The 478640-nt window shown below is 27.7% G+C and overlaps 18 protein-coding genes and 1 long non-coding RNA gene across 29 annotated transcripts; 7 read left to right on the top strand and 12 right to left on the bottom strand.

The window, feature by feature from the left end:
- Window positions 1–11710: 11710 nt before the first annotated feature.
- On the top strand, window positions 11711–14313 carry LOC127278089 (uncharacterized). The gene is made up of 2 exons (XM_051299622.1): window positions 11711–13532; window positions 13796–14313. The coding sequence occupies exons 1-2, from the start codon at window positions 12076–12078 to the stop codon at window positions 13854–13856; spliced, it is 1518 nt and encodes a 505-aa protein (XP_051155579.1). The 5' UTR covers window positions 11711–12075; the 3' UTR covers window positions 13857–14313.
- Window positions 14314–41670: 27357 nt separating this feature from the next.
- LOC127278150 (zinc transporter 1) lies at window positions 41671–66647 on the bottom strand. The gene is made up of 8 exons (XM_051299710.1): window positions 66303–66647; window positions 58088–58278; window positions 57713–57935; window positions 57301–57562; window positions 57030–57147; window positions 56590–56805; window positions 54126–54236; window positions 41671–45113 (listed from the first exon to the last, which is right to left on the bottom strand). The coding sequence occupies exons 2-8, from the start codon at window positions 58262–58264 to the stop codon at window positions 44910–44912; spliced, it is 1311 nt and encodes a 436-aa protein (XP_051155667.1). The 5' UTR covers window positions 58265–58278; window positions 66303–66647; the 3' UTR covers window positions 41671–44909.
- A 2532-nt stretch (window positions 66648–69179) lies between these two features.
- LOC127278136 (beta-1,4-mannosyltransferase egh) lies at window positions 69180–351250 on the top strand. 2 transcript variants are annotated; one of them, XR_007842448.1, is made up of 4 exons: window positions 69180–69396; window positions 87945–88753; window positions 92578–93191; window positions 351237–351250. XR_007842448.1 is itself a non-coding variant. In XM_051299694.1 (3 exons), exons 2-3 carry the CDS (start codon window positions 87950–87952, stop codon window positions 93136–93138), a joined length of 1365 nt encoding a protein of 454 aa, XP_051155651.1. In that variant the 5' UTR covers window positions 69180–69396; window positions 87945–87949; the 3' UTR covers window positions 93139–94820. The 2 variants fall into 2 exon arrangements, 1 of the variants encoding a protein (XP_051155651.1); XM_051299694.1 differs by lacking the exon at window positions 351237–351250 and having other exon boundaries at window positions 92578–94820.
- On the bottom strand, window positions 96299–147869 carry LOC127278135 (probable dolichyl pyrophosphate Glc1Man9GlcNAc2 alpha-1,3-glucosyltransferase). Its single transcript, XM_051299693.1, has 7 exons — window positions 147572–147869; window positions 111041–111313; window positions 109309–109477; window positions 99641–99847; window positions 98580–98819; window positions 97102–97247; window positions 96299–96696 (listed from the first exon to the last, which is right to left on the bottom strand). Exons 1-7 carry the CDS (start codon window positions 147715–147717, stop codon window positions 96321–96323), a joined length of 1557 nt encoding a protein of 518 aa, XP_051155650.1. The 5' UTR covers window positions 147718–147869; the 3' UTR covers window positions 96299–96320.
- LOC127278149 (uncharacterized) lies at window positions 101675–104995 on the bottom strand. The gene is made up of 3 exons (XR_007842449.1): window positions 103065–104995; window positions 102880–102985; window positions 101675–102472 (listed from the first exon to the last, which is right to left on the bottom strand). It is a non-coding gene; the product is annotated as an uncharacterized LOC127278149 (long non-coding RNA).
- On the top strand, window positions 151564–170023 carry LOC127278132 (neurotactin). 2 transcript variants are annotated; one of them, XM_051299689.1, is made up of 7 exons: window positions 151564–151779; window positions 156034–156263; window positions 156626–156820; window positions 161211–161409; window positions 161674–162172; window positions 162245–162913; window positions 167492–170023. In XM_051299689.1, exons 2-7 carry the CDS (start codon window positions 156042–156044, stop codon window positions 167880–167882), a joined length of 2175 nt encoding a protein of 724 aa, XP_051155646.1. In that variant the 5' UTR covers window positions 151564–151779; window positions 156034–156041; the 3' UTR covers window positions 167883–170023. The 2 variants fall into 2 exon arrangements, with proteins under 2 accessions (XP_051155646.1, XP_051155645.1); XM_051299688.1 differs by having other exon boundaries at window positions 161208–161409.
- LOC127278140 (polyglutamylase complex subunit TTLL1) lies at window positions 174266–189852 on the top strand. Its single transcript, XM_051299699.1, has 8 exons — window positions 174266–174390; window positions 175399–175464; window positions 175766–175944; window positions 180930–181116; window positions 181544–181745; window positions 182851–183081; window positions 189065–189174; window positions 189460–189852. The coding sequence occupies exons 1-8, from the start codon at window positions 174284–174286 to the stop codon at window positions 189593–189595; spliced, it is 1218 nt and encodes a 405-aa protein (XP_051155656.1). The 5' UTR covers window positions 174266–174283; the 3' UTR covers window positions 189596–189852.
- On the bottom strand, window positions 189886–217248 carry LOC127278120 (protein unc-79 homolog). Its single transcript, XM_051299663.1, has 37 exons — window positions 217104–217248; window positions 216702–216843; window positions 215985–216161; window positions 215599–215873; window positions 215320–215462; window positions 214035–214256; window positions 213706–213852; window positions 213429–213555; window positions 213108–213277; window positions 212716–212864; window positions 211176–211515; window positions 210628–210829; window positions 210293–210487; window positions 208936–209007; window positions 208527–208675; window positions 208256–208377; window positions 207757–207988; window positions 207480–207621; window positions 207129–207282; window positions 205614–205887; window positions 205274–205476; window positions 204875–205167; window positions 201279–201452; window positions 200762–200844; window positions 200024–200262; window positions 199591–199704; window positions 198570–198710; window positions 198280–198434; window positions 198091–198185; window positions 197530–197781; window positions 192406–192633; window positions 192093–192248; window positions 191581–191756; window positions 191066–191330; window positions 190576–190716; window positions 190320–190442; window positions 189886–190229 (listed from the first exon to the last, which is right to left on the bottom strand). Exons 1-37 carry the CDS (start codon window positions 217177–217179, stop codon window positions 190041–190043), a joined length of 6537 nt encoding a protein of 2178 aa, XP_051155620.1. The 5' UTR covers window positions 217180–217248; the 3' UTR covers window positions 189886–190040.
- On the bottom strand, window positions 217240–225673 carry LOC127278137 (protein unc-79 homolog). Its single transcript, XM_051299696.1, has 10 exons — window positions 225516–225673; window positions 224202–224286; window positions 223984–224103; window positions 221959–222120; window positions 221713–221883; window positions 221550–221639; window positions 220136–220321; window positions 219273–219505; window positions 218945–219159; window positions 217240–217384 (listed from the first exon to the last, which is right to left on the bottom strand). The coding sequence occupies exons 2-10, from the start codon at window positions 224221–224223 to the stop codon at window positions 217240–217242; spliced, it is 1344 nt and encodes a 447-aa protein (XP_051155653.1). The 5' UTR covers window positions 224224–224286; window positions 225516–225673.
- On the bottom strand, window positions 230378–324068 carry LOC127278121 (AT-rich interactive domain-containing protein 2). Of its 6 annotated transcripts, none has more exons than XM_051299665.1 (19): window positions 322951–324068; window positions 321431–321524; window positions 286414–286511; window positions 277484–277635; window positions 270698–271161; window positions 267686–268203; window positions 267056–267585; window positions 264403–264622; window positions 263447–263855; window positions 257190–257501; window positions 251972–252184; window positions 249899–250352; window positions 248898–249784; window positions 248361–248809; window positions 244988–245147; window positions 244202–244384; window positions 242685–242762; window positions 236596–236687; window positions 230378–234271 (listed from the first exon to the last, which is right to left on the bottom strand). In XM_051299665.1, exons 1-19 carry the CDS (start codon window positions 323118–323120, stop codon window positions 234151–234153), a joined length of 5604 nt encoding a protein of 1867 aa, XP_051155622.1. In that variant the 5' UTR covers window positions 323121–324068; the 3' UTR covers window positions 230378–234150. The 6 variants fall into 6 exon arrangements, with proteins under 6 accessions (XP_051155622.1, XP_051155621.1, XP_051155625.1 ...); XM_051299664.1 differs by having other exon boundaries at window positions 257190–257573; window positions 322951–324067; XM_051299668.1 differs by having other exon boundaries at window positions 257190–257573; window positions 263645–263855; window positions 322951–324067.
- On the top strand, window positions 325483–373452 carry LOC127278131 (gamma-tubulin complex component 2-like). 2 transcript variants are annotated; one of them, XM_051299686.1, is made up of 16 exons: window positions 325483–325758; window positions 328176–328343; window positions 328499–328640; window positions 328773–328944; window positions 331086–331229; window positions 331397–331551; window positions 331671–331799; window positions 331892–332068; window positions 332471–332645; window positions 342575–342979; window positions 343060–343228; window positions 349778–349952; window positions 350914–351057; window positions 351446–351523; window positions 353884–354044; window positions 372508–373452. In XM_051299686.1, exons 1-16 carry the CDS (start codon window positions 325706–325708, stop codon window positions 372587–372589), a joined length of 2529 nt encoding a protein of 842 aa, XP_051155643.1. In that variant the 5' UTR covers window positions 325483–325705; the 3' UTR covers window positions 372590–373452. The 2 variants fall into 2 exon arrangements, with proteins under 2 accessions (XP_051155643.1, XP_051155644.1); XM_051299687.1 differs by lacking the exon at window positions 351446–351523.
- LOC127278124 (uncharacterized) lies at window positions 334625–340047 on the bottom strand. The gene is made up of 2 exons (XM_051299678.1): window positions 339902–340047; window positions 334625–339368 (listed from the first exon to the last, which is right to left on the bottom strand). The coding sequence occupies exon 2, from the start codon at window positions 339348–339350 to the stop codon at window positions 335850–335852; it is 3501 nt and encodes a 1166-aa protein (XP_051155635.1). The 5' UTR covers window positions 339351–339368; window positions 339902–340047; the 3' UTR covers window positions 334625–335849.
- A 15470-nt stretch (window positions 373453–388922) lies between the features above and the next one.
- Window positions 388923–390327, bottom strand: LOC127278094 (uncharacterized). Its single transcript, XM_051299626.1, has 3 exons — window positions 390006–390327; window positions 389673–389930; window positions 388923–388951 (listed from the first exon to the last, which is right to left on the bottom strand). Exons 1-3 carry the CDS (start codon window positions 390325–390327, stop codon window positions 388923–388925), a joined length of 609 nt encoding a protein of 202 aa, XP_051155583.1.
- A 2311-nt stretch (window positions 390328–392638) lies between these two features.
- Window positions 392639–400320, bottom strand: LOC127278142 (uncharacterized). The gene is made up of 9 exons (XM_051299701.1): window positions 400018–400320; window positions 399841–399960; window positions 397609–397726; window positions 397201–397456; window positions 395946–396062; window positions 395443–395533; window positions 394350–394486; window positions 392928–393060; window positions 392639–392859 (listed from the first exon to the last, which is right to left on the bottom strand). The coding sequence occupies exons 1-9, from the start codon at window positions 400195–400197 to the stop codon at window positions 392806–392808; spliced, it is 1206 nt and encodes a 401-aa protein (XP_051155658.1). The 5' UTR covers window positions 400198–400320; the 3' UTR covers window positions 392639–392805.
- A 9951-nt stretch (window positions 400321–410271) lies between these two features.
- On the bottom strand, window positions 410272–422163 carry LOC127278147 (anaphase-promoting complex subunit 10-like). 2 transcript variants are annotated; one of them, XM_051299707.1, is made up of 3 exons: window positions 422002–422163; window positions 411027–411279; window positions 410272–410630 (listed from the first exon to the last, which is right to left on the bottom strand). In XM_051299707.1, exons 1-3 carry the CDS (start codon window positions 422012–422014, stop codon window positions 410339–410341), a joined length of 558 nt encoding a protein of 185 aa, XP_051155664.1. In that variant the 5' UTR covers window positions 422015–422163; the 3' UTR covers window positions 410272–410338. The 2 variants fall into 2 exon arrangements, with proteins under 2 accessions (XP_051155664.1, XP_051155665.1); XM_051299708.1 differs by having other exon boundaries at window positions 411027–411276; window positions 422002–422160.
- Window positions 422164–423023: 860 nt separating this feature from the next.
- On the top strand, window positions 423024–429588 carry LOC127278138 (peptidyl-prolyl cis-trans isomerase FKBP4-like). The gene is made up of 5 exons (XM_051299697.1): window positions 423024–423188; window positions 425569–425902; window positions 426003–426123; window positions 428406–428653; window positions 428863–429588. Exons 2-5 carry the CDS (start codon window positions 425570–425572, stop codon window positions 429385–429387), a joined length of 1227 nt encoding a protein of 408 aa, XP_051155654.1. The 5' UTR covers window positions 423024–423188; window position 425569; the 3' UTR covers window positions 429388–429588.
- Window positions 429589–429908: 320 nt separating this feature from the next.
- LOC127278148 (mitochondrial intermembrane space import and assembly protein 40) lies at window positions 429909–437427 on the bottom strand. The gene is made up of 2 exons (XM_051299709.1): window positions 437262–437427; window positions 429909–431631 (listed from the first exon to the last, which is right to left on the bottom strand). Exon 2 carries the CDS (start codon window positions 431602–431604, stop codon window positions 431167–431169), a length of 438 nt encoding a protein of 145 aa, XP_051155666.1. The 5' UTR covers window positions 431605–431631; window positions 437262–437427; the 3' UTR covers window positions 429909–431166.
- Window positions 437428–441571: 4144 nt separating this feature from the next.
- LOC127278145 (uncharacterized) lies at window positions 441572–458205 on the top strand. 2 transcript variants are annotated; one of them, XM_051299704.1, is made up of 5 exons: window positions 441573–442018; window positions 449005–449105; window positions 456013–456580; window positions 456775–457051; window positions 457189–458205. In XM_051299704.1, the coding sequence occupies exons 1-5, from the start codon at window positions 441917–441919 to the stop codon at window positions 457200–457202; spliced, it is 1062 nt and encodes a 353-aa protein (XP_051155661.1). In that variant the 5' UTR covers window positions 441573–441916; the 3' UTR covers window positions 457203–458205. The 2 variants fall into 2 exon arrangements, with proteins under 2 accessions (XP_051155660.1, XP_051155661.1); XM_051299703.1 differs by lacking the exon at window positions 457189–458205 and having other exon boundaries at window positions 441572–442018; window positions 456775–457068.
- An 11883-nt stretch (window positions 458206–470088) lies between these two features.
- On the bottom strand, window positions 470089–471734 carry LOC127278139 (uncharacterized). Its single transcript, XM_051299698.1, has 2 exons — window positions 471616–471734; window positions 470089–471440 (listed from the first exon to the last, which is right to left on the bottom strand). Exons 1-2 carry the CDS (start codon window positions 471697–471699, stop codon window positions 470301–470303), a joined length of 1224 nt encoding a protein of 407 aa, XP_051155655.1. The 5' UTR covers window positions 471700–471734; the 3' UTR covers window positions 470089–470300.
- Between the last annotated feature and the right edge of the window lie 6906 nt (window positions 471735–478640).

Raw genomic sequence — 478640 nt, 5'->3', positions numbered from 1 at the left:
TACTAGTTTTATGACTTTTTTTCAAAAACCTGGGGAGTTGTGCTCCACCGTTGAAAATTGTAGAAAAAAAACATATTTTTTAGAATATTTTTTATTTAAATTATCGAAATGTCGAAAAGTAAGATAATTTACATAAAATAAAGTATAAGATAATAAAAAGTTTATATTAGATAATTTAAATAAAATTAAATTATTTTAAAAATAATTGAATTAAACTAGGTATAATAATTCATTTCATTTGCAGGGAATACAGATGTAAAAAGACTCATTTAAATTAAACTCTGAGAGTTGTTTAAACAATTTATTGTTATTTATATTAACTTTTTTTGTAGTGCACCTAGAAAAATGTCTTCAAATATTTATTGCAAATTAATAAATTATTAAAACCATATAAATAATTATCAATTAATTAAATAAGTATCATCTGAGGATATTTTACAAATTCTAAATTCAATCACTTTTTTCATAAAAAATTTTCTAACACTTAACTAAATCTTCTAGCTAAGTCCAAGTTAGGACCAACCTAGAATATATAAACAGGGGCTGCTAAAGTAGAACCATTGTTGGGCCAAAAATCATTTTAGGCATAAGTGGGTGATTTCTACACGGTTTATAATAAAAATAAAAAAAAATTTATGAGCCGCCTACTGCTGTCCTCTAGCTGTCATTTTTTGTACTATTGTACATGAAATAGATAAACAAGTACAACTTAAATTGTGTGCAAACAAAATTTAGAGGTTATGTTGGATTCAATTAATTATTTGCAACTTTTATAATTATTTATCATTGTTTATTTATATATTGTATAATTAAAATAAATAAATAATGATCCTTGAAAATAATTATAATGAGAGATTCTGTAAATAAATAAGCAAATTGACATGACCCATAATAGGTGAAGGGGATTTAAAAAGTGTACCTTGATTTGAGACAAAGCCTTTTGCCGACCCATAATTACAGACACGTATGAAATTATGAACCTATTATAAGACACTTATTTTTCTCAAAAAATTAATAAAATTTAAAATATGTCATTTTTGAAATAGATTCAAGAATAAAAAACGAATTTTACCTTATTATCATTTTAAAGTTATGTGACTTTTAGCTGTACATCAAGAAAATAATGTCTCTGAAATAAACAAATCGTTTCTTTACACTAACTTTTTGAATCAAAGATAAAATTTGTTTGAATTAAAAAAAGTTTTTTTTCCATTTACGAAAAAGAAATTTTTAAATGTTTTGAATCAAAGAAATTTTTTTATTCAATGATTTTTTTAACCTAAATTTGAGCTCAATCCATTCATCATTTCACGAGAAAAGTTACGGACAAATTAACATTACAGACTTAATAGTCACATAATCTCAAATATATAGGTAAAGGTCAATCAAAAATTTAAATTTTTTAAAATTATATAATGATCATACTTTTGTTTTAAAATTGAATTAAACAAATCTTAATTAAAACGTAATTAAATTCTAAAATAAAAGTATATAATTATTAAAATTTAATAAATTTTATATGTTTGATTGACCTTTACCGATATATTTAAATAAAAATAACAATCTCGTTAAATTATGGAATAAATTTTTTACAAACTGAAATATGTGCTAATGTGCAAAATCTTCTGAATTAAAATAAACGATTACAAAGTATTTCGTTATACGTCATACACACATTGTATATATTTTGTAATTGTCTCATGAAAAATATGATTATTAATGCAACGTAAACATTTGTTCATCGTTTTTAAAAATCTTATTGCAGAAAATTTTAATTACTTTTAAATTGCAAAATGAAGATTATTAACTTTTATATAAATAAAAAAATATAGGCACTTTTTTAAATATTTAAAATAAAATTGTCATTAAAAGATAAATTTTCCATCGACAAATTGTATTTCTTTTTTTTATAATAAAAAATAAATTTCTTTTCCTTTTATTGAATATTTAAAAATATTTTTTAAGACATTTTTTAATCAAATGTTATAAATGTAAATTTTTCTTTCTGTAATATGTATCGGACTTAATGCTGATGATAATATTAATAAATGTTTGTATTACCTATACGAAAAATTTAAAAATATTGACAATCGTCTTGCGTGATTTTTATTTGATGAGTTTGCTTTATTTAAAAAATATGTAATCAAAACTTACGAGAATATGGGTCATTAATATTGAGAATTAAATTAAGGAACCTTAGTAATCAACGTGCACATTGTTTAAAATTCTTAAAAATTTTCTTTAACTATTGTTGATAAGCAATTCTTTATATATAGAGTAAGAATTTTCCCTTCCGGAATGTTTAATAAAAAGATGAGAAAAATTCGATCCTTGGAAGGAATAAAATAACATAAAAAATGTATGTTATTAATCTTGTTTATTTCCACAAAATAAAAAACGACGTTTCGATGACTTGGTTCGTCGTCATCTTTAGGTTAAATCTAATAAAAATATTTATAATTTTATTTAGAACACCACATTATCTTTTTTTATAAATAATAAAAATACACAAATAATAACAATTACCAATAATAATTAGTTGAACCGTTAAATCTTTACGTTAGAAAATTTTATTTTGCTCAGACTAAGTTGGCACGTCAGGTTTATAGACACGTATCGTCAAGACTAAATTCAAAATACAAAATTTAAAAATCCAAATGAAATAGAGAAGACTAGCTATCTCTTAGATGTAAACAGCACGTGGAAGTAAAATATTTTCCGAAAAATAGAATCACGAGTATAATTTGGAAACTAAAGGGAAGTAGATTTTATTCAGATACATTATGTCATCTTTTTTATTAATAGTGAAATCATTAATTTTTATGTGTAACATTTCTGAAAAACAACGTTCTTTATAATTTAGTTCACGATCTAGTATAATGACATTATCCCAATCAAACTCATGATTCAATTCTGATCGATGTAATCCTACACAGTAAAAATAAAGTCTTATTTTAAGACGGAAAAGGTGTCTTATTTTAAGAGGCAACATTTTTAAGACAGCCCTTGCTGAATCTCAGCAATGAATTTACATGCAATTTGAATTTAAATACATTATGGCTAGTACTTCTGAATTTAAGACTCATCTTAAAATACGATTTACTTTTTACAATGTACTACTGATTGAGCCGCTGTTTTATTTTTAGTTTTTTTATGCTCATTAATACGTGTTTTTAATGAACGTTTAGATTCTCCAATGTAATTCGCTGGACAGTTTTTACAATTAAATTTAGAAACTATATTCGTATCATCCCACTTGTCAATAGGATTTTTATCTAATTTTATAATACATCTTAAAGGTTTATTAACTATAGAAATAGTATGTATATTGTATGTTTTTAGACTTTTTGACAATCTAATGAAATTCGAGTTATTATAAGGTAAACTGACTTTAGGAATTTGTTTATATAAAAGTGCTTGTGAATTTACAATATTATTATATTATTATTTTTTTACGAAATTTAATGCTATTTAAACGAATTTCGGAGTTTTTTTTTAAATCAACTTAAGTGGATAATCATTGTTTTGTAAAATGTTATTAATTTTTTATTAAATTGTCATTGTAAAACAAATGATGTGATAATAACATTGCTCGGTCTACAAGGTTATATACAATGTTTATTTTTTTTTGCAATGGGTGATTCGAAAAGTAATTGTTGAGTTTTCCAGAAGAAAATGATTTTTGATACCAGTTGTATGTAATGTTATTATTTTTTATAATTATAGAAATATCTAAATAATTGATTTGATTGTTATCTTCTTGTTCATAAATGAATTTTAATTTATTGTGATAAGAATTAAAAATTTCAATGACAGGGTTAATATGATCTTTATGTATACATAAAATAGTGTCATCAACATATCTAAAGTAAAAACTAGGTTCACAATTATGTTCAATTTTTAATTTTTTAAGGCAATCACTTTCTAAATCATCCATTACAATATCAGCGAAAAACGCAGAAATTGGAGAACCCATAAGAGTACCATCAATTTGTTGATAATATTTTCCATCGAAGACAAAAAATGTGTTATCCTGTGCAGAAATTTCCCTACTTAGTTCTACTTTAAGTAAGGCTCTCTCATGGCCCTTGCCAGTTTTTCCACAAGTCAGGCATTTTCCAGATTAAACGACAGTTACTTGGTTATGCCATGTTTGCAATATAACCTTGAAAACTACATGTCAAGGCAGTGGAAAGGCCCTTGCCAGTTTGTCCACAAGTATGACATTCCTTAGAGCAACTCGGTCTTGCCATGGTTTTATGACATAACTTCAAAATAAAAATTAATTTTTAACACCAAATAAAACTATAATAAAATTAAATTTCCTTTCAAAATATTTCTTCAAGTTATAATTATTTAATAATAATATTTATGAATTTTAAATTATTTAAATAACAATTAATTAATTTAATTAATTAAAATAATTTACTTATTAAAATTATTAATTTTTTAAAAAATTAAAGAAAAATTAATTAAGTTAATTTAAAAATAAAATTTCCCTGCTAAAAATAAAATCACATATTGTCAAAAAATTAGTCAGGATCTCTGACGTTTTGAGACTGTTTTTGTTACGATTGCAGTCACAGAACACCACAATAAGTGAGGTTTAGTCAAAGAATTGTCAATAGTAGTCAGATTTTTTATGAGGGTCGGAGACCCTTTTTTTTGGCCATACCATAAATCATTAAACCCTGTGACTATTTGTGATGTTAAATGACATTTCTTTCTATAAAATAGTTTTGAAGATTCCTGACTTACTTCTCATGAATTCTGACTACAAATATTTAAAAATTAAAAAAAATCAATATTTTATCATTAAAAAAATAAATTATCACACAACATTTTTTTATCTTTACGTTACACATACTTAATTATTATTTTTACAATTTATTATATTTATTTACTCCTATCGAAGAAAATCTCGCAAACGCAGGGAATCGAACTCCACAACCTAACGAACGCAAACCGAATACCTAACCCCTGAGCTAAACTAACCTAACTGAGATCTTAAAAATAGAATACGGTTTTATGAAAATAGAATTTCTTATTACTTTTTTTCAATTTTATCAACATATTTTGTTGATGATTATTATTATTATTTTAAAAAAATTTTATAATTTTTAAAAATTAACAAGTAAAGTTAAAATAGGTATATTCTTATATTGATCAAAAAACATTTTCAGTCCAATTATCATATATTAATGTATTCAATTAATAAAATTTGCTTTAGCAAATATTTAATTAAACAAAAAATTCGTATGTAAATATTATTTGAATTCGAACTTAAAAGAATATGTGTAATATACAAATAAAATAGTCTAGAATAATAAGATACTGTCGGATTGTCTCAAATAAACTCTGAGCGAATTTTATCAGGTTTTTCGCTCACGTTTTAGCACATTCATTACTATTATTATTAATTATAATGATAAGAATTAATTAATATGCATATATTAATTACTATATTATTAAAATTCAATTTAACATAATTCTTCCACAAATCAACTAAATAATTACTAATTTTAATTTCTCTTTTTAGCATACTGCACTATAATTAGATGTAATATTTGGTTCAAATCAAATTTATATTTAGTGAAAACTGGATCAAATTCGCTCAGAGATTGATTGAGCGATCAATTCATATATTCTATTTTACAAGAGACCAGAATGTTTTTGCTCATCTAGTTGTAAAAAAATAAACTTTTATGTGAAATCGCCAGCGATTTCTAATTTTTTTCAATATATATAGAGTTAACACAATGGTAAGAATAGGTTTTCAACATATGTTGCTTTCTTATAACTAAATGTAAGGAAACTAGCTTACTGTAAAATAATAAATACAAATTTGAAGTAGGGACTTTAAAAGTATAGTCGTAGTCATTGACGCCTTCCCTTTTCTGTCCTTATCTTACAAACGTGATTCCATATATATTATATGTACGTTAGAAAAGGACAAAAAGAAAAGTATAGGCCTAAAGGATCTTTTATGGTTTTATGGCTTTTCATTGCAAAATTAAAAATTGTTGCATGTGAAAAAAATAATTTTTAAATATTATATTCGTAATGTACATGTTAATACAATTACAACGATATAAAATTTTTTTGCAAATATTTTTAAATTATTGAGAATTAATTTTAATTAATGGAGTATTTATTGTATAATCATTATGTAATTTTAGAGTTTTTACATAATGTTTTATATCATTGGAATCGTTAAAATCTATAAATTACAAATATAACATTTAAAAAAATATTTATTTAAATTTAAATAATTTTTTATTTTGCATTAAAAAGTCATAAAACCTGATGGACCCTCGAAAGGACCCTTCTATTGGAAAAAGGGAATATATAATATAATAGAGTTATATGGTGGGTTTGAGTGGCCTTGGTACCTCTCTTGGAACCCTTTTTACAAAAAAAATGAAACGTAGTGAGAAATAGTCACTTTTTAGAAAACGTCAGGCCCATAAAAACTATTTAAGTCAGAATTAGTCAGCAGCATCACAAAACATCAAAATAGTCTCAAAACGTCAGGATTTCTGACGTTTTGAGACTGATTTCTGATTTTATTTTTAGCAGGGTTAACAATTTTAATCTAAGAATTTTATCAACATTTCAAAAGAAATAAGTGATTTTTTCTTTACAAAAACTAAAATTTATTTGTCTTTTCTTTACTACATTATCTATATTTTAGATAATAAGAAAAATTATGTTACGAAGTTTTAATAAAATAAAAAAATGAAAATACTGACTTATGTTAAATAAATTATTAAACATTAAAAATAAATTATAATTTATATATAATTATTGTTTCTTTATTGTTCTGTTGCTCAAGTCTTCAGTTTCCTCAGTCGCAACTTATAAAACCAATTTTGTATTTATTTTCTCACGTTAAGGGGGGAACACCAGTTGTAACTCAAAAAATAATGCTTTTTTTTATACTTATTTTTTATACCATAAGTTTTTTTTTATACTTCGTCTGAAATAAAAAAATGAAATTGATTTACATTTATTATAAGATTATCTAGTTCGTGATCGAAGGATTTAAAAAAAAAAAAATTTGACAAAATGGCGACCTGTCAAAGTCAAAAGTATGATTTTCGTTAAAAAAATACGGTCGATTTTCAGCTATATAAAAAAAAGTTTTGCATAAAAAAAAAATCCTTCGATCACGAACTAGACTTATATGTGTAAATGAAGCACACTAAATTTTAAATAAATCGGTTTAATGGTATTCGAGTAATCGTGGTCACCGACTTGGAAAATGTCATTTTGAGAAAAACGCATTCAAAGTTTCAACTTACTTTTTTTTGTTCAGGAGAAATTTTGTTTCCAAGTTACAAAGAGTCATCGATTCCTGGACCATATAATAACTCTTCCGCAGTGGTTGCCGTTTCTAAATCATAGGAAAAGGCCATTTGTCGTTAGGGTCAGGTATGGCTGGCCACCTTGTATGAAGCCACGGGACGCGCCGCTGCAGTGTTCTGTATATCTCATTTATTTTTCACCGGATCAACTTTGAAATTTACAGACACATTTCTAAATATGTATACTTTAAGAAAATGCACAAAAAAAATCGATTTTTCGAAAGTTACAACTGGTGTTCCCCCCTTAAGTTGGCGTAATGGTTAGCGTGTTAGATTACGGAGTTTGACTTCGGTCCGTTGCGACAACGAATGTTTTGTTAATTGTAAGACGTTTTATTTTTGTTTGTACGTATAATGTATTATAATTGTTCCAAATAAACGAAAAAAAAAAATTAGATTACGGAGCGTTAGGTTAGGGGGTTCGATCCCAGCGAGCGTTAAATATTTTTCAAAATTTATGTAAGCGATTGCATTAAATAATAATAGGTAATAAACTACTAAAGTCAGACCTAATTTATAAGGTTCCATGTAAAGACTGTAATTCTGTATACGTGAGCAGAACTATTCAAAAGTTAAAAAGTCGAATTTATCAGCATGAATATTCATTGTCACTAGACGAGAAAACATCTGCTCTTGTTTATTATTCTCATGATAATGATCATGCCTTTATTTTAAATTTTAGAAAATATAAATGACTGAAAATGTCTTGTTAGTAGAACATAAATTATAAGAAATTCGAAAACTATTTCAAATAATGTAATATTGCGTATTTCACGTTAGAATGAATACCACACGATAACTTGATTACGTCGCTTAACGAAATATGTGAAATCTTCGTCTCAAAAACTTAAGAATATAACCTAAAAGTACCTCATGTCCTTGTAACCATGAGGAGAATATTAAACATGGACATTACCCAAGAAGCACGTAATATAACCTCAATATCGAGGTAATATTACATGTAAGATTCGTAATATAACGTTGTAATATTACAGTAATCTTACAGTGATCTTAAAATGTCCGCCTTAAGGTAATATTACCGGTAATGTTACTGTAATATTACGCGCTAATATTAAGGTAATATTACAAGAGAATATTACAGTAATATTATAGGAACATTTCTTTACGAAAAAAATCTACCCATCCAGGGAATCGAACCCCAAACTCAAAGCACACGAGTCCAGAGTTTTACCAACAAGCCAAATTAACTTATAATATATTTACGTTTTTTATGCTTTATGAATAACTCAAATCAGTCTGTAATATTACTGTAATAAACTGATTTAAACGTTTAGATAACCAAAAATACATTTTCAATTTTCCAATTTTTAATCGAATTCGTAATCAGCGACCCCGAAAACCCCCGAGTAACAAGTTTCAATCAAATTGCAGTTGATTTTCAAAATGTCTTCCGCCATATTGGATCCGCCATTTTGAATTTTGAAAAACTGACATCGAATTCGTAATCAGCGACCCCGAAAACCCCCGAGTAACAAGTTTCAATCAAATTGCAGTTGATTTTCAAAATGTCTTCCGCCATATTGGATCCGCCATTTTGAATTTTGAAAAACTGACATCGAATTCGTAATCAGCGTCCCCGAAAACCCCCGAGTAACAAGTTTCAAGCGATTCAAATCACTTTGAAAAATTGGTTGTGAAATCATGCAAAAATTTTGTATATTTGGTTCTTAAAGGGTTAAAGGTTTCACTCACCCCATTCAAAAAGGTTTATAACGGTAATTTCTACCGAGCAGTATCTTTTAGGAAATCAAGAAAGAAGTGTCAAACATTTTTTAAATAATGAAATAATTATTTTAATTAAACTTTCTTTAATGATCATGATATGTATATTTTGCCACTCAAAATATGACTTTTCAACCCCTGTTTTCAACCCTTAAAACATCTTCATTGCCGATATAAAAATGTACGTATCAAATATTTTTAGCTCCTCTAAAAAATGCGCAAAGACTCAAGTCAATCGGCGATTGGCACTTGGGTAGTGTTACTTGTTAGTTAACCTCAAACCGGATTCTCTGTTGCATTTTTTTAATCGCAGTTTAGGCAGAAATTTTCATCATGTCCATGATGTTTTTTTTTTTATTTAAAATAACTGACGATTTTATACTTTATCTCTCATTTAATTACCCAAGAAGCACGTAATATATCCTCAATATCAAGGTAATATTACACGTGAGATTCGTAATATAACGCTGTAATATTACAGTAATCTTAAAATGTCCGCCTCAAGGTAATATTACCGGAAATATTACTGTAATATTACAGACTGATTTGAGTTATTCATAAAGCATAAAAAACGTAAATATATTATAAGTTCATTTGGCTTGTTGGTAAAACTCTGGACTCGTGTGCTTTGAGTTTGGGGTTCGATTCCCTGGAAGGGTAGATTTTTTTCGTAAAGAAATGTTCCTATAATATTACTGTAATTACATAAAATTTTTATGAATTAAAATTAAAGGATTGAAACCAGGCAGATTTATAAGCTACCGAAGGCATTAACTGGGATTTCGGAAAGAAACGGAATTAATTAACATTTAAAGGCATTTGATTGTCTGTTTTTTTAAATGCTAATTAATACCTTTTAATACACTCCTTCTTGCCGGGTTAGAGCCTAAACATATGCTATTGTATGCATTTGACGAGTGTAAAATGGAGTTTAGAACCAAAGAGATACCCAAGTAGCACGGAATATTGCTTGAATGTCAAGGTGATATCGAGTGGGAATATTCCTGTGACATACAGGTGATATTCGCGTGACATTCATATGATACTGAGGGAATATTCCGTGCTACTTGGGTATGTAATACAATTTTGCCATAAGTTTTTAGAAAAAAATAAAAAGTTTAGAAAAAAAACTAAAAAAATAGTAATAAATTAAAATTTTTGTATGTTTACACGCAAAAAGCTTATTGAACTACGAATTGTACGAAAATCAAATTTTTTCATATATATTTATACTCATGGTATTTTTTAACACAGCAACTGTAATTTTACGTTTATGTTATATAATAACATGCAAATTGTCAAATTATACTTATATTATGTTTTAATACTAGCAGCTTGTACTTTAATTTACTACGTCGGACGTGAAGCAAATAATTTCCAACGTCCGACGTTGTAAATTTCCAACGGAATTTTTTACAGTGTAAATTAGAGAGTTAGCTAAAATGACGATTAGGTCAAACAAAAATTAGAGCAAATAAAGTTTATGGCAAATAAAAATTAGATTAAATACAATTTTAGGCCATATGATGATTGTTACAATCAAATTTAGACCAATTGAAATTTGAAGAAAATTCATGGGTGCTTCTTTCTATGTATTATGATTGTTTTATGATTGTTCAATAATTATTTTTTATATTTCATATTACTATATATGTTTTATTAATCTGTATATGTATATGATTTTTAATTGTTGTAGTTATAGTGTTATTGTGAGATAATAAACTAATTCTAAAATGTTAAAAAAAAATTTCTTTGGATCATTTTAAAAATCTTTGTTTCTATTTTGAAATTTTCATATTTTTTTTTATATTTGCCCATATCCATTACTCGAAAATTTAAACTAACAGGAGAACAATAACAATTTAATGTGCCTTATCTCATTTATATATAGTATTATTTGTATCAAATTGAATCAATTTTTTTTCATTAATATCTTTTACATGGAGCCAATTAATCAGTAATTAGTTTTTTGAAGTAATCAAAAATAAAATTTATCATTAATTTTCTTATTTAAAACAATTTATTTATTCATGCCTTCTAAATTACTAATTTTTAAGTATCGAAATTTCGATCGCCAGTAGCAATTTATTTACCGCAATTTAGAAAATTTCAAATACATTTTTATCACACCTTCCATTACAATATAAATATATATTGTATTTCTTCTGAATTTATTAAGTACCATTAAATTATATGAAATACGCACGTGTCAATTTTTTATTTATTCTAAAATATAATAAATTCACTCTTGATACAAATAATATCAAATGAGTTAAGGCACTTTAAGTTATTATTGTTTCCCTGTCAGGTTAAATTTTAGAGTAATGTACATCATTATTATATACTAATCCATTTTCTTGAAACTGTATTTATATAACTGGTTAACAATCCATTAATCAATATAATAAAAGTAATAAAATGAAAAAAATAACGTGAAAAAAATTACTAAAAATAAAACATAATCTAACAAAAGCCAATGTTTTTTTTTGAAAAAGAAATTAAATGTTAGTATTCTACTGTCCTTCTTGGCAGAATCATCACTAAATGTTGCAATTTTTAAATAAATATCATAATGATTAAATATAAATTCATATTAACAATAATCATATTTTCAATTTTTGGAGTGATTCAAATAATTGTTGCGGATTCTGTATCTTTTAAAGATATTGTTCAACATATAAGAAAAAATGAATTTGAGGCATATCAGACTATAATATTGCACGATGGAGAAAATCAAAGTATAGAGGTTCAAGCAGAAATTCTACAAGCTACATTCAGTAATAATCCAAGCCGAGTGATAAACTTCATTCATCATGATCCAAACAACCTAAAGTCAATTGCTTCTAAAAATTATCACAAAGGAACACTTTTTATAGGTATTCTAGAGAATAATCGAACAGCAATAAAGAAGTTCTTCACTTTTGTGAAAGTGGTATCAGGTCCATACACTTTTCCTCGGTGCTTTATGATAGTTCTAATGAATGAAAACAGTGTCAGTCGAGAAGTTTTACTTCGTTCAGCATGGTCGAGAAATTTTATTCAATTAACAATTCTTGATGTTGTGAAAAAGAATTTTGGTCGCAATTTAATGTTTGATCGAAACCAAAGAAATATAATAATCCATTACTTCAATAAATTCACTCAAAATTACACAATGATCAATTACGTAAAAGGAGATGTAATTTTCCCAACGAAATTAAAAGATCTGAATGGTTTTGAAATAAAAACGTGTACTGATTCCGAAACAAAGCAAGAATACGAAGAGCAAAGATTAAAAGTAAATCTCGAAGGGGATCCTAATGAAGTTTTAGTGTTTGATTATTATAATGAACCTCCTGAAGAATTTGAAGAAGAAAAGTTGAATACTTTTTCAAAAGTAATGAATTTTAAAAGAGTAAGACTTCATCCAGATGAATGTATTAGAAACAAAGATAAAATCACCACGCATTTGACGTGTGATGAAGTTTTGCATAATTATAAAGAAAACATTTGTCACATAAGTGAAAAAGATAATACAGATGAACATATATATCGTATTGAAAATGATGTTTATTTCTTAAAGTCACCTCATCAGCAGATTCTTATACCTAAAAAAAGAATTAATAACTACATGTTTACAAAATCAATTTATCAGGGTGCTTTAACATTTTTATTAGTATTTGTAATTTGGAAGTTTCTTCGATTCTTAAAGTTTAATAAACAGTTTTGGAAACTATGGTTTCTTTGGCTTGCATTACTAGGAATTTCAATTCCTTTAGAAGTGAAAAAACTCACGGATAGAATCGTTTTTATATCGATTTTTTTGGGATTTTTTATGTTTTCCTCAGAATTGCATAATCTCTTAACAACCGTCCAATTAGTTATAGACTATGAAGACGTATTTCTTGATTCAGAGTTTATCACAAATTGGTCCATGAGAGGAACGACAATAGGAACAGAGAATCATGCTTCTGACGTAATCACCTTACAACATGAATATAAAAATTTACCATTTAAAAAATCAGATGGACTCCATCACAATGTGGAAGAATGTTTGAAAGAACTTTTCGCGTATAAAGCAGTTGCTTGCAAAGTGCATATCAAAGATATAAGAAATGTACTCTTAATGGATTCAAAAATAAATAAGATTTCAACTATCAAGATTTTTCTTACCGAAGAAATTGAGAACTTATATTTTGCAGTTGAAAATAATTCTCCGTATACTTCTGAATTTGAGCGTCATATGAATAGATTTATAGAGACTGGTTTGTTTGTCAAGTGGGATAAAGAAAACTTTAAAACAAATCTAAATTACAGTATGATAGAAGATATTATTCTCTCGAATAGGAGAAACGACGAAATTAATATTTCACCATTCCATATTCTTCTGATTGGTTTAGGAATATCAATTATTGCATTTTTTGGAGAAATATTTAATGCAAGGTACAGTTGAAACAAAAGTTAATGTTTTTCTTTTATTTTAAAATTAAGTTTAATATTACATTTTTTCTTCGTTTAAATAGAGAAATATATTTTTACAGTGCTAATTACGAAAATTAATTTGATTTCACAGATATTTAACTTAAATAGGTTTATCAATGTTTCATTTTATGTAAATACCTTCAGTTTTCTTTTTATGAAATTCATTTTTAAGATCAAAATAAGCCATCGAAAGGATATATCTTGAAAATTTTTAATTTTTCCAGCGTTCAGAAAGTGTGGAAATCTGTTCAACGTCTTCTGCTTAAAGTCGGTCTTCATAGATGATGCGCAATCAACTCATAACGTGCATTTATTGTTTTGCCGTTTTCGTGAAGATATACATGTTATTACTTTAAGGAGAAAAACCACATTAGGAGGTTGAATGAAATCGATTTTTTTATTGCATAAATCGTTGGGTTAACTATCAAAGAATATACACTCTCGAAGTACGAAGTACAGTCGCGTGGTTTTACAAATATAAATAATATGCTAAACAAATAAACAAGAGGATTGCAAATATAAAAAGTGCATGAATTTTTTTTCTGTTATGTGCTTGGGCAAATTTTGGGTCAACTCATATTGGCCCCAACTGGAATTTCCCAAAGTGAAGTTTATTTGAATTTGCTGTTACATATCACTAAAAATTGATAAACATCAATCTTTTTTAAACAATTAGTATTGCAAATAAATTCAGTTACAGTAGAAACTTATATTTCATGAAATAAATAAATAAATAACAAAAAATTGGTTAAAAGTTTAATAATTTATAACTACAATTTTTAAAATAATTTATTCAACTAAATTATTATTTATTTATATAAATTTTATTATTAATGTACATTAAAAGTATAGCATTAATTAATTGCAATTTTTTTTAATCTACCCCGTCATCTAATTACTGCATGATATTTACTTTCAAATTTTTATATGCGTTAGTTAGCGTAGTTTGTTAAAGTGTTATGGCACACTCACACCTTTTTGGTTGCCTGCCTGTCTGCAGGTTACAATGGCAACGCACGAGTGTGAATGAAACAGAAAATTTGAATATTCAGATTTTTAAATTTGATATCGCACTCACTCTTATGCGTTGCCATGGTAACCTACAGGCAGCCAAAAAGGTGTGAGAGCGCCTTTAGGTAATAAGTTCGTAGGTCCAGTCGTAGGTTCGAATTCAGTCGGATGTTACAGAATTTATTTCGTAAGTTTGCGTTAATTCTAAGGTACATCTATTAAATATTACAAAATCGAAAAATATGCGATTCATGTACCTTAAAAACCTATTTTTTATTAATATTATATCCATTTATCTAACACTCAGAATATTTGGGCATAAATGGGGTCACTTTGGGAATTTTCTGGGATTTTTATGAACATTAAAAAATCTGATAATCTACATTTATTGTGCCATAATAATAAATATTTATTTTAGTTGAAAATTATATATGCATTATTTTAACAATTAGAATATTTAGCTATAAATGGGCTAAATTTGGGATATCCCAACCTTGGTAATTGATTGGGATCATCGTTACAAGCTAAGTTTATGTTGTTTTCGAAGTAAATCTTTAGCTCGCTGTTCTATTTATTAGAAATAAGCACCCCGATGACATTCATGTACAAAATCACCGAGAAAAGTTGGCAAATTGTTAACTATTGAGGTGAGGGTTCTAAACGATCCGCGCGATGGTGCTGTTTGTATTTCGACCCTGTTGAGCTAATTCTTCTAATAGTTTACATGAATATTTAAATTAAACCAACACGATATGTTATTGGGGATAGAGTTGACAACGTTTTGTATGAAGGAAGAATTATTCAACAGAGAGCAAGTATAACAGCAGAATTTATTCCTATAAGGCACGTGCTAATGGAATTTTTATCCATGCAAGGAGTTATGGATAAAATCATCGAGTATTTAAACTTTTTAAAACAAGAAAAATTGAGTGGAATCATCTCTAATTTTGTTCAGGGTGCACTGTGGGAGCGAAAAGTAAAAGAATTTGGAGACAAATTTGTGCTTCCAGTGTTTGTATATTATGATGACTTCGAAATTAACAACGCCCTTGAATCACACGTAGGGGTCAACAAAATTGGCGGTGTTTATTGTTCAATTCCATGTATACCTCCTGAATATCGCTCAAGGGTTCAAAATATTTTTACGCTGTCATTATTTAATTTCATTGACAGAAAAACTTGCCCAGAAGGCAATGATGCAATTTTTCAAATTGCTGTTGACAATTGCTGTTTAAGTCTCCTATTGGGTGACAACGAGGCTCTAAATAGTTCTACTGGTTTTTGGAAAGGTCCAAATGCAACGTTTTACTGCCGATTGTGCAAAATGACTAAGAACGAAAACCAGAAAAACTATTGCGTTGAAGAAAAGCAGTACAGAACTCCCGAACAATATTTATCGGAAAGTTTTCAAGACCCTAAAAACACAGGAGTAAAAGAAAATTCCATATGGAACCTTGTCGACTTTTTCCACGTAGTATTGAATTTTTTCCTAGATATTGCACACGATTTACTCGAAGGTGTGTGCAAGTATGCTATGAGACAATTACTTTACTACTTAATTTTTGAGATGAAATGGCTAAAACTCGATTTACTGAATGAAAAATTGAAATCTTTCAATTACGAAAAAAACGTATTTCGTAATAGAGGACATACGACGAAGTAAAAACTAAGAAATTGCATATGTCGGCAAGCGAGATGCACACATTTGTTTTAATTTTTCCTCTTCTTGTGAATGACATCATTAAGGGTGGAATTGATATGAAGCAAGAAGTGTGGCAATATTGTTCCGTGCTGAGACAAATTTTAGATATTTGCTTTGCATAATCTTTAAGACTAGAGCTGACATCTCTGGGTTCATTTGTAATTCTGGACGTAAATGCAGACGATGTTTTGCTGTTCGGTGAAATTGTTAAAATTTTTGAAAATAACAAAAATGTACTTTTTGTATGCAAAGAAGTACACGTTGAATGTTTCCATGAAGGTTTGCATGCGTATGAGGTTTCGGTAACTGACGAAGTTGCTTGTTGTTTAATTGAGGACTTAATTTCGCAACAAATTCCAATTCATTATTTTCTTTCTGAAGGAAGAAACGTGGTATCTCTCAAACACGCTGTTTAAGGACTGTAAATAAATGTACATACGTTTGATGTTTCGATTAGGGTCTCTGATGGGAAATACGCGGTGTCTCTTAAATAAACCCTGCTTATAAGTGTGCATAAGTACACGTTTAGAAAATCGTTTTTCATTTGAAAATGTAAATACAATATAATTATTTCTTAAGATAAAAAATATTCTTTAAATAATGTCGTTTACAATTTTTATTATTTTAAAAATCTTTAACAATATTTTTACTTTACGAAATCTAGTAACAGTATTTATTTTATAAAATGAGCAGGTGTCTAGCAAAAGTAATTTGTAGTTTTCTGAGTACACTTGAACGAATTTGTATTATTTAAATAATGGATATTTAATAATATTTCCTTAAATAAAATAATTTTTAATTGAAATAAATGAACTATATTCGAATAATTAATAAATTTATTTAATTTTATTTTACTCAAATAATATTTCTAAAATATAGGGTCATTTGGGGAAAATGTAAACAAGGGGTAAATGTAAACAGCAGATATTGCAGCTTAATTTACAGATTTAAAATTAAGTTCGACCCCAATATTTTAACCTCAGCTCACCTGCAACAGGTTCTGAGTATTGCCAATTTTTTTTTCGACAATTGTCAAAGCCATACTCCAATTTGTCGCTTAATGCATGAAAGATTGAAAATCAAAGTTTTACTGTTTCAGTATTTTGTCTCGCATTTGAATAAAAATGAACTAAAAATTCAAACTAAAATTTCTAATTATTCCTTATGAATCCCTTAACAAAAGCTAACTTTGATTTTTTAATTTCGTCAATTCAGTTAATAGATAAATAGGTGTTTACATTTACCCCGAGAATTCGAAATCTCGGGCTAAATGTAAACAGAATTTCTGCTGCATTTTAAAAGAAAAAAATCCGGCAGCCCCCTACGGGGGCGGCCACATTCTTATCACGCGCTTCGCGCGTAAGGGCTCGCTTCGCTCGCTAGTTTGAGCGCGCCCCGGGGCGCGCGAAGGACATTCGTCCCGCTTCGCGGTCCGATATTGATACGCGCTTCGCGCGCATTGTTTAAGCATCGCGCTACGCGCTTTGTTTGTTTATTACAATTCAAAACCTAGTAGCATTAATTACTATTTAACTACACTGTGTAATTCAAACATTTTTCAATTACATTCAAAAATTGTATTAATTATACGACCAGAAAGTAGTTGAATGACCCAAGAATCTATTTGGTAGAATGAGATTTTGTAGTTTGTAATGATCTGACTTTTTATTGCCAAAGGATTTGCTCGCCGGATGGAGTCCAGGTACCTATTTTGACTAGTTACTTTAAATCTCGGTAGATGGCTCCATCTATGTTTCTAATAATTTCGGAACTATTTCTTACTATGATGTAGAGGAGAGGTGTAGTCATTGACGAGACTTTATTTAAACCTTCGAAAGAGAATATATTGTTTAAAATAAAAGAATAATAAAATACACAAAAATGAATTATTACATAAAATAATATAAGAACAAAAGAATCTATACAATGCAAATAAAATACTAAACTCTAGAAAACGTAACTATAAAAGGACTAGCTATTCTAGAGGAGCATTCGCTGAGCTCCGATTTAAACATATTTACCACGTTCGCGAAGATGTTGGTCAGGACGACGCATATTACTTTCGCGTGGGGTACTTTCTAAAATTTACCCCCTAGGCGACGGTACGGACGGATACTAGGGTCGTGCACGCTAGGTCGATTATTATTCGTAATCGGGAAGAAGCTAGATATTGGATTCGGTTCCAATATTCATGCCCGACGCGAAGCTAGTGCGAAGTAATATTCACTAGGTGTCTCCTCCACCTGAGAAGCGCCTCGAGGTGGGGAATCGGCCTAGTGCATCATCTTTGTCAAGAGAGGAGCGCCTCTACTCGGCAAGGATGGTCCTGGTTCATATGGGAAGGAGGGCAAAGGGAGTTACTGTTCCACAGGAACACCTGTAGGAACACGTACAACTCCTTCTAGGAAGTGAGGAAGGCTCTGGTGTTCAGAGAGACGCACCTCTACTGAGCACTAGGTAGCCAGGAGTGAATCGCTCCCAATCGTCAGAGAAGCACATCTAGGCGAGTCGAAAGAAGACTGACGAAAAAGGTGCGAGACGAAAGGTATAACACTATCAGCTAGGTGACAGCAAGTGGTGGGGGAAGAGAGTGACACTACTACTTACGCTGTCTACTTTCTCTCTTTTCGCCGCGCCACTATACTACGATACTCTATCGTTACAAGTTGTTTCAGACTTTGTAGTTGATTTAATTAATTTTGAAGTAAAATGTCAAGAAGAAAGAAATTATTATTATTAATTTTATTAAAAAGAGTAAAATTAATTATACACAGAGTTAAAATAAGTACAGAAAAAGTTATTTTAAAAGAAGAGCTTCATATAATCGACTTGTTTTGAAAAATTTATTAGAAACAACTCATAGCCTTTTTTAAAATGCGTTAAATTAAATTTTACAAATAGGTAAGTTTTAAAGGTATTAGAATAAATTTTTTATCGAGCAAAAAAAAGAGAATAACGGCACTGCAGCTGTTCAAACTTAGTTCCTTAATTTTGCGCCATGGATTGGCCAGGTCTTTGTAATTAACGAAAATCGACAAACCAAATTATTTACTAAAATAAGATATTCCGCTTTGAACTAATTTCAATTGAGTAAAAGAAAAAATTAATTGAAAATTTAAAAACATTAAAAAAAAGTACTTTAAAGTAAATGCATTTTTAAATCAACAAATTTATTATATGAGGTTTTGCCCTCATGTTTTTATTCATAAAAAATTTTTTGTACAATTTATATAAGTGAAATTTTTGGTTTTTATAAATTAAATTTCATTTTCTTAAAGTACTTTGACTTTAAGGATAACATTCTCATCACGACACTCGCGTTTCACGCTCGAAAATTAGAAACATACAATAGAAAAAGTAGGCATGCATTAACCCATTAATAAAAATTTTTACAGGTAATTTGAGGCTATATCAAATAGTGTACTAAAAGAACCGAAAATTTTTAAATAAACAATTTACAAGCATTAAAAAAAAGATTTTTTTAGAATTTTGTTCAGTTTTTTTAATTTTTTCAAATCTTAACCCTTCAGAATACCTTTAAATGCTAAAAATATCGGGTCAAAAATGTTTCAATACGTCATTTTGAATTTTTAAAAACTGACTTCAGAATCGTAATGAGCAACCTAAAAAACCAAGGAGTAGAAAGATTTATTTAAATTTGTTAAAAGATTGTTGAAAAATGAATTTTCTCTTAAAAAATAACAATGTTTATACTTAGTTAATTTATAATTCTTTATAATTTTGCCTGCTACACTTATTATTTTTGTTTCACTTCACAATGCTTTCGTTATAGTGGAAAAAATGTTTTATGAATACTGCTTCAAAAACTTTAAATCTATAGAGAGGAAAGTTGCTAAAAGAAAAGGTGGCAAAATAGGTTAAAACTGTGCCGCAAAAAATTAATGAGTAAAATAACACATCGAAAAAAAATAAAAATTTTTGTTACCTTAAACGTAATAGAACATAACTTTTTTAACTTTTTTGTTTTAATCTGTATCGAAAAGGGTTAAAGAAAAAAAAGTTTACTTTTGGGAGTATTTTAAGAGATAATTAAAAAAAAATTTTTTTCAAGAAGAATTAAATTTTTTAAAAATTTAAAATTTGAATAATTTTTTAATTTTTGGGCGGATTAGTCTGTCCAACGAACTCAGGCTTCATTTTTACATGTTGAAAGCGTGTACCAAATATCAAAGCGATTCATTAAGATATGTTCAAGTTATCATGAGGACAAAATGAGTCCACAGACAGACTACAGACGACAAACAGACGGACAGGATTTCAAAACATACTTTTTTGGCATCAAGAGGTCTCAAAACGTACAGATTCACTAAAATTTGAAAAAAGTCAAAATCGACCAAAATGAATACTTTCTAACTTATGATGAGAATTTAAAAAATCTACAAATAAATGAATTTAAACCAATTCAAAAGTAAATAATCGAAAAAATACGAAATTGTGGTATAAACAACGCAATATAAACTATTTTAAAATAGAGGAATTTTTGAAAACAATTGCAATGTTTGGAAATGGAAAACAACAGTTGGAGTTATAAAAAAAAACGTCGAGATTCACTGGAATTAGAGAATGCTCAAAATCGCCCAAATGTAATTCCTTCTCATTATGATAAGAATGTAAAAAAACCACTGCAAAGTTGAAGTTTACTTCCTAAACACTTGTAATAAAACCTTAGTCTTGAATTTTGAAACATACTTACAATTAGTTAAAAATTCCTGTATATAATCCTTAAAGGATTTCTAGAGGTTACTATATAGGATTCTTATAGGTTCCCTGAGGAATCCTGTTAAGAATTCTACACAGGATCACACTAGGATCACTTGCAGGATATTGGAACAGGGATCCTGTACAGGAACTTTTGCAGGAACATTAGTTACTAAATTTCCTTTGCAAATTTCTGTACAAGAAAAATTATTAAAAGAATATATATATTTTCCATTTAAAGAAATTTCTGCATTAAAATAAATTAAGCTACCAAGGAAATTAAAAGCTATTTAATATTTTTGAATCAGTCGGAAGCTGTATTGAATTCGCATTATTAAAAATAAATCTCTAATTGAGTTTGATTCAAATCATGTTTACATTTTTCAAGCTATTCTTCCTGATTACCTGTAAGTTGAGATACAGTGGTATGTTTCTTTTCAATTTTAAAGGCAGCAAATCTAACACTTCAGCGTAAAATTTATTTACAAAGTTCGTTTATTAAAAATTATTAAATTTTGTGTGAAATATGACAATATAACTTAAAATTTTTCGATATAATTCAAAATTGTCTGAACAGATGCATTACATTTTTTATTAATAGAAAATTATTCATTGAAATGAATTTTTATTTAAAATCTTACATTCCAATTCAAAAAGTTAAAATAATGAATCCGCATTCTTAAAATTCCTGATTCACTAGACGGTGCATTTAATAATCATTTCTTTAATGACTAGTTATGTTAGATAAAAGATTGTACATAGAATTTTAATTAGAAATTTATGATATATGTATTTCAACGAAAATTGCCTTGCAAATAGGTCAATTAATGTGTTTTTAAATTTTCTTTAAGTATGTCTTATTAGTTCTAAAGTAAAATTAAGTTTTTTTAATATAAAATTAGAATCAGAATTCTATAAATGGAAGCAATCTAGCTTCTTTTGACGAAATCATCTGGCCAACGAACTCAGGCGAGATTTTGGTACACTTAAAGTGTATACCAAATTTGAAGTCGATTCATTAAAATTTGTTCGAGTTATCGTCGGACAAAATTTGTCTACATACATACATACATACATACAGACATACATACAGACAAACATTTTTTTAAGACCCATTTTTTCGGCATCAGAAAGTCTCAAAACGTCGAGATTCACTGGAATTAGAGAAGGCTCAAAATCGCCCAAATGTAATACCTTCTCATTATGATGAGAATGTAATAATTGAATAAATTTGCTTCTATTTCACAATTACATTATTTTGACCCTGTAAAATTACATAAAAAACGAAATTAGATCTTCTTTTATATTTCCTTCGTGTTAGTCAGTTGCAGATATAGACCTGCATAGTATTGCATAGTGCATTTACGTGTTTAAAATATAGGAAAGCGATTCTTCACGATTGGTGAATAAAACTCAGGTACGTAGAAATCCTAAAATAAGAGTGAGTGATTGATTGATTGGTTGATTGATTGATTGATAGATTGATTGATGGATTGATTGGTTGATTGATTGGACGATTGATTTATGGATTGGTTGATTGAGTAATTGGTGGAATGATTGGTAGATTGGATTGATTGGATAATTGATTTATAGATTGGTTGATTGTGTGGTTGATTGGTGGATTGCTTGATTGATTGACTGATTGATTGATTGGTGGATTGATTAGATGATTAGTTGATTGAGTGATTGATTGGTAGATAGATTGGTTGCTTGGATGATTGATTTATAGATTGGTTGATTGAGTGATTGATTGGTGGATTGATTGGTGGATTGATTGAGTGATTGATTGGTGGATTGATTGGATGATTGATTTATGGATTGGTTGATTGATTGATTGATTGAACAATTTTTAACAATATTTTTATGTTTGTCTGCCATTTTGAAATTTTAAAATTCGATTTTAGAATCTTATTCAGCAACCTTAAAAACTTATTTTCACCAAGTTGAATGAAAATCTATTAAAATTTATTGAAGTTATTCAAGTTTTTACATTACTAGTTTTGTTATGGTAATGATTGCTTATTTTATATGTTGCATATCAATCAATTGGTTCAATTATTTTACATCTACCTAGAATTTTCTTTCAGTTTTTACATCCCTTTACACAGTAGTATACTTGGGATAACTTTTTTCTTAAACCTCTTTAAACTACAGGGGTGTTTACATTTACCCCGAATTTTGGGAAAATTTCAAAATCTCGGGGTAAATGTAAACAGTCAGTTTTAAGCGATTCAAGTTGATCAATATTTTTTTGTACCTCATAAAATGTTTCTAGGGAAGTGAAGTAACAAGTTCATGCAGTAGAAAACCGGAAGTATTGCTTTTTAAAATAAAAAACTTACGTTATTGTCGAAACTAAGCAAATCCGTTTACCTTTACCCCAAATGACCCTAAATGTTTTTTTGATATTATTCAAATAATCCATTTTTTGTATCAAATTTTTCTACAGTAAAATATTTAAATATTTCTCAAATTCAAACAGTGTTATTATTATTATGCATTTTATTTACACTAATGTATTAATAATCTCACATTATTTTTTTACAAAAACAATTTTAATTACTTAATTTTTTTTATTTATTTGTTATAAGGCATAAGAGCCCATACAAAGAGGTTGTCGCAGGGTTTCTTAAAAATACAATTTTATATATATACATATCTTAGATTTCTTTTTCAAAAATACTTTTTATAAATTCATATAAGTTAGTGATTAAAATCTTTTGAGGTGACTCGATCATTTTAAAAAAGGCGCTTTTTATATCAGTTTCCACTAATGATGAGCAAATGTATTTTTTTCTCTCTTCTGAGTGACTTGGACAATTAGTTATCAGGTGGTGAAAAATGTCAACAGTCTCCAAACCACAATCGTCGCAGAATCCTGAGGCATTTAACCAGTAGGTTTTCTTTTTAATTGAAAATTTTATACGAAAAGTTAATTAATTAATATAATATTATTAATGTTTATATTAATTAATAGAATAATAATTAATCAATTATTTTTAAAAATCTTTAAATTTTGATTTCTATAATATTCAATTTAAATTTTAAGTCTTCAAAAAATTTTATCAAATAACTATTTTTTATTATTCATGAAAAACAATATACATATATTTTAAGTTTATATTCTTAATTAAATTGTTTCAAATTATTTATTAAATTAATTAAAACACATTATTAAACTTCCTTTATATAATAAAATATTAATTTTATTTATATTATCTTTTTATAAAATTATAATTAGAAAAAAGTGTAATTAATAAATAAATACAATATATACTGAGATTGTTCAAATTTAGTTATTTCCACAATATAATTCCAATTTCACAAACTACATTAAATTTTTAGAAATACCGCAATTTAGAAAATTTCAAATACATTTGTATCGCCCCTTCCATTACAATATAAATATATGTTGTATTTCTTCTGAATTTATTAAGAATTATTAAATTATATGAAATACACGTGTCAATTTTTTATTTATTCTAAAATATAATAAATTCACTCTTAATACAAATAATATCAAATGAGTTAAGGCACTTTTAGTTATTATTGTTTCCCTGTCAGGTTAAATTTTAGAGTGATGAATATATCAAAATTGTACATCATTATTATATACTAATCCATTTTCTTGAAACTGTATTTATATAGATGGTTGACAATCCATCAATCGATATAATTCAAGTAATAAAATAAAAAAAAATAAGGTGAAAAAAATTACTTATAATAAAACATAATCTAAGAAAAGCCAACATTTATTTTGAAAAAGAAATTTAACTTTAGTATTCTACTGTCCTTCTTAGCAGAATCATCACTAAATGTTGCAATTTTTAAATAAATATCATAATGATTAAATATAAATTCATATTAATAATAATCATATTTTCAATTTTTGGAGTGTTACAAATAATTAGTGCGAATTCTGTATCTTTTAATGATATTATTCAACATATAAGAGCAAATGAATTTGAGGCATATCAGACTATAATATTGCACGATGGAGAAAATCAAAGTATAGAGGTTCAAGCAGAAATTCTACAAGCCACATTCAGTAATGGTCCAAGCAGAGTGATAAACTTCATTGATCATGATCCAAACAAGCTTAAATCAATTGCCTCGATAAATTATCACGAAGGTACACTTTTTATAGGTATCCTAGAAAATAATACAACAGCAATAGATAAGTTCTTCGATTTTGTGAAAACAGTATCAGGTTCATACACTTTTCCACGGTGCTTGATGATAATTCTAATGAATGAAAAGAGTAGCAGTCGAGAAGCTTTACTTCGTTCAGCATGGTCGAGAAATTTTATTCAATTAACAATTCTTGATGTTGTGAAAAAGAATTTTGTTCGCAATTTAATGTTTGATTCAAGCCAAAGAAATATAATAATTCATTACTTTAATAAATTCACTGAAAATTATACAATGATCAATTACATGAAAGGAGATGAAATTTTTCCAACAAAATTAAAAGATCTGAATGGTTTTGAAATAAAAACATGTACCGATGATACTGAAGAAATAGAATATGAAAGAGACGAAGAATTTGAAGAAGTCGTAGATTATCGAGATTTTGTAGAATATGAAGAATATGAAGAAGATGAAGAAGATGAAGAAGATGAAAAATACAAGGAAGATGAAGAAGATAAAGAAGAAGAAGCTGAAAAAGATGAAGAGGATGAAGAAGATGAAAAATACAAGGAAGATGAAGAAGATAAAGAAGAAGAGGAAGATGAAGAAGCTGAAAAAGATGTAAAAGATAAAGAAAATGAGGAAGATAAAAAAGATAAAGAAGATGAAGAATATGAAATATTTGAAGAATATGAAAAAGTTGAAAAAGATGAAAATCATGAAAAAGTTGAAAAACCTGAAAAAGATGAAGAACATGAAGAAAATGAAGAATATGAAAAACAAAAAAGAAACAATTCTCCACTTTTCAAATTTAATTATAATAATTTTCTACCTGAGAAATATGAAGAAGGAAAGTTAAAGACTTTTTCAGAAGTAATAAATTTTAAAAGATTAAGAGTTCGACCATACGAATGTATTACAAATACTACTGTTAATTACAACAATTATTTGAGATGTGATAAAGTTTTTCTTGATTATCCTGAGGAAAATATTTGCCAAGTAAGTGATACTGAACAAAAACAAATTAATTATTCTTCTCATAATTTTGTTTACACTTTAAATCCACAATATCGACAATTTCTTTTACCTAAAAAAAGAATCAATAAATATATATTTACAAAATCAATTTATCAGGGTGCTTTAACCTTCTTATTAATAATTTTAATTTGGAAGGTTCTGCTGTTCTTAAAGTTCAATAAACAATTTTCAAAACTATGGAATGTTTGGCTGTCATTACTAGGATTATCAATTCCTTCAGATGTGAAAAAACTCACGAATATAATCGTCTTTGTGTCAATTTTTTTGGGTTTTTTAATACTTTCTTCAGAATTGCATAATCTCTTAACAACTGTCCAATTTGTCACAGAATATGAAGATGTATTTCCTGATTCAGAGTTTAACACGAAATGGTCACTGCGTAAATATAAATTACCTGGGGGGCTTGAAGTATATCAATTACTTCATAAATTACCATTACCATTCAAACAATCAGTTAAAGTTCCTCAAAGTGTGGAAGAATGTTTGAAAGAACTTTTCGAGTATAAAGGAATTGCATGCAAAGTGCATATTAATGATATAAGAAAAGTGCTCTTAATGGATTCAAAAATAAATAAGATTTCAACTATCGAGCTCTTTCAATGGGGCAGTATTAACATCGCATTTTCTGTCCTTGAAAATAATTCTCCATATACTTCTGAATTTCAGCGTCATATAAATAGAATCATAGAGACTGGTTTGTTTGTCAAGTGGGAGAATGACAAACTTAGAAATCTAAATTACAAAATGATACAAGATAGCATGCTCTTGAATAGAGGAAACGACGAATTTGATATATCGCCATTCAATATCCTTTTGATTGGTTTAGTAATAGCATTTATTGCATTTCTTGGAGAAGTATCAATTGGAAGGTATAGTTGAAACAAAACGTAAAATTTTCTTTAATTTTAAAATTAACATTACTATATTATATATTGAATCCTTATAGTTTAATTGGTTTTTTTAAAACTAAAATTGTATATCCAATAAACCTTTGAAATATTTAATTTTTTCAGAATTCGGAACGTGTGGAGATGTATTCAACGCCGTCTATATGCATACCGCCATCGTTAAATATACTGCACTGAGAAAAAAATGCTGTTGAATCAATGACATATGGATTTGATTCTATGAATAGTGTCATACCGGGCTGCTTAACATATATATGTCATTGTTTTGAAAGCACCGATTTTAATGATTCGATAGTGTCACTGTCATTAAAACATAAGCATATTTCTATTAAATTGACAGAAAACTATGTTAATGTAAAGGTATTTTTATTGAGTCAACAGAATATGCTTTTGAATCAAAGAAATAAGTTTTTAAATTCAAAAGTATATGCTTTCGAATCTATAGAATATGCTTTTGAGTCAATGAAAAAAGTTTTTAAATTTAAAAGCATATGCTTTAAAATCCATAGTATATGCTTTTGAGTCAATGGAAAAAGTTTTTAAATTTAAAGCATATGCTATAGAATCTATAGCATATACTATTGCTTTAATAGAACCATGCTATAAACTCAATCCTCTTATGAGGTTAAATGAAAACAACGATAAATTAAAAAAACTAATCTAAGCTTACAAATTTTTTATATATTATAATTATTTCTCATGTTCACCCATCTTTATATTTATTTATTTTTATTTCGCACTCTCACATACACACCACACCTATATATATTTAAATCGAAAGAATTTACCCTTCCATACACACACACTCACACACATATATATATATATTTTTTTTTTTTGAAGCCTGAAAAAACTTGGTATTCCTTAGTGGTCACCCATCAAAGTACTAACCGCGATCAACGTTGCTTAACTTTCGTAATTGACTAGAACCACCGAAGTCCAACGTGAATCAGTAGCTTCATAGCGTTGAACGATTACTTTACAGTCAAATTTCGTCCTCAAGATTTTTTCATATTAAGTAGATAAAAGAATATTATTATTAATATTAATCTACAGTCGAACCTGGATAAGCGAGAAACCTCTATAAGCGAGAGAAAATTGCCGGTCCCTACAATTTTACGTGTAAAAACCTCTGTAAGTGAGATTTTGTAAGCGAGAGTAATTTCTCGCCCAGACCTCTATAAGTGAGAGAAATCGTTCTCGGACCTCTGTAAGCAAGAGAGTGTTGTGTCTAAAATTTTATTGAAATATCTTTTGTTTTTAGTTCTATCTATTATATCTGTTTACTTTTCGTAAATGAAAATAGAGATAATCAAGCATTACCGCAGTTATACTCGTAGTGAAAACATCAAAAATAATTTTCTCCTTAATAAGTTGAATTAAATTTTGAAAAGTTGAATAATGTCTAAACGAAAAATTAATGTGCTTCCATTAAGTGACAAACTTAAAATTATAACTGAATTTGAGAATGGAATGACAAGAAGTGAAATAATGAAAAAGTTCAATGTGCCGGAATCCACCTTTTATAAAATATTTCAAAATAAAGATTCTGTAAAGTTACAATGCTCCGAAGGACATGGAACTACTAAGAGAAAACGAAGTGTTGAATTTTCAACTGTTGAAAAGTGTCTTTTGGAATGGATTAAGGAAACCCGTGCCAAAAATATTCCCATCGATGGACCATTATTAAAAGGAAAATCTACTGATTTTTCGAAAAAATTGGGATTAACGGACTTCTCAGCTAGCAAAGGCTAGAAGGTTAGAAGGTTTCAAAAAAAGACATGGATTAATTTTTAAAAAATTGCATTTTTTTTTAGTTACATATTATATTTCATTTTAAATGAATTAAATTAATTTTAAACAAATGACAAATTAATACGTACATAAATATTGTTAAAATATAATAAAATAATAAGAGTAATAAATCTAGCAGAACGTATAATAATGTATTAAATCATTAACCTCTATAAGCGAGAAAAATCGCACCTGAACCTTTGTAAGTGAGAAACTGGGTTAGTGAGAAACCTCTATAAGCGAGAGAAAATAGCCATTCCCTTCAACTCTCACTTATCCAGGTTCGACTGTAATTTAATTGATAATTAAATATTTTTAAGTTTTATGTTTTGAAAAAATACGAAAAATTATAAAATAATAAAATAAATTTTTTTATAATTCTAAACATATCATATGGGTTTTTAAAATTTGTAACTTAATCGAAAAATAAAATTTTCATGAATTTATAAATTTTTATTTATAAACTTTATATTATATATAAATAAAATTTTAGAAAAAGGGAAAAAAATCTTTTTATATAGTTACATTTAAAAATCTATTATACAGATTGCCGCAATGACGCCATTTATTACAACAAAAGTACACGATTAATAAATTAAAAGTTTAGTTAACTGAAATAATAAGTCATGTCATTATTTTGATGACAATAGTTAAGAATGTTTTAATAAGTTGGGTATCAATGTCTTAAATGCATAGTCTCACGATTTTTATAGCATCTGCTATAGGCAGCCCGCAATAACACCATTCATTGAAACGAAAGCATAGCTCGCTTCTTTGAAGTAAACAAATTTTCGTATGATTCAAACTTATACACATTTTCTTCAAATTTACCTTTTAGATGCTTCAAATAAAAATTGTCAAAAGAATTAATAAATTATTCTGTTGATATAAATAGATTAACTATAGCATCAATTTACACAATGGCATTAATTTTACATTACCATACTTTTTATTTAAATACTTTCGTTTTTTCATTTTATGTAATATCAAAAATTTTTTTTAATTCTTATATAGTATAACATATTATTCTATCGGAGGTTGCAAGTTGAACAAGTTTTTGTTTATTATTAAACATATAGACAAAAGTATATTTAATAATTTTTTTTACAATTTTAACAAATTAAGTAAACTCAATGTTTCCATGTAATCATAAAACATTAACGCCCTGCTAAAAATAAAATCAAAATTCAGTCTTAAAACGTCATAATTTCTGACGTTTTGATATTATTTTGACGTTTTGTGATGCTGCTGATTAATTCTCACTAAAATGGTTTTTACACTTTATCTTTCTGCGCAGAGTCTGGTCTTTTTAATTACCCACCATTTCGTTATTCTTTACTCTACACATTTTTTACCCAGTATATTTAAAATGTATATGTATAAAAATTAATCACACTTAAAATTGAAAAGCAAAACGTTAATTGATTCAAAAGTTACAAGCAGTTCAATTTTTCATTTCATAAAAATCACACAAAAATTTTTAAATTATTTTATTGAATTCAAACTCGTTTAACATATAAGTTATTCAATAAATCACTTAAAATTTTTTTGAAGGCTTCAAGTATCAGTAAATTAAGTTAACTGAAAAACAACCAATGTAATACATATGTGACACGGACAGTTAAAAGGGACCTACGGTCCGAAAAAATCGATTTTCATTTTTTTTATTGATTCTTATAGTAAATAAGCCGCTCTTTCCAACGCATTAAACCGAAGCTTTCTAGCTGCATTAGTTTTTTAACAATTTCACTTCAAAGTTAGGTACTTTGACAAAAAAAAAGTAGAACAAAATAAAATTTGACAAACTTTTCTAAAATTAATCAAATTCGCTTGAAACTCGTTACTCAGGGGTTTTCGGGGTCGCTGATTACGAATTCGCCGTTAGTTTTTGAAAATTCAAAATGGCGGATCCAGTATGGCGGATGACGTTTTTAAAAATTGATCTGATTCGCTTGAAATTCGTTACTCGGGGGTTTTTGGGGTCGCTGATTACAAATCCGATGTTAGTTTTAAAAAATTTTAAATGGCAGATCCAATATGGCGGATGAGTTATTTACAAATTATACGGATTTGCTTTTCAGAATTTTTAAATAAATACTAATTTACATAGAGATCCAAAAACCCTTCTGTTTCCTAATCATCGACCCCAAAATGCCCCTAAAGTATAAATTAATATGTGAATCCAAACATTTTTTTAAACTACGTCCACTATATTAAATCCGACATTTTGAATTTCGGAAAACGAACATCAGATTCTTAATCAGTGATCTCGTTTTCGGTGTCAACGAAATTTTTGAGTTTTACACAAACTCGAACAAATTTTAAATGTTGTCCTTCATATTGGATCCGCCATTTAAAATTTTTAAAAACTAACATCATATTTGTAATCAGCGACCCCAAAAACCCCTGAGTAACAATGTTCAAGCGAATCCGATCAATTTTTAAATAAGTCATCCGCCATATTGGATCCGCCATTTTAAATTTTGAATTTTTAAAAATTAACATCATATTCGTAATCAGCGACCCCGAAAACCCCCGAGTGACGAATTTCAAGCGAATCTGATCAATTTTTAAAAAAGTCATCCGCCATATTGAATCCGCCATTTTGAATTTTCAAAAACTAACATTATAATCGTCATCAGCGACCCCAAAAACCCCCGAGTAACAAGTTTCAATTCATTAAAACGTTCACAAGCATCAAAATCAACTTGCTAAACTTCAAAGTCGTTTTTCTCGAAATCTTTTTTTCGGATCGTAGGTCCCTTTTAACTGTCCGTGTCACATATGTACAAAAATAACGACAACTCAAACAAAAGTTACTTGCTTTTATATTTCCCCATATCCATTACTCGAAAATTTAAACTAACAGGGGAACAATAATAATTTAATCTACCTTATCTCATTTATATATAGTATTATTTGTATCAAATTGAATCAATTTTTTTTCATTAATATCTTTTACATGGAGCCAATTAATCAGTAATTAGTCTTTTGAAGTAATCAAAAATATTTTTATCATTAATTTTCTTATTTAAAACAATTTATTTATTCATGCCTTCTGAATTAATAATTTATAAGTATCGAAATTTCGATCGCCAGTAGCAATTTATTTACCGCAATTTAGAAAATTTCCAATACATTTGTATCGCCCCTTCCATTACAATATAAATATATGTTGTATTTCTTCTGAATTTATTAAGTATTATTAAATTATATGAAATACACGTGTCAATTTTTTATTTATTCTAAAATATAATAAATTCACTCTTAATATAAATAATATCAAATGAGTTAAGGCACTTTAAGTTATTATTGTTTCCCTGTCAGGTTAAATTTTAGAGTAATGAATATATCAAAATTGTACATCATTATTATATACTAATCCATTTTCTTGAAACTGTATTTATATAGAAGGTCGACAATCCATCAATTGATATAATAAAAGTAATAAAATGAAAAAAATAACGTGAAAAAAATTAGTTAAAATAAAACATAATCTAAGAAAAGTCAATGTTTATTTTCAAAAAAAAAATTAAATGTTAGTAATCTACTGTCCTTCTTGGCAGAATCATCACTGAATGTTGCAATTTTAAAATAAATATCAAAATGATTAAATACAAATTTATATTAACAATAATCATATTTTCAATTTTTGGAGTGATTCAAATAATTGTTGCGGAATCTGTATCTTTTAAAGATATTGTTCAACATATAAGAGAAAATGAATTTGAGGCATATCAGACTATAATATTGCACGATGGAGAAAATCAAAGTATAGAGGTCCAAGCAGAAATTCTACAAGCCACATTCAGTAATGGTCCAAGCAGAGTGATAAACTTTATTGATCATGATTCAAAAAAGCTGAAATCAATCGCCTCTAAAAATTATCACAAAGGTACACTTTTTATAGGTATCCTAGAAAATAATACAACAACAATAGATAAGTTCTTCGATTTTGTGAAAATAGTATCAGGTCCATACACTTTTCCTCGGTGCTTGATGATAATTCTAATGAATGAAAACAGTGGTAGTCGAGAAGCTTTACTTCGTACAGCATGGTCGAGAAATTTTGTTCAATTTACAATTCTTGATGTTGTGAAAAAGAATTTTGGTCGCAATTTAATGTTTGATCCAAACCAAAGAAATATAATAATCCATTACTTCAATAAATTTACTCAAAATTACACAATGATCAATTACGTGAAAGGAGATGTGATTTTTCCAACGAAATTAAAAGATCTGAATGGTTTTGAAATTAAAACATGTACAGATTCTGAAACAAAGCAAGAATATGAAGAACGAAAATTAAAAGTATATCTCGAAGGAAATCCTAATACAATTTATAGGTTTAATTATTTTTTTGAACCTCCTAAAGAATTTGAAGAAGAAAAGTTGAATACTTTTTCAAAAGTAATGAATTTTAATAGAGTAAGAGTTCATCCAGACGATTGCATTAAAAAAAATGTTAATATAACCATGTATTTGACATGTGATAATGTTTTACACGATTATTCTAATGAAAACGTTTGTCAAATAAGTGAAAAAGAAAATAATAATCAAAATATAGATCGTTTTCAAAATTATGTCTATTTCTTAAAGACACCTCATCAGCAGTTTCTTGTACCTAAAAAAAGAATCGATAACTATATGTTTACAAAATCAATTTATCAGGGTGCTTTAACCTTCTTATTAGTAATTGTAATTTGGAAATTTCTACAATTCTTAAAGTTCAATAAACAGTTTTGGCAACTATGGAATATTTGGCTGTCATTACTAGGATTATTAATTCCTTCAGATTTGAAACAACTCTCGGATAGAATCGTTTTTATGTCGATTTTTTTGGGATTTTTTATGCTGTCCTCAGAATTGCATAATCTCTTAACAACCGTCCAATTAGTTATAGACTATGAAGACGTATTTCTTGATTCAGAGTTTTTCACAAATTGGTCCATGAGAGAATTAGGAATAGGAGTAGGGAATCATGCCTCTAACGTATTCACCTTACATCATAAATATAAAAATTTACCATTTAAAGAATCAGATGGACTCCATCACAATGTGGAAGAATGTTTAAAAGAACTTTTCGCGTATAAAGCAGTTGCATGCAAAGTGCATATCAATGATATAAGAAAATTGCTCTTAATGGATTCAAAAATAAATAAGATTTCAACTATCAAAATTTTTCAAAGGGAAAGTATTAAAAACTTATATTTTGCAGTTGAAAATAATTCTCCGTATACTTCTGAATTTGAGCGTCATATGAATAGATTTATAGAGACTGGATTGTTCGTCAAGTGGGATAAAGAAAACTTTAAAACAAATCTAAATTACAGTATGATAGAAGATATCATACTCTCGAACAAAAGAAACGACGAAATTAATATTTCAACATTCCATATTCTTCTGATTGGTTTAGGAATATCAATTATTGCATTTCTTGGAGAAATATCAACTGCAAGGTACACTTGAAACAAAAGTTAACATTTTTATTATTTCAAAATTAAGTTTAATATTATGTTTTTTCTTCGTAATTAAATAGAGTAATATATTTTTATGATTACGAAAATTAATTTGATTTCATAGATATTTAACTGAAATAGGTTAATTAGTGTTTCATTTTATGTATTTAACCTTCAGTTTGTTATGATTATTTTTTATGAAATTCAATTTTAAGATCAAAATAAGCTATCGAAAAGATAACTCTTGAAAGTTTTTTATTTTTCCAGAGTTCAGAAAGTGTGGAAATGTATTCAACGTCGTCTGATGCGTAAAACTCCACCTGTATAGATGAACACGTATAAGTATTGGGTTCCCAAAGATTTAGGGAGAGAAGAAATTGTAATTCTAAATGTTATAAACACCTACATAAAAGTGTGATATTGTAATCTTGGGTATAAAAACGTCGCGCTATTTCTCATATTAAAATCATAATCTATGAAGAAAATACATTTTCTAAGTAAATCGCACACACTCTGTCTAATTGCGCAATAAAACAGTAATTTCAAACATCAGCAATTGAAAAATTAAATATAATGATTTTTTTAAACGAATACAAAAAGAAAAGTCGTTAAAATTACTTAATGTTTTTTTTTGTTAATTATCCGATTGCTTATTTGCATTACGAAAAGAAAAACTCTTAATTTTTTTGACAAATTGGAGTCCCACAGTGTTCCTTAAAATACGAAATCCAATTTTTTTAGTGTAGAATGTTTCGCTACTTTTAAATTTTAATTTATTTCTTTGTTTCTAATTTCTTGCAAACGTAACAATATTTGCGGCACCGAAATCCAAAAAGAAAATTATAGAAAATACGAATTGTTATTTATTTTGCCTAAATATACAAATAAAAAAGTTTGTTGCAGATTATTTTAACATACCAAATTCTGTGTTAAAATAACACTTTGTTTTTCATAATATAGCGTTTTGATATAATAATATATTTTATCAATGATATAATGTCAAGTATAATATATTATGAAAAAAGCCAAAATAATAAATATGGTTTAAAAAGATTCCATTAATATGAAAATTTTTAAAATTATAGGAAATAATAACATTTAATAATTATTATTTTGCTTAAAAATTTAATTTATCCAAAGAAACACACCCATAGCACCGAAACTTTCTTAAAGATTTATTTGAAATGTTCGGAATATATTTAATTGCAAATTTTAGTGAAAATTGTGTAAAGATTTAAATGTCCCGATTAAATAAATGTTTAGTATGATTTTCACTAAACTTTGCAATTAAATATTCCGAACAATTCAAATAAATCTTTAGAAAATCTTTAGGAAAGTTTCAGTGCTGGTGGGGGCAGTTTTAAAACTTATTTAAAAAATTCGACGAAATATTATTTTTATTGAATTTCAATTTTTTCAAAAAGAAAAGTTATAAACACGTTAAAAGATGAAAAAAAATTATTTTGCTTTAAGTATTTGAAAAATTATTAAAAAAATATCGTTTTCCTTAGATTTTTATTGTTTTGTAATATAAAAATATATTCGTCGATTGAGGGCAGAAACACGCCAATTCAGGCGAATGTTGAGAAACATGACAATCTAAAAAATATTAGGGAAACTTGCCATTCCAGTGAAAATTTCAAAAACATGCCATCTCAGATGTCAAGTTTTTGTTAATTGTTTTAGGTTGGTAACACTGTAAACGAAAAATTGATGAGTCAAAATAATTAATATTTTGTTGAATATTGATGGCTAAGTCGGTAAAACCTTTAATAATTTTATTATTAATAATTATACTTTTCTTAATTTTTAATATTGATTTCAAGAATAAAATTTTCGTTAACTATAATATAACATTCTCAAGAAAGTTTAAAAAAATTTTATACTGAAAAGTATATTACACTGAAAATATATTAAACTTATGTTAAAATTTTTTAAACAAATTTTAGAGAATTTTTTAAACTTTCTTGAGAATGTTATATTATAGTTAACGAAAATTTTATTCTTAAAATCAATATTAAAAATTAAGAAAAGTATAATTATTAATAATAAAATTATTAAAGGTTCTACCGACTTAACCATCAATATTCAACAAAATATTAATTATTTTGACTCATCAATTTTTCGTTTACAGTGTTGCCAACCTAAAACAATCAACAAAAATTTGACATCTGAGATGGCATGTTTTTGAAATCTTCACTGGAATGTCATGTTTCCCTAATATTTTTTAGATTGTCATGTTTCTCAACATTCGCCTGAATTGGCGTGTTTCTGCCCTCAATCATGTACAAAAATAACGCCAACTCACACAAAAGTTACTTTTTTTATATTTGCCCATATCCATTACTCGAAAATTCAAACTAACAGGGGAACAGTAATAATTTAATCTACCTTATCTCATTTATATATAGTATTATTTGTATCAAATTGAATCAATTTTTTTTCATTAATATCTTTTACATGAAGCCAATTAATCAGTAATTAGTCTTTTGAAGTGATCAAAAATAAAATTTGCCATTAATTTTCTTATTTAAAACAATTTATTTATTCATGCCTTCTAAATTAATAATTAATAAGTATCGAAATTTCGATCGCCAGTATCAATTTATTTACCGCAATTTAGAAAATTTCAAATACATTTGTATCACCCCTTCCATTACAATATAAATATATGTTGTATTTCTTCTGAATTTATTAAGTACCATTAAATTATATGAAATACACGTGTCAATTTTTTATTTATTTCTTACCTCATTATATAACAAATTGAAAAAACAAAAGTATATAAAGTTTTAAAAGTAGCGTAACTTTAGGACAATAAAATTTATTTCATAAAATAAAGCAAAGCTGTTTGCACGGACGAATCCAGTTTTCAGATTAGAAGATTGTTAGCTTCAAATGAAAAAAAAATTAGAGGGTGGTCAGCTTCTAGTAAAATGAAACTTGTTCACTGAATTCACGCGTAGTTGATTGTCTTCACCTAAAGTATAATAAATTCACTTTTGATACAAATAATATCAAATGAGGTAAGGCACTTTAAGTTATTATTGTTTCCCTGTCCGGTTAAATTTTGGAGTAATGGAAATATATATCTAAATTGTACATGATTATTACATACTAATCCATTTTCTTGAAACTGTATTTATATAGAAGGTTGACAATCCATCAATTGATATAATAGAAGTAATAAAATGAAAAAAATAACGTGAACAAAGAAAAGCCAATGTTTATTTTAAAAAAGAAATTAAATGTTAGTATTCTACTGTCCTTCTTAGAAGAAACATCACTAAATGTTGTAGTTTTGAAATAAATATCATAATGATTAAATATAAATTCATATTAACAATAATCATATTTTCAATTTTTGGAGTGTTAGAAATAATTAGTGCGGATTCTGTATCTTTTAAAGATATTATTCAACATATAAGAGCAAATGAATTTGAGGCATATCAGACTATAATATTGCACGATGGAGAAAATCAAAGTATAGAGGTTCAAGCAGAAATTCTACAAGCTACATTCAGTAATAGTCCAAGCCGAGTGATAAACTTCATTCATCATGATCCAAACAACCTAAAGTCAATTGCTTCTAAAAATTATCACAAAGGAACACTTTTTATAGGTATTCTAGAGAATAATAGAACAGCAATAAAGAAGTTCTTCACTTTTGTGAAAGTGGTATCAGGTCCATACACTTTTCCTCGGTGCTTGATGATAGTTCTAATGAATGAAAACAGTGGCAGTCGAGAAGCTTTACTTCGTTCAGCATGGTCGAGAAATTTTATTCAATTAACAATTCTTGATGTTGTGAAAAAGAATTTTGGTCGCAATTTAATGTTTGATCGAAACCAAAGAAATATAATAATCCATTACTTCAATAAATTCACTCAAAATTACACAATGATCAATTACGTAAAAGGAGATGTAATTTTCCCAACGAAATTAAAAGATCTGAATGGTTTTAAAATAAAAACATGTACAGATTCCGACACAAAGCAAGAATACGAAGAACGAAGATTAAAAGTAAATCTCACAGGGGATCCTAATGAAGTTTTAATGTTTGATTATTATAATGAACCTCCTGAAGAATTTGAAGAAGAAAAATTGAATACTTTTTCAAAAGTAATGAATTTTAAAAGAGTAAGATTTCATCCAGATGAATGTATTAGAAAGAAAGATAAAATCACCACGCATTTGACATGCGATGAAGTTTTGCATAATTATAAAGAAAACATTTGTCACATAAGTGAAAAAGATAATGAACATATATATCGTATTGAAAATAATGTTTATTTCTTAAAGTCACCTAATCAGCAGTTTCTTATACCTAAAAAAAGAATCGATAATTACATGTTTACAAAATCAATTTATCAAGGTGCTTTAACCTTTTTATTAGTATTTGTAATTGGGAAGTTTCTTCGATTCTTAAAGTTTAATAAACAGTTTTGGAAACTATGGGATCTTTGGCTTGCATTACTAGGAATCTCAATTCCTTCAGAAGTGAAAAGACTCACGGATAGAATCGTTTTTGTATCGATTTTTTTGGGATTTTTTATGTTTTCCTCAGAAGTGCATAATGTCTTAACAACCGTCAAATTAGTTATAGACTATGAAGACGTATTTCTTGATTCAGAGTATTACACAAATTGGTCCATGAGTGAATTGGAAAGAGGAGTAGGGAATCATGCCTCTAACGTATTCACCTTACATCATGAATATAAAAATTTACCATTTAAAGAATCAGATGGACTCCATCACAATGTGGAAGAATGTTTGAAAGACCTTTTCGAATATAAAGGAATTGCATGCAAAGTGCATATCAATGATATAAAAAAAGTGTTCTTAATGGATTCAAAAATAAATAAGATTTCAACTATCAAAATTTTTCAAAGGGAAAGTATTAAAAACTTGTATTTTGCAGTTGAAAATAATTCTCCGTATACTTCTGAATTTGAGCGTCATATGAATAGATTTATAGAGACTGGTTTGTTCGTCAAGTGGGATAAAGAAAACTTTAAAACAAATCTAAATTACAGTATGATAGAAGATATCATACTCTCGAACAAAAGAAACGACGAGATAAATATTTCGCCATTCCATGTCCTTCTGATTGGTTTAGGAATATCAATTATTGCATTTCTTGGAGAAATATCCACTACAAGGTACACTTGAAACAAAAATTAAAATTTTTATAATTTCAAAATTAAATTTAATATTATATTTTTTTTTTCGTAATTAAATAGAAAAATATATTTTTATGATTACGAAAATTAATTTGATTTCATAGATATTTAACTAAAATAGGTTAATTAATGTTTCATTTTATCTAAATACCTTCAGTTTTCTATGATTATTTTTTATGAAATTCAATTTTAAGATCAAAATAAGCCATTGAAAAGATAAATCTTGAAAATTTTTTATTTTTCCAGAGTTCAGAAAGTGTGGAAATCTGTTCAACGTCTTCTGCTTAAAGTCGGCCTTTATAGATGAATACTATAAGTATTTAGGTTCCCAATGTTTTAGGACGAGAAGAAATTTTTGTAACTCTGAATGTTATAAACACCTACACAAAATTGTGATAGTGTAAACTTGGGTATAAAAACGTTACGCTATTTCTTATATTAAGGGTATGTGGGAACCTCCCACGTGACCTAGTATGGAAAAATGTGTTTTGGTAGTATACGTCTTACTGCTAAAATGGAAAAAGATTTTTGTCTAAAATTTTGAGGGATAATAGATTTGGGTTTAAGGAATCTCGCTGTTCTCCGAAAAATACATAATTTTATGTTAAATTATTAAAAAATGAAGTTTAAAAAGTGGCATTTTTAAACAAAAATAAAAACAAACATGGCGGCGCATACACAGACGTTGCTTGAGTGTGTCAGTGCTCCAGTAAACAGCGCCAATTCGAGCAAGTGGCCGCTGAATGAACTATGCTATAATACATTATTTTACTATTTATTGCTTTATTTTTATTATTTTTGCGTTATGTCATTGTAAATTTAAAGAACAGCGAGATTCCTTGCACCAAACGAAATCATTTTTCTAAAATTTTAACCCAAAATAATTATTTATTTTCGAGAAAGTTTCAAACAATAAAAAACGTCCTTTGCCCACATACCCTTAAAAAAATAATCTATAAACTAAATAAATTTTCTAACTAAATAGCACACGCTCTTTCTAATATTAGGTAATAAAAATAGAATTTCAAACATTAGCAATTGAAAAATTAAATATAATTTTTAAACGAATACAAGATGAAAAATCGTTAAAAATTACTTAATGTTTTTTTTCATTATCCAATCATTTAAAGTGTACATTGTTCGCTTAAGTATGTTTGATATGCTAGGGTGTTTTTGTAGTGACATTTCAATTCATCGTCGATAATGAAGTTGAGCCGCCGGTTTTGCACGGTAGGTATCAGCTGTCATATTTTCTTCCGTTCAAAAATCCTTTTTTTATCTTCTAAGAAAAATGTTTCGAGAAAAAAGTATTTTTAAATTAAATATTTACAAATCAAATGTATATTCAAATGTTCAGTGCCGTTTAATTAAATTAAATTAAAAAATTGTAATTGTTAAATAAAATTTTAACTAAATTTTTTTAAATTTTTATCTAAAAAAGAATATTTTTTCAGAAAATTACGATGGAAAAATACAAGTTAAGACAAATTTTTTGAGCATTTATTAATAAAAAAATTAGAATTTTTCAAAATTGTGAAATAAAGAAAGAAAATAAAGAAAAATATCAGATTTATTTTTAAAACAAAATTCTGAAAGTTAATTTTGAAAGGAATAATAAATTAAAAAATATATTTGTTGTTATTAATTAACAACACATAAATTATATAACTAGTTAATAAATTCTTAAACAAAGTAATATTACATTTTTCTTACAAGATAAAAAGAGAATTTTTGAAAGGAAGAAAGTATGACTGCTGACATCTATCGTGCAAAACCGGCGGCTTAACTTCATTATCGACGATGAATTGTAATGTCACTACAAAACTCCCTAGCATATCAAACACACTTATGCGAACATCGTACACTTTATGCTTTATTTATTTAATAATAAAACGTTATAATTTATCATAAATACATTATCAATCACTAAATAGTTTATTTATTCAATTCAATAACACAGAACGAAATAAAATAAAATTAACAAATAATTAAATTAAAGATTTTAATAATAAATCATTTTTTAAGTAAACAAATTCAGTTGCTGCTGAAAAGCTTTTTTCACGTGGATCTTATAAAAATAGGCTTATTAAAGAAAAAATTGTTTAAATATTATTTTGCAATTTTTTTTTTTTTTTGGTAAAATAATTTTCTGAATTGATAGTAAATATTAAATTTAATTAAATTTATTTATTTCTCTCAGAGATTTATAAAATTAAAAAAAAAGGAATTTTAAACCCTGTAAATACAAAAAAATGTAATAATCGCCTTAAAGTATAAACTTATTTTTAATTTTATATATATAAATATGTAATACCTACAAATTTTTTAATTAAAATCCAAAAATGTCGACAATTAAAAATTGAGTCGCTAGACCTTCGATAGGCCATATGCAAAAATTGTGATACGTTTTGGCGTGAAATATAGTAAACCTGTATTTTACATAAATTACATTTTATTATAAATTTTTAATCCAGAAATAATATTACAAGGAATAAGGCACTTTCGATTTTCTATGTAAATTAATTTCTATTATTTATCAGTATTTATTGAAAAAATTTACTTTTTATTCATTTCTATTTATTAAGCTACTATGCTATTAAAAAATTATTTATATATTTTAAATGTTTAAATAATTAGTTGTAGTTAAAATGTCATTAAAATTTCTTCTATATAAAAAAGTTAATTCTTACGAAATTTACAATAAAAAATTTTATTAATTGACATATTTGTGAATTAAATGTATTAAATGATATTTGTGAATTCAAATTTGAATAAAAGAAAGTTCGGAGAAAATCTATTCACAAATTAAAATCATTTTTTGCAAAACAATTTTAATAATAAGTCAAAAATTAATTTTGAGTGAAAATCGATATTTGTTTTTTTAAATCAAGTGCCTTTTTCCTTTTATTTTTTCTTATCGAGACGATCGCGCTCTATAACTACATTAAAGCTCTAAATAATAAATTAATACTATATGAAAAATTGTTTCTGACATTAAAGAAACAATTTATTTTCATTGACAAAAATTTTTATTTATAAATACGAATAATTGTTCTATTATTATGTACAAAATGCAGTATTAACATCGCTTCTCAATAACTTCTTCTATTATTGAGTCTTATCAACAGCGAAAACTGCAAACAGTGAAATATTTGGCTATCAAAATCAATTTAATTGTTAAATGACAATTTTCGTATAAGATAATAAAATTTATTTATTTTTTTTGTTTAATTGAATTAAAAATTTTAAAAATACTACAAGAAGTAATTTCACAATGCTTTGGAAAATAATTTTTTTTCACGATTTGCCTGTAAATCAAAATTATTATCAAAAATCGAACTCTTTAAAAACGAATTAAAATTTTTAAAAATCCGAAAAAAATGTTACCTACTTTGTAAATATTATTGTAAAATGTTAATTATTGTTCGATAAAATTGCACTTACATTAATAATTAATAAAAATGCCCAAATTCATATTATTTTCGGTTAAATTAAAAATTTTTAATTTTTAAATAAAAAGCTCAATTTTCATAAAAGACTTTGATGAATGTAAAAATCATACATTAATATCAGGAAAAATTTTCTGCAATGTATTATGAAATTTATCCTTGTAATATCGTTTAATAGAAGAAATCCGAGACAGATATTTATTTTTTTTTAAATGCCAAATAAATCATCTAATTATCTTGAATTTAAATATTTATATTTCGTGCATAAACTAAATTTTTAATTTTCTTAAATAATAGTTTTTTTTCTATTAGTATTGCGATATTTTAGGTTTTCTTTTTTTTTGATAATTTAGAAAAATTAATTATTTTCATTAAGAAATAAGCAAGAAAAAGTTAAATTACACTTTTTAACATTAATCTTCCAATGTGATTTATCAGCTAAATGATTTTGATAAGTTTTCATGTGAATTAGGAATCCGAAAATAAAAATCATCTAATTTATCAAACATTTCAAAAAAAAAAAAAAATTTAATTTTACAAATCTTTGTGAGTTTTTACTTTATATTAATTTAAAAGACACGTTTAATTAAATTTCAATTACATTTTTAAAAAAATTTTTAAAAAATTTTTTAATTTTTTCTGAAAATTAAACAAAATCTCACTATAGGGAATGTTAGTTTCAAAGTAGTTTTATTTTTCATGGGTAAAAAAATTAAGTTACAACAAAATTATGTATTTAGTTTCATAATTTTTCAATTTAAATATTCGTAATTATCAAGAGAATACATATTAAAATCATCTGGCTAATCGTTCATTAAAAAAAAATCGAATAATTACAGTTTTAATAGAACCAAGAAAAAAAAAAAAGAAACAAATCACATCAATTATAAATAAATTTTTTTTTATTTTATTAGGTAATAAATGTGCTTAATGAAAAAGAAATTAAAAAAAAAAAATTATGAAAATCTTAAGAACTCAAGCAATAATTTTGAAAGCCACATAAAAACCTTTTCTTTATTGCACGGAAAACAATACGTATTCGATTTAGTATCAATTTTTAAAAAATTTTCAAATATGAAAATAATTTTACATTATAGCTGATTATTATAAAACTAAAAAATAATCAGATAATTAAAATTGATACGGTACAAAATTTTATTATTACTCAAATAGCACAAGAAATACTATAAATATTCCCTGAAAAAAATTGAATTACAATTTTCGTTTTTTTTTTTTTTTTATGAAAAACATTAAATTTCTGATGCTATTTGAAAAATTAATAATCCATAAAATAGAACATTAAAATATTTTAATCGATTACGTTTACCTTCGAATATTGGGCTTCAAATGTAAAGATCATTCACAAATAATTTTATTAGTTTATCGTTATTTGTACACAGCAGACCGAAATTCTCTTGAAAAATTGTAAAATTTTATTTTGGAAGTATTTTGATTTTTGTCATGAAAACAAAAAAAAAAAAATTATCATGTAATTCAATAAGAAAAACAATGATCAGAATTGAAAAAAAAAAATTTAATAATTAATTTTACAGCTCTACTTTTCTAATGTTGCGCAAAAGTTATTTTAGAGCTGCTGTAAAAAAAAATTTATTTATTAAACTTATCAAAAAAAAGAAAAAAAAACTTTTTAGTAAAAAAGTGTTGTCTCTTTTTATGAATTTGTTTTTAAAAAAAATTGTATTGCAAATTAAGAAAGAAAAATTGTAACGTGATTACGAGACTTAAGACAAAATTACAGAATCTCATTAATATCACGTTGATAAATTTCTACGTAATTACAACATCTTAGATGTTGATTCATTTGAATTTAAAAAAAAAAAGGCATCTAAAACAACAATGCTCTTAATCTGAAAAGTAGCAAAAATAAAACTGATTTGGTCCGCGAGATTTCGGTAGTGGAGGTAGAGTATCAATAAGATAATATTAAGTTGAAGGAGGCGCAGATGGAAGTGGTATATGAGGCAGCTGGACGGAAAGATGAAAACCTGGTGGTGATAATAAATGTCCACGTTCCATTTCATTGACTTCTTGTTGTTCTGTTGCATCGACGCAGGTCGCCGAACGTGCCAAACTATTCCTCTGCCTACACATGAACGGCGTCTCTACTGGAGAAGGTGTTTCGCGACCCTAAGCAAAAACAGAATTCTTATTTTTCCGTCTATATTTATTTTTACAAAAAAAATGTAAATAGAACATTTTTTCAATTATCTATTTTTATTATTTAATGAAAATGTATGACAATAATAAAAATTAATTCCGACACAGTAGTTAAAATTAAAACTAAAAATTTTCAAGAAAGATTGTTTTCGTGTCTAACAAATTATGAAAGAACAATTCCTTGAATTTTCTATGCACTGTCCAAAAGTGTAACGCTAGAGGCGGTCAGACGCTGGCCAGACGGGCTAGTCAGACGGTCTGACCTGGCGCTGGACAGATGACCAGCATTTTCTATTAAATTTAATTGATTTAACTTATAAGAACAATTTCTGAACTTAAAAAAAATTGCGCATACAATAAAAATTAATATTAGTCACAATTCTTATCAATTCAATACACTTGCACGTCTAACATTAAATTTCAAGAATTAAATTAAAATTTACCACCCACGGGGATCGAACCCACGATCCTATACCTAACCTAAGACCTAAACTAACGCTTTAACGACCGCGGCTAAATCGAATGGAAATTTTTATTTTAAATTGTCTATATGAACTACAATTGTAAAAATCTTAATTTATATTATATATTTTACTTAATTTAACTATTTAATAATAGTTATACTCTTTTCACTATAAAAAATTAGGCTTATTCATTTATTATTTTTTTTAATAATTTTGAAATTAAATTGTTTAATATAAAATTTTCTTTTTTAAAATAGTAAATAAAATGTAAGTTTAAATTGAATGAAAAAAAAAATTGAAAAATCCGATTAATCTCAATTATGTTGTCATGTCAACAAATAAAAATTTTTAGTTATCTATTACTTCTGGCTAGCACCAGATCTGAATCTGACTAGACTTTCCAGACCTGCATCGCTAAAAATAGTCTGGAAATTACAAAATAAAAATTTTTAGTTATCTAGACCTTCTGTCCAGCACCAGAGTTGGGTCTGGCTAGATTTTCCAAACCAGCACCGCTAGACACAGTTTAGAAATTACAAAATAAAATTTTTTAGTTATCTAGACCTTCTGTCTAGCACTAGATCTGGATCTGGCTACACTTTCCAGACCAGCGACGCTATTCAAGCTCTGACTAGTGTCTGAGTAGCACCAGAATTGGGCCAAGTCAGACCTTCCAGACTAGCGATGCTAGACGATTTCTAGATTGCGCCAGGCTTGACTATAGACATTTCAGAAGATTTTTCTACACGGGTAAAAAGACGCCAATTTAGCACTATTTTTACGAAACGGCGCCATTATAATTTCTCCACTATTTTTAAGAAGAAAAAAAAATAGAGCAGAAATTAAAGTGGCCGCGTTATTGCACTTTTTTCTGTAAAAAGTATTTCAAAAACGCGGCTATTTTAATTTATGACCTATTTTTATGAAAAACTAGAGCAGAAATTAAACTAGAACAGAAATTAAAATTGCGGCTTTTTTGCTCTAATTTTTATAATTTGTTTCAAAAGTCTAAAAATTTTAACAAATTCCATGACTTTTGAGTTCAAAAATCAGTCCCATGACTTTTCCTTGACCTGTAAAGTTTCCCGGACTTTTAGACACTTTGTTTTAGTTTGAAACCGAGGCACAAGGGCGGCACTGCGATACCCCTGGTTAATATTTCAGACTGATTTCAGATTAAATATAGACAAATCACTCCGGATTAGTTCCGAAATTGTACGAAAACAATCCGAAAATGATCCGTATTAGTCAGCAATCAGTCTGGGTGAAAAGATAAATTCGAAATCAGTTCGAAATTGACAGGAAATAAATCCACAATTAGCAGCGTGTCATGAACCTATGTTCTGGCAGTTTATCCACGTAAATTAATTGCGCATGTGTCATTTGTTTTTTTTTTAAATTGTATAAATTCACGTAAGAATATAAGCAAAATACTTTTTGCAGGCAAATATTCAAGAATATATTCAGGGAAATGGTTTTCGGGTATACGTACTTTCGGGCGAGTGGTATTAGGTGATTTAACATTAATGCATTAATTGTAGGCTTAGACCTAAGGCATCATGTAGAGCATTAGAATGGTGGGATCATGAAAGACAGTTTGCGGGTACTAGTTTTGAAAAACAAGCTAAGATTAACACTCAACAACAACAACACTGCAAATGATTTTCTAAAACTCAACAATATCAAAGTTAGGACAATTTGATAGGCGTCATCACAGGTATTCTATAATAGGGCCCCTTCATAAAAAAATCCAATACAACTAGTTAAAGCTAACAATATTTATTAAAAATATCAATAGCAAAACAAAATGTAAACAAAGACAATAAACAATAACAATTATTATAAATAATATAAGAAAATAAAAGTAATAAATAATTTTTAGTACTCCAATCTTTTTTAGGTAAAAATCAAATTTTTTAGATTAAATTATTTATTAATTATTTATTATTATTATAATTATTTATTGATTATTTTTTTAAATAAAATAAATTGTTCAATGTTTCGAATATATTTGGGGACATACTCTACGGCCCCCCCAAAAATATAGACGTTTTCTACCCCCCTTAATTTTTTTTAAATCAACTTTTTTTGGGAAAAAATCGATTTTTTTTAATAAAGTCTGTCTGCTAAGAATTTTTTTTCAAACAAAATAAATTGTTCAATGTTTCGAATATATTTGGGGACATATTCCACGGCCCTCCCAAAAATATAGACGTTTTCTACCCCCCTAGATTTTTTTTTTAGAATTCGAATTTTTTCAGCATAAAGTTAGGCTGCTATATATTTTTTTAAACAAATAAAATTGATTTATATATGGAATATGTCTGGGAACAAATACTGAGTGCCCCCCAAAAATATAGACGTTTTCTACCCCCTTAGATTTTTTTAAAATAAACTTTTTTTGAAAATATTTCAATTTTTTCAGAATAAAGTTTGGCTGCTATATATTTTTTAAAACCAATTAAATTGTTTTATATATTGAACATGTCTGGGAACATATACTGAGTGCCCCCTAAAAATATAGACGTTTTCTACCCTCCTAGATTTTTTTTAATTAAACTTTTTCTGAAAAAAATTCAAATTTTTGAGAATAAAGTTTGGCTGCTATGTATTTTTTTGAACAAATTAAATTGTTTAATATTTAAAATATGTTTAGGAACATCTGTACAGACACTTAAAAATATATGGATGTGTTTTGCCTTTTTAAAATATTATTAAATGATGAATATTGTCAAAAAATCACAATACAGCCTAGGTTGCTGAAAATTTGTTATTACAAAAAATATTGTTAAACTTTTTTTATAACCTTGGAAACATATTTTTTGCTTTAAAGATGAATATACGATTTATGTATTCTCAAAAAACACTAAATTGTTGAAATAAATTTGTAGTACTAAGAATTGTTTATTATTTTTGTTCTCTAATATTATTTATAATAATTGTTATTATTTACTGTCTGTGTTTACATGATTTTTTGTTGTTATTGATCTTCTTATTGAATTTTATGTTCTTAAGTTGTTTGTATTGATTTATTTTATGTATGGGGCCCTATTAAAGAGTATCTGTGGCGACGCCTATGGAAGGGTGCTGAGAGCGGCTGCTAGTTTCAGCGCGCTACAATGATAGTAATTGGTATTGTTCACGAAAAGGTTGAGAAATATTAAATAAGAGAAAAGTTGCTCCATTTTTAGCAATTAAAGTGACCAATTTTGGTCTCATAATTCTGAAAAGATAGAATTACTCACGGAAAAACTGTTGTATAAAGGAATTCTTAATGGACAATAGCGCAGCGCTACTCGACGCTTAGTCTAACAGAACAGTCAAACATAATAATAGGGGAGCCCATGATGCTAAATGAGGATTTACTCGAGCGTATCTCTGATACCAAAGGTATGTTCATCTGCGGTTTGCGTGGTGCTAGTGGCAATCCGGATGGATACAAAATAGAAAAAAAAATTTGTTCAAGCGCGTCAGATATTTATGGAGGATGTTAAATGAACCCAATCAAAAGACTGACGTTTCGGAAGTGACGTAAACTCAGAGCGAATTTTTGAAAATGCAAAAAAAAATCGTCATCTTGAAATACTCGATCGTGTCAAATTTTTATACAGATGGTTAAGCTTCATGCAGCAGTCATAATAGTTCAAAATCTGACGATTATTTTGAGGAATATTGTTAATCTGACAGCTGTTTTGTGATCAGCTATAATGATGAGGCAGGGAGTGGGGAATGCGTGTTGTACTCTAGTTGCGCGCACTACTCTCCATAGATGATTTTCATTACTTCGCCTTTTGGAAATCCTCAGATTATATTTAATCGTGATTCTTGTGTTATTTCTTTCAAATTAAAAAAAAATTTAACCGTGTTCGAGAATGTCAAGACAACGTTTTTTTTGAAAATTTGTAACCCTCCCGCTCCCTTACGTTACGCTCAAATCGTCAGATTTTTTAAATGTATATTTTTTAGCTAGTAATTGAACCACCTTACCTTAATCTGATGCGCTTCAATATCTCCAACAATCGATTTTTTTTACTAATCTGATGGAATTCTTAACCTAAAAGTTTTGTTTGTTTATTTCCATAAATAATACACATTGGGTTTCAGTAATATCATGTTTTCTCAAGTGCATTGTGTTTGTCTAGTGGAAACTATATTATGAAATTATAATTATTATTTGAGGCATTTTTATAGGAAACGCAGAAAAAACAGATAATAATTTTGTGTTCATTTGTGCCTATGAAAATTAAGTTGAATCCTGTGATTCATTTATACATTGAAGTTTAAGTCATATACCTATGTGAGGTGATTTTTTCATATATTTATAACATATATTCTTTTTGTCATGTAAAAATTCAAAAACTAGTGACATTGCATTTCATTTCAAACTTTCAAACATTTTAACATTTCATTTTCAGCACCCTCTATTCGAATTCAGTAAATACCGAACATACGTGCATTTTGTTTTCCGAACCATACGTACTTGTTTAACTTGTCATGGCGTCTACAAGTAGTGGCGGAGGTTTATTAACTAGAAATAAAACCAACGTTTGGTTAATTAGCCAATCAATACCAAATCTATATCAATCAAAATTACCTTCTATTGGTAAAATTAATTAAAAATTAATAACATTTATAAATTTCGACCACCATATTGGATCCGCCATTATGAATTTTGAAAACCCGACATCAAATTTGTAATCAGCAACCCCAAAAACCTTCAAGTAACTAGTTTCAAGTGAATTCGACGAACTTTTATAAATTTGAAACGCCATATTGAATCTGACATTTTGAATTTTAAAAATCTGACTTCAGATTCGTACTCAGCGACCTTTAAAACCCCTAGATACCAAGTTTTATAAAAAAGAATTAATATTTATACATTTCGACCGCCATATTGGATCCGCCATTTTGAATTTTCAAAATCTGACATCACATTCGTTATCAGCGACCCCAAAAACCTTTAATTAACAAGTTTTAAGTGAATTCGATGAACTTTTATAAATTTCGACCGCCATATTGGATCCGCCATTTTGAATTTTGAAAATCTGACATCAGATTCGTAATCAGCGACCCGGAAAGCCCCGAAATACCAGGTTTCATAAAAAATTATTAATTTGTACAAGATTTCCTATCACCTCTTATTTAAGGGTTGTTTTTACCCCTAAAAGCAAAAAATGACCTGATCTAGCAAAACGGCCAGACACGGGTATCTTTTTTTTGGTCCTAGTTTCTGAAAATCGTTGATTTTTTCGTGTGTGAAAAAAAGTTAAATTTTGTCGGACGGTGATAAATAGCTACTTAGCTACCAGCCTTGATGTCACAAAATTAAGTGATAGAAAAGCTGCTATGGTCATAGCATCCACATTGAAAAGTGCAGGATGTGACCCTTCAGAATTTAATGTTAATAGATCTTCCATACGCGAAATCGTTTAAAAAATCGAAAAGCAATTGCATAATCTCTTAAAAATGAGTTCAATCCTGAGTTGCCATTAACGATTCATTGGGATGGCAAGTTAATTAAAGACATAAGTGGTCACGAAACTGTAGATCGTCTGCCAATTTTAGTGTCGGGATTTGGAGTAGATTAGCTTCTAGCGGTTCCAAAATTGGATTGTGGAACAGGCAAAGCATGTGCATCAGCTGTTTACGAAACAATAACTTCATGGGGTTTAAGCGAGCAAATAAAATGTTTGTTTTGACACTACCGCTGTAAACACCGGTTTGATAAATGGAGCTTGTATTCTTTTGGAGCAGAAAATAGAGAAAGATATGCTTTGGCTGGCTTGTCGCCACCATATAGTAGAAATTATGTTACAAGCTGTATTAGTTCAAGCGCTCGGTCCATCTAGTGGGCCTAATATTCAATTGTTTAAAAAATTTTTAAAAAAATTGGGACAAAATTGACCAAAATGATTATAAGACAGTAATTTCTGATACCACGTCCTTGAAGATCATCGAAAATGTTGCTGAAGACAGGATTTCTTTTGCACAAAACCAACTCCAAATATATCAATCTCGAGATGACTATTAAGAGTTGCTGAATCTTACGATCATTTACTTGGGAGAAGTTCCTAAAAAAGGAGTATCATTTAGGAGGTCTGCTGGTCTTCATCGTGCTAGATGGATGGCTAAAGCCATATATTGCTTGAAAATTTTCCTCCTTCGACATCAGTTTAAACTTACAAAAAAAGAAGAAAAAGCAGTCAAAGAGATATGTATTTTCACAATCATGATATATGTAAAATACTGGTTTCAAGCCACTGCCGGATATTTAGCACCGAGAAACGATCTACAATTATTAAAAGACCTTGAATCCTTCAAAAGTATAAACTCAGCAATTGCCAAAGTTGATATGAAAAAAATCCTGGGCCATTTATGGTACTTATCAGAAGAGTTGGTGTCTTTTGCATTTTTCGACACTTGTATCCTGATTTTAAACAATTTCAGTATTAAAACATATTCTTATTTGTAATGTTTGCAGAAATTTTGCATATGAATGTTTTATATCAATAAATAAAATTTAATGATTAATGTAGTGTTTTTGCTGTTTTAAATTAAAATTGAAACATTGGTAGCAACCTCAAAATATTATTTTAAAAATAAAATAAAAATACTGAGAGTGTTTCTTAGTATAGAGAAGCAATTGAGATGGTGCCCGATGAAAAATTTTAAAGCAACATTTTTTGCCCCATATAAGGACCACCCTAACGCACATCTTGATAAAAAGCGTTAATACTTGGGAAGAGGTACGCAAAAACATGCAAGGTATCCTCTCCCTGTGTTCATCTGCCACGCTCGAGTTAATCCCAAAAAACACATTGGGCTCCCCTACTATAAAAAATTAAGAGTACTTATATACAGTAAGCAACTTAACGAAAACCTCTGGATTCAAGACTAAGTGCCAGACTTTTGCACCTTGATCTAAAAGGACAGTTAATTTCTTAAAATAAATTGCCCCACCCTTTAACGCAACACTTTTTCTCATTAAGTAAACATTTTTTCAACAGTTTTTTCCGTGTCTGTAGGACTATCTATTCATTGCAGGGCTTTCAATTAATTTGAATTTAAATCTAGTAGTAGGATGGTCTGACGTTTTTAACTTTCGATTAGTTTGTACCATGCAAGTACAGCATAAAATCTCAACTTACAAATTAAATTAAAATTTATCAAAGTCTCACATAATCAAGTTGGGGAAGTCGCCAAAGTTGAGGCATGTTTTAACTTTTGCTCATAGCTTCCATTGTAAGTCGAATTACAACTGCAAAAAAGTTTACTATTTTAATTTAGCTTCCGGGACAATTTTTATGGGGATCAACTCTTCTGCAGTTGACTCTTGCCGCTGTTAAAATAAATTGTTTACAAATCTCGAGTACGTTCATGTATTTTGGAATCCTAATTTTCTTCATTTAATTGAAATTAATAGGAAATCACTAAATCCTAATAGATAGAAGATGTAACGGAAAATATTATTTTTAAATATTAAACAAAACTTCTATAGATGACTGGGGTTAGAAGTTAGAAGACTGGGGTGAATTTTGTTAAGGGTTGATCCCTTAATGTCGTTTATAAATTTCATTATTGATTTTATTAATCCTTAAACCCGCACTGGAATTAAACCAACCAGGCGCGGCGATAGAATTTTCTTGTAATTTAACTCAACTAAAAATTATTCGCATCAAAGATGAACTTCGTATAAAATTTAGAAAAGATTCTAAATTAGATTCAGTTTTTATATACGGGACATCTCCTTAAAGGTTTCAACAAGGGTTCACATTTAAGAAATTTAATTATCACCTTTCTAATAGACTATTGTAGAATTCTATTAGGATACTAAAAAAAGAATAATTATTTGCAAATTCTTTTTTAAGCAGAATCTATTAGGATTCACTCTATAAATTATAGAACAAAAATAATATTTTATTCAAATACATTTTCTCCATTTAGAATTTTTTTGGTCAATGAAAATATTCTACATTCCTTTATTAGAAATCTATTAGGATTGAATCTACTTGGAAAATGACCACAGATAATTTATTTTCTTCTGTCAAGTCAAGAGTTATTAAATAATAAAGTAATTATAAAAGCATGCAAATAGCGTAATATAAAAATAGAAATGAAAAAAAAGAGAAAACATTGATTTCCTGTGTAATTAAAATTCAAAAGCTTAAAAATATTGAATAAAATTTAGAATAAATAAAATTTCAGATAGTGAAAGAGAATTATTTATTATAACCATGTAATGAAAGATGATAATTCACTTTCATAAGAATCTAAAATCATCTTTAAATTCATGGATAATAAAAGTGAGCAAAATATTAATAAAAAAATAAATAAAATAATAATCGTAATTTACCTATGACAATGTTTGAATCAGAGCTGATACCATGTAAGCATTCACCAAAGCACTTGGATTTAAGGCAACTTAGAGAGGAATTTTCATTTCTTTTGGAGTTATGCTAGGAAAATGGGAGATTTTAAAGAGATGAAAGAATTTTTTGGATTTTTGAGTCAAACTAACCTGTTTTGATGGACCACAGCAAGTTGCATGATTACAAGGTTTGTCAGTCTTTGGACAATCCAATACACAGTCTTCTGTAGGAGTTTCCTTTATTTCACTATTACTTTGATACTGTAAAAAAAAGAAATAATCAATTCGATTTCATTTCCAAAAGTAAACATTTTTAAGTTAACAAGCTACTTATTATTTTCTTAATCAAGATTCTGCCGTTTTATTTTATTTAACTTCGTTAAATGCAACCAAATACTAGCATAAATTAAGAATACCAAATGACGTCTACGTAGTCATCACTTGCAAAGGCTGGGCCTAAAAGACCCAATGACATCTTTCTTTCGATGAGATTTTCGATTTTTGTTTTTGTGGATGTGAAATTGAACTCCGCTTTAGACTATGCAGCATGCAACCGGGAGGAACGGACCAACAAGAGAGAGCGTATCCATGAGGAACGTCTTCGACGCGCGGTCATGGAGGCGCAAAAGAAGAAACGAGGTACCGTCAGTCCGGAAGAGACAAAAGTCGAAGTAAAAAAGTAAAAGAAGGAAGCACCTCCATTGAGGAAAGATGTCAAGGTGAAGGAGGCACCGTAGCCGAAGGAGTCCAACAAGACGAAGGATTCGAGAGGATCAACAGTGGTCGTCAGAGTCGCTTCAGATAAGACGTATGCTGATGTGCTGAGAGAGCTCCGCTTCGTGACATCAGCCACACGTAAGTCTTGGTGGCAAGGCCCACTAATAAGAGAGACCTCTTGATCAGGGTCAGAGGTGATTCGGAAGATTACACTTAAGATCCACGACCTGGATACCCTTACCCATGAAGCAGAAGTCCAGGAAGCGCTGGAACGAGAACTCAGAAAGCAGGACGTTGGCGGTCTTAGGACCCAACAAGCGAGAGATGACCAAGAAGAGGCTACCAGACTGGAGGAATTGGAGCGCATAAAGATTGTCTTTATGTGCTGTCAAATAAGAAACAGAGTCATGATCGTCCAGTGTCACCGATGCCTGGTTTACGGCCATTTAGCAAGAAGCTGCAAGGAAGCAGACAGATCTGCTGCATGCTTTAAGTGCGGGCAAGCCGATCTTAAGTTTGCAGATTGCAAGAGCAGCCTCAGTTGCTTCTTCTGCAAAGCGAAGTCCGGCGACAAGGTTCCTCTCAATCACGTCGCTGGAAGTGGAGCATTAGGTCAGCCCTCGAGATAGCCCAGAAGACTCTCGCAAGAACCAAAGCCAAGTAGGCCAGTAAGATCGACAACGGAAAGGGTCGCGACAGCGAGATCCCAGGGACCTTCACCTACGAAGTTTAAAGCTTGACGGCAGTTCCGTAGTGTGAGGATTAGTTCAGCTAAAGGGTGTTGTTTTTAGTGGGTCGACCAGAACAAGAAAGGTCATCCTCACATAACCTCGGAGCACCGGGCTCCAGATATATGCCTTGGAAACCAAGGTTTATGCAAATTTTCCACTTCCCTCGTAAAAAAATTATAAAAATATGTATTTTCTAAATAATTTTAAGAATTCTTGTAATTTTGAAAATTCGCTTAAAAAGTGAATCTTTGCTCCATCTTTTAAAAATACCACTAACTTAGATAAGGGGATCTATAGTAGGGATCTAACTTTAGATCCCCACTTTTTTAAGACACCCTAATCTTATGTTACGCTCACGCAAAGTCATCCCTTGCATGTAATCATTGATATTTTCCAATCTAAAAATTTTCGTCCCCAAACCTGCACACGTCTCAAAAAAATTAAGAAGGGATACCAGTATGAACACTAAAGACCCTAATGAAAAAGTCAGTAGTTTTTAAGGTTTCAAGTTCTCTTAGTTTAGTTCAATTTAATTCTCTCAGTTCTTTCTTCTATTTCCAATTCTTTCAAGTTCCAAGTTCATTCTTTTAAATCCAAGGTCCAAAGTTCGTTATTAAACGAGTTTTCCCAAAATCATCACAAATAAAATTGTAAAAATTAAATAATTTTATTAATTATCAATGTTCTTTCTTTTCTTCAATTCACTTGTCAAAGTTTTAGTTTTAAAGTACGTAATGCGATTAATTTGCGCATTTTAGTTTCTTCATTCCATTAAAAATTTGCTCATTATTTTTCTTGATATACTTTCCTAAAAGATTTCAATGCATTTAGAGCATTATTATATCTTTTCAATTCTTTTAAATTTACCCCTTTTTAAAACAAACCAATTTGAAAGATTCCTGAGTTGCGGACAATAAGTGTAGACGCGAAAATAAATTAAAATTTACTAATTTACTAATTTAACCTAACATATTACTAGTTGAATTATGTTTATTAAATGTATTTACTTAATGTAAATTCTATAGTGACAATAATAGCACTATTTTCAGTACTATTTGATGTTAATATTAAAAAATTATTAAATATTAAAAATTTGAAAAAATGTTGTAGACAAGAATTGTATTTATTTTTATAAATGTAATTTATCTATCTATTATTATACTTACATCTATAAATTCTGGTTGTATCGTGGTTGAATGAATGCCCTCATTGTGAAAGAATTCTTTGACTTGCTCAGCAATTTTCATATACTCTGAAAGATTACGACAACGAATGTGAGCAGAAGCGATGATACGATCACCAGCCAACTGCCAAACGTGAAATTCATGTACAGCTAAAACTCCATCTACATTTTCTAATAATCGCTGCTGTATAGCATCAACCTGCAAAAAGCAAAATTTTATTTTGTAAATTCCTTATTATAGATAGATTTTGAGAAACAAATAAATCCTTCTAAAAAATTAGTTAGCTTAGGATATAATGAATTTTTTTTTAATTAATTATCTAGTATGAAATTCCAAAGATAAATCTATTAAACTTTTATTTAAAAATATTAAATTATTGTTAACCATTTGAGTTTAATTTATTTATAAATTTAAAAAGTCACCTGGATATGTGTAGGCACCGTTTGAAGTAGAATCAACGCAGATTCTTGTAACAAGGGCCACACAGATTTTAGAATGAGAATGACAAGTAATAAGGACAAAGCAGGATCCATATAATATCTGTAATAGAAAAATGATTATCATTCTTAAAAATTGTAATACTTTCTTTATTATTATTAATTAATTAATTAATAACTATTTTAATTTAAAAGTACTATTTGTATGAAAGAGCTTGTTTTATCTATAAATAAATAAAATTAATTAATTAAATACCTATAGCTCCACTTTGTAAGCCATACAATAAGAGCTGAAACAATAACGATTACAGATCCAAGAGCATCGGAAAGAACGTGAAGAAAAACTCCTCGCATGTTCATTTGACTTGCATCATGAGAATGACCATGTGCTCTCTTTTTAGGTGACCTTGAATGCTGAAACGATTCATCATTTTCATTGTCATCTGTACTGACAAGTGTACTTAATCTATTATGACTTCTGGACAATCCATGTGAATGTCCATGTCCACTTGAATGCTCTGTAAAAATAAAATTTATTTCTAAAATATCAAATTTCTATAATTGTAAATTTTTAATGTTGATTCTTTACTTTATTAAAGATTTTTTAATTTTATTGAAAAAAATGGTAGCCAAAGATTAAAATTGATAGAAAACAATTTATTAAATACCTGCAAATAAACAAAGGCCAACGATGTTGACGACCAAACCAAGAGTTCCTACAGCAACAAGCAATTCTGCTCGATGAATCTCTTCAGCTTCAATAAATCTTTTACATGCTTCGACTGTAATACTAAAACAGAGAGCTACTAAAAACACAGCATTCACTAAGGCTCCCAAAACTTCCGCTCTGGCCCATCCAAACGTATTTTTTGACCATTTCTTTGGTGACATCTGTAATTTTTATTTTTTTTTTATTAACACTAAATAATTAATCAACAGGTAAAACAGAAGAAAAATTTGGTTCGAAGAAAGGAAACTATAAAATTTTTTTAATATATTAATTGTGTTTAATTTTAAGAGAAAATTAAATAAGAAAAACTTACCTTTACAGAAAGAAACGCAACAACTAATGCAGCCACATCGGATAACATATGAAAACTATCAGCTATTAAAGCCATTGAATTAGTCACATATCCTACAATTATCTCTACCAAAAAGAAAAATGTCGTCAACCACAACATTGTGAGAAGGCGGCATTTCTTTCCCGTGTATCGTCCCATTTTGAAATACTCTCCTGCAATATTAAATAAACTACAGTTAAAACTTTATGTACTAAAAAAAATAATTTGAAATTTAAATCAATTATAATTTAGAAAATTTCAAATTTAAGAGGAGGCACCACACTTAATTTTGATACACTTAAATTTAAATTATTAAATGAGGTTATATTTTTTTTTTTCTTGAATTATTTGGGTCCTAAAAAAACATATAGAATGGTAAAAAAATAAAATTTTAATTTTTGGTCATTTTAGAAATTAAAGACTTAAAAAAATAAAATATTTTAAATATCTATCTTCTTTCACAATTTTTTGACTATTTTTAAGCGACAATTTTTTTTTTACACTTTTTTAATGATTCTTAAGTATTTCTCGCATGGATTTTCAAAAATATTAATTCTTTCAAAAAATAAAATTTCTAAAATAAAATTTTTTTACCACCTCATATCTTTTAGAACCCAAATGATAAAAGAAAAAAATATAACCTCGTTTAATAATTTAAATTTAAGTGAATCAAAATTGGATTTAATGCCTCCCCTTAAGTCAATTAAAATTTAGATGAATTGAAATTCGGAAAATTTAAAACTTAAATTAATTAAAATTCGCATAATTTAAAACTCAAATCAATTAAAATTTGAATAAATTAAAATGTGGATAATTCTAAACTTCCATTTAAATTTGATAAACCGAAATTCGGATAATCGGAAACTTAAATCAAATTAAAATTCAGATAAATTGAAATTCAAATCAATTAAAATTTTTACAAATTGAAATTCAGATAATTTGAAACTTAAATCAATTAAAATTTGGATGAATCATCAAATTCCGAATAATTTGAAATTAAATAATTACATTGTTCTTCTCATTTACAAATAATATTATATATTATTTTTAAAATATAAAAAGACCAAAAGCAATCGCTGCTAAAGGAAAAATCCACGATTATATTAAAACTTGTGATGGTTCGGAAAACATTTAACTGCAGTTAGTTTTCCTGCTTCTTTTCGATATGTTCTTTTTTTAAAATATTACTCAACATAAATAATGAATCTTAATAAAATTATTAAGCAAAATTTTAATTGTTAGAATTTTTAAATATTATAAATTTTAATGAAATAAAGTTTAAAAAGAAAATTTTTTAATTCTACGTTCATTTTTAAATACATTGAAAATTATTAAACTTTCGACACAAATTTTTATACTTAACAACTTAAAACAAAAAAAAAAAACCGAAAATATTAAATTATTATAAAAGAAAATAGATTTTAAAAAGCACTAAATGACAAAATTTTAATTTTATTTCACAAAGAAATTTCTCATTTTTAAATAAACTCAAGTGTTCTTTTGATGAAAACTTATTATTACTCTTATTCTTGCAAATATGACAAAGATAACAGCACGTGGTTTTTTCACAGAATTAAGATTACTTATAAACAGATGCATAAATATTTACATTTAAAAGATATATAAACCGTAAAAGTTGAATGAAGAAAATTTAAAAATTTATAATTTATATTATCATTTAAATGTTAAATTGAAAAAAAAATAAAAAAAATATTAATACTAATATATATTAATATAAATTTCTAAATATTAATATAAACTGAAAAATTTTATAATAATAATGAATTAGATTTTTAAAAATTATTTTAGAATTAAATAACATTAAAATCACAAATTTATAAATTGTCTTAAAATTATTAATTTTAAAATAATGTTACCAGATTTTATTATAAATCAACAATCCCCTACTTTCTAAAATTAAAATATTTGTAACTATTTAATTCTTTAATTTAATTAATTTTTAAAGAAGTTCTTTGTTTAAATTTTTAAAGAATAAAACATACAGGTCCACGAAAAATAAAAATGCAGGACAGAATATTTTGTTCTAAATATACTTTTTAAAATTAGACTTTTGCAATTTTTTTTAGTAAAGACTAAGAGTTTCTTTTTCAAATCATGTGTTAATTTTACTTTTTCGCGAAATATTAATTTTCAAATTTGTTGTTTTACTTTTTAATTCATCATTTCTGAAAATTAAGTGCAATTTTAGTTTTAAATGGAATTTCAATAGTCAAAAATCAATTTTTTTAAATATTTAATAAAATAAAATTTAAATAAATAATTATTTATTCTTTGTTCAAAATTATTATACATTTTTTTTTTTATTTTTAATTCATTATATGTTGCCAAAATTGAATATTCTTCTCTACTCAAGTGTTTACTTTTTTCTCAATATCCTCTATTGTTTCTGTAACTTTATTTACACTTTCATCAACGTTTAATCTAACATTTTCGCAAATTTTTTTATTTATATTTATAATTGTGTCGACTTTGTCAATTAATTTAATTATTAAATCTTCTAATTCACTTTAATTCTGTTCAATTAATTTTCGATCTTTTCCTTGTTGCATTTATTATTGAAATTTTCTTTTTCTTGCGATGCTACAGTAATTAAAACTTTCTTTATTTTTTTTAACTCCTACTTTTAATTCACAAATGAAATCATCAAAATCTCTTTCAGTTTTATTTAAAAATTCCCTATCTTCGTCACTTAATTTATATTCTTCTTCTTTTTCATTGTCAATTATTTTAATTTCAGTTTCATCAAAAATATCCATAAAACTCCAATTTTTCTTTTTAATTTTAGAATTTTTTTCTATTTTATTTAATTGTTCTAATAATTCTTCTTCATCATTTATTCATGTTTTTTTCCCTCGATTTGCAGTTGTTCAATTCGCAAACACAAAAGAGTTTTTTCTCTATTTAAAATACATTGTCGTTTAAATAAAAAAAAAAGTTTTCAAAAATAATTCTTCTTTTAATAAACATTATTTCAAATAATTTTCTCTTATTATTTATTTAGAAATAAAAAATTCTTCATGTCCTATTGAAAATTTAAAAACTGTTATTTATATTCTAAATATATTTCTAAGTATAAAATGATTGATAAAAAAAAAATTACAATGAGAAAAAAAATAATTAATATAAACTAACGCCGTGTAAAGAAATAGTGTTGAACATTGATTCCGGAAGCGTAAAATTGACTTATTCTCAACATACATTTGTTCTTTATTGAATACTATTCACGATTAGCGTTTAACATTACATTTCTCCTTGCATGGATTTTATTTGTTATTAGATAACTCTTTTTTTTCAATTTGAGTGTCATTTTTTTTTTTCTTATAACGGTTTTATACACAAAAATATAAGTGTAATAAATGAAATAAGTTTTAAATTTTACATAGAACATGAGAAACATTGTTTCTATTAACATTTTATAAATAACTAGCAAAATTAAACGCGCGCAAGCGAGCCAAATTAAGTATTTAATTGTTTGTTATAAAGAAATTAAAGATTAATATTATCAATAATAATTTAATTTATTAGAATATTATTACATATTAAATGATAATAATGAAAATTATATGTTTACATGCCTTGGATTATACGACTTTTTCCGACTTTTTTTCAAAAATACGAAATGTAAATAAAATACATTTTTTTAGTATAAAATTTAGATCTTCTTCAGATCTTCTTCAATTCAATTATTTAACAAATTTTAAACTAAAATGATTCTTCACTAAATTAATTATTTTTAATAATTTTAATTAAATACATCACAAATTTAATTATATCAAAATTATTTTTCAATTAAAATTTTTATGAAATTTAACAATTGTTTATAATTTAAAAAAAATATATATCACAATAAAATTGAATTATTTTTTAAAAATTTCAATTCAAAATAAACTAAAATTCAATTATTACCCCAAATTTTAATTAAAAATCAATTAAAAATACAATAATTATCCAAAATTTTCAATTTAAAATTTAATTATTTACCAAGTTTTCAATTTAAAATAAAATAAAATTCAATTATTTTTAAAAATTTTAATTGAAATTCAATTATTTTCAAAATTTTCAATTCAAAATCAACTAAAATTCAATTATTACCCGAAATTTTAATTAAAAATCCAATAATTATCCAAAATTTTCAATTTAAAATTTAATTATTTACCAAGTTTTCAATTTAAAATGAAATAAAATTCAATTATTTTCTAAAATTTCTATTCAAAATTAATTATCCAAATTTTCAATAAAAAATGAACTTAAATTAAATTATTATCCAAAATTTCAATTAAAATTCAATTATTTCCGAAAATTTTCAATTCAAAATGAACTGAAATTCAATTATTTTCCAAATTTAAATTCAAATAAAATTTCATTAATCTCAAAAATTTTAATTCAAAATTAATTAAATTTAAAAGCATCTAAAATTTAATTATTTCTAAAATTTTCCATCGAAAATTTTTTTTTTTGAAATTTAATAATTTCAATTATAACTCTAAGGAAATTCAATTATTTTTAACTATTTTAATAATATTCTTTGAAAATTCAACTATCTGAAACCATTTTTCAATTGAAAATGATTTTCAAATTATTGTATTTTGTCCGCATTTTCTAATAAATTTTTAGTGAAATCATCTGAAATTTTAATTACAAAACACTTAAAGTTTCAATTAATTTCAAAAATCTCAATTTTAAATCTTTGAAAATTCAATTAAATTTAAAAAATGTTTTCCAAAAATTGTTTGATAAATTATTTTTAGTTCTGTAAAATTTAATAATTGTTTGAAAATTACCAATATCCTTTTTAAATTTAATTATTTCTAAAAATTTCAACTTTAACCCTTCGAAAAGGATTATTATTAAAAAAAAAACTTTTTATTTAAAAATCTGTAAAATATTTTTGTTAAAATAAAAAACAAATCCACTTTTTTTTTGGAATATATATAATTACTGGTTAAAAAAATAATCTAATTCATTAAAAATTAATTATTTTTCTTTTAATTTTAGCTGCTAAATTTAAGGAAATTTACATTTTCTAGAAAATGCATTATTCTTCCACTATCATATTTATAATTTTTAATTCACGCATAAAATCATCAAAAACTCTTTCAGTTTTATTTAAAAATTCACAATTTTTTTTATATACTTTTTTTTTTTTGAAAAAAATCGTTGCTTTTTAATTCAATTTAAAAAAATTCCCAGTTAGGTAAAAATTGAAAAAAATAAGGCTTAATTATGAAAAATGGTGTAACTAATTTTTTTGTAAGTATTAAAAAGTACAGGAAAAATACTTTAAAATTCATTATATACAAATTAAAATCAATCAAAGGTTTGTCGTAGTTTAAAAATGACAATTTTAGATAAAACTTCAACACCCACTACTTTCTACAAATTTTTCTTTAATGAGTTAATGTTTTAGGGATTATTTACTTTCGTTTAGAACAACAATTCACTACAGTCAAAATTGTGCGATGACCCATTTTTTTTTTTAATTGAATAAAGTACATTTTAAAGAATGAAATTTATAGAAATTTTTTTTTCTCCTTATTTCTTAGAAAATGATAAAATTTGTGAGAAGAATAAAACTTGAAAGAAGTGATTATGACAATATTTTATTTAGATATTTTTAAAAAGTGTCATTTTCATTATTTTTATTTATTTATTTATTTATTTTTTTTTGTACCAAAGAATAAGTTTTGTAATTTTAATAATATTAAACGTTTTTTAATGTTCTTTTTTAATTTTAAAACAAAAAAATTTGTCAACGGTATCTCGAGAAAATCTTTTTTTTTAGTCTGCTAAAAATTACAATTTTTCATAATTTTAACAAATAAAAAACTATTTTTTTTATTAGAAATTGGAAATTTTTCCATTATTGGAAGTGAGAAATAAAACACTAAATCACTTGTTTGGCAATGTTTCGAAAGGAAAAAATATTTAATATGAACAGGCCTCGGATCGATTTTAAGGTACAAAAAAAGTCGTTTTAGTCGAATTATATTCCAAAAAAATGTCGAAAAAGTCGATTTTTTTCTTATTTTAACAAAATTGAATTGGTTAATAAATATTTTACTTTAAATAACTAATGTTATAAGATATTAAATATTAAACAAATAAAATATTTGTCATAGTTTTTAGTTTTGATGATCAAAAAAAAATTTTCAATCAATACTTAATCAAGTTTTAAAGATATTTTTAAATCAATTAACTTTTTTAAATAATAATTTTTTGGAAGAATTAAAGTTGAAATTTTTAGAAATAATTGAATTTCAAAAGATTTTGTTAATTTTTAGACAATAATTAAATTTTTCAGAACTAAAAATAATTTATCAAATAATTTTAGATAAAACATTTTTTAAAAGTAATTGAATTTTTAAAGATTTACAATTTTGATTTTTGAAAAATTAATTGAACTTGAAGTGATTTTTAATTAAAATTTTTTTGATGATTTCACTAAAAAATTTATTAAAAACTGCAGACAAAAATACAGTAATTTGAAAACTTTTTAAGTGAAAAATTATTTCGAATAGTTGAATTTTCAAAGAATAAATTATAAAAATAATTAAAAATAATTGAATTTCAAAAGAGATATAATTATTAAATTTCAAAAAATTATAGATTAGAATTAATTAAATTTTAAAAGCTTTTAAATTGAAAATTGAATTTTAAAAGATTATGTTAAATTTCAGACAATAATTATTATAATAAGAGAAATTTTTAGTGATTTCTGTTCATGATGAATTTATTAGAAAACACATACAAAAATTGAATTCTATAAGTTTTTAATTAAAAAATGCTTTCAGGTAATTGAATTTTCAAAGAAAATCATTCAAAAATAATCGAAATTTTTTGCAAATAATTAAATTTCAAGTGATTTTAAATTAAAAATTTTTGATAATTTTTTTTTTTTTTAATTATAAACAATTATTAAATTTCATAAAAAATTTTCATTGAAAAATAATTTAAGATAATTGAATTTGTGAAGAATTTCATTAAAATTATTAAAAATAAAATTAATTTAGTGAAGGATTTTTAGTTAAAAATTTGTTAAATAATTGAAATAAAGATGATCTGAAGAATATCTGCATTGTATACTAAAAAAAAACGTATTTTGTTTAAAAATTTTGTAAAAAAAAAAAGTCGAAAAAGTCGCATTTTATTAAAATAAGTCGAAAAAAGTCGAAAAAGTCGTATAATTCGAAGCCTGTATTAAACATATTTTTTGATCTAAGTTTTGAGAAATTTATTTTGATCACATTATGAGTAAAAAAAAAAAGATTTTACCTTGAAAAATTAATGTCTTATTTCGATAATTTTAGGTGATCCGTTTGAGTAAGAATGACTCATAAATGGAATTCTTTTACAGGATATCACAGTTTCCAATAAAAGAATACTTTTTTTTTTTCTTTTATTGGAAAATGACAACATACAAATACCAGGAAAGGAATTCGTAACTTTTAATTATATAAGTGATTAAGATTTTTTGACTTAATAATAAAAAAGTTGAAAAAAAAAACACTTTTCTCTTAAAGAAAAAAAATATCTTTTCCCCCAATACAAAATTAAGTTAGTTTTAAAAATAAATATTAAATATTTAAATATTTTTAAAATATGTACTAAAAACAATGATTTGTCAAAATTATTATTTTCAAAAGAAAAAATACAATATTTTTTTCTCTTATTACGATGTCAATTCTTATTCACTAAGTGTCATTACCCTCTACAATAATATTTGACTCATAAATTCTTTTTTTAAATTACTTGGAACAATCAATTGACACTCAATTAAAAAAAAAAAAAAAAACCCACAATGAAAAACATAAAAATTGTTCTGTCAAACTATAAAAATAAAACACGTGTTATAAATGATTTAAAAAAAAAAATAATAATATTTCACCAAAAAATAAAAAATAATCCAAATTTACAACTAAAAACAAATCCATTGTTTTCTAATTACACTTCCTATACACTCATTCTTCTTACTGACCCACATTGATATAAATACATTAAACATTTTTTCGTGAAAAAAATAAAAATAACAAAACGTCCTTGGTGAATGAAGAAAAGAGTCAGAATGTAAAGCAAAAAAAAAAAGGAAGGTTAAATTTTCATTATATTAAAAATATTAAGAAAAAATTTTTAGCAAATATATATTAAAAGAAAATAAAAATGAAAATATGTCACTTACTTTTGTCTTTTTCTTGTTGATATAAATATTTTCAAATTTGAGAAAATTTATTGAAATTATTATTTATTAAATGAAAATATTTTATATGTTTCTTAAAAGAAATGTTTATAAACATATTAAATACATCCCGTTTAATATGTGACATGAAAATTTACACAAATAAGAGATAACTAATAAACACTAATGAACGCTTATAAAAATCACTTTAATTTCCATTGTTAAATACAATTACGATGAATATTAATATAGAAAAATGTGCAACACTGTTTTTTTCATATTTCTAAAAACACCATTATTCATTTTAGTGTGCATAACTACCAACTGATTTTCACAGAAAAAAAGTACATTGCCAGTTAACGTCTGCTAACGTCATCAGGGTTGAGTTAGGTAGTCACGCGTAACTCAAATGTCATGACGTATGTAAATGTAACAAAGAAGTGAATAAAGGTGTATTTACATCTTGTGTGGAAAATTTTCTTTTTCTAAATTAACAAACTTTGATTGGTTGTTAACAATTAGTCAGATTGTAGAGAATCAATCAGGTTTGTGTAGTTTGAATAAAAAATTTGAAGGGTAAGGCTGTGTTCACATAAGTGCGTTCGAATGCAGTGTTTTGCATTGAGCAAGGAGTGTAACAAAAATCTCTCTCTCTCTCCCTCTCATTGTTCAACGCAAAACGCAGAATTCAATCGCAAGCATGTCAACATAACCTAAAGGTGCTTTTATACCTCCTTTTTCGATCGGATGAGCAAATAATTTGGACCGTGAAAATGCATATCAGTGAATGTGATTGGCTCTACAAAAATTCAATGTTCACGTAGTTTTTTTTAGAGCCAATCACATTCACTGATATGCAATTTTACGGTCCAAAATATTTGTTCATCCGATCGAAAAAGGAGGTATAAAAGCACTTTTAAGCTGCCTGGTAGATTGACATTGTTTCCATAGACCTTTTCATGCTGGTCGTTCTGTCCTTATCTAGCGCATACAATGACGCATGAGTTGGAAGAGGACAGAATGATCAGCATGAAAAGGTCTATTAGCCATTTATTATAATTCTCGTTAACTACCGCACTCTGTTCTAGTAAAAATTTAATAACGTTATAGTAACTTTTAATTTTAACAATAAAGTTACTAAATTTTCACTAGAGCAGGGTGCAGTAGTTGATGAGAATTATAACAAATGGCGAGTGGGGACAATAGAAACCAACAAGAAAAAGCATGCGCGCGCATCGTTTTAGCATGAAAATCGTCTTCAAGACGATACGATTTTGCCTGTTGTGGAACAAACCTTAAAACGGTGCGTGCAAAACGCCAAAATTAGGTAGTTCAAGTTGGGTGGGGGAAATCCAAAATGGCGATTAAGTGATGCACAAACAAACATTAGAAATATACGGGATAAAGTCGAATTTTTTTAATATCTTCCTTAAATGAAATTTTGGAACCTAAAGGCGCTTGTATACCTCACCGCTCCCGAGTATATTTGCGTCGTGTACCATTGGAGTAAAAGAGACGGAAATATCTTTTGTCTCTTTTACTCCAATGGTACACGACAGAAGTATACTCGGGATTGATGAGGTATACAAGTGCCTTAAGTATTTTATTAGGATATTATTTTCAATTTTTAATGACTTATTTAATTCAATAATAAAAAAACAATTTTATTTTTTAAATAACTTTTATTATTATATTAAATTAGTTATTAAAAATAGAAACTAAAATTCTAATATACTTAGGTTCAAAAATTTCATTTAAGCGAGATATTAAAAAAATTCGACTTTATTTCGTATATTTCTAATGTTTATTTTTTTTTTGAAACCACTTAATCGCCATTTTGGATTTCCCCCGCTCAACTTGAAATACCTAATAAGGCCTAAGCAGAATGAAATATCTAATCATAAATCTTGAGCTTTAAGATGAGAGGGAAAAGGATAGAAACATCTTTTGTTCTTTTCTCTCTCATGTAAAAGCTTAAGATTTACGTTAAGGCCAATGCACAATGAAACCTCTAAAGGTGATTGTATACCTCACCAATCCCGAGTATACTTCTGTCGTGTACCATTGGAGTAAAAGAGACAAAAGATATTTCCGTCTCTTTTACTCCAATGGTACACGACGAGAGTATACTCGGAATAGGGGAGGTATACAAGTGCCTTAATCGTAAATTTTAAACGCCTGAGCAGAATAGAAACGTAACCGGAATCGTAATCGCAAACGCAACCGGAAGAATGAGTTAGAAAAGGATAGATATATTGTTTGTCCTTCTCTAACTCATTATTCCGGTTACGTTTCTATTCTGCTTTGGCCTTAAGCTTTTTACATGAGAGAGAAAAGGACAGAAGATATTTATATCCTTTTCTCTCTCATCTAAAAGCTTAAGATTTACGATTAGAGGTTTTATTCTACTTAGGCCTATTGTTTAACACAAATTACAGTCTTGTAATGGTGAGGTCACAGCTCGGCTGCCTGCCTGTCTGTGGGCAGACGAGGCGAGGGGGCGACATGAGTGTAAGACCCTTTCCGAATTGGGATTTTTAGCGCATACTTGATAAAGTGTATACTAGAGAAGTATGCAGTGTCCTTGTTTTTCCGTGCGAAAAAAGAACACTGCATACTTCCCGAGTATACACTTTATCAAAAGTGCGCTAAAAATCCCAATTCAATTCGGAAACGGCCTAAACAAAAAAAAGCAAGTTTTTCTTCTCACTTACACTCATGTCGCCCCTTTACCCCGCAGGCAGACAGGCAACTGAGCTGTGACCGTACCATAAATTCAGCCTCACAAGTGTCACATTACAGAGGTTTCTCTCTACAAATATACGTAAACTACGTTAAAAGAAAAAACATTATTCTTCAACCCTGACTTAATAGTCAAACCTTGCCAATCCTGAACATATTACAATGGGCTGGGTAGTTTATTTACTTGAATATGTTTTTTGCTGAACATTGAATTTTGAAAAAAAAATGATTTAAAAGTGATGTGTTTAAAGAAAATAATTATAAATTAAACTTGAATTAAAATAAAACTGCTGTTTTTATGATTGTAAAATAAAAATTAGTTTCAACCAAAAAGTGCATCATAATTATAATCAAGGTAAGAAATACATCAAGGTTAATTAGTCATTTAAGTGTCATAATACTTGACTTTAGTATCATGATTATTATATTATACAATTTTTAACAAAGATAATTATAAATAAAATTTTGCTACAAATTTTTTTTTTTTTTTTTATTAAAAATTCGAAAAGAAAAAATTAATGTATGAGAAAAAAAAATATTGAATTTTCCCTCGTGTAGCAAAATAAATACATTGTCAACAGTTAAATTTCTAACCTCTCTTGAGGTTTTCTTTAATAAATAATTTTTTTTTCTGCCATAATTTAATTAAAAACTCTTTCTATCTGTTAAATTTTATTTTTAAGACAATTTCTATCGATTTTTTTTTCTATTTCTATAATTATTCGATTTTATTTTATAAATAAAATTTTATCATTTTAGAAGCAATAATAATTTTTTTTTACAAATCAAAATAATTTTTTCATTAGATTAACAAGGAATTATATTGATTCAATAATTTATTTTACATAATAATCTTTCTTAGATTTTATTAAGAAAAAAATTCAAATAAGATTATTTTTCTTCTAATGAAAAAATTATTTTGATTTGTAAAAAAAAATTATTATTATTAATTATTATTTAAAAATTATTATATATATATATATTTGAAATTTATTCTGAATGCAAAAATAAAAAAATTATATTTTTATTTTTTCACTATTTACAAGATAAAAATTAAATTTTATTATTTAATAATTATAATTAATATTATTATTAATTAATATTTAATAGGAAGAGAAATTTTTTTTTCCTTTTATTAAATTATAAACCTGAACATAGTAATTAAATCAATAAATTATTATCAGCTTTACTGTTTAACAATTTAAAATGAAAATTGTTAAACAATTAAAAGTTAAAAGAGTAATTGGACGTCGTAAAAAAATTTCTTAATTATTTTTTAAGTAATAAATCAAAAAAAAAAGTATGAGTATCGGGATTTATTTTTTCGTTAAAAACTACATATTCTCATATGTACTGTATAGTTTTTTGTGTTAATACGGCTAATTTTTTTTTTTTTATTATTATAAGTGATTATTTTAATATTATTTGTACGTTATAGACAGTTCTGTTTGAATAAACGATTTACTACTACTACTAATATTCTTGATATTGCAAGATTAATATTGGTCCCAAATTTAGAGTTTGAAATTATTTATTTGAAAAACAAAATAAAATCATTTTACTCACCCTGAATGTAATATCGAGTTTCTTTAAAGTAAAAGAAAATTATCTTCCGCCTTTAATAAAAATTGTTCAAAACTTTGTTTAAAAATATATAAATTTTTTTTTTTTATCTAAAAAACAACCATTTTATCTATTTTCTACATTCGAATTTAAAAAAAAAAAAAAACAATACTTTTATTACTTAATTTCCAAATAAAATGAAAAATTTTTATTTAACATCAAAAAAAAAAAAAAGTAATATTAATATCTAAATCAATTTATCACTCAGCAGAGATTAGACTATTATAAGTAAAAAAAACCTGTATAAACGTAAATTTAAAAAAAATACCAACTTTACGATAATTTAATGTAGAATTTTTAATTATATAATTTTTAATATATGTATAAATATTTTATTATTTTCGATATATAAAAACTGTTGTTTCAATTTAGATAGAACTAAGGAATCGATTAGTGTTCTTAACATAGCAGAATTAGAAAAAGTACGACAGGTTTTATAAGATAAGGCCTCTCGTTAAGTAATGTCAACATGATTATTAAAACGAAGTGAGGTATCAAAGTCTCGATTGAACTAGAACTAAATTTCTAAAATACAACACAGTTTATACATGTATTTATTTCTTTTTGGATTAATTGTGTATCAAAGTTTTTTTTTTTTTTTTTAAAATAACTCTCCCTCTATTTTAATTAATTTCAGGTAAAAATAATTGTGGTTCATTAAAAAAAAAAAAAAAATTTTATTAAATTGTTAAACTTATGATCTAATGTTCATTTATATTTTCTTCTAAGTATATAATATTTTTGTTTAATTATATTGCTAATAATTATAAATAAGGATTAGTAATTTTTTCTAACATTCAAATAATTTATATAATTTTATACTATTTAATTATATATAATTTTATATATTATAGTAATCTTTATTTGTTTTAATTCTTATTTTATCTGAATTTTTATTTAATTTAATTTTCAATTTCACTTAATCGTCTGATGATTATAATTATTTTTAATTTGACTAATTTTTATTTGACCTCATTTATGTGTGACCTTATTTTTGTATGGAATTATTGACTTAATTCGTAATAATTTTTATTTAAATTTGATAAATTATTTTGTATTTTTATTTATTTATTGATTTTATAAATATTTATAAATATTTTTTATTTATATTTAAATAAATTCATTAATTTTTGTTTGTTAAAACTATTACGATTATAGTTTGAAAAAAAAATAATTTTTTAAATATGTTAAACTTGAATATTTTCTTAGTTCATTAATCATGATATTATAACGTAATTTTTATTTTTTTAAATAATAAGAAGTTGAAAAATTAGAAAAAAATAATAGAAAAATAGAAAAAATAATTAAAAGTTGAAATTTTAGAACATTATTTTATAATCTCGAATTTTATATTTAAAAAAAAATAATTATTCAGTGTTTAATAATATTAGATATGTCCAGACTTACCGAATGTATAACTTTCTTTTTTTCATATTTTTGAAAATGAAGTTTTTAAAGAAATATTATTTTTGAAAATAATCACATTAATAAATTTTTTTAAACTTTTTTTCGGGAACATTTTAGAAATTTTAAATTTTATAGATTCTAGTAAATTTTCTCTCATTTTTCATCTCTATTTTTTCAATTTGTTCTATCTAAATTATATCAAAAGTAAAATTCTTCATTTGAGAGGATTTTCCTCTTACATCTCAAAACAAAAGTAGATTAGATAAACTTGCATTTCTAGTTGCTTGTTAGCGACTTATCACTTTATTTAAACACGAAATAGATTACGAACTTTAGTCCATTTAGAAGAAAATAAAGCATTGTTAAGAGTCAAATTAAATAAAATTTTTTTGAACCTTATCACATATAGTAGATTTTAATATTATAGACAACTAAATTTTTTAAAAGTTGCAATAATTTATAAGAAATTACTAATCGATTGATCTGCCATTGTAGATTTTTGAAAAGACTCTTTAAAGATTAATTTTGATTAATTTGATTTGTTTAATAAATAAAATTCAGAAAAATGCTGATGGATATATTTATGGAACATTATTTTCACACCTATACGGATGTTCCATAATAAATTGTGGAACATTCAATCTGACTCTAATATTACTGTATTTATACAGAAATATTAAAAATTTTAGTTGGTAACTGTTAAAAAATAACAATGAAAAATGTTTTTAAGCATATAAATAATTAAATTCCGTTATTTATCAAAATAAAATAGTTGTCATTTATCAATACATTTTATAGGTTAGGTGCACTAAAACGAAAGAAATTTTATATAACAGTTTTAAAGAAAAATAAAAATAAAATAAAAAATTTTTCCTGTACTTTTACTACTCTAAATGCAGTACCAAATATTACCTACTATGAAAGTAGCGTTATTACGGAAATAACGTAAAATTACAGGGATTTATAGTTTTACTATTAGGTTATGTAGAATTCCTGACAAATTCTGTAAAATTACAGAAATCAGTAACTTTTCATTATTTCGTGATAACGCAAAAAAAAATTGTACTTTATCTATAGGAAATTGTAAAAACTCAGAAAATAGTAAAATTCCACATTTTTGTTTTTTTTCTATACTACAAAAAATATATGGGTCAATCCATTATATTTCGACTGAAGTCGTCGCTGACTAATTTTTAAAAATTATAATACTTTGCAAGAATGATTTTGAAGTTATCAAGATCACGAAATGAAAAGAATTTTATTAAAATTTTAATTATTTATTGCAAAATATGAATTTAAAGTTTATGAGGTGCTGAAAACTGTCAATTTTTTAGCCATTAGAAAATATGCAAAAAAAAAACAGAATTTACCATAAAAATAAAAAAAATTGTTGTAATTTACTAAGAATGAATAAATTTATCATTATCAATTGATATAATTATTTAAATATGTGAAATATTATATAAAATGTGATTTTCAAGTTCGCCTGTCAAATAACCTAAATTTGCAAATTTCATCTATTAAATGTGAGAAAGAGAAGTCATTAAATTGAAAAAAACCTTACCAAATATAAAGTACCTGTGACTAACTTTTAGTTTTTCTTAGCACTTTTTTCCTTTTTTCTTTATAAATGTGAAATAAAAAGCAATAAAAATTGTCACTTTGCTTATTTTCACTATTTTCAAATGTAAATAACTTTCTTGGAGAAAACTGAAAAATTACAAAACTTGGGCAATATCTAATTGATCACTAACTACACACACTGGAAAAAAATTCGCTTTGGTCCCGAAGATACTTTTTGAGATAATTATGTTTAAATTTTTCACAATTTTTATCAGGTTAATACATGTAGTTTTTTAAGGACGAAGTTAGGTTTTATTGGTTAAACATTTTGAACTAACTTCAATTTTATAAAAATCACATGCATTAACCTGATAAAAATTGTGAAAAATTTAAAAATAATTATCTCAAAAAGTATCTTCGGGACCAAAGCGAATTTTTTTCCAGTGTGTGTATTTAGTGATCAATTAGATATTGCCCAAGTTTTGTAATTTTTCAGTTTTCTCCAAGAAAGTTATTTACATTTAAAAATAGTGAAAATAAGCAAAGTGACAATTTTTATTGCTTTTTATTTCACATTTATGAAGAAAAAAGGAAAAAAGTGCTAAGAAAAACTAAAAGTTAGTCACAGGTACTTTATATTTGGTAAGGTTTTTTTCAATTTAATGACTTCTCTTTCTCACATTTAATAGATGAAATTTGCAAATTTAGGTTATTTGACAGGCGAACTTGAAAATCATATTTTATATATTATTTCACATATTTAAATAATTACATCAATTGATAATGATAAATTTATTCATTCTTAGTAAATTACAACAATTTTTTTTATTTTTATGGTAAATTCTGTTTTTTTTGCATATTTTCTAATGGCTAAAAAATTGACAGTTTTCAGCACCTCATAAACTTTAAATTCATATTTTGCAATAAATAATTAAAATTTTAATAAAATTCTTTTCATTTCGTGATCTTGATAACTTCAAAATCATTCTTGCAAAGTATTATAATTTTTAAAAATTAGTCAGCGACGACTTCAGTCGAAATATAATGGATTGACCCATATATATTTTATATTTTTATTTTGAAACTAAAATGTAAATTTTAACGTGTATTCTCGAATCTAGAAACGAAAGATACGACAAAACACGTTAAAATTTACATTTTACTTCTTTAAATTAAAAAAGCACAAAAATTTGTCGCTCGATTCTAATGCTCACATCATAATGTAAGACTTTGTACATTTTTTTACTGACACAATCAACATTACTTAGTTAAGAAGTAATACTGCAGTTTATGAAATAAAATAATGTGCTTGAAGATACGAACGTTCAAATGAACGAAATCTCCCGCATAATGTGATCGATCTAAAATACAGCTAAAATGAAACGAATGGATGTTTAAACATTTTTATTTACTAATAACAACAGTGAAAAATAAAAAAATTAACATATATATAAATAGACATAAAACATAATCAAGATTTTCTAAAAAATTCAATTTCAACTAATTAACTAATTATGAAGACCAGGTTGAAATCAAAAAATGTAGAGGAAAAAATTATTGCTTTCTTAGTAATAAAATTGAAAAAACCCAGGTGCGAATTAGGGTCGGCAGCCAGAGTTGGTAGGTCGGGCCATGGACGGCACATCTACGGCTGCCAAGACGTCGGCAGCCAAAGTTGTCCCGACTTTGGTTACTACTTTCACCCAAAGTTGGGCCGACTGTGGCTACCAAGGTTTAAAATCCAGAATTTCCAATGGTCGGGCCGACTATGGCCAAAGTCGGGCCGATGGCGGTTAAACTGCGGCAGCCGGAGTTCAAAAATTAGAATTTCCAATGGTTGGGCCGACTCTGGCCAAAGTCGGGCCGATGGTCGGTTAAACTGCGGCAGCCCGAGTTCAAAAATTAGAATTTCCAATAGTCGGGCCGACTATGGCCAAAGTCGGGCCGATAGTCGGTTAAACTGCGGCAGCCCGAGTTCAAAAATTAAAATTTCCAATAGTCGGGCCCACTATGGCCAAAGTCGGGCCGATGGTCGGTTAAACTGCGGCAGCCGGAGTTCAAAAATTAGAATTTCCAATGGTTGGGCCGACTCTGGCCAAAGTCGGGCCGACGGTCGGTTAAACTGCGGCAGCCGAAGTCCAATATTCAGAATTTCCAATGGTTGGGCCGACCATCATATTCGTAAAGTAAATTTCTTTACATTCATGGCCAAAATAAAAAATTTTTGTGACATTTTATTTAACTAAAATGGATTAACTAAAAAATTACAAGGATTATCTGATTTATTTTTCATCATGAATTACAAACTGGATTTTTCTGAAGTTGGAGCTTATGAAATCATTTTTGTCCTTTGACTTTCATGTAAGCGTGGCGTAATGGATAGCGTGTTAGACTTCGGTGCGTTAGGTTGCGGGTTCGATCCTTGCGATCGATAAATATTTTTAAAATGTATTGTATGTATGTATAAGATTGTCTTAAGTGTTAATGTGTATGCAATAAATAAATGATGAATTTCAGACTATACCCAATATATGTTAATTATATAATTAATAATTTTTACATTTTTTCCAAAGGTCGGCCTAACTTTGGCAGCCATAGTTGGCCCGACTCTTTTAGCCATTGGTCGGTCCAACTTTGTCAGCCATTGGTCGGCGGATGTTATCAATTCGCTAGTTCGGCCGACCATCGGCTGCCAAAGTCGGACCGAACATTCACATGGTTGGCCCGACCATGGCCCGACCGACAATTCCCACCTGGGAAAATATTGCAACATTTGGACCCCCCAAAATAATTAACCCCCACCCGCTATTCGTTGCGAGGCAAAGATTTTCAACAAAAATATAATTTCAACTAATTAACTAATTATGAAGACCAGGTTGTAATCAAAAATTGTAGAGGAAAAAATTATTGCCTGTTCAGAATAGACTAAAAACATGAACGTATACCTAACGTCACGATGTATTTTAAATGGATACTTTACGTTCACGTTACTTATACGTTTATGTTTTTTGTCCATTCTGGGCTCAACCTGAAGTTGAGTCTGCAGTGCTCACGTTTATACGTGAACGTGTCCAATGTAAACTCACCTTTAGGTTCAGTCCAGAATGGACCAAAAACATGAACGTATACGTATCGTCACAATGTATTTTTAAATGGATACGTTATGTTCACGTTACGTGTACGTGCATGTTTTTTGTCTATTCTGAACTTTTACTGCGCTATCTAACTAACAGCGGTATTTTTAACTTAAATTTTTTTTATTAAAGTTGTTAATAATTTTTTTGTTTTTATTAATTTTCATTGTTTAAATATTAGGGAAATTAAGTTTTAATTAAATTGAATAGTAAATTATTTAGAATTTCCTTTTTATTTATTTCTTATGTTTTACTATATATAATTAATAATTAATTTTTATTCATACAAAATAAATTGTATTTACATATTTAATATTAAGTTTTGAATGATTCTTATTTTTGCAATATGATTGATTGTCGAAACATATTAATTGTTAACTTTCATTTTTTTACTGTACCAATTCTAACAAATAGCTTATACTTGAATGGTTGATTACTCGTTGATGAAAGTTTGTTTTCTTTTTCATCCTTAGTAACATTAATATTTTTTATTTTTCTTTTAAATGTTGGCAAACTGTTATCTACTTCATCTTCTGTATTTTTATTTCCTTTTGTGTAGCATTTTATATGAATCCATCTACTGCAAATAATACAAGTTTTAACCATAGTCTTTGAATTATTTTTACCAAAGCAGTACAGACACCGTTCTGATATGTCATTTGACTTTATTATTAAAGTTTCTGCAACTTGTTTTCTAAATGTCTCTGGATTAAATTTTTTGTCAAATGGTATGTTGTGTGCTATACAGTATTGTAATACATTATATATATTGCACAGTTACTTGAGTCAAAAACTGCTTGAAATGGTCTGTCGTGGTCAAATTTTTCTACAAACTTAATATTTTTTAAAAAACTTAAACTGCTATCACTGGAACAAGAATTTATATGTTTTTCAAATGCTTCTATGGCTCTACCTTTATCAATTGAATTTTCATAGGGGTCAAATAATGTATATGTATGATCAACTGTGTCTATAAGTAACATACTGCAATGTCCTTCAAACATGTATGGTATTAATAAAAATTTTTTTATCGTTTTCTTGATATTGTAAATATCTTATCCTGGATTTTTCCTTATTTTCGCAAAACTGCCAATTGCTTTGTTTGAAATATCTGTTGGCATATACGTTATGTTATTATTTGTCCATGAATTCATGTGTGTTGATGTAAAACAGTCAACAATTATAGAATCTATCCATTGTACTTTGTCAACAATTGATGAAAATTATTTTGCTGCCATTTGAAATTCTTTCATCACAAGTGTAATGTCTTTATTAGGTTCATATATTCTAATTTTTATGTTCTCTGAGGATGATGTTATATAATGCCATACACTGTTTACAAGACCATTTGGTAATATGTCTGATCTTTGTGTTTTATTAACTTTCATTTCAACAGAATCTTCAATTGGCATTGATTTATTTTCTTTTTTTATTTCTACTTTTTGTTTTTTTTCATTTATTATATTTCTGTTAATTATTTTTGTCATAGTATTTTTTTTTAGGTATTCGTACATTAGAACCTTTTATATTCATTTTTGCTGGTAAACGTACACTATTGTTATTTAATTGATTTGATTTTAAATTATTTTTTGTCAATTTATTAACAATTCTTTTATTTATTATTTTAAAATTTCTTTTTTGACTTATTTTTTTACCAATATTTACAAGTTTCCTTCCTTGAAACAAAGTATATTTTTGTTTTTTTAGTTTGTTTGTCTATTTCTTTTCTACTTCTACCCCATTTTTCAATTTCAAATGGATTAGAATCTGCTTCTGAGTAAAGAGGTCTCTTTTGTATTGCTAATGAGTTTTTAAATTGTATGTTTAATTTCTGTTCAACGATCAATTCATTATTATTTTTTACTACTGCTCTTACAATTTCCCCAATAGAATTGTCATCTAGTAATGGTAAAATTGTGTGTTTATAAGTATAGACATACGATTCTGCGTAAGCATTACTTATACGCGAAATGTTACTGTCTACAAATGGTAACATTAAAGCTTCAAATAAAGGCGCAAATGCTAAAAAAGTTTTTACAACATAGCGACCAAATTCAATTACGTAATATTTATTTGTTATCTCTTCTTTATTGTCATCAAAATAATTATTTTCTTTGTACATTAAGATCTTCCAAAAGTGTTCATAGAAAGGGCTTTTTTCGCAAATTGAAGTTGAATTTTTATGAAAGTCATAAAAATGTTCATTTAATTCATCTAATTCTTCATCATCTAATGAATTTTCCATCATTTCTTGTATTTCTTTTTTATTTTTATTTTTAAGTCCACTTAAATATAATATAGCAGTATTAGCTTTCTGAGCATTTTTTCAAGGGTGACATTCAATATTTCTTCAAATGTTAAATTTAATTCATCTAAAGTTCTGTTATAAAAAAAAATGTAATAAAAACGTTTTTTTTATGCATCTAAGTTTAAATCTTTATCCATTGTTTTTGTAAATCTTCTGATGATATGAGCATTACATGATAATAATATAATAAGATTTGATGGTTTAGATTTTTTTCTTGTTATAATATTATAAGTTTCTTCTAAATATTGAGGCATAGTCATACCATTGTTCCATTCAAATAAAAAGCTATTCATAAATACCCAACTCCAATCTAAAACAACTGCTTTAAAAGGTGACCAATAATTAAAAACTTTATGTACAAAATTTTTATATAATTTTAATGTTATTTCAACAGATGGAATATCATGTTTATCCGAAAATGCTTCCATCAAAGGAAGAATTGATTCTTGTCCTCTCCATAAGAGAACGTAATACATTATTAGTTTCTTTTCGACATGCTTTATTTTTCTACACATTGCTTTGGTTAAATCGAAGTGGACAATTTTTCCATCTCCATCAATAAAAGCATTTAACATTTTAGTTTATGTTGTTCAATCCAATATTGAACAATGTCATTAATATCTCGCGATTTATTTTCTAATCTTTCTTTAAGTCGTTGTTCAGATTTCATTTTTTGAACAACGTGTAATTTCATTGCTGCACCAACCTTTCCGTCATCTGCTAACGTTTCATCCCATTTTGCGGTATTTTCTAATTGATGTGTTCTAGCTCTACTATATTTTAGTAATGTTTTTACTGCTGTACGCTTTGGACCTCGAACTTGTAAATAAGGTTTTACTTTTGAAGAATTGTGATTCCTTGCCGGTGGTTTAGTGGCATACATGGTAAATGACGTAACATTTGAATCTATTTCAAATAAGTCGAATCTAAATTGTATGTCACAAGTAAGATGATGACATTTAGCATAACCAACAAATTGACTTCCTTCATTTGCTCTAAAACAACTATAAAATTTTAAAACGCAGGTACAGTTAATTTTGTTTATTGAAAATTCATGTATTACATCTCTTACGCTACTAAAATCAATTTTGTCATTTTTGGCTATTTCTTTTGTTCTATAATAGGGTCATGTTTTCGATGTATTCCATAATAGGAGCGTTTACCTTATAAAAATAGAAAATAATAAAAAAATAAACAAAAAATTCGTTTCGTTTTTTTTCATCTTGAAATGCAAGTATTTAAGAATAATTTTTGTTTTATTTTTTTTTATTTTTTAATATTTTTAAAAAATTGTTCATTTATAAAATGCTTATAAACAAGTGTGTTCTACATGTCCTATAAAAATTGAAAACTTGTTTTAAATTCCACATATATTTCAGAATATAATGTTTCTGATTAAGGAGACATATATAAACGCTAATCGCGCCTTGTTTTCGATAAAAAATATTTATTTATTTATTTAAACATGCGAACATGGCCAATTCGTATAAAGTACTAAAAAATGCAAAATTTCTAACATAAAATTTAGTTGGCTGAGTTATTATTATTCTTGTTATTAAATATCAGATTACGAAATTAATTATTATATAATTAAAATAGATATTATTAAATAACTTGTTTTCTAAATGAGTCTTATTTTTTCTCAACGGTACTATATTCAGAAATATATATGAAGAATATAAATTCTTAAAAAAATTTTATAGAACATATCACAATTTTTTATTAACAATTTCTAAAAAAAAAATTATTTAAAATAATAAATTTTTAAAACAAAAATTACGTTTTAATTCTACATTTATGAAAATTAAATGCTTCTTTAGAAATTTTTTTGTCAAAACTAATATAGATAAAACTTTTTTCTTCTATTTATGTTTATTACATGTTACGCTTTATAAATTATATATTTAAAAATAGCGGAAATATGCAGGTTCACCTGAGGCAGCTTTTCAAAAACACGTGCTAACGAACGTCCCTCAATTCGTAATTTTTTTTAAACCTATAAACAAACGTTTTTTTAAAATAATATTAAATTGCCTATCTTGTGACATTGACGTTTTTGAAAAAAAATGTTTTTTAGCAAATGGGAGCACTTTAAAAAAAATTTTTTTTATCTAAAAGTTAACTTTAAAAATGAACAAAAAATTTCAAATTAAAAAATTGATAACCCCTTACATCACACGATAGAGAATCTATTTAAGAAGTTGTGTTTTAATTTTTAGACAAATCGTTGAAAATTATTTGACAAAGCGAAAGAAAAAAAATTACTGTAAGGTGTTACAACTTAAAATTTTTTAAACTTATTAATCTGCTATTCCTAGTACACAATACATTCCCTAATTATTAATTAATTATTATTTCCTTTCAGTATTGATTATCATTTATAATTCATACGTGATCCTCAAAGATCCTTAGAGGAGATTGTTGGTAATAGGTTCCTTGACTACTCCCGTCATTTGTTATGCAATCATATCTGTAATTAAACATGCTCTAAATCGTAGAAGGGATAAAATTTTCATTTGTAACCCTTTATCAATGTAGATATAAGGGGTTAAGGGCAATAAAGTTGCTGATCAGCTCACTAACTTATACATCTCAAACCATATTGATAAATTAATTTTTTTAATGTATTTTATTTTTCTCTCTCCTTATGTTATTTTGTTTGCCTTATTTTTACTTCTTTCGCTGTAATTTTTATTTTCTTTTGTTTCAATTTAGAAGGGAAACTAGTGTCTGGCTTTTTCTGAGGACTTTCCCTCTGGGTGAACTGAGTAATCTGGAGCTGCGGTCCTTAAAGGATGAGCTGGCCCTAGTCACTCCCTTTTTTGTTTTGTTTTTTAATTCGTCATTGGGTTCTGCATATTTGTTTTCAACCGGTACTGTTGACCTCATGGTATTTTGATTTACTTTTGTTATACCACAGGTGCCATTTTCGCTTGTTGAGACAATTAATGAAGCAGTAATTATTTTTTGGTTGATTCCAAGTATCGATATAAATTTATTTTTTCAGTGACATAGTATTGTTGGAGGGTCAGGTTTAATGCATTTTATGCTTTTGATAAAATACTGGCTTTCATACTATATCCAGTATATTATATGAAAAGGAACATCATATAAACTAAATAGCTGATTTTGATTCTAAATGTCCTATTCTTTTCATTTTAAGATATCAATAAATGGGTTTTTATCAAGGTGCAATGATTGAACGTATTAGTATTTGGTTACATTTATGACAGATGCCTTCGGTAAATTTGGTAGTTCTTTTTCACCTGGAATCAACAGTTTTGATGCTCTATCTATTCTATATCGTTCCGCTGATTTGTATTTAAGAACTTCTGCAACTTCTGTCATGAATAGTTGTCGCAGTTGTCTTTTTCCACATATTCCTTTTTTGATTGTTTTACAATGAAATTTTATAGTATGTGTACTCTCTTCAACTCTCATTTCTACTTTTGTATTATATTTGCATTGGTATATTATCCCTTTCAGTCACGAAATTAAAATAATTGAGAACGTAGTACAAGATTTCTGATTAATAAAATTCAGAATGGCGCCTAAATGATTTTAAATTAATTTGTTCCACAAATGTTTCAAACTAATAAATTTGAGAATAGTCAGAGAAAAATTTTCTATCAACTAAATCATCTTATTTGGAAGATTTAGACCATACTCTTCTGAAAAATGTTTTATCCAATTTTTCGTTAGTAACTTACAAAAAAAATTAAATAACAATAGTTTTCGTTAGTAAATCTTATTTATGAAAATAAAAAATTTAAAAAAATTAGTTTAAAAAAAGATGATAAATATACTCTTGATTAGAATGGTTTTTTTATAATATTGCATTATTTTTTATTCTCCATTCAATGATTTTTTTTCTTTATCTATAAAATTATGATTTCTTACCTTTTTTTGATTGACGTTTACATAACTTACATTTATACTTGTCCAATACATCGTTAGTTATTCTTTTTGCTGGTCGGAATAGGGGATTTTCTTCATCGTCTGAGTTTATTTCTCCTTTGTAGATACACTGTCTGTGAAATTTTATATAACAGTCTTCGCATGTAATGCTTTTTTATCTGATACTATAAATTCACAGTATGCACAATATTGTGATCGGTTTTCTTTATTAATTAATAATTCGTTTGCAACAAGTTTTCTAAATTCAATTGGGTTAAAATTTTCATCCATTTCTATCCCATTTGCATACTTATCCAAGCAGTACTTTAAGAACACTCCGCAACTATCTTCATCATCTTCAGGTTGATATGGTCGCTTTTTCGTATATTTTTCATTTTTCTAATTAATTTTTTTCAATTCCTTAAATGTAGAATTCACATCGCATACTTCAATAAATTCATGAAATACTTTAGTTACTTACCATTAATTAATTTAATGGATTAAAAGTAATTATTCCTCGTAAGTAACTTGAAGTACAATTTATATACTGTCTAATGACCAAAGTTGAAAGTTGCTTCACTACATCTTTTTTGTGAAGTGGACAATTTACACGCTCCATACGTACTTCTTTTCCTGTTAAGGAAACTGCTTTTGTTGTAATTCCGACAGTTGCGTTTATGTTTAAAATATTTTTTCTCAAAATACATCTAATGTCATTCAATAATTCTTTAAAATTATTGGATGAAATAGATGAATAATGGATTTTTGAACATTCTAAACAATTTTGCAAAGTCGGATTTTTTTTTCTTAACAGTTTAATGCCAAAATTAATGTCACCAATCACTCTCCCTTTTTCTGGAATGGCATCTTTGTTATTTTGTCCAGTGGGTGATAATTGATGGAGAAACCCCTTACGGACGGCTGGTTCCGTATTGTCACTTTTGGAAATATATGTGTCCCATGGAATGAAAAACTTTCCTTCATCATCTTGACAATTTGCATCATTAATATGATAATTGGATACATTATTAATACTAATTGACTTAAAAATTCCAATGAATTGAAAACAAGTAGGTTTTCTATCAGCACTACATCCTCTTACAAGGGAGAAGAAATTTTCAAGGCAATCTTGATTAATAAATTTTGTTTTCAAACTCTTCAAATCATACTCTTAATTTTCTCCATAAAATTAAAAATTTATTAATGGTTTTTTTAAATTTATTAAACATGGTGGTTGTGGTGTTATAGGATTTTCAGTTTCTTTGTTCACAAATCTAAGTCCATTGATGAAGGAAATTGAATCATTAAAAAATTGAGAATGATAACTTGTATCAGTTAGAAGAGTTCGAAAAGGATTGCAAGGATCTTCCTTAGTTTTTCCATTAAATGCATCACAAATTTTGTTAAAAAATGAGAGTATATATGCCTTATTTTCTCCGTCAGCAGGAATCGCTTTCAAACCGATGTCAGTAGATCGTGAAGGACGACCAGCCAATTTACAGATGTAATTCGCCAATGTTCTGTTCTAATGGACCCTCAATCCTCGAACCTAACAATTTTGTCACTGTTTTTATCATAATGTCATCCTAAACCTAGTAATACATCATCCCACATAACAATAACTGCCTTATCCTTATCGGCGTTACAAAATTTGACCGATTTTGTCCAACGGTCTTTCATTTCCTTTGTGACACCTGTGTCCATAGGAATTTTCATCAACATTTTTTTCAAAATCGATGGACAAGGTAAAGACAAAAACTTTCTCAAAAATTTGTAGCACTTTGGAGATTGCTTATAGATAGAAAGTGAAAGAATTTTTTCTTCACCTGAAAATCTTCTTCCATTTTATTTTTTAATTGCATTCTTAAGCAACATCTCCAAAAATTGTTGCTGCAATAGTGACATTTTGTAAAAAGCTTTTTGGTACATTGAAGTTTTGTTGCTTTTCAATTTACGTTTTAAAGACTTTTGCAACCTGATATGAAAATTAAAAAAAAGTTTCATTAAAAAAAATATAAAATAAAGTTTTCTTTTCTTAGTTACAAAAAGTTCTAAATGTTAAAAAATAATAATAATAACATTAAAATTATTTTATTATTAAAACAATAATAATTAAAATATTAAATATGAAACAATTTGTGTTATTTATTTTATTGTTTATTATTAATTATTAAAAATTAATTAATTGATAACATAAAATCGAACTAATAAAACGAACATACGTTAAAGAAGCGAATAAGGCTATCAATGACCATTTGACACTTCTATAAGAGAACAATATTTAAATTGTTTACAAATTCGCAAAATCAAAACATCGAACCATAATTCATTTGAAAAGCTATAATTTATAATTTTGTCGAAAATCATAACAGAAACGAAAATTCATTAAAACTTGACGCTATAAGAAATTTAGATTTACCCAAAATAAAACATTTTTTTCCTACAATATTTTTGAATAGACACTACATAAAAGTTATGAATGTTTTGAGTTTCAAAAAATTTTCAATTTTGAAAAAAAGTTATTTTCTTATATTTATCTCATAATTGTAATTTTTCAAAAATTATAATTATTTATCTATAATTGATAAATAAAACAATAAAATTAATCAATATTATTTTATTTTATGAATCTACATTTAAAAAGCACCTTATAAAATAAAAATGAAATAAAATTTTTTAAAAATTATTTGAATAATTGTTTTGTTTGAAAAATGTCATAAAGCGCTATAAATGTATTTTCACTAGTTCTTTAAACATTTCAAATATGGCAACCAGGCCTGGCCCTGGTGGGTCCGATAGAAATTTACTAACCCGGGGCCAGATCGGTAATCGGGATGACAAGTGGCAATTTCTATACGGGTATATATGAGCAATCACACATGAAAGGATCCCTTACCCATTCATTAAAAATAAATAATTACTATATTATATAATTATGTATTAATTATATTATAATTTAATATATAATATTATTATAATTATATATAATAATTAATTATATACATACATTTATGTTATCGTTGTTTGAAATTCAAAAATTCATTTCAATGCTTTTTAGACATTTTGAATTTATTTCAAAAGTTGAGAAGTCCCGCTTCTGGGGACTACCTAAATGCCATCTACCACCAACAATTCAACTAAGTCATATCAAGCCTATTTCAGGCTGTAAGTTAACCGGGCCTGGTTCGGGTCACGTGTTCATAAGCCACGCACTTTTGGTACCTTGCCACCTTCAAATGCTCTCTAATTGGAGCATTAATTCATTTAATGTGGATTTTGTCTAACTTAAGCAAGGTATCACAATCCGCGTCAGGAAGGCGGATTAAAACAGCCATTACTCCACCAAAGCGTGGTAAAATTCGACACTCCATAGCCAGGTTAGTCTTTCGCAACTTGACCCTCAAGACTGAAACTACATCCTCCTCGGTCGTGCTTTTTTTGTTTACCAAAGCCCTAACCTCGGCTTTGTCAGATAGAGCCGAGGTAAATGCTTGGGCGAACTTGGAGGTATCTCCTCCTTTTTTAACCACAACGAGGACTTCTTTATTAAGGGTCTTCTTTACTTTTAAAACCTCGGTACCAGTTTCTTCTGATTCAACTGAGGTTTTCATGAGCTTCAGGATTTCGAATCTTTATCTTTCGCCCGAAATCCTGACTGCCTCCGTGTTTCTGGGCCTTGAAGGGCGCTTCGGAGCCTCTGCTCGTTTTTGGGCCTTCTTCTTCCAAGCCCTCTTCTTTTTATTAAAGGCAAGCTCAAAACCATCACCGTCCTTTTTGTCACTTTCCTTATCACCGGCCTCTTCAGCAAGCAAAACCACGTTTTGCTGCACCTGTGAGATGAGAGTATTGTCAGGAGCATCCTTGCTCTTGACCCTTTTCTCTTTAGGCGTCATCGGCTGCTGCCTTGCGTCCGGGGTTCCGCTCTCTCTATGGCGCTTTTTAGCTTCACTGAAAGGATGCTGAAGGTTTACAGACTTCAATGTCAACAAAGATGTTTTGACGTTTCTTTTGGGCGGCTAAAAGGTTAGTTAATTAATCGCAGGTTACTACGAATTATTTCGGACGCTTTCTCCAGAGCCGTCATACCGTCTTGAACATCCTTGCTGATATTCTTCTGCCGTTTGCGCGCCTGGCGCATGCAATACCTTCGGTATTGTTTGCAGCTGCTCAGCAACATTCAACTCAAAATTCCTGGTTTCACTTTCCCTGAACCTTGATGCTTTACTTACTGCAGTACCCAAGGAGTCCAATCCTACAGTCTTGTTGTTGCATGATACCGACGCTTGGGAGCCAACAAGCCCACCTCCGACTGCGCCGTTGATGAGGAATCCGACCACCTCAACGACCATATTTTCTATGGTTTCCATATTCATAATTTTTCCATTTTGGTTTATTTGGTCAGGGAATCACCCTGGTTATTGATTGTCCTTTAGTGAAAAGCCCCACGACCACGACAAGGTCTACTAAGAATATCCACGATTCATGGTAGGGGACGACAACCATCGGCAGTGAAATATCATGTTAATTAAATAGTAGTTTAAATATTTTTCATTTTATTAAAGGGTGTCGTTCACTGTTTTCATACCATACATTTTTAAATAATTATTTTAAACTCTTATCAAAGTATTTTTTAATTTTAAACTTATATACTACAAATTTTAACCTAAATCTTCTATTTGAAATTTTTTTATTAATAAATCTTTAATAAATTCTAAAGTATGCACAGGGTGTCGGTCACTGTACCCGTTACCCTATCTGTGTTTTGAAAAAAAATTTAAACCACTTTAGAAATTTTGAGCCTAATGTAAATTCAATGTTTACATTTTTTTAAATTCCTCTATAATTAATCAAACCTAATTTAAATTCAAAATGCATTATAATTGTACAACTATCTTATAATCTCTCTAACAAAAGGCTCTTAGCTCGTATTATTTTATTAAATTAATTAAAACCTTAAAACATTATTTTCAGGAACAATGCTCAGTAGTTGGACTAAACATACACTTCACTGCTGCCTTTTAATAACAGTAATTTTAGTATTTGAATACGTATCAGGAGGATTAAGATGGAATGCTACTGAAAAAGATGAATTAAATCCATGGATTGAATATGGATATTTTGGAGCGGCAACACTTTATTTCCTTCGAATATTAACATTTCTTTCGCTTCCACAAGTACTTTTTAATTTTATCGGTCTTTCCATTTATAATGCTTTTCCCGATAAAGTTGAACTTAAAGGCTCACCATTACTTGCGCCATTTATATGCATAAGAGTTGTAACACGTGGTGATTATCCACAATTAGTAAAGACAAATGTCAATAGAAATATGAATAAATGCATTGAAGCGGGTCTTGAAAATTTTCAAATTGAAGTTGTAAGCGATAAACCAATTGGCTTAGTTGCACATAGAAGAATTCGTGAAATAGTTGTGCCTTTAAATTATTGTACTTCAAGTGGAGCACTTTTTAAGGCACGCGCATTACAATATTGTTTGGAAAATAATGTCAATGAATTAGCTGAAAATGATTGGATTGTTCATTTAGATGAGGAAACACTTTTGACGGAGAATTCCATTAGAGGAATTCTTAATTTTGTTTTAGATGGAAAACATCAATTTGGTCAAGGTTTAATAACATATGCAAATGAAAATGTTGTTAATTGGATTACAACATTGGCAGATAGTTTTCGTGTTGCTGACGATATGGGAAAATTAAGATTACAATTCACTTTATTCCATAAACCTTTGTTCAGTATGAAAGGATCGTATGTTGTTACTCAAGTGAGTATTTTTCAATTACGTTTCTTTTAAAGTTAAATTTTTTGAAACAAGTGAATTTCTTTTTTTCTAAATATATTTTTGTATTAGAAATGTTAATTAATTCTTGGCAAAATTGTATATTTTTTGCATTAAAAAAATATTTTACCATTAAAATTCAAGTAGTTTTGGAAAAAAATTAAATTTAACAATTTGAGATTAAAAACAATTGTTTTATATAAATCTAATTGAATTTTATCATTTATAAAGGAGAATCAGTGAAACAGTCGAAACAAAAGTTAGTCTATTATTTTAGAATATTTAAATATAAAAATCATTAAAACTTTAAAAGTAATTCAATGCAAGTATAAAAACTTTAATTTTTAACATTTTAAGCACTTTTGCAATTCATTTTTCTCTGTCCTACTAACAGTTAAAAAATAATATTATTTATGAAATTTTTTCGATTTTTTCTTAATAATTTAAATATTTAGTCTCAAAAATTTAATTTTCATTTAGCAAAATATTCACTTAACAGAATTTGGATTTAACTGAATTCACATTGAACAGAATTTTTACTTAAAAGAACTTTTATTTAACTGAATTTTTATTTTAAAAAATTCCAATTTAATCAAATTTTCATTTAACAGAATTCTTATTTTTTTCTTTTTATTAAACTTTATTTGATAGATTTTTTTTGTACGAATTGTCATTTGATAGAAATTTTGAAAACACTGAATTTTCATTTGATCGAAATTACAAATGGCCGAACAAATGTCCGATAGAAAAGTTTTGTCAAGAATTTTAAAATTAATCAATTACAATTTTCTTTATTATTTCTGATTGATTAATTTTAAAATTTGTGCCAAAACTTTTCTGTCTGATATTTGTTCGGACATTTTCAATTTCGGTCAAATGAAAATTGGATGATTTTATAATTCTCTCAAATGTCAATTCGTACAAATGAAACTTCCGACAAATAAAGTTTCTATGTTATGGAAATTCTGATATTTAAAAATTTGACTAAGTAGAAATTATATTAATAGAAAATTCTGCTAAATAATAATTTCCAGTCAAAATTAAAAATTTTTTCCCTAACCTTGATGAAAATATTTCATGAGGTTTTCAATAACAGGCCTCGGATTGCACGACTTATTCGACTTTTTTTATTATTCGAAATTTATATGATTTAAAACAGTTTTCAATTGAAAATTCAATTATAATCTAAAGTTTTTAAAAAAAAATTTCACCAATTCAAAATGAAAGTTTCAATTAATAATCTCCTGAAATTCAATTATTATTTTTAAAAACTTTAACTCGAAATCATCTAAAATACAATTATTTCTTAATGGATCTAAAATTCTTTTTTAAATAATTTAATTTTAATAATTTTAATCAAGATTTTCGAAAATTCAATTATTAAAAGCATTTTCCAATTCAAAATTCTCTAAAATTTAATTATTATTTAAAGCATATAAAATATTTACAGAAATTCCAATTTACGAAAATTTTCATTAAGAGCATTTGAACCTTCGTGACGTCACAAATCATGGCGCATGACACGCAAACTTCTCAGGTATGTGAAAAGCACAATTTTGAATATTTTTTAAAAAAACCTTTTGGAAAATGTTCAGAATAACATAGACTCTGTCTGTTATGTGCGGAAAATTCAAAATTTTGCGTTTAAAACGTTTTTTAAACAATGTTAAGGTCACAAATCATGGCGCATGACACGCAAACTTCTCAGGTATGTGAAAAACCCAATTTTGAATATTTTTTAAAAAAACCTTTTGGAAAATGTTCAGAGAAACATAGACTATGTCTGTTATGTGCGAAAAATTCAAAATTTTGCGTATAAAACGTTTTTTAAACAATGTTTAAGTTGGTTGTCACAAGTAAGGAAAAATACACGAATTGCTTATATGTAGGCATTGTTTAAAAAACCTTTTAAACGCAAAATTTTGAATTTTTCGCACATAACAGACACAGTCTGTGTTATTCTGAATATTTTTCAAAAGGTTTTTTTAAAAAATATTCAAAATTGTGCTTTTCACATACCTGAGAAGTTTGCGTGTCATGCGCCATAATTTGTGACCTTAACATTGTTTAAAAAACGTTTTAAACGCAAAATTTTGAATTTTCCGCACATAACAGACAGAGTCTATGTTATTCTGAACATTTTCCAAAAGGTTTTTTTAAAAAATATTCAAAATTGTGCTATTCACATATCTGAGAAGTTTGCGTGTCATGCGCCATGATTTGTGACGTCACGAAGGTTCAAATGCTCTTAAAAATATCCTGAAATTCAATTAGTTCCAAAAATTTTATTTAAATTTCTTCGCTAAATTGATATTTTTAATTTCTTTTATACAGTTTTTTAACAATTCAGGAAAATTAAAAGATTTTTAATTAAAAATACTCTAAAATTCTATTATTCTTTAAAGTTAGTAAAAAAAATTTTATCAATTAAAATTTATGAAAGTTTGAATTAAAAATCTTCTGAAATTTAATGACTTCCAAAAAAAATTTTAACTCGAACTCTTTCAAATTAAATTAGTAATTGAATAATTAATTGAATGTTAATTTAATTGAAAATATTTTTCCCAAATTTTTATCATAATTCTTTATTTAATTAATTATTAATTAATTATTAATTTAATTCAATTACTTAAATCGTTTTTTAATTAATGTTTATATTTACAACAAAATTATAATTTTTGAAATCTCAGAAAATGAAATTAATTCTAAGAATTTTAAGTGTAACTTCATCAAAATTCAATTATTTAAAACATATTTTAGTTGAAATTTCTCTAAAATTGAATTATTGTCTGAAATTTGCAAAAAAAAATTCATTAATTCAAATTTACAAAAGTTTCAATTGAAAATCTTCTGAAATTAAATTATTTTTATAAAACTTAAATCAAACTCTTTCAAATTCAATTTTTTTTTAAATTTTAATTCAAAATCTTCTAAAATTTAATTATTTCACAAATTTTTATTTAAAATTAAATTAATTTTGTTTTTAATAATATTTTAATGAAATTCTTTAAAAATTTAATTATTTCAAACATTTTTCAAAATTCTGAATTCGAATTGGAAATTTTCTTTTTTTTTAATGTTTTAAATTATTTTTGAAAATTTGTTCTGAAACTGAATTGAAATCTTGAAAAATTTGTCTCAGTTTAATTTGGTGGTTTAAAACGAAAAATTGTTGAAAATATTTCTGTGAAAAATTCTGATTAAGGAATTAATAAATTTTTATTTAATTTTTAAAAACAAATTGTTAATAATAACAAAATATTTATCAACTAATTAAATTTATTGAAAATAAAAAAATGAACTTTTTAGACTTTTCTTGTAATGTAAATCGACTAAAATGATTATTTTTTCTTTTAAAAGTCGATCCGAGATCTACAATTATAAAAATGTGAGACAATAATTTTTAGAAGCAAAAGTTTTAATTGAATATTTCAAAAATTATAATTTTAGTAGTATTTTTAGAAATTTGATATTTTTTCAGTTCTTTTACTATCTTTTTTTTAAATTCCCTGATTTCCCTAACCAATCTCACTTTTCCTGACTTTTCCATGATTTCCCTGACCCGCGGCAACCCTGATAATAATATTTTTTATCTGTTAGAACAGAAAAAAATGTATTTCAAAAATACATGGCTTTTGATGACATTAAATTTTTTAAAAAAACCGCAACTTTCATAATGTTTATCAAACGAAAAAATAAAAAAATACGTATTTTCTTATTTTTCATAAAAATTTCGAAAAAAAATGTTCCAATTAAAAAAGAAATTGTACGCCCCATTTATTAAATAATAAATTTTTACAATTTTACAGATGTCTGCTGAAAAGCAAGTGTCATTTGACAATGGATTAAATGGTTCGATATCTGAGGATTGTTTTTTTGCAATGAAGGCATTTACTCAGGGTTATACATTTAATTTCATTGAAGGTGAAATGTGGGAAAAATCACCATTCACATTATGGGATTTTGTTCAACAAAGAAAAAGATGGTTACAAGGAATATTATTAGTTGTTCATTCAGAGGCAATTCCATTAAAAAAAAAATTACTATTGGGTATCTCTTGTTATTCATGGGTGACAATGCCACTATCAACATCAAATCTTGTCCTCGCTGGTATTTGTCCAATTTCATGTTCACCAATAATAGACTTTTTATGCGCATTCATTGGTGCCGTTAATATTTATATGTACATTTTTGGTGTTGTAAAATCATTTTCATTGTATCGATTTGGCTTTGCTAGATTTCTTCTTTGTATTTGTGGTGCACTTTCAACAATACCATTTAATCTTATTATTGAAAATGTCGCCGTTATTTGGGGTCTTATTGGTAAAAAACATAAATTTTATGTTGTCAAAAAAGAATTTATGGTATGATGTATCAATTTGACATTTAAATTCATGTACAAAATATTAAGTCATTTTTTTTTGTTTACAAAAAAAAAGGTCCATAAAAGCTTTTTTTCTCTATATATTGTATGTTATGTGTGTACAAAAAAAATAATTTTTATTATAAAAGCATTTATGGACTTTTGGGTAATAAAACAAAAAAATTTTCAATTTCCCAATTGTGTAAAAAAAAAATTGAATTTGCAAACGTAAGTTACATATTTTTATGTATATGTGACTTGAAAATGAAAAGCAAAAAAAAAAAAAAAATTCATTTACGCTACAATCTACCAAATGCAAATTATTGTTTTTCTTTCGTTAAGTTTTGAAATATCGAAACTGATCTCATCATGATGATTAATCAAAACGCCACTTAAAAAAAAAATTTCGATATTTCTAGTCTTAGGTAGAATTATTTAATTAAAACGATTTTGTCTAAAACTCGTTCTATTAAAAAAAAAAAAAGAAAAATTCGATCCGACTTTTCGTTGACAAAAAATTGTTTTTACATCAAGTTTTCACAAAAACTGTTATTTCTTTCTATTTTAAATCTGCATGTAAATTAATTTCCAAAGGGCAAATAAAATTAAAATTTATATTTTAAAAAATTTTCAATTACATTTTAAAATAATTTTATTACTCAAATTTTTAAATTTTTAAAAAAATTTTTTGTTTTACAATTTTTCTTTAAATAACTTTTTTTTCTATCGGATCGGATTCTAATTCGATTTAAATCTATTTTGTAAATGTCAAAAAGAAAAAAAAAACTCGACTAAATCAAATTGATTTGAACTTCCAAGGTAAAATTTTAAGTAATAATTAATATTTATATTAGACATTAAATAAGTGTATAAAAAATAGAATATTTTTTAAATATTTTAAACATTAGTTATTAATAGTTTGGTATAAGAGTTGCCAAAATGTCACAAAACTTTAATCGAATTTTTAAAAATTGAAAATGTTCAATTCGAGTGAAGACTTCAAATATTCGACTTTCAAATGTTTTGGAAAGTTGATTTTTAATTTACACACACGCTTAGCTTATTTTCAAGCAAAACAATATTACGTTCCTTAATATAAACAATTATAATAGTGCTTTATAAAAAGTATAAATTATAAAATTTACAAATATGTATATAAAAATAATATAAATATAATTTTTATTATCTAAGTTTTTGTCCGGAGATTTTTAATTTGAAAATTTGCAATTTTTGCAAATTTCAATGTATGTAATTTAAATAATATACACAGTATTACATGAAGAAAGAGCTTTAGATTATTTTTTTTTGTGCATTAAGGAAAGAAAATCGAAAAGTCTTTAAAGACATTTAGAAAGGAAAAATTATAAAATTTTTGACAATTTGAAATTTATAAATTGAATTCGAATTTCATTATTGAAAATAAAGTCCTTATTGCACAAATAAAAATATTTTTTTAAGTTACGTATGAAAGTGTCTTTTTTTTATAAAGTCGTCAAAAAATACCAAAATGTGAACTTTGCAAAAAAAAAAAAAAAAAAAAACAATGTCAAATTTCAAATACAATACTAAAGTCTTTTGTTTATATTTAAGTTTCAACTGAAATCACTTTAGAAAAAATGAAAAAACATTTTTAATTGACAAGTCATATTTGTGATATATTACCAATAAAAGAAAAAACTTACAACAGTATTTTTTCCAGTGAAATTATTTATTTCATCATTCTTCTTGCTTTCCAATGGAAAACTAAAAAAAGTTTATTTTTCTGTCTTTTTGCAACAAATTTGAATATTGCATTTTCTTTTTAATTTTGTCAATTTTTCTACAACAAATTAACGTTTGTTTTTTTTTTAAGGTGCAAAAATTTGCCATCAAAATCATTAACAAAAAATTTTTTCATTTCATTATGTAAAATATAACAACGAAAGTAAGTATCTAAAAAAATTTGAATTATGAACTAAAAAAGTGATTTTTGTCAAAAACCGAAATGACTGATTTTTGAAAAAAAGAATTTTTATTTAGTCGAACTTTTAAACAATATAAGTACATAACAGAATTTTCATTTTGCAAAATTTTCATAATACAATGTTTTAATTAAGTGCGTTTTTTAATCTAATTTTTATTTAGCAAAATATTCACTTAACTGAATTCACATGTAATAAAATTTCTATTTGACAAAACTTTTATTTAGGCAAATTTTCAATAATGAGATTTTTTATTTCAACGAATTATTATTTAGAATTTTCTTTTACATAATAGAATTTCTACATAGACAAATTTTTAAATAGCAAAATTTTCATATCATCGAAACTTTAATTGTCGGAAGTTTCATTTGTACGAATTGTCATTATTGGGAGAATTATAAAATCATCCACTTTTCATTTGACCGAAATTGCAAATGTCCGAACAAATATACCGACAGAAAAGTTTTATCGCGAATTTTAAAATTAATCAATCAGAAATAATCAAGAAAATTGTAATTGATTAATTTTTCAAATTCCCGCCAAAACTTTTTTGTCCAACATTTATTCGGTCATTTACAATTTCGGTCAAATAAAAATTCGATGTTTTCAAAATTTCTATCGAATATGACAATTCGTACAGAAAAAAAACCTGGCAAATGAAGTTTCGGTGAAAACAAAAATTCTGGAATTTAAAAATTCGACTGAATGAAAATTCTGTTAAATGGAAATTTGATTAAATTGAAATTTTTTTTAAAATGAAAATTCAGTTTAATAAAAGTTGTATTAAATCAAAATTATGTTGAGTGAATATTGTACTAAATGAAAATTAGATTTTTCAAATTAAATATTTAAATTATTAATGAAAAATCGAACAAATTTCATATATAATATTTTTTAAGAACAATCAGTAGGACAAAGAAAAATACATTTCACTCTATTCAAAAAATTCTAATTTAACCAAATAATAATTTAGCAGAATTTTTATTCAACAAAAATTTAAATTAGCAAAATTTTCAATTACCAAAATTTTCAATCCCCTAAATATAGAAATAATTAAATTTTATTATTTTATAAAATTTACTTAATTCAAATAAATGAACAGTGCAAAATACTATTTGATAGTAAAAAAAAAAAAACTTTTAAAATTGATAAATCGATAAAATTAATAGTAGGTAATTAAATAATTGAAGCTTTTAAACAATTGGATTAGGTGAATAAATATTTTTTTTTATTTATTATATCCGAAATGATACATAAAGTAATACAAACAAAATGAATATGTTACACCAATGGAACAGTAAAGTGAAGTTATTGCCAATGGTAAGAATGGTAATTTTTCACCAAATAAAAGTTGGTGTAAAATTGATTCATATATTATTAATAGCGGAAGATTTGCAATGTAAATCCATTCGTAAATAAGAAGAATATTTTTTTTAAATCGTTGAATTAACAATGCAATGGTACAAACGGCATAAAATGTGAATAATAATATTTTTAAAAGAAGTAAATCCTTTGGATAAAGAAGAGGAAAAAGAGCCGTTATTCCTGTTAAACAAAGAATTATAAACACTCTAGCATCATTTTTATTAATTACTGAGAGTACACTGAAAAAAAAGCAAACAGAAACTGATTAGAAAATTATTCAAGCGGGACGCATGAATATTTTCCATATTAAACTCATAAGAATTTTTGTCATTTTGAATTGAAAATTATTGAATTTCTATTTAAGAGAATTTTATAAAGTAGATTTTTATAATTGGATTTTAAAAGGACCTTAATTTGTTTAGAATAACAGCGTTTTTGATTTTGTGGACCAAAGGCCACAAAATCAAAAACGCTGTAGATTTTTATATTCAACTGAATTTTCATACAAAAGAATTGTTATTTTTCTTAATTTTTATGTAACAGAATTTTTATTTATAGTCGAATTCGATTAAGTGGAAAATTATTCATGCGTCCTATTCAAATAAGGTAAGAAAAAACACATTTTAAAAAGAAAAATTAATTACCTGAGTGCAATAATCGACGTAAGAATAGCTTTCTCATGAACATGATAACTAAACATAAATGAAGATAGTCCACAAATTACAAGACATCTTATAAAAGAAATTCCACCAGTCAATTCATCTTTAAATGCAAGTTTTAAAAGCGATGGCTGCAAAGAAGAAACTTTTTATAAATATTACTATTGTATTTAATAATAATAATAATATTTAAATATTCATACAGAAATAAATTGTAACCTAATCGTAAAAATTTACAAAAATAAATCACTTTAAAATTATTTTATTACTTAATAAAATAAAAGTAAATTTATTTTTTAAAAATAAATCATAAGCATTTGAATTAGTTTTAAAATTAGTTTGACAAAAAAAAATAAAGAAAGTAAATGGTGATCATGAATTTCTCATAAAAATTTTCATTTTGATTAAAAATTTGATTTTGAATTAAAAATTTTTATTTCAAAGAATTTTATTAGATACTATAATTAATTTTCAGACAATTTTTTTATTTTTTGAATTAACATTTGACGAAATTTCTTCTTAAACGAATTTTTACTTAACAAAATTTTATCAAATTTCCATTTGTCAGAATTTTTCTTTAACCAATTTTCTCTTTTTTTTTTAACTTTTTATTTAAAAAATTTTATGTTAAAAATTCTTATTTAACTAAATATTAATTTAGCAAAATTTTAATGTAAATGAATATTAATTTTGTAGAATTCTCATTCAATAGAATTTTAAGTGATTCGAATTTTCAAAAGCCAAAATTTCCTTTTCATCAAATTTTTGTCCGAATTTTTATTTGCACGAATTATCACATTTAATAGAATTCTTACATAACGCTGAATTTCCATTATTGTCCGAAATTGCAAATAGTCGACAGAAAGATTTTGCCGTGAATTTTTGAAAATAATCAATCAATTAATTTTAAAATTCGCGCATTGGCTATTTGCAGTTTCGAACAAATGGAAATTCGTCACCTTTGGCATTTAAAGAATTCCATCAAATAAAAAATCTTGGGATTAAAAATTTGGACAAATGAAGATTAAGTAAATTGAAAATTCTGTCATTAAAAAATTTCAATCACTTAATTAAAATTCTGTTGAAATTTTTCTGAATTCAGTGAAATTCGAATTTTTTAAAATAAAAATTTGTATAAAGAGAAAATTTGTAAAATAAAAATTTTGTTAAATAAACATTTGGTACCTAAAAATTGTATTAAGAAACAAAATTTCGTTAAGGAAGAAATTCTGTTAAATGCTAATTTGAAAAATGAAAATTAGTGTAAAAAAATAATTATAATTATTAAAAATTTTTTAAATAAAACTTGTAACTAACAATTTTTTCAGGAAATTCATACGCCAGAATAAAATGATATCTGATTATTTTCAAGCTGAAATTTCATTTTATAACTGATGATAGGTAAAATTTTAATGTGTTTAGATAGACTTGACAATTTTATAGTTAAGTAATTGAAAATTTACCATCATAAATAGAATTGTAATTGAAAATGTTGCAATTGGAGATGGAGTAGGAAGTAGAAGAAATGACTGTTCTTGAACAAGTCCGCCTGTTAATCTTGCTGAATTTTCCTCTACATGCCAACCAAGATTTTTCCATAATACCACTAATAGTTTATCAAATCCTGCATATAAAGCCCAAAAATTGGCAGCCCAATAAGCGTGAAGCAGTCCTCGTTTAAATGGAAATAGACGTGAGAAAACCTAGAAAAAATGAGATTTTTAAGTATATTTTCTTTTCTTACAAATATTTGTCGTGGAATTTTGCAATAGATTATTTAATTTTTAAATTCCCGCCGAAATATTTCTGTCGATTCTTTGGTCACCCATTTGCAATTTCATATACAAATGGAAATTCAGCATTTTAACAAATCTATCAAATAACAATTCGTATAAATAAAAATTTGGACAAATGAAAATTTTGTAAATTTGAAATTCTGTCATTGAAAAATTTGAAACGTTAAAAATTCTCTTAAATGAGAATTCTGCTTAATTGATATTCAATTAAATTAGATATTTTAATTTTACATAATTTTAATTCAATCGAATTTTATATTATTGGAATTTTTAACTGTCAGAAATTCCAATTAACTGAATTTTAATTTATCCAAGTTTTTAATTAATAGAATTTTTAAGACGACGAATTTTCATTTACCCGAAATTACAAATGGCCGAACAAACAGTCGACAAAAATATTTTGGCGTAATTTTGAAAATTGACCAATCACGATTTTCTTGATAATTTCTAATGGGTCAATTTTAAAAATAGCGCCGAAATCTTTATGTCGATTGTTTATTCGGCCATTTGTAATCTCGGGTAAATGAAAATTAACTGTGACTTAATAATTCTATCAATTAAAAATTCATATAAATAAATAATTTGGATAAATTAAAATTCGGTGAATTGAAATTTTTTGTCATTTAAAAATTCGAATCACATAAAATTCGATTGAATGATGATTAAATATTAAATTGAAAATTTGCTCAAATTAAAAATTCTCTTAATGAAATAAAATTATAAATTACCTGAGGAAGTTGAGATTTAAAAGGCCAGAAGGAAATCAATAATGTCGTCAAAACGATAATGGCAAGCTGAAGAAATCTTCTAATAAAATATTGACGCTTTAAGCACCATTTTAAAAGCCATACAACGTAAGCAGGCGCTACGTATACATAAATATGTTTTAAATTAAGTAAAATTGAAAACCAAGCTGCACCTTCTAAAATATTTTTCTGAAATCACATATAAATTTTATTAGAAAACATGGAAAATTAATGTAAATTTAGCAAAGAAAAGTTGTCATTTTTTATTGAATAGATTCTGTATTTAGATCTATTGTGTATTGTGTGACAAATTTATTACTTATTCATAATTTCACAATTTTTAAATATTAATTGTTAACACAAAGTAACTGTGAATGATTCAAAAATTAAGTTTATAGAAAATTGTAAAGTACTTTTATCATTAAATGAAATAAATAAATCAATTAAAATTCCGATAATATGAAGCTTAAATCAATTAAAATGTTAATAAATTAAAATTCGGAAAATTTTGAAATTAATTAATTTTAAAATTAAGTCAATGAAAATTTGGATAAATAAAAATTCAGAAAATTTTTAAACTTAATTCAATTAAAATTTGAATTAGTTTAAACTTAAGTCAATGAAAATTTAGACAAATGGAAATTCGGATAATTTTAAAGTTAAATCAATTAATCTTGACATCGATTGGAATTTCGTTAATTTTAAATTTCGATCTATTTAATTTACATTTGATTAAAATTCAATTTAATAAATTTGTTTTGACCAATAAAAATTAAAATTGTGGCGCATGATTATCCAATAAAAATCATTTATCTGAATTTTTATTTTTACGAATTTTTAACTGATAAAATTTTTAAGACGCCGAATTTTTATTTGTCCGAAATTACAAATTACCGAACAAACAAATGAAAATTTGGCGTCTTAAAAATTCTATCATTTAAAAAATCGTACAAATAAAAATTCGGATAAATTAGAATAAGGTGAATTGAAATTTCTGTCATTTAAAAATTTGAATCACATTAAAATTGATTTAATGAGAATTCTGTTAAACTAAAATTTGATTAAAGTAAAATTCTTTTTATTAAAAAAGTCATGTAAATTAAATGACTATAAAATAAAAATTCTACCAGACAAAAATTTGGTAGCTAAAAATTTTATTAAGTAAAAATTCGTTTTAAAAAAAATTCTGTCACATTTTAATTTGAAAATTGAAAATTTGTTTAAAAAAATAATTATTTCTAATAGAAAACTTTAAAATAAAAATTTTAATAAATTATTTTTCAATGGGAAATTCATGCGCCCCTTAGAATTAACTGAAAGTTAGAGCAATATTTAAAATTTACATTAAAATTTAAAATAAATTCTGCTTTTTAAAATTTAATCTAAATAAACACTTCTTTTCATGAGAATTTTGTTCAATTAAAATTTGTTAGAATAAAAATTTTCCATCAAGAAAATCTGCTATGTAAATATTCGGCTAAATAAAAATATTTTTGTTTAAAAATTTAAGCAAAATGATTTAAATTAAATTTAATAAGTTTAAATTTCATTTAAATTTTAATTTAATTTTTTTTAACCAATCATCACATCACAGAAATCACAGAACATCCTTTGAAGGTTCAAAAATATTAATTTATATTTTTTTTCCTTGAGCAAAATAACATTAATTTCTTTTATGATATGAGCCAAAAGTTCTGAACGTTCAAATGAACGAAATATTTTTTTCAATCTAAAAAATTATTAAAAATTATAATATCAATATAAAATAAAACAGTAAATTAAACAAATATTAAATTAATATAACTTCTTTTTAGATATTTAAAACAATATTTTGTAATAAAATTCGTACTTAAAGAAGTTGTAAAAAAAAAATTTTGTTCATTTGAACGTTTAAAACTTTTGGCTCATTTTATGATAAATGATTCTAGGGACCGAGGGACTAAAATAAAGAAAAAATGTAAAAGATGAATTATATTTTACTACAATTGTTTATTTACTTATCTAAAATAATTAAAGAGGCTCTAGGACCCTTACAATATATTTAATATTATAATTTAAAACCATGATAACGGACTAAATAGTCGATTTGATAAAATAACAATAAAAAATAAATATTTTGATTTATATTATATTAACTGCATATAAATTTAATCAAACAATTAATTATATTCCATTATACAAATCAGTACAAATTGATTTGCGTAAATAAAAAATATAAAAACTACTAATCGAGTATAGTGTCCTTTACCTTACTTAAGTATAATTCTACGCAAACGTTTTATAATATTTTGGAAGTCTCATAAAGTCAGTCATTAAAATGGATTCATATCTTTCTCTCTCTCTATAGATTCTATTGATAATAATAATTCAATATGAACTGTAATTATTTCAGCAAAGAGGAATATATAAAACAAAAGTGTAATTTCGATTTCGAAGACGTTTTACAAACTGAAAAACATATTCCGAATAATGATGGACATATTTAAAACTGAATTAAAAAATGAATCTGTAGAGAAAGAGTAAATTATCAATAAAATTAAAATTAATTCTATTTAATGCTAAACTATTGATAAAGAAATAATAATTTAATCCTGTCCGTTCGCATAAAGCGCTAACTTATTCTAAATTCTTTATAATTTTCTTACAAGATAGATATGACAAAATAAATCAACTGAAGCACTTTATAGCAATTATTTAACTAGAGAGTAATTGAGATTCCTAGGAGTACAATCTATTTGAAGTAACCAAATATTTTATTTGATATAGAGAAACAGCATTAATTCATCAATATCCATTTTCCAAGTGAGGAATTTTCTGTAACAAAATATTCATTGAATATAAAAAAGGTAAAAATGAGAAATACTTGCCAGTTGTAATATATTTATATCATTTATGATTTTCAAAAAATTGTGATTTTTTCAATATTGTAGTATAAAAAATTTAAAAAATAAAATAAATAGTTCATTTTCCCTATTTTTGAACGTCAGTAATTTTCTTGGAGAAAAATAAAAAAAAAATATGGAGCTTCAAAAATTATATAAATGGACACTAAAAATTTCGCGTTGGTCCTGTAGCTATTTTCAAAGATAAAGCGGATTAAAAATTTCGTATTTTTTAAACCTATACTGATAAAGGATTCAAATTAATGTATAATTGGTATTTGTAAGGAACACAAAAATCACAGTTTATTGAAAATTTTTTTTAATCTCAGGAACACTTACCTTAATTAAACTCCAGAAATTCTCGATAGTCCAAACTTGATCCCAAAGTTAGTTTGTCCACGTCTGCCAATTGGGGTTATTATAATTCCAATAGGCAAGGAACTCACTGTAATAATAAATATAAATTAAAAATACAGAAATATATATTTACTTGTACTTTAATTTTGTGTAGAAATTTTTCTCACCTTTTTTTGTACCCCAGAAATTCTTGATAATCCAAGCTTAATTCCAGATTAATGCCAGTAATTATGAGCTTGATTTTCACTGCAGTTGGCCAGTTGTTATTAATGATTGGAGTAATTTTATAGCCATTGTCAGCACAGGAAGCCAAAAGCAATCAATGAGTGACCATTAACAATTAATTGAAGAAATTGTTTGGCATATTTGACTACTTGGTAATCCATGGACTTCTATTTGTATTTATAATTTTGATATTTATAAAATACAGTTAGTATTTTAATCTGGAGTGATTGTCAAGTGAAAATATTCCAAATTACAATCATTCGATACAAAGATAACATTATAATTTCATACATTAGATGTACAAAAAAAATCTCAATTACAAATATTGAAGAAACAGTCGAAAATTCCAAAGATTCACACAACAGTAAAAGTGAATTTTTCTAAATTATTTATAATAACAATTATTATTTGTTGAAGTATCATCCAGTTGGTAACATTTATTTCAAATTTGAGAGCGCTCTTTTCTAGTTTTCGGAAATTAAATCTAATTACTTATGTTAATTCAGATCACACAGATGCAGGTAAGTAAAAAATTGTTCGATTTTAATGATTACAATATATATAATAAATATAATAATTATATTGATAGTTTAGAAAAAGAAATCCGGAATTACAAATATTTATTACGTCGACAATTTGTAAATTACACAAAATAATTATAAGAATAATTTCTATTATATTTAATTACCCCAAGAATCAGAGACTTCCAAAATTACCTACGTAGATTAATAAAAAATTTTTTGCAACATTAACTTCTACAATTGTATTTTACTTCATTTACAATAGTAAAGTAAATTACTTTACACACTCGTATAAGAAAGCAAAGTGATATTAAATTATTCATTCTTTCTGTAAAATTCACTTAAATATTCAAATACATAATTCTAATTCAATTTTTTTTTAATGATTTAACTGTAAAGGTGTTGCAAAAAATTATTTATAAGACACACGTAATTAAATTTGTAAAGTAAGGAATACAATAACAGAGATTTATGTTACTAAATTGTTAATAAACTTCGTTGTTAGCACGTGGTAGTGAAATATATCTAGAAAAATAAAATCATGAGTCTAATTTGAAAAATTAAAGGGAAGTAAATTTTATTAAAATACATTATATCTTTTTTTTTGTTAATAGTAAAATCGTTAATTTTTATATGTAACATTTCTGAAAAACAACGTTTTTTATAGTTTGGTTCTCGGTCCAATATAACAATATAATCCCAATTAAACTCATGATTTAATTCTAATACGTGCTTCTAATGAACGATCGGTAAACTAAACTTTAGGAATTTGTTAATTTAAAAGAGTTCGTGAATTTATAATATTATTATTCATATTTTTTTACGGAATTAAATTAACTGAATTTTGGTATGTTTTTTAATAAATTTATGTGGGTAATCGTTATTTTTTAGAATATTTTTAATTTTTGTTAGATTGTCATTGTAAAATGAATGATGTGACAATAACATAGCTCGGTCGACAAGATTATATTACAATGTTAATTTTTATTGCAATGGATGATTCGATGATTAAATTTTGATTAACTCTGAGAATGATTTGCATTTTTTTAAAAAAATAATTAAATTAAATTAAATAATAAAATAATTCAAGCGTTTGCGCTACGACTAAAATTTTTTTTTTAAATTTACATGAATACATTATTCAATTGTTGTTATTCTTTATATTACTTGTTATATTACAAATTGTCTAATACATATTTTATTAAAATACTTTGCATACCTTTCTTCACTAAAATGATAAAAAATTTTGTTACAAAATCACAATTTTAATTTTTACAACTACCCTGATTTCTCCTACAGTTTATCATTTGGAAGATTTTATTTCTTATTTAACTAATATAAATAACGCTTAATTATTTTAATGCAAATCATAAATTTTATGAATATTTCAAAATACTCATTAATTACTTTATTTTTTTTATATACAATACCAACAAATTTAAATCTCTTATCTGATACTTCTGTTTATAAAATAAATTCTGATCCCACAATCAAAATTAAAAATACTTTAATTACTTTACTATAAAATATTTTATAGAATATTAGTCTAATATAGTTTATTTAAAGAAATTTCATTAACTTTAATGTTGAAGTGACATGAAACAAATGATCTGTAATAATTAATCTTATTAGGTAATTTTTGTATTGTCAAATTGATTTGAAATTAAAAATTTTTTTAAAGCAAAATTGACTTTATTTAATTTCTGAATTTTTATCACTATTTTTTGATAAAATTACCAAAACATTAGGTAATTAATTATCTCTAGCTCAGAATTTCACCCTTAAAAATTTAGGAGGCAAAAAGCAGTAACAATTAATTTCTTCTTTCTTAAAATCATTTTTTTTTAAATTTTAGAATAAAAAGGATTTATATAGAGACCGATATTTAAGATTGATGTTTGACTATGAAACTGGGACACAAGAGCTATTGTGGGTCTTAAATGAAAACGTATAATTTAGTGAGAGAATCAGTTAATTCAGGAAAACAAATAAGTTTTCATTTAGGACTTATCAATAGGCCTCGAAAGTTAGAAATTTTTTTGTTTCGGTACTCTACAAAAGCCAAATTTCAGTGAATATTAATTAGAAAAAGATGTTTTCCAGTTCTTCTGAAACAAAAATTTATAGATTAAAATTCAAAAATATAATTATTATCATTGCATTCACAGTTTATAACAGAATCGCTATTTCAACCTTTTAAACTTGAAAATAATAAATGAAGAGCTCCACGGAATAACGATCTATGGCACAATTGAAAAGCTTGGTTATGAGCTTTCAAAAAATATAAAAATTTTATAAATTAATAGCTGTAAGCGAATTATTGTGACTAATAGAATTAATAATAGTTACCAAAAGTGTAATAAATAACAATTTACATATACATACTTATTACAAATTTCATGAAAATTTACGTTTTTTGAAAGCTCATAACCAAACTTTTCAATTGTGCCATAGATCGTTATTCCGTGGAGCTCTTCAAATATTAAGCATGAAAACTTTAAATTATAAGTGTCATTCATTTAAAATAAAGTGCATCTCTAGCATCAACGATCGAATCCTTATAAACATTTATTAAACTCAATTACGCCAGGTTATTTTTTGACAAAACCACTAAAACATTAATATTTCATTAGATAAAGCTAGCCCAGAATTTAACCCATGAAGTTAAAAATAAAAACCCTTATTGTTACAGCTAAGGGTTTTATTTTCTATCAATTAGGAATTCATTCAATTTAATTCAATTTAAAAGTTTGTAACGATGCAAATCGTTACTTATATTGGTACTTGTAAGTCAGCGTTTTATCCCTCTTGATCAGTCAGCTGTTCGTTCGTGTGTCAGCGTGCTATGAACAGGTGTTCATGGAAAGTCTCAGGATTAGGATTTACGCACATGTGTGTTATGTAAAGGTCTCATTGTCAGCGTTGGTTCCCGTTTCCGGAAACAGGTTGCCGTCAAATTCGTCAGCGAGATGGATGGAGCGACGGGGGTTCCTATTTGGTGGTGATTTTTAGCAGTATTCGCGGTCAATAGTCCAGTCGATTTCGTACTACTGTCACGTCAAGTTCCAGTCGTCAGTCTTGTCGCATTTTATATATTTTTATATTATTCTACCCAAGTATTAGATGGTCTAATTATTAGTGATTTTTATTAATAAATATTTAGTGGATATTAATCAACACGTTATTTATTGACGAGTACCTTTTAATACAGATTGGAATTATCAGCGTTGTCGGCGTCTAACAATCGATTCAGTTCAGCGTCGGTAAGTCATTCGCCTCTTAAAATCTTGGGATCATCTCTGCACCGATGGTCCAGTTGGTTGCAATCTTCCTTTGTGTTTTGGTGAAATTAGTTAAGTTTCAGCGTTCTAATGATGTGGACGGCGCACGTCGGTATTTATTGACGCGCGAAAGTCCACCATTATAAGTTTTAGTACCATACCAAGAATATCGATACAAATATCAGATACTATCTTATTTTGACTATACAAAATATGTACAATATGTTGTTATTGAGAGAATCATAAACATCTATTAAGAAAGAAAAATTGTATAATTTATAAATAAATAAAGCAATAAAAGATGTTTGTTTTTGTTTGGCCTAATGACTGTTTAATAATAATTTCAAGTCTGTATAAAATGACGCGTTTCAATGCATTTTCGTATGTGAATAATGTATAAATGATAACTTTAAAAATTTTTAAATTAAATAACATTGTTGTAAAAAAAATTTTAATTATTTATATGGTTATATATATATATATATATATATATGACCAAACACATGATTATTACCACATGTTGAAATGCTTGGTTAAGAATTATGTCATGGATAAAAGTGTTACATCCTAAGATGCACCAAGTAGAGGATTTAAATTTATTGTTTTAAGTCAGGAACGCATTGTCCTCGAACTTGGGAATTGTTTTGAATTTGAGTCCTGTTTTAGAAAAGAAATAAGAAAATTAGAATTATAAGGATTAAATTTTGTCGATACAACTAAAATTGTACAAAATTTGGAAAAGGTCCTATCCAAAATGTGATGTTGACAGTATTTGTCCATCTTTAATTGTACCAATACTTTCAGGGAAAAGAAATAGAATAGAAAGAAATGAGAGTTAAATAAATTTTATTTTTATTTCATTTACTTTTTTATATTGTTGTTTTACAGCGTAATATTAAATATTAGCTTTTCCTTTCCTTGAATATATTCTTAAAATTGAGATTTTGTGACGATAGTACTGAATATTTTTGTGGAGGAATATTTTTTATACTTGTATTTTTAAAAATGAAATTTTTGTGTACTTGATTATTTTTGGAATAAAACGTTGAACTGAAGAATTTTAACTGAAGAGTTTGAATTGAAGAATATTTTTTAACTGAAGAGTTTGAACTGAAGAATTTTTTTTTAACTCAAGAGTTTGAACTGAAGAATTTTTTTTAACTGACTTCTAATGGGACTTTCCTTGGGTTTTAAAGGGAAAGATTCCCACTTCACTTCTTAGATAAAGATAATGTTATCAGGCCCATTTTTGAGGACTCGAATTTATAAAAAAGAATATATTAAAGAAAAGAAAAGATTTTAATTTTAACAATTTCTGTAACAATTTTTTAATTATAATTTCATTTAATTAAAATATTGTAGGATATAACAAAAGCAATGTAGAAGAAGAAGACAAAGTGACAAGGTTGATATATCAAAGTTAAATACTCATATTCCAAAACAAAGATTAAGATCTACAACGTTTATAGGTATAACAAATTAATTAAATTAAACTAATTAAATTGCTATTATCCATGACATAATTTATAACGCAGCATTTCAACACGTGGTAATAATCATGTGTTTGGTTATATATATTATACCATATTAATAATTAAAAATTTTTTTAAACAACTTAATTTCAACACAGGTTTTAAGCTGGATCAAACTTTTGATCCCAACTTTCGCTAATTATAGCGCGTTTTTCCGGGAGCCTGGAAACCTAGGACAATTCTCATCAGCAGGTCTTCTTTGCGGATTAATCCGTTTCAGAAGCACGGGAATTACATCAGAAACGCTGGTGCTAACATTATGCATAATGTTAACAATGTGTTTAATTCGACATGTGTATTCACTGACGAATACGATCATAGAAGCTACGAATATGAAGTACCACTTTCATACGATTTTATTGCACGATATAGTTGCATTTACCTTCGATTTGATTACCGCGGTCTTGCCTCCTTCCACTTTAACAAAAATGAAGCCACCGGACGAAACGGACCATACTGGATTCAAAAACAAAGTCCTCTTGTCATATTATTCTTTTTTATGACATAACATAATTATACATTTGTGAATGATCAAAGATACGCGTGTTAGACAACAAAATAAACACAAAAGGAGAAGTGGACAAACTGGTAATGTCAGGGCTCAAAAAATGTACGCCGGATGAAAAATAATATACTCAAGTCACTTTTGTTCGTAATATTTTGACAACTTTCTTGCTAAATTTTTACAATATAAATTTGTGGTGGTATTGATTATTATGAAACTTATTTAGTATATTAAATAATATAAAAAAAATAATTCCATCGTTAGGTAAGTAAGTGAAATGATTTTAAGCCTATTTGAACAGACATGTATAAATCCTATAATTTTGTGTAAAAATGATTGAAAATTACCTTTTTTAAAATGTCGTAAGTTCCTGCTATAGAAATTAGTAGTATGCCAAGAAGAAATCCATTATATTGAAAATGAATGTGATCAATAATCCAAAGTCCAATATTAGTAAGAGATAAAATAATAAAAATTATGAAGTTCTGAGTCGAATTTATACATGTATCCCCGACTCTACAAAAGTATAATTTACAAATAAAAGAATATTTCACTATAGTTATTTTTATCTACAGCTGTTTTAGAGTAACAATATTAAATTTTTAACTTTCAGAACTGTCAGCATGAGAATAATTACAATAAGGACTAAGTATACACAAGATTAAAAAGATTATTGATACTATTTAAAAAAAATTAAATATTACCTCTAATCATTTATCATTTAAGGGGGTTACACCAGTTATAACGCTAAAAAAGTTCCTTTTCAAGAATGTTTTCTTAATAAACCATGAATTTTTTTAAAAAATATTATTTACTATCTATAAATACATGTCTAGAACTTTAATTAACAACAAATTTTTCTATCAAAAGCTTTATGTTTAATGAGCAAACGAAGTGACGTCTTCGGAAAAACATGAAGTCCGGTGACTAAAATTTTGCAAGTATATTTTATACAAAATGCAAAAAATGAAATTAATTAACATTTCTTATAAGATTGTCTAATTCCAAATCAAAGGATTAAAATAATATACATTTCAAAATATTCTATTTGATTTAACGTGGTAGGTTAGTAATATTTTTATAACAATTCAAAAATCAACGGGAAAATAATTGAAAATACTTTACTTAAACAACTTATTGTTCCATTAACGATGGATTGTTCTGGTTGTGCTTGGAGTCACACCTAGTTTGTACTCATGTGCAAATTCGAACCAAAAAAGTTATTTGAGTTTTTAAAAAATCACAACGTGATAAAAAAGAGGTGATATGTTCTGAATGCAAAAAACCATCTGTTATAAATGAAGAGAAAATGATTTAGCGATACCAAAAATTTAATAAGTTTTAAGAAGGAAAAAAACTCACTCAGAAATGTTTCAGACTTCCACGGATTGAAATTTTAAAAAATGAATTTGCTTTCAGTAAATACACGGTTGACTGGGGAAATTTCATAAGAGAGATAATTTTTATTTGGTGAAATAATCATACAGAAAAAAATGGACGGTCTTAATAAAGTAGTTGCAATAGATGAAGCTAAATTTAGAAAAAAGAAATACCATCGCCGTAGAATCATCGATGGATAATGGAGACACTAAAGACTACATTCCATGTTACTGACGAACATGGATAGATACAGTACTGAGTTTCTGTATAAAAAAAATTTCCAAATCAAAAGGAACGATACCATCCATTTATTTATTTTTCACCGAACCAACATAAAAATTTAGACACACTTCTGAAAACAAAATTTAAGAAAATGAAAAAAATAATCGATTTTTCGAAAGTTACAACTGGTGTATCACCCTTCAACAACAATAAGACTAGAGTAAATTCTACAACTAATGAGCTTAATAATTTTTTTAAAAGCTGATTTTAAATCTTAGTGGTGTGTCATTATAAAACGTCAATCATTTTCTCAAAAGTTAAGTAAGTCTAATTTTTTAAAATATACAATTTTTTTAAATTAAAATAATGGAAAATTCACAAAATTAATAGTTAAATGATAATAATTATTACTTAAAAAGAAATTTAAACAAAACTTTGTTTTAAAAATAGTTTTTCTAGAATTAGTCGAACACTTACTTTTTTACACCGTAGAGAAAAACGATGTCTGTTATTATTACAGTTGAACGTTGAAATACTTTAGTATTAAATGAAGCATAATTAAGATTTTCAAGTTTTAACATTTCAACATCAAAGAATACTGCAAATAATGAGAGAAAGTATTCAAACCAGGCAAAAAATGGTGGATAGTCTAAAGTCCATTGTGATATTTCAGTTTTATACCACTCATTTACTGGCAAACTGTGTGTTATTGCAAGCCAATTACGATGGACTTCGAAGTCAGTTGAATGACTAAAATTAAAGAGAAAAACTAGCTATATAATATAATATTACAATTGAAACCTTTTTTTAAGATAATCCCAGGACAGCCATCCTCCTTAGCAAACGAGCCTTCTCTGCCGCCTAACAAGTTATTAACAGTTATCACTACTTACCTAAGGAAAGCTCATTTAAGTTTATTAAATTAATTATTTACTATTTATTTAACTCTTTGATAAAGGCAAAAAGTACAACGAAATAGGATGGAGACGATTTATGTTTATTTTAGTTTTTAATTTCTTTTATTTTCTGTTTATAGTTCATAACAACCGTTTTTGTCGAAAGGAAACTTTTAAATAAACCAAAATTTTTTTTAAAAAACACTTTAAGTACACTGTTTAACAATCAGTTGTCACATTGTTATATAACTTGTTACACCTAGCTATTTTTTCAACGTATTTTTTTCCTTCATTTAATTTTTTAGAATTATTATCGATTCAAAAGGAAGGAAATGTGTTTTAAAAGAAGTAAAATTTGTATATGTTTTTTCTCTTTCCTTTTAAAAAGATAACGTAATGTGAAACTCTTAGAGGCCAACATTTGCAGGATGCACTTTTACATTTTCCTAAAATCATAGAAACCAAAACATTTGCAAGTAATAAAGTATAGAAAATATAACCGTGAAATTACCAAAAAAATCTATAAGTGCATCCTCCAGATGTTGACCGCTAAGATCTTTTCCTTTCATTTTCATTTTTTCTCGACAGGTTCGAGAGTTCCTGTCGCCAAGATTTCCTTCTGTTTGTAATAAAATTTAACTTGGTTCCGAAAATATATATTGTGACGAAGTAGTCGTCAAGCATCCCCCGTTGAAAATGACGCGCTCGATTGTCGGGCCCAGGAGGTGGCACCGCCGATCGGAAGAAGGTGTGACTAGCCGCCGGGACTCCGAAATCACATGTTCGCTTCGATACAGACAGTAGTCAGAGACAGTAGTTAGAGTACGAATACAAGTGTGTTGAGATTTGTAGAGTAGTTTTGTAAAAAGTAAGATTTGTGGTCGAGAGTTCGACAGTTTGATTTTGTTATAAGGATTTGGATTTTTTGTCAAGCAATTGGTCGAGTGACCAATAGTGGTTTACCGTTGTAAATTGGTAGAGAATAAAGAAAAAGTGGACGAGAATATTGACCAATTTATTAATTTTGTAACGTCCGGTGACGTTATCATTTTGAAAATATTAAATTATATTATTTTATTATATATATATTTTTTTTTCTCCTTTTAAAAGATTATAAGAAAAATTTATGAAGATATATTAGACTTTCTTAAATCTTAAGAATTAAAATCAATATTTATATCTTTAGCTCAAAAATCAACAAACTCCAAGTTTAAAGAAATAAAATCATGAAATTCAAAAGTAAGAAAGTCCAATATATATACAATGATTGTTTCGAAAAATCACCTGGAGAGATCATATCTCGTGGTGATTATGGGACTCTGAAACCCATTAAGCGGCCCCTTTTATGATCTCTATTGTGCTGATTCCTTTTAAATTTAGAATATAAATTCCTTTATATATTATATATAGTTTTCTTCTCGGTGTAGATAGAAAAATAATATTAATATTTACAATTTAAAAATTAACAATAATAATTTTTGTAAATAAAATATTAATATTTTCAACCTTACATTAATAAAATATTAATAAATAATGTAAAGTTATTTGAAAATTATTAAATTTTTGTATCTTTCAAAGTTAATATTCAATTATTTTTCTTTTTATAAAAATAATTGTATATTATAAAATATATTGTTTTATAATAATTTTTCCGTATTATTTATAATTAAAATAACTTTACAAATAGGAAATAGTTTATATATAATAAATTGTAAATGTATAACTTTTTTAAAAATTAATAATTCAAATTTTTAAAAATTAATTAATTAAATATATCGAATATCGATAATCGATAATCGATTGTTGATCGATATATTTCCTATACATAAAAAATTTAAATAACTTTTAGTTAAAATAAATATTAATTATAAAAAATAATATATAGGGAATTTTATACATTATTATTAATAAATTATTATAAAAATAATCTAAAATTAATAAATAAATAATAGAAATAACTTTTATTAATAAATAATGTGTAAAGTTCAATATATAATTAAAAATCAGATTTTTTTAATAAAATTTGTAATTAAATTTATAGGGAAATTAATTGTATTACTTAATATTAACATAAACAATTATTGTTAATTAATTAATAGTATAAAAATATGAAAATTGTAGAAAATAAGAAAATTGTCCAAGAAAAATTATAATTTCGCCATCTTTACGGAAATGTCGAGTTAAGCCCCCTCTTCAAGGGCAAGTTATCTCACTCAAGACACGCCCTTGAAACTTCCCTATTTTCGAGGGCTGGGACTTAAAGACCCAATCCTGACCTAAGACAATAATGCTTTTTCTTCATTTTCTTTTAGTAAAACCAATCATTAGATTTTTCCAACCTCTTTTTCCACCACTTGAAAATTTTTATTTCCAACCCTGAATTTTGGGGAAGGGACAATTCTTTAAAAACAAGAATTCTTTATAGAAAAATTCAGTTCAATCAGTTCAAGCAATTCAACTAGTTCTTTCAAATCTTATTTCTTTTCTTAAAAACAATTCTTAAAAGTTCGTGAAAGTTTTCTGAGTTTTATTTTCTTTTATATCAAATTTTAAGTGTTCTAAAATTAAAAACTTTTAAATTCTTTAAAAATTTAAATTCAAATATTCAAGTGTTGCCGCCATATTTTTTTCTGGAAAAGTTGCAGTTTTTCTTGGACAAATTTTCAAAACATATTTCAAATAAAAGTAAGTAGAAAAGAATAAAATTATGATTTATAAATTCTTGTCACTTCTTAACCTTTCTATCAATTCCGACAAATTCTGGGGCAAAATGTACCTCGTTATTTTGTCAAACCATTTTTAACAATTTTTTAAATTTACCTTTCCGAGAAAATTAAGGTGCAAAAATTTGTGCATCAAAATTTTTCTCACGTCCTTTTAAATTCAATTCCTTATTTTTCAACAAAAATTATTACTGAAAATTCCCGAGTTAGTAGACGAGAGTCTAGACTCAAAAATTTAAATTATATAGGATTTTTTTAAATAAAATCTTATATAAAAAAGGAATTATTTGTGTTATATCTTCGGACGTAACAATTTGACCTGACGAAGATCCTTCATATTGATTGATTTGTGACGAGAGCTGTGGGTAAGTGGAAATTTGTTTGTTTTCTGTCGTGTCTCAGAAGGTCTTTTTCCTTTTTTTTGACTGGTCTTGGCGGAATCTCCTTTGAGATTATTTTTGGGGAATTGTGATGAGGTTTGTGTATCAAAAAATTAATAAAAGTTGACATTTGTGATTGGTTTGTCAATTCCAATAAAAATTGACTGTCGTCTAACGATTCACGTTTGGGTTTCTTTTTATAACAAATAAAACCTGACATGGGGAACGTGAAGAAAGATTGTTGTCCAATGGAAGTACTGGAACCGAGACGTTTCCCACGAGCCGATCATGAAGACCCAGATCTACGACGTCGACAGGGGGAGAGTTGGAAAGAATTTGGGAGTAGAATTGCGGTCAAGGAGCTTGAACGGTTCGTCAACTTCCAAGAACCGAAGACTTCCGTTTTCTTGGAAAAGCTCAAGGAAAAACAACGGGCGGAGATCAAGGCTAGGAAGTCAGTACTCCGGAAGGAAGATTTGGTTTACCCCAATGACGAGGAGGTAGTAGAGGAGTCACCACCCATTACCTCACCAGGCCCCCCGACTAGACGAAACAATAATAATACCCCCAAACTGACAAGGGATGAAGTTGAGACGAAATCTGACGGAGAGAGGCGGGGAGAAGCATTGCCCCGAAAAACGACGGGGGTAATGTTCAACACTTTGATAAAGTAATCAGTTTTTCTTGAATTTTTATCATTTTTTCACAATTATTTAAAATGTTATAATAAATAATAATATTATAAACTTTTGATATTAATGTTAGTTAAATTTTCAATTAAATAATTTTTACAAAAATTCAAATTTCGATATATCAAAATTCGATATATTGAACTATCGATTTTAAATATCGATATATCGAAATTAACCTTAAGGTACATACATAGTTACGCTTTTCATTTTTTTCTTTTTACCCTTAAGGGTTTTCACATAATGGACTTAGAAGCACATTTAGAAAGTTTATCAGGTAAGGATTTAGAAATATTTTTTTTGAAAGAAGATAATATTGATATATGGAAACTTGCTTCAACTAATAATGATGAAATTACTTTAATGAAAACAAAAATTGAAGAACTATAGAAAATTAATTTTCATAATTGTGACGTAATTGCCGTATTAAAAACTAAACTTGAAGATTTGATGAAAGAAAACGTGAAAACGAATTTAATTATCAGACGTTTAGTCGCTTATTCATCAATTCCTGGTAAAAAAACTACCATTGACGAATTAGATTTTTTATTTTCGCAACACAGAATCGAATTTTAATTTTTTCTTATTTTTTGCAACGAAGTTTTTATATTGTTATAAGAAAATTTTTTTTATATACGAAATTTTTTATTCTTATAGAGGATATATTTATTTCCATCGTGGATTCTTTTATTTAAACGATATTTTCATATTCCTATTAAAGATTATTGATTAAAAATAAGGTTTTTTATATTCCCTACATGGATTTTTTATATTCTTATTAAGGATTCTTTATTATCGAAACGAAATTTCTAAGTTCCCAAAGAGGAAACAAAAAATTTGCAACTATTCCTAGTAGTGCAATTATTAATAATAATTTGATAAAAGGACAAATTAAAAATGTACCTGTGGCTTCAGTAAAGCCCATTATTAGACAACAAATAGTAGAACAAAAAATTATTCCAACTAACGAAACAATTGATTTAACTGTAAAGGAAGTACATGTTTTACCTCCAGCAGTAGAAAACTTTATTATAAATCTAAATATTGAATTAATAGAAATTAATTAGAAAAAGATTTATTTCAATTTTTTCGTTTTCTTTGAATTTTTTGTTCATACTGTCTGGATATTCTACGATCCCACGAAAATTCTCTCGCAAGCAGAGAAAAAGTCATAATAAGAAACATTTGGAGCAAAAACCCCTTAATGAAGAGAAGTGGCTTCCTTTGGAAGAACTTCGTAGTTTAAGGAAGGCAAATGAAAAAAAGGCTGCTGCAGAAGCAGAAAAATTAAAATTACAAATTATGTATGTTATAATAAATAATAATATTTTTAACTTTATAACGAGGCATTCGTTACACGAACGAAATATTGCTTTCATTCGTCTAGATCTGTAATATTATTTTGAGGGCCTTTTTGGAAAGATGTGTTTCGTGGGGCAGGACGAATATTAATGAGTCGCGCAGGCGTGATTCCGAAGGGTTGCGAATTTGGTCGGCGACGTCCGAATTTACCCCTTACAGGTGGTTGTTGCGTCGAAGTGACGGAGAACGAGAGATGGATTTTCCAAGCTGCGAGACTATTCATTCATTCGACAATCAATCAGGCGACACGTTTTCCCTGCAGGCCGCGGATCTCGAGTGTTCCATATAATTTTGATTGATAGTTTAATTATTGTTGACTGTGATTTACTTATTTTTTTAATAAAGAATTATACTCGTGAGAATCAGTGTTTAACTGGGAGTTGGCGTAATTATTAATTACAGATTGCGGAGATTTGCTGTTGAAGACGTCGTGGGTAAGTGTTGGCTTCCCTTGGGTTCGTTGGTCTCGCCGTTTTGCATCGTCGGTTTGGTTTGGCGGAATCTCCCCAGAGAGAACGAGGTTTCGAGATAGGTTTTTCTTAATAATAATTATCAACGACGCGCTAGATGCGCAATATTAATTTATTTAAAAGGCACGTCGCAACTTTTGATATTAATGTTAGTTAAATTTTCAATTAAATTAAATAATCAATAACAACACACGAGGAGTTGAAATTTACAGATACGTATTTTCGTAAGTAATGTTAAAGACAGTGTTACATCTGGTCATTTTTTCGACTTTAGTTTTTATCCTCTATATTTAATAGATAAAAATATAAAATTCGTTGACACAAAGGAGGAGTGCATTTTATTCCTCAATAGAATGTACAATGTTGAGGGAAACGATATTACGACAGAATTAATTAAATGCTTTCAAATCATTAATGAAGAATGCATAAGGAATTTGGATTATTTAGAAGGAGATATCATGTTTCCTGGCAACAGCTATCAGGATAGCGATATAGCATACATATTGGAAAAGGCAATAGAGTATCTATTTTACTTCTACGAGACAAACGTACGTAGAATAAATAGGGAAATTTGTCAGCATGAGCTGCCTGAATATACAGGTAAATTTAAATTAAGCATCTAAGTGAAACATCAGACTCTAGGATCCATTAAATTGAAAATATTAACTTACTATGTTGAATTTTTTGTAGTCTCAGATTACACTCCAATCCCTTATGATGGTCTATTGGGTACCGAATTATTTTTTGATACAAAATCTAGAATAAATTTGAAAACACAAAAATTGGAAATTGATGATCATAGAATTCAATTAAAAAGATTGCTTAAAATAAATTCAAATTCTCCCTCTAACATCCATTCTTTAAAAGTCAAAATTAAAGGTAGATTACCTGTTTTAACAATACAGCATGCTTTAAGTAGAAATAAAGAAGACTTTTTAATTGATACAGGAGCAGAATATAATATAATAAAAAATTGGATGTTAGAAGAAGATGATGAGATTAATTCAAATAAAAAAATAATACTTAGAGGAATAGGGCCTAACATTGCCATCACATTGGGAAACCTTGATTTAGATATTTTTGGAATAGAGTCAGAATTTCAAGTAGTAGAGAATAACCTTAATTTACCTTGTGAAGCCATTCTAGGTTCAGATTATCTTCAAAAAGCTCATGCCATAATTAATTTCAAAGAATCTAATGTTGAAATTTAGGGTCAACGGCACCCGTTTCATTATAAATTTAAAACATATTTAGAAACAGAAATCGATGTCAAAAAGGCCTTAGATGAATTAAAAGGTATAGAAAGTCACGCAGAAAAGCATATCTTTTGTGTTTCTGATGTTGAAATAAATGAAGATCTCAACATTGATACATGCGAGAATGATTTTTCACGTGAATTAGAAACTTTTATTTCGGAAGAGGAACCAAAAATAGAAATCAAAAATCCTAAATTAGAAGATTTTTTAAGGTTAAATCATTTAAATGAAAAACAACATGTACTAGAAATCGCATTAAAACACAGGGAACATTTCTTTCTACCTGGAGATGAATTGCCAGGTACTAATAGGGTAATGCATAGAATTCCTACTACTGATGACATTCCAGTTTTTTCAAAACAGTATAGATTTCCTCATGCCATCAATCACATAGAATTTCTAAAGCCAAAATTACATTACATTTACTTAAGTGTAGAAAAAATTGTAAGGAATCGAATAAAATTGTAAATTGTCCTTATAATAAACTCCATTCAGTATGTGAGAAAGAATTAAGTTATCATATTGAGTATTGTAGTAAAAATTATTTGCGTTGATTCTCTTATACATTTTCCGCCATTTTGTTTTTGTTTTTTCATAGATCAGTACTATTTTTCATTTTAAAAGTTTGGTGCAGTATCTCCTAAACGCGAAGTCCCTCGCGATTTTAATTAACATTTTTGAATTCTCGAAACCCCTTTTAGAAAAACCCATTTAATCTCCCCTTTTCAAAACTTGAATGGAAGTCGTACGATTAAAATTAAAATAATTCGCGCTCGCGTACATTATTATAGATCGTACGTCCGTGTGACGTCACTGGCTCTCGCTGAACGCGTTGAGCGTAGTAGGAAAGTGGCTTTACAGTAATATATAGCCTTGCGTCTGACGTAAATAGTCAGACATCAGCTTAAACTACTGTTGGACAGCAATAGTTGGCGTGTAGCCTTCTACTTCCCACTTTTTTCCGCGCAGTGATTAGACCCCGTTCAATTTCTCGCGATTCTCGAGCGTTATCTCGCGAACGCGAAGTCCCTCAGAAAATCTGATATCATTTTTGAACTTTGCAAAACCCTTTTAGGAAAACCCTTTTTATTAACCCTTTTCAAAATTTGAATGGTAATTCTAGGACAATTTTTAAGAAATTGATCAATTTTTCTTGAATTTTTATCATTTTTCACAATTTTTTTTTTTAATAAATAATAATGTTATAAACTTTTTAATGTGTATTAAATTTTCTATTTAATAATAAATTTTTTTTTAAAAATTCAAATTTCGATATATCGAAATTCGATATATTGAAATATCGATTCTATATATATATCGATATATGATCGATTCGATATATCGAAACTTACCTTAAGGTATATACACAGTTACATTTTGTACTTTTCTTTTTACCCTTAAGGGTTTTCACATAATGAATTTAGAAGCACAATTAGAAACTTTATCGGGTAATGATTTAGATATATTTTTATTAAAAGACGATAATATTGATATTTAGAATCTTGCTTCATCTAATAAAGATGAAATTACTTCAATGCAAACAAAGATCCAAGAACTATTAAAAATTAATTCTGAAAATTGTAATTTGATTGCCTTATTAAAAAACAAACTCGAAGATTTAATGAAAGAAAATGTTAAAATGAATTTAGTTGTCCGACGATTAGTTGCCTACTCTTCCATGCCTGGTAAAAAAACTACTATGGATGAATTAGACTTTGCATTTTCGCAACTTAGAATCGAATTTTAATTTTTTTTATAACGAAATTTTTATATTCCCAAAGAGGATTTTTATACGAAATTTTATATTCCCAAAGAGGATTAACTTTTACAACGAAATTTTTTATATTCCCGTAGTGGATCTTGTATATTCCTATTAAGGAATCTTATTTTTGGAATTTTCCCATTGTGGATCTTTTGTATTTCTATTAAGAATTTTCCCAAAAAGAGGACAATTATTATTTTATTATTGATTTTATGTTATTATAAAAAAAATATAAATACATTTATTTCTTTTTAAATTTTTACTCTTATAAAAAAAATGAAGAATGTTAAAATAAAATTAAATGAAATTATTAAAGAAGGATTAATTACAAAAGAAAATTCACCTTTTAGTAAATTATATATAAAAAAGGATAAATAATCGAATCACGATTCATAATTAAATTTTGAAAAAAATCACAAAAAGGAAATTTTCTTTTTTCTCTCTTATCCATTATTCCTTTGTTTTTTTTAATTTGAAAATAATAAAGAGTAAGGAAATTTTTATTAAATAATATCAACTATTTAATATAAATTTTACTTATTCATACGCGCAAACACAAAAGTTGCGAAAGCTTATTTGTGTATTGCAGCCTTGAATATCTTTGTATTTTCTTTTTTGTCAAGAATTACTTTTTGTTATAATTCGTTATCATAAAATTTAATTCTTTATAAATTCTTTCTCTCGAACAGACCATTATTTTTTCTGTTTTAGAAGAGTTAGAATGACTTAATATAAATGTCTTCTCCTAAAACCTTATTTAAATCTTCTAATAGAAGAAAGAGAGGAAATAGAAAGTTTAAAAATATTCCATTGACATCAGAAATTTTTAATAACTTAACAAAACCTTTAAAGAAAAACAAACCAATAGCAAAAATATTACCAATAATAAGAATCAAAGAAAATATAATTGTTCCTCCTCCCACTAATATAATCGAAATTGATTTAACTTTAGAAGAAGCTGTTAATCAAAGAACTATTGCTTATTTTGAGGAAAATCATGCTAGTTTTCAAGAAAGTATAATGGAAATCGATCTAACTGTTTTTAGCGATAGCGAAAATTAAAATTTTTTTTTATTTTTCAATTTTTACCTTTATTTCGTTTTTCTTCTAGTGTCTGGATATTATACTGTTTATCGCAAATTAACGAGTACCCAAAGGGCTACTCTTAATAAACGATTGAAACGAGCAATGGCTGCAATTGGGGAACCATGGTTACCCTTTGAAGAATTCCGGCGTCGGAAACAAGAAAAGGAGGCATTAAAATCTAATGCCAATAAAACGGAAGTGATTCCTGTTGAAGCGGTTCCTCTACCATTGCCGCCATTGCCAACTTATGAACCGGAAAAAATTCCAGACCCACCCAAAGAAAAACAATTGAAAGTACCCAAAGGGACAGTACACCCTGATGTATTTAGAAAATTGAATTTAGATGCCAAAATAATTTTATTTAGATGAAGTATTTGTAAGCATAATAATAATCCAAAAACGTGCTTAACTTGTGTGGATTTATGGCAAAAAATTATAGAATACCAAAAAAATCTAATACTAATAATATTAAAATAAAATACAATAAGGTTCTAGAATAAATTTTGATTGAAAAATAAATTTCTTTTAATAACAAAGTTTTAATTTCTTTCCTTTTTTTATCCTACCTTATGACTACAAATAGAATAACTCGCTCTCAAGCCAATTCTGATTCTGAATTAAGTGAGGAAGTGGATCATTTTTTCGTTCAAACTCGAAGACCTACTGTTCAACATTCGCCACCACCTACAAAAAAGGGCGAAAATTTAAACAATTTAGTAGACTTTAAAACATCCACTCCAATCTCTGAAACAAATTAAGAGCCTGATTTTCACGGGTTTTCTGAAGAAACAAATATGTAGGCGTTGCTGCCGAAGGCAATTTAGTAAAATTAATTAGGACAAAAATTTTTGGGGAAGCCAAAGATACAATTATAGGGCAAACCTTTAATACAATTGAAGCATTAGGAAATTTTCTTAAAGATATTTTTTCAAATACAAAAACCGTAAAACAATTATACGGAGAATTAGGAAATGAATACCAAAAGGAAAACGAAAATGTATTAACATTCGCGAATAGAATACGAGACATAGGTGTCAAAATATTAGAAGCCCAGAGAGCTTCTACGGGAACTATTACAGAGGCTTTTAAAACAGAAACCGAAAATGATATTGTAGAATGTTTTAAAGAAGGTCTTCTTCCAGAAATAGAACAAAAAATAGGTGAAATTGCCAATATTAATGAATTAATAAGAAATGCAATCAAAATAGAAAAACAGTTAATTGCCCAAAATAATAGAAGAGGTAATAAATTTGAGTCTAAATTCAATCGTATAAAAGAAGTATTTCAGTTTCAAACTGAAAATCTTAATAACAAATTTTGTAAAAAATGTAAAAAATCTGATCATAATACAGAAGAATGTTTTTCCAATCAAGAAACATGTCAAATTTGCAATAAACCAGAACATGAAGCAAAAACATGTTATCAAAACCCTTTTAAAAATTCAATAAATTCTAATCAAATACAATCGCGTGCACAATTTCAGTGTCAAATTTGTAATCAAGTAGGACATACAGCAGCAACCTGTAGGTTAGTTAGTAAACCAGCCACGATAAATTCTATTAATGATTTAATATGTAGGTATTGCAAAGATAAAGGTTATTCTATAGATGAATGTAGAAAATTAATGTATAACAATAATAAAAAGAATTCGGGAAACGATCAAGCTCCTCCTCGAACGAGCGCGAATCCGAGAACTCCCTCACAACAAAATCGCTCAATCAATGTAATCGAGTCCGAGGATCTAGTATCAGAATTACTACCATAAACGAGACAAATGAACACCAAAATCCTTATATTACTATGAAAATAGGAAATTCTTTTAAAGTAACTTCACTTTTATTAGATACAGGAGCTGAGACTAATTTAATCAAATTAAGCTCTGTTCCTGAACATCATAAAATCAATGACACTACAATTTATAAACTTTGAGGTATAGGGGGCGAAACATCTGAAACATTGGGTTCTATTAAATTGAAAATATTAAATTATTATGTTGAATTTGTAGTAATTCCTGATTATACCCCCATTCCTTATGATGGCCTTTTAGGTACTTAATTTTTCTTTGACACAAAATGTAAAATAAATTTGAAAACACAAAAATTAGAAGTAGATAGTTACAGAATTCAATTAAAAAAATTACAAAGGGTTGACATAAACTTATCTTCAAACATTCACGCTTTGAAGGTTAAAATTATGGGTAGATTACCTGTTATAACAATACCACATAAATTAAGTGGAGATAAAGAAGATTTTTTAATTGACACTGGAGCAGAATTTAACTTAATCAAAGCCTGGATGTTAGATAAAGATGACGAAATTAACACTAACAACAAATTAATACTAAAAGGAATAGGACCTAACAAGACTGTCACTTTAGGAAAAATAGATTTATCTGTATTTGAAATAGAATCAGAGTTTCAAGTCGTAGATAATATTCTCAATTTACCTTGTGAAGCTATTTTGGGCTCCAAATTCATGCAAAAAGCTCAAGCTATAATTGATTTCAAAGATTCTATAGTAGAAATTTACTGTCAACGACACCTGTAACGTCCCGTGTATATTTTGAGCATATAAATGTTCAAATAAGATTAGTTTAGGTAAAATTAGAATTTTAAGTGTTTCTCACACTTCGTCGCTGTTTTGAATATTTATTTCTAAACAAACTACAAGTGTAAATAATCTTAAATTAAATAAAAGATATCAGAACGTTCTCTTCAAGAAAACAATTATTTCTAAAACGTCTAAAATTCTCAAAACCTTAAGCTCAAAATCAACAGTTCCGAAAATTAAAATAGAGAAGAATTGTATTTTGAAGATATCATTCTGATATCTCCTGTAAATAAAGTCAGCATAGTTGAATAATCTAGCGTAACGATCTAAATATCCCGAGCACCGATGCACTCTTGCAAACAACAAGACCTAACTATTTTTTATGTAAAGTATGAGAATGAGTGATTTAATTATAAATAATGAATAATAATTGTTTAAATGTTTAAATTTTATTGTTAATTAACTTTAATTAATTTTGATTTCTTTAATTGGATTTAATTATTTAAAATATTTCAAGTTTTTATTATAAATTAATTATTTCACAGATAAATCATTGTGTATAATTGTTTATAAATATTATTTGAACATTTGAATTATTATTACTCATTTTTGATTATTATTAATTTTTAATTCAATTATTTTAAATTACTTTTCAAACGTTTTAGAATAATTTCATTAAATATAAAGAATATTCTATACTTTTATAATAAAAATTAAATTAACAAACAAATTAAACAATTTTAAATAAATTTTAATTATTTTTAATTATTCAAATTAATTTTTAATCATTAATTAACAATTTAAGTATACAAAATTCTTTATATTTTAAAACTTTAATAATTAATTACATTTTATTGTTAAAAATTATTGTTAATAACTTTTTAACTAATAATATTAATATTCATAATGTTTAAATTAATTTTTAATATTAATAATGTGAAAATTATGAAAAACTCAGAAATTGGTCGGAAAACTGAATTTTGGCTCCATCTCTTGAAAACGGTCAACACTTTAAGCCCCTTCCACTTGAAAACTCCCCTAATTCAAGTACGCCCACGCAACTTCTTATCTCTCAAGGCTGGGCCTGAAGGGCCCAATACCGTCACTGACCTAACCAGTTTTTTCCCCATTTTCTTTCCTTGGATCCAATCCTTGTAATTTCCCAACCTCTTTTTCCTCCACTTTGAGACCCATTATTTTAAAACATAGTTCCATCCCTAAAAATAGGTAGGGACAATGATATAAAAATACGAACCTCGTTGAGAAGTCAGTCACAAAAACAGTCACAATAATTCTAACAAAAAAATTCAAACTACTTCTCCTTCAAATTCTTTTTCTTTAAATTCAAGTTCAAGTTTAAGTTCAATTAATTTTCACTTTTAATATTCTAAAAATTTTCAAGTGTTAAGTTTAAATTATATTTAAAATTCTCACGATTCATCAACAGTACGAGCCAAAAATTCAACGCTTTTTCAACCAATTTCCGAGTCTACAAGTGCCAATTTGTTTAAATAAAAGTAAGTTTTATATTAAAATTGCTGTCTAACTTTCATCTAAATCTTTTTCTTGTCATCTCTAAATAATTCCGAAGAATATTAATGCGTTAATCGTGTTCTTATTTCTTCAATTTCCTTGTCGTATTTTTGTATTTACCATAATTTTCATTACCTTACCTAAGGATTTTAATGCGTTTATCGCGTAATTATTCCTTTAATTTCCCCGCGAAAATCCCTATTTACATATATTGATCAATTTGAATCGTTCCCGAGTTAGTGGACGCAAGTCTAGACTCGAAACATAAAATAAGAGAATATTTCCGAATATTCTCTGAAATTTATACTTGCGTTATGCATCCGACGTAACACACCCATTTCATTATAAATTTAAAACATATTTAGAAACTGATATTGATACTAAAAAAGTTCTTAAAGAATTTGAAGAAATAGAAACTTATGGAGAAAAACATGTCTTTTGTATGTTTGATGACGAGTTGAATAAAGATCTCAACATTGACATATATGAGAATGATTTTTCACGAGAATCAGAAACTTTTATTCCAGAAGAAGAAATTAAATTAGAAAATAAAAAGACTAAATTTGAAGATTATTTACGTTTAAATCACTTAAATGACAGACAAAAACAACATGTTTTAAAATTAACTCAAAAATACAGAGAACATTTTTTTTTGCCAGGAGACGAATTACCGGGAACAGATAGGGTTATGCATAGGATCCCTACAACTGATGATACCCCTGTATTTTCGAAACAATATAAATTTCCTCATTTAATGAAACAAGAAATTATGAAGCAAGTTCAAGAATTATTAGCTGCAGGTATAATTAAACCTTCAAATTCTCAGTATAGTACACTTCTTTGGATAGTTCAGATTTGGCTAAAGGATTTTTACAAATCAAAATGGATCCTAGGGACGCGCATAAAACAGCTTTCAGTACTCCTTTTGGACATTATGAGTTTACTCGAATGCCCTTTGGACTCAAAACTGCCCCTGCGACATTTCAACGACTAATCGACAATGTGCTTAAAGGTCTACAAGGTGAAATATTATTCGTGTATTTAGACGATATAGTTATATACGCGAATTCTATCGAAGAACATGACTATAAATTGAATCTTTTGATGCAAAGGTTAGCAGAAGCAGGATTAAAATTACAGGTAGATAAATGTGAATTTTTAAAACAAGAAGTAAATTACTTAGGTCATGTTTTAAATCAAAAAGGTCTAGGTGTAGATAAAAAGAAAATCGAAGCTGTACAAAAATTTCCCATACCGGAAAAAGTTAAAAACATTCGCGAATTTTTAGGATTGGCCGGTTATTATAGACGATTTATAAAAGATTTTGCGAAAATTGCTAAACCATTAACTAAATTATTACAAAAAGATGTTCTATTTGAATGGAATGATAAAGCTAATGAATCTTTTGAAACTTAAAAAAACATGTTATGTAATGCTCCTCTTTTGCAATTTCCTGATCTTAATAAACCTTATAACATAACTACAGATGCTTCAGGTTATGCAATTGGTGGTATTTTATCACAGGGTGAAATCGGAAAAGATAAACCTATAGCTTATTTTTCTAGAGTTCTTAGAGGCCCTGAATTAAATTATGAAGTTTACGAAAAGGAAGCCAAGGCTGTTGTAGATTCTGTCGAATTTTTTCGTTCCTATGTTTACGGAAGAAAAATTACTATTTTCACAGATCATCAACCATTAATATGGTTTAAAACAGCAAGTTTAAATACAAGAATTCAGAAATGGCGATTTAAACTTTCTGAATATGACTATGACATAATTTACAAACCCGGTAAATTAAACACTAATGCTGATGCTCTATCTAGAAACCCTTTCGAATCAGTAGAAGTAAATGTATTGACTAGAGCTCAGAAATTGAAAGAAATTGAAGAAAACGTTAATTCTTCACCAAAAGAGATTTTAAAAATTCAAAATGAATCTTCAAAAACTAATCCTTTACCCGTAGAATCATCCAACCCAAATGATTCCTTAGAAAATCAGAATTCTAAACAAAATGTAATGACAACTCAAAAAGAGATTGTTAAAGTCCCAGATTCCTTAAACAAAAAATATCCCAAACGTAATTTGAAATAACCAAAACCTGTTTATGTTGAAAGTGACGAAGAAATCACTGAAGAATTAGTTGCGAAAACTAAACCCCTCCCCACCCCAGAAATGACGCGAGAAAAAGAAGAGATTCACGTGAATACTCGGATCGCGAGAACGAACAATTAAGAATTCGTAAGAACCCCTTTCCAAATCCAGAAAAAACGTCGAAAAAGAGAAGATACTTCCAGCAAAATTCAGATGATGAATCAATAAGCAGTAGTGCTTCAGATTTATCAGAAGAATTCTTTAAAATTGAATCGAAATAAATGAAAACAAACATTATTAAAACACAAATACCAATTCAGTATAGGCAAGCCAATATTGCGTATTTTGTTTCAACTAATGGGTCACCATGTGATGTAGGTGCTAAAAAGTTAATAGAACATAATAAAATTTCTTCCATTCAATATTTATTATTATGTGATGTCCAAGAAATTAAAAGAAAAAATAATAGATATTTAATTTCCTTATGTTTGAAGGACGAAGAACCCCAATCCTTGTTAATAACAAGAGAAAAAATAAAGAAACTTTTAGAGAAACTTAAAAAGAAATTAGAGAGTTTCATTTAAAAAGAAATTTCTATCGCTAAAAGTGAAACTATAGAAAATCTTAGTTGGGAAGAAATTTTTGATTTGATCAAATTAACCTTTTATAACTCAAAAATTAATGTTCTAATTTGTTATGGTACTGTTATTTATGTACCTTTGGAGAAACGCGAAGAAATTTTTTATGAATTCCATAAATGTCCTATAGGGGGACATAAAGGTGTCAGCAAGACATATAACAGAATTCGACAGAAATATTACTGGGAACGACTAAAAGACGACGTCACAAGACGGATACAACAATGTTTAGACTGTCAATTAAAAAAATTAGTTAGACTCAAAACAAAACAACCTATGGTTATAACTGATACCCCAGGAGTAGCTTTAGAAAAAATTGCTATGGACATTGTAGGTCCTTTAAAGAAAACTCAGAAAGGAAATGAATGTATATTAACTATTCAAGACCTATTTTCAAAATTTTGTTTAGCCGTCCCTTTGTCTAAAACTCTTTCTAGTACTATTGCTGATGCTTTTATAAAAAAATTCATTTGCGTTTTCGGAAGTCCTAAAATAGTATTAACTAATCAAGGAAGAAATTTTTTAAGCGAACTAATGGTTCGAATTTCTAAACGATTTAGAATTAAAAAAATTAGAACTACCGCATTTCATCCTCAGTCCAATGGATTCTTAGAAAAATCACATCATTCATTATCTGAATTTCTTAAACAATACACTGATATTGATAATGAATGGGATGAATGGATTGATATCGCGATGTTGAGTTATAACACTAGCATTCACGAAAGCACCAAGCACACACCCTATGAAATAATTTTTGGTAAATTAGCCCGACTCCCCTCTAATGTTCCATTAAGAGAAGATGATTTAGTTTCCACCTTTAAAGGCTATGTTTCCGAACTGGTCACTAGACTCAATGGCATTCAAAAAATTGTATATGATAGTCAAAACGCTTTTAAACGAAAGTCAAAAGAATATTACGACAAAAATATTAATCCCAAAAATTTTAAACTGGGAGATTATGTCTTTTTATTATCTGGACCAATACCAGGTAAATTTGGTAATCATTATTCAGGTCCTTTTAAAATTATAGAAATCCTGAATAAAAATAATATTAAGTTACAAATGGCAAAAAACCATAAAGTAGTGCATGCAAATAGATTAAGAATTTCTCATATAAATTTAGAAAAAAAATAAAAATCAATATTATGGAGATTATTGAAACTATTTTCTTTTATCAAATGACTAATTAAACAAAAAGTTTTGTTACAGACATGTTGCAGGTTTTTGTAATCATTTTTTATTTCATTTTTTCAACCAATGCTTTGATTGGGTATGATTGTGGGTCAGGTAATTTAAATATTACCACTTTATCACTAAGAGAAATAGGAGAATGTAACGTTCCTGTTACTAATGTGAGTATACAAGAAAAGTATATACAACTATTACAAATTGACCATTTTAATGAAGTCCATGTAAAACAATGTAAAGTAGAAATTCACAGGACTATTTTCGATTGTGCTATGTTTTCACATATTTCTTTAGTGCAAAATTCTGAAAATGAGTATATTTCTGAAGTGAGTGAGAGTGCGTGTAGAGAAGAACATACTACGGGAATCATTAAAGTAAACGACAACCATTATATTAGGGATTTAAAAGTCAATACTACAACTAGTCATTCTGTAACTTTCGCCGGTACTGTAACTGATAGCAGAAAATGTGATGGAGCAAAATACTCTGATCCTTATGGCGATTGGGATGATGTTTTAGTTCAAGGTTTAATTAGAATTACATTAACAGAACAAACAGCGATTGTAAATTTAGATGAAAATATTGTAAAGCTAAACTCAGGAACCATTTGTCACTTAAATGCAGGAAAATGTATCGATTCAGTAGGTGGTAATTCTTATTGGAACACCATCCCAATAGACAGATGTGAATTCGACAGATATAGCATTTTATTTGAAGGTATAGCTAATAAAATATTTGATAATGAAACTAATTTTGATCAAACAGTATATTCCATAAACACTGACGAATCCACATTTGCTTTTGCCAGTAAAGGACAGTATTTATTATGCGGATATAATATAATTAAATCTGAACACCCTAAATGAGTAATTTTCGAAACTCATCGTGGCCAAACTTTTGCGACACATCCAAAATTATCATTAACCAAATTAGATATTTTTGCTTATATGAATTCTAAATTCATTTATGTAGAAAAACATATTAGAACCCAAATTAAACAATTGTACCGCAATATATTAATTCAAAAATGTCAAATAGAACATAAAACTCTACAAAATTCGTTATCTATTGCTGTACGGTCTCCGGATGAATTCGCTTATGATATAATGCATGAATCTGGATACATGGCTGTAGCCGCGGGAGAGGTTGTACATATTGTTAAATGTGTACCTGTAGAAGTGCGAATTGAGCATGGATCTTCATGTTATGCTGAATTACAAGTAACCAAGCAGAACAAAACATATTTCTTACAACCAAGGACTAGGATTCTTAAAGAAACTGGAACTGAAATTAAGTGCAACCGTTTATTACCATTGATGTACCAAATTGATGGAGAATGGATCAAGATTTTACCTCTACCCACACAAACCAATAGTCCAAACATCATTCAACCGTATACAACTCACAATTTCCATTATCAAAACCCCGGACGTCTGGTCGAAAATGGAATATATTCTTTCAAGGAAATACAAGACTTGAAAGAAAGAATCATGTTTCCAATGGAAAAACCATCAGTTCTCAACAGCATGGCAAGAGAAGTCCAAGGTTATCACATCTCAAGTAACGAAGGTAGTTTGGTCAAACTACTTAGTGGGGAAGCAGTCGACAAATTTCTTGAAACAACCTGGTCAAAGATTTGGAAAAAGTTTATTACTTTCGGAACAATCAGCGCTGGATGTATGACATTTATAATAATTTGTCATTTCATCAAGATTGTTACAGACGTTTTATTACAAGGCTACGCTTTACACTCAGTATATGGTTGGTCCATTCATCTTTTGGGAGCATTGTGGAGTTCAGTGGCACATTTTCTACTTCATATTGCACCAGATTTTACATCAGAGCCAACTACCAAAGAAGAAAGTATTCCTCAAAATCAATCTAATTCAGTACCTGTCACAATTCCTGAAGAATCTACAGCTCCTCCAGAAGAGAAAGAAATATTACACTCTGCTATAGCACAAAAGCATTTTTTTAACCTTGCGGTATAAGTTGGATAATTTGAGCATAATCTTCTGTGTCTAAAGACCATGTAACAGTTCGTAAAATCATGCGATTCACATTTTTATAATTTTTATGTATTCAAAATATGGTCATTTTCGTCTTGCATCCTCAACTAACCATTTTACGGTGGGGGTGTTACATCTGGTCATTTTTCAATCTTATTTTTTCTCTATATTTAATTTTTTTTTCTCTCCCACGTTTCTTATCTTCTTAAAGAAAAACAACATCTGTTTATTTAAAAAATCATGTTCTTTTTTGTACTCATCGACTCATAATGTATCTGTTTTTTCTCTTGTTTCCTTTTTAAGCAGATAATGAAACGTGAAACCTTAGTGGTCAACATTTACCAGAATGTACTTTTTCCAAAAATCAAAGAAACTGAAACATCCGTAAGCAATAAAATTATAAAATACAACCATAAAAATCTTTTCGAACTCTACAAGTGCATCCTGCAGATGTCGACCGCTAGGGTCCTTTTCCTTTCATTTTCAGTTTTCTCACGACAGGTTTTGTAGTCCCTAACGCCAAAGAACCTTCTGGTTGCAATAAAATTCGTTTTGGTCCCCAATTTATGTATGTACAAGTGCATCAGAAATGCACATGTTCGATATATATATATATATAGTATGAATGAATGAATGAAATATTTTAGACATTATATATATTTTTAATAACAATTACCTACAATAATTAATTTCATTATTATTATTATTAATAAATAATTTAAATATTATTTTTCAATCATTATATTACATTTTATAAAAAAAACTAATAATTGTCGAAATTTATAATTAATTATTGTTTAAAATTATTAATATAAATAAAATTAATAATAATAATTATAAAAATTATAAAATTAATAAATAAACAATTAAAATTTAATACAATTTAATAATAATTAAAATATATTGATATTTTGCAATAAATAATTATAAATAATTAAAATTTTAACTAATTACAACTATAATTCGAATGTTAGGTTAGATTATTATACAAAATTGTTAAAATTAACAATAATTATAAAAAATTATAAATAAATTAAATCTAAGAAATGAATTATTCTTAAAAATCGTCGTAGAACCAAAATTCAAAAAAGGTTATGTAAATTAAATCAAATAATAATTGTTAATAACAAATTATAATAAAAATTATTATTGTTTATAACAAAAATTTAATCTAATTGTAAAAAGATGCAAAATATAAAAGATGTCCCCTTCTTTGAGATTTTATCCCTACTTTTGGAAATCTGTGTCCTTAAAGGAACACCCACAAGTTCCGACCCCCCCCAGGGTTGGGTCAGTGGGGCCCAATAGGGAGAAAATGTAAATGAGTTTTCTCCATTTTTTCTTTCGAGTTTTTACCATTTTCTTTGAAAAACTCCAATAGTAAGTTTTCTCAACTCCCTTTTTCTCTCCGCCTACAAGAAATTTCCCTTTCTACAAAAAAATCTCTCCCTTCTTCAAAATCTACCCCAAAAACTCAAAATTTGTAGTGGGGACAAACCTTTAAAAACGTATGTTTCCCTAAAATCTTCAGTCACAAAAACATTTACATTTCTACAATTTAACTCATAAGAGTTCTTTCAAAATTTTACATTCAAAAGTCTTTCAAAAATTTACATTCAAAAAATTATTTCAAAAGTTATTCGTACTCAAATCAAATTTTAAAAAGTTATTTTATTCTTAAAAAGTTCAGTGCGTTTTCCACATTTATTACAGAATATCAAGGAAGGACAACATTCTAATATTTTTGCATCTTCAGGGAAAATTATTTTTAATAAATATAAAAAAAAGTAAGTTTTAAAATTATATTTTTCTTATTTTTATCTTATTTCTTTTTTGAAAAACTTCTTTCAATCTTTAAAACTTTTCACAATTTCCCAATTCCAAAGAATACTGCCGTAGTAAAGCTGGCGGTTATTCTTTAAAATTGTATTTTTTTTTACCTATGTGTTTCCTTATTATTTTCAACCTTTGATTCCTAAATTTGTTAATGTCACTTTATGTAGTTGTGACTAACAAATTTTACTCCTTATTTTACGTATTCCTTTTATTTTTTCAATTTCTATAAGAAAATTCAATAGAGATTAAATAACCAAAATTAATTCCCAAGCTATTGGATGAGAATCCAGGCTTAAAATTGTAATTAAATTTTTATAACTATAATTTTAATTTGAAATATAAAAATTAAAATTATTATTATTTGTTATAAAAATTTATAAAATATTATTTGTGTTACATTACGTAACAAAGGAATCCCCAGATTTGTTAGCCCTGAAACAGATTCAGAAAGTTCTATTTCTTCAGAAAATTTTTCGGATGAAATATCGGAAATTAACACAACTAGAGCAAGAATTATAAAAAAAAGGAACCTATTCAATATCGTGCCGATAATATTGTATATTTCGTAACTACAAACGGGTCACCATGCGATGAAGGTGCCCGCAAATTAATCGAACATAACAAAATAATTTCGCGACAATCTTTAACAATCGGTGAAGTTAAAGAAATTAAAAGAAAGAATAAAAGATTTTTGATTTTTTTATGTTTAAAAAGAGAAGAATATGAATCTCTAAGCCAAACATATAAAAATATTTTAGGATTGTTTAAAAATCTTCGAAAATTATTAGAAAACCAAAATCAAAATGAATTTTCTATAAGTAAAAGTGATAAAATTGAAAATTTAGATTGGTCTGAGATTTTAAATTTACTTGACATAACTTTTGCCGGATCGAAAATAACAATTATAATTTGTGATGGTTCCGTAACATATGTACCTCATGAAAAACGCGACGAAATTTTTTACGAATTTCATAAAAGCCATATAGGAGGTCATAAAGGTGTAGGAAAGACATTATAGAATTAAACAAAAATATTTTTGGGAAAATTTAAAAGATGATATCACTCGTAGGATACAGCAATGTTTAGATGGCCAATTAAAGAAATTGGTTCGTTTAAAAACAAAACAACCAATGATAATTACGGATACGCCAGGAGTTGCTTTAGACAAAATAGCTATGGATATTGTAGGTCCTTTGAAACCAACTAAAAATGGTAATGAATATATCCTTACAATCCAAGATTTGTTTTCTAAATTTTGTATTGCAGTCCCCCTTCAAAATACATTATCCAGTACTATTGCTGATGCATTCATAAAAAGGTTCATTTGTATATTTGGAGCACCCAAAACCGTTTTAACAGATCAGGGTAGAAATTTCTTAAGCGAACTTTTAGTTAGAGTTACAAAATGTTTCCGAATTAAAAAATTGAGGACAACCGCTTTTCATCCTCAATCTAACGGATCGTTAGAACGATCACATCATTCATTAGGAGAATTTCTAAAACAATACACTGATGCTGATAACGAATGGGACCAGTGGCTCGATGTTGCTATGCTTAGTTACAATACAAGTGTTCATGAAAGTACTAAACATACCCCTTATGAAATTATATTCGGCCGTCTAGCACGACTCCCTTCAAGCGATCCCTTACGAGAAGGTGATTTAACTCCTACATTCAAAGGATATATAACAGAATTAGTTTCTAGACTTAATGGAATACAAAAAATAGTGTATGATAATCAGGTCTTATCTAAAACGAAATCTAAAGAATATTATGACAAAAATGTAAATCCTATAAATTTTAAACTAGGAGATTACGTTTTTCTTTTATCAGGTCCTAAACCAGGGAAGTTCGGAAATCATTATGCAGGTCCTTATGAAATAATTGAAATTTTAAGCAAACATAATATTAAAATCCAAATGGGCAAAAATCATAAAATTGGTCATGCTAATCGACTTAGAATTTCGCACATTAATCTCGATCTTAAACCAATGAAAAATAATGTTAGGTACGATCAAGATGAAAGTAATTAATTTTTTTTTATAATCTCTGCAAATAACTATTGTTTTTATTATACAAATTAATAAAAAAAATGTGTTTAAGATTATGTTACAGAATATGTATACGATTTTCCTTGCTCTTACTTTAATTTCACCAATATGTGGTATGATTGGGTACAATTGTGGGTCAAGAGAATTAAACGTATCCACTGTTTCTCTCCTGCAAGTGGGAGAATGTGAAATACCAAAAACTAATATTAATTCAACAGAAAGTTATATTCAGTTATTGCAGATAAGTGAGTATAAAGAAACAATGGTAAGACAGTGCAAAGTCGAAATTAAGAGAGTAATTTATCATTGCGGTATGCACTCTCATGTATCTGTAGTACATAATGGTATGAATGAATATATTAAAGAAGTTATAAAATTCCAATTTCTTTGATTAAAAAGTTATTCTGAAAAATTTTACATTCAGTGACAAGTTATTTTCAAGTTATTTTCTGAATTTAAAATCTTGTTTAAATTCAATTCTTCAATTTCAACATCCAATTCTACGAGTTCCTGTTGTTCTGAGTGCTGTCCAAACAACCAATCTTTGAATTCTAAGGACGTTCTCCTAATTTTGCATCTTTAGGAAATCTATTATTTGAAAAATAAAAGAAAGTAAGTTTATATTTAAAACCTATTATTTCTTTCTTTTCTTAATCTTATCCATCTCTCAATTCCGATAAATTTCGTGCTATGGTGCGCGATATTTTATCAAATTCCAAAATTATAAATTTTTATTTTTTCATAATTATTGAAAACCTTTCCGAGAAATTTTAGTGCTACCAGTGCGCAATTATTTTCTCAATTCCTTTTAAAATCATTTCCTAACCTTCTAAAATTTTTATTTCTCAACAAGAAATTCAATCGAAAAGATTCCTAAGTTGTTGGACGAAAGTCTAGACTTAAAAATTAAACAATTATTAAATTAATTATGTTATATCTCCGGATGTAACAGAATACTAACGCTGATGCTCTATCTAGGAACCCTTTCGAATCAACAGAAGTAAATGTGGTGACTAGAGCTCAGAAAAAATTATTAAATTTAAATAAAGAATTAGAACCAATCCCTTCTATCTCAACTTCTAAACCGAACAACGAACAAGAAATTGAAGAAAACATTAATTCTTCACCAAAAGAAACTTTAAAGATTCAAAATGAATCTTCAAAAACAAATTCCTTACCTGTAGAATCATCCAACCCAAAATGATTCCTTAGAAAATCAGAATTCTAAACAAAATGAAATGACAACTCAAAAAGAGATTGGTAAAGTCCCAGATTCCTTAAACAAAAAATATTCCAAACGTAATTTGGAAAAACCAAAACCTGTTTATGTTGAAAGTGACGAAGAAATTATTGAAGAATTAGTTGCGAAAACTAAACCCCTCCCACCCCCAGAAATGACGCGAGAAAAAGAAGAGATTCACGTGAATACTCGGATCGCGAAAACGAACAATTAAGAATTCGTAAGGACCCCTTTCCAAATCCCGAAAAAACGGCGAAAAAGAGAAAATACTTCCAACAAAATTCAGATGATGAATCAATAAGCAGTAGTGCTTCAGATTTATTAGAAGAATCCTTTAAAATTGAATCGAAATTAATGAAAACAAACATTATTAAAACACAAATACCAATTCAGTATAGGCAAGCCAATATTGCGTATTTTGTTTCAACTAATGGGTCACCATGTGATGTAGGTGCTAAAAGGTTAATAGAACATAATAAAACTACACGGAAAAAATTTTGGTGCATCGCATGCGCAATCTACGGTAGAACTGTTGTACTATGGGTTGCGGGCAACTGTTATCCTGATTTGGCGCGTCAGAAGCGCTGTAAGGGACATCAGACGCACTGTACGGGACATAGGTTGCACCAAACCGGGATAACTGATGTCCGTTTTTAAAGTACAAAAATTTTTTAACTAACCAGTACAACTGGTGCACCAAAATTTTTTCCGTGTACTTCCATTCAATCTTTATTATTAGGTGAAGTCCAAGAAACTAAAAGAAAAAATAATAGATATTTAATTTCCTTATGTTTGAAGGACGAAGAACCCCAATCCTTGTTAATAACAAAAGAAAGAATAAAGAAACTTTTAGGGAAACTTAAAAAGAAATTAGAAAGTTTAAATCAAAAAGAAATTTCTATCGCTAAAAGTGAAACTATAGAAAATCTTAGTTGGGAAGAAATTTTTAATTTGATCAAATTAACCTTTTATAACTCAAAAATTAATGTTCTAATTTGTTATGGTATTGTTACTTATGTACCTTTGGAGAAACGCGAAGAAATTTTCTACGAATGCCATAAATGTACTGTTATATTTATTTATATATTTGTTAGAGTTTACTGTAGAGTTTATTGTAGAGTTCACTGTTTCGAGAAAGGGCTGTCCTATATGGAGGATGCATTTTCCATAATGGTAATGCATTTGAGAAAGGAGATTTGGAAAGGTAGAATTTTTCCTATAGAGGAACCCACAAATTTTGATGAGAAGTTGGACCTCTGTCGCCGACTTTTTGCAGACATAGACGACAGTATCTATATAAGTGTGTTAAATGACAAAATTAACATAGATGATGGTGATTTGTTTTTAATATTATTATTATAGGTTAAAAAATCTAAGTCACCAAAATTACAACCCTATTTTAATTTTGATGACTTTAATTTTATTAACATTTTTTATTCCAGATTTAACAAATCAATCAAACACGAATATATTTGCTGAAGAAACAAGTCTATTGGTACCAACACAGAATGAAATTGACATTTTAAGTTATCAATGCAAAGACGGCAAGAGATTTCATTCGTTTAAATTTAATTTCACAAAAAAATTATGTGACATATTGTCAACCCCGTACAATGTGAAACATGACACTTTGGCGAAACATCTCCTCTATTCACCTGCTCTTTTCTTCCGGACAACATTCCGATGTCTCACGAAGGAGCAATTTATTTTCATCTGGAATATAATTTTCAATTCCAGCAAAATTGAAACCCTCCTTGCATTTTTGCGGGATTTCGAAAATGAGGAGTTATTTTTCGAAGGGGAAGAAGAAATGGAAACAGAACAGGTGAAGAAAGAAAGAGATATGATAAAGAAGGAAAATGAGAGAAGGAGGGAGAGAAACAACAAGAAGGAAGAAAGAAATTTGATTTTTACTAATTTTTTGAAAAAAAAAATTAATGAAAATCAAGAAAAATAAATATAATTTTTCAAATACAGAATTAAAGTCCTTCTTTGCTTCTGATCGGAATTGCCAGTTAGTTTTGGCATTGGTAAGTGAATTTGTTTCTTTGTTTCTGGTGATTCTGCGAGATAACCCTATTTGCAGAATCACCCAAAGCAAAGAATTTTTTTTGTTTCTGGCGATTCTGCAAGATAATTATTATTTGTTACAGTTTTTTCGCAAAAAGTGGTCAATACACTTCAACTATATAATGGATTTGGCGAAACAAGTAATGTTTTTGTATTTTGATACAAAAAATAGCGAATATGCACAGTGTTTTTTGAATAAAGACAAAAAAATAGCAATGCTGCTGCAATTGAATCCGTATCAATTGTCATTATACGATTCATTGTTGAATCAAATGTTGGAATTAAATACGCCCAAATTCATTGTCATAAAGCGGGAATCCTGTCAAATTGCACAACCGCATTTAAACGGTAATAGTACACATTTTTATTCTGAATATGTCTACAAAATAATTTAACTATAACGTCCGGTGACGTTATCATCTCGAAAATATTAAATTATTTTATTTTATTATATATATATATTTTTTCCTTTTAAAAGATTATAAGAAAAATTTATGGAGATATATTGGACATTCTTAAAATCTTAAGAATTAAAATCAATATTTATATCTTTAGCTAAAAAATCAACAAACTCCAAGTTTAAAGAAATAAAATCATAAAATTCGAAAGTAAGAAAATCCAATATATATACAATGATTGTTTCCGAAAAATCACCTGGAGAAATCATATCTCGTGGTGATTATGGGACTCTGAAACCCATTAAGCGGCACCTTTTATGATCTCTATTGTGCTGATTCCTTTTAAATTTAGAATTATATTATATATAGTTTTGTTCTCGGTATAAATAGAAAAATAATATTAATATTTACAATTTAAAAATTAATAACAATAATTTTTGTAAATAAAATATTATTAACATTTTCAACCTTACATTAATAAAATATTAATAAATAATGCAAAATTATTTGAAAAATATTAAATTTTTTGTATCTTTTAAGGTTAACATTCAATTATTTTTTCTTTTTATAAAAATAATTACACATTCTAAAAATATATTGTTTATAATAATTTTTTCTCATTATTTATAATTAAAATAACTTTTGCATTATTTATAAATAGAATAATATAAGAAAATAGTTTATATTTAATAAATTATAAATTTATAACTTTTTAAAATTAATAAATCAAATTTTTGAAAATCAATTAATTATATCGAATATCGATAATCGATTATCGATTGTTGATCGATATATTTCTTATACATAACAAATTTAAATAACTTTTAGTTAAAATAGATATTAATTATAAAAAATAATATATAGGGAATTTTATACATCATTATTAATAAATTATTATAAAAATAATCTAAAATTAATAAATAAATAATAGAAATAACTTTTATTAATAAATGATGTGTAAAATTTTATATATAACTAAAAATTAGATTTTTTTTTAATAAAACTTATAATTAAATTTATAGGGAATTTAATTGTATTACTTAATATTAACATAAACAATTATTGTTAATTAATTAAAAGTGTAAAAATATGAAAATTGTAGAAAATAAGGAAATTGTCCAAGAAAAATTATAATTTCGCCATCTTTACGGAAATGTCGAGTTAAGCCCCCTCTTCAAGGGCAAGTTATCTCACTCAAGGCACGCCCTTGAAACTTCCCTATTTTCGGGGGCTGGGACTTAAAGACCCAATCCTGACCTAGGACAATAATACTTTTTCTTCATTTTCTTTTAGTAAAACCAATCATTAGATTTTTCCAACCTCTTTTTCCACTACTTAAAGTTTTTCATTTCTAACCCTGAATTTTGGGGAAGGGACAAATCTTTAAAAACAAGAACTCTCTATAGAAAAATTCAGTTCATACATCTTATTCATTTTCTTAACAATTCTTAAAAATTTGTGACATTCTTAGAGTTCTATTTTCATTCTTCTTTTGTGATAGAAAATTATCAAATTTGAAGTGTATTAAAATTTTAAATTCTTTAAAAAGTTTAGTTTAAAAGTTTAAGAGTTTGCCGCCATTTTTCTTGGGGAAACTGCCGTTTTTCTTGGACAAATTTCTAAAAATATTGAAAATAAAAGTAAGTAAAAAGAATAAAATTATGATTGTTATATTATTTTCACTTCTTAACCTTTCTACCAGTTCCGACAAATTCTGGGGTAAAATGTGCCTCGTTATTTTGTCAAACCCTTTTTAATCATTTTCTAATTTACCTTTCCGAGAAAATTAAGGTGCAAAAATTTGTGCATCAAAATTTATCTCAAATCCTTTTAAAAGCAGTTCCTTTATTTTTTCAACAAAAATTATTACTGAAAATTCCCGAGTTAGTAGAGGAGAGTCTAGACTCAAAAATTCAAATTATATAGAATTTCTTAAATAAAATCTTATATAAAAAAAGAATTATTTGTGTTATATCTTCGGACGTAACATAACCCAAATTATTCTTCGAATATACTGAAAGTATAAATGTGTACTAATCTTTTTACAATAACAGAAGAATTAGCAGTCAAACGAGCAAAGGAACGTGCAGCAAAGCGTGCTGCCAAAACTGCATCCGAAACTGCAGCCGAAAATGCAACCGAAACAGCACCGGAAATTGAAGCCGAAACTGAACCCGAAAATGCATCGGAAGCCGCAAAATATCCAAGTATTATTTTGTTTACAAAAAATCATCAGAGTCACTGATATTAAAACCCTTTTTTAACATCAGTGACTCTGTATGTATGTAAAAAGTTTCTACAATTTCAACTTTTTGATTGCAGTTTCGAAAACACATTCTTCTGAAGCGGGACCAACGATTACGGTGGATTTACCAGGATGGACACTCGTGTACAGTGTTCCACAAATTTTTACGAAAGACGTGGATGCTATAAATGATATAAATTCCGAGTTAATGTGGCAACAGCTTCTTGTCGCTATACCCGGCACCACTTTCGCGTATACTGCGCCAAGAATAATTCGGAAATTTCAAGAGTAACCACAAATTTCAGGTATGATTTTATCTTAAAAATAATTTTAAGATAAAATTTCTGCAGGATTCCGGATATTAGAGACTTTTTAGCAGAATTAAATCTAGAACATCGTTGCGAAAGCAATATCTTTGAAGAACGCTCAAATATTGTAGAGTCTAAGACTCTTCTTCAATCTTCTTCTACTGCAAATCAGACCACAGAATTTCTGTGGTCTGATTTGAAAACAATTCACCCAGATGCATTTTATAGCACAAAAACAATTATGAAGGAGCAATTTGTAATTTGTATGATGAGTGAGAGGAAAGTAAAGGATGCGCCAATATTGCCAATATTTGGGCCAAGACAAACCACTTTTAATCTCGCCTCTCATACTCAAAGGCCATTAGGTAATAATAGAGTGCCTAACCACAGTATGACTTTACAACAAAGGACACAAATGACTTGTTTTAATTGCAAACAAATTGGTCATGCACAAAGCCAATGCCCTAATCAGGATTTTACGATAGGACAATCCGGGTGTACTCCTCAAAGAGTACACGCGATTCTATAACAGGAAGACAAGAACACTCCAACTTACAATATGACTAGAGAAAATCAAGAAACGACGGAAGAACTTACTGATTGAAGAAACTCTATGGACATCTCGATCACATCTTGGGTAGTCCACGACAAAGAAGAGATTTAATCAATGGTATAGGTTCAATAGCCAAGACACTTTTTGGAACATTAACGGAAAGTGACTTGACTTTAATAAACGTTAACATGGACAAACTATACGAAGAGAACGCAAAGCTTTCTCAAAGTATAGGGAATCAAACCATAATTATACGTAGTCTTCTTAATCCTACCTGAACCAGAAATCCTTCATTGTTTGCATCTCATTTCCATACCGGAACCTCACGGAAAAACCTTCTTAGCAGTAATTCCTTCTTACGAGTTTATATTAGTTAGTCAGGAAAACACCTTTTATGTACCTAGCGATAAACACCTAATTGAAAACTGTAAACAAGCAGGAGATGTTAAATTTTGTAAAAGGACTCAACCAAGTTACTTTTTAAGTATATTCATACATTTATACGCCGAAAACCAGTATATCTTAGTACCGGAAAAACCTATAGAAATTAGCACAATTTGTGAAGGAATACCGGAAACAATAAAAATTCAATCTGCAACTCACATCTCTGGTTGTAACTGTATTTTACAAACACCCAAAGCAGTATTAAAACTGTCAAGTTCATTGTCTATAAAACAAAATGTATATTATAAGAAAAATGTATCTTTACCGATTAATGTAACTGAATTACAAATGTTAGATAAAAAATTATCATTTATACAAGAGTTATTGACTCACGATAAAATTAAAGAATATAGAATAACTTTAGATAACATAGAATTCTCTATTCAAAATATTAAAAATAATAGAAGAAAACATTCTTGGATGAAGACCGGTAATGATGTGTTACGATATATAGGATACAGTCCTATAGGCATCATATTGTTGTATACTAGCTATAAGATAGGGCTTTTTAAATGTTTATCTTCGCTAATTCCTAAAAACCTATGTATTAATTTGTTATGTGTAAAAACAAATGTAAATGCGACACCACAGACCTATGTAACACCAACTGCACCAAACAGAATATATACCTATTACGGAGACAAGTATAGTGAAACCAAGAAACCTTAGGCTTAAAATTAGCGACCAATTTTATTCTAACAAAGGGGGTGTAACGCTATGCTACATTTCCTATTTTTAGTGAACTAGAATTAACCGGTTTTCCTAGCCTCATGTGAGATAAGACCCTTAAGGGTCTCGACATATGTAGAGATGAGGGAAGTCTTTAGTATTTAAATGTGTCTAAGCTGCGGCAGACCTTTTATTTTACTATTTAAATTGTAAATTTTGCTGAATAATAAAAACTATAATTGTTTAAACAAATTAATATTGTAAATTAATTTGTGTAGTGTTTTATTTATTATTTGACCTGTAACATGTTACAGGAAGAAAAATAATTTTTTCCGATCCGTGTTTATATGAAAAGCTTCATCTAAACAAACTAAATCAGTAAAATAATTCACGAGGCGATATATATTTATACGAAAATAGAACTTTCATGCTCATATTGTACAAATTTATACAGATACAGTACAAATTCTACGCATATGGCGTATGTAAATTCTTTTGCTAAATAAGGATGACTGTTCATACTTCAAACGCTTGATTTTTCTCTCCGTGTGTCATTATTATTAGTTTCCTATTTCCAATTTTGCGATCGCGTTTTTGCATGGATTCCAAAAATCTTTCGGATTTAGAAAATTTATAAGATAAGAAATCTTGGTAAATTGGCCGATTTTATAAAAAGTGTCCATAATTCGAGAAAAAAGTGTTTTAAAATCAATGTTTATCATTTTTACCTTCAGTGCCGTATTTATAGGGCGATAATTAAATACCAAAGAATTTCAGAGACCTTCCAACACTCTTAAGAAAAATTCTACTTAGTTCTTTTTTTGTCAACTTTTATAGACATAAATTTCATAAAATTAGAATTATATTAATTAAAAATTTTTTTAAAGTTTTAGAAAAAATGCTTTATAAGAGATTTGCTAAATAGAAATTCTTTTAAGGGGACTTTCTGGTTTAGAATTCCAAAAAAATAAAAATTTTTTTGCTTGAAAATGTTCCTTAGTATCACAAAATGACTGTCCCAAAACGTTTTTTTTTTAAATATATAAAAAAAACAAAAGTTGTAATCAAAAATTGTTTGATAGTCCTAGCTCAATCTACCGTGTTATGACAGAACACAGTAACTGCAATTTGAAAGAACTCGAGAAAAACGCGAAAAACTGTTTAAATCTTTATTGTCTCTTTTCGCAAAGCCTAATTAAAATTTTAAAAAGCCACTTGTCACTTTTGATTCGGATAAAGATAATCTTTCTGTTGATGTAAAAATAAATGTTATATTTGTTTAAACAATTAATAAATTAATAAAATTGTAGTTACTATCAAGCGAAATCGAGGGTCGTCGCACGAAACACACAGTAACTGCCAGGTACTGTGTCTCTCGTGCGACGACCGCTTGTATGAGACCCTTCGTCACACGGGACAACCTAGTAACTGCAAGGAAACATAAGAATTTTAATCTTTCTTAACAGTTTTAACATTGTAAAAATGCATTAAATTATATGCATTTATTAAACAAACAAAAAGACTTTAATGCATCTCTTTGTCATAATTATCATAATTTGTATTTTACAGATTAAGAAATGCTTTATTAAATACTCATACTGCAATTTTATAGTTATATTAATAAATTTTAGAAAGAAATCTATTTTTCATGAGTCATATTTTTCTTAAAAGTTTTGTATTTCAATTAAGTCTGATATTATTTATCAATAAAAAAATAATAATAATTATTATTATTATTATCTTTATTCTGAATAAAATAAAAAATAACTACATATTAATTATAATGTATTATATTATATATTACAAACTATACACTCAGAAAAAAGTTATGTTTGAACCAAATTTACCCTTTTTTTGTATTAACCCATATTTTTGGTTATTTCAAACAAAATTTGTTTAATACAAATAAATATTTATTTAATCGAAATAAACATTTGGTTCATTTTAATAAATTTTTAGACCAAAGAAAAAAATTTGGTTGAGCTAAATAAACATTTGGTTTATACAACCAAATGTTTAATTAACTGTATATCAATGCACTTATTTTGTTGATTCAACTAAACTATGGTTGTTTCAAACAAATTTTTTTCTGAGTGTATTGCAAATTGTACAAAATTTATAAAATTCTGCAGTTACTAGGTCCTCCAAATCACGACCCTCATTTTTTGAGCCCTCATCGCACGGACCAACCTAGTAACTACACTGTCTCAATAGCGCTCTGCAGTTACTGTGTGCTTCGTGCGACGAGAGCTCGAAAAATGAGGTTCGTGTTATCGGAAATGTAGTTACTGTGCAGTTCCTAGGTCCTTCGTATCACGAGCATCAAAATACGTCACAACCCCCTCAAACGTCACACAGTAACTGCCAGTTACCGAATTTCGATCTAATAATCTTTGTAGTTAATGTGAAAATGACGTAATTATGCAAAAATTATTATTAATTACGTTAATAATTTTTAAAGATGCATTGCATTAACAGATGCAGCTTTTTTCAACGATTACAACGATATAAAAAACTCATTTTTCGATTTTCCTGCAGTTACTGTGTTTTTCCATAACACGGCAGCAATGTATTATGTTATGAAAAGTTTAAACGCGTTTTTCTCGAAATCATATTTTTCAAACTGGTTCACGGCCTTTCTCGAAATCTACTGAACCGATTTTAAAAAACTAAAAACCATTCGATTCCTTAGTTAAAAAACTAGAGAATAAACCTTTGAAACATCATTTTTCTACCGCCTGTTTTTTTATAAGGGGGTAAATTGACCCAAAAACACGGTGTTTTTTCGAATTTTTAAGAAAAATGTTCATAAAAAATAAAAAAAAACCTTCTAAAAAATCGTTTTTTAGATTTATTCTCTAGAATAAAACCTTATAAAGAGAATCGCATTTAAAATTATTTATTACAGGTTGTCCGCAATCACCTGTACCAAAAAACGGCACCTTTTAGAAGACGCCACCTGCAGCTAAGAAATTGAACTAAATACAGTCAAAAATATTTTTTTCAATTTTCTCTATGTAATGTGCAAAAAGAATTTTTGCAATTTATTTAATACTTTTCTTACAACAAAAGTTTTAAAACGTGTACTTTTTTTGTCAATTCTAAACCAGAAAGTCCCCTTCAATCGAATGTTAGTTAAATGTAAATTCTATGATATGAAAATTTTGCATAATATAAAATCCACTTTATACAATTTTGCTAAGAAGAAATTCGATAATTTAATATTTGACGCCTTAAAAAAATTTTATAAGTTAAATGTGGATATTAGCATTAAATAATAAATTATTCGTATTAATGAATAATTAACTTCATTTGAAGTTGAACTGATAAAATAAAATTCTATCAAATAATTTTTATTTATATTAAAAAACCAAATATTTCACTGGAAAAAATTAATTAATTATTATCCAAGTTTAAGAAATTATTTATTAGATTCAATAAATAGTAGTAAATAATTATTTACTTAATGAATATAAGATATATCGCATGCTTAATAATTGAGTATGATGGACAACTTTTTAATTTGCATTTGCTTTTTGGGAAAAAATAAAAAAAAAATTTAAACTAATAGTTGAGGCGTTTCATATAAAAACGACATATGATGTCTCAGATTTTCCTTAACTTTTGGGTTTTAAGAGAGATTTTGGTGTTAAATAAGTATATGTAAATTTTGAATTAAATTTTTAAAAATATTTTTAGAGATATTTGCATTAAAAAATTGTTGTAACATTTTTTTCTTTTTCTTATAACTTTTGTTCACTTGATCCTACAAAAAAAAGTTCTAAATGTTTTTTATTCTAAAAATGTTAAAATTTATGAAAAAAATTATTAAACCCAAATGTTATGGAAAATCTGAGACATCATATGTCGTTCTCATATGAAACGCCTCAGGTACTTTTAATTTATTTATAAAAAAAATTCCGGAAAAATTAAAGAAATTCCCTGACTTTTCCCTGACTGTTAGTCAGGGACCTGTTATTTTGAAATTTTTTTGTAAATTTTATATTTGTTACTTTTTGAACTATACTAAACTCGTACAATTCTCAGAATAAAATTTATTTTTGTAAAATAATAATTTTTAAATATTCGTGAAGTAAAAAATATTTTTTGGTATTTAAATATTAATTAATTTGAATAATTTATCATTAAAGACTTTAAAAATTGCTATAAGAATTGATTATTTTGATTTTGCTTAATTGTTTGTTTTAAACCATTTGAGCTTTATGTCGTCAAATTGGACGCTATGACGCTCAAGAGGTTAATTACATACAAATGGCTTTTTTGAGGTTAATTTCTTTTTTTGAAATTCGAGTCATAATTATTATAGTTTTTAAAAGAAATTTTGCAGCGCAAATATAAAAATTATTTTTTTTTTTTTGAAAAAACAAAATAGCATAGCTAATTTCTTGCACATGTCAATCGTGTTATAATCGCCACGTGTATGATTCTTACACGTGTTTCAATATTTTATAGGCAAAATTTAAAAATTTCACAACCACTACTTCAAGAAGCAATCGATTAGTTTAATTTCTAAATTAATTAATTTACTCATACTTACTACGTGGGTATCAGCAATAATTTAATACACGATATTAAACAAAATATCCTTATTAAAATTCCATTCATTGTTATTTTACTGACATCACACTTTTTATGAGAGATAATTCTTTGCCTATCTTCAACATTAGAATTAATAAAATCCATTTTGTTAAATTACTTTAGAATAACACATTAAAAACAAATGATAAACTTGCAATTTTTTTAAACACAATAACTACGTGGAATAAACGTGCTTGCCGGTTACACGACCATCTCGTGCAGTAGCCAAGCAACCATTAAGGCCTTTCTCCAATAGGATCCTAAACTCTTGCGTTGCGTATGCATTGCGTCGGTTGCTATTGGCAACCAATGCTAAAATCAACGCGTCAGTCAAGGCCTAAGCAGAATAGATTCTTGAACGGGAACGCAATCGTAAACGGAAACGTAAGAATGTGTAAGAGAAGGATAGCAAATATCTTTATTCTTCTCTCACCCATTCTTACGTTTCCGTTCACGATTGCGTTCCCGTTCAAGAATCTATTCTGCTTAGGCCTTCACGCAACGCAAAAGTTTAGGTTCCTATTGGAGAAAGGCCTTTACGGCCTGATTAAGGCTTTTCTTCAATATGTTCCTAAATGTTTGCGTTGCGTGACTAAGGCTGCAGTCCCATGGCAGCGTTTTGCGTTGCGTTTTGTCACTAGACCCTGAGTGTAAACATAGCAAACATATATCTGCATCTCTTTTACACTCATGGTCTAGTAACAAAACGCAACGCAAAACGCTGCCATGGGATTGCAGCCTAAGCAGAATAGATTCTTGAACGGGAACGCAATCGTGAACGGAAACGTAAGAATGAGTGAGAGAAGAATAAAGATATTTGCTATCCTTCTCTTACACATTCTTACGTTTCCGTTTACCTTCCCGTTCAAGAATTTATTCTGCTTAGGCCTTAAGGCTGCAGTCCCATGGCAGCGTTTTGCGTTGCGTTTTGTCACTAGACCATGAGTGTAAAAGAGATGCAGATATATGTTTGCTATGTTTACACTCAGGGTCTAGTGACAAAACGCATCGCAAAACGCTGCCATGGGACTGCAGCCTAACGCGTTGGTTGGCAAGCGCAGTGACGTCATCAAAACATTTGGTAGTTCAAATTTAATTTTTTAATTATCTAACTCAAATGAAATTTTCAAAACTAAAGGTGCTTTAATGGAGCATTTACACCTTCGTCAAAAAATTTTCTTCACTTTGCATTTTCCGAAATCTGATTGGTTGTTTACAATGAATCAGATTCTGGACAACCAATCAGGTAAGTGTATTTAGAAAAATGCAAAGTGAAGAAAATTTTTTGCAGAAGGTGTAAGGGTACGGTCACACTATCTCATGTATACACTGTGCATGCATGCAGAAACATTTGGCCGGTCACACTTCAACGAAATCTAATGAATGTTTAGTAACTTTCTAGTTATACAACCGAAATTTTTTAAAAAATTACTAAACATTCACTAGATTTCGTTGAAGTGTGACCGGCCAAATGTTTCTGCATTCATGCACAGTGCATGAATGAGATAGTGTGACCGTACCCTAAATGTTCCATTATACCTCCAGTATTTTGGTCAAGCAATCGACTGGATTTAATTTTCACGAGGAATCACTGAATTTTATTGGCTCTAAAAATATTCCATTTCCACCGTGAAAATTGAATATTTTTAGAACCAATAAAATTCTGTGATTCCTCGTGAAAATTAAATTCAGCTGATTGCTTGACCAAAATACCGGAGGTATAAAAGCACCTTTAGTATATTAAGATTTTATTTTTTATATTCAAAAAACTATTTTCATGCATTAATAAAAAACGATTATATTTCTTAAATTAATTTTTTTATTGTATTAAATATTTCTTCAAAAATAAAATCTTACTATACTTAGTTTAAAAAATTTTATTTGAGCAAGATATTTAAAAAATTAAATTTTATCCCATATGCTTCCAATGTAAACTTGGGCACTACATAATGGCCATTTTACATTTTCCCCCACCCAACTTGAACTACATAATTAATTAATATATTAATGACGTCACTGCGCTTGCGAACCAACGCGTCAGTAACGCAACGCAAACATTCAGGAACCTATTGGAGAAGGCCTTTTCCAAATTCTCATGGAGTATTTACACCTTTGGTAAAAATATGTTTATTTTGCATTTTCGAAAATACACAAACCTAATTGGTTGTTCACAATCTGACCACCTTATGGTTGGTAACCTTTATCTTTTTCATTCCTATGCTTTACGCTTTTAAGGCCTTTCTCCAATAGGAACCTAAACTTTTGCGTTGCGTAACTGACGCGTTGATTTTAGCATTGGTTGCCAATAGCAACCGACGCAATGCATACGCAACGCAAGAGTTTAGGATCCTATTGGAGAAAGGCCTTTATGCCGGCGTTTCAAGCTGTCATGTAATGGCGGCCATAAGTTGGTTTCACAATGAGCTCGACTCAAGACAAACGCAGCATTGACGCGACGCATCCCAATGCTAATCAAATGAGGATGCGTCGCGTCAACGCTGCGATTACCTTGCGTCTAGCCCATTGTGGAACCAGCCTAGAGTCAGTATCAAATGGAGATGCGTCGCGTCAACGCTGCGTTTGCCTTGCGTCGACCTCATTGTGGAACCAACTTTAGCCTAGTTCCAAAATGGAAACGCAAACGTGACGCATTCCAGAATGGGGCTCAACGTAGTGCAGACGCATTCTCATTCGATTAGGGTACGGTCACACCTCGATAGATAGCGAGGCTACCTATCTATAATATAATAGAACATATAAGAGTGAGAGAAATAAAAAATGTTCTTATTCCTCTCACTCTTATACGTTATATTATATTATATGTATGTAGCCTTGCTATCTATCGAGGTGTGACCGTACCCTTAGCATTGAAACGTGCGTGCGTTTGCCTTGTGTCGAACCCATTGTAGAACGGACCCTAAAGATAATTGGTTGGTTTCCATTATCCTCAAAATCTCCACTGGACATTTTTCATTATTATTATCAACTACCGCACCCTGCTCTAGTAAAAATTTAGTGACTTTATTGTTAAAATTAAAAGTTACTAAATTTTCACTAGAGCAAGGTGCAGTAGTTGAATGGGAAATTTGGGTGAGTGGGGATTTTTCATGCTGATCGTTCTGTCCTTATCTAGCGCATACATTGACGCATGAGTTTAAAAAGAACAGAATGATCAGCATGACGGATGGAGACTAATCAAATACGTCAGGGTATGGTCACAACTCAGCTATCTATAAGTAGGGTCGTCATGATAATGTATAAGAGTGAGAGAAATGAAAGAATTTTTTATTTCACTCACTCTTATACGTTTCCATGACGACCCTACTTAGATAGCTGATCTGTGACCGTACCCTTAATGGAGCGGTCACACGTCACACCTCGCCTGCAGGAGCAGTTGCCAATGGCAACCGTGTAAGAGTAAGAGAGATGGAAAATCTTCTATCTCTCTTACTCTTACACGGTTGCCATGGGCAACTGCTCCTGCAGCCGAGGTGTGACCGCACCATAAGGCATAAGCAGAATAGAAACGTAACCGGAATCGTAATCACAACTGGAAGAATGAGTTAGAATAGTTAGAGAAGAATATACATATTGTTTGTCCTTCTCTAACTCATTATTGCGGTTGAAGTTACAGTTACGTTTCTATACTGCGTTGGCCTTTAGGGTGTGTTCACATAAAAGTGATATGTTCCCATTCCTGAAAAAGAAGGTTGCAGAATTTAATAAATACAATGTAAAAAGTTAAATATTTAATATCTTTTGATATATAAAAAAAATAAATATTTATTATTATTAAATTTTCTATTCATTTCATTTTCGAAATTTAAAAATACGCGGTATCCAATATGGCTGTCACAGGTGCAATTTCCGTTACATGCGCATAGCGAGTTAAGTTTTGTATCGACATTGACGAGACCTGAAACTTATTTGGATTATGGTTGTGTGGTGCATCATAGTATTCGCGCGCGTCTGTCTATTTAATTAAGTGTTGTACTTGGCGTCTATGTGTATTTTCCGTATATAATTAGTTTCTACATTGCTATGATTTAAATTTTTTTTCAATTCTATAATAATAAATTAACCATCAGTTTTTTTTCTATATTATAGTCATTGTTTTTCATTATAAAAAAGAAAAGTGAGCATTATATTGGAATATATTAGACAAAGGTAAGTGCAACTTTTTTTTTTCTCAATAGAATATAGGTATCAACCCCTAATTAAATTAAACTGAAGCTTTTAAAGATTAGTATTGAATTTCTTTTTTTTATATTTATTCTCTAGAGCTGTTTAATAAAAGACTAAAAATAGTTAATTGTATATAGTTTGAAATATTTTACCGTTTAAATATTTAATAGTTTATTATAAGCTTTGCCGATTGTTTATTTTGTGGTAAACTTTTTTTTTTTATTTTTGAGTTAAAAAAATAATTTTTACAGAAAAAGAAATATTAAAAGTAATTGATAAGAATAAAGTAAATGAAAATTTATTGAATTTCTATTACACGCAACCATTCGAATTTTTAATTAAATTGAAAAAAAGATAATTTCTTTTAGGCTTCGTTTTTCTTTTATTGTAATTGTTTAATATTTGATAGTGCTCGAAAATCGATTTTACTTAGAAAGAACATTTTTTTCATGTGGATTTCTAATAAAATTTGTTAAAAAGAAATATTTTCTTTCGAAATTTTTAAATTAGTATTTTAGTTACATTATTATAATAAATTTGAAACTATACAATATTATTGTTTATATAAAAAATTATTTTTATACTATAATTGTTTATTATTTCTTTAAAATAATAACATATAATTCTTTGTGAAAAAAAAAGTATTGGGAGGCTCAGGCATTCACGTTGCATTCATCCAATGCGTAAAGGTGCATAGTACGGATTGGATTGTATGGTGAATGTGTTAACCCTTCAGACTTAATGCGTCGTCCATTTTGACCGGTATTTTTTTTATAGGATGTTAGATGAGTGCAAAATTTATATTTATATTTAAACATTTTAAATATATAATACAATTTTATTTGTCATGTGAAATACTTATTCATAAATAATTTTTCGTGTAAATATAAATTAAAAAAAAAATTTTCAATCTAAAGAAAATTGATTTTAATTATTTGTCAATAGAGAGAGAGAGATAGAAACTTTCTGTTAGAGCATAAAAGCATAATTTTACTTAAAATTTTTTTAAATCCTATTTTATAAAAAGATCTAAAAGAACAGTATAAAGAATACCTACTTTTTAATAGAAATTTCGTTAAAATAAATTAGCAGAAAAAAGCATAATTCTGTTTTTTTTAACTCTTTAACGCTCAGCCATTTCATATTGAAATAATTTTTAATTTCAAAAATTTATCAAAATTTAAAATTTTGTTTCGAAATAATTTATAAATTTGTCAAAATTTAAAATATTTTTGATTTCTAAACGCTAAAAGACCCACAAATTTATTTGAATTTATGAAAAAAAAAAAAAAAAATTATATTGCAATAAATAATTAAAAATTTTGTAATTACAATGATAATTAAAAAAATTATGTTTGTGGGGCAATATTTACAATAAAATTACAAATTGGAAAATTAAACGACGCTAAGCTATTGAAGTTTTCGGAGTCGCTTTTTACGAATTTGATGTCAGTTTTTTAAAATTCAATATGGCTGACAACTTTTTCAAAAAATGTTACAAACTGCCTAAAAATTGTTATTTGGGGGTTTTCGGGATCGCTCGTTACAAATCTGATGTCAGTTTTTCAAAATTCAAAATGGCGGACGAATTTTTAAAAAATTGTTAAAATTTAAAAATTTGGTAAAGTAAACGCTCCGATTATGGAACACATCAAAAACATGACCCTATTATGGAACAATGAAAAATATTTGAAAATTATAATAGAAAATATGTTTTTCGATATTAAAAAAATTATTGAGTAAAAAGGTTGATATTTATTTGCACTATTTACGCAGTTATACGACAAGTCATGTTAAAATATTGTTTTATTCACTGGGTAACAAAAAAATTGTCATGTTGTGTTTATTTCAAAATTCCTGTGTTTATTCAATATTTGGGTGTCAATGAACAAGAAACTACGAAAAAAATTTTTTTTTAATTTGTTCTGTTCCCTAAAAATGGGGATTAAAGACTCAAAAAATGGCTTTTTTGGCATTTTTTGAAGTAATATAAAAGGAAAACGTGAGGACATAGACAGCTTTAATAGGTCTCAAAAGAAACCTTAAACCTTCAACTTTAAAACCCAAAACTGAAATATCATGCAATAATTGCGGGAAACCTGTATTTAACGCATAATCCCTAACGTATCATTGAATTTAAAGTTCAAATATTTGGGAATGTATGCTTAGTATAAAGCGATTCTCCATAATCATATTTGCTTGAAACTAGTCACTTAGAAGTTTTTTGGGTTGTTGATTGCAAATTTGAGAATAGGTTTTAAAAATTCAAAATGGTGGATCCAATATGGCTGACGAAGTTTTTGAAAACTGTTTAAATTCTCTTGAGTCTTATTACTCGGGGATTTTTGGGGTCACTGATTACGAATTTAAGGGGGTAGTCTGGTGTTTTGATGCCTTTTTGGGAGCTTATTTCAGGATTTTTTTTTATTATAAAATAAAATATAATCACACCAAATCTTTTTACTTCGTTTTATTCTTATCATGAAGTGTTGAAAAAAATTATAATCGATTATTTTTTACTAGATTTTGTTATTTATATTTAATATTAATGTTTATAACAAAAAAATGCTGGCGTAGATGATTTACAAAAATCTATCCGACCGATTGCTCCAATTTTTTTACAGCTTATTCTACACAAGCATGGCTCTGGCCCGTACTAGAATAAAACATTTTTGTTAATAAATAACAAAATAGCGGACTATATAAGCAAAAAGATTCAAAAATTGTCTCTTTTTTATTGACAAAAAGTTAAAAATAAAAAAAAGTTATCATTAAAATTGCGTAATTCTAGTACGGGCCACAGCCATACTTGTGTAAAATAAGCTAAAAAAAATTGGAGCAATCGATCGAACAGATTTTTGTAAATCACCTGCGCCAGCATTTTTTTGATATAAACATTAATATTAAATATAAATAACAATGTCTAGTAAAAAATAATCGATTATAATTTTTTTCAACACTTCAAAAGGAGAATAAAACGATGTAAAAAGATTTGGTGTGATTATATTTTATTTTATAATAAAAATAAATTCTGAAATAAGCTCCTAAAAAAAGGCCTAAACACCAGACTACCCCCCTAAAGTCAGATTTCCGAAATTCAAAATGGCGGATCCATTATGGTGTAATTTTATCATCTTCGCATATTATATTGCTAGAATTAAAATAGCTCTCGAAAGTCTTTCGACAAATTCATCGAAATTTTTTTGAAAATTTTGTAATGTAGCAAGTAACCCGTGTCATTTTGAATTTCGGAAATCTGACTTTAAATTCGTAATCAGTGACCCCAAAAACCCCCGAGTAACAAGACTCAAGAGAATTTAAACAGTTTTTATAAACTTCGTCAGCCATATTGGATCCACCATTTTGAATTTTTAAAACCTATTCTCAAATTTGCAATCAACAACCCAAAAAACTTCTAAGTGACTAGTTTCAAGCAAATATGATTATGGAGAATCGCTTTATACTAAGCATACATTCCCAAAGATTTGAACTATATAAATTCAATGATACGTTAGGGATTATGCGTTAAATACAGGTTTCCCGCAATTATTGCATGACATTTCAGTTTTGGGTCTTAAAGTTGAAGGTTTAAGCTTTTTTTTGAGACCTATTAAAGCTTTCTATGTCCTCACATTTTCCTTTTATATTACTTCAAAAAATGCCAAAAAAACCATTTTTTGACACTTTAACCCCCATTTTCAGGGAACAGAACAAATTAAAAAAAAATTTTTCGTAGTTTCTTGTTCATTGACACCCAAATATTCAATAAACACAGGAATTTTGAAATAAACACAACATGACCATTTTTTTGTTACCCAGTGAATAAAACAATATTTTAACATGACTTGTCGTATAACTGCGTAAATAGTGCAAATAAATATCAACCTTTTTACTCATAATTTTTTTAATATCGAAAAACATATTTTCTATTATAATTTCAAATATTTTTCATTGTTCCATAATAGGTACATGTTTTCGATGTGTTCCTATAATAGGAGCGTTTACCTTACAAAAAATTTTTTTACTTTCATATATTTTTTTTTTAAATTGATTTGAAACTTCTGCAAGATATTTTCAACATGATGTATGCTTTGAGAAAATGTAAAAAAATAAAAAAAAAAACAAACGATTTTTTCAAAATTATGACTAGATAATAAATGCATACATGATAAAGCTAATAAAAATTTGTAAACTACAAAATGAAGTTATAGAATGTTAAACTTTTTTTTTCACCAGTTATAACAATGAGTCAAACAGTTGAGGAGCAGGAGCAAGAAAAGAATATGGATAAAAAGGAGACAGCTGAAGAAGAACGTGAAAAAATGTTAAATGCAGAAAATACTAAACATGCGAGCAAACCAGTAGCAGATTTGGAGATTGAAGAGAATCACCAGAAACGTAAGATTCCTATTGGTGGTATTAAAATGCCAGGATTTTGTCGAAGCAAGAGCAAGGAAACTAATAAGGTTAGTGAATATAAAAATATTTTTCAAATTTTAAAACGAGATTTCATGTTTCTGTAACTAGGATTTTAAAGAAGAAATTATAAAAATAATAAAATAAAAAAATATTTAATTTTTTTCTATTTAAACTCTGTGTCGGATTTTATTTAAATTTTCAGCGAAATAAATTATTTTTAATAACATTATTAAAAAATATTTAATTTAAAATAATATTTTAAATTTAAATATTTTAAATACATATACTATATTTAAATATCTAATTTTATTTTAGTTAATTTTTAAAATGCTAAATTTCTTCATTTACAAAATTTAAAAAACTATAGTTGCAAATTTCTTATTTAATCCTTTTTTTTTAAATTTCTTAGGATGACAATGTAAAATCTACTGATAAAGTAAATGCTGAACCTGGATTGGCAATTTCAAAAGACAAAGAACAAAATCCTCCTTCTAATGAAGTTTCAATAAATGTTGAAAAAGAATCCAAAGAAAAGGAATCGAGTAGAGGAATTTTTCGCGCCATGAAATTACCACTTGCCTCAGTTTTTCCTCGTAAAAAGAAGGTATTGTATTTGTTTTTTTATTCATCAAATTACTGTCTATAAAATAAAATTTTTATTCGCTGATTACGAATTTGGCATTAGATTTTTAAAATTAAAAATTTCGGATTCAATATGGCAAATCTAGTGAATAAGATCAATTTAAAAAAAAATCATTCGCCATAATGGATCCAACATTTTAAATGTTTTCTATAATTTGTAAAAGAAAAAATCCTTTAGCAATTCAATTTTACAAAAATTTCAATTTCAAAAATCTCTTGAAATTCAATTGTTTCTAAAAATTTTAAATACATATGTAACTTATTCAAAACTCAATTATATTTTTAAAATTATCTAAAATTTTTAGCTAAATTAATAAATTTTAATAATATTAATCATTTGTTTCAATTTAAAATATTTCTATCAAGTTTTTCAGAAATTCAATTATTATTATAAAACATTTTTAAATAAAAATTGTCCCATTTTCCGTAAAGTTGCTTATTGTTAAAAAGTGACTGAAAAATTTTTTAACCGTTTGAACTGCAAACTTTCAAAAAATTGTGAATTCATCATTTTCAAATAACATTTTTGCCTAAAATAATTCAATGATTGGATGATATAATCCAAAGACATGAATATTACCTTTATTTTTGAAGAATCGCTCTTCTATATTATTTAAAATCGGTTTGTCACATACAGAAACAGAAACTTTTTGTTCGAACATAGAAGCATAAATTTAAAAAATGTTCTGTAATTTTAAGATTTGTATTAAAAAATATTTTAATTAAGGCTTTGGATCTTAAAAGGATCTACACTCAAATTTACATCACAAATCTTGGTCCTTGGAGTTAAAATTTTGAAATTGTTCATTATATCAAGAAAAAAACAATTGATTCTTATCGTTGGAATTTGATATTAAAAATTTTTAAATTTTAACACCAGAGGCCAAAACTTATTAGATAAATTTGAGCGTAAGCCCTTTTAAGATCCAGAGTCTGAATCAGCAAAAATGTTTACAATTTGAAAAGGTATTAAAAAGCATAATTTAGGTTATTAACCAAAATAACAAAATTTTTTGTTTACTTTCGTTATTATAAATAAAGTGGACAATATTTTTTTATCGGAGATACATTTTCTAAAGGTCTTGAGCGTGCTCTTTGAAATCCGGTGTCAAAAATAAATTTTGTCCAATGTAAAATTAAATATGCCGATTATAATGCAAAAAATCAAAGAAAAAATTTGATTTTTTTTAAGTTTGATATTTTTTTTATCAGGAAAAAGGAAAAGAATAAAATTCTATTCTCAACAAAAAGTACATAAAAATTGTATAATTTTGAGAAACGTAATGTAGAATTCAAAATTCAAAGATGGCAAAGTTAATATGGCATCAAATCCATTGTAAAATTTGCAAGATTTGACAAATATTTGTTAAAATGCGACAATGTAATTAAATTAGCCTCAATTTTGTTACTTAGGGGTTTTTAAGGTCGCTGAATATGGAGTTGAAGTCAGATTTTCAAATTTCAAAATGGCAAAAGAGATTTTTAAAAACTGATCAAATTTTATTAAATTTTGCTGCTAAATAAATTCATTCAATTATATTCTTTTAAAATGCATTTCAAGTTCTGTTTACATTTCCCCCGAGTTTTCTAATTCTTGGGGTTTATAAGCAGGGTGTCTACTAGTCCTGGAAATGTCCTGGAATTTGAAAAAATGTCCTGGAATGTCCTTGAAAGTCCTGGAATTTTAATTTTTGTACTTGAATGTTTTATATTTTGCTTTTAAATTTTCAAAAATTTCTAATTTTGTCAATCAAATTTAAAAAAATTCATTAAATAAGTAAAATGAAAATTTACTTAAGTAATTAATTAATTTTTTAATAATTTCTGAAAATAATTTTTGTCCTTGAATTTTTTATATTTTGCTTTTAAATTTTCAAAAATTTCTAATTTTGTCAATCAAGTTAAAAAAAATTCATTAAATAAGTAAAATGAAAATTAACTTAAGTAATTAATTAATTTTTTAATAATTTCTGAAAACAATAGTTAAACTAAAAATATTTTTATTCCTTAAAGTCATCCAACTTAATGTCCTGGAAAAATAAGAAATTTGTCCTGGAAAGTCCTGGAAAAGTCCTGGAAAAGTCCTGGAATTTTAATTCAGATTTTTAGTAGACACCCTGATAAGGAATAATTATAAATTTTGGTTTGCATTTTTAATTTGTTTTCATGCAAATACGAATTAAAATACTGAAACAGTGTTTATTTTAATATTTTACAATTTTAAAACAATTTAATTTTTAAAGCTATTTAATTATTACAAGAATGTTAAACGTCAATAATTTCAATTTTAAAATTAAGCCACCGGGAAGTAAAACAATACACGAAGCTGAAGTACGCAAAGTTAAATGTAAACGATTTTTAAAGAAATCTTTTTTGAAAATGAAAATTTCTATAATTTTTTGCCTAAAAAATATTTCTTGTAGTTTTTGTTAACCGACAAATTATAAAAAAAATATTTTTTAGGCAAAAAATCATAGAATTTTTCATTTTAAAAAATTATTTCTTTAAAAATTGTTTATATAAACGTTGCTTACTTCAGCTTCGTAACAAAACATGAAATTTCGATCACAATGCTAATGCAATGGAAGGGGACGCATGATTATGTTGTAAAAATCATTAGTTAGAATTTTATGGAATTATTTCATTTGTCATAATTATTTTTGAGCTGAATTTTTATTATTTTGGAATTAATATTTTGCAGAATTTTCATCAAAACGATTTTCTATATTACAGAATTTTTAATATAATCGAAAATTAACTTCACACAATTTTTATTTGTCATAATTTTTATGGCATAAAATTTTCTTTCAGATGAATTTTCATTTGTTCCAATTATTATTATTTGATATAATTTCCATATAACCGATTTTTCATACTACAGAATTTTTACCTAACCGAAAAATCATTTAACAGAATTTCTAATTGATAGAATTTTCAATTGTCCGAAATTGCAAATGGCCGAACAAACAATCGACAGAAAAAAATCAACCAATCAAAAATTATCCACAAAATTGTTATTGGTTGATTTTAAAAATTGCGAAAAATCGATTGTTTGTTTGGGAATTTGCAATTTCGGACAAATGAAAATTCTATTATTTAGAAATTCTGTTAAATGATTTTTCGGTTAAGTAAAAAATTCTGTAGTATGAAAAATCGGTTATACGGAAATTATATCAAATAATAATTGGAACAAATGAAAATTCATTTGAAAGAAAATTCTATGCAATGAAATTCTACCCAAGAAAAATTCTTTAAAATGTCTATTATGTTAAATGAAAATTCGAGCAAATTCTGTGAATTATAAATCTTCTTTATGAAAAGTATAAAGTTGACTATAGTTAGTAATGTACAGTCATTAAATGTTTTTTTGGGGCGCATGAATATCCCATAAAAATCATTAGCTAGAATTTTCATTTGTAAGAATTTTATTTGACAGAATTTCTTTTTTAACGAATTTTCATTTTTCGAATTAGTATTTGAGTTACTTTCTTTGTAAACTAAATTTTATTTAACATAATTTTTAGGTAACGAATTTTTATTTAACATAATTTTCATTTTACCAAATTTTTTGTTATCCAACTTTTTATTTTATAGAATTATAATTTAAACCAATTTTAATTTATCGAAATTCGCATTCAGCAGAATTTTAGTGATTCGAATTGTATAATGTCAGAATTTTTAATTTATCGAATCTCCATGTGTCAGAATTTATATTTACACGAATTATTTGATAGAATTCCTAAAACAGCGAATTTTCATTTGATAGAAATTACAAATGGCTCAAGAAACGTCAGAAAGATTTTGGCGCAGTTTTTAAAATAGACCAATCAAAAATTATTAAGAAAATTGTGATTGGTTTATTTTAAAATTAGCGACAAAATCTTTCTGACGCTTGCTTGTTCGGTGATTTGTAATTTCTATCAAGTTGAAATTCTCTATTTTAGGGATTCTGTCAAATAAAAATTCTGATACATGGAAATTCGATAGTTTAAAAATTCTGACATTATAAAATTTGAATCACTAAAATTCTGCTGAATGCGAATTTCGATAAATTAAAATTGGTTTAAATTGCAAGTCTATAAAATAAAAAGTTGGATAACAAAAAATTTGGTAAAATGAATATTAAATTAAAATTCGGTATCTAAAAACTATGTTAAATAAAATTTCGTTTACAAAGAAAGTAATTCAAATACTAATTTGAAAAATGAAAATTCGTCTAAATAGAAATTCTATCAAATGAAATTCATACAAATGAAAATTCTAGTTAATGATTTTTATGAGATAATCATGCACTCCGTTTTTTTTTTATCAGGATATTAATTTTTATTTATTTATTTGAATTTTTGTAGCAGGAAACTGGTGAGCATGACATCGTTGGCTTAGCAAGCGTAGAGACACTTGGTGATGTTGCGGAGAAAGTTCCTGCCGCAGACGATGCTGGTATGGAAACTGTTCGTCTTGATGGAAATGCTTTTAATGCCGATGATCCACCTAAACCACATTCATTTGTCGTCTGTTTGTCAGCTGCCAGAAGAAATTTATTTGTAACAGGTAATTAAAATCAGTAGAATTTAATAAATTTACTGCAATTTATCTCATAGTTATTTGTTTCAACTTTATTTTATTTCAAGCACATTTTATTTAATTATTAAAATTTGAAAAAAAAATCTTGCATGAAAGATTTTATTAAACTATTTTAAAGTTCTCTAACTACTTGACTGGAATGGCAATTAAAATTTTCTTATTGCTTTAATGATATTTTCATTTTCCAATTAGTGAGTATAATCTGAAATTTGTAAATTATTCTTTTTTCAGTGTCAACATTGTTAATTTTAATAACCGTGATTGTCATAATTTGCGTTGCATGCGTGGGCCCTAGATATGTTTTACTAGAGCCACCGCTTAAAGACGGTAAATATATTTTGGCACCGACATCATGTGGATTAGTTGAAGGTATTTTGGAAGATGGTGGTTATGCATTCCGCGGTATTCCATATGCCGTACCACCGATTAGTAATCGTCGTTGGCAACCGGCTGAACCACTTCGAAGAATTGAAAATTGTTGGACTGGTACCTACAGTGCTCACAATAATTCAATTCATTGTTGGCAATTTGATTCTTCAGGACGTATTAGCGGTACTGAGGATTGTCTTAAACTTGATGTTTTTACACCAAAAGTTGATACAAGAAATCCACTTCCCGTTGTCGTTATGATTGGAGCTGAAACTTTAAATGGTGGTTCACCAGGTGTTATGCAACCGTCATCAAAACTTGCAAGAGTACGAGAAATTGTTTTTGTTCGGCCGAATTTCAGGTAAATATAAATAAATATAATGACTGTAAATATTTTGGAAAAATTTGAAAATATTTAATTTTTCCCTTATAGAATGGGTGTATTTGGTTTTCTTGCCGCTGAACCTTTATCGCGAACAACTCATCCTCCAACTTCGGGAAATTATGGACTTTCTGATATAATTGTCGCTTTAAAATGGATTCAAAATAATATTCATCATTTTGGTGGTTGTAAAAATAATGTCACAATTTGGGGACATAGAGCGGGTGGTACACTTGTTACAACATTAATTGGCGCACGAAAGGCAAATGATCTTTTTGCTCGTGCATGGATATCAAGTAGTAGTGCCATTTTTCCTGGTGAAGAACTATCAAAATCGGAGAAATCAAATGAAGTATTTTTAAATGCTACAAGATGCAGTGATGCCGCTTGTTTAAGAAGCAAAGATCCAGAAGAATTGATGAATGCTGTTCCTTCAAGTTGGTTGATTGGTAATGTAGAACTTCCTGAGCCAAAAGAGGCAGGTATTACAAATGCAAAGCATGAATGGCTCGTTAAGGATGGTTCAATTATACAAGAACATGTTGGTGAAATTTGGACAAAGCAAGATCTCAAAGTGAAAATTGTTATTGGTACAACAGCTCAATCGGGAACTCCTGTTAAATATTTGTCTTCAAATTCAACATTGGAAGCAGATCAAGTTAATAAAATTGTACGAGAATCTCTACTTGGCACCAATGGACTGGCCGATGAAGCACTCAGGTTTGTTATTTTTCATTAATTTATTTTCAGGGGTTAATTTCTTAGATTTTTTATAAGAACTAAAATATTAGGAGATATTTTAAACATTTTTAATTTAAAAATGATTTTATATTTTTCCACAATTTACCATTTTTCATTATATTTTCATTGATTGAAACTTTGTAGTATTATTTATTGGAATAAAGTTTCAGAAAATATAATTTAATTTTTAAATTGAAAAAAAAAACTGTTACAATATTTTTGATAAATAAAATAAATCAAAGAATAAAACAGAAGTTCCTGTAGAACCTGGAAATCACTGATATTATAAAACTCAAAAAAAAAGAAACAATAGATTCAGGGTGTCAAGCGACCAAGATTTTAGTTTCACCAGAAAAAAAAAGCCGAGAATTTCTAAAAATTTCTACTAATTTGTGAAAATTTTTAAATTTTACCGAAGCGCGGTTAAACGTCAAGGGAAATGAACTGGGCGTGGCTACACGTAGAAAATAATATTCAAGAGCGTCTGTTTTAAGTGTACCATCATAAGTGAACATTGGTTGCTTTACGTAATATACGTTCTTAGTGAGAGCCTCCATCTTTTTTATTCGTAGTACAGCCCTGAATGTTTACGGTATTTGGCGTTGAGGTCGCGTCAAGTACGAACTCCATCGACTGGACTCAGAGGCTGGCTACACCAAGAGCCAATCAGGAGGGTTAAATTTAATACTCTGGCGCCAAGTGGGCTAAATTTTGCGTCTGTGCAAAATGTTTGTGTACATCTGCGACCATGGTAGCGATAGCGACAGGTTAGAAAAGGCGATCACGTGGTCATTAAAGCCAGTGAACTTTTCTAACTTGTCACTATCGCAACCATGGTCGCAGATGTACACAAACATTCTGCGCAGACGCAAAATTTAGCCCACTTATTTAGTACGCTAGAGAAGCCAACCTCTAAGACTCGAGCTTGTAGTTTAAAAAGAAGTGAATCAAAATTACCACTTTTTTAAATAGAAAATTAAAATGTTCTAAATTCAATATTACAAAAAAAAATGAACCCTCTGTGGACAAAAATCTGCCGACAACACAAATCTTAACCGATTTTAATAATTTTTTTGTAAATACTCAGAGAGGTTTTTCCTATAACGCACCGCTGCAATAAATTTTATTTATTGCAAACTAACCTTAAAAATGACATTTATATATAAAATTTTGTTATTAAGATAGTTTAAAAAATGAAAAAATGATTTATTTTGGTATATCAGAGGCTATTGTGAACCTTTTTTTGATCACTGAATGCGATTTTGACATTAAAATTGCAAAATTTTAAAATTCAAAATGGCGGATGCAATATGGCAGACAGTGTTTTATAAAAGTCACCAAATTCACTTGAAAGTTGTTACACAGGGGTTTTTGGGGTCGCTGGTTACGAATTTGAAATGCAATTTCAAAAATTCAAAATATCAAATGAAAAAAATTAAAAACTCATTCAATTTGCTTGAAAGTTGTTACTCGGCGGTTTTTGGTGTTCGCTGATTCAAAAATTTAAGATGTCAATTTTTGTATGTCGAACATTGTTTTTAAAAATTAACTTGAAATTTGTTCGACGATTTTTGCAGTCGCTATTTACGAATCTATAGGCAGACTTCAAAAATTATAAATAGCAAATTCAATAGGGTAAGCAAATTTTATTTACGTCAATGGAAAAAAGCTTAATAATTATTACTTTAAGTAATAATTTGTGTGTTGAGAATATTTATAATGAATATGATTTCAAAGTTTTAAAATAAAAAATATAAGTTTTTCAATAATTTATTAATAAATAATAATTTAATAATAATTTTTACATTCAATTTTATTAAAATTCTAAATTTCCGTCCTAATTTAACGTCTTATGATTCAATAAATTATTGAAAAACCTATATTTTTTATTTTAAAAATCTGAAATCACATTCATTATAAATATTCTCAACACAAAAATTATTACTTAAAGTAATAATTATTAAGCTTTTTTTCATTGACGTAAATAATTTTTTTAGAAATTTGACTTCAGATTTGTAAGTAGCAAACCCGAAAACCCCCGAGTAACAACTTTCTACCAACTTCAATGAGTTTTTTTTTCATCTACTATATTGAATCAGCCATTTTGAATTTTTGAAATTTGATTTTATATTCGTAACCAGCGACCCCAAAAACCCCTGTGTAACAACTTTCAAGTGAATTTAGTGACTTTTATAAAACACTGTCAGCCATATTGCATCCGCCATTTTGAATTTTTAAATTTGCAATTTTAATGTCAAATTCGCATTCCGCGATCAAAAAAGTTTCACAATACCCTCTGATATACCAAAAATAATTCATTTTTTAAACTATCTTAGTAACGAAATTTGATATATATATATATGAATGTCATTTTTAAGGTTAGTTTGCAATAAATAAAATTTATCACAGTTGTGCGTTATAATAAAAATCTTTCCGAGTATTTAAAAAAAATTATTAAAATCGTTCAAGATTTATGTTGTTAGCAGTGTTAATATTCGGACTTGGTTAAATTAAAATAAAAGAAAAAAAAGGTACTTATAAGAAATTAATTTTCACTCCATAAAGTCTAATAACACCGTCCGACACAATTTTTGACCCACAAAAAAATTTAACATTTTCGGAAACTAGGACCCAAAAAAAAGACCCGTATCTGGCCGTTTTGCTAGATCAAGCTGTTTGTGGTTTTTAGGGGTGAAATCAACCCCTAAATGAAAAGTGACAAGATATCTTTTAAAAATTATTATTATTTTATAAAACTTGATATCTGGGGGTTTTCTGGGTCACTGATTATTAATCTGATGTCAGATTTTCAAAATTCAAAATGGCGGATCCAATATGGCGATCAAAATTTTTAAAAAGTTATTAATTTTTTATTTTATATCCGCCATTTTGAATTTTGACAATTTAACATCAGATTCGTCATCGACGACTCAAAAAACTTCTAGATACCAAGGTTTAAAAAAAATTTAATAACTTTTTAAAATTTTTGACCGTTATATTGAATCCGCCATTTTGAATTTTGAAAAAATCTAACATCAGATTAATAATCAGCGACCCCGAAAACCCCCAGATACCAAGTTTTATAAAATATTAATAATTTTTAAAAGATATCTTGTCACTTTTTATTTAGGGGCTGTTTTCACCCCTAAAAACAACAAATGACTTGATCTAGCAAAACGGTCAGACACGGGTATTTTTTTTGGGTCCTAGTTTCCAAAAATGTTGGATTTCTTTGTGGGTCAAAAAAAAAGTTGAATTTTGTCGGATGGTGTAATTATACACATCTGTGCAGTAAGTCGTTTCGCACGCGCAGGCCTCGGATTATACGACTTTTTCGACTATTTCCAACTTTTTTTCAAAAATACGACTTTTTTCGACTTATTTTAATAAAATGCGACTATTTCGACTTTTTTTTACATTTTTAAAAAAATTTTTTAAATAAAATATATTTTTTTTAGTATAAAATGCAGATCTTCTTCATATCTTCTTTATTTCAATTATTTAACAATAATTCTTCACTAAATTAATTATTTTTAATAATTTTAATGAAATTCATCACAAATTTAATTATTTCAAATTATTTTTCAATTAAAATTTTTATAAAATTTAACAATTGTTTATAATTTTAAAAAAATAACAAATAAAATTACCAAAAAATTTTAATTCAAAATCAAATAAAATTCAATTATTTTCAAAAATTTCAATTCAAAATCAACTAAAATTCAATTATTACCCAAAATTTCAATTCAAAATCAATTAAAATTCAATAATTATCCAAAATTTCAATTCAAAATTAATTATTATCAAAATTTTCAATCAAAAATTAACTAAAATTTAATTATTTTCCAAAATTTCAATTATAATTCAATTATTTTCAAAAATTTGAATTTAAAAGCTTCTAAAATTTAATTATTTCTAAAATTTTCTATCGAAAATTTTTTGAAATTTAACAGTTTCAATTATAACTCTAAGGAAATTAAATTATTTTTAACTATTTTTATAATATTCATTGAAAATTCAACTATTTGAAACCACTTTTCAATGAAAAATGTTTTTCAAATTATTGTATTTTTGTCCGCAATTTCTAATAATTTTTTTAGTGAAATCATAAAAAGAAATTTAATTAAAAATCACTTGAAGTTCAATTAATTTTAAAAATCTTAATTGTAAATCTTTGAAAATTCAATTACATTTAATAAATGTTATCTGAAATTATTTGATAAATTTTTTTTAGTTCTGTAAAATTTAATTATTGTCTGAAAATTAACAAAATCTTTTAAAATTCAATTATTTCTAAAAATTTCAACTTTAACTATTTCAAAAGTATTATTATTTAAAAAAAAAATTCATTTAAAAATCTGTAAAATATTTTTGTTAAAATAAAAAAAATCGACTTTTTCGACTTTTTTTGGAATATAAATCGACTAAAATGACTTTTTTGTGCCTTTAAGTCGATCCGAGGCCTGCACGCGCGTCTACCTCATTTGCCCTGCCCTTATTTACATTTTGAATATTATAAAAATTTTCATTTTAAAAAATAAAATTTTAATTTTTCAGACGTTATAATTCAACGTTAAAGGGTTTGGCAACAATGATATCGGATATTCGTGTAGTATGTCCTCTATTGACAATTGCCAATATGAAAACAAATATACCATTTTATGTGCGTACAAGGCCAAGAGGAGAAACCCTCGCTGATCCTGACAGTGATGCTGCAGCTATTTTAGGTTCATATACACCGCGAACAGTCGAAGAAAAAAGACACGTTGACGCTATGCAAAAATTTTTCAATCGTTTTGTTTGGTTTGGCGAAGTTACTCAAGCCGATCCAAGAGGAGCTAAACGAATACTTATTGTTGATCAAGACATTCATACCGAGAACGATTATCCAAATTGTGACTTTTGGATTAATAAAAATATTGCCCCTAAATATGGTCGAGTAGATTAGAAAGAAAAGGTATTTGAAAATCATTTCCAATACTTTTTTTTTTTTTTTTAAATATTTTATTTCAGAACTGAATTTATGAGCGTAAGACTCTCTTTTGAGGTTAATCTAAAATCCTCTCTTTTCTTTTTTTTTTAAAAAAAAACTATTTTAGTATTAAATGTAAAATTAAGTGCGTAATTTATTTCTATTTATGTATTAAATAGACTCATAGCAATATATTTATTGCATGTTATTTATAACTTTTTATAAATAATATAATTAAATAGTAGTTATTCAGAATTTTAAGTAAGTGCCATTTTGTATTTACTTTTTTTATACAAAAAAAATCTTACTCATATACAATCATTGGTAATCTATTTTTTCTAATTTATTTTTTTTTTACAGTGACAGATAATTCATAATATTTTTAATTTTTTTTTTTACGAAAAATTTTTATTTTTGTTTGCTTTTTTATATATGGAACTTATTAAATTACAAAAATTGGTACTTGCATTATTTACTGATATGTGTCCACAATAGATAAAAGAACAAATGTATTGCAATAAATTTAACGGCACTGATAAATAATGGAGCTTATTGTTTTGTAACTTTTTTTTTTATTGTGTGTAGCTACAAAACTGACTGAGCAATTTTGCATTTATTTTTTATTAAAATTTTCATATAAAAGTGAAGTTCATAATAAAAAAAGATGCACTTTTTATTCTAAATAAAAGAAAATGAAATAAATGTCCTTAGGCTTTTCAAAGATGCAAAACCTCCATGACAAATAAGAAAAAAAACACCTGTCCAATGAAAAAAATGTACTTAATTTTTTTACGAATATAATTTAGAAAAAATTATTTATTTACTCACTGTGAAATGAGTATTTTTTTTCTTGTGTAGTACTTTGGTATTATTTACAAAGTAAGCAACAATTTTAATTACGATTTTTGGACAGGAATTATGTGACAAAAAAAAAACCCTGTCGAAAGTGTCGAATTATTTAATCACTTTTGTTCAGTATTATTCCGAGGTATTCTAAATTTATATCTTTCTCAATTCAAATTTTTTTTCAAATCAAGAAAACATTTTTTTTTTTGCAATGAAATTCAATTCTGTTGAATTAATGTGAATTTTAATTTTGTTCAAATATTTCTTTAATTTAAAACACGATTTGAAAAGTTTACAAATCAGAAAAGAAGTGTAAAGAGCAATTTGGATTGAGATTGATAGAAATTTTATTGTTTCGACAGTAATTAATTGTTTTGTAAGTAAACAGAAGAATGAAATATTCGAAATTTTTGCTAGGGAAATAAATTTAATTTAAAAAAGTCTCTCTGTAATTGTAAAATTATAAATTCTACGAATATTGTCAAATAAGAGGTTAAGTAATTTGTAGAGTTTTTGCGAAAAAAAAATAATAATAATGTTGTTTCAACATTCCATAAAATGAAAAATTATGGAATAAAGCTGACAGATTTTTATATTAACTCAAGTGTCCAATTTTTAAGTGAGTTTTTGATAATGAAACATAATATATTTAAGTCTGCGGTATTTTTGTACTTTTTGATAGAAGCCTGTATCTTTAATAACTTTTTAAACACATTTTGGAAATTTTGTTTCTTACAGTTTTATACTAAACAGAGGTTTTTAGACTGTATTACTGATGAATTTCATTTTTTTAAAAACTATTTCATTATTTTTTATAATTTTATCTAAAATAATGAGAGTTGAAAAAAAAATTTTAATTCATTTTGTAATTTTTATAACATAATTTCCATTTTACTTAATCTCTTAACTTATTTTAATAAATATGTGATAAATTAGTATTTTTAGGATTGCGGCAGTTTTACTTTTTATAAATTAAATTAGAATCAATAATAATAATAATGATAATAGTTGTTGTTGTTGTTGTTATTGACGTGAAATTGTATTACACAACAACATTGTAATGGAAAATAATCTCAGTGATCTGTTTTTGTAATAATGTCATTTAAGTACAATTTTTTTTTTTTTATTTTACAATATTGTAGAATATTCTCATATATTCTGAAAATGGTATTTTATATTATGCTCATTTTAATAGTGTGTAACTAGTTGACAGTTTGCGGTTCCATTGTTACCGACAAAGTCTAAAACAAATAAATCTTTATAATTGCAAATATTTTGAGTTATTTAAATATCATTAATCAAATAATTTTTTTTTATTTTTGTTCCGATATTTTAAATTTTGTGAAACTGACATTATATTCGTAATCAGTGACCAAAAAAATCCTTGGGTACAAAGTTCTATGCAAATGTTACATCCCGAGCGAAAGCCCAGATAGCACGGAAACTTGCAGCAAGCTTGCGGCAAGCTTACCGTGCAAGCTTGTCTGAGCTTGCGAAATGTCCCACCCAGGGCAAGCTTGCTGTAAGCTTTCCAGGAAAGGTTACTACAATCTTGCCATGAAAGATTACTACAAGATTGCGGCAAGCTTGCCGTGAAAGATTGCTACGTAAGGTTGCAGGAGAATTTCAACAAGTTTCTGGAAAGGTTGCTGCAATTTTTAAAAAATACATTTTAAATTAAAAAAAAATTTATTTGTTTTCTAAATTTGAAAATCCTTGTGACGTTCATTATTATTAATTATGTCCTGTTTATTTTCATTTGGAAACTTAACGAGAAAATTTTCGAAACAAATTTGAGGGGACTGGGAATTGAACCCGGGTTCGACAGACACTAACCAAAGACCATAACCGAGAACCTACTCGACCAACTATCAGAGAATAAAAAAATCTTGCTCTTAACCCTCGTTTTTCAACTGTTTGTCAACTCATAAAAACAGTCGAGGGTTAAGAGCAAGATTTTTTAATTCTCTGATAGTTGGTCGAGTAGGTTCTCGGTTAGGGTCTTTGGTTAGTGTCTGTCGAACCCGGGTTCAATTCCCAGTCCCCTCAAATTTGTTTCGAAAATTTTCTCGTTAAGTTTCCAAATGAAAATAAACAGGACATAATTAATAATAATAAACGTCACAAGGATTTTCAAATTTAGAAAACAAATAAATTTTTTTTCAATTTAAAATGTATTTTTTCAAAATTGCAGCAACCATTCCAGAAGCTTGTTGAAATTCTCGTGCAACCATACGTAGCAAGCTTACAGCAATCTTTCACAGCAAGCTTGCCGCAATCATTCTTAGTATGCTTGCAGCAATCTTGTAGCAATCTTTCATGGCAAGATTGCAGTAACCTTTTCTGGAAAGCTTACAGCAAGCTTTCACGGCAAGCTTGCCCTGGGTGGGACATTTCGCAAGCTCAGACAAGCTTGCCGTAAGTTTTCGTGCTATCTGGGAGGTGAGGTTGAATTTAATTTTAATTAATAAAATTAATTCTAAAATTTTGGAATGTTAGTGTCTAAAGTTTAAGCTATTTCTAAAAAAATGGAGCCAAGATTCACTTTTTTCAACGAATTTTCAAAATTACAAATATTCTTAAAATTTGTTTTAAAAATACATAATTTTATGATTATTCAATTATATGATGTTATATCCGAAAAGGCAACATAATTATTAAATTTCAATTTATTTTTGAGTCTGGACTCATTGTCCTGAACTCAGGAAGCCCTCAAATTGATCTATTTTGAAAGTGGATAAATTTAAAGGATTTAAATGATAATAACACTAGTTTACAGCAATTTTGATCCACAACATTTTTTTCTTATTTCCCATGTAAAATGACCTCCTGGATCCGAAAATGAAGTCCAAATTTAAAAAAGTAGAACAGTTTGTAAGATATTCTTGTTTTTTTCAAATTTTTCGTTTTCAAAAAATGTATAATTATAAATTATTATAATTATTAATTATAATAATTAATTTATAAAATATTATAATCTTTTTTACCTTTACAGTCACTTAGAAAAGATTTTAGTGGATGTCACTACAAGCTGAGTGACAATTACAAAAAATTTTTGCCGCTCTTTGACTTACTAATCAAATGGTTTAGTTAACTAGAAGTTTGTCAGATGTACTTAACGAATAGTAAATCTGAGATCTATGAATTGTGTTACTTTTAAGACGTGAAGTAAATTTCACTTAATTAATATGTGATAGTGAGATTCACTAAAAATCTTCTTCCCGTGAATACTTAATGATTTTGTTTACACAGTCACAACTGTTAACAATATTCTAATAGTGCTACAGTGACAGTTTGCAACCTGAATACAAAATCTGCCAAAAGCAAACGAAAATCTAGTTTTTCGCATAGTTCATTAGTTGAGGGATTTACAAAAAAGGGAAATGAGTGCTAAAAAACGTAAATTTAATTGCACGAATGATCCAAACAAGTTTTGCTTTGCTTGTGGCGAATATATTTTTGCGACAGCGCGAAATTTTACCCAAACATTACAAACAGCGTATCATTTATATTTTAAAATTTTGCCGGAGAATCTTGACAAATCCTGGACGCCAAATGTTTTGTGCAACACTTGTAAATCCCTCAACTAATGAACTCTGCGAAAAGCTAGATTTTCATTTGCTTTTGGCAGATTTTGTATTCAGGTTGCAAACTGTCACTGTAGCACTATTAGAATATTGTTAACAGTTGTGACTGTGTAAACAAAATCATTAAGTATTCACGGGAAGAAGATTTTTAGTGAATCTCACTATCACATATTAATTAAGTGAAATTTACTTCACGTCTTAAAAGTAACACAATTCATAGATCTCAGATTTACTATTCGTTAAGTACATCTGACAAATTTCTAGTTAACTAAACCATTTGATTAGTAAGTCAAAGAGCGACAAAAATTTTTTGTAATTGTCACTCAGCTTGTAGTGACATCCACTAAAGTCTTTTCTAAGTGACTGTAAAGGTAAAAAAGATTATAATGTAACGTAGAAACGAAAATACTGAAAATATGCGAAAAAATCAAATTTCCACATTTTTACTAAAACGCTTATAACTTTCATATTTTTTAACCGAATTTGTTATAAAATTCCTATTATTTATAATCATAAATAGTGAATGATTCTTATAAAAATATAATAATTTTTAAAACTTCAAAATTAATTTAATTTGATAATTAAAATTAAATTAGAATTAATTTCATATTTTCGGAAATTTTATTATTTGGGAATAATAAATTAAATTGAAATTTTAAACATTAATATTTAAACTTAACTAATAATTAAACAAACAATTAAGAATTCGCTAAAATTTATTTATTATTTATTATTTTTAACAAATAGAAATAAAACAGGTTCCAAAAAGAAGCAAATAAATAATTTGTAATAATTTGTAAATTTGTAAAATAGATGTTTGCTCTTTAAGAATTGATAAAAAAATTCACAAAAATACGAAGAAATAACGCAGGATGTTACAATTTTTTTGCCTTTAAAATATTTTCAATACTTTTTTTTTGTAAACAAAATAATTTTTAATTATTTATTCTAATTGTAAATATATTTTAAACTTTTTTAAAATTACTTTATAGATGTGAATATTGCAATTGTTTTTTCATCCTGATTTTGGTAACAGAGTATTGATCAAACATCGCATAACCATATTTGTCAAATTAACAGTAATTCTTGAACAAAAGTTAAATGAGATTTGTAAATAAATTATAAAAATCAAAATTTACACCATTTTTACTACGATACTATCATTTTTTTAAAAAATATTTCTGTTTTATTGTCGTATAATTGGAATAAATAAATTTGCATACTATTTTGCAAAAAAGACTCGTAAGTATGTAATAAAATGATCAGGTTTTTATAAATAGGTTAAATAGAACGTTTTTAAAATTTTTTATTGTTTGGGTAAAAAAAATAATTTTTTGTTTTCAACAAAATTTTAATGGCTCAAACAATTTATTTTTTTTTGCAAATTTTTGGTTTTAACTAATTTTTTCTAGTAATTTAAGTTTTTTTTAAATAAAGATAGAAATTTTTTTGTATTTTTATTGTTCATTTTTTTCAAAAAATATTAATTTATTAAAAATTGTTTTCAAGTACACTTAGAATTATTTGTTTATCTATTTATTTATTTACATATATACGGGCACTGGCCTTTCTTACAAGTGTACTTAATTATATAAAATATAAGAAAAATGACTCTGCAAAACAATGATTTACTATAACTTAATTGATACCAAAGATTTCAGTATACGTAGATTATCTAGTTTTTTGCAATTTTCATTAAAAAATTGCTGAAATGATATTTTGTGTACCATAGATTTATTTTTATAATAATTAAATGTTAATATTTGTATAGTATTATTTTTTTGAAATTTATAAAGTTTTTTAAAGAGAGAAACAGTTTTTAATAAATTAAATTTATTTAAACATATAAACAGCAAAGTAAACATTTTTTTAATATAAATGATAAAATTATTTTAATTTAAATTTTTGAATTTTTAAAAGGTTTGAATAGTAAAATCAGACAAAATGAAAGTTGCATTTTGTACAGATATGGATAAGTCTGTTATAGTTTATAACTTTGAAAAACGTGGATGGATTCAAGTTGGACCTGAGGAAGATTGGAATTTTTATTGGTAAGACATTTGGTATCTATTTATTTGGACTAATAATTAGATTAACAAATTGTCACCGGTAACATGCGAGTAAAACTAAAAAAACATATATTATTTTAAATAAAATTTCCGTTAAGGGTATGTGGGAACCTCCCACGTGACCTAGTATGGGAAAATGTGTTTTGGTAGTATACATCTTACTCTAAAATGGAAAAAGATTTTTCTCTAAAATTTTGAGGAATGATAGATTTGGGTACAAATAATCTCGCTGTTCTCCGAAAAATACAAAATTTTGCGTTAAATTATTAAAAAATAAAGTTTAAAAAGTGTCATTTTTAAACGAAAATGAAAACAAAGATGGCGGCGCATACACAATCGTTGCTTGAGGGTACGGTCACACGACTTTTGGAAAAACCATTCTTGTCTTTCTCTCTCCTATTACAGACGCATAAGTTTGTCTCACTCTGCATTTTCCGTCTTTGGGAAATGTAAGAAAATGCAGAGTGAGACAATCTTATGCCTCTGTCTTAGGAGAGAGAAAGACATGAATGGTTTTTCCAAAAGTCGTGTGACCGTACCTTGAGTGCGTCAGTGCTCTAGTAAACAGTGCCAATTCGAGCGAGTGGCCGCTGAATGAACTATGATAAAACACATTATTTTACTATTTATTGCTTTATTTTTATTATTTTTGCGTTAAGTTATAGTAATTGAGAAGAACAGCGAGATTCCTTGCGCCAAACAAAATCATTTTTCCAAAATTTTAATCCGAAATCATTTTTTATTTTAGAGAAAGAGCGAAACCACAAAAAACGTCCTTTGCCCGCACATACTTTTAAGCTGTCGTAAATAATTTATTTTTATTAAAAAATATTGTATGTTAAAAAAACGATAGTAAATTTGTAGATTTAACGATTATTTCCTCAAGGGGATATTGCAATCATTTCCAGCAAAGTTTAGAAGCTATTAGAAAATGATTTTTTGCCGCTCACCATCATTTCAGAAAAATAAATATTTTCTATTTTATTATAGGGCTGCTACTGTGTCTTGCAGAAATATTTTTAGTGTGGAAATAGGTTATAGAATGCAAGATAATCAGTAAGTTATTAATTGTATTTTTTATTTATTTCTACAATTTTCATTCGTTGCTGATTTCTATTTTTATTTTTCACAAACATATAAAATAAAAAAAAAATGAATATAGTCTTAAAGTGTAAGTATGCATTTTGATACAATACAATAAAAATTTTATTTTTCCCATATCCCCTTGGAAAATAAAAATAATTCAACGAAAAGGAATTTTTAAAAATTTAAAATATAAATACTTCTTCATACAAAGCCTTCATGCCACGAATATTTAGTAATTTCTGGTAATTTAACAAAGACTCTTCATTACTAGAGCTATCAATCATTTTCCAAATCATTATGAATTGACACGTAAAGATCTTCTGGTGAAAAATATCAAAAGATATCGCAAAGATTTAGAACGTGAAGGAAGTCCCCTTGCTGAAAAAGGCGATGGACCAGGGAAATATGTCTATTTAAACTTCATTCCAGTGACATTTGTCCTACCTGCAGGTATTATATTTTCTATGAAACGTTTCTTAGAGACGCATGAATTTTCTCCAAATTTCAAATGGCCTAAAACTTAATTACCCTAAATTCAATTGGCCTTAAATTCGAATAAACTAATTATTACAAGATAATTAGGAGTAAGCGAAACCGAATTGGCAGGGACTTAAGCTCAATTTGGTTTCGTGTCTAAACCGAATTGGGACGTTACGGTAAATTATTTTTTTCTTATCTTGAATTCTTTTCACCTGAATCGTTTGAATTTATGTTTATTGATTCGAGTTGGCATCATAACTGAAAGAGTGATTGATCTTAAGTGTAAAAATGCCGATTACGAACAGGAAATATGGAATTTTGTTAAATTGTTTTCGGTATTCACGGTTCTCAAGTTTTTATCAATCTAATTACACTTACGCCAACCGCGGGAAATTGTGGTATTAAACTCTGTATTCGGTAAACACGTGATTTTAATACCGAGGTTTTCCTCTAGAGGCGCAAGTGTAATTAGATTGGTGAAAACTTGAGAACTGTGAATACCGAAAACAGGGCTACATTCCGTTAGAGCCGGCCATAGGTGATATGTCTCCTTATACTACTTCGTGGTGTTGATCTATTATCATATGAATTACCATCCCAGTAAAAAAAGATTTATTGAGCAAGCGATTTGGCTGATTGAGCAAGCCGTCTGCCCAATTGTCTAAACGACATTCGGACAATTGGACTGTTTGCTCAATCATCCAATGCATTATGCCCAATCACCAACATTGTATTTCGCGTCTAATAAAAGAAGAAATCGGTCCGAGTGTTGAGAAAATGATAAATCATGAATAATTATTGTTAAAAAGCAAGAAGTAATATATAAAAATACCTGAAATAAGAATAAATAACGAGTTTTGTAAAATGTTATTTTTTAGTTGACAGTGCACTGATGTAATATGAATTTTGTCGGTAAAAGTGAGGAGTATGATAAAGAGAAACGTTTCTTTATCGACTCGTGATACATTTCAATTGATAATAAAAAATTGTAGATTTCTTGTTTTTTTAAAAAATAAGGAGAAATTTCAATTGAGTATTTAAAAATAAATTTTAATTGATTTAATTTAATTTAATTAGTGGATTAATGAATCAGTGAAGTGAATTAAATTAAATTAGGTTAAATACATTGAATAGTGGTAAGTAATTATATTTTGTAAAATTATTATTTATCAATAGAATTATATTCTTTGTTAATTTGTCTAGTATTATTCTTTTTACAAAAAAATAAGTATAAATAAAAAAATGAGCCTCATAACAAGAATTATTTGGTCAATATTTTAGGAAGGTGTCATTTGAAGAAAATATTGAAAAAAAATTAAAAAATTTTACTGTTAATTTAAATTTTTATAAAAAAAGACGCAAATAAAAATGTTTAAATTTAACTTAATAATAAATTGACCAATTATTATTAATTATTATTTTTCTCACAATTATCGTGATACTATATATATTTATAAAAAAAACAGCATTTTTGCTTCATATGCCAAATATTTGAATAATTAGATGTTTTTTTTTATTATAGATCCGGGAGCATTATATGTTTTAGTGTAAATTATATTTTGATCCTTGATATATAAAAATAAAATTTTCTTTAAAATAATTGGATTAATTTAAATCTCCTATTTATTGTTTCTTTTAATAAAAATCCTATTTTATTTAATTAATTGAGTTTAATAATATAAATATATTATTATTAAATTCAATTATTTTACTTACCAGTTTTTATTTATACTTATTTTTTTAAAAAGAATAATACTAGACAAATTAACAAAGAATATAATTCTATTAATAAATAATAATTTTACAAAATATAATTACTTACCACTATTCAATGTATTTAACCTAATTTAATTTAATTCACTTCACTGATTCATTAATCCACTAATTAAATTAAATTAAATCAATTAAAATTTATTTTTAAATACTCAATTGAAATTTCTCCTTATTTTTTAAAAAAACAACCCTGGCGGATTCGATTTGCGTAATGTCTACTTAACTAAGCGGACTTTAGGTAGACATTAGGTAGACATGTAAAAAAACGTATAAAAAAGCTATTAATCGACTTATTATGATAAAAAAAGTTGATAAAAGGGTAAATGAATGTTTATAGAGTAAATTCGTACAAAATTTGTAATTAATAAAGCAATAAATAATTAATAATGAATGGAAATGTGCGCGAGGTACCTGATCAGTTCAGCTGTACAATTATTTTCGTGCTATTTTCATGAAAAGAATATAAATTAACTGCAAAAACAATTGATATTTATAAAAAAAGTGTAAAATTAATTTAATTTTATTGTTTGCAATACGAATTATTAAATAATAATTAAGTTTTTATCAAATGTGAATAGTGTTGTAAAAACCTGTGAAAACTAATGAGTTACTACATTACCGATCGCATATGACAGATGGCGCCACCAGTTTTTACAATACAGTGCGAGCATGTTTTCTTCCAAGCTTTTGCTTTGAAAGAAAATAAAAAGTGAATTTTAAAATGCAGAATAAAGTTATACAAATAAATATTGATTTCATAATTGTTTCTCGTCCAAAATTACGGACATGATTGCAGCTTTTTTGTTACACTCATCGAGAACTTTTTATTATCATATGCGATCGGTAATGTAGTAACTCATTAGTTTTCACAGGTTTTCACAACACTATTCACATTTGATAAAAACTTAATTATTATTTAATAATTCGTATTGCAAACAATAAAATTAAATCAATTTTACACTTTTTTTATAAATATCAATTGTTTTTGCAGTTAATTTATATTCTTTTCATGAAAATAGCACGAAAATAATTGTACAGCTGAACTGATCAGGTACCTCGCGCACATTTCCATTCATTATTAATTATTTATTGCTTTATTAATTACAAATTTTGTACGAATTTACTCTATAAACATTCATTTACCCTTTTATCAATGTCTACCTAAAGTCCGCTTAGTTAAGTAGACATTACGCAAATCGAATCCGCCAGGGAAGAAATCTACAATTTTTTATTATCAATTGAAATGTATCACGAGTCGATAAAGAAACGTTTCTCTTTATCATACTCCTCACTTTTACCGACAAAATTCATATTACATCAGTGCACTGTCAACTAAAAAATAACATTTTACAAAACTCGTTATTTATTCTTATTTCAGGTATTTTTATATATTACTTCTTGCTTTTTAACAATAATTATTCATGATTTATCATTTTCTCAACACTCGGACCGATTTCTTCTTTTATTAGACGCGAAATACAATGTTGGTGATTGGGCATAATGCATTGGATGATTGAGCAAACAGTCCAATTGTCCGAATGTCGTTTAGACAATTGGGCAGACGGCTTGCTCAATCAGCCAAATCGCTTGCTCAATAAATCTATACAATGCAAATTAGATACTAATCTCTAGAAAACATAACGATGAAAGAACTAGCTATTCTAGAGGAGCGTTCGCTGAGCTCCGATCGCGCTCGTCATTAATCCGTAATAAAACGGATTTGAACATATTTACCACGTTCGCGAAGATGTTGATCAGAACAACGCATATTACTTTAGCGTGAGGTACTTTCTAAAATTTACCCCCTAGACGACGGTATGGACGGATACTAGGGTCGTGCACGCTAGGTCGATTATTATTTGTAGTCGGGAAGAAGCTAGATATTGGATTCGGTTCCAATATTCATGCCCGACGCGAAGCTAGTGCAAAGTAATATTCACTAGGTGTCTCCTAGTGAAGCGCCTTCTCACCCGAGAAGCGCCTCGAGATGAGGAATCGACATAGTGCATCATCTTTGTCAAGAGAGGAGCGACTCTACTCGACAAGGACGGTCCTGGTGGAAGTGAGTAGGTAACCTGGTTCACCAGTCTTCCAAGGAAGCGGCCATAGAAAGTCCGGTACACCAGGAGGAAGGAAGGCGAAGGGTGTTACTGTTCCGCAGGAGCGCCTACAGGAACAAGTACAGCTCCTTCTAGGAAGTAAGGAAGGCTCCGGTGTTCAGAGAGACACACCTCTACTGAGCACCAGGTAGCCAGGAGTGAGTCGCTTCCAATCGTCAGAGAAGCACCTCTAGACGAGTCGGAAGAAGACTGAGGAAAAGGTGCGAGACGAAAGGTATATCACTAGCAGCTAGGTGACAGCGAGTGGTGGGGGAAGAGAGTGACACTACCACTTACGCTGTCTACTTTCTCTCTTTTCGCCGCGCCACTATACTTCGATACTCTATCGTTACAAAGTCAAATCAATAAATGTTAATTCAATCAATTCAGGTGAAAAGAATTTAACGTAACGTCCCTATTCGGTTTAGACGCGAAACCGAATTCAGCTTAAGTCGCTGCCAATTCGGTTTCACTTACGCCCAATTCTTTTTTTTACTGGGGTGATATCACCGATCCCAAAAATCCCAGAGTAACGAGTTTCAAATCAAGTTTATGCTTTTTAATTAAGAAAAATTTTGTATTTTATTAATGGACCAAAAAAACCAGATGAGGATTATTTTGAAAATTAAACGGTTAACGCCTGAACAATCGTATAAAGCCAAAAATTGTAGATCTCCTTTTTTTTAACTCTTTGTAGATTGGCGTAGGATAAATTAATAAAACTCACAATATTCACAATTTATTTACTTGTTTATCAATAATTATAATATTTCACAATAGTAACCAAAAATTTGTATATATAATTTTTATTTTTATGTCGAAAGAAAGTCAATTGTTAACTATTATATAAAATTTAGTCACTCCACATGAAATAAACTCCATATAACATTAATTATTATTTAAATTTAAAGAGCTCTAATCGTCAGCTGCCAATTACAAAGTCGGATCGAGTGCTGATTAATCATTATTCATTATATTTCTCAATGAGGGTTGATGATTCACACATCTATTCCTTTCAATAGAATTAATTAATATTTTCATTACTACAAGCATTGTTTAACTATACAATTTTTTCATATTAAGATTACAATATGTTCGTCGAGGAATATCGTAAATGTCCACAGAGTACGTGGATAATGAAGCCATGTGGAAAATCTCAAGGAACTGGCATTTTTTTGATAAACAAATTAAGTAAATTAAGAAAGTGGTCAAGAGAAGCAAAAACATTTTTGAATCCAAATCTAGTTAAAGAACTTTATGTTATCTCAAGGTACATATTTATAGCAAACCGAATTGCAGTTTGTTAAATTTTTTTATTATAGTTATATTACATATAAAATAATTTAGCAGAGCAATATGTTACCTCCCTGAAGTTGGCGTCGACGCTCAGCGTCAAAAATTATTTTTTATGGGACCAAAAATATCAAATCATTTTTGAAAACGTTTTCGGTCCACATAATACCTTGAAAAGTATTTCTCAAGGTATTATTTGGACCGAAAGTATTTTTAAAAAAATAATTTGACATTTTTGGGCCTGTAAAAATAATTTTCGGCGCTGAGCGTCAACGCCAACTTCATGGAGATAATATGTTGAAATCTTAGGGAACTATCAGAGTTCGAGATTTTTATAAATCAATTTATTTTTTCTAAAAAAATACAGTGTTTTCAAAATACGTTTAAAAAATTTATCTATTTAGGTACATAGAAAATCCTTTACTGATAGGAGGTAAAAAGTTTGATTTACGATTATATGTACTCATTACATCTTTCCGTCCACTGAAAGTATATCTTTTTAAACTTGGATTTTGTCGATTTTGTACAGTAAAGTACGATACAAGTATGCAAGAGTTGGACAATATGTATGTTCATCTTACAAATGTATCTGTACAGAAACATGGGGTGAGTTGCTTTAAATTCACTATTTTCAAAAATTAAAAGATAAACACCGCATCAGTTGAACAATATTAATTATTAATTAATATTAATTATTAACATTAGCACTTTTAAAAATTCGATGTTTTCAAAGTTTTCATTATAATGTAACGTTTGTAATTGTAAGAATCAATATTTTAGCTCGCCGAGCCAGGGTTCGTTTTGATTCCAACAAAAATAATAACAGGATAATTACGGGCTAATTACAAACTGAAACAAATTATTTATTTACAATGGTATTTACAGGTGACGAAAATATACAGGCGTGCAGATAAATCGCGGAAGTCGGTTTCACACAACGATTGTCGGCGTCTATCGCGATACGTTGAGCCGCGGAATCGAGAATCGGCATCAATCTGGTAACGTCGCTTATTTGAGCCGCGCATTAACAAAATCGGCTTCAACTCGCTGCGATGAGCTGCGAAATCAATTGTAATACTGCCTAAAAATTCGCGATATACTGACTAACTACGAGTAAAACTCGTGTTCCAATTATACAAAGAGTAAAACTCTAAGTATATCTAAAAAACGGTACAAAGAACGGTAAATCTATTTTAAATTGCGGGAATACGATATTTCTTTACTATACATTTGTTACATTACTTTACATCTCGATACGTTACTTTACAATTCTCTACTATACATTACGTTACATTACATAGCGATACATTAATTTACAATTCGTTACTATACACTATTTACACATAAAACCGATATAATGTTCGACGGGTAAAACCCGACGAACGAGAGTGAAACTCTCTACAAAGATTTTCGGAGTAAAACTCCTAGTCAAGTGGGTAAGACCTACCCGGACTCCGTGTAGCACGAGAGTGACGGTCCTCAGCGAGAGCGCAGCTTATATAGCCGATCCGTGGGCTGGGCGCACGCGAGTGAGCTTTGGCGATGCGGCCCGCGCGGCGAAATCGGGTACTACGTCTTTGTGCTCCGCGGTCGGTAACATGTTTATCGACGCGCGATAATATTTAGTACAAATATTTACTGGCCGATTTCTAACTATCATTACAATAAATTTAATGAATAGTAAATATATATTTTTTTTTACTGAAAATAGGAAGAATACAATAGTTTACATGGAGGAAAATTGAGTGTTCAAAATTTGCGACTCTATTTAGAAAGTACTCGAGGAAAACTTGTTACCCAGAAACTATTTGAAAATATTTCCTGGTGTATCATCCATTCCTTAAAAGCTGTAACACCAGTAATTGCTAATGACAGACATTGCTTTGAATGCTACGGTTATGACATCATCATAGACAATAAACTGAAGCCTTGGTTAATAGAGGTAATGTATATATATATATATTATTACTTGACAATGGTTGAGTGCTCTAAATATAAATATTTTTCGTAAACTTTAGCGAAACGATAAATCTATATAAGGATCCGCTCGCCGGATGGGGGCAGAGTCTTTATTTATTTTTACCTTCGAAAGAAAATATATTGTTTAAATAAAAGAATAATTAAAATACAGACTTAAAATAATATTTAATGAACAAAAGAACGTTTTCTATGCAAAAATATACAGAATGAATATGAAACAATATCAAATATAAGAAAGTGAATTTAGGTAACGTCGCGCTTAACCGTTGATGATCGGTTGGTCGCTCGCAATGCCCTTTACAATAATCTGGACATTTTCCTGTCTATTAAATACGTATAAATCTTTAAAATAACGGGCTCGCGTTTACTCAGAGGTTTTTCTAATAAATTATGTTAGATGTGAATGTAAGCTATATCACGGCAAACGATAACTAGGGCGTGCACTTAGAGAAAAGTGACTATATAAGTGAGTCAATTCGGTTGAAGATCAGGTATGTACCAGAAACTTTTACGGGTGTTTTCGAGATCCGTGCTGTCAGCACGCTGTGAGAACGAAGGGGTTCTCAACTGATTTTTAACGACTTTTTTTGAAAACTTCTTATGATTGGTCAATTACATATTAAAAGCGCGTGTATATGAAACAGGCTTTAATTTCTGGTGTTATTGAGAAAAAAGTTCTAGGAATTTTGTGAAAAATGCTGTGCCTACACTACACTTGTGTGCTGATAGCACGCTTTGTCTTTTTACTCGCAGCATCGCAGCAGTAACACGTGACAGACAGTCCAGTATTTGAAATATGGAAGGCGACGAAGATTTTGCAGTTCCAAGGCTTCTGCTAAGTATTATGAACATGCTCCTAGAGGATGATGATTTCGATGCAATAGTGGAGACAATTGTTGCAGATGATGAGAGAGAGCATCATCCTAAAATTAGTGGGTTCTTTGAAGAAGTGATACCCATGTATCCATTATCAGGTAAATATATTATTTTCATAAATTTCTGTAGGGTTGATGTACCGATTTCTGCCAGTTTCGTAAAATTTTCATTTTATTATTTATTATTTTTAATATATCTTAAAATAATAATAATATAATAATTGCATTTTATTATTAATTACTCTGTATTTTATAAAAAAGAATTCAATAATATACAATTGCAATTATTTAAAATTTAAAGAAATTTTATTTTTAAAAAGAAATGAATTTTAGAAAATTTTTAATTTTAAAATGTTTTAATGAATTGAATTTTCAAAGAATTTTATTGAAATTATTGATTTGTTGAAAAGAGGTAATTAGTTCTGAATATAATTTTTGTTAAAACTTTTAGAAATAATTCATTTTTAGGACATTTGAAATAGAGAATCTTGTAGTTTTTAATTGCTTACAATTATTATTATTATTATTATTATTATTATTATTTCAAGAGATTTGACCTTAAAATTATTAAAAATTTCAACTGATGAACAATTTTATCAAAATTTTAACAATAATTTAATTTTAGAGAATACTTACAAATTGGAAAATGTTTGAAATACCTTAAAATATAATATTTGAAAGAAAAATTTAAAAACTTTAATATATAATATAATGTATGAGGTAAATGAATAATATAATATGTTACATAAAATTTAATAGATTCGCGAATATAATGAAATTATTTTCAAGCATTATATTAATCTTTTTTCTTGTTTTCTTGTACTTCAGATTTTAAATCCCACTTCAGGATGTCACGAGCGATATTTAATACAGTGATGGAAAATATTGCTCCTTCAGTGATTAGCAAAAATGACGTACCTGAGGCTGTTGGACCCGAAAAGCAGTTCTGTGTAGCTCTATGGTATTTTGCTAATCAGGAAGTGTATAGGTATGTATGTAAACAGTTAAAAACTTACTGCATTTCTTTTGAGGAGGTCCGAATTAATACCTGCATGTAAATAAAATGATTATAAATGCAATAATAGTAATTTGTAGCAATGAAAAACTAATTATAAATATTGAATATTTATATTATAATGTATTACTGTTTTTTCCTTAACAATTATTTTGCATAATTTATTTCAGACTTACGACAAAAATTTGATTTTGTTTTTTCTCGACTTTTGTCTGATTTTCATACGAAATTTTAACTTTTTCTTTGACTTGAAATTAGTAGGTACTTTAGTTATAAAACTTTTAGTTTCTTAAAAAATTCATATGAACAGATCGGGCCTTCACACAAAATAATTCCGTGAAACTAGTTTGTTATTTTTAACGACATACTGTAATAAGTAATTCTACATCATTTTTGTAGAAGCATTGCTGATCGTTTCGGACTTTCTATCAATACTGCATGGAGACATACAATCAAAGTTGCGAGAGTCTCATGTGAAAAATCGATTGAGTACATACGGTGGCCTGAAGGTGCAGAAATAAGGAGGATAGAACAATCATTCCGAGTTATGACTGGGTTTCCGAATATAATTGGAGCTGTCGATGGATCGCATATCGAGATTGCTGCTCCTTCTGTTGACGCTATCAGTTATATCAATCGGAAAGGTTTTCATGCACTTTTGATGCAAGGAATATGTGATGATCGAATGAAGTTTATTGATGTCTTCGCTGGCATGTGTGGCAGCGTTCACGACTCTCGTGTTTGGGCTCTTAGTGATATAAAAGCTGCTATTGATGCAGAACCGGCCAGGTATTTTCCTGGAGATACCCACATTATTGGAGATAAGGCTTATGGCCTTCAGCCTTTCTTGTTGACGCCTTATCGAGACCTTGGACGCTTAACACCAACGCAGGTCAATTACAATACCACGTTGTCGAGAAATCGAATAATCATAGAGAGGGCTCTATGTCTTTTGAAAGGACGTTGTCGTAGGTTAAAGTATTTATACCTACAAAAAGTTAAGTTAGGGCCCTTGATAATTTTAGCTTGCGCTGTTCTACACAATAAGTGCCTCGAGTTCAATGACGAGATGAACGAAGAGATTCTAGCCGAAGAACAGAATTTCCCGAATGAAGAAGATGCTGATTTTCATGGCATGAATGATGCACAAAGAAGACATCTAGCTGAAAGAAAAAGGGACAATATTGCAGAAATTCTGATGCAAGAAAGGAGGCATTAATCCTCAATTTGAAATTTTTAAAAACATTAACAAATGTTTTATAATTGATAGAAATAAAATACTTATTTGCAAGAATAACATTTTTAAGAAATAATCATTTTTTCGCCTCCAAACTATTTTCTCTTCTCCTGAATTGTGAGAATATCAAAAAATTTCAAATTATATTATTTTAATTTAATGCAATTATAATTGAAACTGTATTTCATACACGACAATAATTACAAAATTTATTTAAAAAATTGTTTTAACTGGAAAACAGCGGTTGCCTCCAAATTATTTTCGAAAAATATTTTGGAGGGAAATGCTAAAACTATAATTTATTGCAATAAAGTTTAATTAAAATATTGTTTAAAACTTATTTTTTCACATGTACATATTGAACAATTTTTATTTAAGAACAATATGGCCCAATATTTATTTGCAAAAATAACAAACTTAAAAAATACTCATTTTGTCGCCTCCAAAATATTTTCTCTTCTCCTGAATTATAAAAATATCGAAAAATTGTGAATAATATTATTTTAATATAATGCAATTATAATTGAAACTGTATTTCTTACACGACAATAATTACAAAACTTATTTAAATAATTGTTTTAACTGGAAAACAGCGGTTGCCTCCAAATTATTTTCGAAAAATATTTTGGAGGGAAATGCTAAATCTATAATTTATTGAAATAAAGTTTAATTAACCTTTAAAGTGCATGGGGGGTGTTTGACACCCAGCCCAATTTTCGGATTCTCGAAACCATTACTTAATTCGAAAAAATCGGATATCATCTCATATAATTAAAATGAATAAATGATTAAACTGCTACTTGCATACTAAAATAGATATGTTAAACCATGTAGGATAAAATTTTTGTAACAAAATATTCAATAGCGGATGAGTAAGGAACCTTCAAAGTCACTTGGGTGTCAGGCACCCGCGATGCATTGAATGATCGATTTTTCAACGATGCACTTTAAAGGTTAAAATATTGTTTAAAACTTATTTTTTCACATGTACATATTGAACAATTTTTATTTAAGAACAATATGGCCGTCGAGGTTTGGTTAGGTGCATATTTTAAAGTGTCATTCATAGGTGCGATTACAAAACTCAGTCAGAAAATGGTTGAGAACCGTTTCATGCTATCAGCACGCTGACAGCACGGATCTCGAAAACACCCTAAGTGTCGTGAACTAGGAACATCTAGGAACTTCCTCGGGGAAATATCTTAAACCAGGGGGCACTTTGAGTCAAAGATACGTCCCTGAGATACTTACAAAGAGCTCCTACAGATAATTAACGGATACGGTACTCTAGGATATTGGCTAAGACGTCACATTCCCAACCTCTCGCAGACGCTCCTGAAGAGAGATTGCGGGAATGGTGTTCTAGGTACTAAGAAGGTATCTTCACAATTTCTCGCAGAAGCTGGAGTTGTTATCATTTTCTCCAAAACCCATTTGACAGAATATCTAAATGTCAAAAACTTATTTCTCCGAATACTTATGTAACCGAAAGTACACTGATCAGAATATTTAATTCACAAAAATTCTACTTGTCAAAATGTTTAAATTTCCGAATCTTCATTTGACAGAATATTTAACTTTCCAACACTTTATTTGTTAGAATATTTAACTTTAAGAATCTCTATTTGTCAGCATAAATAACTCCCCAAAGTTTCATTTGCCACAATGTCGAACTTTTCGAATTTACATTTGTCAGAAAATCTCGAATCTCCAGTTGTTAGAATATCTAATTTTTCGAATTTTCATTTGTCGACTCAACATAGACGAGAAACAGTATTGAAAAAAATTAATCGGGAAAGTGTCAATTCTGCTATCTTAATGTCTGGAGAATTGAAAGATTTGACAAATGCAAATTTGGGAATTTCAATATTTGGATAACTACCTAGTAAAAAGAAGAATTGGGAGTAAGCGAAAAGAATTGGTGGTAACTTAAGCTGAATTCGGTTTGGCGAAAAAACCGAATTGGAACGTTACGGTGAATCATTTTTTTCTTACCGTGAATTCTTTTCTCTTAAACACTTGAATTGACGTTTGTTTATTCGAGTTTGCATTATAAATGAATAGAATAAATGTTTCGAAGTCTAAAAAGCCGATTTAGAATAAGAAATATATAATTTTTTAAAAAGAAATAAAAGCGAAATGTGATAGATTCACCGACAATTTTATCAAGTGATTTCATATGATAAATTTACCATATGAGTACTACTCACATGGTAAAATTGTCGGTGAATCTATCACATTTCGCTTTTATTTCTTTTTAAAAAATTATATATTTCTTATTCTAAATCGGCTTTTTTAGACTTCGAAATATTTATTCTATTCATTTATAATGTCAACTCGAATAAACAAACGTCAATTTAAATGTTCAAGAGAAAAGAATTCACGGTAAGAAAATAATGATTCACCTTAACGTTCCAATTCGGTTTTTTCGCCAAACCGAATTTAGCTTAAGTTACCACCAATTCTTTTCGCTTACTCCTAATTCTTTTTTTTTACTGGGTAGAGATTTGATAAGTTTAATATTTGGACAAATAGATATTCGGGAAGTAAAATATACTGACAAATACAAGTTCGGGAAGATAATTATTATGACAACTGAAATTTCGGGAAGTTAAATATTATGAGAAATGGAAATTCGGAATGTTAAATATTTATAGACAAATTGCGATTCGGGAAGTTAAATATTCATTTATATTTTCTTCTACATTTTATATTAATAAACCTCATTTTATTATTTCATAAATTCAGTTTTTGTTTTACGATCCCTGGAACCTCGTTAATAGAATTAAATGTGTTAAATTATTTATTTTATATTTAGGTAAATGCATCGCCATCTTTAACTTCAACAACTGTAAATGATCGTATTTTAAAATACAAACTAATTGATAATATTATATCAATAGTTTTACCACCCGGAGGAATACCTGAGTAAGTTGAAATAATATAATTTAACGTATATTGCTATAATTAATTAAACTACCGGCGGAAATTGTAAATTCTTTGTCTATATTTATGCATCTTTTTGCCAAATTATTTTAGATATTTTTAGGTAAATTAGCATTTCTAATATGTCATAATGGAAAGTTAGTTTTTTTTACTAGGGATTAAAGTATTTAACATTTTAAAAATTTAATTTATTTCATTTTTATGGATAGAAATAAAAAACTGAACCACTCCGCTCTGTTAAAAATTAAAGAATCTTTCTTATTATAGTGTAAAATGGAATAAATGTCCTACTAGTGAAGCAATGGGAAATTTTGAACTTCTATTAGATGAAGAATTATCTGCACATGGCGAAAGAGATCATTTTATTGGAAAACTAAAGAGTTCACTTTATAAGTGGAAATAAATTTTTCATTGATTGAAATAATTTATAAAAAGTTTATTCATGAATTTATGTTAAATTCATACGAATTTGAATAAAACGTTGGTGCCCCTCTCCCATATTGTTTATTTTGTTACATGTAAGGAATTGGAAAATAAGATAATAAAAGATTTTTAATTAAATCGCTGAAACAACCCTTTAAGGATTAAGATGTCGAAGGTTCGTATTGCAGATCTTGGTATGTGACGAGTTCCGTGCATATAAATTTCACTATTTGTGAGCTAGAAAAGCAATACGAAATTCAAATATTAAAATTTTGTTATACTTATTATTTATTTAAATTTTTGTATTAATTACATTTTGAGTGCTCTAGAAAGTCAACTGTTGAAGAACATGTTAAAAACATGTCTAAATACAACTTCAATAAATTTATTTGTATTATTATTAAAATAAAGGTCGTATTAACTTTCTATATAGAATAAAATTGGGTAATACTGCATGACTGCAATTCTATTTGTCCCATTTTGAACTGTAATCTCTCTAACCAACGCAAAAGTTTCTTATTCGTCTCCTGACGATTGGACGTAAAGTAATCCTCTAGCGATTGTACCATGTCGCTATCATAACTTTTTAATCGTAATTGTAGATGACTGAAACACTGAAAAATTAATGTATTTTTAATATTAAAAATGACTACAGTATGTTTAATTTTTAACAACTTTTAAAGATTAAAACTTTTTGGGCCTACCTGCATTTTATGAGAAAACAATATAGGAGTCCACATAGGCATTAGTTTGTTTAACAAAATTGACCCACGGTCCATTAAAATATCAAACAAATTGAGAAAATGTAGATTCACCATTTCAGCCAGCTGTAAAGATTTTATTTCATTTTTATAGTTCTAAATATTTTAAAATAATTAAGGTTCTATACATATTATTTTTTTAGTACATATGGTTAAGTTTGACTCTGATTGACTTTGCTATTGCAAAATAAATACTAACCTGTTTTGAATAAGCAGCCAAGTGTAGTATGGACGGTGTGACTTTTCCCCAAAAATCCAAAAGAATATTCATGGCTGAAGTGCTATGTTCTAAACCAGAAGAATTGTTTTTTATCATTTCTTCTAAGTAAATTGTCCATAACTGAAATCATACAAAATTTGTATGCTTTTAAAATAATGAAAAATCTGTGCGTTATACAGAATAGAATTAAAAATTACGTAGACACTTTTATAATTTTAAGAATATTTTATTAAGTTGGAATCCAGAAAAATATCAGTCGATTGATGATGCTGATAAGATGCTTCTTACGAGATGTCCTTATAAGATTTCGTATAGAATCACATATAATAAACCATAAGCGATCTTATACAAGATTTTATATGGGAATTAATTAATTATGAGTTCATACTCAAATTTCAAAAACAATTCATGGTATTTGTTTATTGTCTCATTATCTGAAACGTTTTATAATAATTTTGTTACATCTTACCTGGCATAAAATGAAAGCTTGAGATAAAGCACAAACATTTTGAACGTTTGTTTTGGATTGGTCAGGATATCCACTAAATATAACTTGTATATGATCTGCTATGTAACAGGAGCCTTCCACGTTGATTGGCTGTGCAGAACTTAATGGATGGGTATGAGATTGAACATTACTATTGATGGAAAATGTTACACTGTGTATCAAAGAGCCCAACAGCAACCAAGTCAATAATCTTACATGACTTATACATTCCGCATATTCGCGTACACTGTAACAAAAGTCATTAACTCAATCATAACTATATTTTGTCTCTTAGATTTGCCTTTTAAAATTTATTGCAATTAATAATTTAAAAATTAATTATTGATTTAAATTATGTACCCTAAGATATCTCTGGAATATTATGTCACAAATAATTTATAACATAATGAGTTTTAAGACTATTTTAATAAAAAATGAATAATTTACAGAATATTTCAATTAGTTTTAACAACATTAAGTCAAATAACAGTACATACCCTAATTGTAGCATAGAGGAGGGATTATATAACCATGGTAAAAATCTAGAGACTGCTCTATTTTCTCTACTGTTGCCTCTAGTAATTTCTAATGCGAGGTATTGGGCTAGTCCAGATTTTAGTATTCCTCCTAATGTGTCTTCATTAAGTCCAGACTGTAATCCCTTATTGAAACTCTGAAAAAATGTAATTAAAAGTTATGGTTACTATGATGATATACAATTAATATCGTTAGTTCAATCATACAATCCATGTAAAAGTAAAAATTGTATAACTTTTCATAATTATTATTATTATTAATAATTTTAACAAAATAATTAAAATATTGTGTTATACAAAGACCTTAGCTTTGACGAGCAATCGCGATCCCACATAAAAATAAACATGAGTTCTTAATTTTCTAATAATTTATCATGGCTTAAAAATTGTTTATCTAATAATGAAGTTAGTTAGCAATGAATCTAAAAGTTTTTAATTCTAGTATTACAATTCAACAAAATAAGTATACATACCTTCACTTTATTTAATGTATGAAAATCTGCTAAGAAATCAAGCACATCTGATATTTGATTTCTTAATGATTCAGAAGTATTTGAGTTAAACAAAGGTGAAATCTCGTATGAAAGTTCTTTCACAGGCACGGTTGTATGCAGAAAACCACCAACATCCTGCAATGAAATGTACAAATTCAAAAATGATATTATATTTGTATAAATGTTAAACATCATATATCCGAATACATGGTAAATTAAGCTTATTAAAAACTAACTACTCTGTTTTAATAAAATTTAAAAACTAGAATAAAATAATTTCCATGTATTTTACCTGCAGTACAAAGTGAAGTAGAAGTAGAAAGTTTGAGTCGGGTATAATTATTTTAAATTTTATTGCTTGAACAAGTTCAAATACAATAGTCCTTCCTAAAAATTGCTTATCTCGTTCTCGAGTAAATCCTCGATGGCAAAGTTGACAGAGTTCAGTCAAAAAGTTATTTTTCAGGAAAGAATTCTGTATAGAATAACTAAGAACTTTCGAAAATGGATCTAAAAGGCCCTGCAACAAAAAAAATATTATTTTGATAAAAATATTTACTTGTTTTGAAGTATACATTTTTATAAATTTATTATACGTTGCTGTCAATTTATTGATTGGATACACCTTGTAACGCAGCAGTTTGTCGTATACAAATGACTTAAAAATAATAAATTTGAATAAATTTTGTCAATAAACGACACCAAGGTGGAAATCCAGCTATAATGGCTGTAAAATGTTATAAATTATAAAAATTGTTTTCTTATGATACTCACTTCATTTTGTTTAAATAATAAATTCACGTTTTGACATGCCAAATTCGTTAGATTAATAATCGACTGATAATAAATAAATTCGATTCTGATTCGTCCTTTCGTTCTGTTATGAAAACTCTCACGAGGCATTGAGGATTCTCGCCGAGTCACAAAAACGTTGAAACATCACTATCTATCATTGATATTCGAAGTCATCAAGGGAAGAGCTTCCAGGTATATATATTTGGATGAGATTCCTGAATATTTAAGAACGCCAGGAAGACGAAATTGCTGTTTTTTGACGATCTGTCAAATCAATACTGGCAGTCAAATTCCTTCTCGCATCAATCGATTTAACGGCTGTCGAGAAAACCGAGGCTCTGCTTGTCACAGACCGCAGAGACTTCCGATTCCCGCGGTTGGAAATTGAAGGATCTGTAGTTTCATGGTTGATAAAATTGAACTACCAGGGAGTGACTTTGGACAAACGTTTGAGTTTCAGCCAACATATTAACATCTCGTCACTCCAAGCCACCGAATGCATGGGAAACCTTTTGAGGATGATGCCTAATATCGGTGGCCCCAGGGAAAAGTAACGTAGATTAGTGGCGACTGTCGTTCAATCAAAACATCTTTATGCTGCCCCTGTTTGGGCTTCGGCCCACAGCATCGCTGACAGGCTCCTCGCAGTCCAGAGAGACCCGGCACGGAGAATTGTGATAGCCTTCAGAACGGTGTTTACTTTCGCTGTTCTGGTACTCGCTGGATTACCACCAATGGATCTATTGGCGATGAAAAGGAAGAAGATATTCCACCTTAACAAAGATCTGTCTGGTACATTAGAGCTTAACGATAGACTCAAAGCGATAATACGCAGAGAGTCCAGAAGTAGACTCGTTCAAAAATTGCAGGAGAGATAGGATGGGGAGTCCAAAGGTAGGTGTACCTACCGCCTCCCACACAGCACCGAAAGTTTCCTAAACCTGTATTAAAGCTGTGCGTGCCAAGTTGGAAAAATTTACCGTAAAGCTTAGCACAGGTTGTGTAAATATGTAAATGTCCGCAATTGAGTAAATGTTTAGCGTAAAACTGTACTGAATCTTTAAATTACGTATTTAGTACAGGTTTAGCGTAAAACTGTACTGAATCTTTAAATTACGTATTTAGTACAGGTTTAGCGTAAAACTGTACTGAATCTTTAAATTACATATTTAGTACAGGTTTAGCGTAAAACTGTACTGAATCTTTAAATTACATATTTAGTACAGGTTTAGCGCAAAACTGTACTGAATCTTTAAATTACATATTTGGTACCCCTATCGAAAATTCCGATATCGAAACCTATATAGGAAACTATATGGGAAACTATATTGTTTCCCATATAGTTTCCTATATAGGAAGCTATATATAGCTATATATAGCGTCAATAATATAAAAAAAAAAAATTCTTCCGACGTGTTGACTCTGAGACGCGAACCCTCGACCATCATAGCTCTCAACCGCACTGGGAGCGCCTTAACGGGCTCGACCAGGGGAGGCTATGAAATATCTTGAGAAAATGTCTCTTATAACGAAAATACTTTAAACAGATACTTATATTATTTTGTAAAGTCATCAAACAGTTTTTCAGATGTTTATTATTACAAAGAGTATATTATTGTATACATATATTTTTTTCCAATGGTATATGCGTTTTAATACCCAATTTTATATTCGGAGTTTATTAACTTGGAACTTTTAAAAACTTGAGAATTCTGTCAATGTAACTTATTTTCCTTGTTTAAAAAAAAATAATTATTGAATTGTAGTTATGTAATAATTTATGTTTGATCACATTAATTTCATATAAGAAAATTCTGGTTTAAAGTGAGTTGTAATTAAGTATTAGCATTATACAAATTACATTAGTTTATTAAAAAAAATTTGCTATACGAACATTGTTACTTAATTTATTTCCAAAAAAATTGAAATTTATGCAGAGTTCACTTGATTAAAATTTAAATTCATGTCATTCTAAATTAAAATGTTGAAGTTAATAAACTCCGAATATAAAATTGGGTATTAAAACGCATATACCATTGGAAAAAAATATATGTATACAATAATATACTCTTTGTAATAATAAACATCTGAAAAACTGTTTGATGACTTTACAAAATAATATAAGTATCTGTTTAAAGTATTTTCGTTATAAGAGACATTTTCTCAAGATATTTCATAGCCTCCCCTGGTCGAGCCCGTTAAGGCGCTCCCAGTGCGGTTGAGAGCTATGATGGTCGAGGGTTCGCGTCTCAGAGTCAACACGTCGGAAGAATTTTTTTTTTTTATATTATTGACGCTATATATAGCTATATATAGCTTCCTATATAGGAAACTATATGGGAAACAATATAGTTTCCCATATAGTTTCCTATATAGGTTTCGATATCGGAATTTTCGATAGGGGTACCAAATATGTAATTTAAAGATTCAGTACAGTTTTGCGCTAAACCTGTACTAAATATGTAATTTAAAGATTCAGTACAGTTTTACGCTAAACCTGTACTAAATATGTAATTTAAAGATTCAGTACAGTTTTACGCTAAACCTGTACTAAATACGTAATTTAAAGATTCAGTACAGTTTTACGCTAAACCTGTACTAAATACGTAATTTAAAGATTCAGTACAGTTTTACGCTAAACATTTACTCAATTGCGGACATTTACATATTTACACAACCTGTGCTAAGCTTTACGGTAAATTTTTCCAACTTGGCACGCACAGCTTTAATACAGGTTTAGGAAACTTTCGGTGCTGTGTGGGCTGATTCCCCTTTTCGACACATGGTTAGATAGGAAACACGGTGAAGTTGGCTACTACCTTACACAGGCGTTGTCAGGTCATGGTTGTTTCAGACAGTATTTTTATCGTTTTAAGATAGAAGCAGACGCTAGATGTGTGTATTGCAACGGTTCGGACGTCGACGAAGCAATACACACTGACGTCGCAGAACACACGCTCTTTTTCTGCGGGTACTGGCGTGTACTTAGGCAAGTCATGTTCTCGGCTGTGAGCACTGAAGTCACAGCTGAAAACATGATTTTTATTATGTTGCAGAGCGTTGACTCTTGGAGGAGCATCGAGTCCTTCATTACACGAGTAAGGAGGACGACAGGAGGAGGATGTTGACTTGGAGAAATCCTGCTGCTCGGTTGTGTTCACGCGGAAGACGGGAGAGACATTAACTGGCTCTCCTTTTTCCGCTGGCACTCAGTTAAGGATTTAGGACAGAGAGAAAAGGTAAGGAGACTTCCACTGGCGATGTATAAAGTTAAAGCAGTTTCGCTAGTGGAGTTAGTCTCAAAAAAGGTGTGGTTTTTAGTGGGTCGGCCAGAACAAGAGCGGTCATCGGTCGCGGGTATTATATTATTAAATATTAATTGATATCAATGACACTGAGAAGAGAGGCCGCTGTTTAGCGACGGTTTCGAGTTTGACTCGTCAGCCATTTTACTCTCGCATTCTCATCCTGGTATTCATAGAGTCAAGTTGTCTTCTATACTTTTTCGTGTAAAATAGTTAAAATTTAAAATTCTAAAAATGAGACGAGGCGTCATCGTCGTTTGCAAATGGACGGTGAGTCCCAATAAATTAATGAAGAGTCGTTTCCTTCAGAATCGATCTCATTTTTATTAAAGTTTACTTGAATAAATAAAATATAAATCTTGTCTTTCGGCCTTCTGCCATTATTTAACTTTTTCTAAAATTTGAAGTGAATATTAATAAATAGTGTTATTGTTATAAATTTTGTCTAATTAATGGTGTTTATCCTTATCCCCCTCTCCGCAGTCTATTGTTGCTGTAAAGTACCAGTGGAATTCCCTAGTTGGTTTTACTTTTTCCTAATTGGAAATATAAAATTTACTTATCGGGTTATTTAACTATTTTTTTAGATTTAATTATGTTCCAGAAAATAACTGTGCGTCTTGGCAAAATTAATAATTAAAAAGTGTATATAACGTTGATTGTCTAAAAAATATAATAATAAATAATTTAAATTTAAAATAAAAAAAAGAATAATAAATTAAAATCAACGTTATAACCTATATAAGTGATTAAATTCCATTTGTAATAAAGTATGTGTGTGTGTCGCTGAAATAAATTTGAAATTATTCTTTGAAGTTTAATTGAAAACTCCATCAAATTTTGCAAAAAGTTTACAATTTTGATCTTCAATACTGATTGAGATCGAATAAATAAAAATTTACTAGATATAATTGTTACGAAAATTGAACTTTAAAAGATTTCCACAAATAGCCGTATTAATAGAATTAATTCTACCGCCACAACTAGTAATGTCACTGAGATGTCGCGGGCTAAAGAAATACTGATTCGTTGGTAAATTTTCCAATGATTTTATTCAAAATTTACTGGTAATATTGCAAAATAAAATTATTATAAGAAATTCCTTCCTTGTGTTTCTTCTTTTTCTAACGAAACTTATTGACATGGCTATATTTTTTTAATAAACCAAATTGGGCAATATTAATTGTTAAAATTCAATAATTTAGAATTAGGAAGGAATTGTTACACAAATTTTTATTTCGACGAAACTCGTTAATATTTTTAATTAGTTATACTAGTACTTGTAGTGATGTATAATTTAATAATATTTAACTCACCTTGGACTGTTGAATTCCCGGTACTTTCATTATGGATATCATAATTCTATGAGCCGGTGTAATATCATCAATTGTTGGTAAAAGCATAACTAACTTTCTAAAGAATCCTTCAAACTGAGACAACAGACCACTCCATGTAATTATACCAGGACCCAAACCAGCTTCCAAAGGCAAACAGTCTAAATAACTTGCGACATTATGCAAAATCGTTGAAAGTTTACCCACAGGAAGAGACTTCTTTGAATTTAATGTCTGTAGAATGTTAAAGGTGTTAGAATTTTGCAAACTTAATATAAATAAAATAAATTCCATAAAGAGACTGTACCAGTCGTGAATCAATAAAGGTGATTAAATTATTATTTTTATTGTGAAAGCTAATTGGTAATTCTAGACGAAAAGTGTTTTACGTTTGAAGTAATGAAATATCCTTAATAAACCTTAATTTAGTATCAACTTGTAATTTCTGACAGGTGCAATTAATGAAGTATCTCCTATTTATATTATGTTAAATATTGGAATTACTTTAACAGAACTCCAGCAATAAAAATATATGCGACATACCTCAAGTAACAATTGTAATGGAGCAATTGGATTTAAGTCATTAAAATCTGTCAGAGCCTGAGCTACGCTTTTGAAAAATTGAATCCTTGTAAGCACTAGAAATAAAATTAAATTTATTACAAAATGAAAATATTTTAAAATGTGTTTTTAATGTGCTTAATATTTTTACAATAATCTAATATGACTTACCATTAATACGTGTTTGAAACATTTGCATAAATATAGCATTTGGAGCCATTTGATGAAGAACACATCGAAGGAACTGATGTGCAACACTAATAGCACTGCCAGGTAAATGTAAGTTTGTTTCGCTTTGCCAAGGATACATTGCCTTAAGAGAAACTCTGCAATTATATAATTTCTTATAATATAATTATTAATTTCATTTAAATTAAATAAGTAAGAGATGGAATTAAAAAAATATTGTCTAATTTAATTTTGCACATTCATTATTATCACTTAGATCCATTTTTCCTTACTTTGTAACAGCGTTGAGAATATCTGGTAGAAACGGAGCTGCTAATGATGGTTCTCTATGAACAAAAGTTCCTAATACAATTATGCACAATCCAAGTTCCTCATCAGAATATTCTTCTTTTATTAGCCCACATTCACAGCATCTGCATATGATAAGAAAAATATTAAATATTATAGTAATCTCCATTGTAACGTTTAATTATTTAAATATAAAAACGCTTTCTAGAGTTTTGCCTTTGTAATTGAAGATCGAAACTTATTTGAAAATTAAATTATCAACTTTAAACAAGTAAGTGATTAATGTATTAATTTTGTTTTATCTTTTGTTAATAAATTAGTATTCCTGGACGTCGTTTAATATTTTATTTTTATATTTTGTAATATTGGGTGCAACAACTTTCCGTCCTGTGATCTGTGTAGTCTTTTGTTAATTTTAATTAATAAATTAACTGGCGTCCGCGTGCAAATTTTATTTTATCGTCAAGTACAGCCCTAGCAACTTTGAACCCGGTCTCGCTGGGTGTGGAATAATTTTATATATTCTCTTGTAAATTTTGATCATTTTATTCTTATTTAATTATTTTTATTTTAACTAGAAATTATTTCGTCTCAAAATAAAATAATGTGAGTCCTTTTCTCTTCAGTTTGTGACGTGTATACTCTCGACCCTCAATAATGGTGATTAATAAATTTCAGACAAAAAAAAATTAAATTAATGAGTTCAGATATCGAGCTAGTCCAGAAAGGCTAATTATTTAAGTAATAATTTCAAAAGATCAAGGTAGTATTTATACATAGCGTAAGGGATATTCCCATAAAATATTAAATGGATCCTAAGGGGCTCATGGTGAATTCAAAATGTATAATTTGAAAACGCAAATTTTGTTTCCTCCATCGTTAACATTTTTATAGCATGGAACCGGTGGTATTTCCACTTAGCACATGTTTATAGTTACACTAGTTATGCAATTTTTTAAAAATAATTTTATAGAACCTGTTTTAATAAGGTTTACAAATGCTTACCTTTCATGAACACATTCATCTCCTATTCTGAATAAACTTGATTTTAGGTTGAAATCAGCATGACATGCTTGTTGCGAAAGGCTGTTTAAGTTTGGTTGCATTTTAGGGCCAGGCCTTTGAATAAAAAAAACTTTTTTAAACTTTTAATTTTGATGTAGAATTTCAAAGAAACGTGGCGTTTAATTTAATAAGTAAAATAAACTCAATCTATTTACAATACATTTAAACAATTAGATACAATAACATTTTGTTACAATAAGTAGTTATTTATATTTTCACATTATTTATTAACCTTGGACGTTAGTTAGTATTAAATTATTAATTTATTAATATTATTATATTTGTATTCTTATTAAAGAATTATTAAAATAAAACATGTTATTCTTTTATTAAGCACTGATTCTTTTACAATATGAATAAGAGAAAATCTTACCAGGACTCTTGACGACAAGTAGACATAACTGTACGATTTGTAGCTGTAGATGATTTTCCAATTTTATCTCGTCGTAAACGAGCCAAGTCTTTAGCAGTACTTTTCTTACTCGTACTTTTTAAATGATGTATACAATTATCAGAATCTAGTGTTGAATGCGGAAATTCCATTGCAACTTGTTTTGTTAATCTCCTTTGATTAGAGCATAAACAAGAATATTTGCCTCTTGACTTGAAACTCTATAACAAAATCGTATTTTAGAAGTATTACACGGGACCACAAAATAAAATTTAGGTTGTCCTTCTCTCAACCTAGTTGACCTTTATGTTTGAGAGGTCGCTGGTTTCAATCCCTGTGTACTTAAGACCTTATCATGTCATCAACAAGGTTTAAATAAAAGTATCTTAATTCGAAAAATTGAATAATAACCTGTTGGTTGATCCATGTGGTAACGACGACAAATCACTTGGTGTATTGAAATGATGTTTCAGAATCTGGGGTCAAAAAAATTATATTTTTCGAATTAAGATATGTGACCTTTATTTGACCTTGTTGTTGACGTGATGAGGGCCTAAGGATTCCGAGATTGAAACCAGCGACCTAAAAGTACAAAAAGGTCAACTAGTTTGAGATAAGATCCACCTAAATATTTTCACTATTGTATTATTAAATTGTAGATAATAGAAAGGTCTCACATTGTAAAATTAGCTAGACATCTATTAGATTTTGGATACTTACCGCATGATCACCTTTGAACGTGGATTCGACTTGTTTCTCTTCATCTGAAGCATTAACACTATTTTTTGGTGCATTTAAATTTTCTAAAATTTAAAAAAGTCAAAAATTATCTACAAAGTAATAAATTAGACAATTGTAGAATATGCCTGCTAATATTATTTTATTCATAATTATATTAATTAGAATTGTATTTAATTATCATTTATTCATTTAAACTACTGGAAAATGTCTTGTTATCTACATGAATATAATTGCGTGACTGTAACTTATTGGAGAATTACCAATTACCAGATTACCAATTTGTAGGGTAAAAAAGTTGTATTTAATAATGTATTCTATTACAAAATGTTTTTTTCCATATGGAAGTAATAACTGAAAAAAAACTAATCCCGAAAGTGAAGTATAAAATCTACATAAAAATTCGTAATTTAAATTTTATAACTTGTGTAATTCTTAAGAGAAACATAATTTAATAAGGAATCATTTTTTTGAATCTACTTAATAATTAAATACTCACCTTGCGATCTGGATATACCTAAAACATGACGAACACAGTCGACTAATCCAGTAACTGAGTCCCTCCTTAAACCAATAGGTAATAATCTTTCTTGCAACGGAAGTTCAATGTGTTTAATGTTACTTGTTTTTTCAATAACACTAAATGAAGTTCCATTACCTTCCTGAAAGGTACCTGGAAAGTATGATTTAATGTACAAATTAAATAATCTTACGCGATGATAAAATAACACACGTTTTTTTTTGTCCTAACCATAGGGAATAGATGTGAACTATATAGGAATAATGTGATGTTATATTTGTGAAAAATTAAACATAATGAACATTTGAATCTTATTCAAGGGACTAAAGCATTCATAAGCTCTCAGTCCGGGTATTTCTCTTATATTATAATATTTCTATACTTTTACTTTAGTAAATTTTTATGACACATCGATTCTGAAAAAAACTCTGCTAGATAATTAATTTAAATTAATTAATTATATCCTGAATTATCTAATTTTTTTTAGGTTTATTGAGATCATATCATCTCTATAGTTTAATCTTTCAAATTGTTATGTGGATTTCCTATTGCAATGCACATGGCATATAAGAATATTAAATAAAAATTATAATTTAATCCATATTACCACTCTTGGAAAATTAATAGTGTTAGTAGAAATCGTTAAAAAGCTACTGACCATTGATTTTCCGTGGCTTGACTTTAAAGATATATATATTTGTTTGTTTTGTATATTTTTGTTGAATAATTTTTTTATTACTGCTTTGGAAAATCAATCGTGTTGGTAGAAATCGTTCGAAAGCTCCTGACAATCAGATTTCATACCTTTCAGTAAGCAAATCGTCTAAAGGAAACAGTTGGTTTAATTTTGCCCACCTAACATAGTGGTAATCAATAAATTTTTTTACGTGTAAAATTAAAGTAAAATTCTTAATGAAACTTTGGAATCTGGAATTTGTTCCATATTCCCAAAAATAGCGACGTGGAGGACAAATATCGCTTAATACGATATTAAATAAGAGTGACAACTTTGAGGTCTCTTTTGAACCTGTTTTTCATGAATTTTTTTAAGTCACAAGAGTAAAGTAAACAAAATTTGGTTTCGAGAACTTTATTTGTTAACTTTTTAAGTTTACTAAAATATATTCATACTTAAAAAAAGTTTCAATTTCTTGACTATAGATGCCGCTAAAGTTAGTCTCGTTTATCTGCAGGGCAAATCGGTGGGCAAGATTCCGGTTAGACCGTTTAATATGAAACAAAAATTCAAATTTTTTCGAAATCTGTGATAAATTTAGTTTTAGAGTACGTAGGATATTTTGAAAATAATAATTTTTGTGGATTTGGCAGCTATTTGAAGGAAAAAGTCGATTTTTAGGGCGAAATTATTTCAAAAAATTTTTTGCCAAAAAAAACAAACCAATAAAAAATCCACTACGTACTCTAAAGCATTTGTAAATGACGATCAAAAAAAACTTTGGTCGAAGTCAATCCGATCAAAACTGTTCGAGCTATAGACTGCCCACTGTTTTGAAAAATGTCATTTCAAGAAAATCGTTTAAAGTTTTCACATGAAAACTTATAAAAAAAATAGGAAAAGAACTAGGCGCAATTGCGCCTACATCTAGGGTTTCGTGGCGCTTTAAATTTTAATTAAAAAAAAATAAATCAAAAATAAATAATTTAAAAATAAATAATAAAATTTATTTTATAAATTTTATGTACTATTAAATTTTTATTTATTTAGCAAAATTTTTATTATAAATTAATTATAAATTATAAAATATTAATTTCTATAAATTAATTCTCCCCCAGACAGTAAATTCGAAGAAAATCAAAAATTGGCAAAATCAAAATTCAAAAAGGTAAATGAAAGAAAAAAGAAAGAGTGGCTGTGGAGTGGAGGTCTTTCTTCTATCATTTATCTTTTTTGATTCACAAACAAAAACATTAGGTAAAATGTCCATTCGATAATGTCCACTATTAAGACATGTCAACTATTGGGACATGTCAATTACTGACAATGAGACAGGTGAACTACTGGGACATGTTAATTATAGGGGCATGTTAACTAATGGGACATGTAATGTCCATTCGGGAAAATGTCCATTCAGTAAATGGAGATTTGGGATCTGTGGGGCCCCAAAATTTGAATTTGGGAGCTATGGTGCCCCAAAATTTGAATTTGGGATCTGTGGTGCCCCAAAATTCGAATTTGGAAGCTATGTTTGCCCAAAATTCGAATTTGGGATCTGTGGGGCCCCAAAATTTCAATTTGGGAGCTATGGTGCCCCAAAATTTGAATTTGAGATCTGTGGTGCCCCAAAATTCGAATTTGGAAGCTATGTTTGCCCAAAATTCGAATTTGGGATCTGTGGGGCCCAAAAATTCGAATTTGGGAGCTATGGTGCCACAAAATTCGAATTTGGGATCTCTGGTGCCCCCAAAAGTTTAATTTGGGATCTGTGGGGCCCCAAAATTCGATTTTGGGATCTGTGGTGCCCCAAAAGTTTATTTTGGGATCTGTGGGGCCCCAAAATTTGAATTTAGGATCTGTGGTGCCCCAAAATTTTAATTTGGGATCTGTGCCCTAAAATTTGATTTTGGGAGCTGTGGTGCCCCAAAATATACTACGGACAGACGGACGCCAAAGTGAAACTATAAGGCTTTCGGCCATGGGCCACGAAACCCTAAAAATGATTCCAACGTTAATCTGCGATGCTTGCACCGTATAATTGGCCTTCTAAATTAATATTGGCTTCATCTTCAGCCATTCGAGCGGCTGTGAGCGTAAAAGTACGCAATTGTTACCACGGTAAAAGACAAAATAGCCTATAGCGCTATCAAGCACTCGAAGCGCTCTTGAACTCCTTCTGCAGATTTCGATTTTTTTTACATAAAATAACTTCGAAATCGCTCGTATGCTCGTCTACATCATATACCATAACGTCATTTTCTACTCCGGTGTTGAATAGTATAATAAATCTCCTTTCATAATCTTCTTTAAATAGAACTTGGAGGTATAAGATTTGTGAATTTTAAATACTATAGAAAGAGAAAAGAAAATAAATAAAAAAAACATATAATTTAATTCAACTTTTTTTATTCTTTATAATCATACGAACGTATGATGTTTGGATAAGTTATTCCATTAATATGGACAAAAAGAGGAAAAGGTTCCTCTTCCTTTTCAACATTATTTTTTTGTTTTCTATTTTTAAACAAATATTTATCAACATTTAAGTTTACTTTTCTTATTTTCGTTACTATTGGTTTTTTAAAATTATTTTTGTTTAACTTATTTCTTTTTATTTTGATTTTAGACATAAGTTTTTCTTTTTTTGAGTCCTTTTCTCCCTCTTCCCTCATAGTTTGGGTATATTTATTTATCATATTGTCGGCTATGAATGACTTTATTTTTAATTCGGAAATCGGTAGCGGAGATGGATAGAGGACCCATTTCTTTTTTGTACTCAGTCATGGTACCCTGGCTAATTTTCATAATTAGGATCCGTCGAGTAATTTTGCTCCCTGATTATTAGGAAAACCATGTTATCTACAACAACTTCAAAACAATGTAACAATGTTTTACTAACCTTTTTCCGGCACTATTATGCCAACTGGAAGAAGTCGTTCCAGTTTTGGTGTTATTAAGTTGGTAGTAATTTCTTCCAATTGTAGTTCTTTTGTACAACCACTAACTTGAGAATAATCTGGATTTATATTATTAACATTTGTGCTTTCCACGCTGTTGGCCCTTCGAGATTTAGGTGTTAAGTCATTAATACAAAATGGTTGTCCCTTTTTCCTTTCTGATTCTTTAGATTTTATACAGTGCAATCTATTATTTTCATTATAGTCCGAAACGGGAATCACATTTGTATTAGTTCTAAAAAAAATTTAACAATATTTTTTATTAGGTGTTCTAAAAAAATATTAAGTTTTAATTTAATTTAAACTAAAAAGTATTGAAGATAAGTATCACATTTATGTACCTTTGATGTTCATCACATTCAATTGCAGCTCCTTTTACCTCTTTTAAAAATAAATTACTATTATTATTACTATTTGTCATTCTTTGTACTTCAAATTTTTTATTAGAACTGACTCTTTGATTTAACTCTTTTATTCCGATTTGAACAATTGAAGATGTATTTTGAGATATTAAATTTAAACCACCACAAGCTCCAGTAGGTTTCTGTAATAATAAGACATATTAGAAATATTAGAAAAATAACTATCAAAACCATCTTTGACTAATCACAATTTTTCTTTAAATAAGTTACAAAAACATTATTTATATTGCGTTATTTTTTACAAAAAGTCTATTTTTACCTGGCGATTATTATATTCCTCTGTTTCCTTGTAATACGTTTTTTCTGTATGCTCTTCAACATTAATACTATTATTATTTAAAGTTGTATTTTCCTTTTTAAAACTACCAGGTACAGTAAATTTGTATGTTGATATTCTTCCTTTGTAATTATAAATACTTTCTTCTACTTCTGTCAGAGAGCCACAACTACTATAAAGCAGCGTACTATCAGACTGAAAACTTTCAGGTATTGCAGCTAATTCCGATTCTATGTCATCGGCATTGCAAGAATGGCTACAGGTAAAATTTAAATGATTATTTTCAAATTTGTTTAAAATATTAAAATTCAAAACTACTGTAATAAATGATAGGTGGAATTGTCACTATGAAGCATTTATCCAGTATAATATAAATATTGTTAAAAAAATAATTATTTATTTATTAAAATATTATTATCAGTATTCTATTTAATTAGCTATATTCAAGTCTGGATTCACATTCAATAACTTGGAAATAATGTAGAGTGGAATTTTATTTGATAGACTGGGAAAATTATTTATTGAAGGAATAAAAGTTCATAAGCAACAACTATATAGAAGCATTAATGATTTCAGGATTCAAAGATTAATAATTAGGAATCAATATCGAAATAATTGTTTGTAAGACTTAGAAGTTGAAGTGGAAGCGCTTCAAGCGTTTCTATTGCCAGTAACGGAAGAAGTTTGATTCCATCTGACCTAGACAACGAGACAATCGAAGAAGAACGCGAGAAGTACTTAAAGGTTAGACAGGTGGAAGCTGTGTGTCTTCAGATGATCGCCAAAATGATAAAGTCTTGCGAAGTCCAAAAGAATGCTAACATGACTATTAATTACGTAGTTAAGACTTTTTACTTTTTTAGGATCTTGTCAGTGAGGTGAAAACAAAGCACGCCATAGCAGGTAATGGAGATAGCAAACTTGGTGGCAGAAAGAACGAAGAAAAGGCTCTGGCAGTCCATAGAGGACTGACTCCGAGTCGACAAAGAAAAAACAATATGAGGCACCTCTTTTCAAAAAGATTGCGAAGGTGACGGTAGCACCGAATCCTAAGCAAACCAGAAAAAAGAAAGCGACGAGTAGATCTACAATGGTGATCCGAGTCGCAACAGGAACAACGTATGCGGACGTATATAGCAAATTTCGGAGGGAAGTGAATCAGAACTTCAGACACACGCAGGTCGTTGGGGCATGGCATTTCTCCTGATCAAAATCGGAAGAGGACTTCAATAGAAGGTATTCACCTCTAAGGTCACCAAGGCGATTGGAAGCAGTAAAAGCCCAAGCTGATTCTTATGTAAAGAAAAGTATGGTGATAAGGCGAACATTAGCCATATCGCAGACAGCAGAGGATGCGGAGTCATAAGGACGGCCCTTGAGGATTTCAAGAAGACTATAGCACAAACGAAGAATAAATAGGCCAGAAAGATTGTTTAAAAATAATATAACAATAATAAAAAACGTACAAAATATTTAAATTTTTAATGTTTGCTTTACCTTAAATCTATCCCATGTATTTTGTTAGGACTTTTTGAACTTCGTCGATTGTTTGTTCCAGGCTTATCAAAAAATTGTTTACTTTCACTTTCTATTAATTCAGACTCATTGCTTAAGAAATCGTGTTCTTCGCCCAGTGAAGGTTGAGAAACATCTATGAAACCATTAAAATGCAGTGTTTAGTAATACATTAGATTGCACTATTTAAAGGAAGATCTATAAAATTGTAATGATGTTAAATTTTGTAATAAAACATTAAGGGTTTCGTAGCCCAGGGCTGAAAGCTTTATATCAAAACTTTAACGTCTATCCAACTAATTTTATGTTTTCTATGAACAAAATATTGATTACCTCTAGATCTAGATGGAGGTCCAGCCATAACAACCATTCCTGGAATTCTTTTACATTGATGATGTTGTCCATTTAATGTATTTATCACAATTTTTATTAATGCTTGTAACTGATAGTACCACACTTGCTGACCATATTGAAACTAAAAAATATGGAAAAGTTTACCAAATCCGACATTGAACGTAAAAATTATTTAATCTCATCTTGAACTTTTGCGTAACTTTTTAATCTATAGGCAGGGCTATATCTACTATTTATGATAAAAATTGAAACTTACCTTATATAAAATTATAAGTAATGACATTAACCACGATCGTCTAATATGAGGCTCTAAATACCAAAGGCTATATATTGGAGGCTGATATTCCGTAGTCAGCACACTGTGAGGTGGACATGGACAATGTCGTAATATTGCTAATATCGGAGGAATTGTAGCCCATCCCATAATATTATTTTGATCCAAAACTTGCGGTAAGTTTGTAATAAATACATTGAACACGGAAGAGTTTCTAAGATTAAAAATATTTACAAACATTTTAGTAAAAGAATTAAAAATATTCAAAAACTTTTTTGTCACTTTTAGAAACTGGTAACTTTGGCCATTTCCGAACAAAAAAAAATTTTCTATTTTCCTCTTTTTCAAACATGAGAACAGCATCTAAACTATTGTTGCTCATCATATTTGTAAAGCTTTCACGCGATAACTTAATCTCCCGATACAATATTAGCATTTAATCATAACAAATTTATATGAGGTTAAAACATATTACACGTACCTTAATCTCTGTGATTGAGTGTGAAAATTTCTTTCTAATTGATTGTAACCAAGAAGTAGATATAAATGGCGTAAGACAATGCCTTGCGTCTTAAACAATGGTTTTTCCTCAGTTGGGTACGCCTGAAAATATCAAATATAATTTAAAACTAATATAAAAAAATCAGCTAACCCTATACTGCTTAATTATACGCTAAAAGCAATAAAACTTAATCTGAATTTACCTTAGTTAATGGCAATACTCATAAGCATGTTCAATTAAAAAAACTTACTTGATCTTGTCGAGATAAGAACTGCATTAACAAAAATACTAAAAGATGCAATGTTTCTGTATCAGCTTCCTCAAGCTCCAACATTTTGTGAATAAATGTAGGTAAATTGCTTGTTTCATCTATCATATGTAGAGAATGAACATGTCCATCTGTAAGTTTATTATAGTTATATTGTAATGATAATATTTCAAGTTTCAAAATTTATTGAATTACTGAATTCGAATCTGATATCAGATCCAGGAGTTCCGTACACACAGTGCACGTACTGAAAGTTAGGTATAGCAATTTAATTTTATAAACACTAATTACAGAAAAAATATTGCACACCTAATTAAAAATACCTATAATATTTTATTCGAGAAATAAAAATTTTCATTTAATCCTAGATGTTAATGCGAGTTACACTTACCTATACCAAATCGAGAACTTTTTCTTTTAAGAGATGGCGCAGAGTACTGTCTGTTATAAAGTTTTTCCTTTTCTGTAAAAAAAGCTGGAGTTATTTAAAAATGAAAAAATATATTAAATTATGAAAAATAACCCATATATACGATATGGAAATTATTCTCGAGTCTGTTAATATATTAACACTCATGCTTAGACACATGGAAATATCAGAAAAGTCAATATTGAAATAGTGACCCCTAACAGATGTATTTCTCTTGGCTAACATTTTTAAAGATTTTTGAAAAACTTGCATTTCTACCTATAAACTAGACCCTTTACATTACTACACAGCACCAGGACTTGCTTTTGACGCAATGTTGAAATTTACAGAAATTAAATTGGAATTATTAACAAATAATGAAATGTTATTATTTATTGAGTCCGGTATCAGAGGTGGTGTTTCACAATACTCTAACAGACATACGAAAATCAATAATATATTTATGGAATTAAAATTTAATCTCTACAAACATAAAAAATATATAATGTATTTGGACATTAATAATCAGTATGATGCAGCTGTGTCTGAATTTTTGTTTCATGAAGAATTTAAATGGGTACAGGATATTTCAAAAATTGACTTTTTCAATGTAGCTGATGATTCATCAATTGACTATATTCTCAAAGTCGATTTGGAATATTCTGTAGAATTACACAATTCTCATAAGGATTTACCTTTATGTCCAAGGCACTTTGTACCACCCTACTCTAAGTGTAAAATTGCTAAATTAATGACAACTCTTTTTCCAAAAAATTTTGGCGAAAAGGCAAAATTATTGTATACCGATACGGATAGTTTCATCTATGAAATCAATATTTCTAATTTCTAAGAATGTATGAAGAGAGAGATATTATAAAATTTGGCACCTCAAAATATCCTCCAATGTTTATGGAATACCATTGGGTAATAAAAAAGTTTTAGATCTCATGAAAGACGAATATTGTTGTCAAGTTATGGATGAATTTATTGGTTTATGCTCAAAATTATATGCGTTTAAAAAGTTTTAATAGAAATACTGAAAATAAAAAGCAAAAGAAATAAAAACATCAAAAACATTCAATGGGCAGATATGTGCGATAACTAAAACTCAAGTAACGTATCTTACAAATATTAAGAATTACGAAAAATTATCCGTTATATTGGATTCGCCATTTTTAATTTTTGAAACTTAATTACAGATTTGTAAATTAGCGACCACGAAAATCAACAAGTAACGATTTCAAGTGGGTTTAATTGATTTATCAATTTATATCACTTTAGTGATTTTTCGGTAGTCGAATGGTTAATAAACATATTATAATTGTATCTCTCTACTTACCTTGCTTTGTCTCCTGTCGTTGCACTGTAGATGCAGGAGCAGACATTGTGCGTTTGTACGGCCACTTTGAACCAAAACTTCCACATAATGTTTTTAATGAGTTTGCATTGTTTTCACTATTCTGTGAAAGTGCTTCTTGAGCTCTTTGCACCTTTAATAGAAATGCCTCATTATTGTACTCAGTATTCTTGAGATCTGTAAAGTAAATAAGGATTTTGATTTTTATCCGATTGACAGTATCGGTGATACAAACATTGTTTGGCGCCCCCCTGTACCATCTAGTTTTTTGGGATATTTTGGTCAATCAAGAGGTAAATTGTAAAAAATTTTCTTACCTCGAATATATGTTAATTCTCCAGATTTTTCAAGATTAATTTGTGCCTCGAGAAATATTGAATCAAATCTATTAAGAAAAAATTCCCAAGTTAAAACTCGCCTGTCACTTAAACTGTTATGCAGCTGATATATAGATTGTAATATCATAGGTCTATCCACAATTACAGTATCAAATTGCGTCTCAAGACAGAAGATTAATGACTGGAAGAATAAAAATTTTTAATATTTAATTTTATCATTATTGAAATATGATCAAAAATAGCGCTATCTTAATCGAAAATTTTTATTCTCGCCCAACTCTGTACGAAGAATTTCAGATTAAGGTGAAATAAAAATTTTCTCTAATCGTGTTCAAACTATCTTTGAATAAATTGTTTTGAACAACTTGTTGGAACTGTTTCTCATCATGAATAGATAAAAAAATTTTGAACTACGTTATTCTCTTGCTAGAGATTGAACTTATTATTAAATTAATAAAACAGCACAAATAATGCAAAAAACATAGGAGTGTGGTGAAGAAAAAAAGAAGAAAGGTAGAATTCCTCACCCTAATTGCTGTATCATGAACTGTTCCAATATTCAATGTAGCTCGCTGCGCCACACATACATTTGAATCGTCCATACTAGCAATTAAATAACAAAATACACTTGCTAGTACCGCTTGCAGGTTGGTAACATTTCTTAAAGGTGTAGAGTCCATAAATCTTGCTATTAGAGTAACGCGTTCAACTGCTGTAAATCGAATGCGCCAGTTTGAATCTTGAAATTGGTCCTGCATAAGTCTCCAAAATGTATCGACTCCATGAGGTAGTGATATACAGTGAAGTAAGAGAGGTACTGAAACTTGTGCAATGTGAGAATGCTCAGCACTTAATAGATCCCACAAGCTAAAATAAAAACGGTTTATATATTTGAGAACTAGTTTTAGCAAAATATAACCACTAATATTACGACCCAGAATGAAATTAATTATTTTATTTTAGATTTATTATTAAATCCGAAGAAAATTGTACGGTATCAACGAATTATTTTTTTGGGGGAAATTTTATACAGGGAAATACACATTTTTTTAAATATTAAATAAATAAACATTTAAATTAAAATCAGTGCGGTATCAATTATTTACAACCAAAATTTCCTCATCCAAATGTGGGAAAAAAAAGGAAAAGAAACGGGCTGAAATTAAATAGTTGAAAAATCGGACCCAATCCTACTATTCCGAAAAGAGTATAAATAATTGTATTGATATGGTTTGGAATTATTTATAATAAAATTAAAAATAATTTCTGATCATAACAAATACAAACATTTAATAAAAGAAAATATAATACATTCAAAATGGAATTGAAAATACACGAATTTTCGAATAGATCACAGATTAGTTAAATTTAAAAAAATAAATATATTATTATAATAGAAAGGGAATAATTTCTATTTTAAAGAAAAATAATTAATTAAAAACAAATGATTAAAATTCACAAGAAATATATAAAATTATTCCACACCCAGCGCGACCGGAATCAGAGTTGCTGGGGCTCTATTTGACGATAAAATAAAGATATAATTCATTTGCACGCGGATGCCAGTTAATTAATTAAAATTAACAAAAGACTTTAAAGATCACAGGGAGAGAAGTTGATAAACCCACAAAATTAAAATAATGATAATGATCAAATATCGATTCTTTTCCAATAATGCGATGAAACAATCAAATAAAATATTTCCAAATAAATTTCGATCTTCCAATAAAATAGTCAAATATTTGATTGATCAGAATATTTAAGGAATATAATGATTTATAAAATACAGTTTCACATAAGAGATATACTCCACACGAACAATATGACGTACAGACAGAGAGTGAGGAACGGACTCGGTAATTTTACACATATCCTAGGATATTTGATTATTTATTTCTCAAAATAACGTTAAGAAATGTTTTTCCGTTACATATTAAATTAATTGCATAAACTCATGAATTTGAAAGCTCATATTATATGAACCATTCAATGAGGCATCCACTGATGAGAAATCCTTTAACTATAAAAAATTCCTCCAATAATATATGTATGACAAATTAAACTTACTTTTTTATCAGAAGACTTTCCTGGCACCATATAAAAAACTCTTGATGATCCTTCGCTGCCAATGTCAATGCGTCTCCATATAGGCACATAATACTTAGGCATTGTAACATGTAATAAATAATATCTGAATTTTGAACTTCATTGATTTCCTGCAAAACAATATGTTAGCATGTTATGCACAAAAATTGAAATTGCTGAGGATTTTTCCAAGCTGTTTTGTTAAGGGATAAAATTTTTTCATTTTGCATTAAAATTAGTAATAGTTAGTGAAAGTAGTAACTAAATACAGGTGTGATAGAATCAATGGTCATTTGTTAGCTCCAAAAAAAATCCTACTACATAAACGTGTGTAAAATGTTTTAATTTTATTACTTTATTTAAACTAAAAGTACCTTCAGGAGTTTATAAATGTACTGCAATTGCTCTGGCAGATCGGCAATAGTAAACTGGAATTCTCCAACAGTTGTTTGCCAAAAATCATCTGTATTTTGCTCTTCATTATTTGAGGAGTGTTCTTCGTTTACATATGTCTGCAATTTGCTTTTATTTGCTGCATCTGTTCCTATAACATTTAAACATATAATAATATAAAAATTAATATTTAACTCTTCTTTAATCGCATCAAATTTTTTAACATGCTTACTCGCAGGTAAGGAAACACTTTCATAATTTAATCGAGTAAAAGAGGATTATTTTAAATAAGTTAAACAAACCATTATCTTTTCTCGTTAATGCAGCACCTGGTAGGGTCGTGTCAATTTTTTCCGTTGGAATTATTGTTGTGAGATCTAATTGCTCTGATACTGTTTCAACTGTAGCAGTCATAATTTGCTCAAAAAACTGTCAAAATTAATTTAAATTCACAAAATATTTAATATTTAGCGGAAATATGTTATATATGCTGCGGGAAATGACTTGTAAATCTTAGACAACGAAAAAAAATTTTTTGCAGACTTGTGTGATTAATTAATAAAATAAATGTATATTTACGTGTGGCATGTGAACAAGAACACCTCCAACAGAATGAGTTTCTGGAGTTGGCATATTTATTCCAACATCAGATTTCAAATCACATTTTTTTATTCCTTCAGAGGAATTTCGACGCCCATTGTCATCCGCAAGATCATCATTTATTACCTGTGCAATAATGAAAAGTAGGTTCTTTTAATTAAAATTTATATTTTTATAAAAAAAATTTCAATTTTTAGAGAAACACTCAGTGGTACGTATCTCCCAAAATTAATTCATCACATGACTAACAAATTTGCATTTGTTTTGTTAATTATAAGAATTTCTAAATATATAGAGTAATCACTTACATCAGGTGGATGTGCTAAATTTGATGGTGCTAAATAAGTAAGTAGTTGCAAACACAATTGATACCATACTATCTTTGACTCGCAAAACGTGCATTCAGAGGTTGTAAGGCATGTATGGTTATTGCTCCAACTTGTCTCCATTATCAATTTCATCAAATAACAAGATTCACGACACGTGCTGCTATAAATTCCAGCGTTTTTATCAATATCTTGGAGTTCTATCTGCAACATTAAATTTTACGTTTCAACTGTCACAATCGGTTTTTAAGTAGGGAAATTCAAATGTTTCTCAATAATATCTAGAGTACAAGTTTGCACTTTACGAATAATATAAGTTAACGTCCTGCTGTATGATTGTCCCTCTAACTATTAGTTCATTAACCATTCGAAAATCGTTACTCCGGGATATCTGGAGTCGCTGATTACAAATATGAGATTGATTTTCAAAAATTCAAAATGGCGGATCCAATATGGCGAACGTAAATGTAAAAAATTCATCGGATCTACTCGAAAATCGTTACTCGGGGGTTTTCGGGGTCGCTAATTACGAGTTTGAAATCGATTTTCAAAAATGCAAAATGTCGGATACAATATGGCGGACTTTTGAAAAAAAATGGTTTGGATTCTCTTGAAAAGTAATTAATATACAATAAAATTACTTATTTCTTCAATTCATTTATATTTGATGAATATGGTTGAAAATTCGTTTGAATAGAAACCTTGAACCCTTGGTATAAAGAATAATATCTTGATCTAAAACTTGGAAAAATTTTAATATTTTGAAAAGAACTGTCTAAGCACTGAAGAAATAATTAGAAATTGAATAATTTAGAAGAATGAACCTGAAACTTGAAAATAGTTAAAAGAACTTGTAATTGAAAAAATTGATTAAGAGAATAGAACTGAACTGACTTGTTCATTAGAGTCTTTAGTTTTTATATTGCTATCCATTTTAAAATTTTTAAGACGGGCGCAAATTTAGGGATGAATATTTTTTTAAAGTGGAAAGTTAAAAAGATAAATGATTGGAATTATTGTGAAACAAAATAGAAAAACTTATCTAAAAGAAAGATGTCATTGGGTCCTTCAGGCCCAGCCCTTGGGAGGAATGATTTTTCGTAGGCGTATCTTAAGATACACTAATTGTACCTCTGAACGCAAAAATAAACTAAATAAATTCAATTAAATAGATAATAATTTTGAACAAAAACTTTTCTAAATTACTTGATACAATAATATTAAAAATAATTAATTTTTGCGTATGTAACATTGAAATATAACTCACTTGTTTTAATAAAGCATCCAGCATCAAAACACAACACGACAGATTTAATTCCGAGTCAACTTGAAATTCAACATAAACTTGAGTTGGAATAATATCATCTGAGATTGGTGTTGATTTTTCTGAATCATTTTCCATCATACCACCTGAAATATTATTATATATATATAGGAAAAAGTTATCGATTGAAGTTTCTAAAACAGTATACAATGTTTTGATTATTTTCAATTTCAAAGATTCGATACTGATATACAATAAATAAAATTCAACACAAATACTTACATGAATGGTATCCGTTATCATTTTGTATTATTTTCATTAGATTTTCATTAGAAAGGCTTGTTTTATTTGTCTGTTGCATTGCCTCAATTCCATCTTTAAACATTGAATATAAAAGATTCAAGGGTATTATTATTTCCAGCATAGTTAAAGTTTGTAACCATTTTAGGGCTTGTTCTTGTACCATTGCACTGACATTAATAAATCTTTGTGCAATAAAGTTATACATTTTTGTAGTATCAAATCCTAAAGGACTCATATCTGGATCCAACATTTTACTAAAATATAAACATGCAATTATTAATAATCATATTCAATTCTAGAAAATTGATAAATGTGATTTTTACCTAAAAAAACTATTTTTTGAACCTTATGAATAAATATATTACCAAAGAATTATTTTCAGTTCCAATAGATGTTTTTCTGGTACGTCATGCACCATTGCTTCCATCCAATGCGGCATGACATAATCCCAAATTTCCGAAGTAATTACTTCGTAAGGCACTAAACAAAACAGTCTGTTCAGACCATCTTTCAAATGTGGAATTCTTGAGGTCAAACTTTCCCTGTAGCAATTGTAACAGAACTTCTTATTATATATAAATTTTTTATTATTGAAGTTAACAATAACTTGTTAATTGATTTTCGTAATACTTTATCGTGACTTAAATTATTCAGCATCAGTGTCACGTCTGAGAAAGTATAATTCATAGTCGGTAACATTTAATTTAAATTTAAAAGCGTCTCTTTCTAGTTTTCGGTAATTAAATTCAATATGAAATTAATAACTTAATTCGCTGATATTAGTCAGCAACAATTCGGTTTTAATATGGTATAAAATCTCAATCCGAAATTAGTCCGGAATTTATATGTACATAAAATTATCATTGTTGTGGACTAATACCAGATTTTTTACACACAGATATTCAATTAAAATTTTAGATTAAATCCGGATTCGTTACACAAAAGTGCTGACTAATAAGGGACTCCTTTCTAATTAAGATTTTTGTTCAGACTGCGACTGCTAATTTTATACATATTAATTTCAAATTTTTCATCCAGACTAATATGACTTATATCGAATCGTAAAGAAAATATAGACTCACCAATGTCCACCAATTCGCACATAATCCGCTGGATGAGGTAGCAAACATGAGACAAGTACTTGATAATGTGTTTTCATAACTTCCAGTAGCCAATTACAAACGTATTCTGTTTTTAACTTTTCAAGTGTACATTCAATTTGTCCTGTAAATTGACAATAAATATTTATATAATTTACAAGTCCTGAAAGTTTTATATTGTGATCGCTAGTATTTTACACCTTATGTCCTATATTAAAAAATCAATTTCTTGAAATAAAGAGTATCTTAAAGAAATTGTTGTTTTTGTGCTCTATCTATAGGTTCATGTAATGAAAAACATTTGTTGAATATTCTTCTCAGGGAAATAAAATTTAGGAATTAAAATCAAGAGTATTTTTGATAAAATTGTAAATGTCTACCTACCATCAAATGAGTATGCTGTAGCATGAAACCAGTGAAATAACATTGAAAGTAAACGACCTAAAATTTCATCAGGCATCTCTTTTGTGGGTGTACATAGCGTTACTAATAACCATACACCATAACGACCAAGTAACTGTCAATCTTCTAACGTTATTTTATCCTGTAAAAGTAACTGAGGAGTTACTGATACTCCTGAAAATATCACGTTAGATTTACTGTTACTAAAGTCTGAATTATCTTTATTACTATCTGCACTGCATGGCTCAGATTCTTTAAGCAAACTGAAACAAAGAAATTTGATAAGAAATATTTTAGATAGGTGTTTGTTTGTGATTTGTACTTAATTTTTTAATCAGAAGTGGATGCAGGAAATAATTCAATTATGCGCAAAATTCACTTAATTTTCACACTTTATTTTGAAACACAAATGTAGTATACAATGAACAAAAATGGCGAGACCACACTGTGGTCAAGCACAAAAGTTTAATTGTTTTGAGAGTTGCCGAAAAGTTATTTAATAAAATGGAGCCCTACTGTTAATACCCATATGAGGTCGAAATTTGAAAAATAAAATTTGGGAATATCTCAAAAACGGTAAGAGATACGCAAAATCGGACAAAATTTTGAGTTAATTTTTTATAAAGCAAAAATATTTTATTTAGTGAGGATGGTAATTGAGTGGAATCGGGTCTCTCTGTAGCTCAATTGGTAGAGCATCTTACCGGCAATAAGAAGGTTCTGGGATCATACCCCAGCAGCGAGAGGCGATCCATTTTTTTCAGAAACCATGCACGAAAATATTTGTACGAGTTTCGTACATACAAATTTGACCGTTGGACAATAAAATTTCTACCTTTTCAGATATAATTAGGTTAATGAAATACTTAATAGGAGAAACCTATTCACCGTCGTAACTAAAAATATTTTATGTTTAAACCCAAAAATATGTCTTTTTTTTAAATAACTGCTACATTTTTCCATGTAGGATCCTATGTGAGATCTCATATAGAATTCTATATGGACACTTATGAGATTTTTCTCATGATTTTCATATAGGATTCTCGTAAAATTTCATATGTAGTATCTCATATAAGAAACCATAACTCATCTTATACGGGAATTTACAATACCCTACCGGAAGGGAGGTACTGCGAAATTGGAAGTGAGGGCTCAGTATCAACTAGCTTTTTCAATATGTTTAAACTAATACTTTATATTTATTTCAATATTATATTTGTTTTTCATGGATTTATTTCCAAGCAATAAAACTCGGTTTAAAATTATAATCCTTCAACAAAGGACCTAGGGGTCTATTGTTCAAGGAGGGATTGCAATATAATTTGCAAACTTAACGGAAATTTTCTACAGACTACTATATGTTTTTTTTTGCTGTTTTACACGCATATCGTGAGAGACGTTTTGTTGATCTAATATACCTTTAAAACTATTGTTAAAGTACTTTAAAATGTCTTCTTATGGGTTATCAGGTACTGGTACTGAAGTGGAACTCAAGCCAAGTCCAATTCAGTACCACTCTTTCGGTAGGGTAGGGAGAACACCGAAAAGAATGAGAATGACCCAGTAATGAGATGTAATATAATAAATGTTTGAGTTTATTGTTTTTGATCTTAATAATCAACACTCTTAGTAGCCCAATCATTAAAATTTAAATATCCCTTAGATGTCCTAAGAATATCGTTAGGACACCTTAAAGATTTTCTAACTTTTGGATATCCAATGGATATTCCTAAGACATCTGTAAAATTTTCTGAAATATCTGTCAAATGACTAAAAACTGCAAAAAATATATGATTAAAAAAATATTAAGTTTTGTATAATACCTAATTATTGCTTGTACCATATAAGTCTGTGTTTGACGATCCATTTTTGAAATTTGAGGTAATGCTGTATGATAAATATGATCATTGCCCCTTCTATTATTATGTCGAATATTGTGACATTGTACACAATATCGTATTGGATGATTTCCATTATAACTTGCACATTCTGTAGAAAAACACACGCTTATAGCTGATTTATCATTTGCTCTGCAGTTCTGTGAATTGAAGAAAAATCACTTGTTAATGAAATAATTATTAAAGATAAATAATTTTATATTGTATTAATTATAAGAGAATTATAGTTTATATGCTTATCACATCTGCTTACTTTATTTTCACATGTAGTAGACACTTGTTGCATGCGATGTAATACATCATGGAATATTAAATTTGAGTGTTCACGATGTATTTCATTAGCACATTCGATGCAAAGATATAATGGTGGTGGTGATTCGTTTGCAAACGTAATAGATGTACGATGATCGTAGCAGACTTTTCCTGCCTCCACACTGCCTGCATTTGGACACAAATCTCTTTGACAGGCAAAAGGTTCTAAATCATCTGCAATATGATCAATACAAAATTTAGTTCAATATTTCCTTCTTGTAAAGCTAATTCTAAATCAAAAGATTATAAAAAGAGTAAGAAAACTTGCTTTAAAAATTATAGGACAATTTCACCATTTAATTTCTGATGACATATAGAAACCCAGTAAATGAAAACTAATTCCGTTGAATTGAAATGAATACAAGCTTGCCTTCAGTGAATCCCGCTTAGCGACAAATTCGAATGAAAGCTCTACTGCAATTCTTCTGAATTCGACAAAACAGTATTCAACTTTCAAACTCTCTATTCGTACTAATTCAATGAAGAAACTTTTGAGCTTTAATTTTTTTTCAGTTCGTCAACACAAATTCATTAGACGAGTCGATCATTTTCTTTGAATTCTCAATCGATGACAATTCATTGGTACGAAATGAAACTGGCTAAAAAAGTTAATTCACTTTAATTCATCTGAATTACTATTTTACTCGAAGGTATACAGATTTTATTCTTCCAATTCCTCATGGAGAAATAAACAAAAATTGAATAAAAAGGAATTCTTAGGAAGTAAAATTTTTCAATACTCATTTTTAAAGGAAGTTTTCTTTCCCGGTATTAATTCAAAAATATATAAATAAAAATTTATACCTGCATATTTTAATAATAGTGCGCGGCGATCAAATAAGTTTTGATTAACAGTAGGCCAGTAATATATCAGTAATTTAGCCGCAGATATTCTTGCATATGATGTGCCATATGCAACGACACATAAAATGTCTTTTATTATTTCTCGTTTAAATGTCATTACACATTCAAGAATCTGACAGTGATGAGCTGCAAAAATATTAATTCAGATATTTTTTCATGTCTGTTTTATCTGAATTCTATAAGAATAAAACATGAAACAGAAAATATGATTTTAAAATATTAAACAAAACTTTTCCTATAGTCGACTGAAATTAAAAAACTGGGGCGAATTTTGTTAATGATTGATCTCTGAATGTTGTCATGGCAACAAAGCGTGCGCAACGATTTTCGCCGGCAGAACGCATGTTCGATGGAAAAATCCATTCCTAGATCAACCATTGAAAAGAGTGTCGACTATCGATAAATCTAAATTTTATATTATATGAGTGTTCGTGTTGCGGAGGTATCTCATCGTTAGGATAGCGAATTTGACGACGTATACTGTTAGTAAATTTCCGATTATTAAAACCAATTATCGACAAATAGTCCAGAAGCTAGCAACAGATTTAGGTCTGTCATTTACTCCCTGCCAATAATAATTTGTGAAATAATTGTTGCAGTTGTGTCTTGAAACTTTACGTGTTGCCGAGACCTTCTGGCCAGCACCAAATTCAGGTTCTGACTAGTGGCTGATTAGCATCAGAACTGGGACAAGCTAGACCTTCTAGACTAGCGATGGTAGACGCTTTTTAGATTGCGCCAGGTTTGAGTCTAGACGTTCCAGAACATTTTTTTCTACACAGAATGCGATAGTCTTTCCTGGAATGACTATCGTTTCTTTTACACTTCGATCTTTTGAGTCTTGTGAATAAGTTCGTTTTTCATTGTCTTCAGAACACGAACGCTGATTCCAATCTGTGGAATTAGAATTACGAAAGGCACTAACGCGTGAATAACGCGAAGAGAAATGTGGAAAATTGTATCAAATAACGTATGTAAATAAGCGATCATTCTGATGCCCGGCTCCTCACGCGCACTATTCATTCTACCAGATGACGATTTTATTTCATTAAATTATGATGTAAATTATTATCTGAGTGAGTTTCAAGTGAGAGGAAATCCCTGAAAAAATATTTTTTTACATGTTCGGGTGACTGGCTAACGTATAATCCACCACTTTACAGCCAGCTGACGTTTTTATTTGTCTATACATTATGATGTGAACTATCATCTGACAAAGTATCAGTCGGGAGGAAATGAATGAAAATGATTTTTTTGTGAATAACATAAAATAAATGTCTAAAGCTACTACATATCGATAAACGAAGATTTATTTACTGGTGATAAAGTTATTCATAGAAATTTATATTCTTACCAGAATTATTGGAATATTGTAGAACCATCATGATTACTGTTGATACGGACTGACTTGCATAGTTCTCTGAACCATCTTCAGTTTTTCTTGCTTTAATATAATAAATAAAAAATCTTAGATTGAATTAGTTATCTTATGTTAAAATATTTAAAAAAGCACTTACTAAGTGTGAAAGGAAGAATGTAATAACAAAGATAATTGATGATTTCTTGATGTAATTCAACTGGAAAGACAGCAACAGCACTCGCAGTCAAATATGGTACATTATCAATCAAGTCATTTTCCAAAAATGGTAATAGACAAGCGAGACACTGTAATATAGCTTGCCCAAATGCTGAAAAGAAATTTAAATTAACTAGTTTCTTTTATTAACTTATTCAAAATTTATTATAGAAGTTTAAATACTCACCATGTAATCCAATGTGTACCAAAGGAACAACATCCATTAACTGCGTTAAGGCGTTATAGAGCTGTTTGTAATCTAGACTGGGATACATTGCCATTCTCTCATTATCAAGAGCTTGTGATTGCATCATTTCTAGAGGTGAATCCCGTACTTCTTTTAATAGGCCTGGAAGACAAACATTACTGTTATTTTATTATGTTCATTATTAGTACTAATTCTTATAAAATAATTATCCAATCCATGTAACATGTTCGTATAAATCTGTATGTGTGAAGACTATTTACTTATATTTAAGCAGGTTCTTTATGGACTAGTTTTAAATATATTGTTTAACCTCTAAGTTAGAAGCAAATCGACTTGTTTGGGATGCGCACTTTAATAAGGACTTACGCCTCATAGAAAAGATACAAAAGCGTTTATTAAAGTATTGTATTTTCTTGAATTCTAATAATTATCCTCCTCGGGGTTCTGACTATATAACACTTTGTAAATAAAAATCAGTGTTTGTAGCCGTAGGCCAGGCACCGTAGCCCATCACCCTTCTTTTGATTGGGCAACACATAAAGCCAATCCTTATGCGTCCCACCTTCTCCAGCCTATCTGCCTCTTCTGGGCCGATGACTACAACCGCGAGCTTCGTTCCTCGTCGGTTGGGTCCTACAACCATCATCTTCCTGCTTCCTGACCTCTGGAGCACTTCTGTCAACGCCTGCTGGACCTTCTTTTCCTGGGTAAGGCAATCCATGTCGCGGATCTTCAGTGTGACTTGTCGATCAACGGTCTGCACCTTTCTCATGCTTCCAACCGCTTTGGTGACCTTAGCGGTGTATGCCTCGTTATTGGAGTCTCCTCCAATTTTAATCAGGAGATCTCCCTTTCTAGTAGGCCTAGCGCCTACAACCTGCGTGAGGCTAATGTTGCTTAGGATTTGAGGTTACCGTCACCTTTGCAATCTTTATGACATCTGCTAGGGCGTGCTTTATCTTCGCCTCACTGACAAGATCCTGAAGAGTCTTAAGTCCGTCCTTAATAGTCATGTTGACATTCTTCTGGACTTCGCAAGACCTTTACCATCTTGACGATCTCCTCTTCGATCCTCTAAAAACACTCAGCTCACTCCTGTCTAAACTCTAAACACTTCTCACGTTTTTCTTCAATTGTCTCGTTGTCTAGATCAGACGTGATAAAACTTCTTCCGTTGCTGACACACGAAACACTCTTCTATTTTCAAGTGCTTCCAAACGGACCTGAAGAACTTTAAGAAACTGGGAGTTTCCATGGTCCATCCTCTTTGTGGCATTGAATGCCGCAGCACCCAAGGTGTCCAATACTGCAGCACTGTTGTCACTGGATTTCAACGCTGGGAAGCCAACTTGCTCACCTCCAGCAGCGCCAGCACTAGGGTATCCCTCCCCTGTACCGTAAACGTCTTTGCTTTCCATATAATTATATATTTCTCATTACTTTATATAATTTACAACACTGTTGGTAGAGGACAACCATCGATAGGGACGTTTATTTATATTGCGTACAATTTTGGACAAAGCTTTGTCTCCGTCTGACGTGGAACGTCCCATAGGTGTTTTTGAAGGGTTTTGTAATAATCAGGTAGAAATAGATTAAAAAAGAATCTTATGAAATGAAACAAACAAAAAAATGGTAATCCTGATCAAGTAGAAGAATGCATTTTCACTGCTTCAATGGTACTATTACCACACTGAAAAAATGTTGGTGCAGCAGCTACTCCTAACGAAAAATTTCTATATTCAATTAACTTCATACTTAATATTTGCCATGCGTTTTTATATGAATGATATTAACTGAATGTAGAAATTTTTCGTTTGGGGCAGTTGTTGCACTAAAATTTTTTCAGTGCAATATTGTAGATCAATTCTTTATTTTGCATAGAAACTGATGATGAAACTATTTCAGTAACATCCGGCCCACTTCTGCTTCGGAGCAAGGAAATAGCAAAAAGAAATTAAATTTTTTAATCTAGAACTCTCTCTGTAAAACAATATTACTTACCTAAGAGTGTTTGTGAGAAAAATTTAATTGTATTTGCCATATCAAACCCACTTGGAATAGGTAAACTTCCATATAAAAGTCTTTGGTAATACTCGTGCAAGCATGTCAGCTTCAGAGTATCTATAAGTAATTAGTATAATTTGAAACTTAAATAAAATCTTATATAGAAGATTCAACTAATTTTTATCCAAAGCAGAGCATTTATGTGTGTTACTTACATGCAGCAAATTTCGTTCCCATTTTTTATTGTTTTGATAATTGACGTCAGAAGTAGTCAATGCTTTTTATAACGGCTTTATGAATCTGTAAAACAAAATATACTTTTAATTCCTTATAATGAGATTAATGAAATTTTGTCAACTCTTTTTATTGTAAATTAACAAAATTACATTCTTCAATTTCCTCTAAATATGACTTTACAAGAATAGTAAGTATTTATATTTATTAAATTTTATTATTTGAAATTATTTTTTTTTCAATAGTATTGAGCCAAAATTCCTAAAGTGGATCACCCAAATTAAAGATGTATACTGTATTTGCTTGGAAATATAGAAAATTAAAACATTATTATGAGTTGAAAAACTGCCTCAAAGTATTTTACAAAAAATTAAATTTCTCATATAGTTATAAAACTCTTATAGGAAACTCCACTCTATTCATTTTTTAACTTAAAACTACAAAAAACTTCAATTGTTTATAACTATGTGAAATTTAATTTTTTTTTGAAAAATCCTTTGAGGCAGTTTTTCAACTCATAATAATGTTTTAATTTTCTATATTTCCAAGCAAATACAGTACATTTTTAATTCGAGTTCACTTCAGAAATTTTGACTCATATTATTAAAATGTAATTTTAAAATTTTTAAATATAGTCAAGAATATTTTATTACGATTTAAATAGAAAAACTTTTAAAACAGTGTAATTTTTAACGAAAAATTGCTATTTTATAAAATAAATCGACATATGTAACAAAAATAACGTTAATTTTAATAACTCAACCCCTTTTATCGATAAATTAGTCTTATATAATAATCTTTGAATTCAAACATAAGAAAAAAATAATTCAATATTGCAAAAATATTTTAAGAAATAAAAAAAAATTAAGACATAAACTTTTGTATTAAATGTTTTAAATACAGCTAAGCTAAATTTTTTCTTTCCATTTTGTTTAAAAAAAAATGTTATTTTTATAAAATATATTAAAAATTTTATATATTTAAATGAAATTTTAGTTTTAATTTTTTACTCAACGATTTATATTGTTAATTTTACTTGTTATTAATTAGTGAATCTGAATAAAATATATCAAAAATACAAATTAAAAATATGAATAAAACTTACCGTCAGATTTGTTTACTAAGATTTTTTCTTAAAATTCATAACCTATTATTGTTTGTTTACTATTAAAAATGACATTGATATAATTTTTAACTGTCATATTTTTATTTTTAATAAAATATATTTAAATAATTTATTTTGACAATGTTTTATGATGATGTTAAAAAAAAATTAAGAAACTATTATTCTTTACCTCTACTTCTGGTCCATACTGCTCTTCGCAATCGCACAAGGATGGAATGCGCACGCAGTATTGACCCACTGTGGATGGCGAATCACCAAATTCACACTATATATCATCACCCTCAAAAACTATTTAATATTACTCTCTTAAGGACAAGATTTGTTGTATAAAATTTTTAAATTATATTTTTTATTTGAAATTAAAAGATTAAGGTAATTAGATTGAAAAAAATTGTAAGTTCCTGCAATTAAGGTTTTAAATTTTTTTTAATTTCTTAAAAACCCTGCTAAAAATAAAATCACAAAACGTCAAAAAATTAGTCAGGATCTCTGATGTTTTGAGACTGTTTTTGTTACGATTGCAGTCACAGAACACCACAATAAGTGAGGTTTAGTCAAAGAATCGTCAATAGTAGTCAGATTTTTTATGAGGGTCAGAGACCCTTTTTTTTGCCATACCATAAATCATTAAACCCTGTGACTATTTGTGATGTTAAATGACATTTCTTTCTATAAAATAGTTTTGAAGATTCCTGACTTACTTCTCATGAATTCTGACTACAAATATTTAAAAATTAAAAAAAATCAATATTTTATCATTAAAAAAATAAATTATCGTACAACATTTTTTTATCTTTACGTTACACATTCTTAATTATTATTTTTACAATTTATTATATTTATTTACTCCTATCGAAGAAAATCTCGCAAACGCAGGGAATCGAACTCACAACCTAACGAACGCAAACCGAATACCTAACCCCTGAGCTAAACTAACCTAACTGAGATCTTAAAAATAGAATACGGTTTTATGAAAATAGAAGATCTTATTACTTTTTTTCAATTTTATCAACATATTTTGTTGATAATTATTATTATTATTTTAAAAAAATTTTATAATTTTTAAAAATTAACAAGTAAAGTTAAAATAGGTATATTGTTATATTGATCAAAAAACATTTGTAGTCCAATTATCATATATTAATGTATTCAATTAATAAAATTTGCTTCAGCAAATATTTAATTAAACAAAAAATTCGTATGTAAATATTATTTGAATTCGAACTTAAAAGAATATGTGTAATATACAAATAAAATAGTCTAGAATAATAAGATACTGTCGGATTGTCTCAAGTAAACTCTGAGCGAATTTTATCAGGTTTTTCGCTCACGTTTTAGCACATTCATTACTATTATAATTAATTATAATGATAAGAATTAATTAATATGCATATATTAATTACTATATTATTAAAATTCAATTTAACATAATTCTTCCACAAATCAACTAAATAATTACTAATTTTAATTTCTCTTTTTAGCATACTGCACTATAATTAGATGTAATATTTGGTTCAAATCAAATTTATATTTAGTGAAAACTGGATCAAATTCGCTCAGAGATTGATTGAGCGATCAATTCATATATTCTATTTTACAAGAGACCAGAATGTTTTTGCTCATCTAGTTGTAAAAAAATAAACTTTTATGTGAAATAGCCAGCGATTTCTAATTTTTTTCAAATATATATATATATATATATATATAGAGTTAACACAATGGTAAGAATAGGTTTTCAACATATGTTGCTTTCTTATAACTAAATGTAAGGAAACTAGCTTACTGTAAAATAATAAATACAAATTTGAAGTAGGGACTTTAAAAGTATAGTCGTAGTCATTGACGCCTTCCCTTTTCTGTCCTTGTCTTACAAACGTGATTCCATATATATTATATGTACGTTAGAAAAGGACAAAAAGAAAAGTATAGGCCAGAAGGATCTTTTATGGTTTTATGGCTTTTCATTGCAAAATTAAAAATTGTTGCATTTGAAAAAAATGATTTTTAAATATTATATTCGTAATGTACATGTCAATACAATTACAACGATATAAAATTTTTTGCAAATATTTTTAAATTATTGAGAATTAATTTTAATTAATGGAGTATTTATTGTATAATCATTATGTAATTTTAGAGTTTTTACATAATGTTTTATATCATTGGAATCGTTAAAATCTATAAATTACAAATATAACATTTAAAAAAATATTTATTTAAATTTAAATAATTTTTTATTTTGCATTAAAAAGTCATAAAACCTGATGGACCCTCGAAAGGACCCTTCTGTTGGAAAAAGGGAATATATAATATAATAGAGTTATATGGTGGGTTTGAGTGGCCTTGGTACCTCTCTTGGAACCCTTTTTACAAAAAAAAATAAAACGTAGTGAGAAATCGTCACTTTTTAGAAAACGTCAGGCCCATAAAAACTATTTAAGTCAGAATTAGTCAGCAGCATCACAGAACATCAAAATAGTCTCAAAACGTCAGGATTTCTGACGTTTTGAGACTGATTTCTGATTTTATTTTTAGCAGGGAAGAAGTAAATATAGTTTTTAAATGTTTTTGAGTAGATAAACAGTGCCCGTTTTGCACCAAAAAAAACCTGTAACCGACATTTACCGACACTTAAAAAAATTGGTTCAAATCCGAGCTAAATGAAAAATAAATAAAAAATATATATATACACCCTCATAACAAAAGGATATCAATGGTCGATATCCTAGAATGGTCCCCAGGATATCTTGGGATATCCCTAGGATATCCAAACCGCCGGTCTGTGGGACATCAACAGGACATCCACAGGATATCCCTAAGACATCCACAAAATATTTATTGGATATTATATCGCAGGATGTCCGTGGGATATTCTTAGGATATTCACGGGACATTTAATATCTCAACATATATTTTTAAAGGTTAAAATTGTTAAGCTAATATAATGAATAATAATATAATAAAAAGAAAAATCTTATGAGCTTCTAATTTATTTTAAATGAAGATTTGAAACGCATTTTTCAAAGTTTTTAAATAAAGTCATGCACTTAATGTATAATTAATATTAATAGTTATTCGTTATTTGCGGGGAAGAATTTATATTGTTTAAAGCCATTTTATTTTCTGACAATATTAAGCATAATATGAATAAAGGAATGAATCACGAATGAGAAAAAAATTAGTTAATAATTTTTCAAATTAAACAACTTTCTCGAAAAACAAGTTGCATTTTATTTTATTTATATAAAATTTAATTCACAGAATATTCTCACTCGTAGTCTCATAATGATTTTAAAAACAGTATCCTACTGAGAATATCTTCTTGACATCCAGAAGATATACTGAGAATATCCTGAAAATATCTGTGGGATATCCTGACGATATCTATGGGATATCTGGAGAACATTTATGAAAGTCTATAGAGATATCCAGAAGATATCCTCAGATATCCATGGGATATCCAAACCGCCGATTTTTTGGATATCCTTAAGAAATCCTTTTGATATCCATAGGACATCCCTAGGATATCTGCGGGATATTATCAATATATCCCAAAATATCTTGTGTTATTTAGGGCATTATAATCAGATTTTTAGTTGTTGTTATTATTTAATATGACGCGATCTGAAGAAAGGGACCTTAGAAGAAAATGAATTATAGGTTATGTTTACGACAGTTTTACTTGAACTAAAAGTTTATTTTTGTTTTTGTAAAAGTGAAATCAGTTTTTATTGAATATTTTGGATGTAATGAAGACTTAAATATCATTAGTTTTCAATACGAGTTAAACGTCTTTGTGTGTTTTCACTTTAAAACGTAACCTATAATAATTTTTTGCTTCTAAGGTCCCTTTTTTCGGATCGCGTCACAATTAATTCTACTTTATAAAATTTTTATAAAAATGAATTTTTTTATAAGATTCGTTCCATTGAAAATGGAAATAATAATAATATATATAAGAATAAATAATGAACTAAAATAAACGCTCCTAATATGGAACACATCGAAAAACTTGACGCCATTATGGAACAATGAAAAATATTTGAAAATTATAATAGAAAATATGTTTTTCGATATTAAAAAAATTATGAGTAATGAAAAATGCAGTGCAAGTTGGGGTTAAAGTTTTCATGTTTGTTATTAATTTGTGAAAATATTTATTTAATATTTATAAGTTTTAAGTTTATAATTCAGGAGAGATTTTTCACAAAAAAATGTAATATTGTTTTTTAATCACATGTTCCATATTATGTACGTTCAACTTTAAGCAGCCCGTATTTATGGAACGCTTGTTCCATGGTCAGGTAATTTTCCTCAGTTGAACATATTAATGGAACACGTTTTTTTTACGTGTTTTTTCAATATTTCCGCACTGAAAATTTAGTATCAAAGTTTCTTTTAATCGAAATATGCAAATTATTTGTGAAATAATATTTTTCATCAGATCATTTGAGTATGTATTCAATGATCAATACCGTTATCATAATTTCATAGTGCCCCTAGCCTCAAAAATGCATTGATAAATAAAAACTGTTTTATTTTGATAAATAACGAAATTAATTTTTTATAAAAACATTTTTCATTGATATTTTTTTAAAACCGTTGCCAATTAAAATTTTTAATATTTCTGTGTAAATACAGTAATATTAGAGTCAGATTGAATGTTCCACAATAGGGGCATTCATTATGGAACACTCGTACAGGTGTGAAAATATTAAAAATTATTAAACAAATCAAATTAATCAAAATTAAGTTTTAAAAAGTGTTTTAAAAATCTACAATGGTAGGCCAATCGATTAGTAATTGTCGATTTTTAATTAGTATACTTGTCTATCATAAAAATACCCTTAATATTTGGGCAACCGAAAAAGTGTTCCATGGCGTTTATCTTAAAGGAAATTAAATTTTCAGAACGATATTTTATAAAATTCCCTGACATTTCCAGGTTTTCAAGGTTTTCCAAGTCTGTGTGGCAACCCTGTAATTAAAACAAGCATAAATTTTTTTTTAAATTAAGAAAATAAATAAACATTGTAATTGTATAATTGTTATATTTAAATTTTCTTCGTAATGCACATTTCTAGATGACAAGTCTGGTAAATGATGACAATACGGCAATGATTTTACTTAGATGATCACTCAATTGCAATATTCTAACATTCGCATCTTTTTAATTCTCTCTCTCTCTCTCTCACTTTTTCTCTCTCATTCAACTTCGAAAACAGTAAAAAAAAAATTCAGATACATTTATATTTTCGTCGTTTTACAATCATTTCGTTTTTAATTTAATTAATCATACAATATTCTTTCTCCATTCGTACACTCATCTCATCGAGTTTCGCATTTTTTTTTTTTCATTTTTATTACAAGTAAAGAAAGATATAAAAAAAATTTTTTTTTCTTTTTTTAAAGTAAAATGAAATATTTATAATTACAAAAAAAAGAGGAATAGATCATAAAATAGGACATATTTGCATTTTTTTTTTCCTCCTATTTAATATTTTATTAACACATGATCCAAGGATCAATTATTAGAAAACTGGAACAAAAAAACTTCGATTCGTATTGAGACGAACGAAAATCAAACATTTGTACAGTTTTTTTTTTTTCGTAATTATTGAAAAAGTAAATTTTTTTTATACATATATACATATATATTATTTGTTAGACCTATATTCAAGGATTTTTTTTTATACATTTTTGGTTTAAATTACAATTATCTTTTTTTTTTTTGGAGGGAATGAGATCTTTTAGTTTTCATTTTTTTTAAATGTCTAACAAAAATTTGTATCAAAAATTTTAACAACTTTTTGTAAACGTGTAAAAAAAGTTTTTTTTTAAAAAAATGAAATTTTTACAATCTTAACCTAAAGAATCAAAAAGAATTAAAATAAATGTCAAAATATGAAAATAAAAAAATATTTTAGTTATTATAAACAAAGTAATATACTACTTTTAGAGAAATTCAACAAACGATAAAAATGCAGTTATTTCAAAAAAAAAAAGGGGGGGGAGGGGAAATAGTGATATTTTAAAAAAAATACATTTATATAAAATGTATGTATGTATGTATAAAACGAAGTAAAAAAAATAATAATAATAATAATAAACTGATTTTCGTTTGTCTCGTCGAAATTTAAATAGTTTTCCCTTTCATTTCATTTTTTTCTTTCGTTTAATAGGGCAATATTTTATCAATAAAAAAATCTTTTCCGATACATTTTTTTTTCTTTTTTCATCTGCATTTATATATATCAAATGACTACTATAATACAGAAAACAGCCGAATAGGCATTCGTTACAGACGCTCTCTCATACCTACATTTAGAATTTTACACAGTCAATGAATTACGTTATTTACAAGTATATATATATATGAATATATATATTTATTTATTTATATTTATATGAATATTCATCTCATAATGTCGGCTTGATTTTTTTTTTTTTTTATTCGCAATAATGTTTATATACAAATATATGCACATAAGACATGAAATGCATATACATGTATACATAATAATATTTATAATAATTATTTATACATACACGTATGTATGATGTCACGATTTTTTTTTCTTTTCATTCATAGTACACAATATAAAACTTTGCTGCAACAGCAAAAAACGTAAATTCTTTTTTTTTTATACAACAAAAAAAAATATTCATACGCGTACAAAAAAAAAAAAATGTCAAAGAGAACAAAAACAAAAAAAAGAAAAAAAAAAGAAAACACAATGTGATTCACTCGCAGCGAAAATCGGAGAAAAAACACAGCTAAACTCGATATTTTTTTATATATATATATATGAAAAGATATTTACAAAATAAAGCATTTCTTTGATGGAATTAAATTTCTTCATTGGACTTTTCTTTTCAAAATTCAATCATTTTACAATGACGCAAAATTCCACTTTTTCTAGTTTACTAAATTTTAGAAAAACAGTGAAAAAAAATTTTGACATTCTTTTACAAAAAAAAAAAAAACAAAATTCTATTTACGTTCTTCTTTTTTACGTTATTCCTTTTAATTTATTAATTTTTCCTTTTATTTTTCTATTTTTATTCAATTCAGTTTCATAATTTATTAGTTTATAATTATTTCTCTGCCAAAAAAAATTGATATGTTTTTATTAACATCAAAAAAGAGGATATCATCAATTTAATTTAACTAAAAATTGAAACTAGTAATTAAAATTGATTGTCAAAAATTTACATTTGAAAAAAAGAAAAAAAAATTGAAAAATTACAGAATAAAACAGAAAAACGTAAAATAGTTGACAAAAAAAAATAATAATAATAATTTGAAAAATATAACAATTACATCAACACTAGAAAGTAAAAAAATGTCAAAATTTTCCTCTACTTAAAAATGAGATAAAAAAAATAACCCAAAAGTAGAATTTTCAAATTATCGCATGCGTCTCTTTTTTTTAACAACAAAAATCCATTTTCCAAATAGAAAATTTGAAAAGATTTTTAAACCTTATCAAAAAAAAAATATTGATTTTACAAAATTGATTGTACAAACAAAAATGCTTTCAAAATATTCATCTGGAAAAAAGAAAAAAAATTTACTTAATTTAATAACAATTTTTTTTTCTTTTTCTTTTTTTTTGATATTTTAAAGCGTCAATTTTTGAAAACTTCGAATCTAATTTGTAAAAACTATATAATATATATATTAAAAAAAACGTCAATTTCTTGTTTATAACTTGAGAGCAATAATTCCAAAAGCTCCTTTTTTTTGATACGATAAAAAATTGAAACAGCTGAAATCGCATCGAGTACAAGAATCATACGCAAAATTATAATAGCCATGTAATTGCAATGTGCAATTATATATGCATAATAATAATAATAATTAATAATATAATAATATTAATTAATAATATAATAATAATAATATAATAATAATAATAATGATAATAATTACAGACTCCTAACAAATACATTCAATAAAAAGTTCCTTTACAGTCTAGATTTCCAGTGACTAAAAAAAACAGTCGATGAGAAACTAAAAAGAAAAGAAACGATAGTTGAGAAAAAAAAAAATTGTTTTTTTTTACTGTTTTTAAATGTGAAAAAAAAATGGGAAGAAGAAAAAAAACGAAACGTAGTCCATATAATAGTGTTAATGATTATAATTATCTAATAACGTCCGTAAAAGTATCTTCTTCACCATCATAATTGATTTCTACACATTTACTAATAAAAAAAAAAAAAAAAAAAAACATTCGCTGCTCGTTTGAGAAAATAAATTATTAACATTAAATCTTGCCTCGCATTTTTTTTTGTTTTATCACTGTTCCGCGCGTTTTTTCTTTCTTTTTTTTCTTTTACATTCGCGAAAAACATTTTTTTTTTCTTCTCTAAAAATTTTCCCAACATCATTTTTTTTCAAAGTAAAAATTGGCAAAATACATGCCTGTTAAGATAAGTTTTGTAGGCCTCTTTTGTTTCTCTTGTTTTTTTTTTTTAAACCTTAATTAACGTACATTTATATCAACTACGTGTACGGAACATTATTAGTCCGATGTGTTTTGTTGTGTTGCTTTTTGTTTTATTTACTTTTCCTTTTTTTTCCCTCCCTGAAGAAAAGTTTATCACCTATATTGAAAAAAGTTGTATTTTTCTTTTAACCAGGTAGTAAAAACTTTACACACACACACATACACACACTCACAAACAGTGTAGAACTTGTGAAATTGATCGCTGCTCATTTTTTTTTTCTTCTTTTTTTAGTTTTTTTTTTTTTTGTTTTTTTAGTAAAACTGAAAGGATCAGAGGCCTGATTCGAAAGGTCACCTGTGACTGTTGTTACTCTGATCGTTCATGTCATAAAGGACTTGTGCAATTGTACGGGATGATTCAACGTTGCTTAACGCCACTCCCGCCAAATGTGGTTCATAAGCCCTTAAGTGTCTGAAAAAAAAGAAAATTAAAAATTATTTTTTTTTTTTAAATTAATAAAATAAGAGACGCACTATTTGTGTTCTAAAAATCTTTAGTTAAAATTTTTATTTGTTCGAATTAGTATTTTGCAGAATTTTCATCAAAACGATTTTCTTTATTACAGAATTTTTATATAACCAAAAATTTACTTCCAAGAATTTTTATTTGATCCAATTTTCATTCGGATAAATTTCGGACAAATAAAAATTCAGCGTCTTAAAAATTCTGTCATTTAAAAATTCGTACAAATAAAAATTCGGATAAATTTTAAATTCAATGAATTGAAATTTCTGTCGTTTAAAAATTCGTATCAGATAAAAAATTTGATTCAATGAGAATTCGATTAAATTAAAATTTGATTAAATTAAAATTCTAACAAATAAAAAGTTATGTAAAGAAAATGACTGTGGAATAAAAATTCGGTAGCTAAAAATTTTTTTTATATAAAAATTCGTATAAAATTGAAAAGTAATGTAAAAAAAAATTAATTATATTCAATAAAATACTTTCAAATGAAAAAATTGTATAAACAAAAATTTAAATTTAAAAAAAAAAAATTCAATTACATATTTTTAAAAATTTTTTAATAAAATTCGTTTTAAAAATTCAATTATTTTCAAAACTTTCAATAAAATGTTACGAAATGTCAATTACTTACAATTCTTTTAATTCAATATATTCAAAAATATAATTTAAATTTTATTATAATTTTTAAAAAAAAAACTTAATTATTTCATAATTTTGTATAAATTATTCGATAATTTAAGTATTTTTGAAATTTTTAGTTAAAAATCTTTTGAAAATAGAAATAGTGAAAACTTTTAATTTCAACTCTTTCAATATTGATTTATTGCTATTAAATCCGTATAGTTGTTATTTATAAAAAAAAAATTAACTAAAACTCTTTCAAATGTTCATTCTTTTTCAAAAATTTCAATAATAATAAACTTCGTCAATAATAATTTAATTATTTAAGCAATTATTAATTTAACATTTGATGATTAATCATTTTTTTTTTTGCTTTTAACACATTAATTTTAATTTTTATAAAATTTATTTTTTTTTTGTACAAAATTTATATTATAAATTTCTCAAAACTTTCATTATATTATTAAAAACTTTGATTGCAGCTTTAATTATTTCCAAATATCGAAATTAAATTTTTACAACAAAATTTATACCTATAAAGTTGTTTCATATTTCTAATATTCAATTAATTCTAAAAATCTTAATAGAAACTATTCAAAAATTTAAGTATTTATTTAAATTTTTATCTGAAATTTTTGCGCTAAATCAATAATTTTTTAAATAATTTTCATAATTTTTTTAAAATTTAATTATTTAAACAAATTTTTAATCAAAATTTTTTTTTAAATTTCTTCAGTTTTGAAATTAATATGTTCGAATTTCTATATTACCGAATTTTATATATAGTAGAATAATTTATACTATTGAATTAAATTTTCATATTTAAGTATTTTTATTTAACTAAATTCATATTTAAAGAATTTTTTATTTAGTCGAATTTTTAAATAATAGATTTTTTTATTTTTTTATTTTTTTTATTTTAACCGAATTTTTATTTAATATATAATTTCTATTCAGGAGAATTTTTATTTTACAAAATTTTCATAATACAATATTTTAATTTAACATAATTTGTTTTTTAATCTAATTTTTATTTAGCAGAATTTTCTTTAATTTTTTTTAATTTAATTTTTTAAAAAAAAAATTATATAATTATTACTTAGTCGAATTTTTAAATAGCAGAATTTACATTTTCTCTAAATTTTATGTGTACGAATTGTCAATTGAGATAATTATCAAATCACCGAATTTTCATTTGACCGAAATTGAAAATTTCCAAACAAACAATCGAAAGAAACATTTTGGCGCGAATTTTAAAATTAACCAATCAAAAATAATTCTGAAAATTGTAATTGGATTACTTTTCAAATTTCCACCAAAACTTTTATGTTGGATATTTGTTCGACTATTTGCAATTTCGGTTAAATAAAAATTCGGTGTTTTAAAATTTCTATCAAATGACAATTTCGTACAAATAAAAATTCTTGGAAATGAAATTTCGGTGAAATAAAAATTCTGACATTTAAAAATTCAATTCTGTCAAATGAAAATTTTGCTAAATGGAAATTTGTTTTTGCTTACTAAAAATTTGATAATTTTTGATTTGACACAACAAAAATTTCAATATGTAAAATGGGAATTAATTTTTGACAGAATAGTAAATTGAAAAAAAATATATATATATATATATTCTTATTTAGACGTACCTTCTGCCATGTGCAGAGTAAATGACTAGGTTTCTAAGGATAAGAGCTGCTGTTAGACGAATACTCTTGGTCACAGGACCTTCGTTGTCATCCTGCAATAAATCAAAGAAAAAATAGTCTAATAAAAACTTTTCCCTTTCAATGGATATTTCTATTATTTTCTCTCCTTAAGGAAGAAAGAAACATTATAAAACTTGTAAAAAAAAAGAAACCTTAAAAACGTCAAATATTAAAATTTTTTAAACAAATTTTCTCCCTTCCTTTTATATTTTTTTAAATTAAAAAATTCGTGCAAAACTCGTTTCTATTTTTTTCTTTTTTTTTTTTTTTTATAAAAGTCAGCCTGCAATAAAAAATTGAGTGCAAAATTAGTTACAAAAAGCATGCCAAATGATAATACGGTACAAGCAAATATATCACTATATATTTATTAAATTTATAATTATAATCAAATAATATTGATTATATAATTAAATTTATAAATTTTTTCATTTTCAATAGAAGTTTAACTAAAATGATTTATAATTTTTCTGTTTCCTTCTTGTGACCAACTTTCAAAAGTTGTAATAATAATATTATACGTTACACTCAAGACATAATGAAACCATCAGCAAAATTGTTTAGTTAATGAAATGTATTTTTTGATAAATATGGATTAAATGATTTTTTGAAATTTTATGATACATTTAATGATTGCTAGTTCATTATTTTTGGTATATAAATTTTAAAAAATCATCGTCTGTCAATTTTTATGGTGAAAAAAATGTCTACAATCAAACTTTAAATGATTGCTTAAAAACGAACATAGCTCATTGTCAATTTTGAAAAATGGTAAAACGAGACTTTACTTACATTAACATTTTTTTTAATAAATTTATATAAATATTTTTAATAAAAACAATATTTATAATTAATTATTAAAATTTTTTATAAAAAAAAAAAATATTTAGAAGATTATTATTTTTAATACAATAAAAATTTATATAAAAATACTTAAAAATTTTATTACAGAAGAGATAATAAATCAATTTTTGAAATAAACTACAAAAAATAAGTAGAAAAAATATTTAATTTTGACGAATCGTGAAATGAAAAAGCTTTTTCTGAAAATAACTCCGGTTGATGAAACACAACTTTTTTGTAAAAAAAAAAAAAATAGTGTAAAAATTTCTCCTAGGCTACAATTATGTAATTTTATATAATTTTTTTCATTTTTACTTAAACTTTTACTTTCAATTTGGACATTGAATTTCATTTACATTTATCAATGAAAAATTTCAGTTAAAATAAAAATCAAAAATAAAAGTAAAAAATGAAAGTGAAATTCATAATCAAAATCAAAGTGAAAATCAAAGTAAAATTACATAATTACACTCCTGATTAAAGTGAAAAATTTAATTTATATATAATTTAGATAATATATATATACTGGACCGTATATATTATTTCGATTTTTTATCTGTTAAAATCTATTCAAATTTTTAAATTAATTTAAATTAATTTTCAATAATTCAAATACAATTCGAATTATATGGAATAAATTGATAAAAATGATGAATTAAAATGCAAAATTCTAAAATATTAAATGAAAAACAAACATCAAGAACACATGAAACATTTTTTTTTTCTAATTGTCATTAACAAGCAAAATATTATTTAAAAAAAAAAAAAAAAAAAAAAAACTTTCTACAGCATGATAAAGCAAATTAAATTATGTATCCTATATTAAATATGTAATTGAATACATAGAAAAATAAATAAATAAATAAATATAGAATGTCCAAAAAAAAATTTCGAATATTGTTTCTGATCGAATTTACTTCCAATCAGGTATCCTAAATAATCGTCGGAGCTGAAAATTATTTTTTTTTCTCTGAAATGTTGTTTATCACAACTTTTTAAACGACACGTATTTTTTTATTTGACTGAAAAAATTATTTTTACAAAGTTATAACGAATTTAATTTTTCAAGTCGGAATTTATCTCAAAATTAAGAAAACAAATAATTTAAGTGTTATAAATTTTTGTCTAATTGGGTTAATTAATTTATTTTCTTTTTTGCCCTAAATGAACTTTAAAACCTCTTTAAAAATCCTACAGAAAAAAATTAAAAATATTCAAAAATAAAAAAAAAAATCGGATTAAAATAAAGAAAAAAATTAAATATCTCAATTAGACAAACATTGAAAAACATTTTTTGTTCATAATTTTAAGATAAATTCCGATTTGGAAAATTAAATTCGTTGTAAATTCGTAAAAATAATTTTTTCAGTCAAATTAAAGAAGAAGTAAAATAAAATTACTTAACAGCCTCTTTGAAAAACAATATTTCGAAAAAAAAAATTATTTTCAGCTCCGACGATGTTTAGCCAGCCTTATTTAAAATAAATTCAGTCATGCAAATTATTTTTTTTGGGTACGCATGATTATCCCATAAAAATCATTAGTTACAATTTTCATTTTTAAAAAATTACATATAATTATTCATTTTTTTTTTTTTTTTGACAAATTTTTATTTTTCAAATTATCATTTAACAAAATTATTATTTAAAAAAAATTTATAATTTACAGATTTTTCTAAATTTGATAAAATTTGGTAGAATTTTTATTTTACAGAATTTGTTCTTACACAACTTTTTATAATTTAAAGGAATTCTAATTTAATCGAATTTTAATTTAGCAGAATTTTCATTTAGGGTCAGTCGGGGTAAATCCGAACGGGGGGTAAATCCGAACGCTAATTATTTCAGCTTAATTAAAATTTTTAAAAATAAGTTCGATATGAGAATTTTTACCTCAGATCCTCTTGAAGAGATTCTAAGTATTATCCCATTTTTTGTTTGTTAATTAGCAACAGCATAAACAAAGATAACAAGTATTGCAAAAAAGATTGAAAATCAAAGATGACACTCTTTCAGTATTTTGTCTCGTATTTGAAGAAAAAGAAGCTAAAAATTCATTTTATTATTTATAATTGTTTGTTATGAATACTAGAACAGAAACTATATTTGATTTTTGCCTTCTGTAAAATTTTATTAATAATATCAGACCGTTCGTATTTACCCAAGAAAATTGGAAAACTGGGGTAAATCCGAACGGTATTTTTAATAATTTTTTTTTACATCAAAGGCACACAAAATTGTTTTTATTTGATTACACTATTATTTTAACATTATAAAAGTACATAGAAAAAAGTTTTTCTTTCTATACGTATCCTCGTTAGTAATTAATAAGCAGAAACTTAATCTCTGTTCTCTCGAAGGAGTGTTTCAATTTTTTTGCCAAATGGTTTGTTGAAAAAAGTTTTTCAGGATCTTAATAAAATTTGGTATTCTACGGTTTTTGGGGTCGCTAATTACCAATTTGAAGTCAGTTTTTCAAAATTCAAAATGGCGGACGAGAATTAAAAAATTCATTGGATTCGCTCGAAAATTGTTACTCGGAGGGTTTCAGGGTTAGCAAATTTGATCATTTTTAAAAATAAGTTTTAGGAAAGTCCGCCATTTTGAATTTAAAAAATTTGACTTTTATTTTTGTATTTACATTCAATCACTCCAAAATACTTTCTGTAGCAAGTTTTGCAAAAATCCGTTATGATTTGATAAAGTTATTGAAGGTTTTAATTGTGTAATGCATTTTAATTTTTAACCTGTTTGATTTTTGTATTTATATATGATGCATTATTACATAATAGGTTTATTATCGTATTTTTTTTGAGTTTTTATATAAGTTTAACAATTGCAATACTTTAAATTTATTTTCCCTAAGATTTTTCTGAAATACAGTGGCGTTCGTATTTACCCCGGTATTTTAGGAAAGTTGCAAAGTATCGAGGTAAATACGAACGCTAAGTTTCCTGCGATTGTAATTTATCAAAAATTTTTTCTACCCCATAAAATTGTTCTATGGAAGTAAAGTAACAACTTCATGCACCAGAATACCGGAAGTATTTTTTTTTTAAAGAAAAAACTTATGTTATTGTTGAAACTTACTAAAAGCGTTCGGATTTACCCCGGTTGACCCTAATAGAATTCTAAGTTGCTCCGAATTTTTAAATACAAGAATTTCCAAATTCACCATATCTTATTTTGTCCAAATTTTTATTTGTACGAATTATTATTATTTGCTAGAATTCTTAAATCGCAGAATTTTCATTTATCCGAAATTGGAACACATGAATATATTCTAAAACTCATTAATTAGAATATTCATTTTATGGAATTTAATTTGTCATAATATTATTTTTAAGCCAAATTTTTATTTGTTCAAATTAGTATTTTGCAGAATTTTCATCAAAACGTATTTCTAAATCACAGAATTTTTATTTTCTCGAATTTTCATTTACCATAATAATAGGTATTTTAAAGAATTTCATTGCATAGAATTTTCATTTGTTCGAATTATTATTTCATATAATTTCCATATAACCGATTTTTCACAATACAGAATTTTATACTTAACCGAAAAATCATGTAACAAAATTTCTAATTGATAGAATTTTCATATGTCCGAAATTGCAAACGGCCGAACAAACAATCGATATTGGCGCGATTTTTAAAATCAACCAATCACAATTTTATGAATAATTTTTGATTGATTGATTTAAAAAATCGCGCCAAAATCGATTGTTTGTTCGGCCATTTGCAATTTCGGACAAATGAAAATTCTATCAATTAGAAATTCTGTTAAATGATTTGTCGATTAAGTAAAAATTCTGTTGTGTGAAAAATCGGTTATATCGAAATTATATGAAATAATAATTCGAACAAATTTACAATTAATCTGAAAGAATAAAATGAAAATTCTATGCAATGAAATTCTATCCAATAAAAATTCTTCAAAATGCCTATTTTGTTAAATGAAAATTCGAACAAATAAAAATTCTCTGAAGTGAATTTTCAGTCATTTAAAAATTCTGTAATATAGAAAATCAGTTAGATAAAAATTCTGCAAAATTCTAATTCAAACAAATAAAAATTTGGCTCAAAAATAATTATGACAAATGAAATTTCATAAAATGAAAATTCTAACTAATAATTTTTAGAACATATTCATCCGTTCCCCGAAATTGCAAATGTCAAAACAAATAATCGAAAAAAAAATTTCGTTTTTAAAATTTACCAATTACGATTTTCTTGATAATTTCCAATTGATTAATTTAAAAAATCGCCCTAAATTCATTTTGTTAATAGTAGATATTCAGTAATTCACAATTTCGGACAAATGAAGATTCATCATTTTAAAAATTATATCAAATAAGAATTCGTACAAATAAAAAATTCAGCAAATGAAAATTCGAGGAATTAGAAATTTTGACATTTAAAAATTCGTATCAATTAACATTCTATTAACCTGTAGACTGCCGGAATTTCTAAATTTAGGCTTTTTTGCTGGATTTTGTTAAACTCCGACAGGCTAAAGGTTTAATTAAAAATAAAAATTCTGCTAAATTAAAATTCGGTAAAATTAGAATTCTTTAAAAAAAAAAAAAATTGGGTAAAAAGAAATTTTGAGAAATAAAAATTCTGCCAAATAAAAGTTTGGGAAAAATTTTGTTAAGTAAAAATTTGTTTAAAAAATAAATTTTGCTAAAAAAATAATTATAACTGATAAAATTCTTTAAAATGAAAATTCTAATTAGTTTTATGAAATAATTATGCGTTTATCTTTTTTTTTTTTTCCTATTTCAAGGCAAATTCTACAGGTACGGAAATAATAATAAGTTTTTTTTTGCAACACAATAAAATCTAAAATGGCGCTGAAAATGATAACACAAAATTAATAACGATAAATTCTACTACAACTATATATATATGTATGTAAAAATATATTTGAAATTAAAATAAATTAACGTGTGTCAAACGAAAGGAAATAAAAATATTTAAGAGCGAAGAAGCAAGCAAAGAGGTAGCTGAACACACATACACTGCAAAAAAACAGAGAAAGAGAGAGAGAGACAGAAAGAAAGAAAGAGCGAAAATGAGAAAGAGAGACTGCGGATCGGATGTTAAAACAAATTTAGTAAACTCTTTTTTTTGTATTTATTCTTTTTGTTTCGTTTCCACAGTCACTTTTGAACTAGTTTTTACCTGTTCTGGCGGAGGATTTTGCCCAGGTCTGGGAGAAGAAGTGCTTGTGATGGCTGCAGCGGGCTTAGTTGGCCTTTGCTGCTTTGCCAAGAGAACAAGAAAGTCAAGTTAACTTCAAGTATTACTTTTCAAGTTTAAAAAAAAAACTACATTTTCTAGATTAATTAATAAATAAATAAATTATTGACGAACATTATTAAAAGAGAACATACACACAAAAAGAGACGCTTGAATATTCTCCTTAAAAAAAATTTCATAAATTCAATTTTCCCATTTTTCGAAATTCAAATAAAGTGGAATTTTCTATTTAATCGAATTTGAAATTAAAACTAAATTTCCATGTCATTTTCATTTTTTTAAATTATTCGAAATATTAAATAAATTAATTAGTAATTTTATTGAATTAATAATTTTATTTTTTTCATTTTAATTTTATACAGCAGATTTTTTTAAATAGGCAATTTTTTTTACAGAGAATTTTTAATTTATGTTAAATAAAATGTTATAAGAAAAATTTCGCTTAAATAAAAATTCTATGATGAAAAAATTGAACTCAATAATAAATTCTACTTTATAAAATTCGGTTAAATCGAAATTCCTTCTTTTTTTTTTTGAAATTCACTTCATTAGAAAATCGAACCAATTTGAATTTTTAAGAATATTATTCAAACGCTTCTCCAGACAAATTTTCAGATTGATATTTATGTTTATAAAATTTTACAAAAAAAGAAAAACAAATTAATTTGCAAGAATTTAAAGTACAGTTCAATTATATTATTTTGAAGAGGAGTCTCAAGGCCATTTCAATTTTTTTTTTCAGTTGGTTAATGCAGAAAGCCCTAAATTAAAATTGAGTCTAGACAAAGTACCTTTTAGTTTCAATACGGGGTAAAAGGAGCTATTTATACAGTGTTTAAGGTTATGTTAAACGACCTTGAATTTTTTTCCATTTATACTTCAATGTAAAAAAAATTAATAGACGTAGAAACATGGCCTTAAAAATTTTTAATTTAGACAGAGTTTTCGGATTTTAGAATAGAGGTCAATTTATAAAAATTTTAGCTGAATTTTTCATTATAGACTTTTCATGGAATCAAATTTTCATTTAACAGAATTTTAATTTATATGTTAAATGGAAATTTTCTACAAAGAAAAAAATTCATCGAATTAAAAACATAGAAAAAAATTTGTTAAAACTGAAAATTTGGTTCAATATAAATTCTATTTTTCAAAATTCAGTTCTAAAAATAAATGAAGGAAAATGAAAAATTTGACACTATAAATTGCGAAAAACTAGCAAATTCTGATAATAATAAAAAAAAAAAAAAAAACCTCGTAGAATTGGTACACGTAGAAAGACCCTCTTCAGCATATTTATAAGATAAGGGAATAAGAATTCGATAATAAAATGACAATATAATAAAATAAATTGTCATTGGGAAATTTTTATACGCATACATACAATTTTCAAATATTATAAAAAAAAAATTAATATTAAAATGAAACGATATGCTTACCATTAATTCTTTTGGATTGACGAACTCTAAGGCGTGCCTTTTAATGGCGTGGAAAGCCGCGTTAGGCGCATAACCAGGATGTTGTGACGTTGAGATGGGGGCTGCCGTCGTTGCCGGTGCCGTCGTCGTTAATACCTCCGTCTTACCCGAAAGCGACAATTGTTTTCGTCTCACCGACATGGCCTTTAAAAAGAAATTTTTTTTAAAAAAATTTTTATTATTACATTTTTAGAATTTTCATTTGACAAAATTTCATTAGATAAAATTTACTATAACTATAATTAATTTAAAAAAAAATTCCATTTAACCGAATTTTCATTTTACAATTTTTTTTTTTTTTTAATTCATCGAATTTGAATTAGTCAGAATTTTATTTTTTTTCTCCAATTTTCATTAGACAGAATAGTTATTTTAAAAAAATTTTATTTTACAAAAAGAATATTTATTCTTTTCTATATCGAATCGAATTTATATTTTAAAAAATTCTTAAAACAACGAATTTTTACAGAATTTTTATTTAAGTCCGTATATCTGCCAAAAGAATTTGGGAGCAAATTTTAAAATTAAACTATCATAAATTTCGTTGATAACTTTTGAGTGTTTATAAATAATGTCTTTTTAGTATTTTTAAAAATTTTTCTTTTATGTAAAAGCAAACTTTAACAGTTTAAAGAACTTGAAGAAAAAATAAAAAATTCTTTCACTTTTTTTTTTTTTTTTTTTTTTGAAATATTGTCTAAATTACTTTTATAAAAACTAAAAAAAAATAATAAAAAATTTACTTACATCTGCATTACAGTGCCTGTCATATAAATGAGTCATCAGAGAAAAACGACGACGTTTAAGATTGTCACAATTTGACCAAAGACAGAGAATTTCTTCACCTCCATTTGGACAATGCGCTTCGCACACGTGAAGATAAACATCGTGCGAAGTCTTAAATTGCCTATAAACACAAAAGGAATATTATATTTTTTTTTTATGACGATAAATAAATCAAAAATCACACTCCTGTGATTTAGAGGTGTTTAAAGCTCAATGAAAAAAAAGCAATCAAAATAAGTTGGATAATACCTTAAAAGGTGTTTTTTCTTTTGCAAAATAGAGTTTAAATTCGATTTATTATTTAAAATTTTTCATAAATTTTTAATAATTTAGATAATAAACAATAATCTTTAATATTATATTTAATTTGAATTCGCAAAATATGAAATATTGCTTTAAATGAATTATGAAAATTATTTCATTCAATACTGCATGTTTTTAAATTCAAATAAATATTTCTTTGCATGAATAAAATATATTTTTTTTGAAATAACTAAAAATTTTCTGGAACCAAATAATTAATTATTCGACATGAGTAATTTGTTTTAATTGAAACTGAAAACCTCTTTAATTGCGGCAAATAATACTTTATTCGATCCAAGTACACAATTTATTTGCATCAAACCAACAAATTTTTTATATTGCTTTAATAATTATTAAAATAAATTTATTGTGTTTAATAATTTTTATTTGTATCAAAAAGCCAAATATTTGAGTGAAATAAATAAATAAATGAATTGTTTTAAATAATTTATTATTTGTGATAAATAAATTCATTTATTAGTTTCAGTTAATTATTTACGGCAAGCATGATTATGTTCTAAAAATCATTAGTTAGAATTTTCATTTTATGGAATTTCATATGTCATAATTATTTTTGAGCCGAATTTTTATTTGTTCGAATTAGTATTTTGCAGAATTTTCATCGAAACGATTTTCTATATTACAGAATTTTTATATAACCGAAAATTTACTTCACAGAATTTTTATTTGTCAAAATTTTCATTTAACATAATAGGCATTTCAAAGAATTTTTATTGTGTAGAATTTTCATTTTATTCTTTCAAATAAATTTTCATTTGTTCGAATTATTATTTCATATAATTTCCATATAACCGATTTTTCATACTACAGAATTTTTACTTAACCGAAAAATCATTTAACAAAATTTCTAATTGATAGAATTTTCATTTGTCCGAAATTGCAAACGGTAATTTTTTCTAATAAAAAACATAAAAATTATAACTCATCTTTGTTATGTCCAAAAGTTTTTGAATTGAAAATTCGTTGTTAACAAATTTTTTTTCTTAAATTTAACAGCGACAGGAAGATTTGTGAGGTCCTTAAAATATTAAATTTATGTTTATCTCCATTTTTTTTTGAAAAATGGATTTATCAGATTTTGAAAATTTACTCCTCGATTATTCGGTTAAGTAAAAATTCTCTAGTGTGAAAAATCGGTTATATGGAAATTATATCAAATAATAATTCGAACAAAGTGAAAATTCATCTGAAAGAAAATTCTATGCAATGAAATTCTACCCAATAAAAGTTCTTTAAAATGTCTATTATGTAAAATGAAAATTGGAGCAAATAAAAATTCTGTGAAGTGAATTTTCGGTAATATAAAAATTGTGTAATATAGAAAATCGTTTTGATGAAAATTCTGCAAAATGGAGCACTGTGAAGCGCACAACCCCGATATTTGTTTGTTTTTCCATAATAGTTTTAAATATTACAATTTTATTAAAAATTTATTAAATGAAGGAAAGTAGATGTGGATTTTGTAGTAAATTGAATGTCGTTTGATATTAAGGTATCAATTTTGAAGATATAATTAATTTTAATTTATAAAATTGAAAAACAAATTTTAAATAAATTTTTCAATTTTTGAAGTTAAAATTAATTAAATCTTCAAAATTGATACCATAATATCAAAGGACATTCAATTTACTACAAAATTCTCATCTATTTACCTTCATTTAATGATTTTTTTAATAAAATTGTAATATTCAAAAGTATTATGGAAAAATAAACAAAGATCGGGGTTGTCCGCTTCACGTAGAGTGCCCCAAATACTAATTCGAACAAATAAAAATTCGGCTCAAAAATGATTATTGACAAATGTAATTCCATAAAATGAAAATTCTAACTGATTTTTAGACAATAATAATACGTCCCTTATTTACTTAAACTAAATACAATTTATTTAATTCAAATAAGTGTGATTAAAATAATTCAATTTATTTAAATCAAATACATTGTTTTTTGAATCCAAATAAAAAATATTTGAAACAATTAAATATTTTTCAAATAATTTAAATTAGTTGAATTAAGGGGACTTTCTGATTTAGAATTTCAAAAAAATCGATTTTTTTTTTGCTTAAAAATGTTCCATAGTATTATAGAATTAAGAAATTAATTAAATTTAGTTGAAAATGGTTACTTGTGGCCTTTTGAGATTGCTAGTTATGAATATAGGCACAAAACTAACGTTCTAGGAACATCAAATTCGTAATCAGCGAGCCCAAAAACCCCCGAGTAGCAAGTTTTAAGCAAATCCGGTTGAATTTTTTATTTTTCGTCCGCCATATTGGATCCGCCATTTTGAATTTTCAAAAACGGACATCAAATTCGTAATCAGCGACCCCAAAAACAGCGGGATACAAAGTTCTGTTGTAATAAAAAGTTGTTTGATATTCATGACTCAATGAATTATGTTATGAAAACTTTGAACGCGTTTTTCTCGAAAACTCATTTTTCAAACTGGTACAGAGCTTTTCTCGAAATCTACCGAACCGATTTTGAAATCCCAAAAATTTTTCGATTCTTTATTTAAAAAACTGGTGCCTAAACCTCTAAAAACTCATATTTCTACCCCCTGTGTTTTTATATGGAGGTAAATTGACCCAAAAACACGGCGTTTTTGCGAGTTTTTGAGAAAAATGTACATAAAAAATAAAAAAAACCTTTAAAAAAAATCGTTTTTGAGGTTTAGGCACAAGAATAAATCCTTATGAAGAGATTCCCGTTTGGAACTTGAATTTATGTATTACAGGTGGCCCGGAATCTAACGTACCAAAAAAAAGGTATCTTTTGGAAGACGCCACCTACAGCTATGAAATTGAACTAAATACACTCAAACATATATTTTAAATTTTCTGTACGCAATGTGCTACAATGTCCAAAAATAGTTTTTACAATTTCTTTAATACTCTTCTTACAATAAAAATTTTAAAACCTTCCTTTTTTGTCAATTCTAAACCAGAAAGTCCCCTCAAATAATTTTTCTTTTTTTTTTTTCGTTAAAGTAAAATGATTATAAATTCTTTACCTGTGACATCCCCGCCATTCGCATAAAAAGGCATTGGGATCAATTTTAATGGTGATTGTTTTGGGTTCCGTTTGTTGACTCGTGGAAGGTTTGGATTCGGGTTCAGTCGATGTGGAAGAGCTAACGGTTTTGACGATTTTAATCGGTTGTTTCATGGTGATTGTGTGTTGTGTCGCCGCCGCTTGATGCGGTGTCGTCGGCCTCGTTGGCGGTGGTGTTGACGCTGGCGTTGGTGTAACAACTCTCGATGGAATACTCGTTGTTGTCACTGGACATTGTTGCGCTAATGCTGGAATTGTCACTGTCACCGTATTCTGATTACTCTGCGCCATGGAACTGTTGACAATTATTGATTGGGGAATTGTTGCCGATGTTGGAACCAAAGGAGGTGGTATATTTCCAAGTGCAGGACTCTGTAAAATCGGTCGCGGAACTTGCGTTACGACAACCTGATGGAAAAAAAAGTTTTTTTTTAAAAACATATTTTCTACAAAATAAAAATTACATTTTTTAACAAGTTTTATCAGTTTCTCTCACCTGTTGTCCTTGAGGTGTGACAGCAACCATTTTTTGTTGCGTCGACTGCGTATGCTGTGTTTGTGGTTGAAGAATAATTATTGTCTTTGCCCCGGTGCCTTGCTGTTGCGTTGTCTGTGCAACAAGAACAGTTTGTGCCTGCCCCTGAACAAGGGCCGTTTGTGGCTGCGCAAGAACATAATTTTGTCCCGGTACACCGCCAGAGACGACATATTGCAATTGACCGGCGGCACTTTGTTGTAAAAGAACTTGTGGCTGCGATTGTGTTTGTCTTCCCTTAACAGTTGGAATGATCATTGGACTATTTGATTGAATTTGTTGAATTGCCTGTTGTACCATAATTTGCCTTGGTGTTGCCATTATTAATTGTTGATGCGCTTGCTGTTGTTGATGTTCATATTGATTAATCACCGTTTGCTGTGGTGCCTCTACTTTTATTATTGGCATTGGTTCCTCCTTTACAGTTATCATTGGCATTGGATCCTCAAGATCAGTTTCGTCCTCAATAATATCGGCAGCGAGCGCTGCATAAAGATTTGCCGCCGTCGATGAAACTGTTGCTTTCTCACCATCTTTATCATCGTCAAGATCCTCGGATTTTATACTAGAGAGCGTTGATTCGACAGTTGTTGAATCGACAGCCGGATCGGGTGATGTAGTGCCGTTTGAATATTTTGGCTTTTTTAATTCAACTTCATTTATTTCATTCGCTGATCTTTTCATATTGCGAGGAGCCTCAATTAGCGTTTCTTCCGAAACATCAGTTTGCATTATCATATTATCATCGTGTTCAACTTTTATTTTTATATCGGTGGGAGATTCTTTAAGGACTTTCTTTATATGATTCTCAACTAGATCCATTCCCTTCTCATTAATTGAATTTTTACCTAAAATATCATTAAAATTTATTGATTATTAAATACCAATTTTATTTATATCAAAATGATTTTTTAATAATTTATTTTTTGAATTGAAAAAAATATATATATTTCCTAACTCACCTAAAACACCATTCAAAACAGGTTCCTTGTCGACTTTCTTTTCAAGCAAATCAGCAAGCATCATTGTCTGAAGAGGTTTTTCTTTACAGCTAATGCTTGATGAATCTTTTGACGATCCATCATCGTTTGCATCAATATCGAGATTAGTGGGAGCGCCATTTAGAAGAATACCTTCAAAACTAGTGAGTGAATTTTCCTCCTCGGGACCAACACCCGAACAATCTCGACTACCGCCAATTCCACTGCTTGACGCCAAGGAATTATTCGTCGAATCTGAATCTTCAGCAATTGGTGTACAAATTGATCTTTGGTTTTTATTTATTGTGCTTGACACTGACGTCGATGTTGTAATTGATGGCGGTCGACATATTTTCCCTCCAATAGACACATGATTATCGCTCGACACTTGCACCGGTAATTTTGTTTGTCCATTTTCATTATCGCTTATTTCAGTCTATTTAAAAAAAAAAAAAAAAAAATTAATTTAAATTTAATTAAAATTCAAACGCATGATGAATATTAAACATAAAATTTAATTATTTTCAAAATTTTAAATTCAAAATCTTTTAAAATTTAATTATTTCCCAAAATTTTAATTCAAAATTAATTAAAATTCAATTATTATACAAAATTTCAATTGAAATTCAATTATTTTCCAAATTTTCAATTCAAAATCTTTTAAAATTTAATTATTTTCCAAATTTTCAATTCAAAATATTCTAAAATTTAATTATTTTCCAAATTTTCATTTTAAAATCAAATAAAATTCAATTATTTTAAAAAATTTCAATTAAAATTCAATTATTTCCCAAAATTTTAATTCAAAATCAATTACAATTCAATTATTATATAAAATTTCAATTGAAATTCAATTATTTTCAAAAATTTGAATTTAAAAGCATCTAAAATTTAATTATTCCTAAAATTTTCCATCGAAAATTTTTTTTTTTGAAATTTAATAATTTCAATTATAACTCTAAGGAAATTCAATTATTTTTAACTATTTTAATAATATTCTTTGAAATTTCAACTATCTGAAACCATTTTCAATTAAATATGATTTTCAAATTATTGTATTTTGTCCGCATTTTCTAATAAATTTTTAGTGAAATCATCTAAAATTTTAATTACAAAACACTTAAAGTTCCAATTAATTTCAAAAATCTCAATTTTAAATCTTTGAAAATTAAATTAAATTTAAAAAATGTTTTCCAAAAATTGTTTGATAAATTATTTTTAGTTCTGTAAAATTTAATAATTGTTTGAAAATTAACAATATCTTTTGAAATTTAATTATTTCTAAAAATTTCAACATTAACCCTTCAAAAAGGATTATTATTAAAAAAAAACAATTTTTATTTAAAAATCTGTAAAATATTTCTGTTAAAATAAAAAACAAATCCACTTTTTTTTGGAATATAAATCAACTGAAACGACTTTTTGTGTCTTTAAGTTGATTCGAGGCCTGTGTTTTTATAATTAATATTTAATAGCTATTCGTTGGCCCCTTGTACCTTAAAAATTAATTTTTAAAAATTCAGCTTTGAATTTTCGAATTTGGAATTTTAAAGAAACTTATTCCGAAATTTGGAAACACAATTAGACAACTTTGGCAAAAATGAGAAAAAGAATTGTCAAAATTTGACACGTCATAAGATTATTATTCAAAAAAACATGTAAAATCAGAAAAGGCCAATTTCAAGTTAAGACAGAAGGACAGACCAAGCATTTTATTATTATATAATTGATTTTTTAAATTCAACTGTTTTTAAAATTCAATTATTTTTAAAATTCAATTGTTTTGAATTTAATTATATTTATTCTTTAATTCAAAAAAAAAATTTTAACTATTTTTATTGAACGATTTTGAATAAAATGAGAAAAAAAAATTCTTGTGTAGCGATATTAACAACGAAAAAAATTATTAGAAAAAGTTAAAAATTAGTAATTATTAATTTTCAAAGTGTTTTTATAAACTATTTATTTCTCTTTTTTAAATATCGCTTTCCTCTGCACAAAAATGTGAAGAATTTAAGTTGCAATTTAGTTTACATATCAAAAGAAAAAAATTACCTTGTCGAAATTGTTAGTCATTATGACTTTGGCTCCGTTGAGCCTTTGTATTTTTTTGGCAGGAGTCGTCGTCACGATTGCTGTTTTTTGCTTTGAATTTACGAAAGATTTGTTCAATTGACTTCCTACAGATGTTGGCGTCGTTGCAGGAGTTGAAGACTGAACATTCAATTGCTGTTGCAATAACCTTTGCTGTTGTTGACGTTGGGCGACCTGTTTTTTTTTTTTAATTTTTACAAAAGAAAACAAAATTAAAAAAGAAATAACCAGTAAAATTATTAACTACTTTTGAAATGCAATTATTCGTCTCGTAATTAATAAAAATTAAAAAAAAAAACTCAAATAGAAAAAAATATTTTCTATACTCATTTCTTTGTATCGACTGGTTTAAATAAAAAGTTAATATTTTAATTGACCAAATGAAGAAGCACTGAACAATACAGTAACTGAATTTAATTTACTTAATTAATTTAATTTTTAAGTAATATTTTTTCTTACAATAAACAAAGAAGAATTTTTAAGAAGCAACTCTTAAAAATTATTATTTTTTAATATATTTATTTTATTTTCTATTTTTACGAAAGCGGAAAAATAATTTTAAAAAATTAATAAAAATATAATGAACTAAGTTAGTAATTTTCGTTTATAATCATTTTCTTCGCATTAAAAATAAATTTCTCTTTGATAGAGACATTCAACAAAAAAAAAACAAAAAAAAAAAAAAAAATGTCGACTCTACATGAAATTTATCTATGAACTTTGAAATTAAATTTTTTTTTGTTTTTTTACAGAAAAAAAACTTAAAAAATATGTTTTGAATAAAAATCTCATATGGAATTTTCCATTAATTCAATTTTTTTTCTAAATTAAAAATAAATTTTTTGATTGATACTGCTTTGCTGATGAAATATGTACCTAAAAATTATAAAGTTACTGTATAAATCTTGCTTGCACCCTCAAAAGGTTTCATTCAAAAATAAAATGTTTCCTCTATTTAGAAACATTATTCTACATTATTCATGCTTTGTTAGTAGAAAAAAAAAAAATAAAATCAACACACAAAAATTTAACATTTATCTAGGGGGGGCAAAAAAACGATTTTTGTTTTTCTGCACTGATCGACATTTTTAGAAAAATAAAATTATATAAACATAATTGAAATATCTGAATTAATCTTTTTGCACGTAATTATACATTGTATGAGAAATTTTGTCTCATAAAAATGTATTAATTTTATAATCTATGTATTCAAGTCGATTTTACTAATTTATAATTTTGAATCACCATGCTAAAAAAAATCAAGTGTTATTTGAAAACAAATTCACAAAACTCTGTTAGAGGCACTCATTTTTTTTTTCTTGATACATACGGTCGAGTCGTTTAATTAAACATTTTTCTTTTGTCTTTTTCTAATTAGAAGTAATCTTAAACTTAAAAAATTAAATTTCTTTATTAAATAATTTGTAACTTAATTTTTAAACTTGAATCTATAAATTTGATTCTCAATTTTTTTTTTAATATTAACTGCTATTATTATTTATTTATTCATAAGTAAAGAGTATTTTAATGCTAAATTCTTAAATCTAAACGGAAAAAAAATTTTAATTTGGATCTTTAATATACTGAAAATTTGATTGGTGAGAATTATTATAAAACAAGGTCAAAAACAAAAAATGATACATAATTTAATCAAAAGTTTACTTAAATGTCATTATTAGGGAACGCATTATTAAGTTCTAAAAGTCATTAGTTAGAATTTTCATTTTATAGAATTTCATTTGTCATAATTATTTTTCAGTCGAATTTTTATTTGTTCGAATTAGTATTTTGCAGAATTTCCAACAAAACGATTTTCTATATTACAGAATTTTTATATAATCGAAAATTAATTTCACAGAATTTTTATTTATCAGAATTTTTTATTTACTCGAATTTTCATTTAACATAATAGGCATTTTAAAGAATTTTTATTGGATAGAATTTCATTGCATATAATTTTTATTTTATTCAATGAATAAATTCTACCCAATAAAAATTCTTTAAAATGCCTATTATGTTTAATGAAAATTGTAGCAAATAAAAATTCTGACAAATAGAAATTCAAACAAATAAAAATTCTGTGAAGTAAATTTTCGGTAATATAAAAATTATGTAATATAGAAAATCGTTTTGATGAAATATTTGCAAAATACTAATTCGAACAAATAAAAATTAGGCTCAAAAATAATTATGAAAAATGAAATTCCATAAAATGAAAATTCTAACTAATGATTCTTAGAACATAACCATGCGACCCATTATTAGTTGAAAGTCTAAATATCAAAATTGAATCCTATATTTATTGGCAAAACTGGACATATTCTGTAATTTTTACGTTTTGAATTTTATTTTTTTTTATTAAACTTTTGTTTTTTTTTGACTAAACGTGCATTATAGAATACCATTTAATTACACTTTTACCCATCAAACTTTCAGTCTATGAGAAAATAAAAATAAAACAAAAAAAAACAAATACGAACAAAATACTCCCTAGGAATCATTATTCTAAATTTCCATTATTTCGACTTTTATAATGTCAAACTTTAATTTAACCAAATTTTCATAAGGTAACATTTTTATAGAAACGAATTTGTTAGATAAAAAATTCTAACTTCATTAAATTTCCAAATTTTTTCATGAAATTTATGTTTTTCTATTCAAAACAGTAAATAAAAAATTTAAAAAAAAAGTTAAATAGTTTTTTTTAATTTGAAGAATTACATTAGTTATTGTTATAGAAATTCTAAAAAATTAAAATACTGTTGAGTAAAAAATTTGATTAATATAAATTCGATTAAATAATAATACTTTTAAATAGATACTAATTTTTTTTTTTTTAGAAACTTTAGAAAACTGAAAAATCTGCTTTATAAAATTGGGTTATGTGAAAAAATTCCGTTGACTTAAATATCATTTAAATAAGAATTAGAATTTTAAATAGTAAAAATTCACTTCTACGTTAATTACATCCTACGAAAGTCGGATAAAAAGAAATTGGATCTCATAAAATTCGATCTCATGAAAATTTGAAACAATAATAATAACAATGACAAAGGGGAAGCATGAATTTTTTTTTTACAATTCATTTATCCGAATTTCTAATTTTATAAAATTTAAAAAATTGATTTCTAATAATTCTAAAAGCAAAATTATTGTTTGTAAAAATAGGATAAAAATTATAATTCATTATTAATTTTAAACAAAAAATACAAAAAGGTAAATAACTATTATTTCACAATAAATTTTGACTGAAATTAATTTTTCTCTATTTTACAATTATAAATATTGAACAAATAAAATGAACTGAATCTTTTTAATTTGTTTTAGAACTTTACAATTTTAGAAACATTAGAAAATTCAAAATAAAATGAATTGTTAAAAAGTATTCGTAAGGCGCAATGAATAAACATTAAAGCTAATTTTTTTAGAATGATGTTTTAATCGAATATTATTCTGTAGAATATTATTTTTGCAGAATAGTAATTTAAAAGAATCTTAATTTTTTCAAAAAAAAAAAAAAAATAAAATAATAAATAATTGTACAGAAAAAATTATTAATCGATTAGGGGCGTATGATTATTTCAAAAAAGTTAATTAGAATTTTCATTTTATAGAACTTTGTTAGATATTAGAATTTTATTATTTTTACTTTATTCGAATTTATGTTTTTCGAAATAATGTTTAATCGAATTTAAAATAACCAGAATTTTTATTTGACAGACTTTCTATATAAATGATAAAATTTTTATTTAACTGAATATTCTTTTAAGGCCAGGTCCAAGTGAGGCAGCGCCATCTACATTGATACTAAAATTGTGGAAAATTTTCAACAGCCTTTTCTTGAAAACAAGAAGGTAAAATGCTTTTTCCTTTATGGATAATTGATTATTGGCAAGATATACACCAGCTAAAACTTTTTTTGAGTTAAAATAATAAAAAAATTTTCATGTCAATAAATTAAATATGAGCACTTTTTTCACAAAAACTGTAACAGTATTTTCTCAGAAATTACAATCAAAAATGCATTTTCCATTTGGAAAATTAATAAACGCTAAAAAATACACGACCTAAGATTTACCAATCACGAAAATAAGAAAAAAAAATTTTATTAAATATTTAACATATTGATACTGCTTTACTGATTGTGACAGGCCTTTGGTAGATTATGTATTTCAGGTGGTTAGCAACAGCGCCAATCTCCTCCTTTCGGCAAAACCGCGAAACGTCTGGTGACATATATAACCTGCCAAACGGCTGTCATAATGAGTAAAATATGTTGTGTTAAAATACTTTTTTTTTGTTATTTTCGTGATTGGTAAATCTTAGGTCGTGTATTTTTTAGCGTTTATTAATTTTCCAAATGGAAAATGCATTTTTGATTGTAATTTCTGAGAAAATACTGTTACAGTTTTTGTGAAAAAAGTGCTCATATTTAATTTATTGACATGAAATTTTTTTTATTATTTTAACTCAAAAAAAGTTTTAGCTGGTGTATATCTTGCCAATAATCAATTATCCATAAAGGAAAAAGCATTTTACCTTCTTGTTTTCAAGAAAAGGCTGTTGAAAATTTTCCAAAATTTTAGTTTCAATGTAGATGGCGCTGCCTCACTTGGACCTGACCTTAACATAATTTCAATTTAGCACACTTTCTGTTTAATAAGAATTGTGATAAATAAAAATTCGTGTTAAAAAAAATTCTTTTGAATAAAAATTTGTGCTAAATGAAAATTATGTTGAAAGAATATTCTGTTAAATAAAATTTTTATCATATATAGAAATTCTGGTTAATTTTAATTCGATTAAAAATTAATTTGAAAAATACAAATTCGAATAAAATAAAATTTCTAAATAATTCACATTATGGAATAATCATGCACTCAATTTATTCTTTAAAATGAAAATAGGAACAAATGAATATTCTGCAATATTAAAATTTTGTACAATTAGTTTTTTTTTTTGAAAAAGTTAAGATTCTTTTAAATTACTATTCTGAAAAAATAATATTCGACAGAATAAAATTCGATTAAAAACTAAAAAATTAGTTTGAGTGTTTATTCATGCGTCTCGTATTTGCTAATCCAGAATAAAAGAAAGATAATTTTTTTTTTTTCAAAGAAAGTAGAATACGAAGAATGTTATCATCATCATCATCATCATTTGGTTAAAAGAAGGATACCTGGTTGCTGGTTATTAGCTGGTTGACACTGATGCCAGATGCGATGCTAGTAGTATTTGTTACGCAGGCAGAAGGGACAGACACACAAGTCGTAGCGGCACTGGGCATGCAGTCGCCGCTGACCGTTACCTTTGTTGCCAATAGGCTCTTAATAATTGAACTAGACGTGGTGCTCGCTCTTGCATCTTCCCTCACCATCACCTGGATCTGCTGAGACGGTGATTGGATTAATGTCTGAACCTGAATGATTTGCGGCTGTTGTTGTTGGCATTGCAGCTGCACTTGTCCAATTTGCTGCTGCTGCTGAAGAGGCTGTTGAAGTTGTTGCGTTTGAGATCCAGTTGCCAGTAGTGCTTGGCTCAAATGGGGGTGCGACACTGACACCTAATCCACACCAAACAATACTCAACGATTCGGACAATGCATGTTAGTGTGTGATTATCACATTCTACATTCTTTCCAATGGAGGCGTACAAATTAAACATATCCCGCAAATTAAAAAAAAAAAAAAAAAAAAACTTAATAATGAGACAAAGGAATATTCCCTTCATTATAGAATTGACGGAATTTTTGTCGTGTCGAATTAAAAATTATCGAATTTACATTTAGTAGAATTTTTTTTTAAAAAAAGGAGATTTTATAATATGCCCAATTTTAATATCGAAAAATTTTTATTTGAAAAATTCTGATTTTGTACAATTTCTATTTAACTGAACTGTGATAAAGCAGATTTTCTAATATATCGAATTTTCAACTAATACAATTTAACAAAATTTATCTGATATCTGATATATGAAAGTTCGATCAAATGGAAATTCGACGTTTGAACATTTCTATCTAATGAAAATTCGGATAAGTGAAACTTCGGTCAAATAAAGTATCGGTGAAACAGAAATTATTTGTCTTAAAAATTTAGTCAGGTAGAATTTTTTGTTAAATGACAATTCTATTAAATAAAAATTAGATTGTATAGAAATTTTCTGAATAAAACTTTTGTTAAATAAGAATTTTGTTATGTTGAAATTCTTTAAATTGGAAATTCTGTTAATTAAAAATACTTTTAAGTGAATATTCGGAAAAATAGAAATTCTCTGTCTTAAAAATTTAGCCAAATAGAATTTCTGTTAAATGAAAATTCTATTGAATAAAAATTTAGCCAAGTAGAATTTCTGTTAAATGAAAATTCTATTAAATAAAAATTAGATTGTATAGAAATTTTTTGAATAATTCTTTTGTTAAATAAGAATTTTGTTATATAGAAATTCTTTTAATTCTGTTAATAAAAATACTTTTAAGTGAATATTCGGAAAAATAGAACTTGGACAAAAGAACAATTCTGATAAATAAAAAGTCTTTTTTATGAATATTTTTCTAAATATAAATTTTGTTAAATAGAAATTGTATTATTTGAAAATTCGATAAACGGGAAAATCTTCTTTATCACACAGTTCAGTTAAATCGAAATTCTATAAAATCAGAATTTTGTTAAATAGAAATTTTTCAATATTAAACTTGGGCTCATTATAAAATCTCATTTTTTAAAATTCTACTAAATATAAATTTGATAATTTTTAATTCTACACCACAAAAATTTCATCAATTCTAATGAAGGAAATATTCATGCGTCCCTTAATAATTCCCACTTCTTCAAATTACGAAACGCATGAATAATTTCTAAAATTAATTTGTTAGAATTTTTATTTCCAAGAATTTCGTTGAATGGATTTTTCTTAAAGCCAAATTTATATTTATTTAAATTATTTTTTTTGACTGAATATCCATAAAATAATTCGGCGGAAACTTCAAATTTAACGAATTTAACCAATCACAAATTTTCTTCATAATTTCTGATTAGTCACAAAATTGAAGTTTCCGTCGAATTATTTCTGGCAAATTGATTTTCGATCATTTTAATTTTCTCGAACATTAATAATCGAAAAAATAAATATTCTGTAAAATTAATATTCTTTCTTATCTTCTTTTTGCAAAATTAAGATTCTACGAGATAAAGTTTTGATTAAATTGAATTTCTCACAAATTAATTTTCGTCTAAATAAAAATTTATAAATTTAAAAAAATTTTTTTAAAAAAAATGTATATTCCAAATTATGAAAATTCGATTTAAAAAAAGATTCTAACTACTGAAATTCTTTCAAATGAAAATTCTAACTATAGAATTTTATGGAATATTTATGTGATCTAGATTTTAATTTTTCCGGTAATTTCCTGCAATTAAAACTCAAGTTTTCCAATTAGATTAAATCAATTAAATTTTATCTGTTGGCAGATTCGGACAAATTTTTACAAAATCTAACTTTTAAACTACCGTTCAAAATTATACGATTACCCGAATTTTCCCCAAAAAAAAATTTCCAATTGAATTAATATTTAATAAAAATTGTTATATTTTTATTACTTTACTATTTTTTAAGCAAAAGAAAATGAAAATTTACACTTTCATATTGGTGGTTAATAAATTGAGGAAAAAATCTCAGTTTAACATTGTAGGTATTTAAAAGTTAGATTTTAAAAAAATATATATATAAAAACACATATTCCCAATCGCCGTTAGATAGAATTCAGTGGATTAATCCAACCAGCCATTTAGCAGAATTTTAATTATTTCAATTTTTTTCCTCAAAAAAAAATTCTATTTTAATTACATGTCAAATGTAAATTCAATTTTATACAATTAAAAATATTTTTATTCAAAATTAAAAAAAAAAATTATAACAAAAATTTTGAGACATTAAAAAAATATTCTATTAAAAATTCTAAAAATTAAAAAAAAAAATATTATAATAAAAAATTCTAAAAATTAAAAAATAATATAATAAAAATTTTTAAAAATTAAAAAATTATGTAATTGCAGTAAATTTTGTTTAGATGAACGTCGAATTTAATAACCTTAAAATTCTGGTAAATGAAAGTTAGAAAATTTGATTTTCACTTATGGAAAATTTCTAAAAAAAATAAAGTTCGGGAATAATTTATACGCCTGTTCCAATGACAATGTTCACAAATAATTTGAAGCTGTTGATTTTATCAAATTTCTCTATTAAATTTTTTTTTAGCTTTTCATACATTAAAAACTGAAATTATAAAAAAAAGATATCTCTATTTTTCAGAAAATTATTTATTACTAATTTTTTTTTGAAAAATAGAAATTTTCTACAAATCATTAAAAAAAAAAAAATACAAACTTTATTTATATTTAAAAAAGAAACGATTTTTTAAATTTCCGTTTTCAAATTCGCAATTATATTAAAATACAAAATTAAAATACAATAAAATAGAAAAAAAAAATAGAAAAATTATTTCAAAAATTAACAGCCTCAAATGGTAAGCAATAAAGCACTTGGTTCTTATTTTGTTAGTGGAACTGTGATAATGACTTTCATTATTGCACAATTTATTATTATTATTAAACATTATTTGCCGACTAAGCAAAAAAAAAAAAAATAAAAATAATTATGAACCTTAAGCATAAAGACGCTTTGTTAAAGACGTTTTGACTGATCAGAGAACTTTTCATTTAAAAAAAATTAAGTAACAAAATTTTACAAAAACTTATTATTATTATTATTATTATTATTAATGAGATACCAAAAAAAATCTAAACTTTTTTCTTATCAATTCAGAAAACTGAAATTGACTTGCAATTTTTTCTTTAGATTGAAATCCAAAGATAATTCAAAGTTCTCTGATAATTGAAACGATAAGAAAAAACATCAATAAAGCTTAAGCTTGAAGATCGTTAATGGCAAAAAGCATTATTTTAGAAACAAAATAAGAATTCGTACAATAAAAAGAAATGTACACGAAAATAAAATAATTCACATTAAGCAGCTATTTGTTTTAGAAAAATTTTAAATATAATATTTAATCAATTATTAATTTCTCATTCTTATCTTCGCTGCTTAAAGTGATTTTAATTTTTTTTTCGTATAAAAAAAGGGTCAAAAATTATGATTTTCGAAAGGTGACATTTAAGCAATCAAATAGAGGAGTCAATTTTTCTAAATTTCTTTTGAAATTCAGACAAATATCACATTTTAATCCGAAAGTCTCGAATCCGTCAATGGTCATTCTTTTTTTTTTAATATTTGTTTTTTTTTTGTCATGTACACCAAAGCACCAATAAAAAAAAGCCGCATTGTAGTGATTTTTATTTTATTCTCTAAATCAAAATTTAGAATTTAGAATTTTTTTCCAAAAGCTTAATCAAAAATTAAAAATTCACGCGTATGAAAATTTGGCGAAAAATTTATTTTTGTAATTTAAAAAAAGGCATTTTAATTCTCATAATTAATTGAATTTGTAAAGAATGACTGTAAAATAAAAATTCTACTAAACAAAAATTCGATGGCTAAAACTTTTTTTTATGTAAAAATTTCTTAGAAAAAGAAAAATCTTTTAAATTTTAATTCAAAAATTGAAAATTCATCTAAAAAATAATTATTTCAGGGCGCATGAAATCATAAAAATCATTAGGTAGACTTTTTATTTATATAAATTTCATTTGACAGAATTTCTTTTTAGACGAATTTTCAATTTTTAAATTTAAAATTTTAGTTACTTTCTTTGTAAACGAAATTTTATTTAACATCATTTTTATCAAATTTTTATTTGACATAATTTTTATTTTAACAAATTTCTTTTTATCCACCTTTTGTTTAAAAGAATCATAATTTAATCCAAATTTAATTTATCAGAATTTTAGTTTTTTTTTTTAATTGTTTAATGTCAGAATTTTTAATTTATCGAATCTCCACATGTTCAAATTTTTAGCACGAATTGTTATGTTATGGAATTCCTAAGACAGCGAATTTTCATTTGACCAAAATTCGATGATTTAGAAATTCTATGAAATAACAATTCGTGTAAATAAAAATTCTGATACATGAAGATTCGATAGTTTAAAAATTCTAACATTAAACAATTAAAATCACTAAAATTCTTATATAATAAAAATTATAATCTAAAAATTATATTAAATAAAAATTCTACTCTTAAAAATTGTTAAATAAAATCTCGTTTACAAAGAAAGTAAACTCGAATGCTAATTAAAAAAAAAAAAAATGAAATTTCGTCTAAAAAGAAATTCTGTCAAATGAAATTCATACAAATAAAATGATTTGGGACGCATGAATATTCCTTTTATTAGAATTGATGGAATTTTTGTGGTGTCGAATAAAAAATTATTGAATTTACATTTAGTAGAATTTTAAAAAAAGGAGATTTTATAATGAGCACAATTTTAATTTATTAATATTTATTAATATTTTAATTAATATTTTAATTTTTTTATTAATATTCTTTGTCTTAAAAAATAAGCCAAGTAGAATTTCTGTTAAATGACAATTATATTAAATAAAAATTAGATTTTATAGAAATTTTCTCAATAAAACTTTTGTTAAATAAAAATTTTGTTGTTCAAATTTTTTTAATTCTGTTAACAAAAATACAGTTTTAAGTGAATATTCGGATAATTATAAATTCAACGAAAGAACAATTCTGATAAATAAAAATTCTTTTTTATAAAAATCTTTCTACATATAAATTTTGTTAAATGGAAATTCGATAAACTGGAAAATCTTCTTTATCACAGTTCAGTTAAATAGAAATTCAACAAAATCAGAATTTTGTTAAATAGAAATTTTTCGATATCTAAAATTGGTCTCATTATAAAATCTCCTTTTTTTAAAATTCTACTAAATATAAATTTGATAATTTTTATTTCGACACCACAAAAATTCCATCAAGTCTAATGAAGTGAATATTCATTCGTCCCATTGATTTTTATGTGATATCCATGCGTTCCATTATTTCTAATAAAATACTTTAAAATAAAATTTCTAATTAATGATTTTTGTAGGAAAAATCATTGTAATATTCGTCCTTCACAAGAATCAAGTTGTCATTTCCTGTTATTTTAGCAATTGGAATAATTTTCCTCTTCCCATTTAAAAATAGTTTCCACTCTAATTTCCACTCGAAATCTTTTATTCACTTAAACTTTTTTAATGCGACTTTTTTTTCTGGCACTGGATGTAATATCATGCAATAAAAGTAAATGGCTGCAAAGTATAAACGAGTATAAAAAAAAAAAAAATATGAAAGATAGAAAGATAGAAATACAGAGAGAAAGAAAGATAGAGAAAGAGATATGTAAAAAAAAAAAAAATAGTAAAAAAAAAAATGCTAGAGCCGATTGAATGACTTTTTTTTTTTTGAGAATGAGGATTCGGACCCACCTGACTTTTCGAGTCAATCTTGGTGACCGGATTCTGGGCTTGATTCGGAGTGGGAGGTTTTGGTGGTGCAGAAAGTTGGGCCTTAAGGATTGGGGATGCTGGGGCGGAGCTTTTTTGAATTCCAGGATTATTTTCAAGGGCAGTGCTATCTGGAACGGGATTTATAGCCGTGATTGTACGTTGTTGCACGGGAAGCACCTTAGCGGGAGTTAAATTGCTGCCGATTGTAATTGGTGTTGACATTGACGCCAGTGTGGCAATTGGCATCGTTGTATTTGTTCCAACAACCATTTGACATGAACTCGAAACAGGAACTGTCAGTGATCGCACACGTATTCCATCGTAGCATTGCACTCCAATTGAATCACCTTTTATTGCATTTGGGCCCACTGATGCACCAAACACCGACCTAAATTCAAAATTATAATCAATTATCTCCAACAACGTGTGTTTGATTCATGATTTTAGGCCGGGGACCAATTTTAAAACGCAAAAAAAACAGACAATTTACATTAGAATAAAAATTGAAAAATTCAATTTAAAAAATTTTAATTTTTATATTTATGTAGTTGAATTTGTAAAAATTCGATTGTGAAATTTAATTTCTTAATAAAAAATAATTCCATAGAAATTTATAAAGAAATTTCATTTAATATTTCAAAATTAAACAAATTTTCAGATGGATTAATAATGCCTAAAATTAATTTATTATCCTTTTCAAGAATCTTCAACCAAAAGTGTCGCAAAAAAAAAAACTTTTTAATATTAAAAAAAATATTTGGAAAACTAAAACAATCAACAAATTTCTAGAGGCAACTATGCTTATTTTTTTTTTTTTACAGAATTGAAGAAATAATACGCAAAATTCATTTTGATTCAACTTAATTAAAAGCAAATTGAGAGAAAATAAAAATAATAAATAAAATTAAAATAATAATATTTTTTGAATACAATACCTAACACATCGTGGAAAGTGTAAAGGAGCAATGACACCTCTTCTACCCGATTTCGTGCAGAATCCAAGATATTTTTTATAGAGTTCCTCTTGTTCAATGCGCACGCCTGGTGAAAGTTCGAAGGTCGTTCTTAACCATAAAAGAGCGAATTGTTCGTTTTCTTGTATAATTTGTTGATGCGTATTTTGTGGTTGAACTGGACTTGCAGTTTCAAGAACTTCTATAACAAAAAAATATCAATTGTTTAGATTTTAAACATTTTTATTTTATATTTCTATAATTTTTTTATGCTTAAAAAACAGAACAGAAAAAAAACAGAAATATAATCCCTAGGCTAAAATTCATTAGTTAGAATTTTTACACCAATCTTTTATAAAGCAGATTTTCTAATACATCTAATTTTCAAATAGTACAATTTTCATTTAATAAAAATTTTTAATTTTCATAAAGAAGAATTTTTATAAAATTCTTATTCAGGATTGACACAAAAATATTATTTTCTTTTTCCCTGACTTTCAGTCAAAATTAAAACTTTTTCCCCGACCCTAATGAAAATATTTCAAGAGGGTTTTCAATAATACGCCTCGGATTGTGCGCAACTTTTTCGAGATTTTTTTTTTTTTTTTTTGAATTATTAAAAAAATATATTAAATTGAATTGTTTGAAAAACAATTATTTTCAATAATTTAAAACAAATTCTTTCAAAATTACATTATTTAAAACAGTTGTCAATTAAAAATTCAATTATTGTCTAAAGTTTTTAAAAAAAAAATTTCACCAATTCAAAATGAAAGTTTCAATTACTAATCTTCTGAAATTCAATTATTATTTCTAAGAATTTTAACTCGAACTCTTCTAAAATACATTTATTTCTAAATTTTCTATTTAAAATTGAAATTGTTGAATAATTTAATTTTAATCGATTTAATCAAGATTTCAGAAAACTCAATTATTAAAAACATTTTCCAATTCAAAATTCTCAAAAATTTAATTATTGTTTAATTTAAAGTTTATAATATTTACAGAAATTCCAATTTGCAAAAATTTTTATTAAAATTCTCTAGAAAATCTATTAATACCAAAAAATTTTTAACTCTTCCAAAACTCAATGATTACTGGAATTTTTAACTTCAATTTCATTATCAATTAATTATTTCTAATAACATTCATCAAGATTTTCAAAAATTAAATTACATAAAACATTTTATAATTATTAATTCTTTAAAATTAAATGATTGTTTATATAATTTTTAAAAAATTTCAAAAATCGAAAATTCAATTTTTTAAAACATTTTTCAATTACTTTTTTTTAATTACTTTAATACAGTTTTTCAACAATTCAGAAAAATAAAAAGTTTTTTTTATTGAAAATACTCTAAAATTCTACTATTCTTTAAAGTTTGTTAAAAATTTTTTAAATAAAATTTATGAAAGTTTCACTTTAAAATCATCTGAAATTTAATTAACTTTCAAAAAAAAATTTTAACTCGAACTCTTTCAAATTCAATTAGTAAATGAATAATTAATTGAATGTTAATTCAATTGAAAATTTTTTTTCCCAAAATTTTTATCTATATAATTATTTGTTTAATTAATTATTGCAACAGTTTTAATTCAATTATTTAAATCGTTTTTTAATTAATGTTTATTTTTACAACAAAATTATAATTTTTGAAATCTCAAAAAAATGCAATTATTTCTAAAAATCATAACTCTAACTCTATCAAAATTACATTATTCAGAACATATTTCTTTTGACAATTTTTTAAAATTCAATTATTTTTTTAAATTTTGTAAAAAAATTTCATTAATTCAAATTTATAAAAGTTTCAATTGAAAATCTCCAGAAATTCAATTATTTATCAAAAATTTTAAATCAAATTTTTCCTTTAACTCAATTATTTTTAATTAAAAATCTTTTGAAATTCAATTATTTTACAAATTTTCATTTAAAATTTTATTTTTTTTTTTCAATAATATTTTAATAATGAAAATAAGAGAATAATTTTTAGAAGCAAAACTTTGAATTAAAAAATTTTGAAAATTATAATTTTAAGTAGAATTTTTAGAAATTTGATATTTTTACAGTATACTTTTTATAAAATTCCCTGAATTTTCCCTGACCAATCTCACTTTCCCTGATATTTCCATGATTTTCCTGAACCATGGCAATCCTGACGATTTTATAAATTTTTTTCTGCGTTCTGACAAAAAAAAAAATTAAGCGCCCTCTGTAATAAAAATATTTACACCAAGCGTCAAATTTAAACATTTTTCAATATAAATATTTTATTAATTAAAAAACTGACGCTGAGTATAATAGCCCCTGGGTAAATAGAATAGCCCCGGTTGACGGTATATAAATTTATTATAGAGACCGCTTTCTCCGTGTAGATTAATTTAATCTTCCGTGAGTTTAAACGCAATAGATATATTCTCCTTCTGCGCAGAAGCTGTATCATTTCGCGCAGACGCAAAACATATCTACTGCCTTTAACCCAAAACTGGCACCATGGGTCTAGTAGACCCAAGCATTTTTTTCGAGCTCAAATTAATTAAATGTGTATAGTTCAGGTAAGGATTAACCTTTCGGAAGATTTAATTTATCCACGCGGTAAAAAGAAAAAAAAAAAAAAAAAAATTGTATTCTTACTGTGCGTCATTGTTTTGACAGGAGTCACAGGAGCACCAACAGTGGTAACAGCGTTAACAACAACCGCGGCTGCAGCCGGTGTTGATGGTCTCGATGGCGCTGGACTTAGTGGAGTCGAGACTGGCGTTAGTGCCGGTGTTGCAACTGCAACTGCCACCGGCACTGGCACAGGCACTGGACTTGGACTCGGCGACGGAGTAAGAGTCGCTGTTAGCGGTGTCGGTGTTGAAACAGGAACAATTGGCGTCGACGCTGGTGCCGATATTGAAGCAACTGCTGACGTTGTACTCGATCCCGAAATTGGAGCAGTCGCTGACGTTGGAATTGTCGAAACTGTCTCGACGACCCTCATCAGAATACATGCTTTTGGTCCATAACTTTGTGCTTCAACTGTCACCAATGCCACAAGTGTGTCTATAGCACCGCGAACCCGCGCGACGCTCGTACAGGGTTTCTCACCCAAGGAAGTTAGCGCATAGAGACACTCCAATGTGTAAACCAATAGAGCAATATCGCTCAATGCAAGGAATCTGTTAATAAAACAAAATATTAGTTTTGAAAAATGTAAGTAAAAAAAAATTTTCTTGAAAATTGAAATATTTAATAAAGAAAAAAAAAATTATCAATTACCTGCAAATGAGTTCGTAAACATTGTCACTCAATTCTGAAGTGAGTGTATCCTCATTGCAATCCTGTTGACTTATTTTATTGAGGATCTCAAGACAGGCAATCACGATGAACCTGTCTTGAGAGTCGATGCCTCTTGTCACGCATGATATTGCAACGTCACATATTCTTGGTCCGGCTTCATTAAGAATAATTTCATTGGCAATATTGCCAAATGTATCAAAGCCCAATTGATGAAGATTACTCCATCTCGATCTAATGCAAAGAAGTACAAATCTCAAGAAGCAACGATTTCGTCCAAGAACAACGGCATTCTCTGCCGTGAAACTTAAATTTCGTAGAATCGACGCTATTTGAAGTACACGTTGTCCATAGGGATCTTGTGTGCCAAGCGTTCGACCCACGCAAAAAAGCTCGAGGTCTTCCTCCTCGAATTTTATCGAATTCTGATTTTGATCCCTGAGCGTTTCATCAGCTTGGCTAATACAAGCGGGCACCAATCGAACGCATTCTGATATTTCCTGTAAAAGAATTTTGAAAAAAAAAGAAAATTACTCTATATCCTTAAATTGAATTTCTCTAAATAAATAAACAAAAAGTCGGTATTCTAAATTCTTAACAAATTTTACAGTCATTCTCTTTACATGACTCTTTATTTAACAGAATTCCAGACCTCGGATTATAAGACTTTTTTTTGACTTTTTTCGATTTATTTAAATAAGATGAGACATTTTTGACTTTTTTCAGGATGGCCACAAAATCTTATTTTTAAAATTCCTTGACTTTTCCCTGAGTTTTAACTGACTAATATTTCCTCTTCCTTGTTTAAAAATTTTTTTGAATAATTTAAAACCTTGCATTGCTTAAATTTTTATATTGTTTTTTTTTTTTTTTAAGTAACAATTTTATTAATAAAAGGAAAATAGATAAAATGATTAAAATTTTGTTTAAAATTTGTATTAAAAAACAAAAAACTTTTTGAATACTTTCCATTGGATTATAATTCCCTGACTTTCCCTGGCTAAGAAAGTTTCCTGATTTTTTTTCTGATTTTCAGTTTTTTTCCCTGATTTTCGGCCACTCTGCTTTTTTCACATTTTTTTTTTACAAAATTTTTAAACAAAATACGTCTTTTTTAAAAAACAATGCAGATATTATTCAGATTTTTATTTCAATTATTTCCCATATTTTTAAGCAAAATTTGTCTCTAAATTAATTATTTTTAATAATTTTAATGGAATTCTTCACAAATTCAATTATCATAAATTAATTTTCAATTAAAAATATTATGAAATTTAACAATTGTTAACAATTAAAAAAAAAACTGACCAAATAAAATTACCAAAATTTTATATATTTAAAATATTTTGAAAATTAATTATTTTTAAAATTTTCTATCTAAAACAATTTGAAATTTAATAATTTCAATTATTATTCAATTGTCTGAAAGTATTTTTCAATTAAAAAATTTTTAAATTCAATTTTTGTCCTACAATTTCTAATAAATTTTTCATCACCAAAAATTTCAATTAAAAATCACTTGAATAATATTCCTATTGATAATAATAATATTAGTTATTTAAAGTAAAATACTTATTAACTAATTAAATTTAATTAAAATAAAAAAATCGAATTTTTCGACTGTTTTTAAGAATTTAAATCAACTAAAACGACTTTTCTTTGCGCCTTAAAGTCGATCCGAGGCCTGGAATTCGCATTCAATTAAATTTTATGTGATTCGAACTTTTAAATGACAAAAATTCTAATTCATCGAATTTTAATTTGTCCGCATGTTTATTTGTACGAATTTTTAAGACGCCGAATATTCATTTGTCCAAAATTACAAACGACCGAACAAAAAATCAAAATATTTCGGAGCAATTTATGGTAAAAAAAAAAAAATTCGGAAAATAATTAAGCTGAATTTTTTTTTTTAAATTGAATTTTTAAAGAATTATTAAAATTATTAAAAATAACAAATTAAATTTTAGAAGAGTTACAGTTGAAATTTTTAGAAATAATTGAATTTCAAAAGATTTTGTAAAATTTTACAGAATTGAAAATAATTTATTAAATAATTTACCTTTTTTTAAAAATAATTGAATTGAAAATAGTTTAAGATAATTGAATTTGTAAAGAATTTCATTCAAATTATTAAAAATATTTAATTAAGAGAATAATTTTAGTTAAAAATTTTGTTAAATAATCGAAATAAAAAAGATCTAAAGAAGATCTTTATTAAGACGGTATTTTGTTTAAAAATTTTGTAAAAAAAGTAAAAAAAAAAGTCGAAAAAGTCGCATCTTATTAAAATAAGTCGAAAATAGTCGTATTTTCGAAAAAAAAAGTCGGAAAAATTAGTATAATCCAAAGCCAGAAATTTTTTGCAGCACAACTTAGCACATAATTGACACGAAAAATTATAATTTTTTTTTTTTAAGGACGTTTATCCACAGGAATGCAGATCTCTAGAAAAAATTATTAATTAACATTTAAATAATTAAAATAACATTAATAATTGTACTTTCTGAAAGATGAAATATTAATTTTCAAGAAAAAACTTTTAAACTTGCAAAATTTATTTGTTTTTCCAATTTGCATAGAATAAATTTTTTTTGTTATATCGCTTCAACAGAATTTTTTAAAAATGATTTGATTTCACTGTAATATGGATTGTTTTCTTCAGAAAATGATTGTCTACAACTTCACTGGGGGGATTTTTAAATAAGCAAGCCGTTTGGCAAATACAGCTATATGTTTAAAAAAAAAAAAAATTAATTCTATGCAAATTGTATAAACAAATAAATTTTGTAAGTTTAAAATTTTTTTCTTGAAAATTAATATTTCATCTTTCAGAAAGTACAATTAATAATATTATTTTAATTATATAAATGTTAATTAATTATTTTTTTCAAGAGGTCTGCATTTCCGTGGATAAACGTCCTTAAACAAAATTATTAATATTATTTTTTAACACATAAATTTAAAAAAAAAAAAATATATATATATGTTTACCGTTACTGGCTCCGCAGTATTGGCAGCAGATTCTTCATTTTTCTCTTGATTCTTGTTCGTTTTTTCTTTTTTCAAATTTCTCCGCCTCGAGAATGTGTTTAGCGTTGGCGATGGTTTCTTAAGAAAAATTCTCTCGTCCGTCAAATCAATGACATCCTGTGAGTCGAGTACATCCGACCAAAATGAATTGATCGAATAATTTCTCACTTTTGAATAGACCTCAATGAAGAGTTGACGCGTTCCGAGACAATCAAAAACGCCGGCATGTGCCAAAAGTATATTTACAAGCCGTGGATATTTGTCGAGACGCAACGTGTGTTTGCCCTCGTTCGACAATAGGGTACATACATTTATTGCAAAATCCTGCTCATTTGGAAGGGGCGACAATAGTGAGAGGGCCAATTTATCATAGTTCGATGGTTTATACAAATCAGCCGAAAGTCCATTATAATCCCTCAGCGACTCTGAAACAAGTCGAAAAATATATATTTTCAACATTTTCTTTTTCTTCAATTATTTTTGAAAAATTAATTCTTTATATTCTATCGCCTTATTTTAAGAAATTCATTTTTTTTCTTCATATTTTCATTATTAAATTACATGGAATTTTTATTGAACGAATTTTAAAAAATTGTAATTTTTTTCACTTTAGGCACAGATATTTTCAAGTATTTTCATTATTTAATTATTTGTAATGAACGAATTTGAAAAAATTACAATTTTCAAAATGACATCGTCATAAAATTTATTTCTGTATTTAAGTTTTAAACCATAAGTTTGTGCAAATTTAAATTTTCCTATTTTTTAAATAAAAAATAATAATTTTAAAAAATCAAATTTTTTTATAATTTAAATTTGAAGAAATTTGATCAGTTAGACATTTGAATTTTTACACAAATCTTGTCTTTTTATTATTCGAACTTTGGAAAATTCGATTTTTTCTGCAAATTCGAATTTTTCAATTTTCGATCTTTTCATCGTTCGTTTAGAAATTTCATCTTTTGATAATTCGAATAATTAGAAATTTGATCTTTTGGTAATTCAAAATTTTTAAAAATTCAATTTTTTTTTGTAATTCGAACATTTAAAAATGCAAACTTTTAATTAAACAAATTTCTACAAATTCGATCTTTTGATAATTTGAAAATTTGAACTCACAGTAATTCGAAATTTTAAAAATTTGATTTTTTGGAAATTCAAAATTTTTAAAAATTTGATTTTTACATATACATATACAAAAGAATTTTAATTTAACATTTAATTCTCATGCAATCGAATTTTATTGCTTTTTGAATTTTTTAAATGATGCAGAAATTCTAATTCACCGAATTTTAATTTGTCGGAATTTTTATTTGTACGAATTTTTATTGATCGAATTTTTTTGGACGCTGAATTTTTATTAGTCCGAAATTACAAATGTCCGAACGAAGAATCGACTGAAATATTTTGGCGCAATTTTTGAAACTAACCAATCACAATTTTCTTGATAATTTCCAATTGGCCAATTTTAAAAACTGCGCTAAAATTTTTCTGTCGTTCGTTTTTTATTCGGTTATTTATAAATTCTGACAAATGAAAATTCAGCGACTGAAAAATCCTAGAAATTAAAAATTCCTACAAATTTGAAAATTCGGTGAATTATAATTTCTGTCATTTAAAAAATTCGAATCACACATAAAATTCGATTGCGAATGAGAATTCTGTTAAATTATAAAATTCACATAAATTAAAATTCTTTTTATATAAAAACTCATGTAATGAAAATTGTAAAATAAAAATTCTGCCTAAACAAAAATTCGGTAGCTTAAAATTTTGTAACGTAAAAATTAGTTATAAAAAGAAAATCTTGTAAATGTTAATTCTAAAAAATGAAATTCTGTTTAATAAATAATTATTTCTATTAAATTTTTCAAAATGAAAATTCTAACTAATTATTAAGGAATAATGAGACGCATGATTATGTTTTAAAAATCATTAGTTAGAATTTTCATTTTATGGAATTTCATTTGTCATAATTATTTTTGAGTCGAATTTTTATTAATTCGAATAAGTATTTTGCAGAATCAGGGTGTCTACTAAAAATCTGAATTAAAATTCCAGAACTTTTCCAGGACTTTTCCAGGACAAATTTCTTATTTTTCCAGGACATTAAATTGTTATGACTTTAAGGAATAAAAAAATTTTTAGTTTAACTATTGTTTTCAGAAATTATTAAAAAATTAATTAATTACTTAAGTAAATTTTCATTTTACTTATTTAATGAATTTTTTTTTAACTTGATTGACAAAATTAGAAATTTTTGAAAATTTAAAAGCAAAATATAAAAAATTCAAAGGACAAAAATTAAAATTCCAAGACTTTCAAGAACATTCCAGATCATTTTTTCAAATTCCAGAACATTTCCAGGACTTCCAGGACTAGTAGACACCCTGAGAATTATCATTAAAACGATTTTCTATATTACAGACTTTTTATATAACCAAAAATTCACTACACAGAATTTTTATTTGGCAGAATTTTTATTTACTCGAATTTTCATTTCACATAATAGGCATATTTTAAAGGATTTTTCTTGGATAGAATTTCATTGCATAGAATTTTCTTTCAGATGAATTTTCATTTGTTCCAATTATTACTTAACCGAATAATCAATTAACAGAATTTCTAATTGATAGAATTTTCATTTGTCGAAATTTCAAATATGCAAGAACAAACAATCGATTATGGCGCAAATTTTAAAAGTCAACCAATTAAAATATGATGGATAATTTTTTATTGGTTGATTCTAAAAATCGCGCCAAAATCGATTGTTTGTTCGGGAATTTGTAATTTCGGACAAATGAAAATTTTATTAATTAGAAATTCTGTTAAATGAAAATTCGAGCAAATAAAAATTCGAATAAATAAAAATTCTATGAAATGAATTTTCGATTATATAAAAATTCGTGTAATATAGAAAATCGTTTTGATGAAAATTTTGCAAAAATGCTGATTCGAACAAATAAAAATTCGGCTCAAAAATAATTATGACCAATGAAATTTCGTAAAATGAAAATTCTAATGATTTTTAAAATATATAATCATTTCGCCCCACGAAAAATAGTAAAAAATAAACGAGTAGCGAGAATTCGGTAGTCGTTAATAATAATTGAATTAGGCGAAAGATAACGGAAGTTTTGAGAGCTTTATTGATGGACATATTGCAGGTAGGGGAGCAATAACGGTTGACGCACGCAAACAAACGCAGAAACCTGGTTCTTCCTCCTCCTCAATCGAATCAAAAGCGTCGTGGTCGCGCGTCGACCGGATTTAAAACAAAAGTGGGGAGGTCGGCAACAAGCAGGAGTCACGCAAGCGCCGCTAAGCTCAATATACGGAGTCGGTGTGACGGTGCAAGGGAACCTATCCCATTCTATCCCTGTCTATCCCTCTCCAAACTCTATTGATTGTGGCTTTTGCCATGTCCCTATGGCTATTTCATACTCTTGTTTATATTGTCTTTTCTCACTCACTCTCTCTCTCTCATCTTTTTCTTCTTCTTCTTCTTCTTTCTCTCTTCACTTTCAACGATTAGCTTCTCGCACCCTATACATATAAGAGTTCTTTAGCCGTCTGCTCGACATAAAGTATTAAACGTTAATGATAGGCTTCTTTCCTTCCAGATTTAAAATACTCTTTGGTATACCGCAAAATTTATTCAGCTTTTCATTTCTCACAATTTTTTTTTTCTTAATTTGAAACGTGTGTTTTTATTATTTGACTTTGAACGAGTGTGTTGAATGAAAAACTTTTTCTAGCAAAAAATTAAATTTTAAAAATAATTCTTCCAGACATAACCTCAAAATGCTGTTTTATGTGATTTTGCAAAATTGGATGAAAAATAAAAATTCGGACTATTCAAAATACGATCGTTTGAAAATTCAAATTTCTGGAAAATTTGAACTTTTTGTAATTTGAATGTCTAAAAAATTCAACCTTTTTTAGAAATTCGAATTTCTCTTAATTTTGATCTTTTTGCAATATTCATCATTAAAAATTCGATGCCTTTAAGGGCATGTCAAAGTCGATGCGGTTTTTTCCATTAAAGTTCTATGTAAAAATTGCTTCGACTTTGACCTTGCCCTTAATAATTCGAATTTTCGTCTTTTTATCTTTCGGTAATTTCAAACATTTAGGAATTTAATTTTTCATTAATTCGAACATTTAAAAATTTAAACTATTAATAATACGAATTTTGGTAATTTAAACATTTGAAAATACAAACTTTTAATAATTCGAATTTCTAAAAATTAATTCTTTTTGTAATTCGTACTTTTAGAAATTTGATCTTTTAATAACCCTGATTTTTAGTTTGAGGTTATGTTTCGACATTTGAACCTCACGAAATAAATGTTCTCTCCCCATTTTTTTTTTTTTTTTGCAATAATGTGACGCTCCATAAGAAAAGGGTTAAAAATTGTAGGTTATATGTTTGTAATTTTTGATTCAAAAATAAAAAAAAAAAAGATTAATTTTTAATACAAATCACTAAATTTTATTTCTTCATTACATTTCAAAAATATTAAATAGAAACAAATTTTGTTTTTTAATAATAATTAAAAAAGGAACGTTTAATCAAGCTAAAACTGTAACTAAACATAACCTCAAATTTTTTTTTTTTGCCTTTAAGGTCCCATTTCTCGTGAAGCGTCAAATATTCGAAAAAAAAATGCAATTTAAATAAATAATAATGAATGAAAAAAAAGAAGAAATTATTTTCATCTTTGATTCGTGAGGAAAAAAAAAAAAAGACGACATTTTCGATATATAGACAACAAAGTGAGAGGGGTCAGGACGAGGGAATTGAGCCCTGGACGGGAGTAAGTTGCCAAACTTGAGCCCTCTCTTGTATATATAGTTGAACGTGTTGAGAGGGGAATATATTAGGGGTGGGAAAATCTGATGTCACGGATATTTTGTTAAAGCGCACGCGCATCAAGTATAGACCGGTGAAATTGTACCACAAACACACATACACTCTCACTGACAGGCGGGTGCGAAAGCAGGAAACGGGTGGATCATCCATAACCATAATCTGATAACATAATCATCGATTTATAATTCAAATATATATATATATATGTAATATCATCTTATTTATCTGATAATCCTATCAAAATTATTAATTAGAATTTTTTATTTTAAAGAAATTTTTTTTAGAAAATAATAATTTTTTTCACGAATTTTCGAATTAAAATTTGATAGAATTTATTTTCAAAAACGAATTTTTACTAAACAAAATTTTTAGCTACCGAATTTTTAACCCTTTAAAACATACATTTTTCTTTAACAGGAATTTATCTTTGAAGTGCATTATAGTGGGTTTTAAGGGTCGCTGATTACGAATCCGAAGTCAGATTTAAAAAATTTTCAAAATTCAAAATGGCGGATCCAATATGGCGGACAATTTTGTTAAAATTGATCAAATTGATCAGACACATTCACACACACACAATTATAAAAATCCAAAGTCATATTCATAAACAGCGACATCAAAAACACCGTAGTAACTAGTTTCAAGCAAATCCGATCAATTTTTCATTTTGTCATCCGCCATTTTGAATTTTGAAAGTCCAACGTCATATTCGTAATCAGCGACCTCAAAAACCCCCGAATAACAAGTTTTAAGCAAATCCGATCAATTCTCCATTTTGTCATCGGCCATATTGGATCCGCCATTTTGAATTTTGATAATCCAAAATCATATTCGTAACGAGCGACCCAAAAACCCTCCGAGTAACAAGTTTCAAGCCATTCCTATAAATTTTTCATTTTCTCATCCGCCATATTGGATCCGCCATTTTGAATTTTGATAATCTAACATCATATTCGTAATCAGCGCCCCCAAAAATCCACGAGTTACAAGTTTCAAAGAAATCCGATCAATTTTTCATTTTGTCATCCGCCATATTAGATCCGCCATTTTGAATTTTGAAAATCTGATGCCAGATTCGTAATTAGCGACCCCGAAAACTTTATAGACATTATTGTTAGGTTATTTCCTATTGTTGTTTAGTCACAATTACATTTATTGTAAAAAAACGCTATTTTTAAACTTAATTTGTTTGTAACATTTATTTTATTTATAAAAAACACTTTTTTAATGTAGTTATATTGTAATAGATATTTTAAAATACATTTTAAATACATTTTGTTACTGAAATGTGTAAAATAGTGGCTGAAGTATTCCCCAAAAAGTGCAAGAAAAAAGGAGACACTCAGAAGTGTCACTATGCCGCAACGGGGTTTATTAAAAGAACTTTTGAGACGCCGAATTTTCATTTGTCCGAACAAACAATCGACAGAAAGTTGTCGGCGCAATTTTTAAAATTCACCAATTAGAAATTATCCAGAAAATTGTGATTGGTTAATTTGAAAAATTGCGCCGAAATCTTTCTTTCGATTCTTTGTTCGGTTGTTTGTAATTTCGGACAAAAGAAAAACAATGCAGTTAAAATCGTTAAAAATTGCATTTAGATAAGAATTACAAATCCAGATTAAAAAAACGATTTTAAAATTTTAAATTATGTTGCCTAAATCGTTTCCAATTATCAACAAAAAAAATGCAATTTTTATTAAACTTCAAATTTTTATGGTTCAAAATGTTAAAAAAAATTTTTTTTTTCATTTTCAATGAAACTCTTTTAAAGTTTAAATTAATTTTTCTTTTTTATTTAAAAATTATAAAAATGTGAACAATATTCATAATGTGTACCGAAATATTTTCACTAACAATTGATAACTTACCAGTTACATTATGTTGATGATGATTGTAAGTTAATGGAACTGAATGAAGAGATCGAGCCGACCATTTTCGATGCCTCGAATCTTCATCGTCATCATCTGCTTGCTGACCATCTTCACCTAGGAAATGTACTTTCTCATATCTATCTAGATACCTGCAATTAAAAAAAGAAAAATGTAAATTACATAAAATAAAAAGAAATTTAACAAAAATTGCAAATTTAAACATAAAAATTCAGGGGCAAAAAATTATTATAAAACAAAAATTTCTTATATATAAGAGTATTATAAAATGCACCATCTGCAGTATTTGTGAATAGTTTTAAGAAACAAGATATGCACTTGAAATTTGAGATGCTAAGAAACTCAAGCCATATATATATATATATATATATATATATATATATATATATATATATACACTTAGAACATGAGGCGTGTACAATGCTTAAAGATATTCATAGAAAAACAGGAAAAATATTAAAATACCCTGTATATCGTAGTGCTATGAAAAAACTTTACAAATTTATATAAACTACATAGAGAATTTTTAAAGAATTTTTTTTTATGTTCATTTCAAGGCTTGCAAGAAAATTTTCTCACAATTATTTTAAGAATAAAAATAGGGACGCCTGAATATTCCCATCATTAAACTTGCCGGAATTTTTGTGGTGTTGAATTAAAAATTATCAAATTTACATTTAGTAGAATTTTAAAAAATTAGATTTTATAATAAGCCCAATTTTAATATCGAAAAATTTCTATTCAACAAAATTCTGATTTTGTACAATTTCCATTTAACTGAACTGAGATAAAGTAGGTAGATTTTCTAATATATCGAATTTTAAATATCATCCAGAGAAAAGATTTCTTTGATTCAAAGAAACCACACAGAAAAAACCTGAATTCAAATTGAGTATAGATTCTATACTCAATTTGATTCGCAACAAAAATGAAACTGGTTGTCTCATTTCGAGTTCTAAGGTAAAAGTATCAAAATGAAACAGGCAAGTTTCATTTTGAGAAAAAGAAAAATGGAAAAATATTGTGAAATAACGAATAATTTTGCACAAAAACATGAAATATAATAATTACAAAGAAGTAAATAACACGCTAGACTTAATATATTTGATTAAAAATTGCTTGTAATCGCGTAATAAAATAATAAAGGAAATATGTTTTTAGGTTAGAAAAATGAAAACATGTGTTTTGACAACAGGAACGGTACTGCCAACTTAAATAATAGCGGTAAATTTAAAAACTTATGAAATTAATTATTATCTACGTAAATAATAATAAATAATTTTTATTTAAAAACTTCTAAATATTCGTACTGGTCAAAATAATCTTTCTGGTGTTGTTGAAATATTAGAAACAATAATTGAAATACAAAATTACTCTGCTTATGATGCCAACTTAGAAATCTGAAATTCCAGCCAATATCATTTTGAATAACATGAAGTTTGTCCCATACTCATTTCGATACCCAAAAGAAAATGAGTTGCAACAAAAATGAGTCCAAGTTTTTTCTGTGCAGTTTCTTTGACTTGTTTTCTTTTATTCAAAATAAAATTTTCTTTAAAACAAAGAAAGCTTTTTAGTTTCAAAGAAATTCTAACATTGATATAGGGTCAAAGAAACATTTATTTGAATTAAATAACAAATTTCTTTGAAACGAAGATATTTTTTTTTTGAAACAAATCAATTTTCTTTGTATCAAAGAAATCTTTTTTCTCGGTGTACGATTTTCATTTAACAAAATTTAAATAGACATTCGATAAAAGAACAATATTCTGATAAATAAAAATTCTTTTTTATGAAAATTTTTCTTAGATATAAATTTTGTTAAATGGAAATTGTATTATTTGAAAATTCAATATATTCAAAAATCTTCTTTATCACCGTTCAGTTAAATAGAAATTATATAAAATCAGAATTTTGTTAAATATAGAAATTTTTCGATATTAGAATTGGTCTTATTATAAAATCTGCTTTTCTTAAAATTCTACTAAATGTAAATTTGATAATTTTTAATTCGACCCCACAAAAATTCTATCAAGTCTAATGAAGGGAATATTCATGCGTTTCATTTTTATCTTAAAATGTAACAGGAGGCAACAATTTGGAATAACTGATTTTTAGCACATTTTTGAAAATAAATTTTCAAATTCAAAGTACGAATGAAGGGTTTAGGGGAAAAAAAAATTGGTTCGAAGTTGAAGCAGAATTTTCACGATTATTTTCAGGGTTCGTATATTTCGCATGTAAATTCTATACACATCAATTTCCGCCTATAAAGCAATATATATATGGGCAAATCCACAGAACCGGCCGATTTCATGTTACTCACATATTTTTCTATTTTAGAAGTATTATATTAATTATTTTCATACTTCAACCATTTTGTAATATCTCTGAGAACCTATTGAAATAAGAAAATTGAATAAATGTGAACCTTCTAGTCTTTTATAAAAAATAAAATCGAATTAAGTAACTTAAAAAATAAAATATACGGTGTTACTCCAGGTATAAATTTTAATTCTTATAGGTATAACTTGTTCGGCATAGATCCGAACAATTCCAAACTGTGGTGAATTATAGTTTACTTATTGAAAAAAGTTTTGAAAGTAATAAAAAATATGTGCTCTTAAATAAAAAGAAATGATAGTCGTTGAAAGTAGCGTTACTCATTATTTTATAATAATGAAATGTCTATACATTTTTGTAAATATCTTTTGCGGCGATTATTCGATTTGAATTTTTCAAATTGGAGCTTATTGCTTGTGAACAGACGAACAAATGTATGTATCATAGAATAGAGTGCAATCAGAATTAAAGAAAATATTCCAATAATTATCACTCTATGTTTAAGCGTGAACCATTTTCAACTTAGCCTTTTTTCAGTAGCACAACTACAGGATAAAATATGATGAGTTGAAAACATGTGTGATTATATAAAGACATTATTATAATTCTTGTATGCAAACGCCAAATTATATTTTCAATTTATAACGTCTAAAAATTAAAAATAAAAAAAAATTTATCGAAATTTAACTAGTTAATCGTGAAAAATGAATTATCCTTTCATTTGTTTTATTTTCAAAGTTATATCAAAATCGATGTCAATAATGTCAGTTTGTTGGTTAAAATAGTTAATATCAAAATTAGTAAGTAAACAATTTAATTTACAGATATAAAAAATTAAATGCTAATAAATAAAATATATAATAAAATATGATAAAATATAAATAATTTATTTTTGATAATTAAAAAATTAATTATTTGTATTTTATCATATTTTATTATTCAAAATGTTTTGCACATATTTCAAATAATATATAAAAAAAACAAAGAAATGCCATTTTTAATTTTAATTTCCAGAAGAAAAATAATATTTTCGTTTTTGGCTTTTAACTCAAACGGCATTAAAATAAAATGAATCACGCAAGAAGATAATTGTTCTTGAATATATTTTAAAGAAAGTAAACCATAAATAAAAGGTGTGCTTGCTATTTGGAAAATTTTCATCTTGATAAGTAAAAATCGGCCGGTTCTGTGGATTTGCCCATATATATATTTCGTTTCATATTCAAGCATAATATATCCGCAGCAGCAATATCGACTTCTAATTTTAACTTTATCCAACGTTTCGCATCATGTTGTACAGCTCTCCAACTTGTGCAACTACATATACAAACTTCTCTCCAACTCTGGTTTTCAACAGATCTTCACGCCAATTTCACATGCTTAAATCCATTGCTTCTACCCTGACTGCTTCATTTCAATATTATATGTATAGAAGAAGCTATCTTATCGATTTCGAGAATTCACAGAAGCTCTTGGTTAATTGTCAAGCTGCTTAATGTTCTACTAAATCCATATTCATGAATAATTACTTTATTAAAAATTTCTTTTTTACATATGAGGCATTTTACGAGTAATGTTCTGAGTTAAAAAATTGATTTCTCGAAAAAAAAAGTGAAACTTGGGGAAATTATCCTACCTCCTGATAGTAAAAAATCACCAAAAAAATTTTTGACTTTTTTTTGAAATTTTGGGGGAGATATAGGGGGGGGGGGTAAATTTTATCAGTTTTCCCTGACACCGTCTACTATTTGAGTTTTTTCTGTCTATAAATGCAATAAAAATAATAATAAATAAATTGTTATTTACATGAATTTTCATATTATTAATTTGGACCAATTAAAAAAAATTTGTTGTAGATTTTATAGAGTATCTCAAATATCTCAAAATGCTGACGTGATAGAGCAATTGAGGGGCTTGATACAATAACAACCAGTACGCTCGGCCGGTCGCTTTGAAGCCAATCAACACCTCAAAATTGAAACTCAAAATTCGGATTCTTCAAAAGCTTCACTTTATAGAAGATAAAAAAATGCATCTTTTTTCTCTCAGAAATTTTTTTCTAAATCCAATATTTTTGATATTAAAAGCAAAAAACCCAAAAAAAAATTTTCTCAAATTTAATTAAATTTTGAAATATAAACGATCATTTCTTTGACAAATAGTAATAAATTTGTTTACAACTTGGTATACATACTAAATTAGGTCTAATAAAGTCATTAAAACATTAGAAAAGGGAAAAAAAATTATTATTATTATTTTTAATTAAAAATTGAAAGAAGTCAATATTCACATTCTCTAACTTTTGACGATAAAATGTCTGCAGGGAATTTCAAAACTGTAAGAACTTCTCTTATAATATTTATTCACTACTATTCCAGGGAGTTTTCTGCAAAATTCCAAATCAATTCCTGTTATGGTTTTAAGAAGAATTAATTTTCAATAAAACGCGGATTTTAAATATTTACAAAATATCAAGTATGAATTATAAATGTTACTAATATTAATATTGTTAACAATTCTAATACTAATGTACATACATATAAGATACTAATAACAAAAAATAAACATAACTTTCTTCTTATTTCACTAATTTCTTATTCGAGCCGAAATAATTTCACATACTTCAAGAAAGAGTCTCCAGCGGGTTCAGTGAACGCGATGGGCTATCCGCTTTTTCTTGAAAATTAATTTTTTTAAAAACTATAACAGGAATTGATTTGGAATTTTGCAGAAAATTTCCTGAAATACTAGTGAATAAATGTTATAAGAGAAGTTCTTACAGTTTTGAAATTCCCTGCAGACATTTTACCGTCAAAAGTTAGAGAATGTGAATTTTTAAGTAAAAATAATAAAACAATAATTTTTTTTCCCTTTTCTAATGTTTTAATGACTTTATTAGACCTAATTTAGTATGTATACCAAGTTGTAAACAAATTTATTACTATTTGTGAAAGAAATAATCGTTTACATTTTAAAATTTCATTACATTTGATAAAAAATTTTTTTGGGCTTTTTGCTTTTATTATCCAAAATATTGGATTTAAAAAAAAATTTCTAAGAGAAAAAAGATATGTTTTTTTATCTTCTATAAAGTAGTTCTTCTGAAAAATCCGAATTTTGAGTTTCAATTTTGAGGTGTTGATTGGCTTCAAAGCGACCGGCCGAGCGTACTGGTTGTTATTGTATCCGGCCCCTCAATTTTGCTCTCATTTTTGGATTCAACATGACAAATTAGGATAAGTGTATGAATTACTGCTGATGCGCCAATTACAGCGATTTTTATAAAATTAGTAAAACTTAGTAATTGAGAACATAAAACTGTTTCAAAATGACTTTAAAACTTATTCCAAATGATATTTGATATTATATCCAACTAATGATGCATATTTCGACTATTATTATCAAATTATTTATTCAAGTTACAATTGAACCTATCACAGTAATTAGAGCATGCGTATATTTTTCTCATGCTGCTATTACTGTGGTCTCTCCAGTCAACCTAACCTCTAAATCAACACTTTTAGCGTTGCAGTAATTGGTGCACACCATTCGCAGAGACCATTTACCCTACATCGGAATTTACTAGGGTAAATGTCCCAATTACTGTGATGTACAGCCCAAGACCGACTTTAATGATAAAATAATAAAAATGTAAATGAAATAATGATTTAATTCATTTTGTTAAATCACTATTAGTGTCTATTAAAATAGAAACGATACTTTAAACTTGAAGAAATAACAAATATAATTATTAAAAATATTAACTTTTTTAAAAGTGGCATATGCTGGTATTACTGCAAGTTTGCATGAATTACTGCAACGCTAAAAGTGTTGATTTAGAGGTTAGGTTGACTGGATAGACCACAGTAATAGCAGCATAAGAAAAATATACGCATGCTCTAATTACTGTGATAGGTTCAATTGTAACTATTGAATAAATAATTTGATAATAGTCGAAATATGCATCATTAGTGGATATAATATCAAATATCATTTGGAATAAGTTTTAAAGTCATTTTGAAACAGTTTTATGTTCTCAATTACTAAGTTTTACTAATTTTATAAAAATCGCTGTAATTGGCGCATCAGCAGTAATTCATACACTTCTAAATATTCTAAATAATAACTTTGAAACCTTTTGAAGTTGACCAACAGAACAGAAGGCAATTTATAATTATCATTAGCAACAACAAACAGAGGGTTAAGACCATAAAACTTTTTGAAGGTGACCAACAGAAGATAACGAGTAGAATGCAATTTTCATTTGGAGAATTTATAAACACTAAAAAAATATACCAGCTAAGATTCACCAATCACGAAAATAACAACAAAAACTTTTTTTAACATAACACATCAACACTATTTTACTGATTTTGACAGCCATTTGGTAGATAATAAATGTCACAAGTTATTTCGTGATTCTGCCAACAGGAGGAGATTGGCGCTGTTGCTAACAAATGCAAATATATTATAATAATATAATAATATATAATAATATATAATAATATATATAATTATATATATTATAATTATTATTACAATAATCAATTATCCTAAAGGGAAAAGTATTTTATTGTCTTGCTTTCAAGTAAATACTGTAAATAATTTTCAAAAATTTTAGTTTCGATATAGGTGGTGCTGCCTTACTAGGACCTACCCTTAAGGCCATAAAACTTCTTGAAGTTGACCAACAGAAGAAGATGATTTTCGATTATTATTAGCAAAACGGCAGCAGAGGATTAAATACCAAACATTTCTAAACACCCTAAAATCTTTAGAAGTTGACAATTTCTGTTTATCATTAGCAGAATAAAACCAAACATTTCTAAAAACACAAAACAACGCCTTAAAACCTTTTCAAAATTAACAATTTCCATTCACAATAGCTGAGGATTAACGCCATAAAACCTTTTCAAGTTGACCAATAGAGGAAAGTACTTTGTCAATTTCTGATTATCAATAGTAACAACAGCAGAGGATTAAGACCTTTAAACCATTTGGAGATTGACCAAAAGTGACCAAAGTACATTGATCCTAGAAAGATTACCTGGAAAGTGATTGACGTGAAAGAGGAACAAGATGACTATGATGATGATGATGATGACGACAATACAAAGCAATAGTGGAAGGGTATTCATTGACCAATACAATCGTTTACACCTGCTTTCTTCTTCTTCATCCTCACGAGTTGAGTCGGGCAGTGTGTAGTGCCTCTAGTGCCGGGGCCAGACACACAGTTGATGCCAGAGAGAAGACTTTGACTACACACTGGCGATGGCGAGCGTCACACAGGTCCACATTGAACCACGTGGTTCGTCGCGACGCCGGCCGGCATGAATGAGACTAGCAGACGAGTGCACTGAACGTACGTAGTACGTTGGAAAATAGTGGGGGAGGGGGTCACCCGCAGACGCCTCGTGACTACAGTAAAACAGATCTGCTCCTCTTCCTCTTATATTCTGCATGTCTCTCAAGGGTAGAGAGAAAGAGAGAGAGAGAGAGAGAGAGAGGGCAAAATTTAGCGGTCAACTAACGCGCCTTACCAATGCCTTGGTCAATCGGTCATTGGGTCACGTCTATTATTTATTTACAACCTTTTCTTCCAACCCCTTTGAGGTTCCTTCTTTACAAGAGATAAACCCTTTGTCTCTTTCATCAATTCCGATTATGTTAATTAAATCCCTAACCGATACCAATAATGAGTGGTTAAATTGTCTGTAATCACTGATTAACTTTTAATTAGAGTTGGTGAAACAGAGATTATTGTCTCCGATTAGAATTATTGTCTCCAAGATGTGGTTAACTCGAGCATTGGATTTTGAATTTTGACACAACCGCTGTCAATTCTTGCTCACCTTGAGCCTAATCGAGCAACTATACAGATTCCTTAAACTTTACAGAAAATCGGAGTGACCAGTTTGGGATTGGTAAAAATTTAATTGAAATGCAAATTCTTAAATATGCAAATAAAAATATTTCTAAGACAAAATTAAGAATGTCTACGACAAAATGTCTCTTTATCATCTTTGGTTAGCAGAGAGAAAATTTCCTAGACGAAATTTAAGCTCTACTGTGAATTAAATAATAAAATTAAATGGGTGCCAATTTCAGCTTCATTCTAAATTTTATACGACTTCTGAAACTTAATCGAATCTAAAAATTCAGAATTAAAGTAGAGTTAAAATTCGAGTTTTTTAAGTCGGATTTTTTTTTTTTTTGAGACGCATAATTATGTTCTAAAAATTATTAGTTAGAATTTTCATTTTATGAAATTTTATTTGTCATAATTATTTTTGAGCTGAATTTTTTCGAATTAGTATTTAGTAGAATTTTCATCAAAATGATTTTCTATATTACACAATTTTTATATAAACGAAAATTCACTTCACAGAAAAATAATAAATTATGACAAATAAAATTCCATAAAATGAAAATTCTAACTAATGATTTTTAGAACATAATCATGCGTCCGAAAATTTGTTATCCTAAAAAATTCTGTTTAGTAAAAATTCATATTCTACAAGAATATTTAAAGAAAAAATTTATAAAAAATTTTGCAAACTCACCTAAGATAGATTTGTTTGAGTCCAACGCCACTATTGACACAGCCACTTGGCAAATGAAACTGTTCGCAGAGAACCGACCACTCATTTTTCGAATTTACCTGTAATCACATTAAACAAATTTTTTATTAATAGATATTTAAAAAATATTATTATTTATTTATTTTATTATTATTATTTACAAAATTTTCAATTTTCCACGATTTTAACCGTATCAAAAATGTCCCCTTAAAAAATTAAGAAATATTATTACCCTTTTTTGGTAACAATTTTCAAATTTTAAAAATTATCTCCAGTGCTTAAAAAGCGGGATCTGTATAAATATATATTCTTGAAATTAGAATAATTTTTGCCAGTAAAAGAAAAGCCTTTTGTTTCGATTAAAAATGAAAAAAAAAAGAAAGAATTCAGCAAGAATTATTGGCTTGCAATATTCTCTCTTATTCTTAATAGCCGTCTCACAAGGCTTGTAGAGACTTGCACACAGTTATTATTTCCAACTCGTAACATTTTACAGCCCATCTTTCTTTCAACCAAAAAGCAGTCGGTTTTTTTTTTCTTCTCCTTCTTTTTTTTTACACTTATTTTCACGTATAAATTTCACGCGCCACTGATGTAGAGTTAATGGCTTTCGTGTCTCGTTTTCTCATAAATATTACTTGATGTTAAATAAGTCGCGTGGAATTTAGCGATATTAAAGTAATTCTCATTTAAAAAGTTGAAAACATATCAAGTAAATGTCAAATTGTATAATAAAAACAATATTATTAAAAGATAATTCGCTCTCATATATATTGACGCACTATGTGGATGATTAACATAAATACATGGCAACAAAAAAAAAAAGTTGTTCAAATTTTTATTTTTCGTTTACCTTTTGGATAGTGCGCACTTTTTTTTGTTAGCAATTTACATAATCTTCTTTAAAATCGAGATCCGTTAAATTATTAAAAAAAAACCAGACAAACAATTCAGATAAAAATTAGTCTAAATCCATAATCAAAATATCGAATTACCATACAGAAAAAAGGGTTTGGTATTAACAACCAAACATTTGGTTGGTATTTAAGCAACCAATTTTTTTTTGTTAAATCAACAAAATTTTAATTGTCTCAATCAAATTTTTTTTGACACAACCAAAATTAGAAAAAAAAGGATTTTTGTTGTCCTAACTAAAGTTTGATTGAGACAACCAAAATTTTGTTGATTCAACAAAAAAATTTTGGTTACTTAAATACCAACCAAACGTTTGGTTGTCAATACCAAACCCTTTTTTCAGTGCACATTATCGAATTTCTAAAAGTTCGAATTATTAAATGTTGGAATTATCAAAAGGTCGAAATTTAGATTTTTTTTTAAATACCTCTGGTTTTTTTTTAATATTACGTACATTTATGCATTTTGGTGCGTTGATTACGAAAATTATAATGACAATACCCAAAAATTTGATTTTTATGTTGAAAACCTAAACCATAAAAAAGTCCTAAAATTTATAGTTTTTTTTTCGTTTATTGGATAAAATATGCAAAATTAAAAAAAAAACTTTTAGAGAAAAGTTGTAGGTATTATTTTTTTAATTTTACATATTTTACCCAATCAACAAGAAAAACCATAAATTTTAAGAATTTTTTATGGTATTCACAATAAAAATCAAATTTTCGGGTATTGTCACTATGTTTTTCATAATCAGCGTATCCAAATACATAAATGTAAGTAGGGTCAGTCGGGGTAAATCCGAACGGGGGTAAATCCGAACGCTAATTATTTCAGCTTAATTAAAATTTTTAAAAATAAGTTCGATATGAGAATTTTTACCTCAGATCCTCTTGAAGAGATTCTAAGTATTATCCCATTTTTTGTTTGTTAATTAGCAACAGCATAAACAAAGATAACAAGTATTGCAAAAAAGATTGAAAATCAAAGATGACACTCTTTCAGTATTTTGTCTCGTATTTCAAGAAAAAGAAGCTAAAAATTCATTTTATTATTTATAATTGTTTGTTATGAATACTAGAACAGAAACTATATTTGATTTTTGCCTTCTGTAAAATTTTATTAATAATATCAGACCGTTCGTATTTACCCAAGAAAATTGGAAAACTGGGGTAAATCCGAACGGTATTTTTAATAATTTTTTTTTACATCAAAGCCACACAAAATTGTTTTTATTTGATTACACTATTATTTTAACATTATAAAAGTACATAGAAAAAAGTTTTTCTTTCTATACGTATCCTCGTTAGTAATTAATAAGCAGAAACTTAATCTCTGTTCTCTCGAAGGAGTGTTTCAATTTTTTTGCCAAATGGTTTGTTGAAAAAAGTTTTTCAGGATCTTAATAAAATTTGGTATTCTACGGTTTTTGGGGTCGCTAATTACCAATTTGAAGTCAGTTTTTCAAAATTCAAAATGGCGGACGAGAATTAAAAAATTCATTGGATTCGCTCGAAAATTGTTACTCGGGGGGTTTCAGGGTTAGCAAATTTGATCATTTTTAAAAATAAGTTTTAGGAAAGTACGCCATTTTGAATTTAAAAAATTTGACTTTTATTTTTGTATTTACATTCAATCACTCCAAAATACTTTCTGTACCAAGTTTTGCAAAAATCCATTATGATTTGATAAAGTTATTGAAGGTTTTAATTGTGTAATGCATTTTAATTTTTAACCTGTTTGATTTTTGTATTTATATATGATGCATTATTACATAATAGGTTTATTATCGTATTTTTTTGAGTTTTTATATATGTTTAACAATTGCAATACTTTAAATTTATTTTCTCTAAGATTTTTCTGAAATACAGTGGCGTTCGTATTTACCCCCATATTTTAGGAAAGTTGCAAAGTATCGAGGTAAATACGAACGCTAAGTTTCCTGCGATTGTAATTTATCAAAAATTTTTTCTACCCCATAAAATTGTTCTATGGAAGTAAAGTAACAACTTCATGCACCAGAATACCGGAAGTATTTTTTTTTTTAAAGAAAAAACTTATGTTATTGTTGAAACTTACTAAAAGCGTTCGGATTTACCCCGGTTGACCCTAGTATAAAAAAAAACCGAAGATATTTTAGAAAAATTTAAAATTTCAACAATTTTTAAAAAATTCCAAAAATATTGAAAAATTATTTGCCTACAAACGAACTAAGTACACGGAGAAAAAAGATTTCTTTCATAAAGTAACTTTTACTACTTTCAGAGTAAAACTGGACCAACTCGAAGTTTCTGCGCATCTCTGGCAATTTTTACTCCAAAAATAGTAAAATTTACTCTAGAAATAGTAAAACTTACTACGGAAACAGTAAAATTTACTACAGAAATAATAAATTTTACTATTTTTGGAGTAAAAATTGCCAGAGATGCGCAGAAACTTCGAGTTGGTCCAGTTTTACTCTGAAAGTAGTAAAAATTACTTTTTCTTTTTCTCCGTGTAGGCTTAAAATTTATTAAATTTAAAACAGTCTTTACAAAAAATTTTGAAAAAAATAGATCAGTACGTCAATTGAGAATAATGACTATATTTAAAATTTGATAACAATATTATTTGAAAAAAAAAAATTCGATTTTGTTAAAAAGTTATCTGCTTCAAAATTATCTTTAAACTAAATTTTGATACTTTTATGAATAAATTCAACATATTAACTTATAGTAATAAGAGTATTAAATTTTATTTTGAAGCTATCTTGAAGCAGATAATATTTACCCGCAATAAGTGAAATAACCCCGTCTTACGGTACGTTTAAAAACACACATTTAAGAAAAACGTTTAAAATTGATGTATTTTTATTAAGGAAGTTATGAGCATTCAAAAATAAAAAATAAAAAAACCATTAAAATTCTGTAATTTTGAAAAATCCATGTCTCGTAAACGGCTTCCTAAAAAATATTGAAAAAAAAAAATTATGAAAGTTAGTCTTAATTAGTACTGAAAGACATGTTTCAAAAAATTCGGAGATGTATATAGATCTTAAATCGGTGTCTGATTTGGCGTGGAAGAAATTATATACTAAATACAAAGAATATATATTCTAATTGTAAGAATATTACATACTGAATTTAAGTATAAAATATTCTAAAATATGCCCTAAAATATACACTCTAAATCTGAATCAGTAAAAATTCCACTGAATTCAAATCAGTGGCTCACAATCAGTTTTCTTTAATTCACCAGTGGAATTTCACTGGGAATCAGTAAAAACTACTGATTCTCAGTGAAATTCCACTGGTGAATTAAAGAAAACTGAGCCACTGATTTGAATTCAGTGGAATTTTCACTGATTCAGATTTAGAGTGTATATATATTCTAAGAATATTTTTTCTCGTTGCACTAAAATTTCTTTTCGTTAACAATTTTTTTCCCGTCGACCTTTAAAAATACAATTTTTTTTTTTTTTTTTGCCAAAGAGACAAAATTTGCATGCAATCAGTTATTATAGTATCGCTATTGTCGTATTTCGGTGTGTATTTCCCCAAGTAAACACGAGTAAGTGGCAGAAAGGTGATTGCCTATCGCACGTGCTGCCCCTTCCTTTCTACTATATATGCATCGCATATATATATAAGAGAGAAAAGTATATAAGCATTTAAATTAAATTTCGGTAAAGAGAGTGAGAGAGAGAGAGAAAAAAAAGAGGGGGATGGGGAGAGAAAGGGACTTGTATGATGCAAAATCGGCGACTGCTCGAGAATACTAGGTCAGTGCTCTCTAGATCTACACCCGAGAGGTATACATAGTAGTTGCTATTCTCGTCATCATATCGTATACAGTTTAAAAGACGACACGGTAATGTGGCGCCTCACAGTGGACGACCTCGTCGTTCCACGTAAGTCTATGAATTGTTCGTTTCCCAGCTCCGGATGCATTACTATTACTGTACTCGCATATAGACGTTCAATACCTATCTCTCTCAAAGCCCCGCTCCATCGACTAAACAGTTTATATAGTTGAGAGAGTTTCTTTACGACCACAAATAAAAAAAACAAAATAGTTTTTTTTTTATCATACTTTACTTTTTTTTTTTCATAAATACGTTTTGTCAAAGAACACTTCAGCCTTTTTGCGTTTTAAAATTGCGATTATTATTATTATTATTATTATTATTATTATTATTATTATTATTATTATTATTACACTACATTTTTATTTAAGATATCAAAATGGTTTCCAATATATTTTTGTGTGCTGATCACGATCCAGGGTTTATATTCTTATTTTAAGAATAATATATATACTGAATTTAAATATAAAATATTTTTAAGGGGTCTTGTAAATTTTTTAAGCCTTAAATTGAAGGTTTTTTTAAAATAATTTTTTAAATCTTTTAACATGTTTTTATGTACATTTATAGGACAATCAAAAAACTAAGTTATAATCTTAAAAACTATTAATATTTTCCTTCTATAGAGGGCGCTTTATCCAAACATTAAAATTGTATGCCAAACAATACAATTTTAAAGTGCGTCCTCTATGGAAGAAAAATATTAATATTATTTAAGATTATAATTTAATTTTTTTATTGTCCTAGATATATATAAAAAAAACGTTTTAAAAGATTTAATTTATTATATTTTGAAACTTTTGAGAAAAAAAAAATCTTAAAAAACCTTTAATTTATGGATTTAAAAATTTACAAGACCCCTTAAATATAAAGCGTAAATTTTGTATCGACATTTTAAAAAATGCAACGAATTTTTATGAATTTTTATAAAATTACATTTGACTATTTTAAATGTACTTAAGAAGATGTAACCATATAATTTATTGAGTCACCATTTTAATAACTCTTGAATTTATGTTAAAAAGTGTTGTGTGTGATTCGTTAATTAAATGAATTTGGTAACCATTTTGACGAATATTGTTAGTCATATAAAAGTATATAAAAATTAAAGGAAATGATAGGATCTATGTACTTAAACAGGCCAAGGACGATTTCAGTTGTTCATAATATATAAAATGCTTTCAGATGCTGCAACATCATAAAAGATATTATTGCATGTTTGTATTATTCCATATGGTTTGCATTATTATACATATATATATATATTGTAGAGAGCAAATAACATATAAGAATTTAAAAACCTACAACAATAAGTGCCTTTTTGATTCACACATCTCTACTGTAGAAAAAATTTTTAAAATCATTTCCAATACGTTCAACAACCAAAAAAAAAAAAAAAAAAATTGACTAAGAATAATAATCAATGTCAGCATAAATATTAATTCAATTTTTCGAACACTATACGTTAAAGACACGATTATTCTGTATTTTCTAAAAAGGAAACAAGGAAGCAAAACTTGTTTTGGAGACATTCAGTTAAGTATTTTTGTTAAGGCTTTTCCACCTTGCAGAAAGCATGAGGAGACACATACATATATGCCCAATGTGCATTCAAAGCACGTGTACAGTGAACAGGATTTACATTTCTGCCAAGATAATACGTGTGAAGCATACCAAAATAATTTCTAACGTCTTTTTACATTGAAGAGAAGGTTTGATATGTAACATTTTTTTTTATTTTCAGAGATTCTATTCTATTCTATTCTATTGTAGCAATAAAAAAAAAACTTGAATCCCTGTTAATATTAAAAATAACAAAAGTACTCAGTATCCTAAAGTAGAAAAATGTAACATTAAACGTTAAATGAACAAATTTTGTCGTGTGTTAATTGTATGGTATAGACGTTTCTCAAACGACCTCGTGGTATGTGCAATGCGCTTGCGTCGAAATCTTTGGAAGTGATATGAGACCACGTGCTTTTACTTCGTAGAATGAAGTTAAGTAAATGATCAAAGTATGCAGACGCCACGTGGTTATTGGGGTAGTCGGTAGAAAGTCTCTCCCGCGTTCATTCTCATCAGACTCTCTCTCTCTCTCTTTCAATTTTTTGTTTCCGATCAAATGCCGTAAGTTTAAAAAAATTGTGATTTTTCTCAAAAATTGATTTTTTAAAAAATTCTAACGTTTTGAATAATTTTAATTTTTCAACAAAAAATTTTAGCCGAGAAATTCAACTTGGAAAATTAACTTGAAAGTAGTTAAAGTAACTACTTTTTTAGTTTAACTCTGTGTGTGTAATTAATTTAACTATTTCTTATGGAGAAAAACTGAAACTACAAAATTTCATGTTACCATAACTACATTCTTAGTTCAATTAACCACTTTTTGATATAGTCAATATAAATTTTTAAATTCAGTTACCTATTGAATTACGCAGAGTAGTCAAAAAGTATAAAACCAATTTTTTTTATAATTCGATATAAGCTCTTAATCTTAAAGAATAATTTACGCTGAAATTTTTTAATTTTATATACAATTTGTACTAAACTTACTCCAATGACGGGAATATATATATAGGACAAAAGAATATTCATTCTTTACAAATTTATTTAATGATAGACAATTTTCCGCTACTTCTATGTATATATATATAATTATAACATATATGCCCGTATACACCTCACGATTAATATTTTTCATCTCTAAAGTAATATTGAAAATTTATATACATATACAAGCAAACGAAATGTAGCACAAGGCTGGCGTGTTTTAAAAATGACTTTGCATCACATTTTTCAAGTTAAATAAGCTTATAATGAGGTTGGCTGACAATTGCGAGATAATAAAATTTATTCATCTTATGTTACAGACTTAAGGAAACTTTATCTCGTTATCTTGAAACAAGGCACGTTTCATTATTTTAAAGCACGTTCTTTGTACCAGATTGTACATATAGAAAAATGTTTTTTTTTTTTCACTAATATTATAATATTGTAAATAATTTCATGTAGCAACTATGTTTCTAATACTTTTCTATACGTTAGTTGAGATATTCAACTAAATTTTACTTCTTTATATAGTTTCACTAACGCTTATTGTTTTTTTTTCAGTAATTATACAATTATGTTCAAGATTATAATAATTTTTCTATAGTGGTAGCACTGCATGACCTTCTAATACTTAATTGTTAGTCCCTTCTTTTTGTTTTAATATTTTTTTTTAATTTTAGCCTCGGATTCCCTTGGAGATAAATTCTAGGTTTTTGATTCAATGGATTGTATAATTTTTAATCCAAATCCGAGGGGTAAACAATTCAAAATTTTGGTGCAGAAATACTTAAGAATAATTCAAATACTTCAAAATAATTTAGAATATTTCACGATAGCTCAGATAATTCACGATACATACTTCAAATATTTTAAGATAATTCAGAATATTTCAAGATAATACTCAGTACTTCAGCCTACTTCCGAATAGTTTAGATAATTTAAATACTTCAAGATAATGCAGAATATTTTACGATAGTTCAGATAATTCATGTACTTTCAGATATTTCAGGATAATTGAAAACAAGTGTACACCTTAATACAAGAGTTTTTTTTTACCCCTCGTCCAAATCTGATTTTGTTTTATTAACGATCAAATTCTTTAAATTTATAATACCGCACTTCTTTTCATTTTCAGAACTAAACTTTTTTCCTACCATTACTGCAGAGAAAATACTTAAACACTAATTTCAAATTTTCCCAACATTTCCAAATCTCATCCTAATAGTCTATACTGTTCCTATTCCACTAATCCTAGCTCTTAATTCCCCATTCCTTATTTTTCTTAGAAGCCAATTTTTGTATCTTTTGCACCATCTAGATATGATCTTCGACCAATCCAACTATATTTCATGCTCTAATTTCTGTTGTAGAAGATAATTCTTTTCTCGATAATTAAGGAATTATATAGGTCTAAATCTACTATTTCCCTTATTTAGATGACACAGGCACATAAAAGACTTTTCGTTTCAAAAATTAATATGGTATATTTGAAAATGAGGATAATTCTGTTTTTATGCGACTAAGTCGTATATGAATGTATCAGTTTTTAAACCAAATCATACCGAAAATTAGTATGGTCATATTAATTTTCAGTATTATTTGGTTAAAAATTGTTACATTTAATACGACTTTTATAAGTCTTAACATGTCTATACTTTACGTTTTTGGGTCGCTGAAAACAAATCTGAAGTCTATTTAACCCCATCACATCAGGCTTTTCACATAACTTCAAAAAAGTTCAAAAATTTGATTTTTTAAATGTTTTTTTTATGTTATGTCAAAATACTGACGTGATGGTGTTAAATAGACATTAAATTTTGTTTCAGCGACCCTAAAAACGTAAAGTAGACATATTAAGACTCATAAATAAGAATTTTTCTTGATTTTAAAATTTTTGGATCAAAATTTGGGATTTTTTTTTTTTTGAGTTTATGTCAAATACCTGACGTGATGGGGTTAAATTGACTTCACATTCGGTTTCAGTGACCTCAAAAACATAAAAGTAGTCATTGTTTGACCTCGAGTTTAGAACACGAATTTTTTTTCTTACTCCACTCAAAGCTACAAAATCAAAATTACTAGAAAATAAACCAAGTTTTCGATTCAAAACCATATTTTTCGGCTTAAAATAATGTTACACTGTCGTATGAAGAAAAACGTACAATTAGACAAAAGACATTATCACCTGGTTTTGAATCAAAAAAGTGGTAATTAGGCAAAAATCAAGATTTATTTCCTATACAGTGTTCAATCCTACTTGTTACACGAAATATTGCCTCAAGTCTAGCAAACAGTAGCTTACGACTTCAACCAAAATTCATATTCTGAGCTTTCTCTGTTGCAAAACACACTCCGAACGTCAAGTTCGTTCTGCAGAGAAGCAGAAACTACACACACTGCTACTTACTCTTCCTGGTAGCAGCCCCACTACCACCACGTGGGTTTCGCAGGCCCACGATTCGACTGATAGTACGCAGTCAGCTGATCCATGTTCAAGGGGGCAAAAGAAGGTGTAGTGCGGGAGGGGCGGGGCTGCCATGGAAGGTAACGGTGGAAAAGGGTGATGAGGGGGGAAAGAAAAGGGGGGAGGGAGGAAGGAAGGGAGCCTGAACCTAAGCGATAGCAAGCCGGGGTAGAAGAGGGGGGAGGAGTGTCTAACAGAAGCTTGGGGGTCGGTGTGTGTAGATGGAGGACGAGAGACGGGGTTGTCGACATGCAGTCTACTGCCATCGTGCGGATCAGCTGATCAATTTCCCTGTAGTGGTGACTGCCTGAACCAAATGCTTGAATGAAGTAGCTTATACATGTGCACACGCAAACGACTTGCAATTGCGCGGTGTATATGTGTGTGTGTGTGTTTGTATGACACTCTATTCTGCCAATCTTTCAAAGTATGCTTGCAGCGCGCAGGCATCGTCTTGGAAAAATTGCACCCTTGTCACTTACTTAGGCAATAGCTCAACTATACGGCAATTGCTGTGATTTTCTTTTTTTGTCATAAAATCATGAGGGGATTAAATAAAGTAATTTGAGACGCATGATTATGTTCTAAAAATCATTAGTTAGTATTTTCGTTTTATGTAATTTCATTTGTCATAATTATTTTTGAGCCGAATTTTTATTTGTTCGAATTAGTATTTTGCAGAATTTTCAACAAAACAAATAAAAATTTGACTCAAAAATAATTATGACAAATGAAATTCCATAAAATGAAAAATCCTAACTAATGATTTTTAGAACATAATCATGCGTCCCAGTAATTTCCGTATTCTCTTAGGGGATGGTAGGCATTCTACATAAGAGAATAGAGTGCACACTTTTTAATCGAAATTTTTATCAGAATTTTCTTATTAGGCAGAATTTTGTCTGAGTCGAATTTTGAAATGCGCCAAAATTTTCAATAAAATTAAATCCTCATTTGTTCGAATTTTTATTAACACGAAATGTCATTTAATAAAAATCTTAAAACTTAGAATTTCTATTTATTCGAATAATCAAATGACGGAAAAATTTTGGCATCAATTTTAAAATTGACCGTTTGATTATTCGACCATTTGCAATGTAGGATAAATGAAAATTCTAAGTTTTATGATTTCTATTAAATGACATTTTGTGTTAATAAAAACTTGGACAAATGAGGATTTGGTTTAATGAAAATTCTATCAGCAACAAGTATTCAGAATTCGATCCATTCATGTTGAGGTTGAGGCTACATTCAGTCTATAAAAACGGAACACTATAATTTTTCGGTTGTTTTTTTGCCAGAATTTCCAATTCACCGAATCTTCATTTTCAAAATTGAACAATCACAATTTTATTGACAATATTTATGATTGGTCAATTTAAAAAAATTGCGCCGCAATCATTTGCTGTCGATAGTTTGTCGGTCATTTGCAGTTTCGGACAAATGAAAATTCAGCGTTTTAAGCGTATTTTGTTAAAATAGCAAATAGTGAAAATAAAAATTTGAAAAATGCAAATTCGATTAATTGGAAATTCTGGCGTATTATTTATTCGGCAGTATGAAGATGCAAATGAATTTTTCACACGTTAAAATAAGTATTGTGAGTGAGAGTAAAGAATAAAGAAGCTGTTGTTGCTTAAGCATCACGAGAGAAAAAGGTGCAGTGACCTCTGAGAACTTTGTCTCGTGCTTAAGTGATATACTGTAATGGCTACTGGTATCCGTCAACGTTTTTATTTGAGAAATATAAATTATACGATATACATATATATATATTTATAAATTATCCTTCAAATATATTTTAATTTAGAATAAATAAAAAATAAATTTTTTGATTTTAATAAATACAATTAGACTTTTTGGAAATTTTTTTATTGAACCGACTTCCTATAAAAAAAATTGACTACTGGCGTTCTTTTTTTTTTTTTTTTTTGATTATTTATCGCAGATTTGGATGTTTTCGAATATATAGCACTGTGAGAACTAGAATAGCGGATATAACCGCATTTACAAGGCTGCGAGTGAAACGCGCACGCAAAGAAAGTTTTACGATTCGCAGAATCTCTGTTTTACTTTCGATTTTATACGGTATCAGAAATTTATAGTTTAAAGTTTATACTTTATTTTAATGTCCTACTAGAAGCTTCCAAGTTTTGCAGAGTGATTCGCTGCATCGCTCTAAATAACGCAAAAAACGAGTTTTTTTAATCCCTTGAATCTGCGTTTTTTAAATAAAAACTTGAAATGCTAGTTGGTTGTAAATTTTTCAACGTTTATGATTAACGATTAATTTTGCACCATATCATTATGATATTAGAGCACTTTAAACTTTGGATTTAAAATCTAGGGAAATAATATATATATATATACAATTCTAATAAAAGTACTGTTTTATTTTACATTAACATTATAATTTTTAATAATTTATAGATTGAAAAAAATATTTTGTTCATTTGATAGTTAAAGTTGAAATTTTTAGAAATAATTGGAAGTTCAAATGATTTTGTTAATTTTCAGAAAATAATTAAATTATACAGAATTAAAAATAATTTATCAAATAAATTTTAGATAAATTTTTTTAAAATTAATTGAATTTTCAAAGATTTACAATTTAGATTATTGAAATAAATTGAATTTCAAGCGATTTTTATTTTAAATTTTTTGATGATTTCTGTTACTACCCAGGCGCGAAAAACCAATCCTGACGATGGATTCAGGCTTGATTGTAGATTGAACGCCCAGCGTGGGTAACCCAGACTGAAAGCAGCCTTTATACCACTGTCGATCAAAATTGGTTCAAGATTGGTTACCAATGCTCGTCTCATGCTGGATTCAAGACTAGTTGAATCCTCATGAGCAAAGCCTAGGAGTCCAGTCTAGATTCAATCTTGAATCAACTTTCGACTTAATATTCGCAGCTTAATTCAATATTAATTATTATCTTGTATAAAATACAATTGTATTGAGTAATTACACAGGCCTACAAAATTTTGGATTTTGTCAGACCCAGAAACTGGAATAGTCATTTTCGATGTAATTTGTCACGCTGAATCCAAAAATGACAAGGAAATTACTCTATCACGTCAGCATTTTGAGATATTCTAACCTAAAAGCGTGAAAAATGAAGTTTTTGGTAATATTTGACACTCTATAAAATCGACAAAAAATTTTTTTAATCATTGGTCCAAATTTCAAAAGAAAGTATTATATTTCTCCTTTCAAAATTTTCTAGCTTCGATCTGATCCAATTTTTTTCTCTGAGATACAACCATTTAAGTTTTACATTACATGAACTAAAATCCCTTTCAAAAAGAAAAATAAATTGCAAAGTACTCATATCACTGAAACTTATTTCACGCGTATTTTTGAGGTCGCTAATTACGAATTTGACGTCAGATTTTTGAATTTCAAAATGTCGAATCCCATATGGCGGACACTTTTTAAAAAATTTAACGAATTCGCTTGTCATTAATTACTTGGGGGTTTTTAGAGTCGCTGATTACGAATTAAATGTCAGATTTTTGAATCTGATATCACATTCGTAATTAGCGATTTTAAAACCCCCTGAGTAACAATTTTCAGTGCCATGAGTACTTCGCAATTTTTTTTTCTTTTTTAAAGGGATTTTAGTTCATGCAATGTAAAACGCAAATGGTTGTATCTCAGAGAAAAAAAATTGGATCAGATCGAGCCAAGAAAATTTTGAAAGGGGAAATATAATACTTTCTTTTAAAATTTGGACGAATGATTAAACAAAAATTTTGTCGATTTTATAGAGTATCAAATATTGCCAAAAACGGCATTTTTTACACTTTTAGGTTAGAATATCTCAAAATGCTGACGTGATAGAGCAATTTCTTTGTCATTTTTGGATTTAGCGTGATAAATTACATCGGAAATGACTATTCCGGTTTCTGGGTCTAAAATTTGTAGGCCTGTGTTATTTATATACGTTCAATACAAATTAAATAAGATATTTTTTACAATTTTTGTTAAATACAATTTAATATATTTTATAATTATTAATTAATATTATTTAAATTAATATATTGCTATTTATTTCAATGAAAGTATTCTTTGTTTTTTTATAAATAAATATTTCATAAATATTATATTTGTAAATACAATAAAAATCATAATAATTATATTCAACACATTTTTGAAAATAATTTCTTTTAATAAATTTTGTTTTTTTAAGATTATATTATAATAATTTATCATCTTTATTATATATTATAATATACCTATAATATTGTAATAATTAAAGAATTATTATTTAATACATTATGAAGATAATAAATCTTTAATATAACGTAAAAAACATAATATTTACTATAATTGTATTTTCAAAAATACAAGTAATTGAAAATACAACAGTTGAAATATTTTCAAATTTATATTATGCTTTTATTTTATATTTTTAATGTATTTATAAATATATAAGTTATTAATTTAATAAAAATAAAAGTTTATACATTCATTTTAAAGTTTTTTTATTCCATTAATAAAAAAAAATTTTAATATAATTTATTTAAATTAATAGCAATATATAAATTAAAATAACTTTATAATAATATTAAAAATATATAAGTAATTTAACGATAAGAAGATTTTAAATTTAGCTTAAAGGCGCGGCAAAAACATCACCGGTATTAACAGAATGTCGCCAAGTAGAAAGCGTGGCCCCGTGGTTAGCGTAGTAGGTTTGCGAGCGTGAGCGTTAGGTCGTGGGTTCGGTGCCCAGTGCGAGCGAGATTTTTCAAATTAGATTAGGTGTTGTTAATTAATCTTAAGTGATAATACAAAAATAGTAAAAAACTGCGGATTAAATTAATTAAATAATAGTACATTTTTTTTGAAATTACTAATAATAATTAAAGGAAATAAGTTGCATTGACTCTTATAAGATTCCAATATAACTTATCTCCTTATTATTAATAAATTAAAATCATATTTTTAATGAATACTAATGTTGTTTTAATATTATCTATAAATATAATAATACGAAATATTAATAGGATTATTATTATTACTATTATTATTAAGAATTATTGAACGCGAGAATAGTAAGTAACAGTGGGAGCAGTCTTGAGCGAGCCTGAATCAGCATTCGGCAAGATTGATTGAGTCTTGGTCACCAATGCTGAATCAAGGGTGGAGCTTCAGGTCGGAATCGGTGTTACATTCTAGCTTGGATGAGTCTTATTCCCGCTGACTGACCAAGGCTCAGTCAATATTGGCCAATGCTCAACGAGTCTTTAAAAGGCCTGAACCCAGCGTCCCTTCGCGCCTGGGTAAAAAATTTATTAGAAATTAAAAAAATAAAAAAATTTAAAAAATATTAAAAAATAACTATTATTAATATTATATTTAATATAACTGTTGCAAAATGATTTTAAAAAATTATTTTAATCTTTTTCTTGATACAATTACTAATAAAGATGCACATAGAAATATTTATTAATTTAATTATTTGAGATTAAATTTTTTCCTTCGCCGTAATTGAAACATTTTTAAGATTTCCATTGGCTCCAATTACGGTGGGCACTCTCTAAATCTGAATAAGTGGAATTTCACTTATAATGTTTCAAAAGTCTTCCACGTAGAAAAATAAGTGTATATGCACTTGAAAATAAGTAATTTTCACTCAAAAATAAGTGAAGTTTCACTTATTTTTAAGTGCATATACACTTATTTTTCTACGTGGAAGACTTTTGAAACATTATAAGTGAAATTTCACTTATTCAGATTTAGAGAGCAAAGTTTCTTTAAAATACACGTAATTTTGGTCACCATAATTGATACACCGAAACAGATGCAAACGTAATAGAAAATTACGGAATTAGTTTTAATTTCTCATATTTGTTTAAATAAACGATTTTTATAAAGTACAAATTTTTTTTTTTTAATATCTAAATAACATAAGGTTTTAGTTAAATAAGTATGAAATTGTCTTTATACAATAAAAATATCGAATTTTCTATTTCAAAGGTGTTTTGACTCGAATCGCGACGTAATTATAGTGCATTTACTCTACAATAATTTGACAACTCTTTAATTGAAAAATTGGTTTCAGATAGTTGAATTTTCGAAGAATATTATAAAAATCATTAAAAATAATTGAATTTCAGGAGAGTTATAATTGAAATTATTAAATTTAAAAAAATTTTAGATGTAAAATTTTAGAAGCATTTAAATTAAAATTTTTGAAAATAATTGAATTTCATGAGATTGTGTTAAATTTCAGACAATGATTACACAGGCCAACACTGATTTTGGTGCGGCAGATGTTAGACCTGTTTTTGATATGTTTTTTCATGCTGAACACAAATCCGCAATAACGAAAAATTCCTATCAGCTCTAGTTTTTGAGAAAAACGGGTTTTTAATGTTCAAAAGTCGCGTTTTTGGCTAATTTTGAGTACCTCTAGCACTGAAATAACAGATCGTAGAACCTTCCACTTGGACTTAAATTGAGGCTTAATGTTTCAACTATTATCCCCAAAAATGACCTATGTTGCACCATAATTTCAAAGTCATTTGTTATCATTTTTGATTCGCAAATATTAATTTTGTAAAAGTTTGAGCGCGTACCTCTAGCAAAGAAAAAAAGGATCATAGAACCTTTTATTTGAACTTAAAATAAAGTTTAAATTTTAGACCACAAGCCCTAAAAATTATATTATTCACTAATAACCTCAAAATTGTTGGTAACCAGTATTTAACTACAGAACTTATTTGGTAATATTTGAATAACTCTAGTCAATAAAACCATAGGTGAATGAACCTTCTTGTTAAGCTTCAATTCAATTTATCCCTTGACTGTAGTTCATAAAAATTACATTACTGCACCTTTACCTCAAGGACCAGATGTACGCGCTCAAACTTTTACAAAATTAATATTTGGGAATCAAAAATGGATAACAAATGACTTTGAGGTTATGGTGCAAGATAGGTCATTTTTGGGGACTATAGTTAAAACATTAAGCTTCAAATTAAGCCGAAGTGGAAGGTTCACCTTTTGTTTCAGTGTTAGAGCTACTCAAAGTTAGCCAAAAACGCGATTTTTGAACATTTTAAACCCGTTTTTCTCAAAAACTAGAGCTGATAGGAAATTTTCGTTTACGGATTCGTGTTCGGCATGCAAAAAACCTATCAGAAACAGGTCTGACATTTGCCGCACCAAAAAAGTTTGCTAATTTTGTTGGCCTGTGTTATAATAAGAGAAGTTTTTAGTGATTTCTGTTGATGAAGAATTTATTAGAAATCACATACAAAAATTGAATTCTAAATGTTTTTAATTGAAAAATGCTTTCAGATAATTGAATTTTCGAAGAAATTATAAAAATCATTGAAAATAATTAAAATTTTTGACAATAATTAAATTTCAAGTAATTTTGAATTAAACGTATTTCGTTAAAAATTTTTTTTTTTAAAGGACCCCGCACTTTTTACATTGAAAATGGCTTTCAGCCAAATCTTTTGAAACTCTGTAGTTTTGTAGTTAAAGGCTTCCTGAACAAAAAGTCCTTATGACAAAATTCAATCCTATGAGTAGTTTTTTAGCTACAGCACTTTAAAGTTAAAAAATAATAACGTAAAAATAATGTTTTTGCGAATGTTTTCTTTTTCATAAATGAATCAAAATCGCTCAAAATCTGTTAATCGGAGGTTTTCGGGGTCGCTGAGTACGAATCTGTGCTCAGAATTTCGGAATTCAAAATGGCGGATCCAATATGGCGGACGCGCTTTCGAAAAATCACTTGAATTGGATCCGCCATTTTGAATTCCGAAATTCTGACCTCAGATTCGTACTCAGCAACCCCGAAAACCACCGAGTATTGATTTTGAGGTGAATTCAAGTGATTTTTCGAAAGCGCGTCCGCCATATTGGATCCGCCATTTTGAATTCCGAAATTCTGAGCACAGATTCGTACTCAGCGACCCCGAAAACCTCCGATTAACAGATTTTGAGCGATTTTGATTCATTTATGAAAAAGAAAACATTCACAAAAACATTATTTTTACGTTATTATTTTTTAACTTTAAAGTGCTGTAGCTTAAAAAGTACTCATAGGATTGAATTTTGTCATAAGGATTTTTTGTTCAGGAAGCCTTAAACTACAAAACTACAGAGTTTCAAAAGATTTGACTGAAAGACATTTTCAATGTAAAAAGTGCGGGGTCCTTTAAAAAAAAAGTCGAAAAAGTCGCATTTTATTAAAATAAGTCGAAAAAGGCGTATTTTTAAAAAAAAAAGTAGGAAAAAGTCGTATAATCCGAGGCCTGGATTAAATTACTTGCTTTGATTAAAAAGGACTTCCGTCGTTAAGTTCTGGAATTTTCCATTCTAGATGGATCAGTGTGCCTATAGAATGATATAAAAAGTGTAAAGGACATTTCTCAGGAATCGAAAATACATATATACATCTGCAAACTGTAACACGATGATAGTAGTTAAGTTTCAAGGGGAACGCGTGTTCTCCATGTGTGTGTGTTTGAGAGAGAAAGAAAAGACAATCAAAGTACACATAAAACTGGCAGCCGAGTGGTAATATAGTTGAAAATGAGAGAGAGAAAGAGAGGGAGTGTGTTGCAACGTTGCCAAGCGCACGAAAGAGATAGTGTACTTCACCTGAGGGGGAGATTCTTCAAGTGGCAACACTGCGCCTTATAGTCTCAAAGATACGCGGCTAAATAGAAACAAAGACCAACCGAGTTCTGTCCAATGCTCCAAGGAGAGATAGACGAACCGTTAGTCGGTAAATGCAAGCGAGACGGATGTCGGACTCCAGGCGGCAGGGAAACCATACCACTTCTTTCGCCTCGACCGTGACACGTCACCTATAGACGCAACACACAAAAGCAACACAGCAGCTGTGCCTGAGAGAAGCAGAAGAACCTTTTTACTATTTTCACACAGTACTAAACTCACTCTGCCCGGTAATATAACCGTGTTTGCCGTGTTTTTTTTTTATCACAATATATATATATTTACCGTCTGCGGACAGTTATTTTTGCTCAATATTCTCTGTGTATGAATTATAAGATATGCGAGATACATACCAAACTACCATCGAGAAAGAGAGAAATACATAAAAAAAAAGACAACACAAGAAAAACTGTGTATCCAACGTTCTTTATTCTTATAATCTTTCCTCGTACATCTTTGTGAAGAAAAAAACTGGATTCAGTCCCAAAGTTCAAATTTTTTTTAAGTAATTTGTAATTTAAGTAACAAAATTTCATAAGATTCTGTTCCATTATTTAGTTGGGTTAAAATTTCACTTGTTTGAAGTGAATTTTTTGTTTCTCTTCTATGGGTAACAGATATAAGGGCAAATATAAGACGAGGCACGAGAAAAAGGGCATATCAAGTAAACGAATTATAGGTTATGTTAACGTCGGGAGACATGATTGTGTTCTAAAAATCATTAGTTAGAATTTTCATTTTATGGAATTTCATTTGTCATAATTATTTTTGAACTGAATTTTTATTTGTTCGAATAAGTATTTTGCAGAATTATCATTAAAATACAGACTTTTTATATAACCGAAAATTCACTTCATAGAATTTTTATTTGGCAGAATTTTTATTTACTCGAATTTTCATTTCACATAATAGGCATTTTAAAGGATTTTTATTGGATAAAATTTCATTGCATAGAATTTTCATTTTATTCTTTCAGATGAATTTTCATTTGTTCGAATTATTATTTGATATATTATCCATATAACGAATTTTTCATACTACAGAATTTTTACTTAACCGAAATATCATTTAACAGAAATGCTAATTGATAGAATTTTCAATTGTCCGAAATTGCAAATGTAAGAACAAACAATGGACAGAAATATTTCGGCGCTATTTTTAAAATCAATAAATAAAAAATTATCTATAAAATTGTTATTTCACCATATCTTATCATAACAGTCAAATCTGCATTATCATTAATCGGTAAAACAGAATTTACTAATTAAAACTAAATCTGTTTACTGATTAATGATAATACAGATTTGACTATTTCAATCAGTAATGATTCTACTGATTTTCAGTGAAATGTGACTGAATTTCAGTCAAAACTGTTAGGAATTCATTTAACGAACGAATCGGCGCTATTAGTCAAAATTGACGTGGCGCATGATTATCCCATAAAAATCATTTGTAGTTAGAATTTTGATTTGAAAGAATTTTATTAGATATAATTATTTTTTTAGAAGAATTTTCATTTTTCGAATTAGAATTTGACACAATTTCTCTTCAAATGAATTTTTATTCTACAATATTCTTAAAACGCCTAATTTTTATTTGTCCGAAATTGTAAATGGCCGAATAAACAATTAACAGAAAGATTTTGGCGCGTTTTTTAAAATTGACCAATCAGAAATTGTCCAGAAAATCGTGATTGGTCAATTTTAAAAAACGTGCCAAAATCTTTCTATTGATTGTTTGTTTGGTCATTTGCAATTTCGGACAAATAAAAATTCGGCGTTTTAAGAATATTGTAGAATAAAAATTCATTTGAAGAGAAATTGTGTCAAATTCTAATTCGAAAAATGAAAATTCCTCTAAAAAAATAATTATATCTGATAAAATTCTTTCAAATCAAAATTGCAACTAATGATTTTAGTTTAAAAAAAGCCCCAAAAGTGACTAATACAAATTTAGAGAGTATATTCTAAAGTTAAGAAAAAAATGCATAGATATCAGCCCCAAGTTAATTTTGAAAAAATTTATCGTAGTATGTATTTAATACATTAAATAAATAAGCGCCACGCGAAAATCGTATGAAACTGAAATCTACTACTATTGCAGGAGTCTCATGCTTTTTCGGTATTAGAGTCCTGCAACTGTCGATTAAACCACGCCCACTTTAACTAGACTCAAACTTGGTGATCGCCAGTTGCAGGATACTCTAATACCGAAAAAGCATGAGACTCCTGCAATAGTAGTAGATTTCAGTTTCATACGATTTTCGCGTGGCGCTTATGTTATTAAAGTATTAAATTCATACTACGAAGGCGTGTTTCTCAAACATATACTACTCTCTAAATCTGAATTAGTAACAAAGTTTACTAATATGAATTAGTGACTCACTTTTTGCTTCTCAATTAGTAAAATTTTACTAATTATTAGTAACTTTCACTAACAATTAGTAAAATTTAACTAATTCTAAAGCAAAAAGTGAGTCACTAATTTAAATTATTAAACAATTTTACTAATTCAGATTTAGAGAGTAAGAACGTATGAATTCTTACTTTCTTTGTAGGAAAAATTCATGCTTTAATGATAGGTATCATTTTCATGCTATTAAAGCTAGATTTTTCTCTTCGTGTAGGTAAGAAAATTTTTCGTTTGAGTTTATCAATATTAAATTCAAATAGCAAAATTAAATTTCCAACTCTATAGAAACAAAATTTAGATAAAATTGAAATATTTTTTTACTCGTTTATATATGGCACACATGTTTTAAAAATCACATGTGTTTTAACCATTCTCCAAGTACGATAATAATTTACCGAACCAAGATTTTTAAGAATTTAAAATACTTATTACGCAGCTCTTCTATAGAGGAGAAAAAAATAGACAATATTACAAAAAAAAAAAGAATTATAGACTTGTCAGCATTGCTCTCATCGTTATAATACCAATTTTCTAATCCGTTCGCTGTGTCTGTGTATATGCGTGCAAATACTTATATAGAACAAGGAAAACGAAACAGTGAGAGGTTATTTAGTTTCTTCGTCTGTCTTCGCCTTCGCCACCTCCGCAATGTGTGTGTGAGTTACTCTTGCGCATAGCAGTCTCGGCAACCGGGCAGACAGCCCCCTCTCTCTCTCTCTCACACACACTCTCGCAAAGCTGATGTGAGACTTATGTGCGCGCAGTGTTGCCAGATTGTATCAGCCTGGAGTTCACAATATATATAGTATAAGAAACCAGCAATGATTTGTATATGTGTATATATATAATATAGTTAGTGATATGCGAGGGAATTGGTGTGCGAGATGGGGCGCGGTGTTGCCGTATCGACCGCATCAAAACGACCTCCGCGCTCGCAGTAGGTTTGAAATATATAGACACAAGAGTAGAGAATCGGTCACGATGTGAGCTTCATGGCACCTGACTCAGCACTGTTCAAAAATTGCTGAGAGCTGTTGATTCCTTTGCCTTATTTGCAAAAGAGGCTCATTTTCATTCATCAAAAATAAAAAATAATTTTCAAAAAAAAAATTTCCTATTAAAAAACCTGAATTTTATAAATTTTCCCACTCAAATTGGAATTTATCATAGGCGACATATTTTTGCAAAATATATATCGATTTTTAAGAGCACCACTTGTTTGAATGAACATGGATTTAATAATTACAGGACTGAATGCAATAAGGGGTTATGTAGAAGGCACCGCTGCTTATGGCGAATAGCCAATTGCGCGAAGGGTTCTGCGCAATCGTGTACATTATTGCATCTAACGCCTCTGTTATAATAGAGAAAACGAGAGTAAGCAACACTTCCTATTTTGTATAATACGAGACGCATGAATAGTGCCCAAAAAATTAATTCGTTCAAATATTTATTTACAGTAGGAAATTTTTAATTTAAAATTTTTATTTTTAATTAAACGTATTTGCATTCAATTAGACTTAACCGAATTTTTAACGGAAAATTCAAATTTCTATTTGATCGAATTTTTATTTGACAGAATTTTCATTTGTTCGAATAAACATTTCGGTGAAAATTTAGAAATTGACCAACAATTTTTTTTGCACTCTAAATCTGAATAAGTGAAATTTCACTTAGAATGTTTCAAAAGTCTTTCACGTAGAATGAAAAATAAGTGTATATGCACTTAATAAGTGATTCTCACTCGAAAAATAAATAAAGTTTCACTTATTTTTAAGTGCATATACACTTATTATTTTTCTACGTGGAAGACTTATTCAGATTTAGAGAGTAGGTAATCAGATTAATTTTAAAATTCGCGACGAAATGTTTATTCGAATAAATGAATCGAACCACATTCAACTTGTAGATTTTTTTTTTTTTTAATTGATAGCCTTGAGTAAAAATTATTTACAACAATTCAGAAATACATCAATTATTATTAATTTCCATCTTGGTCACCATTTAATTCAAAGAACTGAAGGAAAACGATATTATTTATTTCTTATTCTTCTTATTCTCAAATTATTAAATTGTTTATAATTCTTATTTTTACACGGAAAAAAAACCATCTGGAACAGCGAAAGTATTCACTGGAATAGTAAAAGATGAAACAATTAAAACTTTTGCTATTCTACTGAAATCTCTCGCTGTTTCAGGTAAATCTTTTTTTTCCGTAGTTTTTTATTTCATTATTTATAATTATTAATTTATCAATATAAAAATATTATTAAATTCAAATAATCTGTTATACTTGATAAACAAATACCCCCTTAATTGGCTCAAATATCATAATTATTTAATACAAATATCTCCAAGGTCAAATAATTTTAAAACCTACAGTAGTCATCCGCATGTAAATGTAACGGCAAATATACTTCTTTAAGCACGCAAAGATGGTATCGTTTAAACTTAAATCGTTTCATTAACTACAAGAGAGTATAAAGACAATTAAGCCTTGTGTCATTTTTTTCTCCTTCTATGAACACAGCCTTGTTTCGTTTTGTTGATTTTTAGTAATTACATAACCTCAAATACCTGCTCTACATTTTTTTTACATCTTGTTAATGAATCAATATCTCTATACCTAAAACGAAGTTTAGTAAATTAATTTAGTAAATGAATAATAAGTTTCACAATTTACATTTAAAAAAAAAAAAACATCAATTTTAAAAGAAACTAAAAAAATTTTTGTTGAAAATTTTCCATGACGCAAAGATATATAATATTAAAGAAGAATATATATTATTGAAGTGGAATAAGTATTGCTTTATTGTGCAAAGCAATGTATTTGAAGATCTAAAACAAGTCGGACAATACATTATCAACTGTAAATATTCAATGCGTCTTAAGAAATACATATACATAGGGGTCGGACAATTCGAAGGATTCAGATGTACATATATATTTTACATTTACACAGAGGTAGCATATCCAATCTTTTAAAGAAAATATAATGTTTCCCTCTTATTCTTTATCTTTTTTGTACTAATGCCAAGATAAAGAATAAACAGTTACAAAAATGAAAAAAAAACTAATAATAGCTAACAACAATATTTGGTAAAGCTAAAAAAAAAAACGATTTTCCTTACTAATAATCAGAATTTGCATTTCAAAGTTATTAAAACTATCCAGATACTATCTTGGATAGATAGATATAACTAAATAGATTTAAAAATTTTCTAAACTCTCTAAATCTGAATTAGTAAAAAGTGAGGTACTAATTTAAATTATTAAGAATTTTCACTAATTTTTAGTCACTTTTTACTAAAATTTTAGTAAAAAAATTTTGAATTTCTAAAACAAATAGTAATATTTTATCAAATTTAGAGAGAAAGTTTTACTAAAAACATTTTTTAACTGTACCATTAAACATTTTTTTTTTTTTTTTTTTTTTGCATCTTAAATAAAATTTTGTTGCCATTTTTAAGTTTCCATTTTCTTTTCATATTTATAAATTTTATAGCAGTAATAATAATTTTAGAAAAAAAATCTCTATCGGTTTTTTTTTTTATACTTTTATGTAAACTATTATTTTGTATCGTCAAGTTTTTCTTACATAATTTCAAAACATATGCAAACATTTACATCATAAATGTTATATTATAAACGTCACATAAAATGCACATTGTTTAGTGCATTTGTTTGCATACGTACTTACAAGATATACAAAAGATTCTATATACAACAAAAAAAAGAGAGAAAATTTCTATAAAAACTGTCAAATCATTTTTTAAAGACACAAAGAGATTTGTTTTTCAAAATTTTTCATTTGCTCCAAAATACTCTCTAAATTTGAATTAGTGAGAATTCGTTCACTAATTGAAATTAGTTATTTCAACTAATTTGAATTATTAAACGAATTCTCACTAATTAAAATTTAAAAAGTATGTACCCGTCTAAATCTGAATTAGTTAAAAATAACTAATTATTATTAAAATCTTGGATGACTTTTTGCTTCAGAAATAAGTAAAAATTAATGATTTTTAGTGGAAAAACGCTCTAAAAATTCACCGAAAAGAAATATTTTGAAATTAATTCAGAATATACACTTCACACTTATTTTAGAATATTTTTTACTTACTCTCTAAATCTGAATTAGTAAAAATGTTTACTAATTTGAATTAGTGACTCACTTTTTGCTTCTGAATTAGTTAAATTTTACTAATTGTTAGTAATTAGTAAAATTTTACTAATTCAGAAGCAAAAAGTGAGTCACTAAAATTTTTACTAATTCAGATTTAGAGAGTAAATTCAGTATGTAATATTCTTAAAATTAGAATATAATCTTGGTACTTAGTACATATTCTAAATGCTAAGAATATATCCTAAATACAAAAAATATATTCTAATTTTAAGAATATTACATACTGAATTTAAGTATAAAATATTCTAAAATAAGTGCCAAGTATATATTCGAAACGAAATATTTCTTTTCGATGAATTTTTAGTGTTCTTGATACTTTCAAAAAAAAAAAAAACAAAAAAATGAAAATTATCAAAACTCATCTTCTCCTGCACATATGGATCTCATTCTAATTTTATCCGCAGACTTTAAACTCTGAGCAAAGAAAACTTTCCATTTCTTCCTAAAGAACTGAATGTTGCTTTCACTGATGGAATTATAATACATTGGCAATTATAAACTTTCGCAAATTATTATTTCTGCATATCAAACACCTAACAAAATAATTATTTTGCATATCATTCGAAACTCTATTTTTTGTAAATAGTGACAAATATCATTTTTATTCCTCATTTGAAACAAATAATTGTATATAATAAAAATCATAAAAAGAAAACTCAAATGTTATTTTCTCTCCAACTGTATGAAAAAGGAAAATAAAATGTGTTATTAATTATAAAGCAGTAACGAAAATAAAGTATTTATAAAAGGTGATACAAATTTATATATATATATATATATATATATATATTTATTTATAAATAAATATAAATTATATTTATAGGTTATATTTATATGCCTATAGGTTATATTTCTTTCTGCAGATAACTTTAAATTTAAACCCTATGGTTTAAAGAAATTTAAATCCATTTCTATAAAAGAAAAGGTTGTCCTAATTACAGACCATGTTTATTTTTGAGAATTTCGTGTATTGCAAAGTAAATTTACATTTTAACTGTATTTTACTATTGTTCATATGTAATTAATTGTTTACTTAATCAAATTTAAGTAAAAAAAAAATTATTTTTATTATTTTTACGGTAATAATAATAATTTTTCTTAATGTTCATCAATATATTAAAGAAAGTGTAAAGTTAGAGGTAAAGTAAGTGTAAAATTTAATGTAATCCTAATGACAGATAAGTGCTATTCTCCAGTATTATTGATTTACGTCATATATGTATCATCAGTTTGAACACAACAACACTTGAAATTATTTTGTGTATTATAAAAAAAATTTTCATACAAAATAAAATTGGATGTTAATTGTCAATTATGCCGATGTTTAAATTATTATTGAAACAGAAGAGGCGCGACTAACGTGAGAATATCGAACGACTGTAGCTGAATAAAATCTCTTCCGTGTCCGCGCGGTTCTGAACACGGCGCTGGTTTGTTCGCTAGCTATATAACCATCAGCCTCGTGCACAGAACGATTACACTTGTTGAGGAGAAGCCCTCGTCTACCACTTCTACCACTATATGTACCTCTTCCCCCATTCTCTCTCTCTCTTTCTCTCTCTCGCTCTCTTCTACTTCCCCCTTCCGGCAGCTCTCGCCAAAGAGGGCATCCCCAGGGTGACCGTGACCTTGCACCACTTCCGTATTATCCTAGAGCTTAGGCATATTGTAACATTTGAATATTGGTTGCGCCCGTTAGCTCGCATGGAAGTCAAAATTCCCCCCCAAAAAAGCGATATAATTTTTAGAAACGTAAAGCAGGAGACGTTTCTTGGTAGATATCTAATTTCAGGTTTTTTGCCAAGTTTTTCCTGGTGGTTACTCTGTCTACAAACTTTCCCTTACCCTTCTTAATATTTATTTAATTACCTACACTCGTGTCTTAGAGCATAATTCCCATTTAGAAGTGTGAAATTTTTCTTATCAACTAATCTTATAATCTACTGCTTCTATAAAGGCTGACTTTAAAATTAGAAGCACTCGCATTTGTAATGCAACAGAAAAAACCTAAACTCACAAAATAAGTTGAATTCAGACCCAATTTGCCATTTTTGTTGTACTTTAAATTGCGAGTCTGATTAAACCCATTTGAGTTTCAATTCCTAATCCGTTACAAATATTTATACTCTTTTCGGAATTGTAATATGGATTTAAATTCTCGATTATTTAATTCAATTCGTTTTCCAATGAAAAATGGTTCCAACATTGATGCAAATGATATGATAGCGAATATTGGATCGCGATTGGTAAAATCTTGGAGGCACTGCAAAAACAGATGTTTTATTTTAAGACACTTTTGTCCCGATTTTTAAGACATTTTATAGTGTCTTAGATTTCGACCAGTGATGAAAAGTCTTAGATATTTTCTTAACCAATGGATCAAGTCGAAATAATTTTAAGACATTTCTTAAGTGTCTTATGTCTTGAAATAAGACATCTGTTTTTGCAGTGGGTGCATGATTTTTCATCAAATTCTAAAAAGTCAACATTCCATATTCGAAATATTCGAAATTTTAAACGGTAGAAACTTCAGATGCTCGACATTTTATTTGAACGACACTCGAAAAAATCGACATTTTAAATTATCGAAAATTTAAATGGTAGAAACTTTAACTGCGGTAGAAATTTCTAATGGTCGACATTCGATAAAATAGAAACTCCTAGTAATGGAAATTCCAAATAGTCGAACTTTTATTTGATCAAAACTTTATAAATAGTCGACATTTTAAATGGTAGACATTTTTTTGGTGTAAGAGTTTCTTTTTCCTTCTCCTCTTTATTGAAACAATAGGGGAATAAAACTCTTACATCCAAAATTTTTTGACTATTTGAAGTTTCGATCAAATAAAAGTTCAACCATTTGGAGTTTCTACAGTTTAAAATTTCTAACATTTAGAGTATCGATCATCTGCAGCTTCGAGCATTTTAAATGTCGATCATTTAGTATATCGACTATTCAATTTGTCGACTTAATACATTTCGATCATTAGGAATGTCGACTTTTTAGAATTTGAGAAAAAATCATATTGGTTTATCATTAGCTGCCAGGACAAAAAAACGAATTCTCAAAAGCTCGGTTATTAATTGGCTACAAAGACTGGGCCATTGTAGGAAGCCGATCATTGGTTTAAAATAATGGCCCAATCTTTGTCGCCAATTAATAATAATCAAGCATTTGAATATCCGTTATTTGTTTTGACAGCCACAAACCAATATTGAATGCCTATTTTAATGGCAATATCATCCAAAAATTTTATTAATCGCGGTTCAGTATTGGCAACCAACACTGTAAAAACAAAGTCTTAAACCGTTTACACTTTAAATTAAGCTCATGTATTTTACATAAGTCTGTCCTTGTCTAAATGGCCTGACTCCGTTTACACTTTAAATTCATCCTCAAAAATAGGCTGAAATCAAGATTTCTTTTTTAGTGCGTGAATAGTTCGACAAGAAAAGGATACAAAAATTTTATTCAATTCATTTCACATATATGGAGATAATTAAAATATCTCCTACCACCACCAAAAAGACAAGAATATTTGCAGAATGCAAACTAAAATTTTAAAAGCACAACTTTTCATTTTTCGACTGTGACACGTTTGGCTTGTGTCCCATATTTTCAAGTCACACTAATCAACAATTATGATTTTAAATTTATTCCTAGTTGTCTACATTCGAAATTTAGATTTGATTAGCTTCCAAGTAATAAAAAGATTAAAGCTGATAACAAACTAAAATATCTATTTATAAAAATTTGTTTACACCGAATCTCACAAAAATGGAAAATATATTTTGAAAAAGATTTTTCCAAAAATTTTAATGAAATACAAGAATTAAGATGGTTTAATTTTTTCTTCTCTTATTCACTTTTATATAATGACATTTATAAGATATTATTCATCATTTTAAAACAATTTTAAACAATATTCTAGTTCTGATCATAATGGCAAAACGCCACAATATCTTAAATAATAATTAGAAAAAAACTCCAATAGATTCTGACTTTTAAAATTCTTCTCTATTATATTTATGTACAATTATGATGTAATATTTTTTTCTAATTGTAAATATTAAATTTTTGGGGTGAAAAAATTTACTTTTTAAATATTACAATAAAGATTCAATATTGTTACACTCATTGATTAAATAATAGAAGGATATTTCGTATTATAAATTTTTGACACAGAACAAGTAACTCTAATCAAGAGAAAACGATTGTTCAATAGAGAGTCAAGTGAAAATCAAGTCACGCACAAAGATCGGCAAAAACAGGCTAACTAATTAGCAAGTCATTTCAAACTATCTAAAAGATAAATTTATAAATAAATTTTTAACATGCCTAACAGACGGCAATAAGTGTTTACCATAGGAAGAAAAATATTTTACTGAAATATATATATATATATATATATATATATATAATGAAAAAACAAAAAATGCTTATTTTTAATTGAAGAAAAAGTAAACTAAATTTTTTTAATTAAACGTTTTTTTTAAAGCAAAAACCCTATCAAAAATTGACTGTACTGCGCCAGTAGTAATTTTTTTATTGGGATTGTGGGCAATTTTATTTTTAGCAATTTGAATCAATGGTTAAGTTTTGATTATTGTTAAAATCAACTTTTTAATTTGAGATTATGTTAATGGGTTAAACATCCTTAAAAGCAGTAAATTTACAAATAAAATAAGCATAACATTTGTAAAGGAATTAAAGTAATAAGAATCTTCTAAAATTTTATGAATCAGCATGAAATACTAAAAATATTAATTTTTTCGCGTTTTTTTGTTAAAAATCACTTATTTAATAATTATAATTATTAAATAAGTGATTTATTACACAATAAATTTCAACATAGATGATATTCAAGATAAATTATTTTCTGCATCAAAACTTTTCTTGTAAGCACTTTTAACTATGTAAAAATTTTTATAACTTTAACAACTAATAAAATAAATAGAAAAAGAATTATTTGAAAAAAAATAAATTACTTTTTTATATCAAATAACCAAATAGCAATAAAAAAAAAAACATTTTTAAACTGGTGATGAAAAAAAAAAATAAATTTTCACCAATCTTAACTTCGTTACAAACTTAATCAATGAAATTATTTAAAAATAAAAATTTCGAAATCAAAAGAATAAAATATATTGTAAAATCAAAATTTAAAACAATTATAGAAAAAATAACTTATATAATGCCAAGATTGCATTATTTTAAACAATAAAATTCATTTTTACAAATTATTTTTTATAGATAGCAGAATGTCAGTCACTAATTGAATTTTAGTTAAAAAGTATTTACTAATTTAGATTTTATAGACTGTAAAAGTTTTTTTCAGAGTAAAAGTGACATTGTAAAAATTATAACTGAATAATAAAAAAGTTTCTATTTTCTTGACAAAAATATTAATTTATTATTTTTATTATTATTATTATTACTAAATTTGTCGTTTAAATATTTATTGAAAAAACAAACTACTTAGAAGCAAACAATTGAAAAATTTTATGTAAATAAAAAAATTGAATTTTTTATATTAAAAAAAAAAAATATGGCTTTTATCAGCCCAGGTTTTAATAATTTTTTTTTTCGTTTTTTTTTACAATTTTCTGAAAATTAATTAATAGTAAAGTAATAAAATAAAGTTAAACGTATTAAAAGAATAATTCAAATAATAAATTCTACAGACAAAATTCTAGTTTACAATCCGAGTCTTTCTGTTAGTTTTTAAGGTTTTTTTTGTTAAGGACAATTTTACTTGTCCGTAAAATATTGAAATAAATAAATAAATTTTCAAAACAAATCATTTTTTGTATTTTTCAGTTTTATTTAGAATTTTTATGTTGTTGAAAATAATAATAATAATAATAATAATAATAATTTACATTGCAAAACAAGTCGAAAAAGTCGTATTTTTAATTTAATTAAATTTAATTAGTTAATAAATATTTTACTTTAAATATCTAATGTTATTGTATATTATTTAATTTATTTTTTTATTCCTTAATAAGAATAATTCTACAGGAATATTATCAAAAAAATTTATTTCGAATATTATAAAAACCGAACTAAGACAAATTTTCAAAATTTTAATTAAATAGGACAAATTTCTAGAAATTTTTTTTTTTTAATTATTCTATTTGAAAAATTTTTTAAAGTCCGATTAAAGCAACTAATTTGAATTAAAAATTTTTGCATAATTTTTAGTTTTAACGGTCAACAAAAAAAATCCGGAAAATAGTTGAAACTTTTTTTAAAGACGTTTATCCACGGAAATGTAGACCTATAGGAAAAAATAATTAATTAACATTTAAATAATTAAAATGGTAATATTGTTAATTACACTTTCTGAAAGATGAGATATCAATTTTCAAGAAAAAAAATTTAAAACCTACAAAATTTATTTGTTCATATAATTTGCATGGGGTAATTTTTTTTTTTTTTGTTATATCGCTTCTACAGAATTTTTTAAAAATGATTCGATTTCAATGTAATATGGCTTATTTTCTTTAGAAAATGATTCTCTACAACATCACCGTGGGGATTTTTAAACAAGCATAAGCTTGTTTGGAAAATATGACTATTTGTTTAAAAGAAAAATTTCGATTTTTTTAATTAGTTAATTTAATTATTTTTTTCCTAGAGATCTGCATTTCCTTGGATAAACATCCTTAAATAAATGAATTTTTAATGAAATATTAAAATTATTAAAAATAATAATTAAATTTTGAAAGAGTTAAAGATGAAAATTTTAGAAATAATTGAATTTCAAAAAATTTTGTAAAATTTTACCGAATTGAAAATAATTTATCAAATAATTTTCAATTAGTTTAAGACTAATTAGTCTAAGAGTTCAATTTAGAATTCTGATAATTATGACGAATTAAAATACGTCATTTTCAACGAACGTGTATATTCGGGTCTTAAATCATGGAATTGAAAAAATTTCATGATATGATCAGAAATTCCATGAGATTTACATGATTTGTAGAAATCCTGTTAATTGTATCCCGTTTAAGTTGTAAAATAAATAAATAAATAAAATAATTGAATTTATAAAGAATTTCATTAAAATTATTGAAAATAATTAATTTAGAGAATAATTTTAATTAAAAATTTGTTAATTAATTGAAATAAAAAAAAAAGACCTGTATTGTATAATAAAAAAAAAAAAGTATTGGGCTTTGGGCTTCTTATTTCGTGCTACTCGTGATTTTACAAACTCGAACACTTTAATCATGCTGTTCTACTCTTTAGTTCGTTCAAAAGTCGAATATGCAAATGAAATTTGGAATCCTTATTTTGATAATCATTCTGACGACATTGATTATATCCAAAAGCGTTTTTTTTTTTTAAGTATTTAGCATTTAAGGTGGATTGCGTATATCCACAGCGTGGCTCTGACTACTTACAATTATGTCGACGATTTAACTTTTTCACTCTGGCAGAAAGACGAATTATGTTGGTCTTAGTTTTTTTTTTTTTTTTTTTTTTTTTTAATTTAAAATCATAACATCGGAATTTGATTGTCCGTATCTCTTAATTCAAGTAAATTTTAGAATACCACCACTATCATCAAGATCATATGTGCCTTTTCATGGACCAATGCTACGTACCTCAAAACTTTTTATGGACCCAATTTATTTACCGTACCATCATTTGAATCAAATATATCATAATCTCAACAATGATTTCGATTTCTTTTTCTGTAACATTTCTTCTTTCCTTAAAACAGTCGATTAATACATATATTCTTAGTCTAAGATAAGTACTAGACAATACAATTTATGTCATCGTTTTTTTTTTGTTTCTATTCGTACACGAAAACATACATACGACCTTATAACATTATCAATCTACTGTACTGGTTACGGTGGGTCTGAATAAAGTTCAACCCAAAAGTGCTTGCGTATCAAAATTTCTTCCTGATTTCTTTTCTAGGGTGTCTCCTGATAACTTTGAGCCCAAAAAAGAAAAAAATCGCTTGGGCCCTTTTTGAAAAAACTCATTTTTTCGATATTTTGAAAATATCACTAAACATATTTTTTTTTTAAGAAAATGGAAGGTTATTAAAGTTTTAAATCATTTAAATTAACATAAATGAAAAGTCCCTAGGTACTGAATTCCTTGCAACAAATAAAATCCTCAAAAAAAAACTTGAAAAACCATGTAAAATGTGTTAAAAAGTCAGTTTTTTGAAAATTACTCTCTTCCATTGCATTTTAACCAGTTAAAGACCTATACGTAAATTAAAGATAATAAAATTTTCTGTAAATTAAAAAAAAATTGATCGAATTATCTTTAAAACTGTTGGAGTTATGATCTGCAGAGTGCGAAAAATTTCCAAACAAAAAATAATAATTTCAGATTTTGTGAAATAACTAGTTTCCAGTAAATCTAAAAATACTTCCACTTTGAAACAATTAAAGTTGACATAATTTTGAGGAAATCAAAAAAAATAGTCTTCCAGCTTAATTAGAACCGAAGTTATGACCGTCTGAAAATTACTCTCTTTCGTTTTATTAATTTTTATTTCTATAAGATCAACTATTTTAAATTTGATTAATTTGGACAATATTAGTTATAAAATCAGTAATATTAAGTTAATCAAATTAGAAAATAAGAAATATATTATTATTATCAACAAACAACTTTTAAACAATCTTAACAAAAACTTAATAATTTTTATGTCCAAATTAATCAAATTTAAAATAGTTGATCTTATAGAAATAAAAATTAATAAAACGAAAGAGAGTAATTTTCAGACGGTCATAACTTCGGTTCTAATTAAGCTGGAAGACTATTTTTTTTGATTTCCTCAAAATTATGTCAACTTTAATTGTTTCAAAGTGGAAGTATTTTTAGATTTACTGGAAACTAGTTATTTCACAAAATCTGAAATTATTATTTTTTGTTTGGAAATTTTTCGCACTCTGCAGATCATAACTCCAACAGTTTTAAAGATAATTCGATCAATTTTTTTTTAATTTACAGAAAATTTTATAAGAGAGTAATCTACGTATAGGTCTTTAACTGGTTAAAATGCAATGGAAGAGAGTAATTTTCAAAAAACTGACTTTTTAACACATTTTACACGGTTTTTCAAGTTTTTTTGTGTGGATTTTATTTGTTGCAAGGAATTCAGCACCTAGGGACTTTTCATTTATGTGAATTTAAATGATTTAAAACTTTAATAACCTTACTATTATCCATTTTCTTAAAAAATATGTTTAGTGATATTTTCAAAATATCGAAAAAATGAGTTTTTTCAAAAAGGGCACAAGCGATTTTTTCTTCTTTCGGCTCAAAGTTATCAGAAGACATCCTAGAAAAGAAATCAGAAAGAAATTTTGATACGCAAGCACTTTTGGGTTGAACTTTATTCAGACCCACTTTAGAAATGATTTCCCACAAATGGCCCAATAGGACCGCGGGTTTCTGAGCCAAAAGTTTTGAACGTTCAAATGAACAAAATTTTTTTTGTAACTTCTTTAAGTACGAATTTTATTACAAAATATTGTTTTAAATATCTAAAAAGAAGTTATTAATTTAATATTTGTTTAATTTACTGTTTTATTTTACATTGACATTATAATTTCTAATAATTTATAGATTGAAAAAAATATTTTGTTCATTTGAACGTTCAAAACGTTTGGCTCATGCGGGTTTACCTTTGTAAAAAATAAATAAATAAAAATTTTGTAAAAAAAAAAAAATGAAAAAAAGTAATCCGAGGCCTGAAATAATAATTATTTAATACGCAAATAAATATTTATTTGATAATAGTTAAATAACCGTTTATTTGAATCAAATAAATATTTATTTGCGTATTTCCAAAACGGTTAAATGTATATAATATTTTTTAATAAGAATAAAATAAATAAAATATTAATTATTCTGTTTAAAAAAAGAAAAACTTACCTTAATCCAACCTCCATGAGCAGTAACAAGGACGTAAAGTAAATACAAATCCACTTCCTTTCCACTAATTTTAGGATATCTCTTGAAAGCCGTTCTGGAAAAATAAAAAAAAAATTTATTAATTTATTCAATAAGAAAATATGCAAAATTATACGAAAATTACAAATAAGAATATTAACTGAAATTAAATTTTATATGTATTTAGAAATAAATAGTATATTATGTTTTTTAAAAAAATTTTTAAAAATAATTATATTAAATTTAAATAATATCTTTTTCCTAATTTAAAAACAGCAAAATTTTCTATATTTATATTATTTCATCAAAAATTGTAAATATTTTACATAAAAAAATTATTTTTTAAAATTACAATTTCTAAATAAATTTAAAATAATGATTAAAATTTGTAATTTTAAAAGAAGCAAAAGTTTGTATATTTTTTAAATTTACAATTTCGATAATTTGACATTTATATATATATATATATATATATATATATATATATATATATAAATCATTTGTTAAATTTCAAAATTTCTATAATTTTAAAAATGCAAAAATTTTTTTTTTACAATTTCTAATTTTAAAGAAGCAAATTTTTTTTCTATTTTGCGAAAATCGTAAATTTTTTATTTAAAAATAATTTATTTCTAATATTTCTAATTTAGAAAATTAAAAAATTGGTATATTTATAAAATTTCACGAAAATATTTTTGTATTCAAAAATTATTTAACTTTACAAGAATTTCTAATTTAAAAAAAAAAAATGTCGATATTTATAATAATTTGGCAAAACATATTTTTTTATACAAGAATTATTTGTTAAATTTATAATTTCTAATTTAAAAAAAAAAAATCGAAAGTTTGCAAATACCTATTTTTGCAAAAATTTGATATTCAAAAATCATTTTTTAAATTTACGATATAAATTGTAACATTTCGATAATTAAAAAAATATAAATTAATTTAAAAAAGACAATTCATCAGAAAATTAAAATAGAATTATAAAATTATTTCTCTTTTTTCCATAAAGAAACAAGAAATTGACAGCGAAACTTCTCGTTCAAGAACTGTGCAGCCATTTTCTTGTTCCAATTTCCCCCTTTCAAAAAAAGGAATGAAAAAAAAAAAACGTGTAACATATATTCTCGAGAAATTTCCAAAAAAAAAAAAAAAATAAATAATGCATAATTTTATTAAATAATCATAAAAGTTTTCAATAAGCGTCGTTGTCGTTGATATGAACATGAGTAAACAAAAACAAAGTGGCTTTGCCTCGCGACGCTCTGCAACTATAACGACAATCGTCCGTTGTACAAACCTAACCTCAAAATCGATACCGACAAACAACCGACGCCTCAACAATGTCGATTCGACAATTGAAATGGGAGGGGAGATGAAAAAAAAAAAAAAGAAAATGACAAAGGATACATTTTTTTATTTTAGCAAATGAATTTTAAAAGGGTGAAGAAAAAAAAATGGATGAATATAGAGGGAAAAAAAAAATCAAATGGACTTACCCTCGAGTTTCGTGAAAATGGTGGAGTTCCTTGATGAAGCTTTCTCGCTCGCGCTCATAGGTGACGGGATCCTTGTTAAGGAACTTGGCCATGTTCCCGGGCCAGGGTGGGACTTCTAGGTCAATCGGCGGGTTTAGAGGCCGGGGACGTAGTGGCACATGGGATCGCATTTAAGTGGCGATATGCCCGCTTCTTCCTGTAAACGACACGGGGTCGGCAGGAGGTTAAGGGACGTCGACATCGAGGTTAAACACTCTCGTCAATGTTGTTACACGGCTGAGAGGTGGGAGGGTGAGTTTCTAGCCGTTTTTCCGGGACCGCGTGGTCCCGAAATTGAGAATTCACACTTGCTCTTTGGCTCGCTGATTTAACCGAACGTAACTGACTGTGGCAGGGTTGCAAGGGAAAGAGAGAGAGGGAGGGGGTGGGATGGGTTGCGGCGGGAGAGAAAACTGCGTGAGGAAATGAAGGAAGAGAGAGAGAGAGAGAGAGAATAGTCGAGGACGCAGAGGGTCACTATAGAAAAGACGGCATTTATTTTGCACAGGGTGGCAAAAAAATGAATTGCAAACTAGAGAGTCGAAGCACACACCGCACACACACAGTCCGCAAAACGATAGAACGCGATCGATTCACCTGTCACTTGTCAGCGAGAGAGTGAGGCCACTGAGCCGCACACTCGGGGGGTCGATTGCCTCTCGAAAATCTCTAATCACAGACACACATACACACACGCACACCTTTTGAATAAGGATCAAAGATTTACACAATTTTTCTTTTGAATTGAAGACGAACGCGGGCACGCGGAACGCTTCTCGAACTGGTGTAGCGCGTTGTCCACCACAAGAAACGAGCGCTTGACGTGAACATCAAAATGGCGGCACGAGCGCAGAGCGCCTGCAAAAGCGGTCGGCAAATTCTAAACGTGTGTATTTAGCTCTCTCTATCGGGAAATTAATGCGACTAATTACACACAGATAGACATAGATATAGAGTATTTGTCTACCGGCGCTTTATGTTTTTTTCGATTATCAATATATGGCACTTCTCACTTTTGTGTTTTTTATTAAAGAGACAATTTGATATTTTAAAAGGCAAATTTTTTTTTCACTCTCTACAGTGAATGGATATGGGAGAAACTATATACATATATAGTGAAACGCTGAAAGCGCTCTCTAATTCGAATGAATTGGTAACACGATCTAGCGGTGAATATGAATACTAGAAATATTGTCATTGAGAAAAGGAAGGTCTCTGTGTTATTTAACGGTCGTATAAATAGATTTAGACCAACGCACAGTAAAATCGTAAAAAACATGAAATTTATCTTTAATAAAATTCTAAATGGAAATAAAACATAAAAAAAATGGCAGATATATCTTTCATTATTTTGTAGCATATGATAAAATTTATGTTTAAAGTTTAAAATAGAATGGATTGGGAAATTTGAAGAATGATTAAATAGAGAAGACATCTCTGTCCTTTTCTATCTCATGCTTCAAATTCGCAAACTTTTCGCATGCTTTTCTCCGAAAGGTCAAAATATCGAACAGACAAAATGGATATCAATAGAATGGATTAAAATTGTGCGGGAAATTTAAAAACAAAAACAATTTTAAATTTCCCGCTCAATTTTAACACATTTTATTGAAATTCTATATAGAGAGTTAACTCACTTTAAAGAAAAAAGTTTCGACGTTTTGTCCGTTTAACGTTTTGGTTTTTTGATATTTTGTCCATTCGACGTATTGGCAATTCAATTTTTGTCTGTTCGACGTCTTTGTTTTTCGACATTTGACGGGGAAAAACAAGCGACCCGATTTGACGACATTTGGTTTGTTTTTACTATTCCCACTCGCCATTTGTCATAATTCTCGTCAACTATCGCACCCTGCTCTAGTGAAAATTTAGTAACTTTTAATTTTAACAATAAAGTCACTAAATTTTCACTAGAACAGGGTGCGGTAGTTGACAAGAATTATGACAAATGTCGAGTAGGGACAAAGGAAACCAACCTTAATTGTTTTCATGGCGCGCGATGATTTAAATATCTATTTACAATAATCGTTATTAATAAAAAATGTAACATAATAACATAAGTTATTGAATAAAATGTTGCGTTTGCGATTACGATTCCGGTTACGTTTCTATTCTGTTCTGGCCTTTAAATGGAAACGCAATCGTAAATAGCAAAATGAGTTACAGAAGGATAAAGATATATGCTATCCTTTTCTAACTCAGTCTTTCGTTTAAGATTGCGTTTCCGTTTTAAAATCTCTGTCTTTTACTAACTTATGCTTAAGAGCCAATCTCAGAATGGGAGAGAGAAGGATAGACATATGTATTTCTCTTTGTTACACTCATTGTTCAATTCAAAACGCTGCGTTCGAACGCAGTCATGTAAACACAGCCTTAACGTGAAATCACATGGATGGGTAGGTAAGATACTTTATTTAGCCTTTATTGTAAAAAGCAACTTTACCTATAATATATGAACTTTGGAACTACCTGTGAACCCAATGCATTCCCAACTCTGGTAGCGGACTGATCGTCGTTGAAAAACAAAACATAATGTTTATTGTTTCCTCTATCATTAGGAACCTAAAATTTTTAAATGTCTTAAAATTTTGAAACTTCAAAATTCTCATTTATTTACGATATTATTTTTCAATTTATGTAAAACGTAATATTTAATTTATTAACTTTTTTTTTTATTTGACAGTGTCTAATGTAGAATTAAATTTAAATAATCGCAATGAGTGAATTTAAACCCCATCATTTGGTTAAAGAATTAATTGAATTATTGGGGTAAGTAGAAAAACAACTAGATTTAATAATTAATATAAATAAAATATCATCAAATTTTAGTTTTAAATCTAAAAACAAAATTTAATTATAATAAATAACACTTTCAACAGTATTGACATAATTTTCTTTTTCTAAAAATGAAAAAAATACAATAATTTTAATATATTTTTTATTTAAAAAATAGTATGATTCTAATGTTACAAATAAATATTATTATTATTATTATTAACAATTTTATTTAAAAGTGGATTTATTTAAAAAAAAGTAAAACCAAAACTTCGATGAAATTTTCAATTTTTATCAATTTTTTTAGAAATTTTAATTATAAAATTTTTTAATTATTGTTTATGTTAGATTAATAATTTTTTTCTCAAAATATTATTTAAATGGTAACAACACTCGAGAATTTACAAAAAATCGATTTTTCTTTTTATTGTATTAAAAGTTGGGTTTGAAAATAAAAAAATAGTTTCTTTTATATATACGTTTATTTGTTCTACTTATTAAGTTATAAAAAAAATTTTTTACATATTTTTTTAATAATTGCAGATTTTTTTAAATAATTGAAATTCAAGTGATTTTTAATTGCAAATTTTTGTGATTTTTGTTAATAAAGAATTTATTAGAAAATACAGAAAAAATTTTGAATTTAAAAATTTGAAAAATACTTTCAAATAAAAATTGAATTTTTGAAGAATATTTTTTAAATATTATTTAAAATAATTAAATTTTGGAAGAGCTACAGTTAAAATTTTTAATAGTAATTGAATTTCAAAATATTTTGTTAAATTTCAGACAATAATTAAATTTTACAGAATTGAAAATAATTTATTAAATAATTTTAGATACTAACATTTTTTCAAAATTATTTAAATTTTCGAAGATTTACAATTCATATTTTTGATAATAATTGAACTGCAAGTGATTTTGAATTGAAATTTTTGGTAATTTTATTTGAGGATTTTTTTTTTTAATTTATGAATAATAATTATTGAATTTCATAAAATTTGTAATTGAAAAATAGTTTAAAATAATTGAATTTTAAAGAATTCAGGGTGTCTAACAGTCAGGGAAGTCAGCGAAATGTCAGGGAATTTCTTTAATTTTCTGGAATTTTTTATAAATAAATTAAAGTAACTATTAGTTTCAAAAAAAATTTTCCTTTTTTCTTAAAGTAAATGCAAATTAAAAAGTTGGCCTTCACACTCAATTATTAAGCATGTGATATATCTTATATATTCATTAAGTAAATAATTATTTACTACTATTTATTGAATCTAATAAATGATTTTTTAAACTTGGATAACAATTAATTAGTTATTTTCCGTGAAATATTTGCTTTTTTAATATAAATAAAAATTATTTGATACAATTTTATTTTATTGGTTCAACTTGAAATAAAGTAAATTATTCATTAATACGAATAATTTATTATTTAATGCTAATACCCACATTATACTTATAAAAATGTTTACGGCGTCGAATATTAAATTATCAAATTTCTATTTAGTGAAATTGTATAAAGTGGATTTTATATTATGCAAAATTTTCAATTTACATTTAACTAAAATTCGATTTAAAAGAATTTCTATTTAGCAGAACTCTTATAAAGCATTTTTTCTAATACTTTTTTAAAATTTTAAATTAATATAATTTCAATTTAACGAAATTTATGTCTATAAAAATTGTCAAAAAAAAAACTAAGTAGAATTTTTCTTAAATGAGATTTTTGTTAAATAAGAATTAGTTCGAATTAAAATTTTCTTTAACAAAAACTTTGTTAATTAAGAATTTTGTTAAATAGAAATTCTGTTAATTGTGGATTTATATTCAATGACAATTCTGTTAAGTAAATATTTTGATAAATCTAAATTTACTAAAATAACAATTCTGTTGCAATCATTTTTCTTTATGCAATTTTTCTTGACATAAATTCCGTTAAATTGAAATTGTATTAATTTGGAATTCAATGTATTAGAAAATCGGCTTTATATAATTTTACTAAATAAAAATTTGATAATTTAAGATTTGACATCGTAAAAATTCTTTGAAATTAAATGTTAAGAATATTTATACGTCCCCCCAATTAGTTTATTTATTTCACTTAAATATTTTATTTTTTACGAAACATTATTTATTTGGTTGAAATACAAATGAAATTAGTGGATAATAGATAGGTAAATGATTTAATTGTATAAAAATAAATTTTATTTGATTAAAATAAAAATTTTTTAGTGTAATTTAGATCAGGGAAAAGTCAGGGAATTTTTTTCCTAGTAGTTGTTAGACACCCTGAATTTAGAAGTCAATTTAAACAATTTTTTAAGTAATTCAACGCTCCATTTTGATAACATGTTTATTCTAACATCAGTGAAATATAAAATTAATTTAAAAAAATCGTGCTCATTTTTTTGTAGATCTTCTGCTGCACCAGAAAAATATGTGGAAAAAATTCACAAGGAAGCAACAAATTCTCCTTCAACATTGAATCCAGTAATTACACAAAGTTGTATACGTCAGGTTGCTAAAAATGCTCCTAATCCAGAATTGTTCCTTCAAAAATATGAGGAACTTAAATCAAAAAAGTAAGATTTTTCATTTTTTAAACTCTTTTTTAGAATGTTTAAATAAGAAAGTGCGCTCTTTTCTAAAAAGAATAAAATCATTAATTTTATTATAAATTAATTCTAATGATTAATTAGATATGAAAGATTTATAAAATAAAATATAATATCTTTAGGGTGGATTTATTGGGACCTTTCACTCAACTTTTGCAATTTATAACTCTTGATGAGGATTTAAAAGAATCTTTAGCAAAAGTAAAATTGAGCTCAACAACTACACCTTCATCAAAATCAATCACAGAAGATGATTTATCAAAGGTTTTAGAATTTTCTAAATATTAAATAATGCGATAAGTATTGAACTATTATTTCTATACATGGATGTTGCCTTGTATAGTATTAAAAAAATGTTTATAAAATACATTTACTTGAATTGAGAATTGTTTATAGATTCGTAAAAGTGTTATTAAAGCGGCAGTTGAAGGTGAAAAAAAATTCAACAGACATGTTGGGGCTATTAGTAGACACAGTGATCAATCAATTGCAAGACCAAATTGGATTATTGAAAGACCGCGGATTTCTTGGGATTTTCACAACGATATGTCCATTGTTCCTTGTCAAAGTAAGTTAAATGTATGCGAATGGAGCCAAGAAATTTTTACTACAAAACATTTCTAAAAGAGATAAATGAGAAATTCCCTTCCAATTGTATATTTTGATGAGAAGTTTTGACTTGATGCTCGCATCGAAATGACGAAAATTGTTTTAAATATTCAGCCTGAAGAAGATGGTAAATCAAATCATCGAAACGTCTCAACTTGACAAAATAACATAAATTTGTTTTTTTTATGTTTTTTATCATTCATTGATCGAATTTTAATTCTCATTTCTAAAAGTGGTGGCATTAATTTTAAAAACTCTTTACTAATCAATCGGGGCTATTCTGGTACATCAGGGTCAATTATGGTAGAAGCTCTAGTATCTAGTATCAGAATGTTTCATAGAAATATTTTCAAAAAATTTTCTTTTTAAACCACCGAATTAAACTGAGACAAATTTTTAAGATTTCAATTCTGTTTCAGAACAAATTTTCAAAAATAATTTAAAGTTTCATTAAAGAAAAGAAATTTTTTTAAGTCTAATTTATGTATATTATTTGAATTCAGAATTTTTGAAAATGTTTTAAATAATTAAATTTTCGAAGAATTTCATTAAAATATTATTGAAAAAAAAAAATTAATTTTAAATGAACATTTGTGAAATAATTAAATTTCAGAAGATTTTTAATTAAAATTTTAAAAATAATTGAATTTGGAAGAGTTTGATTAAAATTTTTTAGAAATAATTGAATTTCAGGAGATTTTCAATTGAAACTTTTATCAATTTGAATTAATGAAATTTTTTTTACAAATTTCAGAAAATAATTGAATTTAAGAGAATTTTCAACTGAAATATGTTCCAAATAATTGAATATTGATGGAATTACAGTTAAGATTTTTAGAAATAATTGCATTTTTTGAGATTTCAAGAATTATAATTTTGTTGTAAATATAAATATTAAATAAAAAACGATTTAAATAATTGAATGTTTAAAAAATTTAAATCAAACTTTAAATAAATAATTAAACAGAGAATTAGGATAAAAATTTGGAAAAAAATTTTTTAATTGAATTAACATTCAATTACTAATTGAATTTGGAAGAGTTGGAGTTAAAATTTTTTTTGGAAGTAATTAAATTAAAGAAAATTTTAAATTGAAACTTTTATAAATTTTAATTGATAAATTTTTTTTTACAAACTGTAAAAAATAATACAATTTTAGAGTAGTTTCAATTAAAAAACTTTTTATTTCTCTGAATTGTTGAAAAACTATATTAAAGTAATTTAAAAAATTAATTTAGCGAATAATTTTAAATAAATTTTTTTAGAAATAATTGAATTATAGAGAATTTTAGAGCATTTTCAATTAAAAAATGTTTTAAAAAATTGAATTTTCAATTTTTGAAATTTTCAATACATCAAAATTTTAAGAAACTTGAATTATATTGAAATTTTTTAAAAAGTATATAAACAAAAATTAAATTTTAAGAAATAATTTAAAAAACCTTTTATGTACTTGAATTTTTGAAAAACTTGATTAAAGTTATTAGAAATATTCAATTCAAAAAGAAATTGAATTTAAAAATTTTAGAAATGAGTTTTGGAGAATTTTGAATTGAAAAAATATTTTAAATAATTAAATTTTCGAAAATCTTTATTAAAATTATTAAAATTAAATTATTCAACAATTTCAATTTTAGATACAAAATTTAGAAATAATTGTATTTTAGAAGAGTTCGAGTTAAAATTTTTAGAAATAATAATTGAATTTCAGGAAATTATTAATTGAAACTTTCATTTTGAATTAGTGAAATTTTTTGAAAAACTTTAGAAAATAATTGATTTTGCAAACAATTCAAGTTAATATATTTTTTTAATAATTCAATTTTGAAAAATAAAAAAAAGTCTTAAAATCCGTGACCTGTTATTCAAAATCTCTTGAAATATTTTCATTAGGGTTTGGGAAAAAATTTTAATTTTGACTGGAAAACAGAGAAAATGCAGGGAAAAACAAAATAATATTTTTGTGTCAACCCTGATTTTGAAATATTAAAAATTAACACCTAACTGCAATTGTAGTGTGACATTTTGGCATTAAAAGTAACTGTAATGTTATTAGTAAATATCCAATATTTTTAGTAATTTTCAACAAATTAATTACAGAGGCTGTACCCATTGTTTCACAAGAATCAGTTTTACTCTGGGATCTTTTGAACTGTTTAAAAGGAATTGATGGAACTTACATAGTTTCAGAATCGTTAAAAAGTCAATATGATGCAGTTGTTTTTAAAATATCGCCTGATGTTGGTAAGGGGTTAATTTTTTAAAAAATTTATTTAAATTATCAGAAAGAGGGACAAAAATTATATTTACCATAAACCAAATTTTATTTTATTAATCATCTCTAAAAATTATATTTTTTTTATAACTTTATTGCTAGAAATGTATTAATATCCTTTTTTTTGTAATTTTAGGTATTTCATTCAGACAATTGACCCAACAAATTTTACCATTAGCCTCATATTATTCAATCACTGTTCGATTTATTGAGGAAAAAGATTTACCAGATTCTGGTCAAGTGAATCATGCTTTAAGAAGTGCATTGCGATGTTTATTGAAAGATTACTTGGTATTTAGAATTTTTGTTTTTATTATTAATATTAATTTACATTTAGTTAGTGAGAAATTGTTTTTCAATTTTTTTTACTTATTTTGAGATATTTTATTGTTTATAAATAATTTTTTTAGATGTTCCTTGTACAATTAGAAATGGAGCACAGACGTGGAAAACTTAATTTACAAAAAATGTGGTTCTATATTCAACCTACAATGGCAACAATGTCAATTCTCTCACAAATTACATCGACAATTTGTAAAGTGTGTATATGAATTTATTTTTATATTTAGGTGTACCTAAATAATTAATTTGAGTTTAGGGTTAAAAAAAAATAAAATTGCTTTTATTCTAGGCAAATGCTAGAGGTGGTAAAGTTTTAAGTTTACTTCATGAACAGGCAAATTCTATGAGCGGAGACGCAAAATGTAAAGAGCTTTGTTTATTTTTAATAAAAGAAGCAAGTGTTCCTTATATGAAAATGCTGGAAAAATGGGTGTATAAAGGTGTTATTTACGATCCATATCAAGAGGTAAGTTTTACCAATTCTTTGATATAAAAAGAAATTAATTTATAGGGACGCGTAACCAAGATCAATTGTTAGAATTTTCATTTAATAGAATTTCATTCAATATAATTTTCATTGAGCCGAATTTTTTTTGTTCGAATTATTATTTTTGCAGAATTTTCATTAAACCGATTTTCTATAATTACAGAATTTTTATATAACTGAAAATTCACTTCACGAAATTTTTATTTTTTCGAATTTTTATTTGTCAGAATTTTTATTTGCTCGAATTTTCATGCAATTTTCTTTTAGATGAATTTTCATTTGTTCTTATCTTCTACAATTTATTATCAAATAAATATCAAATATATTATAGAAAAAAAAATATTAAATACAGTGCGTCAAGTCATTTATTGTCGATTTCAGTTTCTTGTGGAAGATAATGAACTTATCCAAAGAGAAGAACTTCCAATGGATTATTCAGCGGATTATTGGGAAAAGAGATATACAATGAGGCCTGATAGAATTCCAATTTTTCTCAATGAGCTTGCACAAACAATTCTCAGGACGGGAAAATACTTCAATGTCATTAGGCAATGTGGTATGTTTTTCTTTTCATTTTCTTGATAATAAAATAATGTAAAATAAACGTCAAACTATAATTTAAAATAATAGAAATAAGAAAACAAATATTTCAAAGTCAATAGGAATGATTATATTAATCAATTTTTTGCTTGCCATTTAATATGATATTTAACTAACCAATGACTATCAGTGTTTTATATATATTTTTTTAAATTGACCAGTATTACTCACTTTTTTAACTTGTAACGATTTTGATATTTAAAATTAGACTACTATTTTCAATTTTCCAGAAAATTTCAACAATCAGAATAATTTTACAATTTAAAGGGACGCATGATTATGTTCTAAAAATCATTAGTTAGAATTTTCATTTTATGGAATTTCATTAGTCATTCATTTTTGAGCCGAATTTTTATTTGTTCGAATTAGTATTTTGCAGAATTTTCATCAAAGCGATTTTTTATATTATAGAATTTTTAAATGACCGAAAATTCACTTCAGAGAATTTTTATTTGTTCGAATTTTTATTTGCTCGAATTTTCATTTAACATAATAGGCATTTCAAAGAATTTTTATTGGATAGAATTTCATTGCATAGAATTTTATTTCAAATGAAAATTCATCTGAAATAAAATTCTATGCAATGAAATTCTACTCAATTAAAATTTATCAAAATGACTATTATGTTAAATGAAAATTCAAGCAAATAAAAGTTCTTACAAATAAAATTTGTCCTACTTAATTGAAATTGAGGAATTAATAAAATGGATTTAATATATAATAACATTAGTTATTTAAAGTAAAATATTTATTAACTAATTGAATTTAATTAAAATAAAAAAATCTTCTTTTTCGAGAATGTGTGAGGAATTAGGAACTGGACAAATTTTAATTGAAAATAACTACAAACGATTATTTTTATAATATTGAAATATTTATTTCTGTATACTATTTGCAGAATTATTAACATAAAATTATAAAGATACAATTTTATGTCTTGCTATTTAATTAATTTATTTATTTATTTACATATGTAATATAGGTACATATATTTACATATTAAAATACCTATATTTAAGATTATATGTTGTAACCAATGATTTTTTTTAATGATGCTGAATGTTAAAAAAATCAATTAATTAAATCAAAGTTACAAAGGGAAGACTCGAGTAAATTGTTTGTTGGGCGCCAGTCCTTTCTTGGGACAAAAATAAAAAAATAAATAAATAATATAAGGGACAAAAGAATTAAATTGATTAAATAAATTTTTTCTTTAATCGTTGAATTAGTCTGGAAAAATACACAAGGCCATCAGGCAAACTATTTTTGGAGACTGTCAAATTTGACAATTAAATCAAAATTATTCTTAATTGTCAAATTAGTCTAAAGAGTACACACGGCCACCAGGCTTTTACTCAAAGATTGTCAATTAATAATAATCATGGAAAACTCAAAGCAAAGAAATGATTCAAAATTCAAATTAAATTAAAATAGTCTTCCGTTTACTCGGCCTGCCGCAGTCCCAATTCTTCGTTAACAGTAGAGAGGGCGGTTCGGAAAAGCCATATTCGAAAAGATTTAATTTTTAAATTAAATAAAACATCAGATTTTATAAACAAAAGGTTAATAAATTTCTTTATTTAAATTTTTAAACATGATAAAAATTTAGTTCGGATTCGACATAATTCAAGAAAAATAATTACTTATCCTTTTTTTTAAAAGAATAAGGATTCTTTAATTCGAGGAATGGAAAAAGATGGAAAATGGAAATGGATACAATAACTATAAAATAATTAAATGAATGACATTTCAATTAATTTTAAATAAAAATTATAATTTAAATTTGAAGTATTAAATTCATTCTTAAATAGATTCAAAATCAATAAAATAATCAATTAAATTCAAAAGAAATCATTTTAAATTAAATTAAATTGAAATTCAGATTTAAAGAAAATTCATTATTGAAAAATTCAAACAAATAAATAATTTTGAGATATCATTCATAAATGGAAAATAAAATTCTATCAGAGAATTCCAAAAAATCAATGTGTTCAAAATGGCTGACGGCAACGAATCTCTCCAATGATAAATTCAAACAATTCCTCTTTTTTTTTGATTTATAAATATATTTTTTATTTTTGATGTTTCCTTTATATTTTTTTCCTTTATGATAAATGATTAAAACGTATTTTATATTAATTGAGATTCCCAAAATAAAAGTGACGAAATAATACAATATTGCGTCTAGCTTATACGAAATCACATTAAAGAATGATAAAAAAGACGTTGTTTGTTTTCTCCTAGAAGATTTTCGTTACCAACCAAAAAAAATGAATATCTAAAAAAAAATAAAAAGATCGGAACAAAAAAGAAAGTTCGACGGTCGGTAAAAAGCTTTTCATCTAAATCTTGACGCTGATTGGTCCAAACTGATTAAGTGCGAAATTTAAATTCCATAATAAATGTTGTTGACAAAAATTGTTTTCTTGAATAATAATAATACTTCTTCTTGATTAACGATTTTAATACGTTAATCCGACGCAAGATGGTAACTCCTTAATTCTTCTCCAATATAAATATTAATGAATTCGGAATTAATATTGAAATTTACAAAGATAATGCCACATTCAAATAAAAATCTTCAAACTTCAAATTGACATAAATCCAAAACATCAAATATTTCATATGGGCTTTGGCTACCCGCAGCAATAGAAGTTTTAAATAGTAATTTAAAAATATAAAGAAGCCTTCCAAAAATCATAATAATTTTGAGTGTTTCGCCAGGAAACGAAGTCAATGATATTCTCATGGTGATATTTGCATAGAACGTGAAAATACTTGGCATCTCTTAATTATCCAATTAATGGGTACATTGAAAGTGAATATTCAAGAATCCAAATTTTAATAATAAAAATATATCCAAATAATCGATAATAAACTTCAAAAATATCCAATTATTGATGACATCAAAATTGAAGTTAGATTGACCAATACAAAATATTCAATATTGTCTCGAAAGTACATAAATAAAAAGGAATTACAGACATTAATTCTTAATATTAAATTATTATTAAATAAGATTTTTCCATTTTTCGAATCTATAATGTGATTTCGTCTAGTAAATTTTTGATATTGAAATATCTTTTTCGGGAATAATAAACAAAGTTATTTAATATATTGAAAAATAAATAAACCTTTGTGATTTGTAAAATTGTAAATTTTACGTCACAATGTTTAAAAATATTTGTGAGGAGCAACAAAAAGAAGACCATATTTTTTCCATGAAAGTTGCATCTCTTTTGTTTAATTCTTTTAACTCGTTCATGATAATTTTATACTGCGTGTGTTTTGGTATATCATGAGAAAAAGATAGTTTAACTAATAATACCTCCTTGTTATTAATTCTCTGAGGTAATACTTCATCTATATTAAATTTACTATTCGGTAATAGAACTGTTTCCATTTCATGGTTAAATGAACCCATCATGTTTAATTTTGCTCCTGGGTATGGTCCAGAGAATTTAATTTCATACAAAATATTAACTCCATCTGCATTACTTTTTTGAAATCCAAGTGCAATTTCTTTGCTTGTCGATGCAGATGTAAATCGTGTCAATTTTAGTTCCTTATTATCTGAACGAAATAATTTGTCGACTACATCTTGAGGTCTAATTTCACCTCTATATAGAATTGATGAAAATTCTTCAACAGAATTCTCCATTTGTCTAATGGCCAATCGGTATAAAGCTGCTCTCATTGATTTCGCTTCGATTGTATTACTTTGAATTCTTGTATATCCAATAGTCTGGAAATTCGTTATTGCAGCAAAATCCTCTAAAGTGAGGGATTCAAAAGCCCTCTTTGATATATAATTTTTTAAAATATTTGGAGGGAGAAACATTAAAGCGTCTTGGGAGACAACTGAATTGATTCTAGAGTTTGCTTCCTCAGCAGATATTACTATCTCATCCATTTTATCGGAATACATCAGACGTTCGAATAAATTTGGATTATCTATTTCGTATTCTTTACTCCATTCCGGTACATTCTTTTTTCCTTCCTTAATTAATTCTCTCCAATCTCTAACGAATTCCAGTTGTTTTTCACCATTACCTGGAAAAACGAACTTCTTTAGTTGGGCACCCACATCAACATTTGAAAATTCTTCATGATTCCGAACAAAATCCATAGCCTCTCTTTCCACTTCTTCTCTGTTCTTCTGCAAAACAGTTCTTATGCAAGTCGTTGGAGATCTTCTTAAACGTACACTCCCACATAGTCTAGTGTCGTGGAAACTGAGTATTTGAAATTCAGGATTTTTATTTTGAATATGCTCGTTTTTAACATGCAAAACATTTTCCCCAATTTTTCCCTTTTCTATATCAGAAACCCAGTAAAGATTTTTCTTATCTGGAAATAGTACAACCGGCATTTCCCGATTTTCATATTCTTCAATTTGCCTAATCTGAACAACTTGGTTATCAGAAAACTGAATGTATTTATAACCATAGGCGGAATTTTTGTTGGACAAAGAATTTACGTACACATCCTTATCAGAGAATTTGTTACTAACTTTAGTAAATGTATTTGATATTGTTTCTTCATATTTCAGTAACATTGAATTTAAAGATTCGATGGAAGAAGAATATTTCCCAAGTTCATTGATTAAATTTCTCATCGATCTCAATCCTTCTTGGCCAATGTCATAAATAAGTTCAAATCCAGGATCTATGCTACGAATTAATGATAATCCTAAATTCTTGAATGTTTCTTTTGTAAATGATTCTGAAAATATTATAGCTTCGTTTGATAAGATTGTACTTATTTCTGACAATGTTGTTCGCCAGGATGTCCTTAGGGTTAAAGACGCAAATGTAGTACCTGCTGCTGAAAATAAAGATCTCGTTGTAACTGTTATGAATTTCTCCAAAAGAAATTCTAGATCTCCTACAAGTGGAAAAAGTGCTATTGCATCATATAAACATGCATTTTCCTCTTCTGGATTTTCAGTTTTAATTCCATGATAACAAGTGTAAAATGGAAGAAGGGATAATCCAAAATCTTTCCACCATTCCATTCTCGTTTGATCATATCCAAGACGTGTGATGCTCTGCATAAATTTATTCGCTTTTTCCTCTGCAATCTGATTTAAAAATTTCTCAAAGCTCTCATCTTTTTGTTTCTTAACTTGAGGAAAATAATTATTTCGAAAGTCCTGATGTCTTGACATTTCTAATTTTTCACGAAAAACTGCAGGATTACAATGGAGTACATTATTTTTTGGTGTTGTGGAACAATTAGAAGTAGCACCATTCTCTTGCATTACCATAATTTCATTGTTCTCCCTCAAAATAGCAAAATACAATGATGTTTCATTTTTGATAAACTCAAACCTGAATAAATCGTCTGATTCTTTTACCCACTGAAATTCGCGTGCTGCTCTGATGTCAACAACATATGTTAACAAACCTTTGGATATTATTACCTTGTTAGCATCTATGGATTTAATAAAATCCGAACCAAAAGCTTCCCTAATGGATTCCTTTTCATAGACAAGATATTTCTTAGTTATATTATTAATTTCTTCCTGATAAAGACGATTTAAATTCTTTAATTTTTTCCACTTCATTGCTGCAGTATTACATTGATAATTATCAGGATTATTTTCGTATTTAAGCACCTCGTGTTCCAAATCCTCTTTCTTGACAGTGGAACAATTGCTTCTAATGATTTCCCTAGCCAGTGTTGTACGATTTTTAAAATTTGACCTTGCCAAATAAAATTGATATCGGTAATCATTCTTTTTAGCGTTTTCTAAATTCACAAACGTTTGATTTATGTGCGTAAACAACATGTTGAAGGCTTTAATTGTCGTGGTTGAATTATTCATTATATTTCCTATATTTACATTTTTTAGTAGCTCTTTTTTATTGTAAGTGTAATAAAATAGAGCGGGAAGTGTAAAAATTCTCAGAACTTTTTTATCCAATTTTTTAGAGATTACTAATTGTTCAACAGCATGTGCAAGAATGATGTATTTATTAAATTGAATTGTACTATTAATTTCCTCATTTTCGTTAAATTCAGTTGCTTTTAATAACGGTAAATTAATTCCAGACAAATGAAACATTAAACCAGCTTGAGCATAAATATAATCAATTGATAATAAATTAATATTTTTTGATGTTACTTTTAGAAATAAGGGATGTATAAAATCTTTGAGAATTTCAAAAATTGACAATCTCTCTAATTTGGAATATTTTCCATTTTCATTAAGAAATGTTTCTTCTGTTAATGTCGTCAAAATATTGTCGTGTATTGTCTTTATTTCTGTATTCTTGGAATTACGAACAATTTCTACGAGAAATCCATAAATATTTGTATACTTTTCAAACACAAGTGTGGTAATTATATGTTTGTATAGTGAATCAACAAAAATTGCATCTGGAATTTCATTTTCTTTTGCTCCATATAAATCACTGCCTTCAATAAGTTTACGAGCCAATTGTATTTTTCGTTGTTCAATAATGATCGTTTGATTTTCACCATTATTGTCGTTCAAGTAATGATACAAACCATTTATCACTGGAATCGGTTGAAATTGATTAGTCACATTTAATAAATTTTTACCCAATAAAAAATCACTGAGAGTTGATAAATAACTGAACATTGAAATTGTTTGCACAACGTTCATAGGAGTCATAAAATTTGTCGTTTCCATTTTTATAATTATTTTTTACTGTAAAAAAAACAAAATTTTTGTATTTTTAAAAATTTATTTTAAAATAGTTTGTTATTATACACAGGACCACAAAAAAAATCGAACTTTTTCCAAGGCAAACCGGAATATTATTTTCTGATGTATTTTGATGCGCTGAATATGAAAATGAAGTATGATTTGCTCCATACAGTATGGCGGACAAGTTTAAAAAAAATATTAAATTTTCATGCAAATCAGAATCTAAAGGTTTATTGGGGTCGCTGATCACAAATCCGATGTCAGATTTTAAAAATTCAAATTGTCTGATGCAATTGTAGGACTACTTATTAGACATGTTTTTGAGGTTAGAAAAAAATGATGACGTGATGGATCAAATCGAACTTCAGATTCGTGTTCAGCGCATCAAAATACGTTCGAAAATCATATTTCGGTTTGCCTTGGAAAAAGTTCGATTTATTTTTATGGCTGTGTTATTGTAATTTTGATTTTTATGATTAAAAAAATATAGTGCTAACTTGCAATTTTATATTTTAAAATTCACACTATCATACCTGTATATTTTTTAATTAAATTTCTTTTAATTTCGTTCTATACAAATTTTTATGATGTATCAGAAATTACAATAGTTAAATTTTTTGGATAAAGTTGTATTATTCAGCCTACTAGAGCGATTATATATAAGTACTTTATTTAAACAGATGGTTCACAATTTTTGCTTCCTTTAGATCATTGTTTAACTCATTTGTTTAAAGTCATATGAAGGTTATCAGTCTACTTTTCTACTTTACTCATAAATTTTTTAAATATGTACAGCGAAAATGTTTCTTTTGTAAATATCAAATTTTTATTATATTAAAATTTGTTTTACTAAGAAAAATTTTTTTAAGGCTTAAGGAAAAGAAATAATTATTATTATATAATAATAAAATGCTTGGTCTGTCCTTCTGTCCTAACTTGAAGTTGATCACGAAGCTGAAGTACGCAACGTTTATGATAAACAATTTTTTAAGAAATAATTGTTTAAAATAAAAAGTCTATAATTTTTTGCTTAAAAAATATTTTTTTATAATTTATTGATTAATGAAAACTACAATAAATATTTTTTAGGCAAAAAATTATAGAATTTTTCATTTAAAAAAAATTTTTCTTTAAAAATCGTTTATCATAAACGTTGCGTCAATTCACGAAGCTGAAGTACACAACGTTTATCAATGAAATTTTTTTTTTAAAGTTGTATATTGAGCCTAAATTACATATATTTATTGTAGGCGGAATATTTAAAGCAATTTTCAGATAAATATTCCGCCTATGTTAAATATTGAGCCGCCGGATATTATAACGACACATAAAATTTCTACAGCGTTATCCGTTGGCCCCTGGTACCTTAAAGATCAATTTTTTCAAATTACTATCTTGTACGAAATTTCCTGGCGCATCTTTTTTCTCATCATAAATTTTTTTGCATTTATAACTGTGACGGGGAAATCATTCTTGACATTATTTCGAATATGTTGAAATAAACAATTATGTTGATCGACTATCTTAAAATAAGAGTAAGGAGTCTGAGGTCAATAGTTCACCCCTGCGACCTCAGATCGATCTAAGCGCCAATATTTAACTAATTGGACGCATTGTCAAAGATCGCCGGTACACGCACTCTTTGTTCGACCGTTCTGAATGTAGTGCGTTTGATAATTGTAGTGTGTTGCAAAGGAATAAATTCGAAAAATTTTATAATATCGTCAAATTGTATGTTGCGACTGAAACCGACGAAGAGTCGATATTCGATCAACTCAAGTAAGTGTTTGATGTCTGATTTTTATTTTTGAAAATAAACAAATTTCCTGGAAGTCGCTTCATTTTATTTTTTTTAATTTTTCTGTGAGGGTTCCCCAACGGTTCCTGCTTTCTTTTGCTCGTATAATTATTTGTTAATTTTATTTAAGTTAACTGGCGTCCGCGTGCTTAAATTTTAATATTTTATTTTTCATAAAAGAGCCCAGCAACTTTGAACCCGGTTGCGCTGGTGAGAATATAATTTTACTTTTACTTATTTGAACTTGAAACGTATTAAACTCTTTAATTTTGACTGATCAAAAATTATATTCGTCTCATAACAGTTTTTGAGAAAAAAGCAAAAACCTACATTTTTCATAAAATCACTTTTAATTAAAATTTTCACTTTAGTTCGATCTAAAATGCAAAGTTCTGAATATTTTTGCATACAATTTACAGGAGTTATAGTTTAAACTATTCTTTAAATGATCCCTAATAATAATTCTTCATTTTTCAATTAGAAAAAAAGTTATTAATTTTTTTGATGCTCAGTATTAGAATAGGGCTTTATATTTTTTAAACGCTTCGTTTATATAGAAAATTTTCCTTCAAGACACACTTTCTCTGAATAAAATGTTTATTGATACACAATAAATATTTCTGTAAAGTTTTATTTTAATAAACATTTTTTTATTATCAATAAACATTTTATTCAGAGGAAGTTTATCCTCAGAGAAAATCCCTTAGATAAACTAAGCTTTTGAAAAATATAAAGCCCTATTAAAAATGAATTATTATTAAGGATCATTCAAAGGATAGTTAAAACCATAAATACTGTAAATTGTATGTAAAAATATTCAGAACTTTACATTTTATAACGAATTAACATAAAAATTTTGATTAAAAGTGATTTTAAGAAAAATTTAGTTTTTTGCTTTTTTCTCAAAAACTGTTACAAATACAAAAAAATTTATGAAAAGAAAAAAGATGCGCCAGGAAATTTCGTACATGATAGTAATTTGAAAAAATTTATTTTTAAAAATTGATTTTTAATGTGCCAGGGGCCAACGAATACCGCTGTAGAAATTTTATGTGTCGTTATAATATCCGGCGGCTCATATATGTAATTTAGACGTAATATTTAACTTTTTTTTAATATGTAATAATATTGTAATAAATTTAAATAATTATTGATAATATTAATTTCTTTATAACAAACAATTACATATCCAATTTGGCGCGCTTGCGCGCGTTTAATTTTGCTAGTTTTAAATAAATGATATTCTACATCTATATTAATTAACGTCAAAAAAATTTTCCATCATAATTTATTAAAAAAATAAAAAGTCTAAACAACGGTTGTTCCAGTGTAAAAAGAAAATGTTTTTAAATACATTTTAATCTTTTAATGTCATTTAAAAAAAAATTTTGCACTTTTGTTTAATTAGGAAAAACTGTTCAATATGGAAAGCAAGAACCTCTGGTTTATCAACATCGAGATCAAAAGTACATCACTATTATTGATAGAGCTTATTCTGAAGCGGCAAGAACATTATTGGAAGTTCTTATTCAAGAAAATGATTTAATGGGACGACTTCGAAGTATAAAAAGTTATTTTCTTCTCGCTCAAGGGGATTTTGTTGTTCAATTTATGAATCTTTGTGAAGCAGAATTAAGCAAAAATATGGATGACATTGTAATTCATCGATTGGCTTCGCTTCTTGAAATTGCATTACGTTTGTCGACTGCAGATTCTGATCCTTATAAAGATGATTTAAAACCAGAATTACTTCCTTATGATCTTCAATATCAAATGTTTAGGATACTGTTAATTCAAACAAGCGAGGAAAAAGGTATTACACAATATTTATATCGTCTATTTTTAATGAAAAAATTAAATTAACATTTTTATTTAAATTTTTTTTTCTTGTAGAATTTTGTATGCAAACAGATAAAGTGCTGAGTGGATTAGAGGCGTTTGTCTTTAATTACGATTTAAAGTGGCCAGTTTCATTGGTTATCAACAGAAAAGCTATAGCTTGTTATCAAATGCTATTTAGACATTTATTCTATTGCAAACACGTCGAGAGACTTCTCTGCAGGTAACGATTAAATCTTTTCTTTAACTTTTAAAAATACTATATAACCTAGTTTAATTTTCAACTACTCAAAGAAAAAAATGGAGGCTCATCACACTCAGATAACAATACACTAATAGGAGTTGTAATCATACACCCCAAAACAACTCTTAACGCAAAATATTCCTCCGGTTTAGGAATAAAAATTACCTTTGTGTCCCTCCACTTTTTTGGAAAGGAAGATTTTAAAAAACATTTGATTATAAACAAAAATTCCCTAGCACATTTCGGCAATTTTTCGATCAACTCATAACTAACTCCATCCAAATCCGGAGTGGAAGACTTTTTACAATTCAGAAAAGCGGTATCAAATTCTTTCCTTGAAAAAGGAAAGGAAAACTATCCCACCTTATAAGTTCAGCTTTCCTTCTACCAGAATGACTCTTTGGACGACAAGCCCCATTCCTTTCAAGAACCGAGACAATAAGAGACAAATCATAAATTTTATTAGAAGGAAGACCAGAATCCAGAGATCCCTCAATAATCCCTAGTGGATCCCTCAAATCCTCATCAAGTTTAATCCAATCCACATTTTTAATATTAATCCTATTAGATTCCGAAACCAGAAACTTGGTTGCACATCAAAAGAAGCGAGAACCAACAAGTGATCAGAATTATAAGAATCTTCAGAAACCTCAAAGGAGGCTTGAAAAATAATTGATTCAGAAAGCATTAGTAGATCTGAATTGTTGTTTGTCCTAGCAGACAAATCGTTTCTAGTCGGAATATGTTCATTTAAAGCAATAAGACCATACATCTCAAATGCTCCAGACAGATCCAAACCCCTTTTAGAATCGTAATTGGAACCCCACGACAAAGAGTCCGCGTTGAAATCCCCTCAGATTATCCAAAGAATATGACGAGGAAGACACTCCAGAAAACTTATCCAAACTAGATAAGGAATACTTTTCGCAGAAGGAACGTAAATAGATATAATTGATAGATATTTTACATAAAGATGACGAGGGACAAATTGCGATTAAAAAATAAATTCAATTTTATCAGTAACAACACCATTAACCAAACATCTTGTAACAGATAAAAGATTATCTCTAGACTCAGGAACTAATTCCTGTACTATTTCTGAGATTGATTTTCCAATGGGAAAATATCTATTAAAACCCTTCTTAAAAACAGAACTTTTCAAAATAAAAACTCAATAACCTGCCACTCTTAAATCAATCGAATCAGCCAATTTATTTGCATCTAGCCAATCATCACAGAAAAGTTTAACCTGATTTTTGCGACATTCAAAAAGTTCTTTTTGGACCTTGAGAAAAAGCATCTACGGGGGAAGAGTAGAATCATTATATCTAATAAAATCAAGATTGTTATCAGAACAAGTCCAAAAATAGATGGGATTTTTTGCATAAGAAGATCATGGCAAAGACACTTTGTTACTGTAATATAGTTACACATAAGCCCGTATGGGGTCACTACCTATAGAGAAAGGGGGGGACTTTGAGTGGACACTCATACATATCAGTATATTCTGAGATCTTATGTAAGCAGTTCGTTTTCTTATATCTAAACTCTATATTAAATATGTTCCTTTGATATTAAATAATTGTGTATTTATTCTCACGACACCACATATTGGCGACGAGGATTTCTAAGGTGTTGTTTAACCAAAAATAATACAATATTCGGTATAAAGAAAGTGCGCGTCTACTTGTGAATCGATCGGGCATACTCTCCATTCAAAATGGCGAAGGACATGTCTTTGGACGAATATAAAGCGAAAATTGCGGAAGCTGCCGCGAGATACGAACATCAACAGGAAATCATCAACAGACTTAGGACTGAGAGGAACGAACATCGAGACAAGGCAAATAGGTTTGAATCTCAGATTAACTAAGCAAATCCACACGAAAATATGGATCACCGTGACGCCATGACATCACGGGCGTCGGGGAACGCGAACGCCATGACGTCACAAGCGCCGGGGAACGCGTACGACATGCCGCAAATTCCGGGAAACGCGACGCCGAACGTAACATTCATGTCGACTATCGGGCACATGAGTGAATTTCAAATCGGCGAAGATTGGACAATTTACCAAGATCGTCTTAATCAATATTTTATTGCGAACAACGTAACGCAACCGGAACGAAAAGTGGCAGTGTTAATTACGCTTATAGGCCAGGATGCATACAAATCTCTTAAAGATTTATGCGATCCAGATCTACCGTCTAGTAAAACATTCGATGAGCTTTGTGTTATATTGAAAAGCCAGTTTTCGAAACGCGTATCAGTACTGCGCGAACGAACGGAGTTTTACGAGCTCAAACAAAATGATCAAGAAACGGTCAACGAATGGTTTATCCGTATTAAAAATAGAGCCGCGACTTGTGAATTTGGTGCCTTATTGGAAAGTGTTATTAAAGACAAATTAGTGACAGGTCTTCGAAAAGGTGCTGTCTTAGATAGGGTATGCGAAGAAGATCACACCAAAACACTAACGGAAATTTTAGAAATCGCAAGAAAAAAAGAAGCTTCGGTTTTAAATTCGAAACGCGAAAATTTAGTTTTCAACGTAAATGTCAAAGGAAACCAAAGTGTTTATACAAAAGACAATTCGAAAAACAAAAATAATTCCGGAAATAAAATGACTAATAAGAACAATACAAGTAACGCATCTTGTAAACATTGTGGTGGAAATAATTACAATTTCAAAAACTGTAAATATAAAAGTTTTAAGTGCAATAAATGTCATAAAACGGGACATTTAGCGAAAATTTGCAAGTCGGGTGAAAATCGAGATTCTCAAAATTTTTTAGTCGAAGATAACGAAACCGTGCTCGATTGCGAAAATCTCTACTCGCTGGAGGGGAGCAGTGAACCGATTAGGGTGGACATTTTCATCGGTGAAGAACAAATCAGGGCGGAGATTGATTCCGGAGCTGGTAGGTCCGTCATTCCTGAAGCGGTATATCGAACTCGACTCTCCAAATGTAAATTGAAACCAGTCAAAACAACGCTTAGAATGTACAATGGAGCAGTGATTCACCCGCTCTGTGAAATTTCTGTTAAAATCGCGGCTGGACACAAAAGTGTTACGGCAAATCTACTGGTTGTCAAGGGAGGATGTAGAATGTTGGTCGGCAGAGACTTGATGACTCATCTCGGATATCAGGTGACACAAGTAAACAAAATCGACCCAAACGAAAGTCTACAAAGCATATTACAACGATATGAGCCACTCTTCGAAGAAACTCCCGGAAAATATAAATACGAAAAAGTTGAAATGAAAGTCAAACCGGACTTCAAACCCATTTTTCACAAACCTCGACCAGTTCCTATCGCATTCAAACCGGAGATGGATCGACAACTGGATGAAATGGAAAAACAAGGAAAAATCGAGCCTATAGACAACGCAGAATGGGGAACACCTTTAGTGCCTGTATTACAAAAAGATGGTGGACTTCGAATTTGTTCAGACTACAAAGTAACGATAAACAAAGCCTTGGAGGATGTAAAATATCCTACTCCCAGAATTGAGGAACTTTTTGCCTTGTTATCAGGCGGAAAAAAATTCACCAAACTCGACATGGCAAAGGCCTTCAATCAACTTGAAGTCACCGAGGAAACGTCAAGACTCCTAGCATGGAGTACTCACAAAGGAATCTACAAGGTAAATCGAATCCCCTTCGGCCCGAAAACTGCTACAGCCATTTTTCAGAGAATCATCGAGAAAACTCTCCAAGGAATTCCTGGCGTAGCTATCTTCTGCGACGATGTAGTCGTTACTGGAAAAACAGCTGAGGAGCATTTGCGTAATCTGCAAGAAGTTTTCAAAAGATTATTTAATGCTGGTTTCAAATTAAATTTTAAAAAATGTAAATTTTTCCAGAACGAAGTCCGATATTTGGGTCACATTATCGATTGCCAAGATCTTCGCAAGGATCCAGAGAAGGTTGCTGCTATTATGGAAGCCAGAGCACCTGAGAACGCAACGGAATTGAAAGCCTTTCTTGGGATGTTCAACTACTATGCAAAATTCGTTCCAAACAGCAGTCAGCTGCTCAAACCTCTCTACGAATTGGCCAATCAACCCAAATTTTCCTGGACTGTCAAAGACGAAGAAATTTTCAAACAGGCTAAATTGGAAATAGCCTCAGAACAATGTCTTGTGCATTTCAATCCAGATCTTGAAATCAAATTGGTCTGCGACGTTTCTAAAGACGGACTCGGTGCAGTTCTATTCCACGTTTTTCCCAACGGTGAGGAAAAACCTGTAGCATTTGCTTCTCGCGTACTATGAAATTCGGAAAAAAATTATTCCGTTATTCACAAAGAAGCATTAGCAATTTACTGGTCAGTACAAAAATTCTATCAGTACTTGATAGGTAATAAATTTATTTTGTGCTCAGATCACAAACCTTTGCTCGCGCTCTTCGGTGAGCAAAGGGGAATTCCGCAGATGGCTGCAGGAAGATTGCAACGTTGGGCACTATTCTTGTCTTGCTTCGATTATACTCTTCAATATTTGAAAGGGGAGGACAACTGTGCTGCCGACGGGTTATCAAGATTACCCAGACCAGTGATTTCACCGGTGGAAGAATCAAAAGATTACTTCAACTTCATAGTGGAGGAAAAACTTCCCATCAATGCCAAGGATTTGAGAATTCAACTTCGCAAAGATCCAGTGCTAAGCAAAGCTTTTCTCTTCGTGCGAAATGGTTGGCCCGCCAAAGTCGACCCTGAGTTGAAACCTTTTTCAACAAGAGCAAACGAGCTCAGTATAGACGAAAATCTTCTCATGTGGGGATATCGCGTGATAATTCCAACGAAATTCAGATCCAGTCTGCTAGAGGAAATTCACAGTGGTCACATCGGGATCGCTAAAATGAAGTCATTGGCTCGGCAATATTTCTGGTGGCCCAATTTAGACTTGGACATCGAGAATTTTGGAAAGAGTTGTTCTTCATGCAAATCTCAAGCTAAGAGTCCGGAAAAAGCCGAACTAATCAAATTCAAAGAAGCAGAATATCCTTTCGAACGAGTACATTTGGATTTTTTGGGTCCATTTCATGGAAGAACGTACCTACTCTTGATCGACGCCTTTTCAAGATATCCAGAAGTCATCGAGATGAAAAGCATTGATTCCAAATCAACCATCGATGTATTGCGGGAAATCTTTTCGCGATTTGGGATTCCAAGGATTCTCATCTCTGACAATGGTCGACAACTGATCTCCGAGGAATTCGAGAATTTTTGCAAAATGAATGGAATCACCCATAGGACAACAGCTCCATATCATCCATCAACAAATGGATTGGCTGAGAATGCAGTGGGCAGTTTCAAGAAGGGAATCAGCAAGGCTCTTCACAATCATGAAGTCACATCAACGAACGTGAAAACCGCTGTCATCAAGTATCTATTCGCCTATAGAAACGCACCACATTGCTCAACGGGGATTTCACCTGCCAAAAGATTCTTGGGAAGAGAATTGCGAAATCGTATAGATTTGCTCAGATCGAAAAGAGCAGATTCAGCTTCAGAAAGTCAAACGATCATGGTCTTCAGCAACGATCAAAGAGATCCTGGGTGACAGAACGTTTCTTTGTCATCCTGAGTCAGCTGATCCAGAACTTGTTTGGAAACGGCACACAGATCAGATCATCAAATCAGATTCACCCAAGTCTGATGAGTCAAAATCAACGAGTCCCGAGATTTCTCAAGAAGATGACATCATCCAACCTGAGAGGGAAGAAGTTCATCGAGACGACCAATCCCATGAATCATCCGCGAAATTCGATTCTCCAGTGCCGTGTTCAAAAATCGTCAATGATCAAAGTGTTAATTCCAGTAGTGATTCGGTAAATCATTCGCCAAAATCGGTTTCGAGAAAAAGTTTTAATTCTACGACTAAAGTGCAAAGTGAAATTCTCAAGGAATCTCAAGTCAATAAAAAGACTTATTTAAATATTAACCAGAGACCGAAAAGAATGATTAAACCCATTATTAGATTGGGGATTTAAAAATAATTGTTTTTTTTCTAAACTTTAATGGGAAGGAATGTAATATAGTTACACATAAGCCCGTATGGGGTCACTACCTATAGAGAAAGGGGGGGACTTTGAGTGGACACTCATAGATATCAGTATATTCTGAGATCTTATGTAAGCAGTTCGTTTTCTTATATCTAAACTCTATATTAAATATGTTCCTTTGATATTAAATAATTGTGTATTTATTCTCACGACACCACAGTTACTATTTGTAACAATATAAGAATCTTCTTTATTGGCAATTGTATACCAAAAATGACGTATTTTGTTTTAAAATTTTGTAAAAAGTGTCGAAAAGTCATGTCTTATCGAAGAAAGTCGTATTTTTGAAAAAAAAATCAGAAAAAGTTGAACAATCCGAGGCTTGTGTTAAAAAAAATTATAGAAACAAAATTCTTAATAAAATTTCAAGCGATTGGTTTAAACTGAGATTCAAACAACTATGTTCGTTTTTTATAAAATTGTATATATGTAAAGGAAAAATTAATTATATTTATAGAGTGTGGATCAGTAACAAAATTGCGAAGACTTTTACTCATGAGGCAGCAATGGCGTATCGACAAGCTTTTTCTGTTAGGCAGCGAATGTTGGACTGCATTCAACATTTGGAATATTATATGATGGTCGAAGTAATTGAACCTAACTGGCATTTATTTTTAAATAAAATGAGCAAAGTAAGTTGATTAAAGAGATGATTTTACGGTGCGCATGAATATTCCCTTCATTAGAGTTTATGGAATTTTTGTGGTGTCGAATTAAAAATTAGCAAATTTACATTCAGTAGAATTTTAAAAAAGCAGATTTTATAATAAGCCAAATTTTAATAACGAAAAATTTCTATTTAACAAAATTCTGATTTTGTAGAATTTCTATTTAACTGAACTGTGAAAAAGCAGATTTTTTATTTGCTCGAATTTTCATTTAATATAATACCCGCGTGGAAATGGAACCATGGGTAAAATCATAAAAACCATGGGCGAAATCGATTGCCAAGGTAAATACGATTAGACCCATGGTTTAAACCTTGGCAAAAATCTCAAAAACCATTGCTTATGTCCGTTTCCCATGGTACAATTTCCCATAGGAAATTTTTTTTAATTTTACGGATTTTTAACCATTGCTAAAATCTTTCAAACAATGGGAAAATTTTTTTTTTTAATTTACTAATTTTGGGCCATTGCTAAAATCTTGGAAACCATGGGAAAATTTTTTTTTATTTTACGGATTTTGGACCATGGCTAAAAACTTGCAAACTATATGAAAAATTTTTTTGGGATAATGGGAGAAAATGCATTTTTTTAAAAAACATGTTTTTTTGCAAACTTAATTCTTTATTCTTAATTAATTATAATTAAAGATAAATAACAAAAGGAGTAAAAAATGACCAAAACAATATTTTATTATAACAATAAGTTGGTTTTTTTTAATCATTGTCCTTAAGGGACTCCAATTCCCCCACCTTCCCCTATTATAAAATCTACTTTTTTAAAATTCTACTAAATGTAAATTCGATAATTTTTAATTCGGCACTAAAAAAATTCCGGCAAGTCTAATGAAGGGAATATTCACGCGTCCAGATTTTACTCTTTTACTTTTTGCCCACTTATTCAACTGTTTTTTTTCCTTTTTCTCTAGGTCACTAATGTTGATGATGTATTAAGTGTACATCAAGATCTGCAAGACAGTTGTTTGAGGGAATGTATGCTCACTGATCCTGATTTGTTAACTTGCATAACTGGAATATGCGCTACTTGTGTGGAATTTTGTGAATTTATGCAGGTAAAATATTTAAGAATTTTTTTTCATTTTACAAATGTATATATATTTGTTTAATTTCAGCCTTCTAAGAATATTATTAATTGGTACTATTAATTCCAGTAAACAATTTTTTGTATTGTAAAAATTACATTATTCATATGGTAAAAAGAACTTTTTTTTTAAATGTAAAACACATGAAGTTTACAAAAAAAAATGTAATATTTACTAACTTGGAAAATTGTCTCTTATGAAATATGTAAAGTAATTTATATTTTATATGTTTCTTCAAAAGGAGGAACAATTTAAATATTTTTCAAAATAGAAACTAATTTCACTTAAGCTAATTAAAACTAAGACTTATAATTTTTCGGAAAAATATATTTGCTTTTAAATTTAAAATCTTGCTAAGCATATGAGCCGCTACTTTGTCGATGCTGAATTGACTTCGATGATGGGTTCCTGCCATGATGACACCTCTGAACCTGAGGTGAATTCTTACAAAATCTTAAGTGTTCATCGTCACATTTCGACAATGAATAATGATTTAAATGCATTAGATGAATTACTTCTCATGTCGCAGAAATTATCATTATCACATCTTTTAGTTCTGAATCAACAATTATTTTTGTAGAATTTCAATTTTTTTTTCATTAATTCTCTGTGAGCATGAGTTAGAAATAGATTTCTTTAAATTCTCATTTAAAAAAAATGTACTTATTTATTTCATTCTTCTAAAAAGAAGGTTTCATTGAACATCAACAGTAGAAATGGAATGTCGCAGTTACCAGATTTTGTGCATCTATTTTATTTTATCATTTCATGTGTATTATCTTCAAATTTCTTAATGGTCATTGTCTATAAGAAATTTCAGAATATATATTATATTTTTACTGTCGGATAGAATTTGTTTCAACATTTTTATTTTTAACAGAGCTGTAAGAAGGTAGATTTCTAAGATTTTTATGGTATAAATTGTTTTATAATATTAAAAATCTTTGTGTAAATTTGCAAGCTAATTAGCATTTGAAATTTTTACTCGTTATTACCGAAGTGTTATTGCATGGATTCTAAAACAGAAAAACAGGGGAGTGTTTAAAAAAAATATTAGGTCGAAACATTGCATGTTATTTAAATTTTTGTAATATCAGTATTTTTGAATGGAAAAATTATAAACTTTTTTTTTGTCTTTTTTGGTAGACATTTTTTATGAAATTTCTATATAAAAACGAAATTATGTTTTTAGGATTGTTTTATAAGATGCAAAAGTTTCGGTATTTAAAAATTAAAATAAGGCTTCTTAAATTGCAGGAACATTTATCTAACATTCTAATTGTCATAATTATCAATCATTTTTATTATACAGAATTTCTATTAAACATTACTGTCTATTTGTTATAATTATCATTTAAACAAGCCTCGGGTTGTACGACTTTTTTTGTTTTCTTTTGCTAAGATGCGACTTTTTTGACATTTTTTTTTTTACAATTTTTACAAAATTTTTAAACAAAATACGTCTTTTTATTATACAATGCAGATCTTCTTTAGATCTTCTTTATTTCAATTATTTAATAAATTTTTTAACTAAAATTCTTTTCTAAATTAATTATTTTCAATAATTTTAATGTAATTCTTTACAAATTCAATTATCTTAAACTACATTTGAATTAAAAATTTCATGAAATTCAATAAATGTTTAAATTTTTAATATAATCAGCAAACAAGATCACCAAAAATTTCATTTAAAAAATCACTTGAAGTTCAATTATTTTTAAAAATCTGAATCGTAAACCTTTCAAAATTTAATTATTTTTAAAAAATGTCACCTAAAATTATTTGACAAACTATTTTCAATTCTGTAAATTTTAATTTTTGTCTGAAATTTAACAAAATATTTTGAAATTCAATTCTTTCTGAAAATTTTAATTAATTTAATTAAAAAAAATTTTAAAGTTCCACTTTGTCTGTAATTTCTAATAAATTCTTCAGCAACCGAAATTAACAAAAATTTAAATAAAAATCACTTGAGATTCAATTACTTTCAAAAATCTGAATAAATAAATCTTTAAAAATTCAATTACCTTTAAAAAAGGTTTTTTAAAATTATTTCCAATTCTGTAAAATTTAATTTATGTCTGAAATTTAACAAAATTTTTTTGAAATTCATTTATTCTGAAACTTCTTTTTGACCAGTAAAACTAAAAATTATACAAAAATTTAAAATTCCAATAAATTGTTTAAATCATACTTAAAAAAATTTTTAAAATGGAACTTCCTTTTTTTAAAAATTTGTCTCACTTAATGAAAATTTTGAAAATTTGTCGTAGTTCGATTCTGAGGCCTGTTTAAACTAATGTTTGTTTATACGAATTGTTATTTGCTATAAAAACTGTTTATGCGATTTTCAAAGGGTAGTTGCTATTAATTGGTAATCGGTTTATTTGAGAATTCCATCAAATGTCGATTCGTAGAAAATTAATTCTAAATGAAGTAGATATTTGAAATAAAGCTGACTTGCAATTAAGAGATTTTTTGCAATTTCACATTTTGAAATTATTAGGTCTTGCTGTAATTAATTCACAAAAATTATTTATTTTCTGAACAGAAACATTTTTTTGATTCTCTATGCAGTGAATCATTGCACAACGACTAAATGCTTCCGCTGAGAGATATTTTTTATCATTAATCTTATAGACATTTTGTTTATCAATTAATTGCAATAATGTAGCGTAATTTATGTAATACTTTTATTAATTTTTATTTAATTACTTTTATTTTATAATACTTTTGAAATTTATTTATAACCATTTTTTAAATACTGTACTATACTCTTAATTTATTAATTAACAGATGGATATGAGTATATCTTCAAGTGCAGATGGAACAAGTTTTGAAGAGAAAATTAGTTTTCTTGACAATAAATTTACTGAGGTGCTGATACGACTTTTAGAAAGAATTTGTGACATTGGCTGCGATAATAATAACGAGAAATTGCGCAATGTATTATGCCGGTATGTAAAAAATCTCTTATTAATTAATTTATTTATGTTATGTTTTGTAGAGTTTTATTATAACATATTTTTTTTAAATTTAATAAAAATACTTGATTTATTTACAATTTAAGGGTAGATCAAAGTCGATGAGTCAAAACACGTCCATCGTAATTAAAAATTTTATAAATTTTTGTAAAAATAAAAGCAATTATGAAAATCTGTAGCTCACAACAAACAAGAAAAAAACACTTTAAACCGTTTTTCAAAATTTTAAATTTTTATAAACTTTCTTTTCAATAACAAATTTTTGCATCATTAAAAAAAACATTCAAATTTCGTTTGCTATAAATTATTGGCAATTTTTTACGTAGTCAATGAATATCCACTCTTTTAAATAAACTTAATTGTGAAAAAAAAAATTTCAAACATTTTTAATTTTTAATTACAATTTTATAAACAATTTATATTTTTTATACTTTCTATAGCAAGGATTATAATGAAATTTTTATGTAACATTCCTTGGACTCTTGTCTTTATATTCATGAAAAAAATTTGTATTTCCGATTATAACCGGAGATTTTGAATTTTTTGCGCCGTGCACCACCCGTCACAGTGGTGTAAAATGAAAAAGTAGGATTTAAAACAGTTTAAAGCCTACAAATCTCAATCGTTTTTGGAATTTTTTTTAAAATTAATCTTCAATAAAATTGTAAGAAATGAATTTAAATTAAACTGATTACTCTAGGATTTTTGGGGTCACTGATCACGAATTCGATTGTTACGAACCGAAAAATATTAATTATAAAAATTATTATCTCTTATGTCCTGGAGGCACCAAGCTGCCGAAAATAAAAAAAATTCCGTTTATTTTATGGGATCGTGTATCCTATTTTAAAAGAAACTGCCAAGTTACGTTTTTAGAGAATAAATTTAAGGGATAAAACACAATAAAACAATTAAGACCCTTTAATACATTTATTTTATCAAAAGAAAGCTCAACTTTAAAATATAAAAATAATACAGTAAGATAAGAAGGAACGATACATATTTAAAAACTTACTCTACTGCTTATGATACCGTCGCAAGCTAACGAGGGCGAGGCGTCGAGCTGCTATCCGACGGGCGGAAAAATGTACACACTTATTAAAGCGCGAAAATGTCAAATGGTAGCGCACAAGAATGCACTTACGGGTCCACCGAATCTAAAGAGCGCAGGCACCACACGTGCGGACTGGCCGGTCAAAAAGACAAAAATTTAATAATTTGATTTTATTCAAATTATTGGATTTTTATTAAAGACGACTTCCGTTGGATTTCGTCGGCGTGAAGTATTCACTTTATATTTTCATCCGTCTAATTTTAATCACTATCTATGTAGTGGATTGCAAAAATTGAAAATCCGACTCACGGACGGGCTTAGCCCCGGCGTCTCAAAATCGTTTTTATGCCTCTGAAAAATTTCAGAGCTGACTCGCGAATGAGAGTTGTACTGCAATTAATTGACTTCCGCGATGGTCTTTTATATGAACGTTTAGAGACTTCAGGTGGGAAAATTTTATGGACTAAGGGTTTTTAACACGTGAATAAGGCGTGAGCTCTGGGTCTGTTACTATGCCAATAATGCTGAGTTTTCGTTTTCTGTTAATAGTTATAGCCAAATACAAAAATATGCTCTTAATAAAATCAAGCATAAATTATTATTGAAAGACTTGTTGCCTTTGGATTTATTTTATGAATTTTCCTTGTTGGAAAATGTTTTGATTTTGGGTATTTTTACCCCTTTTTCATTTGCGACAATTACAACTTTGATGTTGTGTTGTCATGGGCATGTAAGATTGTTAGGCCCAGAATACGTAATAAAAAGGGGTGGAGTAAGAAAGAATCGGAAGCTGAAGAATTACGTTCAAGGAAAAAGCTCATCGCGTAGATTTGTTTTAACTATCATTTCCCATAATTCGTAAGAAGTCCAATTTCTAATGTGGCAACGTTCAATGCGTTCAGAACGTTACCGCAATTTTTGTTAACAATCTCGCAACATTCCCATTCACTAACTTCTACAATGCGTTCCCATCGCATTATGCTGACAATTGAGTTTTATTATCAAAGTATTGGGTAAGTCCACGACAGAAATATCAGAATCTACAAGTGGTTCTTCGATTTTAATGATACTTGGTAAAATTATAGCTTTATATAAGAGCAATGTGTAAGTAAAAGGAATTTTTAAAATATCTAAAATTGTAGGAGTTATATCACTTTTAATTTTGACACTGCATTTTTGTCTTTCCTTTATATCTCGGTCAACTTTCAACCGATTTTAATGAATCAAAAACGATTTTTTTCAGAAAATTACGTATTTTCAGAAAATTTTAAAATAAAAATAAAATTTTGTTATTTAAATAGAAAAAAGTAAAAAACAAAATTTCTTTTAGATTTTTTTTCAATTTCGACCTCTTTTTTTTAATTTTTTTATAATATTCCTTTTTATTTTATCTTTAATTTAAAAAAAATCATCCTGGAGACTTTTTTAGATCTCGTGATATCGTTCTTTAAGGGTAAATCTCTCAAAAAGGACAAATTCTGAATTATAATTAAAAAAAAAAAAGTTTCAAAAACACTGAAATAACTATTTCTATGTGAAGAGGAGGACTATACTAAGTTGAAATCGAAAGTGGTAGATCGTGAGACATCAATTGCGAAACGTTGTCATTGTGACTAAATTGTAAAAAATTTATTTCTCCCAATGCGTAATGAGAACAAATTTCCGTTGATGAGCATTGAATGCATGTAAGAGATCGAAGTTGCAGAACAGGAGAATTTTTATTCCAAATTATTTCTTGTATTTTCTGAGTACCTTTAAAACATTTCAGGGTTTCAGGCACGTACTTTTCAATTTTTGGAATAAGATTTGTATCCAATTTATGGATGTGAATCCCTGGACAGCGTGGCGAAACTTCATTTATAAATGTTGTCAAGTTAGGAATGTCTTTTCCCGCAGCAACTAAAGAATCTGCAGTTCTTTTTATGCAGCCTCCAACACCATCAGGGGCGCCTTTTCCATGACCTGTCTCGCTATATTGCCAGTGGATAGAATTTGCTCCTATTTCTTTAGACAAATATGTCCCAATGAGATGGAACATTTTTTTATTTTTGTACTGTGTGGAAGGACCATCACTCAGAATGTGAACAACGTCCAAGTTCGAAATGAGTTCTTTCACTTTTTCTAGAACTGGCTGAAGGTGGGCGCAAATTGCAACTGGATCGTGGCGAAGGTTATCAGAAACAGTGCATATACATATCGGTTCATAATCTTTGTGGTAAACAACAACCGTATGTAAACTTAGCTGCGATTTAGAACCACCAAAGTGAATAGCCTGAATTTCTTCAGAATATTTGCACAAAAAATTTTCTGAAAAGTCGATGTGGATGAGTACCTCATTAAATTTAAAATTGTTTTTTATCACATATATGGCTTGATATTGATGTTGCACGTTTCGAACATGAAAGAAAAATAACTTTATTGATTTTTCGAGAGATGTGAAAAGTTCTCCTTTCGTAGTAAGAAGTTTTTCTTTAACTGTTCTTCTACTTAACTTTTCAACACCGTTGACAATAATTTTATTTGTAGTAGAAGTCCACTTTTCATAATATATATTATCTTCTTTAACGAAATTACCCTTTGGTATTAGTTTTCTATTTTTGCATTCACTGCAAGTTCTTTCAAGACATTCGTCTTTTATGTTTTCGCAACATAAACTTGTACAAATATCTTCAGGTGAATTTTCTCCGATGATGTTAGCTAATTTTAATCTTGAAGTCATTAAACCCACATTAGAGTGCATTATACACATAGTAGTGTCCCTATTAGAGACAGCAGGAGGAACAACCCAGAATGGTTTAAGACGACAAAAAGTTGAATAGCCAATTTTCAAATTTAAGTGCCTTGCAGGAAATTTCTTGTGTAAAACTTTCATACAATTATTTAAATATCTTTTTTGTTTCTTAATTCTCTTCCTAGAGATAAAATCTTTTTTTCCAAGGCAAAGGCGGCTACTCTCGTCACTTCCAAAAAATGAAGTTACCTTCTGTTTAACCAGCTTCCAATGTTGGTAATATTTTGATCCCTTTTTTTTAAAACGCATAAATCCTCTGGAAGTTAAATCTGTTACGAGATGTAATTTTTTATATTTTTTGACAGTTTTACCAGATATTAATTCGCAAAATTTTTTTTTATCTTTTTGTCTCCCAAGTTGTTGAAAATTTTCTTTTAATTGAGATTTCATTACTTCTCCAAGGAGCAAATTATCTTTGACTGCTTGTGAAACATTTTGACCTTTAATTAAATTTTTACAATTATTTCTGGAGAATTTTTATTCATCTTTTCGATTTTAGTTCTTTCTTTTTCCATCGTTCTTTTTAACTTCATCCGATATCGATTAACTTGTCTGTCCCGATGTTTTAATTTTTGTTCTAGCAATTTGATTTTTTTTGTAGATTAAATGTATTTTTCCGTCGCGTTTTTTTTCCTGGAATAACCCTACCATCTTTCTCGGAAGATTCTATTTTCTTCTTTTCACGATTCTTTTCCTTTCTTTTGTAATAATTTTTTTTTTCATTTTAATCTCTGCTGCACCTGATTTTTTTCTGACAGATTTTTGACAGATTTTTTCCGCGCATTTTTTCGATCTCTATCCTTTCTTTTTGACTCTTCATATTTTAAAGGATCGTTTTTAATTTGCAACCTTCGAATTCTAGCAGCTTCTTTTCTTTTTTTCTTCTTCAGTTCTTCAACATTTTTGACAGCATTCATGGTTCTAGAAAATAAATTAAGTTAAATTAAATAAACAGTTTCTTAACTTTATAATTTTTGAATCATGTTTACTCATGAGGGTTAATATATTTTTTTCAAACATTTAAACCTAAAAAACCCCCAAGCAACAAAATTTCGGCCATTTTATCGATTTTTCAAATATTCCATCCGCCATATTTGATCCGCCATTTTGAATTTTAAAAAACTAACTCCAAATTCGTAATCAGCGACCCAAAAAACCCCCTAGTAACAAAATTTAGGCCATTTTACAAAATTTTTAAACATTTTGTCTGCCATATTGGATCCGCCATTATGAATTTTAAAAAACTAACATCAAATTCGTAATCTGCGACCCCAAAAACCCCCTAGTAACAAAATTTAGACTATTTCACAGAAATTTCAATCATTTCATCCGCCATATTGGATCCGCCATTTTGAATTTTAAAAAACTAACTCCAAAATCGTAATCAGCGACCCAAAAAACCCCCTAGTAACAAAATTTAGGTCATTTCACTGAAATTTAAAACATTTCATCCGCCATATTGGATCCGCCATTTTGAATTTTAAAAAACTAACTCCAAATTCGTAATCAGTGACCCCAAAAACCCACCGCGTAATGAATTTGACTTATATTTATTATTTACTTAGCAAAAAACTAAAAAAGTTCTGGCGGTAACGGAATGGAGTTTTTGCTCCCTTTAACGACGCCTAAATTGATTGCTTATTTTTAAAAAATTTCGAAATTTTTAATCAAAACGTTATCAATTAATCGTTTCTTTTTTTATTTTAAGAATTATTGATAAAATTTTTCATTTACTTACCAAAAAATGGAAAATCCACTGTCGGTTACGGAATGGAGTTTTATTACACACTACAGCTCCATAATATATTGATTCTAATATGCACGGTGGGCTTGGATTAAGTTCAACCCAAAAGTCTTTGCACATCACCGTTTTCTTTTGGAATTACTTCGGGGATGTCTTCTGATTATTTTAAGACAAAAATGAAAATAATCGGTGGAGGGAAACTGAAATTATCTTGATTTTTCATTTTTTTTATAGGTTATTCTATGTAATTTCTTTAAAAAAAGGTTTCCTTCAATTTTTTTTCTACAAAAGTTGTATTTCGGATTCAGTAAAGAATCTCTATGATAGTTAATGAATTTAAAAAATTTGAACTATTAAATTTGTTAATAAATAATGGAAGAACATGGTTTTTCATTCGTTTTTTGAAATTAACTCGTCTTGTAATTAATTTACACCAAAATTTTTCAAAGATAATTTGAAGTACATAAGATTATCTGTAAAACTGAAAAAAGAAGACTGTTCTACCTATTACCGTTCCTTAGATATGACACGTTGAAGTTGCTATTCAATGAAAAATTTAAACTTGGGAGCTCATTATTCGATGAATAATAATAATAATAATTTATACTACTGAAGATAAATTAATTTTATCTATCGCAAATTATTCGAAAAAGAGTCCTCTTAATTATGTTTTATTAAAATTGTTATATTAGGATATTAAATAAAAGAATTCATCGAATAATGAGCTCCCAAGTTTAAATTTTTCATTGAATAGCAACTTCAACGTGTCATATCTAAGGAACGGTAATAGGTAGAACAGTCTTCTTTTTTCAGTTTTACAGATAATCTTATGTACTTCAAATTATCTTTGAAAAATTTTGGTGTAAATTAATTACAAGACGAGTTAATTTCAAAAAACGAATGAAAAACCATGTTCTTCCATTATTTATTAACAAATTTAATAGTTCAAATTTTTTAAATTCATTAACTATCATAGAGATTCTTTACTGAATCCGAAATACAACTTTTGTAGAAAAAAAATTGAAGGAAACCTTTTTTTAAAGAAATTACTTAGAATAACCTATAAAAAAAATGAAAAATCAAGATAATTTCAGTTTCCCTCCACCGATTATTTTCATTTTTGTCTTAAAATAATCAGAAGACATCCCCGAAGTAATTCCAAAAGAAAACGGTGATGTGCAAAGACTTTTGGGTTGAACTTAATCCAAGCCCACCGTGTATGAAAAGAAAAAATGTTGTGAACAAACAATGGTATTTGACATATTTTATTGAAATAAAATAATATTCTATAAATAATTAATAATATTTATCATTTACTTACCGAAATTTAAAATTTTCTTTTTGCGGTTACGGAATGGAGTTTTCTTTCTGTCGATGCTCACTGCTCAACTGAATATCTTATTTACACTGAATATTTTCTTCTCTTTCATCCTAATTCGCACTGACATGTAATCACACCAATATTCTAAATACTGTTTATCTCTGCATTGCTCTCTTAACGTGTTTGTTTACATCTAATATCTATATTTGTGTCCGGTTACGGAATGGAGTTTTCAATAGCGCACAAAACTAATTTAATTCTAGAAAATAGAAATTTAAATATTTTGCCTTGCCTCTTCCGTAATCTATTAGAATAAAGAATAATTAATAAATATTGCTAGACAAAAGATGAAATTATATTAGAAATTAAAAATAATATTAATTGTTTGAGTAAATTTAGCTTCATGCACGGTTACGGAATGGAGTTTTGCACCATGTGAAGATGAATATTTCACATAATATGCAATTTCTATTTTTTTTATCATATGTCCTGATTAAATGATGTTAAATACTATCATATGGCCGCCATTATTTTTATTAATTTTAAATATTTTTTAGATAAAATGTCTTAACCTTCGCTTGACAAGATGCCCACCCAGGGTGGGCCAGACAAATTGAAATTGCCATATCTTCTAAAGTTTTGCCTTAATTGAATCGCGATTTTAAGTCACTGAACAAAATCTTAAGAACTTTCAAAAAATGTAAAAACAAATTTTTAAAAAAAATTTCTTCTTGATTATTTATAACTTTTATCAATGTATGTACGGAGATAACCGGGATGATTCAGATATTTTTTTAATTCTATTTTACAAAAAGACTTGAAATCATGCAGACTTTTCACTGTGAGTGTTTTATGATGTCAAATAATAGATATAAAAAATATTATATTGCATTTTTCATTTGTTTAAACAATTTATTGTTATTATTTATTAACTTTCTTTGTTCTGCACCTAGAAAGATGCAGTTTTTTTCTAATTTTGCAATTTATCAAGCCGAATATAATAAAAGATAGATTTGATGTAAAATTATTAATTCAACAATTGTTTAAACAATTATTGTTATTATTTACTAACTTTTTTTGTTCTGCACCTAGAAAGATGCAGTTTTTTTCTAATTTTGCAATTTATCAAGCCGAATATAATAAAAGATAGATTTGATGTAAAATTATTAATTCAACAATTGTTTAAACAATTTATTGTTGTTATTTACTAACTTTTTTTGTACGGCACCTGGAAAGTTTCCGTTTTTTCTAATTTTGCAACTCATCAAGCCGAATATAATAAAAGATAGATTTGATGTAAAATTGTAAATTCAACAATTGTTTAAACAATTGTTAAATTAGTAAATTTATGTCAAATCTGTCTGGCTATATTATTTTCCGTTTTGATAAATTGCAAAATTAGAAAAAAACTGCATCTTTCTAGGTACACTACAAGAAAGTTAATAAATAACAACAATATATTGTTTAAACAATCGTTTAAATACTAAATTCATATAAAATCTTCATGTTTATTATGTTGAGCTTGTTAAGTTGCAAAATTAGAAAAAAATTGCAACTTTATTGGAACATTATAAAGAAAATTAATAAATAGCAACAATTATTTGTTTAAACAATTGGTTAAATAGTAAATTCATATAAAATCTTTGTGTTATTATGTTGTGCTTGTTAAGTTGAAAAATTAGAAAAAAATTGCAATTTTCTAGGAATATTATGAAGAATGTTAATAAATAGCAATAATTATTTGTTTAAACAATTTATAATAATAGTTGTTGCAAATTGAATTATATATTTTATTTTATTTATAACCTTTGAATTAATAACTACGAAGAGAAGGTAACAAATTTATAAAATTCTTCTACTGTCGTATGTATATTTGAAAAAGTTATAAATTATTAATAATAAATTGTTTAAACAAATAAAAAATCAACAAAACATTAATAAAATATATTATTTGGTAACATATAACAATTTTGGAAAAAAACTGAATGATTCTAAGTTTTTATTGCAATATACAAAGAAGAAAACATTTGGCCCACCCTGGGTGGGATCTTGTCAACCGTGTATATAAAAAGTATCCAGTCCAGCGAAGGTTAAACGTGTTATTTGTCCTTTTCTAGAGAATGACCCTTAAATATCCACATCTCAAGAAAACTAGGATCCAGATTTGTGTTTCTACTTTCATTTGTTTTATAATATTATTGTTACAAACTAGAAACTTTCGCGTAATAATGTTTTTATTTTGAAATTACTTGACTAAAACAAGTGAAAATTCAAGCAAATCAATATTTTATTAATAGATTTGAAGCAAAGTTTTTATTTTTTATCATATTTATAATTTAAAATAAATTGTAATGAAACCTTAACAATGCAACCTGAAATTGTAGCTGAAGTTTTTAGCGCTTTCTTTTAGAGGATTCTTTGACTTGAAATTCAAAAGTTTCTTCATCAGAAGAATAGTGTCTGCATTGGATTTTATGATTGTCAATTGGTACAAATGAGTGAAAGGTCTTGTACCTGGAACTGTTAAAGCTTTTTTGAAACGTCTTTTAAAGCTTCGAGCTTTTTTGTCATGTTCTTTTTGGGTACAAAAAAGTAATTTTATTTTCGTTAAAGCTTCAGTGCCCCATTTGTACAAATCGTCAGCTGTTAATATTTGCTTGTTACTTGGTCTTTGTAAACTTGCTCGTTCAACTTCTCGCTTAAGTTTTCCTCCAATCCCATCACAAGGACTCTTCCCGTGCGAAGTTGCAAAAAAGTGCCACTGAGCTTCCAATCCAAAATCGTGCTTATGATACAAGAGGTTGATAAAATTACTCTTGTTTTTATATTGAGCAGCTGCGCCATCAGTAAAATAAAGTATTTTCTTGATATTATGATTTTTCTTTAAATCAGCAATGATTTTTTCCATAAACAGGTGAACTGCGCTAGCATTGTGTTCCATATCTTCGGAAATAATTGCGTAACTTTCGCACTCGTCTTTTCCGTCTCTTTTGTAATAAGTTACAGCAGGGTGAATTGTAATTTGTTTTTTGTTCCAATATTCACTTTGAACTGCGTTTGGAATAACGGTCTCATAATTCAGAGAAAAATCGAATAATATTATAAATTCATTTTCTCCAAGAGTTTCTATGGAATCTTTAAGGAATTAGCTTTGACTCTTTGCTATGAAATCATGAGAACGAAGATCAACTAAATGTTGAGAAAGTACTTCTAGATATCTTTCAACAGAGGAATGGATAGTTTCCAGAGATGTTCGATCTGTTGATATCCACATATTGTAAGTGATTTCTTCAATAAAATTAATCTCGAAAACTTTGCGTACACTTTCGATAACAAAATTTACTCCTGGACAAGGGTAACGGTTTCATTTGGTAACGTTTTACCAGGTCTAGAATTAGGAAAAGATCCAATACCGTTGCTCACATGTAAATTGACAGCTTTGCGGGCTAAACTATATGGTACGTCAAATATCCTTACTATTTTGCGGACTTTTCAAGTCTTTGTCAACATAGTTAATAATTTCACTGCATCTGATTTCTTTAGTTTACTATTCAGCTTTTCCTTAATTTCATTAATAAGTTCTTTTACATCATTCTAAAACTTGTCTGCTTCCATAAACTTAAATACTTTTTTCAAAAGCATATCAAACGTTTCTATTATTTCGTTTATTTTTTTGAGTTGTTCAGTTTTTGTTCGAAGATCTGAACTGACTTTAATTGACGAAAGCTGTAAAATTGACAAAATTTCATTTAATTTGGAGATACTTTCTTTTCTATTAACTTCATCTTTTAAATTTTGTAAATCATCATTTTCATTTTCAATTGAGTCTTCAACTACATCAAATTCCATTTCTTCTACAGCTGCAGGTAAAACCTCAGTTTCTTCTATTTCCATTTTTTCAAAAGAATTAGTATTTATTGAGCTTGGTGTAGAATCATGCAAAGATTTTTGTACTTGTAAGCGGCATGTATTACAAATATATGTTTCTAAATTAACTGAAAACACTTTACTAATAGAATCAGAAACAAGACGAAGGTTCTCCCTTCCAACTTTCTTATGTGGTTTCTTTTGTAAGGGATTGAAGCAACGCGGAAACATTGTAATGTATAAAAATACTAATCCATGCAATAACTGAAAAACATGTCTTTATTAGAATTATTAATGTTATAAAAAATAATAAAATTTAAAGCAGTAAAACTAATGATAAAAAGGTAATAATAACCTACCTGTGCACCTAAATACAAACAAAAGTTATGAAAACTTTAATATTAATATTACACATAAGATAATACAATATTACAAAAGGTTAACTAAACAAATAGTTATTCATAACCATAAAAAATTTCAACAAACAAATGAAAGTAATGATAGAAGCATGTCCTGCGGTTTTCAAATTGATGAAGACTTATAATACTTAAAGGACGATATCACGAGATCTAAAAAAGTCTCCAGGATGAATTTTTTTTTAAATTAAAAATAAAATAATAAGGAATATTATTAAAAAATTAAAAAAAGGAGGTTCTAAATTGAAATAAAATCTAAAAGAAATTTTGTTTTTCACTTTTTTCTATTTAAATAACAAAATTTTATTTTTATTTTAAAATTTCCTGAAAATACGTAATTTTCTGAAAAAAATCGTTTTTGATTCATCAAAATCGGTTGAAAATTGACCGAGATATCAAGGAAAGAAAAAAATGCAGTATCAAAATTAAAAGTGATATAGGGTCATTTGGGGTAAATGTAAACGGATTTGCTTAGTTTCGACAATAACGTAAGTTTTTTATTTTAAAAAGCAATACTTCCGGTTTTCTACTGCATGAACTTGTTACTTCACTTCCCTAGAAACATTTTATGAGGTACAATAAAATATTGATCAACTTGAATCGCTTAAAACTGACTCTTTACATTTACCCCGAGATTTTGAAATTTTCCCAAAATTCGGGGTAAATGTAAACACCCCTGTAGTTTAAAGAGGTTTAAGAAAAAAGTTATCCCAAGTATACTACTGTGTAAAGGGATGTAAAAACTGAAAAAAAATTCTTGGTAGATGTAAAATAATTGAACCAATTGATTGATATGCAACATATAAAATAAGCAATCATTACCATAACAAAACTAGTAATGTAAAAACTTGAATAACTTCAATAAATTTTAATTTCAACTTGGTGAAAATAAGTTTTTAAGGTTGCTGAATAAGATTCTAAAATCGAATTTTTAAATTTCAAAATGGCGGATCCAAAATGGCGGACGAACATAAAAATATTGTTAAAAATTGATCAAATTTGCTTGAATCTCGCTACTCGGGGGTTTTTGAGGTCACTGAATACGAATTTGAAGACAAAAACTGACATTTAGAAAATATGAATATCAACACAATTAATATAGTGCATAATTTTTCCTCTTTATAAAACATAATTTTATAAACTTTCTAAAATTTCAATAATAATTTTTTTAAAAGGTCTAGGGAGAAAGTAATCTAAGTATTTAAATTTCAAGATATAGAAAAACGTATATTAGAATTAGTATTAATAATAGTTTAACAATGTTAATCTTATCCATTACAAAATCAGTTCAATATTTTATATGACAATTGTGATCATAATTACTGATGAGAATGCTAGATTCTATACTAAACTTTGCCATGGAGGAAATTAAAAATATTTATAAAACTCTCTTTTTGAAATAAACTTTGAAGACTCAATATGACTAATATCTTACTAAAAAACACATTGTTATATTAATTGCTTTGATGAGAACCCTAGATCCAACCAAACTTTGCCATGTCAGGAACTGTAGAAAATCATCTTCTTGAAATGCACTTTGGCGACTCAATGTGACCAACAATATGTTCCCAAGGACACTTCGTTAAATCAGGAGTTGTTGGCCATTTCCACGACTTCACACTTTTCTGCATTGCAAAAATTTCTGCGCCGTTTTCCGTAACTTTAATTATTTTTCCTGGAAAGTGTGATCCCCCGTACAGAAAAATGACGTGTTCTCCAACCTCTTGAAGACATTTTTCTATTTCCATTTCTTGTTCGACCTCTGATGTTTCCATTTCGTCACTTTCTGATTCGTCCTTCTGTTCTTTTCGTGGTCTTCCTCGCTTTCGTTTAGGTTGAATTGTTTTTTCTTCCAGTTTTTGTTCGATGCCGGAAGTTTCCATTTCTTCACTTTCTTTTTCTTCCGTTAGTTGCTTTCGTGGTCTCCCGCGCTTTCTTTTTCTGCTTGTTTTCTTTTTTCTTTCTTCTGCTTCTTTGAGCCTTGCTAGAACTGCGTGCGTTGTTAGAACTTCTCCATACGTGTGATGTTTTAAGCGTGTTCTTGAATTCTTTGCAGGATCCATCGTTGGCTTCGATGAAGCGATCTTTGTTAGATGGTGAGCGAAAATGTCAATAATTTCCGTAACAGATGTGCTTTCCTTCTCTTCTTGCGTTTTTTTGTTTTACAGCTTAAATCTAACGGAACGTCTGTGACTTCAGATGTTGATGACTCATTTTCTTCGCTGTTATTCGGGATCGTTTCTTTAAAAAAACCATCATCTCCCAAATGATTTTGAAAAGAAGGCATTTCTTCTTATTCGGATCCAGCAGAATCGAGCAGATTCTGGATTTTTTTTCGGTGATGAAAACGGGCCAATGCTCTTGCTTCAAATAAATCTGTAGGAATTTTCGTCTCATCTAAGGGAAACAATCCGGTGGAATTAAAACCACTGATGATGTTTCTGCGATTGAATGCTTTCCACAGTTTACCTAATAATTTAGCAAACTCGTGTTTTGCCAACCGGGAATTCTTGTGTCCCATTTTTTTTCCCATCATCAACTAACATTTTGTCCCATGCTGTTTTCATGGGACCAAACACGCATTTATCAAGGGGTTGAATCCGATCGGTAAGATGACTCGGAAATTTCAAGAGGTGAATGTTACTTTCGATAGCTAGCTCAATAATTCGGATGCTTATATGACTAGCGTGGCCGTCGTAAAACAGAATAGCTGTTTTGTCTTTCAAATTATCATTTTTCCGAATATCATTGAGAGCCGGTACAAACATTTTAGACAACCAATCAAAAAAAGTCACTTCTTCCATCTAACCATTGCCAGTAGCAGCGTACATGGTGCCAGGAAATGAATCTGAAGATGTCCAACGTGGCTGAACTGCTTGTTCTTTGTACACAATAAGAGGCAGCATGAAATCTCCTCTTGCTGACACACACACAAGGACTGATGTAGCCTCACGTCCTGATCCACCAGATAGCCTATTTAAACATTGTCCTTTCTCACCTATTGCTCTCATACGTGAAGGATCAGTAGCAAACCCGGTTTTATCTGCATAAAATACTAAAGCTGCTGAATTTTCATCAATGCCAGACGTTGAGTAGACATTCTTCAGTTTATCATAAAAATCATAAACAACGAATGGGTCTCGAGCACTTTTTCTTTCTTTCTGAAAAATTTCGGGTTTTTTGAATGAAAGGGATGGGTTTCGCTTCATTAATCCATAGTACCAATCATCCCCTGGAAAATTATCCTTAAATCATGTTTGAACGTTATTTGCAATAACGTATTACTGCACAAGAAGTTTAACTTCTAGTTTGTCGCAAGGATATCCTATCTGAGCCCTAGCTTTCAGACACTTCACTAAGAGCATTTCTATATCTATGGGTAATTCACAAGCACGACCTGGAATCAGTTTTTCAATTTTACACTTTCTACCCTTGATTCTGTGAAAAATTACGGCCATGGAAACTCCGTATGCTTTCTATGCTTCTCTGTTGTAGGTCATCGTTTTGTTCTCTACAGCATGTACTGCGTTTTCTAGTTCAGAAGAATTCTAAGAAGAAGGTGATTTTTTCTTAACGTTCTTTCGCGGCATTCTTAAAACCTAATAAAGAAAATAAAAAAGTATAATTGTGTTGTCTAATCAATCAATCAGTCAATTAACCAATCCATAAATCAATCATCCAATCAATCCACCAATCAATCAATCACTCAATCAATCAACCAATCAATCCACCAATCACTCAATCAACCAATCTATAAATCAATCATCCAAGCAACCAATCTATCCACCAATCAATCACTCAATCAACCAATCATGCAATCAATCCACCAATCAATCAGTCAATCAATCAAGCAATCCACCAATCAACCACTCAATCAACCAATCTATAAATCAATTATCCAATCAACCAATCAAACCACCAATCAATCCAATCCACCAATCAATACAATCTACCAATCAATCCACCAATTACTCAATCAACCAATCCATAAATCAATCGTCCAATCAATCAATTCATCAATCAATCTATCAATCAATCAACCAATCCATCACTCACTCTTATTCTAGGATTCCTACGTACCTGAGTTTTATTCACCAATCGTGAAGAATCGCTTTCCTATATTTTAAACACGTAAATGCACTATGCAATACTATGCAGGTCTATACCTGCAACTGACTAACACGAAGGAGATATAAAAGAAGATCCAATTTCGTTTTTTATGTAATTTTACAGGGCCAAAATAATGTAATTGTGAAATAGAAGCAAATTTATTCAATTATTTTCTTTTAAAATGCAGAAGAAATTCTGTTTACATTTACCCCGAGTTTTCGAATTCTCGGGGTAAATGTAAACACTTAATTATCTATTAACTGAATTGACGAAATTAAAAAATCAAAGCTAGCTTTTGTTAAGGGATTCATAAGGAATAATTAGAAATTTTAGTTTGAATTTTTAGTTCATTTTTATTCAAATGCGAGACAAAATACTGAAACTGTAAAACTTTGATTTTCAATCTTTCATGCATTAAGCGACAAATTGGAGTATGTCTTTGACAATTGTCGAAAAAAAAATTGGCAATACTCAGAACCTGTTGCAGGTGAGCTGAGGTTAAAATATTGGGGTCGGACTTAATTTTAAATCTGTAAATTAAGCTGCAATATCTGCTGTTTACATTTACCCTTTGTTTACATTTTCCCCAAATGACCCTAACTCCTACAATTTTAGATATTTTAAAAATTCCTTTTACTTACACATTGCTCTTATATAAAGCTATAATTTTACCAAGTATCATTAAAATCGAAGAACCACTTGCAGATTCTGATATTTCTGACGTGGACTTACCCTATTGTATTAAAATTTACAAGAAGTAAATTTTAAAACAAAACTCAAAATTCAAACTTTTTAGGTACCACCGTGACATCGATGTCAGTTTTTCAAAATTTAAAATGGCGGACGAATTTGTAAAAATCGTTTAAATTCGCTTGAATCTGATTAGTGGGGGGATTTTCGCGGTCGCTAATCACGAATTCGCTGTCAGTTTTTCAAAATTCAAAATGGCAGATTAAATATGGCAAACGAATTTTAAAATTTAATTAGATTCACTTAAAAAAGGTTTGTTAAAAGTCATTTAAAATTTTAAAAAGACTGACGTACAATTCGTAAACAGTAACAAAAAAAACCTAATTGTAAGTAACAATTTTTAATCGAATTTAATTTTTAAAAAATTGTCCACCTTATTGGATATGCTATGCTGTAGTGAATATTTGAGAAACAAACATCGAATTTGTGATCAGTGACCCAAAATTTTCCTGGGTCACTACTTTTATTTAAAACGATCAAAGTAATTATCTCAAATAAGAATTTAAGATATAAATCTCAAAATTTGTAGATTTTTTTAAAAAAAAAAGCAATTTTTACAAATTCGTTTATAATAATATGATTATTTATGCGAATTGAAAATCAAAAATCGGGCTCGAGGGATCTTTTACAATTTTATTGAAGATTATTTTTAAAAAAAAATTCCAAAATCGATTGAGATTTGTAGGCTTTACGCTGTTTTAAATCCTACTTTTTCATTTTAAATCACTGTCAAGGGGAAAAAATTCAAAATCTCCGGTTATAATTAGAAATAAAAAATTGTTATTAAAAATTAAAAAATTTTGAAATTTTTTTTCACAATTAAGTTTAATTAAAAGAGTGGATATTCATTGACTACCTAAAAAATTGCCCATAATTTCTAGCAAACGAAATTTGAGTTATTAATTTTTTTTTAAAATGATACAAAAATTTGTTATTAAAAAGAAAGTTTATACAAATTTAAAATTTTGAAAAACGTTTTAAAGTGTTTGTTTGGTTCGTTTTGAGCTATAGATTTTCATAATTGCTTTTATTTTTCCAAAAATGTAAAAAAAATTTTATTTACGGTGGACGTGATTTGACTCCGATTCAATTTTTACATAGAGCTTCAATGGGAAAATCGCATTGACTTTGACCTGCCTTTAACAGAGTGCGATTCCAGGTGAGATTTTGACTTTTTCGGAGTAGGTTAACCGATTGCAATGAAACTTTGGAATTTTGTTACATATAGTAAGACTAATCTTTAACGTAAATCTCAGCTTAAAATATTTGTTAGTTTACAAGATTTGCAATAATAACAAAAAATTTTAAACTGCTATATCTTCCGTTCTAATAATCGGATTGAGGTCTACTTTTTTTTAAAATATCAAGGAAACTGAGAGGAATAAATCTCTTTGAGAACAATTTTTTATAATTTTACAACTAAATAAATTATTAAATAATAAATGAATAAATTTCACGCGACAATCTAAAATTCAATCACTTAAACGCTAAAATGATCTTACCAGTGTTTTCTTTAATGTTATTAACTTATTTAATTTTAATAATTTACGAGTATAAACAATTGCGATTTCTGCTAGTTGACGTGCAGACGACATTGCGCACGCAGCATTCTCCTGTAACCAGCTGACGTGATTCGTGGACTAAATTGGATACGTGAGAATGCTGCGTGCGCAATGTCGTCTGCACGTCAACTAGCAGAAATCGCAATTGTTTATACTCGTAAATTATTAAAATTAAATAAGTTAAATTTGCATTTACAATTGAATTCCTTTGGAACATTAAAGAAAACACTGGTAAGTCAGGGAAAAGTCAGGGAATTTTGTTAATCAGGGAAATGTCAGGGAATTTCAAAAAAATTTCATTCAAAGTCAGGGAAATTTCTGTAAATTTCTATAAAAATTAAAATTTTTTGTGAATTTATAAATTTTTTAATCTAAAAAAATTTGAATGGTTTTTATTACCATTTGTTACTACCATTAGAAATTAATTTATTGTTAAATATGTCAATAACCATATTTGTGTCCAAAAAAAAGCAGAAATAAAGTTATTAAAAAGTCAGGGAAAAATAAAAAAATGTCAGGGAGGAGTCTGGGAAAAGTCAGGGAATTTTTTTCTGAATCCTTGTTAGACACCCGGGTTAAAGATTAGTCTTACTATATATAACAAAATTCCAAAGTTTTATTGGAATCAGTTAACCTACTCTGAAAAAGTCAAAATCTCACTTGGAATCGCATCAGAGTAAATGAAAAGGTACACTGAATAATACAATTAAATTATTTTTCATTAAAATTAATGAATTACACTTATGTAGATTTACTTGTTAGATGACCTACTTATATACGTTGTTAGAAATAATCATAGTTTATTTACTTTTTTTTTATAGGTTGGACTTTAATCAGTTTTATGTACAAAAAATAGCTGCTCGAGATACAAGAAAGAGAACTTCTCAAGATATTTCGGGATAAAAGTAATGTCTAATTTTTGCTTTGCATAAGAAATGCAAAAAGGCTATATTCATTGATCGTTGTTTTATGAGATCATATATAATGTTAACATATTACTTTTAAACAGTTGTGATCTTTTTTTCCCTTTTTTTTGTAGTTCCACAAGTAAAATCATGTTTGAAAAAATTACAATTTAAATTTATATATAGTTTTTTTTTTACTAAAATTTGTAAATGTAATTTAGTTGATAAACAGAGCTGAAATATGAAATCTGTTAACGGGATTTAGTAACAAATATAAAATGCTTCTGATCCAAACTAAATGATAAACACCTAAAGGACCAACAGAGAGGACAGCTTTCTTCTGTTCTTCGCATAAAACTGTATGTTTATCTGTATTAATTTTTACAAAAAATAAAAGAATTAATAGTTTTGTATATGATGAGAATTTAAGTGTAAACAGTTTGGAGATTCATGAAATGTTTTTCTCCTTCGAAGATTGATTATATGTTTTAAAATATTTAAATGAATTGTAGCATAGCGCTGTATAAAAAAATTAACCTCACAATTATCATAACAAAATAAATTTAATGTGATTAACATCAAATATGGTTAGGATATTTTTCAATAAAATTAAATGTAAATAAATAAAATTGTGATCGGATTACGTTACGTTCGTTTTCTTCAAATTAGTACAAAAACTGCGATATTTATAAATCGATAACAAATAATAGATATAACTCATCCATTTAGATTGGCGATAACATCTGAAATGTCTATATTTTGCAGAATCAATCAAAGAATGTAGATCTGGTCTAAAGCTTCTGTGCATGTAGAACGACAAAATGTTATTTATTACCTAAAAGTACATGTCTAGAACTTTAATTAACAACGGAAAATTTTTTTTATCTAAAGTTTTATGTGTAATGAACTAACGAAGTGGCGCATGAAATCCGGTGACCAGAATTCCGCAAGTATAGTTTATCTAAAATGCAAAAGTGTAATTGATTTACATTTATTTTTTCAGTTACTTATTTATTTCATATAAAATAAATCAAGAAAATTTCTTTATTTGGACTGGAACTCGATTTTGAATGTTCTTGAAATCATTAATGGTGTAAATTTTACAAAATATTTAAGACATAAAAAAGACTTACATCTTCTTTAGTATTAGAATATCTAATAATAACACATTTTAGACAATAAAACACAAATATTGATTTTTAGCAATTAAATATGCAACAATATCAAATTTTATAAATGAATCTTGTTTAATTTTCAAAAAAATAAGAAGAGCCATATCGAGGTAACGAAACTCTGCTGTCTGACACAATTTTCCCATTACCCCAAAGAATTTTCACAGGCCACAATTTGAAAAAAAGAAGAAAACACAAATTTAATTATTACCTCTATTTTTATTCATGTATCTAAATCTACACATATTTATCTCTAATAAAATCACAAAACATAATTAAATAATAAATTTTTAACTATTTACTATGATCTCCGGAAATATTTTCCATTTAAGAAGAAAAACTCGAAAACTTGATTATTCCTTGTAGTTTCTACAAATCTATCAGAAATGTGACCATTTATCTTCGTATGACATACAGGAAGATTGTTCAAGTTTTCCGAATTATTTCCACGAAATTCAAAGTCTCTGTGTACTTGAAATTTAAAAGCTTCCATTACCCCACCTTCCCCTAATCGATTTTAAACGATTATGTGTTCTTTCTTTTTTATCGTGTAACAGGAATATATTTTACATGTGTTATTAGAAAATTTTAGTCGTCCCTGGGTTAAAAAGTTGAGCGCACGTCCCTGGATGTGTCATGGCGGTGTTCGTCGTCACGTGATCATTTTCACGAAACGCCGGCAATAACCGGCATGGTCACTCTTGTTCCGTGCTCACAACATACTAGTCGAAAATTATAATTAGTGTGAAGTTCTGATCAGGCAAAATTGTATAAGGAATATTTTAATTACTAACAGACGTCTATTCTTATAAATAAAATAATATAAAGGCTATCAGACGACTGTTCTTATAAAGAAATATTATAATTTGTATCAGAGATACGTAAGTAAAACCAATTAATAATAATAATAAATAATAATAATAATAATTTGTACTAAAGAAAATAAAAACATTTTAATTAACTGAAATATAAATATTAAAAATAAAATATAAAATTACATTAAATACAAAAAATGGTTCATACATTTTTTAGAATTTCAAATTTTTAAACAATATATCCTAAGTTTTAGAACTTTAATAGAAATGAAAAAAATATCGATCCCAAAGTTAAAAGAAATATTTGTTCCTCCATAACTATTATTGGTGACCTACTTTAGAAAAAAAAAATACATGAAAATTAATATAAATTGTAGGAAAAAATCAGATTATTATCACTTAACGGTGTTCCTTAATGGCAAGCAGTGGTTGTCTTTTAAAAATGAGGTACATTTAATTTTAAAAATATTATTCTCCCAATTCAGACAGAAATGGCAAAATTGGAAAAAATACCAATTATCCTGAGTTTGTGTACTTTCATTTGCCTCCCAGAAATTAAAAATTTATTCACATATAAAACGACTGTAAGTAAAATAGGAAGAGTATAAACATTTGAGTAGTACTGAAATTTACCGTCTGAGTCAGCACCTGTCGGCTACAAAAAAATTTCTTATTTTTACTTCCTGTCGTCATTTAATGAAATAAATCAATTTCTTGTGCGTAAATTAAAGTACATAGTAAGTAAGTAGTTCAGGATAAATGGTATTTTTTCGATTTTTCCGTTTCTATCCGAGTTGAGAGAAAAATCTTTTTTAAATTAAATGCACCTACCAGGAGACAATTTTTGAAAGACAACCACTGCTTACCATTGCAGAACACCGTTAATTGAAGTTAGTTTTTTATTTTTTAAAAAAAAGATAATATCTACGTAAAATATTTTAAAATTCTTCAAAATTGCTGAAAAATATCGTTATCTGTTTTCAAAAGAAAAACATTGTAAAATTTTCCAACATTTCACAAATATTTGGTTGCTATCTCTTTTTACATATCTGATAGTAATAATTCTTTCTGTTTTCATTTTTATTTTAGACGTCAACAATTTCTGCAAACATAGTTTGTCTTGCATGTGGTAAAGTTTAGTATTTATTAAGAGTATTGAATTGTTAAAGATTCAATACCGAAGAAATACAATAAACATGTTGTTTATTGTTAAAACGACAAATTATGGTAAAGTTCCTAAACTGTGGCTTCTGTTTGGCATTTTCTTGTGCCTTCATGTTTGGAGTGACAACCAATAGCGATTATACTCGAGGATTAATAAAATATTTAAAAGAGGAGTCAAAACTGTATCAGGTAGTATTTATCAATGATTATAAGGTATTTCTGAATTCAAGTTCAAGCATTGATACCTTGATAACAGATGTTACTCAACACATTCCATCCTTGAGTATTAGTTTAAATAGAATGCAATACGATCTGAAGAAACTCTTTCCACCATTGATACAAAGACCAAGACGAACGACATTGTTCGTTATAATTCTCAATGGCAATCATAATTACACTAGAGGCTTCGTGTACAATATACTTCTGCAATTGAAACAACTATCGCAAGGATTTTCCTATCCTAGATGTTTGATTAACATCTTTTCTCAAAGAAATCCTCACTTGAACAAAGAATTACTTGAATACTTCTGGTTACAAGATTTTCTTGACGTTGCAATAATGCAGCATTTCCCCGTAAGTGAAAAATCACTGGCATTGAAAATCAGTAAATTGCCCATTTTGCATGAAATTAATCCATTTGCAAAAAATTACAGCGCTCAAATAGTAACAACAGAAAAGAAATGGTTTACAAACAAACTGCTGAATCTTCAGGGTTATCCAATAAAAATCATCTTTAATATCTTTAAATATCAGGAACAGATGATGCAATATAGAATGTACATAAGATTGATAGAGATTTTTTCAAAAGTAATGCATTGTAAGGTTAACATTTACATGTCCAATGTTACAGGTATTGCTAAACTTTTAAAAATTTTTCAGAGAAACAAAATGGAAATTATTTTAAATATCTTCATGTGGGAGAATATAAAATATGACCCAAATATGCTACGTATGCGCATTGTAGATTTTAGTCTTGTAAAGGCTGTGATTCCAAATGCCGCAAGATTCACTAAAGTGATCGTAATATCGAAGGAATTCATTTACATGTTGCTTGCAACCACTATTGCAATTGGCACAATTCGCATTATAACTCTGATGTTAAAATTCGACAGAAACACTTGGCAAACTTTCAACATTAGTCAAATTCTAATTGGATTGTCAATTGTCAGAGAACCAGAAAAGCAAGCTGAAAGAATTGTTTTTGGTCTATTAGTCTTGAGTTGCATTGTCTACTCAGGCTACTTCTATTCAGTAATTCTGGATATCAATTTTCTATCCGAACCGCAAATTCAAAATCTCGAAGAACTTGCTAATTCGTCATTGACGCCAATTATGCATCCCTTTGTAAAGAAAGCACTGATTGCAAGTCCTGTTTCTTACATTCGAAAACTAGGCACAAAATCAGTCGAGCTTTCTAATTTAGACCGTGTAAACGAATGCTTGGCTTACTTATCAAAATATCAAAATGTAACTTGTATTACATTTAATGCTGGCAAACATGTAAATGACTTCATTGCTACGGAGGAAAAGTTAAATGGCAGAATACTGCAGGATCAACTTTTGCCCTATTACACCAAGAGCTGGATTATAAGGTACGGATCTCCTTTTCTTGATCGCTTCAATGAAATTTTACTAAGATCATCAGAAGGCGGTTTACTATATGAAATTCTTTCAAAAGAAGACAACAAAGTGAGTAGAGTTGCACCACCAGAAGATATAAGCACGGAAAAATTACTCCTGATTGTCTTCTATTTGCTAGTTATCGGATACACTCTGACAACAATTGTTTTTTTTATAGAAATAATAAGCGTTATTAGTATGCGTACAAAAAAATTAATTCGAGAAAACAGGGATGACAGCCGAAACCGATAAAAACGAAATGTTTTAATTATGTAGGGTCAGTTTGGGTAAATAGGGACAAGAGGTGTTGGAGCTTAATTTACAGTTTTAAAATTAAGTTTAACGTCAATATTTTAACCTCAGATCACCTACAAGAGGTTCTGAGTATTGCCAAGCTTTTATCTCAACAATTACCAGCAAGATAATACAAGTTACCACTTAATGCATAAAAATTTGGAAATCAAATTCATACTGTTTTAGTATTTTGTCGAGCATTTCAAAGAAAACAGACTTCAAAATCAGACAAAAATTTTTTTCTTATTCCTTATGACTCCCATAACAGAAATTCACTTTAATTTGGTTAATAACAAAAGCTGTCCCCATTTACCCTGAGTTTTCAAATTTTTGGGGTAAATGGGGACAGCTTGTTATTACACAAGGCTGCAAAAAAAAAATTCGGTTGTCAGAGATGGAGGAGTCATTTCCCGTAGTTTTTGGTGCGCTGAATCCGAATCTGGCAACGAAAACCTCCCATCACGTCAGGATTTTGAGAAAATTGAAGGTAAAAGTTCAAAAAATCACGTTTTTGTCAGTTTTTGAAAATTTCTACTGGGCAAACCTGACGTGCTAGAGACTTGTCCTAAGAGTCAAATTAAAGCTTGATATGTGTGCTTCACGAAGATATAGCGATATTGAAAACAACAAACTACATTAGCTGTCAAAAATGATTTTTTTAAGTTGTAAAACTTAAAAATTGACTCACAATGTCCGTAAATACAACTATTTTAAAATATAATTTGATTCGCTTTGAAATTGTTACACGGCGGTTTTCGTGGTCGCTGTTTACGAATCTAATGTCAGTTTTTAAAAATTAAAAATGGCGGATCCAATATGGCAGACGACTTTTTTAAAAATTGATTCAATCCAACATATTGGATCCGCGATTTTTAATTTTAAAAATCTGACATCTCATTAGTAATCCGCGACCCCGAAAACCCCCAAGTAACAATTTCCAAGCAAATCCAATTATTTTTTTAAATAGTTGTATTTACGGACATTGTGAGTCAATTTTTGACAGCTAATTTAGTTTGTTGTTTTCAATATCGCTATATCTTCGTGAAGCACACATATCAAGCTTTAATTTGACTCCTAGGACAAGTCTCTAGCATGTCGGGTTTGCCCGGTAGAAAATTTCAAAAAGTGACAAAATCGTGATTTTTGGGACTTTTACCCTCAATTTTTTCAAAATCCTGACGTGATGGGAGGTTTTCGTTGCCAGATTCGGATTCAGCTCACCAAAAACTACGGGAAATGACTCCTCGATCTCTGACAACCGAAATTTTTTTTGCAGTCTTGTGTAATAACAAGCTGTCTCCACTTACCCCAAAAATTTTAAAACTCAGGGTAAATGGGGTCAGCTTTTTGTTATTAACCAAATTGACAAAAATCAAAAATTCACGTGAGTTTCTGTTAAAGGAATCATAAGGAATAAGAAAAAAATTTTGTATGATTTTTAAGTCTGTTTTTTTGCAAATGCGAGACAAAATACTGAAATAATTACAAATTTTTTTCAAGTTTTTTCATCCCTTAATACAGTAATATACTTAAGGATACTTTTTTCTTAAACCTTTTTTAGAAACTATTCTATCCTCATTTACTCCGCATTTTAAGAAATTTTCTAAATCTTGGGGTAAATGGGGACAGTTAGTTTCATGCTTTTAAAGCTTTTCTAAATTTTTTTCTGATGCATAAAATTAATTCTGGGAATGTAAATAACAACTTAAAAAAAATAAACCCACAAATATTACCTTTTAAAGGAAGAAACTTACGTATAATTTGTGAAAAATAGGGATTTTGTCCCCATTTACCCCAACTGACGATAACTAAAATTCCAAAAAGCGTTTATACGCTAATAAATTAGCTAGTGATTTTCACCGATTCTCAGTGGTTTTCACTAGAAATCATTCTGGTAAACATTCCGTATTGTTTCTATGTGGTATTAGTCCGAAACAGTCTGGTTTATTGTCATCCGGAATTAGTCCAGCTAAATCCGAAATTTGCCCTATTTCACAGTGGGGTCAAATCGAAAAAAATCCGGATATTAGTCTGAAAGTAAAGTAATCGTCTTGAAAATCGTTACTCGGGAAGTTTCGAGGACGCTGATTACGAATCCGAGGTCAGTTTTTCGGAATTCAAAATGGCGGACTTTTTTTTAAAAAAAGTTCGCCATATTAGATCTGCCATTTTTAATTTTGAAAAACTGACATTGGATTTGAAATTAGCGACCCCGAAAACCTCGGAGTAACATGTTTCGTGTCCAAAAACCAAAAAATCAAATGGCGATTTTTTTTGAAAATTTGACCCGATCTTGAAAAACGGGTAACGAAGCCATTGATTTCAGCGTACCCAAATTAGGTTAATACACTATATGCCCAGTTTGTTAATTTTTTGAACTAGCACAGTGCTATTATGGAGGTTCTACAATAGGTGCAAAAGGCAAGTGCAAGTACAAGTCTAAATGTAAATCCCATGAGTGCAAGAGATATAGATAGACTACCTATATCTCTTTCGCACTCATGCGTTTAACACTTGGACTTGTACTTGACTTTTGCACCTATTCTGTAACCGCCTTTAAACATACATATAAATGTACCAAGGAATCCGAGAATTCCTGTGTAGTAGAATGCTACAAAGGTGCGATCACGTAACTCTAACTTTCACTCTCACTCTCACTAAAAAAATTATTACTCTCACCACCACTGTTAAAGACGGATGTTAATTAACAAAAAAAAATAAAATAGATAATTTGACGAGAAATAATAAATATTTAGAAAGAATACCTACTAATTTTTATTATTTAACAATTTCGCTTATTTGGAAAGCGTAAATTGCTCTTCGCTAACAAAGTTAGATTAAGGTAGTGGACTGTCACTTAGAATATTATTATTATAGAATAATTATAGAATAATAATATTATTATAGAATATTACAGAAAAGTATCTAATTACTTTCCAACGCTTGAGAATTTGACCTTCGTATTTTATATGTGATTCTCAAATATGAGAAAGCCTATTTTGTCTTCCTCTGTTCTTTATAAATTTCCTTTTACTAAACTTGTAATATTTATTGTCTTGAAATAATTATTTTAATATTTCAAAAATCTGCATATTAAAAATTCAGAAGTTTGGGTTCACCAAACCTGAATTTTCCAAACAGTTAATTTTGAGATATAAACAACTGTTGTAATAAATCAACACTTTCTGAATTTAACTGGTTTCTGCACTTTTAACATTTATGACTCTTAATAATTGAATAATTAAATTTTCCTTTTTTTCTTAAACGATCTTTTATAACTCAATAGATTTCACTAATCGTAGAATATTCACTTGTAATTTATCGATAAATTCAACAATTTCAACCCTTACTGCGGGGAACAAACAACAATCTCAACCACTCTCAGTGGGAGTAAAACTTTAATAATCGTCCGCCTTTTTGCGGGAAAAACAAATTAAGACTTTTCGAAGAATAATTCGGTGGCAACAATGACACCCGGTTTGTGTGTTATTTTTAGTAGTGGGAAAGTTGATTTTGCAATCAACACCTCGTTGTTTCCATGTGAGTTTTAGCAAAACTTCCATTTTAATCGTGGCGTGATCGGTTCAACCACCTGAATTACCTTTATGCTTTATATGTTTTCTAATTTTCCAAATTAATGTGGCAACTTCTATACATGTAAGTCCCACAATTAGCGAAATTGATTGACAATTTAGTTGAAATTATTTCGCAATATGAAGTTCAATAATCTGAAATCATTTGCGAAATAACCATTGAATTAAAAATTAAAATAAATGAAAAATAAAATTATAAATAGTTATTAAATTAATTAGAAATATTATTTGAATATTATAGTATCAGAAACTTAATATGTGTGTGTGTGTGTTTGTGTTGTATATGTTGTTGGTGTATAATTGACAACATATTTGTAACATTAATTAAACAAATATTATTTTTAATAAATAATATTTAATAAAAAAATTAAAAATTTACGGAAGTCTGTCCGTAACAATCACTACAAAATTTTTCACTTGAAAATTTTTTACTCTCGCTCTTACTCAAAAATTTTTCAATCTCACCCTCACTCAAAATTTTTCCAATTTCACAATCACATTCACTCAAAAACTTTTCACTCTCAATATCACTCTTACTCTTACATTAAATATGATGAATTGAAAAATATAAAATCTAAATTTTTAGATTAAGTTTAATTAGTTGAAATCTATATTAATAATTGTAGTCTCAGACGCTTAAAATTTGTTTCGATTGTCTATGAATCGATTGAAGATTTCAAAGAAATGAAAATTAAGTGGATGAAAATTTACATAAAATAAAATGAGTGTCGTTAATATTTGTATACATTTAAAATTTAGATAAATTGAAAGTTACCCACATAGCACCATATTTTGCAGGAAGCTAACAGATAACTAACAGTGTTAAGTTCGGAAATTAAGACGGTTAGTTTCCCGTTAGCTTCCCTGTAGCTCTATATGTCCCCCGCTATTAACTTATCCGCGATAGCTTCCAAAAAGTTATCGTAGTAAGTTTTCTAAAAGAGTGCAAAGAAAAGTTTGTAAAATATTGAATTGTTATTTAACAAGAAGTTTGCTTATTAAGTTTCTTTAAAACTATTTCCGGTAAGTATTCTAAAGATTTTAATGCAAATTTCCATGTAATTAAAAAAGAAAGTTTCTATTGAATTTCATTCAGTACAATTAAAAAAAAATATTTATTTCTACATCTGTGCTTCTGTCACCCTGTTTTTATTAAATCTCTAATAATAATGGAGAAATTTTTGGAAATAAATTTGGAGGGACTGGGGATTGAACCCGGGTTCGCCGCGCAGAAACTCAGACCCTAACCACTAACCTAATCGACCAACTGAGGAGAAATAAGTTTTGTGTCCTCTTGAGCTGCAAATGATCTCATTGGTTGACACATGGTTGCCAACCTAAATGGCGGGTGAATTTAAATTTTTTAAAAAAAATGAAAAAACAACTCAATTTATTAAAAAAATATTAATTATTGAAATTTTATTTCTATTTATTAAATTACCAATTTAATAAAATTTAATAATATTTCTCGACAAAAATTTACAATTTCTATTTTTAAAAAATTATTTAACTTCTTAAACATGGTTTATTATTTAAAAATTAATGATTAAAAAAAATTAATTTTAAAACTTTTCATTATTAAAAAAATATTAATAATAAATTTAGTTTATAATAATAATATTATTGTTTATTGTTAATATCAATATTATTAATAATAATAAATTAATTTTATTATTATTATTATAATTATTATTTAAAATAAATAATAAAATTAATATTAATAACAAAAATACAGTAAAAACTATATATTATTATATATTTAAAGCGAAAAAAAATAAGTAATTTTTGAAGCCGAATAATAGAATTAATTACTTAATTAACAATTTTAATTTGTATTTTATAATAAAACTCGAAAAAATTAATTGTTCTTATATTATTTTCGATAACTTCCGTGATTTGTTTAATTTCAACAATCATGTTTAATTTATACATATTTCGTCATATAGACATAGAAATTGAAAAATTATTTTCGAGATTCTTTTTTAAATTTTCTCGCATGTTTAAAATAAAGGTTAACAAAAATTCTTCAACAGTTTCAAGGTGAACAAACAATTTTTGGTAGAAAAGAAATTTATTTAAAAAAATTTTTAAACGAATATAACACAGAATTATTAAACACACTTTAATATTTTTAAATAATAAACCATGTTTAAGTTTAATAATTTTTTAAAAATAGAAATTGTAAATTTTTGTCGAGAAATATTATTAAATTTTATTAAATTGGTAATTTAATAAATAGAAATAAAATTTCAATAATTAATATTTTTTTAATAAATTGAGTTGTTTTTTCATTTTTTTAAAAAATTTAAATTCACCCGCCATTTAGGTTGGCAACCATGTGTCAACCAATGAGATCACTTGCAGCTCAAGAGGACACAAAACTTATTTCTCCTCAGTTGGTCGATTAGGTTAGTGGTTAGGGTCTGAGTTTCTGCGCGGCGAACCCGGGTTCAATCCCCAGTCCCTCCAAATTTATTTCCAAAAATTTCTCCATTATTATTAGAGATTTAATAAAAGCAGGGTGACAGAAGCACAGATATAGAAATAAATATTTTTTTTAATTGTACTTAATGAAATTCAATAGAAACTTTCTTTTTTAATTACATGGAAATTTGCATTAAAATCTTTAGAATACTTACCGGAAATAGTTTTAAAGAAACTTAATAAGGAAACTTCTTGTTAAATAACAATTCAATATTTCACAAACTTTTCTTTGCACTCTTTTAGAAAACTTACTACGATAACTTTTTGGAAGCTATCACGGATAAGTTAATAGCGGGGGACATATAGAGCTACAGGGAAGCTAACGGGAAACTAACCGTCTTAATTTCCGAACTTAACACTGTTAGTTATCTGTTAGCTTCCTGCAAAATATGGTGCTATGTGGGTAAGTATATCAAAATTTGGATCTGTTAAAATTTCGAGGAAATAAAAATTAATTTTATCAAATATGTGTAAATTGAAATTTCGAATCCTTCAAAATTTTATGAACTAAAAATCAGGTCCATCGACCCAAGTAGCACGTAATATTAAAATGTCCGCCTCATGGTAATATTACCGGTTAATATTACAGTAATATTAACATTTAAATACAAAATTTCAAGTTTTGATTTCTTAAAACAATACAATGATTAGATTTTCAATAGACACTAAATTTAATTCATACGAAATTTAAATGATTAAAATTTCAATTGACTCTACTTTTAATGAACCTCAAATTTAGATTTTATATAGTTCAATTCATCATATTTTTGGAGTAAGAGTGATATTGAGAGTGAATGTGAGAGTGACATTGGAAAAGTTTTGAGTGAGGGTGAGATTGAAAAATTTGATTGGGAGTGAGATTGAAAAATTTTTGAGTAAGAGCGAGAGTAAGAGTATAAAATTTTTGAATGATAGTAAGGGAGATATTAAAAAATGTTGAGTGAGAGTGAGAGTAAAAAATTTTTGAGAGAAACTGAAAGTGAGAGTGAGAATCGAATTTTCTGAGTGTCGATCGACACTTATTTTTGCGAGAATCGAGTGTTGTTTGTGTGACGGTTAGTTTTTTTTACTGGTAGTTTCAAAATTGAGAGTTTTTTTTCACGTAAACTGTAGTAAGAAAGTCTTAAAATATATTATATATATAAAATAACTTTTTAATTGTAATTACGCTCTGAAATTAGTGATTCTCTCTGATTCAAATTAATAAGAGATAAATCAATGAAATAATTATTTTTGTTTTGAAAATTTTTAATTTTCTACAATTCGAATTGTCAGAAGTTATATTCACTACAGTCACATTTTGAATGATTACAGTTTTAGAGAGTATATTCATAAAATAAATTTATAAATAAATAATTTATCAATAACTTAAAGAATCGAAATTTTTTAGAAATCGAAAACCAGATACCAAAACCAAAATTTTTGACATTGAAACTTACTTTGGAATTGTCGTTTTGTCGGCACAATTTTCGGAATATTTCATATTATTTTTGGACTGTTTTCGTATAACAATCTAAATAATAAATTCTTAATTAATTCTTGTTAAAAATTTTGAATCGGAAATGAGTCCAGAATAATTCAAATTTTAATAGAACACATGAATATTTCCATAAAATTACGTATTTTCAGAAAATTATATAGAATAAAATAAAAGTTATTTAGATAGAAGAAAAGTAAGGACAAAATTTCTTTTATCGTTTTTGACGATGATCCCACTCATGATTAAAGAACCTGGTATATAATATAGAAAGGAAAATTATCTTTAACATAAAAGTTAACTAGTTTTGAGATATCATTTTTATTCAATGCGCAGTAATTATAAAGATAAAAGCCGTGTTGATAAAATAAATTAACTGTTATATATAATAAATGTTGCGAAAAATTAAATTAATTAATCTTATATTTGTAAAACATTTAAATTTATACACATCTATTTTATCAGCACTTAATTTTCTCTTTTTACGTATGTAAATTTAACACTATATTTGCAGTGAATTGGAGATGATGAATATTGAAAATTAATAAAAAGAATAAAAAAATCTCGATTTTTTTTAATGAAAATATGAAAAATCGGTTTTATGAAAATTCTATGCAATGAAATTCAACCCAATAAAAATTCATTAAAATTGCCTATTATGTTAAATGAAAATTCGAGCAAATAAAAATTCTGACAAACTGAATAGAACTTTTAAAAAATTTTTTTTTCTATTATGAATGGAACTGGAACTTATGAAATTTAATTTTCTTCAACTTTTGAATAGAATATGTATATCGATTTTCATTAATCGATTTCAAACGGTTAGTATGTGTTCTTTCTTTTTTATGGCTAAAAGTTGTTCAATTTTCTGTGAAATTTTTTTGTTGATACAATACATCCTAAAAGTGTTTAACACTTAAGGTTTTAAATTTCATTATCGTTTTTAATGAAAGATAAATAATTTGTACTAAAAAAAACATTTTAATTAACTGAAATTTCGATTAATCAATGAAAAAAGACTCAAACTTATTTTTTACTAAAATCTGAAAAGATAGATTAAATATTAAAAATAAATATATAAAATTACATCAAATACAAAAAATGGTTTATATATATTTTTAAAAATTTTTAATTTTTAAAGAATATATCCTAAGTTTTAGAACTTCAATAGAAATGAAAAAAATTCTAGAAAATATCGATCCCAAAGTTAAAAGAAATATTTGTTCCTTCATAACCATTATTGGTGACCTACTTTAGAAAAGAAAACATGACAATTAATATAGATTTTAGAAAAACATCAGATTATTATCACTTAATTATGTTTAGTTTTTTATTTTTTAAAAAAGATACTATCTATGTAAAATATTTTAAAATTGTTCAAACTTGCTTTGGTTGCTATCTCTTTTTACATATCTGATAGTAATAATTCTTTCTGTTTTCATTTTTCTTTTATAGACGTCAACAATTTCTGCAAACATAGTTTGTCTTGCATGTGGTAAAGTTTAGTATTTATTAAGAGTATTGAATTGTTGAAGATTCAATACCGAAGAAATACAATAAACATGTTGTTTATTGTTAAAACGACAAATTATGGTAAAGTTCCTAAACTGTGGCTTCTGTTTAGCATTTTCTTGTGCCTTCATGTTTGGAATGGCGACCAACAGCGATTATACTCGAGGATTAATAAAGTATTTAAAAGAGGAGTCAAAACTGTATCAGGTAGTATTTATCAATGATTATAAGGTATTTCTGAATTCAAGTTCAAGCATTGATACCTTGATAACAGATGTTACTCAACACATTCCATCCTTGAGTATTAGTTTATATAGGATGCAATATGATCTTAAGAAACTTTTTCCACCATTGTTACAAAGACCAAGACGAACGACATTGTTCGTTATAATTGTCAATGGCAATCAGAATTCCACTTGGGGCTTTGTGTATGATATACTTCTGCAACTGATACAACTGTCGCAAGGACTTTCGCATCCTAGATGTTTGATTAACATCTTTTCTCAAAGAGATTCTCACTTGAACAAACAATTACTTGAATACTTCTGGTTACGTGATTTTCTTGACATTGCAATAATGCAGCATTTTCCCGAAAATGAAAAATCACTGGCATTGAAAATCAATAAATTGCCCATTTTGCATGAAATTAATCCATTTGCAAAAAATTACAGCGCTCAAATGGTAACAACTGAGAAAAAATGGTTTAAAAACAAACTGCTGAATCTTCAGGGTTATCCATTAAAAATTGTCTTTGGGATCTTTGAACCTCAAGAAAAGATGATGCAATATAAAATGTACAAAAGATTGGAAGAGATTTTTTCGAAAGTAATGCATTGTACGGTTGACACTTATATGTCCAATGTCAAGGGTTTTGGTCAACTTTTAGATATTCTCATTAGAGAGAAAGCTGAAATCATTTTAAATATCTTTGTAAGGGAGAATTTAAAATATGACCCAAATGCCCTTCGTATGCGCATTGTAGATTTTAGTCTTATAAAGGCTGTGATTCCAAATGCCGCAAGGTTCACTAAAGTGATCGTAATATCGAAGGAATTCATTCACATGTTGCTTGCAACCATTATTGCAATTGTCACAATTCGCATTACAGCTCTGATGTTAAAATTCGACAGAAACACTTGGCAAACTTTCAACATTAGTCAAATTCTGATTGGATTGTCAATTGTCAGAGAACCAGAAAAGCAAGCTGAAAGAATTGTTTTTGGTCTATTAGTCTTGAGTTGCATTGTCTACTCAGGCTACTTCTATTCAGTAATTCTGGATATCAATTTTCTACCCGAACCGCAAATTCAAAATCTCGAAGAACTTGCTAATTCGTCATTGACGCCAGTTATGCATCCCTTTGTAAAGAAAGCACTGATTGCAAGTCCTGTTTCTTACATTCGAAAACTAGGCACAAAATCAGTTGAGTTTTCTAATTTAAACCATGTAAACGAATGCTTGGATTACTTATCTAAATATCAAAATGTAACTTGTATTACATTTAATGCTGAAGAACAAGTAAATGATTTCATGGCTAGGGAGGAAAAATTTAATGGCAGAATACTGCAGGATCAACTTTCGCCCTATTACACCAAGACCTGGACGTCAAGGCACGGATCTCCTTTTCTTGATCGCTTCAATGAAATTTTACTAAGATCATCAGAAGGCGGTTTTCTATTTGAAATTCTTTCAAACGATGTCAACACAGTGAGTAGAGTTGCACCACCAGAAGATATAAGCACGGAAAAATTACTTCTGATTGTCTTCTATTTGCTAATTTTCGGATACACTTTGGCAACAACTGTTTTTTTCATAGAAGTAGTAAGCGTTATTAGTATGTGTACAAAAAAATAAATTCGATAAAACAGGTGTGACAGCCGAAACAGATAGAAAGAAAATTAATATTTTAATTATGTAATTAAATTTCAAAAAGCGTTTATACATAAATTATTAATTAATTATCCTTTTTCTTTTGACATATCTAAGTCGGTCTGTAATTGATTTGAGTCTTACTTGAGTTATAAATTTCAAAGGGTGGTTGATGGGAGAGGTGACAGTTCTGACTGGACTAGACTCAAGTGTGGTGTTCCGCAAGGTGCTTCACTTTCCTCCTTATTGTTTAATTTGTTTAATTGCTGGCTGACCTTCCCGCTTTAACAGTTAAAGAAGTTCCCATAGAATTCAGAGATAAAGTAAAAGATCATGGTCTAATCCTTAATTGATCCTTGTCTTGAAGGGAAACAGAAAACAGAGACTCTATTCCAACCTGAACTCGAGCTCTACTATTTAAATAAATAATACTACCCATTTATGATTATTTCTGTACGGTCTATATGATGATATAACTAATGAGTTGAATTATAAGCTTGAGATGTCTTTGAATGCATGTATTTGGTTTGTCTATAATCTACCCAAAGTAGAGCATATTACACCATATAGGAGAGAGATATTGAATGTCGCAAGCAGGAGACAATACTTCATTGGAAGTACATTATACTCAATTTTTAATAGCAAAATTCCCACTTATCTGTATGACTTTTTTGATTTCAAAGATCGCAATGAAAATTCACACTGCAAGCTATGTGAGAGAAACAAATGTTTCAAATATTCCATTTCATCGTACATGTAAAATGCAATATTAGAGGTGCCAGATTATATGGAATAAATTACCAACTGTGATAAGAGAATCATCTAGCCATTTTGTATTTAAAAAGTTAAGCGATTTAAATAGCAATTTGTTTATTAAATATCTTCGATATTTTTTTTTGCTTAAACATGGCGTACCTCTCCAAGTCCCATCGACTGCAGACAAAGAGGGTGTGCTCTGCGTTGTCCACAGGGAACTGGCAGTAAGCATACTCCTCACTCGCTCTCTTCTTCAAGCGCTGCAGGTACGAGTTAAAACACCCGTAACCTGTCCGCGCTTACGTCAAGTAGTAGGAGACCTTACCATGGTTCCTACTTAACCAGGTGACGAGTGTCGGTATAAGGTGATATGTCCATCGACGTTTTACCACCACATCCCATCTTTCATGCCATTTTTCGACGAGCTTGTGCCTTGCTTCGACGCGGATGCAGTCCTTGCTGGGTCGATCTTTCTCTTCCGAAGAATTTGCCTCTTTGAGAAGGAGGATAATTTCCTCCCTCTCAAGCGCCAAAAGACCTGCTGGAGGGACACTTGCAAGGACCTGCACAGCACTCGTGGATACTATCCATTAAGCAGAGACGATACGCGAAGTAATGCATCTCTGCGCGGACATCATCTTTTTGCAGATTGTAGAACATCTATTCGTTCTCAGGGAGGGGGCCCACGCTGGTGCTGTGTAAAGAAACTTAGCGTGGGCGACACTTGCCACTAGTCTCATCTTCTTCTCACTGAGGCCTCCAACGTTTGGCATCACTCGTGCTAAATTAGCCGCACACTCTATCGCCTTGTTTAACGCCGTAGCCATGTGGTGATGGATGTTTAACCTTCCATTTAATTCCACACCTAGGTACTTAATCTGTCTCCTCCACTTGACTTCGAATTCGTCTTTCACGATTTGTGGGGATTTATAACCACGTCTGTCTGTGACCAACAACGCTTCGGTCTTTTCCAGGGCCATTTGAAGACCACTGGTTTCCAACTAGCATTGTGCTAGCAGCAGACATTCGTTCACTAATGTCCCTAGAGCTTCCGCGGAGTCGGCAGTGTACACGATCAACGCGTCGTCCGCAAAGCCGACGATCACCGCAACTTCGACCAGGTCCATTCTCAGAAAGTCATCGTACGATACATTCCATAAAAATAGCCCTACCCTCGAGCCTTGAGGGGCCCAACGCTGCATCTCTTCTTTTAGAATGCAGGTGTCTCCCTCGTAAATAACTTACCCGTCGCTAAGATAATTATCCATTATCCGCAACAGGTAGGGCGGTATACCTTTCTGTATCATCGACTCCATGAGATCTTCCCATCTCGCGGAATTGAACGCGTTCTGTATGTCTATTGCTACCAACGCGCAGAAGCTCTTCTTCTTATGTGGACCCAATTTGTTTTTCCCTTCTCTGTCGAGAACCTTTGCGGAATCCAAATTGGTAATCGGATAGACTAATCTCTCCAGTCAAGTGAGATTGCATTCTCTGCAGAACCATGTCCTCTAGAAGTTTGTCCATCGTATCCAACAGGCATATAGGCCTGTAAAAATATCTTCGATATTGTAATGTATCTTTGTAATTTGTTTTTTAGTGCGCTCATTACTTCCACAGAAAATTATAAGGTATTAAAATAAGCTGCAACACTTCTTATTTTAATCCAATTTTGCTTATTTTAATATCAAAATGGATTAAAATAAGAAAAATTGGATTAAAATAATAAGCGTTGCAGCTTATTTTAATGCCTTTTAATTTTCTGTGTCTAGGAGCCTTATCAAATAAATAAATTAGCTAGTGATTTTCACCAATTCTCTAGAAATCACTCTGGTTAAAATTCTGGTTTGTTTGCGGACTAATCTGAAATTAATCCGAAACAATCCGGTTTATTGTCATGCGGAATTAGTCCTGCTAATTACGAAATTTGTCCTATTTGTGTAACCAATGAATCCGGAATTAATCAGATCAAATCTAAAGTCACTTCGATCAAATGTAATTGGTGAATGCGCTGATTATAGATTTACTGCATAAAGAGAAATAGATGGTACGGGGTACTATCGAGATAGTACCAGGTACCATATTTGATCTTACATATACGGACAGCTATCTAGATTCTATCAGTTACTATCCAGATTGTACGGAGTAACATCTTAATTGTACTGGGTAACATAACCATTCTTTTGTAACATCTTTGATAGTACCGAGTAGCATAATGATGGTACCGGATACCATCTACTTTTTACAATCTTAAGATCATAAGTTCTTACCATCTATTTTTCTCAGTGTGATTACACATGCCGGATTAATTTCAGATTCGATAGAATTTTATTATTTGTGTATTATCCGATTAATTCCGACTCTAAAGCGGATAGGGATGGACGATTCTGTTTGGAATAGAACTGATTCCATCTTGAGAATCAAATTTTCTGTGAGTTGATACTTATTTTTGCGAGATTTGAGTGTTGTTTGTTCGACGGTTAACCTATACTATGAAAGGCTCAAAATATATTATAGATAAAATAACTTTTTCATTGTTATATAGTAATTGTTGAAGTGTTTATATTTTTCAAGAATTAAATTCTTATTCAACATAAACTATAAAAATTTATACTCATTTAGGATTTTTTTTTTATTTAACTAAAATCAAATTGTTGCAAACTAATTGAGGATTTATTTTATGTCAATTTCGGACTGATCTGCCTGTATTATTTAATCTGAAATCATTCCGAAATTGTAACCAGGGCAGTTAATATCACTGGTTTAATCAGTAAGAATTAGGTTACTGATGTAAAATTACTCTAAGACCCTTCTACAGTCCAAATTTTGACCCTGTAACTATTTCCGTTTGGGAGATACAGAATTTTAATGGTTTTAACAGTTTAACATTTAGACCCGGTCTCCGCTATATATAATAAATGTTGCGAAAAATTAAATTAATTAATCTTTTGTAAAACTTGTAAAATTTGTAAAACATTTAAATTTATACACGTCTATTATCAGTAGCACTTAATAATTTTCTGGTTTTACGTATGTAAATTTAACACTACTGTTTGCAGTTGAAGATAATGTATATTGAAAACCAATAAAAAGAATGAAAAAATCTCGATTTTTTTAATGAAAATACCGAAACTCTTGTATATTACGGAAAAAAATTTATTTGTTACAAATAATATCGGTTACTTGACTATTATCAAAAAAATAGTTACTTAAACTAAATAATTTTTATTTGAATTAAATAAATTGTACTTGAACCAATAATTTCTCTATTTGAAATAAATACCATTTAATTGACTTATACATTTATTAATACAATATAATTATATTAATTCCACATTTTGATTTTATACATTTTGTGATGCTCTAAACATTTTTTCTACTAATAAAGATTTAAAAAAACCTATTTACATTTATATATTAGTGTCATATAACAGAAATAGAAAAGTCAATATTTCATTTTATTCTCGTACAGACATCAATACAGTAAAATAGGACATTGATGTTTGGAGAACCTTTAATAATAAATTGCATAATAATTAACAATATATTGATAATGAAATTAATTAGAATAATTTCATACCTTTGTAAAAAACTGTAATGAAAGTACGAATATTTTGCCAACGACAAATGTAGTTGGTTCAGATCCTTTTCTCATTATTATGATTAACAATTGTTTTGTTTCAGTTGTCAAATGGTACCAATCTGCATTGTATCTAACAAAATCAATCATTAATTATACCCAGTAAAAAGCGAGGAATTGAAAAGAATTAAAAATTTTTAATTCTTCTGAATTCCGTTTCTGTCCAATTCTTTTTGTATCCTTCTTGGGTACTCGAAAATAAGGCCAGTTGTATTCTTCTCAATTTCGTTTTAAAATTTTGTACAGAAAAAAATTTGACGGTCCAAAGATTTAATCTTTGATTTTCAATATCGGAGCCAGTCAATTCTATTCTGCGCAGCTGTATCAACTGAACTGTAGATATTTGATTTTAAATGAACTTCAGAGTATTACGGAATTCAAAAGAATTAAATAGTTAGCGAAATATTAAAACGGAATTGATAGGAATTGAGTTTCGAGCAATCTTAGTCTCAACAAGGAATACATATAGGAATTGGGTACAAACAGAATTCAAAAAAATTGATAATTTATCCTTTTCATTGGAAACTTAAAATTTTTCAATTCTTTTGAATTCCTCACTTCTTACTGGGTATAAAATATCAAAATTTCATAATATTAAAGTATTTCTTTACAAATAATTCACCAGAAGATAGAAAATGTCTTATGTTCTCTTCTATACACTTTAAGTCTAAAATCTAAATTTGAAATCATTTCAAGTTTCAATTTTTGATTTCTGACGAACCAGATTTCCATAGTGTTGGTCACCGCAAACCATGTTTTTCAAAAGGACATCAATTTGACAGAAGATAATTTTAAAATTATTTAATAATAATACATCGATATTTTGAAAAAATTTAATGGTGTACGAGAAAAAAATTCATAAAAAAGGTCTATTTTTTGGAGCTACAACTGCGAGTGCCCCCTTAAGGTCATGTGACTGTTAGGTCTGTAATATTAATTTGTCCGTAACTTGTCTCGTAAAATGGTGAATGGATTGAGCTAAAATTTTGTGGAGGAATTTAAAATATGATAAAGAATGGTTGTGAAGTGCGAAAATGTTGATATATTGTTAAATAAATATAATAATAAAAGGCATAAAAATTGTTAGAAAATCCGACACTCCTAACCCCCACATTTTCTAACTATTTTCAAGTGTTTTATAATAATTATTTAACAATATATTAACATTTTCGCACTTGACAACCATTCCTTATCATATTTGGAACTCCTTCATAAAATTTCAACTCAATCCATTCAGTATTTTACGAGAAAAATTACGGACAAATTAACATTACAGACCTAACAGTCATATAACGTATCACTGCCTGAATACTTGTAAAGGATAAATTAATATTTTGATTTTCTTTAGAAATTGAGTTGTACATTGAGTTAGAAAGACTAAGGCTGTTATCCAGTAAATGCTGAGTTGGTAGAGTTAAACAGAAAATATTAAACACTTGAAATATTACGTAACATCCAAACCTTAATGCATCCCCAGAATTTTTTAAACTCATCACACACTAAATCATAGAATAAGATTAGAGCTTACTCTGTTGCATAAAATGTCTGTAACTACGTGCTTAAATACGATTACAATCATAAAGTTGATTGTCGATTGATTTTAACGTCGACAATCGTTGGTTTACTATTTTTTTTCCACACCAACGCGTTGACTTTGTCTAAAATTTATATTATGATACTTTTTCAATTATTATTATATCCAAAATTATGACCCTAAAAAGCTATCAATTTGAAAAAAAATTTACTGTCTAACCTAACGATTTATTTTCCCACATTTTTAACAGTAAATATGTGCCTAATTAAGGGGTTACGCCACCCTGAAATTTTCAAAAAATTGATTCTTTTTTTTTTGCTTAATTTCAAAATTTATATTCTAACGAATATTTTGAGGTGTCTCCGAAGACAATGTCTCACTAATTACAAAAGTTATGATCTTTAGAAGTCAGCGGGTAGGGACGCGCCGAGAGCTGCTTGAAGTCGTCTAGCGCCTCCTTAACGACTTTCCATTTTCAGATCAGAGGACATTCTTTCCATTCTAGGAGAAGAGTATTATGGCCCAGGAATTGCTGATTAAATAGTAAGTTAAAAAATTTTCAAGTTATAATACACTAAAGTATATTTTTTTCTTCTTTTGCGTTTTTCTCGAAACTACATTTTTCGAGACGGTGTACACGCGATAACTCAAAAACAATTCAACCGATTGACTTGCAAATTAATATACATCTTCCTAAATACCTAAAAAACTATCCGATTTTCATGCGTTCAGGGTGGCGTAACCCCTTAAGACTGTAAATCCTGTTACAAATTTTGCAACCATTTTTAGGGTTACGATGATATTTGTAGTCGTATTTACATACGTAATTACGGTCTTTTTTACTAGAATATTCCAATATTCTTTTTTAACATTACAGTTAATGAATTTAAAATTTTATTATTAGCAATATATGGTATTTACTTGGACTCCCGTGACGCTTAACAAAATTGCACTGAGCCCAAAGACAAGAAGATACGAAGTTGAAAAAGTATTCTGAATATCATTGATAAATCTCGAAAAGTAAAATATTTTAATTAATATAACTCAAGTAGTTTGGTATTCCCTTCGATGATATTGGCAATGTAATTTGTAATATTTAGTTTCAATATGAATAATTGAGTACACAGAAAATTTGTGTTTGTATCTTAGAATATCAGTCATGAAAATTTTGTTCGATAAAATATGTCGTTCCTCACATACAGCACTGAAAGTTTACGAAAAATTTATAAGAAATGTTCCGTAAACTTTCGGTGCTGTGTGGGTCACTCTGTCAAAGCAAGAAAATCTTCTAAAATGTGCCATGAAATATATCAATATCACTTATATGCTTTCTAATTACACTGTTAAATATATTTTAGAAAATTTTCTTGATTATATTTTCAACACAAATTATTCCCGTGTATAGTAATTTTTGTTATACAAACAGTAGAACTTTTCTGTGCATTGCCACACAAAGTTTAATTTCCCGATGGAGCTTTTTTTGAGAACTAATTTTATTAATAGAATCAGGATATTCTTTTACGGCAGTAGTCAATTTTTGTCTGTGAACAATAAATATATAGCAGACTTATTTAATACTGACAAATTTCATTAACTTTAGGCGGTCTACCTGTGTGTCAATCCGATAAATGCTTGATATATTTGTTTGTTTATGCTTGAATATTGTTACAATTTGTCAAACCAAGAGGTATGATGTAATTTTTTTTATTGATCCTGCGTGGGATCCTCTTATGGTTTCTACAAATACAAAATGTTCCTACACAGGTTCTTTTACAAGATCCTTGTTCCAATATCCTGCAATGGATCCTTCGTAGGATTCTTAGCAAGATCCCTCAGGGAATCTTTAAGGATTCTTAGCAGGATCCCTCAGGGAACCTTTAAGGATCCTATGTAGGAACTTCTTGGGATCCTTTAAGGATCATGTGCAAAAAATTTTAGCTGGAAAACATCTCTATACTCTGTAATTATTAATTACTGTTTAATAAATCTTAATTTAATTAAATATTTCTACAAATCAACTCGGTCCACACAATCAGTAGTTGCATGGTTTATTTTAGAATTTTTTTAAGCTCTGAGTACCTTATTTTAAGGACGTGCTAAAACTTTTTTTCATATAAAAAAATGTAAAATTCACGATCATATAATTTTATTATCTTATCGATGAGAAATATTAAAGAAAAATTAATTTTTTGAAATATTCACACAGGTAGGCCTCCTTAAGATTATTAAAATCTTAATAATTAATAATTAATCATTTTTTACACTTGTTTTCTTAATTACGTAAGGTACTTAAGTTATTGTAGGTATGGTATATAATATTATTCTCATATTACATTTACATAGATTGTTACATAAAGATAAAGATTCCTATTATACATTTTAGAGTTAAAATATTAGCTAAAAATAATCTATTGAAATTTTTTATATAGTTTTTCACGTGAGTACCATTAGAGTTAACTTTTGAGGAAACCTTGTAAGATCCTTCATATGATTATATATGTGTAATGCATTCATGAAAATCTTAAGGCAACGTACATCAGTAAATTTGATGTATGTATGTACTCCAGTACAAAACTATATAGGAATTTCCAACAGGGTGTATAAAATCTAAAAAACCAATTTGTAGTTTTCGAAAAATTATTTTACTATTTAAAAAATTTAACAATAAATTGAGATTACCCTAAAATGTCAAATATTCCACAAGCATGCTCAAGAAACGTTATAAGAATTGTACCTCCATTTACAATCGCATAACTAGCAACGTAACCAACTACATAACTATAAAGTATTATGACGACATAGTATTCTTGTGAATTTAAACCACACTCAATAAAAAACATAAGCGGCTTAGGTGTACCATCGTTTCTCATAATGATAATTATCATGGGAATGCCATGTGATAAATAGTAGAAAAATCCATGTCCCAAATAAGCAACTAAAAAATGACCATTATATAAATTTAAAAGCAATGGTTTAGTACATGAGGACGAGAGTAAAGATATATTTAATCATTAATTGTAAAAACTTAATGATTTTTGTTCTATTTTTTGAATATATTAATTTGTTTTTCAAATAAAAAATATCTACAAGTATATATGCTAGTGAAAATTTTGCACTTTCTGCCATATTTGTGTAGAATAATAGTTTCATTTTCTGATGTTAATGTGTCCCAATCATTTTGCATTTTTCCAAAAACAGCGTTTATCTATGAAGAAATTGTGATTTTGTGTATATGATTTACATTTATATATTATTATGAAAACAACGTTCATGTAAATGTCTATTAAAAAGATTACCTACTTTACAGAATTCAAACATTGTTTTTTACAAAAGGAACTAACAAAGTAATTGAAGAGCTCGACGGAATAACGATCTATGGCACAATTGAAAAGTTTGGTTATGAGCTTTCAAAAAACGTAAATTTTTTATTAAATTGATAACAACTGTAAGCGAATTATTATTACTAATAGAATTAAAAATAGTTACTAAGTGTGTAATATATAACAATTTACATATACTTATTACCAATTTCATGAAAATTTACGTTTTTTGAAAGCTCATAACCAAACTTTTCAATTGTGCCATAGATCGTTATTCCGTCGAGCTCTTCAATTAATGTTCCTCAACAGGATCCTTGTCCAAAATATCCTGCAAGGGATCCCATTGGGATCCTGCGTAGGATGCTTAACAGAATCCCTCAGGGAATCTTTAAGGATTCTATGTAGGAACCTCTTGGGATTCTTTAAGGATCCTGTAGAGGAATTTTTAGCTGGGTTCCAAACATATTATCCCTGATACTGCCGTACAAATTAAAAAGATACATAAGCGCCATTGTCGCTTAGGTTGATTTTCTCATGTTTATTCTACAGTAATTACGACCTAAGCGACAATGTCGCTTACGATCTTTTTAATCTGTACGGCAGGGATACTGAATAGTTCCAATAATTAATTGCATAAGATTCAAAAACCATCCCCACACAGCACATAGTATTTTCAAAACATTTTTGAAATAAAGGATAGAATGAAAGAACACGAGAGAGACTGCAAGTGAGATGAAAGAAAATCAGCCCTTGTAAAACACTCCCATGAGATGGACCACTTTTTTAATTTTAAAGACGTTAAAATTTTAGGAACAGAAAGATATTACTTTCGAAGAATTTTTAAAGAAATGTTTCAAATAGTTAAAAATAATAATGCAGTTAACCTAAGAACAGATACAAATGCTCTTAATGATATTTACAGAACTTTAATTTTAAACACTAATAAAATTAATTTTTAATTTTGAATTATCCTCCTCATGGAGAGAAAGCAATCTACTATATCGACATTATATAACTTTCAAAATCGTAATCTTAGTTTGCGTTTTCATATCAATAAACATGTGACTTTTAAAAAAACGGGGAAGGTTTCTCCTCCCCTTATTGTTAATTAAAAATTTAAATATATAGTCAATGTTTTTAATTTTATATTGTTTGAAGGATTTTTTAAATTTTATGTGTGTTATGGCTTATAATTATATATTAAAGATAGGAAAGTTTCAACACGTGATTGGTGAGTTTTGAGGTTAACTTCTTATGATATTGTATGGAAGTGTGACATGTATATTTATATTTTGTATATATTTTCAGATTTAACTCTGAAGAGGCTCCGCGTTGTGGAGCGAAAGCTTAGAAAAATTAAATAAATGATTTTTTGTAAATGATCAGAAGAAAAACACTTTTTTAACATCTTTTTACTACAACTGAGTCAAACTGATCAACAATCTTACATCCTTTATATTTATCATTTTTGAAATATTTCACTGAAATTTTGAAATATTTCAATATGCAAAGTCCTTGAAATATTGCTGCAAACAGGAAAATGTCAGCTTATGAGGAAATATTGATGGCCAACTTCAGAAAATATTTCACTGAAATATTCCTGCAATATTACAAATAACGACTTCTGAAATATTTTACAAAATGTTCAAAATTTTTTGACACATGAAATCAATAGGTATTTTTTGAAATTTTTAACACCCTTAGGATTCTAGAAAACTAAAAACTACTGCGCAGTTGTACAGGCCATAGTAACTGAGATCGACCAGTGCGCATTATTTAAGTTGAAAATTTCCAGAATATTTCAGTGAAATATTTTCTCAAGTTGACCATCAGTATTTCCTAATAAGCGGACATTTACCTGTTTGCAGCAATATTTCAAGGACTTTGCATATTGAAATATTTCAAAATTTCAAAACGATTTTGGAAATATTATGTGCTGTGTGGGTCATTATTTTTAAGTTTACTTTGAGGAAGCAAAAAAAAAATTTAAACTGATTACTTGTTTTATTTTCATATTGTTATTTGTGTAAAGAATTGCAGCCATTGAAGTATAACATACTGGTGTAACGCACTGCAATACCATGTCAATATTTCCGAATTCTTTTATTAATCCTGCAATCTAATTTTTTAATATTTACATTAAATTAAAAACAATTGTGAATAAATATAGTATTACCTGAAGACATATAAAAGAAAAAATAGTAAAAAAAGTAAATGATTTTAATAAAAAATTGAGCCATTTCGGATGATGTACACTTAAACCTGTTAAAATTATAATATATCTGGTAAGATCGTAGTATGGCTTATTTACTACGTCCATCTCTTCGGTGCCTACACAATATTGACAAAAACTCATGTGTTTTAGTCCTTCTTAAAAGCATCCTTATTCTGCGTACAAATCAATATACCGAGTATTTAAATATTTATGTTGACTTAAAGTGTTTCCCAAGAACTGTTAGAAATACCTATAATTATAATAATTGCCACTTATGCATATTAACTTAAAGAGTGGATGTTTTTCATCGAGTTATCTAAGAACTGTTAGATGTATCTATAATTATAATAATTGCCATTTCTACATTTTATCTCAAAGTATGGATAGTGTAAATGTAATTATATATAATAATGATAGGTTGAAAGGACTTTTACTTTGTATGAAAAAGAAAATTAATCAATACCGTCACCTTATAGTATCTACAAATTTTAACAATAAAACTACAATAGAAATTAGTTATCTTATAATTTTTATAAACACAACACTTTACATGAAAGAATATCACATTGTTAGAAATTCGATTTCTACATTATACTATAAAAATTAAAATTATATTATAGTTTCTATTATATTAAATACTTTGTTTTTATAAATATAATATGTGACGGTCCGTGATAAAAGGTAGAACTACATAAATTTTATGTTATGTGTAGTTGATAGTTTTACCTCAATAAAAATTTCTTTTTTAATTAGGCGAAATCAAAAATCAAAATTGTGAGTAAGATCATGTACAAGATGTTGGGTTTTCCTTACAGTTTATAATCAAAATCTCTAATGGCTGCGCAGTAGTTTTCTATATAGCTTATATATAGCTACGCAGTTGTTTTTCGCATGTATGAACAAAGAGTTTTTATGACCAATGTTACAAATTTCCACAAATTTTGCAAAAATTAACACAAGATCATGTACATGAACTTACTTATGATCTTATGCAAGTACACGAGCATGGACTCATAATAAAGGAGCCTGCGACGGGATTGGAGGAACCGTTAAATACACGCATATAAGTCCAGTTTGCAAAAAAAACGAATCACTCCGTCAAAACTTGTTTAGGATTGTGTAAAAACTTTTTTCAAAAAAATTCAATTTTGATTTTTTTACGACAGAAGAGCACACGAGACACAAGTAATCCGTTAAAGACAGGTATTAATGTTATTAATGTGTATTCAAATAAAACAAAATTTAAAACTATTTATTAAATTTTAATATAATTTAGTAGAAATCAGAGTGTCGCATTGTTACAAAGATCCTCATAATGTGGACTGTAAAAATTTTTTATTTATTTGAACTATAAATGTAAATAATAAAGTTTTTTTAAAACCATTTCAGATTTTAAAAAAGGAGTAATATGCAACAATAACATCTTCAAAATAGGTAAAAAATGAAAGATTATTTTTGTTTATTAAATTACTATACTAAATTGTTTATATTTATAAAAAAATTACAAATTTACAAAAATAAACATGATTTAAAGCAGGAAATATTAATTTTAAATAACAATAACAAAGATCACAAATTTTGTTGTTAATAGAATGCCATAAAATTCTTAAAATTTTCGTTCCAGGTTACTATTACTTTTGCAATAATCGATTCATTTGTGGCATTTTTAACCATACTTTTTAACACAATGTATGACAATGCCCAGGCAGAAATCGACGACTGACCTGGTACCGGCCGGTACCAACGGCAGACTTTAAATATTCAACCTGTGCCGGCAGAAATGCCGGTCGTGGCGTGGAACCAGTGCGGTCAAGGATGATAACCCAGCAACTATCCGCGCCGGTGCTGGTAAACCACCGTCTCGATTCTTGTTTTTAGTGTTTTAAAACGGTTTACTGCCGGCAAACCACCGGTGGGGTACCGGATCAGTCATGGATGATAACCCGGGAAGTAACCGTGCTGGTAAACTACCGGGCCAGTGGTTAAAAAGAAATTTTTACATTCGCATCATATGAGAAGGTATAATTTTTGTAACTTATAACGAAGTGTTCGTTATTAGAGGAAAATAAGCGGGTTCATTTTGGTGTGATCCGTGGCTTTCGAATTTTGATCGAATTTTCATATTAGTGTTTTTGAGTGTCCTCTGTCATGTCTTTCTGGTAAATGGTTTGCGCAGTCATATTGGCGGAAGTCCCCGGGGGTTGGCGACCCGGGCCGATTTCTTACAGATTCCTTTGGAGTGAGAGAGAGAACGAGTCGAATTGGTCCCAGCCGAGCGACGAAGAGTTTAGGTGTAAAAAAAACGGGTCACAATTTCCCAATGTGCAGCAAAGTCGTAGTACCGGGGGTTTTCAGACAGTTAATTTTCAGGAAGCTATCTGTGCGAATTGGCCAAATTGTTTTGCAATGCGTCAGAATGTGGAAAACGCGCAAGGGGGCGGGACAGAACAACCCTCCCCCCGACTCAACTTAGTGGGACAATAGAGGGACCTACTTCGCAAGATAATAATGACAATGAATTAAAACTAATGGAATACTCAGATATTAGTGAAGGGGAATCGCTGGTTGATCAGCGGAATAAGGTCGCTAATTTAAATGGGACAGAGTGTCCTACAATTTCGAGACAATTACCGGAAATGTGTGATAATTTAAATGGGACAGAGTGTCCTACATTTTCAGGACAATTACTTATGATTGTTATGATGATTTTATGATGATTTTATGATGATGGGTTATCAGCTGGTCATCTAGGGGTGGAAAAGACGTATGGCCGGGTAGCCACAGAGTATTACTGGCAGGGAGTGTGGTTCGATGTACACAATTTTGTTAAATCGTGTCAGAAATGTCAACTGCATAAGGTTTCACAGGAAGGACCTAAAGGTCTAATGGGCAAAAGAATAGTGGAATAGCCTTGGATAGTGGTAGCGGCCGATTGCATGGAATTTCCACCAAGCAAAAATCAGTGTCGGAATCTTGTGGTTTTCCAGGATTTGTTTTCGCGTTGGGTAGAGGTCAAACCTTTGAGATCAGCGGATGGTAAAACGATTGCCAGGGCCTTTGAGGAGTTAGTTTTATTCAGATGGGGTACACCGAAATTTCTTTTGACCGATAATGGTAAAGAATTCGATAACAAATATCTGAAATCGACCTTAGAGGAATATGGCGTCAGACATTTGACCACCCCGCCTTATCATCCTCAAGCGAACCCTGTTGAACGGAGTAATCGCGTGCTTAAGACGATGATCGCGACTTTTGTTGGGGCTGATCATCGAGAGTGGGATAAGCACGTACACGAGTTTAGGCATGCGGTGAATACAGCGGTACAGTCGACAACAAAGATGTCACCGGCATTTTTAAATTATGGTCGGCAGCCTGAACCTGTTCAAAGTTTGCGTCGTGCGGTCGAAGATACTACCTCGGTTCAACGTATTGATCCGGAGGTATGGGGAGATCGGATGAGACGATTGAGCGCGTTGAGGGATTTAATGGCCAGGTTTATCGATAAGGAACGGGAAAAGCAAGCAGGTTATTACAACAGGAATAAGCGGGAGGCGACATTTAGCGTAGGTGATATGGTATTGTGGAAAACGCATAAGCTTTCGAATGCGAGTCAACGGTTTTCAGCGAAATTGACCCCCAAGTATGAGGGTCCGTTTGAAATTGTTAAACAATTGTCTCCGACGGTATACGAGCTTAATTTGGAAAATAATCGTCGTGTTGCGAAAGTTCATGTGTCAGATATCAAAAGATATATACCGCCTCGTAATTGCCAATCTGGATTGTGAATGATAATTAACTGTTCTTTTTCTTTCTTGTAGATTACTGGTCCAATTTTTTTTGTCAGCGGTTTCCAAATTACCAGTTGGTCATGTGGAGGTATAACACCGTCAGGTCGAGGAGGGGCGCAAAGCGCGGATCGACAACGGTTGTTGGTGAATTCGAGGACGAGACACCGGAGGTGGATTTGCGTCCAGAGTTGCTCTCTCATCGTTTTGTTGATGTCTACCGGCACCGACAGGAGGTTTTAGAGGAGATTAGTGAGGAACCGGCCACGGATCCATTAGCCGATGTCGATTTAGACATTATGATTGGTGAGGAAGAGATGGATCAGTTGGTCCATATTGAATCAGCGGAGCCATCTGGCGTCACGGATACCGTGGTAGTAGAGCCTGAGAGACAGTGATTGAGCAATCACCATCTTCAAATGTCTGGACGGATGTGTCCAAGGAGGCGGGTTCAGCGGAGAGTTTGTGTTGTCTGGAAGACCCAGACAACAATAATATTGTCAGCGGCACTTACCAACAGGCCAAGGAGCGTGAGCTCGACTTGAGAGCTCGTCGCCAGTTGGACCTTAGCGATCTGGTGAGTCCAAGGGACCCTTCCCCATCAGCGGTATCATCAACCTCCACATTACCGGACATTCGAGCGAGGACGAGAGTAAAGCTCGCGCCGAAGAGTTCGTCGCGTCCAGTTATCAGATCCGGAATTATGTTTGGCCGGTTGGATTTAATCGCGACTGATCCGGAGTTGGATCCCCCCATGGGAAGCTGTTTCAACTGTTGGGAGTTTACCCATCGTTCCACCAGTTGTCCTCGCCCATCAGAAATTTTCTGTCGGAATTGTGGACGTTTTGGTGTCATTATGACCGAATGCCCCCGCTGTGGTAGTGTTCACCGTCAAGACATGATCCATAGGTATGGCAAAGAAGCTTACGATAAGCATCGACGGGTAAGAACTGAAGAGAAAAGAACCAGGAATGGCCTTTCCACATCAGCGGTTAAGCAAAGCCACAGGGGTGACAATGTTCCTGGTGATCATAATCAGCGGATCGATAGACCGGAAGTAAAGCCGATTCGGAGTCAGCTCCCTGTTCACGGAGGATCAAAAGTGGAGTCACCGGGACCATCCGTCCCAGAACGTCAGGGTTCGTCTGATTCATCACCGGGTTTAATCACTGATTTGAGAGAGTTGGAACGGTTGTTGCAAGGTCTCTCTCCTAAATTGATTATTGAGGCAAAGAGCCAGTTGATTCGTAGATAACAGCGGGAGAATGTAAATAATCAGTGATCTGATAATGTATCAGCGGTTTTCTTTTGTTTCTTTTAAGTTATGGTTCTAACAGTATTAGAATATGATTAAAAGTCTTTAAGTTAATTTGAACAATTACTGTGATAATAATGTTAAAAAAATTTTTCGAAGGTTTATGTTTTTTTTCGAAAAGGAAAGTTATTTTGTTTTATATAAGCATTAGTGTTTATTCAGTATTATAGATCCCACTAGTCTAGAACCAAACAATTATTATATTAAAGTTAATGAAGTTTATGACCATTGTGATTATTAATTATTAGCACCTGTTCTTTCTTTGCGGTTGAGGGAAAATGTTTAAGGATTTTCGGCGATGTTACCTAAAGGCACCATCGGCCTAGGAGAGGGGATTGTAACGAAGTGTTCGTTATTAGAGGAAATTAAGCGGGTTCATTTTGGTGTGATCTGTGGCTTTCGGATTTTGGATCGAATTTCCCTATAAGGTTATTCAAGTTGGGTGGGGGAAAGCCAAGATGGATGATGGCTGGTGCACCTATCAGCCTATCAGCATTCATTCCCACGAGAAATTTCTCGTGGGAATGAATGCTGATAGGATGCTTGTGCACCAGCCATCATCCATCTTGGCTTTCCCCCACCCAACTTGAATAACCTTATTAGCGGTTTTGAGTGTCCTCTGTCATGTCTTTCTGGCAAATGGTTTGCGCAGTCGTATTGGCGGAAGTCCCCGAGGGTTGGCGGCCATAGAGATAATATAAATAGAGTAGACAAGGTATAGGCGGCTGCGTAAGAGGGAAGTGTCCTGACATAAACAGAATGGGTTGGAAAGAGAAGAAAGATTTAACACCAGTATCTGTCCTTCAATAAGCACCAGCGCAAGAGAGACACCTACTGGTGCTAAAATCGCGTTCTCTTTCTATCAAACGGACGCCTCTATACAGACCATCTCCACTCTATTTATATTATCTCTATGTTGGCGGCCCGGGCCGATTTCTTACAGGTTCCTTTGGAGTGAGAGAGAGAACGAGTTCGACTGGTCCCAGCAGAGCGACGAAGACAGCAATAGGAAGCAGAGCAGGTGGAGAAATGAGGAAGTTTCTTTTCTTTTTAGGAAGTATCGAGACTCTCTTTTGGGACCTCAGAGGAATAAGTTTGTCTTTTTTATTTGCGGGTGCGCGTTTTTGTAGATTTTGAGTAATCGAGTTTTGGAGTAATAAATCACAATTTTGAGATATATATTGAATTTTGTCATTTTTCTTATTTATTATTTGTCGTGACGTTTTCCTTCCGTTTGTTGCTGCGAGATTCCAGTACGTGTTTTTCACCAACGAATTTCACCGGCTTATCAACGGTAAGTGTTGGTTATAATATTTGGAATCTTTTTGTTCTCAACGTCGTCCGCGTCGTCGTTGTCTTAGCGGAATCTCCCCATTAGATTTGTTGTGAGTGTTTTTACGGAAAGGGGTTTATTGCTAGCGGATCACGCGGATAATGGGATTTAGATCTTATTATTAAAATTATCCGTTACAGGTGGTACTAATAGAGTTGAAAATTTTTCAACAGGTATAGTACAGGAGGGAGGAAATGCTGCTGATATGGGAGCTGAGCCTTTAGATGAAGACGTGTGTGTAGATAGGACACGTACTGAAAATAGATATTTCCTAAAAGTTATAGTTGGGGACAAACCCTATGTCGCTTTGTTTGATCCAGGGGCGATGATTTTAGTGGTAGATCCCAGGTTAGCGGAAAAATTTAGACAGAATTTGGTCGCAGCTGATACGTCTCTCCAAAGTGCTATTGGGGGATTCAGTAAAACATTGGGTAAATTGAGATTATGGTTGACAGTGGATGGATGTACGCAGTCTTTCAAATTAAGGGCCGTAAATTCCCTAACTCATGATTTGATTTTGGGCGTAGACTTTTGCAAGGATATGGATATGGAAGTTTAGTTGGGCAAGGTTTTGTGGCGAATTAGCGGTAAAGAATGGCATGATTTCGACACTCAGACAAGTGATAATCAGAAGGGTATTATTATAGCCGAAGTATGCAAGGAAGCATACGATAAGCATCGACGGGTTAGAACTGAGGAAAAAAGAGCAAGGAATTACAGATCCACATCCGCGGTTTGGCAAAGTCACATGGGTGACAATACATCATTTGATAATAATTAGCGGATTGATAGACCAGAAGTGAAACCGATTCAGGGTCAGCTGCCTGTTCAAGGGGGGTTAAAAGTAGAGTTACCGGCGCCATCTGTCCCACAACGTCAGGTTTCGTCTACTTCATCACCGGGTTTGATCACTGATCTGAGAGAGTTGGAACGGCTGTTGCAGGGTCTCTCACCAGAATTGATCATTTAGGCAAAGAGCCAGTTGATTCGCAGATATCAGCGGGAGAATTTAAATGATCAGTGATCTGATAATGTATCAGCGGTTTTCTTTTGTTTTTGAAATTATGGTTCTAATAGTATTATAGTATGATCAAAAAGTCTTTAAGTTTAATGTGAACAATTACTGTAATACTAATGTAAAGATTTCGAAGGTTTATGTTATTTCGAAAAGGAAAGTTTATTTTGTTTTATATAAGCATTAGTTATTACCCAGTATTATAGATTATACTAGCCTAGAACCAAACAGTTATTGTATTAAAATTAATGAATTGTATTATCATTGTGATTATTAATTATTTGCACTTTCGTCTTTGTGGTTGAGGGAAAATGTTTAAGGATATTCGGCGATGTTACCTAAAGGCACCATCGGCCTAGGAGAGGGGATTATAACGTAGTGTTCGTTATTAGAGAAAAATAAGCGGGTTCATTTTGGTGTGATCTGTGGCTTTCGAATTTTGATCCCAGTCGAGCGACGAAGACCGCAATAGGAAGGAGAGCGGGTGGAGAAATCAGGAAGGTTCTTTCTTTTTCAGTAGTAGCATACACTTTTTGGACCTCAGAGGAAGAAGTTTATTTCTTTGCGGGTGCGCGGTTTTTGAGATTATAGTAATCAATCGATAGTATTAATAAATCACAATTTTGTTTTGTATACTAGCTTTTGGTTATTTTTATTTCTTTATTGTCGTGACGTTTTCCTTTTCTACAAAATTCAAGGACGTATTATCTCCAAGGAATTTCACCGGCTTTGTCAACGGTAAGTGTTGAATACCATTTTGGGGATCTTCTTTCGTCTCAACGTCGTCCGCGTCATAAGGTCTTAGCGGGATCTCCCCATGAGATTTGTTGTGTGTTTTTTATAGAGTAATATGGAAAGGGGTTTAATACTGGCGAATCACGCGGATAATGGGATCTTAATCCTATTATTAAAATTACCCGTCACAAACTTTTCTGTCGGCGTTATATTGGCACTGTATCAGATAACAATTTAATATTAACACATTCTATATTATATTAAATATTAGTTGATTTAATTTAAACATTATACGCAGAATGCTGAAACATATGAATTATTAAGAATTAACAAAAACCTTAAATTGAAAATCTGACGACACGGGGAATTGAACTCTGGACACTAGGGCTGCAAAGTCGATGCAACATCCGCTGACCTAAAACCTGCTTATGAGAGGTGAATGCAAAGAAAGCAAAGAGTGCAAAATCTTGTAACTCTATAGAAAAGAACATTTCAGAACGTCAATTTAAATTATTTAATCGTGATGTTAATAATTATTTAGTACTGTATACATTTATAACATACGCTAGGCCTAAATGTCGGTATTGGGCCGGTACTAGTTTTAATGCCGACCCAACTCCTTTGCCGGTATAAAAACGGGTTTGAATATTGGTACCAGGCCCGGATAGTTGCTGGGTTATCATTGTTGAGACCGGCCCGGTACTAAGCCGGTTCTTAAATTTTCACTGGTCTAGTACGCAGCCGGTGGTTCGCCGGCAGTAAACCGGTATTAAAACACTAAAGACAAGAACCCGGCCGGATATTTCCCGTGTTATTATCCATGACCGACCCGGTACCAAACCGGCAGAAATTTCGGTACCAGGTCGGTTGTTTTCTCCCGATTGAAAAAACTTGTACTTGAACTTAACATATGCATGTTCTGGAACATGTTCTAGTACAAGATCGTTCCAATACTTTTTATATCTTCACTTGCTGCTTTTGTACATGGCCTGGTGAATGAACACGTGCAAGATTGGTGCACGATCGTGTACATGATCCAGTACCAGTTTTTTCAATCAGGAGTAGTCTGTAAGAGCGAACATTACAATACTCCTCGTATGTGCATTTACTTTAAAAAGAATTTTTCTCTCAACTCGGATAGAAACGGAAAAATCGAAAAAAATACGTTATCCTTAAATGTTGTACTTTAATTTACGCACGAGAAATTGAAACTTTATTACGATAAACGACGTCAGGAAGTAAAATAAGAAATTTTTTGTAGCCGTCAGGTGCTGCCCCAGACGATAAATATCAGTACTACGCAAATGTTTATACTCTTCCTATTTTACTTCCTGTCGTTTTATATGTGAATAAATCTTTAATTCCGTGGAGGCAAATAAAAGTACACAAACTCGGGATAACTGGTATTTTTCCGATTTAGCCACTTCTGTCCGAATTAGGAGAATAATATTTTTAAAATTAAATGTACCTCATTTTTAAAATACAACCACTGCTTGCCATATTACGGAACACAGTTAATGTGTTGATTAACTATTTGTCGCGTTGAGAAACAAATTATTACAAGAATGTACACTTGACTACCTGAGTGAATTCCCCCTCGATTTAATCTGATAATTTCGGTATTTAATAAAACAAATACAATTTAATCGACTGAATTAAAATTAATTAATATTTGCAGTCATTTTGAAAATTTTTTCGACAGGAAGGTCTTTCAATAAACAAATTTTGAATTTTCCCCATTTCATTCCACTACCATCTACATTAAATTCGAATGATTCCTCTAATGGTTTGCCATTACCTTTTCGACGTTTTGGTCTAGGATTGATATCCTCTTTTGAATTTCTATATAATAAATTGAACAAGCTCAGAGTAACTTACAGATAATATTAAAATTACTCTTATACGCATAATTGTAATTTACTTGGGAAATTCCATGTTTTTTTGACATTCACTTATAATAAATTACTCCAGAACAATCTATCTACTATCGTTACAAGATTTCTAAGGAGAAAAATGTCAAAATAAGACGGGATCGATGTGCATCACTATATTGGGTAATTTTCAAATATAAAAATAATTTTAATAAAATGAAAAGAATTTTATCTGATAGCTGTATATTGCTGAAATTCGTTTGTGAGAAATTGACCAGGTACATAAGAAGCAGGTGGACCGACAATTTCAATTGCGGGACTGTGCACTTTAATTTGCCGCATATGAGTATCTCTTCCATTTTGGTGATTACTAATAACAGCTATTTGAAGCATAAAAGTACGAATTGGACGTTCATTTAAATCTTTGACAGGTATTACTATCCATCCATTTGGCTCATTTAGATCCATAATTTCAACCTCTTGCAGATCATTAAAATTTGTTCCAGCTCTTATACTAATTCTGCAACAATAATATAAAACTATTTAGTAAAGATTTTTTTTTTAAATATTACAATTTTCCTTTAAACAATAAATTCTAAAGTCCCTATTAAAAATATTGCATTTATTCTCAGCCTTCAAAAAGTAATTTTTCTCTTCATAAAAATTGTATGAGAAATTATTCCAAATCCAAGTAAAATTAAAATACAAACCTCAGTGTTTGCACAGTTGACTATAATTTCGACAATTTTATATAGAGATGATAAAAATTCACAGAAATATTAGTAAATAAGGTAAAAATTGAATCACTTGTTAAAGAGAAAAACAAACAATAAATTCACTTTAATTTTTGTTTATTAAATATAACTTATTTCATAAACCTTACCTAAAGTCAATAGCGAAAATATGTAATTCTTACCGACTAGGTGTATAACTTTCATCTAGTTTGTAATCTGTGTATATACAAATATCCCGAATAGTAGTTTTTCTGCGAAACTGAATATTCACAAGATGTGGTAATTGTCCATCTGATTGCCAATAAGTTTCTGTTATATCATCTCGAAGTTGATCAACGCCAAAACCTGGTTTACAGCTGGATAAACTCCAAATTGCTTGATTTCCCACTTCTTGCACTCTGCCCGACATTTCTTCCTGTACTGGATCTTTATCTGCTGAAAAGCAATTTTCAAGACGAAAACTCTTATAGAAAAATTTAAAAGACACATATCTGTATTTAATACACAGATCTGAATGCATCAGTTGTTTAACCTGCAGTAAAGAAACTAATTCAAATGAATTAACTTTTTTTTAGCAAGGTCCAATTCGTATTTGTCTAAGCAAGATTCAGTGAAGCCCTTTGTATATTCAATTCAATTCGTACCAATGTCTATTGAATTTTTGTTGACGAATTGAAAAAAAAATTAAAGCTCAAAAGTTTGTTCATTGAATATGTATGAATAGAGAGTTAGGAAGTTGAATACAGCTTTATCGAATTCAGGAGAAGCTAAGCGGGATTTATTGAAGCCCAGGGTATATTTATTTCAATTCAAATGAATTAGTTTTTATTTGCCGGGAAATTATTTCTAATTTTTATACCACGAATTCAGGGTGCGAACCAAAGTAAGCCTTTAAAAATATGTATAACTAAAATTGTTTTCCAAATAGATGACTAAAGTATCTCAGACTAGAGGTTTTTATTATATTATAGATAATATTTATTTATTTTGATTTTTCTAATTACACATTGATTCCGAGCATCAATTGAGTACAATCACGTGCTTTAATGACTGTAAACATAAATGTTAAGGTAATTATCATCCACATACTGTAAATTTTTCAGCAAACAGAATAATAGCTATTGTCCAAATTTAAAGGGACGTTTGTATTCTTAATTTAATTATTATCGAATATAATAAGACACGTGAGAACTATATCATCAGATAAGATTATCAAAATATAGTATAATATTATAAATGAAACAAAATTTCTTACTAATTCGAGTATATATTGTTTTGTTTTTTTGCTTATTTCTTACTTTATATTTATTTTCACTAGCGATGTATTCCTCGCTCGCTAACGCTCGCTCGGTTGTAGTTGTACTTATTGTTGTTTACTTATTGTAGTTTATGTATATTATATCTATAATTTATGTTTTAAATTAATATATTATTAATATTGTATAAAATTTATCTTAATTTTGATCATTATCATTGAAGGATGAAATGACAATTGTTAAATATTAAATGTTTTAATTTATTATAATTATATCAACAATATTAATTATATTATATTATATTATATTATATTATATTGCTGTAAATTGCCCCACAAACACATGGAGATTTTGAAAATTTTTGAGAAAAATGTTCATAATAAATCGAAAAACCTTTTAAAATATCGGTATTTATTTTTATTATCCAGAGTAAACCTTTATAAAGAGATTTTAAAGGTATATATCCAAAAATTCGTAAAAAATTGCATAGAATTGCAAGATAACCTTTTTTTGGGATGAAAATGCAAAATAACCCTTTTTCGGGTTAAAAAATTGAAAAAAATTGTTTATAAGTAACTTTTTAAAAATAGAGTAATTTTAAAGGTATATATCCAAAAATTCGTAAAAAATTGCATAAAATTGCAAAATAACCCTTTTTTGGAATGAAAATGCAAAATAACCCTTTTTCGGGTTAAAATTGAAAAAACATGCTACAAAAAAAAGTATGTAAGATTTTCTTAAAGCATATGACAAAGTATTTTGATTTATTTGAAAATAAGTGAAAATAGATTTTCCAAGAACGGTGTCGGTGTCGCTTTTGGAAATTTGTTAACTTAATATAATAGAAGATATCTTGTATTTTTAAAATATTTGTTGCTTTCAAACCAAATTAGAGGAATCTTTTGAATAATTATTTAGTTTTTTAACTTTTTTTTATTAATTTTGCGAAATTTTTCTACTTGTTTAAACAATTGATTGTTTATCGTTTTGAAAAATTTGATTCTAAAAAAATATTAAATAAAATATTTTCATTTTTAAAATTTTAATATAAACCATCTGATTGATTAATCTTTTGTTACTCAAATAAACAATTGTGAATTCCTTCTTTAATTCGAATACAATAAACTTTATTTTCAAATAAGTTAAGAATTATAATCATAAATAAATAAAAATAAATATAAACACACCTTAAGGTGTGTTTATATTTATTTTTATTAAATATTATTAAATATCACAAATGCAATTGCATTTGTGATATTTAATCACGTGCAAAATGTTCGGTTTCGTTTAGAAATATTTAACTTGAATTTGTAATCTAAAAATAATAGAAAATGAATTATTTTTACTAATAAATATTCTGGAAAATTTACGTAACCAAAATTATGGTACTGCTTTCTCCTATTTATATTTTTAACTATTTTTTTTTATAAATAAATTAAATTTAAGTGATTAATCATAATTTAACATTAAATTTTTAAACTACGACTTTTTTAGAAACCTTCTCTAAAAAGACCCTGTTAGATAATTAATTTAAATACATTAATAATATCGTAAATTAGATATGTTTTTGTGTTGACTGGGATCATATCTATTGTTTAATCTTTCAGATTGTCATGTGGATTGCCTATTGCAATGCACATGGCTTATAAGAATATTATACTACAATTACGATTTGCTCCTTATACCACTCTTGGAAAATTAATCGTGTTGGTAGAAATCGTTAGATAGCTCCTGACAATTGATTATCTTTAGCAAAGGAATTTTTATTACTACTTTGGAAAACCAATCGTGTTGGCAAAATTCGTTGGATAGCTCCTGACAATTGATTTTCTACAAATAAAGTAATTTTCAGTTTCTTTTTTACGATTAGATCTTTAAAATCTCTTTAATTCAAAAACTGATTGTGTTGGTAAGAATCTTTAAGATAGCCCCTGACAATTAAGAAACAGAAGTGTGCATTTTCTCGGATTATAAATGCTCGTCCCTATCTTTATTTTTTAGAGGCTTCTATAATTTCAAAATGTTGGAATGTCTGAGTAAGAAACTTTAAATTGTTTAAGCGAGAATCCGCGATTTTCGCTCATTACTTTTCAATTTCACAAGGTGCTTCTACCATAAGTATATCTTACCGCCAATTTCTCCCTCTAAGTTAAACTTTTCGTCACGTCTTATTTTTGATAGCCAATTATATTCAAACTATATTGCAAAGGACAAAGTGATTCTTCAATTTTCTATTACCGATTCTAACGCTTGCCGAAAACAATGACATTGTCTAGCTGTCATTTATTTTCCTGTAACTGAATTTTATTTTACAAAATCTTTAATATCTCAAGAAATAATAATTTTATAATTTTTACCATTAACTTTTAAATAAGTTTTACTTTAATAAATAATAATAAAATTATGTTATATTATTTTTATTTTTATCAATAAAGTAATTTTTATTTTATTTTATATTTAGAAAATGTAAAATTATTTTTTTAATCTAATAATAATTTTTATATCCTATTCTTTATTAATATTATAAAATCTTAAAATTTAAATTTAATTAATATTTATTTTTATTTGAATTTAATATCTTTCTTCTCTTTCTATTATTTTTTCTGTTTATTTTTCCATTGTGTTTTACCTATATATAAATATTACCCCTCTATTTCTATTATTTTCGAAATTATATTTTTCTTCATTCAAACTCATTTCTTTATAATATTATTCTCTTTTTAATATTTATTAATTTATAATTTTTAAAATAATTTATAATAATTTGATATGTAAAATTTTGACTATTGAAATACTATTTTAATAAACCTTATATTATAAATAGTCATGATTACTCGGAATTCTGTTATATTATCAGAATTTCTTTAGTTCCTTAGTTTTTAATTGTTATTAAATAAGAATAAATTATTGTAAATAATTAATTAATTACAATAAATTTTATTGTCACAAAACAATGAACGACGTTAAATAAAATTGTTAAAATATTTACTAAAGTTTAACCTGAAGATGATGACAAACGAAATCATCGAAACGTGGTTTTTTGTTTAAACTTTTCATAACAGTTTGGTCCTGATTAACAATGTTTAAATTAAAAATTACCTCTAATCAGCTACGCCGGGTCCATAAAGCATATCATTTCTATGCCTATAAGGTGTACTTTAAGCAAAAAAAAAATTTTTTTATTTTTTTTAAATTTCAAAGTGGTGTAACCTCTTAAAAATTTTTAAATTAAAAAATGCTTTCAGATAATTGGATTTTCGAAAAATAATGTAAAAATAATTAAATTTCGAGTTATAGTTGAAATCCAAGTTGAATCCCAAGTTGAAGTATGAATTTTTTGTGTTCATTTCATGAACCCATTGCTTCCTCGTGAAGATTTTTTGTGATCAACTTATGTTAACTTGTATAGTATTATAATAATTTTAAAACGGTGTTAAGTTATTGTAGATTCTGGGAGTTTGCAGAATTAGATTTTTAACATCAATAACTTCGTAATTTTTTATAATAAGATTCAATAATAGGTCAATTGATTCGTTCTTAAATATTTTCGCAAAAGTTGTTTATTGATAATTTTAAGTAACATAAAGATTTTTAAATAAATAATGCAAAAAAGTAAGTTTTTTAAAAATTTTAAAATGTTAATAACTCTGGATAAAAGAACAGTGGGTATTTCATACATAATAATTTGCGTTCATAAAAACGCAATAATAACAAAAAACACTGCTAATATGTTCCAACAATTCTGTGGTTAAAAGGCGTAACAGCATAACTGACATTTTTGGGAGTTAATATCGGATTTTTGTATATTTAATTATGCTTTTCAGAGAATCATAGGTAACACTTCATTTAAACAACTACTTACATAGAAAATGTTTCAAAAACTAATAGCATAACTGCTTTGGCAATGAGAAACCAGCATAACAACATAACTGGATTTAGAGAAAAAACAATTGACATTCTTCAAATCAAAGAAATATTTTAGAATAAAAATATTATAATAAAAGATTCAGAAAGAAAAAACTTTTTAGATAAAATATGATTCTTTTTCGTAAACTTTTCTTTCCTCATTCTCTTCGTTATATTTAAAAAAGATTTTAAATGTGTAAAATTACTAAAAATAAAACCTAACCAATTTCATAACTAACAATAACACAATAATAAAATATAAATAATGTTTTTAGGGTTCTGTACACCTTCGGTGTACCGACGGAACCCTTATGAAAAAACTATTGCGCCCGTCCCAGCTTTGTGTCCCCCCCCCCTAAACTTCTACATTTTGGTATAAAAAGAACTGCAATTTAGTACACATACGTATTTTCACGTGTAAATTACAGGAAAAATATAGCTAGACAGATTGGATTTGATGGCTACGAGCTAGAAAGAAAAGAATTTGGTTTTTTTTCAAAAAAAATTGCAAAAAATGACCATGTCCTCCCCCTTAACTTCCACATTTTGCTATATGAAAAACTGCAATTTAGTACACATACCTATTTTTACGTGTAGATTACAGGAAAAATATAGCGAGATAGATTGAATTTGATGGCTACGAGCTAGAAAGGAAAGAAATCGGTTTTTTCGAAAAAATTGCAAAAAATGACCCTGCCCCCCCCCTTAACTTATACATTTGTGTATATGAAGAACTGCAATTTAGTACACATACGTATTTTAATGCGTAGATTACAGGAAAAATATAGCGAGACCGATTGGATTTGATAGAAGTCGGCAGGCAGTCACGGTTGAGCTTAGGATAAGTTCGACTGGGATTTGTGAATATGATATACTTCATGAGTAGAAATTTGTCAGCAGTCACGGTTGAGGTTACGATAAGTTCGACTGGAACTTGTGAATATGATATACTTCATGAGTATATGTTTAGCAGGCAGTCACGGTTGAGCTGTCGGTAAGTTCGACTGTGGTTTGCATATATGCGATAATTAGTGAGTAAATATTTAGCCATGTTATTTATTGAGACACGTCATCATACGAAACAATATTTTTGGCAAAAAATTGTAACACAAATTTCACATTGAGTGAAAGTATCAAAAATAAAAGTTATACAAAGTAGATATTTAAATGTGTTTCTTTATTTATTTATATATAAAAAACGAGTTTATTATTGTTGGTGTACAGAACCCTTGAATTAGTGCGAGTGTAACTCGCACTTGTCCGATTTTTTCCCATCGTCTGCTTCTTATTCATTTGATTCCGATGTGTGTATATCTCTATCAAATACATTTTTTATTTTACAGAAATAAAATAGAGTGAAGTTGTTTACCCACACAGCACCCAAAATTTCCTAAAACTTGACAGAACCTCACACGGCAAGGTTAGGAAACTTCAGTGGCAAGGTTCATACAAGTTTGTGTCGATGTTTAAATGTCCTCATGAAAAGAATATTTACACGAAACTTTGAGGGAATATTACACTATAAATATTCACGTGCAATGTTCATAGTCAATGTTGTGTCAATATTCACCTATACTTATTATATTAGTAAACGAAATTTTTATAACTAGGTGAAAATGTAATGTCAATATTGACACAACATTGACTGAACATTGCACGTGAATATTTATGTCAATTTGTCCTTTTTATTAAAAATGATAAACATATTTTAAAAATACATTAAATAATTAGACTTAAACCCAAATATCAAACATATCTGTTAATTTCTCGATTTTAGAGAACTAACCCGGCTGAAAAAACTTGTACAAGAAAATGTACAAGTTCTTGAACGTGTTCATTTTCTTGTACATGTTCGAGTAATGTTCTTGAACAAGTTCAGCATCCGGAATTGAGACATGTTCTTGTACCAGAACTTGTACAAGATCCTGGACAAGAAAATATACTTGTACAAGAAAATGTACCTGTTCTTGCACAGGTTTCATATACATTTTCTTGTACCAGATGTGGAACATGTTCTTGTACATGTCCAGGAAGTTAGCACCGCAAACTACTTTTTTTTAAAAAACAAAAATTGTGCTGAATTGTGCTAAATTGTGCCACAAAAAAAATTTTTTTTAAGTTAATATTTTTCATAAAAAAACCAAAAAACGTTTATAAGGCCCAAAACTGCAATCTTTAAAAATTGAATAATGCTCACTTGTGCTGAGTCACCCTTACATAGCTCAACATTGTGCAGTAAAAATTTATTAAAAAAAAAAAATTTCTAACTTTAAAAAATGGAAAAAAAATTTTAAATACAAGTTTTTTTATATGATGACATTTAAAAACAAAAAATTGTGCTGAGTTGTGCTTCTCGAGTACAACAAAAGTCTATCAAAAGTTTTTTCTCAAAATTTAATTTTTTTTTTATAAAATTAGGATTTTTTTATCACGAATAGATTTTTGTCCGGAATTTTCTCAAAAAAAGGAAAATTCGAAAAATAGAAAGTTGTGCTGAGTTGTGCTAATCGAGCACAACAAAAGTCTATGAAAAGTTTTTTTTACAAATTTAAATTTTTTGTAAAATAATTAAGCTTTCTTGATCATGGATGGAATTTTGCCCCGAATTTACTCAAAAAAAGGAAAATTCGAAAAATAGAAAGTTGTGCTGTGTTGTGCTTGTCGAGCTCTACAAAAGCCTATGAAAAGTTTTTACACAAAATTTAATTTTTTTTTAAAATAATTAAGATTTTTTGATCAGTGATAGATTTTTGCCCCGAATTTTCCAAAAACAGGAAAATTCGAAAAATGGAAAGTTGTGCTAAGTTGTGCTAGTCGGGCACAACAAAAGTCTAGGAAATGTTTTTACTCAAAATTTAATTTTTTTAAAAATAATGAAGATTTATTGATCAGTGATAGATTTTTTCCCGAATTTTCCAAAAAAAGGAAAATTCGAAAAATGGAAAGTTGTGCTGAGTTGTGCTAGTCGAGCATAAGAAAACTATAAAACAAATTTCCTTAAAATTCAATTTTTTTGAAAATAATAAAGAATTTTTTGATCACGGATAGATTTTTGCCCCTAATTTTCCAAAAAAAAGGAAAATTCGAAAAATGGAAAGTTGTGCTGAGTTGTGCTAGTCGAGCACAACAAAAGTCTATGAAAAGTTTTTTCTCACAATTTAATTTTTTTTAAAATAATTAAGATTTCTTGATCACGGATTCGACCAGCACAACTTAGCACAATTTTACATGTTTCGAATTTTCTTTTTTTGGTTAAACTCGGGTCTAAAATCTATTCCTGATCACAAAAACCTTAATTATTTTTGAAGAAATTAAATTTTGAGTAAAAACTTTTCATAGACTTTTGTTGTGCTCGACTAGCACAAATAAGCACAATTTTCCATTTTTCGAATTTTCCTTTTTTTGGAAATAATTCGGGGCAAAAATCTATTCTTGATCAAAAATTCTTAATTATTTTTGAAACAATTAAATTTTGAGTAAAAACTTTTCCTAGACTTTTGTTGTGCTCGACTAGCACAACTCAGCACAACTTTCCGTTTTTCGAATTTTCCTTTTTTTTGGAAAATTAGGGGCAAAAATCTATCCGTGATCAAAAAATTCTTTATTATTTTCAAAAAAATTGAATTTTAAGGAAATTTGTTTTGGAGTTTTCTTATGCTCGACTAGCACAACTCAGCACAACTTTCCATTTTTCGAATTTTCCTTTTTTTGGAAAATTCGGGGCAAGAATCTATCCGTGATCAAGAAATCTCAATTATTTAAAAAAAAATTAAATTGTGAGAAAAAACTTTTCATAGACTTTTATTGTACTCGACTAGCACAACTCAGCACAACTTTCCATTTTTCGAATTTTCCTTTTTTTGGAAAATTCGGGAAAAAATCTATCACTGATCAATAAATCTTCATTATTTTTAAAAAAATTAAATTTTGAGTAAAAACATTTCCTAGACTTTTGTTGTGCCCGACTAGCACAACTCAGCACAACTTTCCATTTTTCGAATTTTCCTTTTTTTGAGTAAATTCGGGGCAAAATTCCATCCATGATCAAGAAAGCTTAATTATTTTACAAAAAATTTAAATTTGTAAAAAAAACTTTTCATAGACTTTTGTTGTGCTCGATTAGCACAACTCAGCACAACTTTCTATTTTTCGAATTTTCCTTTTTTTGAGAAAATTCCGGACAAAAATCTATTCGTGATAAAAAAATCCTAATTTTATAAAAAAAAAATTAAATTTTGAGAAAAAACTTTTGATAGACTTTTGTTGTACTCGAGAAGCACAACTCAGCACAATTTTTTGTTTTTAAATGTCATCATATAAAAAAACTTGTATTTAAAATTTTTTTTCCATTTTTTAAAGTTGTGCCATTCCAGGAGTTTTTTAGCACTTTTCGGAGTAACCTTTCCAAATTAAATGAAACATTTTTTTAATAATATTTATTAATATAAAGGTCCAAAAAAATCACTTTTTAAGTAAAAACAATTGTTTATTTAAAAAATACAACAATAAATAATGCAAAAAATTCACTTTTTTCCTGCAACTCCAAAAAAATTGGTTTAAAGATCAAAATTTTCCTTATTTTTCAAGCTTTAATACCGCACAAGAAACATTGAGTCCGAGAAAATATTCAACTCACAATTTTTTAAACAATGTTTGTTTACTTTTTTGTATTTTATTTACTGTGAAACGTCTGCTAAAGCTGCGCGCGACGTTTGGAAGTTGTCGCTTTCCTTATTGAGCAGAAGCTCATTACACTAGCGTAGTAGAAAGCATGTTGTGCAAAAAGTGAGGTTATGTTGTCATTAAACGAAACGTAAAAATTTCTGGTTATCACATTGAATGGTTTTTAATTATCTACTTTGCAGTAAAAAATCATAAAAAACATTTTTGAAGGATGAAAAACTTCACTTTTCACACAACATGTTTTTTACTACGCTAGTGTAATGAGCTTCTGCTCAATAAGGAAAGCGACAACTTCCAAACGTCGCGCGCAGCTTTAGCAGACGTTTCACAGTAAATAAAATACAAAAAAGTAAACAAACATTGTTTAAAAAATTGTGAGTTGAATATTTTCTCGGACTCAATGTTTCTTGTGCGGTATTAAAGCTTGAAAAATAAGGAAAATTTTGATCTTTAAACCAATTTTTTTGGAGTTGCAGGAAAAAAGTGAATTTTTTGCATTATTTATTGTTGTATTTTTTAAATAAACAATTGTTTTTACTTAAAAAGTGATTTTTTTGGACCTTTATATTAATAAATATTATTAAAAAAATGTTTCATTTAATTTGGAAAGGTTACTCCGAAAAGTGCTAAAAAACTCCTGGAATGGCACAGTTAGAAATTTTTTTTTTTGAATAAATTTTTACTGCACAATGTTGAGCTATGTAAGGGTGACTCAGCACAAGTGAGCATTATTCAATTTTTAAAGATTGCAGTTTTGGGCCTTATAAACGTTTTTTGGTTTTTTTATGAAAAATATTAACTTAAAAAAAATTTTTTTTGTGGCACAATTTAGCACAATTCAGCACAATTTTTGTTTTTTAAATAAAAGTAGTTTGCGGTGCTAACTTCCTGGACATTTCTTGTACATGTTCATTTCTGTCTTTTAAATTGAAAATTAAAAACTTTAAATGCTGCGCAGTAGTTTTCTTAAGCCTTCATAGCTAAGCAATAATTTTTAGCATGCATAAGTGAAGAGTTTTCATAATTATAACTAATTGAAATTTCAAATTTTTTTCAAAAACATTTTTAAACAAATGTTCTTGTACAAGAACATAAACGTGTTCATGTAAAAGTACTTGTACTGAACTTGTTTAAGAACATTACTTGAACATGTACAAGAACTTGTACATTTTTTTGTACAAGTTTTTTCAGCCGGGAAGAGAACAGTAAAACTTGTTTTCTTCGAAATCATGAGAAACGCAGTTATGCTGTTATGCCTTTCAACCACAGAATTATTAAACTAATTTATTTTTATTTACTACTTTGTCCTCACCTTTGTTACTCATTTTAATGAAATTCCTAAATTACAGTTAAATATTTAAGTGTCATTTGTTTTTTTATGGCTTTTACAATCAGTGGGCACTTTCAAAACACAAAATAGGTTGGTTTTGTCAGGTTTTGTTTATAAACCGGTATATATATATATATATGTCTGCTAGAGTAGCTAAACAGGAAACTCTAGTAGTGGGAGTGACTCATTCTTTGAACGAATTTAGTTCTTCTAAAAGATGCCTGGCGCTACGAACACTATCGAACCTGTACAATAATCATAATTATTAAGGTGCTTATATACCTCAAATTTCGATCAGATGAACATTATTTCTGGACCGTGAAAATGCGTGAAAAGTCATTTTCACGGCGGGTATTTTTGAATTGTTTTAAACAAAAAATGTTTTTTTAAGAAATATAATATTAAATAATTGTTTTAATATGTAAGAACACTTTAAAATAGTGATAGAGAGATGATTTGATTAAAAAATTTAGCAAATTTTGTTTTAAAACGTTTTCTGCTACAAGAAAGTGTAAAATGACGATGTTTGTGAAATGGTTTGTACAGTGTACATGTGTACATGTTTCTTTCAGTTATTCGAAACAATTAGTTGAATTTAAATTTATTTGATAAACATTTCAACTTACCGATTTATTTTCAGCACTCATTATTTATTACAAGTTAAAAAGAACCGACATAACATAAACAAAACTCTGAGAGACACTCACAAGGAAGAAGCACTGTACAAACCATTTCACAAACATCGTCATTTTACACTTTCTTGTAGCAGAAAACGTTTTAAAGCAAAATTTGCTAAATTTTTTAATCAAATCATCTCTCTATCACTATTTTAAAGTGTTCTTACATATTAAAACAATTATTTAATATTATATTTCTTAAGAAAACATTTTTTGTATAAAACAATTCAAAAATACCCGCCGTGAAAATGACTTTTCACGCATTTTCACGGTCCAGAAATAATGTTCATCTGATCGAAATTTGAGGTATATAAGCACCTTTATTGTTTTTCGGACAAGTGGTGATTTTGACAACTAATGATTATAAGTTTTTACGGCACCTCAAAAATTTCTTCTCTGATTTAGAGCATTACTTCTCAACCCTGATCTCTATTCATTTATTGTAAAAGTGCACTGTTAGGGTTAACAAGTGGAAAAGCAGTAGATTGAAAAGTAAGTATAAACAAATCAATTTATAAATAAAATTCCTGTTTATTTTTATTATTTGTCTATTAGAGATAAATAGTATTAAAAAGAATAAATATACTATGTTAATCAATGTAATAGAAAATTATTATGAAATAATAGTTTTTTTAAAATTCTTATTAATTCCAACTTGTGTTTGTGTGAAATCATGAAAATTGTTAGAAAATAAATAATTTATTAATTAAAAAATTTAAATAATTGTTTATAAATTATTGTATATGATTTGAAGTAAATTTAATTTCACATATATTACAAACTGTAGCACTTCTCTTTGACGGGTGTTTGATGACTTGCATTTCAATATACAAATTTTTGAAGTGAATTAATAATTAAGTGATTGTTATGAAATTTAGTAATTGTCAAAAAAAAAAGTTTATTTTATAAATACTTAATTTTTAATTCAAAGACAAAGCTCTGAATCAAAATTAAAAAAAATTATCCCGGATTTCAGAATCTTTGAAGCAGTATTAAACGATCAATAGATGATTTAAAAGATAATTTAATAAGAATTTATTATAGTTAAAATTTTTCTCATTTTTTCTAAACTATATAAATTTAACCATAACAAATAGAATCATGTAAATCAGGAATAAAAATGTTAACGTGAAATTTGTAAAAAGTAATTTTATGTTTGAGCAACAAATTTTCGCTTACAATAAATATATTAACCTTATATAATAATAATAATTTCCGTATTCATTCATTCATTCATTCCGTCTGTCCACACTTAAAGTTAGTCGTTTTTTTTTCCTCTTGTTTTTCTAAAATTTTGACAATTCTTGATTTCGTAATATTTTATGGTTAACGTGATGGATATTTTTATTCATCGTCATTAATTAAGTCACATACTAACACAGATTTACAAATTTCCAAATTTTTTTTATCATTCGAACAAAAAATTTTTTTTTTGATTAATGTGTGTTTTTTGAGTAAGAAAATCATATTTTTAAATTTTCTTTTCTCGTGCAATTTTTTTGTAACAGCAAAGTAACCTTTCAAAGCATTGGTCAACCAATAAAATCCATTCAAAATTGTCAGAGTTACAGTCGATTAAAGTTCAAATTTCAAGAAAATTTTAATGATTTTTAGACATTCGCCTAACTTTCGCTAATTTTTTCAAAGTCAAACAATCAAAAAAAGGCAAGTTTTAAATTTTTTATTAATAATATATATTTAATAACGAAACTTTTAAGCCTTTATAGACCTCGATCGGATAAAAAATGACAATTCTACACTAGATTTATTGAACAAAGTACTTTTTCACTTTTAATATATTTTCAAGTGATTTCGATCTATCTCAGTTTTGTATAAAACTAAGTTAAACGAAGCTCACCAAAATGAGTACTCGGGGGTTTAAGGGGTCGCTGATTACGAATCTGAGGTCAGTTTTTCAAAATTCAAAATGGCGGATCCAATATGGCGGACAAAATTTTAATAATTAGAAATGAATTTTGAAAAACTGACCTCAGATTCGTAATCAGCGACCCCTTAAACCCCCGAGTAATCATTTTGGTGAGCTTCGTTTAACTTAGTTTTATACAAAACTGATATAGATCGAAATCACTTGAAAATATATTAAAAGTGAAAAAGTACTTTGTTCAATAAATCTAGTGTAGAATTGTCATTTTTTATCCGATCGAGGTCTATAAAGGCTTAAAAGTTTCGTTATTAAATATATATTATTAATAACTCGAAGTGATGGTTCAATTTGTTTTTCATATTTTAATTAAGACGACCGAGTGATAAATTCAATTATTTATTTAAAAATTTGATTTGATTACTAACTATTGAACAAAAAATTATTAATAAAATTTAACGAACAAAATTGCAGAATATCTTTGAAAGAGCAGAATGAACTATTGTTGGATAAAAATTACAACTGTTCACCAACTTTAAACAAAACAAAATATATATATATATAAGTGAAATAACAATTATTTAATAACAAATTTTTGCGCAAAATAATTTATTTTAAAAACCGTGCAACTGAATCTTTCAAAATTTAATAAAATTAATTTTATTTATACTTTTATTTGTTGTTAAAAACAATTTTTTAGTTTGAGATTATGTTAATGGACTAAGCACTTTTGAAATTTAATTAATTTAAAAACAAGTTAAAAAGTTGTTCATTTTTTTTATAAATATTGATAAAATGTAAACTTTATATACACCAATCGATTTGTTTTAATGTCAGGAATGCAACAAAATTTATTAAAAATTTTCATGAAGAAAAAAGTTATTTCAAAAAATACAAAAAACGATTTTTTTCAAAAATTAAAAAATGTTTTAATTTATAGATTTTCAGTAAAGTATAGACTGCAATGCTTTTTTTTTGTTTATTTAACAGAATGGCTGTAGATATTTCATTGGAAAAGGACGATGGTGTCCTAAAAGAAATTTTAAAAGAAGGAGAAGGAGATGAACTTCCATCGCCGGGTTGTACTGTTAAGGTGCATTACACTGGTACCTTATTAGATGGAACAAAATTTGATTCTAGTAAAGATCGCAATGAACCATTTTCATTTGAACTCGGTGAGGGAAGAGTAATTAAAGCATGGGAAATTGGAACAGCAACTATGAAAAAAGGCGAAGTTGCAGTACTTACATGTGCACCAAAATACGCATATGGAAAAGGAGGAAGTCCACCAAAAATACCTCCTAATGCAACTCTTAAGTTTGAGGTTTTTATAATTTATTAGAAAAGTTTCTTTTTTAAAACTAACATTTAACAATTTAATTAACATAATAATGAAAATTTAATTAATATATATATATATTTAGATAGAAATGTTAGGATGGAGTGGTATGGATATAAGTCCAGAAAAGGATGGTAGTATTGAAAAAATCCAATTACGAAAAGGAATAGATATGACAAGTCCAAATGATGGAGCATTAGTGAATGGTATATTTATTAATAATTTAAAAAAAAAATTTATTTTTAATACTAACAAAAAACACAAAAATTTTCTATTTTGTAATTTTATTTAAAAAATTTTCAAATTATTTGGGCATGTAAAGATTTTTCTAAATTTCTTTAGGAATTTATGAAAACTTAATTTTTCTATATTTCTTATTAAATTTATAGTCCACATTTGAGCCGCCGAATATTAAAACGGCACATAAAATTTCTACAGCGGTATTATTGGCCCCTGGCATCTTAAAAATCAATTTTTTCAAATTACTATCTTGTAGGAAATTTCTTGGCGCATTTTTTTTTCTTCTCATAAATTTTTTTCTATTTCTAACCGTTTTTGAAAAAAAAAAACTAAATTTTTCTCAAAATCACTTTTAATTAAAATTTTCACTTCAACTCGTTCTAAAATAAAAATTTCTTAATATTTTTCCATACAATAATTTACACGCGCCACGGTGGGTCTGAATAAAGTTCAACCCAAAAGTGCTTGCGTATCAAAATTTCTTCCTGATTTCTTTTCTAGGATGTCTCCTGATAACTTTGAGCCCAAAAAAGAAAAAATCGCTTGGGCCATTTTTGAAAAAACTCATTTTTTCGATATTTTGAAAATATCACTAAACATATTTTTTAAGAAAATGGATAATAGTAAGGTTATTAAAGTTTTAAATCATTTAAATTAACATAAATGAAAAGTCCCTAGGTGCTGAATTCCTTGCAACAAATAAAATCCACAAAAAAACCTGAAAAACCGTGTAAAATGTGTTAAAAAGTCAGTTTTTTGAAAATTACTCTCTTCCATTGCATTTTAACCAGTTAAAGACCTATACGTAAATTAAAGCTTATAAAATTTTCTGTAAATTAACAAAAAATTGATCGAATTATCTTTAAAACTGTTGGAGTTATGACCTGCAGAGTGCGAAAAATTTCCAAACAAAAAATAATAATTTCAGATTTTGTGAAATAACTAGTTTCCAGTAAATCTAAAAATACTTCTACTTTGAAACAATTAAAGTTGACATAATTTTGAGGAAATCAAAAAAAAAAAAAATAGCCTTCCAGCTTAATTAGAACCGAAGTTATAACCGTCTGAAAATTACTCTCTTTCGTTTTATTAATTTTTATTTCTATAAGATCAACTATTTTAAATTTGATTAATTTGGACAATGTTAGTTATAAAATCAGTAATATTAAGTTAATCAAATTAGAAAATAAGAAATATATTATTATTATGAACAAACAACTTTTAAACAATCTTAACAAAAACTTGATAATTTTTAGAACTAACATTGTCCAAATTAAACAAATTTAAAATAGTTGATCTTATAGAAATAAAAATTAATAAAACGAAAGAGAGTAATTTTCAGACGGTTATAACTTCGGTTCTAATTAAGCTGGAAGGCTATTTTTTTTTTTTTTGATTTCCTCAAAATTATGTCAACTTTAATTGTTTCAAAGTAGAAGTATTTTTAGATTTACTGGAAACTAGTTATTTCACAAAATCTGAAATTATTATTTTTTGTTTGGAAATTTTTCGCACTCTGCAGGTCATAACTCCAACAGTTTTAAAGATAATTCGATCAATTTTTTTTTAATTTACAGAAAATTTTATAAGCTTTAATTTACGTATAGGTCTTTAACTGGTTAAAATGCAATGGAAGAGAGTAATTTTCAAAAAACTGACTTTTTAACACATTTTACACGGTTTTTCAAGTTTTTTTTGTGGATTTTATTTGTTGCATGGAATTCAGCACCTAGGGACTTTTGATTTATGTGAATTTAAATGATTTAAAACTTTAATAACCTTCCATTTTCTTAAAAAATATGTTTAGTGATATTTTCAAAATATCGAAAAAATGAGTTTTTTCAAAAAAGGCCCAAGCGATTTTTTCTTTTTTGGGCTCAAAGTTATCAGGAGACACCCTAGAAAAGAAATCAGGAAGAAATTTTGATACACAAGCACTTTTGGGTTGAACTTTATTCAGACCCACCGTGCGCGTTTTATTTTAAACTATTCTTTGAATGATTCTTCATTCTAATGCTTCATTTTTTAATTTAAAACGAAGTTATTAATTTTTTTCTTGCTCAGTGTTCCAATAATGCATTATATTTTTCAAACGCTTCGTTTATCTAGGAAATTTTCTCTGAGGAAGAAAATAAATGTATATTTTAACTGATTTAAAATGTGGAATGTAAATTTTTCTTGGAATTTACTTTGTGTATTTTTTTAAAAAAAATGTGCAGTTGAAGGTATTTAACGTTTTAACTTTCAGTTCATTTGGTGGGAAAATGCGAAGATAGACTCTTTGAAGAAAGGGATGTTCAATTTAATCTTGGAGAAGGAGAAGACGTAGGAGTTGTGAAAGGAGTAGAATTAGCATTAGAAAAGCTAAAGAATGGAGAAACTGCTAGATTAAAAATCAAGAGCAAATATGCCTTTGGAAAAAGTGGAAAATCTGAATTTAATATTCCTCCAGATACAGATGTAGTGTATGAAGTGGAGCTGAAAAGTTTCGAAAAGGTATATAATTTTTATTCTATTCGTTTTATTCGTTTAACTATTTTAGTTTTGGATAAAACAACTGTAACTGTATTTTGATTTAAGTTGTTGAAAATTTTTACAAGACCAGCATTTTTTTTTCAACTTACAGAGCAGTTGCATTATCTCAATGACGAGTATTTTTTTTTTCTAATACATTTATCTTATATAATTTTATTTTCTTTATCTAGACACCTGATTCATGGTCAATGGATAATCCACAAAAAATTGAACAAGCAAAAATTCTAAAAGAAAAAGGAACAAATTATTTTAAACAAAATAAATTTAATATTGCCATTGAAATGTATCGAAAGATAAATAATTATATATCTTACGATAAACTTTTTAGTGACGACTCGAAAATCGAAAGAGATAGTATTTTACTTGCGACTTATTTAAATCTTGCACTTTGCTACTTAAAAATTGAGCAATATAATGAAGCAAAAGAATATTGTAATAAAGCTTTGGAAATTGATCCCAGTAATGAAAAGGCACTTTTTCGACGAGGTCAGGCACATCTTGCCTTAGCGTCACCTGAAATAGCAATTAAAGATTTTGAACAGGTGGTTAAAATTGAACCAAATAATACCGCTGCTGTGAAGCAAATAACTGCCTGTAACAATCTTAAGAAGAAACAACTTGCCGCAGAGAAGAAACTTTATTCAAATATATTTGATAAATTCGCTGCTAAAGATAATCATATTTCTGAGAAATAGTGATATCTCCTTTTTTCTAATTACATTTAAAATAAAACTATTTGAGAATGACAACTTAAATAAAACTCAACAATTTTCAATATTCAACAATAAATTTCTCAATATTCTACAAATAAATTTTTCATTAAATGATGTCAAGTTGAAAAATTAAGAGTTTTGTTTGGATTGTCTTTAAATAAATATGTTATGAAATTTCATAAATTTTTGATTTTATGTACCTTAAACATTATCTTAAATTTCAAATTTTATTTGCTTAAAACAACTTTTTACAATTTTTACAGTACTGAAGAGTCAAATTTTTTTTTACGAAATATTAACATCGATGTTAATAATAAATAATTTTCCTGACTAATTATTATTAATAATAAAAAAACCGCTGCCAAGTTGAAGTATAAACTTTTTGTGTTCATTTCATAAACACTTTGCTTCCCCATAGAGATTTTTTGTGATCAATTTATAGTAACTTCTTTAGTATTTTTTTTTTTTTGAAAAATCCTTTGAGGTAGTTTTTCAACTCATAATAATGTTTTAATTTTCTATATTTCCAAGCAAATACAGTACATCTTTAATTTGGGTGGTCCACTTTAAAAATTTTAACTCTATAGCTAAATTTCAATGTTTTGAGTTTCGAAAAAAAAAATAATAAATCATGATTTATGATAATTTACAATTATCTCCAGATGTAGTTGACTGATTTCAATTTTCTTTAAAATAAATTAAAGGTAATTTCTTATAAACAATTATGTATTTATAACATGTGACCAGGACAGTTAAAAGGGATCTTATGTCCGAAAAAATTAATTTTCACTTTTCTGTTGATTCTTATAGAAAAAGATGTGTTCTTTATAATGCAACAAACCGCACATCTCCAGCTTCATTAGTCTTTGTACAAATACGTTTCAAAGATGGACGCAACTGGTTAAAAAATTCGTAAGAAATTTAAGTAGAAAATAGGTGAATAAAAATTGATCAAATTTGCTTGAAACACGTTACTCAGGGGTTTTTGAGGTCGCTGATTACGAATCTGGCATTAGATTTTGAAAATTCAAAATGGCGGATCCAATTTGGCGGATGACAAAATTAAAAATTAGTTCAATTTGCTTGAAACTTCTTACTCGGGGAGTTTTTGAGATTGCTGATTACGAATTTTACATCAGATTATTAAACGAGTTTTAAGACATTTAAAATTTTTGAAATCTGATGGCAAATTCATAATCAGCGACCTCAAAAACCCCCCGAGTAACAAGTTTCATTTCAATTTGTTAAACTTACAATATGTTTGAAGCGAATCCATATGATTCTTTCATTTTTTCAGGTGCCATATTGGATCCGCCATTTTGAATTTTGAAAATCTGATGGCAGATTCATAATCAGCGACCAGAAAAACCCCTGAGTAAAGAGTTTCAAGCGATTTCAACGTGCAGGAGCATCATTTTCGACTTTGAAGTCGTTTTTCTCGAAAACTTGATTTCGGACGTAAGGTCCCTTTTAACTGTTAAAGTCACACATATTTTAATTAGACTGACGATTTAGGAGGTATTTATAAATTTTCTGGAATTTCTCATTATTTTTAACAAAATTTAAGAAAATGATTGACTTTTTCTGTAAATTACCTTCATAAAAAAAGCGTGTTTACGATAAAAATAAGTCGTTGCAGATCAAAATTGAATTAATAATGTAGAAGATATAAACACTGAAGGAAATAGGAGTTTATGCAATAAAAATGCTTTGATTTTTTTTTTACAAGTATTGTAAAACATTATCTAATTTATTTATAAACTACTTTTTGCTCACTAATTCTGTTTTGTTTTCTTGTTGTAAGTGTAATACTTCATTATCATTTAAACTTTTCATATTATCTTCTTTTGATGTTTGTTCATTATCAGCAGTTTCATCCATATTTATTTCTTTATTGCCATACAATCCAGGATAATTTGTCATGCAACCTTGCATTAATTTAAAAGCATCATAGCATTCATGGCCTTTTGGATCGGATGTTGAATAATGAAAACAGGAAAATGCTTCTCGAAATTCAACGCCACATGGTCCTGTTGCCATACCACCAAGACAAGGACAATTCCAATTTATTTCCCCATTAGACAAAATGAGACCGGGACTTGGTTCTATTTCAGGGAGACTAATTTTACTAGGGGTCGCATATTCCTCCTCAGAATTGAAAATAATTGTGTCCTTTCCTTCTTTATAAATTACAGGCATCTTTTTGAAATCAAATTGCCAAATATTCTGTAATAATTAAAATTGGATCACTTTAAATTCTAAAGTTTCGATTTTATAAAATATACATTTTATTAATAAATTTAACAAAAAATTTCTTAAAAATAGGTACACGGAAAGAAAATAAATTTAAAATTTTATAAAAGCACTAGCAAAATTAAACGCGCGCAAGCGCGCCAAATTAATATTATCAATAATAATTTAATTTATTAGAATATTATTACATATTAAATGATAATAATGAAAATTATATGTTTATAGGCCTCGGATTATACGACTTTTTCCGACTTTTTTCAAAAATACGACTTTTATCGACTTATTTTAATAAAATGCGACATTTTTTTTACATTTGAAAAAAAATGTAAATAAAATACATTTTTTTAGTATAAAATTTATATCTTCTTCAGATCTTCTTCAATTCAATTATTTAACAAATTTTGAACTAAAATGTTTCTTCACTAAATTAATTATTTTTAATAATTTTAATTAAATACATCACAAATTCAATTATATCAAAATTATTTTTCAATTAAATTTTTTATGAAATGTAACAAGTGTTTATAATTTAAAAAAAAATATCACAATAAAATTGAATTATTTTTTAAAAATTTCAATTCAAAATAAACTAAAATTCAATTATTACCCGAAATTTTAATTCAAAATCAATTAAAAATCCAATAATTATCCAAAATTTTCAATTTAAAATTTAATTATTTACCAAGTTTTCAATTTAAAATGAAATAAAAATCAATTTTCTAAAATTTCTATTCAAAATTAATTATCCAAATTTTCAATCAAAAATGAACTTAAATATTTAATTATTATCCAAAATTTCAATTAAAATTCAATTATTTCCCAAAATTTTCAATTCAAAGTCAATTAAAATTCAATTATTTTGAAAAATTTTAATTGAAATTCAATTATTTTCCAAAACTTCAATTCAAAATCAACTAAAATTCAATTATTTTCTAAAATTTCAATTAAAATTCAATTATTTAAAAAATTTTCAATTCAAAATCAACTAAAATTCAATTATTTTCCAAAATTTCAATTGAAAATTAACTAAAATTCAATTATTTTCTAAGATTTCAATTGAAATTCAATTATTTTCAAAATTGGCAAATTAAAATTAACTAAAATTCAATTATTTTCAAAATTTTCGATTTAAAATCAATTATTTTCCAAAATTTCAATTGAAAATCAACTAAAATTCAATTATTTTCTAAAAATTCCTATTGAAATTCAATTATTTTCCAAAATTTGCAATTTAAAATCAACTACAATTCAATTATTTTCAAAATTTTCAATCCGAAATCAAGTAAAATTCAATTACTTTCCAAAGTTTCAATTTAATATTAATTGAAATTCAATTATTTTTCAAAATTTCAATTCAAAATCAATTAAAATTCAATTATTTTGAAAAATTTTAATTGCAATTCAATCATTTTCTAAAATTTCTATTCAAAATTAATTATCCAAATTTTCAATCAAAAATGAACTTAAATTAATTTATTATCCAAAATTTCAATTAAAATTAAATTATTTGAATTATTTTTCTTTAGCTTCACCTTACTCCTAGAAAGTACGAAAAAAACATTAGAAGACGGTACGCGGACATAAGCCCCTTCAAAAAAAGTTTTTTTCCCGAAAATTGCAAAAAAAATTCGAAAAAAATTTATAACATTCGCCTTGACGAAATCTTGAACATAAAATAATTTTTTTTAGCTTCCCCTTACTCCTAGAAAGTACGAAAAAAACATTAGAAGACGGTACGCGGACATAAGCCCCTTCAAAAAAAGTTTTTTTCCGGAAAATGGCAAAAAAAATTCTAAAAAAATTTATAACTTTCGCCTTGACGAAATCTTGAACATAAAATAATTTTTTTTAGCTTCCACTTACTCCTATAAAGTACGAAAAAAATATAAGAAGACGGTACGCGGACATCAACCCCTTCAAAAAATGTTTTTTTCCGGAAAATTGCAAAAAAAATTCATAACTTTCGCCTTGACGAAATCTAATACATAAAATAATTTTTTTTAGCTTCCCCTCACTCCTAGAAAGTACGAAAAAAACATTAGAAGACGGTACGCGGACATCAACCTCTTCAAAAAATGTTTTTTTCCGGAAAATTGCAAAAAAAATTCGGAAAAAATTTATAACTTTCGCCTTGACGAAATCTAAAACATAAAATAATTTTTTTTAACTTCCACTTACTCCTACAAAGTACGAAAAAAACATTAGAAGACGGTACGCGGACATCAACCCCTTCAAAAAATGTTTTTTTCCGGAAAATTGCAAAAAAAATTCTAAAAAAATTCATAACTTTCGCCTTGACGAAAAATAAAATATGAATTATTTTTTTTTAGCTTCCACTTACTCCTATAAAGTACGAAAAAAATGTTAGAAGACGGTACGCGGACATAAGCCCCTTCAAAAAAAGTTTTTCTCCGGAAAATTGCAAAAAAAATTCGAAAAAAATTCATAACTTTCGCCTTGACGAAAATTAAAATATGAATTAATTTTTTTTAGCTTCCACTTACTCCTAGAAAGTACGAAAAAATCATTAGAAGACGGTACGCGGACATCAGCCCCTTCAAAAAATATTTTTTTCCGGAAAATTGCAAAAAAAATTCTAAAAAAATTTATAACTTTCGCCTTGACTAAAACTTAAATCTAGATTAAATATTACTTGTTCTTCTATTTTTATTGTTTTTATTATAAATATTAATAATTTAATTTTTATTTTTATTATTTTTATCAATCATATATTTCCATTCAGTGTTTGATGACGTGGTTTGAATGTGATTGAATTTCATTCTTTTGTTTTTAAATTATAACCTAAGGATTTTCGTAATTTGCGTAAGAATTGTCAAACTGTTTTATATGTTTCATTCATTTGTTTATATGTTAGTACCAACATAAATTTTTTCAAAAATTAACTTGAAGTTGATAACTGGGTGCCAGTTTCAGTTTCATAAATTTTCAATTCAAAATGAACTGAAATTTAATTATTTTCCAAATTTAAAATCAAATAAAATTCCATTATTCTCAAAAATTTGAATTAAAAATTAATTGAATTTTCAATAATTTGAATTTAAAAGCATCTAAAATTTAATTATTTCTAAAATTTTCCATCGAAATTTTTTTTTGAAATTTAATAATTTCAATTATAACTCTAAGGAAATTCAATTATTTTTAACTATTTTAATAATATTCTTTGAAAATTCAACTATCTGAAACCAGTTTTCAATTAAAAATGATTTTCAAATTATTGTATTTTGTCCGCATTTTCTAATAAATTTTTAGTGAAATCATCTAAAATTTTAATTACAAAACACTTAAAGTTTCAATTACTTTCAAAAATCTCAATTTTAAATCTTTGAAAATTCAATTAAATTTAAAAAATGTTTTCCAAAAATTGTTTGATAAATTATTTTTAGTTCTGTAAAATTTAATAATTGTTTGAAAATTAACAATATCTTTTGAAATTTAATTATTTCTAAAAATTCCAACTTTAACCCTTCGAAAAGGATTATTATTAAAAAAATAATTTTTTTATTTAAAAATCTGTAAAATATTTTTGTTAAAATAAAAAACAAATCCACTTTTTTTTGGAATATAAATCGACTAAAACGACTTTTTGTGTCTTTAAGTTGATTCGAGGTCTGTGCTTTTATAATTAATATTTAATAGGTATTCGTTGGCCTCTGGTACCTTAAAAATTAATTTTTAAAAATAAATTTTTTTCAAATTACTATCTTGTACAAAATTTCCTGGCGCATCTTTTTTCTCATCATAAATTTTTTGTATTTGTATACAATTTTTGAATGAATATACAACTTTAAAAAAAATTTCGTTGGTAAACGTTGTGTACTTCAGCTTCGTGAATTGAATTTTCGAATTTGGAATTTTAAAGAAACTTATTCCGAAATTTAGAAACACAATTATACAACTTTGGCAAAAATGAGAAAAAGAATTGTTAAAATTTGACACGTTATTAAGATTACTATTCAAAAAAACACGTGAAATCAGAAAAGGCCAACTTCAAGTTAGGACAGAAGGACAGACCAAGCATTTTATTATTATATAATTTAACAAAAAATTTCTTGAAAATAGGTACACGGAAAGAAAATAAATTTAAAATTTTATAAAAGCATTTTCAAATTTTGTAAAAGTATTTTCAAGTCGTGAAAAATAGTGTAAAAAGCGAAATTTCCATATAAGAAATACTAATCTTTAATAAACTTTTTTGAAATTTACTATAGTTATAATAAAATTTAATATCATTTAATAATGAATCAAATACATTCTACAAAATTTCATTATAACTATAGTAAATTTCATCAAAGTTTATTAAAGATTAGTATTTCTTATACGGAAATTTCGCTTTTTACAATATTTTCCACTTTCTTGAAAATACTTTTACAAAATTTGAAAATGCTTTTATAAAATTTGATTATTTTCTTTCCTTGTAAAAAGGTGAATTATTTACCAAAAATAGGTGACAAAAAAGTGATTAAAAAAAAAACTAATAATGAAAACTGATTAATATGCAAAATAAAGAATTTTTATTTATTTAAATGAGGATTATTTGAAATTTTTAATCAATAATTGAAGAATTAACAGTTGAAAATTTGGATAAATTTTATTTTTGATAAATTGAAATTTAAATCAATCAAAATTTAGATGAATAATTAGAATAATATGAATAATTTATTAGAATAATTTAAAATTAAAAGTCAATTCAAATTTGGGTAAATTAAATTTTGAATAATTTGAAACTTAAATCAGTTAAAATTTGGATAATTAAAAATTTGAATAATTTGAAACTTAAATCAATTTTAATTTGAATAATTTTAAAATTAAGTAAATTAAAATTTTGACAAATAGTAATTTGAATAAAATAAAATTCAGATTAAAACTTAAAGCCATTAATCTTTTCATAGATTGCATTTGATTTATATTTTAATTAATACATTTGTTTTGACCAATAAAAAGTAGAATTGATTAAAAGTTTAAGCAATTTAAATCGATTATAAAATTTGAATGGAAAAAAAATTAGAATTAAATTAAAATTCAATTAATTTAAAAGTTAATTAGTTTAATGAATTATTAGTTTAATTTTAATAATAATAATCAAAAATATAAAATCATAATGTCAAGTGTTTATATTTTTGATTATTCTAAATTAAATTTCATTTTGATTAGAAATAAAAAATGTATATTTAAAAAATATTTATTTCAAATAGTTTTAAAAAAACATTTTTTACCTCATAAATATAAAATCTAATCTATCCTATAAGTCACGTGCAAATGTTATGTTTACAAATTTACCCAATTTTTCGTCGTCTGCTCAAACAAGTTCAGACATTAAAAATTTTATTATATATTTCAAGCATACATATAAGTTGTATATTTAGAAAATTAATTTAATCGTACTTTTAATATTGACAATAATAAAATCAAAAAAAAATTATATAATAAAATTAATTCACAATTCAAATTTAATGAGTTCAAAATTTCTGATGACATTTTTTATAATATTTAGTTTCAATTTTGTATTTACAATTAATTAATTTTCGCTCTAATGATCGTAGAATTCATGTCAATATAGAGGAATTAGTTTTAGACAAACTTACTACTTCAAAAAGTGTTGTAGTTGTAGAAATTAGATTTTAAGAAATTCTTTAAAATCTTTTGAATTTTATCCTTTAACTTAACCACAAATTAATCAGTCATATCAAAGTGTTTCTACAATAGATTGTAAGTACAGTCGGGCTTTAAGCCATAGAGATAATATAAATAGAGTGGAGATGGTCTGTATAGAGGCGTCCGTTTGATAGAAAGAGAACGCGATTTTAGCACCAGTAGGTGTCTCTCTTGCGCTGGTGCTTATTGAAGGACAGATACTGGTGTTAAATCTTTCTTCTCTTTCCAACCCATTCTGTTTATGTCAGGACACTTCCCTCTTACGCAGCCGCCTATACCTTGTCTACTCTATTTATATTATCTCTATGCTTTAAGCACAGTCACGTTTATGCAGCCAATGTAGAGTCAGCATAATGAACGACGAGAGTATCCCCACCACGAGTCACACTGGACGTAAGAAGCAAGAAGGCACCATAAATTTTGAAAAAAATCGCAAAAGACAAATTTTTTGTTGTTAAACAGTGACTTTCAAAAAGGTGGATTTTATAAATAAATTAAATATACTTTATTTATCTAATTATTAATTGCATGGAATTCAGTTCCATTTTGCAGTTATGGATGAGGATTTAACATATTTAAATAATAAATAAATTGAAAAATGCAAATTATTTATTGTATCAAAATCAAATATTTCAGTTTATAATAAAAAAGTAAAAATTAAGTCAAGATAACTCAGTAGTAATAATAATAAATTTAACAACATTGTTTCTGTCCAATGAAAGGTTGGTTTCCATTTTCCCCACACGACAAAATACCCATTTTCCATAATTCTAGTCAACTACCGCACCCTGTTCTAGTGAAAATTTAGTGACTTTATTGTTAAAATTAAAAGTTACTAATTTTTCACTAGAGCAGAGTGCGGTAGTTGTTGAGAATTATTACAAATGGCGAGTGGGGACAATGGAAACCAACCGAAATGGAGCATTTACACCTTTGGTAAAAAATTATTTTATTTTGCATTTTCCGAAATATACAAACCTGATTGCAGAATAGAATTTAACCAATCAAAATTCAGTCTCTTGTGGCAAGGTAATATTTACCGTAAGAGACTCTATTTTTATTGGTTAAAATCTATTCTGCTAATCGGTTGGTTTCCATTGTTCCCACTCGCCAAAATCCCCACTCGACATTTGTCATAATTCTTGTCAACTATCGCACCCTGCTCTAGTGAAATTTTACTGATTTTATTGTTAAAATTAAAAGTTACTATAAAGTTACTAAACATTCACTAGATCAGGGTGTGATAGTTGACGAGAATTATGACAAATGGCGAGTGGGGACAATGGAAAACAACCAAGATGTTGCTTGAGTGTGTCAGTGCTCCAGTAAACAGCGCCAATTCGAGCAAGTGGCCGCTGAATGAACTATGATAAAACACATTATTTTACTATTTATTGCTTTATTTTTATTATTTTTGCGTTAAGTTATATAGTAAATGAGAAGAATAGCGAGATTCCTTACGCCAAACAAAATCATTTTTCCAAAATTTTAACCCGAAATCTTTTTTTTTTTGCAGAGAAAGTTTGAAACCACAAAAAACGTCCTTTGCCCACATACCAAGAAGACTAGAACCAGGAGGTGAAACTTCCACGCTTTACCGCAGTGAGTAGTGGCATGGTAAGCGTGCACACGGTGGGCGTGTCGTTTAAGTTCGTGCACTGCTAATAGAACGAATTTACGAATTCTGCGCATACTATCCATGTAGGTTTTGAAGGGGAAATTTCGTAGCAAGCAGCTGCAAATGTTTGCGTCTGCTTGGTTAGGTAAATTATATAATAATAAAATGCTTGGTCTGTCCTTCTGTCCTAACTTGAAGTTGGCCTTTTCTGATTTCACGTGTTTTTTTGAATAGTAATCTTATGACGTGTCAAATTTTGACAATTCTTTTTCTCATTTTTGCCAAAGTTGTATAATTGTGTTTCCAAATTTCGGAATAAGTTTCTTTAAAATTCCAAATTCGAAAATTCAATTCACGAAGCTGAAGTACACAACGTTTACCAACGAAATTCTTTTTAAAGTTGTATATTGATTCAAAAATTGTACAAAAAATGTATGATGAGAAAAAAGATGTGCCAGGAAATTTCGTATAAGATAGTAATTTGAAAAACATTTATTTTTAAAAATTAATTTTTAAGGTACCAGGTGCCAACGAATACCTATTAAATATTAATTATAAAAACACAGGCCTCGAATCAACTTAAAGACACAAAAAAGTCGTTTTAGTCGATTTATATTCCAAAAAAAAGTGGATTTGTTTTTTATTTTAACAAAAATATTTTACAGATTTTTAAATAAAATTTTTTTTTTTTTTAATAATAATCCTTTTTGAAGGGTTAAAATTGAAATTTTTAGAAATAATTAAATTTCAAAGATATTGTTAATTTTCAAACAATTATTAAATTTTCCAGAACTGAAAATAATTTATCAAACAATTTTTGGAAAACATTTTTTAAATTTAATTGAATTTTCAAAGATTTAAAATTGAGATTTTTGAAATTAATTGAAACTTTAAGTGTTTTGTAATTAAAATTTTAGATGATTTCACTAAAAATTTATTAGAAAATGCGGACAAAATACAATAATTTGAAAAATGGTTTCAGATAGTTGAATTTTCAAAGAATATTATTAAAATAGTTAAAAATAATTGAATTTCCTTAGAGTTATAATTGAAATTATTAAATTTCAAAAAAAAAAAATTTCGATGTAAAATTTTAGAAATAATTAAATTTTAGATGCTTTTAAATTCAAATTATTGAAAATTCAATTAATTTTGAATTCCAATTTTTGAGAATAATGAAATTATATTTGATTTTAAATTGAAAATTTTTGGGAAATAATTGAATTTTAATTGAAATTTTGGATAATAATTTAATTGAAGTTCATTTTTGATTGAAAATTTGGATAATTAATTTTGAATAGAAATTTTAGAAAATAATTGAACTTTATTTCATTTTAAATTGAAAACTTGGTAAATAATTAAATTTTAATTGAAATTTTGGATAATAATTTAATTTAAGTTCATTTTTGATTGAAAATTTGGTTAATTAATTTTGAATAGAAATTTTAGAAAATAATTGAATTTTATTTCATTTTAAATTGAAAACTTGGTAAATAATTAAATTTTAAATTGAAAATTTTGTATAATTATTGGATTTTTAATTGATTTTGAATTAAAATTTTGGGTAATAATTGAATTTTAGTTTATTTTGAATTGAAATTTTTAAAAAATAATTAAATTTTATTGTGATATTTTTTTTTAAAAATTATAAACAATTGTTAAATTTCATAAAAATTTTAATTGAAAAATAATTTTGATATAATTGAATTTGTGATGTATTTCATTAAAATTATTAAAATTAATTAATGTAGTGAAGAATCATTTTAGTTTAAAATTTGTTAAATAATTTAATTGAAGAAGATATGATGAAGATCTACATTTTATACTAGAAAAATGTATGTTATTTACATTTTTTTCAAATGTTAAAAAAAATGTCGCATTTTATTAAAAGAAGTCGATAAAAGTCTTATTTTTGAAAAAAGTCAGAAAAAGTCGTATAATCCGAGGCTTGTAAACATATAATTTTCATTATTATCATTTAATATGTAATAATATTCTAATAAATTAAATTATTATTGATAATATTAATCTTTAATTTCTTTATAACAAACAATTAAACACTCAATTTGGCGCGCTTGCGCGCGTTTAATTTTGCTAGTTACATATAATTAATTAAATATAATCGCATCCAAAAATTTATGGATAAACCATTTGCCATAACCGCATAAACAGAAACTTAAAAACAGCGTCTGCTACATTTCAAATATCAGTGTCAAGAAAGTATGCGCAGAACACTGAAATTCGTCTGAATAGCAATGCACGAACGATAAGCCACGCCTTCTAGTGGCTTGTTTGTCACGCCGCATCTTTACAACGGAGTTTCCCCTCCTGGTTCTAGTCTTCTTGCCACATACCCTTAATGCGTTTCAAATTTGTGAACAAAAATTTTTTAAATTAAATTTCGTAATATGTTTATGAGAATAAATTATATGTTTTGTGTTTTCAATTTTCTTTCTAAATTACTAAATAAGCTTTTGTAATTAAATTTTTTATTTTTATTTTTATTTTTAAATACATGATTTAAAAACGTGCGGCGTAAATTTCCAATATGGTCGTCATTTCACTTAAACGCTCTGAATATATGAGTTTATTTTTATCTTGCGCGTGGTGGAACCTTGATAGTTGGATTATGGTTGTTGATGCCGGCCTTCGTCTTCTACAGCATCTTAATATTTTAGTGATAAAAACAGATAAAAATCTTCAATAATTTTTTGCTTTCCTCTTGTAACATTGCCTCATATATGTTAAACGCAAGGTGTATCCTTGTATAATCAACAATATATATATTGTTTTTTCATTAAATAAATACATATATATTATATTTTTAAGTAAGTTTTAGTGAATTTGTTATTGTGTTCGGTAAAAATGACGCCTCTTGTAGGCCTATTTGATATAGCTTTAGAGGTTATGTGAATTGTTGACTATTTATTGATGAAATTTTGAAATAAATAGAAAACACTTTTAATAATGGGTCAGGGTACAGAATCGTGTACAGATAGACCTAGTGAGGTTAGTGTTATCAGATTCGTGTCTAGGAATCGTACCATTGAAGAAATTGTTCCGAAAAAGGTATTTGTACTTCATAGTGATTGCAGTTGGCTTGCTATGTAGTTGACATATCTCTCCATTTTTCCTGGAGAAAAATCTTTGTTTTCTTTCTTTGCCTTTTAAAAGCATTTTGATGATAATATATTTTAATTATATAGTTGCAATTGCATTGACTTTTTTTTTAATTGAATGATGAACTTTATTCTGCATTTTAAATAACATTGAGGAAAAAAATTGTGTACAAAATATACATCGGTATATATATGATGTATTTCCACGCCAAAGTGTAAGTCTATCTGCAATTGCATCTGCGATTTTTTTGAGATTTTTTTTTCTTTTAGTACTAATTGAGACTAGCTTCCATGAATTTTTTCAAATTTTTTTAGCAAGCCGTTTTCGAGTTATGGAATTTTGAAAATTGGAGAATTCTCATGACTTTTAATTTTTGAATGCTCATAATTTCCTTAAAAATGCATCAATTTTAAAAGTCTTTTTTTGAAAATGTGTGTTTTTAAACATACTTTTCAAAAAAAAAATCGATTTTTTTTAAAAGATATTACTATCAAATTTTTGAGTTTTAATAATAAAAAGTCATTTTTCTCATTTGTCGTACTGATCGATTTTTCTCAAAAATTTTTCAAGAAACTACTTCTTTTTACGAAACTTTTAAGGAGGCGCATGATTTTTCCCAAAAATTAAAAAGGGGGTAAGTCCACGTCAGAAATATCAGAATCTGCAAGTGGTTCTTCGATTTTAATGATACTTGGTAAAATTATAGCTTTATATAAGAGCAATGTGTAAGTAAAAGGAATTTTTAAAATATCTAAAATTGTAGGAGTTATATCACTTTTAATTTTGATACTGCATTTTTTTCTTTCCTTTATATCACGGACAATTTTCAACCGATTTTGATGAATCAAAAACGATTTTTTCAGAAAATTACGTAGTTTCAGAAAATTTTAAAATAAAAATAAAATTTTGTTATTTAAATAGAAAAAAGTAAAAAACAAAATTTCTTTTAGATTTTTTTTCAATTTCGACCTCTTTTTTTTTAATTTTTAATTTTTTTATAATATTCCTTTTTATTTTATCTTTAATTTAAAAAAAAAATTCATCCTGGAGACTTTTTTAGATCTCGTGATATCGTTCTTTAAATATCCACATCTCAAGAAAACTAGGATCCAGATTTGTGTTTCTACTTTCATTTGTTTTATAATATTATTGTTACAAACTAGAAACTTTCGCGTAATAATGTTTTTATTTTTAAATTACTTGACTAAAACAAGTGAAAATTCAAGCAAATCAATATTTTATTAATAGATTTGAAGCAAAGTTTTTATTTTTTGTAATATTTATAATTTAAAAAAAATTGTAATGAAACCTTAACAATGCAACCTGAAATTGTAGCTGACGTTTTTAGCGCTTTTTTTTAGAGGATTCTAAAACAAATAGTTATTTATAACCATAAAAAATTTCAACAAACAAATGAAAGTAATGATAGAAGCAAGTCCTGCGGTTTTCAAATTGATGAAGACTTATAATACTTAAAGGACGATATTACGAGATCTAAAAAAGTCTCCAGGATGAATTTTTTTTTAAATTAAAGATAAAATAAAAAGGAATATTATTAAAAAATTAAAAATAAAATAAAAAGGAATATTATTAAAAAATAAAAAATAAAAAAAAGAGGTTGAAATTGAAAAAAAATCTAAAAGAAATTTTGTTTTTTACTTTTTTCTATTTAAATAACAAAATTTTATTTTTATTTTAAAATTTTCTGAAAATACGTAATTTTCTGAAAAAAATCGTTTTTGATTCATCAAAATCGGTTGAAAATTGTCCGTGATATAAAGGAAAGAAAAAAATGCAGTATCAAAATTAAAAGTGATATAACTCCTACAATTTTAGATATTTTAAAAATTCCTTTTACTTACACATTGCTCTTATATAAAGCTATAATTTTACCAAGTATCATTAAAATCGAAGAACCACTTGCAGATTCTGATATTTCTGACGTGGACTTACCCAAGGTCGAAAATTGAATTGATCGAATTACATAAGTCGATATTTTATTTGAACGAAATTCTAAATGATCGATATTTAAAATGGTCAACATTTTATTTGATCGATATTTTATTTATTCGAAATTCTAAATGATCGACATTTAAAGTGGTCGAAATTTTATTTGTTCGATATTCTAAATGATAGAAATTTAGAAGCGTGGTCTAGTAACAATCTAGTAACTTTGACCCATTCTCTTCCTCCATTTTGTTTTTTCTACTCTTTCTAACCTATTAATTGAAGAGAGGCAAAGAAAGAAAATGGAGGGAGAGAATGGGTCCCCACCAGATGGCGTATTGCAGTTTAGCCGATCCCAATATCCATCGAAATTTAATTTGGTCGATATTTTAAAAGCTCGATACTTTTTTAGCTATACGAGTTTCCTTTCTATGTAGTTTGTTGGTAAAGTACATTAAAATTTTGCGGGAAATTTGAAATTATTGATGTAAATAATAATAACAACATAGAGAGGAAACTCGTATAGCTAAAAAAATGTCGAGCTTTTAAAATATCGACCAAATTAAATTTCGATGGATATAGAATTCGATGCTTCTAAATTTCTATCATTTAGAATATCGACCAAACAAAATATTGAACAAATAAAATTTCGACCACTTTAAATGTCGAACATTTAGAATTTCGACCAAATAAAATATCGACTTAAAGTAATTCGATGAATTAAAATTTCGAACTTTTTAATTTTTGGGAAAAATCATGCGCCTCCTTTTAAGCCTTGTCCGATAATGGGCAAACGATTTTTACAATATTTTCGGAATTTTTTAAAAATCTTTTGAGTTTCTTTTTATACTACGTACTTTTATGTATTTTGATTGCGCTGATTACGAAAATCATAGTGACAATACCCAAAAATTTGATTTTTATGGTGAAAACCATAAAAAAGTCCCAAAATTTATGGTTTTTTTCGTTTATTGGGTAAAGTATGCAAAATTAAAAAAAAACTTTTAAACAAAAGTTATAGATCTTATTAAATTCCTTTTTTTATCCTATGCATTTTTTTTAATTTGCATATTTTACCCAATAAATGAAAAAAACCATAAAATTTGGGACTTTTTTATTGATTTCACCATAAAAATCAAATTTTTGGGTATTTTCACTATGATTTTCGTAATCAGCGCATCAAAATACATAAAAGTACGTAGTATAAAAAAAACCAAAAATATTTTTAAAAAATTGAAAATTCAAAAATTTTTGAAAAATTCCGAAAATATTGTAAAAATTGTTTGCCCATTATGGGGCTAGGCTTAAAAGTTTCGTAAAAAGTAGTTTTTTTGAAAAATTTTTGAAAAAATCGATCATTACGACAAATGAGAAAAATGACTTTTTATCATTAAAACTCAAAAATTTGATAGTAATATCTTTTAAAAAAAATCGATTTTTTTTTTGAAAAGTATGTTTAAAAACACACATTTTCAAAAAAAAAGACTTTTAAAATTGATGCATTTTTAAGGAAGTTATGAGCATTCAAAAATTAAAAGTCATGAGAATTCTCCAATTTTCAAAATTCCATAACTCGAAAACGGCTTGCTAAAAAAATTTGAAAAAATTCATGGAAGCTAGTCTCAATTAGTACTAAAAGAAAAAAATATCGGAGATGTAATTACAGATGGACTTACACTTTGGCGTGGAATACATCATATAAATGTTTGTATTAATGACACAGTACAAGAAAATTTCACTTTTTATTTTATTTTTGAGATCGCTTAAAGTGAATCTTATAGGTTTTTTGACGCTTAACACGAATTGGTAAACAATTGCTCCATCAACCTAGAATTCTAAGAAATTTGACCTTAAAAAATTGAAAAAAAAACAGACCTCGGATCGACTTTAAGGCGCAAAAAAAGTGGAAAAAGTAATTTTTTTTTATTTTAATTAAATTTAATTAGTTAATAAATTTTTTTACATTAAATAATTAGCGTTATTAGATATTAAGTAAGGATGGTAACTTTATGCAAGCTGCATAATTGCATAATTTCTTAAAAGAGTATAAAATGAGAAGCCTTTATGTTGTTAAGTCTTTCTGCACCTTGTAAATCATATTTTTCAATCTCATAATTGACACTCATTTGCAGCATAATGCCTATGTTTCATAATAATTAGGCTAAAATGGTGTTAAATTTTTTATTTTGACTATTGTCTTTTAAAAATTTTTGCATTTAAAGTTATTGTTAGAAGAGTTGGGAAGTTATACTTATAAGTAGATAGTAATTGCTAAAAAGATTGTTTTCCTCAAGAGCAAAATTGTGATACATTTTTCCCATGATATTTTTTGAGATTTAACTTTTGAAGGTTTAACTTTTTACACTTTGTTTTTTAATTGAATACCCGGATCAAATAACTCGACCGACGCTCGGACGAACGCTCTATTACCAGTCAAGTAGCAGTGACAGCCTGTGGGCGGCTCACTGCTACCCGACTACCCTTAGAGCGTGCGTCCGAGCGTCGGTCGAGTTATTTGATCCGGGTATTCAATTGTAGTTAATTTATTACATTACATTATTTAATATTTTAAGTGATGATAAGTATATTATAAGAATATTACTTTACGATTTAAAATTTATTAGAGTAAAACAGTCTAATAACTACAATTATAAAGAAATATAATTAATATTATATAAAAATGTTTCTGAAAATTAATATCATTGTGTAATATCATTTTTTGTGATTTAAATTTTTGTTCCTATAAGTTTATAAATATTGATTTAAAACTGCTTGAATACAAATTATTATTAATGATTGTACAACTAACTGTGCATTAACTTTCTAATAAAAGTGACTGCATTTTTATCAAGTTTTTTTAATAACAATACGACTTAGGGGAGAGTGGTCCTATGTCGGCCCTGTGGGTAAAGTCGGCCCCCCAGGGTTTCTCAGAGCTGGCGTTCGCGTCGAATTAATAATTTTAAACAAACTATTTTTTTACATACACTAAAATAATTATTTTAGTGTTTGTTAATATGTCACACCACAAAATTATTAATTCGACGCGAACGCCAGCTCTGAGAAATCAGGGGGGGGCCGACTTTACCCACAGGGCCGACATAGGACCACTCTCCCCTATGTTTTTGTGATTTATGTTATTCATTGTTTTTATGATATCTTTAGAATTAAGAGAAAAATTATAGACAAACATTAATATTTCATCAGAAAATTTTGATTTTTTAAAGAATAATTACTGCATAATTTCTTTGTTTTAATTGCATAATTGTCGAATAATTATATGCGATTTTAGGGCATAAGGGGCCATTCATTAATTACGTAAGGGTCCTTAGGGGGAGGGGGGGTTTATAAAATCTCTACATGGTCTTACGTGGGGGGGTGGAGGGTAGAAGCTAATCTTACGTAAGATTTTTCCTAGTATTTTCCATTTGTATTGATGTAATTAATTTTTTAATTACATTAATATTGTTAAAAACTTACGTAAGAAGGGGGAGGGGGGGTCCGAAAAATCTTATGTATCCTTACATGGGGGTAGGGGGGGTCAAAAATAGCCAAAATCGTCCTTACGTAATTAATGAATGGCCCCTAATCATGGTGTTTAAAAATGCATAAAGTTACCATCTTTAATATTAAGTTTATTTTATTAATTCCTTAATAAGAATAATTCTATATGAATATTATCAAGAAAATTTATATCGAATATTTCAGAATCGAATTAAGACAAATTTACAAAATTTTAATTAAGTAAGACAAAGGCTATAGCCGAGTAAGTATATGCAAAATCTGCCCCCGCTCTTCAAAATCTGAAATTCATGTCACATGTTCGTACCAAAGAGATAAATTTTTTTACCAAATAGCTTATCAAAAAATTTATTGATAAAAACAGGGTGGCCACTTGACTGGGAAACTAGGAAATGATCGGGATAGGGACGCATGATTATGTTCTAAAAATCATTAGTCAGAATTTGCATTTTATCGAATTTCATTTGTCATAATTGGTTTTGAGCCAAATTTTTATTTGTTCGAATTAGTAATTTGCATAATGTAGCGATTTGAAAGTGGTCAGTTAACTTCAAGTCTTTTAATTAACCTTTTAAATAAATTTTTTTAAAACATATTATCTCCAAAACGAAGTGAAACATCTTCGTGAGATTTTAATGGAAGGTAAAGAATATTATTAAAAATCTATGTGCAAAACCTCAATTTTTTTTAGAGCACCGACAAAAAAGTTAAAAGTAAATAAAAATTTTGAAAATATTTCAATAAAATTTTTTTCAAAATCATATATCATCTAAAAATAATAAATTTTTGTAATAATTCTTTCGTTCCTGTGTGTAGAATAAAGTGAGTTTTGGTGAGTTAAAGAGTTAAACGAAATACAATTATTGTTATTATTATATTAGATCTACCTTTTTTAATTTTGAAATACTGACACCAGATTCGCATAATGTTTAGTTACTGGAAATATTGTGCTTAAGCTGGAATAATGCGCTATCTATGCGCAAAATATTTAAAATTATTTTTGCTCTTATATGGTTTCCCACATAGGAACCCATGAGGAAAACCTTAAGGGACCCCATATAAAATCGTATCCGTATTTGGAACAGGAATTTGAATAGGAAAAAACGTAGAAATTATATTAATCCTATGTGGGAATTTTCAGTAGAAAAGCAAATCCCCTAACGCTGATTATTATGTTTCTTTTTCGCATTAACAATAGTAGAATTAGTGGTTAACATTATTTTAAACAAAATACACTCTTTTTTCTTGGTTTTTTACGGCAAACTTAAACTACAAGCTTTGCAGTCTGTTGCAAAGTTTACTCACTACTTGGGTGATATGTCTGTACTGTAGTATTTCTTTAATTAACATAGCACTTATATGCTTATTATATAGAATTAAGTTCTTATTTATGTATTTCAATATTTAATTACTTACATTCTCATTTTATGAAATGATATTGTTAATTCTCTTATTTCTAATTGCAGGAAGTTTACCAATGTAAGCAACGTGGATGTGGAAAAATTTTTACAAATCAAGATGAATACAAGGCTCATGAGATTTTAGAAGCGCTGAAAATTCGATTTATGTAAGATCAGATTTAAAGAAAGATATATTATTTAAATATATTAACTAGAAAAACAATTTTTCGTATTTTTTAAATGTTTTAACGGTGATTCTCTCAAAAAGGACAAATCATGCTTTCACGGTAATTTGTTCAAAAATAATAAAATTGATTGAAATTCTTAAAAATTATGTTAGCCATACGTTAAGATTTAACAGTCGGATCACTAAAGAATAATTCAAAAAAAGGCCAAATAACTGAAATATTGAATAAAATCTGATGTTACAGAGTGGAGTTTTAACACTACTTTTCATTCAATAATTAAGTTATTTCACCTTTTTTGGAAATTTTCATTAATGATCCGATTGAAAATTGTTAAATCTTATCGTAATGGTTGGCAGAATTTTTATTAATTGAAATTAATTTTATTATTTTTTAATAAAAATATCGTCTAAAATCGTGCTCACGTGATTTGTCCTTTTTGAGAGAATCAACCTTAAACATTATGATGACAAATTCAACTTCTGCGTTTATTTGTTATATCTACATGAGCGATCCCTTAACTATGATACTTTATAAAAAACTGTAGGGGAGACTGGGGCAAAGCGGCCATGTTAACAGTTGTAAGGCTCTAGTAACTAAAGAAACTAATGAAAAACCTTTTATAATAGCTTGTTGGAAAGGTCATCTAATTGCGCAACATTTTCTTAGAGACACATTTACCTTAAAATGTATTGTTTAGCTGCTGCATCAATTTTAAAAAAAATTTGCAAACTGGCCGGTTTTTCCCACCCCTGAGGTAAACTGGCCAGTTTATTTTTGTTTGTTTGTTTAGAGAATTAATTGTAAGGAAAACGTCACTAAATATAAAAAATCAATAAACAATCTTCCCAATAAAGAAAATAATAAGATAGGATTAAATTTCAATAATTAAAGAAACATCTTATTTATTATAAAACAAATATTTTCAACTAATTGTTGTCGTTCACTAAGAAACGTTTGTCGGTGAACTTTGTAAAACTTCGTAAATCTCCGTAAAGTGGACAAAGATTCACGAAAGCGTGCACGAATTTTCTAGCCGATAGGTAATCTTCGTGAATTTCTGTTGCAAAGGAAACAGATATAGGGCGGTTTGCCCCACAAGCCCATTTTGACAATTAAGACCTGGATAAAAAAAATGCTTAGTAAAATCATTAAATAATATACCGATTTTAACTCAGGCATGTACCTTTTAAACCTAAAAACAATTAATAAATATAATAATAATAATAATAATAATAAGTAAAATAATAATAATAATAAGTTATTCTTAATATAGTTTTTTCAAATTTATAATTGAGTAGCTGCCTGCAATAACTCGCCGAGCGCTTGGCCGATCGCTCTAACGCCAGTCAAACGTTCAAAAACGTGAAAAAATGAAAAATCAAAATTTTGATTTTTGAAAAGTGCAATCTTGTAGGACATAAGATGGCGCATCTTTTTTCCTTTGAATTTTTTTTTGTAGATCAAAAAATAGAGTTAATATATGCAAAACACTTAAAAATTTTATTTCACAAATTTCATTCAATTTTTAAACATAAATCATAGTATCTTTGACAAATTTCAATGAATCTTATTGAAAATTAATATACATACGTATTTAGGTCCATAGAAGACGACAACATAATCAAAAATATTAAAATCATCAATTGTTTATTTATAATTAATTGTAAATGAAGACTTGTCAATAATAATGTTTACTTACCTTTGTCGACATAAAGTGTGTGGGGAACTTCAGAGTTGAAGAAACTTCCAGTGAGACATTTGTTTATCATAATGTAAGGAAGTTTTTTGTAAAATTGAAAAACAATTTATCAACAACTTTAGAAAATATAGAACGTTTAAGAAAACATGCGCGACGCGATAGCGAGTCTCCGCGCGGAGAATTGCACACAAGAGTTAAGAAGGATGTTATGTTGTGATATATTATGTTTTGAAAATGGAGCCAACATACTATCACTGTTGATATGTAACAATACACTAATTTCTTAAAAAAATGAAGAAACAGAAAATAAAGATATACCTTAATATTAATTATTAAAAAACTTATTTGCAAACTGCACAAACTGTACATACAAGCACCAAAATATTTTAAAACTATTGATTATTTAGTAAATATTAAAAAAACAGTTGTTGAAATTTAATTTGCATTTTCATAAAATTAACACATATTTTATTTGAAAAACATTTCTAAGAATGTAGTGACAATATTTGTTTCTGTATTTTCGGTCCTCTACAACTCTTGTTTGCAATTCTCCGCGCGGAGACTCGCTAGCGCGTCGCGCATGTTTTCTTAAACGTTCTATATTTTCTAAAGTTGTTGATAAATTGTTTTTAAATTTTACAAAAAACTTCCTTACATTATGATAAACAAATGTCTCATTGGAAGTTTCTTCAACTCTGAAGTTTCCCACACACTTTATGTCGACAAAGGTAAGTAAACATTATTATTGACAAGTCTTCATTTACAATTAATTATTTATTTATTTATTTAATTACAATGTACGGGCTTACAAGTAAAAAGTTAAAAATGCCCTTTAGTGCAAAAGCACTTAATATTATAAAAATATATAATGAATATAATCACAGAATGACGAAATCATGTAGGTGACTTATCGACTAATACAAAATTAATTTTCGTAAGTCGTTTGTGAATTTTCCTAAAGATATACCAAAAAAGTCTAACGCATGACAGTACTCGTTACCTCTAGTACAAATTCTGTTAATAACACTGTTGTCTAAATAGTTAGATTTATTAAATTTAACTCTGAACAGTTTTTGATTTCTTAAACCTTTTGAAGGAATAATAAAATTTATTTTTGACAATATTGATGGACAATCGATTAATCCGTTAATAATTTTGAACAATAATAGTAGGTCCAAAAAAATAATTCTGTCGTAGAATTTTGGAACCATTAGTTTATTTCTTAAATCTGTATAATCGTGACTGAGTATGTTGTAATTATAAATAAACAATTGATGATTTTAATATTTTTGATTATGTTGTCGTCTTCTATGGACCTAAATATGTATGTATATTAATTTTCAATAAGATTCATTAAAATTTGTCAAAGATACTATGATTTATGTTTAAAAATTGAATGAAATTTGTGAAATAAAATTTTTAAGTGTTTTGCATATATTAACTCTATTTTTTGATCTACAAAAAAAAATTCAAAGGAAAAAAGATGCGCCATCTTATGTCCTACAAGATTGCACTTTTCAAAAATCAAAATTTTGATTTTTCATTTTTTCACGTTTTTGAACGTTTGACTGGCGTTAGAGCGATCGGCCAAGCGCTCGGCGAGTTATTGCAGGCAGCTACTCAATTGACATATTTTAAAGTTTGACCAATTCTGAGAAACTAACACCTGGCCGGTTTGCCCCAGTCTCCCCTCATTTTTTATTAAGGGGGGAACACCAGTTGTAACTCAACAAATAATGCTTTTTACAAGAATATTTTCCAAAAAAACAATGAACACATGTGTTTATTTATATATAATTTAAAAGACGATAAAGATAAAGCAAATAATTTAATTAATACCACAGACTTGCGAAATTTAACCTTTATTTTAGTAAATCAAATCTAAAGGGTCAAAAAATGGCAAATTGTAACTATTTTTGATAATTCTTTATAAAAGAATTTTTTTTTCAATTTTTTGAAAAAAGGATCCTATAGGGGAGCCCGGGGCTGGAAGTACCGGGGCTAAGTTCTACCGATAGGAATATTCATATGCATCTTTGGCAACAATTTTGATTTTGTCTGCTTCACGGAATAATCAGCTGTTAGTAACTTGGTGCTTTGGCGTCACTTACGTATAAGTTTTCATGTTTATACTTTTTGGTTTATTTTTTGCATTTTTAAAGATATCGATACGTATTTTTTTAATGATCCAAATTTATCGAGGGATTCAATGGTGTATTGAACTTAACATTTAATTTATCCAGTTTTTTAATATATGATTCGCCTTCCTAGACTGTTCAACAGTTATTTCCGTGAGGAAATCGCCTTCTTTATTCTTTGTTCCCTACGACTCGATCCCATTTGAATGCAGGTATTTTCTGAATCGAGGTAAAATCTTGTGGAAACCATATTCTCAGCATTTCGCATCGGGCATGAACATCAGGTAGCATCCTGATGTCTAATCCTTTGATTGGTCCTTAGCCGATCTCTAGCGTGCACGAAATCTAGTTTCGTTCGACGACGAAATCTGGAAGTCAAGTTCTAGAATAGCATCGGAGAATAAACGAAATAAAGGGAAAGGGGATGAATCGAAATTCTCACTAGTTAAGGCATAACGTTACGAATCTAATCATAGGCAGGACTAGAAAATGTCGGAACGTGACTAGTGGCAATAATGTTGTGATTACTCTAGAAATCTAGTAAAATTCTTTATTGAATAACTCTGGCTCCATCAGGTGAGCAAATCCTATTGGCTAAAAATATACGATCATTACATCGGATTGAGTTTTTTGATTGAATACAATTGTAACGATGTAAATCGTTACTTATATTGGTTGGCATCTGTAAGAGTTTTTGCCCCTCTCAATCAGTTAGCTGTTTGGTTTTTCTTGTCAGAGTGCCATGAATATGTGTTCTGGCAGTTTTTCCGCGTGAGAATTTGCACTTCTTTGTGTCGCCTAATAGTAGGGGAGCCCATGATGCTAAATGGGAATTTACTCGAGCGTCGTCGGGACGATATTTTGTAGTTTTTAGATGATAAGGAAAAGAAAAGGTTCTATAAAGATTTCCCTTTTAGTGGTGCGTTAAGCGTATACAAATTTTCAAAAATGTAAAGAAAAACAATTACATGGAAATACTTGAGCGTGTCAGATACTAATAGTTTAGATGGTATACAAAGCGTATACAAATTTTCAAAAATGTAACGAAAAACAATTACATGGAAATACTTGAGCGTGTCAGATACTAATAGTTTAGATGGTATACAAAGCGTATACAAATTTTCAAAAATGTAAAGAAAAACAATTACATGGAAATACTTGAGCGTGTCAGATACTAATAGTTTAGATGGTTCAGCTTCATGCTTCAGTCATGATGTTTCAAAATCTGACGATTATTTTGAGGAATATTGCTAATCTGACAGCTATTTTGTGATCGCTGTAATGGTGTCATGGCGACGGAGAGCAGTGTCAGAAATAGGGATTGCGAGAGAGCCAGCCTTTTGGAAATCGTCAGATTATATTTTATTCGTAATTCTTGTGTTATTTCCTTCAAATTGAAAAAAAATTTAATCACGCTCGAGAATGTCAAGATGTTTTTTTTGCAAATTTGTAATCCTCCCGCTCCCTTAGGTTACGCTCAAATCGTCAGATTTTTTAAATGTACATTTTTTAGCTGGTAATTAACCCACCTTACCTTTATCTGACGCACTTTAATAACTCCAACCATTTGTGTTTTTTAATAATCTGATGGACTATCCTAGACGCATGCCTTGATAAAAAGATTTAATACTTGGAAAAGGTACTTAACAATATGCAAGGTATTCCCCTGTGTTCATCTGCCGCGCTCGAGTTAATCCCAAAAAACACATTGGGCTCCCCTACTATAAAGGCCCGATTGTCAGCGTCGCTATTTAGGTATTGCTAAGTTCCCAACTTAGTATTCCGGGGAGTTGCCGACAAAATCGTCCAGGGAGAAGGATGGAGTCACAGGGGTGACGAGGAAAAGGAATAGCGGGCTCCTCTTGACAGATTAGAAGATCTAGGGGAAGTCGATTTTGGGTTGTATCGGAGAAAAAACCTTTTCGCGGAAATTCATAATCTGTAACGCTAATTTAGATATTAGAAATATTAATTAAAATAATAATATTCCACAATCCCGTGTTTAAATTACGTACTGTGATTTCTCTACACACTACTCTCCGGCATACGAGCCTCTCTCATGGGGAGATTCCGCTGAAACGATCGAGAAAAACGACGACGACCTGATTTGAACTACCTGTTACCCTTATGGATGGTACTCACTAAACACACCTTTGTTAAGATAATCCGCTGGAACGACGATGTGGCTGCGACTTGACCCCAAGGATTGAAGACACAATAACTCACGATTTAAACAATATAACAACTATTTATTTAACCAACTATAATACACTTATCAAATACTAATAGTCTCTTAGCACATTTGTCGGCACACATCCGCCTTACACGGCAGCTCGGTTTGATCTCTCGATTGATTATTGCGCGCCCTCTTCCTTCCTGCTGGCCCTTGATCGTTGAGAATCCGGAAATATCTGGAACTTCCTAATCCTTCATTGGACAACGAACCACCTATACTAAGGAAAAACCGCTGACACGCACAATCACACACTCATATGAATAGATCTCCCTGCTTGACATATTCGACGCTGATACTAATATATAAAATTCTCGACCATATAATGAATATTGGGGACTGATATCTAAATAACGATATACTTCGTTATAAATCTTATATTGCGTTACACGCATAATTCTTCTTATTAAATATGTTGTATTAGTTAAATAAATCTTCATTAGTATTAATTAATTATGAGTTTATTGTTTATGCTGTTTATTACTTTTTAAAATAAGTGTTTTCGAATATCAGCGTCAATTCAACGTCATCATTTCAACGTTGGTGAGTCGTTTCTTGGTACAATCTTGTTTTGGGATCATTAATGCACTGGTGGTTTTCCTTGGTCGAAATGTCCCTTTTGATTATTTTAGCGTAATTTCAGTTAAGTATTTTGTGTTCGATTAATGTGGACGGTGCACACGAGTTTTTATTAACGCGTGAAAGTCCTACCATTATACAATTCAATTTGTTGCGGACTAATTGCGGATTGATTTCATGTCAATTCCGCAAAAACCAGAAGAGTGTAGTGGCTATAAATTAAAAATTATTTTTCAGATGCCGTGAACCAGGATGTGGTGAAGAAGTATCTGATCCAGGCAGTATGTGGCGTCATTATCAAGAGTGTCATAATGAAACGAACGTCTTTGTTTGTCCATATACATCGTGTTCTTCTACTTATGTGACTAGTGAAAATCTAGCAGAGCATATAGAAACTTGTCATAGACAACCACCGACACTTCCAACTGAACCAGAGATTATTTGTTTTGTCGAAGGTTCTGAGAATACACATGAAGATGATATTAGTCAATGCAATGAAGAAGGATATTTTGAGACTGATATTGATAGACATTATCAGAATTCAGAAACTTTAGTTTCTGGTGGTATAAATTATTGTCTTTCCATAAAGAATGAGCCATCAAAAACAGATCGAAAAATAACGACAAAAGCTCAACAAAAAGAAGATTATAGTCTTGAAGCACAAAAGTTAAAAGACAAAAATCATTTGCCTAATCACTGTAGGATTTATGCGAAACTTCCAAAAAATGAAGATCTTTTAATAACAAAAGAAAATTTTCTTATGAAATATGAAGCGAGAACTTCAAAATGTAATGATAGTTTTCAGGTAATTTTTCTTAATAATAAAAAAATGCAAAACTTACTCTTAAAGGTTCATTTAAATAACATTCTTTAAAATAAACTAAAGTCTATTTTAAATAGTAGATTTTGTTGATAATTTACAGTAAAAGTAAAATCCATCTTTTGACGCAAAATTTAAAATTTTTACCAGCAGTGTTTATATTTTATTATCTTTTTCAGAATCAAGTCAGTGTTGTTTTTGTTAACGATGATGTAACAATGACGAAAAATATAAATTCGTCAAAACAAATCACTTCTCCAAGTAATAATCAAATTATAGATATGGAAAATTTAGATAGAATACTTTTCAGTAGTTTGGATTGTCAAAATATGAAACTGGAAGATGTGTCAATCAATGCAAGTACTAATTGTTCTGACGATGAAGAATACACTCCAAAAAAACAAAGAATGTCAAGATATAAAAAGGAAACATATAGATGTGAAGTTGAAAGTTGTGGTAAGATTTACAAATAATTTACATAAGTAATAAATTTCTTTAACTAATTTAAAAGTAGGTAATGTGAAATCGATGCACTTGATATGAGTAAATCGAAAGAAGCGATTTTTTTAAATTTATTTTTAATTTGATTTCAGATGCGAGGTTTTAAGTTGTGAATCAAAATTCATTATCTTCGTTAATGTTATATGATCATTTATAAGACACTCAAAATGATTTTAATGAACGATACAAATTTTGATCCAATACAAAATTTTTTTTAGCAGTCATATTCTGCGTAAAGAAATTATTTCAATGAAAAAACTGTAAGACTGAATTAAAATCTAAGCACGTATATGTTGATTAGGATCATGAATATTTGTCTCTGCCGAAATATTTGAGAAATTGATTATTATTTAATCAAAGTTCATAGTAATGTATCTAATCTGGAAAATACCTGAACTGGAATTGTAGATTCTAGTATTTTGAAAATGACGTCTTTTACAAAATATGTAGTAAAATTAAGTGCGAGAGAAGTCAGGTAATGTATCATTTTCTATATAAATTGTAGTAAAAGAGGTAAACTAAGAATGCGAAAAGGTATATAAACTGTCTAGAACATATATCATGTATTTCGAGAATGGTGACTATATATAATTAAGAACTTACTGTCGAAAAGTTACTTACATAATTGAAAAATTATGCTTTAGTCAACTATGCAGAAGAAACATAAATACTCAGTTATTTAAAAGCTTTAGGATTAAAAATAATCTAGTCATAACATTTTTTTTTATTTTCAATTGAAGAGGAACGTTAGAACAAGAAGGTAATAAGCAGGAAGAACTGTTATGAATGAAGAATAATAATCAGTTGAAAATTTAATCTGTTATAAAAAAAAATTTGCAAATATGTATTTCATGAGAAGGACGTTTTGTTACCAACATTAGTGTTTTCTTCAAGTTTTAACATGCAAATATTGATTTTTTAAATGAAAATCTCAAAGTATTATACGGTAACAATAAAATTTAATTTAGAACGAGAACAGTGATTCAATGTATTACAGATCGATGAAACGCAGACATGATGTCGCGAGAACGTGACACTTAAAAAAATATAAAAGATAACTGTAATACATGTTTCAAAAAGGTGTCAATTAAATTTTTCAAATAGTCTTCTGTGACGGGTTTTTAATAATTGTTAATAATAATTTAATAATTTACTAAAAAAGAAACTTTGTCCTAGGCAATGCCAAGTTGACTTCCTAAGGGATAGGCGGGAGAGGAAAACTAGTTTTTTCAGATGAATAGGAAACGAAAAGCTATTTTAAAATCTTTAGTTTTTCGACACACCCCTGTACTTAAAAAAGTAAGAAACGTACTACCCCCCCCTATCCTGGTTAGACAAAACTTAGTCTCTAAGTTCGCGTATTCTAACACTTTTTTGTTTAATTCGTACATCGTCGCTTCTGCTTATTGCTATCGGTGCTGAAGGTATAGTGTCGTATTGAAGTACAGATGTCGGAGTATTGTTAATATTATTTTTTACACAGAATAAATATATACAAAAGTTTTTCGGTATTACGTACAGTAATAATTTAAAGAATCCTATTTTACTGAGCATTTATATGATAACGCAAATCAGTGAACCATATCCTAAGTACGTTAGTAAATCAGTACCCTTCTCTAACCATGTTTTATTCCTACGAGTGTATTTGATGTTTTGGATTGACGTCTCCATTATATCGAATGCCCATTATATCGAATGCAACATCTTGTTCGTCGCGAAATACTGCGTACTGCATTACGCACTTATTCCTCAGACGTTGTATAATTTCGCTCAATGGAAAATTCCAAAGGAAAACGCTACAAAAATGGCGACGATGGCGGGAACGATTTCGACTTTTCCTTTTACTATTATGGTGCCACTACCGGTAAAGAAGAATGAGACACTAACCTTGGAGTTTCTTTAATATTCTCCGGTAATCCATATTATTTTCTCTTTAAACTCGGTTACACCGTATAAATTGGAAAATTAGATATTCTCGCTCAATTTCGTGTTGTCACTCACGAGTAGCCAAACTCGAACTGGCAATTACATCGGGGTCGCCTGACCCAGTGACCTGCGCAATGCGGAAGGCCCCTGCGGATTGATAACCTCGGTACTTTCGTGACTAATTATAGTCAGCTTTTCGTTGACAATTATTAATTATAATTCATAATTAATAATTGAGACTTTGTGAAGATTGGACTTTTTCAGTTGATTCTTCTTTCTCCTCCGACTAATCAATTCCATTGATAAATTTACATTATTACTTATGTGGATTTCTCTTTTTATAGAGAAATACAATATCACTTTTCATATAGAGTATTTTTCTGGAATAATTATATATTGGTTAGGGTCATGTAGTGGAATGAAAGCTACTTCTAAAATTCTAAACACCGAAAATTCACAAATGCGATCGTAAATTATTTTATTCTGATTCTTTATAATGCTGGTTTCGCAGTTTTCTATTTCGCTAATTAAATATGTTGGTTGAGTTCTTTTGCAAATGTATTGTTCTTCCAGTTTCTCACATTTTTCGAGAAGTTTTACATCACTGGGAATATATAGACTTTTCTCAAAGTTGATTAGGATTATCTCATGTGAAGGAATAAGTGCAAGAAAACTTTTTCCATGACGAATAGGAATTGGGATTAAGTATAAAGTTTAGAAATTATCCTGTTCTATTTCTGGTATTCTATGTACGTAAACACGACGTTTGTTCACGATTAGAATGTTGGTTTTAGAAATATCTCTAATGTGTTGGTAATTTTGAGGCATTAACCTGATAGGGTATTTGCTATTGGTTTTATCTTCTTTTTTTAGTAACTCTTGGATCAATAGACTAGGTGTGAGAATTTGAGGGTGTATGATCCCGTGTTTTCCGTCGTTAACGGCGTTAATTATCAAATTTACATCATCATTAAGCTTCTCTATGGCAATGCTACTTAAAACTATCATGTTAGGTACTATTAAATTTTTCTGTTTGCTATTTGTGGCGTTAATCATAGTATTTAATCGATTTACTTGATTTTCGGATTGTTCATTTAAGTTTTGAAAATCGTGAGATGATGAATTTAATAAAGTTTTTAAAATTCTTGTCTGGTTTCCTATTGTTTGACTCATTAACTCTTGATTCTTGTAAATGTTATCGAGTTCATCATTAATTAATGTCAGGTCAACTTTCGTTCAGTGTTCCAAATAATGTTTTTGAAACTGAGCAGACAATATTTAATATGCCTCGTTTTGAGCGTGTAAATCCGAGAATTTGGTCTAGAGGGTAACTTTTAAATCTTCTAACCTATTAATTCTATTGTAAATGGCGTGTAATTCGAATTCTTCTTGACAATTTAAACAGATTCGACGCTCTTTTGTAAATTTTTGAAATTTGTTGCAATCTTGTTTCTATTGTTGAGGCGTCCACTCCAACGACTAATTTTCATGTCCGGTGGATTAAACTAGTAGTAACCAGGATTTTAGCGAACATAGGAATGTTCTGTAAAGGCTTTACTACGATGTCAGCCTGGATAACGGTTGCTAGTGTTATTATTTTTAATAGGATCTGAATTTTGAACCTGAAAGTTAAGAATAAATGGTCTTTAATATATCTGCGTGAATAGTCAATCTGTCATTATTAAAAATTTTTGCATAGTTATTATTATAGCAGTGTTTTGATAATGATGGCAGGCCCTTTTCAATCCGGACTTAGTTTATTTTCCTTTGTATTCTAAATAAATTTTCGAAATTTTTTACTAACTTGGAGATAAAATTCTGTCTTTGATCAGATAGGATTTGTTTAGGGGATCCAAACGTATAATTCCCAATTCTCTAGCTCTTAGAATAGACTTGTTTTCCCCAAAATGTTGTGCCATTATGGATCCATGACTTTCCTCTATAATTTTATTTCTTTCCTCTATTGTCAATTATGTAGTACTATTGTAACATGTATGTACTTTTATTTGATGGTATTTGAAACTAATAAACGCAATTAAGATTTATATTTTTATGCGCTCAGTAGAAGTAATAGTCGGGTCATTAAAGTGCAGTCTAAGAATTGTCAAATTTTTTGATAAAGTCCACCTAGCTGTATAGTCTAATTTCCTTAGCCATTCCTTTTCACTATATAGTAGTAGTTGTTTAATGTTGGGATCATCGGTGTCACGTTTCCTAAACTCCCTCCATAATTTGCCGTTTACGTTAAGTTTTTCTTGTTCTCTAGTTTCCGTGCGATTCGCAAACCACTTGTAATATTGTATCGAGCGAGGTGTCTATGGGTTGTGAAGGTGTCACATGTGGTTTCTGAAGAGGGTTAGAGATAAAAAGCCTAGTGGGAGTCGCGTCGGGAATTTCTAATGTCTCCGCGGCAGTGGATGGATTATCTACATTGTTTGTTTATTCTGAAGGAATAGAGGTGTTAAAGTCTTCATCAGAAGGGTCGTTAGTAATTTTGATCTCCTGTAATTCTGATTCTAAGTCGAATTATAAATTTAAAACCTGTTTGCTTTTCTCGCGGCTCATTTGTATTGTCCTGCGTGATATGCACGCGGGAAAGCTCGTCAGCTGCAGTATTTTCTGATCCTTTTTTGTATTCCACGATGTAATCATATTCTTCCATTTTTAATCTCCATCTTTTGGGGTTATTATTGAATTCGGGATTACCTTTCCTTTTTATTCCTCGCCTTATATTACTCGAATAATTTGATTTATCATTTGACTCACCGAATTTTGAATAACCTCATTCAAAACTTATTCCTCGAGAAGTTGATGGCTGATTTGGGCAATCAGCGGCAATGTGATTCCCAAAAGTGTTACAATTGTAACAAAGATAACCTTATCTTTGTTGGGACAGTTCCCACCAATGTGTCCCGATGTTTGACTTTCATTGCACCTTATATTTTCTCTTTTTACAGAAAAGGCAGCTATCGTCTCTTTTAACCCATCATTTGTCTGTCTTCTATTTGCCTCTTCCTGTAATACCAATAATTTTAATATCGCGAACTTTGAAATTTTGTTCTGTCAAAACTTTCTCATCAGTAATATTATTTTTTCTTCCTCATCTCTCTTGTCTCATCCTTTGTTGCATAGATCTGTTGACTTCTGTCAAAGATCTGACCGTTTCGTTAATTTTGACGACTTGATCGGCGTAATTATCTCTAATTACATCAATCAAGTACTTCAAATTTCCTTGGTTTTGTCTGAATTTCATTAACTCATCCATTTCCGCTTTTATGTTTCCTAATACTTGTGCAATGCCGTTGATGACATTAGCGGTCAATTCGCCAAAGTTTTTAAAAGTGGAAATGACTTCGCTCATTTCGCTTCACAACTGAAATTTGATTCTCCCCATTAGGATTGTTAATTAAAATTAATTAATTAAAACGTTGCGCGTAGTATAAGTACAGCGTCACAGGCGGCAGCACGAGCACACATCAGTGCTGTAGTTATAAAGCAGAATTGAGGAGTACGTTTCATCTTCTATCGACGATAAAATAAATCGAACCCACATTAAAAATAAACATTATTTATTTAAATATTTATTTCGACAGACTTTGTGTCCCAAAAATAGTTTACCGAACATCAAGAATCACTATTTTTACAGTTTGTAACAATTTAAAAAATTTTTAAATTATTTAAAAACTTCTTTTAAAGACAATAAAGTTTTTACTTGTATTGATGTTCTTTAAATATTCTTTCAATTGAATTGTGAATTTCGAAAAGAGCCCAGTCTTTCATAACTGTATTAAGTTTTAAACACTTTTCTGCTTCTTGATTTATTTAAACATTTTATTTGAATATTTTTTGATAAAAAATAGTTTAAAATAAATGTTTTAGCTTCTGAAGAGTACAGTAATGTTGTTGAAATGTTTATATATTTTTCACATTGAAACATAAGACGGAATAATTAACAATGGTCACATAGCTTATAAGAGTAGGGTGATTATATCGATCTACCCTTAATTATGAATCTCTTGGAGCCCTCCCAACACCTCTAAATCATTTGGAGATACTCCTTTTAGTAGATCAAATGCATACTTCTGCACAATACTGTGTTTTCCAGAAGAGTATATAACTGTAGCTGGCATAACACCAGCTTCCCTCTTGGTGTTTACTATCCTTGTTACCTTGTCTAAAAAGGCTGTCATCTCGCTACTTTTATTGGTCCTGAAGTAGCGCATACTTGGGTTATTCATACTGGCAATCAACTTGGATGCTGCTACATAAAAAGGAAAATTCCTGCTGTGTATGGGCTTGGTCTCCTCATGACTTCTCAATAGTTTGATGAAAGGCCTATCATCCACGCTAAATTGTTGAAGGAATTCAATCGCTAGCGTCATAGGTGAAACCTCAGGTCCACTGAGTTCAGCAAGAGCGAGCACTTCCCTATTGCTCTTAAAGATATGCTTTGTAATCATGTACACGTGGCTCATCTCTGTCCATTGGAGGAGATTTATGATGCGTTCAAAGTATCCGGATAGATAGTTGGATCTGGCATTCGCGAGTGTTCTGTAGATCTCAAATACTCGGGTTCTGATTTTGGCGTGACTAGTCATAAATACATAGAATCCCGTACATGCCCCCAGTTCAGGAACATCGATGTTCTTATCGGGAAACTTTACTCCTACTACTGAGCCTAATGCCCTCCATCTGTTGTGGAACCAACCGGTTCTATTACTATCATTGATGTTTTTGCCAATGATAATAAAGATCGTCAATCCCACCACTATAGCCCATTGAAACAAATCATCTTCAAATCTTGTCCCGAATTTGGGTTTGAACTAATAATTAACAATGGTTTTAAACATCATTTAATTTTTACTACCGATTGATAAATAATATACCTTTATTATTTTTAGCTTATTTTAGTAAATATTAAAATTTTTGAAAAATGTAATGCAAATTTTTTTTGTTGCATTACATAAGAATTTTGATTTGAATAGAATCTAAATCTAATTCCTATTTTTTACCTTCTTGCGCTAGGATATCCATTAGAAGTATAGTTTATATTAGACAAGTTTTGCACTATACTACAAAGTGAATTCAAGATTGTATAAAATTCCATAATGAAAAGAATTGACTTTATTGTAATGAACAATGTAAAAGTGTGTATAGATATTCCTGATCATTGTAATTAAGAAAAAAAATGTAGATTTGTATTTTTTCCTTTCATATTCTTCTATTACAAACCAACCTTCCTGATTATTTTTTTAAACCCTTATGTAAGAAAGTGTGAATTAAAAAAATCAAAGCATTACGAATATAACTCATATTATAACAACTTTCTTTTAAATAAATTTTACTTATTGTCGATTTCAAGGAATCACTTTAACACTATTTTAGTTCACATCATTTTGTCAGAAAGATTTTTCGTTTGTATTAAACTATATTCTAGAATATATGAAAAAATATTAATGTGAAAACATAGATGATTTCTGTCATGTCAAATTCTATACGTCTGTTTTGCAAAATTTAGAACATACAATCTTAAAAATATAAAGTATTAAATAATTATCTAAATTAATAACAATATCCTTAAAATCATCTAGAAGTAATGAATGATTAGAAAAATTAAGAATTTTACTGAAAATTTATATTATGATAAGTATCATTTATACTCGCATCAAGTAACTTTTAATACATTTTTGACATTATTGTAAAAAAATGGAAATAAGTATGTTGTCTCCGAAATTTTTTTTCTGTACTTTTGAAAAAATATTTTTTCTATAACTGATATATAATAGAAATTTTACTGCGTATTTATGGAAAAATCATATTTAAGTAATGTACTATTTTATTGACAGCGTATATGTACTAATGTTTCTAAAATTATAAAAAATGTTTTGTTGATTACTTATTCCCATATTGGATGAATAGAATTATTTTAGAAACAAAAAGCTCTTACTATCTCTTCATACGCTCAATTCTAATAAAATTTTCAAATTCTTACAAATGAATGATGAACTATCATAAAAATAAAATAAATAAAAATAGTTAAACTTATTTTATACATTTTATTACTTCTAAAGTACCTCCCAATTCCTTTGAATCCTTACATGTTTCATAAAAAATTGCAGAAAAAAATTATAATCAAAATGTTGTTCCTTAGGGTTCTCAACTTGCATAACTATTTAATTGTCATATTAAAATGGAAATTTGATTTGATAATTAGTTTTAAATAATTAATAATTATAATTATGATTTGATGATGATAATGTTGAAAAATATAAAACAGCAGAATATTAAAAAAAGTTTCAAAGTGCGAAATGAGTTATTGTTTTATGAGAATTTCATAAAAATAACAATCATTAAATTTTTAATTAAAAGCTGTGAATTCAGATATAATTAATGTAAGAAATTATTTGTGAAATTACTACAACAATTATTTTCACTACTTTTTAATATATAATATTCAATTATATCAATGGGAGAGCAAATTCTTTTCAAAATTGTTACTTTTGTTCAACTTTGCAATAAAAAAATAATTATAAACAAATAAAAATTTTTAAATCGGACTCGACAAAGCTCTTCTAAATGTTATAAGCTTCAATTTAAAAATAAAATAAAATCGGTTGAAAAATAAAGCCTGTAGACCTTTTTGAAACTTAATTTTCAGATTTGCACCACTGTGAGATGTAGGCGCTTTGCGCCTCCCCCTTCTTGCTTCTTTTCCTGATTTTTTCGTTTAAAGTTCCCATTAATATTGTTGTCTAAAGTACGTCTTCATAAAAAGAACGTCTAAAAGACGTCTTTTAAACGGTCATGTGACTATTAGGTCTGTAATGTTAATTTGTCCATAACTTTTTTCGTAAAATGCTGAATGGATTGAGCTGAAATATTGTGGAGGAATTTAAAATATGATAAAGAATGGTTGGGAAGTGTAAAAATATTGATAGATTGTCAAATAAATATAATAAAAAGCATAAAAATTGTTAGAAAATCCAACACTACATAAAAGTAGTGTTTTAAGTTTTTAAGTAGTGTCACTTGCTTATGATGCTTGCTAATAACAATTAATAAAATTATTTTGATAAGAAACCGAAAGAATATAGAGGGATCTCGTGCTCATATAGTTAACTGCATTTGGTAGCATCTGAAGTACTAAACTTATGTTTACTATAGACATTTATACATCTAATTATAGATTAGTAATGTAGGATCATATTCTACAGATAGTAAACTAATTTTTAAACCAAAAGAAAGAAATTGTAAAAAAAAATTTACACTTGTTTCTCCCCTTGACAATATATAAACATTTTCACACTTGACAACCATTCCCTATCATATTTGGAAATCCTCCATAAAATTTCAACTCAATACATTCAGTATTTTACGAGAAAAGTTACAGACAAACCTACATTACAGACCTAACAGCTACATAAACTTAAGACATCTTAAGGTGGTACACGCGCGATAGCACTTTTCTATAGAATTCGATGAAATTGAAAATCTTAACAGTTAATAGCGAGATCTACATATTCTCAAAGTTTTAAAAAAATTGACACATTTCTTTCAGTAACTTCTAAAATGTTCTATAGATTTATTTGAAAAACTAAGATATTATAAATAAATATTTAAAGAATTTAAACGAAAAGGAATTAACAATATTAACCGTTTCATTTAAGAGATATATGGGTGATTCTCCAGAAACAGGTCACTTTTGATTCTTTGATTAATTAGTTAATAAATATTATCTAGAATTGGTTTATTTTTTTTTTAATTTCTTCATTTTAATGATCTTTAATAAACTCATTATCAATATAATGATATTTTACTTCCCAAAATTTATTTTGTCATCTGAAATATGCTAAAAATATACTTTTGCTCGTTCCACACATGGATTTTGCTATTTTTGAATAAGATTTTTGACATTAAAATTAAAAAAATAAAATTTGTCATTATAGTCATTTTAAAGTATGGCTGAAAAACTGTTATTCCCTTAAAGGGGTTTTAATTTTTCGTCCATTTAAATAAAAAAATGTTTATTTATAATGTTTCTTCGTAAATTTTTTTCTGGATCCGGAGTTGAGAATTTGAGTAGTTTTTCGAGGTTTTGCTTGTTATTTTCATTGTAACTAAAGCAATTTTTTGATAAATATGTATAAAAATCCCAATTGAATAAAAATCAACGGTACTAATTAACTAATTAACTTTTAAATTTATATTATTAAACAATACAATTTGCGTATTTTTATTATGTCTCAACTCCGAACCTGTTTAAAACAATCGTTTTTCAAAATAATTTTGAATTTCAACCTATAGTATCGATAAAAGTAATAAAATTGTATAAAATCCCTAAAGGATTTTTTATTTAGTCCTTAATTAACAAAGTAATTAATGTTTTTCATTTGTTTCTCAACTCCAGCTCTCTCAACTCCGGCCCCCGAAATTTTATTGAGCATGCGCAAGTTTCGCGCGAGCAGAAACGACACTCAACTACAGGGCCGTCATTCAGCTTTTCAGTTCCCTTGCGTTTAAGAAACTTAATTTTTTTTCTCTATTTTTATAAAAAAAAGCCGAGATAAATTTCTACAAAACAATTAATTTTTGCAAAGAAATTATTGTTTTGTTCTCGAAAAATTAAATATTAAAAATTTAATTACATGTCTGCGCAAAAACAATGGTGCCTGGGGCCCCGGCCGCCCTTGCTACGCTATTGCGCTGAAAGTACTACAATACATATTTATCGTTAAAATTACATTAAAAACGGTTTTTAAGCTCAAATATTTATTAGAATCACTTGTTCCAATCATAATTAATAAAAAGGATGCAATAAACATGTATTTTTAAATAATTTTGAAAAAAAAATTCCTTATTCAAAAGTGACCCGTTTCTGGAGAATCACCCATATAAGTTTAAAAAATAATAATTTTAACGTTAGTGAAATGGCAAGTCATACATGTGGCAACGTCGCTTTATATAGCTCTCAATGCAAGCTCTTTAAAAATAGAAAAGTGCGCGAAAAATTTGAAAAATGGAAAATAAGGGACTGATGATTAATGTTGCAAATGTTGTTTATTTAGTAAAATTAATATTATTGTAGTATATAACAAATTGATATATCTTTTCTTCACATTGATAATTCATATTATAAGTTAAAACCATATAAATGACGGTCACACAATTAAAAAATCATCATATGAATCAAACAACTTTTCATATTAAAGTTGATAATATATATTAAACAAATAATATTCACAATGCAATAAATATTCGTATTTAAAACTCTTTTCCCTTTTCTCGAAGTTGTTTATAAGAAAAATGCTTCTTCATATCAATCGTTTCTTTTTCACCAGATACAATACACAAAATTACAAAATTGCGACGTTGCCACGCTTCGTAACCTGCTTAGTATACTTGTGCCTGTATATAGGGCTAACGATGTATTCAGTACAGTGAGGCAAAAGAATCTTAAGCAGCATGCTAATAGTAACTGTAGTAGACTATACCATACTATTAGAGTTTACTTTTGAGACTGACTGCTGCAAGTATACTACCTTAAAGAAATATAATTGCCTAGAAATCGAACATTCTTAGAATGTCTTTAAGACTTCTTTTTGATCAAACTCCAGTAGATGTTTTCAAAAAGACATTCTCAGGACGTTTTTTGGGCAGTTGTGTTTTCATAGTCATATCTTTAGGAAGAAATTTTAACAACATCCTATTAACAAAACCGGGATCATCAAGAGAAAATGTTAAATTATTATTTTCTGTTTCTTTGTAATTAACAGTCTGCAAACCAATATTTGACAAAAGAAACTTATTATTTTTAGCTTTATTTTCAAATCCTTCCAAATTAGAATTTAAACGACCTGGTTCGGCATGATAAATATGAATTATATCATTGAACTGAAAATCCTTTTTCAATTGAAAAAGCCTTTCATCATTTTGGGGAGAACCAAAGAATTTATAATCAAAAATGCAAGAACCATTTCGCTCTATAGTAATAGAAAAGTATAATTTGAATACCTCATGAATCTCATTAAGTAGTTTATGTAATTCTATAGTCTTAGTCTTGTAATTTATATAAATTTTTAAGAATACCCTGTCAGCATAACCTAAAGCATAAAAAAAATATTTTACATTATTTAATCCTGTTCCGTTGTAATTAATGGTTTGTAAACTTTTTTGTGCCAAAATAAAATTATTATTTCGTGTTTTATTATTAAGACCTTCAAAATTTGACTTTAGGTGACCTGGTTCGGCATGATAAATACGAATTATATCATTGTACTGAAATTTCTCCATCACATTAATAACCTGTTGATCATTTTGGGAAGAACCAAAGAATTCAGTTTCAAAAATAGCAGAACCGTTTCGTTCTAAGCTGATTATAAAATATAATCTAAAGTTCACATTAATAATCGTTAGCAATTGTTTTAATTCTATTGTCATAGTCCAGTAATTTATATCAATTTTAAAGAACACCTTATCATTAAAACCCAAAGCATCAAAAGAATATTTTAAATTATTTAATTCTATTTGGGTCAAATTAACAGTCTGCAAACCTTTATTTGACAAAAGAAACTTATTGTTTTCAGCTTTGTTTTTAAATCTTCCCAAATTAGAATTTAAACGATCTGGTTCTACATGATAAATATGAATTATATCATTGAACTGAAATTTCTCTATCAATTTAATAAGATTTTGATCATTTTGGGGATAACCATAGAAATTATAATCAAAAATAGACGAACCATTTCGTTCTAAACTAATAGAAAAATATAATTCAAAATTCGGATGTATATCATTAAGTAATTGGTGTAATTCTATTGTCATTGTCATGTAATTTATGTAAATTTTTAAGAACACCCTATCATCATAACCTAAAGCATAAAATAAATATTTTACATGATTTAATCCTGTTTCGTTGTAATTAACTTTTTGTAAACCTTTCTGCGTCAATATAATATTATTAGTTTGATATCTATTATCAAAACCTCCAAAATTTGACTCTAGGCGACGTGGTTGGACATGATAAATACGAATTAAATCATTGTACTGAAATTTCTCCACCACATTAATAAGCTTTTGATCATTTTGGGGAGAACCAAAGAATTCATATTCAAAAACAAATGAACCGTTTCGTTCTAAGCTGATAATAAAATATAATTTAAAGTTCTTATTAATATTGGTGAGCAATTGTTTTAATTCTATTGTCATGTTCTTGTAATTTATAAATATTTTTAAAAAGACTACATCAGCAAAACCCAAAGCATCAAATTCATATTTTAAATTATTCTGTTTTCTGTGAAACTTCTGTTTTAGCTTCTCGCACTTCAACATTAATCGACATAAATTGTGAAATTGTATGATTCTTTACATCACTGATATACGTTTTACCACGAATCTGTTCTTTTACATAAACGGAGTAAACATCTGGTAATAATTTGATAATCATGACTTTTTCAACAATAGTGTGACATTTGTCATTCACATATAGACAAGAATTTGTTAGATCAATTGGTGATTCAATGGTAAAAGTAACATTAACATAGGTTTCCTTCGTTTTATTTGTCAACATCAAAGGTGAATTATGTTTCAAATCTCCTTTTACGTTCGTAGATTGCAAATTTTCAGGATTTATACTAAAATCCATACCAGAAATGAAATGACGGTTCAAATTTGTCTCCAGACATCTTTGTATAGTTAGATTGCTTGTAGAATTAAAAGAATTATTATCACTTTGTAAAATTGATGTCGAAGATACTTGTGTAGAATTAGCTTGGTTACATTTTTCTGAACGTATAAATAATGTTGTTCGATCCATTACACTCATGAAAGTTTCTTCATTTTTATCTTCATTGGCACTTAATCTAGTTGAATAATCATAATTCTGTATTAAATTACTCTGTTTATATAAACCAAGATGTAAACTATAATTAATCAATTTTAGATTATCAATATCATTTGCTGACAATAACATTTGTGAGTAATAATTTTCAACAAATCCGTAAATCTTTACATTTTTGTAAAATTCAGACTGATATTCTTGTATTGTTGAAAGTGATACATCATTAGAATTGTAAATTGGCAATGATAACCAGTTTTTGGTTTCAATTATTATCCGTACTGGAACATTTTTTGAAGCAGATATCATAGGCACGCCATCAAAATTTGTTGTTAAAGTTTTTGTGATATTTTTTTCTCCCGTAAGATTTAATATGATTAATTTTTCATATGGTAAATCAGCAAGAAAGTAAAAATATAAATTTTCTATTTCGGAAGGTGTTTCTACCGTTAAATTAAATGTTGTACCTTGTTTAATTATTATACCAAAATGAGTTTTATATTGGAAGATTTGATTTTGAATTCTTTGACTGGTCCATGGTTCTGAATAATCTTGAATTAAAGGCTCAACAATTCTTGTAGTTATCTAAAAAAAGATGAATTTATAATTTATATGTAAAATGCATGTGATGATGAAGCAAATGTATCTTTTAATTAATATTTTTCTTAAATTTGTATGTGCTTTTGCACTAAAGAACATTTTATCTTTTCTTTTCTTGTAATCCCGTACATTGTAATTAAATAAATATTTAAAAACTTACGTCCAAATTCCATTGCAGTGTTTGCTGTGAAATTGTACTCGACACAAATATTAAAAGCAATTTTATCAATATTAACGAAATCATGATTTACTATTGCATTAGTGACTATTCGTTTGACAACATTCGATAAAATATTAATTTTTTTTTACAGCTTATATATTTCTTAATGTTTACATAGGTATTGTAAAAATCGTCAGAATGTTTATAATCGATGACGTAAATCGATATCTAAACTAATGTATATTATAATATTTTTTGAATAAGTCAACAAGAATATATGTTACTAAATCTATTTGCACCCTTTATAATAAACTAGAATAAATTAAAAATGTTTTTTTTATAAAATATTAGAAGGGGAAATATTCATTTACATTTTTGCTGTTTATATAGGTGTTTAAAAATTAACAGAAATTTATAATTTATGGTGCTAATTTATAACGAAAACATTAAAATAAATAGAATGTTCTATTTAATAAGTCAAAAAGTATATAGATGTTACTTCAAGGTCGTCCATATTCCACGTGGACAGTTATAAACAATAAATTCATAAAAAATCATACAGGATATCATACATGATCCTGTTATTTTTGAATACAAATTGTATGTCACTTAGGAAAATGAACAGTTTATAAATGTAATCTAAATTTATGATCAATGATAAAATTCATATTTTCCATGCAGAATCACATCGTTTAATTGTTTAATACGGAGAAATATCATAAATTAAAACATAATACTTTTGTTCTGACAAACGTTGGTTTAAAAGATATCAAAGACTCTTTTATATTTCTTCAGATATTAAAAGAATTTTCAATGTATTACACAATTGCCCTTTAAAGATTATTGTAATTATGGGCTGAAAAAACTATAAATAAACCCGTGTGGAAAAAGCCACGATCTTGCCCTCAAGAGTTCGGGGCCCCCGGCGGGGGCCCATGAGGGCTGATCCATATGGCGAATCCATGAGGGGCCCCGCATGGATCGCCCTCATGATCGATTAGCAAAATTTTCTAAGTCCAAAAATCAAATATTTTTTTATCACCAAAAAATTAATGTTTATAATGATTCAGAACAACGAAAAACGCGTTTTTAATAAAAATATATTTACACTTTTTTGAAAATTCACCTGAGATGATTCATGATAATAATCATAAAGCATATAATTAATTATATTTTATAAATTGCATTTGATTGGAAAATATAATTTAATATCTTAACTTTAACTAAATGATGTTAAGCACTTTTCTTTGTTAGGTATTTTTGAAGTTTAAATAGCATCAAAAAGTTAGCATTCGTTTTGAAGTAGCGTGCGTAGCGTAGTTGGTAAAGCGTTAGACTCATAGTCCGTAGGTCGTAGGTTCGATTCCCCCCATGCGTTAGATTTATTTATTTCTCAGGTTTGCGTTTAATCATTAATTCTATGTATGAATTAATTGAAAAATGAAAATATCCGTTAATAGTATGCATAAATTACATATTTTTTAATTTTTTAATTAATTAATTTATTATTACTTTTAATTATATCCGACAGTTAATTAATTAGAACTTTAATTAATAAATTCAATTTGAGTAAGAATTTAATTTAAAATTGAATAATTATTAAATAAATATGTTATTTATTCATAACTTAAGCTTATTTATTATTAATTAACTTTTATTATTAATATTATTGATTAAAAAACATTATGGCAAACTTGAGGGCAAACGTGAGGGCCCATAAGGGCGCCCGTAGAGGCACCCTCATGGATCGCCCATGCGGGCGCTTTCATCGATGAGCATGTCGTTTCCATGAGGGGCCCCTATGGATCATCCATATGCGGCCCTCATGGCATGAGGGCGATCCATAAGGGCCCCCGCTGGGGGCCCACATCACTTTTCCACACGGGAATAAATAAATAAATAAAAAAATAAATTACATTTATACTATTGAATGACCTTGTACTCGTTTTCTAATAAAAAATGTTTAAACTTTATTTTTTATATATTTTTTACATTTTAATAAAAAATTGTGAATTTACATATGGTAATTAATGAAAGAAATTATTTGTTAAACAAATATGTTTTGCATCAATTATAGTTGAATTAGTATCAATTATGCATATAATTTATTTTTCTATATTTTACTGTTTATATAGGTACATATATATGAGTGCAAAAATCAATAAAGTTTTCATCATCAAAAACGAAAATAGATTAAGGCAATTGAATTTTTATTGTCATTGAATACATAAAAATATACATGTTGCTTTTTGTATATTTTACGTCATTTATTAGAACAAGTAATAATTATTTGAACAAAGGTAACTGGAATTTTATAAATTAGCATAATAATATTTTGTATATAAATTATAAAATATTGAAATAATAGGACGCATAAATAAGCTCTAAAAAATTTTTTTTAGAATTATTAGACTGTCCATCAGCAATGTTTGAAAAAAAAATTCCAGCTCTTTTCAAAGTTTTTCAAGGTCTAAAATAATTTTTTTCAAGGTTCACTTACTGCGTAGAAACTATGAAAATATTTTTTTAATTATAATGATAACTTTCCTCCCAAATTATAATTAGAATGTAAAAATTTTAATCGAAGGGAGGTATTTAAATAACATAAATTTCATGTCATTTTTTTCATTTATTATTGAGCAACACGTTTCGATGATGTTTGTCATCCTCTTCATGCCATATGAAATCCTATCTATATTGTTTCCCTTATATAAATTCATATGAAATAATATATGTTTACACGGGTTTTCATATGAGATTTGACATGGGATTTTTCCAAAGAATTTTTTATCTATATATAAGTAATTTAAGATTTCACCTAGAATATGGGATTTGACATAAGAATATAATAATTAAGGTTATTATTATGAATTCTGGTATGTTTTTATAGAGGAAATTTCATAGGAAATTTATAAGGAATTGATATGGAATATTGACATACGATAATGTGAGAGAAAATTTAGAGGAAATCACATTTGTCAAAAAGAAGTATAATATATATATGATAACTCATATGTTATTTCCTATATAAAATCCCGTTTCACTTTCCTATACGAATTTATATGCACTGAGAGAAATGAATGGTTGGGGCTATAGTACTTTTTTATTAGTAAAGGAGGTATTTATTCTCCTGCCTATTTAGTTAGTAAAATTCAATAACGTTTTTAGTGAATTTTAATATTTTCGATGTGAAGCGCAACTATTTAGAATTGTTAAACAGGAAATAATAACTACACCTACAAAAATAGTTCCATGCAAAAGTTTAACTAACAGAGTAGTTGGGTTTACCATCTTTTTTAGTAAACGCGGTTGGCACCCTACTGAAAATCCCTGTACAAGATCTTGTACAATTTTTCTGTATAGGATCAGCAACTGAACTTGTACAAGTTCTGACCAGTTCCTGTAGAGGAAAATGCATACGAATTTGGAACAAGTTCATGTGTGAGATCTTGTACAAGAAAGATACCCGAGTGGAAAAATGTTGGCGAAGTCTAGAGTCCAATGATTTCCCGATCAGCAATAAACAAGAGCGTCTAGTGTAGACGGTCTGGTTGGGGCCTCACCATGGACTAATCAGACGGTCTTATTTGAAAATGTTTCAAGTCAAGTATGTCCGTCTTGTAAGTCGCTGCGTAGACCGTCCTGATTTGCCAATGACCGTACTTAAACGCTACTTTATTTATTTTTTTGCTAATTGTATTGCTTTCTAATGAAAAATAATAATTTCCTTAACATATTTCAGTATATAAAAATAATAATATTAATAATTTTATTATATTTATATCATTTATGTCATTATTTATTATCATCAATATAATAATTATTTATATTATATTATTTATTTTTTGTTATCATTATATTATCATTAAATTATTATTTATTAATTATCTATGAAATATACAGTACCATCGGAAATTGTCGGTACGACCGACGTGCGCTGTGTCGAAATTTGATGCCTACTTTAGAACTTGATATTTTGAGTTAGAAGAAACTTAGAGACTTGAAACTTAGATGGTTGGAAAGCTGATGAAATTCTGCGTCTTGCCATATATCAAGAAATTTTTTTTTAGTTTTTGGAGCGATTATAACACCGGAAAGGTTTCCACACAAAATTAGACAATTGTTACTATTATTATTATTGTTATTATTATTTTTATTTCGAGAGGAGGATTTTTTTTCCACTGATAACGAAATTTTAACACACATAAAATGAAATTAAAATTCGTTACATAAGTAATTAAAAAATGCATAACAGCCGATAATAAATCTTCATTTCAATTTTCAAATTTTTCGTACCAAAAATTTTGTAATTTTTTTGTCATATAACTTTATAAACTGCCAATATAACTTAAATTTCTATTATTAATTAATAGAAGTATGTAATGTAAATTATTTTAACAAAAAATATATTGTGTTTATAATTTCTGTTGAAATAAATTGTGTTTTTGGAATTTTTTTGTTTCTCTTAATAAAAAATGTTTTTCTGCAATTTGTTTTCAATTCTCTTGTTTGAAAAATTCTCAGAATAATTAATAATTTATAGATATTTTACAGAAATATTAAATATTAATTATAATTAATTATTTTAAAAATTATGTAAAATGAATGATCTATAATATTTAAATAGTTTAATAATAATAATAATAATCACAATAATAATCATAATAACAGATTTCACAATAATAAGTTTGTAATATTTTTATTAAGAGCATTTGAACCTTCGTGACGTCACAAATCATGGCGCATGACACGCAAACTTCTCAGGTATGTGAAAAGCACAATTTTGAATATTTTTTAAAAAAACCTTTTGGAAAATGTTCAGAATAACATAGACTCTGTCTGTTATGTGCGGAAAATTCAAAATTTTGCGTTTAAAACGTTTTTTAAACAATGTTAAGGTCACAAATCATGGCGCATGACACGCAAACTTCTCAGGTATGTGAAAAACACAATTTTGAATATTTTTTAAAAAAACCTTTTGGAAAATGTTCAGAGAAACATAGACTATGTCTGTTATGTGCGAAAAATTCAAAATTTTGCGTATAAAACGTTTTTTAAACAATGTTTAAGCTGGTTGTCACAAGTAAGGAAAAATACACGAATTGCTTATATGTAGGCATTGTTTAAAAAACGTTTTAAACGCAAAATTTTGAATTTTTCGCACATAACAGACAGAGTCTGTGTTATTCTGAATATTTTCCAAAAGGTTTTTTTAAAAAATATTCAAAATTGTGCTTTTCACATACCTGAGAAGTTTGCGTGTCATGCGCCATGATTTGTGACCTTAACATTGTTTAAAAAACGTTTTAAACGCAAAATTTTGAATTTTCCGCACATAACAGACAGAGTCTATGTTATTCTGAACATTTTCCAAAAGGTTTTTTTAAAAAATATTCAAAATTGTGCTTTTCACATACCTGAGAAGTTTGCGTGTCATGCGCCATGATTTGTGACGTCACGAAGGTTCAAATGCTCTTAATTAATTAACTTTAAACAATTAAAAAAACTAGACAGGCTCTAATAAGGACCCACTCGAAATAAGGCAAATTCGGCCCTGGCGGAACGAACGAGGAGAGCTGCGAGGCGGCGAAAAGTGATGATCGGCGGTTGAATTATAGAAAAACATGCTCGGACATTTTTCAATATAACTCGAGAACCACAAAACATTTTTTATGTTTGAAAAACGCAAATTAAAGCCAAGTTATTGAATATTATGTTGGGGAAGTTTCAAATTTTTCCATACATTTTTCAACATTTTGCCGAGAGTCAAATAAATAGTTTGAAAATGGGAAAATTATCTAATTTTGTGTGGAAACCTTTCCGGTGTTATAATCGCTCCAAAAACTAAAAAAAAATTTCTTGATATATGGCAAGACGCAGAATTTCATCAGCTTTCCAACCATCTAAGTTTCAAGTCTCTAAGTTTCTTCTAACTCAAAATATCAAGTTCTAAAGTAGGCATCAAATTTCAACACAGCGCACGTCGGTCGTACCGACAATTTCCGACGGTACTGTACATATACCCACATAGCACCGAAGATTTAATAAATATTTATTTTTAATGTTCGCAATATTTAGAATAAAGGTTAAGTAAAGCTTTTGTAAATATTTAAATGTCCGCACTTGAGCAAATGTTTAGCGCAAACCTTGAGTGAAGCTTGAAATTAAATATTCGTTAAAGGTTCAGCTCGAATCTTGACCCGGTAAGAAGCGAAGAATTGAAAAGAATTCAGAATCTGAATTCCTTTGAATGGGTGATTTTACGTTTTTATTCAATTCCTCGATGAAGCAAAAAAAAGTAGAAAAATCTATTCTTCTTAATTGACTTGGCCAAAATGACACAGTCAATTAAAAGGAATAGACATATCCACTTCACTCTCCAAATTTCTTATTCCTTTCAATGCGCTTCAGAAATTTTGATACTGTCGATTGAAAGGAATAGATATTTAAAATTTACTCTCCAAACATTTAATTTTTCTCTATTCGCTACCAAAAATTTGAAAATATGAAACTTTGCGCATTAAGAAGAATAAGAAGTTTGAATTCTTTTCTATTGACTTATATGTTCTGGGAATAGAAAAAAATAGAAAAAATGATTATTCATCTCTCAAACTAGGATTTTCCGATGAGTTGACTCTGAGACTCGAACCCTCGACCATCATAACTCTCAACCGCACTGGGAGCGCCTTAACGCACTCGACCAGGGGAGGTTATAAAAATTTTTGAGAAAATGTCTCTTATAACGAACACATTAAACAGATACTTATATTATTTTGTTAAGTCATCAAACAGCTTTTCAGATGTTCATTATTACAAAGAGTATATTATCGTATATATATATTTTTATGAACATTAATGATATCAATTAATAATTTTGTCAATTTAAATAGTTTTAAATGATTAATTGTGTTAATAAATAAAAATTACAAAATTTTTTCATCTTTACAACACAAAAATGGTATATGAATTTTAATACCTAGTTTTAATGTGAAATTTATTAACTTCGACATTTTAATTTAGAATGA

This window comes from Leptopilina boulardi, unplaced genomic scaffold (assembly GCF_019393585.1).
Source record: "Leptopilina boulardi isolate dan_hultmark-lab unplaced genomic scaffold, ZJU_Lbou_2.1 LbouV2_195, whole genome shotgun sequence".
Lineage (NCBI taxonomy): Eukaryota > Metazoa > Arthropoda > Insecta > Hymenoptera > Figitidae > Leptopilina > Leptopilina boulardi.
Note: the sequence above shows the minus strand (reverse complement) of the source record. Positions and strands in the feature narration are given on the sequence as shown.

What these genes read in the sequence shown, in the direction of transcription:
- LOC127278137 (XM_051299696.1), bottom strand. Translation starts at nt 224,223, where the DNA reads ATGGGAACGAAATTTGCTGCAT. An exon ending in GGTACACATTGGATTACATG is followed by an intron (nt 221,884 to 221,958) that starts GTGAGTATTTAA and finishes ATTTCTTTTCAG; the next exon opens with CATTTGGGCAAGCTATATTA. An exon ending in ACAATATTCCAATAATTCTG is followed by an intron (nt 220,322 to 221,549) that starts GTAAGAATATAA and finishes ATATTTTTGCAG; the next exon opens with CTCATCACTGTCAGATTCTT.
- LOC127278131 (XM_051299686.1), top strand. Translation starts at nt 325,706, where the DNA reads ATGAGTGAATTTAAACCCCATCATTTGGTTAAAGAATTAATTGAATTA. An exon ending in TTACATCGACAATTTGTAAA is followed by an intron (nt 331,800 to 331,891) that starts GTGTGTATATGA and finishes CTTTTATTCTAG; the next exon opens with GCAAATGCTAGAGGTGGTAA. An exon ending in TTGCGCAATGTATTATGCCG is followed by an intron (nt 354,045 to 372,507) that starts GTATGTAAAAAA and finishes TTTTTTTTATAG; the next exon opens with GTTGGACTTTAATCAGTTTT.
- LOC127278089 (XM_051299622.1), top strand. Translation starts at nt 12,076, where the DNA reads ATGATAGTTCTAATGAATGAAAACAGTGTCAGTCGAGAAGTTTTACTT. An exon ending in GGAGAAATATTTAATGCAAG is followed by an intron (nt 13,533 to 13,795) that starts GTACAGTTGAAA and finishes TAATTTTTCCAG; the next exon opens with CGTTCAGAAAGTGTGGAAAT.
- LOC127278094 (XM_051299626.1), bottom strand. Translation starts at nt 390,327, where the DNA reads ATGGCCCTGGAAAAGACCGAAGCGTTGTTGGTCACAGACAGACGTGGT. An exon ending in CTCCCTGAGAACGAATAGAT is followed by an intron (nt 389,931 to 390,005) that starts GTTCTACAATCT and finishes CTTAATGGATAG; the next exon opens with TATCCACGAGTGCTGTGCAG. An exon ending in CTGGTTAAGTAGGAACCATG is followed by an intron (nt 388,952 to 389,672) that starts GTAAGGTCTCCT and finishes TTTCCCTTCAAG; the next exon opens with ACAAGGATCAATTAAGGATT.
- LOC127278140 (XM_051299699.1), top strand. Translation starts at nt 174,284, where the DNA reads ATGAAAGTTGCATTTTGTACAGATATGGATAAGTCTGTTATAGTTTAT. An exon ending in GAAGATTGGAATTTTTATTG is followed by an intron (nt 174,391 to 175,398) that starts GTAAGACATTTG and finishes ATTTTATTATAG; the next exon opens with GGCTGCTACTGTGTCTTGCA. An exon ending in GAACTTTATGTTATCTCAAG is followed by an intron (nt 181,117 to 181,543) that starts GTACATATTTAT and finishes TTATCTATTTAG; the next exon opens with GTACATAGAAAATCCTTTAC.
- LOC127278147 (XM_051299707.1), bottom strand. An exon ending in GAAAGTTATACACCTAGTCG is followed by an intron (nt 410,631 to 411,026) that starts GTAAGAATTACA and finishes TTATTGTTGCAG; the next exon opens with AATTAGTATAAGAGCTGGAA.
- LOC127278138 (XM_051299697.1), top strand. Translation starts at nt 425,570, where the DNA reads ATGGCTGTAGATATTTCATTGGAAAAGGACGATGGTGTCCTAAAAGAA. An exon ending in TGATGGAGCATTAGTGAATG is followed by an intron (nt 426,124 to 428,405) that starts GTATATTTATTA and finishes TTTAACTTTCAG; the next exon opens with TTCATTTGGTGGGAAAATGC. An exon ending in AGCTGAAAAGTTTCGAAAAG is followed by an intron (nt 428,654 to 428,862) that starts GTATATAATTTT and finishes TTCTTTATCTAG; the next exon opens with ACACCTGATTCATGGTCAAT.
- LOC127278142 (XM_051299701.1), bottom strand. Translation starts at nt 400,197, where the DNA reads ATGAGTTTTTGTCAATATTGTGTAGGCACCGAAGAGATGGACGTAGTA. An exon ending in ATGCACAGAAAAGTTCTACT is followed by an intron (nt 395,534 to 395,945) that starts GTTTGTATAACA and finishes TTACTTTTCGAG; the next exon opens with ATTTATCAATGATATTCAGA. An exon ending in CTTAGTCTTTCTAACTCAAT is followed by an intron (nt 393,061 to 394,349) that starts GTACAACTCAAT and finishes TGATTTTGTTAG; the next exon opens with ATACAATGCAGATTGGTACC.
- LOC127278135 (XM_051299693.1), bottom strand. Translation starts at nt 147,717, where the DNA reads ATGGATTTTATTAATTCTAATGTTGAAGATAGGCAAAGAATTATCTCT. An exon ending in TTATTGCTGATACCCACGTA is followed by an intron (nt 111,314 to 147,571) that starts GTAAGTATGAGT and finishes CTTTAATTTTAG; the next exon opens with TCATTCAACTGACTTCGAAG. An exon ending in CTTACGACATTTTAAAAAAG is followed by an intron (nt 99,848 to 109,308) that starts GTAATTTTCAAT and finishes ATGTGATTTCAG; the next exon opens with AAAAATATTTTAGAAGGTGC.
- LOC127278132 (XM_051299688.1), top strand. Translation starts at nt 156,042, where the DNA reads ATGAGTCAAACAGTTGAGGAGCAGGAGCAAGAAAAGAATATGGATAAA. An exon ending in AGAGCAAGGAAACTAATAAG is followed by an intron (nt 156,264 to 156,625) that starts GTTAGTGAATAT and finishes TAAATTTCTTAG; the next exon opens with GATGACAATGTAAAATCTAC. An exon ending in AAGAAATTTATTTGTAACAG is followed by an intron (nt 161,410 to 161,673) that starts GTAATTAAAATC and finishes TTCTTTTTTCAG; the next exon opens with TGTCAACATTGTTAATTTTA.
- LOC127278139 (XM_051299698.1), bottom strand. Translation starts at nt 471,699, where the DNA reads ATGATTTCGTTAATATTGATAAAATTGCTTTTAATATTTGTGTCGAGT. An exon ending in CACTGCAATGGAATTTGGAC is followed by an intron (nt 471,441 to 471,615) that starts GTAAGTTTTTAA and finishes ATCTTTTTTTAG; the next exon opens with ATAACTACAAGAATTGTTGA.
- LOC127278121 (XM_051299664.1), bottom strand. Translation starts at nt 323,120, where the DNA reads ATGCGATCCCATGTGCCACTACGTCCCCGGCCTCTAAACCCGCCGATT. An exon ending in TCATCAACATAATGTAACTG is followed by an intron (nt 271,162 to 277,483) that starts GTAAGTTATCAA and finishes GACTTGTTTCAG; the next exon opens with AGTCGCTGAGGGATTATAAT. An exon ending in AGATTGACTCGAAAAGTCAG is followed by an intron (nt 257,574 to 263,446) that starts GTGGGTCCGAAT and finishes GGTGTGGATTAG; the next exon opens with GTGTCAGTGTCGCACCCCCA.
- LOC127278120 (XM_051299663.1), bottom strand. Translation starts at nt 217,179, where the DNA reads ATGCCTGATGAAATTTTAGGTCGTTTACTTTCAATGTTATTTCACTGG. An exon ending in GTGCGAATTGGTGGACATTG is followed by an intron (nt 216,162 to 216,701) that starts GTGAGTCTATAT and finishes CAATTGCTACAG; the next exon opens with GGAAAGTTTGACCTCAAGAA. An exon ending in AAGCTTTCATTTTATGCCAG is followed by an intron (nt 190,717 to 191,065) that starts GTAAGATGTAAC and finishes GTATGATTTCAG; the next exon opens with TTATGGACAATTTACTTAGA.
- LOC127278150 (XM_051299710.1), bottom strand. Translation starts at nt 58,264, where the DNA reads ATGGGACGATACACGGGAAAGAAATGCCGCCTTCTCACAATGTTGTGG. An exon ending in TGGCCTTTGTTTATTTGCAG is followed by an intron (nt 57,563 to 57,712) that starts GTATTTAATAAA and finishes TTATTTTTACAG; the next exon opens with AGCATTCAAGTGGACATGGA. An exon ending in CGGTGCCTACACATATCCAG is followed by an intron (nt 56,806 to 57,029) that starts GTGACTTTTTAA and finishes TGCTTTTTGCAG; the next exon opens with GTTGATGCTATACAGCAGCG.
- LOC127278148 (XM_051299709.1), bottom strand. Translation starts at nt 431,604, where the DNA reads ATGCCTGTAATTTATAAAGAAGGAAAGGACACAATTATTTTCAATTCT.
- LOC127278136 (XM_051299694.1), top strand. Translation starts at nt 87,950, where the DNA reads ATGCTCAGTAGTTGGACTAAACATACACTTCACTGCTGCCTTTTAATA. An exon ending in GATCGTATGTTGTTACTCAA is followed by an intron (nt 88,754 to 92,577) that starts GTGAGTATTTTT and finishes ACAATTTTACAG; the next exon opens with ATGTCTGCTGAAAAGCAAGT.
- LOC127278124 (XM_051299678.1), bottom strand. Translation starts at nt 339,350, where the DNA reads ATGGAAACGACAAATTTTATGACTCCTATGAACGTTGTGCAAACAATT.
- LOC127278145 (XM_051299703.1), top strand. Translation starts at nt 441,917, where the DNA reads ATGGGTCAGGGTACAGAATCGTGTACAGATAGACCTAGTGAGGTTAGT. An exon ending in AAGAAATTGTTCCGAAAAAG is followed by an intron (nt 442,019 to 449,004) that starts GTATTTGTACTT and finishes TTCTAATTGCAG; the next exon opens with GAAGTTTACCAATGTAAGCA. An exon ending in AATGTAATGATAGTTTTCAG is followed by an intron (nt 456,581 to 456,774) that starts GTAATTTTTCTT and finishes TATCTTTTTCAG; the next exon opens with AATCAAGTCAGTGTTGTTTT.